We start from the raw sequence: 522635 nt of genomic DNA, 5'->3' as shown, positions 1-522635 counted from the left end.
GTACAATATATGGTGTCATAAGGTGTCTTATCATACCAAATATGAAGCATGTAGCACTTGTGGTTACTGAGTTGTGGACAAATATATATATTTGAGGTCAAAGGTCATTGAGGTCACGTCACATTTTGTCATAATAATTGTATTGCTAAGTTATTCCTATATACCAAAAATCAGACCTCTAGCTCTATTGGCTCGCTCAAAATAAGATATGCGCATAATTAATGAGGTACAATATATGGTGTCATAAGGTGTGCTATCATACCAAATATGAAGGGTGTAGCACTTGTGGTTACTGAGTTGTGGACAAACATGTATATTTGAGGTCAAAGGTCATTGAGGTCACGTCACATTTTGTCATAATAATTGTATTGCTAAGTTATTCCTATATACCAAAAATCAGACCTCTAGCTCTATTGGCTCGCTCAAAATAAGATATGCGCATAATTAATGAGGTACAATATATGGTGTCATAAGGTGTCCTATCATACCAAATATGAAGGGTGTAGCACTTGTGGTTACTGAGTTATGGACAAACATGTATATTTGAGGTCAAAGGTCATTGAGGTCACGTGACGTTTTGTCAACCAAATTATATTGTTAACTTATCCCTATATACCAAAAATCAGACCTCTAGCTCTATTGGCTCGCTCAAAATTAGATATGCGCATAATTAATGGTGTACAATATGTGGCGTCATAAGGTGTCCCATCATACCAAATATGAAAGGTTTAGCACTTGTGGTTACTGAGTTATGAACAATAATGTATATTTGAGGTCAAAGGTCACCAAGGTCACATGATACTTTGTAAAAATGTCTGAGATATCTGCGTGAACAGATGGACTCACTGATGGACTCACGGACGGATATGACCCAATCTATAAGCCCCCTGGACTTTATCCGTGGGGACAAAAAACTGTGTCACTGCATCCTTTAGGCAATATGAATATGATGAGAAACTAAATTTTTATTTTTCTTGGCCTTATACATGGGAGTCTATGGAGAACTGCCTTATACATGGGAGTCTATGGAGGTGTAAACTCAAAAGTCCTCTAACACGGCCAAATTCGATCGCATTGTCGAACAAATCGACGTGCATCTGTATAGGGTTGGGTACTATTCTTGTGCAAAGTTTGAAAGAAATTGACCAGGGCATGTCTGAGATATCTGCGTGAACGGACGGACGGACGGACTCGACATGACCAAACCTATAACTCCCCCAGGACTTCGTCCGTGGGCACTAAAAACAACGCAACAGTTATTACAGCTACACCGGCGGTAGGTTCATATCCAGAGCCCCGTACGGTCTGCCCCCGTCGCTTGAAAACAATCTCATAAACCTGGTCATATGGGCAGCTGGATGCTTGACTTCCCGGAGAAGGCGAGCTGTCACGTTCAAGCTCAGAATTATTTGTCGATCAAATTTCAGTAAATTTACCTTACCTGGATGAAATTTTGTCTATAGGCTGAAATTTCGCCGAAGTTTGACAAAATTGCATCGATTTTTCAGGTTCATATCCGACATTTTTGAGTTTTGAGTGCAGACAGAAATAAGTTTTGAGGCAACATGGCTGCGACCCCATGTTGACCCCTAGCCCTACGTACGATGCTACGTGCTACAGCTAACACACAGCATCGTACGCAGGGCTAGCGAGAGAGTTGCCGACATCGACGGTTATTTACGAGAAGTGAATAAAAGACTGTCATTTTTGGAAGCGATCGAGTAGCTGAGGTAGGCTGGGATACGACTTGGGCCCAAGAACGCTGAATTTTGGCAGTAATTTGGCTTTTTACGTCAAGTCCCAAATTGGATTTGAAGTCACCGACCCTATATGTACGGGTTTTTGCAGGGCTGTGGTGAGCGGGGCTATTAGCTGTAGCGGAACACACAGCATTGTACGCAGGGCTAGTTGACCCCAAGTGAAAATGTGTTCGCGATCAAATCTTCCTGTATTTTTTTCAGAATTTTCGACAAAATCATTGCTTCTTAAATCTTTTGTAAAATATAAAATACTAAAATAAAAATGCGATGTGCCATGTCTCCAGATTTCTAGAATATCGTTCGTTGACCGTTCAACGGAATACTCATTTCGCAAACTTGTGACGCAGTTGAAATTCAATACTGACCGCCAAATAATCTTAATGAGACGAGATCATTCTAGACATCCTCCAAATTATCCAACCATTCGCGTTAGAGTTCAGCTCGCTTAGAGTATCATAACATTCTTCGGCCTTCGTTTAGATTGACCCTAATCTCTCCCATTTAGGAAATAAATACACAAGCTACCTTGACAAAACTTCGTGCACCATCCAGGACCAAACGCACTACAAATCTGTCTTGACATCATCATCTCCTTACATGGTAATCGGCATACCGTATTTTTTAGCAAAGGAGACGCAGAATACGTCGGAATATTCAGTTTCAAAACGTATTACATTGTGTGATGTTGTCAAAAAAGGTAATGTTACTGCAGTGGTATAAATTACAAAACACAAAAGTTCAAATCAGTTTATTTTGGACTGGCTTTACCCAACATTTCATATTGTTTCTTATGCCAGATTTGACCACGTGCTTACTGGCGACCCCTTTACATGCAAATTTTGTGTCAAATGGTGTGTTCTCCTGGAAAAACAAACGTACGATTTCTATATGAAGGAGGCGAAATTTGCCCTCAAAACTCGAAACCACCCCTTTATGGGGTGTACCTAGCTATTTTGAACGAGCTTCTGTAATCTGCAGCTCTATTTCGAAATGATGGTCCGGTTTTCTCAGCTCAAGGATAAGTGTTCTCCATCGCTGAGGGCATTACTATTCTAAACTGGGGGTACAGTTTCCAGTCGTAATGTTTTTCATTGTGTCCAGGATATAAAACCTTTCCTTTTCACACTCTTACTTTGATTAACACTAGTCCACATCTTGTCATCGATTAAACATGTTTCAAGTTTAATTAAATGTTAAATTCTGGTCTCGAGCCCTCTTGTTCGACCAAACTGAAATTACCCCTCCCACTTTGGCTCGTCCAGTGGGTGTAGCAAGGGTCGTGCCATCGCCTAGGAAACGGAGGGTGCATTAATTGTTGCATTTCGATGCACATTTTGATTATATTCAGAAGATTTTGTGGCAAAAACTCAGATAGAGAAGCATTAATATTCACATCTCACTTATTCAAGACTGGCTGAGAGCAGCACTTCCATTCAGTTAACATCATTACGCCATTTATTATGCCAAGAAAGATGAAGCCAAGACATTTTGCCCTCCCTGGTCTCAGCCAGAAATGGTTATACCTTATAGAGTGACCCCTCTCCCTCCAATTCCTCCGACCTCCCCAAGACCGTAAATAATAACGGGTCCCTTACGTCTTAAACGTATATACGTTTTAGCCTTCAGGCCGTATTGTAAAAATCTTATGAAAAGGAAGTCACATATATTACATTAAGCTGTTCTACATTGTGCCAACGTGACATACTTGGTTGACCCAGTTACCTTCTCGTGTCACCGCTTGGAGTAATGAATAGAACCATTTCACAATGGTGGGCGGCAAGCCTTTAGTGTGTCTCGACGATTTCGAGGCAAGAGCCAAGGAAATACTGCCAACACCAGTGTGGGAATACTGCAGCTCAGGAGCTGAAGAAGAAAACACGCTCAGAGAAAACAGGAAAGCTTACCGCAGGTAGGTTAACCAAACATCGCGTTGTTAACCTATCGTACCCCTTGTTGTTAACATATCGTAAACTCATGAAGCTGAGGTTTAGAGATTCTTTGCACATATTTGATGTTATACTTTGCCCCGAGTGTAGGTATGGAAGTTGTTAAATGACTTACCTGCAGTGTACCTAACCAAAGAAAGCGTGGACGTTACCCCGCGGTGGGCACTTCAGGCACTTCCATTACTTGCAAATATGTCTACGTGCCGCCCAATTGGGAGGGGGGGTATTTTATCAACTTGGTCTAAAATGGGATATCAATTCAATTGAAAAACAGGGTCTAAAATGGGGTTGGGTTTTGAGTGCCCTTGGCTTTAGCAAAAGTGACTATTGGCTTGGTTTTAAAACACCGTCACTAATTGGTCAGAACTCCATGTATGGAAGATTTTGCCCGATAGAAAATATCCAAACAAAGTGGCTCTACTTCTGGTATTTATCCGGACAGGTTGACCATGGCATGGCCACATGAACTAGTAGTGCTTTACGGACGAACTGCGAGGCTTCTTATAGTTCGGACTTTAAAAAGCCAGTCAGACTGCAACTGCAGATAACTGATAATTTTCAGAAGCTGGACCAAAGTTTGGTGAGGGTGAAAGAATTTCGTAGTACTTCCAGAAATGTTTTTCGGAAATCGTGTCTTGGCTAGCAACAACATAACCCTAGATACGGTATTGTGGTAGGCTTTGCCGGTAACTTGGTCATGCAAATGCTTGCTCCGATCACGTTTTGAAAATTTTGACACTATGACTTCTGACCTTTGCCAGAGGTTATAAAGGTCTAAATTGGGGTCCTAACATAACGAGAATTTTCGTCTAAAATGGCCCCGGTATATTTACGTGCGGCCGCACAACCCTGCCACTTCTCTGAGCAAGTGCCCCCGGGGAACGTTACACATAAGTACAGTACGAATAACGGGAGTACATGCAGGGCTACTCTATAGGCCTACTATTCTTCTTGAGGCCCGCTCGTCGTTATCGTGAATTATATCAGTCGTGAAAATAGTCATAAGGGAGCCTTCAGTAATTACTGGGGCTAGACCAGGGAATTCCACGCACACCTATTCTGTACCCCTCGCCCTCCACCTGTCTAAAATGTGATCCCCTATCCGACATTCTGTAACTTGACCCTATACCCCCAACAACTGCAGTATCTACTGTCTGCACGTCCCAGGGGTTGTACACATCAGATTAAACAGCCAGAACGAACCACTTTGATTTGGATATTAGAGGTGGTAGGGTCGTATTCTAGGGTGAAAGGCTGGTCTGTATTCGGTTTGCGAGGTTGGAGTAACTGATAAGAATTTTAATTCTTTCATGAACAGTCTTTGGAAAACTACGCCTTTTTCTTGTTTTCACAGACAATTATGATGAAAAAGATCCCCTTTTCCTTGGTTTTTGGAACAACAATGGGTAACCAACGTCAAAAAGGCAGATCTAATGCTTCATCTTCATCTGGAACCTAATCTAATTACCTACAATTTCTGAACTAAATAGGCTACATACTTTGCCACACTGTCCATGTTCTTTTATTACCAAATGTAGACAATGAAATATGCAGTCGTAAATTTAGAACTTTGGAGCAGCATTGCCATTGAATATTTTATGCACATATTTCTCTATCTGTCGCTATATATTTGACCGTCATCTTTTATTTACGGTCACTCCTTGCAATACCACGTAGCTTATGTTAAATTGTGACCTTGTTGAAAACCAAGAAGAGAGAAAATGATGCGTGATTAAAATCACGATATTCTAATATACGCGTTATTGGCCCTTATAATCGCATACACATCACTTCAGCGTTCGTCTCTTCATATTTTATAGAATTTGGTTGAAACCACGGGTATTGAGAGATGTTTCAACCATAGATATGGTGACTGATATCCTTGGCCAGAGGATAGGTATGCCAATTTGCATATCCCCGACAGCCCTTCATATCTTGGCACATCCCGAGGCCGAAATTGCAACATGTAAAGGTAAATAGCAGCAATAGACGGGCTTTCAAGGTAAATTCTTTCTTGCCAAAGGGTTTTAGACTGAGCCGAATTTAAACGACCTTGAACTCTTTGTCCAGCATAGGGCGAGTTGACATTTCGGTCTCTTTCGAAATCCGTAGAACGACAGCGGAGGGCAGTTCAGGGTTAGGATAACATTTAACACGAAATATTCCAGGGTTAGGAGACTATTTAACACAAAATATCCCAGGCTGAATAAAGATCGCAATCCCTTTGACGGTTTTCTTTTTGGTGGCTTGTTTTTTTCAGCTTCAGCAAAAATGAACACTATCGTGATAATGAGTGCTGCCTCCAGTAAATCAATAGAGGACATCGCTGCCCTGCGACAAACGTCCATCAAATGGCAGCTTGTGTATACCTGGCGTGATCGTGAGGTCACAAAAGACATGATAAGACGAGCTGAAAGGGCAGGCTTCAAAGCGATTGTTCTCAGTGTTGATCTTCCTCTTCTTAGTGTGAAGAGACGGCTTGTAAAAGATGGCAGACAGACCATCTTGCGTACTCTACAGCAGTCTAGAAATATTGATAAGTACATCGGAAAGGTATCTCCAATATATAACACACAAGGGATGCAAGAGATTCAGAAATTAGTTGCAGTTTCGGAGATAAGAACACAAATACAAAATTGCATCAATAATATGAAATCCACCAACCTATTGCAAGGTCTGTTGGCACGCGAATGTTTATGTGAACCTATTAAAGTAGTTTCCATGAACGTTCGTGTACATTCTTTTGCTAATTCAAAATATTCAACGATGTATAGTCATTCAACCAAAGCTCATTATCTTTCATTATGTGACAGAAGAGTACTTAATCTTTCATTCACCCATCGAAGCAGTGCATGATACAATAAGGTAGTTTGTCTAACATAACTCAACAAAAACGTTAGTTGTCAAGTTCTACAAAATACGTAACTCACTATACCCTTAGAAGCGACTGGGTCAATCCATTGGAGATTGTGTCACCATCGTGCGTGTATGTATGTCCATTAATCTGTGCTCACATAACGCTTATGTGCAAACTTTGAAAGAGACCTAAGAGTGTGACAAGTCCTACGGTACTGCATGCAACAGAGATGACCAAAATTAACCTTTTTATTATACTTTACCAAAGGAAACGTAAAGAATACGAAGTCAGACCTCTTCATCAAAATCTACAATTATTCTAACCAAATTATCCTGCACTGTCTCCCTCCTATACAAGTTAGATACGACATATAGCCAAAACAAGGGACTGTGTGCCCTAAGGTATGTGACCATTTGCCCAACATCAGGAGAGCAATTGGTCTCCTGCCTCGAGGGTACATAGTCCCTTGTTTGGGATACATGTATAACGCCTTTTGTTATATGCCTCTCTTACATAGTTTTCACTACAAATGTTTTGCTTTGTTTGCAAATGACGATCATATTCTTTTCTCCAATTTTTAGTTCAGTGTAAGTTAAATTGAAAAATACAAAACGATCTTCATCGTAGAATGGCGTATTGATATATTTCAATCACTTTTATGCGCAGTTTATCGATTTTTCATGCATAGTTTTCTAAAACCCGCCTGTTATTTGAACATTTTTAAATCCAAGTCCTGTCAGTTTCTTGAATGTTTTCCAGTGTGTACATATATTAACCCTTCGAGTGCTGTAATTTTCCGCTCCAAAATTTTAGTGCAACACTTTACCAGTTTTTATGAATTTTTCTGTGAGACTTTTAATGATTTTGGAAAAGTGAACATCATATTTCACTGGCTGCAAATTTTATCAAAATTTCAGTAAAAATCTGAAAATAAAATTGACTAGGGTAAACTTTATAAAGGTGAAAAAATTGACTTCCACGCTCAAAAGGTTAAATGATTGTTCAGCTGTTAAAAGGATGTACAGATTACGGAAAGCATCAAAGCCCATGACAAGGATAACAACATTGACAAATTCAACAATAATGACAAGAAAGTTTGCCAAATTCAGTGTTGTATCCTCTGCCTACAGGACTTGCAGATCGGAGAAGGATTCCCAGCTGAGCTCATGACTTCTTCCGCCGGCTCGACATGGGGAGACATTACATGGATCAAAACAATGACAACATTGCCTGTCATCCTAAAAGGCATCGTGACTGTAGAGGACGCTATGCTTGCCGCAGAACACAACGTACAGGGAATAATCGTATCGAACCACGGTGGCAGACAATTAGATGGTGTACCAGCGACGGTAAAATCTACATTACGCTAACTTCAAGTCTCTTCGTCTCTTCTGTCTCAGTCTTTCAGTCTGTATATATATATATATATATATATATATATATATATATATATATATATATATATATATATATATATATATATATATATATATATATATATATATATATATATATATATATATATATATATCTCGGCGATTATCAAATAGTCAAATCATCATTTTGATGCAAGTAACTTGAATTTTTGGCGTTGTTAAATACAACTGGAATCTCGCAATGTGTTTACACAGCGGTACATGTTTGTAACGAACTCTGTACACACAGATAGACTGTTTTGTCGAACCGCTTAGGTGATGATAGCTATAAGTTGGTTACATTTTAGGTTCTTAACAGTCACAGAGTCTTCGAAGTGTACTACACAATACACATTATTTTAAATATTTATACTAATCACACTTCTTTCTGGTATGCAACCAATACCAATCGGGGGGTTTTTGGCCCTTTTAAAACCCGATAATTAAGATTGTAGTCCACTTCCCCTATGCATGGTGTATTTGGGTCCAAGGAGAAATTTGGAATCACTTCCTTACCTATGATGACGTGTTTTGCAGATTGATGTGTTATCAGACATCGTGATGCAGTCGGAGACAAACTGGAGGTATACGTAGATGGCGGTATACGAACTGGTACTGACGTTTTGAAAGCTTTGGCACTAGGTGCAAGGTCTGTTTTCATCGGTAGACCTGTATTCTATGGCCTGGCATGTGATGTAAGTCTTTCTGTTTTAACTCGTTCATTTTTGGGCATATATACATCATCATATACAGTGGGAATGACCGGTAGCACAATATTTGAAAACTCGTCAGCTGGGCGAATGACAATTTTGTGAAGAGTCGAAAGAGTAAAATGCTTGGTTCGGATAATCGCCTGCCGAACAGCATGGAGTGGCAATGTTATGTCAAAGGACACGAACTGCAATCCCGTGACATAGTTCCGGGCCCTTATTTCGTTTATCTCCAATTTCTTTATCATTATTGTTTTACCATTTTTGTCATAATCTCCCGATTTAGAGCGATCGATCGTGTAATCGTAATTGGTGCCAGGTTTTAATATATTATCGTTTTGTTTAGATCAATTAATTGCACAGAAACTCAAACTAAAGAATTGATGATGCGTTGCATCGCTCTCTTAAAAGAGTTCCTCAAGAAAGTGTATCAGATCACGTTTACATTACAGAGTAGCCCCTAAAGGCCAAGGTAACATGCGCGTCGTCCAGAGCTTTGTCTTGATATGGATGTCTCTTTATTATAACCGCCATGATAATTTAAAATGATGCCTATAATTTTGAACTTTTTGTAAATGTTCCGATGTTCGGCAATGTTTTATTCATTGAACAAGTAAGTGGATGTTCAGTATATTTCCAATTTTACTCTAAAAATGAAACCATTGACGCGCCCAACATTAACGGGTATTTTGAAATTCAAAATGGCCGTTATGATCCCCGCATGGGGAAAAATAATATTTTTGATTTTCACAAACTAAGACCGTGAAACGTTTTTCTCAATGCAAGAGCTTTATCACATGCTTCCAAAAGTGGTAGACTAGAAAAGTGTTGGAATTGAGAGTACGAAAATCGGTATCTCTCCCCGCGGCGCATTCTACCGTAAATAGACTATGAAAGATAATCTCTTTGGATCGTCACATCGTTTGACAAAGATTGGCAGGTAGCATATAAGCACGGTCCCTTTGATAGAGGGACCGTGATATAAGTCTGTTATTGTTAGTATGTTCTAAGTACAAACATTATACTCAAAAGATCAGTATCGCCGAAGGAGGATAAGGTAAAGGCAAGTCTTACGGGACAAGCGTTTCGAATGAGCTTGTCATTACTGCCATGTTATTAGTGAACGAATTGATTTTTTAAAGTTTTGTTTTATAATTTAACAATACTATCAGGGAGAAGAAGGAGTGAAAACTGTTCTTCAGATTCTACATGATGAATTGAGCAGAGCCATGGCGTTGACAGGTTTGTGCTTTTCGAAAAACGATGTCGTCTTTTTCGGCGTCGTTGGAGAGAGAGAGAGAGAGAGAGAGAGAGAGAGAGAGAGAGAGAGAGAGAGAGGTGTTTAAGATAAAGTTTTAGATAATAAATTTAGATAAACAAATACTCTATGATCGGCATTGAGACTGAGCCTTGACACCACACAGAACATACAAAATGTGTCATTCGTCTTACGCTGCCATCCATTATCGGACATTGTGGAGTAAGCTAGTGTGACGTTTGGCAAACACTCTTGATTTCACTTCAAAAATCACTTAACCAAAATATCAGAATTGTCGTGCATAAAGTGCACTTCACGAAATTGCAGATTCTCTCATTGTTCCTTCTTTCAGGATGTAGCAGAATCAGTGATATCTCCAGGGATCTTCTAAGTCAGCGGGACCAATGGTCGAAGCTGTAGACCCATTGTAAGTCGGGTATTATCCAAGGCTTTTGGAGACTGCTTTAAGGGCAGAGAGAGAGAGAGAGAGAGAGAGAGAGAGAGAGAGAGAGAGAGAGAGAGAGAGAGAGAGAGAGAGAGAGAGAGAGAGAGATTCATCCTCAGCAAATATCCGACGAAGTTTTGATGACGTCAACTTAAACAATGTTTAATTACTGAATTCACGATTGCTTCTTCTTCGGTAACAACGGACTCATTGTCTGACAAATTATATCACCAGGATTCTCACCTCACAGCTGCATGACTGATAATTATTATGATTGAATGGATTGCGCCAAACAAGTTTTGCCATCTCCCCTGTCCCTTTAACGAAAATTCAATTGCAAAATGTCCTCTAATTACCTCAACTTACCTGCCCTTTCCCCACATCTTAAGTTATTCTGCCTTTTCAACTCCATCCCCATCGGCAAAAACCGATTACCCCACTACTTGTTTACTACCCCGGCTCATAAAATGAGGCTAATAATTTGGAATAGAGAAGTTTAATTCAATATACCGTTTTACTGTTGGCAGGGACAAGACACAGCACATGAAGTTCAGAACAAGTGAAACCGCTCGGAAAATAGAAAGTTTTAGTATAGAAGGCAAGATAAAGCCCAGACGTACCATGACTGCGGGAAGAACAGATCACTGAAAACAAAAATTTATTCAAATGCCCTGATCAATCGAATTCATCGATAAGATTCACGCAGTTGCCTGCCTAGACTCGTCATTCTTTACCTATCTGGAGGGAACGCGTAAAAGGGAAAAGGTTGTTTTATTTTACAGTAATAGATTCAGTCCAACTTATCTTGACCTTGTAATCAGGGCATCATCAATCGTTCCTAAACTTTGAACTTTCTGTTTCTTTGTAAGAGACGGTATGACACCTGATCGAATGATTTGCATATGTATTGTTTACCGTCAAGTGTGATTTCAATAGAGAAAGGAATTTTCCCCGGCAAAATGAGTTTGAATTCATCGACTTCTGTGATGGAGAGTGCGTTAGGCCGGATGGCTTCTAAAACCTTCGGCAAAGGTCATAACAAGTGATAGAAAAGTTCTGAGATAAAAATGGACCACTTTTGCTCTTTGATTTGAAGAACGGTGTAAGATACAACTCAAATATCACTCTGATAAATATTGTTGTCATAATAATTTTCATATCTTATTCATAGTATTTTTAATAAATCTAATAGCGTTCTATTTTCCAAAAATTGAACATCTGTTAGCGTTTACAGTTCACAAAATCCTAAGACGACACACTCAACATCAGGAATCCCCCCTCCCCGGAGGGGCGATACGGACTCTGCCCTTAAAAGCTGCCTGTTAACTTTTTCTCTCCAAAACCCCTTTCACCAGTCCAATCGGAGTCAATTTTGACCGTTTTGCCATCTTCCCTGTCCCTTGCAAATGTCCACTGATTACCCCCACTAACCTGCCTTATCCAGTATGATCCTCTTTGTGTAGAACCACAGTCACTCTGTCGTCTTGATGCATGATACTCAAAATTGTTGGATGTAATACTACAAATAAAACTACAGAGCGGTTCCAGACGATGTTTACTGTCTGTAAATGTTATATCTATTAGTAAATGGACGACTGTAACCCGATTGAAGTTTGCAATTAAAATCTCTCTAAAACAGAAAGATTTTCCATTCCAACAGCGTAGGAACTTCAACAGCTCATCGACGAAAAAGATTAAAGTGCTACCAAGGATGTAGCTAGGTATGCTTAGAATATTTTTGGAAGAAAGTGGTACCATGTACTACTGTAACTGCTGTGGAAATATCGCCATGTAAACTTGTCACAATGGATTGTTGCGGTGCAAAATATCAAAACACATTAAAGTTGTAACAACACAACATGAGCGTGTGGTGTGTTATACATTGTTATACATTGTGAAACACCTATAACCTGGTCTTAATTCGGGCTATATATATTTGTGGCCGTGTGTTACCAGAAACAACATCGCTATACCCCTCGGCCTATGGCCTCAGGGAATAGCGATGTGTTTCTGGTAACACACGGCCCCTCGGGGTAATAAACGGGCGCTATAGCCCTCATGACCAGCCAATAGGTGTTTACTTAGCATCGTGGTAACCATCCTTGCGACATGTGCCACAATTTTGTTTTTGTTTGTTTTGCTATTGAAATACGTATTAGTCTGACACACCACTGGAATTGGATTTTGCTTCATCGACAGGCCAGGTCTACGCTGCAGAGTTAAATGCATATTTTTTATTTTTTAAGAATATGTCAATTGAGCTATATTAGAAAGCAAGATTAAACGTATCGTACAGCTGTGGTATTTAATTCGATGTAAGCGCGTAGTCGGCTGCGTGCGTAAATACAACAGATTGGTCACTGGGCACGAATACTGTTAATATTGAATATTGAATATTACGGTGACGTCAATTCCAGGCCTCTTAAAACACAGTCACCACTTCGTTTCATCTTCGTCGCGAATTTGCAATTTGCTTAGGTGTATAATATGTCCTGATAGCTCATTGAGTCGCCACTGGCGAACGTCATTACCTCAGTCATACCGCAGACCTTCGAGAAAACCTGGAGGGTCTATGGTCATACTACTGTGTTCTAATAATATTTGCTTAAATTGCCCTGTCCCCTGAAAAACTAGGATTTTATCTAAATGTCAGACCAGGCTTAGGTTTTGTTACAGCGTCGGAATGTAACACACACGCTTAGTCGCAGGTCGGAAAACCACGCACGTACAGCCTGACTGCAGCCGGGAGCAAGCTACAAGACATGCGCACAACAACAACAGATATAAAAAATATTCTAATGTGGTCATCTTTGCATAAATTGATTACTTCCGTCATCTAAGACCTAGAGCTGTACAAGCAGCTGTTGTCAACAAGTGCTAATTCATCTTGAAGGCAGGCAACGCAAATCTTAAAGGGGCAGTCCTCAATCCCTGGTTCTCAAATTAGTGGTTGTTGACATTGACTGTTAATGCTATTTTAGTCCCATTACGGGAAGGCTCCATTAACTAAGGAATACCCTACTTCCCTATGAGGATCAATTTCACAGACCCGCCTTTCCTACAATGGCACTACAATGGCACCAGCTGGATTAGATAAATATTACAATGGGACATTCACACCTTGAGGGATTAAAAGTCTTCTGTTTGTCACCCGAGTTGGTCAGGCAAGGACTCGGGTTTCAGGTACCATGCAAGTTAATGCAGTCTTCCCCTAATGTTTGTTCTCCTTTAAAAGTATTGCACATTTGATCAGTTTGATCAGAGATAAAGCTGATAAAAAAACATCCCTTCAAAATAAGTTCCAGATATCTGTCATGATTACAAAATGCAGTGGCCCAAGTAGCAGTTATACTCGTCGAGAAGGAGGGCGCTTGCTAAATATCTAATAAAATGTAACGGAATTATATTCAGTTCACCTCTGGTGCCAATTTGTTTTTATTTTTTCAACAACTTTGTCATCAAATTTTCAAGGCTCCGTTGTGATTAACTTAAGGAATAGAGTCACAAATTAAGACGATGCAATTTTTACAGCATGAAGATCTGTTATCTTTTACATTTTCACCAATGTTCTTCAGTTGTTGGATGGTTGATACATTGAGTGTCTTAAGAAATTAATCGTAAAGAAATTGAAGTGGAGAGTTCCAGAAAACCTATGCCACGAGAGGAAAAGTCATGCTGAATTAGTTAAGATATTATATATTAGTCAGTACACATCCATCGCATTTGTCTCCGGTACGCCACTTTAGTGATGGGGAGATCATCCATGTGGAACAATCTGCAATAGTCGGACTCAGGTTCCATTTCGCAATTTTCGGTAACATCTCGCTTGATGCTGCGAAATTTTACGAGGTCTTCACCGAATCCATCACCGTAACTCTTCACTTTCTCCCAGAACGTCTTATTGAAATAATCGTACATCTGAATGTCAGCCATCGATAATTTGTCAATGAAGTCCCTCATCTCGCTGGTTATTGGCGGATGTGGAGTTCTATCAACCTTTTGAGGGTAGAAAACAATATCCTCAAAACTCCAACACATAAGTTTTCTCAACAAAATCAGGGACTCGTCGAAGTACTCGGTCAACATGACGAGATCTAACTCCTCATCAAGCTTTTGAAAGTTTTCCCTCAGTACTTTCGGATTCTGACGGTATATACCGAATCTCATCGACAGTGAATTTTCGCCCCAGGTAGCTCGACCAAGTTGCTCATAACTCTCATTCTTCCATTTTAGGTAGGCCAAGAAAGCCTCCGAGTCTGTGGATGCGTTGCTAAAAGATTTGTGGGGGCCAAAAAAGAAGAATCGTGATCGGACATGTGTGTATGGCGACCTGATTATCGTAATGTACTTTGCACCTTGAATGATGTATTCCATCGCCTCACGTTTGTAATTAATGTGATTAGCAATGAAATCGTAACCGGGAAAATCAGTACAGTTATAGCGCAAGATGTCGTAGTTTCCATCTAGTTTATCATACCGTATCAGATAAGTTTCATCTGGTACCAACGCCGCGACGAGGTCATTTTTCAGTCCATATCTGAATAGGAGACTTGTCATCGTGCTACTTCCTGTCTTTTCGGTTTTAATGAAAATGAACTTATTGATCGGCTGACAACTTTCCCTCGACAAGGAACCTCTAATCTCCTTTTCTTGTTGGTCGCTGTGATAAACGTTCACTTTCAGACTTGCTTTACGTGCGATTTGACGTCCCTCTCTGAAATATGATTGGATCAAGAGATTAATGGTGGAGTATTGTAATATGCCAAAAATGACTATAATATGCGTAAATTCAACCCCCCCCCCCTTTCGCGAAATATGTTGATAAAATACCCTCCTCTTTTTCCCTTGCAAATCCTAGGGGAAAATCATTGCAGAAAACTTAATTACAGAAATTTTACATGACTTTTGAAATAAACTTTGTTCCAAATTATCCAAAACTAAGGTCAAAAACACTGTCACCACCATTAGAGTATCATCATTGCTGTAATAAAGTTTCATTCACTAGTAATCATTGTTTCGTTATCTTTACTCCTATCGCTTTTATCGCTATGACTTAAAAATGAAATGACATCTCACGGAGTCATTTAAATAATTCTAATAATTGTCTCAACTAATTCCAACGGCGTTATCATTTATCGTCACCTACATGCATGCATGTATGTATGTATGTATGTATGTATGTATGTATGTATGTATGTATGTATGTATGTATGTATGTATGTATGTATGTATGCATGTATGTATGTATGTATGTATGATCTATCTATCTATCTATCTATCTATCTACCTATCTATCTATCTATCTATCTATCTATCTATCTATCTATCTATCTATCTATCTATCTATCACATTGATCCAACGAAAACATTCTAAAGTTTTACAACTGAAGACTATTTTAATGCGAAGCTGACTTGATGATAAAGCAATAGCAATTAATTTATACTCACGATAAGGTTATTTTGTCGTCTTCACCAATTGACTGCTCTTGTTTATCATGAGGCAATGCAAACCACCAAACAGAGAGGCAGACAGTCAGAGCGCACAGTACAGTCACAGTGGAATGTGTTTTAATTTTCCGAAGCATCATCTTTCCTGTAATTGTTTAACAGATGCAAACTGAGAAAATGTCACATGATACGTAATCGCATAGTTTTAGTTATGTGATGCAGTGCACCAAATATTGAAGAACAAGAGGTCGAAGGGAATGACGAGTGTTTACTGACCTACGATCGGTAGATTGGACCAGGGTTACCTTTTTTGAATAGCTGTTTTGATATTGGGGGTGGGGGAGGTCAGTGCGGTTTTTAATTGTAAGAAAGCATAGCTTTCATATCATCCCAATCAAAGCTGCACCAACTGCATCATGCCAGCCGTGCATTGTATCGTTTGGGGAGAGTCTTCGGTGCGACCTTCGTCAACAACCACCACCGACTATCTCGTCTGCAGTGTGGAATGCACAATCTAAAATGGCATAACTGTGCGATATCGCCATAGAAACTAAACTTGACTCTGTTTCAATCACTCACACTTTGCTGACAGATCTAAAAATGACAGCCATGCCATCTGTGCCTGTATGAACAATACATGATTGACAGAATAGTGTCTTCGGGTTCTTAATTAAAATGCAATGTATTTAAAAGTTGTAGGAGATTTCGAGAGAATTTTGCATGGTCATGGTGAGTGAAGGTGGCCTATGTGAAGGAGGTTGCGGATAAAAACTTCATGTCGCAGAGACGATTTTGTATTCAATATTCAATATGAGCAACAATGGAGCATCGGCGTCGTAACAGAGCTGGCACATTGCTGATTTGATTGTTATTTCTACAGAAACAGAATGCATATTATTATGAGTGGTGTAATTCAGATCGCTTGTCTTCGCATATCTTAGCTCACTAAATTGTTCTGCAATGATCACCTATTTTGTATTTCTTCAGTTAGTTCCTCAACAAAATTAGAGGAAGCATAACTGAATCTATAATATTTAATTACGCTTCTTTAAGGGAGCCACAAAGGTCAAAGAGACTGGAATAATTAAAAGCCGTCAATCTATGAAATTACAAAGAGAGAAATCAATGATAAGCCCACTCTGCCTCAGATGATAAATACGCGCGATGAAGTTGTGATAATTGAGATTTTATAGTATAAAGGAGCAGATGTAAATACGTAATTATGGTAGAATGTGCCTCGGTCACAGATATCTATAGTCTCTAAAATATTTACAGTTCTCTTCTGGGGGCTCATTTTAAAGCTTTTTAAATAAGAAATATTCCGCCGTCAAAGTTTTGCGAAAATAGAAATTTTATTTTTTTTCCAATAGAGTTAACACATGGATGGCGGCCATTTTGAATTTCAAATATCAGTAAATGCCAGGCAATTTGTTGCTCTTGTACCAAACTTTCCACGGTGTCCCCTGAATTTTTTGTTGTTTTGGTAAGAGAATGGTTGAAAGTTTTATTGAGGAAAGTTAGAGCAAAACTTTACGTCTTTCACTTTCGAGGTGCATACTACCTCAAAAAGTTTGATAACAGGGGCAATAGTGGTAATAATGAAAACGATAGGTTGACAACGGAGCAAGGAACATAACAGAAAAGTGCACTTGTTTTCATATTACAGTTTACAGGATGGTGCAATATTACCGTGCATCTTTACATATGTTCATACGTAAATTAAGGTAGTATTAAACTCACAGGCTTATTTCCTGGCCTTGTGTTATATAATTTTTGTTTTTTAAAAGAAACTACATTTTGTATCAGTCAAACAACTGTTGTCAGATGCATATGATACCGCTACTGCAGGGAAAAATAGCGTGACAATCAATTGGAGGTAATTTCCATTAGAGATCATATAATTGCATATTTTTTCCTGATATAAAAGTAATCCTTCCAAAAACTTTCCAAGCTGCTTCGAAATCAGGTGATTGCCATAATGGTGTACTAGACGTATGTGATTCCCAGAACACGGTCGCAGAATTTTGCTGACAGCTGACGTCCTCTAGTCTAGTGTTTGATTAGGCTATTGTCGATAACCACAATGTTCCCAGCCATCAGCGACAAGGTCTGTTAAATCCCGCTGTGCCGTGATATGCAGTCAGAGAGTAAATAATAATTTGGTCGTTTAGTGAACCACTGCACTGTATTTCGAATCAGGCTGTACTGATAGCTAAAATGTATATGCTGTTAGAAACTCTTGGATAACTGAATCCCTATCGATCCTTTCATAAATTATTCCTACAGACCCTACATATCGAAAACGATAAGTAAGGTCATGTAAAGCAAATTCTTTGTTGGCGTCCTTGGATTTTTGAAAAACCTACCAGCCAGCCAGCAAAAAAAAACACAAAAAACAAACAAACACAAAAAACACAACATAGATCAATCGCATAACTTTGACTTTCCACTGGTCACAAGTATAAAACTCAACTATTACATTTACAAGGAAGTGTTTTTTGTGCTCTACAATAAGCACTGAAAGCAACGCTTGGAAACACAAATTATACTTGTATTAGTATAACGAGCATACTTATAATTAGGTGACCGTGAGTCTGAACTAAGCTTCCATAAACAATGGCAGTAAACACAATACAGTGTGATAGTAATCGACTGGTTGTGTTACGAAGATAGTTTGGCTCTGACTTAGATTTATGCACTCGGCGGTCATAGGCACCAGCAAAATCATTAATTAAAATGACAAGATATCAATTATGAATACAAAACATATTTGCGACAAATGCAAAAAAGATGTTTATTACGTATTACGAGGATGTTTACGAAGTTTGGACGAAAAAAGAACATTTTTGAGTCATATTTAGAATGATGGAGGTGGTTTTCCCGTGATGGATTTGTAACGTGTCACAGTGACATTTGAATATTAATTGTGACATGTAAATTTAAGATAGACACCTGTATTGATGTTTACGATTGGACGTATAATTTTATCTTTAATGCATATTTATCGTATGATCAAAGCCACGCCTTAAAGATAACGTTAAAATTCCCATTCTAAAATAACACGAGAAAGGGAATACAAAGGACAAGAGAGAAAAATACAACAGACAGGACAGGAGGACAGAAGGACCAAAGAGAAGTCAAAGGCATTAAGACAGATAAGTGTATCTTGGGCGATGACACCTGTCAAGCTTGTCTACCTAGAAATAAACAGTAATACCACCGAACTCTGAACATCTCGTGTAGTCATTTGAAGATTCCCAGTACCTCTCAGTAAGCCAAGACGAACTCATGAGTAAAAGCAGGCCAAGACGATATAACGAGATAAACAAGACGAGAATAGTAATAGCTGTTTTGACTACCTGTACACAGAGAATTTCAAACTGTTGGGGTAGAACAGAAAGTATTCTTTCAAAACCTGAAAAGTTGTCACTCAGAAACCAAATGCTAAACATCTTGGTAAAAGTTGAAACTACTGTCTCTTTCATATAACTACAATAATTATTATAGTAATTAAGAAGAGTGGGTAGCTGAACAAAATAACCGCTTTGAGTGCAAATCCTCCGTTTTTAAGTGTCCCAAGTGTCAAATACTACAAATCCCGAGCACAGTTCCTGCTCCATTAGCTGTAACTTTTGGCTATTTATTCTGAATTCTGTTTATCAACTACTTTTTAGCCTACTTCCAACAGCGCTGATCGCGATGTCAGATTTGTTACTAAATATAGCTTCACGCGCACGACATTGGGCACAACTGCCTGAAATTTGGACAAATTTTGTTATTGCATGCGCGGTTTTGTTGCAACTTGAAGTCTCAGCCATAAATTCAAGTGAATTAGTGTGACTTTTAGTATGCATTGTAACATTAGCAGGTTTATTTTCATCGTTGTCACGGAAAATGCGGACAAATATTTATTTTTGCATAGTAATGAAGGAAAAATAACGTTCAGTGATCGGCACTATTGCATAATAAATGCTAAATATTCTCCTTGTCAAGACAGCCAATGCCGAAAAGCCGTTGCTATTTTTGAAAACCATGAGGGAAAATGCCAAGAGGGTTTGACCGGTTAAGAAGGGCTTGACTACGCAGTTTCTGTGTAGTGAAGCTTCATTACGTATTCATGGTGACCCCTGGCCAGCTGTCAATAACTTTGGGGGCTTTTGTCTTTTGGCCTGCTTTGCATATGCGTCGTTGGACACGACCTGCCAATCATCCAGGTAGTCAATTAAACTATTAATTGACTGTTTACCGACCCAATTAACACTATCCAGCAGTATCAGTCATATTTTAATCGCGTGGCCCGGGTGGGCACAACGTAGGAACGCGTGTATTTCTATGTGTATGTTTCACTTGTAGTGTTGTTTGTACCATCGTGCGTTTGAAGTCCTTGTTTCACCTACAGCATTACCTTCAAGGTGACAGGCTTACTATTAATGTTCAGTATCATTGCATCAAGTTCTGCCCACGGTGAAAAACACCTGTTTTGCCTACTAATTACTGCCCCTCGCTGCCCGTCCTGAATGTAGCCTATCTATAGCTACAGTAATCACATAAATCATTTATCACTTTTGATATATACTCCTAAATTGTAAGTTTGATCAAAATCGAGACCACATTCAAGGGCTATGCAGACTGTCCATGTACGCACACACAGTGACAAGAAGGCGGCAAACACCTACTCACCAAGCACATCGAATCGGCGAAAAGAAGCATAAAAAAGCTAGGCTCATCGCCAAAACAAACGCGCCAAGCGCTAACAAAAACTCATACCAAGCGGCCCTTTTCAGGGCCACCAAATACTCCGAAAAGAGAACTACCAAAAAATACGTTAAAATGACATAGAACACACAAACACTTAAAAGAAATAACAAAAATCGTACACATAAAAAACAACTGAAACACAACATTAAATACAAAATAAACAATCACAGTAACGTAACAGAAAACATGGCCGTGGAAATAAATCAGCTATTTCTAAAGAAAAGCAGACAACAACATGAAATTCAACAACAACCTATCATCGCTCAAACTATGAAACTCCGAAAAATAGTACTAGGCAAAAGCCTTAAAATTCATTCGGACACCAACAAAACCAAAAAGAATAAAACCACCTCAGGATTTCAACAAATAAAGTCGTATAACGTGACTACGCTACATCGTGAGACACAAACAATCGCAACACCAATTCAAAGAAAAGTCAAATTGGACTCCACGAACAACAAAAAAACAAAAACTTGAAAGCTATCTGAAGCTTCTAAACTCGCACTTCTAGAGATACCCTTTCAAACAAGGAAACAAACCATGTCGCGTGCTAAAAGAATCGCGATAAACCAGCTTGCAAACAATGGACAAATTTTGGGAAAATAACCCTTCGACAAGGGTCGGTTTTTCGTTATTGTCAACACAAACGATTACGTACTCGAATGCGAAAGGCAATTACGTAACACTCAGTATTATACACACCAAGCCAGAACAAACAGTAAACAAAGTAAACGAACTATTAATCACAGTCCCTCTATCAAGCACATCAACCAGGATACTTGTATGTATCTTGATCCAATAAACATAAAATCCGTACCCCGGAGTGGTACTTATTGCCTAAAAATTCACAAACCTCCGCAAAAATCTAAAAGACACACCAGTCAAAACAAAATTTACCGAAGTAAAGAAATATAGAACAAACAAACCGAACCACCAAACGGACTCACAACTTGACCAAAATTAATATACTTGCCTCGCTAATCGGAAAGCAAGACCACTAAAATGCATTAAAATAAATTTTCACAAACACAAACTAAGGAAAGAATCTACACTGCGACTGATGAGAAACCACACTCGGGTTTCGAAACGCAAGCGTCAAAGGGCGACTCTATCAACTTTTGTAACAACATAGGTCCGGCTGCGTCTCGCCATAAGCTTTCCCCACACAAACAAAACATTACCGTACACACTAATCCAAACTTCTCTACAAATATCCAAAGCGAAACAAACATTTCATTAACACAAACAATCGGATAAGAATGTAGGAACACATTTTCGAAACGAATCAAACACAAACTCGACACAAAAACAATTAGGATAGTTAGGTGGGGAGCCTGTTTCACATTTTTTTACATCTCGCTATACTGTCTATGATTCTAAAAATAACGTCATCTGCCACTTTTTCTGTATACGCGTTTTGGCAAAACTCATCTCTTCAATCGAAAGTCGGGTGATTCCATGGTTCTTTTGGGCACTTAAGTGTACGTCGAGCTTAAGGAATGTGGTTACATTCGCGATGTTTTATTCGAAAATTATTTATTTCTTCAAGGGCAAATGCACATAATTTATGCTGTTGGAAATACTGGCCGCTCATAAACAAGACAATATACTCAATATCTGTGCATCTTTACTTATATTGTCAAAGTACCACCGACACCCACAAAAAACCAAATGGTTCAGTCCAGGTATTTGCAACTCTGCCATCCGACTGGTCAACAGGAAATCAACCATAGGTGTCTTTTGGCACGCGTATACACCAGTCACCTAGGCGACGGTAATCTGCACCACTTATCACCATCGGGAAGGTACTCCTCCCCATATACCACTGGCGATCCCACCCTCAAGGCACTGCGTCATTCGACCAAGCATTGTTATTGTAATTTCCTGCATAAAATTAACAGCGAGGTCAACCGGTCAAAATGTCTTGGGGGCGGTATGCAAATTCTAATCCAAAACTTACAAAATGACCCAATCGTTTTGTTGCAGAAAAAATGTTCAAAGTAAGAGCAAGTTCAACTGCGTACAAACTATTTGGAGCATTCAATAACGAACATTTCACGGCACCTACTTGCCCCGGTTGGTTGAGGGACCGTGCCCGGTGCAGATTTAATATCGTGCTCAATCTCGAAGGGCGGAAAAGTTGACGGAAATTCAGTTCTTACACTTTACGTACAGCAGCTGACGTACCCTTTTACGATAGGTAGCCGATTTGTGTTGAAACGATCGTACAACATCTGCGTTTTTGCGACATTTAAGTAAACTGCTGAATGTGTCATTACAGACAAGGGAAGGGAACAATGCGCCGCTTTTTCGAGCAGATGATTTGTGTTTGTTTTTCAGATTTCGCCCAAAAACTTACCAGCATGCGGACGGCAAACAAAGAACTTATTTTACGGCGCCTAAATAGCAAAAACATAGGAATTTAAATTTTTTGTAAATTCTGTTTTGCTGGCTCAAACAACATGTCATCACATTTCGACTGTTTATTTTGGCATCTCTTACATTGCTGAGATTTTGAATGTTTTCAGCATAATATTGTGAAAATCGTCGTTCCATGTTGTGAAAAAATCTGTGTCTCAGTCGCTTTCGTCACAAAATTGGCTAAAACTGAAACTGTTGTTCGCTTTGAGTGAAGTGATTGAATACAGTATGCGTTTTACTGGATTTTCCTTTGTGTCTTGTGTCTTTACTGATGAAGACGTCAGTAACTGGTCTGTCTTATTGTGTCACAGTATGAAGAGGCCACGCTTACTGTGACTGTATTTACATGAACTGTCTGAAAGTTCAAATTTCCTTTAGACTGCATTATCTCGTAATAATCCATCATCAGGGGACGGGGCTGTAATAATTGAATTCGTCATCGGTAAGGCCAGTGAGTAAAAATAAACAACGATAACAGAAGTTATCACATGCACAAAGCAAGCTTGTCGTCTTTGAACTAAAATACGGAATTTAATCTCTGGTCGTTCTACGTCACGTTAACCCGCGTTTGTGTCATCAATTTTGCTGCGTCGCACCTTTGTGTTTGCGTCGATCTTCGGTGTGCACGTCAATGTAAACAAACAACATGACGGCCTGTATTTCTCCCGCGATCAAAATGTGTCTGACGTGAAAATATCGTAAAAATTAGTCATAATTATTAGAGTCTGACAAAATACATCCAATTGGCAAATTTTGTGTCCCTGCATGTGTTTTAGTTTTGTCGCCAACATAGGGGTTCTAAATTCGTATAGACCCCGTCGCCGCCCGAACTTTCGACGCACAGTGTACTTTAATGCGGTAGAATATCATAGACTCGTCTTCTACTCTTGGTAACACTGTCATTACGTCAAGACTATTTTCCGAGCCGAACGAAGAAAAGTATTTAATATCTATAAACCGACATTCAAAGCTCACTCTCAGCATTCGTTTTCCTCCAGTATTTCCCACAGATTCATTAGGCATGAATGATACTGAGAAAATTATTTCATTAACATTATTATAAAAACAAGAAAGTAAGAAATGCTGTGCTGCAAAAGCGCAGTTTTTACCATCTTACCTAAATAATTTTTCCCACACCAAAATAATGACAAATAGAAGAGGTACATTGAATGATAAGGCAATTCATAATATTGTACTGTAAAGTAAATGCCTTATATATCTGCATTGTTCATTGTCAGTGTCCTAAAATAGCATAAGAATATGCGTCAGTGCAAATTAACAAAATTGTTTGGTGTTTACAAATTACGTTTGATGTAATCCCTCTTTTAAATGCTAAAACTGAACTTACAGACATGGTTAAAATTTTGATTATTTGTCTGTAAGTACAAGGAATTGGCAACAAAATGAATCAGACCAGAATGTGTTCAATGTATACGACTACTTTTAATAACATCATTTCAGTATATCATTAGGCTTAGGATTATTTATACACTGAATTGGTCTGACTACTGCCTAACAACATTTCAAAATTTAATGAACTTCGTAGGGTAACTACACTGAACAGAGCATCAAGAAAAGTAGGGAAAACATTTGATTTTTGGTTACGGTAGTATTTCTTGATATATGTTCCCGATTTGAAAGCCCATAAGCCATTCAGTGAACCTCTTGCAGTGCCCTTTAGCATTTACAAGTGTAATTTTTTTGTCTAGCAAGTCTGATGGTAAGGATTGCTGTCTCCAAATTTGACACAAAAATGCAGACATAACGACAGGGCCAAAGGGCATTTATTAGTCATAACAAAACTGTAAAAAATTGTTTATGTTATTAATTAATTCATGATTATGAAAGATAATAATATTTCTCGCATTAGTGTATACTTACATAAGTACATAAGTACCAAAATGAGTTGGAATCCTCAATGACGTTCAGATTTTATGCGAAATTCACTCGGTTGTAGTACAGAACGTCGAAGATAGGGTCTATAGTTGTAGCATTGAACAGTAATGCGCGGTCACACGGCTGCCTCGGTCTTTCTGAACAGTAAATAATAGGAAGAGGCCCAACTGTCAGCGTCGCAGCGGTCCACTGGCGTGTAAGTAACTCACGTTTTCTCTTCACTGCTGCTTTTCGATATACACGTATACTCAGTGAGATTCATAGGCGTTCGTTCAATGACTTTTCAGTGTAGTGCAGATCGGAAAGGAAAGTTTACCCCAATGAATCCGTTCAGTGAGTTTTCAAGCAATTTAGCCTAATCCAGCTTAAAGTTTCATGTGATCGGCTGTCAGTCATATGAACGGCTGTTACCGATTTTTTTTAAAAAAAGGTTTATGACATCTGATTTGCAAAAGTTTAGCTCAATCCATTTTTATCATATGACTTTTAAGCTGGATACCTATATCGATATTACTTAGGAACTAGCACAAAGCATAATTAATATACCATACATGAATGTCAGAAAAAAAAACTTTAGTTTAAAGGTATGACTACAGCTGCAGTACCAGCCCTCGAGGAAGTGGCCTGTCTTTGTGATATCGCACCAGCACTTTTACTTGCAAACTAAAAATTGTATTATATTATATCATGCTACCATGCGCCATTCTGATTGGACGAGAGCTCATTCCAACGATGCTAAAGTACCGTTTTAGCACTGATAGCGGTGGTAAAACGGGCCCCTAAACAATCATGCACGTGCACACATCATCACCATGCGTCTCTTTTTATTACTAAGCTTAAAACTACATGTAGAGTCACACATTCGCAAGCTGTATTGCTTAAAATATATAGAGAGCCATGTCAATCAGACTTTACATACTTGTTGAGTTACCGATTGCCGTAAAGAAACCCTTGTTAGAGAAATAAAAAATTTGTTTCTCGTCCTAGACATGTTGCAAAAATGATGCGGTGACGCGGGTTTTTTTACTTCTCAATTTTTTTATTCTTCAACCAACAAGAACGCGTAAAAACATGAAAACAACATAGGAATATCGAATGCAAGCAGGGATAAATACTCAGCAGGGTAGCTTTTGTGTTTTTGTATGACGACAGTTATGTGAGTTGCACATTTTTGACAGCTTAACATTACAGTGACATATGTGTACAGTTCTCAATGAATGGCAGTGTCAGTTATTCAGTTTACAGCTCTGTTAATGTTTTACACAGCACTGTGTTGTTCAATATCGTCGCATCTTTTTGCGTTTATTTTTTTTTCATTTTCTTTCCTCATGAGCAGAAAAAAAGGTTGACGCAGCGGGTTTGATTGACGTGCGCGAGGATGGAAAATAAACTTTTAATTTTTCTTGGCCTTATGGACGTAGAACACAGTATCGAGCATCGAGGATTTTTGTGCTTTACTTATAGACAAAATAATAATTTTTGAACCACAAATTTTAAAATCTGAAGACGAAAAAGTATATCTCTTCTTTGTAAGGTGACCCTAAACATTCCAGATAAGTTAAACTCGAAACTTAGTCGAATTTGTGATTTGACGTCTTTGTCCTCCTTACAAGAACCTTGACACAATATTCGATTTTTGGATTGTTGCGAATATTTACATATAATTCCCTCACATTTTTCTTCGTTCAACGAAGGAAAATATTAGTGAATTAGTACCTGCCTTTGGAGGCTTTTTACCCAACACTTGACCTGTTTGGCGGCTGCTTGTCGAGAGAAGGTCAATTACATGCTTGAATTAAAGCTTGAACTTCAAATCCAATTTCTTTATTTGGATTTAATTTGTCCGCTCCGGTGTAACCTTTGTCCGGGTGAATAAAACCCCCTCACTCTGCTTTCTTGAGCCAGGGGACAGCATTTTCTGAAACTATTTGCTCACTTGACTTTACACATCCCTAGGAGCAAAACAAAGTTTCTATCAAATATCTTTCAGATCTTAATCTCAAGTTAAACAAAAATGGCTGCATGATGTAGGAAAAATCAAACTCGGGTAATACTTTCCTTACGGACTATCTTCGTGGCTAACCAAAAGCATTCTGCCTGACAGTGAACTCATAATCACCACATTAAAAGCAAGTTTAGATATCACAAGAACAAAACAAATCAAAACAACCAACATACAAACAATTGCCTGCACTTGGCATTGACATCAGCCACTTAGTGTCATCGACCTGACAAGTTCATCGAAGTGACAGAGTTCAACGCAGGCCAACCTTTTTTGTTCTTCAATTAGTCCCCATTAATCGGAGGAAATATTAAGACGGTGCACAACACTTTCGCAACTAAATGTCGTCTATAAAGCATGAAACACTCTTAGTTTCTTTTTATTAGATAAGATAGAACGCGCCTCGGCGGGGACAGATATTCGGATTCTCAAACCTTTTCAATTCTTTTCTGATCTACCACTTGTGGGGGTTCATTTCAAAGCTCTTGGTGTATAAAAAAAACTTTTCACCGTCTTTGTTTTTGGAAAACCGAAATTTATTTTTCTTCATAGAGTTAACACATAGTTGGTGACCAGTTTGAATTTAAAATATCTGTAAGTCTTGGGTAATTTGTTTATTTAGAACCAAATTTGCACGGTGACCCCGAATTTTTATTCTTGATTTTGGAAGAAAGTGGATGAAATATACCTTGAGGAAAAATTGAGCAAGAGGCGCATAGTATACCTTAAAGCTTACCTGCCTATGGATGCTTTTACTAAATAATTGACTTGTTGGGCGGCCGTATGTTTAGAAAACCTCAATTGAACTTCGAATCCAGTTTATTTATTTGAATTTCAAGTGAAAAAACTGGAAGACTTTGTCCTCTCCGGCGGAATCTTTTGTGTGTGTTGGGAGGGGGGAGGTTTCGGGGTGCCCAATACGCCCCCACACGGCCGAGTACTCGATTCTACTTCCTTGAAGGGACAGCATTTTCTGAAGCTATCTGCTCACCTGACTTTACACATCCCGAGGAGTAAAAATAAATACTAGTATTTGAATTATATTCAATGAGTTAAAAAAACTGGTTTTATCACGTATCTTTCACATCTTAGTCTAAGGTTAAAAAAGCACGGCTGCATGTAGGAAAAATCAAACTCGGGTAATACTTTCCTTACGGACTTATCTTCGTGGGTAAACAAAGCATTCTGCCTGACAGTGAACTCATAATTACCACAAAGTTTCAACTGACATTAAAAACAAGTTTAGACATCGCAAGAATAAAAAAAATCCAAACAACTAACCAACAAACAAACGATTGTTTACATTAGGATTGACATGGGATCACTTAGGGTCATTGAGTAGAAACGTTCATTGAAGTGAAAAAGTTCAACGCGGGCCAAAATTTTGTTCTTGGTCTACATTAATCGCGGGGGGGAGGAGGTATTAAGCCGATACCCGACGGTTTCGCAGCTCAATGTCGTCTAGAAAGCATATAACACTCTTAGTTTCTGTTTATAGGATTAAGGTAGAATGCGCCGTCGACAGTTTTTGAGACTCTCAAACCTTTTCGATTTTTAAAATCTACCACTTCTGAGCATACATTTTAAAGCTGTTGGTGTATGAAAACTTTTCACCGTCTCTGTTTTTCATAAATCGAAAAAATTATTTTTCTTTAAGAATTTCTGCATATCGAAAACTAGAACTCAGATACAACTTACCCTGCAGACTATAGATAACTAAAGAACTCCGCATGACAGTGAAATAACTTAATAAATATCTTCACAAAGTTTCCACCGACATTGAATATGATATTGGGAGCTCAAACTTATTTCTCACCAACCTTTCAAATCTGAAGCTCAAGTTAGTCAAATTAGGCAAGAGTATTTAAAGACAACTTAAAATCAGGCACTACTTTTTACGGACTATCTTCGTGGCTAACCAAAGCACTCAGCATGCCAGTAACTCACTCATCTTTACAAAGGTTCCACCCATACTGGAAACAGTTAAGACAGGGCATAAAAACAAGCAACAAAGCAGATAATTTTCTGCACTTTGGATTGACATGGGGTCACTCAGGGTCATTGACCCTACAAGTGCTTTGGAATAAAGGGGTTTTCGGCATGCAATTATTTGCCCTTTTGGTCCCAATTAATTAAGGGAAGATGCCTGATGGTTTTGTGGCTAAGTGTCTTTTGAAAGCAATGCAACACTCTTGAGGTCTACTAAGAGGATTTATGTCGGCAAAAAGGTTAAATACATGCTTGAATATAAGCTTGGCATGCAAAGAAAGTTTACTTTTTTTGAATTTCGAGAGAAAAAACAGGAAAAATTTGGCCATTTTGAAACTGTTTAGCCGCTCCGGCGGAGCCTTATTTTTTGGCTTGGGTACCTGTAAACGGCCTGTAGAGCAGTAATTTGTAATACTTTCGTAATTTGTAGTACCGCAGTAAATTGTAATAACATTTTGCGGTAATTTGTAATACTGCAGTAAATTGTAATAAACTTTGGAGTAATTTGTAATAATTGAACTAGCGCAATCTGTAATAAAATTTGGAGTAATTTGTAATGACAATCACTGCAGTGATTTGTAATAAAATTTGGAGTAAATTGTAATGAAGCTTTTTTGATGAAACAATGTCTAATTTGAATGGTGGTACTGGTCAATGAGCAGACGATGATTACATATTCTTTTATTTCGATCAAACACGTTTTCTTGTAATCATGTTTTAGCAAAGTTTGAACATGTAAAAGGCATAAATGGATTTTCAGGTAACAGACGGCCTTCTATTTATCTATCCACGGTAGGGGGCGCACTGCCCTCCTTCCCTGAGAACAGAAACTTTTGAATAGCTTAAGCGGGGCTATAGCACACTAAAGTTTCGTTCGAAAGAATCAAGGAGTTCATTGGTTATGTTTTGTACCTGGAGCGATAGTAGCTGACCCCTTTCCGGGCTTATAATTCTTGCATTTCTTTAAGAGTATTAATGATTGGAACATTTTCAAAAGTTCTGCTATGTAATGAAATTTTGTAGACAAGTCTTTGGAAATGGTTAAAGGTATAGGATATTTTCCACTCGAAACATCGCCAAGTAAACCTATGTCGCCGACGCAAGAGGGAGTATTGTCTAAGTTTCAGGTACATATTTTCTACATTTCGCGTTTGTATCTGTTCAAATTTATTAAATAATACTAGCCTGTAAGACTAATATTAATGACCAATAACTAAAATAAATAGGTTTTAGTGTTGTTTCTTGAATTTGAACATATGAAAACGCAAAATTTAGAAAATATGTACTTGAACCTAAACCCATACTCTTTCTTGCATCAGCGACATAGGCGTAATTTGGCAATGTTTCCAGTGGAAAATATCCTATAACTTTACCGTTTCCAAAGGTTTTTCAACAAAATTTCGATACCTTGCAGAACTTTAAAAAATCTTCCAATCATTATCACTCTCAAATAAGCTTATATGTTTGACTCTTTTCCATTATCGCTCTTTATTATAAGCCTGGAAAGGAGCCAAACTTTTGCCGTTTGTCGCGAAGTTTGGCTACTATCCAATGAACTCCTTGATTCACTCGAACGAAACTTTAGTGTGCTATAGCCCTGCATATAAGTATTCAAAAGCTTTTCTCTTGTTTAGTATATTTGAAGAAATAATACAGTTAGCCTATCGACCAAACCCTTATGATGTTGTCAATCTGAAGCTGGGTTAGGTTTAGCTAGGCTGTCCCCAATAATTACGAATGTGTTTAAAGTAGTTGATCACGCGATCGTCATTGCTTTAAAATGGTGTCAATTTAAGTTTATTGAAAACGCTTAAACAGTGCTTGTTAATGACTCGGTTCTCAGGGAACGATAGCGGGGCGCCCCCAACGATTGCTAGATAGATAGATGGCCGTCTGTTACTTGAAAATCCATCTATTCCTTTTACATGTTAAAACTTTGCTAAAACATGATTAAAAGAAAACATGTTTGCTCGAAATCAAAGGATATGTAATCAGCGTCTGCTCACTGACTAGTACCACCATTCAAATTAGAGATTGGTTTATCAAAAAAGCCTAATTGCAATTTACTCCAAGTTTTATTACAAATCACTGCAGTGATTGTTATTGCAAATTACTCCAAATTTTATTAAAATTACGCTAGTTCAATTATTACAAAATACTTCAAAGTTTATTACAATTTACTGCAGTCTTACAAATTACCACAAATTTTTATTACAATTTACTGCGGTATTTCAAATTACGAAAGTATCACAAATTACTGCTCCACACGCCCTCACACCCGAGCACTCGCCTGGGCTTTCAGGCACTACTCTATTTAGGGACTATCTTCGTGGGTAATCAAAGCACTCCGCATGACAGTAAACTCACTCATCTATACAAAGGATCCGTCCACACTGGAAAAAGGTCAGACAGGGCAAAAAACAAGACAACAAAATATACTATTAAATGAACCTATTGCAAACAACGTAAGCTCATTCAGTGCACATCTAGTTATTTGTCTTATGGAAGTAGACACTTCGAACTTCAAAATTTTCCATCCGATATAAAAAAATAAAAAATCACAGGTTACGGTGCAAATTTTGTGCTAGTGAAGCAAATGACCAAATATTTACCGAATTGCCATAGCAACAACTGAGAATATTCGGGCAGTCTTCACCGAGAGTGTGCGGAATTTAAGAAATTTCGCCAATGCAGGAGACTCTAAAGGTCTCGCGCAGCTGTTCACCCCAATGGAAAGTGGTTGTGTACAGAAAATAGACTGAACGGCAGTCAGAGTCAATATCAAACAAAGAAACTTGATTTTTTGAAAAGAGTTATCGGTTGAAAAAAAAATGTTGATTGAAAGAGTCTAGAGCTTAGATGAGGGACATACAATAGAGGGGTTCTAACGTTTTCCTAAAATGAGGATCAGTAAAAATCCCGGGGTATCAAATCTCCACAAATAATAACAAAATAGATGCAATGTATACACAAGTCATTGTACTCCATTAATCCTCTCTGTAACTTGTATGAATGTAAGGTATGTGTAAACTTCTAAGACATGTTTCGGATGCAAGCCAAGACCCTTGAAATTAATAGTTGGCACTTTCTACTTGTGAATGAAAACATACATGTTTTGTTTGGTTTTTGTTTTGTATTTTGATAAAATATTGCACTAATCGGAAACATGGTGTGTTGCCGAGATAATTGATGCCTTTGAAAACTGTTTATTGACAGTTCTAGTGGAACTTATATATCGGAGAGGTGTTTGGGACGAATGGAAACGAGTTGGTAACAACTAGAGATCCTTTAAGTGACAATCAAAGATGACGCGATGATACTAAAACACGATCGGAATTAATTTGGGATAATTGGGTCTTCGTATCTTTCAAATTTCTCAAAATTGTTAGGTGTCCTATAGTTGAATGTTGCAATTTACAAATGACTCATAAAAACAAGTGAGTAACTCAAAAAGAAAAGCAGATGAGCTTACATTTGCAGATTAAATCGACATTACTTCGCCATCCAATTATCCCAAATTAGTTCCAATCGTGTTCTATAAGCAAAGGTGTTGTTTAGAAATATTGGGATGGTGAATATCTACCGGAAGTCGACAATTGAAATTGAGATAAATAATCTTTCAGTTCAGCTGTAACGTTGTCCTTTAGCATACAATAGTTCCATTGTCTCTGTAGCATACTACGATTCGATTGTTCCTGTAAGAATAGACAGAGTTTGCAGTATTGTAATTGTTATAGCTGACTACGATGGCGCCCTTCACTCATTCGATTGCGGTGCATATAGGACTGTGAATGAGACTTGTCTGTCAGTCTACTCAGGGCAATTGCTGAACACACACGGTGAGTACAGCGTCAATATATCATATATTTGAAAGTTATGGAACTATTAATTATTATGACTTGGGTGGGCCAGTAAAGGTTGCAAAGGGGCCTGATTTTTTTTCACACAAGACAGACTTTGAGGGTTACCTGATTTTCATAATATCCATCTGTAAAATGCCCTTTAAGTGTACATTACGATCAAATATACGAATATATTGAACACTGTTTTTCAGACGGTGCACTGCGTAGTTGTTAGAGTACCTCCTTACCATCACAGAGCTAGCCAACCTCCCAACTATCACGGAGCTTGATACTGGACTTAACTGTGATATTGTGTCCTGGAGCAGCGCGTTATTAGTTCTTGTTAATTTACTGCTCTCATTGCCTTAGCTACGAGCAGGGGGAACCTAGGCCCGTGTCATCGGCCATTTTCATAACCTCTTCTACATAGAACACGATTGGCACTAATTGGGATGATTGGATAGTAAAGTAATATCTGTTTAATCTGCAAATGTAATCTCATCTGTTTTTCTTTTTAAGTTGTACACTTATTTTAATGGGTCCTTTGCAATATTGCAACACTCAGCTTTAGGGCACCTAACACTTTTAAGAAAGTTGAACTATATGAAGATCAAATTCTCCCGGCTTAATTCTAATCGTGTTAGGCACATTCTAATTTTATTTTGGCGAGAAGGACAGTACTTTCAAAAATGCGGTTTTTCTGCAGGAAACTGCATCCATGTTAAAATCTAAACTTCTGTGTGAATGTGAGTCGCGATACAAATCCAATACATTCAACTGAGAGAATATCTGTTTACGAAAGGGAACAAGCAAATACGTGTGGCGATACTTATTTGAAAATGTGCAGACAATGACAGTGATGACGATACCGTAGTCAACGCAATCGAAAGCGGCACAAGTAACAAATATTTATTTTGAACCTTAGAAGATACAGTGCACTGTGCACGTTACATCTGGAAGAAGAGCGGCGTGTCAGTAAAAAAAAAACACTCTAATAATCTTGTCAATATTTCTGTCATTTTTATCATTTATCATTATCATTTAAATACATTATAAAAATTTAATTACGGACAAATTGTTTTAACTGTATGTGCAGGCTACCATGCTTTAACAGTGAGTAACAAAAAAGAACGAAAATATGAAAACAGTGCTCACAATTTACACCAGCAATGTCATTTGGATGGGGTTTCATCATCTGCTACGGGGTCATCAATGTTTCCAACACTGAATCTCTTGACTTTGTTACCGGTTTTGACAGAGGCGCAAGAATTAGGTTCGACCCTTGTTTAAACGTTCATCAGCAAAATCAAACTCTTTCACTCGGTTAGTGATGGTCGAAGTTCCAGTCATCTGTAATTTCGTCTTAATCAAAGTTTCGGTTTATACATCACTTCAACTGAAATGTTCATTTGTTACTTTTGCTCAAAATTGTTTGAAGTTTTACAGTAAAATGGCAATCAAAAGTTTGTTAACAGCACTGTGTTAACAGCAAACAAGCGTTCGACACAATGGCTCAACAATAGACCGGGAACTTTACTATCCGCCATTGTTTACATATAATGGGCTTTGAAACTGACGACTAAACAATTTTCCGGAATATATTAAGGTCATTGTTAACTAGTAAGAGTATTTCGTCCAGTTTGAACTTGTTCAGCGGAAATTTATCGGCGTGGCACAGTTAGCACCCAAGCTGTATAGATTCTCAGTTAAGCCAAACCGTTTCATACATTTTGAGTGTTCCGTGTAGAGGCTGTCATGAAGACGAAAAATCAAAAGCGGACAAAAGACAGGGGTACCCATAAACCACATTTAAAAACTCCTGACACATCCATCCCCCACCCTCCGATTTTTATCACTTATTATAAACTATAACATCTATATGGATTTCTTCTCTGAACTGAAAATACAAAAGAAGATTACGTCATAGACATCTGGATCACGTTGCTTGTGTGTTGCTTATCGTTTCCTCAGAAAACAATCACATGGATTTAGCACAGGGTTTTGAAAGTAGTATGATCAATGATATAATCAATAAATGTCCTCTTTTAATATTTTTGTCTTATACAAGCCTTACCTGTGTCGTTTGAGTGTCTCTTTCTTTACCCTCACTATGTCTGTATAGTATTCAAAAGGAGTCCATATCTGTGAATTACCCTCCCCAATCCCCTTTCATTACATGTAATTGTTCTGCCAATCACCAACGACAGAGGCTTATCACCCTGACAAAATATCTCATTAGCAGCTCATAACTTATAATGAGCTTCTCACGAGTTATTTCTTCAATTGGGTACAGTCGTACAGTAAGGTTGCTACTAACTTGCTACAGAATGGACAAATGCTTAATATAGCGGATATATAAATATTTGGGTGTGAATCAAGCATTTCATTCTTTGCTATCCGTTAATCATACAGGTGACCATGGCGACAACTCCTGATTTGCGGGCAATCATGAAAGAGAGAGGGCAGAAGTACGTCGACTTGATGAATGCAGGAGACAAAAAAGGTCTGGCGCAGATGTATACCACTGATGCGAAAATGTTGAATCCGGGACAAAAGCCGCTGATCGGTAGAGAAGGTCAGTAAAAAATTCGCTGATCACTGCGTCTCACGTGACTAGCTAGACGCAGCACGAAGTAAGACGCAGATACCGGCAAACCGCCATTTTGAAATGAGACAGTTTTTGGTCTCCCGGAAGTTGTTGATTGCGCATGTCCGCACATAGTGCATCATTTTTTATCGCGTGCTTTTTAGTCTAGTCTGGTACCTGCCAATATTTCAAAAGTTGTAAGAATGTTAATTAAATCCTCGATTAAATTCTAGCCACTTTTGCTGTGATAATTTTAGCTTTACTTCAAAGTAAAATTGAACAGCCAATGACAGCGCCCCATGATTCAACCAATCAGATTTCGTAATTCGATACATGGCGGTTTCCCGTTACCTGCCTCTATGTGCTTGTCACTGAGGCGGGGACCAGCCAAAGTAAAAAACAACTAGACTCGATTTTTGAAAGAGTGATTAATTGTAAGGATCAACACGTTTGACACCCATGAGAAACATTATACTTGAAGAAACACAATTGAGTAAAAACCCAATCTCGACACAATATAATAAGACAAACATAATGAATATATATATATATATATATATATATATATATATATATATATATATATATATATATACACAAGTCATACGGATATTCAATTGTGTGTCGTGTCCTCGATTTCTCTTCAAGAGAAACAAAGACCGTAGGCTGTTTATGAAGACGTGATTCACATGCCAGCTTAAACCTTTGCAATGAAATGTGAACACTTTCTATCGTTGGCCAATAGCAAAAAATCCTCTTGTTTTTTTAATGTATTGGACGTTAATCTAACTGAAAACATGATTGATTTCAGAGATTGCTAAGGCATTTGAAGAAGGTTTATTGCCAGAAGACTATACTTCGGACTCTACTCTTCAAGAAGTGTTTGGAAAGCATGGAGATGAGTTCGTAACCATTTGGGCAACCATTAAGTCGGTGAGCAAAGATGGATCGATTACGGTCACGGGCAAAGATGTCGTCGTGTGGAGAAACGTGGATGGCGAGTATCTGATACACGTCGACATTTCGAATATGGATGAATGATCTTTCAGCATACACCAGTTCCATTGTCCCTGTAACACACTTCGAGAGTGGTCGGTCAGAGTTCGCAGTTGTTCACCGGCAACATCTTTCATTCATAGGTTGATAATTTGGAAGAGAAAAGCGATTCAAATTGAAGACAAATGGTCAATTGTTCTAGGTCTGTAGTAGGACACGAAACATTCAATCGATAACAATACCCAAGAGAAAAGTATTACACTTCCTAAAAGAAACTAAACTTGGACATTTGGACATTTATGTACATGTGTGTACAAGAAAACATTATCGGGAAAGTGAATGACATATTAATGAATGTACTCGTAAGAAGAGTAAAGACTGTCCTTTTTTCAATTTGTCTCGAATAAAAAACACATTTTTCTTATTCAACTTGTCTGTTTGTGGTAAATCCCAATTTTGGCAGTTCACCCAAAATAAGGAGTTATTAAACAAACTGAAACCAATTCAAGCCAAGTATTATCCTCATTAAGCAACCTCCATAGTTAGCATAGTCCCGAAAACGCACGCACACGGCCGACTACTCGACTCTGTTTCCTTGAGGGGACATCATTTTCTGAAGCTATGATAGTATCGTCACCTCGCTTTACACATTCCTAGGAGTAAAGAAACTGTTTTTATCACTTATCTTCCACATCTTAATCTAAAGTTAAATATGTAGGAAAAATCAAACTCGAGTGCTACTTTCCTTGCAGACTGTCTTCGTGGCTAACCAAAGCATTTCGACTGACATTGGACTAATCTCCACAAAGTTTCAAGTGACATTAAGATCAAGTTTAGACATCGAAAAATTCTAAACAAATCAAAAGAAAAGAATAAACAAACAAATGTATGCACTTCACAGTTATAGCTTGACCTTATCGCTGAATGCTAGTAAAGAAAGGAAGACAGTTTGAAATAATCAGATTTTGGATTTTTTGGCCACCCTGCATTTTCACATTATGTTAATTTTGGACAACATTCTGTGACAGCAAAAAGTTCGCGCCAGCAAAACATGGAAAAGCGGCAAGGTGTTGCAAGTTTATAACAAAGTATTCACAAGGTAATATATGATTGGTTATGTCAAGGTCTTTACTTGCGTCTACATTATAGGTTTTGGTTGCAACCATTACTCCAAACTGTTCCCCTTCGAAACAAAAAAATCAGAGGTTATAGCGCAAACTTGGTGCGAGCTAGAGAAGCAAATAACCCAACATTTACCAGATTGCCATGGCGTCAACGGAGAATTTTCGGGCAGTCTTTTTTTTTTTTTTTTTTTTTTTTTTTTTTTTTTTTTTTTTAACTTTATTTACTGTCGATAACATGTTCGGCCAATAAGGCCGATCTTCCACAGGGTCGACATTAAAAAATTTACAGAATGACAGAGAAAAAAAACAAACAAATACTAATACACGCAACAAACCAGTAAAACATCAGGTCAAGAAAAAACAGCAATTAGGACAATAAGACAACTAACACTACAACAAAAGGCAAGAACATATCACACCCGATCCATGAGAAATTTATACAATTGCAACTTGAAAGATCTCAGATTTGGGCTGTTTTTCAAAGATGAGGGGAGTTCATTCCAAAGAACAGCACCAGAATATGAAAGGCTTTTTCTCATTATTTCCGTTCTAATTTTTGGCAAGTACAAATTGTTTGTTGAAGTTGAGCGCAGAGACCTGGATGAATGAACGTTAGCAGGCTGGAAAAGATTACTCAAATAATTTGGACACAAGCCATTGACAATTTGGAACATCTGGACCCCTTTTTGATAAATCAAGCGACTACCAAGTGGAAGTAGGCCCAAAGTTTTATACAATGGACCAGTTGGTTGATCCCATTTAGTCCCACAAACTAAACGAATAGCTTGTTTTTGCAACTGGAAAAGTTTTTTACAGTAGGATTGATCACAATTTCCCCAAACAACCGAACAGTAGTCGAAGGTTGATTCAATATAACATGTATAGAACAATCTCCGTGCCCGTAAGGGCAAGAGATGTCGTATTCGTCGTAACAAAGCCAATTGACTAGATAGTTTACCACGCAAGGAATTCACATGAGCGCTCCATGAAAGATTGCAATTCAGAATTACTCCTAGGAGTTTTTCGTCGCTAACATTTGACAATGGATCGTTATTTAAAGATAAATCCAGGTATGATTTAGGTAAGCGTGATTGTTTCTGATGAGAAGTAATCAACATAGTTTTTGTTTTTGCTGAGTTAACTAGCATCCTGTTTGAATTACACCAAGATGACAAATGAGCAAGGTCGGCTGTTAAAGCAGACTCAAGCTCGATGATTGTTTCCCCTGACGTGTGCAAGGTCGAGTCATCTGCATACATGTCAATATTGTTCTGCAAATAACGGCAAGTCATTAACAAAGATAAGAAAGAACAAGGGCCCTAATATGGAACCCTGTGGTACCCCGCATAGAACAGACTGGGAACTGCTGGTCGTTCCATGGACATTTACGGTTTGTTTTCGGTCATGGAGATACGACGTGAAAAACGACATGGTTTCCTCAGAACAGCGATAGTAGTTTAATTTGCGCAGAAGAACACCATGATCTACAAGGTCGAAGGCCTTCCGTAGATCAATAAATACTGAACCAACTAATTTGCCATTATCAATAGCTGAACGCCATTGATCAAGCAATTTGAGTAAAGAGCTCTGACATGAATGCCCATGGCGAAAACCGGACTGTCCGGGAAACAGCAGTTCGAAATCTGTCAGGAATTTATAAAAATGAGTATGGATATGTCTCTCCAAAATTTTAGATAAAACTGGAAGGACAGATATAGGTCTATAGTTTTCAGCACATTGTCTGGAACCCGATTTAAAGATGGGGACAATTTTTGCAATTTTCCAAATACTAAGAAAAGAGCCTCTTTGAATACAAGCATTGGAGATGTTGGTTAAAGAGGGAGCGATTTCACAAGCAGCATGTTTAAGAAACTTCGGATGTAGCCCATCAGCCCCCATTGACTTATTGATATTCAAATTTTCGAGCGATTGTTCAACATCTGCGATACTTAACAAAGGTATGAAAAAATGAACATTATTCGGAAGACGCTCCTGCACAAACTGTTTGATTTTGTCAAAATACTGTTCATTTGTCGGCTCTGAGTTAGGATTCAAAAGTCTTCACCGAGAGTATGCTGAATTTCAAAGATTTCACCAATTCGGGCGACTCTAAATGTCTCGCGCAGCTGTGCACACTAATGGAAAGTGGTTGTGTACAGAAAAGAGACTGAGCCAGAGTCAGTATCAGACAAAGAACGTGATTTCTGAAAAAGAGTAATTGGTTGAAAAAAGTTGATTGAAAGAATCTAGGGCTTATATAAATGAGGGACATTACGTTAATTACAATAGAGGGGCTCTCTATGTCGACGGGACTATACATGCTTCATTTCAAAGTGTAAAAGTTTTCCTAAAATATGGATCAGAAAACACCCCGGGTATCAAATCCAGACAAAATATGAATGTAAGGTATCTGTAAACTTCTAAGACATGTTTCGGATGCAAGCAAAACCCTTGAAATGAATAGTTGACACTTTCTATAAAGTTTGTGTATGAAAACATACATGTTTTGTTTGTTTGTTTTTTGTTTTGTTTTTGGTTTTTTTGATAAAATATTGAACGTTTGTCTGATCGAAAACGTGGTTTGCTGTAGAGATAATTGATGCCCTTGAAAACGATTTATTGGTAGATAATCCTACTAGTGGAACTGATATCGAAGAAATGTTTGGGACGAATGGAAACGCGTTCGTAACCACTAGACCTCCTTCAAAGCAGCAAATCAAAGATGATGCGATGATACTAAGCAAAGATGTTATTGTCTTGAAATATTTGGATGCCGAATATCTACCGGAAGTCAACAATTAAAATTGAGATAAATAATCTCTTAGTGCAACTGTAACGTTGCTCTTTTGGCATACAATTAGTTCCATTGTCCCTGTAGCTAACTCCAATTGTCCCTAAAAGAATGGACAGAGTTTGCAGTATTGTAATTGTTATAGCTGACTACGATGGCGCCCTTCACTCAATCGATTGCGATCGCATGGGACTGTGAATGAGACTTGTCTGTCAGTCTGCTCAAGGCAATTGCTGAATATACACGGTGAGTACATAACGATCCCGGGAAATAGCAGAGAGGATTCTGCGCATGTCCTTGTTCTTTTAAGTCATTTCACTCCCGTATGAATGCAAGAGTAATCTGGTTTATCCACATTTTGCGTTAGCATATCCTTCAGGGATTTTACTCATACCTTGTGCCAGCAGAGTGGACAAAACTAGTTCCTGTGACAATTGGCCTGGGCGAGGCAAGCCTCTGCATGTGATGTAAAGACTAGGTATTAAAGTAAACTTTTTTCTGTTCGATAGCAATACTGTTGATCGATCGAAAAATACATCAAATATACAAATATATTGGACAATGTATTTCAGACGCATCCATGTGAAAATCTAAACTTCTGTGAGAATGTGAATCGCGATAGAAATCCAGTACATTCAATTGAGTGAATATTGTGGGAATCTGCTTACTACAGGGGAAAAGCAAAATACGTATACGTGTGACGTTAGATTATTTGAAAATGTACAGACAAATCGGACAGTAATGACGATACCGTAATCAACGCAATCGAAAGCGGCACAAGTAACGAATATTTATTTTGAACCTTACAAGATACAGTGTACTGTACACGTTACATCAGGAAGAAGAGCAAGGTTTTAGTAAAAACACTCTTTCTGCTGATAATCTTGTCAATATTACTGTCATTTTTATCAATGAAATAAATTTAATTCCAGACAAATTGTTTTAACTATATGTGCAGACTATCATGCCATAATAGTGAGCAGCCAAAAAGAACGAAAATATGAACAAAGTTCTCACAATTTACTCCATTAATGCTATTTGGATGGGGTTTCATACTGATTCTCTCGACTTAGTTTACTGGTTTTCACAGAGGCGCGAGACTTAGGTCAGACCTATGTTTAAACTTTCATCAGCAAAACAAAATTTATACACTCGGTTAGTCATGGTCGAAGTTACCATCATCTGTAATTCCATCTTAATCAAAGTTTATGTTTATACATCCCTTCTAATTAAACATGGATCTCTAGGTTTTGCTCAAAAATGTTTGAAGTTTTAAAGTAAAATGGCGACCAAAAGTTTGCTAACAACAAACCAGCGTTCAACACAATACCTCAACAATTGGCCGGAAACTTTGTTATCCGCCTTTGTTTTCATGAATTGGGCTTTGAAACTGACGATTAAAAAAAATTCCGGAATAAATTAAGGTCTTTTTTTACTATTGAGACCATTTCGTCCAGTTTGAACTTGTTCAGCGGAAATCAGAGACAATGTTTTGAAGATATGGCTACCAGCTTGGCATAGTCAGCACAAAGCTATAGATTCTGAAGCAGAACCGTTTTCATTTTGAGTATTCCGTGCTATTCCGCCTTATGCAACGTTTCGGTTTATACATAACTTCTAATAAAATATGCATTTTCAAGCTTTTGCTCAAAACGTTTGAAGTTTTAAGTGTAATGGCGATCAAAAGCAAACGAGCTTTCAACACTATGGCTCAACAACTTTGCTATCCGCCATTGCTTTAATACAATTTGCCTTGAAACTGGAAAATATCCGGAATAAATTAAAAAGGCACTCCCACTTGGTAACATTTTTAAAACACATTTTTTAATGCCAACGGTCGATATTTGACGTGACGACTGCGCGCGGATCGCGAGATATCGATAAAAACATGTAATTTCCCGAGCGTATATTTCATATCCCGAAGTTTTACGATCGTTTCTGATTATGACCCGAAATCCCCCGAAGGTTTGTTGTTGTGCTGATTGACGATATTCTAGGGAGTCTCTATTAAGTTCGTACGACTGCGAAGACTTTATAATACAGCATTATGTCTTCACTTCAGGTAATTTTTTTTAACCTTCTCCTAGTTTTTGTTGTTTTCATTATTCTCAGTCAGTTCTATTACATTTTTAACAAATGCCACATAGATATCAGTTTTTACGTGTAAAATATTAGCCGCCTCTGATGACTACATTTTGTCGTCTGCCACACAGTTACGCGTGGTTCGATACAGAGCGGCCGCCGCGTGGTATGCGTGCATACTACGCAGCGGCCGCTATGTATCAACCGCACGTATCTGTGCTAGTTACCTATGCGGTTGATGGTGGAATCAGCAAACTTTGTTTTCTGTTTTTTCTCCGAGTCAGTAAGACTCGGCTTTCCCCCACGGGGCATGACCGATCACCGACGCGAGTGGTACTGTGGCGTACAGCAGCGTTAGCGTAGACTCGTACTCCATAGCTTAGTTGACAATGGCCCCAGTGCCGAACGTTCGATGTTCGGAAGCTGAATTTAGGTGGGCCACCGGAATTCAAACTTTTACTTTTTTGAGGACATGTTTTTATCGATATCTCGCGATATCGATATCTCGCAGTCGCCACGTCAAATATCGACCGTTGGCATTAAAAAAATGTGTTTTAAAAATGTTACCAAGTGGGAGTGCCATTTTAAATTTAGGGGTAGGTTAGTTTAGTTTTTTTACGTAGAACATACAACAAAAATGGCATCTCATTCAAACCGAAGGAAAACTAAGGAAGAGGCAGATATTGGGGCTGACATACGTAAGCACATCATATCAGATTATCGCACGAAGACATGTACGAATGAAATCCATTCGTCCACACCGAAACCTTTCCTGTGAAGAGACGGTAAAAAATCCTGTTCATGGCAAAAGCTGTAGGCTGTTTGTTCGTTTCACCATCGTTGCTATCTACGTTGTTGTTGTTGTTGTTGTTGTTGTTGTTGTTGTTGTTGTTGTTGTTGTTGTTGTTGTTGTTGTTGATTGTAAACATTGTTTTTCTGTGGTGTACACGATGTTTGTACGTTTACTTGTTTCTTTTCTTGTTTAATTCGTATAATTGTTTTATATTCCAAAACAAGGACTGGTTAATCCCGAGACACCTCCCCCCTCCCCCGGTTGAGTGATTTTTTTAAATGATATGGTGTTGAAGATCACGAAGAGTGTACACCTATGTCATGATCTGCATGCGTAAATTAATAGCGCGATCACTCAAATTACGATTATAAGTGTGTATTTCGCGGTGCCTCGTTCTGGGGATCTGGTGATTAATATTTAATAGTGTCTGTTTGGTATACGTACTTGCAGTTTTATCAACGCTACCATGTCGATGCGACTTGTGGTAATGTTGTTGCCCTTGGCAATGTTGACTGTATCAGCATCGAACTGCAATATCTGCAACAGTCCTGGGAACGTCGAATTAAAACTCGATAGCAATGCGGTTACATGCGGTGACCAGATGGAAGCTGCTCCCGGTCAGCCGATCGTGAAGATGCATTCCGCTGATAAGGTTTGTCGTATGTTGTTAAATTTGTGGTTAGCTGTAGCAGTTGGTATCGATGGTTCGCTCCACTGTACTGCGACTGTAAAAATCCCGACTTTTATTAATAATAATAATATTTATTGAAATTTTTGCAACCAACCTACAAAAAGTTGGTGATTGAATAGGTACATATTAAAATCGCGTCATACACAAACAAGCAGTTAAAATACAAAAATGCTTAAACTGTATACAAAACATTAAAAACACGTTCGTAAGAAGACAGGCAGCTAAAATACAGAATTGCAAGTACTATCATACAAATCAAGACCTCATTGGTAGTTGTATAGAGCATATGGTATAAAACTATTTTTAAAACGCTTAGTCCGGCATCTGGGAATACTGTATTGTTTTGAATGACGGGTCCTCCTTGTGGAGATTGGGTTGAGCAAATAATTCAACTTATCATTACCGTTACACGTTTTCCTAAAAAAAGTTTGACACAATGTATCCCTTCTCTGGTGTAAAGACATGATGTTATTTTGAATACAGTCTTGATATTGCTGGTTTGGAAAGATAATCTTAAATGCTCTTTTTTGAACGGATTCAAGGAGCTGAGATTGTTCATTTGTGAGTGCATTATGCCACAGAGGACAAGCGTATTCAACCACAGCGGGAGTAATTGACGTATAATACATCAATAACTGTTTGGTATTCAAACCCGATCTCTTAAGTAGAGTAAGAAAGTACAATCGTTTCGATGCTTTACTATAGATATAGTTGACATGGTCTGACCAGGAAAGAGTGTTGTTAATCATTACACCAAGGAGTTTGTGAACAGATATTCTTTCAACGACAGTATCATTTATACTGATAGGAGGAATATCATATTTGTCTTTCTTGAAGGTTACTATCATGTCTTTAGTTTTGTCTGGATTTAACTTCATGTTGTTTGCATTAGACCATTTATATGTGTAGTTCATTGCCCGTTGCATACATGTATTTGATCCAGTTGGCGTAATCTCTGATAAAGTAGTGTCATCCATGAACTTGTGTTCATGGATGACATTACAATAACATCGAGCGACCTGCAGATTGCAGTCGGCAATAAACACTTAGTTCCTGAGAAGAACGGAGGCAGCCGACCAGTCATTTGAGAATTGTATCAAGAAGTGCTTTAACAGCTTTCTCCCCCCCCCCCCCAAGAGGAAACCCTGTCAGAACAGTATACCGTAAAATTTTTTAGGGCATACTGTTCTGGCAGTGTTTCCTTTTAGAGAGAGAGAGAGAGAGAGAGAGAGAGAGAGAGAGAGAGAGAGAGAGAGAGAGAGAGAGCTAACCTTACTTGACCTTCCGGTACAATTTGGAAATATTCCGTTTCGGTTGTCTTGTTTTCCCGACTGCCAATTAGCAAAAGCACCTTTGCCAACTACGAAAGTTTCTGGTTGCCCGCTCCTCCCCACTATAGTAGTCCTCTCGTTGAAACAGGCTTTACCCCCTCCCAAGTGGTAAACCCCTCGAAAATCAACTGACCTTTTTTCTGGAAAATCATGACGTTACTTAAAGAGGCACTCCCACTTTGTAACATTTTTAAAACACATTTTTTTAATGCCAACGGTCGATATTTGACGTGACGACTGCGCGCGGATCGCGAGATATCGATAAAAACATGTCATTTCCCGAGCGTATATTTCATATCCCGAAGTGATACGATCGTTTCTGATTATGACCCGAAATCCCACGAAGGTTTGCTGTTGTGCTGATTGACGATATTCTAGGGAGTCTATAATAAGTTCGTACGACGCAATTTTACCTCCCACTGCGAAGACTTTATAATACAGCATTATGTCTTCACTTCAGGTAATTTTTTTAACCTTCTCCTAGTTTTTGTTGTTTTCATTATTCTCAGTCAGTTCTGTTATATTTTTAACCAATACCACATAATTATCAGTTTTTACGTGTAAAATATTAGCCGCCTCTGATGACTACATTTTGTCGTCTGCCACACAGTTACGCGTGGTTCGATATAGAGCGGCCGCCGCGTGGTATGCGTGCATACGCCGCTATGTATCAACCGCACGTATCTGGGCTAGTTACCTATGCGGTTGATGGTGGAATCACGGCAAACTTTGTTTTCTGTTTTTTCTCCGAGTCAGTAAGACTCGGCTTTCCCCCACGGGGCATGATCGATCACCGACGCGAGTGGTACTGTGGCGTACAGCAGTGTTAGCGTAGACTCGTACTCCATAGCTTAGTTGACAATGGCCCCAGTGCCGAACGTTCGATGTTCGGAAGCTGAATTCAGGTGGGCCACTGGAATTCAAAATTTTGGACATGTTTTTATCGATATCTCGTGATCCGCGCGCAGTTGCCACGTCAAATATCGACCGTTGGCATTAAAAAAATGTGTTTTAAAAATGTTACCAAGTGGGAGTGCCACTTTAATGTCTTTTTTGACTATTGAGACCATTTCGTCCAGTTTGAACTTGTTCAACGGAAATCAGAGTCAATGTTTTGAAGATATGCCTACCAGCTTGGCATAGTCAGCACCAAGCTATAGATTCTGAAGCAGAACCGTTTTCATTTTGAGTATCCAAGTGTAGAGGCTATACACGAAACCGAAAAAACGGGCAAAAGACAAGTGTCCCCATAATGCACAGTTAAAAACCCCTGACGTATCCCCCTTCCTCAAATTTTTTACTGCTTATCACAAACTATGATATCTATGGATTTCTTCTCTGAACTGAAACTACTAAACGAGATTACACCACCGACAAATTGGAGAAAATTAATGGCACTTTGATCACGTTGGGTGTGTGTTGCTGATTTTTTCCTCAGCAAACAATAGACAAGACTTAGCACAGATTGCAAGCAATATGATCAATGATATGATCATTAGATGTCATGTATTAAATATTCTTGTTTTAAAAAAGCCTTATCAGTGTCGCGTGTGCTTATTTCTATATCTTCGCCATCTCTGTATAATATTCCAAAGAAAAGAGTCGATATCTGGTAACTGCCCTCCCTAATTCCCGTCATTAATATGTTCTACAGATCACCAACACTGGAGGCTTGTCGCGATAGCAACTCAGAAGTTAAACGGGCTTCTAACGGGTTATATCATCAATTGTGTACAATCGTATAGAGTTAGATCAAACATAGTTTAAGGCGAAACTTGTTACAGAATAGACAGATGTACAATGTAGCGGATATATAAGTATTTGGGTGTGAATCAAGCATTTCATTCTTTGCTATCCGTTAATCATACAGGTGACCATGGCGACAACTTCGGATTTGTGGGCAATCATGAAAGAGAGAGGGCAGAAGTACGTAGACTTGGTGAATGCAGGAGACAAGAAAGGTCTGGCGCAGATGTATACCACTGATGCAAAAGTTTTAAACCCGGGACAAAAAACGCTGAATGGCAAAGAGGGTGAGTTAACTAAGCTTATAAAAGAACTAGACTCGATTTTCAAAGGGAATGTCATGTAATGTAAGGATAGATATGTATGGTTGACACCAATGAGAAACACTTTACTTGAAGAGCTACAATGGAGTAAAAAGCCAATCCCCTTACGATAAAATTAGACACACACATATACCCACCACATATATATAGATATATTTAATTGTATACACAAATCATACCGATGTTCAAATATAATTGTATACACAAATCATACCGATGTTCAATTGTTGTGTAGTGTCCTCAATTTCTCTTTGAGAAACAAAGACCGTAGGCTGTTTATGGAGACGTGATTCACATGCCAGCTTAAACCTTTGCAATGAAAAGTGGACACTTTCTATCGTTGGCCCATAGAAAGAAATCCTGTTTTCATTTTATTGGACGTTAATCTATCTCAAAACATGGTTGATTTCAGAGATTGCCAAGGCATTTGAAGACGATTTATTGGCAGATGACGAGAGTATGGAATTTACTCTTGAAGATGTGTTTGGGAAGAATGGAGACGAGTTTGTAACCTCTAGAGCATCCTTTAAGTTAGTGAGCAAAGATGGAGCGAAGACGATCACGGGCAAAAATGTCGTTGTGTGGAAATTCATGGATGGCGTGTATCTAGCACACGTCGACATTTCGAATATGGATGAATGATCTTTTAGCATACACCAGTTCCATTGTCCCTGTAACACACTTCGAGAGTGGTCGGCCAGAGTTCGTAGTTGTTAAAGCGCAACATCTTTCAATCACAGGCTGATGATTTTAGGAGAGAAAAACGATTCAAATTGAGGACAAATAGTCCATTGTTCTAGATGTTTAATAGCCTAAGGGCAGGAAACATTCAATCGATAACAATAATCACAAGAAAAGTATAACACTTCCTCAAACAAACTAAACTTGGACATTTATGTACATGTGTGTACAAAATAATAGTAAAAGAACGTGAATGACACAGTATATGAATGTACTCGTGAGAAGAGCAAAATCCTTTCGCAATTTGTCTCTAATAAAAAATACATTTTTCTCATTCAACTTGTTTGTTTGTGGTTACTCCCCATTTTAGCAGTAAACCCCAAATAAGGCGTTATGAAACAAACTGAAACAAATCCAGTCCAAGTATATTTATTTGAATTTCAAGAAAATTTGGCCAATTTTGGAAACTCTTGGCTCTCCGGCTGGCCTATTTTTGGTCGATGGTGCCCGAAAACGCCCCCACACGGCCGACTACTCGGCTCTACTTCCTTACTTCCCCTAGGTGAGGGCAGCATTTTCTGGAGCGAACACCTCATCTCGGTTTACACATCCCTAGGAGTAAAGGAATTGTTTTTATAATCTAAAGCTCAACAAGCATGGCCGCATGTACGAAAAATCAAACTCGTTTGATACTTTCTTTACAGACTGTCTTCATGGGTAACCAAAGCATTTCGACTGACAGTGAACTAATCTCCACAAAGTTTCGCTGACATTAAAAACAAGTTTAGGTATCGCAAAAAAAAGAAAATACTAAAAAAATCAAAACAACCAACAAACAAACAATTGTCTGCACTTGGATTTGACATGCGGTCACTCGGGGTCGTTGACCTGACAAGTTCACTGCAGTGTTAAACGGGGGAAAATACTTTGCCGATGCCCGACACTTTCGCAACTAAATATCTTCCAGAAAGCAGGTAACACTCTTAGTAGGTAGAATGCGCCTCTGGGATAGTTATTCCCGGCGGACAATTAAACTTTTTTAATTCTTTTCTGATCTACCATTTGAGGGGGTTCATTTTAAAGCTCTTGGTGGATAAAACATTTTCACCCAATTTGTTTTTCGAAAATCGAAAATTTTATTTTTCTCCATAGAGGTAACATAGACTTGGCGGCTATTTTGAATTTAAAATCCCATTGGTATTATTAGTATATCCTCCTCTCTTATGCTCCTTATAAACTTTGATTTTATAGTGTTACAGTGAGACCTCAAGTCTGGGAAAACCTCCTGGTTTCCAGCCCACACCCCCTCCCGCCGACGTAAGGCAATATCACCATAATATTCGGAATTTAAGGTAGCGGCTTTAGTCACATTTGTATCACAAATAGCAACCTTTGAAAGCTGAAAATAACTTGATATTGACGAAGAAAGTGCTAAAGAAATGTAGTGCTACCAGAGACCAACAGCCGCACTGCTTGCGTAGTTTAAGCCCAAATTGAAACATTTTCAAGTGGGAAAAAATCCCGGTCTCCTTCCATCGATATTGCGTTTGACAAAAGAGGCCAACTCCGCCGCCTTAGAGTTTTTCGTCTATGGATAGCTGAGGAGTTACCGCCAGAAAAGTGATGTCGTACCTATTAAAGAAGCTCCGTCGAGTACTGGGCCGTGAGAGGGCGTTCTTGGACACGTCCAACGAAAAGATCTCCGCTGGAGCGCACAAAGTGCCCGAATTAGCCAAAATGTGCCATTTTTTCTCTAAAAATTCAAATGAATAACCATGAATTACATATTTAGCTTATATTTAGTTAATTAATTTCGTCTTACCGCCGTCTAATAGATTCATATAGCCGTCTAATATATCAATTTTGGGATCAAAAGCCTCCACACGGAGGCAAACTGTAATCAAATCAAAACACTATGGGTGGTCATCGGCTCAATGTATTCCCCGAATTTATCGGAACTAAAAACAGTAAAGCACCGCATGCGTAAACCTTTTTTCGCCTGTGAAATTGACAGGTTGATGACCCTAAGTGACCCGGGGTCAATCTAAAGTCCCGATAATTGTTTGTTTTGTTGTTTTCTTTTTTCGGCTTGTCTAATATTTTCCAAATACCCTTGGAACCTTTGTGCAGGTTATTTCACTGTCAGAGGGAGTGCTTTGGTTACACACGAAGATAGTCTTAGCATACGATAGACGATATACAAAACATTTAAGGTGACCCTTGTTATAATTTATGCAGGCATTCGATTTGTATCAACATTTAAGTAAATGGGAATATGATTGTCTTGTCTGCTAACCTTTGAAATAATTCAAATTACGTGGGGTCCACCTTTCGCTGTGCCAAGCAATATACGTTTGGCACAGTCTAAGTTTAATGACCCGGGGTGACTCAAGGTAGTGTGGCCGTATTCGAGGGTAGCGTCCGTGATTCTTCGTTGAGTTCACAAAGTTTTCCAACGCTTTCAACTCTTCAAACTGAGTTATCAAAACTTTCATCTGTTCAAACTAAGTCACCAGCCAATCTCAAATCTCCTTAGTCAGAGAACACTAACCTGATGAGATTGATGGCCGTAAATTGCGGACGTTACTTGTCACATGTCAATTTATTAGTTTGACGACTGCAACTTTGTTGTCTTTGGAAGGAAAACAACAATCAACGGTCCGCCTGATCAAAAAGAAATGAAGATTTTTTACGATTAATTTTTAATGAGTTCATGGCATCCTGAGAGGGTGAGGGTTGGAGTTTGATGGCCGTAGACAGTGTTACGTCATGGAGTTTACAAGCTTACTATTGCCATGACGACCCTAAATTTAGTGATCTCCCAGTTGAGAAATATGCAAGCAACCATCCGTTACCAGAGGCAGGTAAACTTTAAGGTAGCATGCGCCTCAATGAAAGGCTTAAAATTTGGATCCAACTTTACGTCAGTAATATTTCAACCATACTCTTTTAAAATCAAGAATAAAAATTGGGAGTCACCGTGCAATTTATTTTACTGTAAATATTACAAATACCTACGTTATGCTTTATTTTCAATTCAAAGTACAGCTCTAGAGACAGGTAAATTTTGAGGTACCGTTGTATGCGCCTCAATGAAAGGCTTAGCCTTTCATTCAAGCTGTTCTCGAGCAATATTTCAACCATACTCTTTGAAAATCAAGGATATAATTTGGGGTCACCGTGCAAATTTTTGTGCTAGAGAAATTACAAATGGCCAAAGATTTGCCGATATTTTTACTTCAAAGTGTTGCTCCAGAGGCAAGTAAAGTTGAAGGTAGTTGGCGAATCGATAAAAGACGTCACACATTATTAGTTTGCCGAAATCAAACCTGTTGTGTTTTGCAGAAAAAAGTTACTATCAACCATCCGCATTGTACTACAAAAATAATTATTTCTATTACCGTTATATTTGTATTGAATTCATGGTTTACTCAGAGCTTTGTATTTGAGGGCAGCAGAACGTGTTACGTCATAGAGTTCAATCAGGTGACCCTTACTATATCGACCCCAATTTCAGTAATCGAACACCTGCAAAAAGTGCCAACATCCATCCGTTACATCCAGACGCGTGTAAATGGAGAACTTCAGCTGTTACTGTCGACCATGATAGTAGCACCGTTATAGTAAAATGCGAGTGAATAAGTAGTTAGCAGCATAGCTTTGGAAGGATTTAATACCCTAAAATTGAAACAAAATGACAAGTGATAATATAGAACGTCTTTTCTAAATAGAGAAATTCATGTGTGTGTTTTAGCGAACGTGAATGCTCCAATTTGAACATTCTAAGCCAAAGCGGAATACAGCATCTACGTGCGGCAAATCCCTAAACTAAGTTATGAAGAGCAGGGATAAATTGCAGTGGTCACGTGACCTCGGGCTTTCCATTCACTTACCGCTCCTCAATGTATTGCAAAATTGCTAAGATGCAAATCACATCAAAATCAATCTTAACGGCGGAAAATATATAGTTTTTTCAAGACTCTCTCCTGCCATTTAGCACCTTTCTAACTCATATCTTACGGATTTACCTCACTGTCACACCGGGTTATTTTTAATTTCAACAATTCAACGTCGTGGAGTCACACCTCAAAATTGTACAATCAGTTCAAGTCGTGGTGACGTACATATGACGGATAGATTTGAGCAGATGGCCAAGGGTATGTAGATTAATTAAGGAACAATCTCCTACAAGAATTTGGAGTCCGATAATACAAGCGGAGAAATTTATGCTGTGGTGTAGGCTGTACTATGTGGCCGTAGTTTGCTGTAGTAGAATCCGTATTACTTGGTTCAAATAAACAAAGTTTCCCATACGTTCAACTCTTCAAATTAGGCCACCATCCGATTTCAAAGTCTCCGATAATTTCTCTCTAAGTTCAAAAACCAGAAAGACTGAATTTCTGACCACTGTAAGTTTACCGATAGTTTTAATTCAAACTAGCCGCCAACTCTGTCTGAACTCTATGAAGAAAAATATATTATTTTTTTTTATTTTTCGAACACAAAAGACTTAGAAAGTTTTCATACACCAAGAGCTTTAAAATTAGAAGATTAGTTCACTGTAAGTCTGAATAACTTGGTTAGCCCCGAAGATAGTCCGTGAGGAAAGTAGTCCCCGAATTAAATATTTCCTATATGCAACCGTTGAACTTTACATTAAGATGTGAAAGATACGTCACGTGATTAAAACAGATTTTTTACTCCAAGGGATGTGTAAGCATCAGAAAATGCTGTCCCCTCAAGGAAGCAGAGTCGAGTACTCGGCCGTGTGAGGGCGTTTTGAGGCACCCCGACCCCCAAACGAACGGTCCGCTGGAGCGGTCAAAAGTTTCCAAAATCGGCCGAATTTTGCCGTTTTTTCCCTTGACATTCACATAATTGAACCCTTTTGAAGTTCAAGCTGTAACTCGAGCATGAAATTGACCTTTTCTCAACATAGAGCCGCCAAGCAGGTCAATTATGGGGTAAAAAACCTCCAGAGGCAGGTAAACTTTATGGTAGCATGCGTCTAGAAAGACTTCAACTTTTGCTCAAGCCTTTCTCAATAAATATATCAACCATACTCTTTCAAAATCAAGGGAAAAATGGATGTCACCGTGCAAAATTTTGTGCTAGAGAATTTACAAATTGCCCAAGATTTACCGATATTTGCTATTCAAACTACAGCTCCAGAGGCAGGTACACTTTAAGGTAGTATGGGCCTTAATCAAACGTTAACTTTAAGGTAGCATGCGTCTCAAAGAAAGACTTCAATTATTGCTCTTGATTTTATCAAGCAATATTTCAACCATACTCTTTGAAAGTCAAGAGTAAAAATTGAAGGTCACCATGCAAATTTTTGTGCTAGAGAAATTACGAATCGCCCAACATTTGCCGATATTTTCAATTCAAAGTGCAGTCCAAAAGCAGGTAAACTTTAAGGTATTATGCGCCTCAATGAAAGGCTTGGACCTTCAATTATTTCACTCGTTGGCATACGCGTAATCGTCAAGGTGTGACAGAAAACCCGCGCAGCGCAGTGGCACGGGGTAGAAATTGTAGGTCAGCAGCATAATTTCACTCAAATTCACATTACATTTTTGTTAAAAATTTAAAAGCATCCCTTCTTCTTCCCAGCGTTAGTTTGTGACACAACCTGGCTTGTGAGGTATCATAAGTACGGCAATTTATTCTTCTTTAAGATGAAATATTATAATATGCAATGTCCTTCATAGTTTTCCTGAAATATGGTCAAACTTTACCCCATACCCCAAAAGTTCAAATCGCAAATTACGGCTTATCTTAAAATCTACCATTTTTTGCTACACATAATACAAAAGGCAATTCTTGTGTGAAATCTGATGTATTTGTTACAAAAGTATGTCACAAGTATAAAGATGATACAATTTAGTAGCCATTTGGATCATTTTTGGAGGTGGACCCCATATATTGCGAATGTATGTGTTTCGGCAAATTTGCCCTGATACCTGGGTACCCTTCCAAATATGATCCAAAGGCTACAAAATCATATTATATTCCTGTTAAAAGTTAATTTCATATTTGTGACATACTTTTTAACAAAAACACAGATTTCATAGATTGCATACAAGCATTGCCTTTTGTATACAAAGTTAATAAATTGTAAAAAATGGTAGAGTTTCAGATTTGCAGTAATTTGCTGTGTAAACCTTAGGGTATGGGGTAAGCTTTGGTCCTATTTCATGAAACCTAAACAAGACATTATAAATTACAATATATCATTTTAAAAACTAGTAAATTACCTTTCTATTGATACCTAACAAGCCAGGTTATGTCAAAAATCAAGCTCAGCAGATGACTTATAAGAAGACAGATTTAACAAAAAAGCATGCGAGTTGGCAATACCGTGATTTTGCGAGACCCTTCAAAATATGACTGTTACAGCTATAGAGTCCCAATATATTTTCTGTTAAAAGTCTACTTCATATTTCTGACATTCCCCAGTACCAAATAAAAAAGATTTATATAAAGCATTGCCTTATTTGTTATGTCTAGCTTGAAAATTGGTAGAATTTGACGATAGCTACGAAAGTAATTTTCGATATAAACTTTGTGATATGGGGTAAGTTTTCGTCATATTCCATGAAAACTATATAAGAGATGGTATATAACAATATGTCATTTTAAAAAGTAGTAAATTACCTTTTCAATGGTACCTAATAAACATGGTTATATAATAAAATAAGCTCAGCAGATGACCTACAATGGGACAAAGTTAACAAAACGCATATGAGTCTGCACTGCTGTGATTTTGCAGTACTCCGCATAATATGCCTGTTACAGCCATAGAATCCCAATATTCTTTCTGTTAAAAGTCTATTTCATATTTCTTACATGTTCCTGTACCAAATAAAACAGATTTAATCGCAAAACGGCCAGATTTTATATGTCTAGGTAAAAATAAAATGGTAGAATTTGATTATAGCTATGACTGCAATTTTAAATGTAAACTTTTGAGTATGGGGTAAATTTTGGTCATATATCATGAAAACTATGCAAGATACTGCATGTTACAATATGTCATTTTAAAGATTAGTAAATTATCTTTTTATTGATACCTAACAAGTGAGGTTATATTCAAAAACAAACTCAGCAGATGACTTATAGGAAGACAGGTTTAACAAAAATGCATGCAAATCTGCAACACTGTCATTTTGCGGTACCCTTCAAAATATGACTATTGCAGCTGTAGAGTCCCGATATTTTTCTGTTAAAAGTCTATTTCATATTTCTTAGATGTCTCTGTACCAAATAAAACAGACTTAATAGCAAAAACGGCCAGATTTTTTGTGCCAATCTAGAAAATTTTGTAGAATTTGGTTTTAGCTTTGACTGCAATTTTCAATGTAAACTTTTGGGTATGGGGTAAGTGTTGGTCGTATATCATGAAAATTATACAAGATATTGCATGTTACAATATGTTATTTTAAAGATTAGTAAATTATCTTTTTATTGATACCTAACAAGTGAGGTTATATTCAAAAACAAACTCAGCAGATGACTTATAGGAAGACAGGTTTAACAAAATGCATGCAAATCTGCAACGCTGTGATTTTGCGGTACCCTTCAAAATATGACTGTTACGGCTGTAGAGGCCCAAAATTTTTTCTATTAAAAGTCTATTTCATATTTCTGACATGTTCCTGTATCAAATAAAACAGATTTCATACAAAGCATTGCATTTTTATTATGCCTAGCTAAACAATTGGTAGAATTTTAGATTTACTGTAATTTGCAATGTCATCTTTAAAGAGAAATAAATTCCCTTACTAATGATACCAAACAAGTGAGGTTATGTTAAAAAATAAGCTCAGCACATGACTTACAAGAAGACAGATTTGACGAAAATGCATTTGGTTGGAAAATCGTGATTTTGCGGTACCCTTCAAAACATGACCATAACAGCTATTGCGTCCCTATTTTTTTTTCTGTTCAAATTCCACTTCGTATTCAAGGGATCCCAAGGCTTCTGAAAAATACAGGTTTGTTATCCTGTGGGGGGGTGCACGTAGACCCCCTCTAGCCCACGGCCTAATAACAGTAGCCGAGCCCCATTCGACTGATTCAAGAAAAACATGATCAAATGTGATCTCAATCCAGCGTGTAATTACTGTTCAATATTCAGCAGATAATTAACTTAGATTAATTGACCTTTTATTGCGTGCACGGTCCGGACCGTGTTGCCTGTTAGATTTGGTAAGTTGGTATGCTTGTGACAGATCAGCCGCCATTTTAACGAGCGGCAATATCGCAAACATACTAATCAACCCGTAACCTCGTGCGGCATTCACTGATATGTTTTCAACAGGGGGGACCCCCTCAGGAGCAAGCGCAGCGCGATGACCACTGCGCTTTAAAGTAGCATCCTCAAAACGGTTTTTGCCACTTTTGTATAATTTCGCCTGCACTGAAATCCATTCATTTCAAAAACGACCAAAAGGCGCTTCATCAATACAATGAAAGCTTTCGATATATATATATATATATATATATATATATATATATATATACACACACACACACACACACACACACACACACACACACACACACAAATTACTTCAAGTACAAAGCAATGATATCTGTTACTTAAGTTTCATGCATCCTGTAATCATCGGACAGAAGAAAACTTCTTCTGTGTGATGATTGCAGGAGGCATTAAACTTATGTAATAGATATCAATACTTTGTACCTGAAGTAATTTTGTCCAATTATTTATAACACTTTGCTTTAGCATCGAGCATATAATTTCCCTCGAGGACATCTGTGTGTGTGTATATATATATATATATATATATATATATATATATATATATATATATATATATATATATATATATATATATATATATATATATATATATATATATATATATATATATATATATATATATATATATATATATATATATATATATATATATATATCAGTGATCGAAATAATCGGTGGCAATGGTGGCATTTGCCACCAAAAACTGTCAATCTGCCACCAAAATTTTTTTCTGGTGGTATTTTTCTGCCACTAAATTTTGGGTCATCATGTCATCGATCCTACAGCTTGAATGAAGGAACACTAGTCTGAAGGAACACGCGTTGTCTGACAGCGGAAAAACTCATTAGCCAAAAAAAAACCCAAACTAATTGCGACATTTTGGCATGAATGAAAACACAGCGTGAATCCAAACTTGTGATTGGCTAATCTCCATATCGATGACAGCAGCTTTTGTATACTGGACATGTTGTTGCCCTCTGTGATAGCCGCATATGCAGTCATACGACACAAGATAAAAGCATGTTGTGACATTTTGAAAACAAAGCCAAACTGCAGCCTGCATGAATTCAATAACAACAAGGCAGTATTGCTGAAGGCAATGAGTACTTGGGCCGTGATAGAGTAATTTTGAGGACAATATATACTACTATTCAAATATGGTCTTGAATTTCCTCCTGTCAATTAGGCATTTGATTAACTGGTTATTAAACGAAGCAATGGCATGACAACGGCAAAATATGTCTAGCAACTTTTGTGGAGTTTGAGGCAGGGGTTCTTTATTTATAGTGGAAATTGCTTAAACTCCTTAAATATTCAAATTACAGCAAATTTCTTTTGTTCTCGATGGTAGATGTCTGATATTTAGATGGGCATATTTAGATTTCTACCCTATAGTTATCCCTATATACCAAAAATCGGACATCCAGCTCTATTGGCTTGCTCAGAATTAGATATGTGCATAATAAATGAGGTACAATATGTGATGTCATAAGGTGTCCCATCATACCATACATGAAAGGTTTAGCACTTGTGGTTACTGAGTTATGGACAAATATGTATATTTGAGGTCAAAGGTCACCGAGGTCACGTGACATTTTGTCAAAAAAATTGTATTGCTAAGTTATTCCTATATACCAAAAATCAGACCTCCAGCTCTATTGGCTCGCTCAAAATTAGATATGCGCATAATTGATGAGGTACAAGATGTGGTGTCATAAGGTGTCTTATCATACCAAATATGAAGGATGTAGCACTTGTGGTTACTGAGTTGTGGACAAATATACATATTTGAGGTCAAAGGTCATTGAGGTCACGTCACATTTTGTCATAATAATTGTATTGCTAAGTTATTCCTATATACCAAAAATCAGACCTCTAGCTCTATTGGCTCGCTCAAAATAAGATATGCGCATAATTAATGGGGTACAATATGTGGCGTCATAAGGTGTCCTATCATACCAAATATGAAGGGTGTAGCACTTGTGGTTACTGAGTTGTGGACAAATATGTATATATTAGGTCAAAGGTCATTGAGGTCACCCGACGTTTTGTCAAACAAATTATATTGCTAAGTTATCCCTATATACCAAAAATCAGACCTCTAGCTCTATTGGCTCGCTCAAAATAAGATATGCGCATAATTAATGGGGTACAATATGTGGCGTCATAAGGTGTCCCATCATACCAAATATGAAAGGTTTAGCACTTGTGGTTACTGAGTTATGGACAATAATGTATATTTGAGGTCAAAGGTCACCAAGGTCACATGATATTTTGTCAAAATGTCTGAGATATCTGCGTGAACCGATGGACTCACTGATGGACTCACGGACGGATATGACCCAATCTATAAGCCCCCTGGACTTTATCCGTGGGGACAAAAAACTGTGTTACTGCATCCTTTAGGCAATATGAATACGATGAGACACTAAATTTTAATTTTTCTTGGCCTTATACATGGGAGTCTATGGAGGTGTAAACTAAAAAGTCCTCTAACACGGCCAAATTCGATCGCATTGTGAAACAAATCGACGTGCATCTGTATGGGGTTGGGTACTATTCTCGTGCAAAGTTTGAAAGACATTGACCAGGGCATGTCTGAGATATCTGCGTGAACGGACGGACGGACGGCCGACGGACTGACATGACCAAACCTATAACTCCCCCAGGACTTCGTCCGTGGGCACTAAAAACAACGCAACAGTTATTACAGCTACACTGGCGGTAGGTTCATATCCAGAGCCCCGTACGGTCTGCCGCCGTCGCTTGAAAACAATCTCATAAACCTGGCCATATGGGCAACTGTGTATGTGCAGCTAGCTGGATGCTTGACTTCCCGGAGAAGGCGAGCTGTCACGTTCAATTAGCTCAGGATTATTTGTCGATCAAATTTCAGTAAATTTACCTTACCTGGATGAAATTTTGTCTATAGGCTGAAATTTCGCCGAAGTTTGACAAAATTGCATCGATTTTTCAGGTTCATATCCGACATTTTTGAGTTTTGAGTGCAGACAAAAATAAGTTTTGAGGCAACATGGCTGCGACCCCATGTTGACCCATAGCCCTGCGTACGATGCTATGTGCTACAGCTAACACACAGCATCGTACGCAGGGCTAGCGAGAGAGTTGCCGACATCGACGGTTATTTACGAGAAGTGAATAAAAGACTGCCATTTTTGGAAGCGATCGAGTAGCTGAGGTAGGGTGGGATACGACTTGGGCCCAAGAACGCTGAATTTCGGCAATAATTTGGCTTTTTACGTCAAGTCCCAAAATGGATTTGAAGTCACCGACCCTATACGTACGGGTCTTTGCAGGGCTGTGGTGAGCGGGGCGATTAGCTGTAGCGGAACTCACAGCATCGTACGCAGGGCTAGTTGACCCCAACGTGAAAATGTGTTCGCGATCAAATTTTCATATATTTTTTTCAGAATTTTCGACAAAATCATTGCTTCTTAAATAGATCTTTTGTAAAATATAAAGTACTAAAATAAAAATGCGATGTGCCATGTCTCCAGATTTCTAAAATATCGTTCGTTGACCGTTCGACGGAATACTCATTTCGCAAACTTGTGACGCAGTTGAAATTCAATACTGACCGCCAAATAATCTTAATGAGACGAGATCATTCTAGACATCCTCCAAATTATCCAACCATTCGCGTTAGAGTTCAGCTCGCTTAGAGTATCATAACATTCTTCGGCCTTCGTTTAGATCGACCCTAATCTCTCCCATTTAGGAAATAAATACACAAGCCACCTTGACAAAACTTCGTGCACCATCCAGGACCAAACGCACTGCAAATCTGTCTTGACGTCATCATCTCCTTACATGGTAATCGGCATACCGTATTTTTTAGCAAAGGAGACACAGAATACGTCGGAGTATTCAGTTTCAAAACGTATTACATTGTGTGATGTTGTCAAAAAAAGGTAATGTTACTGCAGTGGTATAAATTACAAAACACAAAAGTTCAAATCAGTTTATTTTGGACTGGCTTTACCCAACATTTCATATTGTTTCTTATGCCAGATTTGACCACGTGCTTACTGGCGACCCCTTTACATGCAAATTTTGTGCCAAATGGTTTGTTCTCCTGGAAAAACAAACGTACGATTTCTATATGAAGGAGGCGAAATTTGCCCTCAAAACTCGAAACCACCCCTCTGGGGTGTACCTAGCTATTTTGAACGAGCTTCTCGAATCTGCAGCTCTATTTCGAAATGATGGTCTGGTTTTCTCAGTTCAAGGATAAGTGTTCTCCATCGCTGTGGGCATTACTATTCTCAACTGGGGGTACAGTTTCCAGTCGTAATGTTTTTCATTGTGTCCGGGATATAAAACCTTTCCTTTTCACTCTTTCACTTCGATTAAGACTAGTCCACATCTTGTCAGCGATTTCAAAAACATGTTTCAAGTTTAAATGTTAAATTCTGGTCTCGAGCCCTCCTGTTCAACCAAACTGAAATTACCCCTCCCACTTTGGCTCGTCCAGTGGGTGTAGCAAGGGTCGTGCCATCGCCTAGGAAACGGAGGGTGCATTAATTGTTGCATTTCGATGCACATTTTGATTATATTCAGAAGATTTTGTGGCAAAAACTCAGATAGAGAAGCATTAATATTCACATCTCACTTATTCAAGACTGGCTGAGAGCAGCACTTCCATTCAGTCAACATCATTACGCCATTTATTATGCCAAGAAAGATGAAGCCAAGACATTTTGCCCTCCCTGGTCTCAGCCAGAAATGGTTATACCTTACAGAGTTTTTTCCCACGGAATGAAAACAAATGTACTTGGGCTGAGGCCCAAGTACAATAAATACTTGCAATTCATTAGCCAGTACAGGGCTCAAAAATTCCTATCGCCCAACGCCCGTGGCTAGTGAATTTTGCGTTCGGGCAAGTAAAATCAATATGTTTCCCGTCCGATGGGCAAGTGCACCAGCGGTTGAATTAACTAATTACTGAGCTCTGGACAATTCAAGCTTGAAAACGTATTTCATTAGGTCTGTACACGCCTACAATCATTGTAAGTCCTTCAACTCTCAAAAGTTTTTTCTGAAAACCCTTGAATATCCGCCAGACATCGCAAAATAATCGTTCTCTGTTGTAAAACACAAAAAGTCGTAAAAATACAGTTTTGAGACATGTTCTCTCCGACGACACGGAGTGAACTCACGGTAGAGTTGACTTTTCAGATCCTCAGATTCAGATCCTCAGATCCTCAGATTCAGATCCTCAGATCTCAGATTTCAGATCCTATAACTTCAGATGCAGATTCGAATTTACAAGCCTTTTACAATACCCGTATTAATAGTATGATTGCAATATTAAATTTAATAATTTGAATATGACATGTACAAAGCAGTTATGAAGAAAAACCAAGTCTACGTAAACGTTTTCGCTCAACAAGTTTCAAGGAACACGGGTCTACAATTACAGATTAGCTAATTTGCTTCTTCCGACCCCTGAATTCTGATTTATCCCGGGGTAACTGGCCTCCAACATGGATTAGTGATATTCCCTCGCCATCAATATTACGAACGATGGTAAAATACGGACTGTCGATAGCCAGCATTTACATGATCGTCGCGGTCTTGATCGTTCGATCGCGGGTGTGTTTATCTCACAGGCGCTCTTTAGCTGGGTAGCCTGTTAAGTAGATCGATTTTCGGATCGATCTATTGATCCCGTGGTCGATATACCCGCCACTGCAACCTAAATACTCTCGTGAGAATTTAGGTTGCAGTGGCGGGCATATCGACTACGGGATCAATAGATTGATCCGAAAATCGATCTACTTAACAGACTACCCAGCTAAGGAGCGCCTGTGGTTATCTCTACGAGGGAACGTTCACGTGATGACATAACAAGTGGAGTCATTGCGCACCCTGTCTTCGACTGATGACGTTCTGATTCTGAGATCAAAGTTTTTAAGTTCAAGATTCAAAATAGAAATAAAATAATTTCTAAAGCCTTTTCAAATCTAAATTATATTTTATTTATCAGTATATTACACCAAACTTTGAAAATTGTGAAATTTTAATTCCGAATCTGCGTCTGAAGTTATAGGATCTGAGGTCTGAGATCTGAGGATCTGAATCTGAGGATCTGAGGATCTGAATCTGAGGATCTGAAAAGTCAACTCTACCGTGAACTCACTGTTTTGTATGTGTGCCGTAAAGTGGTATGCTCTTGACAGTGGTTTGCCATTCTCTTTGTGCAAGTGCAGCATGAGTCGTATGACAGTCGATCGGCTTCACGCGATAGTGTAAGTGCACCCTGTGCTTGGTAAATGGATGTAAACTTATTCGAAGCCATGGATCTCGGCAATGCTTACTGTTCAACGTAAATCAACATCCAGATGAAAAAGTACAAGTTTACATCGTAGTCGAAACGGGCTCAGTGAACAAAGGAGGCCACATATTGCAGCTACGTAGTGCGTGAGATGCAGACAGTTTCAAATTACGTGACCTTGGTTGTTAGGGATCGGCTCTCACTTACAGAAAACAAATCTGCACTGAAGAGTAACGAAAACGAAACTTTAATCTGCTCTCTTGACGAATACATTTATCAAAATAAAACTTCGAAAGACGGCTGTGCTCAGTGAGTAAACATGTAAACAGGTAAAATGGTTGCAGATGTACATGTGCGTATGCATTGGCAGATAGACACTAGCAGAGCAGTTGTTTGTGATCTCAGCTTGATAATAAAGAGCAGCAGCCAGCTATGCACATTGTAAATGACACAATCTTATTACTCTTATGCAAAGATTTTAATTTGGATTAGGTTGTGGAAAAACCAAACTCCAACTCTTGCCAAACTCTTGCTTTCTGTTCAAATTACTAGTACAGTTATTAGAAATTTAGGGCAAGTAATTTTTCCTGTCGGGCAAGTAAAAATGAAATTCACGTGTCCCACGGTTGGTAAGTTTGAAAAAATTTTTTCGAGGCCTGCAGTATGGGTACCGGTTGATTTTTTGTGACGTGTACTCACCATATTTTCAAGAATTTATAAATTAGAATGAGTATGTGGCAATGACAAAATGTTGTATTATACCGATCACAAACTGCCACCAGATTTTTCATAATTGCCACCTGATTTTAAATCCAGTGGCAAACTTTTGCCACAAGAAATAAAAAAGTATTTCTATCCCTGTATATTATATATATATATATATATATATATATATATATATATATATATATATATATATATATATACATGTGTGTGTGTGTGTGTGTGCGCGCGTGTGTGTGTGTGTGTGTGGATGGATGGATGGATGTGTGTGAGTGTATGAGACAACAGCATATTCAAATATAGATTGAAATGATTTACTGAACAGCTCATGCAACATATTCAACATCCGACGGCAGTACCACTACTCACTGTACTGCCCCTGCATGTTGAATATATTGGATAAGCTATTCAGTCAAACATTTCAATCTTTCTTCAATATGCTGTTGACTCATACACCCACACAAATAGGTTATACTGGTCCGGGGATCACAATCGTCGCGTACGCGTGCCTGAATGTACGCATTACGCGTGGTGCGAGGCGCGTGGCATGTTGTGTGTCCCATGCGTCCAGTCATCTGTCGTGTGCCTCGCCACAGGCTCGATTTTCAATTTACGCTTTCTTCGCGACGACAGAGTCGATGGTTCAGACACATGCCAGACAGACGTCGTAGATCACTGTCTGATTTTGAGATATTTTAGGCAACGAAACAGTTACATAGTTGCACTAAACAATGGTTTACAAAGGAAATATTGATACAATGTATGATTTGGAACGTTGACCTCGCTTTGTGACCCCAGTTCTGCAGGCTATTATGCGATCTCGAACCAGCTCTCTGATTGCACTTTGACGAAACTAAAAATAATTTTTTCCAATACAAAAAAGGTAAATCTGTGTATTTATGTATGGTCGATTATTCATATTAACATATTTGATAATACTACGGTGGTTATTAAAGGTTTGTGGGCAAGAAATGGAATTTTGGAATTTCACTGAAATGCTTATTCACTATACATGGTCGTCTATGAGAGATGAGAGAACTATGATAAAATTTTGCCAATATAAAACATAGAACCAACAACATCTATGCATTTATAGACATTTAATAATTTATATACTCTTTACAATCTGTCCCATATGTTTTTGTCCGTTGTCTTCCATCACTTTAAGTTTTTTTTAATAATTATGAAAAAAATATTTTATAAGGCCAGAGGAAAAAAAAATCTTGTTCATCGGATTTTTTGGACCAAGTTCCAAGAGCGGCGAGCGAATTTTTTTTTTTTTTTTTTTTTTTTTTTTTTTTTTTAGGCAGAAGGTAAACGCAGTTCTCTGGCATGTTTGTACAGATGCAGACAAGGCAAGATAATTGTTTTCCTTTTTGCCAGAAATATCTTAGACAAAAAACACTGATACTGGTAACTGAATTCAAGACTATATTTCCCAATAATAACATAGCCCATTACATTCACAGTTAGAGTTTGAACAACATATTCTGAGTATTTCAACATTCTCTCAGAATACAACTGAAATGTACAGCAAATCACTGAAATCCAACAATTCAGTATTGTCCTTTAATATTGTCCTGGTGGGACCTAGCATCTGAGTTTTTTCATTCTACTTTGGCCCCATGTTTTGACCTCTTTACCACTGTCTCTACAGAGTTTATACAATGGTCAAACAACACTGTACTGTGATCGGAGTGAAGTTATATAGTCATCATTCAGATCGTACTTTAACATCGACGCAACCATGTGTTTTGTCATTGCCGTAAATTTTTATACTTTCGATGCAATTTTCATTCAATCGGATGCACCGTCCATCTGCTGTCACGATCTTGTTGAACAAATCGCTGAACATAATATCAGGACAAACACTGAATAGCGTCTTTAGAACTAACTGTTGACCATCACGTCGAATGTTGGCGATCAAATTAAGGGGTATACAAAACGAAGACCGAAGATCGAAGACCGAACACCGAAGATCGAAGACCGAAGACCGAAGACCCCTGAATTTGGATTAAAGGCACGATGCACTCTAACCGGCAAGGACGGATCGAACGTTATAGTAGTATTTAGTACGCAGTAATTACGCTGTTTCAGACATGATACACGCCAAATTACCATCACATCGGAGTCAAACTGAAACACTCGCCTGCGCGACTTGATAACGATGGCGGCTAACATTCAAACACAATACACGAAGTTCAACCGAAATTAAGCTAATACGGCGAAATATGGTCCTTAAATACCGGAGATATCACAGTTCTTTGATTTGTACTTTTGACTTTGACAGATACGGCAAGCCGCTAGTATTGGTTTCGGATTGTAATTCTCAAATAGACGCAAATATTTTAAGTTTTAATGTTTCATATAGCCATTTTTGATATAATTGTGGATGAATAACTCTCACCTTGACCAATTGAAACAATCCCGACGAAATATGGACGATTATTACGAAAGATATGCCAGGGTCTTCGTTTTGTACATTTGGACTTGAAAAACGCCCAAAATTAGTAGGTTTTTCTTAAATTACTCCAAAAATATACGTCCAAATTTTGTTTTTGGCACGGAATTGACTTCCTCCCACTATTCGTCACAAATTAAACCAATACCGACGAAATATGGTCAATAAATACCGGAGATATCAAGGGTCTTCGTTTTGTACTTTTGACTTTGACAGATACGGCTAATCGCTAGTATTGGTTTCGGACTCCGATTCTCAAATAAACGCAATTTTTTTTAGGATTTAATGTTCAATATTTCGATTTTTGATATAGTTGTGGATGAATAACTCTCTCCTTGACCAATTGAAACAATCCCGACGAAATATGGACGATTTTTACGAGAAATATGCCAGGGTCTTCGTTTTGTACATTTGGACTTGAAAACCGCCCAAAATTAATAGGTTTTTCTTAAATTACTCCAAAAATATACGTCCAAATTTTGTTTTTGGCACGGGATTGACTTCCTCCCGCTATTCTTCACAAAATAAACCAATACCGACAATGAAGTGCCCTTAAATACCGGAGATATCAAGGGTCTTCGCTTTGTACTTTTGACTTTGACAGATACGGTAAGCCGCAAGTATTGGTTTCGGATTGTAATTCTCGAATAGGCGCAACGATTTTAGGTTTTAATGTTTCATATGGCCATTTTTGATATAGTTGTGGATGAATAACTCTCTCCTTGACCAATTGAAATAATCCCGACGAAATATGGACGATTTTTACGAGAGATATGCCAGGTTTTTTTTTAAACTTCTTCTTAGTTTTTGTCGTTTTCATTATTTTCGGTCAGTTCTATTATATTTTTACCCAATACCACATAGATATCAGTTTTACCTGTAAAATATTAGTTAGCCGCCTCTGATGACTACATTTTGTCGTCTGCCACACAGTTACGCGTGGTTCGATACATAGCGGCCGCCGCGCGCGGTATGCGTGCATACCACGCGGCGGCCGCTATGTATCAACCGCACGTATGTGCTAGTCACCTATGCGAATTCTGGCGGAATCAGCAAACTTTTGTTTTCCGTCTTTTCTCCGAGTCAGTAAGACTCGGCTTTCCCCCATGGCGCATGACCGATCACCGACGCGAGTGGTACTGTGGCATACAGCAGCGTCAGCGTAGACTCGTACTCCATAGCTTAGTTGACAATGGCCCCAGTGCCGAACGTTCGATGTTCGGAAGCTGAATTGAGGTGGGCCACCGGAATTCAAACTTTTACTTTTTTGAGGACATGTTTTTTATCGATATCTTGCGATCCGCGCGCAGCCGCCACGTCAAATATCGACCGTTGGCATTAAAAAATACGTTTTAAAAATGTTACCAAGTGGGAGTGCCTCTTTAAGTAGCACATAGTGGATAAATCGAATGGTCGTACTGGAATTTGTTTCATGCATCAAAATTGACTAATGTTTACTTTAACATGGTATGTGGATATATTGAAATGGCTTGAGTGGTTACACAAATTCGTTTTTTGTATTGTTATTGCCAAGTACGTGACCTAAACAACTATGTGTTTCTTGTAACATGTCTCCGAAAATTTGGTTAGGTAGGACGACGATTGTTTTTGTTGATAACACGATTGGAACTAATTTGAGATAATGGGATTTTCATATTTTTCAAATTTCTCAAAAATTGTACGTGCCCTATAGCGGAATGATGCAATATTACAAATTACTCATAAAAACAAATGCATTTGTCACTTAAAAAGACAAGCAACCTAACGGAAGATATAGCTACGCTGTGTTTATGTAGAGAATAACTATTTTTGACACATGTTGATGAAGAAGGTGGAAATCTTTGATAGCTCATTCAGGAGCCGGAAAAAGTGGCTAAAATAGCTGCAAAAATACACAATTTCATCATAATTTGAATATATCTCATCAGATCATCCCTAAGAACATGTCAACAAAGCTATCTGACGAGTAGTTTTTTGAGAATAAAATTTTCTGACCAAAAATGGTAAAGATTGCCCCAAAAATAAACATTGCAGATTTCACCATAATTTCAATATATCATATATTACAATAGCCCCTTGGAAACTGTATACCAAGTATCAAAGGAGAATCACAGTTACTTATACGGCGATGTCAGGATGGCTATTAAAATGCACATCACCAAGTTAGGGTCTGTCGTACTACCCATGCTATTACTTATTAAGCAACATGTTCACATGTACCTTGTGTAAAAATGTTTCAACAGTATCATAAACCGATGACCCTCGCTGTAATTGTTCTAAGCAATTGTTTTCCTTCGTAAGATAATACCGATCACAATACAGTAGTTATCTGAAGTTCGAATTGCTACAAATTTGATGTTTTACCATTACAAAGGACTATGTAAGGTCAGCGTAAAGTTGACAGTTCATTTTGTTTTAAGAAAAAAAACTTTCAAATAGCATTAAGCTTGTTTTATATATATATATATATATATATATATATAATCTATCTATCTATCTATCTATCTATCTATCTACCTCTCTATCTATCTCTATCTGTCTGCATGTCTGTATGTATGTATGTATACATGTATGGATGTATGAATGTATGTATGTATGTATGTATGTATGTATGTATGTATGTATGTACGTATGTATGTATGTATGTATGTATGTATGTATGTATGTTAATTAATATAAATAAATAATTTATTTAACTCTTCGATATATTCATTTATGCATTTATTATTATAAATGTAGTAAAAATGCCTCACAACAAATAAAACAAATATAATTCAGTGAATTTTAGATTCATAATCTGTAATCAACGCTAGATCATGCTTTCGTACCTGTCAACGTCAAAAGTACAAAACGAAGACCCTTGATATCTCCGGTATTTAAGGACCATTCATTGTCGGTATTGGTTTATTTTGTGAAGAATAGTGGGAGGAAGTCAATTCCGTACCAAAAACAAAATTTGGACGTATATTCTTTGAGTAATTTCAAAAAAACCTACTAATTTTGGGCGGTTTTCAAGTCCAAATGTACAAAACGAAGACCCTGGCATATCTTTCGTAATAATCGTCCATATTTCGTCGGGATTGTTTCAATTGGTCAAGGTGAGATTTATTCATCCACAACTATATCAAAAATCGAAATATTGAACATTAAATCCTAAAAAAATTGCGTTTATTTTAGAATCGGAATCCGAAACGAATACTAGCGATTAGCCGTATATGTCAAAGTCAAAAGTACAAAACGAAGACCCTTGATATCTCCGGTATTTATTGACCATATTTCGTCGGTATTGGTTTAATTTGTGAAGAATAGTGGGAGGAAGTCAATTCCGTGCCCAAAACAAATTTGGACGTATATTTTTGGAGTAATTTAAGAAAAACCTACTAATTTTGGGCGTTTTTCAAGTCCAAATGTACAAAACGAAGACCCTGGCATATCTCTCGTAAAAATCGTCCATTTTTCGTCGGGATTATTTCATTTGGTCAAGGAGAGAGTTATTCATCCACAACTATATCAAAAATGGCCATATGAAACATAAAAACATTAAAAGGCGAGTGTTTCCGTTTGACTCCGATGTGATGGTAATTTGGCGTGTATCATGTCTGAAACAGCGTAATTACTGCGTACTAAATACTATAACGTTCGATCCGTCCTTGCCGGTTAGAGTGCATCGTGCCTTTAATCCAAATTCAGGGGTCTTCGGTCTTCGGTCTTCGATCTTCGGTGTTCGGTCTTCGATCTTCGGTCTTCGTTTTGTATACCCCCATCAAATTAATACTCATGATGTGACATGTACTAACCTAACCAAATCGACCCACTTTGCGTCGTGATTCGCCAAATTCAGACGTCACAACAACGTGTTGGCGGTCAACTAAGTCCGTACAAACACGTAGGAAGTCTCATTAAAAATCATGTGCCCGCGAAAACCCGACAAAGTGTAGGGCGCCACCAGCGGCAGTACTAAACATATTTGTATGCGGAAGTAAGAATCTGCCGCGATCAAAAAAAAAAAATCCAAATATGCCAAAGTAGAAGCGGCGATTCCGATGAACAATTTATTTTTTCTTCCTGGCCTAATTAAGATTTATTTATGAGGAGAACTCGATAAAAATGCATGCTCGGCCAGAGGACGGCCTGACAGTGCATGCGCGCCGGCCGGCCGCTTATGTCATAAACAACTCATACAGCGTTTTTATCGAGTTCTCCTCCTCATAAAGGAAGCGCAACCCGGATGAAATACAAACTCGGTTATGTAATATCAATATTTCATAATTAAGATTTATTATTTTTAATAATAATCAAACATTTCTTTATTAAGATTTATTTTAATAATGAAAAAATATCATATTTTAAACTATTAGTTTCCAGTTGGCCTGTGAGATATGTTTATAAAAAAGGACCATCCCCCTTGGACAGTTTTCTAAAAATTGACGTCCAATTCCCCCAGGCTAACCCCTCTGTAAATACTGAAGGCTCCCTAAACCGGAGGGAAAATGGCAAATGAATGATCAACACACAGCCCTGCCATGTAAAGGTAGAATTATCAACTCTGTGTATTCGGAAGAACGTCACACAATTAATCAACATTCACTGATAAAATAAGTTGCCATCGTTTTAAAAATGATATTTAGATGACTCAGAGTTTGTATGCTGTATGTAGACATTCGCATTAGGCAAAAAAAATAAATAGATAAATAAATAAATAAATTGTGCTGTTCCGATAACATGGTTTTCAAAATTAGGTTTGGTAGCTCGGCAGGGATTTTTTTCCAAAATATTTTTATTTTTAAATATGCATTTTTCAGGGGTTCAGGGCGATCAAACACTGGCATAAACATTTCCAGAAAATCTTGTCGTACATATAAAAGAAATACAAACATATGATCATGTTTCCGTAAAATTGATACCGGGATTTCACAAGGGTCAGTTCTTGGCCCTATACTATTTAATGTATATACATCTCCTTTGGGGAAATTAGTTTCAAGTCATGGGCGCGCCAAAAAATATTAAACATCCAGATATCTCTGATATATATATATATATATATATATATATATATATATATATATATATATATATATATATATATATATATATATATATATAAGATATATATATATGCATATATATATATATATATATATATATATATATATATATATATATATATATTATATATATATATGAAATTCGTGCAGCTGAAGGGCATGTGAAAAATATTGTTCGATATTTTGAAGAAATTCACCCAAAGGGCGCGTCGAAAAATTCTAAACATACAGATATCTTAGATTTATATATGCTGATATATTAAAGTTTTGCACTAGGACGGGGCTCTGAAAAATATGTCTTATTATCAATATATTTTCTATTTAGCTTAACGTGCTGAAATAATTCCGCAAAATCCGCGGCGCTGCCAGCGCGGTGAGGAGGGCTGTGGTAGGAGGCCTATAAGCTAGTAACATAACAGGGGACTCGGACTGAATAACAGTAGGTACGTAAAATAGCAGAAAACAAATTTAAAAAGGGTCAAAAAAGGAAAAAAAATATTTCAGCACGTTCAATTTAATAGAAAATGGAAAATCTTTCAGATATACTGATAAAATTAATTCTAGACTACATAAAATTAATTCCAACATAAAATTAATTGAACGAATACTAGCTTCATTTTTTAAAGAGCGGTAGGCTATATTGAGTCTCGACTCCCGCTGAGTCAAGCAAAGTGCACGGTGTGTTGTCGCCCCAATGCAATAATTTGTGTACATCACATGAATGTGCTGCTTCAGAGATGTCTTTCATCATCGACCCAAAATTATTTTCACCAAGAGGTGAGTTACAGACCCAAACTTTATCTGTGTATCAAAATTCGGACTTTGGTCTTTGAAACAAAGCGGACTGTTTCGGTTTTTCTCGAGGGTCTATGGTTTAGGGACCGTTCAGTTTTTACGGCCGGGGGGCGGCAAAATCCAGGGGGGGGTCATCGTAATTTTGGAATCCGTGAAGGGGGGGTCATCGCTTTTTCACTGGTAGGAAAGGGAGCGTCACCACATTTTCAAAAACATAATACCTACAATAATGTTGCGGAACTTCAGGGTCAGTGACCTGTTACACTGCTCTTGCTCCGCTGGCTCAGAAAATGCAACTTTTTCCTGAATCTCAGGTTCGGAAACCCTGTATTTGAGAGCACAATAAGACCTGTCGGCTCCATATCAGGGCGGGACTTAGATCACGTGGGAAAACTTGTAATATCCCGACACCCCCTGACTTTTGCGGACTTCTAGACCTGCTGTCGTGCAGTGAACATCGTGTTCAAAGCTGTGCTGAGCTGAACTTTTGCCTAACCGTTGTTTCCCTTTTATTTTCGGTTTAAACCTGTTCCACGAATTGTGCGAACATCTCGCGTTAGCCTCGGTGAGGTATTATTGTCTTGGTTGTTAATTAGTGGTGCTATTTCAGGTTTTCATAGTTGTTCAGTGAGCGGGGTTCCTCGAGCACGCTGGTCGGCCTTGTTACTTGTGCTACCAGCCAAATCTCGGTGCGCGTTCCGTCGTGCACATGGTCCATATATCGAACTACAGTTTGTGACGGTCCGGTTCATCGCCATCTAGGCTCGCCATTGACAAGGTTACGCTACCATTCACTAGAGGAAACTTTTAGTCCTCTAAAGGTTGGCATTTTGGGCCTAATTTCAGATAATCCGTTACAGTGGTGGCAGCGGTGGGATGAGACTTTTGGCTGGTACTCACACAGATCGAGTACGGCGTGTTCTATTGTTCGATTTTTCTATTGTTGTCATTGAAAGGGAAAGTTGATACAAGTTACGTGAATTTCGCAGGTGTTGTTGGAGGACATTTGCTGTACGTTCTAGCGAGTGTCTGATTTCGGTATTTTGCCGTACATTTTTTCAATCATGGAAAGCTTCGTCGACAGCGAAGTTGTCTTTTCTAGCGGACAGCAAGGCACAGTCCAGAAACGAGTTTCGGAGTCAGGCAAAACTCCGGTTCGATTTGGAGATGCCCGCAGTGAACGTGTTGAGGACTATAGTGATATACCGCCACTATTGTCTCCTGAAGGTGTCATACAAACTGAAATGCGACGCCCAGAGGAGGTTATTCTATTCTCGCGTGAGAATGAGGTGGCCGGTAGACAAAGTCTGTCAAACACTGCTGCCATTTTAGACTGTTACACATCGACTCCCGCTATTCAGAGTCAGCTTTCATCGCGTGGTAACAATACATGTATTAGTGTTGGCATGTCAGGTTGCCGTCCCTCTATAGGTACAGACAGTAAGACTGCAACATCCTTCGTTGGTTCTACTGTATCTGCACCCTTGCTGAAAGGACCGGGTCCAGGTTTAAGCTTTGGGGGAAGTAGTTTATTTGCAAATAGCGGGTCGGATACACTACCATCTGTGACTTTTAAAACAGAGAAAACACCTCCTCCCATGGACCACAGAGAGACATAAACAGAGTGGCAACACTTGCATGCCTTTTGTTCCATGGTCGTCTCGGTAGACTATTGGCTTTTCATATTAAAATGAGCTTTAAAGGTGTTAAACTTTTTGGAGGCTTTGTTTGTGGTTGATAATTACACGAGATTATGCGAAAAATACGACGAGATGGCATCGTACTGCCAGTCGCGTAGCAACCATAGTTACTTTGTGAGCTCTCAGGCCAGAAACACTGCTTCACGCCGATCAAAACATAACACGCCAGCAGTTTCATAAACATGTCCTTCCTTGACGCACGTGTAAAAGACGGTATGACTGACCGTAAACCATTGAGTAAAACCAGACAGTATCGATAAAAGACTTTCAAATTTGGTTCAAACACACTCATTCACTCATTATATATTCATAAAAATATGAGAGGAATTTTTAAAACGGTAAAACTCATTTTCCTGAAGCTCAAAACACTCCCGTTTTCGCCAGCACGTCAATTCTGCTCAGCACCACACGACAACAACAACACAAACTTTGCCGAACATACTTTCGCTTAACAATTGGCGAAAATCCGAAAATTACCGAAGGATTCATGGTCGGCACTCTTCGGAAAAGAGAGGTGAGAGCAACCTGAGGCGAGGCGAACATGGATGGGTTACGTAACCGCTTCACGCCTTAAACAATACCTGTTGCCACTCTATCTATCTTTCTCTATGCATGGACGAACTCGCTTTAAAGGCGCCAGTGTATGATATGAAAAACAACTCAGCAAAAGCTGATAGCTATGATGGAACAACGGATTTTGTCAATTACAAATTACACTTCGAAATATGTGCGCGGGTAAATGGTTGGAATTCTGAGCAGAAATTTAACATTCTTTTGACAAAATTGCAAGGTCGGGCTTTAGAGTTTGCAGCACATTGTATTAAAGAAGTGAATGATTACAGTGAGTTATGTGATTTGTTACTGAAACGGTTTTCGACATGTGGTTTAGAGGACGAGTTCCGCCTCCAAGCTAAGACAATTGTTAGAAAGAAGAATCAGTCTCTGAAAGATTGGCACATGACATACGGCAAATTATAATTAAAGCATATCCCAGTGCATCAGGCGATTGTCTTGAACGGTTGTGCATTGATCACTTGTTTCAGGCTGTCGGCGATGATTCTCTGCAAAGAAAAATAAATGAAGCGGGGAGGTTGAAAGGTGCGACATTGGACTCCGTTGTGCACAAAGCCCAGTGTGAAGAGAGTTATCAGAAATTTCGAAAGGCCAAAACACGTCCGTCTTCGGTCAGGTCAGGTGATGTGTCACATTGCGATGAAGGCAAGGTCAATGATACAGGCTTACAGGGACTGCTATTGCATGTGTTGGATAGATTAGAGCGCGTAGAGACTGCAATTCAATCGAGCAGTAAAAAATAATGCAAAATTTCGAGATCCAAATAAGAAAACTTTATGTTGGTGTTGCGGTAAGGAAGGGCATCGTAAGCAGAATTGCCCTCAACGCCAGCAGGAGCAAACTGAAGGGAAAAATAAGCCGTTAAACGACCAAGGATTGCGGGAACCGGCCGTCCCTCAATCCGATTAGAACAGTCAGCAAGTCATCTTGGTAGCGAGGCTGGAAAAGACCGAGCTGATAATGTAATGACACAAACTAATAAGAAAACTAAGGCCAAAGTAAGTAAATTCTTTGTTTTGCGTCCGCGCGCACCTAGGTTTTTGGAGATTTTAAGGAAAACAAACACAAACGTTCCTTTCAAAATTTCGCCGTTGGTGGCGCTATTTTGTCGCAAAAACAGGTCGTGGCTTTTTACTTTGCGGCGAAATACTCCTTAACGGCAGTCGGATTTCACTAATGGACCATGCGGTGGACGTAAAACGGTACTCTCTACACGTTTACCCCTGTTGATACTCGCCGCCTCACAATCATTCTCGCTGTCTGTTGTGGCTTTACCTGTTTTTGCTTTGCCTTGTCACGAAAGAATATGGATGAAAGCAGGGAAATAATCGACGTTACAAAACAGGAAAGCTTTGCATGGCAATTAACTTGAAGGCATAGTCATCGCGAGCAACCCGGACTTAACAGAGAGAGATTCAGTCGGCCTGTTGGACTTGAGTAAGCTTATGGCAGACTAGCCCTGCGTACGATGCTGTGTGTTCCGCTACAGCTAATCGGGGCGATTAGCTGTAGCGGAACACACAGCATCGTTCGCAGGGCTAATGGCAGACGGAAAAATCGGAAAGTGTTGAAGCCTATCATAGTTTATCAGTCTTTCAGGTTTGCCAAAAATTTGGTTCATCTGTCCATTTTAACTTTAAACAAAAACAAACCAGTGATCAGTCCTGTAAACGAAATGCCTTTACATGCTATTTTGTTCAGTTTGGGTGAGGGAAAGTTATCCTTAAGGATAAAATTCCTCTGTAGTAGGCAGTCGTAGCTGCTTTTGAAGGAGGTCACACTTTCTGCATTAATGACATTGGCTGGTAATTTATTCCAAGTATCCACAACTCTTGTTGAAAAAAGTACTTCCTTGTGTTAAGTCGAACGGCAAGTTCTCGAGTCAGCTGCTAACCTTTTTTGTTTAAGTGTTATAAGTGTTATTAGACCAAGCTGTTTAAGTCTGTTTTTTTTTAATTTTAGTGTGGGGGTTCAGGTATCATTTTTGTTGCCCTGCGTTGCACTTTTTCTAAGATGTTTATGTCCGTTTGTAGCCATGGTGACCAAGCGTGTACCAAATATTCGAGCTGTGGTCTCACAAGTTGCTTGTAAAGACGAAGAATGACATTTTTTGATTTGATTGACAGTGATCGTTTGTTGAAACCAAACATTCTATTTGCCTGTTTTTGCAAAGTTAACACACTTACTTGACGGTTTTAGGGTAGAATGAACTAAGACATCCAAGTTCTTTTTTTCAGTTGTAAGTTCCAGTGAAATATTCTATTTGCGGTAATTCCTGTAACTCAGAGCTATTTTGCATTCAGTAGAATATTTCCAGCAGTTTACAATGCCCTCCTGCGGTCAGCAGACCGGTTACGTCATTGTACTATTCACAATGACACAACAGCTGATGAAGGCTGAGTGATTCAGTCGAAATATTCTACCGAATGCAAAATAGCTCTGAGTTACAGGAATTACCGCGAATAGAATATGATTCCAGAGCAAGGAAACAATATTTATAGTTGCAGTGAAATATTGTTCATTTAGTATTCATGGAAGGGGTTGTTGTCGCCAATATGCATGGATTTACACTTGCTTGCATGGATACATTAAAGGACAGCCGCCAGTCTTCATTCAATTTTTTGGCTTGTCAAAATCAGCTTGTAGAATTTTAGTGTCACTACAATTTCGCAAGGGGTGATATTTCTTGGTATTGTCAGTAAGTTCAGAGTTCAGAACTAATTTCACCGTCAGTGTGATTGATGTAGATTAGAAAGAGTACTGGTCCAAGAACTGAACCCTGAGTGACACCACTTGTGACGTATTTTCCATTCACATGATGCTCCATTTATGACTACTCGCTGTTTTGTATTCGTCAGCCAAGCTTTGATCCACTGTAGAATATTTCCATTTATGCCATGATACTTCATCTTTTCAAAAAAATCTGGGGTGTGGTACTTTGAAAGTGCAAGGAAAATAGATGTGAAGTGTCCACCTAAATTTGGGTCTGATGAATCTGTGCTTGGAGACTGGCAATTGCGAAATGATTTCATTGATTTGATGGAAAGGAAAGGTGCTGGTTTTACGGATTGTCCCGAGGAAGCTACAGGGAAGACCTTTGTCGATAATATCGCCAGTGTCTTGTTCTCTCATCTGATACCCCATCTTTCTAAAATTGAATACAGAGGCTTTAAGTTACCCGATCTGTTTGGTGTTTTCTTACAAAACAAAGACACCTTTCAGCAAAACTATGACATTCCATCAGAGCATAAACATTACCAAAGAAAATTAAACTTGAAAGAAACGTACAAGAACTTGAGGACAAAAGACTGCTACTGTATACTGTTATAGAGTACCCATTCCTCAAACTGTCCAGATTTAAGTAATTTGATGAGGCTGTCAAGGTGCTGTGCATGTTGACCCTTTGAATGCACAAGAAAGACATCTAAAACTAATAAGAGAAAAGCAAACGTCAAAGAATGACTGTTTATTTTGATCCATTTGTTATGAAAATGCATACAGCGATCTTACAGTGTGTCACACTATGACAGGAGTATTCATGTTGTTTGAGAAAAATTGTCCAATAAAGGCAAACTGATTTTGTGTTAAATTTTCTGTGTGTGTTTTTTAACCGCTTACCCGCGTACCTTTTAGGATTTTGAGTGGACGCAAAACAAAGAATTTACTTACTTTGGCCTAATTGTAAAACACATAGGAGGAAAAATAAGCGAGGTAAAAATCACACAAAAGCGCAAGAACAAAACACTAACAATAATGCGGAAATCAAAACTACAGAAGATCATGAGGTCACAGGTCAAGGTCATCAGATTACGATTAAGGAAAGTTTGTTAAGTCCACGTCCGGGATTGATTCAAATGCTTTATTGATGTAACTATACAGAATGTCACCCAAAAATGCTTAATCGACACGGGATGTACAAATACAATAGTTGCTAAGGAATTTTTCTACCTCATTCCCGAAAAAGAGCGACCCGAGCTGATTGATTATGGCAATTACCTTACACAGGCTGACGGGTAAAACGTTTCATTACTGGGTCAAATTCTGGTGAAAATTAAGATCGGTGCTAAAGAGAGATTTGAATCTATTCTCGTGGCAGAGACATTGGGTGTATCTGCTGGCATCATAGGTATGGACTTACTGCGAAAATTTGATTGTCAACTTGATTTGCGAAAAGGGAAAGTGACCATCAATGACCAGATACTAGAAACAACACACGAAGATTTGAAACCTTTTTGCTGTCGGTTACAGGCTAATTGGCCACAGTCTATTCCAGCCGGGCATGAGGCTATACTGTTAGCTCGAATGCACAAGAAGCCACGAGTTGGGCAAGTGGGTTTTCATTTATACAGAGGTCAAAAGGTGTCTGATAAATGTTATGATTTTGAATCTAAGCAATCTGAGGTCATTGCTATGGTAACGCCAAGTTTTGTCGGGGAAACCGGGTTGATTGGTGCCCATTGTCTAAGCAAGCCAGGGAGTAATCTCCATGCAGTTAGAGTAATGAATCTTAGTAGCCAGGACATAGAGGTGAAAAAGGGACAATGTGTTGGTCTATTGAAAATGGATAAAAACACGAAGTTTGACATAGAAAATTCCACAATTCCAAATGAGCAGATTACCGATAAAACAGCGCCACTGACCGCAAGAGTAGCCACTGCTAAACAGTGTGAGAAAATGCCAGAGCATGTTAAAGATCTGTATGAGCGGAGCATTGTAAATCTTACTTCTGATGAACAAAAGAAACAAGTGTACGATTTGCTTGTCAGGAATTCGGCTGTGTTTAGTAAGGATAGCATGGATATGTGAAAGACTGATATTGTAAAACACCATATCCCTACAACTTCTGAAGTTCCCATCAAGTCTCGTCCATATAGGGCACCTCACTGGAAAAAGAAGGAAATAGATAGACAAATTCAGAATTTTGTGGATAAGGGATTGTTAGAAGAATCGGAAAGTGCGTTGTCTAGTCCTTGTCTATTAGTGGGTAAAAAAGACGGCTCATTTCGACTAGTCTGTGACTATAGACGTCTCAATGCTATCACACTTTGCAATGCTCAGCCAATACCCCGAATTCAGGATAATCTTGAAAGTCTGGGAGGGGCAAGGATTTTCAGCTGTTTAGATCTTAATCAGGGATTCTACCAGGTAGATTTAGAAAAGGACAGTCGGGAAAAGTCTGCCATAGTTACACCATCAGGCAGGCTTTTACAATGGACTTCAATGCCCATGGGATTGTGTGGAAGTCCGGGGACATTTGAAAAACTCATTGAAAAGGTTTTTCATGGATTGCAGTGGGAGATCCTACTGTTATACATCGATGACATCATAGTGTACGGATCTTCTGTTCAGGAGGAATTGGAAAGATTACAGATAGTGTTTGATAGGTTGAGAAAAGCTGGTTTGAAATTAAAGGCCAAAAAGTGCATCCTCTTTGCTGTGAAGGTTGACTTCTTGGGACACACAATTTCTGAAACAGGGGTATCAACAGATCAAAAGAAAATAACATCAATCAAGAGATGGCCTGTGCCTAGCAATGTGTCTGAAGTGCGCAGTTTCTTCGGGCTGGCATCATATTACCGGCGTTTCATCAGAAATTTTGCAAGCATTGCAAAGCCTTTAAACGAGCTTACTCGCAAACATGCAGTGTTTGTTTGGACTCCTGAATGTCAGGCTGCATTTGATGAAATAAAGGAATTACTAACATCAGCCCCGGTGCTAGCCTTTCCATCAGAAGGGGGACAGTTTATTTTAGACACAGATGCGAGTGCAATCGGTATTGGGGCCGTGTTATCCCAAGAAATTGAAGGGGTGGAACAACCTATCGCCTACGCTAGTCGTGTTCTAAACAAAGCAGAGAAAAACTATTGTGTGACCAGAAAGGAACTTTCGGCTGTTGTAAATTACGTGAAGTATTTCAAACATTATCTCATTGGCAGACCATTCACGATTAGAACTGACCATGCTTCACTGGTCTGGTTGCTGAGATTTAAGAATCCTGAAGGACAGTTGGCAAGATGGCTTGAGGTTTTGGGTCAATATAAATTCAAGGTTGTTCATAGACCAGGTAATAAACACCAGAACGCTGATGCGTTGAGTCGCATCCCGGTCATTCAATGCAAACAGTGTGGAAGGGAACACCATAGAGTGAATCAGGCAAGTTGTGATGATAATGTTGGAAGTGAAATGTTGACAGACTTGTGTAGGCCAAAGAATCATAGGTCAGTCATGCAAGAATTTTCATCTGATGATAATCATGAGAGTGATGATGCCTCAAAGGTGGTGGAAAAAGAAACTCTGGATGAAATTGCTAACCGGTGTCTTTCCATGGGGGACGCCCTCAATTTGGGAAAGGAAAGGTGCACCAGAAATCCACAAAACAGCAAGCTGTTGGTGATAGACAGCAGGAGACTGAGTTCAGTTTAAACAGTGATACAGTGATAAACCATGAACCTCTCTGGTCTCGAGAAGACTTGAGAAAATGTCAATTAGACGATCTCAGTATAGGACCAACATTTCGATTGGTTGAAGAGGTCATCCGCGACCCTCATGGGAAGACATTTCTCAAAAGTCACCTGCGCTGAAAAGTTACTGGTCTCAGTACGACCAGCTCCGAGTTCATGACGGTATTCTGTATAAATTGTGGGAGGCTGATGACGGAAAATTAGTTCGGTGGCTAGTTGTTTTACCCAAGCTTTATATTGGGTTGGTATTGAAAACCTTCCATGAAAGTCGTTTCGGTGGACATGGCGGTATGGGACGCACTCTTGCCAAGGTTCGACTCAAATACTATTGGTACGGGATGTCAGTGGACGTCCGTGCTCATGTTCGGGTATGTGACACCTGTGCAAAAGCTAAGTCAGCGACAGGGCAAAAACGTGCCCCACTCAAAACATACGTAGTAGGTGCCCCGATGGAGAGAATCGCTATCGATGTAGTTGGCCCTTTCCATATATCTGATAAGGGAAATACAAAGATTTTAGTAGTAGGTGATTATTTCTCAAAATGGATGGAGGCCTACCCCATACCTAATGAGGAAGCAATTACTGTCGCAAAAGCACTATTAGACAATTTTCTCAGTAGATTTGGCATGCCTTTGGAATGCCATAGTGACCTCGGCCAGAACTTTGTTTCTAACGTTTTTAAGGAGGTATGTGAACTGTTAGGGGTACACAAAACCTACACAACCCCTCGTCATCCGCAAAGTGACGGCCAAGTGAAACGTTTTAATCGTACTTTGGTCCAATACATTAAATCCTATATGGACCCGCAAAAACATCAAACCGACTGGGATGAGCACCTAAGTCTAGCAACATTTGCATATCGCAGTAGCGTTCACACTGCTACTGGCGAAACCCCTAATATGCTTATGTTTGGCAGGGAATTGTATTACCCATTGGATATGGCGATTACGCCTCTGAAACTACATGACAATGATCAAGGAACTGACTACGTTTCTAACTTGAGAGAGAAAATAGAAATAGCCCATGAGCATGCACGGTCACAGCTTACAAGTACAGCCAGGAGACAGAAAAAGATGTATGACCGTTTCGCGACAAAAAGCTGCCACAATGTAGGGGACTTTGTTTGGCTGAAAGATGAAAGAAGGAAAAAGGGGTATTCACCTAAACTGCAATTGGCTTATGAAGGACCATATTTGGTAATAGGCAAATTGTCTGACTTGGTGTACAGAATTCAGTACAGCCCTAAAAGTAAGCCGAAAATTGTCCACTACGAGAAACTAAAGCGTTATCAGGGAGAGCCTCTGAACGGCTGGTTAGATAAAGTTAAGATTCTATCTATCGATGAACGTGTGCAAGTTGGTAAACCCTCTGACCACGATCAAGTAAAACCTGATCTGGGTAATAAAATTGTAACCTCATCCTGTGATGCAGATAACACTGTTACTGAGAATAGTGATGCTGTAGAGATGACGGGTCAGTCTGATATATCTACTGAATTTAATCTGAAACCAGATGTTCCTCTTGATATCAGTTCAGAGCCAGAATCGACAGACGTCGACAATGACATAAGTAAAGGCCAAATTAAATGTAGTGATGATTCAGTCTGCGTAGAGGAAAATCAGGGAGATTCTGACATTTTAGAAGTAGAATAATGTGACAATGGTGATACAAGGATTGCTGAAGGTTTCACCGAGAATAACGAATTTAAGGATCAACCTAGCAGATATCCTAAGAGAGCTAGGAAGCAAATTAACCATTATGGCTTTGGAAGACTGTCAAAGGCCGTGAGTCAAGTTTGGAAAGAATTGACAAGTTGAGTCGATCAGGATATGAGAACATCTAAAGTACGTAGCCAAGGAGAAGGGTAGTCTCTCTTTTCAGTGTCCGGCGCCCCTGCGTAGGTTAGCCAATATTGTGGTGTAGTAAAGGACACGTATGTCATGAATTTGATAAGTTCATGTTAGACTACCGGACGTGTAACTTTTTATATAGTTGCACGAAGTGAACGGCAAGGTTCACGGTATTTAGTCACGTTCCGTGGTGACTGTTTGATGAGAGATCATCGTTTATGAGTTTCCTTCCGACTAATGACAGAGAAAACAATGAAAACACAAAAAAGGCAAAAAAAAAAATTACCCTCCCCCCCCCCAAAAAAAATTATCAAAACGAAGAAAACAAAAAAACAAAGCATTAGGTGCGATCATTTAAAGTCTTCATTTTCTTCTTCCTCGTTTCCAGAGTCTGTAAGAATTGCTAGATATTGAGATTGACCTGGAGCATCCTTTTCTTGAAAACTAGGTGGTATTGAGCAGAGTAATGAGATCTGCACCTTGTATACCAGACGGCCTAGCTTCTTTTCTCGTGTGTCTTTGAGTGGTTGTTGGCGGTATAAAATATGGGTACAAAGACCCGTTGAAATACCTGAACCTATCATTGACTCTGTCTTTCACTCTATCCTTTTCCTTTGTGATGAGAAGAATTCTTAAGTAGACAGTGCAATAGGGTAGTTCAATCCTTGTGAGCATAACACCTCTTATCCTAGTTGCTTCTCCTCTGACAATGCGACAAACAGAACGACAACTTTCCCTTGAACAAGTATGTGGTATCCACGATAGCTGATTCTGTTAACTTTTACATGACAATTTCCTCTTAGACTTCTTTTATTTGACATGACAGGAGGGCTACATACCCTCGGTTAAGTCGAAGGACGGTTCATTACAGCCATTTTCTGTTGGTTGTTGTTAAGATCGTCGACATTCTGTGTATGAGGACATGCACAGGTCTGGTCGGGGGGAGTTGTTGCGGAACTTCAGGGTCAGTAACCTGTTACACTGCTCTTGCTCCGCTGGCTCAGAAAATGCAACTTTTTCCTGAATCTCAGGTTCGGAAACCCTGTATTTGAGAGCACAATAAGACCTGTCGGCTCCATATCAGGGCGGGACTTAGATCACGTGGGAAAACTTGTAATATCCCGACACCCCCTGACTTTTGCGGACTTCTAGACCTGCTGTCGTGCAGTGAACATCGTGTTCAAAGCTGTGCTGAGCTGAACTTTTGCCTAACCGTTGTTTCCCTTTTATTTTCGGTTTAAACCTGTTCCACGAATTGTGCGAACATCTCGCGTTAGCCTCGGTGAGGTATTATTGTCTTGGTTGTTAATTAGTGGTGCTATTTCAGGTTTTCATAGTTGTTCAGTGAGCGGGGTTGCTCGAGCACGCCGGTCGGCCTTGTGACTTGTGCTACCAGCCAAATCTCGGTGCGCGTTCCGTCGTGCACACGGTCCATATATCGAACTACGGTTTGTGACGGTCTGGTTCATCGCCATCTAGGCTCGCCATTGCCATGGTTACGCTACCATTAACTAGAGGAAACTTTTAGTCGTCTAAAGGTTGGCATTTTGGGCCTAATTTCAGATAATCCGTTACAATAAAGTTCAATTTATGCCATGGCCATGATCGACCCTCTTTACCGGCGGGCCGCCTTCAGCGGCCCATTACAATAAATTGACTTTATGTAATGGTCCATGACCCGCTTAATGGGCAAACGCCTTTGGCGGCCCACTCCAATTAGGTTTACTTCATGCAATGCCCATGATCGACCCTCTTTACCGGCGGGCTACTCTCGGGCTGCCATCGGCCGCCCAATACAATAAATTGACTTTATTTAATGGCCCATGACCCTCTTTAAGTTGACTTTACGTAATGGCCCATGACATTCCTAATCAACGGGCCGCCTTCAGCGCCTCTGTCCAGTAACGTTTACTTTATACAATGGCCATGATCGACCCTCTTTACCGGCGGGCTACCTTTGGTGGCCCACGAGAATAAAGTTGACTTTACGTAATGGCCCATGACCCTCAATGAATGAGAACGTTTCGCCTTGAGGGTTACCTGCGAATGTCGAATATGTAGATCACCACAGACGGAATACATGTATCCGTGCTCACTGAGGTAGCGGTCGATTCCCCTCTGATATGACATCAAGGTGTCCGGTTCGCATTGTGCCCCGTCTTTTGCGAACACCTGCAAAAATTTCCATGATGGAATAAAACAATTGTGAACATTTGCTTATCATATTGAATAGAAATTGATCCAAGGACAAAAATTTGGCACCTATTTTCGTTCTTTCAATAACACTAGAAAGTACGAATATGGACATGGGCAAATCACTTTCGAATTGAATTGACTTAGAGAACAGTCATCATACTGGGGACTTTTGGTCAAACTTAGAATCCGATATTCGTCAAGAATAAAAAGTACAATCCCTAATGGATTATTATATTGACACTTTGTTGTGAATTGGGCAATGCCTAGTCACGAATTTTACAATCGTGAGGTTCTGCCAAAAGAACTGTTCCCTGCACGTATGGCAATGACTTAACTTGCATTGATATTTGATCTGTCATCATGATAATCCACCACTGTGACAAATGCTCTTCGCATGTATCGAAAGAAGTGCTAGAAACAGGAAACTGTAGACTTATCCTCTATTTAAATCTCAACAGGACGCCACCATCAGCACACGTATATAGTTGACCCTGAACAGATGATCCCGGCCCAGCTCTACCTGTTACTCTTGCCGGGCCAACTCGCAGCTCTACGGAAAATCTAAAAGTGCTTATAAGACTTACATCTCCTAAACATACCTAAGGATTGGCCTTATACCAACGTATTACAAGATGGACCAATAGGAGATAATTCAATCTGTGGTACGTTGCGGCCGGTTGGCAAAAAGGCTTGTGACATTGGTACTTTGCGGTAAATTAGAATTTTGCTTGGAATGCTTATTGAATACACGTATAGGAAATCTCATCTATTTTAATCCGTGACAATATTCGGCTAACCGGTTTTTAACCGTGAAATCAAGAAATGGAAGATGAAAGATGGGCAAATTTCTTTATTTCATCGATTCAAATGGGCATTTACATTAAAACTGGACCAAATTGGCCTCAAAGTACCATCCTCACTAGGGTTTTTTACCAATTTCTCATAATTTCGCTAGTGTTCAAAACCCGTTCGTTTCGAAAAGGACAGAAGGGCTTCATAAACATGAAGAAACGTTTCAAAATCGATAATTAGCCTAATTTCTTTTTTTCTATTGGACTGAATAAATTGAAAAATCGACTAGCCACGGGTTCAATTTCACCAGAGAATTGCGGGAGCCCCCTTTCCTCCATACTTTGATTACTAACAAGTCGTGCTCTCACATTTTCAGGTTTGTTTTATTATTCTGAGTTTGTGTATGTTGACAAATAAGAGGGTACCCTTATATTGTTGGAGATATCACTGACATAATGCGACAAAATTGACACCTTTTGGTTCATATCTCTATGTATTAATTTCTAGGTCAAACTATTTTAGGGTATTGGACTCCGTCGGTGAGAATCAAGTTTCGCACCGTCGCATTTTCAGGCTGATCCAATTTTGTCAAATCTATAATACATTACCTATTTGACACGATTTACCGCAAAGATCGAAGATATCACTTGATATGACAAAGAGGTACAATTTTACTTTGAATATTTTCGTTTGTCATGGTCGTGTTAATGAATCTACTGTGAGCGAATTAGACATAGAAAGCATAAATCTCTGTTCTTTTCAAAACGTGCCTTTCCTCGCTATTTCACTACTTTCCTACCGACGACAGCCATGAAACCGAGAACTTTCCATCTGATATTCTATCGCCATGTATTGATTTGCTAGATAAATGATCCTGGGTCATTCAGCTTCCGTCGTTCTATAATATGATATGTATAAATGGTAAAGCCATGCAAACAGTATCCTGATATTCACAACTGAGCAGTCGATTCAATGTGATCACAATCAACAACTTTAAAACATAAATCATCATCGTAAAGCAATACTTACTTGAAAGAAATTTTACTGAACTTTTTCTTCCAAAACAAAACACCCCTTGAACGAACAATATTCTACTTCGATCACTAAAGATCTCTTCGATGCTAGTCTTCCATTAAGAAAATTTGTTGATTATTACAGCGCGGTGTACTTAATACATGGTAATGATGACGTCACAAAATGTCGCTACGTGTACCACCTTGGTCATGCGTCTTTTCGACCACCATTTTATTTACAAGTTCAATGTAAGAATGACAGAACTTTCCTGGAAGTTGGCAAATATAGTTTTAAGGTTTGATTTTCTTTCGGCTGTCGTTATTGACAAGGAACTGAGCCATACTCGATGGAGACAGCCTAATGCATACTAAAGCGCGGGAGTGACCGCATACTACACATCAAGATAAAAAATATATAATACTTTACCAAGCGTCAACCACTTAGAAATGCTCGCTTTTTGATTATAGTCTAACAGTACCGCTGTGTTTCTACTTTATTGAGCAAAACCCATACTTTGAATTCGAACAGTGTGTCTCTGATCAAGATGTCAAGGATGTCAAGAATGAACCAGTCAAGGATGACTGGTTCATTCAACGAGTTCAGAACTGTGAGTTGAGGAGAGGGAGGGGGTTACTTATCAAACAAGGTAGTTAGGGTCACCAGACATGAAAGGCCAACCCGCGTATCAGCTTTTAAAAGTTATACCACTCCAGGTCATGTGACCTATTGTTCTTGCCATCCATTTATCCCTGAAAACACGACTGACACCTATTGTTCTTATGCAAAATAAGTACTCAGTCATACTTTTATTCATATGTAAATAAGTAATCACCACACTTTAATGAATGAAAATCATTATCATATCAATAAAAGTGTAGTGATTACTTATTTAAATATGAAAAAAGTATGACTGATTACTAATTTGCATGAGAACAATATGTCAAGTCGAGATGTCTAAAGCATTCACACACATTAAAAACAAAATGAAGACAATTTGTTCAACTGATATGTTGTAGCATCACATTTTATAATTCAATTTTAACTTTCTTTGGACCATGCTCAATGTAAGCAACATAATTTGTTGATGAAGAATGTCCATTTTTAGATTCGGCGTCTTCTTGGGTTGGACCAATCTTGTCTATTTTGTTACATTGTTTTGTCGTAACTTGAGAAACTGGTTTACTTACAGATTCCTCTGATTTAACACTAGATGGAGATGGTAGTAATATATTCGACACATGCTTTTGTTGTGCAGTAGACATACATTTGAGGCGCGTAAACCGTCATCTGATCTGTGACCTGTTTGTTCTTTGATAAGCTGCTCATCGAATCCCTGATGGTACAGAGATGTTGCCGCATTCACCTGAAATTATCAAACACAAGACATATGTGACAAATAGCATGGAAATAAGTATAGCCTTTTTGTAACGTTTGTGGAATAGTCGAAAGAAATTCTATGATACTGCCGCACACACAACAAATTGTTTTGGTCAATGAATTTAATTTTATAACTTTACAGAATTCGTTTTGTGTATAAATATTTTAGTAAAAGAATAAATTACCTTGCCAGAATATCCAGTGTGCTGGCAGTCTGGCCGAGCCATCTTGCACATTTGCTTTGTGTAAAGACGTATATTTTCTGGCAGGAGAACTTGATTATCCCTTGGCAAGGGTCATCGATAGTACAATCCCGTCCGGTGTTATCATCGCCAAGTACTTTTTTATAAGTTGATATGAAGTACACATCGTGGATTTTATGCGCTCCGTAGTAGCGGCTGCTCTTATAGGGCAGTTTGCCCGTGTAAAATCCACTTTGGTTGTTTTTACATGGCCGTCCATGGAACTCTAGGAAGTCTCTTGGGTCATCAGATCAGACAAGTTGACAAGGTCCATCTTGACCAGTCAAAAACACGAAAATGGTATTGAAAGCCTGATGCATCCACGAGGCAATCACATGCATCTACAGATTGAATTCCTTCTCGCTAGCCAATAGCCAATACGACAGAGTAAGGCAAGCCATTTTATTTAACCAATCAGACTAAAACAGTTTCCTTCTACACAGGTGCATTATACCACTCTGTAGCCCTTATTCAAATGCAGATTTGCAGTTGACCAGAGCCCTTGTCCTACTTGTCTGTGATAGGTCATTCTCCCAAACTCGCATGCCAGGTGCATAATGACCTCTGTGAACCTTCGACGTACAATGGGTCACTCCATTCCATTGTGGGTATTCAAATGAAAAGTAGACGATTTATTGACAGTAATTTTCAAATTTTAGAGAAGATTGGCCTGTTTTTCGTGGTATAAGTCGTTAATCGTACCTCGTAGGTGAGCTGTAACAGTTGTAATCACCACACTTATGGTCAGGAACTTGTAAACATCACTCGGCCTTCGGCCTCGTGATGTTTACAAGTTCCTGACCATAAGTGTGGTGATTACAACTGTAACAGCACACCTACTCGTGCAATTAACTATACTAATGACATCATCACTTGAGTCATTACCCAGCACGTACAAAGTGGAAACCGGTTAACAATGACGTGATCATTTCATTGTGGGCTCCGAGCATTTATCAACCGCTTCTACAACTTGTACACGTTTTGCCTATATTTGAAGGCTTGGAAGATAGGTTTGCTTTGGGCGGAAGTGTAACAAAAATTTCAAAAAACTATCAAGTGTGATGATATTTGTACTTCTAGATACGTTGATATGCATCACTAACATTAGAGAGACATTTATCCCGATAACTTACTTTTCACGCTAATATTCAGTCCACATTACAGGGTATCGTTCATGTATTTTGAACTCAATACTGTCCAGCTTTCTGCCATGCAAGAGTTATTCTTTTGACGTGAATATCTTTAATACTTGAGTGTAGTTATTCACGCGACAAGTCCAAACGGACTAGACTAGCATTTGCTATTTTCCGTTTCCATTTACCCTTTATCACAGCACAACTCAGATGTACATTCATCATTGAATTGTAATATTATTATGATTAAGGGTAATAAAAGATTATTATTATTATTATTATTATTATTATTTTCACAACAGCAGGGCGTGATAGATCCATCAGTGATACGAGAGAGTCATAGAATAATCTAGATCTTAACTTCACGAGACCACGCGACATTGACAAAAAAATCGTTGATGCTTTCTTTGTCTACACAAGTAACCAAGGCGAGTACCTTACATACTGCGTTTTCATTTTTAAAGGGTTGGGGTTTACAAGACGTATTCACTCGTAATTTAAAACAACTTTTCATACGACTAGATGACTAGATACACGTCTTTTTCTAATTCTATGACACATCTTAAAGCGTAACTATTACCGCCATCAGGCTCTGTTGCTAAAACTTGTCTTGAAATTAGATCTTCAATAATCCATTAAAACTCCATTACGATATCTACAGTATGTCAGTCTCTGTGGATGTGCATCTTGGGATTTATGGCATCTCGTCGAATAAGCTACTCTTGCCATCCTCCAATCAGGCATTCATTGCTGACGTTTCTATCTGTTGCATTTTCAGAGAGATTGGCACGATAAAATTGTAAAATTTTGGTTTGAATATTTTCTGTGCTATAGTGATAAGCTTACAGTGTAACCTATTTACGTACGGTAAAAGAGGTAAATAACACTATTAAACTTAATACTTTCAGCTTGATCCTATTTGTTCAAGTCGATGACACGTGGCGAATTTACAACGCTTCTCGATGTAATCGGAGACATAATAGTGAAGACAAATTTCGGTCGGAATATTTTATTTTCATTTATAGTGAAACTGCATGTAATTTTAGAGAACGTAAATACAAGACTGTTCATGTCACGTGATGCAGTGGCTGGTCAAATGTATATATTTATGAACGCGGTTGTCGTTTTTCAGACTGAGCAGAGATCATCTGATTTGTAACGTTTGTACTGTTCTCACACGTGGAAACCATGCAGCTGTCAAGCGTGACGATTTTTGCTGCAACCATTTGTTGTGCGCTTTACGTCAACTGTACAGAAGAAACACCTGAGGCTAAGCGTGAAACCATGGTAAGCATTCACCTGTCCCTCGAATTGTAAAATGCACATTTGCGTTCCGAATTTGTGCGTCCGTACAAGATGAATATTTCCATTTTCCCAGCTTTTCGAGTTTTTGTCAAATGTTTCACTTCAAAATTGTATTTTGACCATTCGTTCAATGTATGTATGTATGTATGTATGTATGTATGTATGTATGTATGTATGTATGTATGTATGTATGTATGTATGTATGTATGTATGTATGTATGTATGTATGTATGTGTATGTGTCTGTATGCATGTTTGCATGTATCAATCTAATTATCTATCCATCATCTATCCTGTATGTATGTATGTGTTTGTATTTATCTATCTATCTATCTATCTATCTATCTATCTATCTATCTATCTATCCATCCATCCATCCATCCATCTCTCTATCTATCTATCTATCTATCTATCTATCTATCTATCTATCTATCTATCTAAATATCTAAATATCTAAATATATATCTATATTGAAGTCTCAGTGACCTCTGTTCTTGTCAATGTTTTTCGTCTTTTAAGCCCAAGGATGGAGAAGACTTACCCTTGTTGAATCGCCACATGCAAAAACGACATTATGGTAAGTACAGAAACATGCTTCGTCGATCCAATTGAACATTTATATAATTCGCAATCACAGAATTATCTGCTTGGGGAAATTAGTCTGTTCTCGATGCTCTGATGAACAGGCCTCTGTCTTTGGATATTTGCATAAGTGTGTAATATTTAAGAAGCAAAATACACTGGCCAGCATTTCTAAGCACCCTGAAAAATATTCGATCAAAAATATTAAAGCTTGACGAACAAACAAAGACTGCAATGGCCATATACTGCTCAACAAACGGCAAACTTTGATGAAAAGAAAAGCGACATTACACTGAGTAGCAACTGTAAACGACTGAATTTTAATGTCATTATCCCTTTTGTAAAGAGGGCAAAACCGTAATATTATCTGGTAATGGTATTCTTTCAATCCAAACAAGCTTTGCATTGCATTGCTGTTAAGGAAGCGAGTGCTACACACGCGAGGATGGTTCAGGGTCAGACATTTGGACTCTCAAATTTATACAATTCTCTTCTTATCTGCCACTTGTAGAGTTCATGTCAAAGCTCTTGGAGTGAGAAAATTTAATCGCATTTTCAATATTTTTTCGAAAATCGAAATTAGATTCTTCCCCATTGAGTGAACACAGGTATGGCGGCAATATTGCATCCCAAATATTGGTAAATTTCAGGTAATTTGCTTCTCTTGTTCCAAACTTTGCACGGTGAGCCCACATTTTTTTATTCCTGATTTGGAAAGTTCCCAAGGAGGAAAGTTCGAGGAAAGTTCGAGTCTTTCACTTAAAACGGCCAAAGATGACATGTTGTCTTGTGTAAAAAATTTCTTACAGGGAGAAGCACATCTGGCGTGGTTTACACTCGCTGGGGTCACAATTCTTGTCCTGGAGGTAGAACATTGGTTTATACAGGTATGCGACATTTCATACTGGAAATAATGCGGGTTTTGTTTTTTTTTTCAATTCGGGAAGTAAACGTGTTAAAAGATCAAAGCTTTTGTTCTGAAACTATGTAATCGACTCCGGTAATTTTAAAGGTCGACTCCACACATGTAATAGCTCCGGATCCGCTGTAATGGAGCCGTCACTCTGAAAGTCGACCCCTATGACAGTTATATTATCCTATACATCGTTTTACAGAAACTTAATATTCACTTTATAGCACTTATGAATACTTGGCATAATCTACATGATGTTGCATTTTAATAATTCATAACCACAGACCATACTTACTTTCTTCAATAGGACAAATGACACTAAAGATGAACTCGTGTTACGTGTTGCTATCTTTATTTCATCCGTATTGCAGAAGCCTAAATTGAAATATTGTTTTACGAATAACTTTCCCTTTTATAAGCTATGATCTGATAAGTTTCTTTACTAAACTGTTTGCTTCTCCGGACCGGAGGCGTAATTTAGCCTTCACATCAAACTGATACTGTGAAAATCTTCACACTATTGCATGAATACTTGGGAAGGTTTATATGCTGCTATTCCATTACCCGCCTCTTATCAATAAAATGATATCAAATGTTTTTCCAGGTTCAATGGCGGGATCCTACCACTCCCATGAAGGCGGGGGAAGCAACTATTTGTGTTTGCCTGAGGTTCCCCAGTATGATAACAGTGTTTACGCTGGCAAACAATTATATCGCGGATACGTCTATCACGTTGAGTATCGTGCAATTAATGGGCCACTGAATTCCAAACGTAATCACGACCTCCCTTGCGCTGTTTGTCTTCAAGAGCAACGCAACAATTATATCATGTACCCTGCTCGTCAAGATTGCCCCAGTGGTTGGACCAGAGAGTACTACGGTTATCTAATGTCATCAAAATATAACCAGGCGACATCTGAGTATGTTTGCGTCGATGTGTCCGGTGGAATCTTAACTGGTACGTCATCTGCTGTCAACGGTGCCTTCATCTACCCGGTCGAAAGTAGGTGCAGTCGCGGCAGTGGTTTGCCCTGCGCCCCCTACGTTGATGGCTATGAGTTAACTTGCGCTGTTTGTTCTAAATAGATCACTGCGTTTTTTTCTCAATTAGGGTCCTAGAAATGTATAATATGTATTGTTTGGGATGAGTTGGCAAAGAATTGCCAATGGATGTTAAAATAAAGAAAAGCAAAATTTCGAAGTGTTCTTTTGTAATTTCTTCGTCTCTTAAAACATCGGTAACAGTCAGGAATTTGACATCGAACAGACCTCACGGTCTTCTTATCAGCTGTACGAACCTGAGTCTCCATAAGATAATGGTCATCAAATTGATCATAAAGACAACATTAACACTTGACTATCATGTTATAGACTGTAGTTAGTAGACGTCTACAGAGTAAACGACCCACAGTATTTTCATGATGCGTGTTGACTGTGCAGTTAACTAGCCGTCACAGTTCGAAACTTTCAAATCCCCGGACCAATGCTCGAGACCGGGGTTCGAGTACAAATCAATCAGTCTGTCCTCGCCGCTGTCATACAGATTTCATTCGAACTTGGCACAGAGACAATATGCCTTTGGTCTAATAATAATAGGTCTACTAATTATTCTGAAAAACTTGTGTGTCACATTGTGCAGCGTTTACCTCGTGTACAGTTTTTGTTATTCTTCGTTTATATTTTGTTGTTGTTTGATTGTCTGTTCGTTCTGTGCCTTTCCTCCAGTTATTGCGCACAGACCTGAGTGGGGGGAATATCTTCTGCTAGGCTTTCTATGGCTGGTGTTCTTTGTCTCCCTAAATGCCTGTAGATAAGACTGATCGAGAATTATGTAACGCCACGGTCCCTCGTGGTAACGGGAATCAATCGTGCAACAGTCATTTGCCATTCTGCCTACTGGCAAACATCCTTTCCTGCAAGCTGTTCCTCACATTTTGCAAGGTGTCCAGGCATACTAACAATCACGAGTCCAACAATCATCTCAGTGCGAACTTTTGCACAAATTCTCTGATCGAATCCTTGGTGTTGTAAGAAATTGTTGCCAGTTTGAGACTATTTTATGTTTTGAGGTAATACTCTCGTTCAATTGAGGATATCCGTGATAAAAACTATGAAGCTGGTTCACTGTATTGTGTTTATTCAATTCTTGACAACAGAGCCCTAAGGATGCCACTTACCACCAATACTTACAATGAGAACAATTAGATATTTCAAAATGAACAACAAAGCTGTTGTTCTAGCCTTGCTCTTCATCGTGTAGACCGACCGCGTCCTCTCTCTCTCTCTCTCTCTCTCTCTCTCTCTCTCTCTCTCTCTCTCTCTCTCTCTCTCTCTCTCTGAGAAATGACATATTTCTTGAGTATTTGAACTTCAAACGATCAGATAATGTCTCGGGATTCAACACTATACGGTCTGCTGTAACATCAGCTTTCTGTTGTCAAAAGTTCATGGTGTTGGACAACAAAATTGCATCGACAGAATATTTAACTTTTAGGTCACAGTACAGGGCTCGAAATTAACTTTTTTCCCGGGTAGTCCCATTGGGCTACCATTTTCTGAAGTTGGTAGCCCAGTGACAATGTCTGGTAGCCCATGCATGAATGAAGAATTTTTTTGGTAAAGATATCTAGGCAATAAAAGATTTATTTTTATGATTCTATCCAGGAAGTGAATTTTCTAGTCATTTGACATCAATACTCGCAGATCATAGCTTTAGGAGAACTGTACAGCATGTGTAGTGGACAACGGTGTGACCTATTCATTCGTACGCAGAGCTTATATGCAAATTTTGATGTTCGCCATGACAACTACTTTTCACTCAACACATGTAAACATAACATGGCTAAAATACATTGGCTATGAATTTCAGGATGACAACTTGGTACAGTCATGTTCTGAATACTTTCGTGGCAATTGGCTATATTTCTCCACCATACCGTAGTACACCATCATAGGATGATCTCGTACACGTCGGAAAGCGTAATTTATGGATGGCCCGACAGCCTTTTCTTTGCAGTTTGAATAGTTTTGTGTTTAATTGTGATTTATACATTGTGATTAAATAACTATGAAAATAAATTTTCTTTGGCCATCATTTCTCGAGCCTGCCATCAAAGTATATCAGTTAACATAATGACATTTTATTGAAAGTCTGTCTTAACAAATTCGACTGCATGTCGCTTTTTAATTTTCATAACAAGTCATAGTTGGCCTTTCTTGTCAGCTGGGTTGACTGTATTAGCGTCGGTCATCTCACAGCGATCAACATCATGTCGCTCACTAAGTAATTTCCTTTCCCAGGCTTTGGTAGTCCGTGTGGGCTACCATTTCATGGGTTTTGGTAGCCCCAGAGAAAAATTGGTAGTCTGTGGACGTGGGACTACCGCTAATTTCGAGCCCTGCAGTACTTCAGCCTTCATCACACCATAAATATGTTTGTGGGGTAATTAAGTTACGATGATAATGCTTCCGGGGTGGGGTTGGAGTTAAACTGACTTCGAAACAGAAATGAGTGATTCCGTTCAATGTAAAAAAACACAAGTAGGTTTATTATAATTCCAATCCAACAACAATAACTAGTTACACCAGAGTAGCACGGCCTTGTCCAGCCATGCCATGAAGCATCAGCAATCTATAGAGCTCCAAACTAGAAACACAGCAAGTTCCTATCCTACCCCGTGACGCGTGACGTCGACCATGAACGCTAGAGAAAACATCAGGAAAAGTAGCAAAGTAATTTCAGCGGGAAAAATATCAAAGTCTGATTGGATAAAGAAAACGTCTGTGATTGGCTGAGAGTTTCTACCTCAGGATCCTAGTGTCTGTAATGAATAAATTTTGAATTACGTTCTAAACTTCTCCAAAATGTTCTCATCATCAGCGATGGTCACACTTTAACGAAGTTCGACAGAGTTTCACATAGCTGACTCAGTTCCTCGTCCCTCAAATGATGATAGGCTGTTGACTGTCGTGACAATGAAACGTGGGAAAGTTATATGGACAGACAGCCGAAAAATGGCTCACCTGTGCGGTGGTATGGTCGTTTAATTTGCATTTACGTATACTCGCTTTGATCTTGAGCTTCGAGGTGATGCATCGATAATACTGAGACCCAGGGCACAGGCAGCAAGGATACTACAAAGGTCAACAACAATAATATATAGCTGACAAGAAATATTGCTGATGCTCGTCACGTGACATAAGTGATCGTTATGGGCTATGATTCTAGTATTCACAGCATACAAAAGTGTCCTTAGCTTCAAATTCATAAATTGAGCTTTACATACAACAACCAGGCACTCCAAATCCTCTGAATTGATCTGTATACATTATCTGCAACGTCGGGCAGGGCACAATCTTAAATAGTTGCTCCATCTGCCGACGGCTATATTGTTCGCGCGAGACGGCAACGAAGCGCACTATACCTTCCGGAAATGAAGTCACAGCAACAAACATACTCTCACGTGACTCGTCAGAACTAAGTGGTGGGCGAGGAAAAAGCAACTGGAAGCTATACATATTTTTACCCTGAGAACATATTGCTATTGTTAACTTCTTGAAATCCATGTCGATTCACCATTATGCTCTTTGTATCGTGTTATCTCAGCCATAGATTAAATAGGTTTTGTCTGTCGATAAGAAAACGAGTCAAGGGGAGTGATCAGAATTGTGTCCACGAAAAAAAAAACGCGAGTATAGTATGTTACTTTCTACTACGGTCGAACCTCGGTAGTACACGTATGTAATATAATTGCAAAACTGTTCGAAAGAATGGACATATGTTAATTAGTGTGGATGTTTCTACACTACACTATGATGCGATAACCTTCCATCCTCTCGGGACATCAAATACTCAGGGATCGAGTGACGAGGAGATCGACCTAGAAATTACATGCTTGGATTTTGGTGCTGACAGTCAGAGCTTGAATCGCATCCGGGTCACATATTCACGCATTTTCATGATCATATTTCACCGCACAGCGGTTTGCCTACACTGATCAACTGCACCACCCTGTTGATGAACGCTGTAACTGAGAATGCGTGTTTCTCTGCTTGTTTACTGAACTTATTTCCCATTACTCATTAATATTTTATGGTATTTGTTGACCGTGGAGTGAAACTGCCAAATGGAAAATCGTATAATTCCAGTGTTTAAATAAAAGTCACCATTTGTTCGCTGTTAATAGCGCTTGGTCGGTTCATTTCTCGGATGGTTTCTAATTACCAGTAATTTATTCTGGGCCATTACTCCTACTTATGGAAACTCTAAATCATGTTGAACGACAAGCGGGTGGTGAATGGGTACCAGATGATTGCTTTGCTTTCATCATGTAGTTGGCCAAGGCAGATCATGAAGTTGTCAAATACTTTTAAAATTTAAGGAACAACATTGGGTTTGAAGTGTTTCAATATAGAGTTAAATGGAGTTTAAATTGATTATGTACGTAATTGTAAAATCCAGTAACATCAAATTCGGTGAACTCATGGTCTTTCACATCTAAAGATACATTTCATCGAGGTGCGCAGTAAAATATAGTAACCAAGCACCCCTTTCTCTCCCTATCCTCACCTTGTAAACTTTGCGATAAAAGGGGGTCTTAAAAGTTACTGATATTTGAAATGTAATGGCCGCTATCGCCCTTTACTAACTGCATGGGCAGAGAAAAATTAAATTTTTAATTTTCGCGAGGACGTTTCTCCGAAAACGTCCACCGTACCAGACTTGCAAAGTAACTCCACACAAGTAGAAGCCCAGAAAAACATTTAAAATATTTGAGTGTCCACAAAAACTCTGCTACGGCACATAATTCTACCCTAGGTGATCGACAATATCACTTTATGCGATAGGGGTCGTAGACAATTTGCGCAACTCATTGTGTTCGACCTAGATCCTCGTCTCATTGTCAAAACTTTGGAAGCGCGAAAACCAGCCGAATAAATTTTAATTTCTTTCACAATACATGATAAGAAATGGGCTATTCAAAGTGAATATGAACTGCTGACAGGTTTTCGAACAACAAACATTGCAAAACAAAAGCTGATTATCATTGAGAATAGCGCATATCCACGATCGTCATGGCGTGGCGACCGTGGCGTATGGATACTGTTTATCTTGCTTGTATTTCAGTTTTCAACAGCTCCTTACTCATGTGATGAAAACTCAACGTCATGAAAGAGAGTAGTTGAAGTTGTCCAGTGTGTTTCGAACAGTGTGATCTACGTCATATATAAATCATCTTCTTTCCTTCGTGCATCTTAAATGTTCTAGAAAACAGTGAAACACGAAGCACGGCGCCTGAAGATAAATTTCACATATCAAATCATCTAGAAGATTTAGTGCTACTAAAATCTAATGAGATTTTTTTTATCAGATTTGCAAAAGTCTATCGTATCTATATACTTTACGTTTTATTTTATTGTGCGAATAGTGTGAAGTTTAAAATATAATTTTTTTTTCTATCGACTAGTAACAACTAAGTACGAAGTCTGTGCCCCGTCACATTAATCAATGCTGTAAGGTTAGTCGTGTAAAGTTTGTGAAATATCCAATAAGTACTGAACATAGCATGCCTTGTGAAGACAAAAAATATGTTCTGGTTGATTTGGTTCTCATCAAAATTACCCTGTGGTTTTCAACACCAAAACGCTTTGCCGCAGTACATTGTTGCAAGGACACATTGGCAGGGCAACGTCTCAGTTAAAGTTACGGTTGATATATTTAAATCATGCCAATTCTTCCCAAGTTATGTTCGAATATTAAAGTATATTACAAAGGGCGGTGGGGTGGGGGTGGGTCAGTGGCATTTTCCATGCATGAACTGTCCAGCACACGCATTCCCGAAGGATACGTTATTTTAAAGTTACATTCTTATATTGTGTGTGTATATGTGTGTGCGTCAAAATATATGAAAATTTTCAGTGAAATTCCAAAATCAGATTTCTTGTACACATAATATGCACCTTTAACCATCATATTCTAATCAAGTACAATTATGTTAATTATCCAACAACTGTATATGCACAAGTATCGCAAGTTTTTCATTGGAAAAAATTATTCGCAATTCTATCATTGACACCCATGTATAGTGGAAGTACATTTTTTGTAAAATTCTAAAATCAAATTCACAAAACTAGCTGAAATTAATTACACTTATCTCAATTATCAAATGTCTATACATGCATAGATGTTGCTAGTTCTGTATTAAAAAAGTATGACATAGTTTTCTCATAGACTACCATATATAGTGGATCAACATTATGACCAGCTGATTATCAATTACATCCATATATCAAAATTTTGCTCACAAACGCTTTCGCAAAAATATTGCGATCCACCAGTAATTTCTGTCCGATCCCTTTGAGGGGTAATTTCAAAATTATAGCATGTCAGAAAGAAAAAATTTAAACATTAACACCTTGTGAGTTGTAAGGGGCCGTTTGAAAAAATCTGATAATATTTTTTTGATTTTATCGCCCGCCCCCAAGGTATTTGTGTATGCAGCTTTACTCAAGCTTTGGGGGTCATGAAATTTTTGTCATCAATTTCAATTTTTTTGAGGTATGGGTAGGGGGTACACTTATTTTGACTGATGCGCGGGAAGAATTTGCTGGCTTAACCCCGGCCATAATAACTGAACGCCCCTAAGATACCACTTCCATTTATTAAAGCCTCTACGCGATAATTAGTTTATTGAGGCTACACATTTTTATGTACGGTGGCTAAATGAGGCCACAGGTGTATTTTTTTATTTCATACCTGTAATTTTTATTTCATACCTGTAATATTTTTCGTACCTGTAATTTTTTTCATACCTTTTATTTATTTTATGCCTGTAATTTCTTTTCATACGTGTAATTGTTTTCATACCTGTGATTTTTTTCATACTTGTAATTTTTTTTCATACCTGTAATTTTATTTTCATACCTGTAATTCTTATTTCATGCCTGTAATTTTTTTTCATGCCTATAATTTTTATCTCGTGCCTGTAATTTTTTTTTATGCATCTAATTCTTTTTCATACATGTAATTTATTTTCATGCCTGTTATTATTTTCATGCCTGTTATTTTTGTTTATGCCTGTAATTTTTTTTTCATACCTGTAATTTTATTTCATGCCTGAAATTTTTTTTCATACTGTAATTCTTCTTTCATGCCAGTAATTTTTATGCCTGTCATTTTTATTTCATACCTCTAATTTTTTTCATGCTTGTAATTTTTGTTTAATGACTACGGTGGCTTAATGAGGCCACAGGTGTAATTTTTTTATTTCATACCTGTAATATTTTTTTCATACCTGTAATTTTTTTTTCACATCTGTAATTTTTATTTCATGCTTGTAATTTTTTTTATACCTGTAATTTTTATTTCATGCCTGTATTTTTTTTAGTTTTGTGACCAGTAGGTTTAAAGGTCACAAAACTAAAAAAAATTACGGGCATGAAAAAAAATTACAGGTATGATGTTCGAAATTCAAAACATGCCTGTAATTTATTTTTTTCACTTTTATAACCTTTGAACCCACTGATAGAGCCTTCATCCTTGGTGAAAAGCTGACCTTTGGCCCAAAATTTAGCATTCTTGAATCCAACAAATATATCTGTCTACATGCACTACCCAAACACACTCGGAATCGACTCACTTTACGTCTGCAACTGAAAAGTTGCTGAAAAAGGGGTGATGACGACAGCTCATGATATAGATCTTGTGGCAGCCATCGACTATGTAGCACGGTGCAGAAAACAAGCGCATAGCTGGTGTTCTTTTGTTTGCAAGGCTGGTTTTCACCTAAGTGCTAATGGGTTGAATGAGATTAACAATGGCGGCTGATATGAACGCTTCCCTCGCATAGAGAGAGAATAGTCGGCTTTGCGTAAGTTTACAAGTGCGGCTGAGCACTTCGATCGTGTACCTAGGCGAGGTGGTTGTGCTCGAAAACGAAGATTAATGCAAGATTTGGATTCAAGATTGGCGTATTTCCGAGGCACTACCAGCGGTTTTGTCTATGGCAGTCAGTGGGGCTATTGTGGGAGGCCGTATAACGCTGGTAACACACAGCCCTGCCACGCAAAGCTAGCGTTGTCAGTGTGGAGCGAATAAAACGTCGATTCTGAGGGTGACTGAGAAGAGCATGTAAATAGGGATATTTGTTGGGTTCAACAATGCCATATTTGAGGCAAAAGTAGGCTTTTAACCCAGGCTGACAGCAAACTGTACCGGTAGGTTTAAAGGTCACAAAACTAAAAAAAAAAATTACAGGCATGAAAAAAAATTACCAGAAAACAAAATTACAGGCACGAAATAAAAATTACGGGTATGAAAAAAATTACAAGCATGAAATAAAAATTACAGGCATGAAATAAATATTACAGGTATAAAAAAATTACAGGCATGAAAGAAAAATTACAGGTATAAAAAAAATTACAGGCATGAAACAAAAATTACAGGCTTGAAAAAAAAATTACAGGCATGAAATGAAAAAAATTACAGGCGTGAAAAAAAATTACAGGTATGAAATAAATATTACAGGTATGAAAAAAAATTACAGGCATTAAAAGAAAAATTACAGGCATGAAACAAATTACAGGTTTGAAATAAAAAAATTACAGGTATGAAATAAAAAATTACACCTGTGGTCTCATTAAACCACCATACATGCCTGTAGTTTTTATCATGCCTGTTAATTTTTTTCATACCTGTAATTTTTTCTTCTTCATGCCTGTAATTTTTTTATGCCTGTAATTTTTATTTCATGCCTGTGTTTTTTTATACCTGTAATTTTTCTTTCACACCAGTAATTTTTCTTTCATACCTGTAAGTTTTATTTCATGCCTGTAATTCATTTTTATACCTGTAATTTTTTCTTCATGCCTGTAATATTTTTACATACCTGTAAGTTTTATTTCATGCCTGTCTTTTTTTTCATACCTGTAATTTTTATTTCATGCTTGTAATTTTTTTCGTGTCTGTAATTTGTTTTCAAACCTGTAATTTTTATTTCATGCCTGTAATTTTTTTTCATGCCTGTTTTTTTTTAGTTTAGTGATCTTTGAACTTACTGAGAGCCTCAGTCATCCATGGTGAAAAGCTGACCTTTCACCCAAAGTTTAGCATTCTTGAATCCAACAAGCTTCTCTATCTACATGCACTACTCAAACGCACTCGGAATCAACTCGCTTCATGCCTGCAATGGAGAAGTTGCTGAAAAAGGGGTGATGACGACCTCTCATGAGATAGATCTTGTGACTGCCATCCATTATGTAGCACAGTGCGGAAAGCACGCGTTCTCAGCGTGAAGTGAATAAAACGTCGATTCTGAGGGCAACTGAGTAGAGCATGTAAATAGGGATATTTGTTGGGTTCAACAATGCCATATTTGAGGCAAAAGTAGGCTTTTGACCACAGCTGACAGCAAACAGTGCCAGTAGGTTTAGCTGTGGAAACACAGCTATCTGTGGCGGGGTAACGTGCGTCTATTAGGGTCATTAAAAGGTCATGCCGACCACGGACAGCTGCAGGCTGCCCCGTAGCGAAAACGGCTTAATTATGAAGACCGAACTTGGGTAGGGACTTTGAACGGCAAAATAAACCAAAGTTAGCGTAATTCAATAAAATGACCTACACCTGCCTGAACTCTGATTATTGCTTATTCTTTATAACTTTTGTTAACAAAATCTCTGGTTCGTTTACATATTTCAGCTGATTTTCCAAGGGCTACTCAAGATTTTCACTCTGACCGGCCCTCTCTCTATTCATGTTCGAACACATGACATTCTTATCAGCATATCAATGGAAGTCAAAGTCCGCTGCCAAAGTGAAAATCTTGAGTAGCCCTGGGAAAATCAGGCATGAAAAAAACTTACAGGCATAACAAAATTACAGGTACGAAAGAAAAATTACAGGCATGAAATAAAATTACAGGTATGGAAAAAAGTTACAGCCATAAAATAAAAATTACAGGTATGAAAAAAAAATCACAGGCATGAAAAAAACAGTACAGGTATAGGATAAAACTTACAGGCATAAAAAAATAACAGGTATGAAAAAAATTACAGGCATGAAATAAACATTTCAGGCACAAAAAAAAATAACAGGTATGAAATAAAAATTACAGGGATGAAATAAAAAAATTACACCTGTGGCCTCATTAAGCCACCGTATTTATAAGATCACCGCTATAGTATCAGGCAAACTTTTGTGTCCCATGCAGAGAGTGTGTCTGGGGAAATTGAAATAAATAAGACTTGTATATGGACCAGTGCATGGTAATGCTACATTGTATCTCAATCTTGAACACAGGGTGCCAATCGTAAACCTTCATTTACAACCCCAGAGAGATCTAGTTTTGCCTTTGTACAAACATAATTTCTGACTGCATCAAGTGGGCTAAATCAACATTAAAGTGGCCACGGGTATAGCATATCGCTAAAACAAACTGTCACACATTTGCATTTACATTGTGCCCTTACCTAATTTGAGCGAAAATGGTGCAGACATACACGAGTGATGGCTTTTACTATATAAAGTGAAACAGGAAGAACGAGAATTTACACCTCGTCTTTCCTTAATGTACGAGAGAAATAGGCAATTGTTCCCCATGGGCACTATTGTTCTACCACAGGCGCCCATTATTGTAGTAAAATTGGCTTGGATTCAGGTAAACCGCAGAAACCGAAATCGAATTAGTTCTAATTATTCCTAGATACATTTCCTTCAATACAGCTAGAGTGATTTTACCCTTTATTTATTTATATATATTAATCCAATAGCCAGAGGGACAGATAGAAGTTCCATGGCTTCTGTGAGTGAACATTGGAGCTAAAATGAAAGCTGCTAATTAAGCCATAGAACACTCATGCGTAAAACATCGGCGCGCAAACATTCCGGGGACACTTTAAACAGCCTTCGCCTTCGGGATCATTATGATTAAAGAGTGAAACAGACACCATGTCGCGTATTTGTACATTTATCATGACAAGAGATGATGTGTGGAAAAGTGTACATTTATCATCCCCGTCAACTGTCGCTTGATCGCATTCGCGTTCTTCAGCATTTCCATTGGACAATACGTCTCATGTGACCAATTATTAAGCGTTTAATAGTTTACCAAACAAGTGTAGCAGACAGGAATAAAAGGACTCAATATTGGCAAAGAGTAGGACGCATTCCAAACGTGTTCGACGAAATAAGAAAAACGCCATGCAGCTACACTGGAGTGTTCTTTGCGTCATATTGTTGTGCGTTGCCCTCGGTCAAGGCGAAGACACGGCTGGCAATGACAACGATGCTATGGTAAGTACTTAAAAATCGATTTCTAAAACAAAAGAGCCCCGTTCGCTCTAACTTTTATTGTATTTACCAGTGCTTTGTTCTGTTTGTGAAATGCATTTTCTTGACCCACTCTCAAAATAAGAACCAAACGCTTTGTGTCAAACCTCTCAAACAGTGAGTGAGGGTGTGTGTGTGTGTGTGTGCAATTTTTTATATCACTGTTGACAATTCAAAGATTGCTCATTGTATAATAAGCGTTGTGTTTCCAAGGTTAATACCTTGTATTTCACCGTATTAAAGATAACAAGAGGCTGTATTTGTTTTACAATGAAAACATTGAAAATATTATCATAAGACAAAACTGATAATACCCCTTTGAATTTTGCAAAGCAACAACGCCAGCAATATTATCTCCACATGGGAAGTAACATGAAGAGATTATTTGGGGTCTTCTCAGTCAACCCATTTTTGCTTCGAAGTTTTAAATTTTGCACATATTCAATGGAATCGATAAGTGTTACGTGCAGAGAAAACGAACAAAAGGGTGAACTCAGCAGTTAACGTTTAAACAAAATTTATTACGAAAATAAAACTAATTGCTAAGTTAGGGATAGAATACAAGCTTTAAAGTGTACAGACTACTTATCTCAGCTGGGACGGCAAAGCTCCAGTCTCAGAGTTGTAACAGTCAGTCGGATGAATGAACAGTCCTTTGGCTTGCAGGCTTGAAGCTGCACAAAGTCCACAGTATAAATCCAGCGTTGACAGTGAAGGTCTTGAAAAGTCTTGAGAATGACTACTGCTGGAGTTTAGTAACACACAAGAGACACGATCCCAAAAGTCTGACTGGAAGCTGTGCACCTCCCTTTTATAAGGGCATATAAGAACAATCTAGAACTCTTATTGACATGCTAATTACTGTTCTAAAATTAGCTCTCTTACACAACTAATTAACTTTCCAGAACATTCCAAACATGACTAATTGAATTCAAGGTTGTGAGGTCATTAAGGGCAGTGACCTTGAGAATGTTCTAGACTAATTGAACTCAGGTCATGATGAGTGTGGGGGAAATGACCTACATAACACACCCCGTCTTCAAAAAAAAGAAAATTTTTCAAAGAAAAATCTTTCTTTTGCAAATGTAATCTTGAAAAAGATTTAAGTACTCAATTTTTTTTTTTTTTTTTTTACTCTAAAGTAAAACTTCTTGAAAGTGAACAACGATAAACTCTAAATACGAGAGAGACAGTCTGCAATTAAATTGTCTCTGCCTTTGATATGTCTAATGTCAAGATTAAACTCCTGTAACATTAAACTCCATCTTAGCAATCTCTGATTTTTGCCTTTAAATTTCTGCAGAAAAACAAGAGGGTTGTGATCAATATAAACCACTATTGGCTGATTTGAAGAAGTAACATAAACTTCAAAATGCTGTAAAGCTAATATCAAAGATAAACACTCTTTTTCAATTGTAGAGTAGTTTCTCTGGGATTGTTAAATTTGCGTGAAAAATAGCAAACAGGATGATCTATACCATGACTATCCTCTTGCAATAAAACAGCACCAGCAGCCGTATCACTAGCATCTACAGCTAATTTGAATGGCAAAGTGAAATCTGGTGCAGACAACACTGGGGCACTTTGCAGTATGGCTTTAAGTGTATCAAATGCCTGTTGGCATTGCTCTGACCAAACAAACTGTACTTTCTTTTTAAGTAAGTTAGTCAAAGGCTCAGTAATTGTGGAAAAATTTGGACAGAATTTTCTGTAGTAACCAGCCATACCGAGAAAGCGCATCAGTTGTCGTTTGCAGTTTGGTATGGGAAAACTTGAAATGGCACTGATTTTAATTTGGCATCAACAGGTTTTACCTCACCCTGTCCTACAGTATGTCCGAGGTAAGTTACCCTAGCCCAACCAAACTCAGATTTGGCAAGGTTGACAGTCAACATTGCTTTGCTCAGTCTCTCAAAGAACTTCCGTATGAGCTTGATGTGTTCCTCCCAGGTGTCACTATACAGGACGACGTCGTCAACGTAAGCTGCACATCCGTCTAGCCCGGATATGACGTCGTTGATCATCCGTTGGAACGTTGCCGGAGAGTTCTTCATTCCGAATGGCATCACCTTGTACTGGAACAATCCGTCTGGTGTAACAAAGGCGGATACTTCACGAGCACGATCCGTCAGAGGGACTTGCCAAAATCCCTTCAGTAGGTCAAATTTCGTCACATACTTGGCTTTTCCCACTCGGTCGATGCAGTCATCAATCCTCGGGATTGGGAAAGTGTCTGTCTTTGTTAAAGTGTTGACCTTCCTAAAGTCCGTGCACATACGATAACTGTGATCTGATTTGGGAACAAGTATGCACGGCGAACTCCAGTTACTTTTACTGGGTTCAATAAAGTCATTGTCCAGCAGGTATTTGACTTCTTCCTGGAGATATTTCGCTTTTGTTGGATTCAGTCTGTATGGATGTTGTTTTAACAGGCTTACTGTCCCCAACATCAACGTCGTGATAGATGACGTTTGTCCTCGTTGGAACATCTTGAAACAGGTGTTTATATTCGTGGAGCAGTTCTTTCACCTGTTGTTGTTGTTCTGGCTGGAGGTGTGCCAACTTTGTAGACTCCAGCTTCTCCAGGATTTCTGAGTTCTGAAGCTTGACCGAGCCCAGCTTTGAGTTTAGAGTATTTTCACTCAAGTCAGTTTCAGTATCACTATCTTCATAATGGCCAGAACTGACGGTACTGACAGGCTGAGTTATAGTAGGATTATCCCTATCCAAATATGGCTTAAGCATATTTATGTGACATAGCTGTTTTTGTTTTCGCCTGTCAGGTGTTATTATGATGTAATTTAAATCACTCAATTTCTTATCAATTAGATGGGAAGTAACATGAAGAGATTATTTGGGGTCTTCTCAGTCAACCCATTTTTGCTTCGAAGTTTTAAATTTTGCACATATTCAATGGAATCGATAAGTAAGTAAGTAAGAAAGTGAATTGATCTACTCTCCATTTTTATTCCAGTCAAGCGAAGATGATTCACAGGGATTATTCACCGTTAATCGTTACGAACCTGATCCGAAAGACGGTAGGTAACCTGTGACTTGCAAAAATCGTTAATTCATGCAAACCTTGCGCATACCGTCTTCAACACTGTTTTGAAAGTTTACTTGCATCATGCTAAACTACCACTGTGACCTGACCTACATATATGAATTGTCGTTCGAAGAACTACAAATTTCACAAAAGGGTACCCGTCTCGAAATTGAAAGACTTAAACTTTATTTGTTTTCATCAAACTTTCCTCAATGGAGTTTTCAACCATTCTTTCAATGCAAACTTAGCTGTTGAAACAAATCACCCGATCTTTACCGAAATGGCCGTCATTCCTGACAGGTGTTAATCCTATAGAGGAATGATTTTTAAAAAACTAAGACGGTGAAATCTTTACTTAGCCTACTCCAAGAGTGTCAACATGGGCCCGCACAAGCGATAGACCAGAAAAGAATTGTAGATATTTGAAATGCCGCGTATCCGTCCCGGAGATGCATTCTATACCTTAAGGTAGTATGCGCCTCGAAAGTGAAAGAGTTCAATTTTTGCTCAAACTTTCATCAAGAATATTTCAAACATTCTCTTTCACAATCAAGAATAAAACCCTGGGTCACCGTGCAAGAGTTTGGTACGAGAGAAACAAATTACCTTAGATTTACCGATATTTGAAATTAAAAATGACCGCCATCTCCGTTAACTCTGTGTGGGAAAATAAAATTTTAAATTTTCGAAAAACTAAGACGGTGAAAGTTTTCTGAAACCAAGAGCTTTAAATTAAATCCCACAAGTTGTAGATCATTAAAGAATTGATAAAGTTTGAGAGTCCGAATATCTATCCCCGAGGTGCATTTTTACTTAAAGGAGCACACGCCTCTTGCAGAAACGCTCCGGTCGAGGAGGACATTCTACACAGTTAGTTAGTTACAACCATTTGCAGTAATAGAGCGCGAAGCCACTGCAGTGAACTGCAATAAAACTGCTTGTACTAATTAGTTTCAGCTGTAGCCGTGGCCACTTTGGTGTTGAACAAGGCTACTTGATAAAGACCGAAAAGTTTGCTGATACAAAGGCAAAACTAGCTCTGTCTGAGGCTCGAGTTGTAAATGAGAGTTTACGATTGGCACCCTGTGTTCAAGATTAAGATACAATGTAACATAACCATGCACTGGTCCATGTACAAATTTTTTTTATTTCAACTTCCCTAGAAAAACTGTCTGCATGGGACATACAATGTTGTCGACTTTGCCAGCTGGCTACGGCTGAAACTAATTAGTGTGAGCAGTTTTATTGCAGTTCACTGCAGTGGCTTCGCGCTCTATTACTGAAAAGGGTAGTAGTTAGTTAGTTAGTTAGTTAGTTTATTATAGTGACATGAGGTCAAAACTACATATTCTTTACAACAAACGTAGGAATGTGAATAGGGAAACCTCCCAGCCCAGTGGACTTATATGTCACTTTGAAAACAAAAACAGAGGAAAAAAACGGGTGTACAATACACAATAGCAAAGGTATAAATTATGCTAAGTGAGCTATACAATCTTTCTTTTCTTCGAAGAAATGCTTTTTCAATATACAATGTCCGCGTTTATACTAAATAAAATTTCATTTCTGAAGTCACTGTTACTTTGTCCACTCGCCGACGTTGTGATGAGCAATTCTAAATCCATTGAGCGATGTGTCATATTCCGATCTATCTTCTGCATTACCTTCGTCTTGATGTATATTTACCTTGAAAACTATCCGTATATTCAGACAATCCTCCTGCTAGCCGTTATTCTATACTATTTCCCATTTGGCAGCTCACAAAGTATTGTTTTCGTGTTTATCTCGACCAAACGTTCAATATGGGTCTTGCTAGAACGAAGATACACTTTTTTATACAGCGCATTATCTTTAAGGCGTTGTTTCGCCTATAAGTATGAGTTTCTTTTGGTCAAGATTTTCCAGTGCAAATTTGACAAGACCTGGCGATCCTATCCGACGACTTCGTAGTCGAACGGATTCTACAACCTTTACTTTTGTACAGATATCTTCACCCAGTGCATTTAACAGCGCTTTGACTTTATCATTTACGTTCTCTCCTCTTTCTTCGTTCAAGCCTGCAGCGATAACACTGACTTCAGCCACGTCGACAGAGTTGACAACTCGGTCATTACCCTTGGCCGGTAGAGTGTTCAATTTTTGCTCAAGCTCAATGAGTTAAGAATCAATTCTTCCAATATCAAGCAAAAAGTCATCTCTCAGGCTTTTTATCTTCAAATCAATCATGCTACACAGATCATTTTTCAATTTGTCAATCTTGCTATTGATAGAGCTACGAATACCTTGTTGGCCATCCCTCAACTGACGCAACAAAACCATTACGTGAGAGTCAGCTCCAGTCGCCATGTTCAGCTCACTGTCTGTCTCAGACCCTGTCGAGCCTGGTCTTGGTCTTTTCTCTCTGTTCGACGACATTCTGACCAAACGCCAACCTGAGAAGTTAGTAGATATCTTCACAAACACTTCAGGCAGCAAACTGCTCACCGACTACTGTTCTATGTAAAAAGTAGAACAGTTTTTGACAGACAGATATGCTCACTACTCCGTCCTTTGTGTTAGCACGCCCTCCATAACTAACTGTGGTTACTCAAAGCACTTGTACGCCATGGCAATTTGCATTCATATATAGTACAGATTATAAGGAAACAGACTTTGATATTTTGTCCACATTTTTTTATCGTTCACGTCGTTTAGTTTTGACTTCAACTTACTTCGATATGAAAATAGTTGCATTCATACCAATCCATAACCCGAAAACCCTAGGTCAAACATTGCAAATGGCAGGTAAGCTTATGCCAAAAGACAGATACTTTCTTCAATCACTGTATCCTGCTTTGACAAACAGAATTTCTTTCATCAGTAGGCTTTGCAAACTTTTGTCGTTCGCGAACTTCATTGTGTACCTTTGTTATTTCCGCACCAACACTGTGTTCTGTTCTGGTCACTTTTACATGAAGGTAACGAATGCTACACACGAGACGATGGTTCAGATTATCGAGGTACGGTAGCAAGGACATCGAATGGACGAAATTGTCAAGCATGGACCTCTCAGTCGCCTCATCAACACACCACCACACCAGACGATTATCCCAACGCCGGCCTTGGCGATCATAACTACTGTCGTAACATGGATGGCGCTACACGACCCTGGTGTTACACTATGGATTCATCTGTGCGCTGGGAATATTGTAATGTTGGAACAGCGCAGAAGGCCTGTGAATACGGTAAGAAACTGTAATCTGAAAACTAAGAAACGGGCACATTTTAACTGCAGATACTAGGTGGATTTTTGAGAATCTACGCCTTAGGGCATGAAAAAGAAGTGCTTTCCAAAAGAACAGTCAAGGGAGGCCTCAAATTTTACTCATGCAAGTCAGGTAACACTTTTGTCATACTAATTCTTCCGAAAATGAAGTTTACTTTCTAAGGCATCGTGGATTTTATTATGATTTACTGGTAACTTGCCAACAATGTCTTACTGATTCAGAAGTTACAGCAGGTAGCATTCCAGATACTAAAAAAGTCATTTTACAAGAAAATAATGTTGGACACACAACTTAATTTATTCAAGAACATTACTTCGAAGAAGATAGATTGTGTAAATGCACGTAGCAACCGTCTGTCTGTCGATTTTCTTTTTTCGATATTGTTATACTTTTGCTCATGTATTCCTTTTGTTTCTGTTGCATATAAATACTTGTGTTCCATTTGAGGGCGGGCTAAAACTTCTTCAGTCTGCATATTATAAGCGAGCTCTTAAATGTTTGGAGGATGTCGTGGGTTGGACCACGGATCCGAAGAAGATTTGATCAAATATTTTCTTCCTCAGCCCTGCCGTAGACTATGCTCGTTCCCTAATAGGGGCAAAGTTTGAAAGTACCGCATGTCTAGGCACAAGAGCCTACATGTATGATGTTCCCTACCGGATGTCTGATCAAATATTTATATTCCCTTATCCCCTGCCATAAATTTTCGCCATTGGAGCATTTTCATCATTTTCTTGGATTTTGCTCATGCGAATAAAACAAAATAAACTGTTGAGTTTTGGTTTCGTATGCATTTGTACTTACAAGAGAGGGCAAAATGCTGGTGTATTTGAGCATTGACAAAGTTCGATATTAAAACATTATATCTGGTAATCATACCAGCGAATTGATTGCGCAAATACAGCGATCTGATTGATCGAGAAGGAAAAACAGTCTATATTTACGAAATTTGCACTTTTTGAGCAAAATCCCCCTTTTTGTAACTTTTCGGCAATAATTCCAATACAATATGATATGATATGATATGATATGATATGATATGATATGATATGATATGATATGATATGATATGATAACAATATATCGCTTAAGCAATAGGCATGTAACTTGCTATCACGGATTTACATATGTTGTGAAATGGTTAAAATCTCCCCGTGTATCAATCGCTTGGTAAGGTTATTGATTGTCTATGTCAATCATCAACGTTGATATCCTCTGTTATTCATAGCCATTGTTTCTTTCGTTGTAGACACCAACAGAACTGGAGTGGTGTACACCCGATGGGGTCACAGTTCCTGTCCCGGTGTTACAAAATTGATTTACAAAGGTAAACAATATTTTGTAGCGTCTGATTTCTTTTACCTTTGGAATGCTTTGTCACTTTGTCAATATTATCTTTAGGGCAGTGTCTGTTTGTTTGTAGCGTGTGCTCGTGCAGAGCTGAATATTTTGTCGTGTCACAAGAAAAATATGTGTTCGTGGTGCAAACTTTTACAGATATTTTTTTATATACATGCTTCCTGTCGAAGTTGTGCAAGCGATCATTCGACAATGATTACGGTATCACTTTTTATCTGCAGTAAGCGAAACATCGTGGGTCATCACGTGCTAGGAAGCATGTTGTTGATAACGTTGACTTAAATCTTATCATTATTTGGCATCGAGAATTAAGATTTTATACCTCAATTTCAATTCATAAACAATCTGTACTATCAGAAATTTAAAACTAGTTTGACTATTAAATATCAACTTCAAACGAAATACTTTCTTTGTTTGCATTTCCTCAAGACCGACAAGAGTATCCGAGTATCTATATGTGCAGTTGTATGCCAGGGTCTAACATGAGTTCTCTGCCTTCATATTTAGCTTTAATACACAGTAAAGGAGTGAATCTGTATACCATTTGAAAAACCACTGATTCATTGTCATGACCTTGAGTGACTCTCCAATATGTCTTTATCTCTCTTTAAAGGTATAATGGCGGGTTCCTTCTATAACCAAGCAGGAAATGGTGCTGACTATTTATGTTTACCCGAAGTTGCCAAATACGACGACAATGTGGTTGTTACTGGTCTCCAGACAGACCGTGGCAGAATCTATCCGATTGAATACCGTGGAAGTTCAGGTCCCCTGAGTTCTAAAATATACAACGATGTTCCCTGTGCCGTGTGTCTTCAGGAGTATCGCAACAACTACATCTTGTATCCCGGTCGTGATGACTGTCCCAGTGGCTGGACCAGGGAGTACTACGGTTATCTCATGTCATCACAGTACACACAGGCAACCAGTCGATATGTTTGCGTCGATAAGTCCGGAGGAGCTTTGGCCAGTACGTCAACTGCTGTCAATGGAGGTTTCCTCTACCCAGTTGAAAATATCTGCTCCGCCGGGAGTGGTCTACCCTGTGCCCCTTACGTCAATGGCTACGAGCTGACATGCGCAATATGCTCAAAATAAGTTGATAACTTAGGATTACTAGTCAAACCCTTCTATAACCTGATAGTCGTTATATCTCGTAGTCAAAATCTCAAAAGTCTACAGTTGTGTATCTCGATATTTCTGTGATTGATTTTGTTAGACCCAATAAAATACTTCGGTGAAGCATACCACGTGTTTTTGTTCGTTTATCTGTTATGTGAATGGGTGATAATAACCGAAGGCACGGTCACAACGGGTTTTAAAAAATCTGACCATTGTTACGTATTATTTAGGTATATATCACATACTTTCCCATTAAAAATAATGAAATGTGTACTGTTTATAATATTTCGTGATTTCAAGTGGTTGCACCTTAATATGATAAGTCATGGTACTGAACACATGTAGAACATTCGTTGTTGACTACTCCACACTATTAGAGTTACCATATTGCTAAAGATATAGCGAATCCTGTCGAAATCTTATAGAAGAATGAAACTGGTGGTATTCTTGGATGGTGATTGCAGAGATGAATAAATAGTCAAGAGAGATATTCATACATCTGATTAGATTTTCGTTGATGTTCGGATACTGGTGTAGACCATCAGGACATTAGGACTCGGCTTATGAACACAGACGTGGTTATTGCAGAGTTACACTGACAGGTACAAGGAATGCACTTAAATGGTTTTTGCATTTTAATTAATTCTGTCAGTTAAGGAGGTTACAAAGCAACAAGTTGTAGGCAACTTAAACACTATCCTAGAACCAGGTGCCGCAGGTTTGTGTTTCCCGCGTCCACAATGTTTACCATGCCATGTGAGACTGTTCTGAAGTTTCCCGATGTACTGCTTCAGTGCATACCATTATTGTCACGGCTTTGACATGCCTATGCAAGTTGCGTGAACATAGACCGGAAAAGTTTAAACTATCGATGTTTTAAACATACCTATGTCAAAAAATACTTTGAGCGTTATTGATGTATTGCAAAAAGTATTGTGACAGCATATCAAAATACAGTGTTTTCTCTGTCGCCGATAGACCACTGCGAGGTCTCCGCCAGTCATATATATCATTTCTGTTTAGTTTGCTGTGTCATTTGATAAAAATATCAAACAAATATACGGCACAGTGGTAGGCTTTTAACCGGAGAACGTAGTGCGGTTGATGTATTGTACTTGTAATTAAATCATCGTTTTACAGTTTTCATTTTTACAGCGGAACGTCCTGTCCACCTACGCCTTGACGTCATCAAATTGACGCGTCGTCCCCGTTTAAGTTTACGAACACTATACTTCAACACTTCAAGTTCTTCGACAGCAAGTTCTGAAAGCGGGAGGGAGGGACATCTGCTATTGGCCATTTGCGATACAACCAGATCAAGATTTGTTCGTATGATGATATTCATTAGTAAGTTAAAAGGCAACACGTTTTCAAAGTATCCATGAAGCATGTAGTTGTTAAAATTAGGCTCGATTTTTTATACAAATATGTTTTAGGTAGAAATGGGTAGCAGAAGGTAGCGAAGCACTTAGACGAAATCTTCCTGCTTATCACGTCTACAGAATCATCCTTAATACTTAGTGTACTTAGTGTACTAAACATGTAAAAGAATGCGACAGATTTATAGGTCAGACAGTGTAGAAGCACGCGCTATATTCTTATGCGCGCTCGAAGACAAAGGAGTGTGTTCAGCCCGTAGCGTCAATCTGAAGGCTGCTCAGCTAGGTCAATAGTTTCATCGATTTTTGTCCTCAAGCTAATGTCTTTGACCGATGAAGTACTTATGTTGGAACGTCATTGGATATTTTATAATCAACTACGTTGCAGCATTTTATTGACCTTAATCAAACAGGCTCAATATCGTTGCTCGATCAGACGAGGAATGGCTGTTTTAAGTACGTTGCATGCAGCAAATCCCTTGAGTGAAACGTGTAAACATAGATCATGATGCACGTCACCAAAACCTGTCCGGTAACTTCACGTTAGTAAAGCACATTCAGTTAAGATTTCGTATTTTGTGTACAACCAAGGAAGAGGTATGGTTACGTACAGCAAGTCAATTATTTTCGTTTTAGTTACTGGTTGTCGTCCAAGTGTACACATGCACTTTGTAGCGTGACCGTGCCAAGTGACATGTCGGCGACTGCGAAACTTTTTAAAAAAACATTGAGCCTTGTATGGTGCATTGTCTACCACAGAGTTTACGATTAGGAAATCGGGGTTATTTCTCTTTAAAATATGTACTGAATGACTGGTTATCCCCATTAACGGGTCGACTAATCCCAGTATATGTTTACAGTCAGGGCTTCAGTGGTTATAACTACATCAATCTACCGCAAGTATCAACAGAATAAAGCGTGGAATATAATTTTGATGCTGGATGGAAAAAAGAAACAGATGAATATAACATGAAAGCTTATATTGAGACAATGCATCAGATTCAATTAACTCCAACCATCTCCAAAACTAGTTCAACATTAACGTTACATTAACGATCAAGAGACCGTATTCTCGATTTTTAATGCACAGAGATGCCGAAATCTTTTCTATATGTTCATGTTATAAACCATGAAAACAGCTAGTACGAGAACCGTATCAAAAATTTGAATATAACGTACTTACGGGATATTGCTTATTTAAGTTTCGCCGAATCATTGTTTTCACAATTCCGATACATAAAGAAAAATAAAAATAATGTTCTATGGGTACATCTAGAAGTGGTTTAAGTATATATCCCCGTTCGAACATGATTTTAAAATATATTCCTAGATCTAACGTAATTAAGTGTGAATAACTCAAGATAAGTTAAATGTGCAAAACCAAAAATTAATGACTTTTGTTTACTTTTCTATGTTCTATGTAATCAAGAAATATTGTATTTAGAAGATTGGTAGTTTCTAGTTGCTTTTTGCTAACTTTAAAGCACGGTTTTTAGATTTGGTATACTCGCACTTTTTTGTCTCTACAGTGCTCGCGTTTTCAATGTTTGGCATGGACGGTGCATCAAATACGGCTTCAACTTCAACGATTGACGATGCAAATGGTCGTCAAGTAAAACAAAACGTTAAAAAACAATTTTTAAAGACAATGACTTTTCCCTTTGAAATCCTCTGACTTTTCCTTCATGATGTACAAAATAGTTATTTCAAGTAATTGTAGACGTACAAAACCATGTCATATTTGCTGCATAGCGAGGATAGAATTTGGTTGCTCTACATGTAACGGGGGTTTGCATACGGAAAACGAAAATGCTTCGAGACATATATCCAATGCATACTGTAAAATGTCAAATGCATATCACCGTTACATGTAGAGGGACTGTGGTTTGATGATAACTTCCCTTCTACACAGTGCAAATTTCACCTTGCGTCGCAGTTAACGGTTCGGACAAAGGCACCTGCGCCAAATATAGTTCGCAAATGTTTGCTTGCTATATGATAAGCTTGAACGGTGATATGTTTTTGAACGCATGGACGCCGTTCAACGGTAAGTGTGTTAAAGGCTAGAACACATGATGCGCGCTTGTTGAACACCTTTAATTTTGGGCGTTCACGGGGTGTTCAAGCCTTGAAATAACATTACAGACCATTGATATTCAGTAAAATTATTTTATTCTAAAAATACACAAAACATTTCGAGAGTAAAATACAATGATTTACTGTAAAATGGGTAATTAACATTGCAACTTTGTATATAAAGTTTGTCAGACGAAAAAACCAACAGTGTTAACACCTTCCTATCAAAAACATAAGCAATAAAAATCACCATATTGTGGATTACGTTTTATGTTTATACTTGTATAAAACTTACAAAAATCATCTGAAAAAGCTCAAAATTTGGCTTATTTATTGTCTTGAAAAGACGTATATGTATGAAATGCATACTCCATTTTTGTAAGATGGTTTCTTAAAAGACATTTCCTCTTATATAGACAATAGTAAATTTTGAAGAAAAAAGAAGTTAGTCAAGGCTTCTCTGGTGCACATGGTATATAGTTGTCCACACTTAAGTAAACACAGCATGTCAAGTTTTCAAAGTGTCACAGTAAGGCCAACATGCAGAAAGTGGGGAAAGTGGGTCCTTGGCTAGGTAAAACCTATTTTCTTGTCCAACAAAGTCCTTCATAAACAAAAAGGTTTGTTCGTTTGTAATATATTTAAATAAACCCTGAAATAAATGGGTGACATTTCAAAAATATACTTCTCAGAAATTTAAAACATATTCGTAAAGACCTTTCAAATTCTGATGTACCCTGCTATTAATTTTTATACAATTTTTTTTTACCAAAAATGGTACAAATCACCCTTAAAATGAAAACAATGTACATTTCATCATAACTTGAATATATCACATTTTGGTAATCCCTAATGTCTTAAAAATGTCTGAAATGTCTTTAATGTCCTAGAAATACAAAGTTGCAAATTTCTGCATAATTTGAACAATCTGAAATAGACTATCAGTAGAGATCTACGTCCTAAATATCAAAGCTGTTCGATTAGCAGTTTTAAAAAAAGATTTTTTAAAGATTGTTTGACCAACAATGACAAAAATTGCCATGAAATATAAAAATTTGAATCACAACTAGCACAAATTTAAAGAAGGTCATTTTTAGGGACATGTTTACCAAATATTGAAGACGTCAGTAAAAGAGAAGAAGATTTTTGCCAAAAAATAGCAAAATTAGCCTCAAAAATATACATTTGCATATTTCATCATAATTTGAACATATCTGATTAGGGTAATCTCTTGGGACCTGTTATCCAAATATTAAAGGATTCGTACAGGCTGTTTTGAAGAAAAACCTTTGGATGTACAAATTTGAGGACAATGCTACACATCCACCTATTTAGCTGACAGCAAAGCTAAAAACCAGTTGCTAAGTACAAGAGACGTGTTGAGCTACAATACAAAATAATTTACGGTTTGGTAGCAGGCTATGATCAACTAAATGTTACAAGGGCATAAGCTTTCAAAGTACGTGAAATCTCCTTCATCAGATGCAAGGGGGATGAAAAATTGAAGCAGAAAGTGACAGAAAATTCAGAGTGAAAATTTCAGAAAAATCAGTAATTCAGAGTGGACATTTTTACTCTGAATGGTCTGTCGCTTTCAGCTTTAATTTAAATAAGGAAGACTACACGTCTGTGAAAGCTTATTCTCCGGCATTATTTAGTTGATCATAGCATGCTACCAAAGCTTAGATTAATTCAGGACAAAAATACAGAAATTTATCAAAATTCAGTTACTGACCCTTGGAAGTTTAAATCTACATTAGAGATGAACTGAGGTTCTCAAGCTTGTTTCCAGACAGCTATCTGTACACTCAACTTCTTCGTTATCTGTACCACCAGCTTCTATAACAACTCTTCGATTTTCAGTTAAATCCACTTTTTACATCCTGAAAAAATGCAACAATAGGTTATATGGCGAGATGAAACTTTAAATGAAAGACAAGGTGCTGATTAGGTTAAAGAAAAGGAGAGACTTTCATATACAGTGCCTCTGTCGAATACTGTTACAAAATATTTGCTGCTTCTTGTCATGAACTGATTAAAATTAAAAAGCCAAACTCTCATATGCTGAAACAATACATTGTATACTCTACGATGTTTAACTGATGTTTTACATGCGATTGTGTTTACTAAAAGACATGTGTTAGCTGTGATTACGCAGCGGTATACTATGCAAGGCGTATCGATCGCGCTCAGGTCAAAGGTTATCGCTTCAGTTGTGTTGCGATGACCCTCGACCCGAGGGAGATCGATCGATAGGCCATGGCTAAAATTACCACTGCGTAGTCACAGCTAGTTGTTGGTATAGCAGCCACTGAAAGAAAAAAGGTTTCTTCACGTAGTTAAGCTATTTCAAGGTACAATACAATTAATTTCAAAGGACGATAAAGAGATGCTTAAAAAAATCTAATACCTTTCACTATATCGGAGAGGAAACTTACCCTTTCTGGTCTTGCTTCCGCACGATCACGACTTCAGGGTGCGCTCACAAGAAAAATGTCGCAACTTCCGTTTTGATGCATCATGGGATAGGAAAAGACACCAAACTTGAACACCAACTGTTAACAAGTAGAACGCCTCTTGCACGCCGATGTTAAAATTAAAACGTTCATGGTGGTTTTCTGATTTTCTTTTCTAATTTTTAAACTTTCAACCCGTAATAAACGTGTAAAATTATTTTGTATACTTCCTTATTTAGAAAAAACATGCTTTCAGCAATTATAGGCCGTAAATATTTTTCACTTAGTGTGAAATTCGGTTACACCAAAATCCGTGTACTTTTGCCGGACAGCGAGGCAGTAGTAAATTTAAAGGGATAGTATCGGCAACTTTTGACCATTTTTTCCGCCCGGCCACATAATAAAAACCAAGCTAGATTATATCTATCCCACCCTAATTGCCGATTGACAAGGAAATAAGTCGAAACTAACACCCGATTGTGAATAACGAACGGTAATAAAAGTGTTTGCTGGCCTGACGCGCGGCGCTAGTGTTTACAAAATGTTAGGCGATCACGTGGTATGGAACACAAGGAGTGATGATATCACTAGCCACGCGAGAGCGGGATTTTAAACGTGATCACTGTAACAATGGAGACGGAGAGCGTCGTAAGTAATGCATATTTATATCCGACTTACGCACATGTGTATCTGTTTTGATTGTGATGTGTGATGTACGTCCACTGTTCGTTTGAATCCGGAGAGATATTTGTTCAAAGTCTTTTCTTCTGTTGCTTGAGCATGAGAATGTCTTTTACGATTCAAGTGGTGATGCATTAGGTCAGAGTAAAAAAAACAAGGTAATTTAGGCCTGGTGTGGCCGGACCCGGCATCGGCAGTCGATGCATCGCGCGAGCTAGCGCCAGGGCCCGAAACCACGGTCACCGCATCAAAAAGCCCGAAACGTCGAGCATTTTCCACCAACTATTCTTTACTTTATTTATTTACCAAAGTTTAAAACTAGTGCATGCATAATTCGGTAAGTTTGGTTTGTCATTTGTCGGCGAACAAGTCAACTATTTCAAGGTAAAGGTGACGATGCGATGCTGTACTTCAAAGTTGCAAAGGGATCGGGAATGGCTTACACTATATGGCCGCTGACACTAGTTGTGTAGGTACATTTGACGTTGAACTACATGATCCGCAGGAATTATTTTTTGAGCAAAATTTTGGTGGTATTTGTAGTTGAGTCATTACATTTGCTAACTCTGGTTACGTTTCCTAAATACCAAACCAATAAATTCAAACGTGCCACATTGTTTCTTCTACAGCGACCACTACAAGTACAGTATACAGTGAGCAGTGACAGTTCGCGAGCTCGGACGCGGGGCCCGGGTCACCATCAATCATTGATCAATGATCGTTCAGTGTAGATCGTTCAGTGTACAGCCGTCCGCGATGTGTACGGCCTGTTGCATCTGCTTATTTCCCTGAAAGAGTGTTTGCATTTTGGCTAACATTTCCATCGCTTGTATTGCCTATTTCAGTCTATTTTTAAACGCATGTTCTTTGTTTGCTTGTTTGTTTTTATGGGGGGATTCTTATAAAAATTTACTTTCGTCGCGAGCATCACCAATATCTGAATATGACAACAAAGTCAACATACAACACAAGTGTAGCCTACATGCATGGTTACAGAAATAAGATTATTTTGCAAATGAAACACAACTGCAAACTATAAGTCATGTGAAGAATTTATTTACATAAGTGACCAAAATTTACCCAGTTACCCGCAACTCAATTTGGTCTCACACGTTTGTAAATTTTCAGTGATTTTCGAAATGTTCAAGGGTTATGACTGTAAAGGCCAACATAAATATTTTACATCGCAGAACCACACAGTGGTGGACATGTGAATAGGCTTCCTTAGGATCAGATATTGCCAAACTGTCAGATACATTGTTCAATTGACAGGGACACTTGGTTTTACAAAATGCATGTACAAACACAGATTTATATAACTAACAAAAGATTTATGATTAGAAAGAATTCATTTGACTTGAGATAATCCCCCACCCGTTTTTTTTTATTTCACCTCAAACTGTTCATACATCAGGCAAAATTCTACCAACTAAAAAAAGTTTACTTTGGGCCAAGTTTTATTTATTGACAACTGACTAAATCTACAATTGTGACACATGTATTGCAATGTGTAATAAAGAGTCAGCAGTACGGCCATCCATGCATGTTTTTGATACTTAGCAAATAACTTCAATATCAATATTCACGCTCAACATCAAGTTTTGATTTGATTTGAATTCACTTTCAGACATCGTCTGTATCACCTGTTTCATCTAACTCAGAAAGTACATATGAAAGTGAATCAAGAAGTAGAGGCAGAGGACGGGGCAGAGGGGGAGGAAGAGGAAGAGGAAGAGGGAGAGGGAGAGGTAGGGGTAGGGGTGGAAGTGCTAGAGGTAGAGGTGGAACCAGAGGCAGAAGACGTAATATTCAGGGGAGTACACCACAGGCAACTGATGGCATCTAGCAGCTGGAAGAAAGGAAAACAATGCTACGTGTATGTACATAAAAATATATTTATTCAGAAATCCTGAAATAGTAAATAAAACACTGTAAACACAGGGTCTCCAAGTAATATTTGTATAGAAGTTATGAATATGATCAATAAATGTCTTATATTACCGGTAAGCTTGTTTTCATTATACGAACCTTACTGTTATTAGTGTGTGCCTATTACTTTACCCTAGCTATCTGTGTATAGTATTTCAAAGAAAACAGTCTATATCTGATAATTGCCCTCCCTAATCCCCTTCATCAATTTGTTCTGCCGATCACCGACGCAGGGTGGGGGTGGGGTGTGTGGGGACTTATCGCCCGAACCAAATACCTCGTTAGCAGATCATAAGGTAGTAGACGGACTAACTAGTGATAAGCCCCCACCTCCATCCCATATCAGTGATCGGCAGAACAAATTAATGAAGGGGATTAGGGAGGGCAATAAACAGGTATGGACTGTTTTCTTTGAAATACTATAAACAGCTAGGGTAAAGTAATAGGCACACACTAGACACAGGTACAGCTTGTACAATGAAAAAAGTTTAATACAAGACATTTATTGATCATACTCATAACTTCTAGACGAATATCGCTCGCGAGACTCTGTGATGTAACATGACAGTTTTGTCTGAGTACCACACAGGATAATCTTTTAAACATATTTGCACCTTTGTGATTGCAGGAACTTATTCAAGAAATGAGTACAGAAAGCAAAGACAACATTCTTTTGCAAATGGTTGATTACCATCCAGCTTTGGTGTTCAATTTAGTAAAACCCACAGTCTTACAGTCAGGATACCATCCACCTGAATCATCACAACATCCAAAATGGTGTATCTGTACACATTGCAGAGAAATGCCAACTGAACTGGAACGAGTATGCTGTGATAGGCTACCAGAAATGTGTATATCTCAACTAGCAGTAAGTCACTCTTTTTTTTTCTTTGAGAGATTACAGGCAGATAACCTGCCCTTGTAAAATGAATGCAACTGATACATGAATGCAATATGACAATAGCAACTTTTCGATATATTTGTTTGATAATTAAACAGTACCATTAGTAATGTAATTTTCACTAGACTCAGGCCCCTGCAAAGCATCATGTAAACTCAGTGGTATTTTTACATGTACTGATTATCATTGTCAGTCTTTACATTTGGAATTGCCTTTGCTAATCTGGAAACTTGACGGTAATCAATTTGTTTGCCTACTGTTGAATTCAAGTGCCAAGTTTACCTCTTCTGATTATCACACACCCCTTCCCAATTATGACAATGGTTTGGGTTTGGTGACTCAGGACTCTCTTGTAACAATTAGTCTATGGCATGACATGGTCATCTTGAAATAATGTCTACAGAAAAGAATTTAATAATGTGTAATTTTTTCAGGATTTCAGGCTCCTTGTACTGAATGAAGCTGTATTGGCAATAGCTAGAATATACAGAAGAGATGTGTTTGCGACAGATGATGGTGATGACATAAATCGTGCAAATCGCCATGCTGCATATCGGCAGTTCACCATGTGGAGACACGGATTTCTAGGTGCTGGAAATAGACGTATCATTCCCAGTTGCTGTGTTTGGTCAATCAGAGACAAGTACCCAGACTCTTTTGGCAATTACACAGGGTTTATGCCCTCGAGACTTGCCTGATTGTTTTTTATCACATATCCAGGAAACTATCACACAGTAAGTGAGGCTACCATAAATCTCCAAGATCTGTACACACGGAGATCACTCACTGAACTGAAGCAAATTTCTTCTCTACACAGAACAACTTGGTCCATATTTCAAAATTCTGGCAACATAGTTCTGATAATCATAATTTTCTGATTTCTCACTGTGAATAATGAGAAGATCAACCCCTTTTCCGCGGAGGAGATAGCAATTTGTAATTTTGTTGACATAGATTTTTGACAGCCATACACAATGTTTTCAAGGCAACTAAGGAAATAAGTGGCATCTGTGTTGGCAAAAGTAAGGGTATTGATTTTTTTTTAATGTTTGTAACAAAGGAAATTTGCATGTCTGACAGGCGGTTTTGATGAGACCATCTTAGTTGCTGATAACTTTATCTTGACAAGTATGCAATTTTAGCACCTCCAAACATGAACTTCTTATTCAATTTACTCTTGAGTGTTAAACAAATCAATAATTTTGGAACATAGTTTTAACAAATAATCCTGAACTTAATTGTAAGTTACAAATTGTTAAGAAACTGATAAAATTGAAAAAAGCCTTAAAGGACCGAAGTCGGCCATTTTTGATGAATTTTGTTTGATACGAGATACTATTTATATTGTTTGACATGTTGAAAGATACTGAATAAATGGGTGACCATGCATATATTTGACTCCGGTTCTAGACACGATCAATGAAACAATCACGAAAATGAGTTAATGGTCATTAATTCATTGTCGCGATGATTTCATATGTCGTGTCTAAAACCAGGGTTGAATATATGCATGGTCACCCATTCATTCAGTATCTTTCAACATGTCAAACAATAATAGTATCTCGTATCAAACAAAATTCATCAAAAATGGCCGACTTGTCCCTTTAAGCAAAAAAAGTGTGGGTGAACAAATCAAGGGGAATTATGGGTAGCCTGACTTACTGTGTATCATGGCATACAGCAAGTATGTACCCACACCCATTTCTTGCCAAAAAAAGTTTACATGTTCCTTACCCAGGGCACTCACAGAAAGAAACACAAATTGTATGTCAGTGTATAGTTCATCACTGTTCACTGTTTTTACATTCTTTTCCCATTTTTCAATAAATGTCACCGAGTTAGATTTTAGGCAGCTGGAAGCATTTATTGTCTTCTTGACCTTTTTCCTGCACAAGGATTGCTGTTGGTGGCGGTGGCAATTCAGCAAGGTGGGCTGATAACCTACGTGGGTCTTGTGGCTCTAGTTCAACTTTTCTTTGCATTCCTTCTTTGTCTGCTAATCTTTTCTGTAGAATGGACTTCAGCAAATCTGTGATATGTGGATATGTTTTATCCACCTTCACAGGACTCGCAGTCCACCTTCCGCTCTTCTTATTGTAGCGTCTCTGAGAGCTATAATAGACATTGTGTATAAATTACTATATTTTCCATATATATTCCATATGTTTTATATTTTCATCTGTAACATAATTACTATTTATTTTATCAGTATTTGTGTTTTGTGCAATTTATTTTATTCAAAGTCTTTCGGTATTAGCATTATGGTTTTAGATGAAACTTACAACAGTATAAGCAACAACTCAGGTATTTCATGTAGCTGTATTTGCAGACAGTAACAGGTACAGTAGTCATAACATTTGACAAAGTTTTACAGCTTATGCTTTTGATTATCATTACAATGCCTGATTGTTGCAGAAATTTTGTTCCGTTCGAGTTCAAAAATCATGTGTAAGCTATTTAGTCAATAACCATATAAAAATGATTTTTTTTCAATCCCCATCCCCAAGCCCAGTCTGATGGTAACATGCTTTCTCACTGTTGGACCAAAATTTGCAAGGCTAGTAAAGTTGTAGTAAATATATGTATTGTACTAAATGTTCAAGGTGTCCACAGTACATGCTATCATTTTGATAGAATTGCCATCATACTGGCTTTGTTCAGCTAGGGAGCCTTGTATATAGCCCAAGGTGAACACAGTTTGTAGTTTTGAGTGGAGCTAGAATAAATGCATGCACTTATCAATACCAAGTGTGAAAATTTACAACGGCTTGCTGATCATAACGATAGCAAGGACCAATCCTTGACAGTAGTAGTCAGAATCATCCCAGCATATCTACCACTAGTTCTTAGAGCAAGGTTTTAAAATGTATTTAGAAGAGAATGGGGCTGACTGTCCATAGGTTGATTAGTTTGACATACTCAACCCTGTGCTTGTTAGCTTCAATTTTTGAATAAAGCTAGAAAGTTTGGTTGATAACACAAACCTTTGAAAATTCATGGAAGATATGACTACTGTCCCATCAAATATTTAAAGTTTTTATTTACACTGTTTCATTTTTACAATCATTTTTTTGTGTTTATCCTCAAGAGACAGTTGGATTGACATTACTGTCATAATTTATTACTTGTTTACAACTACTTTAGTATTTTATTTGAAAATATGTACTTTTTGTGTAATCCAATAAATTTGTCAAACTCACATTATTTCACCATTTTTGTTTCTTCTCACTTCCCTTCCATGATTAATATTATGGTCCATTGCCGCCAACAAATTCCTGACTCTGTAAATAGGAGGTGTATAGGCAAACCTCTTTGCTGCATACATCAGTATGTTCTGTTGGAAAAGTTCCAACTCTGCTGTACTTCTGAAATGAAAAGTAAGATACACATATCAGTGTGATGATAATGGTTATCGTGTTTCAAGGCCCATCTGGACAGAAGCTTCCTCTTGCAAGGAGGATCAAACAGACATTTTCTTTCCTTTTAGTACATTGATGTGACTCCACATCTTCTGACAAACTGAACACAAATCCACCCTCTTGATCAATCTATAGAAAGAAACCTACAAATGTACCTGTACATGCATGCATACTTGCCAATTTGTATGCATGCATGTATATGTGTAGATGTAACCAGATAAACACATGGACAACAGACCTATTTTCCATCCTATAACAACAACAGTTGCTTCTTCTACCAATCATGTTGTCACTTCACTCCTTTCATAAAATCTTTTGCATTTCCCTCAGAAAAGGACAATCACCCTCACCTGTCATGAGTATATGTATGTGCACAGTATGTCTTAGTTTATCTGTTATTGCATGGGCAAATAAACTTCATTCACCTCAGGCACATCATAAATAAGAAACTAGCTGAGAATGTCGCTATTTGACCTTGGAAGTACCTCACAGTATTGCTATGATTGTAACTGTAGCAGATCATCTTGCATTCTGTGAATCAAAATAATGCAAAGAGTTAGCCAGTCTTATTTATCTGTCACACACATTGTTTTACTGAATAGACTGCAAGATGATGTGCTACAGTTAGCACCACCATTCAGTACTTTGACATATATGACATTCCTAGCTAATTTTTGTATGTATTTTGTGCCCCCAGTGTGCACAGTTTATTTGTTGTTACCAATCATCACACATTACATTACCTGAAATTCAAAAAGTATGGAACCTTGTTGAGGAAAGCTTTATCCAGGACAATCTTTCGAAGAGCAACATGAGCGGGGTCATTCTTATTTAGCCATTCCCTTTCAGCTACAGTTTCTTCACACAATGGACCATGATCACACTTGTTCATACCTGACCATAGGGAAGTATCCATGTATGTTCATTCACAACATGGTGAAGAGTACCACACCAAATTCCCTACAGTGAAGAGAACATGTAAAATTACTTATAAATGTAGGTCTCACACTACAGGAGGGTGTAAATTTTGATCAATGTTATTTCTGTGAAAACTGACAGCAGGACTTTGGTGATACCAGTCATAACGGTACGTTACCATCATCAACAGATACATATGTAGCAGACAGATTGACAAATTCATGTCATACCTTCAATACTTGGCAGATTTGAACAAAATGACATAACATATAATGCCATCATAGTGATGTTAAAACTAAAATAAAAACCCACTTCCATGCAATGTAACCATGTAGTACTTTTGTGCTATCCATGGGCAGTAAGCTAGCTAAAACAGGTTATGATCAAAAACAGATGAACTGATATTTTTATCCTAATTGGTACTAACCACAGCTAGCAAATTTTTCTTATTCCACATTCCAATCTGTGATGTTTGGATTGGTAAAACTCAAAGAGAGTCATAAATCACAGCATGATTAGTCATGTGAAACGTACTGTACAATCCAAAAAAAACATTCTTACCAAGAATTCATCGTAGCTTGTCGCCTTTTTACAACAATACCAGAAGTGAGTAACAATGTGCTGGCTCCATTGCAGTAATGCTTTACATTGTTTGTCCTGACCAGCCTGAACAAAATGAGAGAATATAGATATGGTTATACAGCAAAGTTTTGACCCTGTAGAGCTAGACCCAGATCATAACAACCCTGTGGTACAGGTTTGTGTCAGTAAAGACGTCTTATTGCTGTGACAGGAGTTGTGTACAGGTCTGTGGCCAGTGCTGTGATCACATGGCTGTATAGAAATTTACAGTGCTGTAGACACAGTGATGTGACAGGGCCTGAAGTTTCTGCCTGTCCCAGTACTGTACACACAGTGATGTGACTTCCTAACTGTATGTAACAGGGTCTGATTTTTTTTTCAATGTGCTCACAATTATGCCTGTATTCAGTTCTCTCATCAAAATTTGCCCATTTTTCTGAATACACAAACCCCTGAAATCTGACAAAATTTCAGACCCTCCATCAGGCCCTGTGAATTCAACACTGACACACCAATGTTCATACAGCAGTGTTTCAGTCATGTGGTCACAGCACTAGACACTGCCAGAAATTCCATCACCGTATACATTCCTGTAATATCAGGTTTGATTCAGATCTGTCCATACACCCCTGATATCTGACCAATTTTACAGTTACTGTAACAGAGATTATTTCTCAGGGACTGTTACAGGTACTGATCAGACCCTGCTACAGACATGTACTCAACTCTGCTTGTAGTTTTCTTGCTGTGTAGTTCTTGTTAGTGTAGTTACAATGTATGTTGTGTATTACTGTACAGTCATACAACTAATGTCAATTTAAGATTTAAATTTAGTTAACTACACTTGTGTTGCAGCTGGCTCATTTATGTTATTTGGAGAGCCTTACCTTCATAATTTTCTTTCCTAGATTCTTGGCTACATGCCAGATATCATAGGAGTGTTTGATGCCTGGGTAAGTCCTCTCTGTATGGGAAGGGAAATGAGAAAATTATTTTGTTTTCCAAATAATACCTTGGACACCCATTAACCCTTTTCCTGCCAAGTCCATATTCCACCATCAGGTCAAGATGGTTAAAATTAATGAAACACACCATATTCCATATAGTGTATTTTAACATAATACTGTACATTTGAAGGCTGTTGAAAACATAAATACGGTAAACTTGATTTTTTTGGACTAAAGATGCTATAACATACCAAGCCAAGTGGGTGAAAATCTGTCTTGTTTGGCCTCAATACCGCTTTTTACTGACTTGGCTGATGGGGAAGTAATAGTCTAAATACTGTCTGGCAGGAAAAGGGCTAAGGATGAAGTAAAATATGTACTGATAATTGAAAACTGTATTGAATCCCATGAAATGAAGTCACAAAGTATGCCAATCTCAACTGGTGAATGTCCAATCAGTTTTGCCTATGTACTACCAATACAATGTCACATAGTTTGTTTAAATAGCATTTAATGGATATTCATGGGTCCATGAAGCATGAAAATGTGACAAAAATATTCCTTTTTTACTGTTTTACATGAATTTGTTCCAGAGCACTCTTTCATACTGTTCAACTTTTTCATTCAAATAAGATAAACATCATGCTTATGCTAGCCGCGTTCCCTTCATACCCACAATCCAGGTTTAAATATGAAATACTAGTATCTTTTCCAATGGACCAGACATAAATGATGACAGACTGTCATGAATATTTATTCTACCTTTATCATGTATGTTGAAAATCTTGACCACTTACTCATAAGTGCACCAATCTGTAAATGGCAATCTGTCACTACTTCTGTAATTTCTACCTCCTTATCTTGTAACTGTGAGAGGCTGACCTGGAAACATGCCTTTCCAGTTTGTCGATTTCCTATCTGTCTGGCGCTTGTCCATTGTCACCAATGACAAAATATCTTTAGATTCATTTTCCATCATGGTATATGAGCAGTACTGCGCACAGAAACCAGGTGAATCCATTCTTCCATCTCCTGTCAGAATTAAGTTAAATTGAGCATACTGTATGAAAAAACTTGTCGATATTTTAATTCTCCAAAGACTGTTTGTACTTCATACATGCAAATTGAAAGAACACATTATGCAAACATTGAAAAGTATGTTTATGTGACAATAGGGCTATTTGTCAAAGGAACTCCATTTATAGAGTCAAACTATCTCTGCCTCTCTTCTGTCTCCATCTCTATTTGCCTGTCCCTCTTTGTCTCTTTTTCTCTGTCTCATCTGTGTGTGTGTGTTGAGAGAGATCACTCACCAAGTACTACAAGATTCTTGTCTTTATGTTTGTCAATCATGTTCTGTTGATGTTTCAACCAGTACTCATCAATACTTGGTACAAGGTAGTGTTTTTGTATTTTGTAAATGTTGCTTTGGACACTATCTTCAAGTTCAGCATTTTAGCAAACAAATGAATTTTTCCATAGTTGTTTCCTGACAACAGTATAGCTGCTGAAGTTATCAGGTCTCCACTATGAAGACGCCTGTTCAGTAACGGCTGAGAACACCATTTAAAATTGTGTGGTTGGCAGGACAAGCCTGATATACAAAAGAAATTAAAGAAAATATTTCTAATATGTGCCACACTTATAAAACTTAGCTGCAGTCAACAACCTATACAAGCTACAAGTTTACCTTTCCAAAGTCAGAAATTGCTCTGTTATTTTTCAAATACAGTATGCAGTTTATGCATTTGTGAAGTAACTGATCTCACATGTATATCAAAATGAGTCAAAAATTTAAAAATTGTCCTCCTGATGAAACTGAGAAAACTTGTATCAGAACATACCCATTTCAAATACAGAGCTGAACCTATCACTTCTTTAGAAACCTGGACAGCTCCTTTACAGTTGCTCACATGACAGATGCTATTAATCTTTGCATTGGCCAACACTAGAAGTTGTTGCATGTATGTCAGACATACATGGTCATTCAGAAGCCCACTGACATCTTCCTCTGTTGTGATTCTTGAAATGTTTTCAACATTTTCACCCTGTGAAGTTTCTGTTACTTGATCAACATCATCTTCATCATCATCATCATCATCATCATCTTCCTGTGCAGATTCTGTATTGTCATCAGAATAACTGTCCTCATCTTCTGCTAATTTCATTTGTTTTGGTCTGCAAATGTGGATAATGTTCTTTTAATAATCATCATACATTTTCCTAGACTGCCATTTTAACACTTATATCAGTATACTCATATTGTTCTCAACAAATGTTGTTCTCACCAAACAATCTTTGACACATAATGCACTTTAAAAACATATCCTAACTGTAACAGTGGAAGTATGAGATCATGCAAGGTTTCCCGTGTCATCACAATAGGTGTGAACCCTACTGTAATGACATCTGTTGTACTGTATAAAACAATTTCAAGATTACCTGAGTGTAAAGGTAAAACTGGGTTCATACTCTTCATCGCTTTCATACTCAAAGTCTTCATCCTCTTCCATTGTAACATCTATAGTTACTCTTTACAAGGGTAAAGCAATACATCAAAGAGTCAAACATGAGGTGCAATTGAGACATAAAGATATTTGCACAATTTACATAATATGACAAAATAGTGAAATTCAAAAGTAGTACTTCATTACAACCTTTGATTTCTAAAAAAAATCTGGCAAATTCCAGTGAAAACTTACTCAAATGGATCTATGAATGAAGTCAACATCTTTTTCTTGATTCCTTCTCCCTTTTCTCTTCTCCTGTTGAGGTATTTATTTGTGATATTATTATTATGATTCAAAGATAATATTGATATGTACAATGTATATGCAGTTTAATGTGTTATCCATGCTTATCTTTCCCTTGTTCTTTCTGTATCAACTTTGTCAACTATTGAAATTAAATGGATAGACAGTGGTATTCCAGACATATTTCTATTCAAGGACACTTTGTAGATTTGTGTTCTTATAGATTACTATCTACTGCCAAATTATCAATAATCATCACAATTCCTTTCTTTCACAAAATCACATTAACTTATGTTTAATGATGAATTAGTTACTATACCTTTGACTGTCAGTATCAACATTTACATTAGTGCATTGATCAGAAGCAATCTCTTCAACACCTGACATTGCAGTTAGAGTTGTACTTCCATTTCTGGTCATAAAAACAACAAAATAAGATAAAATATACTTTTAAAAAGTGTAATTAAATGAATTAAATTTTTAAGAAATGATGAAAGTATAGAGACAACAATAAAAATCCCATGACCATTGATTTTCTTGTACACTGTAACTATTGATAACTGAATGCATAAAGTGTATTTTGCAACATGATCATATACTAGTATTTCACAATGTCTATGGTCTTACCTTCGATCAGATTCCTGTGATATTTCTGAAACCCCAGGACTGGTAGTGAGTTTCTCTACTTCAACAAGCTTACTCTGTGAGCTTGGACCTGGTGTTGAAGTCACTGGAACAGTCTTTGGTTTGGTTGTGAAATATCTAAGTTGGTACAATATAGAGTAAACAATTCAGAAAGTTTTTTAATGTTTACTTCAACTTGTTAAACATAAAATAGACTATGTACAAACTCAAAGAATCACTGGAAAGACAGATAATGAATATATTATCTCTTTTCTCTACTGGTACTAAGGCTGTTTCCAACATTACTTAGTAACTTTTTTCTCAAAGTTGTTTTCAAAAAAGGTGTCATTTTAAATGTCGTTTCCAACATCGAACAGGAGGTATAAACTCGACCCTTATCCTGAAATATTTTGTTCAACATAAAAATAACACCGTGCCGGTAGGTCTCAATGGACATGAGGCACACGGAGGTACTTCCTTCATGATAATGGTGTCAGGAGTGGAAAAGCAAACGAACGAGACTGTAAACAATTGTTTACAAACTTGCCAGACGAAACATTAAATGCAATTCAATGGCCATCCTCAGTTGGTGATACAATTGCTGCAGGTCTGGTTGCGTCAACGTTCAGCGTTCGAAATCTTAACTGCAGTGTGGGTCTGTGTAAGTACAACTACAAACAAAAAACAGAAAGTTGCAACTGAACGCGGATCACACAATGTTTACACATGCTGCATGCCGTGTACAGCGTAATGAAGTTGGCACTGATACTTGGTAGTTCTTCTAATTTCTGAAAAGAGATATCTCGTCAAAATCACGCTCCGATGTCCGGCTGATGTTATACTGAAAGTTGAACACGATACGCGTACGAAGCACGACACACATGCATTGCACTTGCAGCCCGCAGGTTCATATGATTCAAACCATGGATGTTCAAACTAACTTACCGATCAAGTAATAAACGTGCTACTTCGGCGTGGGATGACAACTCTGCGTCTTCTTTGACCTGCTTCCAACGTTCTATTTCTTCATAAATGTTAATTTTTCCAACATTCCTCCTTATCCTACTCCGCTTTGCTGCTGACTCGCTTTTTTTCGGTCGACCCACTGGTCGCTTGCGCTGTGGTGTGGACGCCATTTTAACAGAGTTGAACTGTGCGGTGCTTTTCTTGCGCATGCGTACAAAGTCGATTACGTTGCATTCAGTGTGTCAACATCGTTGAATTTCTGTCCGTTAAGAAATTCACTTCGTCAACATTCTTTATCACGAGGATTGATACACGTTACGTACTGGGGTCACTTAGTAGGTGATTCTTCATGATTCACTGTGCTTATTCATGTGAATAGTTCGCGACGTGCGACAAAAATAGTGAAAATATTCTCAAAAGTTGCCGATACTATCCCTTTAATATACCCATTGTAAAGAAAAAAACACAAAAGACTTAATTGTTTCACAGTATTGTAAAATTTCTGTGATGCTGAGTTTTTGAACACTTGAAGGAGATCGTTGTTAACACATAGTGTTCAGGTTTAGAACATCATTGTTAATATTATGAACACTAGTGTTAACAATATGAACACTAGCCGTTCAAATTTGAACACCGACATGTACATTTTGAACGCGTAAAGACGCGTCTAGCGTACGCTATTTTTACAGTGATATGTATGTATGTATGTATGTATGTATGTATGTATGTATGTATTGTTTGTATCAATCTATCTATCTATGATTTATCAATGTATGTATGAATGTATGTATCTATGTATGTTTCTGTGTTTCTTCGATTTTATCTAATATTTGTATAGTTAAGAAGGTAGATAGACACACAGGTGCCTGGAGTTGCTAGTGTCGTTTACATAGAGAGAAGGGGCCCTTTACTTTATGTATACTACACTGGCGACTCCAGGCATCTGTGAGTAGACATGGTAATTATATACCACTTGCAAAAATAAGGCAAATTGGACACAGGCGTCTGTCATCGGTATAAAGTGTAAGTTCTTTGCAAAACCTGCGGTACACTGCACCACAGTAATTGGTATGGAAATACATAGGTGAAGATTGCATCGGGTGAAGATTGCAACTTTACCTTCTCCAAGAGTTTCAAAATATGCCCGCACAAGCAGTAGGCAAGAAAAACATTGAAGATATTTAGTGGCCACGTATCCGTCCCCGTGCATCCATACCTCTTGTAGAAACGCTCCGCCCAAGGGATATCCACAGAACTGATTGTGATTATCAAATAAGTTGTACGCCATGGCAATTTAAATTCATATATAGTATATAGTATCAGGGAACGGCTTTTAAGAGTTCGTCCAAAATTTTGTCGTTCACGTCTTAAGTCTTGACTATCACTTATATTACTTTGATATAAACATTACAAATGACCCGTATACCAAACGACAGGCACTCTCCTCCGTCACTATTTTTGTTGTTGTTGTTGTTGTTGTTGTTGTTGTTGTTGTTGTTGTTCGCGCACTTCGTTGTTTCTGTGTTCCTTTCTTATTTCCGTCCCTACATTGTATTTCGTTCTGGTCACTTTTACTTAAAGGCAACGAATGCTACACACAAGATGATGGTTCAGATTATCGAGGTACGGTATCAAGGACATCAAATGGACGAACTTGTCAAGCATGGACCTCTCAGTCGCCACATAAACACATATATACACCATACGATTATCCCAACGCCGGCATTGGCGATCATAACTACTGTCGTAACACGGATGGCGCTACACGACCCTGGTGTTACACTATGGATTCATCTGTGCGCTGGGAATATTGTAATGTTGGAACAGTACAGAAGGCATGCGAATACGGTGAGAAACTATAATCTGAAAACTAAGAAAACGGGCACATTTTAACTGCAGATACCAGATGGCTTTTTGAGAATCTACGCCTTAGGGCATGAAAAAGAAGCGCGTTCCCTGAGAACAGTTAAGGGGGACCTCAAATTTTACTCGTGCAAGTCAGGTAACACTATTTTGTCACACTAATTCTTCTGAAAATGAATTTTAATTTCTATTGCTCTGTACATTTTACTATGATTTACAAACAACTTGCCTGCAATGTCTTACTGAAGTTACAGCAGGCAGCATTCCAAATACTAAAAAGGTTATTTTACAAGAAAATAATGTTGGACACACAGCTTAATTTATTCAAGAACATATATTCGAAGATTTTTGAAAGGTTATGCAAATTACCTGTCATGTGATAGTTATGTAAACATTAGTGACACTATGGTAACCAAAATGTTTCCCTATATCTAGGCTTTCCGAAAATATATAATTTACGGGGGTTCAGAGTTTATTAACCACTAGGAAATGGTTGGCTTAAAAAGGTCAATTTCTTGTCTTGGAACCTTAAACACTGTTTTGAAAGTTTACTTGCATCAAGCTAAACTGCCACTGTGACCTACATATATGAATTGTCGCTCGAAGAACTACAAATTTCACAAAAGAGTATTCGTCTCGAAATTTAAAGACTTAAACTTTATTTATTTTCATCAAACTTTCCACAGTGGAGTTTTCAACCATTCTTTCAATGCAAATTTAGCTGTTGAAACAAATCATCCGATCTTTACCGAAATGGCCGTCATTCCTGACGGGGGCTAATCTTATAGAGGAATGATTTTTAAAAAACTAAGACGGTGAAATCTTTACGTAGCCTACTCCAAGAGTGCCAAAATGGGCTCGCACAAGCGATAGACCAGAAAACAATTGTAGATATTTGAGAGGCCGCGTATCCGTCCTCGAGGTGCATTCTACACCTTAAGGTAGTATGCGCCTCGAAAGTGAAAGAGTTCAACTTTTGCTCAAACTTTCATCAGGAATATTTCAACCATTCTCTTTCAAAATCAAGAATAAAGTTCGTTACGAGAAAAACAAATCACCTTAGATTTACCGATATTTGAAATTAAAAATGGCCGCCATCTCCGTTAACTCTGTGTGGGAAAATAACATTTTTGATTTTCGAAAAACTAAGACGGTGAAACTTTTCTGACACCAAGAGCTTTAAATTAAATACCACAAGTTGTAGATCATAAAAGAAATGATAAAGTTTGAGAGTCCGAATATCTATCACCCGAGGTGCATTCTAACTTAAAGGTGTACCCACGCCTCTTGAAGAAACTCTCCGGCCGAGAGGGACATACTCCATAAATAACTGTGGTTACCCAAAGCAGGTGTACGCCATGGAAATTAGCATTCACATGTAGTACATATTATAAGGAAACAGGCTTTGATATTTCATCCACATTTTTTCTCGTTCACGTCGTTTAGTCTTGACTTCCACTTACTTGGATATGAAAATAATCGCAATCATACCAATCAGTAATCCGAAAACCCTACGTCAAACATTGCAAATGGCAGGTCGATCTGATTAAAATCAGATGTAGAGTACAGCGACGTCTTTACTTGCGCGGTATTCTCTTGTTGTCGCATACCGCGTAACCAAAGACGTCGCCTTACTCTACATCTGATTTTAATCAAATTGATGGCAGGTAAGCTTATGCCAAAAGACAGATACTTTCTTCAATCACTATATCCTGCTTTGACTAACTGTATTTGTTTCATCAGTAGGCTTTGCCAACTTTGTCGTTCGCGAGCTTCATTGTGTACCTTTGGTATTTCCGCATCAACACTGTGTTCTGTTCTTGTCACTTTTACATGAAGGCAACGAATGCTACACACGAGGCGATGGTTCAGATTATCGAGGTACGGTAGCAAGGACATCGAATGGACGAACTTGCCAAGCATGGACCTCTCAGTCGCCACATCAACACATATATACACCATACGATTATCCCAACGCCGGCCTTGGCGATCATAACTACTGTCGTAACACGGATGGCGCTAAACGACCCTGGTGCTACACTATGGATTCATCTGTGCGCAAGGAATATTGTAATGTAGGAACAGCACAGAAGGCCTGTGAATACGGTGAGAAACTGTTATCTTAAAACAAGAAAACGGGCACATTTTAACTGCAGATACCAGGTGGATTTTGGAGAATCTAAGCCTTAGGGCAGTTAATGGGTACCTCAAATTTTACTCATGCAAGTCATGTAACACTATTTTGTCACACTAATTCTTCTGAAAATGAATTTCAATTTCTATTTGGGATAATTGGATAGTAAAGTAATGTCGATTTAAACTACAAATGTAATCTTAACTGTTTTTTTTTTACATTACACACTTGTTTTTATGAGTAATTTGCAATATTGCAACATTAAGCTATACGGCACCTAACACTTTTGAGAAATTTGATAAATATGAAAATCCAATTATCCCAAATTAGTTCCAATCGTGTTTATTGCACCGTGCATTTTATTATGATTTAGAGACAATTTACCAATAAGCTCTTACTGAAGTTACAGCAGGTAGCATTCAAGATACTAAAAACTTAGGGGAGAACCACTTGATTTCTGGGGGGGTATGGAGGATTTCGAGGAAAAAAATTGTCACCAGGTGAAATAAAAGAAAAAAATTAAGCTGTAATGGCTTGAGAAAAAAATATTCTCATAACAGACAGAAATAAAAAAGGAATTGTCACAATGCTGTTGAAATGAGCAAAATTTTGGAAACTTCATTCTCATGTATTCTTTGCTGGCATGCTGCCAAAGGCACGCAAATGTTTTTACCACAAGTAATTCTTATGTGTTTTTTTTTCCAGCACTTATGATATAAGCATTCACTACTTTACACCTCGGTGCACTCGATGTTTTCCTTCCTTTTTCTGACCCAAGAAATCATGTTTCAGGATTTCTGTTGCAATATCTCAATGGTATAGGCAATATCTAGATGGGACTATTTGACTTCTGTAAATCGTGAAAATTTAAAACACAAGATAGGAGTCAATAAACTAGTGTTAAAACCAATACATTATTCTCTCAATATAAATATGTTTGAAAGATTACAAGTTGACAATGAAAATTGAGGAACAACAAATATAATGAAATACAATGTGTGAGCCTTGTTTCTCTGGCCACAAAAGATAACATCTCCCCTGAGAACTTAAAAGGTATTGACTGTTTTAAAGAAAAGCAGGTATAGAACTGATCACAGTTGATTTGCCAAAAAAGTGTTCTATAATTTAAAGTTGTATATATAATAGGCTTTCCATTTTGTTTGTCATTTGTTGGAATGTAAAATGAATAAATAAAAACATCCTGTGATATGTGAAACACTGGCTTAAATTTGAAAAATTGCACTGCTACTCCATTTGAAAAAAAAATTGATGCAGGTCTGACTGTAGAAATAAAAAAAATGCTGTCTCTCTAACAAAAAAAATGTTCCCATACCCACTTCCTGCATACCCCCCCCCCGAAATAAAAATGGGTCTCCCCTTAATATGCGCATGCGCACATAACAAGTTAGCGTTGTTTTTCAAGGACTTTGAAAAATCAAACCGACGCCATCATGTTTCTCCGTCAGTTGCGAATTTTGACGTTTTAAAGGTTTTAGCGTATATTTGATTGCTGTCATGTATTTTTTGGCACGAAACGCTCCTTCGATAGACTGAAGAATGATGGCCTCCGTACTCGGTACTCCCCAGCACCGGCGAATCCATTGCTTTTGAGGATGTACGATCGGAAAAATATAAGCGTACTGCGCCGATTTCCGCGCAGAAATGTATCCATAGTAACCACGCGCGCATAGTGACGTTCCGAACGTTTTTGCGATGTACAAAATGTCGCCTGCAGGGAAAGGAAAATCACGCTGAGAAAATGTTCAGCGTGCCCTCAAAACACGCTGGAAGGTACGAGAATTCAGCAAAGAGATAAAAAAAATGCAACATGACCGTAGCCTGTACAGCGTATTCAGAAGTGTGACGTCTGATTCGCTATACAAGAGGAGGTCGCGGTTATAATCCCAATGATAGTGTCGCTAGTAGACCTAACGGAGAATGGAAGAATGGCCGTCGCATTGTCGATTTGAGTGTACTAGCCGAAAATCTTGACACTTGTTTCAGTTGCAGGTTTGCCTTGACGATTGTCATCGTGTATTGGGGAAACGCGAAGTTCACGGCCTCGGCTCCTGGCTCCACGTAGTGTGTGACAATTTAACCTGCAGCGAAGTCAACCTTATCCCCACCGATAAGCGTCATGGCAATAAATATTACGTGATTTTTTGTATGCTGTATTAATGTATAGACTCTAAAAAGTAGAACCTAGACGTCTTTGCTTTGTTCTGTCATTTCCCTCTCATTTAAGTTTACAGGTAGGCTTAAATCGTTAATCATGACCGTGCCTGGACAAGGACTGCAGGTGCTACTGCAGGTCAGCAGCATTTGAATAGCGCCCTCGCGCGACGAACCCGGGAGAGTATGGTTTATCGCCAGAACCTGTAAATCCTAGTTAGATTTTGCAAAATTGTGAAAAATCGAGTTCGGTGACCTACTAAACAAAATGTGGTTTCGAAAAATTCACAAAAAGAGCTATTATTTAGCAAAGTTTGAGAAAATTGACATTAGTAGAAACTATCAATAATCAATAAATTACCCTCTCCCATTCCTAAAATTTTGGGCATATTTGTTGCAATTTTGGTTAAAAAATAAATATCATGACTTTCTCACTCAATGTTAATGTAAGTAAAATCTTCAAAGTAGCTTAGGTTTATAATTTCTTTATTCTTTTACAATGTAAACGTGAAAAATGCAATCATGATATAAATATGAAAATGATGACCTGTTTTATTGATTTTTAGTGATTTTGTGAAAAACCGTGAATTTTTAAAGTCATTTTGTAAAAAAACAAGCGCGGTGACCCCATCTTTTTTCCCAGTTTTGGACTATTCACATATGTAGGTATTCAAAAATCCCCATTTGAAAAAATTGACATTACTTTTACTTTTTCCGATCGTACATCCTTAATAGCGAGGCAATCCCACTGGCGGCCCGTACTAATAGCTGGGTGAGAGCGAGGGAATGCTCTGTCCTTCTACCTCCGGCCTCCATGTCATAACAAACTAGCGTCTTTTTATGTTGATGTACTGTCCTTTCGACACAGCGATAACTTTTAGTTTTCTGTTGCTTATTTTGGGTAATTTCGACAGTTGTGCATTGATTTTGACATCATTTTTGACTTCGATCGCTAAAGTGTGTGCTTTTAAAGTTTTATGTTGACCGATTTACTAAGGAAGTACGCGCACTTCAGAATCACGGCATAATCCGACATGGTAATTTGGCATGATCATCAGATCATACATGATCCGAGATTGCACTTTAGCAAGGTCACGATAACTAATGTTGTTTGTTTCACTGTCGTTTAATACCTATATTTCCACTAAAAGACCATTAGAATTTCCTCCTGGCTACTTTGAAATCGTGCACTGGCATGCATGTAGTTGTCAACATCACTATGCTTTAATGTACAGTAGACTCTCATACTATGAATATATCGACTGTCACTGCATGTGTGCAAATCACTCCATATCATATCAAAAATGTAGTATTGCGACGTTTGAGCTGCCAGAAGCCAGAATTTACAGTTTACGAGAAAGTTATCTTACATGTAAAACTCAGTTCTACTGTGAACAAAATGCAAGCTATGTTGTATAACTATCGTGAATAGCATAATATTTGTACCTATAACCGTGTCAGAAAATCAGAAGGAAACAACCAGTCAGACAAACTGTGGTCAGGATGATACTGTCCAATTTTAATATTTGTCTCTCGGCACACACCAGATACTCATGACTGTAAAACAACATTTCCATATAATTGTATATTCAGTTTTTATATTTAGTTTGCTTTTCACCATATGTATGCTTCCCTGCACTACATAATTCAAAATTAAATATTGTTTTTGGCCTATACATACTTGAGGGGTAAGCTTATTTAGTCTCATACATTAAAGATGCACTGTTGACCTACAGAGTCCAAACTTTTTATCATTGTATTGTAGATAGGTGTACACTCCAAATACTAAGTACAAGTGTGGTGAGTGTAACAAGCAAATGTTTTTTAGTCAATGGTTCATATCAAGGTTGTTGATACTTAGAATCCACACTTGAACTTATGCTGGAGCGGTAACCTACCAGTTCAAATAACTTTCATTTATGTCAAAACAATTTGACTTTTTGCCAAATTTCACATTTATGGCAATTAATAAACAGTAAGGAGGTACAAAGGACGTCGGTGCCCCCGGGCCCCATGTTTATAACATTTCGGCAATAATTCCAATACGATATGATATGACATGATATGATAGCAATATGTCGCTCCAGCAATAGGCATGTAACTTGCTATCACGGATGTACATATGTTATGAAATGGTTAAAATCTCCCCGTGTATCAATCGCTTGGTGAGGTTATTGATTGTCTATGTCAATCATCAACGTTGACATCCTCTGTCATTCATAGCCATTATTTCTTTCGTTGTAGACATCAACAGAACCGGAGTGGTGTACACCCGTTGGGGTCACAGTTCCTGTCCCGGTGTCACAAAATTGATTTACAAAGGTAAGCAATATTTTATAGCGTCTGATTTATTTTAGCTTTGGAATGCTTTCTCACTTTGTCAATATTGTCGTCAGGGTCTGTCTGTTTGTTTGTAGCGTGTGCTCGTGCAGAAGGACTGAATATTTTGTCGTGTCACAAGAGAAATGTGTGGTCTTGTTAAAAAACTTTTACAGATGTATTTTTTATATACATGCTTCCTGTCGAAGTTGTGCAAGCGATCATTCGACAATAATTGAAGTATAATTTTTTTCTGCATTTAGCGAAACATCGTGGGTCATCACCAATCTGAATAAATTCAGATGTGGAATACGGAGACGTTTAAATACTTATGCGGTATTCTCTTGCTGTCGCCTTGTAGTGAGAGGCGGCAGCGTAAGTATAGATGTCGCTGCACTCTACATCTGATTTTAATCAAATTTGGGTCATCAACTGCTTAAAGAATACGTTTTATTGATAACGTTAGAATATTATCATTATTTGGCATCGAGAGTTAACATTTTTGTATCTCAATTCATCAACAATCTGTACTATAAGAAGTGTAAAACTAGTTTGACTATTGAATAGCAAATTCAAACGAAATACTTTCTTTGTAAGCGTTTCCTCAAGACCGACAAGAGTATCCGAGTATCTAAATATACAGCTGTATGCCAGGGTCTGACATGAGTTCTGTGCCTTCATATTTAGCTTTAATACACAGTAAAGGAGTGAATCTGTATACCATTTGAAAAATCACAACCATATGACTGCAACGCTCTCTAAGACACTTCAAAGACTAATTCATTGTCATGTCCTTGAGTGACTCTCCAATATGTCTCTATCTCTCTTTAAAGGTATAATGGCGGGTTCCTACTATAACCAGGCAGGGAATGGTGCTGACTATTTATGTTTACCCGAAGTTGCCAAATACGATGGTAATGTGGTTGTTAATGGTCTCCAGACAGACCGTGGCAGAATCTATCCGATTGAATGGAAGCTCAGGTCCTCTAAGTTCTAAACGATACAACGATGTTCCCTGTGCCGTGTGTCTGCAGGAGTATCGCAACAACTACATCTTGTAACCCGGACGTGACGATTGTCCCAGTGGCTGGACCAGTGAGTACTACGGTTATCTCATGTCATCAAAGTACACAGAGGCGACCAGTCGATATGTTTGCGTCGATAGGTCCGGAGGAACTTTGGCCAGTACCTCAAGTGCTGTCCTTGGAGGTTTCCTCTACCCAGTTGAAAATGTATGCAACGCCGGTAGTGGTCTACCTTGTGCCCCTTACGTCAATGGTTACGAGCTGACATGCGCAATATGCTCAAAATAAGTTGATATCTAAGGATTACTTGTCAAATCCTTCTATGACCCAACTCTCGTTATATCTGGTAGTCAAAATCTGATGTCCACAGATGTGTATCTCGACATTTCTGATTTTATTAGCTCCAATAAATACTTCGATGAAGCATACCTCACGCTTTTGTTTGTTTGTGTTTGTATAAGCTTAATAACGGAAGGCATGGTTACGATTGGTCTTCAAAAACCTGACCATTCAAACTAATGAAATTTATTTTATGTATTATATTTCGTGAGTTCAAGTGGTTTCACCTTAATAAGTAATACGATAAGTCATGGTACTGAACACATGTAGGAGTTTTGTTGTAAATTGGTTTATCCTCCCTAATTATTATATAGCAATGAAACTGGTAGAATTCTCGGATGGCGATTGCAGAGATGGATAAATAGTCAAGAGAGATACTCATGTGATTAAATTTTCGTTCATGTTCAGATACTGGTGTAGACCATCAGTACATCAGAACTTGGCTTATGAACACAGACGTGGTCACTGAAGAGTTACACTGAGCATAGACAGTAGAGAAACTCTACTGTCTTTACTGTCCATGCACTGACAGGTGGAGTTGGTGCATTGTAATTAAATCTGCCAGTTAAGAAGGTTACAAAGCAACAAGTTGTAGGCAACTAAAACACTTACATAGAAGCAGGTGCCCCAGCTTTGTGTTCCCTAGGTCCACAATGTTTACCATGCCATGTGAGACTGTTCTGAAGTTTCTAGGTGTAATGTTTCAGTCCATACCATTATTCTCACGGTTTTGACATGCCTATGCAATTCGCGTGAACATGGACCGGAAAAGTTTTAACTATCGATGTTTAAAACATACATACATCAAAAATACTTTGTGCGTTATTGATGTATTGCAAAAAGTATCGTGACAGCATATCAAAATATAGTTTTTCTCTTTTACCGATAGACCACTGCAAGGTTTCCGCCAGTAATATATATCATTTCTGTTCAGTTTGCTGTGTTATTTGATAAAAATATCGAACAAATATACGGCTCAGTCGGTTGACTTTTAACAGGAGAACATAGTCCGGTTGATGTATAGTAGTACTTGTAAATAAACCATCGTTTTATAATTTTCATTTTTACTGCTTAACGTCCTGTCCATTCACGCCTTGACGTCATCAAATTGACGCGTCGTGAAAGTTTACGAACACTATACTTCTGAATCAACACTTCAAGTTCTTCGACAGCAAGTTCTGACAGAGAAAGGGGTCTACTAGTATAGGGAGAAGGGAGGGAGATCTGCTAGTGGCCATTTGCGATACAACCAGATCAAGATTTGATCGTATGATGATATTCATCAGTAAGTTAAAACGCAACGTGTTCTCAAAGGTATCCATGAAGCATGTAGTGCTCAAAATTAGGCTCGATTTTTTATACAAATATGTTTTAGGTAGCAAAGAGTAGCGGAAGGTAGCAAAACACTAGACTAAATGTTCCTCCTTATCACTTATTCAAAATTACTTAGTGTACAAAAAGCTGTAGCAACAAAACACGTAAGAGTATACGACAGGTTTATAGGCTCTCATCATGAAGCCCAATTTATTTTCGCCAAGTGGTAAATTACAGTACCATAGGCAACACTTTACAAGAGGTATAGCCACAAACTGATGACGTCAAATAGCCGTCCACATAACACAGACGCCTTGTAATTATGGCACTGTGTATTGTGTACGGCGATTTGACGTCATCAGTTTGTGGCTATACCACTTGTAAAATGTTGCCTTAACCGGATACTTTGCAAATACCGCGACGGGATAATTTTCGCCGCCGGTAGCGATCGAACATATTTGCTTGAGTGTCAAAATCATCGTCCGGGTGATCTTTCGTTTTATCGGAGTAGGTAAATTCTACATATTCAATTCCATCATAGCTCTCCCTTACGCGGTAACTAGATTTTTCTGAATTCCTCTCGGCCCCTGCGTCCAAAATGAAACGTCAGGTCGAACCATACTTTCCGACTCAATGACAAGGGGTCGCTGCTGGACAAAACGCTACTGGAAGCTAACTTTCTCAAGTCGTACGTTGATATCGGAGTTTTATCTTGTATTGCATCAATTCCATCCGTCTTGAGCTGCTTGCACAGAGCTACAAAGCTGTTGTTGGCATCTTTAAATTCTCGATCGCATATGATATTTATATTACGATGGTACGGCAGAGAATTCAGACGGCGGTTGATTGCAACACGGATTCCCGTCAGGCTTGATTTTGAGTACCGTTCCCGGGTCTTGCTTCTTGCCTCGGTATAAAACGCCTCAAAATAACAGCCATTTTATCGAGCGAGAGATTTTCGAACTCCGGGTTTTCGTCTTTCTCGATCAGCCATTCTAGAAAAATGGAAATCAAAGAAACTGATTAGTGACATGAGGTCATGTAAAAATGTAAAAAACCGTAATCGTTTGTTTGTAAACAGGTTGACCGATATTGAACTCTGATCCATCGACTCGCCTCTCAGAAGTTTTACGCCCCATGTTGTCTGCTTTGTAGTCGCTTTCTCATCTTTCAGTAACTCAATACTGCCGAGGTCATCTTCGGTAAAGTTTCCAAATCGTGTGGCCTGGGCTGGAAGAATTCCTCAGTTTCTTGAAGGAAATCCGCCTCAGTTAATTCTTGTGCAGCATACTCGGCAATGTCTACATTGCAGACGACAGAAAAGGGGCGCACAAAGAACAGAACACAATTTGTAGATCGCGCAAAATTCTTTAATTAATTGATGCAAAAAATGAAATAAATGTGTACATATTGCTATATTTATTATATTTTACCTCAACATTTCTATGGTATCTAAATCCTGCCACCTCTATTTGTTTATGCTTGAAACTTATATATTCATATCCTATGGCCAACGATAACAGTGCTTTATGGTTTATTTGTCCATGGATTGTATAAATTAAAACTGTTTCTCATCCAATCATAACAATGTATCCATGGTACAGTTGCACTGATATAATATAATTCAAGTTATTGTACACTTACAAAACCATGACACATTTGCTGCATAGCGAAGATAGAATTTGGTTGCTTTAATTTAACGGAGATTTGTTCTGATAGGCAGCTTAGAAAATTGGAATCGTATAAGTGAATCAAAAATGATCCAACGAGGATATTTTTTTGCTTCTGAGTTGTCTTTTGTTCATATACTTTGGGCCAAAAGCGGACGATTACACTCGGTAGGTATGTTGTGACACGGTCCCTCCACCCAGTGGTTGTAAGCCTTGGGGAACTGTTAAAATTACGTAGGTTGGTCTGATTAGGTCGGCAACTGGAAAAAAGTAAAATATCAAAATAAATTCTGCAAATATCATTGCGAAATCGGTCACAGCAATGATGCATAAAATATTCACGCGCAAACATTACCGACACATAATCAATTAACTTTTCCCCGTCGGTGGTCCTAGAATTAAAGTTAAAAATAGTAAGGAGTCATACAATGTAATTAAAGATCACAGACGTGCTTATCAGTGCAATTTATCCCTGTCAAATATCGCTGCAATAAGATTCGAAAATAGATGCACCTTCAGGTTTCCAATTGGTCAATGCGTCTCATGTGACCACACGTTGTCGTTAATATTTCCCCAAGAGCGATGCTTCTGAAGAGAATAAATACGTGTAATTTTTTCTTTTCAGTTAACTTTTTCCGAAACGTTCTCAACGAGAGAAGTACCAAACATGCAGCTACGTTCAACTCTACCTTGGGTGATTTTCCTTTGCTTTGTCCTCGGACACTGTGAAGACATCGACAGAAATAGCGATGATGCTGATGTAAGTATTGCTAAAATGTGTTACCGTGGAAAACAGTCTTATTAGTTTTATTTCGTGAAAGTACAGATATCATATTGCATTTACAAGAATATCCGATATCAGTTTTAATGTAAAAGGAAAAATGTACATGTTTTTCCAAAATCTCTGTCGTATCTTATCCGGGGAACTAGTTTCGGATCTGCATATATTTGTTCACTGGGTAACATATCGACTATTGTAACTCGTTTCCTTGCCAACTGAGCTGGAGGCACCAATACAAGTCTGGCATTGACAACCGATCAGGGCCGTCGCTATCATTGTCACTTTTATTTAATTTCTTGCAAGTCAAATGAAGAGGATTTAGTGGGGATGTTGACAGCTGAACGTTACGAGCCGAACCCAAAGGACGGTATGTAACTATAGTTGAATAGATCCGAAAAGCATACTTGTACATGAATATTTGAAGACAAAATATGCCGTGCATAGAGTCCGAAACATTAAATACAGCATGCAAACCTAACAACATCAGAAATCACTGGATGAATTACGAACTTGGTTTGATGATAACTTCCCTTCTACACAGTGCAAATTTCACCTTACATCGCAGTTAACGGTTCGGACAAAGGCACCTGCGCCAAATATAGTTCGGAAATGTTTGCTTGCGATATGATAAGCTTGAACGGTGATATGCATTTGATATTTTATAGTATGCATCGGATGCATTGAATGTGTGTCTCGAAGCATTTTCGTTTTCCGTACTTTTTCAGTATTAATGGACAGCATTTGTTCCTATACGTTTGTAAGATTCGTGTGTTACATTAATGCTACTTTGTCCGTTACTCCTATTTCAGCTCCAATATGCTACACGTAGGCAAATATGTAGCTACGGGGCAGTAGCAAAAATAGGCCTATGTATGAATGTATGTATGTATGTATGTATGTATGTATGTATGTATGTATGTATGTATGTATGTATGTATGTATGTATGTATGTATGTATGTATGTATGTATGTATGTAGGTATGTAGGTAGGTATGTATGTAGGTAGGTAGGTAGGTAGGTAGGTAGGTAGGTAGGTAGGTAGGTAGGTAGGTAGGTAGGTAGGTAGGTAGGTAGGTAGGTAGGTAGGTAGGTAGGTAGGTAGGTAGGTAGGTAGGTACGTACGTACGTACGTACGTACGTACGTATGTATGTATGTATGTATGTATGTGTTTGTATTTATCTATCTATCTATCTATCTATCTATCTATCTATCTATCTATCTATCTATCTATCTATCTGTCTGTCTGTCTGTCTATCTATCTATCTATCTATCTATCTATCTATCTATCTATCTATCTATCTATCTATCTATCTATGTTTCTGCGTATCTATGTATCTATGATTTATCAGTGTATGTATGTATCCATGTATCTATGTATCTATGTATGTTTCTGTGTTTCTTCGTTTGTATATATATATATATATGTATAGTTAAGAAGGTAGGTAGACACACAGGTGCCTGGAGTTGCTAGTGTCGTTTACATAGAGAGAAGGGGCCCTTTACTCTATGTATACTACAATGGCGACTCCAGGCATCAATGAGTAGACATGGTGATATACCACTTGCAAAAATAAGGCAAATTGGACACAGGCGTCTGTCATTGGTCTTAAATGTAAGTTCTTTGCAAAAACCTGCTGTACACTGCACCACAGTAATTGGTATGGAAATACATAGGTGAAGATTGCATCGGGTGAAGATTGCAACCTTACCTGCTTCAAGAGTTTCAAAATATGCCCGCACAAGCAGTAGGCCAGAAAAGCATTGAATATATTGAGTGGCCACGTATCCGTCCTCGTGCATCCGTGCCTCTTGTAGAAACGCTCCGCCCAAGGATAGATAGATAGATAGATAGGAATATTCCACAGAACTGATTGTGATTATCAAATAAATTGTACGCCATGGCAATTTAAATACATATATAGTAAATAGTATAAGGGACCGGGTTTTAAGAGTTCGTCCAAAATTTTGTCGTTCACGTCTGAAGTCTTGACTATCACTTACATTACTTTGATATAAACATCACAAATGACCCGTATACCAAACGACAGGCACTCTCCTCCGTCACTATTATTTTTTTTGTTCGCGCACTTCGTTGTTTCTGTGTTCCTTTGTTATATCCGTCCCATTGTATTTCGTTCTGGTCACTTTTACTTAAAGGCAACGAATGTTACACACGAGATGATGGTTCAGATTATCAAGGTACGGTATCAAGGACATCAAATGGACGAACTTGCCAAGCATGGACCTCTCAGTCGCCACATCAACACATATATACACCAGACGATTATCCCAACGCCGGCGTTGGCGATCATAACTACTGTCGTAACATGGATGGCGCCACACGACCCTGGTGTTACACTATGGATTCATCTGTACGCTGGGAATATTGTAATGTTGGAACAGCACAGAAGGCATGCGAATACGGTGAGAAACTATAATCTGAAAACTAAGAAAACGGGCACATTTTAACTGCAGATATCAGGTGGCATTTTGAGAATCTAAGCCTTAGGGCGTGAAAAAGAACAGTTAATGGGGACCTCAAATTTTACTCATGCAAGTCAGGTAACACTATTTTGTCACACTAATTCTTCTGAAAATGAATTTTAATTTCTATTGCTCTGTACATTTTATTATGATTTACAAACAACTTGCCTGCAATGTCTTACTGAAGTTACAGCAGGTAGCATTCCAAATACTAAAAAGGTCATTTTACAAGAAAATAATGTTGGACACACAGCTTAATTTATTCAAGAACATATATTCGAAGGAAATAGATGGTGTAAACGCACTTGGTATCCGTGTGTCTGTCGATATTCATTTTTCCGATATTGTTATACTTCTGCTCGTGAGTGTTTTGTATTCCTTTTGTTTCTGTTGGGCATAAAAACTTGTGTTCTATTTGAGGTCGGGCTAAAAAATCTTCAGCCTGCATATTATGAGCTAGCTCTTAAAAGTTTGGAGGATGTCGTGGGTTGGAACACGGATCCGAAGAAGATTTGATCAAATATCCTCTCCCCTAGCCCTGCGTAGACTGTGCTCGTTCCCGCATGTCTTTGTGCTGGAACGTATACATGTATGATGTTCCATATTCGACGTTTGATCAAATCTGTTATGTCCTCGTCCCCTGCCGTAAATTTTCTCCATTCCGATTCGACCATTTTCAGCATTTTCTTGGATTTCCTCATGCGAATAAAACAAAATAGACTGTTGAAGTTGTGTTTTGGTTTCGTGTGCATTTGTTTATACTTACAAGCGAGGGCATATGCAAAAAGCATTGACAAAGTCGGATATTGGACAAAAACAGCGATCTGATTGATCGAGACATAAAAACAACTGTCCTATATTTGCAATATTGCACTGATTGAGTAAAATCCCCCTTTTTATAACTTTTTGGGGAATAATTCCAATATAATGTGATATGATATGATATGATATGATATGATATGATATGATATGATATGATATGATATGATATGATATGATATGATAGCAATATACCGCCTGAGCAACAGGTATGTAACTTGCTATCACGGATGTACATATGTTGTGAAATTGTTAAAATCTCCCCGTGTATCAATCGCTCGGTAAGGTTATTGATTGCCCATGTCTATCATCACATGCATCGTTAATATCCTTCGAAATTCAAAGCCACTGTTTCTTTTCGTTGTAGAAACCAACAGAACTGGAGTGGTCTACACCCGATGGGGTCACAGTTCCTGCCCCGGTGTTACAAAATTAGTTTACAAAGGTAGGCAATATTTTATAGAGTCTAATTTATTTTGGCTTGTAGATGCTTTATGGTGAATCTTCACTTTGTCAATATTTTGTCGTCAGGGCCTATCTGTTTGTTTGTAGCGTGAGCTCGTGCAGAAGAGCTGAATATTTTGTCGTGTCACAAGAAAAATGTTTGTTCTTTTTACAAACTTTTACAGATATATTTTTCATATACATGCTTCATGTCGAAGTTGGCCGAAGATCATTCGACAGTAATTGAAGTATTATTTTTTTCCGCAGTGAGCGAAACATCGTTGGTCATCACGTGCTTTAAGAATACGTTCTGTTGATAACGTTGACTTAAATCTTATCATTATTTGGCATCGAGAATTAACATTTTTGTACCTCAATTCAATTCATGAACAATTTGTATTATCAGAAATTTAAAAATAGTTTGACTATTGAATAGCAAATTCAAACGAAATACTTTCTAGCCTAGCAGCTAGGCGATGTTACCGTGAGTGTGTGGGGGTTCGAATCCCGTTTGGGTTATAGTAAAAAATATATTTCTATGTATGCCTTTCCTCAAGACCGACAAGAGTATCCGAGTATCTAAATCTGCAGGTGTATGCCAGGGTCTGACATGAGTTCTGTACCTTCATATTTAGCTTTAATACACAGTAAAGGAGTGAATCTGTATACCATTTGAAAAATCACAACCATATGACTGCAGCGTTCTCTAAGACTCTTCAAAGATTGATTAATTGTCATGTCCTTGAGTGACTCTCCAATATGTCTCTATCTCTCTTTGAAGGTGTAATGGCGGGGTCCTACTATAACCAAGCAGGGAATGGTGCTGACTATTTATGTTTACCCAAAGTTGCCAAATACGATGGTAATGTGGTTGTTACTGGTCTCCAGACAGACCGTGGCAGAATCTATCCGATTGAATACCGTGGAAGCTCAGGTCCTCTGAGTTCTAAACAATACAACGATGTTCCCTGTGCCGTGTGTCTTCAGGAGTATCGCAACAACTACATCTTGTATCCCGGCCGTGACGACTGTCCCAGTGGTTGGACCAGAGAGTACTACGGTTATCTCATGTCATCAAAATACTCAGAGACGACCACGCGATACGTTTGCGTCGATAAGTCCGGGGAATCTCTGCCCAGTACCTCAAGTGCTGTCCTTGGAGGTTTCCTCTACCCAGTTGAAAATGTCTGCTCCGCCGGTAGTGGTCTACCTTGTGTCCCTTACGTCAGTGGCTACGAGCTAACATGCGCAGTATGCTCAAAATGAGTAGATAGCTTAGGATTACTTGTTAAACCTTTCTATGACGTGTCTGTCGTTATATCTCGTAGTCAAAATCTGAAAGTCTCCAGTTGTGTATCTCCACACTTCTGTGATTGATTTTGTTAGATCCAATAAAATACTTCGGTGAAGCATACCACGTGTTTTTGTTCGTTTATCTGTTATATGAATGGGTGATAATAACCGAAGGCACGGTCACAACGGGTTTCAAAAATCTGACCATTGTTACTTATTATTTAGGTATACATCACACACTCTCCCATTAAAACTAATGAAATGCGTACTATTTATAATATTTCGTGATTTCAAGTGGTTGCACCTTAATATAATAAGTCTTGGTACTGAACACATGTAGGAGATTTGTTGTTGACGACTCCACACTATTAGAGTTACCATATTGCTAAAGATATAGCGAATCCTGTCGAAATCTTATAGAAGAATGAAACTGGTGGTATTCTTGGATGGTGATTGCAGAGATAAATAAGTAGTCAAGAGAGATACTCATACATCTGATTAGATTTTCGTTGATGTTCGGATATACTGGTGTAGACCATCAGGACATCAGGACTCGGCTTATGAACACAGACGTGGTTATTGCAGAGTTACACTGAGAGGTACATAGAATGCACTTAAATGGTTTTTGCATTGTAATTAATTCAGTCAGTTAAGGAGGTTACAAAGCAACAAGTTGTAGGCAACTTAAACACTATCCTAGAACCAGGTGCCGCAGGTTTGTGTTTCCCGGGTCCACAATGTTTACCATGCTATGTGAGGCTGTTCTGAAGTTTCCAGATGTACTGCTTCAGTGCATACCATTATTCTCACGGCTAAGACATGCCTATGCAAGTTGCGTGAACATAGACCGGAAAAGTTTAAAATATCGATGTTTTAAACATACCTATGTCAAAAAATACTTTGAGCGTTATTGATGTATTGCAAAAAGTATCGTGACAGCATATCAAAATACAGTGTTTTCTCTGTCGCCGATAGACCACTACGAGGTCTCCGCCAGTCATATATATCATTTCTGTTTAGTTTGCTGTGTCATTTGATAAAAATATCAAACAAATATACGGCACAGTGGTTGGCTTTTAACCGGAGAACGTAGTGCGGTTGATGTATAGTACTTGTAATTAAATCATCGTTTTACAGTTTTCATTTTTACAGCGAAACGTCCTGTCCACCTACGCCTTGACGTCATCAAATTGACGCGTCGTCCCCGTTTAAGTTTACGAACACTATACTTCAACACTTCAAGTTCTTCGACAGCAAGTTCTGAAAGCGGGAGGGAGGGACATCTGCTATTGGCCATTTGCGATACAACCAGATCAAGATTTGTTCGTATGATGATATTCATTAGTAAGTTAAAAGGCAACACGTTTTCAAAGTATCCATGAAGCATGTAGTTGTTAAAATTAGGCTCGATTTTTTATACAAATATGTTTTAGGTAGAAAAGGGTAGCAGAAGGTAGCGAAGCACTTAGATGAAATCTTCCCGCTTATCACGTCTACAGAATCATCCTGAATACTTAGTGTACAAAAAGCTGTAGCGACTAAACATGTAAAAGAATGCGACAGATTTATAGGTCAGACAGTGTAGAAGCACGCGCTATATTCTTATGCGCGCTCGAAGACAAAGGAGTGTGTTCAGCCCGTAGCGTCAATCTGAAGGCTGCTCAGCTAGGTCAATAGTTTCATCGACTTTTGTCCTCAAGCTAATGTCTTTGACCGATGAAGTACTTATGTTGGAACGTCATTGGATATTTTACAATCTACTACGTTGCAGCATTTTATTGACCTTAATCAAACAGGCTCAATATCGTTGCTCGATCAGACGAGGAATGGCTGTTTTGCATGCAGCAAATCCCTTGAGTGAAACGTGTAAACATAGATTATGATGCACGTCACCAAAACCTGTCCGGTAACTTCACGTTAGTAAAGCACATTCAGTTAAGATTTCGTATTTTGTGTATAACCAAGGAAGAGGTATGGTTACGTACAGCAAGTCAATTATTTTCGTTTTATTTACTGGTTGGCGTCCAAGTGTACACATGCACTTTGTGGCGTGACCTAGACTGTCGACAGTCCCTCGTGCCTTCTTTGACCGGATTCACTTTATTAAAGTGCGGTGGCAATCCAACGTAGGCGATCGAGCGCCGAAGGCGCGAGGCCGAGTGCCGAAGGCGCGAGATCGAGTGCCGAAAGCACGAGAGTCTCTTGTACCAGCAAATACCGGAAGCTACGCAAATATACGCGAAACCAAGCGGTACAAGCGACTGGCAAGAGTCTAGGCGTGACCGTGCCAAGTGACATGTCGGCGACTGCGAAACTTTTTTAAAAACATGAAGCCTTTTGTAGTAAATGGTATAATTTTATACTTTCTAAGATTGGTGGACCTCTTATTTATTATGCCAATCTTAAAAGTTTTGACTTTAGCATTTTGGACCCTATTAATTCCGTTTTTCTAAAAGAAATTATTTCAGCATGGCTGCAATACAATTACAACACAGTTGATTGTAAGGATGATATTTGTCAAGAACTAATTTGTAATAATTCTGACATACGCATTCATGGGATGCCAATTCCGTGGAATATTTTTCTGACAATGGCGTTGTTTTTAATAATGATCTTCTTGATATTTATTGTAAGTTTTATACATTTGATCAATTTGTTGAAAAATATGGTAGTATTTGTACTTACAGCGAAAACGGAGTCAGCGTGGACTCTCTGTTGTGCCGCGCGACAAAATAAACGCAGCCACTGATGTTTTTTGCAGACAAAACACACAGACAATGTAGCAAATGTCATGAAATCTTTTCTTTTGAAAAGGCGTGCTAGCGTTACCAGGACTTACTTTTTTGAACGTGTTGATTTCATCATGGATGTGTAAGACAAATATATACATGTCTTGAACAAAATAATTGAAAAAAATCTAAATTTCAATACTATCGATGATTTTATCCACCTCACAAACTGAACCAAGGAGTTTTCCGTCTTTAGCTGATGCTAGAAGAGGATAGCGTCAATGGAAAAACACACGACGGATCCGACCCTTGTACGGATAGTTCCTGTTAGAGGTGTCGATCAAATAGTCGACGGTGTGCTCGCTGTCGTCGGAATTTCGTCTGGACGTTTGTAATAGACATACGGTGATGAAGGTGGCATCGAATAATATAGATAAGGTGTATAATACTGGCATTTCGATGGCAGCAATCTATATTGAGCCACTTGATACGATGTTTGTTCGGTTGATGCTTTCCCCGTTTCGCTGATGCTAACACCTCGTGATACCGCGCCGTTCAAGCTCTTCCTGTACACAATTTACTGTATTTTTTGTTTTATTCTCAACTCGCCATGAAGAACATTTTGTAACAATAAGAATACAAATTGAATCTTTTGTTTGATTTGTGGGATTTATTGAATAGGCGGTGTGCATTTGATGACATTAAGTTTGGGTGTTCTGTCTGAAAAAACGTCTGTGGCTGCGTTTATTTTGTTGCCCGGCACAACAGAGAGCCCACGCTGACTCCGTTTTCGCTGTATTTTGAATATAATCAACTTTTATCTGCTATACCATCTGCCTGGAGGAAGATGATCACAAGATCAAATTCATCAAAGTTATTAGTTTGTAAACCAAACCTTCGAAATGATAAATGGATGTCTGGTGAAAAGATTAATAGAGATGTGTACATTTATTTTATGAATTTAGAAACACCTATTGGTATTCCTTCTAACATCTTAATGTACTGGCATAATATTCTGGATATTGTTATTCCACTTGACAAAGTTTTTTTTTTGCTTCCTTTCAAAATAATTATTGACACTAAATTAAAGAATTTTCAACACAAACTTATTATGAAGATTTTACCAACAAATCGCTTGTTACACATTTGGGGATTGATTGATTCGCCAATGTGTTCATTTTGTAAACAAGTAGAAGAAGATTATTATCATCTATTTTGGGATTGTTGACATAGATCCTATGGCTAGCTCATGATCAATTATTAACTTTGTTTTTCTTATGGGACGATTTTATATATTCAAATGTAGATACACGAACTATGTTTCAAGTCTTGTTAATTTTAAACATTATGCAAGGTCAGTGTACAATACAGAAAAATGTATAGCATTGTCGAATGACGCACTGGAAAAACACACACAAAAGTGGGGGACATTTTGCTCTCATTTTGCTTCATAGATTTGTTTTGAAAATGTTTGTTTTTGTTCTGTCTGTCTTTGTTGGCTTTGTTGTATTTGTTTCTGATTAAATGTGAAATGAAAAAAAAAACAAAAAAGCTTTGAACCTTGTATGGTGCATTGTCTACCACGGAGTTTACGATGACGAAATCGGGGTTATTTCTCTTTAAAATATGTACTGAATGACTGGTTATCCCCATTAACGGGTACGAGTTTGCAACAGTCGACTAATCCCAGTACATGTTTACAGTCAAGGCTTCAGTGGTCATAACTACATCAATCTACCGCAAGTATCAACAGAATAAAGCGTGGAATATAATTTCGATGCTAGATGGACACAAGAAACTGATGAATATAACATGAAAGCTTATATTGAGACAATGCATCAGATGTACCATCTCCAAAACTCGTTCAACATTACCGTTACATTAACAATCAAGAGACCATATTCTCGAATTTTAATGCACAGAGATGCCGAAATCTTTTCTATATGTTCATGTTATAAACCATGAAAACAGCAGGTACGAGAACCGTATCAAAAATTTGAATATAACGTACTTACGGGATATTGCTTATTTAAGTTTCGCCGAATCATCGTTTTCACAATTCCAATACATAAAGAAAAATAAAAATAATGTTCTATGGGTACATCTAGAAGTGGCTTAAGTATATATCCCCGTTTGAACATGATTTTAAAATATATTCCTAGATCTTACGTAATTAAATTAGTGAATAACTCAAGACAAGTTAAATGTGCAAAACCAAAAATTAATGACTTTTGTTTACTTTTCTATTTTCTATGTAATCAAGAAATATTGTATTTAGAAGATTGGTAGTTCATAGTTGCTTTTTGCTAACTTTAAAGCACGGTTTTTAGATTTGGTATACTCGCACTTTTTTGTCTCTACAGCGCTCGCGTTTTCAATGTTTGACATGGACGGTGCATCGAATACGGCTTCAACTTCAACGATTGACGATGCAAATGGTCGCCAAGTAAAACAAAACGTTAAAAAACAATTTTCAAAGACAATGACTTTTCCCTTTGAAATCCTCTGACTTTTCCTTCATGATGTATAAAATAGTTATTTCAAGTTTTTGTATACGTACAAAACCATGTCATATTTGCTGCATAGCGAGGATAGAATTTGGTTGCTCTACATGTAACGGGGGTTTGTTCTGATAAGCAGCTTAGAACATTTGATTAATTGTGTAAGAGAATCAAAAAGGATCCAACGAGGATTTTTTTTGTTTCTGAGTTTGTTTGTCTTTTGTCCATTTACTTTGCGCCCCAAGCGGACGATTGCACTCGGTAGATATGTTGTGACACGGTCCCTCCACACCGCGGTTGTAAGGTAACTGCTAAAATTACGTAGGTTGGTGTGATTAGGTCGGCAACTGAGAAAAACAAAAACAAAAATATCATATCGAAGTAAATTCTGCAAATATCATAGCGAAATAAGTCACAAAACAATGATGCATAAAATATTCGCGCGCAAACATTATCGACACATAATCAATTAACTTTTCCCGTCGGTGGTCCTAGAATTAAAGTTAAAAATAGCAAGGAGTCATACAATGTAATTAGAGATCACAGACGTGCTTATCAGTAGGCTTTGCCAACTTTTTGTCGTTTGCGAGCTTCATTTTGTACCTTTGGTATTTCCGCATCAACACTGTGTTTTGTTCTTGTCACTTTTACATGAAGGCAACGAATGCTACACACGAGGCGATGGTTCAGATTATCGAGGTACGGTAGCAAGGACATCGAATGGACGAGCTTGCCAAGCATGGACCTCTCAGTCGCCGCATCAACACATATATACACCATACGATTATCCCAACGCCGGCCTTGGCGATCATAACTACTGTCGTAACACGGATGGCGCTACACGACCCTGGTGTTACACTATGGATTCATCTGTGCGCTGGGAATATTGTAATGTAGGAACAGCACAGAAGGCCTGTGAATACGGTGAGAAACTGTTATCTGAAAACCAAGAAAACGGGCACATTTTAACTGCAGATACTAGGTGGATTTTGGAGAATCTAAGCCTTAGGGCAGTTAATGGGGACCTCAAATTTTACTCATGCAAGTCATGTAACACTATTTTGTCACACTAATTCTTCTGAAAATGAATTTCACTTTCTATTTGGGATAATTGGATAGTAAAGTAATGTCGATTTAAACTACAAATGTAATCTTAACTGTTTTTCTTTTTACATTACACACTTGATTTTATGAGTAATTTGCAATATTGCAACATTAAGCTATACGGCACCTAACACGTTTGAGAAATTTGATAAATATGAAAATCCAATTATCTCAAATTAGTGTTTATTGCACCGTGCATTTTATTATGATTTAGAGACAACTTACCAATAACCTCTTACTGAAGTTACAGCAGGTAGCATTCAAGATACTAACAACGTCGTTTTACAAGAAAATAATGTTGGACACACAGCTTAACTTATTCAAGAACATTGCTTCGAAGAAGATAGTTTGTGTCAACGCACTTAGCATCCCTGTTCAATATTAAAACATTATATCTGGTAATCATACCAGCGAATTGATTGCTCAAATACAGCGATCTGATTGATCGAGAAGGAAAAACAACAGTCTATATTTGCGATATTTGCACTGTTTGAGCAAAATCTCCCTTTTTTATAACTTTTCGGCAATAATTCCAATACGATATGATATGATATGATATGATATGATATGATGTGATGTGATGTGATGTGATGTGATATGATATGATATGATATGATATGATATGATATGATATGATATGATATGATAGCAATTATCGCTTCAGCAATAGGTATGTAACTTGCTATCACGGATGTACATATGTTATGATATGGTTAAAATCTCCCTGTGTATCAATCGCTTGGTAAGGTTATTGATTGTCTATGTCAATCATCAACGTTGATATCCTCTGTTATTCATAGCCATTGTTTCTTTCGTTGTAGACACCAACAGAACTGGAGTGGTGTACACCCGTTGGGGTCACAGTTCCTGTCCCGGTGTTACAAGATTGGTTTACAAAGGTAAGCAATATTTTGTAGAGTCTGATTTATGTTAGCTTTGGAATGCTTTGTTAATATTATCTTTAGAGCAGTGTCTGTTTGTTTGTAGCGTGTACTTGTGCAGAAGAGCTGAATATTTTGTCGTAACTCAAGAAAAATGTGTGTTCTTGTTACAAACTTTTACAGATATATTTTTATATACATGCTTCATGTCGAAGTTGTGCAAGCGATCATTCGACAATGATTGCGGTATCATTTTTTTCTGCAATAAGCGGAACATCGTGGGTCATCACGTGCTAAAAGAATGCGTGTTGTTGATAACGTTGACTTAAATCTTATCATTATTTGGCATCGAGAATTAACATTTTGTACCTCAATTTCAATTCATAAACAATCTGTATTATCAGAAAATTAAAACTAGTTTGACTATCGAATAGCAAATTCAAACGAAAAACAACACGATTGGAACTAATTTGGGATAATTGGATTTTCATATTTATCAAATTTCTCAAAAGTGTTAGGTGCCGTATAGCTTAATGTTGCAATATTGCAAATTACTCATAAAAACAAGTGTGTAATATAAAAGAAAAGCAGATAAGATTACATTTGTAGTTTAAGTCGACATTACTTTACTATCCAATTATCCGAAATTAGTTCCAATCGTGTTATACTTTCTTTGTAAGCGTTTCCTCAAGACCGTCAAGAGTATCTGTGATATGCAGGTGTATGCCAGGGTCTGACATGAGTTCTGTACCTTCATAATTAGCTTTAATACACAGTGCAGGAGTGAATCTGTATATGACTGCAACGTTCTCTAAGACAATTCAAATACTGATTCATTGTCATGACCATGAGTGACTGTCCAACATGTCTTTATCTCTCTTTAAAGGTATAATGGCGGGTTCCTTCTATAACCAAGCAGGGAATGGTGCTGACTATTTATGTTTACCCGAAGTTGCCAAATACGATGACAGTGTGGTTGTTGCCGGTCGCCAGACAGACCGTAGCAGAATCCATCCGATCGAATACCGTGGAAGCTCAGGTCCTCTGAGTTCTAAACGATACAACGATGTTCCCTGTGCCGTGTGTCTTCAGGAATATCGCAACAACTACATCTTGTATCCCGGTCGTGACGACTGTCCAACTGGTTGGACCAGAGAGTACTACGGTTATCTCATGTCATCACAATACTCAGAGGCGACCACTCGATTTGTTTGCGTCGATAAGTCCGGAGGAACTTTGGCCAGTACGTCAACTGCTGTCAATGGAGGTTTCCTCTACCCAGTTGAAAATATCTGCTCCGCCGGGAGTGGTCTACCCTGTGCCCCTTACGTCAATGGCTACGAGCTGACATGCGCAATATGCTCAAAATAAGTTGATAGCTTAGGATTACTAGTCAAACCCTTCTATAACCTGATAGTCGTTATATCTCGTAGTCAAAATCTGAAAAGTCTACAGTTGTGTATCTGGACATTTCTGTGATTGATTTTGTTAGATCCAATAAAATACCTCGGTGAAGCATACCACGTGTTTTGTTCGTTTATCTGTTATATGAATGGGTGATAATAACCGAAGGCACGGTCACAATGGGTTTTCAAAAATCTGACCTTTGTTACTTATTATTTAGGTATACATCACACACTCTCCAATTAAAAATAATGAAATGTGTACTACTTATAATATTTCGTGATTTCAAGTGGTTGCACCTTAATATGATAGGTCATGGTACTGAACACATGTAGAACATTCGTTGTTGACGACTCCACACTATTAGAGTTACCATATTGCTAAAGATATAGCGAATTCTGTCGAAATCTTATAGAAGAATGAAACTGGTAGTATTCTTGGATTGCGATTGCAGAGATAGATAAATAGTCAAGAGAGATACTCATACATGTGATTAGATTTTCGTTGATGATCGGACACTGGTGTAGACCATCAGGACATCAAGACTTGGTTTATGAATTCGGGGGTGGTCATTGTAGAGTTACACTTACAGGTACAAGGAATGCACTTAAATGAGTTGATGCATTGTAATTAAATCTGTCAGCTAAGGAGGTTACAAAGCAACAAGTTGTAGGCAACTAAAACACTTACATAGGACCAGGTGCCGCAGCTTTGTGTTCCCTGGGTCCACAAAGTTTATCATGCCATGTGAGACTGTTCTGAAGATTCCCGATGTACTGCGTCTGTCCATACCATTATTTTGACGGTTTTGACATGCCTTTGCAATTCGCGTGAACGTGGACCGGGAAAGTAAACTATCGATGTTTAAAACAAACATATATCAAAAATACTTTGTGCATTATTCATGTATTGCAAAAAGTATCGTGACAGCATATCAAAATACAGTGTTTCTCGGTCGCCGATAGACTACTGCGATAACCGCTGGTCTCCGCCAGTCATATACATCATTTCTGTTTAGTTTGCTGTGTTATTTGATAAAAATATCGAACAAATACACTGCTGACTGGTAGGCTTTTAACCGGAGAACATAGTCCGGTTGGTATAGTACTTGTAATTTAATGATCGTTTTACAGTTTTCATTTTTAGAGCGAAATGTCCTGTCCATTTACGCCTTGGCCTCATCAAATCGACGTGTCATCTCCGTTTAAGTTTACGAACACTACACTTCAACACTTCATGTCCTTTGACAGCAAGTTCTGAAAGAGAGAGGGGTCTACTAGTGGGGAGGAAGGGAGATCTGTTAGTGGCCATTTGCGATACAACAGATCAAGTTTGATCAATTGCTTATACTTATCAGTAAGTAAAAAGGCAAAATGTTTTCAAAAGTATCTATGAAACCTGTATTACGCTGTTTTTATGCAAATGTGTTTAGGTAGCGAAGGGTAACGGAAGGTAGCAAAACACTTAGACTAAATTTTCCTGCTTATGACGTCTTCAGAATTATCCTTAATACTTAGTATACAAAAAGCTGTAGCAACTTAACATGTAACAGAATGCAACAGGTTTATGGGCTAGACAGTGTAGAATCACGCAGTATTTTATTTTGCTCGCTCGAAGACAATGCTACTAAGTGTGTTAAGCCGGTAGCGTCAATCTGTAGGCTGCCCACCTGGGTCAAAAGTTCCATCGAGTTCTGTTGCCAAGCCCCTGTCTTCGAAAATTATTGGATATTTTACAGTCAACTACGTTGCAGCATTTTATTGACCTTAATCAAACACGTTCAATTATCGTTGCTCGATAGGACGAGGAATGGCTGTCCGAAGTACGTTGCGTGCAGCAAATCCCTGGAGTGAAACGTTTACACATAGATCATGACGCACACCTACGCAACAAAACTTCGGACAAGTAAAGTTTACACGTTCAGTTAAAATTTTGTGCACAACCAAGGGAGGAATGTGGCCACGTATAGCAGCAGGTCAAAGTTTGATCATTTCATTCACTGGTTGCCGTCAAAAGGTACACACGCACTCTGTTGCGTGACGGTGCTAAGTTAGCCTTCGAAAAAAAATCAGTCTAATATTGTGATATTTATATATCATAAAATTTTAGAAGAAACCGGCGTTCTCTTTCAAATATGTACTGAAACACTGGTTATCCCCCTGAACGGGTACGAGTTCGCAACAAACAATTAATCACAGTACATATTCACAGTTAGGGCTTCAGTTGTCACAAAGTATCAACAGAATGAAGCGTGAGGGAACGAAGTTCAAATGCAAGATGACATTAAAACAGAATGAAAGCTTATGTTGAAACAACACACCAGATTCTTGTAACTCTTGCCGTCTCCATTGTAAAACTCGCTCAACGAATGCATTAAAAATTAAGAGACCTTTTCTTGATTTTAATGCACAAAGATGACGACATTATTTCTATATATTTATGTTATCGCCATGAAAAGAGTGGGTACGAGGACTACTTACAGCCTCAGACATTTGAAAATAGCGTATTCTGTAAATCACATATAATTGTGGGTATTGCTTATTTAAGTTTCGCCAAATCATCGCTTTCACAATTTCAATTACGCAAAGAAAAAATAAAATCTATGTTCCAAGGGTACATCTAAAGATGGTTAAAGTATACATCATCTGTTCAACATGATTTTTGAACAAATTCGTATATCTAACGAAATCAAGATTCACTCTGGAAAAGTTAAATGTGCAAAACCAAAAAAATCAACGACCGGTGTTTACTTTTCTATGTTCTGTGTAATCAAGAAACATTCTGTATGAAGATGATACAAAGTTCGCCGCTCTTTTGGACAACTTTCAAACAACAACTGAAGGATGCATGTTTTACATTTATTGGATATCCTTTCCGCACACAAATTTAATTGAGGGCGATAAATAACCCCCACTTCCGTGTCGTCCTCTGCTCCCAATTGTTCATCACTGTAAAGTTATATAATAATATTCACTTACAGAGATCTTTCTAAATTAAATTAGCTTGAAGATTCTTCGCTTATGAACAGTATTTCAGCATTATTGGATTAAATTTTGAACTCGGGCCATATGGATATGGGCAATTCCATATTAGCGACAGACAGAAGTTGATCATCATCGCTTGAATGAACACGTTGCTCATGCCATGTTTCATGAAACGTTGTTGATCTAACATTGGTAAATCATACGTCGTGTCGATTGGTGTCGGCGGTATTGCACGCTTCTCTGCGTGTGCCTTGATCACCCGTTCTGATGCACATTAACGGTGCCATTGACTGTACGGTGAAACTCTGCTATGTCAAATAGTAATGTCGTTGTTTAAATATACGGTCCAATCATTGAGTTATTTTTTCGTTTCGCCCTTTATTTTTCTTAATTAATTATCAGCTATTTTTTCGTCATGTTGTTCTACTTGGGAGACCCTTAATTGTAACTGTCCATGCAGTCTGATCGCGCTACCTGTGAATCTATGTACACGGGAGTCTCAATGTGTCTGATCGTCTCTCTATTCACTAAACTTGTGTCAGTATATATCTTTGTCTATTTCTGCTCGTATGAATGACTTAGTGTTTATCCAATGAAGAACGACAATTCCTATAAAAAAAACTTTTTTAAGGTGGCACACAGAGAAATTTAGCGACGATTTGACCCATGATAGCTTCTCGATGCTTTGTCCCAGGATGATAAAGCATGGATTGCTGTAGTTGAAGTTACAGTGTGTTACAAGGTGGTTAAAACACCTGCACACATTTTTGGAACAGACTTATTTCAACGGTGATCATGGAGTAACGGCTCACTCAGACGTGTTGTGCAGCTTGGTTGTTTTTTGGTAGGTTCGCACCTTTTGGTGTCTACAGCGCTCGCGTTTTCAATGTTTGGCATGGATGGCGCATCTGATACGGCTTGAACTTCGACGATTTACGATGCCAATGATCGTCAGATAAAACAAAAATAAGAAGAAATACATCCAAAGACAATGATATTTGCCTTTGAAATTCTCTATCCTTTTATTCATCATGTATAAAATAGTTATTCCACGACGTTATTGTATACGTACAAAACCTTGACACATTTGCCGCATGGAGAAAATAGAATTGGGTTATTGTACATGACATGTACTGGGGATTTATCACGACAAGCAGCTCAGAACATTGGAATCGTACAAAGAGAATCAAAGAGGAACCAACGAGGATTTTGTTTTGGTTTCTTGGTATAGGTTTGTCTTTGTTCATTTACTACAAGCACCAAACGCTTACAGCTGACAATTACACTCGGTATTTCGTGAAACAGTCTCTCCACACGGCGGTTGTGAGTAAAGGAACTGTTCAAATTATGTGGGTTGCTATAATGAGGATGACAGCTAACAAAAAAAAAACAACTTAAATATGGAAATAAGTTTAGCAACTATACATTGCGAGATGAGTCAGAAAACATTGATGCATAAAATATTCGCGCGCAAAGATTAACGACATGATATCAATTAACTCTTCTGCTTTAGTGGGTCCTATAATTAAGGTTAAAATTAGTAAGGAGTCATACAGTGTCATCAGAGATCACAAATGTGCCTACCAGTGCCAGTTACCCTCGTCAAGTGCCGCTCCACAAGTTTAGAAAAAAGTTACACCTTCAGGTGTTCAATTGGACAATACGTCTCACGTGACCACACATGCACTGTCGTTAATATTTCCCTAAAATGATGCTGCTGAAGAGAATAAAAAGGGATAAATTTTGGTCCACAGATAACTTTTTCCAAAACGTTCTCAAAGCGAGAAGTACCAAACATGCAGCTACGTTCAACTCTACCTTGGTTGATTTTCCTTTGCTTTGTCCTCGGACACTGTGAAGACATCGATGGAATTAGCGATGATATTGTTGTAAGTATTGATAAAATGTTTTACTGTGTATTACAGTCATACGTTTTATTTCGTGAAGATACATATATCAAAGCGTGTTTACAAGAATATCGATAACCGATATCATTTTTAATGTAGCAGGAATTATGTACATATAATTTTAAAACTTTTCACCGAAGGAAGAACAATTTTTGGAGAATTCCTGTCATATCCCAGTCGAGGGAATATTCGGATTTGTATATTTTGTTAATGGGGTTACATGTCGACTATTTTAACTCGTACCCCTGCCATCAGAGCTTGAGGCAGCAATACATGACTGGCATCGACAGCCGAACAAGGCCATGGCTAATACTGTCGCTTTACTTATTTTTTTGCAAGTCAAATGAAGAGGATTTGCTGGGAGTGTTAACAGCTGATCGTTACGAGCCGGACCCAAAGGACGGTATGAAGCTATAGTTGTCGATCCTAATCGGACAAGAATATCACGAGAAAAACATATTTTGCGCATACAGTCCCTTCAAATTATGCTTCTGAAAGTTTAAATGCAGCATGCAAACCTAAAAATATGATGGCGCATGTGTCTGGAAGCATTTTCGTCTTCCATACTTTTCCAGTATTGAGGGCCATCATTTGTTTCAGGACACTGATAAGATGTTTGATTCGTTTGTTATAATATTTTAGTTTGTACTTTGTTTGTATTTCAGTTCCCAATTGCTACACGTAAACATACATACACATGTAGCTATGGGGCAATAGGGATCAGTTAGCCTATGTCTGTCTGTCTGTATGTATGTATGTATGTATGTATGTATGTATGTGTATGTATGTATGTATGTATGTATGTATGTTTGTCTGACTGTATGTATGTATGTATGTATGTATGTATGTATGTATGTATGTATGTATGTATGTATGTATGAGTGAGTGTGTGTATAGGTAGATAGATAGATAGATATGGTGACCAGCACTCGTCCAAATAAAGCAAATGGGACACAAGGGCCTGTCGTCGGTCTAGCGTGTAAGTACTCCACAAAACTTGCTGTATATTGCACCTCATGATCGGTCGATTGGTATGAAAATGCATTGATTGGATGAAGATAGCATTTTTGTCAAATGAAAATGTCTGTACAAAACCCTAAAAACATACATATGGGGATGAAAAAAATAAAATAAATTCGGATTGCTCGTCAAATTGATTTGATATCGATAAGACCTTTTCAGTCAAAAAATGTTCCTGACAGTTCTGTTCAGAATTACGACGGCTTTAGAATGCCGTATGTCAAACTCACTCGAGCTCTAATAAAGTTGTAATATAGTTTGTTTTATTTGTGTCCATTACGGTTACCTATACTTGAAGGCAGCGAATGTTACACACAAGACGATGGTTCAGATTATCGAGGCACGGTATCAAGGACATCAAATGGACGAACTTGCCAAGCATGGACCTCTCAGTCGCCGCATCAACACATATATACACCAGACGATTATCCCAACGCCGGCCTTGGCGATCATAACTACTGCCGTAACATGGATGGCGCTACACAACCCTGGTGTTACACTATGGATTCATCTGTGCGCTGGGAATATTGCGATGTCGGGACAGCGCGGAAAGCCTGTGAAAACGGTGACTATAATTTAGCATACTAACCTGTGAAACGTTTTCAGTTCCGTTATGCAGAGGGCATAGATGTAAAAACTTCGAAATAGCTGTAAGGTGGAAGAAATGAGGACAAATAAAAATATATATTTGTTTCCGGTGTGTTTCCGACAGTAGACCGTGATGTTGTACGGACTGTGCTCCCCATTGCTTCTTCGGGCAATGGTTAGTGAGTGCATCGACTTGTTTTTGGGCTATCACCTTTAGCTCTAGGGTGATTGATCAAATAAATTGAATTAAATACATCTCGAAAATTCACATCACATAAACTTAAAGAACCATTTACATGCAAAGTACTTGTTAGCCCACGGTGTCGCTGAATTTACAATCTGATGAAAATGTGTTATACTAATGCAGCATATTACTCCAACATCTTGGTGATTATATATTGACTTTGTTTTCATGTTGTCGCTCATTCATTGTTAAATAAAAATATTTAATCCGAATGTATGCAAGTGGGAGTATCTCACATCCAACATTTCCTCTCAGTTTGAGCGAAATCCCCTTTAAATAACTCTTGGGGCAATAGTTCAAATATAATTATATATAATCCCATAGTAATCACCGAGACGTATAGCTCCGCGAAAACATGAGTATATATACAATGACGACAAACAGAGAAAAAATCCATGGAATTATATTATTTATCACATGAACAGTTTTCTTACTTTTCTTTTGATGAGGATGGATCTAAATTATTATATGGATCTAAATTATTATTAAAGATTGCTAATTATTGTCGCAATCAGTGTTTTATTTCTCGAGATTATTTTCATTTCATGAGTAAAACGGCCCATCACCCAGGAGATATGCAAATGAGTTAAAAGGTACTTTCATTCAGATCCAGTTCCAATCGATTGTGTGATGAATCAAATTTATCGCCGTTCTTTTGATGACTTGATGATTTGAGCCTTCTACGTCGCTTTTCTGAAGATCATACTCTATTTATTTATTTATCAGTTGAACATACTTTTAGGTATAGCTTTCAGGTTTATCGCCAGGTAGGACATCCGCACTGAGTCGTACAACCCGTGCTGCGAAGATACTAAGCTGGCTCATCGATCGACGAATTACTGCTTGCTGACCATAAGCATCGGGTCTATGCAACCCTGGCACTAAAAAAAATTGTTGGACACGCCTTCCATGTCTAAATTTATCCCATCACTTTTTATTATGAGAATACACGGTATCGATCGCGACAAATTGGTCCTGTACACTCTTGCGTGCAGGATAAAAAATTCCCGTAAAACAAAGAAATGTTGATTTTTAATCTGTCCTGGTCTACGTCACACGGGTGGCAATCCGGGCAAGTTCATGTGGCAATATGGTATATTAGCAATAAAGCGCCTCAGCAACAGGTATGTATACAACTCGGTGTTGACCAATTCACTCCATATAGGCACTCGCTATCGCGCGTGTACATATGTCTGTCATGAAATGGTCAAAATCTCCTTGTGTATCAATCGTTGTATCAATCGATCGGTTTATTGATTGTCGGTGCCTATCATCAAGTGTCTCGTCCTTCGATGTGCATAACCACTGTTTCTTTTGTTGTAGAAACCAACAGAACTGGAGTGGTGTACACTCGTTGGGGTCACAGTTCCTGCCCCGGTGTTACAAAATTGATTTACAAAGGTAGGCGATATGTGAAAGTGTCTTATTTATTTTAGCTTGGAAGTGCTTTATCGTGGAATCATCATTTTGTCAATATTATCATCACGACCTGTCTCTCTGTTTGTAGCGTTTGTTCGTGCAAAAGAGCTGAATATCTTTGTCGTGTCATATGAAACATATGCATTATTGTTACAAACTTTTACAGTTATTTTTCACATGTGTATTACAAAAATCATTTTGAAGTTTTGTGCGCGATCACTGAATAATAATTTAGGTATAAGCTTACGTCTTCCTGATAAGGATGACGTAAACCTTATCATCATTTAGCTTCAAGAATTAATTTATTTTGGTATCTAAATTCAATTCGTCAACAATCTGTATCATAAGAAAACGAGTTTGACTTTTAAATGGCAAATCCAATAGAAATACTTTCTGTGTAAGCGTTTCCCCAAGACCGACAAGGTTATCAGAATATGAAAATGTCAGAGTATGACATGAGTTCTGTACCTGTAGATTTGGCACGAATAGAAAGTAAAGGAGTGAATCTGTGTACACTTTCAAATGTTACAACCATATGATCAGCAACATTCTTTACGACACTTCAATGACTTATTCATTGCCATGTTATAGAGTGACTCTCCAATGTGTCTTTATTTCTCTTTGAAGGCATAATGGCGGGTTCCTTCCATAGCAACGTCGGAAATGGTGCTGACTATTTATGTTTACCCGAAGTTGCCAAATACGATGACAGTGTGGTTGTTGCTGGTCACCAGAAAGACCGTAGCTACATCTATCCCGTTGAATACCGTGGGAGCTCAGGTCCTCTGAGTTCTAAACGATACAATGATGTGCCATGCGCCGTGTGTCTGCAGGAGTATCGCAACAACTACATCTTATATCCTGGTCGTGATGACTGTCCCAGTGGTTGGACCAGAGAGTACTACGGTTATCTCATGTCATCAAAGTACACAGAGGCGACCACTCGATATGTTTGCGTCGATAAGTCCGGAGGAGTTTTGGCCAGTACGTCAACTGCTGTCAATGGAGGTTTTCTCTACCCAGTTGAAAATGTCTGCTCCGCCGGTAGTGGTCTACCCTGTGCCCCTTACGTCAATGGTTACGAGCTGACATGCGCAATATGCTCAAAATAAATGGATAGCTTAGGATTACTAGTCAAACCCTTCTATGACCTGACTGTCGTTATATCTCGTAGTCAAAATCTGATAAGTCTGCAGTTATGTGTCTCGACACTTCTATAATTGATGTTGTTAGATCCAATAAAATACTTCGTAGCATACCACGTGCCTTTGTTTGTATGCTTGTTTGTTTGTTTGTTTGTTTTTGTGTTTGAGTGATAATAACGGAAGGCACGGTCACAATTTGTTTGCAAAAATCTGAACATCTGAACATTTGTAACGGACTATTTCGGTTTTCTGCATATATCACACACTCTCTCATTCAAACGAATGGAATTTATATTAAATGGTATATTTCGTGTGTTCAAGTGGTTGCACCTTAATAAGCAATGTGATAGTCATGGTACTGAACATAAGTATGAGTTAATTTGTTGTTGACCCCACACTAAGAGAGTTACCATATTGCCAACCACACACTCACCTGTACACTGATTTTTTATTCCTGAAGTCTTATAGAACAATGAAACTGTTGATTGCAGAGATATATAAATAGTCGAGAGAGATACGCATCACATGTGATTAAATTTTCGTTGATGTTCGGTTAGGCCAGAGTAATTAAATTCTTTGTTTTGCGTCCCTACCCGCCTAGGTTTTTAAGGTTTTCATTAAAAACACACACAGTGTATTTGAATAGGAAATTTTAGGACATACCCGCTTAGCTTTTCTGAACTAAAATTTTGTTACAATTTTGTATTTGCTGCAATCAAATTACATTGTGTTAATTTTCTTGTGTGTGTTTTTCAGCCGCTTAGACGCGTACCTTTTCCCATTTAGAGTGGACGCAAAACAAAGAATTTACTTACTTTGGCCTTACTGGTGCAAGACCATCAGGACATCAGAACTCGGCTTATGAACACTGATGTGGTCATTGCAGAGTTACACTGACAAGTACGAGGAATGCACTCAACGGAGCTGATGTAAGGGGTGGACCATTTGATATCCTGGGGGGGGGCTTGGAAGATTTGGGGGAAAAAAAAGATGCCAGGTGGAGTTGCTCGAAAAAAAAAATCTGGCTTTAAGTGGCTGATGGAAAAAAAATTATGGACCATTGCGACTCGGAAAAAAAAATCTTGGCAATTGTTCGATGCACACTGCAGCATCAATAAAAATCAAGCAGTAGCTCTGGAGTTTTATAAAGCATAAACCATTTCAAGCTTGAGGAACAATAACTGAATATGAACAATTGTACAGTATACATGACCTTCTGATTAGAGGAAGTATGCTGAAATTGAAATTGCTCACCAGTGTTTTCCAGAAATGTGTAAATCTGAATGTAAGGATTTTGTCAAAATACCACAAGAAGAGAGACAGCCTGCAAACATTTTACTATTATCGTTTGCGTATAGAAAACTCATAACAATGAAAAATGCGTAGAGACTCAATCCAATGTGTAATATTATTACGCATTGGATCGACTCTCTACACATTTTTTCATTGTTATGAGTTTTCTATATACGCTTGTTTTATTCGTAAATGCGAACACTGTTATAGTGAATTATCTTACCAATGTTTTTCTTAACAAAAGCGAATGTGTTTTGATTAGAATTGAATGAGTTTGATGGTTTTTGGGAAACTACTATGTGGTAATGAAGAATGGGAAATGGGCAATGAAATGAGCAGACAGCAGGTGATTTAAGATTATATGTTACATCTTCACTGCAAGTAAAACCATAAGTGTGTCATAAATAATACAAACAAAACAAAATCATGTTTGTTTGTTTTGTTGTATGTGAGCCACGTCTAAGACACACACCAAAAGAACTGTTTCAGTCAGTAAATGTCACCTCAGATGCCACCAGAGAAAACCATTTCCACTCCAAAATTTCATTTTTCGCCTTGCGAGAGGGGGGACACCCCCCTCTCGCGCCTCTCCCCCCCCCCCCTCGTTCGCTACGCTCACTCGCCACTCAGTCGCTTCGCTCCTTCGCAGTCCACCCGTCTACTTTCTTAAATTACCCGGCTACTTTCAATGTAAGGACAACACTGACAAGTAAATGCCATAAATGTACATGATTTTACAAATATGTTTTTGTAAAGTGAATCAAAAATGTACATGTATTTACATAACTTCATTTAGTTTCTTGAATATAGTCTGTGTGCGATAGAACAGCATCTTGTTACTGGGTGTGAAAAACCAAGCAAACAAACATTGCACCGAAATTTGGTAAAAAAAATATATCTCGAAGAAGGAAAGTGAAAAAAAAAGTTGCCAGCATATGCCCTGTAGAAAAAAAATAATTCATGGTGAAGCACGTGGGAAAAAAAAATAATGGCTCTCCACCAATCTTCCAAGCCCCCCCCCCCCCCAGGATATCAAATGGTCCACCCCTAATTACAGTACATTTACCAATGATTTTGACGATGAGATACAGCTGGATATTGATACACTACCTAATTAGGTTTGTCAGTTTGCTCGCGAATTTACCCTTTTAGTGGTCAACTTTTACAACTTTGCGCCAACATCAGACAGACTAAAACAGCAGGTGACGCAGCAAGATGTCTGTAAACTAATTTACTATGTAGTATGTTTATATCTTTACAGCAGCTATCAGTTTCAATGGTGACACACACACAGACTGGTTGCCAAGTTTTACAAGCAGTTCAAATTCACGGAGAGGTGGTAAAAGAACGACCTTACTGCAAATTTAGACTCAGAGGACAGTGTTCTTTGTAGTTGAATATCAATAAAGTTCATGACTTCAAAAATAATAGAGACTAGAGTGATGTGTGATGTGATGCGTTGTTTGTCTGGTTCAACATCTGTTTGTACAAATGTACAGATCATTACGCCAGTGAAACTGATAGCTGCTAATTACGTGTCAGCGTATGTATACAAAGCCCCACCATGGCTGGCAATACCAGAACATCTCGTTGTCTGAGTTTTATTAGACTAGAAAGTTGCTGACTCAAAGCCCTGACTTCCAGACATTGCTATCGCTACTCAAACATTCTGATTCTTTCAGATCGATTTGTGTTGTTATTTTTAGATTTTGTTTGAAGTCATGAACTTTATTGATATTCAACTACAAAGAACACTGTCTATTATTTTTTGTGTTTAATAAAAACGTCGGATCAACTAGAAATGATAAACACTCTTACAATGTTGCAATGTTTTTATCGCTTGTCGCTACTATCTTGTCAATATAGAAAACAAATGACGTTCACGAAATAGCCTGAAACCCCCAAGTTCACTTCGTACAGAAGTAGGCCCCGATGTCAGCTCATTGAAAAATGTGGTGTCATTCATTTGTTGATAACCAAAGTAAAGTTTGTTCATTTTACACATCACTCTATTATTTTTGAAGTCATGAACTTTATTGATATTCAACTACAAAGAACACTGTCCTCTGAGTCTAAATTTGCAGTAAGGTCGTTCTTTTACCACCTCTCCGTGAATTTGAACTGCTTGTAAAACTTGGCAACCAGTCTGTGTGTGTGTCACCATTGAAACTGATAGCTGCTGTAAAGATATAAACATACTACATAGTAAATTAGTTTACAGACATCTTGCTGCGTCACCTGCTGTTTTAGTCTGTCCGATGTTGGCGCAAAGTTGTAAAAGTTGACCACCAAAAGGGTAAATTCGCGAGCAAACTGACAAACCTAATTAGGTAGTGTATCAATATCCAGCTGTATCTCATCGTCAAAATCATTGGTAAATGTACTGTAAATCTGTCAGAAGGTTACAAGTTGTAGGACAGAAGCAGGTGCCGCGGGTTTGTGTTCCCTGGGTCCACAATGTTGACATGTGATATCGTTCTGAAGTTTTCAGGTGCACAGCTTCAGTCCATGCCATTATTCTTACGACTTTGACATGCAGATGTAAATCGCGTGAACATAAACCGGAAAAGTAAAGTATCGAGGATTAAAATATACATGTATCAAAAAATACTTTGTGAATTATTGATGTATTGCAAAGAGTATCGTGACAGCATATCAAAATACAATGTTTTCTCTATCGCCTATAGACCACTGTGAAGTCTCCGCCAGTAATATATATCATTTCTGTTAAGTTTGCTGCGTTATTTGATAAAAATACCAAACAAATATACGGCTCAGCGGTAGGCTTTTAACAGGAGAACATAGTCCGATTGATGCATAGTACTTGTAATTAAATAATCGTTTTACAGTTTTCATTTGTACAGCGTAACGTCCCGCCCTTTACATCTTGACGTCATCAAACAAACGCGTCGTCTGCGTTTGAGTTTACGATCACTATACTTCAACACTTCAAGTCCTCTAACAACAGGTCCTGAAAGAGAGGGGGTCTACTAGTGGTAGGGGATAGGGGTTGGGAGGGCAGGGGAGGGAAATAGCAGGAAAGGTGTTCATTTTTTTCACGAAACTTATTCGGGAACTCTATTCGGGTGTGACAATTTTTTAACTCGTTCCCCTGCCACCTGAGCTGGAGGCACCATTACATGACTGGCATCGACAACCGATCAAGGCCGTCGCTATCATTGTCGCTATCATTTCTTGCTAGTCAAATGAAGAGGATTTGCTAGGGATGTTGACAGCTGACCGTTACGAGCCGCCAAAGGACGGTATGTAAATGTAGTTGAATACATCCTAAATGCGTACTCGGTCGTGAATATCACGAAAATCACTAGATGGTAACGAATGTGATTCCATAAGAGATTCCCTTCTACACAGTACAACATTCACCTTGCATCGCAGTTAACAGTTCGGGCAAAGGATTCTGCGCCAAACATCGTTTGGAAATTATGCCTGCGGTATGAAAAGCTGGAAAAGTGTATTGCAGTTGACAGCTTTTCACAATATGAACCTGATCGCATGTGTCTGGAAGTATTTTCGCCTTTCTTACTTTTGCAATATTGAGGGACGGCATTTGTTTCAGTACGCTTATAGGATGTTTGATTCGTTTGTTATATCTTTGTTCCTATTACAGCTCCAATTTGCTATACGTAGACATACATGTAGCTACGAGGCAATAGGGATCAGTCTGTCAGTATGTCTGTCTGTCTGTCTCTGTCTGTCGGTATATCTGTCTGTCTGTCGGTATATCTATCTGTATGTATGTATGTATGTATCTATCTATCTATCTATATATCTATCTATCTATTATCTATCTATGTGTCTATGTAATTAGGTACTGTAGGTTGCTAGATATGATTAATAGCACTCGCCCAAATATATGACGTAAGGGTCTGTCGTCGGTCCAGCGTGTAAGTACTCTGCAAAACCCGATGTATATTGCACCTCATGATCAGTAATTGGTATGTAAATACATTGACTGGATGATGAAGATACCAATTTCGTCGAATGAAAATGTCAGTTCCAAAACCCAAAAAAAGCATGTGAGGGAAGAAAAATTAAATTAGATTCGGATTGCTCGTCAATTTAATTGCTTTGATATTTATCACACATTTTCAGTCAAATGATGTTCTCTGAAAGTACTGTGTTCATTTCCGACTGCTTTTGAATGCTGTTTGTAGAACTTACTCGAGCTCCGATCAAATAGTAATAGAGTGTTTGTTTTATATTTGTGTCGATTGTTCTCACTAGTCTTATACTTGAAGGCAGCGAGTGCTACACACAAGACGATGGTTCAGATTATCGAGGCACGGTATCAAGGACATCAAATAGACGAACTTGCCAAGCATGGACCTCTCAGTCGCCACATCAACACACCACCACACCAGACGATTATCCCAACGCCGGCCTTGGCGATCATAACTACTGCCGTAACATGGATGGCGCCACACGACCCTGGTGTTACACTATGGATTCATATGTGCGCTGGGAATATTGTAATGTTGGAACAGCACAGAAGGCATGCGAATACGGTGACTATGATTTACTAACCGGTCAAACGTTATCAGTTCCGTTATGCAGAGGGCAAAGATCTAAAAAATTCGAAATTGCTGGAAGGTGGGGGAAATGAGGCTGAATACAAAATATGTTTTTGCGATAACATGCCTTTAAGAATTAGGGTAGGTAGGTCGGAGGAATATACTTTTCTTTTATTGGCTTAGATCCATAAAATACGGTAAAATTTAGAGAATGTATTCAAAGTTTTGAAAGTGCGAAAGAAAAATGTCTATCTACGGTGGCAGGTTTTTCAAAGGTACACGGGGTTACTGGAAACACGTAAAAGTTTTTTGATTGGCCTGACCTTGGTACAGTAGGTTGTGGGTAGCGGACTCAGAGGTTTATGAATTCGACTCTCGAGTGTGGTGTTGTGCACTCTACCCCCCCCCCCCCAACCCTCACCCCAACTGCTTCTTCGGGCAATGGTTAGTGAGTGCATCGGTTTCCTTTCGGGCTATGGCCAAACGAAATGACAATTTTTTGCCTTTCCAGCAGCCTGCACATGTATGTGTATGGATGTTCTCTGTCGCTCCCAGTCTCTGTCTCCCTTTGTCTCTGCCTCTCTGTCTGTAAATGAATAAAAGTGCGATAGTGTACACGTTTTCCTGGAAATCGTGCACGATTCGATACAATATAATTAATCATAAACAATTAATTTATTTTATTAATGTACAAACCAATATAACTGGAGTGGTCTACACCCGTTGGGGTCATAGTTCGTGCCCGGGTATAACGAAATTGGTCTACAAAGGTATGCAACAGATAAATAATATGTTAATTTTGTCAACCAGCTTCCAACACAGTTATATTTAATTATATAATTATAAATGTATGAGAGCACTACAATGCTATGTCCAATAATTAGAATGATTAAACTTTTACTGGTACCAGTTTTACTTGCTAAAGCAACTATCTTCCGCTTTCAACAATATAAGAATACTTTGAAAAGTTATTCAAAGATCTGGATCGACAATGCAATCAGGCTCAGGCTAAGAATATACGCTAATCCCTGGTCCCAGAAAAACCAAACTTTGCCGCGAAACTACTAATTTCTACAATTGGCCCATGGATGTCCCATGGGACTGCGGCTTCCATGTGTCATGGAACAAAACTGCAATGTACAGCTGAATTGGATGTGTTGGTGCCTCGCAAACACCTTCAAACAAAGGCATGTGATTGTGGAATTTGAAAAACCATGATCAAAATGATCATCAGCTACAGCTTATTCATGCTATATTTTGGCCATCTAGAATGAAAAATCGTGGATATACAGTACTTTTTATAATGTGGGTATTTGTTTTCCACCGTTTGATTAGCCTCATTAAAAAGAAAATCAGGTCTAGAGTATTTGTGATGTAGTTTTACACATTTCGGCTTTAGAGGGTTTCATGCATTTTCACTAAGTAGTCTGGCTGATAGGGTAAAAATTACTCTGCATAACAAGTCATGTTAGAGTATGGTATTCCTTTGTTCGTTAGATTGTCAAAAAAGTAATAAGCTTATAGCTTAAGCCATGTGGCTGGGGTAATTTACCAGGTGTCTTTTTGGGACTTCTTATTTTTGTCGAAAATGTTTGTCAACTTGGACTACAAGAGCGTGAGCAAACAAAATATAATCAAGATCTGACCTATGCTTGTGTGAACCTTCGCCGCCCCGACCTCTGCACAAGGTTGAATCTTCTTTTATTTTGAACTCTATAGCTAACAAATTGCTTGAAGTTGGCCTAACCAATTATGTCTTTATTTCTTCTTCAAGGTATAATGGCAGGATCCTTCTACAATCAAGAAGGTAACGGTGCTGACTTTTTGTGCTTACCAGAAGTTGCCAAATACGACGAGAGCGTCGTAGTGTCTGGTACTCAGAAAGACCATAGCTACATCTATCCCGTTGAATACCGTGGGAGCTCAGGTCCTCTGAGTTCTACAGTAAACAATGATGTGCCATGCGCCGTGTGTCTACAAGAGTATCGCAACAATCGTGACGACTGCCCGAGTGGTTGGACCATAGAGTACTACGGTTATCTCATGTCATCCAGATCTACACATGCAACAACTCGATATGTGTGCGTCGACAAAGCCGGGGAAGTTTTGACTGGTACATCGACGGCTGTCAATGGAGGTTTCCTATACCCGGTTGAAAATGCCTGCCTCAGCGGAAGTGGTTTGCCATGCGCCCCCTACGTCAATGGCTACGAGATGACATGCGCAATCTGTTCACAGTAATAAGGGGCCGTCGATAATAAAAGCTGACGCACAAGAAACGTAATTCCTTCGTTTTACTTGAAACCCCCTCCCTCCCCCCTCAAAACGAAAGTTCTTATGCGAAATCGATTTCGTATTATGATGCCGTCTGACAAACCCACACGTACCTCTCCGATCCGCACGCCCATGAAAAAATACCGGGAGGGCACATGTATTTCGCACGTAGGAAAATGATTCACATACATGTTTCACATTGAAAAACCATACAAGTTTTTTTATTTCACCTTCTTTCGTTGTCTTTTCTGTCTCCGTATTTTGTGGTCATTCTGTTCTCGATGAATGCGAAGGTAGTTTTGCGTTCTCGCTGCAAAGTCGCACTTCGAAAACAAAAGAAAATCATTATGCGATTTTGACGCACACAAAACGAAATGAGCTTTTACCCCCCCCCCCCCCTAAACGAAAGAATTACGTTTGTCGTGCGTCAGCTTTTATTATCGACGGTAACCTCATTGTGAAGAAAATGGGGATACTCGGTAGCATGCCCTCAAACGATTTCTTATATCTCGCAGTAATGTTACAATTGCTAAGTTCTGTGTAAAATTTCTGCATATATGCTTGGTTTCATCAGCTTAAATAAATACTGAAAGCAAAAATATATCCTGTTTTGTGAAATATTTGCGATCAGCTGAGTAACAGCATCGCCATTTATTGAGTTTACGAAAATCCCCGGGGGGTACGCTAGATATTTTCATATGGGGTTGCACTGCCCCAGTTGAAAACATCTACCATGTATATTCAAAAGATATGACCCATTGTTAGGGATTTCTTTTGTCAAATTTTAGGAATTTTCACCTTTATTCTGTAACATGTGAATGTTTTCCTAAAGCATGAGACATTTGACTTGTGGTCAACCAATGTTTAGGGTTTTCCGGATGAAAAGTCGACCCATGTTTAGGAATTTTTTCGTGAAAAAGTGACCCATTCGGGCGGCACCCGTACGCCTTTTTTATGGAAGTACCCTGCCGGGACGAAATCAGGACGATATTGGATTTGGTATGGTTCATCGGAGTTGGTTTTCCTTAATATTCGATCGTACTTTCGTCAGATTTGTACTGGCTCACTTTTATTCAAATCAAGTCAACACATTTGCAATAGACACCGAAGTAAAGGTTATCTGATGTCAACCAACTCCTTTCACGCAACAACTCGATATGTGCGTGTGCGTCGACAAAGCAGGGGAAGCTAACCTAAAATTCAACAATTAACAATTCACCAGTATAACACGTTTCTAAAGCTCACAGTCGTTCATTCAAATACTGTTCATCCCACCATTACCAAAACTTTATAATTTAAACTGCTTTACTGTACCTGTTTGTTCTTTCCTGAGCCATTTCTTGATCCATCTCCATTTCGGTTTCATGTTTGTTTATTAGGTGCTCACTCACTTTTTATGCATATCGTTTTTTATGTGTACTTTTATTTCTATATATCTAATTTTCTTTTATTTAATTATTTATTTATTCTTATTATGTATTTGCATGTATTTTATTCAGTGCATGAACATCACATCCATTTATGGATGCATTTCCCTTTTAGTATAACGATGAACACACTGCCATGTAACAGAATGTTATATGGTTTATTGTCTGTCGACTTGCAATGTGCAGTAGCCCCGGGCAGTAGCTTGGAAGGTTACATTTGATCAGTAGATTATCATTCCTTACAGTCCGAAACTAGGGGTAGGTTGTCCGAGTTCACCCCGTTGGTCAGAGGTAGGATAGAAATAGCCTTTGAGAATGGAAACCGCTCAATGGACCACTAAAACCATGCACTTGACGGGGAAAAATAGCAAAGATAACGTCTGGACCCCACCGCGTAACCTGCTAAACTCCATATACTGACCACTATAATAGTGTCAAGTGACCACATGAGGGTGTATTTCAAGATGGCGGCGTCTACTGCCGACATGTTTGTTTGTTTGCTTATGTATTTGTTGGATTTTATTACCACTTTTCGGTCAAAAGTCTTCTTTTCTGCAATTACAAGTCAGATAGGTATCAAATTTGGGTTTAAGGATCATCTGATTATCATGTGTCCTAATGATTATGAAATTTTAAGTAAATATGTGCCAATTGGAAGACAGTAGGTGTCACACCATGTTTTTCAAAAATGGTAGAATGAAAATCCAAATTTTTGCGTATACAAAAAGTTTTGGGGTACAGATCCAGTCATTAACAACCAGTTGTTCATCATTTACAATATACAAGTACACAGGATGACATTAATGTATACAAATTGCAAAACGCAAACATCATCTTTGAAGATTGAAAACTTGTCCCCCTTATCCGGCTGGCTCAAGACATGAATCACTTAGCCTTTCATTTGTGTGGATGCAGTTATGCAATTTTTGTTCAGAAAAATATTGCTCGAATTGCTTCGAAATTTTATTTGCAGGATTTTGTCATTCTTTCATGTGTTATTGTATATTTATGGAAATGTCTGTCATTGCAGGTCAAATAATGTCATTTTCACAAATCTCGTTTCATTCTTTGAAATTTTGTTTGCATGGTCTTAAAGTACATGTCTGTTATTTGAGCCTCCTTGGTAGATTTAGATTTAAGTTTGTGTTGGACACTTCCCTATATGGCAGTACACTGCCATTCTTATAACTTAGAAGCAGTTTGGCGCATACCATTGTCATGTGGGTGTGAGAGCACTACCAGACTGTTCAAACCATGAACAGACAAACACAACCGTATGGCTGGCATTTCACTCATTTTGACATAGCACATCTGATCAGATGTGAGCAACAGTGTCCTCGACTCTATTTTTATAGATACGGGTGCTGTGCGGATAATTCAGAATCCATACAGGGTTAATGATCTATAACGTGATGGGTGCGACACAACCTCGCGAAAATGACGAATCAAACAGATTAAAATAAACAAATAGACAGACAGGAAGACGGTAAGAAAGAGAATTTAAACAGGGCAGAGAAAGAGGAAGGAGACGAAATAAATCGGATATATTAATAGTTAACTATCCATTTGGGGTTCCCGCTATTTTGGAGACTTGGTTCAAGTCGTTGATTTCGTAAAATAAAGCGTTTCCGCGAGTCACTACACTTTAGTGTCACTTTTCATATGAAACGCTGTATGACCAGATGGCATGTGTACATGTGTGGGATGAAAGCGATGAGTGTAAGTTTCAGTTTAGATCTCAAGATAGCTCTAGTTCGCGGACTACGGCGATGACTCGGATCGACTACACGCTGTTTCAAAAACAGTCGCGATAACTCTACTACATCGCATTTACCAAAAAAAAGTTTTATTCAGGGATTTGTACCATGTCAAACCCTATTAGTAAAACAAACGGAAACTGAAACTCAATGTTTTCGATTGTTAAATGTACTAAAGGGTAAAAACGATACCTAATAAAATATCAAAACTTCCTCTTAGCTGTTGAACAGCTGGTGACCCAGCTCCTAATCAGACCAGTACATTCAGTACAAACATTGTCTACCGTGGTTTTAACTACTTAAACATGCATGCATGCATGCATACAGACAGACAGACAGATAGACACGCACACACACACATACACACACGCACGCACACATACACACATACATACATACATACATACATACATACATACATACATACATACATACATACATACATACATACATACATACATACATACATACATATATACATAAAATGAACAATGAGAAGAGGTTTACTACTCTTCTTGCCCCTTCCTCTAACCTCCTAATTCACCATTTCTTGAAATCTGCACATATTGAAGGCTAGATGAACGCCTAAAAAGTGCATAAGGGAACCTATGAAATAATGATTATAGTTTTAACAAGGCAGTATTGCTGAAGGCAATGAGTACTTGGGCCGTGATAGAGTAATTTTGAGGACAATATATACTACTATTCAAATATGGTCTTGAATTTCCTCCTGTCAATGAGGCATTTGATTAACTGGTTATTAACGAAGCAATGGCATGACAACGGCAAAATATGTCTAGCAACTTTTGTGGAGTTTGAGGCAGGGGTTCTTTATTTATTGCGGGAATTGCTTAAACTCCTTAAATATTCAAATTACAGCAAATTTCTTTTGTTCTCGATGGTAGATGTCTAATATTTAGATGGGCATATTTAGATTTCTACCCTATAGTTATCCCTATATACCAAAAATCGGACATCCAGCTCTATTGGCTTGCTCAGAATTAGATATGCGCATAATTAATGAGGTACATTATGTGGTGTCATAAGGTGTCCTTTCATACCAAATATGAAGGGTGTAGCACTTGTGGTTACTGAGTTGTGGACAAATATGTATATTTGAGGTCAAAGGTCATTGAGGTCACGTGAAGTTTTGTCAAACAAATTATATTGTTAACTTATCCCTATATACCAGAAATCAGACCTCTTGCTCTATTGGCTCGCTCATAATTAGATATGCACATAATTAATGGGGTACAATATGTGGCTCATAAGGTGTCCATCATACAAATATGAAAGGTTTAGCACTTGTGGTTACTGAGTTATGGACAATAATGTATATTTGAGGTCAAAGGTCACCAAGGTCACATGATATTTTGTCAAAATGTCTGAGATATCTGCGTGAACCGATGGACTCACTGATGGACTCACGGACGGATATGAGCCAATCTATAAGCCCCCTGGACTTTATCCGTGGGGACAAAAAAACTGTGTCACTGCATCCTTTAGGCAATATGAATACGATGAGAAACTAAATTTTTATTTTTCTTGGCATCATACATGCGAGTCTATGGAGAACTGCCTTATACATGGGAGTCTATGGAGGTGTAAACTAAAAAGTCCTCTAACACGGCCAAATTTGATAGCATTGTGAAACAAATCGACGTGCATCTGTATGGGGTTGGGTACTAGGCGTGAACGGACGGACGGACGCACGGACATGACCAACCTATAAGTCCCCTCGGACTTCGTCCGTGGTGATTAAAAACAACGCAACAGTTATTACAGCTACACCGGCGGTAGGTTCATATCCAGAGCCCCGTACGGTCTGCCGCCGTCGCTTGAAAACAATCTCATGCTCCCGGCCATATGGGCAGCTGGCCGGATGCATGACTTCCTGGAGAAGGCGAGCTGTCACGTTCAAGCTCAGGATTATTTGTCGATCAAATTTCAGTAAATTTACCTTAGGCTGAAATTTCGCCGAAGTTTGACAAAATTACATCGATTTTTCAGGTTCATATGCGACATTTTTGAGTTTTGAGTGCAGACAGAATAAGTTTTGAGGCAACATGGCTGCGACCCCATGTTGCCCCTAGCCCTGCGTACGATGCTATGTGCTACAGCTAACACACAGCATCGTACGCAGGGCCAGCGAGAGAGTTGCCGACATCGACGGTTATTTACGAGAAGTGAATAAAAGACTGTCATTTTTGGAAGCGATCGAGTAGCTGAGGTAGGCTGGGATACGACTTGGGCCCAAGAACGCTGAATTTCGGCAGTAATTTGGCTTTTTACGTCAAGTCCCAAAATGGATTTGAAGTCACCGACCCAACGTACGGGTCTTTGCAGGGCTGTGGTGAGCGGGGCGGTTAGCTGTAGCGGAACACACAGCATCGTACGCAGGGCTAGTTGACCCCCAAGTGAAAATGTGTTCGCGATCAAATCTTCCTATATTTTTTTCAGAATTTTCAACAAAATCATTGCTTCTTACATCTTTTGTAAAATATAAAATACTAAAATAAAACTGCGATGTGCCATGTCTCCAGATTTCTAAAATATCGTTCGTTGACCGTTCGACGCAAACTTGTGACGCAGTTGAAATTCAATACTGACCGCCAAATAATCTTAATGAGACGAGATCAGTCTAGACATCCTCCAAATTATCCAACCATTCGCATTGGAGTTCAGCTCGCTTAGAGTATCATAACATTTTTCGGCCTTCTTTTAGATCGACCCTAATATCTCCCATTTAGGAATAAATACACAAGCTACCTCGACAAAACTTCGTGCACCATCCAAGACCAAACGCACTACAAATCTGTCTTGACGTCATCATCTCCTTACATGGTAATCGGCATACCGTATTTTTTAGCAGAGGGGACACAGAATACGTCGGAGTATTCAGTTTCAAAACGTATTACATTGTGTGATGTTGTCAAAAAAAAGTCATGTTACTGCAGTGGTATAAATTACAAAACACAAAAGTTCAAATCAGTTTATTTTGGACTGGCTTTACCCAACATTTCATATTGTTTCTTATGCCAGATTTGACCACGTGCTTACTGGCGGCCCCTTTTCATGCAAATTTTGTGTCAAATGATGTGTTCCCCTGGAAAAACAAACGTACGATTTCTAAATGAAGGAGGCGAAATTTGCCCTCAAGACTCGAAACCACCCCTTTATGGGGTGTACCTAGCTATTTTTAACGAGCTTCTCGAATCTGCAGCTCTATTTCGAAATGATGGTCTGGTTTTCTCAGCTCAAGGATAAGTGTTCTCCATCGCTGTGGGCATTACTATTCTCAACCGGGGGTACAGTTTCCAGTCGTAATGTTTTTCATTGTGTCCGGGATATAAAACCTTTCCTTTTCAAACTTTCTCTTTGATTAACACTAATCCACATCTTGTCAGTGATTAAACATGTTTCAAGTTTAAATGTTAAATTCTGGTCTCGAGCCCTCCTGTTCGACCAAACCGAAATTACCCCTCCCACTTTGGCTCGTCCAGTGGGTGTAGCAAGGGTCGTGCCATCGCCTAGTAAACGGAGGGTGCATTAATTGTTGCATTTCGATGCACATTTTGATTATATTCAGAAGATTTTGTGGCAAAAACTCAGATAGAGAAGCATTAATATTCACATCTCACTTATTCAAGACTGGCTGAGAGCAGCACTTCCATTCAGTTAACATCATTACGCCATTTATTATGCCAAGAAAGATGAAGCCAATACATTTTGCCCTCCCTGGTCTCAGCCAGAAATGGTTATACCTTACAGTTTTTTCCCACGGAATGAAAACAAATGTACTTGGGCTGAGGCCCAAGTACAATAACTTCCTAGAGGAAACTCTGGCATGTAGGGGCGAAGAAACCACACAACGTAAAAGTCAGAAAGAATGACGTCATCCACCACGTGATATGAACAGAAGGCACTACGACGGAAAATACGTGCTGCCAAGGTTATTTAATTCGAAATAGCAAAGCATTAGTTCTCAAGAATGGCTTTAATGCGGTAATATTATGAAATCTCGAAAGAGATGTTCACATGTACGTGATTTTGTTCACTATGTCTGGGAAGTGAAAGAGGCCAACATTACTATGTATGTCTTTATTACAAACAAATGAGCATCAACACGCAGAATGAGTTCTCAGAAAAATTGAAATATCATTTGACATTTTAACATTACAAAATTTACATTGCAAAAAAAAGAGTTAAGGATTTTTTAAATAACATTAAATTAAATGCTTTTTACAGAAATTGTAGATGAGGTTTTACAACACGATTTGGCAGTGCGAGTAGAAATGTATTTGAAAAGCGATTTGGGAACAAATGTATGGCGTTAACTAGTATTTGATTGAAAAATACTTTATAAGGATACGTTTTATAAACAAACTTTACAAATATACAAATGTGACCTAATATTCATATTATTGGAAAGTAAATGACGACACGTTAAATAAGGGAAATAGCGATGTACAGATCATGTGACTTCTTTTTACGCAATTATCTCCAAAATAGTTTCAATTGTGTTGCATGAATATGTCTTATCATAGTACGTGTACAGACCGTTTCCTTATTAGGCACTGCAATCATTTATTTAAATTTATCTTTCAACGTGAAAGAATTCTTAGATTCCACTTTGCCAAAATGGCATACTAAATTTTCATTTATACAATAAACATCTCAACGATGTACATTCGATTCGCAACAACCCTCTATGATCCCAACTTATTCCATCGGTCCCGCAGGGTATAGTGTTAAATTCTTTTCAGTGCATGAGACGAGAAAAGAGATCACTTTTTTGGGTTCAGACCTATTTATAAAGTAAACCCATAAGCTTAAATTCTTCATATTTTACATTTTGATCAATCAGTGAATCGGTCAGAATAGGTCAAAAATGAGATGAATCTTTTCGATGGTGAAATAGTCTATAAAGTCATCTATAAAGTCATACAGTGAAATAGTTTATAAATTCATCTAGGAGTCTGTCATCCTTAATATTGAACATTTATCCAAGGAAAGTCCTGGGGTCAATACACACTCTAGTTTATCTGTTTATCTCTTTTTTGTCTCAACTCTAACACTTAAGGAGAAGATTAAAAAATATGTGTTTCACAGCCAAAAGAACGAAAAATACTTGTAAGTATTGTCCTGTTAATATTGTGGTCCTGTTGCATGTTTAACTTCTTGTTTCACGGTCACGGCAACTAGAGTAGAGAGAAACTATACGCTAAGTCTGTACAACTAGAAAATGTGCGATAAGTCATCCTACTTTTTATACAGAGTTGATAAGCCAGCGTTGAGATCTATTTGGGTTATTTTGAAGATCATTCTTGTCTAATGACTCTGGGTCTGATGCAGGCACAAGCGACAGGTATAGCTTCTCTGACGTAATCATACCTGGAAGGAATATAGAAAGTGCGTTAAATTTCAATGGTCTTTCATTTAGCGAGCACACGCCTTAGGTAAAACTACATGGTGGAGCAAGGTGAAAGAAAGCATACATTTACTCAATATTTCCTTTTATGTTTCACTACATATGATTCAAAATGACATGCAAGTGTATTAACATAAACTCATTTTTAATTTGGTTTCTTTTGGAAAAATAATATTTTTATTTGTAATAATGTTAGCATTGTGTTTCCTTAATTTTGTTTGAAAGCCTACCAGCGCAAAGAATTATATTCAAAGCGCCCACTAAAATTTTACACATCTAATTGCAAAGTATCTTCTCGTTTCATTCTTTTACTTTTTCCAGATGCATTTTATCATCGTACTCGTAACAAACTTGATTTTTGGAATGAACATTTATCGGAAATGTTTGAATCACTTACGTGTAAACTCCGTTTCTGCAGCCAGTTCTTTTCAGCACCCAGAAATTGTAATGCACGGCACTGCAGTACCTCCCATCGCTGGCAACTCCGCCGGTGTCGGGGTCGATGCAGCCTTGGCAACGACACTTGGCTTCGGCGATGGTCCTTGGGAATCGCTCGCTGTCAGTGTTGATAGCGTAGGTCCACGGACAGAGCGCCATCTCGTTGTCCTCCGCGGTGATCAAGTCGGCAACTTCGAGAGGACACGTGAAGTTGCTTGAAACGTCTGGGTGCGGATTTTCATCAGACCGTATGATGCTTGTCAGTTCTTCGGTATTTCTGTAAGGCCAAGTGGCGAATTCTTTAGACACAGCGGGTCGGAGAGTTTCTACCTCTGAAAGACTTCGATGCAAATCATCAACGGGCGGTTCAAAGCAACTCTCTACACGCTGATCGTTTTGCTCGATTACGCTTTGATTGGCAAGGCTGTTTGCGCTTACGGTATCATTGTCATTGCCTGTGGTGAACTCGCCTCCGTTGCTTACGACCACGTCAACTGATGACAATTTCCAAGTTTCGGTATCTCTCCTAGAGGCCGGTCTTGCATAAGACACATTTGTCAGGAACATCAAGCCCAGGGTGAAAGAAAGCGTTGCCTGTACGTAGAGAGATGAATCCTCTTATCAGGAAGATTTTACAAACTCCATGGGTTTTCTTATCGACATTAGTTGAACAGCGATCGACTAAGTGACCTTGTTAAATTATTTTCAGTTAGTATAAGGATTTAATATTAATATTAGACATTGATATCAGGACGAAAATTAATATGAATTCAGCGGGATTTGAATTAGATATGCTATTTTTTCCGTTTTGCCTTTCAGGCTGGAGACATGGTCTTTTTTGTACTGCCAGTGTTACATAACCTCATGTCGTCCCGTGATTATGATCAGGCCAGTAAAATTAACACCCACTCTATGTAAAGAACGCGATTGGAACCAATTTGGGAGAATTGGATCTCTAAATTGCTCAAATTTATCAAAAGTGCATGGTGCCGTACGGTTAAAAATTTCCAATCTTACAAATTACCCATAAAAACAAGCCTATTGCAAAACAAGGAAAGCAGACGAACTTATATTTGCTGATTAAACCAAAAGCAATGCACATTCCAATTATCCAAAAAATAGTTCCAATCCTGTTAAAGATAAAAGATTCCAAAGAACTAAGACCATATAGTAGAAAAGCTTCTATTTTAACATTTATAAAACCATCTCTCCCCTTTCCTCTTTGTCTGACCTTACGCTGCTTTGTGAACAGGGTGAAAGCCATTAGTCACCGTGAAGACAATGCTATTATTGAGCCAACTCTTACTGATATATATATATATATATATATATATATATATATATATATATATATATATATATATATATATATATATATATATATATATATATATATATATATATCCTGGCAACTGTCCCTGATTTCGGCTGGTGATAATTTATCAAAAAATGAGCAAATACACAAGAACCACTCTTAATGTCTAGCATAATCGATTAATATGATACAGATAGCCCTTATTGTGAGGTTCGTGCAAAAATATCTTTGGCCAATATTTTGAAAACAAAATCACACGACATTGACAACATTGACAATGCATAAAATGACAAATCCACCGCCCTGTGGGTATACTTACAATGGAATGGCCAAGCAAGGTCATGGTTGCATCTGCTGTTGCTTCTGATCTGTTGCGCCACCGACAAAAATGTACCGATAATTCGCCTCTCAGCTGTGAAAATTGAAGTGGTTGGCATACCGCGAAATTTGCAGGATTTATAGAGACTTGTCAGCTCAGCATTTTGGTGTTCTTGAGGGCCAGAGGGAGAGTCCCGGAATCTCATACGCGTTAGAAATGGAAAGTGTCGTCAGTAGTAAAACCAAGTGATTCGGAAACTCTTATGTCAGAAGCGAGAGTCACGATCCGGGTATCTTGTTGACCCAATAAAAACCCAGTCATTGTGCTATGCCTACACAAAGAACGATGTATACAAGGAAGAGGGAAGCGAGATCCATGGTCATTGCTCAGAACTCCGGAGAGGAGAAACGTAGTGGAGGGTCGCCTCGGTAAATGCCTACCCTCCTCGTGCACATTTGACAAGGAAATGATATGCATAACGCTGTTGATCGGGAATTTGTTATACAAACTGGCTGTCAGAAGGCCTCCGGGAGATGATATTGTAGGGAAAGTTGTTATCCTTTGGTTTCTGTTCTTATATCCGGCTTGGGAAGTGTACAGAACTCACAGAGACTGTGCACAAGTGGACCGTGCTTTGCAGTCTAACGTAGAGTGAAATACTTATCGAAGGGCAACGATAGCTGTAGATGCTGTTTTACTGAAGAAAGGGGTATGTATACTTCTTTCCTTGTATCTGTCGGTCGGTCGGTCGATCAGTCAGTCTTTCTTGTCTGTCTGTTTCTCTCACAAAAATAATTTGTGATTATCTACACCACAATCGCAGTTGTCTTCGTTATTGCCGTCATCGTCGCCGTCATTGTTGTTGTTGTTGTTTTGTTGTTGTTGTTGTTTTTTACGGGCTAATCTGGGTTATGTTGCAGACTGTTGCTTCCCTCAGAAGGGTTGTAAACTCCCCTTAAGCGGAGAACATCAAAGTTTGGTTAAAAACAAACGTACGTCATATTTCTCTTGCACGTCTATATTAGAGCTATACACTGGCATCACATCAAGTTTGAGGACGCTCTCAAAGAAACGTTTGGAGACCCCCATTGGTAAAAAAAAAGGAACTTTATTTTGTCTGCAAAGTAATAAACCATGCCCCTTGTGAGAATTCCCGGAGTGATATACGAAACTCGACACTCCGATTGTAAACCGGAATAATGAAAAAAACTAAATTATTGTGACTTGGTCGTATTTGAACCGGAAAGCAAAGGCAAGTTAGTCGGGGCGCGATTTATCGAATAACATCATTTCCTTCCGCGGATCGGGAAATTACAAATATAGCAATATTATACGGTGTGCTAACAAATCAGCTATTCCTATTCATGTGGACAGATCGTTTAAAGTTCATCTGTGTTTATAATTAACGGGGGAATATGACTTCCACATGTGTTCTATCTAAAATAAAAACTGCACATGTAATTGACGTCAGCGTTCTCGGTAGACAGGGACTTTCACATTCAGCAAAACGTTCCTCGTTGGAGCCAAAAATGCACATTTCGTGTGCCAGGCATGTTCATTGCCGCGTGCTTCTACAGGCATGCATCACGAGTTAATTAAGGTTCCGCTAATGAGAATTATCGTTCTGCTGGATAATTTGGTCATATGATATGACGTAACTTCCCTGTATTTTCCAGAAAACAAAAAGTGTAGATGGTAATATTAGCATCTCAGTGCATAGTGTGAAAACGTGTAACTGAGCTTGTCTTCGTTATTCAAACAAAAAAAAAAACGTTCAAACGGGAAGATAACCAAACAATTGACTCAACGATTGTCGGTTGGTATTAATATTACATCTGTTTTTATTTGACCAGAGGACCATTCACATAGTTTGTCTTCTTCTACGAAATCTTGTTAAACACAATAGTTTCTAAAGGAAACAAGAGTTTCTTTCTTACCCTAAAGTCATTCAATCTTGTCGAGCATTACATTCAGCCATCAGGTCAGCGAACAAATGGTCATTCAGATTTAGAACTGCAAAAAACATTGAATCATTAATGTGATCAAATTTTGGGCTGAAAAATGCAAGGGAACATCTTGCCACCGCATACAAGATTTCCTATTTTGTTAATCGGCATTGTTAAGTATTTTCAAGAAAGTCGTCACAGCATCATTTTCTCGGCGACTGTTGGTGGAAAACAAATTGGTCCAAAGTTAAAGAGAAAAGCACGTTCATTTTAACTGAATGCGGCGACTGTACTGTCAATCACGAGTCTTAGAACTGGGTAATTACCGTGATTGTATCGTTACTGAATAAATTTGGCAAGTGTATGTAACATTCGCCCTGGCCTTATTGCGGATCTATTACTGGTGTGTAGGCCACTTTCACTTCGTCTCAGGCCATGCAGGTCGTGATTGGAGACAGCAAGGTTTACCGGAGCAAAGTCTGGAGTCCGTGTTTCTGGTGTGGGTGTAAGAATGTGAAAGGCAGTGGAGCGGGAAAACCACATTTGCAAACATCTTGAGATGCAGAAGAGGTTCTAACATATATTGTGCCACATGGGAGACGTGTTACGATTTCACACAATTTCAGATGCCTTTCTGGCCGGTGGTTTCACACTTTGCATACCTGAACTCTGCTATTAAAGACGGTGACTCGTCTTCACATTTTAATATTGAAGTGTCAACGTCTATACAGTCGATTGTGGTTAGTTCGGCTTTGTAGCATAGCGGTTTTCTACGCTACACATGATAGGGGGCTTCGCCGTGTACCTAACCACGAGCGACTTTGGTGTTTCTTTTAAATAGAAGTTTAGACCGAGTTTCAGGGTTTCAGTGTAACCTGCAAAAAATATCCTCATTTCCATATATTCCTATATGAAATACACCGATACCCTATTGTGCATATCAGACACCGGGTTAGTTGTACTATGTTTCGGAAAATCCTCGACAAACCCCTCGAAATACATAGGCATGGAATTCCGCTTCGTAAGTGGTAAGTGAAACGCTGTACCAACAATCGCTGAGATCTTGTCTCGTCATTTGTCACCACTGGTTGTCAGGGCAAGTGATTTAAGTCCATTGATTTTGGAAAGTCTAGGGTTGGACCATCTTCCGGGAGGGAGAGGTTTAGAACATTAAGTTTGGTGCAGCTTTTTTTCTCTCTAGCTTCTCCCAGAATCGTTTTCCTCCTGAAAAGACCGGTGGAGATTTTTACACTCTACACCATGGTGACGGATGTTTTTCTTCGCGTTTTACAGCAAGAAATTGTTCCAACTGTTCCGTTCGACCTCAGAGTTCACAAGTCAAAAATCAAAAGTGTGAAGCGGAAATTTTGCTTTAAAATTTTGCATTTGATTTCCTGCATAATTTAAAAAGCTGTATTTGTACTAGGGAGGCAAAGTGGAAGGAGTCTGCTCATCCAAAGGCTTTCAATTCAATCGTCAACGCAAAAGCCAGGTTGACTACAAAAGTTTCGAACCCCCCCCCTCCCCCACCATATAATGGTCCAACCTTATTGCAAAGGTACAATCAGGATTATTTTACGTTCCTTGAATTGGTTTTGTTATTTATCAACACTGACTCCCAATTTACCGGACACAATATTAAAATGCAAACAGAGGGCTAACACCATGCCAATAGCCGTTCTTTTCTCATACATGCTGTTTCCTTTCCTCATACTCAAAATGTCGAGGAAAAAGTTTTTCAGGAAAGTCCATGGCCATACAGCTACGAACCGTCATTTGAAGTGCGAAACCATATTACTCAAGTCGGCATAAACTTTATTCAAAACAATATCAAAAAGCCAAAGAAAATTTAGTCTGTAACACCTTTAAATACGATTTTGCCAACTAAGTGGGTCTGAGGCGGTCGACCGTATTTTCAGTATGGCAGATTTTCACAGGTAAAAAACATAAGACTTCAGAAGCTAAAGCAAAATTGTATGTTACATAGGAATTCCACACCAGCTATGCCTAAGAAGTTGAAGAGATGTATAAGTTTCTAGTAGGTAATTTCACGAATAAACATAGCTCTTTGCCATGAAAGCGACTTTATAATTAGATCACTATTCCAAACCCTTGCCCACAATAAATTGCAACATCATTTAGTATTCCCCTTGGCACAAGACAAACGCCATTTAAGATAGTAAGAATTATTTCTGTCCACTGGAAGTCAATGTGAACGAAACTTTAACTGCTTCACAAAGTGCAACTCTCCAGCCAAGCATAAAACAAGGCCAAATGGTAACCAGATATGAACTGAATATGCTCACGTGTTTTACAACAGGTTCATTAATAGTAGTACGCTTCACAGAACAATAAGATATATGTTATCACTGAATGAAGCAGGTTTTTTTCAACATCGCACAGTACTCTCAGATTTTAATCACTAATTACAAAACTTTATTTAATATGCAAATGAGCTGTTAATTAACTTGACACTGCTCAATGCTTCATGGGACAATTAGATATCCATCAGATCAACATTTGTAGCACGTTTTTTTTAATTTAATGCAGTAATTTTAGAGTAATGTCACTAATTACAAAGTTCATTAAATATGCAAATAATCCCTGTATTAACTTGACACTGTTCAATGATTCATAGTAAAATTAAATATTTATCAAATCAATATCTGTAGCATGTTTAACAAAATTTGGTGCCGTAATTTCAGAGTTATATACCTAATTACAAAGTTTATTAAATATGCAAATGAACCCTTAATTAACTTTACACTACTAAATGCTTTACAACACAGTTAGATATCTGTCAGATCAGTATATGCAGCAGTTTTCATCACATTTGGTGCAGTTATTTCGGAGTTATATGACTAATTATAAAACTTCATGAAATATGCAAATGAGCTAATTATTAACTTGACACTGTTCCATGCTTCTCAGTACAATTGGATATTTATTAGATCAACATCTGTAGCAAGTTTCATCAAATTTAACGCTGTAATTTTGGAGTAATATCACTAATTACAAAGTTCATTAAATATGCAAATAAACCCTTAATTAACTTCACACAAGTAAATGCTCTACACCACAATTAGATATCTGTCGGATCAGTATCTGCAGCAGATTTCATCACATTTGGTGCAGTTATTTTGGAGTTATATCACTAATCACTAAACTTCATAAAATATGCAAATGACCTATTTGTTAACTTGACACTGCCAAATGCTTCTCTGTACAAGTAGATATTTATCAAAACAATATCTGTACCCAATTTCAAAGACTTGGGGGCCGTAATTTCAGAGTTATATACCTAATTACAAATTTTATTAAATATGCAAATGAACCCTTAATTAATTTCACACCACTTAATGCTTTACACTACAGTTAGATATCAGTCAGATCAGTATCTGCAGCAGATTTCGTCACATTTGGTCAAGTTATATTGGAGTTATATGACTAATTACAAAACTTCATAAAATATGCAAATGACCTATTTATTAACTTGACACTGCCCAATGCTTCAAAGTATAATTAGATATATATCAGATCAATATTTGTTGCAAGTATCATCAAGTTTGGTGCAGGAATTTCAGAGTTATTTCACTAATAACAAAAGTTCATTAAATATGCAAATGAGAAGGTAATTGACATGACACTCACAGTACCATCATAATGTTCTGAGATTGTCATGTGTGAAAAGTTTCATGAAATTTTGTGCAGTATTTCTTGATATATGTCTACACTGTCATTAACGTCTCCATAGGGAAACCATTGTACGGAAAAAAACGATATTGCATAACTTCATTAATATGCAAGCCACACTAACCAAAATCTAATCAGTTCTTGCAAGTAGCATATGGTACCTGTGTACCAAATCTGACTTGAATCCGTTCAGGCGTTTTTGATTTATCGTGTAAACAGACAGACAGACAGACACACACACACACACACACACACACACACACACACTAACACACACACACACACACACACGGACAGACAGACAGACATCGCTATGACAATAGCCCACGTGTTTACACACGTGAGCTAAAAATGAATTAATCTGCCTATGCAAACATAAGCAGAACATAACCTAGCTGATGGGTAATTTTTACAGGATCATTAGAACAAATAACATATCATATGTCCAACGACAGATAAAGATATTTGAACAATACCGGATGTTGAACCTTTCTGAAGCATAGTGAAATCATTACATGTAATTATATTTCTTTGTTTCAAGGATATCAGTCTGCAGTTATAATTTCGTAGTATATAAATATGAAGCGGCGGGGGGCGGGGGGGTTTGTGTAAAATGTGAGAATTTTCGAACATTTTTGTTTGCCAATTACAGAGTAGAGAATACTGATTCTAATGACGTGTGATTTCATATGAGATTTAATTAAATGCCCCAAAACTTTTCTACCTTGCATTTTACGGTTGGATCTTCTCCGAAAACGGCCTTTAAAAATGTCAAGTTGTGGAATGAATGCTTTTGAAAATTTGTTCTACTGCTTTTACAAAATGTAACAACAACACTTGAAAGTGGAAAGTGAGATCCTCAAAACAAGTATGTAGACCCTCCTCGAATCGGGGGTGTCAAGAAAGTAACAAATCCTTCAGCTGACCACCCCTGTCCATACATAATGGTCAACCCCTGCATGTACTGTTAAGCTTTGGCATGAAGAGATACTTAGGGGATAACCATTTGATTTCAGGGGGAGTTGAGGAAATGGTCTGCCAGCAACTTTTCCCACAAAATATTTTTTTATAGTTTCAGTCACGCATCGAATTACTTTTTCAGTATAAAGAAGCAACGAACATTTTTTTCTACTCAGTATAACTAATTTTTTTAACGTGCGGTTCGTAACTCCCCCGGTGACCGATTTAGATCTGTACCTGTAAATAACTTGTATTGTTCCATGTAAAAGCAATAAACAACAGTTTTCTAGCCATGCTTCTGCAATTTAAATGGTATGTACAAGAGACAGCCGTTGAAAAGTATATTCTGAGATGGCTGATCTGGGGAGTGCTGTACTCCTGATCTCTCGGAGCTCATTTCCTTCAGGCCGTCATAATAGTACCAGAAGCTGGACGAAAATATCTTGCATATGTAGTGTGACCGATTCCAATATGTTACAGCATGTAGGATGAAATAATGCCATCAAATTCTCGGTAAACTCGGTAAACTTCTGTTAGACTGAAGTCTAACAGAAGTAGTTAAATGATAGTGCATTAGTCCACCGTCCCTCCGGACGGTGATTAGTCTAATAAAAGTGAAGTGATGGTGTACTTGTCAAACTATGGTACTGATGCAGCTGTTTTGTCAAGTCATTTCTAAGAGTTCTCAGGAAATGATAATTTTCACATGTTTTTTTTTCAGAAACAGAACTTGTATTTATATTTCATTAAATTTGTTGAATTTTCATTGTTAGGACATATTTGTTTGTTTTTCTAGAAATATATTTAGAGAATAATACATGGCTTTTAATATTTGCTTATTGAATCTTGTCATGTGTTCTGAAATTTTTACTACTTACAGAACAAATCAAATAGTCCCTCTCTATTTAGATACTACCTGTGTGAATATATATCGGAAATAAACCAAGATATGTGTTTCCAGGTTCAGATTTTTGTATCATAAATGCTGGCGAAAACATACGACTCGCTGACAAATATCGAAAATATTGGCGCCGCCACAGGTGAAGATGCATCACGATTCATCGATTTGATTTTATTCAAATGAATATGCAAATTAGCTACAAATGTGGAAATTCCTTTTATATTCGACATATGTATTACTAGAGTTGCCCAGGTAAGGTATTTTCAACATTTATAATTTGAACATTTATAAGATTTACTTTCAAGTTTCTTCACTGAAACCTCTCGTCTGATACTTTTCAAGTTGGATTTCTATGCTGTCAGGAATAAAATGCCGTTTTTTTTCAAAACGATGACGATGGCGTGTATTTTGAACCAATTCTCTTATTTTTTGATAAAAAAGATATACTTCTGATTGAATCTCGTTTTATCTGTAAGTTCCACGGATGACCTTATTCAGGTCTGTTCAATGATAATTCAGTATTAAGTATGAAGGCCTATTTACTAATTCTTGAAAGTGAATGTTCATTTACTGGTAAAAGCACAGAGCTTTGAAAATTGTTTGTTTGTTTGTTTGTTTGTTTGAGAGGATGTCTTATTCTTAGACGTCCATATTATGACTACATGTGCAGACATCCTTTTTTAGGGGGGTCGTTTCTCACTTTATTTTCTAAGTCCTGATCACTTCGATGATGATGACACCATTCATAAATATTGGTATGGTGACAAAGTCATCATGTGTAAATTTTCAGAGTGAGGTCACCCTATCTTTATCACTTTTGAATTTGCTATGCACACTTCAAGAGATTGCTCTTTTCAGAAATGACGAAGTTTGCATTTGTAAATTTTCATTCACTGCGTGAACTCGAAATGAATGGTTTTATATATTGATTTTAAATGATTTCCGTGAAAAACTGTGACTTTTCATAGTACATTTGTTGAAAATCAAGCATGGTGACACCATCTTTTTTCTTATGTGCCGGAATAGGGCCGTTCACAGTTGACGTCATCGTTCTCTCATTAATATGCGCAAATAAATATTTAACCGCATTTTTCGATTACGCTTTTGAAAATTACGCATGCAAGAACGACAAAAATACATCTCAGTGGGCGACTGCTGGTGTAACAATGAATACTAATTCACGACTCAGAGTACAAGTTGCAAAAACCAGCCACGCATGCAACATTGATAAAATTTATCCGCATTCCAAGCTGCGTGTACGATGTCGTGCGCCTACATCTATATTTAGTAACAAACCTGTAACCGTGAACAGCACTATCCAAAAATCGCTGATAACTGTCAAGTCTCTCTGTCTTCCATGTGTTGCTCTCTGGCCTGATCTTCTGTACAAGTATGTTACACTGTCAATTGGGCGTCCTATGACCCAAACTTTTCTTCAACTACATCAGAGTCAGAGCTATCTCTGTCACTGCCGGCATGCAGTGACAGTGACACTGCCTGTAGGCAATAGCAGGGTAGTAGCTGTGAAAGCTAATATCACATATAGTTGGCAAATGGAGAAAATTTATGTGGCAGCCATTTCGGGGGGGATTTGCCCTTTTATACACCGCATTATTATTATATTTGTCTATTATTACTTGTTCTGAATGCAGCAGAAATGCTGAAGGATGCCATCTCGCAAGTACCTGCTGTCGAGGAGGTTCGGTGACTTTGAAGAGTAAATACAGCAAAACAATGGGTGGATGAATTATGATCTGCAATATCTTGAGACTGCCTCTACTAGACGTGTCACGAACATGTAAGATATGGTAGTGAATAAGTTTACAACATCTAAAATACACTATCGAGAAAAAGTGAGAAAATATATTCAATCCTCAGTTTTTCTCCTTCTTTGGGTAAATATAAGCCTATTATGAGCTCTTGTATCTTCATTGCTTGGTTATAGCAGCCCACGTTTTCAAAGTTTCATTACACGTTCTTAAATTCATTTATAAAGTAACATTTTTAGGAATTGGCAATGTTTCAGTCTTAACCAGCCCACTCCCTCCCTTAAATCTTCAAGGACTGCAATTTATTATAAAGTTGTGTGAACTGCATAAAATCAAAGAGTACATTGTATTCTGAGTGATTTATTTCAAAACGGCTGGAACACTAAATTTTCTCACGACTCTGTTATCATATGACGCATTTTCGTTTGACGAATGTTCATTGGTCATTTGCTGTACCTGCGCGTGAGTCGCGCGTATCATTTGACGAATGGGCGGTAGCGTACTGTAAAATGGCAACTACAGCGGGGGCATACGACACATTTCAAAGTTAACGGGTACGCATGTGCACGCCTTGTCAGAAATAAATATATATGAAGATTGACTAAAGCACAATACCGTGTGGCTATTATGAATTACACAACGCCAAATTATTGTTACTATAAAATGATGTCAGAGCATTCAGAAGAAAACTTTCATCTCTATAAATATGTTTTGTATCCATTAGATGTAAGTGAATATCGAATATAGACTTCATTTTTCGAAGGGGTGTCATAAATCAAAAAGTCATCAATGGTAATTTGGTTATCTACAAAAAAATACGATAACTGAGATTTTCTCTAGTATCGAAGGAACGTTGAAAGCTATTATTCTCATCATTTGAATTGCCTATTCACTGACTCCTACAAAATATGCAATCATAAAGAAAATGGCATCCATTTTACCATCTTCGCTTGCCAAGGTCTCTGCTCCGGGCAGCTGGATGCTTCCCGGGCCCGAAATCAGAAATCAGAAATCGTGGTTAGTGGAAGACTTCTGTCTGGCTAACGAGCCGTGCGAACGGACGATGCCATTTTACTTTTGCATAGTCATGCAATATTATGACAGTGTAAACCCGCGATACTCACAACTACAGATAATTTGGGTTTTTCCAAACAAATTGTAGGACTTTGGTAATTTGAGGAATTTCCAGAAACATTTCCCAAATTTCAGGACTTTTGATGGCCGAAATATCGATTCTTTAGAGGCGCTATGATTAGACGATCAGTAGGTTAAAGGGCATCTTCGCTAGCCAAGGTCTCCGCTCCGGGCAGCTGGGCTCCTGTCTGGCTAACGAGCCGTGCGAGCGGACGATGGTTAAAGGGATACAGTCGTCGAAACTGCGCCCAAAGGTCGTGTGGGACCCATATACGACCCATATAAATACAGTATCCAAGGTACGATGGTGATTGATGAAAGTTAAAACATGTCTATCATAATCTACATCGTATCATTTAAATGTTGCAGCTATGATAATATCGTGCATGATATAGGCTACATTGTTTGTAAACAAGAAACTCGCACAAGTGCAGTTCAGACGACTGTTTCCCTTTAATGCACAGGTATTAAAGAGTATCATCAACTAATGCACACGTATGAAAGAGTATTGATCAGCATCACAATAAAAACAGAGGAAAGAAAATAATTACACCACTGTCGAAGAGGGCGCTATAAACATGTTATATGTTAATATTTCAGGGTCAGAAATTAGCATATCCAATCAATAGTCACCAAATATTTCCGTCTAATTTATGTAGCGTTACAGTATTGGTTACAAACGATGCCGGTATTTTCTGATGCAATTCATTCCCTACCGTACACACACACACGCTATCTACCCACGAACATAATAGTCTCCGGCCACACACACCCTTATTTGGCGGAGGTCTTTCTGAGGAACAGTGTTCTGCGATTTCTGCGTGCAGTTGCCTACTGAAGAAGGCCAGGTTAGTGTACAACACCATTTTATACGCTCCGCCGTTGAAGGGTATCCTGTGTATATATACACACTATCAACACATGTTGAAACCAATCGTAATCATACATGATCACTGCTGATAGTGTAGTACATGTAGTATGAGAAGTATTTCAAGACGTATGCCATCTGGAATAACTTTTTGTGGAAATGCCACGACTCTTTGAAACGTTTGTGAAATCATTCTTCGACAGTGACCCAAAATTTATATAAGCAAAGATATTAAAAGATATTTTTGTACTATAGTATGACTTTGGATTGACGAAGACACATCGAGATTAACAGTTTGTTATCCGGGTATCTCCTGTCCTTGAAGGTGAACGCTCGCCATTTTCTGAAAATACGTCGATCGAGCGCATTGTCATGAAAATGTCTGCTCAAAGTGATCCATTTTATCCCGTAAGACGCCAAACTTTGCCATGATTTTATGAGATCGTGTTGAAACAGTTACCATATTGAAAGTTTTACGTTGTCAGAATGCCATGTTGCGGATGTTGCACGCTTTGACAGAGCGGCATGTACGTGTTTACGGTGCGGGTTGTTTGTCGAGTCATGACCTCAGAACAAACGCTTCCTGTTTCTGATAGAATGATATGAGAGACTGAATTCGTCTGTACTCCGATTTTATTCGTTTTCGTTACCATAGAGCCTGCAGGGTGGCATCATACAAATGAACATAAACAAAAGAGTTCGCAGTGACACGTAGTGTCCTGCAGAAAGAAAGGAATGAAAGTGTATTTGCATATCGAGCTGGTATACTGGGAATGCAGTTGTGTAACTCTTAGACCAGATCGTCTTGTAGGCAACAAGGTTGACGGACAAACTGCTAGCGTCTTATTATTGCATGTTTTGAATGCAATGTGTCGCGAAAAAAACAGTCGGCCCTTTCACGTGTTCCCCACGCCGTCCACTTTGTTGATGAAGTGGTAAATCTGCGCGGAAGCAATGCATGTGCGTCGAGGAGTCCAAGGGTCCCTAGTATTATAAAGCGTCGTGGCGTGATTGGTCAGTTGAAATGGGTTAACGGGCGCTTTCACTTATGTAAATATTTCGCATCACCCCACATCATCACAGACGCTGGACGCTCTATGAACAGGAGTCTGCATCCTTGACCATGCCCGTTGACACTCTGCAATATCATCTAACTAAAGTTTTACAATGTCTACAGCCATGCAATGGAGAACGCGTAGCTCCCATCATACATGATGCAACAGTGTCATGACTGGTCGTGATAAACAACTTGTTTTTGGTAGTTTGGCCAGCCCCATTGTTTGCAAAAAAGGACACGTCAAGGAGGTCATCTGATGGCAAACACCAATTCTTTGATAAACAGTCTCCGTGTACAGGCTTTTAACATGGGCATTGATAAAAAAAAAACAGTCATTTCTGTATTGCTCCAATTACATGCAATGTTAGAAACATGACAGCAGCAGTGTTCAAAGGGTTGTGCACCTACGCACAAGTGTCCAGTAAGAAATGGGAAAACTTGCAAAGTAATATTTTTCATACAACAAAGAAATTGTGCAGCATTGCTGCCTTTGCAAAAAAAAAAGCCATACTGGACAACTTGAAAAATATGGTTCATGTTGAGTATGCATGCTCTGCCCATTCAAAAGATCAGTCAAAACTTTGGAAAAAGCATATGGCATCTCCTCATGCTGAGCATGACTTCTGTTGATCCTGATAAACCGAGATATCTTGGCATCTTGCACTTTGCAGAATACCATAATATACTTTATAACCTAATTCGGACACTCCAACTGAACAATGGATTTGTCAAAAATGAGAGCGCTGTGTTTTCAGTTTACAAATCAGAATGGACTGGAAAACCCAATTTATCAGTAAAATTTATGATTGTGTTAGCCACCTCTCCCAGAGAACATTCTATGCATCACCTCACACCCCAGCTGTAGATTCTATGTAAATGTTTTATCACCCGCATATTCCCATATGCTGAGTATTGCATCATCTAAGCAGAGCATATCAACTGGGGACAGTTCACCAGCCTCTGTGTCATGCTAGCTTTTCATTACTTCATGATTTATTCCAGAAAGCGAGGGCACAGTCATAAAAATAATAAAATAATATGTTTACAAAAAGTGAAGATGCTTAATAGGTAACTAGGTCACTGGTTACTATACAATATGCGTGTACATTATAATTATGCCCTGACAAGGGTGTGTCATGCAAATGTATTTTATACAGTTTTCAACAGATCCATTCTTTTTACACCCAATATTGAGTGTTAATATTGGATTCATGACTTTAAAAGTTAATTTGACAGTAAAATGCATTGAAATCGGGAAAAGGCAAGCAATAAAGTCACCGTAAAGATCTGTTTGTGAGGATCAGAACAGAAAAGATGCATTGAAGTTGTCATAAAGTTAGCATATGGTACAGGTCATGCAATATAAATTTTTTAAATTTTTGATCCTATAGTTTTCAATAACTTTCATCTTTTTTTTCCTTGTTTTGTGTGCACTTAACAGCTCAGCAATGATTTGCTTCATACGTGTTATAGTCATTGAAAAAAAAACAAAGAAAACTTTTTTTTTTGTTTAATATGTTAGGATATGTTACAGAGAGACTCGGGACTCGCATTTATTCTGACATTAGAGCGTCACATTTTTCCGCGGCATATTTTCCAATTCCACATCTGTTTTGTTTTTTTTTCAGAATCTCTCCCAACAGTCAAGATGTGTGGCATATGGGCAATATTTGGCAGTGACGAGGATGTATCAAAACAGTGCAGCAGTGCATTGAACATCTCGCATCGTGGACCGGACGCGTTCAGGATAGAAAACGTCAACCATTTCAAGAACTGCTGTTTCGGTTTCCATCGTCTCGCGATCGTAGACGACCTGCACGGTATGCAGCCGATGAGAGTCAGATCGCATCCTCATATATGGCTGTGTTACAACGGAGAAATTTACAACTTCAGAAAGGTACAGTATGCTCTGCCTTTACCGTACTGCAATTTGTATTCTGCTATATAGCATTATGCATTCTTTCCCGATCTAAAACTGTCAAACTTAATTTACATAATTTGTGTTTGAATATTTTTCTCGATATGCCTCCTAAGTAACTTAAATTGAAACATCGTATGTTCCAAGATTACTTTTATAACTTCCACTTGTTTAGAGGAGGATATTTAATTCATATCAGAAAAAAAATGTGTGAATTTGCATATTTATTTTGGCAGCCTTGGATTTCAAATACATATACTGGCACCATTGAATTATGCTGAATTGCCTTGAAATGATGGGGCATTGCTCTCATTTCTGTAGAATCCTAGATGGAAGATTGTGTATGTGTGTTCATCAGTTCTGACCTTGACCTTGTCATCACAGATTCCCAGTGAACAGGTCCACAGTCCCCATTGATGAGTTTTGGCCAAACAATGAAAGTCAAGATTAAAACATGAATATATGCCAGCTCCTTATGGAATAACACAATTATACTGTTTATGGATGGTTTTCACAGGTACAGAAGGAATATGATTTCGACTACTTGACAGAATGTGATGGTGAATCCATCATTCATCTCTATGCCAAGTTTGGCATTGAAGAGGCTGCCAAGCGCTTGGATGGAGTCTATGCTTTCATTTTACTTGACACTGCCAATAGGAAGGTAAGCCATGGTTTGTCAATGGTAACAACTCATGCTTTCATTGACGGTATAGTACACATACATATAGTCTCTCCATTCTCAGTTGTTTTACTAAATTTTGTCTTCAAGAAAATGGAGAAAGAAAGTAAAGAAAGATGAATTCACACAAATGTTTTCTCCATTTAACAAAATACCTGATTAATGCAGGTGTGAATGGAAAAATAACAGAGTTACTTTCCCGCTCAAATTTATCACAAATTATTCAACATTTGTGCTATTTGTTTTTGCAAAATAATGGAAGAACTCTTGGTTTCAACACTTAGTGTTGCTTCTTATCTAGTCTTGCAATATTTTTATCTGACAATGGCTTGAACAAAGTAAAGAAGACAATTTATATTGATTTAGAGTAATGTGTTTAATCTTTCGAAGCATATTGCACAGAAGTATAATTGTGATATTTCCACTGTCCTTCTGTCTTATCAGGTGTTTCTTGGAAGAGATCTGTACGGTGTCAGACCCATGTTCAGGTTACTCAAGGATGATGGCTTTCTTGCTGTCTCATCAGAAGCTAAAGGTGAATTTCAAAAACCTTATCATATAGCTAGATCACTGCTCTTTTTTACGTTTGAAGGAATCGGTATCAGGACAGACACCCCCTGGACATTACTACCAGGACATTTTCTGCACATAAGTTATGGCTAAGGTTTTGATACCTCAGAGTGAGTGTCATATGGGGTAGTTATCCAGGGGGTGACTCTCCCACAACCTAGAGCTGATATGCTTTTCCTAGGTTGGTATAAGTATGGATAAATACCCTTTCTTTGCTGATGGTATAAGACAAGGTAATCTTGTATATTTTGCCACCATTCACACTTATCCACATCTTCTATTGGTAAATATTGGTAAATTTGTTTCTCCAGTACCAAAATTTGTGTGGTGGACCCCCCCCAATTTTTTATCCTTGATTTTGAAAGATGGTGGTTGAAAGTTTGCTTTAGGATAATATGAGCAAAGGTTTTATTTTCAAAGCATTAACTGCCTTAACAGTTATTGTTTACATTGTCTCATGCAAGCAAAATTCCTGTGTAACTTTAACATTTTTAGACATTGTCTAAGTTGAAGTAAAACTCTATGAAAAGAGTATCAGATGCTAAATAATTGAGTTTAAGCACTTGACCAGACTGTAAGGTGTGTATCTATGACTTCAGGGTCTTCCAAAAAATCTATTTCTCTTGTAAGTTACTTCAAAGCATATGTCACAAGGGTGTATTCCAGCACTCTGATTGTCTCCAACTAGGCGATTTCAGGTTCCACTCATGCTGAGTTCAGTTTGATGGGAACGACTGTTACCAATTTCTCTAGGTTTGATGGGTCTTGCGCATGGCGAAGAGGACCATAACATTGATGTTATACCTTTTCCACCCGGTCACTATGAATCATACGACCTAAAACCCTCCGGCAAAGTCTCCTTGATTGAGAGGGGCCAGTTCCATGCAGTTGGTGAAGTACCGAAGTGGTCGGAAATCGAAGGAAACGTCAGACCAAACGGTAAGCCAAACTCTTTTAATTTAACTGTCACATCAAATTGCGATCGATTATGGTTTGTTTTACTTTCAAAATCAATGTAGTGCTGTTGGAAATGCATAGTGCATAAGATTAGTAAGCATGCTTTCTTTATCAACGGAGTCACCACAAGAACTTTGCTCCATGATTGTATTTAAATGATTCAGTAAACACTGTTGTCTCCAAGTCAAAAGTTAATTGTTCCAAAGTTCAGCATTTATCAATGTGACCAATACCACAATATAACATTGAGTTTCTGTATGGATTTAAAATGATCTATCAGTAACGCATGCTACATCCCGTCACAAATTGATGTCAATGTAGACGATAACTTACTCAAAAGTGGAGTGTCGCAAATTATATTTAAAACATGATGAAAACTCTTCAGTAAGATAACAGAATTTAAACTAAAATGGAGTGATCTATGAGTATTTCAACTTACAGTGGTCAGCACACAAACCGTTTACAATATGAATTATCACTGATTACAGTTATTTAGAACTACACTGTACAGATTTGTAACATCCTCATCCCTTATCTTGCTTCAAATTTGAAACCTCTGGGTGCTTGAGTTGTGTCATAATAGGATTGGCATATGTCATGTAGAAACCTCAACCCTGTATTCAGGATGTGAAATTAGTCTGTAGTCCACTTAGAACACCGGAAATTTATTTTGATTATACATATGAAAAGGGTGTTAGGGCTTTAACAATATCACAATCTGCTTTAGTTGCCTTTTCAAACGTCTGTTGAATATTTGCTGATTCATTACAAGATTCATCGTTGTTAACTTTTGGCCCTAATGGAATGAAAAGACCACTTGCAGACTAAAAAATCTTTTCCTCTGAAACATCAAATTTGAAAATTTGTTCAGATCACCGATGGGGCTGTTCTTCAGTCTTTCTGTGATAGTTTCCAAAGCCTTCACAGTAAGTACCTGGTCTGAGCAGGGTCTGAATCACCCGGTTGTACCAGCACAAAAAGTATGTTAACTCCCAACACTATGTAATTTTCACACAGGTAACAACAAAAAGGAGAATATTCGTATGCTGCTCAGAGAAGCTGTCAAAAAGCGGTTGATGTCACATCGAAGGATTGGCTGTCTTCTATCTGGTAAATTTGACAAAATTTATGTGCTTGTTTTCTGATATCATTCAAAGTGTATTAATTACAATGTTTTATTTGTATCATGAAACATCATGTAGTTCAATTTTGATAGACAAGTTCTGATTTACAAACAGTTAATCAACAAGTCACCGTGTTTATTCTGTATGCCAATACTTTATGCATGTCAATCATTGTTTTTACAGAAAGTGGAACTGTGTTCAGACATGCTTCTGACAATGTAAATGATTTAAGATCTCAGCAAGAGATTGTAATAGTGCAGTTTTCACATATGAGAAAATGACACTAAAATTCAAACTTTCAAACCGACATTTCTACTCTGTTTAATCTCATACAACTGAACACCTTTTGATTGGTGTGCTCAATAGAGTCTAACCTTTATTGTGAATCCTCCATTTTTCAGTCTATCACCATACATTCAAAATTTTGAATTTTAGTTTCAAATCATTTAAGCACTGTTGTACAAAACTGTATTTCAAGATTTTCACATTTGTTCCAGTTTTACAAATATGCATATCTAGCTGACAAATTTCTCAAAACTTGTCAGTCAACAGGAAATGTTGTGCTTTCCATAATATAAAATATAGTAAAGAGTTCAAAATTTTTCAAAATATAATCTGTGAAGTTAGTCTGTCAAAAACAAATCATCACTAAATCTACATCTAAATAGGTAAATGAATTAAGCCATTGATTTTCACATTTGCCTTAGGCGGCCTTGATTCCAGTCTCATTTGTTCCTTGCTATGTGAAGCATCCAAGGAAGAAGGAATCTCCTACCCTCTCCAGACATTTTCCATCGGTATGGAAGGAAGTCCAGACATCAAAGCAGCAAGGAAGGTAAGGACAGATTTTCAAGATGTGTGAGACCTAGCTATGGGTCGTGCACTTACTGTTCAACAAACTTTAGATAATTTGATGGGCTTATTACAATTTGCATTGAGACGTGTTGTACTTCTGAGCACTATCTTTAATCTCATATTTTGTAAGAAACGAATTTCATAACTTTCCATAGCCTCTACTTACCAACATCTTGTCACTTAAGGTAGTTTGCACCTTGAAAGTGAAAGACTTAAACTTTTGGTCAGACTTTCCTTAAAGACGGTTTCGATCATTCTCTTACCAAATCAAATATAAAAATCAGGGGTCACCGTGCAAAATTTGGTACCAGAGAGACAAATAACCTGAGATTTCTTGATATTTGAAATTCAAAATGGCCACCATCCCTGTGTTAACTCTATGAGGAAAAAATAAAATTTTTCGATTTCCAAAAAACTAAGATAATTGTGAAAAGTTTATTTACACCAAGAGGTTTAAAATGAACCCCCACAAGTGGTATATCAGAAAAGTAAAAGTTTAAGAGTCCAAATATCTGTCCTCAAGGCGCATTTTACAATAACGTACATCTTTGCAAAGGTCACCATGTTGAAAATTTTGAATAGGCCTATCAGAACATTTGTAACTAAATTGTAGTGCATTAGTGTAGTCCAAGACAGTCACAATGTTTAGTTACCTCTGAAGTTTGTTACATTTGAAATACTGCAGTGAGGAGCGTTTTAGATATAAAATGACATTTTAAAAGATTGTATTTTCCACTGCACAATGCTCTCACGATGAAGATTTTTCTGGAGGATTTCAGAGTACTTCTCTCAAGTTTGTGTCATCATTAGGTAGTGGGTACATTCAATACAGGTAATAAAATGGGTACAAATGAAGCATAGTGGACTCAGTAATGCAAGCAAAGTTAAAGGGTCGTAAACATTACCCTAAGCTGGACCCTCTGATGTTTGAGCTACTTCATTTTTGGTCCACAACTTTAGAAATGTTTTTTATTTTGTCATGAAATGATTTTTGTTTTGTCATACCTTTTTGGTTTTGTTTTATCACTGTAAGAGTAAATGCATTCCAAACAATAAATTCACAATGGATATTTTCTACTTCTCTGTCACCTCAGGTAGCAGACCATCTCGGAACAGAACACCATGAAATCACATTCTCAGCAGAGGAGGGTATTGCAGCTTTGGAAGATGTGATATATTCTCTGGAGACCTACGACATCACTACTGTACGAGCATCAGTTGGTGAGTCCATACTGAATGTGTCACTGTAGTATTGTTGTACATGCATGGCCATCCAGTTGTTCACTAAGCACAGTTGATGAAACTAGAAAACTAAATAAAAACAAAATTGTCTGTGTTAGGATGATGTGATTGGCTGTTCACAATCAGCATCCGATGATTAAGAATGGGACAGTACAGCCTTCCACAGTGTTCTTCCACAAGCAATGACTGAATGTAGACTCAAATGTTTACCCATCCAATCCCAATCTAGAGCTAAGTGAAATTATTCAACTTACCTCAGCTTCAACTTACCTGGTCCCATAAGAGCATTTCTTTTTCATATTATCTTATCCTGGAACTCCAATAAACTCTGAGTGACATTTTGAATCTCACTTGCTATAATTTACACAACACTCAGCTGCCTTAGCCAAGTGAATAGTAGCAGCACAATTGAGCGATGCATATGTGGCCAATAACAATTTCATTTCAGGTCAGAGGAGTTAAATCTATGGAACAAGCTCATTAGTCCCCACGGACACCGTCCGGGGGGACTTATAGGTTTGGTCATGTCCGTGCGTGCGTGCGTGCGTCCGTGTGTGCGTCCGTCCGTGCGTCCGTCCGTTCACGCAGATATCTCAGAGATGCCTGGAGCGATTTCATTCAAACTTGGTACAAGGATTACTTCATATGTCATACAGATGCACGTCGATTTGTTTCGTGATACGATCCAATATGGCTGCCAGGCGGCCATTTTATTACGATTTTTTCATGTACAGAGCAACAACTCAGGCATGTTTCAACTGATTTTATTCAAAGTTGATACAAGGACATTGACCAATGTCATAGATATGCACTCTAATTTTTTTGGTGATACAATCCAATATGGCCGCCGTGCGGCCATTTTGTTACGATTTTTTCATGTACAGAGCCATAACTCAGGCGTATCTCAATCGATTTTATTCAAAGTTGGTACAAGGACATTGACCTATGTCATACATATGCACGTCAATTTGTTTTGCGATACGATCCAATATGGCCACCAGGCGGCCATTTTATTATGATTTTTTCATGTACAGAGCCATTACTCAGGCATGTTTCAACAGATTTCATTCAAAGTTGGTACAAGGACATTGACCAATGTCATAGCTATGCACATTAATTTGTTTTGTGATACGATCCAATATGGCCGCTGTGCGGCCATTTTGTTACGATTTTTTCATGTACAGAGCCATAACTCAGGCATATCTCAACCGATTTTATTCAAACTTGGTACAAGGACATTGACCTATGTCATACACATGCACATTGATTTGTTTTGTAATACGATCCAATATGGCCGCCGTGTGGCCATTTTATTGCGTTTTTTCATGTCCAGAACCATAACTCAGACATGTATCAAGCGATTTTATTCAAAGTTGGTAAAAGGAGATTGACCAATGTCATACATATGCACGTTAATTTGTTTTGTGATACGATTGGTCATACATTTGCCCGTTAATTTGTTTTGTGATACAATTCAATATAGCTGCTGTGCGGCCATTTTCTTATGATTTTTTCATGTCCTGAACTCAGACATGTATCAAGCGAATTTATCCAAAAGTATTTTTATCACAGTATTTTTATCACAGACCTAATGAAGAGGACTCTATCCTCTCTGAGGACCTGTAATCAAAGTACCCATTAACAAGTGGGGACTGTGTCATCAACGATGACTTGTTTTCCTTGTATAGATTTTTGCTCTACCCTCTTGGAAATATTTATTTATAATAGCACCTGAAATCATTTTTCAACTTATGAATTACATCTGGAAGTCAGAAATGAAGTTATGATGATAAATCATGATATTAATAATAATTATTATTAATATCTTCAATTTTTAGGCATGTATCTCATATCAAAGTACATCCAGAAGACGACAGACAGTGTTGTGATATTTTCTGGTGAAGGAGCAGACGAACTCTGTCAGGGCTACATATATTTCCATAAAGCGCCCTCTGCAGACGAAGGTGCGCAAGAGAGTGTCAGACTCCTGAAAGACCTGTACATGTATGATAATCTCAGAGCCGACAGAACGACAGCTGCGCATGGGTAAGTATGCTGCTCACCCCTATGTGCGTTTTGAAGGTGGACCGGTCTACCATTGAAAACAATGAGGCCATTCCAAAGTCCAAAAGTCATTGGGGGCGAACTTCAGGGATGTAAAATGTAAAATAAGTATTGTGTTTGTGAAGTACATTGTATATAATGTCAATAAAAAGACATTTGTGAAATGTTGCAGTGAAAAAAGTGTATATCTTGTAATCAGTTTAACACACTATAAATGTACTTATGTAGAGATTATGCTACACAGAATATGACAGTAGCAATCACTTTTACAGGACAAAGTCATCCTTTTGGAACTCCAGCCTTGTACATACAACGAAGATATCATATTAGCTTGATCTGTTGAACGTTTTATTTGATGAGGTATGGAAATTTGGGCATATTTGTGCAATATGTGTGCCATCAAAATTTCACCAGTATCAACAGATCTCGTGTAGGGTGAAATGTTACTGCAGATCTATGTTTGGATAATACATGACACAAGATATCCATTATACCTTCAGATGTAGTAAATAAATGTTTGTTTTTGTTTTCTTTTTTGTGAAAACAGACTTGAGCTTCGAGTTCCATTCCTCGATCACTTGTTCAGTGCCTACTACCTTTCACTGCCGCCTGAAGACAGACAACCAAAGAAAGGCGTGGAGAAACATCTTCTGCGCTCTTCCTTTGACGGCCTCGGTCTCATTCCTGATGACATTCTATGGCGTCCCAAGGAAGCCTTCAGTGATGGTGTGTCTTCCGAAAAGAGATCTTGGTTTGAAGTTCTACAAGAGCACATTAATACTCAGGTGAGAATTGGTTTTCAAAACATGCATGTCCATAGCAAAATCATTGATGCACAAGTGGTACAATCTAGTGGTAACTTACTTGCATTTTCTTGTGAATTTCACTCAAAGTGAAGAAGCCTTCAGAGTTATGCTCTCGAGAAAAAATGATAATAAAAGATTTTAGGATGAAATAGATGAACATTATTTGATTATATTACAATGCAAGTATGTTCATTAATGATTTGATCATAGTTACCAACAATATAATTAAGTTTAGTGTAGTTAACAAAACTATGTTGTGTTTGTCTTTACCATACTCTCTTGTGTTGAAGGAAACTAGACAAAGATCCGTCGTTAGAGGGCGTTCTTTATGGGAGATATAGAGCGCCCTCAAACGACAGATCTTTCAATCTGGAAGGAAGCATGTTTGCATAGACTTCAATGCATAAGTCCTCTTTCTTATATTATCAGGTAAACGATGAAGATCTTGAGGAGGCTCCAAGGAAGTTCCCTTTCAACCCACCCAGGACAAAGGAAGGCTTCTTCTACCGGTCCGTCTTCGAGAAGTACTTTCCAGGCCAGGCAGAGAATTTCATCAAGTACATCTGGATGCCAAAATGGAGCCAAACTGATGATCCATCCGCCAGAACACTCAAACACTACAAGAGTTCTTAAAGACATCAGCTCACAACAAAGAATGACTGTGAAGAAAAATATCATTATCTCTAATCTGTGTTTTGTTTGATGTCGTCAATCTTCTAATATTATTTCTGATCACACAACAGCCAGTTTTGCAAAACTTACTTTTGCTTTCCTATCAATGCAGTATTTTTATGTTGCCATTTAAACTCTGTAAGCCACGTATTTCTGTCCGTGATCATTTACTTTTATGTTAGGTTCATCATAGGTATTTGAATGCTTTCTCAGCTGTGTGAACTATGTATTTACTTACCCATCTAACTTTGAAAAATAATTCTGTAACATGAAGTATCTTATCGCTAGCTCCGCTGATTTCAACTTAAAGGGGTACAGGTTCTGTTCAGTGCCACTCAAATGTCTTAATTAACACGGGGTTTACTCAATACCCAACTGTTTTGAGAAAGAAATTTCTTCAGGGATGAAAAGGGTTTAACAGATGTGTTTCACACGCCATTTTTTGTGACAACTGTGTAAATGCCAGTTAAGTATTGTTAAATTTCATAAAGACCAGACAATGCCATTATTTGATAATCTAATCCGTCTGTCAAGAGAAAGCTGTTCTGAGCTTTGCTATTTCAGAACATTGGATTCTTGGAGATGAAATTTTTGCCATTTGAAATAGTGAAAGATTGTACAACAAAGAGACTGACAGCCCTCAGGATTCACTCTCTCTTTAAAACTTAAATATTCACAGTTTTTCTCATGTTGGCTGAATGACAAGTCGTAGTATTCATAAACTCAAACTATTTATGTTAACTTTGCCTTATGATGTACCAGGGTCAGCAGGGGTCATTTGTCCAAATTCTGCTGTTTGCCAAGTCAGTAGTTATTGACCCTTTTATGCATTGCGATGTACCAGGGTCATATATACTACTCTGATTGTTGTTATTTATTTCCTCCACATAACAATACACTATTGTGAACAGGGCTGCTGTGTTACCTCTGTATTTTGATTAAAGAATCTGAAATCCGTTTCTAGAGATGTCATGACATTGACACATGACAGGCTTGAAGAATTGAGTACAATCGACATAAGAATTTCCATTTGGGCATCAATCATCTTGCAGGGCCTGTAGCTGTATCTTTTCTTACTTGTTTATTATTTTTGCTTTTAATGTCAACCACAGTTTCTTGTTTAAAGGTATACAGTCACCTGTAATCTAAATATGCCCATACATGGTCAAAGGGGCATTCCTTGGTGTTCAAAATACCCATGTGAGGGCACTGTTTTTAAAAAGCGGCCACCCGCTTAACATCTGTAATTGGTTAGATTTGCTCTTTCCGTGGTAACTGTGGCAAAATTGGAACAGGTGACAGTATACCTTGAACTCCCCGGAGCATGTTTAGATACACAGTATTCAGCTTGTCAACGTAGCCTGAAACGTATATTATTATTCCTGACAAGTGAATTCTGATGTAGACTAGAATTCAAGTGTTAACAATAAAGGTGCATTTCACACGTGTACATGCTGTGTTGACAAACTAAATAGTGGTCGTGTCAGTATGTACTGGGTAGTTAAACAAGAACCTTGCAATATATTGACAAAGACAGTGATAGTGAAAAAAATCGGTATAAGTCACAGCTGCTGGCCCTTTATAAGTATATATGACTACAAGAGAAGCTTGCTATTTTCAAGCAAATGAATTTATTTTAGAAGTAATCCATGATCCTAATGGTCCAAACCCACACACTTGCTGCAATACAATCCATGGATTGTACGCAGAAATGAATTTTAAGGGTCGTGTTGCCTAGGAAAAGCACTTCCTTGTCATTGGCCTTCGTGTATTTGAAGTTGTAAAAAGTTTATTTTACCTTTTTCTCTCTACAATATTCTTAACACTGTTGATGAGAAGCAATCATTTTAATTCATGTTTTATGAGAGCAAAGTAATAAATGCATGAATACAGGCTATTGTGTTCTGTGTAATTATTGTTTTCATTTGACATGTTGGATTATAAACATACTAGAAAAAACCACAGTTTACCCAGAGCAAATATATTCCATAGCTCAGGTGATATGTGTCCATATACTGACACACTCTTAGGATTGCAATACATATCAGGGACAATGATTTTTCTGGGCTGTTGCAAAACTGCATGTCTGACAGCTTTGATATTTGGTTCATAGGGATGATCAAAATGTGATATATTCAAATTATGATGAAGCCTACTATTTTGTATTTTTGGGGCAATTTGCCAATTTTAGTCAAAAAATGTGTTTCTCAAAAAACTACTAATCTGATAGCTTTGATAAGTGGTGTACAGGTTCCTACAGATGGACTAAATATGATATATTGAAATTATGATGAAATCTGCAATTTTGTATTGGGTAATTTTTGGTCAAATATTTGTTTCTCAAAAACTGCTCATCTGATAGCTTTGATATTTTATACACAGGTTCCTAGGGGTTATCTTCTTTATAATGTATTGAAATAGTGATGAAATCTGCAATTTTGTATATTTTGCAACTTTTGGTCGATAATGTGAAATTTGTTTCTTAAAAAACTGCTTGTCTGATAGCTTCCACATTTTTTATACAGGTTCCTAGGCCGAGAAAAACTAAAACAACATCCAGCCTTTCCACCCTATTTAATCACAGTAAAAAGAAGTATTTTATGCAATATCCTTTTTCCCAGCATTAATGAAGATGGCCCTAATCAGATTAAGGACATTATGCGTGAAAAGATTCATTAAGTAACGGTCACTCTGTGGCCATATCGGATCGTATCACAAAACAATTTGAGGAGGTGCATTGATATTGTCCCTTCGCCACCTAAGTTCGGAAAAAGTTTCATCCAGCATTAAAGTAACAGAAAGCACTGTGGCTTTCCAAAAATCTGACCTCTGTCAACAAAATAACGAAACTTGAATTCACTGTCCTCGGTCTATTTGATTCTGTTCCGACACTGTAACCCCACAACTAGCTCCCCCCCCCCCCCGAGTTTTACACGGCGGACCATCTAGTTGTCAATGTATAAGAATTCGTGGTAAAAGAAGCGTAAACAGACAGAAATAGCACACAAGACTCAAACAGTGTGATGAAAGATATTCATAACAATGACACGAAAAGAAATTGTGGCCAAATAATTGGATAATGTGAATATAACAAAACGTGATGAGTAACAAGAATCGAAAACACACGAACGAGAAATTTTGAAATATATCATTAGGTTATTGGTCGACAACATTTGTGTTCATGATATTTTCAAAATATACAAAATTAAGACGAATGTAATATTTAGTAGGTGTTTCTGTGTTTCTTTTCTTTGTTTTGCTTTCTTTTGTTGCTTTCTTTTGTTTCAGTGGTGTTTTTTTTTCGTTTTTGTTTTTTAAATTTTGGGCTGGGTTTGTTGGGTTTTTTTTACATAGGACATACAACAAAAATGGCAACTTATTTAAATCGGAGGAAAACTAAGGAAGAGACAGATATTGGGGCTAACATACGTATGCACACCATATCGGATTATCGCACGAAGACACGTACGAACGAAATTCATTCGTCGACACCGAAACCTTTCCTGTGAACATACGGTAAAAATCCTGTTTACGGCAAAGACTGTAGACTGTTTGTTCATTTCACCATTGTTGCTATCTACGTTGTTGTTGTTGTTGTTGTTGTTGTTGTTGTTGTTGTGTTGTTTGTAAACATCGTTTTTCCCTGGTGTACAGGATGTTTGTAAGTTTACTTTACTTGTCTGTTTTCTTGTTTAATTCGTATAATTGTTTTATATTCCCAAACAAGCAAACAAGGACTGGTTTTTCCTTAGACACCTCCCCCCCCCCCCCTTGATTGATTTCATTAAATGACATGATGTTGAAGATCACGGAGAGTATACACCTGTGTCGCATGCGTAAATTAATAGTGCGATCACTCAAATTACGATTATAATTGCACGGTGCCTCGTTCTGGGGATCTGGTGAATAATACTGTCGATTTGGTATACGTACTTGCAGTTTTATCAACGCTACAATGTCGATGCGACTTAGGGTAATGTTGTTGCCTCTGGCAATATTGACTGTATCAGCATCGAACTGCAATATCTGCAAAAGTCCTGGGAACGTCGAATTCAAACTAGATGACAGTTCGGTTACATGCGGTGACCAGATGGAAGCAGCTCCCGGTCAACCGATCGTGAAGATGCATTCCGCTGATAAGGTTTGTCGTATGTTGTTAAATTTGTGGTTGGCTGTAGCGGTTGGTATCGATGGTTCGCTCCACTGTACTGCGACTGTAAAAATCCCGACTTTCGTTACCGAGCGACCTGCAGGTTGGCAGTCGGCAATAAAGACTTAAGCTTAGTTCTTGAGAAGAACGGATGCTGCCGATAAGCCATTTGAGAATTGTATCAAGAAGTGCCTCAACAGCTTTTTCTTCCCCTCCCCCCTCCCCAAAGAAGCAACCTTGTCAGAATAGTATACCGTAATTTTTTATGGTATACTGTTCTGGCAGTGTTTCTTTGGAGAGAGAGAGAGAGAGAGAGAGAGAGAGAGAGAGAGAGAGAGAGAGAGAGAGAGAGAGCTAACCATACTTGACCTCCCGGTACGATTTGGAAATTAGGTTTTCCCGACTGCCTACAAGCAAAGCATCCGCTTCCCCTTTGCCAACTACGAAAGTTTCTGGTTGCCCACCCCTCCCCACTATAGTAGTCCTCTCGTTGAAACAGGCTTTATCCCCCCCCCCAATGGTAAACCCCTCGAAAATCAACTGAATTGTACTCTCTGCCCGCCCATGGACTTTTCTGAAAAATCATGACGTTACTTAACATTCATTACAGTCAGTGGCACTGCGTTTTCATAAAGTTCTTGCATGACCGCACCAACTTTCTCTCTTCGAGTTCTTTTCTTTAAATTTATCTCTCCAGTTAAAATTCTTTCTACACGTTCTCTGACAAGCTGTACAACTGTTGTTCAGGCTGCATCAAATTTTCCTTGATAGAACATCGACAATACGTTTGATATGTTAAAGGAGTTCGTATCGTTCTTCCCCTAAAGTGATGCAAAAGTTAAACATTGACCGATCTTTTTTTATTTTTCATCTCCCTGTACATTCGTGCGAATTTTAACCTTTGGATAGATTTGTTGTGATAATTTGTACTGTTACTTTGTACTATTATTTTGTTTTTATTAATAGGCTTCTTCATTAGATTTGCTACTTAAGTGTCCTTTCTTGACCTTTGTGGTAATCCTGATTTGTCTTTTGTTAAACCTGATTTGTCCTTTGTTAACCTTTGCAGTAATCCTGATTCTGTGATACATGTAATGTACTTATCATTTCTGTGAATGGTGTCTTCATCTATTGAGCTGAATTGAATTGACGGTGCGTGATTGAATGGGTGTATTTGTATGTTCGTTACATTTCAGACACCTGTTGCCTCATTCGTAATATTGTTAACGCAGTATTGATAGATTTACAAAAGAGGGGAAATATGTGTGATAGAATTTATAAGGTCGGGTCGATGCTTTTTTTGAGCGATTAATTGTTTCCTTGAACACTTTATCGCACACACAATACAATAGCATCTTTGCAATATGTGTCTAGTTCATTATAAGTGATGGGTAATTGTTGAATATAAATTATCAGCTGTAGGCATTTCAAAGCGTTCTAAAAATCTTGATTTATCGTGAATGTTGCATCAAGGGCTTTCATGATGTATTACAAAGAGTTTTACTCGAAAAGCCTGTCAAGGGCTATTTGCATACGAGTTTTCGTGTACCTGTGGGGGAGAGGTTGTAATGCTGGCCATGGTCATTGTCCCTGAATGTCTTTCATGGGAAATAAACAGAAACAATACCCGTGAGATAGAGCTGTATCCAAGTAGAGACCTGGCATTCTAAATATCTTACACAAAGTTCCTGAACCACCGTTACCTTTGAATATCGCCAATGCAATCGTCGTTGTGTAAGTTGACAGGAAAAGAGATTTCGTAATCTGTTCGGAGTCGCGACAAGTTACTGACAATTCCACTCCTAGAATCTGCATCGCCAATAACTATAAATAAGTAACAATCCGTCTTGTCTTGTATGTCTATTATAGGATAAAGAATACACTCTGGTTATGTCTGACCCGGATGTTCCAAGGCCTGCATTCCTTCACTGGTTGAGGGCTGATATTCCGGTATGTATTTGGTAATTATGTCAGATTATTCTTGATTTCTGTCAGAATTTTTTTGGCACAAAAATTGTGCAATAACTTTGTCATGAGGCCTGCGTTGAGAATGTGTGATTTTTTTTCCTTTTCAGAATTCAATTGCTGAGTAATTTCAGTTTTGTCTGCAAAGTCACTATTCTTCAAATCGGTTTTCATCCCTGCGAAAAAAATTATTTCCATTTTAAAAAGAAATAGTGGGGTCATTTCATATATAATAATCGCCTAGAAGATGGGGAACATATGCACTTTTCACGTAATAACAGTTAACTTTCATCGCCACTTCGCAGAGTCTGTGAAATAGACCTGCTGAGTTTTGTAAACTGTACGGGAGGCGTCACAGAGTACAGAATCTTATCATGCAAATGCCATGGCTTGAAGCACAAGCTACATCAGCAACATTGAAAGCAGCCTAATGATATATTATGAAATTTTCATATTCTGACAATTTTACGTACCTGTAACAATGGGAGACATGGTTATAACAGGAGTATCCCTTAGTAGGTATTTTTTTATGAATGATAAGGTGATTTGCATATACACTGATCACAACAATGGCATGGATATTTCTTGAAATAAATTGCACATTATAATTTAAATAATCATATATGACGATGTCGATGATACATTATATACCACTAAATCTTACTTTGCATTTTCTCTGCCGAACAATTTTCAGGGATCAAGTCTCCGTGGTGGAGATGCTGAGATTGGAGGCAGTGATATCAACGGTAAGGATGCTTTTCTCATGTACAATCAATCACACTCTGTCACCAGGGCGTCACGTTAACCACAACTCGGTAGATCTAAGCAAAAAGCCAAGGGCTTCTGGATCCATGTTTTGAATATACACCGAGGAATGTACTAAATGCGTAAGCACACAACCGGGCACACAACCCTCATGGCGTAATGCGCCTTTAAAGGCAATGCTTGATATTACTGCGCTGTGCAGAGCGGAAGTCCATGATCTCTCCCGAGTTTTGTTAGAGAGCACCGAAACGACGTAGAGATTTTAAACTACCAAGCAGTTCCTCTTCGATATTAATAATCAATCTATTTACAATAAAACAAAAAAATGGGGGAAAATTCCACACCCACTTACTTAGTATGAAATCCAGGTTTCACTTACCGAATATTCCTGTATCAATATTCTATACTTATAAACACCGCAGTGAAATGGCGAAATAAAAAGTTACCATAAAATTACGCAATAGTTGTCGTCTTTCTTACTTCGAAAAAAATCCTAACTATATGTATTGCTCACTTTTTTCTCTCTAATTTTCCTGTGCAGAGTTTTTTTACACTCCTCCGAACCCACTGAATGGAAGCGGTCCCCAACGATACGAATTCCGAATTTACGAGGAGCCATCAGGTGGAACACCATCGTACAGTGAATCAGGGCGTGGTGGTTTTGATGTGGACGACTTTGAATCCGACAATAACCTTGGTGACCCGGTCGGCACATTCTGTTTCATAGTTGAACGTTAGGCCTAGAACTCTTACCTTTAAGAGTGGATAATACACATTTAGGAGTAAAATTTGCCGAAATTGCTCGGTTTTCTGTAAGCTATTTGTCTCGATCGTGTCCCGATTGACTTTCGTTTCTATTTTTGATCAGGGATCAATCACTTGCAACTGAGAATCAATCAATGTGGTGTTAAATAGACAACGGAACATTAGCTGTCTTCATTTTAAATATTGTATGACGATCACATAATTTTTTTTGCAAGAAGTTAAAGGGCGGTGGTCGTCGGAACGGCGCTCAAAGGTCGCTAGGGACCCTTACGACCAATATAAACACTGTATCCAAGCTACGTTGGCGATTGATGAAAGTTAAAATTGTAAATTGTAAATTTAAATGTTGCAACTATTTTGACATAATGCATCTATATATAGTGCATGAAATGCGATGTTTGTATACATTTACAGAAAGTTGTACATGCGCCGTTCCGACGACCATCGCTTTTTAAGCTTCTTTTAAAACTTATAGCTATAGATGAACGAAGAGGCGCAATATTTCGAAATCGATCCAACTCTCGCTGGAATAGTTGGATCCCATTGTGAGAAGTTTCGCTAGGCGGGGAATCACATCCCAGCATGCCATTTGACCATATCGAAGCCGCAGAAAGAGAGAGAGAGAGAGAGAGAGAGAGAGAGAGAGAGAGAGAGAGAGAGAGAGAGAGAGAGAGAGAGAGAGAGAGAGAGAGAGAGAGAGAGAGAGAGAAGAGAGAGAGATAAAAGAAGACCAATTTGAGGGGCCTGACATCTTTAAACCCTCCCGGCTTTCCGGTTTTTTCCTCATGGGATATATGATATGCAACGTTTTGAATTGACGCAAGCCAAAGAACCAATCCTAGCTAAACTCTAAGCTATTCAAGGTTGAGTTTGGCGTCCTTCTAGAGGAAGTTTTCCAATTACACTGATTTTCGGTATGAGATACTGAAATTGTGATACATTAACTGTAGTGTAAGAAGAGTAACACGTATATAAAGATCGGGTTACTTGCCATTCCTTAATAGATTATGTCGACAAGCTAGGTTTTACAAAACATGCGTACGTGTCGCCCGTGTTTGCTGCACAGTTCGAAGACAGATTTCTGCAAGTCCTACCAATTCTTGACCTCATCTGTTCTGTTTCTCTAGTCAAAGAGTCAAAAATTTCAATTCTTACTTTATTTGTTTAACGTATTTATACACTGCAGATTTAATATTTCCTTGGACATTAGCAAAATAAGGTAATTAAAGGAATATTATGCTTTTAAAATGACTGTTTCTTCACACTTTCATCTTACAAGGTAAGTCACAGTTACTGTGCTCCACTGATAGGTCTGGTCACGGTTCTGTCTGCACCATGGCATCGATTGACTTTGAATTGATTTTTTGACACATTAATTTTGAAATTAATGAAAAGGTTTCATTAGTTTCCCATCAGCGATGATTTCATAGTTAGCGCTAAATTTGCATAGATACAGGTGTCAGAAATTTGAAGATATTTACATGTAATAGCTATACACTTAAATTCATGGAGCTCCGTGGAAATACTGGTCTCTCAAAGTGGCATGATACTACCAAGACATTGTTACTCAAATATTTGACAAACTTTTGCAAAATTTACCCAACACTTTCATGTGAATCGGTCGCTTATTTGCATATTCAATGAATAGGTATATTAGATAATTTTCGATTTGATTTGGCAATTAGCAAATGCCCATTTAAGGGTGGCATTAGACCTAATCAGGAACTGGTCAACTTCTGGTCACAAATTCAGGAATTTTGTAAAATGTTTTGCGATCAGAAAACAAAACAAAATTATACAACCGGGTACGTACCTGTTGTAGTATCGGCTGGACCTCTCAAAATGTTGATAAATAATTGAATCTAATTAGTGACTAATTTGACGTAATTTTGACGCATACAGAAATGCCCGCGTAACATATCATTGAAGTCGCACAATAGAATCTTCAAAGGTGCATATTACATTTGACATGTATATGATTAGCTTTTTGTCAATATAGATATTAGGATTAATGATCTGCGTGCCGGTGACGGTCAGCAAGCTTTCGTTTATCGGCGAAGGTTGATCATAGGACATATATATCTGTACAACGTCAGAAGATGGAAGCAAAGTCAACTTTCATCTTCTCAAATTCTCTCATGGGATTTTTTCGTGGACTGTGGAAGAGCAGATGCTCCTTTCTTGTTCTGTACATATTTCCATGGGGGCCAGTTTGCAAGTCCAGTTGAAATTACCTGGTAATCTAGCGAAATGGTATCTGTCATTTTGGGCAAGCGTTTAATTGCTTCCAATCATTGCGTGTGTCTTGACAAGCCAAGTGAACCTTTATTCATCATCATTGTTTGAAAATAAAGAAATCGAGGTATCAACAGAAAGTCTCACAGATTAGTGGGGAAATCTAGATGAAAGTAAACGTTATTGTCACGTTATTGTTGCCCGTAAATGTAAAAAGGCAAAAAAATAAATTAAAGTTTCGTCAGATGTAAAGTAGGATCTGATTTCCGGGATTTTTTTTTTTGGTTTACAAATAAAGTTAATTGTTGTACTCCAGAAATCATGTGATGACTTTGACAAAAGTACGCTGTTTTGCTGGGATAAATTGTAGGCACAGTCATCAATATAGGACTTGCGTTAATTAAAAATGCGTGTTACTTCGATGGCTGTATGATTAAACCATATTTGCTAAAAAAAAAGAAGAAAAAAAAAGAAAGGCTACTTAACAGTAAAGCCAAGACATAGCGGACAGACATGTTACAAAATTTCTATCTTCAGCCTAGCGCGCAGTTTACGACTGCCGATTGCCGCTCATCAAACTTTTTACAAAAAAAGAATCCCGCACTATTTTTATTTTTTCTTGTCCATTAATTTGATTCGCTTCGAACAGCGTAAACGCCGCTTGATACCTCTGCGGCACGAGCGTGATAAAGCCATATATACCTTCGTCAAATCTCAGGATCATAAAATGCATGACCCTGCAAGCTTCGTGTTTGCATGAGTCTCAGGGGTCTCTGTGAGAGCGCCTCCTATCAACGAACTATCGTCAGGTCAAGCCCAGTGAAAACATGGCAGCCAGCTGGTTGCGCGAGGAAACCCTATGCGTATGGCAACCCAAATAGGCCGAAAATGCGCGAAATGCTCTGTACCATTTTCGCTGATCTGTGAACCTACACTTTTTCATGACATATACAGTGAAGAGAAAACCAGTCGTGGCCAGGAAAGCGTCCAGAAGAGTCGTTGGTCGGCCGTCCTATACATTACAACCAAAGCCACAGAGATCGATGCAACGTATCGTTCGACTTCCGTGAAGGAATACCATATCAGAGACTGAAGTCCCGTAATTCGGTAGCTACATATCAAAATGGTTTTGTGTGCAATAATAACCCGAGTAAGTGATGGACTGGCACTGACAGCGTCTACTGATCTCGATTTGAACAAGGAATTGAAAGACAGCAGACTTTACGTGAAGGCGTTGTCGAAGAAGGTGGCAACTCTCCCAGACAGGTGTTCGATACACCTTGGAAATTTGTGGCTACAGTGAGTTTTTATTTTGTAATTTATCCAAGAACTGGCAGAACTGTGCGGAGAAGCTGTTTTGCATTGGATATTGCCCATTTTCTCATCTATGGCATCACCAACTATAATTCTGCAAAGGGATATGTCTTTCAATGCAATTTAAACTGCCAACGTGTAAAAAAGTACAACACATACTATTTGCATATTTGCACCGGATCTAATGTTTCAAACATGAGGCAATACTGGATCGGGAGACCTCCATGTTTTCACATAATCTGAACCACTTTAAACAAAACTCAAGACTCCTTAATGAAATTATATGTTTATTTTATGTAGTACATTGTGATACAGTGATATTGTTAAAATATGTGTTTATATGTATGTATGTATGTATGTATGTATGTATGTATGCATGTAATATGTATGCCTGTATGGTTGGTATGTATGCATCATGTATATGTGTATATAGGTGTACATAAGTACAGATGCATCATGAAAATGTGCATGTGTTTGAGTCAGTGAAATTATTAAATCGACTGACCTTCAGTTTCCATATCCATTAGAAAAATATTTTACCAAACGAATACAATGAACAGCAATCATATTGTAACAATGTAGCTCTCAGCATGAGCAATTTAGAATTGCTATGTTAAAATTGCTGTAAGTTTTTCTTGCTGTTTACATCACATAGTGTAGAATGTCCTTGCACAGCATCTATCATATTATATATACAGTACCATATGTTCAGTATCATTTGTGTGCAATTCTGAGAAATACAGGCAATTAATCCAATAGAATCAATGCATGTGACTAATCTTTTGTGTGTTATATGTCCCTTTAATACACAGTTACACATAGGCAATTCTGAAAAAGCCAAGAACCAAACTGCAGGATGCATATGAGTAAACTAGTGTTAAGGGCCAGGCTGAGTAGCTGGCTAACGCCTTCACGGTTTCAGTCAACTAGCCTACCAGTCAGTTTTTAAACTCTTCACTTTTCAATCTCTCACCAATATTTTCGTGACTATTTAGTTATATAGGTAAAATAAAGAAAAAAATGGCTGAAGTGATTTTTGCCTCGCAAAACATTCAAACCCCACTGTTGTCTCACTGTTACATGACAAATCAAGTGAAGCTAAGGTAAAAACAGCACAAGCAGCTGTCAACAGTCTTCGACTGTTGCGGTGATGATATGTTTTTTATGTCAGGTTTTGTCTGGGACGTGAAGTTGTATCAGAGTACAGAGTGATGATACTGTTCAGAGTGCTACAACTTTACTTCACGGGCATATTTTGAGATAGTTATAATATTCATGAAACCATATTTCATTTTATTCTCCTGTAACTTGAACTCTTGTCAATCTTGCTCATTTTGTTCAATATTGAGCTAAATTATGAATGCAAATCATTCAGCAACTTTCCAAAGGTGTGCCTGCTGCCAGTGTTGGCCATTCCCTACCACAAATTTATACCCTAATTGATTTTGATGGTTAAAGTAGTATGCTCCTCGAAAGTGAAAGACTTGAACTTTTGCTCAAGCTTTCCTGAATGAAACTTTCAACCATTCTCTACCAAATCAACAAAAATCGGGGGTCACCGTGCAAAGTTTGGAACTAGCGAAACAGATTACCCAACATTTTGCAATATTTGAAATTCAAAATGGCCACCATTCCTGTGTCAACTCTAAGGGGGAATATTAAATTTTGGATTTTTGAAAAACTAAGAAGGTGAAAGTTTTTCTTTCTCCAAGAGCTTTAAAATGAGCCCCCACAAGTGGTAGATCAGAAAAGAATTTTAGAAATTTGAGAGTTCAACTATCTGTCCACAAGGTGTGTTCTTCCTTAAGTGAGTCACAGTCTGAAACAATGCAACACAGTAACAAAGTACATTATGCATTCACATATAGCGTGTATGTGTTGACAAGTTGAAAGCTGGATATTTCAACATGCTTTATTTAGACCAAGACACGACTACTGATGCACAAGAGCAAATCACTAAACATTGTGAAGGTAAAATCATAGTCTGTGATAAAACAAGACAGTGTGTTGTATGAATAACTGAATTTTCATCGTATCATTTTTTTGCAGTTTTATAGCTTCCCTCGGTGTGTGTTTCATGGTCCTGTGTGAAGACAGGTATCCCACAGTTCTTGCCTTCTGCTTTCTGGATGAAATTCAGAGAGAATTCATCGTCAGTTACGACAGGAAAAAGATTGACAGCGTTGTCAGGCCGTATGCGTTTATAGAGTTTGGTAAGTCATCTCTCTACTGCAGAGTGTTTTTGGGAAGGTTGACATCCTGAACTATCACCGTGTCTCATGGACTGTGAAACATCAGTCATATGAGGGCGCTGTCATTATTCGCATCTTCCTGTCAAGAGTACTCCACAGTTTTCAAAAATTAAAAGAGTTTCACTAACAGTCTACTTGGAGTTTATGTCTGAAATTCAAGTTTATGTGTTTAAGTTTTGGCTGGCTTTTTATTTTGATTTAAAAAAATACTTCATGAATTGAGTAGATTTGAATTTCATTGGGCCAAAAATAGGAATCTCATCCTGATTTTGAAATCAAAAGTAGATTGTTATATATCAAAGTTTGGTGATTGAATCAATGAATGATGAAGTTTTGAGAGGGGGGAGGGTAGGAGGGAATGCTCCTTTTCAAGAGAAAGAAGCTTGAATGGAAAGGCAAGGCAACCAGTTGTTTTTCATGGCAACCGGCTAATATCTACACACATATTACACTCTGTTTTTGCATTTTACTGTACTAAATGTAAGGATGGCTAACTATTCCTCTAAGTGTCTATAAAAACATCGTCAGACTACCAGTAATAGCATTAATTTATTCTTTTGTTTTCAGATAATTTTATGCAAAAAGCTAGACAGAAATACCTAAATACCGGTAGTTTGACCACAAAGGTTAATCTATCGGATATGACCACAGAAATCAAACTGCGGCCCCCGCACAGGCTAACACTGGCTGAACTTGGGATCAGCAATGCCAATGGTATTGAAACTACAAGCAATAGATACAGACCAAAACCATGTAAGTACAACCATATATCATGGTAAAAGACTCTATTTCTGGGGTCTGTGGTACAATTAGAGGGCACCACTGCACTGAATAGTTGATTGGTTGTCTTGAAATTGCCAAGTGGAATCATTAGAGCGCTGTTTGTGAAAGGGAGTCATCTGTTTCCAGGGCTAAGTGATGCTACATAAAATTTTTCATTTTGTTCAATCATGTAAGTTGTAGTAACATGTAAGTTGTAGTAACATGCTCCTTTTCGTAATTTAAGCTGAACTATAATCCAAGTGTGCAGTAAATGGTTCTGTGAAGCATTCATTTTGATATGTCAATGATTAACTGTTCAAGATGGAAAACTGTTGGCATCAACTCAACTTTCAGTGAACTTAAACTTTTTAAGCACTTTTAATACATCAATGACAAGGAAAAGCAATATATTGAACATTTTCCATCTCTGAAACTAGACTTAATGCTAGCTTTGCAGAAATACATCAAGTCAACAATCTAAACCAGTTATTCTCACTCTCTGTTTACAGTATCACAGCATTCCTTGTCGCCGATGAATTGGCTGGCTTTTCTGTCATTTCTTTTGAATATATTATGCGGTCTGCTGAATCTTGGCAGAGCTGTCATCATCACACTTTATGGAGAAATTTCGCTTGATGTAAGTAAATATGTGACACAAAGTAGTGCTCATATCAATGACAAGATTTTGCATTACTCAGTAATCAGTCAAATCGATTATCAAGTAGTTTCTTTTGAATAAGTAATATTTCTTAAACTTACAGTTGAGAAGAGTGTGATAAAGCCTTCTTCATAGATTTTTAGAAAACTTTCCACAACATTTGACAATCTCAGTTTTGTCTCCAGGGATCATTTATCCTGCATTTCTGACAGTAAAACTAGAAGTTGTCATTAGAAATATTTTTCTAAATATTAACAAAACATTCAAACTTCATGTGTAATTAATGTACACTTTGCATCATTCATCAAATTTCAGAACTATTTAAGCCAGTTGAGTACTCCAGGTGTCCGCTCAAAAGTTACCAACTTTATTCTCTGCAAACTGAAGTTACACATTGTCTTCTGATTTTGCTGACGTGACCATTTTGTTATCAAACGCCCTCAACCCTTGCTTCAAGAAAAAAATTAATCTTTTGACTATGCTATCACAATGAGCAATTATGCTTATCATTACTCACAATTCTGGTTTGCAAAATATGATGTACATTCACCGTAGTTAGCTTTTACAATACGTGCTTAATGACTATCCTTTTCTACTATTATCAATACCTGGCTGTCTTACCTTGCAGGATACTCCAGAAAGTCCTGTCAAATACATCATGGTGTTTTTCCTGGCAGCTGTGTTGTGTTCTTATCAGTCGTACCTCCAAGTTGTCTTTACAAAGAGGAAGACACTGAAAGGACTCGCGGCTTGTGCAGCTCTGATATACTGCAATGCTTACTTGACCACACACAGGTACAGATACATCGAAGCTTTCATATTCAACTGTGTTGTCTCAATCTTTGCTGTCTGGCAGATCAGGACCCGAGGAATGTTGCAGAAAGCGCCTGATTACAATGTGTAGTGCAAATGAACTGTGGCTACCATCATCTACAGCAGAGTAAGCTTGCCTCTCAGAATGAACGAGTGAAAGATTTTTTAAGTTTTAAAAATTGAACAGCAAATGTGGTTTCACCTTCCTGGAATGGAAGAGCCAAGACATTGCCATTTTCTTGGTTGCTATGATTTATTGAATACTACTGCTTCTAAAACCGTCCAAATTTAAGGTCATTATAAAAGGACTAAGGTCTGTAATGGAACCCATCCTGTGTACATTTAAAATTTCAAAAACACTGTAGAAAGGTACCATCTTTAATGGTTACCTTCCAGACACATTCTACCATGAACAATTTGAGCACGGTCCCTCCACTTTTGTGGAGGGACCGTGATTTGAGCAAACACGAAAGTACTCTTTTGTTCAGATACACAGGCAGCGAGACAGCACTGATAAACGATGTTGCTTAAGTTATGTGTAGACAAGTAATGATTTGGTAAGCAATCACCTGAAATTCAATAATAATGTGGGTACAGATGACACCTTGCTAGCTGCATAACGTACCAATTTTCAGTCAACACTGAGTGTGCACGTAACCACTGATTACCTGAACAGCATGTTGGATTGTGGGTAGAGATGGACTTCGATCCCTAGATTTAGCTGCAAGAACACAGTTTGTGGAGGCTGATTCATCATGCACATGCTTTGAGGTCATCGGAAACATCTCTAGGCATCACAGCAGGTCAAGCAAAGTAATTTTCTACTCTAGACGTACATAGTGATAGATCAGAATCACATTCCTCATAAAATTCCCAGACATCCTTGACAATATGTGCCATACTTTATTATCTGTTAGGTTGCACTTATAGTTGCATTTGGTTGACAGAAATTAGCAGCTCTCTCCTTTGGGCGGTAAACAAGCACACAAAGTCATTCAGACATAGCCATCTGAATTGCTTTGTTTTTAACATTCCAAATTTGGCAGCCACTTAGGGTCTTTGGCAGCACAAACCAACTGCATTTGTTTAAGGATTGAAGAGAGTAAAACTTGCACTTACACTCAAAGCAGGTTGTTGGCATGTCAAGCAATTATCAGAAATTTTATTAAAACTTTTTACTCATTTTATGCGTTGGGGCAAATGGTAAGAACGCACACATGGACATCATTTGGAAAGTTTCTTTGATAAAGAATGTTTTATGAAGTTTCTATTTTAATATTATATAAACACAAATCACTTGTAAAATATTGACAATCTTTTTTAAGTGATGCTGATGGAAATCAGTATTTAGATGTTGGGGAAACAGCCCGGTACACACACTACTGATTTCACAATAGCAGGAGACCAAAATGCTAATTTATTATCATTTGAACTTTCAACCTTTAGAAATATGATCTCTAAATATATATGAAAGATCTATTTCATATACAGAGACTGACTAGTAGAGGGTCTGTTGTTATGCACTTGTCTTTATTATTGTAACATGTACATTTCAAAGCAAAAACTGTTTATTTCAGGTACATCATTGACAATGGCGAGTACAAAATCCAGATTCAGCTATGTCACATCGGACAATACTGACATTATCTTCTGGTTGCATGGGTTTCATAATCTTAGAATTCAAAATGTTTAAAAGATTAGCTATGTTCCAATATTCGCCTTGCTCGTAATCTTTCTTATTCCGTTTGGATTAATATGTTTAACACTCTGTACTCAATAAACATGCTACAGCTAACTGAACATGCCTGTTTTCTGTGTCCTCTATTTATACTATTTCCAGTCCCTGAAAGATTTTTCAATTTGTGTGCAAAGCATGTCTTTGGAAAGACACGAAAACAGTCAATGATACAGCAAATCTGATAGTCAGAAAAATTGGAACAAAAAGACGAAAAAGTGCAGTTTTTAAAAAGATAATGATAAACATGAGTTATTTTAAAAAGTTATCAGCTGAAAAATTGTGGTTTTTTAACGTCTGTCTCTACATTGGATGTGGCAGTAGCCCTCTTCTTGGCTTTCCATAGTCATCATCATGGTAGTAACCACCATCACTGCCTCTAGGTCCGATACCACCACGGCCATCGCCTTGCGAGCTACTCATCAGAGAGGATAATGCTGTGTTTGGCCCAGCGATGTCAAGAAGCTGTAAAATGCAAGGCAGAAGTTGTGATCAGAAACGATGGGTTGAACGCTGCTCTGAACATGAACGTGTTTGACTAGGGATTCTTGCCACTCTACTATCACAACTTCATGTGACATTCTTAATTTCAAGTAAACCATTACTGGTTCTTGCCTCCAACTCATCCAAGGGGTGTAGATCAGACAAATAAATGTTTTCATTCTCAGGGGGTTCTGATTAAACCTGGAAATACTTATGTCAGGTAGAAATACCCAATAACTTTAACTTTACTGTATGTAAAATCCACCGAAACTCAATGAACTTTTTAAGCAAAAGAACTGTAATATTGTGACCAGACCATGCAATCATCTAACAATTACTGCTCTTTTAACAAGGTAGGTATATTTACTGTAAATTCAACTGATACTGAATAACAGTAGAAAGTAATGTTGAAAGGTATACAGTCACCTGTAATCTAAATATGCCAATATATGGTTAATGGGGCGTGAGGGCGCTTTTTTAAAAAGCGGCCACCCACTTAAAATCTGTGATTGGTTAGATTTTCTCTTTGTATGGTAACTGTAGCAAAATTGGAACAGGTGACAGTATACCTTTAAGAAACGAACATAGTCTGGCTAGAGGATGTAGGGTGACCAACCTCAGGGGGAGCATTTCTGAGTCTGTAGTTCAGCAAGGACTGTGTCAGAGCGTTGGATACTTGAAGAGCCATTGCAGCATCATCTTCAGTGCTCACAAGGCACTTGGACTGTCAAGATGAAATTCATGCATTAGCAAATGAGAACACACTTTCCCACTGGTAAAGTGTTGCAAAAGCAATTGCTTAAACTCAGCATGAAAGAGGTAGGTACTACTGCATGTGGTGCAATTTGGGCCGAGATGTTGACTTGGCTATTAAATCATGAATGGAGTCATTTTAAGAAAAGTAATTTTTAATTACAAACAAATTTTGAAATCTGGTGCTCCAGAGAACAATAGATCTGTAGTTTCAGAACAACTGAGTCATATTGGATGTGACTTGACACAAAAGTACTGGGTGGAGGAAACATCATTTATCCATCTATGGTATGATTTGATTTGCCAGTGTTAATGCTTGTGAGAAGAGCATGTGACCCATTTCATCAACATAGTTTAGGGTTGTACTCCATGAAGTGATAAGTTCATGCTCACCAGATCCTGAAGCAGAGACTGAAGATTTCCTGACCGGCCTCCCTCTTGTGTGCCGTGTCTGCCATCGTCCCGCTGAATAAATATGACACACAAATGTTGTTACAGCGACAGACTATACATCAACATACCAGACAAATCAGTGTTCTCCACAAATGAAAATTAAAGGCGGGCGACTAATTAGCATATTAATTTGCATATATTTGCATACAATTTACATATCACCAGGGCTATTCACAAGGCATTCCAGTGATGAGATATACTTCTGACATTCTCAATATTTTTCTCCATTCAGCAGTGATTAATGGCAAGCTATACAATTTATTTTTACATTTAAATCCTGTTTATTTACTTTAAATAAATAATAAAACATCAAAAGTGAAAAAAAACACATTGAACTAATACAAACAATACACAATTTAGTAAATATATTGCACAATACCAACATGAAAATTCAAAAGTAGGCCTACATGAGAAGTAATCAGTGTTCGAAATAGTCGGTGGCAAATGGTGGCACGTTTTCATATGATCCTCTGTTACTATATGTTTGTCTGTAGCCGGATTGATATAGCCATGAACGTCTTTTTTTTACGTCCATGACAAGTTGATACGGGACTGAATAATGCACTAAGTTACAATGCGGAGTCAGCGGAGCATGCCTGCAGAGAAACATACGTTGACTTTAAAACTCAATTCATAGTAAAGGGAGGCCAGAAAAAAATGATACCAAGTATTTCCAAGAGAAAGATTTGAAATTTCATCGACTCTTAGTTCGGCAAACGTACAAAACTTCGACAACTGCGCGGCGTAGGCTGCCATGCATGTTTGTGTGGAGCACGCTGGCGCACTTGATCTCGATCACACGCGACCTTTGAACTATACAGTACAGAACCGTATGTACATAGCTGCTGTATTCGGATGATCACACGAATGATGATTTTAGCTCGTGCAGTTTCTTTTTACTTCATTTCATTGTGCCTTTTATATTTTAAAACGGTCACGGATTTTGAAACTTCATCAAACGAAACTGCTTCTCAAAGTCAATCGAATGAATCCATGCAAGTTACGAATGCGTGACAGGAAGTGACACACATGGCTTCAACGTCATGTGGACGTACACGGATCTCAAAATGGATAACTTGGCTCGGATACGCAACGACCTGAACACGCGAAGTACCATACTTTTTTGCATCTGATATTTGTCTCAACCAATCGTACGATTTTAGCCAGATCTGATCGAAATCACTTTTCCTGACATTCGGATCCTTACAAGTACTAGACATTGGCGGCAATGGTAGTTGACTATAGCAAAGATGCTTTGACTGAGTGTCCGCTGGCGAAAATGCAACACCGAGCCTTCGAGTGTACCGTGTCCGTTGTATGAAATGGACGGTGTCTGTACGGTACGGTCGGCAGCTTAACACATTTCAAGCTTTTTGAATCGAAGTCTTAGCCAGTGTTCATCGGCACTACGGCCGTTTCACACTTGAAAAGCTCGCTGAAATAAATGCGTGACAAAATCGCCGCTGAGAAACAATAGGTCTTCAACCACATTTACTAAAGAGTATCGGCGGATATGAAACAGGATCGGGCGAAAAAAATAAAGGATCGGGGCCGATCCTGTTAAACGGCCTGGGGAGAACATTGAGGATTGCATGCAGTCGCAAAACAAAGTGACAGATGTGTGAATGGCCCCTCTTTAACACGACGTTGTCAGTTGCTGTCATTTTTATTCAATAGGCTTTCAGATATTGTTCGGACAACTGACTGTGAAAACAGTTTAGGCGACAGAAAACAAAGGTGGGCGGGCGAGATTAAAGGTGGGCGGGCGAGATTAAAGGTGGGCGGCGACAAAAAGAAGCCGGGCGCACCGCCCGTCAAAAACCCCTTGTGGAGAACACTGCAAATATACCCTATACACTGTATCCATAAGGTTTATGTCTGTTTGATTTGGTTGGGTAGGTCCACGTCAAACCATTGTAAATGAGGAGCCTTTGATCATAAAACTGTTAAATGCAAAATTTATCTTCTTCTCCACAGGAGGGGTGGGCGTGGGGCGTGTGGGATTTCAAGTTGACATCTCTGCATCAAAATACCAACAAGTATAATAAGATGAATTATGAGGTCAATTTCATGATAAGAACTTCCATTTGAATAGGGAGTTATTACCAAAACAAGAGGGTTATCTTTCACATGTATGAGTTTTGTGATAAATAATAGCTCCTTTGTACATTACCCTGAGAGGTGCACTTCCCCACAAGACATCAGTTGTAAAGGAAATATTCGAAATAACAAACATTCAAATTTAAAGAATCAATACTAACAGTGTATCTATCAGGTTCCATTCCGTATCCTGGTACATCTCTGCTTGGCCCACCATATCTATCTTCTTCATACCTTCTTTCATCAAAATATCTTTCGGGGCGACGTCCTGCGTGTCCCCCTCCAAATCGTCCCTCCCCTAGGGACTCGCTCATCATTCTGTCTTGTATTGACGCCGCAGACCGGCTGTATTTAATGTAGACAAAACAGTCATATTGTGGAGTTGTATGTAACTTTATGCACAATCAGACTTAATACTGTCAGTGTGTGATATATTGACACTGATATATCATGGCCTTTCTATGAAACAGAGATAAGAATCACTGCTATAGTCTTCTTCACAGATCACAAAGGGATGGATATTTCTTATAAATCTCTAATGCAACTGAATGGAATAGCAAGCATATTCTGAGCGCACATACTAGAATGTAATAACATCTGCATTCATTCATTAAGTGGAACACTATCTGCAGTTGGATGTTTGTATATAAGAAGAAAAACTGTCATTTCAGTCTTGAATACAGACTTATTTGACCCATGAACATTCCCGAACAACCCTAATTTAACTCAGAAACAACTGTCCCCTCTTGCCCACTATAAACCCTTTATTGAACTAAGTCATGGCTCTCCCGCTACCCCTAAATTGAACCCAGAACCCCCTCCAGACACTGCTGACCAACAACCCTAATTTGAACAAAGACATGACACATCCCCACCTTCGTACCACCACTAAACTACACTGTGTTGCAAAAGGATCTTCAAAAGGTGTTTATCTTGAAGCATGCCAAGAATTTCATCAAAGTGAAGAAAGCATGCATTCCCATTTAATCCTTTGAGTGCCAGAATTTTTTTCCCACCAAAATTTTAGTCCAACATTTAACCAGTTTTTGAGAATTTTCTGTAATTTCTTTGGATACTTTAGACATCATATTTAATTTGCTACAGTTTTTAATCAAAATTTTGGCAAAAATCTGTAAAAATTTACTGGAGTATATTTTATAGAGGTGACAAAAATTGACTCGGTGCTCAAAGAGTTAATAAAGAACATAAAGAATTGCAAAAAAAACTTGTTGACTGAGGTAATCACACGGTGATTTTTCCTTACCTTGGTGGTGGTGGTGGTGGTGGATAGTAGTCATCTAAGTACGGATCACGTTCATCAAATCTGCCACCACCTCTAGGACCAGGATCTGGTCCCATAAAACCTCTCAAATCACCCCTCCTTGGAGGAGGCATGCCTCTCATGCCAATATCTGGTGGAGGAGGCATGCCTCTCATGCCAATATCTGGCTCAAAGACTCTCTTCAGGAGGCATAAGTAAGGGACTTGGCCCGGGACCGAGCAGGGGGGCTCTGGAAGGCTGTCCACCATGTGATCTTACACCTCCTGCACAAGAAAAATATGCATTACTTTATCACAAAATGAAATACAATAGTTGCAGTACTTTTTCCTTAGTAGATGGCAAGTTGATAGGTAGCCTTGGAAAGGACAGAAGAGACAGAAGCTGTTATCACTTTTATAAATGAGTTACAGGAAAATAGCAGACCAAGTAAAAATTATTCTGCAGACTCAAATATCAAATTTTGGGCACGAGTTCCTGTAGGCCCCTACTACCTGGAAATCACTTTAATCATGGACTTTCCTTGTGAGATGCATATCACTTTTAGAGGGGGTTAGAATTAGGGATAGGGTTAGTTTTAAGGTTAGCATGCTTAAAAGTGTTGTATATCCTACCGAAGAAAAAAAGTTTTGGGAACTCCTTCCAAATTTTGGAACGGGTTATTCATCAACATTATTACACTACATCTTTTAACTAAAGATAACAAGCATTATATGAATCAACAAGTAGAGTAATAAAGTATCTACATCCAAAGTGGAAACATGTCATCTATGAAAGTACAGTGTACATTGCTAGAGATTGGGGAATTTCTTGTCAATCTAGTTAGTTTCCGCTTAAATTGAACAAACTTGAAATGGCACAATTACAGAAAGTTTTGTAAGAGATACAACATTTTCACAGACGAACGGCTGCTACAGATCATGGTGGCTTACTAAAAAATCTAAGTGGTATATCTAGTTGCTTGATGACTGCATAAGGACTTCAATATCTAGTTTCACCAACTTCCATGAACATTTCTCAATGTCTCTTCTGACAAAAAAGGCAAAATATAGCCTAATCAGCTCTTTGATCCTCATTTACACACATCTACACCCTCTGATCTAAGACTTCCCTCGTTTCTGCAGAATTATCATGTGTTCTGTTAGATCCAGATTTGCTCAAAATCAGCTTGCCTTTCAAATAAAGGCAATTTATATGAAAACTTACTCCCATCTCTTGGAGGTCCACCCCTCCCTCTTCCTCCTCCTCCTCCTCTTCCTCTGTCGGCAAAGCGACCGACACCTCTGCCACCACGCACTGGAAATCCACCTCTTCCGCGAGCACGTCCACGTCCTCCACCCATTGGTCCTCCTTCAAACCTTTGCAATTTCTGGGGTGGAACTGAACAAAAAAGTTCAAATTGTTGAGTCAGTCTACTCTGGAATAAGCATACAGTAAAACCTGTTTAAACTGAATCTTAAAGGGACTGAGAAAATTGTTCGGTTTGGAGAGGTGTTCGGTTTATAGAGGTCCTTTTACCGTAGAGTTCTATTGGAATGGGACTGGGAAAAGGTTCAGTTTAGACAGGTTTCCAATTTAGACAGGGTTCGGTTCAGACAGGTTTCACTGTACAAGCATTCATCATATCAACCTTTTCTCCTGAATTCAAGTCATGACTGCTTACATCAGTTAGAGAGCTTTGTGTCTACATTATTTTAGCTCTTCGTTTGTCTTAAAGTCTCTAGAACTCTAGAAACACATTTGTATTCTGAGTTACATATGTGGTCACTCACATAGATATCCATACTCTTTCATGTCTGATGCATTTATTATAGCTTAAAGGTAACACACACCTGAAGGAAAGCTTTTGCAATACTTTTGTCATCTGCTGTTTGTTTGAATGATTTTAACCCTTTCACCACCATGGTTTGTCCCAAATCCATTGTTTTCTATGGTTAAGTTAGACCTGTATACAGGGAACTGGGGGTGAAAGGGTTAAAGCTTGTGAAGACACTGAAGGTTACACTGTCTTTTGTTTTGTGGGAAGAAGGGATTTAATGTTTTTTCACATAACCTAACATAGGGCTAGTAGCCATTTTGAATGTCAAAAATCAAGAAATTTTTGGGTAATTTGTTTCTCTAATCCTAAACTTGCACTCCTGACTTTTATTCATGATTATCGAAGAGTATGGTTATAAGAAAAAGTTCAAAGTTTTCAGATCCAGGGCACATACAATCTTGGGTGAGACATAAGTGGTAACTGACACTGGAAACCTAGGACAGCTCTGCATATCCTTTTTGAATTTTGACTCCAGGCATGGTTGTACCCAAGCTTGTGAGTCAAGGGCTCATCAAGCAATGTTATATTCCAATGTTATTCTCACCTAGCCCTTCGTCCATCAGCATCATTCTCTTCTGGGTGGCAGCTGCTTCCAATCTCTGATGATAGGGGTTGTAGAATGGATCTAGTTCCACTTTCACCTGGATCGGTTTGCGGCCGTGTTCCTTCTCCACTTCCTTTGCAATCTCGGCCAGCTTAGAGCTGAGTACACTCCTCTTTATCTCTGCCTCACGTCGAGCAGCGATCTCTGAAAGTGACTCTGGGTGATGTTTTTTCTGTTGAAAAAAGACAGAAAATCTGAGTTTCCTCCAACACGGGATAAATGAGATACTTTGATAGAGGTGGGGTGGAGGAGAAGATTTCTGAAATTTGTGACAAGATATCTGCAAACTTACCAGGTATGCCATTCGGTGTTTTGTTCCAGTCACATGAAAAATGACAGTCCTTGGATCACACTTTGCCTCACATAAATCACAAATGTAGCGTTCTTCAATTGTCTCATCTTCTTTTTGGTGTTCAATGAGATATTCCAAACCTGTTTATTGAAGTGTGAAATAAAACCCATACTCATTACATTCAAAATGTTTGCACAGAAAAGGGATTTCTCTAAATTATACTCGGTAAACCTTGTATTGTCTACATAATCATTTCTGTCTGTTTTCTCTTTGGAACTTGCAATCATTTGACTTAAAGTTGATGAAAAAAGTGAAGGAATGAATGAATGATACCAGTAAAATACATTGCCTGTCCTAAAAATAACATCTGTTCTTACAATACTTATGTAAATTTCAGCACTGGAGTTTGTAACACATGGAGGGTCTGTGTAGATACGTACCTAACAAGGCTTCTTCTACACCAGAAAGTTTCGCTGTCAACCTAGCCACTTTCTTCCCTTTCTTTTTGATGTTCCTGATGATTGGAGCTACAACAAGCAAAACAACAACATCAGTGTGTGTCTGTATATTAAGTTGAGAGGTGTGGAAACCAGTAACCTCACACTAGCGGCTATCAACAAACACTGCACTACCCTTCTTCAAAAACATGTCCTCCTATAACATCATATGAATGTCACTGGCTACCCTCAACAAATACTGTCCTAACATAATAATTGAACTGTATCCGATGCAGTGCCCACAGAGATTCACCTGCTAGCCTTCTAAATGTCAACAGACTGAATGTTCATGTTCAAGATTTCCGTATTTTGATCCCAATGCCTGAATCATTCTCTCTGTGAGAATACTGATATGATCTGTCTTTGTGTCGGCTGAAGTTGTGCATTTTGCCTGCCTATGGCCGCGGGGCTGCGCACACCCAAGGTTTTTGAGGTAACAGCAAATTCACATATACTCAATAGTAGTGCAAATGGAAATTAAAATACATTAATAATACACATATTATTTAGTGAGTGAACTGAGCCGCTGGTGAGCAAGCTGAGTCAAGTGGCTGATCATCGCTTTGGTCACAGAACAAAGGGATACTTGGAACACCATGGGTGTCTCTGCCCCTTCCATTCCTTCATTCAACATGGTGAACTGACCTGAATTGTTTTCATTTGTACCTTTATTGAGTATATACAACTGTTACATTTAGACCTTGGACATAGCAGAGAGTCAAGCACATGTGGCCAGTAGTTTTACATGACATATATGTATGAATGTTTTTAACAACTGTGTTAAACTAATGATGGTCGAGAAACAATGCTGACTTTACGTGGCCTTTCAGAGTTCAATTTTTAAATGTTCTGCCAAATAACTGTCGCTCTAGTTCATCACCTACGTCTTTTGAATTGTCTGTGTTTGATTAATTTCACTTATGTAACAGCACAAGCAACTCAAGGATAGGCTGACATCGAAACATTTGAATCAAACCTGTCACAAATGTTTTGATGTGCGGTGATTATGGATAAAGTTAATTTTCGGTTTGGTTATTAGCTTACCCATCAACTTTGCAACTTTACAAACGATACCAACATACATTTTTTCGGTTCATCAGTGTTCTCCCCAGTGTTTGTAAAATTCAAAAAGTCATTATATGATCCTTGTAAAATCTATGGACTACAGAGTTGTTCACTTATTTGCATACTCATTCTATGCAAATTATGACATTCTAACAATGTTGGCCTGGCAGCCATTACCAATGGCTCCAAGGATGACATGATTTATAGCTGGGGAGAACACTTTCTACAGGTACCAAAAACTCTGTCATTTGATACTTATCTGAGATTTGGTAAAGATATACAAATTCCACATGAGACCATGGAATTTTCTATCAATGGTAGAATATTCAGTGTCTCCAGGCTGATGGCATCAGGGTTTATTCAGATAACATCACAGCAAGCCCTATAATTCCATTGATTACAGAGCCTCCGACTTGTCAGCCCCTATTTCCTTGTTATCTTAAGAGTCCCATGCTGAATTCTGGGACTGTTTTGTGTATTGTACAAGGAAAACAGAGGTGACGTGGGTCACGGGGACAAGATTTTGACTGAATCAAATCTTGTCTACTCACCACCAATCTTGGCATTTGCAAGATTCTACAATGAAAAGAAAGTCAACAGTGCTGGTTAGTTGAAATTTTTTTAGGGAAACAGTGTGAATCAATACAATCATGTAATTCTGTTATTAGCATCACTCATAATAATATATGCCACACACACTGAGTCAGAGTTCAGCTATGTGTACAACGTAAGAAAATTCTAATCATGAGTCAAAGCTACAATAGACACAGCCATGAATATATCATAAACTCTAACATAGATGCTGGTAGTTTTGGAAAGAATATAAAAGACGTCTCATACTTTGATGGTCTCAAGGTAGAAAGGCATCTTTAAATTCCTCTGATAATGTTATTCAGGTGGATACAAATATGAGTATTAAGGGCGTTTCGTGAGCTTTGTAAATTACATGTAGGCATGTTATATTTGTCAATGTGACAAAACACATGAGTACTTGCCTATACACACTTGTTCTATTGGAATGTGAATTATAAGCATGCATGTAACCATGTGTTTTGTACATATGACTATACTTTTGTGGGTTTGTAACACAGGCCTTCTACAAGTCACAACAGTGGTCAAGTTCAAGGCCCTAATTTAATCAAGTTGTGTTTTCCATTAATAAACGCTACCGGTATTTGATAAGTTTATGACATGGTCAGTATCTGAATAAAAGTTGTTATGTATTCTCTAACTTTTCTTATGCTCACAACATAACCTATTTTGTATTTTTGTAGATGTGTCAGCAATTCTAAAAGCTTGTTGCTTGAAAGCATAGTATTTATTAATGACTGCGTAATGTTGAGAAACAAATGGTTGTTTAAGACAGTATGTTGTTTGGAGGATGAAGAACATCATGAATTTCCAAGAGTCATAACATGGAGAATGAAGAACGTTGACAAATTCAATGTGGGATAATAAAACAAAACAAACAAGATTTGCTTAGAATTAATGCAAGTACCTCTGCACGCTCTTTATAATAAACAACGAGTCCTATATTTTTTGAATTTGTGTAGAATGGAAGGACATGGAAGTAGAAATTTTGTTACATTCCCAAAAGATACATGTATGCTGAAACACATCTTCCATTATAGCCAAACACAATGCCCTATAGCCCTTCATTCAGCAATGAATTAATAGATACTCACCTTCCTGTGCCTATTCCCTTGCAAATGCTGCTGGTAGATTGCGTCCCCTGAACATTTCGCCTTACATACCTACAGTTACAATCAAATGAAAGATGAAAAGAACATTATACCATTACCATGACAGTGTACTCTTATCACTGTTCATAGTATGCAGCTAGTATCAACAGTTTGAAAATCTGTAAAGATTTTTAATTTGAACGACTCAGATTGTCTATTATCATATTTCTATGGCAAAACTGGATGTCTATAATAAAGGGAAATGAGATGAAAGCCTGGGGATTCACATTCCTGCCAATCCATCACAAATCAATTAAATGGTAAAGTTGACCGAATACAAGGTACACCTTTTTTACTAAAAGGCGCTCAAGGTTTAACAGTCAACACTTCAGAAAAGCAACAGAAAAAAAATATGATCAAACATAACGAAAAATCAGAGGAATGCAACTTTGATCAAGTCAAATCACAATTACTGCCTTTGCTGGATAATATCTACATTACCATACTAAATGACTTTCAAAAGAAATGGAAACATCTCTTGAAAAACGGCACTCACCTTACAGAAATACTCTTTTAAAGGTTCTTTATTTTGGCTTTTTGGCCTAAGAGAGTCATCATCTAGTTTTTTGGCATCTTCTTTCTTTACAACTTCTTCTGATGTACCATCAGTGCCCGCTTCTTCCATGTCCTGCAAAACATGAATAGTTTGGTTACTCCTATCACAGCAAAGAAACTATTCTATCACCTTGCCATAGCTCAGACAGAGTGTGTGTGTCATGTCTGCTTGTTACCTATTACTGCAATAATACAGAGACCAGCCCTCGGTGGCAGAGCTACCGTATTTGCAGGTATACAGAAAACATTTACTGCACTTATTCCCAGAAACATAACTAATTAAATTTACTAACTTGTGGAACACAAGAACATTTCCCACAGACTAAAACACTGCCATACAGTCATGCGTTTCAAAGTCTATCCAATAAATATTCATTAGAGAAACAGATCCTTCTTAAAAATTTTTAGACAACATGTTAAATCATAGACCCTCCAATGTTTTTGGGAGGGTCTATGGCTAAATCTCTGTTGTCCAAGCTCAGACTTTTGCTGTACTTGTTTTGTGTGTGACGCGTGAGCTATTTCATGGCTTGAGACTTGACTATACGATAACATGTAGTAATAATAAATATAGTACAAGAACTTTTTGTTATGTAGGTCATTCTGGACTCTAAGCAATTTTCTCAAAATGAAGGAAATATTTGTAAACATCCTTTCCTTGAAAGGGTGGAACTAACCTGAAGACTGTGAAGTGTAAGTGATGTCAAACTTGTCTGAAGAGGAAATTTTTCCTAACTGTGGTTGCTCTCTCTCTCTCTCTCTCTCTCTCTCTCTCTCTCTCTCTCTCTCTCGGTTGTTCTCTCTCTCTCTCTCTCTCTCTCTCTCTCTCTCTCTCTCTCTCTCTCTCTCTCTCTCTCTCTCTCTCTCTCTTCCATTAGTAATTATTTTTCTCTTTGACTTGTTCCATTTCTAATCTTTCCTGTCCTTTCTTTGTCTTTAAAAATTTCTTCTTCTTCAGGCAAGTTTGACATCACTAAACACTTCAATATATTGACAAATATTTCCTTCATTTTGAGAAAACTGCACTAAGTCTAGAATGGCCTACATAACAACATTATCAATCGACATGCAAAAAATGTCAAAGGTGATTAAAAATGAAAGTTTGTACGTACACCTACCTCTACCTCACTGCTGCTTGCAACTTGCACATCGAGTTGGGCTTCCGCTTGGGGCTGCGAGACGGGATCAGGGTCTGTCATGATTGTTTCCGGAACCGCGTCATGTTGTAGAACAGCGTCGGTAACATCTGTCTGGTCAAAAGACGTTTTATCGCCCGTCGAGAAATCTGTATACATATTTCCTATCGCAGTTAAACGACTGGGGGACTAAAGTTGAGCTCTTCGGGTGTGTAATAACTAGACGGCGCGGTGCATGTCGTTGCTCAGCCGTACAGGACACACAGACACTTGCTAAAAGGACGCCCGCACTGGCCGCAGCTGTGTTTCATGGTTCTCAGCTCATACATACAACCTTTGCATAAAGAAGGCGTACATATGGGAATATTTACCGATATCATCCGCTTTAAAATAAAGCATTTCGACCACCTCAATGAATACCAGACAAATTACCTTGATTAAAATTAAAACTTCACAACTGCTTTATCTTCTACTCTTATGTAAACATGAAATGAAGTAAGTGCGCCTCGTTAGCGCAGTAGGCAGCGCGTCAGTCTCATAATCTGAAGGTCGTGAGTTCGATCCTCACACGGGGCACTTTGTTTTTTTTTCCTTATATTTTAAAAATAACCTTAGAGATACAAAGAGATCTCGCAACACCAATACCAGTACCCAAACCCTCGTTTTTCTCTAAGGCCTATGATTTTACCCATTTCAGCAAAGTTCTTTCACTCCAAAAGTGAAGTTTCAAAGCAATTTTTCTCAGTAATATACATATCCATTTTACCAGGAGAACGCTGAAATCTATCTAGCTAGATGTACACTTGTGTATTTAATTGGTTTGGTCATGGAGGTAGTAGGAGCGTTGCAAATCAAATTGTAGCCACACAATCATGTGAGTGCTACGCCTGTGTACATCCTGTACTATTTCAGCATCACGGCCTGCTGTTTTTATCAAGAGTTGTGATCCTATCTTGTAGACTATTGCATTTTAAGCAACACCTGCAATTGAAGCAGAAATTTTGTAACTACTTGTCAAACCAATCACATGAGTGTGATAATATTCTTATCATATCAGTTTCAGCCTTCTTACTCTCATGGAAACAAGTGTAATATGATGAATGTTTTTGAAACAGTATTGTATATCAGATGCAATATCTGTTTTTGTCTTAAACATACTTTGAATGACCACTGCTATGAGGTTCTTAATGCTGTTAATTTATCCCGGAAAAATCTGGAAAATGTGTGTCTGTCTGATTTGTTGAAAACATTGCCACGACTTCTGTTGTCCAGCTAGGGCTATTATCACTAGAGTGACAAGTGTTATCTTCAGAGTTTGGCATAAGACAAACATTCATCTTTAAGGCATGAAATTTCATATATTTTTGCTGGTTATTTAAACATTATATATGGGCAGATATTTGGACATGTACGACTTGGTAAGACAGCACACTGTAGTCTTCAGGGAGGGTCCCTGCCTGAAACACACCCTTGACTGGCAAAGTTGATATTGATATATAACTAATTTATATTTTATTTCCAAAAATAAGTTCTTAAAAGTTGTTTCTGCTCTTTACAGAGACCTGAAGTGAAACTCTGGTAAAGATACCTGCTAGCTATATTTTCTAGGACAACTTGAATAAAGCACAATTTTGAAGTTATGCAAAAGGATATCCTATGGTAAGCATAAGCTGCATATACAACTAACATAGACAGAAGTGTGCTTGCAATAAGGACTTCTAAGCAATGTTTAAAATCAAGCAGAGGTGCAATGGACCCTATGCAACTTTATGCAACCAATTCCATGTAATTAACATATACATACCATGAACGTGAGGCATGCACAAAAATGTAATTAGGTACAATTAGGTACTAATTTGTCAGCGTTTTAAAACTTCATTCTGTTTCTTTTCAGTTTAATCAAATGGTGGAATTGTGACAATTCTTCTATTGATTGCAATACTACCGATACTATTAACTAAACTGCAGATCCAGCAATATTGGATTTCATTGGAATTTGTAAAATCTACCCATTTGTAATTAGCCAAGTATACACGTGAGTTCTACCATGATTAGGCGCAACTCGTACAATGGACAGCATACATGACATCATCAGAATACTGTCGTTACATAGCTGTAACATGATCTTATTTTTGTTCGACTGAACCAACACATATTGTCATTTCCCTTTCTAGAGTATGTTGAAATGAACAGTATTTAAGCATACAGACACAATGCATTGTGTAGACTTAGGGTAGAACATGCCTCGGGGACACAAATTTGGACCCTCAAACTTTTACAATTCTTTTCTGACATACCACTTGTGGGGGTTCATTTTAAAGCTTTTGGTGTAAGAAAACTTTTCATCGGCTTAGTTTTTCAAAAATCAAAACTTTAATTTTTCCTCCATACAGTAAACACAGGGATGGCAGCCATTTTGAATTTCAAACATAGCAAAATGTTGGGTAATTTGTTTCGCTAGTTCCAAACTTTGCAAGCTGAACCTTATTTTTTTCCTATTTTTATTGTTGATTTGGTAAGAGAATGGTTGAAAGTTTCATTCAGGAAAGTTTGAGCAAAAGTCTAAGTCTTTCACTTTCGAGGCGCAAACTACCTTTAACAGTGTTATTGCTAACAAAGGAATTCTAGTTTGGAAAAGAATTCAGTTGTCAACAATATGTTCCATGTTGTTGATTACAGGCAGTGTTGACAACTTCAAGACCGACACTTTAACATGGATTTGGGAGTAGACAGAGAAATAGGAACAGAAAATGACACAGAAACAGGAACAAAAATGATAAAAATTACGGCTAATAGAGCTGTAAGACATACATTTTCTGTGTTATGGTACTAAGGCAGTATAAAGTACATTGTATTGCTCAGCTTAATAATGTAGCTGTACGCGTAAAAAATTTTCTGGCTTTATATTAGTAATGGTACAGATCCTAAATTAATGCAGCTATTCTTTAAATAGTTTAATAAAAGACTTTGTTTTGGCAAAGGATTGAATTCACACCTGATGATAATTAAAGCATCATGAAAAAAAACATTTGTACACTGAAATTCTCTCTTACAAGAATAAATATCCACCACAAACACTGAGACAATGGCTGTAGTTAGTCTGAAATTATTCTAACTCCAAATTACACATTTAAAATCGAAAAAAAGAAGCCTTGCATAGCAAATATTTCCTTTGAAGACTAATGAAAATATTATAAGAAATATGGGGCTAAAAAAATTACCTCACGCTATGATAGGCTTTCATAACATAGTGAAATTGAATATATCTGTGAAATCAGGTCCTTTATTCACATATCAGTGGTGCCTTTACACCGACAGAAAAATTACAAGGATACTGGCACTGATGTGGAATTATATTTTTCAATAAAAGGTGGGACAGTACAATTTGATGTTGTTCATGAGAGGCTAAAAAAGTATTTCAATTTTAATTTCACAACATTCATGGTTAGTATTCCTCCAGGTACTGAGACGAGTGATGTATGATGTCGACCAGAAGCTTGATTCATGCCACCAAATAAAAAAAACTTTAAGTGTCAAAACTGTTCAGAATATCCGGGAAAAATTCAGTGTACGTCACCAAGTTCTTCATGGAGATACTGCATCCAATCTGTGATACTGGGATTTGAAACTGATGGCTGTAAAAAACCAAGACAGATGGACAGCTATTTCAACAGCTATTGTTTCAGTTTTGAAAACATCGTCAGTACTGCTTGACAGTGATACTTTGACACACACACGCAAATTATTTCTATCCGTTAGCCCATTTCTTACAGTAAAGCAATATTGTGAGGTATGACTTGTATAATATATCAGACAACTATATTTTGATAAACACAACATCAAGATTCCTGTTCAACATAAGATGAAGGAATTTTCCATAATTGGTATCAAAAACACACATCATAAGAACAACTTTAAAGTCAACCAATTAGGTTAGTGTAAATCCCGATTTCGAACAGACCACAGTACAAACGAAAGCATATGTGCGAAGCACACACATACACATGCATTTCCATGTGCATTTGTACACATTGATTTGTTTGTATCGCCATCACATGATCTCTTGGGCATTCTAAGTCTGTAGAACAACACACATCCTTTTTTTATTCCAGAATAGAACTACTGTAAAAGTAGACAGGAAAAGTCTTGCTGCTAATTTCATCTGGAGCAATTACAAAACAAAATCCTGCAATAGCATTCACCTTTGGGAAAATTTAGTCCAGTCTTTATACCTACTGGTAAAAAAATTATAAAAAGTATGTTATTTACCTTGAGATTTCCTATCTGTGTATCTTTGCCTATTCCAGTTACATTTTTCAATGTAACACCACCGATAGCTGGGTAGCCTTTGTCAATAGTCAGTGTACACACAATATGGCCATCATCTGCCAACATCAGCCGAACTACATTCTCATTGTCTATCCAATCAATGGCATATCTGAAACCAAAAGATACATGAAAGTTTGTTAGATTAGGGCAGAGAAAGAGGTATTGACTTTGTGAGAATGCATGACTCTGACTTGCAAAGCAAAGTTGATGGTAAGGAAACTCTGTGGTGGAGTAAATTATTTGTATGCAATAAGCTGGTGCTGTATGTGGATAATTGATTTCAATGGTGTCTTTACAATTGATAGAAAAAAATTCCTGTTTATTCCAAATGGTAATTTAGTGTAAGATATAAGCATGAGGTCATCACCTGTGAATTAAATTATAGCGTGGTACACCTTACCAAATCAAAAGTAAGGCAATACGCATTAGCCAGAGTAAGAATGCAGGGTTTCTAGAACAACAATGACAGTGAATGGGTAAATCAAGTTACATTCGCAATAGAGTAAGAAGCACAACCTCCATTTTAGAAATTGTCACAATTCTCCTTACCGTTGTCTGAGATCCTCTATCTCTCCAAGAATGGGAGCATGACAGTCATACTGATGCATTATTTCATTGAGTACAAAGCCCACGTCATTTGTTTCTTTGGCAATCTTGATTATTTCATCCAACACCAAGGTATCAATGTTCACCTGGATAAGTCACACAAGGGGTAAGTAAATAGAGGACACTACTATGGTTGTATGCTATTAAACTTAAAAATCAAACTACCAGTAGCATTTACCATGTTACTTAATTACTTCTTGACATCGACATTTTTCTGATGCTTAATCTGGTACAACATATATCACCCTAGATTGTTCACTTCCAGCCAATATAGGACCAAAAATTCACCCGTGAAAATGAGGCCACCAGAAGCTTTTATGCAGTGAATCAAGAGCAGCTACTTCAAATTTATGTCTGTGGTTAAGGTGAAAATGGCATGCACCTAAAACTGAAAAGTTTTAAACTTTTTCTCACAAAACCCTCAAGGAAATAAACCATTCTCTCTCTAATAACTGATTGAAAGATCTGTCTCTCAAGGACACTCCCTCTCGAGGGGGAGCATAGAGAGCGCCCTCGAGCGACAGATTTTCCAGTCTATTAAAGGTGTACAGTCACCTATAATCTAAATACCAGTATGCCCATATATGATCAAAGGGGTGTTCCTTGGTATTCAAAATGCCCATGTGAGGGCGCTGTTTTTAAAAAGCGGCCACCCGCTTAAAATCTGTGATTGATTAGATTTTCTCTTTCCATGGCGACTGTGGCAAAATTGGAACAGGTGACAGTATACTTTTAATAATCACGCAAATTTTGGTATCAGAATAAACATATTGCCTAAAATTACTGACATTTGAAATTCAAAATATCTGCATAGTGTATACTCTTTGGGTAAATTACATTTTTGATAATTACATTCAGCAAAATAAGCAAAATCTTCACTTAAAAAACCCACAGGCTCCAAAATTGAGTTCACCCAAGCCACGGATCAGAAAAGTCAGAGTCTGAAAAGAAATTCTCTGAGACATATTCTTTTTCATAGAGGCCAAATATAGCCTTTTATGCCTGGGATTTATACATACCTTGACATCATCCATTACAAGCTGACCGTGTGTATCTTCTCTGTATTGGATTTGAACCAGTAACGTGGTACAGTGGTTTGCCAATGGTGTGATTTCCAGAGAGATGCATTTACCTTCAACCTTGGGGTTTGTAATTCTCCCAGAGTGACTGAGCAGATTGTAGACGCCTTCACACCTGGAATGGTGAGGACGTGACGATGCAAATTTCAGTGTCTCATACAGAATAACATAGGTGTATGTAGTTGATTGGTTTGAGTTGGTTAATATTGTGACTGTTTTTTTTTTCAGAAAGTTTTTACCGAGGGGCTAATGGACTATGCAATAGAGTGATTTCAGGTTATTACCAGTATACATTGAAGTCATTCTCCTGGTTCATCAGGATGCTTCAAATGAATAGTTATTTGTCTTAGCAACATCAGTTTGTAATTGCAGTGCGGAAATGGATACTTCTAGCAAAGTCATATCATGATCGGCACTTTCTTAAGACATCTGGAAATAAATTTTGGTTTTCCACTACTTATTACATAAACTGATGCTCAACTTTTCTCTGTATAATAAGCAACAATTTCAACAGAATAAACTGACAGTTGAGTAAATTATCATTACAGGGCCCATTGTTATAACTTTTGGTGATTTTTAGACTATTTTTGTTTGTGGTGTCAACTACACGTTCTTGTTCTACACCCAAAGCATGTTGAGATACACCATATGCAACTTGCAAACACAGCCCAGACATGTACCAGTATACACTGCATTGTTATTGTTGAGAAATGAATTCTGGTCTGGACTAGAATCCGGATAACCTAAATAATTGCATTACTTTTTACATGTGTAAAACCATAGACAGACAGGGGAGACCCCCCCTTCCCCTGCTACTGTCTATGGCAGAATTGTGTTGGTGAGCTAATCAACATGTTTTGCAAAAGCTTGCAATAGACATAGGAAATGAAACTGTAAAAAAAAAATCATTAGAAATTACAGTTACTGGCCCTTGCAACATAAATAACAGAGTCATGCTATGTCCAACAACAAAAACACAGTTAAGGTAGTATGCGCCTTGAAAGTGAAAGACTTAAACTTTTGCTCAAACTCTCCTGAGTGAAACTTTCAACCATTATCTTACCAATGCAACAATAAAAATCAGGGGTCACTGTGCAAAGTATGGAACTAGAAAAAGAAATTACTCAACATTTAGTGATATTTGAAATTCGAAATGGCCGCCATCCCCATGTTAACTCGATGGGGTAAGAATAAAATTTTGGATTTTCGAAAAAACAAAGACGGTGAAAGTTTTGATTTCTTCAAGAGCCTTAAAATGAGCCCCCACAAGTGGTAGATCAGAAAAGAATTGTAGAAATTTGCGAGTCAGATTATCTGTCCCCAAGGTGCTTTCTACATATTTCCAGCATATTCTTTGACAAGGTACACCTATTGTTCTATGTGTGTACCTATCAAACTCCCACCTTGCACACCTTGGTATTCCATTGGCTTTTTAAATCAGTTAACACAATTAGCTTTCCTCCAGCTCTTCAACCCTTTGGACCATTGATCCACTTGACCTTTGACATCACTTTACCCAAACAGGGTTCAAATATTCACATAAGGAAGTTGAAATCTAAAGCTACTTTTTGTGACCGTTTACCATTTAATTCTGTCCGCCACCTCTTCATCTTTTCCCTGCTTCTCCTGTTGTAGTTTCTGCAGTGCCAGTCTGGCATCCTCCACTCTCTGCTTGATGGCTTCATCCTCGTCTTTCAGACTTTCAATTTGTACTTTGAGCGTGGTCATAGCAACTCCACACTGAGCTATGGCTTGGTTTGCTGCATCAAGCTGTTTTCTCTGAAACCAAAAAAAGAAAATACACACTTTCTATGTGACTTCTCCAAATTAAACACCACTTTTTGGTTTCAACCATGTTTCAAGAACTTGTTTAGGTAGAATGTGCCTCAGGGATAGATAGTTGGACTCTCAAACTTCTACAATTCTTTTCTGATCTACCACTTAGAGGGGCTCATTTTAAAGCTCTTGGAGAAAGAAAAACTTTAACCAGCTTAGTTTTTCAAAAAGCCAAAGTTAACACTGGAACGGCTACCATCTTAAATTTCAAATATTGCAAAATGTTGGGTAATTTTTTTTGCTAGTTCCAAAGTTTGCACAGTGACCCCAATTTTTATTGTTGGTTTGGTAAGAGAATGCTTTAATGTTTCATTCAGGAAAGTTTGCGCAAAAGTTAAAGTCTTTCACTTTCTACGCACATATTACCTTAGACAAATTGACTCATTTTTTTCTCATTGAAGAAGTAAGAGTGAACTCTGTGTAATGTGTTTTTAAAAGTAGGTAACAAAGCCTGGAGTTTTTGGAGTCATTGAATAATCTTTAAAGTACATTTGTGTTCTAATGATGAGTATCAATAGTTTGGTTGTTGGGAGGGAGTGGGGAGGGTTTAGATTACTGCAAATACCTGGTTTTCAAGTGCTGCATCAATGTTTTCAGGAGACAACCCCTTGCTCTTGCCATTGCCATAGATGTGTTCATACTTGGCTTTCACCTCTTGGAATCTGGCTTTCTGAGAAAACAGGGTGGTAGAAATGCAGCACATATTGTCAATAACAGCCTCATATCATATAATATGATGTACTGGTACAGTTTAAAAGAAGAATTGACGGACAATATTTGACAAATGGGGCATTATTGTTGTGCAGTTGTCAAAAGTTAACATGTACAATATGTGTTATTAACAGTAAACAGTGTCGGTAATCTGAGTCAGGAGGTTACTTTGTGTGGTTTATATATACCCTTTGAGTGCTGTAATTTTTTTCACACTGAAATTTTAGAGCAATATTTTACCAATTTCTATGAACTTTTCTGTAATATTTTTGATAATTTTGGACCAAATGGACATCACATTTCAATGGCTATTGTTTTTTTATCAAAATTTTTTGCAAAATCTGAAAAAAATTGATATATTTTACACAGGTGACAAAAATTTACTTTGGCACTCAATGGGTTAATCATGGTAAAACTTTGTCCAGAAAAATTTAAAAAAGGAACGCAAACAATATCTTAATGGTCAACTCATCCAATCTACTGTTACAGACCTATAGACACAGCCATGTAATAGCATGGGTATATTATCAGGTATAATTTACCTTTTCCTGAATCTGTTGTAATTTCTCTTCAAATTGTTGTAACCTTTCTTCAAGCTTCTCTTGTGCTGTTAATACAAATATACACCACACAATGAGCAATCCCATCAATGAGTCCATCAATGCCGTATGCACATCTATATATTTATTCCATCTTTCTTCTTGCATTGAACTTTCTAAATATTCCAAAAGATAGCTTTATATGACTGATGATTTTCAGCTTTATATGAGAGGTAATGTACTCTTCATTCAAAGAAATTACAGAAGTACATGGTTTGGAAATGCAAGACTTAAAGTTTTAGACTTTTTGCTCAAATTTTGTTCAATGAAACTTTCAACCATTCTCTAGTCAAATCAAGAATAAAAATTTGGGGTCGCCTTGCAAAGTTTTGTACTACAGAAACAAACTACCTAACATTTATTGATATTTGAAATTCAAAATGGCTGCATCCCTGTGTTAACTCTGTGGAGAGAAAAATTATTTTCAATAGTTGAAATATTAAGATGATTGAAAATGTTCTTACTCGAAGAACTTTAGAATGAGCCACCTCAAGCCACAGACTAGAAGAGTATCGAACAAATTTGAGAGTCCACAGATCTGTCCGTGAGAGGTATTCTACTGTAAAGTTACAGTTTGTTTTACAATTGAAAAGATGCAGTGAATGTTTCATTACAATGCCTTTGTTGCTTGTCACAATGAAAGATTACCTGTCTGTGCTGTTTGCGTTAATTCCTCCAACTCTTCTGTTGTCATGGCAATATCATCTTTAACACCTTCAAACTTACTCTTAGTGGCTTTAATTTCCTTATCTGTGGTGAAATAAAATGAGAGAAAAATAAACCTTGTAGACTGATAAGGTATTCAAATAACAGGAGAGAGTCAAGTATAACCCTTTTCCTGCCAAGTCAATATTTCATCACCAGGTCAAGATGGTTAAAATTAGTGAAAGACAACGTATTCCATATGGTGTATTTTAACATAATATTGAACTTTTGAAGGCCGTTGAAAACATAAATACTGTAAACTTGATTTTTATGGACTAAAGATGCTATATAAGACCAAGCAAAGTGAGTGAACATACGTCATGTTTTGGCTCAATTCCGCTTTTTTTAATTGACTTGGCTGATGGGGAAGTGATACTGTCTGGCAGGAAAAGGGTTAATTGTGGTGATTGGTTTTTCTTGAAATTTGTATAATTATTATGGAAAAGTCTCACATTTTTCAAATTTGTAAAAGTTGTTGTAATACAGTACTAGTATATATGAACATCCTAATCCTACTATTTTTATTAATTATTTAGCAACACTTACCTATGGCAGATGGAGATGGCCAATCGTTTTCCTTTGTACCTGACTCGATGACTTCCCAAAATTTAGCTTTACTCTGCAGCTGTTTGTATCTGATTTTCAATTTGTGAAATTCACCCTGGCAAAATAAATAAAAGAATCGAGAGTTAGTTGAGGAGACTAAGGGCTTAGTCAGGGACTTTTTCTTGACATTGCACTCAGTAAAGGAAACCAAAAATTGTAAATTCATATTATTTCAGAAAAAAGTTAAGGGTAAGGTGGATAAATTATGATTGCCAAGTTACCAGTAACAAAAGATTAATGTTCTCTGATTTGATTCATCCATTTTTCCTTCATTCAAAACCAGTGGGCTATGAATGGCATTCTCTTGTCTAGAGAGGCGATGGTTAACGACATTTTCATAAACTCGCCGATAAAAAACACTCAAACTAAACGATAAAAAGTCATACGGAACAAAAGTAGAACGAAAAAAGCTTTGAAGTTCAAGAGCAATAAAATGTTTCATGCATTAACGCTATCTCTTGCTTATCAATCGACCGAGATTGGTTTGAAGTTTCGTACCTTTGACTGCAAGAGTTCTGACTTCAGCATGACATCATCTTCAGAAAGCTGGTCTTTGCTTTCCAGCAAGATGCGTTTCCTTTTTTTCAACTCATCAAGAACTCTATACATATGAAAGAAATTGAATCTTACTATTGAACGTAGAAGACTTGCGATTGATCATTCTAACTGGAGATTTAGAAGAGTTAAAAACGATCCTTCACTGCTTCAGGGCCAGGGAACCCGGAACGGCAGCTTTGTTTTGCCTGTTGTCAAGACTCACATATTCATAGATTTTCATAGATTTTCAGACAGAAAGTTTAATCACTTTTGAGCTAATGTGAATGAAGTGAATCTGAAAACTTTTCAGTGTTATACATTTTCTTCCCCTTCTCTCTTTCTTTCTGAGCCAATGTCATTATTGTGAACACGGCTAATAAATAAATAAATAAAATATTCGTTCCTGGACAATTCGGGCAGTTGTTACATGGCTACCTCGCCAAAGACTGGCCTTAGAAGATCAGCAAGAAAACCTAAGTTCCTATATACAACCATCTGATATCAGTTTATCTAAATTCGGCTCTGCCATCTCAAACCTACCTCCGTGTTTCCTCAAGATCGTCCTTCTCCACGTCAGCCATTTTCAAAATACCCGCCCTGCCTTACGATGCTGAAGTTGGACTCAGTTTCGGATTCGGATTCGGTTTCGGATTCGGTTTCGGATTCGAATAACTGAGAATAGTTTTATATTTCCAGCTTATGTTATTATTTTTTCGAAGAATGTAATAACTACTGATACACAAGGAGATATTTTAACTAGATGAAATTACTGCACAAATAGCATGTATTTTATCACATAAATGTAGCATGTATTTCATGACATAAATGTTTCATATATAATCATAATTTATAAAGTTTAAAAAATCATAACACTTTAGGCAGTAGAGCAAGGAACTGTAATGCATGACTACACAAGACAAAACTGCTGAAAAATCAGTCAAAAGTTACAAATTATGAGCAGTCCATCTCAATTATGGGCATTATGCAGTTCAGACTATTCAAGCTAACAGTACTACGCACAATTCAAAGAAATGCATTCAATGCTGTCTTTATTACGCAACATATTATGTAAAACAACATCAATCAAAACATCAAATTAATACAACATACTAACATTACACCATGTGACACACATTGTGACATATAAAATGATTAAAGTATGTTTTTGTAAATATTGTTTTCCTTGCTCGACACTTCCTTTAAATTTTAAATTAGAGTGCTTTGAAGCTTTCTGTAATTTCTATTTTTTAACCATTTTACTTGTGAATATATGCACACAATTTATGCCATCAAATATATGCATTGTTTTATTGTGATCTTATTTTCACTTTGTCTAGTGTGATTAGATATTATTTTAGCTGAAAAAAAGTCCAGGGAAAGTAAGGAAAATCCAGTATTCCACAGTGTAACAATTGGCTGAAAATATAAAATTTATTTCAGTCTCTCGAATCCGAAACCGAATCCGAAACTGAATCCGAAACCGAATCCGAAACCGTGTCTAACTTCAGCATCGTCCTGCCTTACATAGCCCCAAACGTTGGGGGCGCTATTGTAGATAAGCGGCGCGCTCATCCAGAACTCCTAGATCACAGGCGTTCTGTTTTGTGGGTAGTTTGTAAAAGTGCAGTTTACGCTACGTTCCGACGTTGTCTTCCGTAAGGCTACGGAACAGAACGTCGAAACGTAGCATAAAACGTAGCACTTTTACAAACTGCCCACAAAACAGAACGCCTGTGTCCTAGATCCTCGCGAACGTGATCCATGTAATTTTTCATGGGTAATCTATTTGTTATACAATATATAGGAAGGATATCATGGACATGCAGATAGAAATTACAAGTTAAATTTTCTACAGAATGGTACATACTTGTAGTACTGAATGATCAGTATATGTACAGTTATACCGTATACAGTATGCATCTTGAAATTGAAAGAGCTTTTGCTCAAACTTTGCTGAAGGAAATTTTCAATCATTCACTTTCAAATGAAGAATAAAAATTGGGGGTCAGTGTGTAAATTTAGGCACTATGGAAACAAATTGTCTTAAATTTACCAATATTTGGAGTAGCGCTGATTGCAAACGGCGTCACTTTTCTGTCATTAATATGCATAAATATATATTTGTCTGCATTTTCCTCAAGAACAAAAAATAAAACCTGCCAGTGTTACAATGCATACTAGAAGTCATACTAATTCATATGAATTTATGGCTCAGACCAGAAGCTGCAACAACAGCCGCGCATGCAGTAACAAAATTTGTTTGAATGTTGGGCAGCTTTGGCACGTGCAGCCATATTTAGTAACAAACCTGAAATCGCAATCACCGCTGTTAAAAATTACCAAAACACTACTGAAATTCTTGTTCGCTCTCCCACATAGACTTCTCCAGTCCAATCCTATCATGGCATGTTGAATCAAGTGCATGAAGTGTTTAATAAATAATGTACCGGTACTAAGAATAATGTAGTGGGAGTGGTGATGCATCTGAGAAAGTATGATAGTGTGAGTGACTCAATTATTCAACTACATTGGCTTCAAGTAAAGGCCGCCAAGATTGATTTCAAAATTATTCCGCAGGTATTTAAGGCCTCCAATGGCATGGCACCACGGTATATTTGTGACTTGGTAGAAAGAGTCTATTGTATTCCTATTTGATTCTCATTCATTGTATGTAATTGTCTTATTATTTATTTGCTGCAAAAGTTTTGAATATATGTCGTAGAAAAAATACAGAAATTTTTTTAACCTGTTCAAAAGTCACTGATTGGCGTACAAAAGTTGACAAAATTCCAGGGAAGGTAAGCAGTAAATTAAAACAAGATATCAGCCAAGTACACTTAATATTTATTTTCAGTTTAATAAAAGTCTGCTGATAGTAATGGTTTTAAAATTCCAATACTATCTCAATGAAAAAAGAACACGATATCAAATCTCACAGATGTATATGACACAAATTGAAATCAAAATGAAAATACTAATGAATGTAAATTGCTGCTGCTATGGGTGTTTCATCACTTTTTCTGGTTATACTTTGATGAAACCATTGACAGAAGGCAAAGGACTGTCAGTGATGAAACAAGCTTTTGTTTCCAGCGGAACTAAATATTTGGTGGTGCAACGCTGTATTCTTCGTCTGTCTCAATGCCGATGTCTTCCTGTGGTAAATATGAGATAAAAATAGGGTTGATATGATAATAATAATGCTTTATTAACATTGAATTACTGTCCACAAAAAGAGTTTGATTTATTCTGCACAAAAAATGTCGTAAAAACTTTAAAAAGTCAGCAAGTTGTCTTTTAAATAAAATTGGATGAAGGAGCTACAGTTCTGGGAGAGATTTGAATATTGAGTAGCCAATTTACTAAAGAAGAGCTCTAGCCCGCTTCAACATTAGTTGATTTTTTTGTTGCTATAGTTTATTGATGCTGCTTTGGTTTGCAGTTGTTATTGTACATTTTTATCTGACATAATGTGTTATTGATGGTGATACATCAGTCACCTCTCCATGTCACAGCTGGCAAAGCAGACACACTACTACATCATTCCAGAGCATGGCTTAGTCTACGTATGCATGCACTGACCATTTGCATATTAATGTAACCTAGTTTTTCCCATGCACTTCATTTATACGGACCACAAGATGAAATAAATTTGTGTATCACTATTCCATGGTGAGAATCATGGTATTGTAAAAAAAATCGGTAGAAATTTATGTCTCATCAACTGCCATAAAAACTAAAATAGTGAAGATAGAGACGTTGCTGAGATTGTCATGCTTCATTCACAAGTGACCACAAAGAGTAATCTTACAAAAATTTTCAGAAAGTATGAGAGAGTAATTTCTTTACTGGATATCTGTTTGTGAGGTACAGGTCAGAAAACTAGAATGTGTGTGTGTGTAGATAAATGTGATAATGTTGCACTACACACTGTTTTATGACAAAAATCACTACTTACAAACAACATTTTCTTGGTTTTGGGATACCCTTCCAGAATTGCATTTGTGATGTCAGTGGCCTGATAAGATAAAGTAAACGATAGAAGTTTGAAAATTTTCGCCTGAAATGGACTTCATTCTCACCTTGTTATATTGCACATAAAATGAGTTACCATCCACGAGAAAAATTTGATAACATGATACATGATGGTTCAAAGAAATAAATCTGACAACAACAATAGTATATTACTACCATCTGTTGATCTGTTCATAAATGCAGCCAATAATACAATCAACATACATTTGTCAACTTCCTCTATTGGAAATGAGTAATCATGTCCAGATAAGTCACATATTGAAGACATCTTGCCTGAGAATACAGTCACTTTCTTTAAATTTTAAAACATTACATATGCAGATGATGTAGACACATGCAGAATAATAATTTGGAAACTGATGTTGCCTATAGTAACCACACGTAACGTGAACTTACAGGACATATATGTTACAAAACAAGTGAAATGTACATGATCCAATATTATTCATGTTCAGGTTTTACTTTACCATTCTTTTGCGCTTCCTCCATTCTTTGACATACACTTTGTGCTCTTTGTAAATTTTGTCTTTTTCTTCAGGAGACACATGATTGTCAGCTGACTTCAGTTTATCAATTCTTTCTTGATATTGCGTACACTGAAATGTAATACATGAAATAAATTGAAAGCTGATAAACATTACCAATAAAATACAAGTAAATGAATTACAGCAGAGCTAATTCAATAAGTCAACTCAAATTAATGAGTGACTCCGAGGCAAGACAATTGTCAGTCATTACTGATTCCACATGTATAGGAAGCAGTTTTTTCTAGAATGAGCAATCGAGGTTGTAACATTAGCAGCTGCAGACAGAAATTCCAACAAATTTCTCCTTTTAATACCTGTCTGTGTTACTGCAGCTTATCCCTTGATATGGCTCTTACAGCTTTAATTGTACCGGAAGCCTAAGTTGTTATTAATTACCAATAATTTCACTATTCCAGTATGATTCATCTCCAAAGAGTCTTGTCAAAGAGTCTTGTACAGATGTTTGTTTTGGCATATCAATGATAGAAACAGCTCTTACCTCCTTTGACACCTGAGCAAGTTTGGTCTTTGCTTCCTCTGTTGTCATGGCACTGTTCAAAGCATGCAACTCTGCAATAGCAACATGATCAATAATCATCACTTTCTGTCTCATCTCCATAACCGTTTTCACTGCCACTTCTACACAGCTATATCACTGAGCAATGCTGTCTGCCTTTGTGAATACATTCACTGAAATTTACTCCTTCAGTTTTTTCGATGAAACATGAAAATTTGGACAGAGTCAATAATTACAACTTGACTCAAACCTTGAACACAAAATATGAAGCAATTGTCATTTATGAATCCTGAATACACAACATTACTTCACAAATGCTTCACCTACTTACCACTGTCATATTTCCTACAATCAGACTGCGATTGTTGAAGTTTTCCATTCAGCTGTCTGATCTTTTCTTCCATGGATTTCAATTCTTTCTCATCGACTGTTGGAAACTGGCTCTGTATGTTAGAGGATGAAAACACAGCATTTCAATATTATAGTGAAGTACTGACTTTGAATAAGAGGTAAGACATCAAAAATCAGTATGTCTTTCATGGAAGGTTTATTTTTTTGGAATGTGCAGTACAACTGCCTCATATCCATATAATAACATTTAGAAATAATCATTGTAATGCTGCAAATAAGTCTCACCTGGTCTGGAGCATACACCTTCTGTTTTCCATAGACTTTCTCTTTTATTTTACCATCTTTTGCTAAATCTTCCAACACTCGGACAACAACCTGCAAATATGATTGAAATATTAATATTTTGCCTTGAGTAAACTCATAGAATAATAATTGTATACTTTCAGTTTGAATGCAGCGATAGCACCTTTGAGCGCCAAAGTCAATTTTTGTTGCCTTTATAAAATGCATTCCAGTCAGTTTTTTTCAGATTTTTGCCAAAATTTAGATGAAAACTGTAACCAATGAAATGTGATGTCTGTATGGTCCAAAATTATCAGAAAAATTATAGGAAAATTCACAAAAATTGGTAAAATGTTGCACTAAAATTTTGGTGGGAAAAATTACAGCACTCAAAGGGTTAAATACCTTATTTGGTCCTATCATGTAGAAGATTTGCTTCATGACATATCAAAACAAAATTAGTGAATTTTACAGCAGGACCTTGGTCAACAGGTATAAAAGGATATGCCACAAGAATACATGTTATTCTTACATGTAAAAGGCTCTTCCAATATCACAAATATTTGTAAAATTATCATTAAAATGTCATATTTACATCGGATAACATTGGGTAAGTGTTGTATAAAATAAGGTAACTGACGATCAAAGTGAGGTTCCTGTCTCAATCCCAAAGCCAAAATTCCCATGATCTTTTATAGGTTTTTATTTTAATCTTTTTTTATTTTACTTGTGACTTTTGAATATATGTCATTGTATGGTTGAAAATCGAGTAATTTTTTATCAGAAATATTAAATTACTGCAAAAAGACATATAAGGAAATTGTTGCACTTACTGTTTTTCCAAATTCCTTATGAAGGTTACTAAAGATATCCACAGCACTGTATGGTCTGTTCTGAGTGTTCAGGTAATTCAATATTGCTTTCGCAGCTGTAAGAAAAAAGGGACTTGTTTATTACTCCTATAAAAAGATTTCCACTTGTACGATTTTGATCTTGTTCCTTATTTTGCCGTGTTCTTGCATTAAAGGTCAAGAAGGACATTATTTTTAAGTTCAAGATTTTCTATGATTTCAAGAATATGGTAGTATAGAAATTACGTGATATGATTCCTAAATATGACTAAAAATGCAATTTTAAAAGCTCTTGTTGAAGATGAAAATATCTCTTCTCAGAATGAAGCCTATACTGACATGCTGGTGTGAACACACATGCTCACATCTTCCTATTGCAAGGTGTTGGAGCTATGCTGTGTGAACCTACAAGTCAAGAAACTAGGTTTTTTGTCTACCTTTACAAATACAACTGTAGGCAGCAGATTCAGACAGAAGCCATGCATTCCAAATTTCTGCAAGACAGAGCACTGAAATATTCCTTAACAAATGACTTTCAGATTGTATGACAACAAAATGTATGTTGCAAATGAAGGCACATATAATGACATACCATATGGCATACCATATTTATCAATAGCCTCAGTCTCCCAACTGTGGGACTATGCAAAACCACTGAGAGCAACTGTTAAGCCAAAATTTCATTTTTTCAGACGGTTCTTTTGTGCAGTATTGATAATCTTGCCTCTATATATCTTGAAATCTAGTATGGTGACAACTTTTTGAAGATGTTTTTTTCAGAATGACTTCTCATTCCAAGTCTTTCAAGAAAACTTCCAGAAAATGACGATGGTAAATACTGCGCTATTCACTGATAGTCCCCCACTAAAAGTTTAATCGCAAGGCTTTAGTGAATCCATGCATGGATTAGACGTAGTCTGTTTGCCACCTCAATGATCCAAGACTGACACTCTTAGCCTGCTGCCTCATTATGCTTGCATGAATTCTCATATCTCAAACTAGGTATTCCAAGTGAAAATTTTAAACTCACAAAATTGCTTTTTTAATGCAATTTTCAAAGAGTCCTTGGAAAATGATGGAAAATGCTTTTTATTTGGTTAAAATTGGTTGAGTCATTCAAAAGTTATAAAGATTTTTGTGTATGCAAAACCTCGCGGCTAAGGTTGACAGTATAGGGAAAAAGTTAAAATTGATGCAATTACATTTTTTTATCATGCATCTTTTCGCCAAAATACATGACCTTGTAAAGAATATGATGCTAAAAATGTTTAAAATTTACTTCTTTTCACAAAATAATTTAATATGTGACCTAAGGAAATGTACTCGTTGAGTTCAACATTCTCAAATATTGCAATTTTTGCAATTTGTGAAATGGAAAATTGATAAAATGGCTGAAAAATACAAATTTTAGCAGATTTATGGTCATTCTGATGCAAAATTATGCGTTGATATACAAATCATTGTTAATCTCTTTGCAGTATTATTGTATTTGTATTTAAAAAAGTAAATTTCATGTGGAAAGAGTAATGTATATTGTCAGCTGTGTTGTGTAAAGTTTGACTTTACTGCAAAATGAACCTTTGTTGCACACCGAGAATAGGGTGAAATATGAAAAGTACCTATGTTCAGCAAATTTCACTACAGAAACTTGACACTTAAAAAGTGCAACCAAAGTGTGTCAGTAAAGAAAAACAACTTTTCTACCAGTTTCAAATATAAACATGGTAAAGTTACTTCCAGGATCACCATAATTTTGACCTAAAATGTCACTTTTGTACTAAAAATGATGTTCCCTTTTCATGATAAAAATGAAAAGTTTCAATGTATACACAAAGCCTGAGCAAGTATTTAATAGTGTCAAACCATCTTTTCTGAGTCATTTGTATAGAAAAAGTCCCTGTTACAAGTACCCATGGAAATTATGTCACAAAACTTCTCTAAATGACCTCAAAATATGACAGAAAATCCCATTTTATGCAAATTTGTGGTTTTCGATAAAGCCGCACATATGCAGTACACTGTATGTACTGTACATGTGGCAGGTACAGGTGCATACATTTTTAGTTTACCACAGGCTATGAAAATTTAACAACACATTTTGAAGTTTATGAAGTTCACATCTACTATAGTTTAAATATAGCAAAAACTGACTACAGCAAGTGTTTCCATGGAAACAATTTGTTTGTTACTTATTACCTCCAATAAGATAATGATGTACATCTAGAAAATGCGTTATTTAAATCTTATTATAATGATAGTTGTTGTTCAGTTCATTTTTTTAGTTTTCGGAAACATTCAAAGTTGGAATTTTAAACTGTTGATGAAATGGTTTTAGTTAATGGACCAAAGAAACTTGCAAAGCGGTTGGTTGATCAAAGTCAAACTGATCACAATCTGATTAAAATCAAATGCAGTGATGGGTCGGTCTTTTATGCTGTTGTATTACTGTCTTTTTTTTCTGCTGTCCTCTCCTCAGGACTGCAGAAAAAAAGACCGTAATACAATAGCGTAAAAGACCGACCCATCACTACATTGGATTTTAATCAGACTGACTTGATCAGAGTAATTCTGAAACTGAAGACTGGAACAAAGACAGGATGAACTCACATTTTGTCATCGCAGCATTTTCAGGTAAGTACACGTTGAGTATAATCACTGTTCAATACATTTAACTTTGTTGTGGTTGTAGATGAACCCTCAGGTTATATACTGGAGGCAGAATGGCTAACACTTCATGTAGTTATTATCCGTGTGATGTGTTCATTTAAATACATATTGCAATGTACTTGAGTTCTTTCAGTCAAGCATAGTATACTTGAGACACATTTTCATCAAATTTCAGAACAGAAGACAGGAACAGTTTACAGTTCGGCATGTCCAGCTCTTCAGGTAAGTATCAATAATACTATACATTGAAGTTTTTTGTAATTCTATCCTTGTAAATCAGGAATAAATGGAGCTGTATAAGATTTCTAATGTTTGAAGTATTTCCTAGCATATTCTTTATATTTATGCTGTATTTTATCCCTTTGTGGAATGTGCCATGCTCGCCCACCACCAGTGGGTTCGAGGAGAAAGTTTGAAAAAAAAATAAAGCAGGTATTCACAGGAGCAGTGTCTGCGGTGCTTGGCCAGGCAAAATTTTTGCCACTATGCCTCAGGAACTTAACAATCACAAGATTGTCCTTAGCACTCAACTCCACCACCTCTCCGGGGTACCATCCATCTTCATATGCGACAGCAACCCAGTCACCCTTTCTGTAATGTAAATTAAATGTTGTATCTTCTGCTGGTATGTTCTCATCTCCAGTACTTGTTGAAATGTCTGTTGTTGATACTGGTGTGGATGTTGAAATCGTTGTTGTTGTTGTTGTTGTTGTTGTTAACGTTGTTTTTGCTGCAGATGTTGTTGTTGATGATGATGTAATTGTTACTGTTGATGTTGTTTTGTTTGTTGTTACCACTGGTAATGTCATTCTTGGTGGTGGTGATGCTGTTGTTAATGTATCAGTATTGTCTGCATTAGTGGCTGTGGCATTGGTGACAGTAATTTTGGTAAGTTCCATGTGAAGGGAGTCCTTGATGTGTTGAACTTGTTGTTTTCTTATTGGGTCATGCATTCCAATTCTTGGTATTGCTTGCTGTATTTCTATGGTGGGCTGGGACTTTATCTTCAATATCTCAAGAAGGCCACTCTTCAGCTCATCGTTTGTTCTCTTTCTCTTGTTGTGGGTTGCTTGGAACAAGATTTTTGGTGCTTTCACTCCTAATACTTTCTGGTTGAACTTTATTTCATCAAGCAAGATGGCCTGTTGTTGAGAACTTGATTTCATCTCCAGTATTGTATTAATCTCTTCCATATTTTGAACAGGTCCACCATGGCTGTGAACTTTGTTGATTAACTTCTGTTTCTCCTGTATGTTTTGCTTCTGTTTCCTTCCTCCTTTGTACACTTCTCATAAGTATCTCCTTCTGTTTTTCCATAACTGCCTTAGAATGCTTGTGGAAATTGTCCCTCATATGTGGCCCATTTGAGCGTGCCTCAGCCATTATTTTTTGTTTTTCGTCTGGCTGCTTTCCATCTATCCATTCAAATGTCTTGTTTTTCTTCATCATGACTGTACTGCTATGATGGAATATTGTCGCATTCGGTTTCTGGTGTTTACTGTAATCCCAGTCACCAAAGTCATGCTCTCCAAGTAAGTTTGTCTTTTCTGTGTGTTTTGTCAGTGATTTCATATCATCAGAGGTTTTGCTTCCATACTGGCCGTCCTCCATGTATTCCTTCAATTGACGTCGTGTTACGATGCTCGAGCCCAAACAGACCATTTCCAGAACTTCTTTCGCAATGGTCTCCATACTGGTGTTTGACTCAGGCTTGTATAGCTGCTCATACAATGCTGGTATGTTTGGCTGATAAGTTTTCCCAAACAATGGCTCCACATCATGATGCAATAATGGTGTTGCATCAGAAGACCATGATGATAACTTGTGTGCCATTGGTTGGAAAAACTTGTATAGGTCAAGTATATGGCAGCTGCTGTTGATCAGATGCCAGTATGGTGTCGTGACTCTATGACCAAATATGGCTAGCGCTCGAACAGCTGCAATAAGTGGTTGACTTTGGCAATCTGCGAGAATGGATTCATGTAATTTATTTGATGGTTTCTTGTAACAGGTGAAGAATTCCACAATATCTTGACAATGGAAGAGAGCAGCTGCTGCACCTATGAAGATGTTGTTGAAACGATTCCCTCGAAAGCTTATAATGTGTGATTTGGAACCTTTCATATCAAGGTAAGCCAGCCAGTCTTGTCGACATCCAGATTTCTGGTCTCCACGAGGGCCAAGACATTCACTGACGGTTCTTATGAGTCGAATAACAGGAGACTCGGTGCAGCGCCAAAGTTGAAATTGGGGTAATGCGTCTCGACCCAATTTGCCATACACATCCTCTAGAGTAGTCTGGTAAGTCTTCAGAACAGATTCAACCTTGTGGCTGATTCCAAGAAGGAAGTGAGCGTTACAGTAGAAGTAATTAGCCGGGATGATACATTACTTTCCTCTACTTCCTTTAATACATCCATTCTCCAGGTGTTTAGCTTTCCATTGTAGGCCTTCATAACGCTACATCTATCAGACATTGTATTTGTTAACTTCATTAACATCTTTTCCATCATTTCTTTTTCATCAACATTACCACTTTGGCATGATATTTGGGCAATTTCTCGAAACATCTGCTGTGTACTTTGTAGAACTGAATCTGATGTTTCTTCAGCAATGTCAATATACCCAAGTGTCATTCAGTGTGCCCTCTAAGCCAATATGATGCGCCACGACGCAAAAAAATTCTCTGTGACGCAAGAAAATTTTGAGATGAATAGGAAATAATACATGGTGACTCAAGAAAAATTAGCAAATTTTCAAATTGACTCAAAAGTTTTCTGTAATCCTGTTAGTTAGAGGGCACACTGGTGTCATTATTTTTCCTGAGTCTAGCTTTATTTCATAATCTAGAATTTTCTTTTGGTCTCTGCTTGTACCATCTGTGTGAATGTCAAATGCTCTACAGTGAGATATTTCTTCTCCAATGTGTCTTTTGCCCAAGTAATATGCCTCACTCGCCATGTTTGCGATAGCTGATTTTTTAGGAAGATCGTCTAATGTCAAATTACCACCATGAATATTCCTTGAAACAATTCAATGCATTTACTGATTTTGTTGCTTCCTATTTGCTGACCCTGTAATTCCATAACACACTGTCTTACATCATCAGTAAATGGTGCATTTACACCTCCACACTTTCTTGTATTTATGTCTGCTGTCGTTACATCATCATGTGTTTGTGTCAGAAGTTCAACTTGACTGTACAAATCCTGATTGGCATGTTTTAATTGATCACATTTTTCTCTCTGTCTCTTATTTTCCCTTTTTGCATCTGACAATGCTGTTTGTAGGAGTTTCTTTTCATGTTTCATTTTTTTTATGGTTTCCTCTTGTGTACTTGTCTTTTGTGACTGGATTATACAGTTGACAAAACACCTGACAACAGTGATTATTACTATTTAGGGAAGAACCATTTGATTCAGGGGGGCGCCAGAGGATTTCTTGAAAAAATTGACAGCAGGTGAAGCAGAAGGAAAAAATGATCCAGTACTGTCTTGAGAAAAAAAAAATGATCATACCGAAGAAAAAAATTGTCACAAAATTTGGGAAATCTGACTCTCACATTCTCTGGTGGTGTGCCACTAACATTTTCAAAATACATGAGGAAGTCCAATGTCTTTTTGCCAGTATTTGTAATATAAACACACAACAAAAGTTAAGTCAAAACTCGTTTCATAAAAGGCTTTTGTTGTATGCTACATCCTGGCAAACACATTTCATGGTTTATGTTGCAATAAACATTGTCAGGATCAAAACTTAAATAGAGATGTTTCTATGGTCTTGCTCATTACACCATCTCTAATTCAATGTCATCTGTCCTGCGCTCGCAGAGAATACTACTCATTATTTTTAGATATGCAGTTGCTAATCAGTGACATGAAAAGAACCGCACATTAAAAAAATGGTAATCATGAAAAAAATTTGCATTTCTACCACAAGAGGAAAAATTGTTGATGCAGAACGGACAATAGAAAAAAAATGTTGCCACAGTGGCAGAGGAAAAAAATTGCTGCCAATGTGCCATACCCATTTCTTTCAGTCCCCCCCCCCCAACCTAAATCAAAGGTGCTCCCCTAATTCATATATACGATCCATACATTCAATACTCTTGATACCATAGAATAGAGGTAACAACTCCATAGTGATACTGTCTATGATTAACCATGCGCTGCTACCCCCAAAATGACCCAATGTCCCTCCAAAAACCGTGATTGACTGAGACGCCAAAAGGAGCTCGACTTCGCGGAGCCCAAGTGATGCAACCAGCTACTTGTGGTGCTCGCGACGTCCCGACGAGTAAGCAAGTCGCCTGTATGCGATACCTCGTGGGACAAATACTTACCTCCTGCGTCTTTTGATTTACTCATACTGTAACAATTTGGGATGCGTTCGTCAGAAGGATTACGATGACAAATACATAACTGTTTTCCCAGATCATTTGTGGACTTTTCATTTAGCGCTGTTTACTTCCGACATCAGCCATCTTGAAACTCCCCGCCATAAATAGAATGAAATGAGAGACGAAATGTAATTGGTTAGTCTTGTCTACCGGTCTGAGTTCCGACGTTTTCGATTGGCCATAAACAAGTCCTACCCACAATACCTGTATTTACATCATGGCCGTCTTCGACATCTACGCATCTTTCGGTGATCGTACTTTCGTTTTCAAGGGAAATCGAAACAGGTGAGAGATTTGAAAAGAATGCTTTAGGAGCAATGACATAGGAAATCAAGGACACAACATAGAACATATGTTTTGACAGCTGAAAACGCATATTTGGAACTCTTCTGAGCAGTGTCTCCTACGCACGTATGTACTTGATGTTGCTGAAGTCTGAAAGTGTACGACGTAAAGGCAAAACAACAGCCAATGGACTTCGTAGCAAAGTGAACCAAACAATCACGAGAGAATCATAAACTGTCGGTGAAAATTGCCTTCATGGTGGAATAGATCATCCTTGTATAGTTTTCGCCCAAATACATTCTGCAACCGCGGAATTCTGTGGGACGTGGAGTCTCCGTTTTCGATTCTGTCCAAAGGTTTATCACACCATCATGTCGTCATTAACGCAAGAACAGCTCCAGAGGATTGAAGAAAACAAGAGGCGAGCTTTGGCCAGACGTGCAGAAAAATTATCCCAGCATACAGGCGGCACAAAGAAGCCGCCGAATGCCAGTGGCGGACAGCAAACAAACCAATTCGCACAAAAACAAAGCCAGTTTCAGCAGATGTCACACAGCAGCACGGGTCATCTGAGGTCACAACCCAATAGCCCATCTCAGAACAGAAGTAAACAATTTACATCAAGTACAAGTTTGCAATTTTCAAAGAACTCAAGCCCCGTAAAAGCCTTAGGTCATGAGTGCAAACCGGATATTATGCAACGAAAATTTGGGACTTCGACTCAATTCTCCAATTCATCGCATAGTGTCAGTAATCAGACTCAATTTACATCTGTACCATCACGATCATCCAACACCAGTTCATTGATTCCTAGTAACCAGCCTGTTGCAGGGTCCAGCACTGCAATCAAACCAGACAGTGCAAACTCCATGTCAGTGGCTGGATTAAACAGTGTCAAGAGTTTTTATTCGACAAATAAAAGTAGTGGAGTGAAGTCAACATCACAACAAACTAGCTGGCAGACCTACAAAACTGAAAAAGACAATGCCAGCAGGCAGTCAAAGGCGACAGGATCTCCGCCTAAGGCAGCACCACTCTTTGGGGGAGTGAAAACTTTAAAAGGCGATTGTGAACTGATGACAAGAGATAGATTTGTGGTCAATGTTGGTTTTAATGCTCAGCTTGTGGATGTCTTCAAATCAATTGAAAGCAGAAGTTATGGTAAGCATTCTAGTATATACACGGGTGAACAAATCAAGTGGTCTGAGATGTGGAATCACCACTTTTTGTGCAAACCATTTGATTTTGACATTCTTCTAGCCCATAGAACCAGCCAATATACTTCTACGGCAACTTTGCTGTAGCTTAAAAGAGTTGGTATGTAGGTCCATCCGTCTGTGTCACAGGACATGGTTACTTCTTGATACCTGTCCGTAGGAGCACCAAGTCAGATATATTCAGTCAGATATATTCATGATTTGGACTATCCTATCAACAGTGCTCATGTTTCTATGTGGCCATTTTCAAAACGCCTAACTCATCTGCTATATACAGATGTTTGAGTTTCTTCATAGGGCTTATTTGTATTGAGGGTGTGGAGAGTTGTCATTATAGAAACAGTAAATAATTAAGATAGCATATTTGACAGAATCGACATTGACCTGTACGGCAGAAACTTCAAGACATATTTACATTTAAATCTAGATTTAAAATTGTACAATGCAAACGAGGTAGATAATGGTCCAACAGCTCAGTGTATACACAGCCAAATTTTGCCAGACCTTAGGCGGTTGAAATCTAGCCTTTTTAACAGTGTCACATAAATAATGCTCCTGGAAAAAATAATGTGAAATATAATGCACATATTTTTTGCAAATATCATGGATTAGTCGATTAGATCCATTTTAATTTTGCATTAGAATACCATACTCTGTAGTACATTTGTGAAGTGTCAAGTTTCAGAAATATTATGAATGTTCTTTATTCTACAGATGCCAGCACTAAGAAATGGAACTTTGCCTTGAAGGATTACAGTAATCTCTGTAGGTTGAATTTACCTGCTATAATCTGTTATCAAACTCACATCATGTCACAGAGTTTTTGATAAGGCCAGTACCCTAGTAAGGGTTCCCCAGTCATTTTACCAGGGTTCCCCTTGGTATATGAACGCAATCAGATTTAGGGACAGCAGAAATGTTACCAGGGTTCCCAAATCATTTACCAATGTTCCACAACCTTAGCAAAAACACTGTGTCAACTTGTTTAACTAAAAAAAAATGTTCGATGAATGTTCTTGTATTTGTCATGAATAATTATGTTGTATTTGTCTGTGTTTGTGCAATTGTAGTATGTTGCAATACTTTGTAAGATATTTTCAAATTTTCACTGTTTCTCACTGAATCAAACTGTATATGCATATAATATTAATTATGAAGCTGTTGTAGTTGAAAAAAGAATTTGCTGATATGCTTTGACACGGTTATGTGTTTATAAACTGTTTGGTTTCAAATTCAAAGAGGAAAAATGTTCATGTTCTGCCACTTTACATCACATATATCTGATGACTTGTGCCTTTATATTAAATGTCACTCATACTGGAATACTTGAGTTGTCAAAATGTCAAAATGTGTATGTTTATCACCCAATAAGCAAATATGCAAAATCAGAAACTTGTGTGCATAAATTTCCAGGAACACGTCGGTTACCAACAAATACATCATGACTTACAATGATATTAATTAATTAATAATTCGATAAAAAGTTTGCATATTGGAAGAATTTACATGCTAGTGCTATTTTCACAAAGTGACATTTTCCAAATGCTAATTTTCAAATGTCAGTTTGCAAAAGTACCACCGTAATTTAGTCTTCTACATGCCTCAATGTTGATTTTCCAGTACCGGTTTTACCACACAAAATTCACTTGTGAAAGTCAATATTCAAGCCAAGAGTGGTTATCAATATTGCTCTGTGCAGTGCCACTCCCTTAACATGAAACACACTGACACAAAATCTTCCTAACTTTATATAATCAGTAACTATCACAATGTTTTGCTAAGGTTGGGGAACATTGATAAAGATTTGGGAACCCTAGTAACATTTCTACTGCTCCTGTCCCCTAATCTGCACTGTTTGCATTGATATGCCAAGGGGAAACCTACCGGTAGGTAACATTTACTTGCTTACCACCTTAAACACTGCTATTAACCCTTTGAGTGCCAAAGTCAATTTTTGTCGCCCTTATAAAATATACCTCAGTCAATTTTTGTCAGGTTTTTGACAAAATTTTGATAAAAAACTGGGGGCAATGAAATGTTGTGACTATTTGGTCAAAAATTAACCCCCCAAAATACAGAAAGTTCATAAAAATTGGTAAAATGTTGCACTAAAATTTGGTTGGAAAAATACAGCACTCAAAGGATTAAGAGTACAATATAAAGGGGCAGGTTCTTTATCAGCTTTATCTCTGAGCAAATTGACTAACTGTGCATGACTTTCAAAGGAGAACAACAGACTAAAATCATGCAAACAGTAAATATAAACAACCACTAATGCGAGAACCAGGGATTGAGGACTGCCCCTTTAAGTGAATCTACATGAGAAGGAAAAGAAATTGCTGTGCCATCACTTGGTTTCATTGTGGAATGTTTTTTTCCCTGTAGTGGATAAGATGAAGTCATTGCCTGTGCAAATTGAACCACTGCCATCCGCTGTACTGAGAGCATTTCATGCACAGTTGAAAGGGAAAGATGTGTTCAGAGATATACCTGAACAGAATTTGAACAACATTGACAGTAAATTGGTGGATTCATTGATGCCGTTCCAGAGAGATGGAGTCAAGTGAGTCAGTGTTTGTAAAGGGACAGTGTTCAAACAGTCACCCATCATGTCACCAGAGAGCAGGAACCAAATAATGTGGTTACTAGTCTTTGGTTTGAGGGACTGTGGGTTTACCAATACTCTGTATTTGATAGTTAATTCACAAAGTCTTATATCACCAATGCACATGGCATTGACCACCAAAAGAAAATCAAAATCTGTCAAATTTGGCAAATCTTTGATGCACATTTGTCGTTGTAAAAATTTTTTAACCATTTGTCTTTTTGATGTTATGATGGTGTGAAAAGAAAATTTTTGCTAGTTTTTATTGCCATCAGAATTTTCTATATTCAACTGCATGTTGTGAGACTTGCATAAACAACCAACATGTTTGAGTAGTGAGTACATGTTTGAATGGTGCTCAAAGTTGGAGAGAACCATTGTAAATATCAAATTTGAAAAGATCATGTGGGATACTACAGTGTATTATCATTAATCATTAATTTATCGTATATGATCAAATAAAAAAAAGGCGGAAAAGAGTTTGTACCATGTCAATTGTCACCTTCTGTTTTTCAAAACTGGTAAAAAAAAAGATGTCCCATTTGATATATTATACTGACACTTTCATGTTCACAATTCTTGTTTATGTCAACTTCACATGGGTACCTTTCTTTACTTTTTTGATAGTTTTGTGATCTCCCGTCGGGGCCGTGCCTTAATCGCCGATGACATGGGTCTGGGCAAAACCATCCAATCCATATGCATCGCATGTTACTACCGAACAGAATGGCCACTACTGGTAGTCGTACCATCATCAGTTAAGCTGACATGGGCAGAGGTATGAATCACACACATTCAGCGCCTTCAATTTGTTATACACCAGTATAGGAATATCACAGTGATGTTTTAGAGACCGTTTTGTTTATTGGCATACATTGCTTAGTTCAGATTGCATGTTCTCTTAGTCTTAATTTTTTTCAAGATGAATTGATGCAACGTACAGAGCAAATAATTACATCAAATGGCAGACTGATCTAATCTACATTGGTTGTTATGTTATTCAAGACACCTGTGGAGAAAGCATATCTGTAAATCATTTAGATATAGCAAAGCACCTGTATGCTAATTGCTCATTCATCTCAAAGGGAATCAAAGTATAGCTTCAATATGATTATTCAAAATCTAGCAATCAAATGTTACACCAGTTTTTTTCGTGGAGCACTTTAGGTGCAACAGATTCCAGATACATGAAATTTTCAGTGTTTAGTTCATAATATTACAATCTTCTTGCCCTATGCTAAGTATATTGCATTGATATCATAAAAATTTGTTACACTTCAATAAACAATATTAAGCTGAGTAATGCTACTGGTCATCTCAGAAGTGAAAAGATCATGGAAGATTTACCCTGTCCACCCCAATGTCCTGTAAACAGGTCCAAAGTCACCATTGAAAACAATTGCTTTGGACCAAACCATGGTGGTGAAAGGGTTAAACAACTTTGTCATCCCTTCTGCAGGCGTTCAGACGATGGGTGCCATCACTAGATCCACAGAGAATCAACGTTGTGATGACCAGCAAGGACAAGGTGACCACTGGACTTGTCAACATCATCAGTTACGACATGATGACCAGGAAAGCCACTGAACTAAAGGCACAGAGGTTCCAAGTGGTCATCATGGATGAGTCCCATTCCTTGAAAAATTTCAAAACAGCCAGGACTAAAGCTGCCATGCCAATTTTACGGGTATGTGCCAAAGCACATTTTATACTCCTGTACTTGTATAGTGATACAGATATTCCAAATACCAAAATGGGCCAAAATTGTTCTCTGCATATATAAAGTAGCTCTATGTATGGTATTCTGCCATAAACAGAGAATGTGTGCATTAACTATATTGAACAAAGTCTACCAAAATATGGTCAAAAATGAGAAAAATATTGTCAAAGAAATAGTATGTAAAATATTTACATATACCTGTGATGAATAATACCTGTGAATGTGTGGCAGCCCTGATGTCTCTGGATAATTTTTCACCTTCTTATCAACTTCAGTCTGCACCCAGGGTTCTCCTGTTATCGGGGACACCAGCATTGTCCAGACCATCTGAGCTGTACACACAAATAGCTGCTGTAGATCCCAAGCTACTTCCGTCATTCCATGATTTTGGTGTCAGATACTGTGCCGGACGCCAGGTGAGGACAGTGAAATCTTTCTATTAAGGAAACCCTTGGGAATGGCAAAAATTGTCCCTAATAAAGCATCCATAGATGGATGAAACTACTCAAGTAACTTGCTAAGTAAGGATTTCTAGGGTGCATATAACAACAGCAATTTTGAAAAATGGATTTGAATTTTGCCATCATAATTAACCATGCATACATTGAATGCTTTTGCGTCACCTTAATAACAAAAAAGATCCCTATGAGGAAGGTATCCATCAGTACATGTTTCAACTTTCGGGAATAAAAAGCTATTCATTTTCCAATTACCTTCACCGTTTGGTTCAGTCCCATCTCTGACAGTGGTATGGTTGCAACTACTCACAAGGGGACAGGGATGGCAGGGTTTACCATTTGGATTTTTAGTGAGTGATGCTTGACTGGATAACTCACTTCATGAAAGTCTGCAAACACTGGTTTAGTACCTGCCATCTATCTCAATTGATTGTAACTGATAGTTATGCAGGGTTAACAGCCAACTCACCAATCACAAACAACAAGAAACATGTCAAAAAAGCTTGTGGGTGCATCAAAGAAATTCTCTCTCACTGTTTGGCGGCTGAACAAAGAAAGTTGAAAAAGCACAGACATTCCCTGTGGTCAGATGGCTGAACATTGATTGACCTTCAGATGGTTGATGAACTTGATTTTTACGCTCCCATATATGCATATGTATATATGCAAATGGGAGGTATTCGTATAAGATGGCAAAATGGCGTCTGTGTGTATGTATGTATGTCTGTTAGTCCGTCCACATCAAAAACTCCTAAACCGTAGCACCTACTGTCTTAGTATTTGGTGTACATGTGCACCTAGGGGTGGAGATGTGAATTTGTTCAAATGAACATGTCAGTGCCAAAAATATGCAAATGAGGGGGAAAAAAGGAAAAATCCTGCAAATGGCTAAAACTCAGTAAGCATTGGTCAGATTTGGTTGAAACTTGGTATGCAGATTTCTTGAGGTATTCTAAATTATGTGTGCAAAAATTGGGATGAAATTTGCATGTTTGTATTTTTAGGGTATTTTTTCTGTTTTTAGTCAAAAAATCTTGTTCTCTGAAATCGCTCGTCTGATTGCTATGAAACTTAATATTCATGTTCCTCAGAATGACCTCATTCATGCTTGTACAAATTGTATTGATATTGTCATATTTGTAATTTTGGGGCAATTTTCCCAATTTTTGATAAAAAATTTTTTGATCCAAAAACTGCTGATTTAATAGCTTTGATACATGTATTTGGCATTAGGGGAAGGCTCCATTAACTTTGATGGTACCTGAAACCCGAGTTGCTGCCTGCCAACTCGGGTGACAAACAGAAGACGTTTAATCCCCAAGGTGTTAATTTTCCATTGTTGCGATTATCTTATCGAGCTGGTGCTATGATAGGAACGTCAGGGCTGTAACGACTCACTCACTACCACGGGCACACACATATGCTTGCACATGGAACTATGTTGACAGGAAAAAGTGAACTGCCCTTTTTTCAATGCAAGTAATCTAGTTTATTCTTTAATTTAGGCTCTAAACTAAGTTTTAGAAATATGGTGAAACAAAATATCGTTCTTCGTTCATTTTCATTCAAGTTTCCTATTTTCGGACGCTTAACTTCAGTAACGCGCATTGATCATATATGCAGATGTGATCAGAACAGCATGGAACGTTCTTTCCAAGTGGCGAGATTTTTCTTCCACTTGCAAACAACGTAACGAGTAAGTAAGGACTCCAGGAGCTGCGCGTATCCTGTGACATTACATCTCGTATAGAGCGAATTTAAGTCAATGAATTGCTAGTCGGATCCGTCTGTAAACAGTATGGCCACTCGTACATATTATAAGAAAGGAGAAATAGTAGAGGCAGTTAACCAGGCCGGTCGGCGGACGGCACAATTTTCAGTGATTTAATTCACGGTATTAATTTCACAATAAAACGAATTCGCGAGCTTACCATTGATTTTTGGTGATGTTGAATATAATTGAAAAAGAGAGCTAAATTCCAGTGTTCATGTTTGATAAAATTCCAAATTGACGACATCCAACGTCAACCTGTACGACACCGTATGTGTACAACACACCTGCAGTCGATTAGTCGATTGTGACACAGTAAGCTTACACATAATGCAATATCGGTCGACCCACAGTCCCTCTATCCATGCATTTCTGCAGTTGTCTTTCCTATTCTGCTCAGTTAACAGACATGATTTCACAGAATATTACACAGAAAACATATTTTATCATATTTGGAGGCACTGAATACTAGCATTGCAAGAGAAAGCGACGACAAATTTTCCGGTTTGATTCCAGTCGTTGCTTGTGCTACGTCAACACACTCTCAGCGATGAACCCCAGAAATTATCGCACACTATCATCATTTACGATGGGAGAAGGATCACGAAAAACAAACACCGGTTTAAAGATATGATGATTTCTGTCTTCGTGTCGTAGATGGACGCAGTGAACACTTAATAGAGCCAAAAACAGCGAAAATTCGAGAAAAGCGTACACACAATCGGGGATTGTGGCATGCAGGACAAACCAAAGCTACGCATTATCACGTGACTGCCCCTCGTATCGCGGTTTGGCTGTGCGGTCCAGGTGATTGACACCTTTTACAATAGGCGTTTCCAGACCGCTGGATAGAGGGATTGTGGTCGACCAGAAATTTGACACTGTGATCGACGTAGCGTTTCAAAAGTACGAAAAATGAGACCAAGTAACTGTTTGTTTATTTAGATTTGATCTAAAACCTCCCAAAACCAACAGACAAAGTCCTTAGTATACTCTTACGCAGAAAATGAACGTTTTCAAGCGTAGACTCCCGCGTAGACTTTCCCTTCCGCTTAAACCACGGCCCCTCCACAAGGAAATTTTCCTTGTGCTCTTTTCAAGTGAAATGTAGAATTTTTAAAGTGTATTGCTCTCAATTGTACGGTGGCCACCTCTGGTTCAAATATTCTGCTGATGCCATGAGAAAACTGAAAGTTGCCTACAACAATGCCGCCCGTATTTTTGGGGGTTATGAGAGACGAAGTAGTGCCAGCTCCATGTTTGTCACAAATGGGCTGTGCAACTTTGATGCTCTTCTTAGAAAACAAATGTATGGTTTTATAGTACGTTTATCACGCAGTGGAAATACAAGTGTACGTCAAGTTTATGATTGCATGTATTTTATTTCTGATCTCCGCAAAATGTGGATAAAATCACTTTTCCATTGAGCGGTTGTGGTGTTTCTTTGGGTTTTGTTTTGCATGATAATGCACCACTAAAATCACTTCTTCAGTGTGTATTATGATATTTATTTATCTGTACCTTAATTTATTATTGTACTGAGATTTCTATGGACATATTTAGTCCGAAATAAAGTGAAATAATAATAAAAAAACGCGATGTAGATCTATGATCGACTATGGATGGATTGACGTGGCGTTTCAAAAGTATGGAAAATGAGACTCAGTAACTTTTGGTTGCTTTACATTTGATCAAAAACCTACCCATCAGACAAGGCCCAACTCTTACGCAGAAAACAAAAGCTCTTGAGCGTCGACTTTCTCTTCCGCGTTTGAGACTTTCTTCTCTTTCGCGTTTGAGAGAAACAAACGTCGGCTTTATTCGGAAATGGTCGGCTATTCGTGGGCGTGACGTCAGTCAAATGGTAAGCTGCACCCGATGTGAACGTCGGAATAATTCGGGCTGTAGTCGGGAAAGCAAGGATGACCTCGAGAGCGATTCCCAGTACAGTACACGTTCGCAGATCGCGGTACTACAGGCTGATACTAGATAGCAACAAGTTCACCACGTAAATTGCTGGATTACATATAGCCACATAGGCACTTCTGAAATGTTATCTCCGGCTTGCAAGACAACAAATATCAAAATATTATTATCAAAACCAGAATTTCGGGGCTAGAGAGCGAAACATTGCTGAAAAGTAGCCGGCCAAAATACGGAAGTAGCCAGTCAATTTGGCCGGCATCCGGCTAAAAATGAACATGCGGATTCAAACAGAGAGGCTTATTGCGATATACAAGTAGCCTTGGGCTTTTGACTAGAAAAATAAGTGAGTGCTCATTGATAATTCAAAGACTGGATCCCTTGACACCAAAGTTTGCTCGTGACTTTGATTGCATTGCATGCACCTTTCCGCAATGTGAGTCTGAACTGAAATTGAAAGAGTACGTTTTAGTAAAAGTCCTGTTTTGTTGTGCTGATTTTTGCTACCGTACTTTCTTTTATAGGGGTATAAACAATTACACAAAAATAGCTTTTCGTATGCAAAATCAGCGTACGTTAATTAACTGCTAGTATTGTTTAAACAGCATTTTATTTGAAAGGGATTCTATAGTACACTCATTTTTGTAAACTCTTCATGCAATTTTATGAACTAAATGATGACCTCAAAGTAACAGCAAGTGCTAGATGGCACTTTTAACGCTGGTTGGAAATCCTGAGTGCCGGACAGGGGGGCCATCATCAAGTCAGGCGCCGACTGGCATTGGCCATGCTAAAAGTAGTTCCGGCAGTGCTAATGTTTTGTTTACACTAAAAGATAAGCTGTTCGCATATGTTGACATAGAGATTAATCCTCTGATAACCAACTCGGGTTACTCGGGTACGTCCAAGTTAATGGAGCGTTCCCCTCATGGTATACAGGTATCTAAGATTAATCTCAATATAATGTATTGAAGGTATGTTGAAACTGGCAATTTTTTTTTATTTTTGGGGCAATTTTTGCCTTTTTTGGTCAAAAAATTTTTCTCCTAAAACTTCTGATCTGGTTGCTTTGATATCTAGTGTACAGGTTCCTAGGGTTTATGTTAATTACTGAGATATATTTAAAATTAGGATGAAATCTGCAATTTTGTATTTTGGGGGGCAATTTTTCTCATTTTTGGTCAAAAAATTTGTTTTTCAAAATTTACCAGTCTGATTGCTTTGATATTTAGTAAACCAGTCCTTAGGGTTTTTGTTAATACATATTGAAATTAAGTTGAAATCCTGAATTTTGAATTTTTGGGGCAACTTTGCGAAACTTTCAGTTTTACTGGGATATCTTTCATTTTGTATTTTTAAGATTTTTTTTGGTAATTTTATACCTACTGGAACTAAGAGTAAGAGTATATAATGTGGTGATTTAGTAAGCATTTGATACGGTAAACTGTATTTGGTGTTGAAATGCGGTAAAAAAATCCTGGCAGATTTTGAAAAAATTCCAAACAAATGCCAATAAAAAATTCAGCCAGAGAAGGTTTGACAAAAGAAAAGGTGGGAGAGGGGGAAAAAAGAATGTACAATGGATCAGATAAAAAAGATAATGTACCGGTACCTCATCGATCTTCCAGACACCATCCCTTATCAAATGGTCCACCCCGATGTATTTTTGTGCACAATTAACCATGCAGTGTATTTTAGTTTAAGATGTCAAGTTAGGTAAGGATTTGAAAGGAATAGTCAAGTTCACCACAGTTTAACTTTATCTCTTGTGTGATCATCCTTGTGTAATTGGTTAAGTTTGTAAGTTGTTCCAGATGTGGATGTACCAGCTGTTCTGGAAGAAAACAATGTTTACTTTTTCCTGTAGGGTTTCTGAGTTGATGATTGTATGTTGAAATTTCTCCATTTATCTGGTGTATGGGCAAAGTGTAAACATTGGTTACATGTTATGTATTTCAGTCTATGTCAAATATTGTAAATGAAAAATCAAGAACAGTTTACTGTGTGCTTGTAAAAGATAACATATTTGTCAATACATAAACTGCCTTGCAGATTGATTGTCTTAAATATTATCACAGAAGTAGAAAAGGAAAAGAAACTAATCAAATTGCTGTAACATATTCACTCTCAGTGCTTGTATAGGCCTATACTGAACTATTTTATCATTACAATCAGCTGTTTGTTATATCTTTATCACTCTCCATGGGCCAAGGCACACTTGGGGTCAATGTCATCACTCTGTGCCAGTCTGTGTATGTCAGTCTGTCTGTATGCATGTCCATGTTTCATACAATTGTTGACTTGTTTTGATAACTATACGGGAGCGAACAGTGATGTTGTCACTATTTTTAGATTTTTAGACTGATTTTGAATGATTTGATGACTTGATCTGAAAAGTGTTGCACAAACAGAAGGGTGTGTCACAGATATGTCAGTGATTTGACTGATATGACACTCATAAATTATTTTCCTTCATACTCTCAAATTATTTTCCTTCATACTCTCAGAATCCATGGGGTTGGGATTACTCAGGTTCATCTCACATGACGGAGTTACAGATCTTACTGGAGGAGAGAATAATGATTAGAAGACTGAAGAAGGATGTATTGCAACAGCTGCCCTCTAAAACCAGGCAAATGGTAAGCCAGTATTGCATTCAGAGTTGTTTCTTGGATTGTAGAGAAATGCACACCCCGATTTTTCATGGTGGGAATTGTTTCAAACTCGAACTACCAATACTTATGATCTGTAATAAATTTCATCATATATTATTTTTCAAGTGACGACTTCAACAAGAAAGCTATTTGAATGACATTTGAACAAGATTTCTTTGCTGTTTCTTCCCAATTTCATATTCTTTTATACTTTTAGGAATTTCAATTACAATAATGTGATTTATATCAATAGATTTCAAATCAAGTCCGGACTACTGTCTTTGTAATTTGGACCAAAATTTTCAAATATTATAAACCATGGTTTGTGGAGTGACTGTGTATAAACCCTACAATTTCAAACAACATCTTACATTCGTTCTTTTGTGTCAACCACCATTGGCATAGATCCTTATGGACCCAGGTGTGGTCAAAACTAACAGCCAATCGTTGAAAGCAGCAGCTAAACAGATGGCTAGAGCTGGACAGAATGTAAGTCAAATGTAAATGAACTGTCATTACAATTCCCTATTTAGAAATTCATTTGCAGGGTCCTCCACAGCTTTGGAAAAGAGATTTAAATATCGATATTGATGCATGATTTACATATTGGCTGTAGTAAAATCATATTCTTTATTAACATATAAATATATTGCTCCAAAAGTGGGGTTCCTCCATCCCTCAAAATCTGCCAGTAGAAATACACTGCATTAGTCATTATATTTAGAGATACAACATCCATAATACCTGTGTAATAGTTTACTGAAGTGAAATAAAGGCAAGTTGCACTTTTGCTTACCTTAAAGGGAAACCTAAGTCCAGCGACATTGACCGTTTATCCCTTCCAAAATCACCCTTGAATAAAATGCAGCTCAAATTTGCAACTTAATTTGCATGCGCCGACGACTACGGAGCGACGAAAAGAGACGTTGAAGTAGACGACATTTATGAAAATGAGCTCGGAATCCCATGGGCGCGAAAGGGCTCATGGGAGGAGCGTGCATGATGTCATCGGTGATACACGAACATGTGTGACTGCTTTACCAAAGCATTGGAGTCTATGACTGCAGCAGTGCAGTTCTGCACGTTACGACTCTTTAATGCTCAGTAGCATAAAAAATGATTAAGTGTTGTTCAGTTGAGTGCAAAAATCACTCAAGGAAGAACAAACGGAGTCAGCTTTTATCGTCATCCCACAGAACAGCTTTTTCGAAAACAGAAAGTTGGGCGAGTTTTAAATCTGTAAAAGATACAAAGTTATGTTCTACTTCTTTCATGATGATTGTTTTATAAGGGATTTCGGGATTCTGATACCGATACAAGACTATACTACACAATGCGGTTCGTATCTTGACATGCTGAGTCAGCCTACTATCGCCGGTTTTAACCAGATAAATGTTAATATTGGCAATTTTGGGACCGTAGTCACTCTAAAATCCGAAGACGAAACTACACAAAGCGTCTCTCGTCTCGACAGCCCGAATCTGCGAAATCGCCCTTATATACCCGATAAATATAGGCAATGTCGTGACTATACCTGGTAATATTGATATTACAAGATACTGGAATGACTTCTTGCCTATTCTCGACCGCGGAGAGACGTCAGTAGGTGAAACGCATACGAGCGAGGTGAATGAGAGATCAGACGATACAGAAGAGCGAATGATTCAGAAATTGTGTGGAAAAAAGCAGAACTAAAAGTTATGTCATTTATGTATATTGAAACTTTGAATATTTCTTTGGTGGTTGAAAAATTCGAACTTCCAACGGCGCTGTGACGCAAAAATGACGTAAGAATCCGCAATTACCCGGATGGCCCGTGGTCGAGAATGATGTGTCTTGATCGGCACGCCGGGTCTGAGAAATCGCCGATATTATATTTACCCGATAAATATCAATTGCGCCGAGACTCCTAGGCTAATATGGCTACCAGACGATACTAGATTTACGTGCACTGTGCGGTGTCGGCACGCCGGGTCTGCGAAATCACGGATATTTATCCGATAAATATCGGCGACTTAGGACATTAACTCTGATACTAGACGATACTTTGTCAAATTGTGGGTAAATTTCCGATGTATATCGGAGATTTCACCACGTGCCTAACAGATCTGACCACCCGACCACCTCTGTCCGACTCTTAGTTTATAGCATCCGTGGCCGGTAGTCAAGAATACTATATGTTTTACATTATTATATTTATTCATGCATGAAATACATTTTTTACATGTAAAGCATTTTTTTCATTAAATTTCCACACAAACTTTCATACACTACAATTGGAACTTCGTCGAGAGGGCCGATCGGATATCACAGTGAGTTGGGGAGTGCCTTGCACGAATTACATTCATATTCTTTACATGTAATACATTTTTACTTGGCGATTGGGACTTGAACAGAGGACATATCAGACATCATCGAGAGTTTTGGCTGGTCTTGTATGAAATACATTCTTTACAACAATATAGACAATACTATTTTTTGTAAAATAGCAGGCAAATATCCATTATATCGGAGATTTCATCACTTTGTAGATCTGAGTAAGCCCGACTTCCTAAGTTCGACACCAACTTTGAAAAATAGATGACACTATACATTTGTCAAATTGCGAATAAATATTTTCCGATATATCGAAGATTTCGCAACCTTAAAGATCTGGCCAAGCTCGACTTACGTATCATTCACGAACCAAAAATTAATTTTAAGCGACTGATAAAGAAAACTCTGTTTTAGAAACGTAGCGCTGAAGGATCGCAGAGTCACTCAGTGTCTCCAATCCAGTTTGGGGTCTGTACATGCACAGTGACTCCCTCCGTGGAATTATGAACGATGTGTGGAAATGCTTTCCCATTATTACATATCTTGGTTCAAATTAGTATGGTTTTATTTCAGTCGGGGAAAAGTAATACTCGATGTCAGAAATATCGCTGTCCGAACTCTGCAGAGTCGTCTTACGAATGCGCTGAACTGTTCACGGTACTCCTCCAGCTGCAAGCTACAATCGTCTGTATCGCCGATGATGTCACGCACGCTTCTCCCATGAGCCCTTTCGCGCCCATGGGATTCCGGGCTCATTTCCATAAATGTCGTCTACTCCAACTTCTCTTGTCGTCGCGCCGTAGTCGTCAGCGCATGCAATTATGTTGCAAATTTGAGCTGCATTTTATTCAAGGGTGATTTTGGAAGGGATAAACGGTCAATGTCGCTGGACTTAGGTTTCCCTTTAACATACCACCTTCACCACCCGTGCCTTCACCATCTAGGAGGTTTTGTCACTTTTGTAGAGTGTCTTTCAGCTTTCCTTTTCTATTTTCAACAAATTTCATCTTTTTCACATAAAATGATCTGAATTGTTATATTCAGTACATTACATTCAAAATTTGGAAACAAGCAAAAGCACTGTCTTTTTTTCTTATGTTTGTTTTTCCATTTTCCTTTGTGATGTGTTTTTCCTGCTTTGTTTTTTTGTCCTTAATTGCAGTGTTCTCCCTGAATAAGGTAACAGGGGCGTGGCGCCCTCTTGTAAATTCCGAGCGCCCCCTTGCCAGAAATGAAAAAGATTTATTTTTTTGAAAAATAAAACAATAAAATGTACGGGGAAAAAAAGTTGACAGTGATTTACAAGCAAAATGCGAGCGTGAGCGTCGATCCTGCAGACTGCAAACGTAATTCTCATCGATCTTGCAAATCTCGCGAGTTTGTGATGTCATCCGAGATCATAAGCCCATGTGCAACTCATCGAAGGCAGCCATATTTGCATGGCTCAGTCCGTAACGTTACGTTAGCCACGGTCCCTCCATAGGGACCGTGCATTAGGTAACCGACTTAGCTGAGTAAACATGGCAAGGAGCTTGAGGGTAACCAAGGACAGCAGAGTACACTGAAATTTTTATAGGAGGTTAGAATTTCGTTTGTGTATTCCTTCCAAAAGCAAAACAACCTAATTTTAGGCTCGGTCGGACTTGTATCAGGATGAGAACACGTGAGTGTTATGGTGATAACTTTGCCATCGATGAATAAATGTATGTCTCTAGACTCGCTATGTTTTCGTTGTAATAAAAGTTATGGAACACTGTTTCAGATCTCTTTTCCTTTGAGTTTTTGTACGAAAAAAATCTGAAAAAATGCTCCCCAAACCTGAGTGTTATGGTGATAATTTTGACATCGATGAATAAATGTATGTCTCTCGCTACGTTTTCGTTTTCAAAAAATGAAATCTTCATAATTGAAATCAGTGAACTGTAATAAAAGTTATGGTACACTGTCTCAGATCTCCTTTCCTTTGAGTTTTTTATACGAAAAAAATCTGAAAAAATACTCCCCAAGTGCCACCAAATGACACCATTTTAATCGCTGTTTTTCAAAAGCTCCAACGGCAGGAGGGGGGACACCCCCCTCCTGACCTCCCCCCGCGACCGCTGACGCGGTCGCTTGTGGTGCTTCGCACCACGTCTTCGCCATCTTCTCAAAAAATCCTGGGGAGAACACTGATAATTGTAATAAAAATTAAAAAAAAAACAAAAAAAAAAACAAGCAAAAGCTCTGGTGTGTTGCTTTCAAAGTACACCAGCACTGAACAGGAAACCTTTTGAAAAGGCTTACAGGTGAAATCAGCCCGTGACACAACAATTACTCCAACTGTACCAAAGGAAGTTTAACAGTATCAGAGTCATTAGGATACATGCTCAGGTAGAATGCTTGAGGAAATATTACACCATGTATGTGAAGAGTATTTTCAAAACAAAGTGGACAGAATTCAAATATCACAGTATGTTAATTTTGCTGCTTATTGAAGTTTCTCAGACTGCTCATGCTATGACCGTGTGCATCTTTTCAGTTTCTGTCAGAACAAAGCCTAATCAGGAAATTTACTTACACAGACACGACTTGAAAATTAACGACCTTTGACTGTATTTTTTGATGAATTTCAGAAAAAAGAGCAGAGAGGTGCCTTACTGCAGTATTTCAGTGAGTCGGGAACGGCCAAGATTCAAGCAGTCACGTAAGATTACATCACTAGTACAGCCCATCACATGCACACACACAAAAATCAACCAGTCTTTCTTTGAAGACACCAGTAACAGTTTGATCAATGTCTGGGAAAGTGCAAGGGTCAAAATATTGATAAGCCAACTGCAAAGAGCGCCTTCTAGAAATGTTTGAGTGTTTTATTCATTGACAATATTCACTAGAGTTGCCTGGATTTGGTTTTGATATTCCTGTATTTTGTACCGGTATGTAATTTTAGCCAGTCAATTTTTAGATGACATCAAAAGTACTTTCCAGTCACTTCCCAATTTATCATGAAGATTATGAATGATTTCATCAAACTTTTTTTTTGTAATTTACTGTATCATATTGTATCTATTAGTGTTATGTTGTCCAAGATGTCTGGTGAATCCCATGAAGTGAATTTCATTTTCTGTCTCATTTCAGAGGCTACATATTTGATCTGCTGGACAGTGGTCACAAGTTTCTCATATTTGCCCATCATCAAACCATGTTGGATGCCCTCAGTGAATCGCTGTCAGAAAAGGTTTGACATAAACACTTTTCTACAATTCTGTTCTTACAGCCAGATTTCATTCCTTCTCATGTCTTGCTGTGATATTTTCCAACAATCATTGCTCACAGGTTACATAATATTTTGCCAATCATGTACTGCATAGTAAGTCCAGTGTAGCGCTGACAGATCAGAGACTCCTTTGGATGTACATCATGTGTAGATGATTTTATCTGCAAATTTTTCAAGCAAGTGACTAATCACCCAATTCACACAAATCTATATCAGTGTGATAAGAACTCTTTCAATTTGATTGGTAAAATTGTCCAGGCTGAGTTTGCCTGTAAATATGATGATTTAAAATGACAGTATTTTGTCAAAGTGATATGGCTTTTCTGTTAGTTATCATGCTGAGAGATTCCAAAAATATATACAGCAAAAAGATAACAAATATTTTACCTGTTTCATTCTGTATTTGATTGAAGCACAGTGAATAGGATATTTGTCCATAGATTAGTAGGGTTACTACATGAATTGGATAAACAAGGCAAAGATTTAATTAGTGAACAATCTTTTTTCTGTCATATTTTTAAGGGATATTTACACATTCGTATCGATGGAAGCACATCATCAGACAAACGTAAACAGCTGTGTGATAGATTTCAGAGTGATGATGACTATCGAGTAGCTGTGCTCTCCATCACAGCTGCCAGTACTGGGCTGACTTTACACGCTGCATCATTGGTGGTCTTCGCCGAACTCTTCTGGAATCCAGGGGTGAGTTGCGCCTGTATGTATGTTTATCCTCCGTGGAGCCATCGTTTCTGCAGTAATACTGTAACCTGTTCATCCTTTTTTCCATGTATGTTGGTCCAACATAGCAAGGCAGAAGTTATACTAGACCAGTGACATTGCCTATATCATACCTTGGGCCTACATGTCTGGGTACTTGAAAAACAAATAACTTATTCCTCTCAGATTCTACATGCACTGTTTTCTGTTGGTGTTTAACTTTGTAAACTATTGTGTATTGGGATTTAATCTGTTCAGCCCAGTCCTGGTAAACAGGCCTTACATTTACCGTTGATAACAGTGGGTTTGGGCCAAATCATTGGAATAAAAGGGTTAAAGCTTCAATGGTGTATTCTAAAACTTCTAGCACTACCATTAGCGTATGGTTTTGTGGACACCAAACTGTAGCCACAGGGGAGACATTAAGGTGAAGTACTACAAATTACGTCAAAATTAAGTTGTGGTGTCATTTTCTTGAAACTTTGCACAAATATTCTTGGAAGTTGTGCAAGTGCAAAAATGAAATAAAAAATGGGGGTCACCATGCTTGTTTCCATGGAAATGGACGTTAAAATGGCGTCGTTAGAAATAAATAAAAATGATATAATTCACTTAAACTAAAGAAAGCAATCATAAAACGCTTAGCAAATGAGTTAATTTTAATAAATACCAAGACTTAAGATCCATATCTATCGAATGAATAGTTTTCATGATGTTTGTGAAGAAATTTTAACATAAATATCGATTACAAAATGACGATATCGAAATTATATCACTACATAATTTTCGAACTTTCTTCCTGTCGCTTTGAATGGTGTCATTTGACCAAACTTGGCGAATAAACTCCTGACATAATCCATTTAGTTTACACTTTTAATAAAAGGGTGTCACCACGCTACTTTTTACAATATCTCCAGGTGAATGGGTAATTTGCGCCATATAAATGGGAGAGAAATGTTAATTTTTCACTCATATTGAATAAAAACCAGCTTCCTAGGGGGTCAAAATATGACAAGGTTAAAGGTTACATGTATTTCTAAGACACTGGGTCAAAAAATTGGGTAAAAGTGCAATTTCAACAATGACAGGTGATGTTAAATACATGCGCTACAAAATAACCCATTTGCGGCAGGCTGGAGTTAAATCTGCGCAGAAACGTTCTAAGCATGTGCGCGTCCGAATTCGTCGCCCTTTACCTTAATAGGTTATCTTTATAGATGTGCATATAAATAATTTATAGATATCTCACCTGTGAAAGTTTCTCAATTTGAGATCATTCCACTCAATTTGAGATCATTCCACACTGTACCAATACTCATTATTCTAATCTGATGTATTCCATCTGTTTGCTGGTTTGGTACAGGTGTTAGTGCAAGCAGAAGATAGAGTCTACAGAATTGGTCAGAAAAACTGTGTCAACATTCACTATTTGGTTGCCAAGGGAACTGCAGATGATTACATATGGTAAGTCTGTAAGAATCATTGAAAAAGTATTGTAAAGGATCGTCTGGTTGAACTATACCTTAAAGTTTCCAATGGTGTCTTGCATCAGGAAGATGAATCATGGTATCTTGTCACATCTCAGGAGGAATATACAAGATCTATTTTTGGACTTTTACTTTAAGTCTTTGGTCTACCACTTGTGAGGGCGCATTTTAAAACTCATGACCTTGGTTTTTTATTCTTGAAGTCAAAAGGGAATGGTTTGAAGTTTCCTCACTTGTGCTTTGAGCAAAAGTTTTTCAATTTCAAGGCATATACTACCGTACCTTAGAGGAGACTGGACAATTCTTTTGTGAAGTCTCATTGTACCGTAGTCTGAGCTAGAGTCATGTTATTCCCATCCAGGCCATTGGTACAAGAGAAGTTAAATGTTCTGAGTAAAGCCGGCCTCACCAAAGATGACTTCTCTGAAGCCGATACTAAGTCATTGAAGGTAAAGGCATGTTTATTTGCATATGTCAAAATATAGTCCCATACTTTTTTGTGTTACACATTCTTATAGCAACACAACACTGACCACCAAACAGAATGAATGGGATCATTCATGTGTACAGTCATTTGAAATATTTCAGACTTGTTCCTCATAAGCCTTTTATGTGATAAAGCAACAGTAAGATTGAGCTGTTCCAATTTTAGTAATGTTAAAGGACCATCATCAAAGTTGTGGGTCCATACTACAGACAACCTAATATCCTCACCTCTGGACAATATTTCTCAACAAAACTATTCATACACATCTTCACATGTAGGAATACAAAATTACATAACAGTGGTACCTTTTTCATCCACACTCATACCGTACAGTACTATACAGGTCCAATCACACACTTGAAGACAATCATGGATATAGATGTAGGTCAATGTCACGAGGGAAATGTTGGTTTCCCTGTGTTCATTTCCTTGAGAATATTGTCTTCTTCACGCGTATCTGTCAATCAATGTCATTGTTTGTACATGTTTGTTTGTTTCAAAAACAAAACAGGACCCTGAACAGAAGAGCATTCTGAACTACTTTGAAGAATCGTTCATGGAAGAGGCTGGAGAAGATGAGCTGAAGGAGATAGCTGCATTGGAAGCAGCAGCATATGTGGATACTAGTGAAATAATAGACAGGGAAGATGGCCAGACGGAGGTCGCCAGTGGCATTGAGAAGAATACAGATAGAGGAAGACATGTGTCAGAAAATCAGCACACCATGGACAAGAGTCCCAGTAAAGGATACAGAGTGCCAACTGTGAAGAAACAGAAAACACTGTTTCAAACAATGGGTGGCCCAGCCGCTAGAGCAGCCAGCCCTGATAGTCAAGATGAGGAACCTGTTATCAAGAGGGCACGGAGGAAGTGAACTTGAAGTGTGGGAAAAATTAATCAAATTCTTTTAGTTCTTCACTACTGTATTGTACTCAAAAAAGCAGTTAGACGGACGTTTGTTATTTCAAGTAACTTGATCTGTATCAAGAGTACAAGACGTAGATTTTACAGTGAAATTGTCCAGGGAAAGTGTTTCTACCTGTCCACAGATTATATCAGAGTAAACTATTTCAGGTTTGCAACAGATCTTTAAGAATTGCTTCATGAAAGCTAATTATGGACTTTTAGTTTTAGTGAAAGTTGCTGATGACATTTCATCTTATTTGTGATTGCAAAAATCACGAACACCATTGTCATGGTTGAAAATTATCTAGTTAAACAATGTGGATTTCCATATGTGCTGCATGATCATGATAATTTCTCCTAAAAGGTAGGTCAGTCAAGTGTCAATTTTGTTCTGACGTAGTTGTGATCGCTTTCTCATCTGATCCATTTCATGTACATGTATTCAAGTTTATTCAGATGTTGTAATTGTTAAACTTCTCCTTTTGGCATTTGGCAGTAAAATCAGAATGTACTTACATCATTTATGATGGAGCTTCCTCCTTCATGACGTGTCTTCAGAAATGGAATAAATTATTAAGTTTCTGTTTGATATTTAGTAAGAGATTGCATATTATTGTGTTAGTACATGTATTCTGAGTTCCACCACGAAATATAAGATCACAACCAAGTTTTAAAAAATACCGCAATTATACGGTGTTGCTCAAATTTGATCAGAATTGGTACATACCAGTATGGGTACCAAAGATCAACAATAAATGTTGTTTCTATATGTTCAGTGCAGGAAAATTCTACATTGATGTTATGAAAATGATTTCTGCACAGTACAACCAGAAAAAAAATAAGAAATATTTAAACCTAGAAAAACAAGAATGACAAAAGTAAATAAGGTCCGAAACTTAAGGTACTGGAGGTCAACTTTAGCAACATGCATGGCAGAAAAAGCTAGCCCCTCTTAGTTTGAGCATCGACAGTCTTCCCCCCTCTACTGTCTATGGTTTGAGCCGGTCTGTTAATATGTAAGGGTTCATAAACAATGAAGGAAATGACTCCAGGTCAGTGGAGTGCATGTTTCAGTCACTGGCATGCCACTACTCCTGCACATTTGCAGGATTTCCCTTTTTCTTACCTCATTTGCACATTTTTGACACTGACGTGTTCATTTGAACGACGTCACATCTCAACTCCTGCATCTACCTGTACACCAAATACTGAGATGGTAGCTTTGGCGGTATGGGAGCCTTTGTGTGTGACAGACATACATCCGCACATACATACCCACAGACATACAGACGCCACCGACTCATCATATAAGCTCTTTTTGGTATTTATATAAATACCAAATATGAGCTAAAAATCACTGTTCCGACGCTGGAGAATATGTGCGACAGCCGTGTTTAGTTTAGACCAGATAAAGACCGTGGATACTGGACCAAGTTACAGTATGTGTTGTGGGTGTTGCTGACTGGGTGTAATATGGTATAATAGGTCAAACCCGGAATTCAAATGGACCACAGTACCAACAAATCCAAACGCATACAGAAGTATGTGTATTTCCATATGCGTTAGTGCACATATGGGCTTGTTTGTACCGCCATCACGTGATCTCTTGGGTGTACCACATCTGTAGAACATATCGCGCCTTTTTTATTCCAGAGTAGAACCATTGGCAAATGTTATTAGACCAGGCACACAATGTAGACCATGGACCAGATTACAGTATGTGTTATGGGTGTTTCTTATTGGGTGTTATTGGCAAATACTATTTTATCATACAAGTATATTGATGGGGCAAACCCGCTAAGCTTGAGCAAAAATCCGTTTTTGATGTTCCACGCCAGAATTTCACTATACTGTTATGATATAATAGCAATAAATCACACCCAGTGACGGTATACCACTCAATTTTGACCAGTCCACTTCACATATGCACTTGCTATTGCTCGTCTATGTATGTCGTTAACTGGTCAAAATCTCGTGGTATACTGTCACTGGGTGAGCTTTATTGCTTAATTAGCCCACACATGGACTGTAGACCATGGACCAGATGTGTTTTGGGTATTACTGACTGGGTGTACTCTGCAAATACTATAAGTTTGAATGTTGCTGACGGTATCTTGGTTTCCTTTGCTTGCTTGGGTGGTCAAAGACTTTAACCAGTGCAGCTGACAAATGAGGTGACAGTTCTGTGCATGGTGCATATATCTTTCCATCCTGATACAGCTTAAAGCAACTTGTCTATGGGGACCAACAAAGATATTCTTGCCATTATGCACAGGTTTTGTACCAAACAGAAGCAATTACATGTAGCTACTGACCACATAAGAGAGGTACTTGTTCTATATAGAGCCTTTAACCCTTTCACCACCATGGTTTGTCCCAAATCCATTGTTTTCTATGGTAAAGTTAGACCTGTATACAGGGGGAACTGGGGGTGAAAGAGCCTTTAATATGTAACACATTATGAGACCGCCCCCAGGTGACCACTATTATGTGGTGACCACTCTGTACAGATGAACAATTTTGCATATGCAAATATTGTTCAAAACTGCTGTGAGACTGACTGACATATTAAATCTTGGTGTAAAACATCTGAGTAATGGCGTTTGATATATGTATAAAACATGATACAGTGCACTCTGTGTGGCTACAATGGATCACATTGAGAAACATTGGCATGCATGTGTGAATTACTCTGTATTATCTTTGCAGAAAGTTGGGGAGAAACTTATTGTGCAATGTCCATTTGATATTTTTGGTACGAAATGAACATTGATGAACGAGACTAACTTGTGAGTTTGATGCAAATATGTAAAATGTAGTTATCTATCTACCAACAATAATCACAACTTTCAGTCCTGACAAAAGATCACTAAATTATGAGCGGGTAGGTATATTGAAAAGAGACACACAAAAAGATAGAGCAGCAATCAAATTTAATAATTTCATTGGTGACAATATTTTTAATTTGATAGGAAACATACAGAATACCATAAAGTATTCAATAGCATAGCAGTGTACCAGTAAAGTACATTAATTTGCGTCTTTGGAACTTAGGAAATTGGCATACATATACGGATAACTGGTAATGGACAATGACTTCTTGTAAATTGTACCTTAGATGTTGTGAATCTCAAACCCAAGTTTACAATACTGGCACTCTTTTGGTCTGCCACTTGTGGGCGCTCATTTTGAGGCTGATGTAGTAACTTAAGTTTCTGTCAGCTTATTTTCTGTGAAAATCATAAACCCCCTCCCAAAGAGTTAACACAGAGATGGTGGCCATTTAGAATATCAAGATTCCATAGATATTGGGTAATTTGTTTCTCCAGTACCAACTTTTGCACTGTGACCCTTTATCATTCTTGATTTTGAAAGTGAAAGATTTACAGTTTTCTTACTGAAAGTTTGAGAAAAATGTCTTTCTCCTTATTTCTTTAAATGACAGGATTGGCAGACAAAAATGATAGAGTCCTAACATTTTATAATAATTCAATAAACTGTGATGTGAAAAATACATCATAAAGCAATCTGATTTTTCTTCAACAAGGTGCCGTTTTCCTACCAGATGAGTTAATTTTCTCATAATTCCGTGGTATTATTCCATAAACACAGTTTGTATCTTGAATGAAAATATTCATTTACAGCAAGGTTATGCAAGGAAACAAAAAGTAATAAATGCTATATATGTTTTCCTGCTAGTTTGATGATTCCTTTCAGAACAAGAGCATTATTCATGGCAGCTGTAGATTTTTTACATTTTGAGTTTCAGAAGGCACCTCTTGAGACACATTATTGAGTACAAAACACTCATTGTTTGCCGAAATTTGTCCACAGCGATGGGAGTTTGAGTGGACATCTGTGAAATTTCCCAGTCTAAAATACAACTTGTGGCCGTAAATGTGGTTGAAACTTATTATGTTTGACTCCAAGCTGCATGGCCTTTTTGCTCTTCCATTTCTGGGCAATGCTGAGATCTTTAATTGTGCGCTGAGCAGCTTCACCTAGGAAAACACAAAGAATTATAGAATGTTAGTACATAACTTTGTTTTTACTCTCCAGAAATCAGTATTCTTCTACTGGATAGAAATTTAATCACTTTGCCCCGTTTTAAATAAGGAGGGTTTTGAACATGCAGGAGTATCTGATACTGTATGGTAGCAATAGGAGTGAGACAAGACAAGAATACAACTATCACGCTTGGTACATTCACAACTGACATGTAGTAAACCTGATACAGGTTTTATCTCTGTTGTGGGAAATACAGTAATAAGGCTTGCGTAGCATGATCACTGTAGAATGTAGACTGAGAGAAAACTGTACATGCTTGTCCATCAATCAAAAGTTGATCTCACACAATTTCTTTGCTCCTTCATTACAGTACTTACACCACATAAAATTGGCAAACAGTATCAAGTACTGGTACAGTCTCCTTGCATGAAACGGAGAACCATTCCTTCCTTTCCAAATCCATACAAGATTTCACAATTGAAATGACAACAAGTGTCCCATGACTTACCTGTTGCCCCAGTCCAGCCAAGTGCCTTGTACTGTGAAATGACCCTACCAACAATTGCACGACTCCTAGAACCAGGAGTTGCTGCTCTACGGGTTGGTGGCAAGTTCTGTTTGTAGTACCTCATCAGATCTCTGTGACCCAGCTTTGCACCTGACAACACAAACAGTACTGGTAAATGCTAAATGTTTATCGTAACAATGGATAAGGTGGTCAGAAAGCCGTAATACATTGACAGGATTTCAGTTTTATGAACAATTTCATCTCGGCAGAATTAGTGTTGAGTCGTTCACACACAACATAGTGCTCTGTACATGACAGACAACATAGCGATGACACAATGATTGCACGGTAATATAAAATACTCAGATACTCTTCAACACATACCTGTACTTTGTCCATTTCAAAAGGCAAAATTATATACATACTAGTATATACTTTGTCCATTTCAAAAAGATATATGTGACACAAATCATTCACATTCAACTTTTAAGTCCTTTGCTTTCCTTGATACAATGCTAGCAGTTCCTGCAAATGTATCTACATTTCTCATTTTCCATGTAGCTTCACAATACAACTCCACCATTGCAGTGAGTTTCCCTACTTAACTTGGCACAAGACTTAAACATTCACTGTGACCCATGTACTTCTAATACAACCCCTAACAACATCTGGATTCAGCAGACAGTAGAATAAGACATCTATGCACAGTATTACAAACTACAACAACATCCCAACTCACCAGATGGCAGTACAAGTTCACCATCCTCATTGACTTCAATGCTTTTCTCTTCCTCAAGGTCATCATCACTGTCAACATCCATATCATCATCTTCACCATCATCACCACTAGCTCCCCTCTCAGCTCTCCTTGCTGCTCTTTTGGCTTCACGTTCCTTGTGGTCTGGGTAGCTACTCCTGAGCATTGTTTAAATTAAAAAAATAATTGGAATAGTTTACAGACCAAATATATTATTTTTTACCTAATACTGATTACTGATAGTGACTAGCCTTACCTGGTTTCTCACCATATACTGTGTCTCCATCATGCTGCTGTGATAGTTGCTACAGAAAGTGTACCACTTTCTCAATGACTTGAATTTTCTGTTCTTTACATCAATTACAGTTTTGATAAGAGATATGCTGTCTTCGATGTATAAATCATATACAGAATTTTCAGGCCAAACACAAAAAGAGTATTGGAAACTATTGAAAAGGGGTGGGAGGGGGTCGCTAATAGCTAACATGAGTTGGAAAATCTTAGTCAACACCAGGAGTTGACATGAGTTGAAAAGTCTAAGGCAATAGCAGGATATATGGAATAGATGATAGCTTACCTGAAATCATAGAAATCAGCATATTCATAGATGACATCCCCTTCATACTGTAGTTTACAATGGCCTTTGTCTTTCATATGATCCTGTACTGCTTGTACAGAATAAAATGCTCTGCCTCTTTCGTTGCACCATAAACAGACGAAGCCTTCTCCAACTTTCTCACCTACATGAAATAAATTACAATGAAAATTATGATGAATATGATACCGGTGAGCATACATGTGTACGTGTACCTGGCAATTAGCTAACCCTGGATTCAAATGGACCACAATGCAAACTGTAAACATGCACAAATGTGCAAGAAATATGGGTGTTTCCATATGCATTTCTACATGTACTGCCATCATCATGTGATCTCTTGGGTGTACTGAGTCTATAGAAGTCTTGATGTCATATTCATTCCAGCTTAGAACTAGTAGTCATGCAAACAAAATGCTCTTATGCCTTGGACTGAGAAAATTGCCTGCTCTCTTTTTTTTTCAGGCAAACATTTCTAGAAATGTCATTTTTTTTTCACAACCTAAGAAATATTTCACATGTATGTACGAGGTCAGACTTACCAAGATATGTGATGAAACCTTCAAGATCAACCAAATATTCAATATTAGGTATGAAGAAACTGTGTGTTCTGGTCATGTGTTCTACATTAATCTCCAAGGCTGAACTTGAATGTGGACAAAATAAACAGTCTGTTGGAGGTATAGCGTCTCCTTCAACTTCCTCCCATGAGCCATCACTATCTGAGTCCATTTCTGTAAGAGCACATTTACACAGAACAGTTCATTTTCATTGTATGGGAAATGTAAATATTCTTGTATAAGTAAATTTTAATAATTTATAGATATGCCAGCATTTGCAAAGCACACATAATATGTCATCTTGAAGTGGGCAAGCCCAATGGTCAAGAATACTGCTAGCTTCTACAGAACAAAAATGCCAGTAATCGATTATACCATGTTTGAGACATTAAGAGCTATTGATGTTGTCTGAACAGTGCATCTGAACACTGGAGAGAGGTCAGTTTATACTACAGATTAAACAGATTCTTCAGGCTAAACGCTGACATACAGTACACAATAGATGATGACTTCTTACCATCATCTTCGTTGACTTCTTTCATGACAACTTCATTAGTTTTCATTTTCTTCTTGCTACTCCCTGATGCCTCTCCACTGCTTGCACCTGAAGTCTGCAGTCCATTTCTGTCATCTGTCCTTGTACCATCAACTTTGTATCCTGCTTTCGCCAGATTCATGGCGTTCTTTAAGGCAACCTCGTCATCCTCATTTTCAAGTCCCTTCTCAGTATTCTTTGCCTGCTTTTTCTCCAGGTCATCTTGGATTTTCTTGGCAAGTTTGCTTTCAGTTTCTCTGTGTTTCTTGGACTTCATGTGATTTTCAAATGCGTTCTGTGAATTAAAGTGCTTGCTGCATATTTTACACTGGGAGGAAGTGTCCTTTGTAGCTTCTTCAGTTTGCGCCCTCTGTGCAAGCACTCTCTGTTGGAAGTTCTCCGCGCTCACTGGTGGCATGTCCACAACCTTCCTCTTCAAGTTGTAACGGTGCCAATCTGATTTGTAGTGTGCCCTCTGTAGGTCAGGACTGGCAAATGCCACACGACAACTGATGCAGGTGTATTGCGAAGACATACTGTAAATTTCTTAATCACTGTAAAAATACACAAAAGCACAAGAATACTGGAGGTGAAACTTTTTATTTTAATTCAAACTTTCTAGCAGATGCTGTTGCTGAAAGTTCCAAGTAAACTTTGTGCTGCTTTACCTTTCTTTCCTTATTGAGTTTTGCCATGTCATATGAAGAAAAGTGTCTGAACACAAGAACAGCAAATATTAACATTTGAGCATGCATATGCATGGGGAAGGGAGAACAGATTCCTCTGAGAGAAGAAGTGAAAAAAGGCCAAATAATTCACACAACTGAAAAGAAATAATTTTAGGTGAAGCAGGGAGAGAAAAATTAATGCTCCAGAGTCAATCTTCCACCCCACTGTCACACACACACACATATATTTCATTCCTTCGGGCATTAAGGTACCTCCATGTGTCGGGAGACGGTAGCTCTGCGTGACACAGCTGTGTGTGGCCTCCGACCTAGTACACACCTCCCACCCCATTGTAGTGGGAGGCCTACAGCTGTGTAGGGGTAACACACAGCTGTAACACACAGCTCTGCCACGCAGAGCTAGAAGAATACATGAAGTGACGTATCACGGTTGAACTCATTTCGTCAATTAGCTGTAATGCTAAAGTCAAACAGATACGCCTGACATTTAATTGGAGCTGGAGTTTGAACCACAACGAGTGGGATAGTAATGGGTGAGCTTCTGCAAAAATGTCTTGAAAGCCCTCGCCGATATAAAAGCCAGGACTTAGCACACATGGCACATGCAACAGTGGAAGCCATATCAAATAATTTCTAAACATGGAGGTAGCCTCCATGATCAGAATCAGGGTTTATACTTACAAGAGGTATAGATATAGGCAGCAAAGGTTACAGAATAGACGTTCGTAGGTAGTACTTCTCACTGAGACAAGCGATGTATTACTGTTGTGTCATGCCTGCAGTGCGTCAAATATTGCACACTAGTGTTGTGCAATTCCTATACTTCCGGTGTGAGCCTACAACCCATTTGAACCGGAAGTATTTTACTAACGCTATACTGTTTTCTTGATCATAGTATATGATCAACAGTTCATGAAAATTTAGATAAAAGAGTGTATCGTAAGATACATGCTAAAACTTTGAGGTTGCGGTAAAGCTACAAGAGAAAAAAAATCGTTTAAAGATAGACATTGTGACATGCGCTCTTGAACGAGGCCAAAATTGCACGCATGCGTACTCATCCGTTCTCTTACTGTTGTACTACAAACCAACCATGGTAGGTTTGATACACCGTCGAGCGATCTGCCGTCATCTTGGTTGATTTTGTTCGCTTTTGTGAGGTTTTCAGGAATAAATGCGTGGTTTACTTTCTAAATAACTCTTCTAGATAGTTTTTTCACCAACTTTTTATTGGCTTCGTGATTAAATCTCACTTCGAAATCGCGATGTCGATCGCCATCGTTCCACCATTACCCTGTTACTTGCACTGTGGACAGCTCTGTTCGCATGTGTGCAGATTGTAATGTCAATTCCAAGGCCAGACACAATGTTTGATGAAAAGTGAAACTATCATATAAACTGTTTTGTAAATTTTATCGTGTACACCATCTATTGTTGCATCCACGTCCACTGTCGGTCAAAATACCTGCTCAATTGGGTTTGTTTACAATGTGTTACCCCTCTAACTCCACTGTTCCAGGCCAAACGCACCAGGAAGGTCGGAGTTGTTGGTAAATATGGTACCCGTTATGGTGCCTCCCTGAGGAAAATGGTCAAGAAAATAGAAATCACGCAACATTCAAAATACACGTGTACCTTCTGTGGAAAGGTAAGCAAGCAACCTGTTAGCTGGAGTAATAGCTCGAGGTTTTGCTTGGGGTTGTGGGTTTGCTGTCCAACCCACAACCCACGGGAAAAACAAGAGCTACTGTACTGCAGCGAGCAAATGGTAAATGATAGTCACCGTCACATTAGTGTATCTTTCTGAACCCTTTCAGGCTTGACTTTCTGGTAACTTACCAGGGCTATCCCTTATATGGATGTAGAAGTTTAGGCCTGAAAGGGTAAATGAGAATAGGATACATGAGTAGGGAAACAGAATCAGCAAGACCATTAATGCTAAGATTGATGTATTCTGATCTGGCCTCAATGTGATTGCGCCCCGTACGTCCGAGTATGGCCAAAATCCGGAAGCAAATGTCGTTACCCATGCCCTCGACCCTGAAAGGTCAGGCTGATCACAGAAGCGTCGTGCTTATTGTTTACAGTTTTCAGAAGTACGGACGATCGCAAAGATGTTTATGGGGTTTTTTTTATGAAATGAAATGTTTATTTATTGAAAACAAATGATTTATATGTAAATATGTTCTATTAACAGCAATATTCGTGAATGAAACTAGAGGAAATCCAATTTTTAGTCCCCACGGACATCGTCCGGGGGGACTTATAGGTTTGGTCATGTCCGTGCGTGCGTCCGTCCGTCCGTCCGTCCGTCCGTTCACGCAGATATCTCAGACATGCCCAGGTCAATTTCTTTCAAACTTTGCACAAGGATAGTACCCTACCCCATACAGATGCACATCGATTTGTTTCACAATGCGATCAAATTTGGCCGCGTTAGAGGACTTTTTAGTTTCCACCTCCATAGACTCCCATGTATAAGGCAGTCTCCATAGACTCCAATGTATAAGGCAGTCCATAGACTCCCATGTATAAGGCAGTCTCCATAGACTCCCATGTATAAGGCAGTCCATAGACTCCCATGTATAAGGCAGTCCATAGACTCCCATGTATAAGGCCAAGAAAAATAAAAATTTAGTTTCTCATCGTATTCATATTGCAAAAAGGATGCAGTGACACAGTTTTTAGTCCCCACGGATGAAGTCCAGGGGGCTTATAGATTGGGTCATGTCCGTCCATGAGTCCATCCGTGAGTCCATCCGTTCACGCATATATCTCAGATATTTTGACAAAATGTAACGTGACCTTGGTGACCTTTGACCTCAAATATATATATATATCCATAACTCGGTAACCACAAGTGCTACAACCTTCATATATGGTATGATGGGACAGCTTATGACGCCACATATTGTACATCATTAATTATGCACATATCTAATTTTGAGCGAGCCACTAGAGCTAGAGGTCTGATTTTTGGTATATAGGGATAACTTAGCAATACAATTTTTTTGACAAAATGTCATGCGACCTCGGTGACCTTTGACCTCAAATATACATATTTGTCCATAACTCAGTAACCACAAGTGCCACATCCTTCATGTATGATATGATGGGACACTTTATAATGCCACATATTGTACCTTATTAATTATGTGCATATCTAATTTTGAGCGAGCCAATAGAGCTAGAGGTCTGAGTTTTGGTATATAGGGATCACTTAGCACTACAATTTGTTTGACAAAATGTCATGTGACCTCGGTGACCTTTGACCTCAAATATACATATTTGTCAATAACTCAGTAACCACAAGTGCTACACCCTTCATGTATGGTATGATGGCACAGCTTATGACACCACATATTGTACCTCATTAATTATGCGCATATCTAATTTTGAGCAAGCCAATAGAGCTAGAGGTCTGAGTTTTGGTATATAGGAATAACTTAGCACTACAATTTTTTTGACGAAATGTCATGTGACCTCGGTGACCTTTGACCTCAAATATACATATTTGTCCATAACTTAGTAAACACAAGTGCTACATCCTTCATGTATGGTATGATGGGACACTTTGTAACACCACATATTGTACCTCATTAAATATGTGCATATCTAATTTTGAGCGAGCCAATAGAGCTAGAGGTCTGATTTTTGGTATATAGGGATAACTTAGCAATACAATTTTTTTGACAAAATGGCATGTGACCTCTGTGACCTTTGACGTCAAATATACATATTTGTCCATAACTCAGTAACCACAAGTGCTACACCTTTCATATATGGTATGATGGGACACCTTATGACGCCACATATTGTACCTCATTAATTATGTGCATATCTAATTTTGAGCGAGGCAATAGAGCTAGAGGTCTGATTTTTGGTATATAGTGATAACTTAGCAATACAATTATTTTGACAAAATGTCACATAACCTCCATGACCTTTGACCTCAAATATACATATTTGTCCATAGCTCAGTAACCACAAGTGGTACACCCTTCATATATGGTATGATGGGAGACCTTATGATGCTTCATACTGTGCCTCACTAATTATGCGTATATCTAATTCTGAGCAAACCCATAGAGCTGGATGTCTGTCATACATATGCACATAGATTTGTTCTGTGATACGATCCAATAAGGCCACCATGTTGCCATTTTATTATGATTTTTTCATGTCCTGAACTACAGCTCAGACATGTATCAAGCGAATTTATTCAAAAGTATTTTTATCACAGACCTAATGAAGAGGACTCTATCCTCTCTGAGGACCTGTAATCAAAGTACCCATTAACAAGTGGGGACTGTGTCATCAACGATGACTTGTTTACTATAAGCCAGTGAAATTTTATAGCAGCCATATTATCAATATGACTGGTCACATGACTGGTCATGTGTTTGGTCATGTGATATGTTGTTCCCTAAAATGTATTTTTAAATATTGTGAATTATTTTTTGATAAATCATAACCATTTTAGATGCATGTTTCTGCAAGGGAATCATAAAGCAGGTGTTTACAAATATAAAATCAGGGTTTTCTCTCGACTGCGCGATTGCACAAATTGCGCATTTCGAGTCATTGTCTGCCCTGTAAAAGTCACTGACTGCGCGAAAATCGCGCACAGAACACAGCAAGCAATGACGTCCACATATATTGATATATGAGGGTGACCAAAGCAAATAGTACAGCGAACTGTGTGAATCAATGATGTAAGATGGGAAAATTTGAGCGTTAGCATTGTGTAGGCACGTGTATAGCAATGCAACACTATCGTTTGATCGGCGCATGGGGATCGGTCGTATTTTCATGGATTTAAGCCCCCTAAATTCGGACCGAATCGTATCCGAGGGAACATGTATATCAAATCCTGAGTCGGGGAAACTTGTAGGTGACAATTAGACAGAAGATAGACAGCAGCCGAGCACATCAAAAGCTGACAAACGTCATCATGTCGATGTTTATGCTTATGTGCTGCATACGACATCGACGACGCAACTGAACTGGGTGACGACCGTAATGATATCAAGGAAGCGCTTCATAAGAAGGCAAAATTCACATCAAAAGTGACTGCCCCCTAAAATGTCAAGTCTGCCCCCTAATTTTGATGAATGGGGCAGAAAGAGCCCCTTTCAATGAACATGCAGAGAAAACACTGTAAAATGTGTTGATTTTTAAGTACAGAATCATGTCAGATGCTGATTTTTGTGGTCCATTTACTCTGCCTTTTGTTAGAAAAATCTTAAATTCGTACATCTATAAATAAAGTAAAGGGTAGTTATTATTACATATATGTAAAGACAATGCCATGAAAATTGAACTGTATTCAAATTTGCGTCATTTTATGGATTCAAAACACGTCCTGATGCTTCAAATATTCATATTTTTTGCCAACTCTGGTCACATGATGTGTCATGTGATCAGTCACGTGACCTGGTAATACAAAACTTAATTATGAAAAAGTGGGAAATTTCATGCTGATTCAGAAAATATATGGTTTATTGGTACTTACTTAATTTTTACTCTAAGCAGTGTTCATGCAATGACCATACCCAAGATTTTATCAATATTTACATAAGGGGACTGGTATATAGGAATACATTGGCCTTGGTAGTCAAGGGGTTAACATTGACCTGTAGTTGAGTCTACCAGATGTCCATGATCAAACTCTGAGAATTTAGACGGATGTATTCAAATCAGCCTGTTCAACTTTGTACACTGAAAATGGTAAATGTTGTCACAAAGGAACTAATATTATCCGGTAGTTGGTACCACCTTTGACCAACTTATTGACTGAGGAAGGTCAATTATACCAAAAATGGGTCACAAAATAGTTACATGTTCCAAAAACCATAATGAACAAGAGTATTAAGCCAGGATAACAATAACTGTATTTCAGACACCAAAATACTTGAATAAAAAATAAAACATGATGTTGTAATGAGAACCAGTTTTACAGCTAACTTAATCTATCATTGCTGTTTGCTGAATTACAGTAGTTTCAACTTTGTTTCCATCTCTTTTGATCTAGACAACTAAATGTCTTTTGAAACTTTGTTGTAGGAAAACATGAAGAGGAAAGTTGTTGGTATTTGGCATTGCAAGAGTTGTAAAAAGACCATAGCTGGTGGTGCATGGGTATACAGGTAAGTCAGTGTGTAGTGACGTGTTAAGTTTCAAAGTATTCTCAATTCTAAATACTTTGGTGTAAACTGAAAGAGAGACTTGTCCATGCCATGGTGCCTTACCCAGTTTAAAGAGACCCAGGGGCTATGCAACACATGTATACACAGTTGTCGATTACAAAAGCAATTTGCTGAAATGCAATGCAGGGATGTATAAAATAGCTGGCCGGCAGCCAGCATAAACAACCGGCTGTTAGCTAAAATTTGCAGGCTGTAAAGATTTAGTGTCAGTAAATATTAAGACATTTTGCACAAACCTTGAGTGCTCACACACCTCTTGTAACTGCCTTTACTTTTATTTTTGCCACATGTAACCAAAGTTTTCTACATCCCTGTTAGTTTATTCTATGTGCATGTGCAATGCAACTGAAAAGTATCAATCCGTACAAATGTTTGGCCCAAGTGACATTTATGTAAACTGTTCAGATTCCTTCAAAAGATATTTTCTTGCACTTTCTGTTGCGAAATTTACGAAAAATTAACTGTATGGTGCTTCAGGAGTGTTAGGCAAACAGGTCAAACAGATCCTTCTAGTGACATGGTAAAGTTGATCCTGCAAATTCTTTTTTCCTTTCACAGTACAACTGCAGCTGCTACAGTCAGAAGTGCCATCCGTCGTCTCCGTGAAACCAAGGACATGTAAATTATTACAAGATAGCAACTTCTGGGACTGTAGTTTTGTGACATTTTTTTTCCACATTTTGTTGCAATTAAAGCAAGGTTGTAAGGTACATAAATATGGTTGTCAATTCTGTCATGAATGAAAGTGGTAGAATGTTTGATGTGCAGTTGTGAGAGCGGTTTTCATCAAGCTGACAGTGTACAGTCACATATTGAGTGACCATGAGGGTAACAGCATTCATTTGTTGCCAGGAGAGCCCGAGAGCCTCCCCAAAACTTTCTTTCGTGAGGCCATAGGTCAAGGAAAACAGACTGTTTTTGATGGTTATATCCATGTAATGGCCAAATGGAAACAGACAAATGCTTTCCTGAATATTGCTACTGCGAGGCAATAGGTGTTTTTTTAACACAAATCTAATTTCCTGACTGAAAAATTAAGAAATTCCTTTGCTATCCATTCACCTCTGCAGTGTGTCCACCACTATCTTCCAGGTTCTCAAACTTACCTAGTTAAGTTTCTTAACTATCAATCAATTGGTAAATAGTGTTCAAAAACTCCCCAATAGCTTGCTCTTTGCATGTATGGTATCATAGAGTGCCAAAATGACTCCAAATTTGTATCATATGAATTCTGCCTAATCTTGCACATTTTCCATATTGCTATTTTTGTTTTTGATGTTAACCCTTTTACCTGCCAGACAGTATCACTTCCCCATCTACGAAGTCAGTAAAAAGCATTATAAATATACCATCGAAAACAATAGAATTTTGCGTGCGCTAAAAAAAGCCGTACGGAACGCCCGTTCCGTAACACATAGTTTCAAGGCGCCCCATCACCTGCAGCTGTGTCTGCGCGTTCACTGTTGAACGGTTTCAAGGGACCCATTGGACGAGTGCCAGAACATGTCTCGTGCGCGCTCTGTACGTACGTGTATAGTACACACACACTATCCAGAACTTGCAGAATTTACATGCTTTCAGAATCTCTATCCTCAGGGACTTCAAACCGTCAGGTCTTTGTTAAAATGTACCAAACGGGACATGTTCTGTTTCACTGGTTTTAACCAACTTTACGTGATGGTGAAATATGAACTTGGCAGGAAAAGGGATATATATCTAACAGTGAACTACTCAAAGTAATGCCTAGCTGCAATAATTCTAGCCTTGGTTGGCCGTGGGGTTGGGGCAAGGCGCAAGCCACACGACAGAAGCCCAAGCCCCACAGCCAACCAAGGCTACAATTTATCGCAGGTAGGTAATGCCGTGCCAATGGGTCATGGCGCTTCACTCACAGGAGTGAAGAAATGACAACTGAGTTAATCATTTTACAGAATTGAACTGCATCTTTATTGACTATCAGCTGCCCAAAAAGAAATTGGTTAAATACATCACCTCACATAAACACAATACTAAACTGTAAATATCATCGTGAGAGCGTAATTCCCAGTGATAAACCAAATGATGAATAACTTAACCTAAAACACTACAATTCATGTGTAAAATATCTCATTTGCCATTGAATAAAATGATGACCACGTTCCTTTACAGTAACTTGCACAAGAAAACATTTTGATTGGTTTTGTATTGACTAATAAACTGAAGAGAGAGGATCCTTGTACTGGCCAAGGTGGGCTTCTTTGCGTCTATGATGCAAATTTCAGGTGCAACTTTGGATTTTGTTGAGTTTGCTCATGGCAAGTCCCAACTCCTCTGTGTATTGACAATTGTGAAAAAAATATGCATTCTGGGGCGAAAGATTTCTTAGAATTTTGCAGCACTTGAATAAATGTCTACCGTGTTTTAAAACTACGCTCTAGATTCTTGATATATGAAAATCAGCGGACTCTGCTGAACATCCAAGAACAGATTTCCACCCTGCAGCATAAACAATATGCAGAAACTGAATGAAAGGCCAAAGATGCATAGTCACAAACAGGCATGTACGTCACTCATACTAATAGGTAGACTTTTTGATGGCGCCCTGGAATTAAAGTTTTAAAATTACATTTAATTGATATCCAGAAGCTTTGGAACTATTTTGAGTGAGCCCTGCACCATTAAAATTGTTTTATGACAATATATTGATTCACAGTGAAAGGTGGTGCCTCTGTGACTAGTACACATTACTTGGAGAAAGAAAATTTTTTAAGGTAAACAGGTAAACCATGCAGCCTAGGTAGGGAGGTAGAGACACTGGGGAAAGTTCAAAGGTCAAAGTGCAGCAGGATGACCTGTCACAGAAATTGGAAGTACGGATATAGGCTGTTTGTATAAAACAGCATGGAAGACATGGGTAGACTGGGAAGCTGCCACTGCCATGCTTTATTGTGTGAATCTACGATGTGGTTACCTATGAGTGGCTATATGCTATGTACACCGTACATGGGTGTTTCCCTTGCAGTTTATACTTCTTGGCAATGGGTTTTAATAAATCAATTTCTAAATAGGCCATGTAAATACTCAAAATCACTTGCTACAATTTAGTGGGGCCTTGCCATGTTCAGCTCCTCAGCTTAGGGACAAATATGCAGTGTTAGACAAAGTAATTGCCTGCACAGCCAACAAGGAACATGGAGAGTCTATATCTGTGTTGAGCTTGCACCACCATTACCCTAATGTAGCTTTGCTCAAATGACTTGATATGTATGCAGCAGAGAGTAAGCTGCCCAGTGAACAAAAGAAGGCCAGGAGACTGTTGGGAAGTGTTATCATTCTTACACAGACAAATAAACCGTCTAAGATTAGCAACAAAAAGTCATTGAAGAAAGCAGTTATGCCAAGAATGGGTATGTTCAATACCATATCGGTTGCAAGTTTGAATTTTTTCATCACACTTCAAAAGTTAAAAGCACGTCATGAATTACAAAAAAACAGGAAAGTCAATCTGCAGGTGCTAAAAATATAAAAACTTACATTTGACATTGATTGGCGACATTAATAATTTACTGTATATTTTTATCAATATATATAATGCATATAGTAAAATAATTTAGATTGTAACTACACTGAAAGTCTCAAATATTGAGGTATATGCAGCACTATATACTGGGTACTGTGGATACTGTACATCAAAAGCACTGTGACAGTTATAAACAAGAACTTGATGAAGACATTAATGTACACCGAAGACATCAAAACTTATCACAGCATTATATCAAGGATCTAAACCAGGATGGCTATGTATATGCATCGATGTCACAAGTTTAGACGGTATAAGCAGCACCACCGTGGGTAAATTTTCATCATTTAAGACCTTTGATCTATGCACTTTGAAAGAAATGGGTAAGAGGGGAAACTGTCTTACCATCACATACTGAATTGGGGGATTGTGCATCTATGATTGTGAGGGGTAAGTGCCTCCCACTGGAATCAAATCCGATTCCAGGTAAGACAATGGAATCCACAAACCTAGATTTACCACCACATCTGCCCTTAAATTTAATTTAGTGTCATTCATTTTTCTCTAAACTTTCTGTACCACCTAATAATAAGATGCAGGACCTACTTATCAGCTGCACTTACAAAAATGCATTTTATCATTATGAGCTCATCTAGCATGCATATGTAATAGTCAGGGGGAGATATCAACATTCCTCTTCCATGGGAGGTAGGGTGCCACCCCCTCCTCTTTCATCACCAGGCCAAACTGTCATAGTTTCCTCCCACCACCAGAAAATCCACTGACCCAATCAAGTGGAGAGCAGCACACGCTCACTAGTGAGATTGGCATTTGCCATGGAATTTACAAACTGGTATTTTAGTCAAACCACTCCTAGGAAATAATCTTCCGACCGATTGCAAGGGAGTACATATTAATTTTTGGATATGCTCATATGTACTGGACTTCACCAAATATGACAAATCTGACAACCACAGAAGATGAAAATTCAAAATAGTTCAATATTTCAGATTCTGAAAAGGCAACAGTTAAAAGGTAATAAAATGTTTCAAAATTTCATTTCAGTTTGGTATTCCCAAGATATGCCAATTCAGCTGATACAAAATCAGACTGAATATCTGTTTATTAAAATAAGCTGGAAAGAAACTTCACACATAATATCCATGTAATTAGCAAAGACTTTGGGTGTATACCTTACATGCTACACAATGGTCGATATGGCAGCTGCGTCAATGTGAATAACACTTTGGTTTCAAAGTCATTTCACACCTGCCTAGTCAACAACTGAACATCCAATGGGAAGGAATCTCTGATATACTGACTGGGTCAACACTTGACAGTTGAGGCATTTTGGGACTGGAACATTCACTTAGTTTACAGCGCAGTAACGCACACCAGATGTGTAACACTGGATGCAATTGCGGAAATGTACAGATACAACAAGGAAGATGATTTTTTTCCTTCCCTCAGGCAGCCTTGTCGATCAGAATACACGAGACTCAAAAAATGATGACAAGAAGTTTTCAAAACATCACGTACATCAGCTGGTTTCTACCATAAACAAATCAACATCCATTTAATGTAGTCTCCAATATTAACCACAGCCATTTTTTCGTCCACACATTAACCAAAGAACATTAGTGAGCACGGTCTGCCTTGTACACTGGTATACTGAACACAGACATCCTAAATGATATCTATCAAGACTTGCTACACAAAACGTTAGTTGCTTGGATTTTTTTTTCATGCCATGTATGCAAACAAGGTATGTGAAGGGCGCAGGAATCGAAATCTCTAGTGTTTAGGTAGGCAACAGGCCCCGGACTGAATACAGGAAAATGGGGATTTTTCTAATTCTGTCAATCAACTTTCATTAGCGTAAGAAACACACTGAGTTTCTGATTTTCCTAGGATCTCTGGCAAACACTTAAATAAACAATCAACACCTTTATATCATAGAAAACTCTTAATTTACAAGAAATACATTTTACAGGTCAATTTGACCAAGTTTATCGAAAAATAGTATCATCATGCTGAGCATACAAAAATCAAACACCTGAAAAGACCAAAACACAAAGCCCTGGGATATTCTATCTGAAATAGGAACCTCTACGTACTTACCCCTTGTGACTATTGCTATAATACTTGTGAGGCGACATATCCCACATTTCTAGTGGTCATACATACAAACGGGTCATCAAAAATTGTGCACAACTGCAGCTACATCATCACAAGCTGTGCACAACAATTGCTATGTAATCAAGGGTTGAGTATACCTACGATGGCGTATGTCATCCAAAGTTTTTCACAACAAAATTACACAAAACTCTGATGACATCCATTTGATTTGTGTAAAACATAATAAAATCAAGACAAGACATTCCTTAGATATCGATGACATTTAGTCTCATGATATTTAAGCCTAAAATTTTCACATGATTTAAGTTATGCATTCCTTATTTTTGTTTCAATGAAACCTGACTACCTACCCATTTCCTTAAAACTATTTAAATTTACGTTAAATGTACAATAATCACCATTTAAAAAATCTAAAATGTAACCTATTGTACAACTGGCAAGACTGGAGTGACTTCTTGAACAGTGTGTCATGTTTAATATTGGTAAATTTCACTTTGTAAAGGAAATCACTGAATGAGATTGTTTGTGACAGGCGGTAGATCGTCACTTGCACATGTCCAAATTTTTCAATTAATGAGTAATTATTTTTAATTACCAAAAGGTGCATTTTTAGTGGTTTTTTAACTGCAAGTCAAAGTGACAGCCAGTTCTGACCAAACAGAAATTGAAGTTATCCTTATGATCTTAGATGAAAATACCAGACACCCAAGCTCTTGCAGCAGCACAAAGGTTTGTGTCTGAAGACAATGGTAAAGATGCATGTGTACTGGTGCTTTCACTTGGGTTCAGTCAAAAGATAAGCTGCTTGTAGCAGTTTGCCAGATGGTACAGTGAAGCCACTCATTTGTGTTTCACCCCTACAAACATTTCACCCCTACACAAACTTATTTTCAAAATGCAATATCATTCTAAAGTATGCATTGCCAAGTGCGTGTCTGGAATTAACACCATGTACATGCTCAAGTGATAACCTTCGCCCTTTACACAACTAATAGAAGGAATTTCACGGGTAAAAATAAACATTCAAAGGTAAATGTAACTGTGAAATGTAAAACACGATATTGGTAAATGCCCTGACCTGACCTGACCTGACCTGACCTGACTGACTTGGTCTATAGAAGACCCCCTACACCATTTGTGTAGAAGGACTGTGGTCTGTTGTATGTATTAGTGAACCAAGAGCCTACAATAGACACACACAGCTTGCCAAATTCAACTCAATGTTAACTCGAACTTGAAATTCAGACAGACTTCATTCATGATCAACTTGCTGGTTTATGCCCTGTTCATTATTATTACTATACATTTCATTATCATAACAACTGTATTGTGTACACAAGGAATTATTTCTTCCTCAACCAAGCTAGATAACCTCCTGTAGGGGCAGCATCTGATGGTGTGTTATCGTTTCTAGCGTTTGGGTCGTAACTATCCAGCTCTGTTTTGTCCAGCATCTCAAAGTCAGCGATGTCTGCATCAGTGTCTGAAGGTGTGTGAATTTCAGCGGCAGCCAGTTTGTCAGATGTTGCACTGCTAGTCTTTGGTTCCTCTGAAGCTGGGGTTGAAGTTGATTCACCACCAAACAGGGCATCTTTCGACTGTTTTATAGCCGAGAACGTGCCTTTCATCACCGTGGTTACAGTCTGGGAAACAAATTCAGAAGTCTTGCTGCCAAGGTTGGGTTTAGCTGCGTCACTTTCGACATCAGAATCCTTGGAAAGTTCGCTGACATCCGGGAATTGCAAACCATGGGAAATTGACTTGTCGGTATCTTCGTCGTAATCAGAATCTTCGAAGTGTGATGCAACAAAATGCATGCTCTCAATATCTTTATCCTTGGATTGCACACTGTCATTATTTTCAGAATCTTGAATTCTGCCAAAGCCGACCTGAATGGTTGGAATGAGGTCCAGTGGCAGGTCATCTGCACTTCCTTGCAGTAAAGAATCATCATGGGCCGGAATTTCACCTATACCTGCCATGAAGCTGGATTCATTATCAGTGTTACAGTCTGAAATAGTAAGTAAAATTCACTCACATCATTATTATTGTTTATCACTTTCCTCAAAAGTAACTGATCAACATTGTACGGAATTCTCAATATTTCACAGTAGACTTTACACAAGATTTTGAGAAATATGACCCTAACGGGCCGATGATTACTACAATGCAAACAATAAGATGCAGGATTATTTGATTGTGGGATTAGAAGCTGCTGCTATCGTCTAATGAAATCAATCAAAGTGAAAGGAGCCCTAAATACAGATTAAAAACAAAAGAAGTTGAACGTTTTGGTCACTAGGAGTGCCATAATGATGATGACCTAACAAAAAAGAGGAACAGGAAGGTCAGACTGACCAGAAAACACAGTAATTTTCTGCGCTAAATACCTTGACAAAATTCTCAGAAAATGAAAAATTTACCCACAGTTTATTATGTTAAAGGCTAAAATACTTAACTTTGAGATGATCTACACTAAGCTGGATTTTCAACGCATTTGCTGGGACATACATTTCTGAGAGAAAGATTACATATGGATGATGATGGCTACAGGCAAAGGATGACATGCTGTGTAAAACAATAGGTTAGGAAAAGCCAGGGTGAAAGCGGAGAATAGCAAAACATTGTCTCAAACAGGATGTGTCACTCAGGGCTGTACCTGCACTATAGGCATGAGGTCTAGGGTAGGGGAACTGCAGGAAGACTTTTGTGCATGAATTATTAACATTGAAAATGTCTTCAAAGAAGTAAGTTCGCAATCATATTTACAAATTACACACAGATATGGCAGCAGGGAAAAGCAGCCTTTGCAGAAGTTGTTTTTCTGCTAAGCTTGATATTATTAATGTATGTTCACCGTAAAAGTTCACTTTGGCAATCCCTGTTATCACATAGTTTTGATTGGTTGGCAAAAATTTAACTGCATCTTGATAAATGCTGGGGGGTTAGACACTGCCAGTACATATACTAAATGATATTGATTTCAGAAATTCAGTTTATTCAGCAGGAACTTTGGATACTTAACCGCAGAATCACTGATGTAAATATTTCCATCCATTCAATTAAGTACATCTTTTCAGTAATTGCATGAACGGGGACAGACAGACATACAAATAAATACACACACGGACACACACACACACACAGACACACACACACTTCACATATTTAAATAAATTGATATCAATAAGTGAATTAATTGACTAACTACAGGAAGAGAGGTACCATTCAGACAAGAAAGGCAGTTTATTCAGCATAACAAGCACAGAAAGAAAAGTACCGAAAGGATGCTAGAGGGCTACGTTAGATGCTTGCATACAATTCACACACTTGATGACATGAGGTGGAGCATGGCAGTTGAAGTATAGTGATGGTGCAAGGATGAGACTGCAGCATGTAAACAGCATCAAAAGTCTGTACCTTCATCAATTATGCGTGAAAACGATGGTTCACGGGATATTTTGCCGAGGAGATTGGTGGCTTCCTCCTCTGATATGTCTGATGCAGAGTCCGGGTCAGTGACGGCCCTGGCCAACGCCGCGGTGGTCTCTGGGTCCTGGGAAGGCATGAACTCTGCAATGTCACTGTCACTTTCAGATGTGTCCTCTGCTTGACCTTCAGTCTCATTGGCTGATTTGGAGGGAAGACACCTTCCTGTGTTCATTTGGTAATGGGAGATATATACACAGAGAGAAAAGTGTTGTCAGTTTGGTCAAGCTTGTCCAAAGGGTATACTGACACTTCACAGTGTTTTCATGGAACCTATACAGTACACACGCACATGTTTTGTTCATAGTACAACTTCAACGAGAAACCTGGTGAAATTCGCAATGTTGCATAACATGCATTATGCAACACTTGAACAACTGCACTGCGCCAATACCTTCTGTTTGTTCAACTAAACATTTCAAATACAATCTTACACAATCCATCCTATTAGTAATGCAGTGTGCTGCAGTTTATTTTCTATGTATTAAATATGCAAGTCACAGTAAACAAAATTAGATACACATAAGAGTATTTAGTGCAGTTTCTGTGAATAAATTTGTGCAGACAGATCTTCTTTGCACAGTATTTTTGAGTTGGTCATTTCTGAGGGTACACTGGTTTCTATTTTTTGCTTGATATTCCAAGGTCACCTGCCACAACGTAAAGTATTGGGTCAATGAACTTTTAAAGTTTAAGCACAAGTTACAACCACTTTTTTCCAGTATGTTTATACTTACGTCTCCTTCTGGTTGTCTTGCTTCTCAGCATACTATACTCCAACTGCATCCACAGTGGTTCCAATTTGTTGTAAATTTTTTGGTTGATATTGTGATACTCCACTACCGGCCACAGCAACAGACTTAGAACTGTGACAGGGAAAACATCATACAGTGATAAATGATATTGAATCTGTTAAAACAATGTGCCAGCTAAATTTTTTATTTTTTCAATTTTCTGCAAATTTTGTGCAAAACATTTTGACACTGCAAATCAAATACTAAAAGTTTGTATTTTTGGGTTGCAAAGAGTTACAAAACACACAAAAATCTATGACAGTATGGTATGTCAAAGTTATCAATTGATATATGTGATCTCAATTTGCACGATGATGTAATGATGACTAAATTCCATGAAACACAAATAATTTCATCATCTTCTGAATGTTAGATGCAGTAACAGTAAGACCATACCAACTCTATAGTGAGTATAGTGTTTGTGCTAAGATTTGGATGCACTGGTGAATGTTATAAATGGTAACATTTCTTGTTTTCACTTATATGATTGCATTGTTATAACAACAGGAACTACACAACAGTGACAAAGGAATCTCAGTAAGAACTACAGTTATCATACTCAACAAAAACATTGTTCAGCATACTGAAGGCACATTTCTGCATGAATTGTGTGTTGATTTGAAGGCATAAAATCAACTCACTTCGCAATAAAAAAATTAAAGTCTTACCCATGATGTAGGACAGCATGACCCCAGGTATGTAATGACCAATTATTATTAAAACTGAACAGGCTGAGCACATGGAGAGACAAAACTGAATGCGAAAAAAGAGGAGAAACAGAAAACTTCAGTGACATGGCCAATCGCAAAAAACACGGGTAGATTATTTATGGTCACATCATCATATCTCTAAACCAGCTTTACTGCAAGTAGAACAAGTTCAGTGGATCGACTGACCTGGATTTCATAATTAATCATATCAATGTTGTTTGCAAACAGCAATTGGAACATTTCACTTGCATTGATATGAACACAAATAGTATCTTATGTAATCTCTCTCTCTCTCTCTCTCTCTCTCTCTCTCTCTCTCTCTATATATATATATATATATATACCGGTATATATATATATATATATATTCATCAGTGCACTACAATTTATTTTTATTTTTGAAAATACCCTCTTTACTCACCCACACACACACGCAAAGTTACACATTTCATCATTTTCTACATCTCACCTTTCCAGGTTGTTCATTTCTGATCTGCCAGACCCACTCACAGAATGATCCAGCAGACACCCATGTCTCTGCCAAATGATGGCACAGCTCTGGAACACTCAGTAACTTAGGATGAACCGGTGTCCATCTGCAGAATGAGATACAGATAAGACTTTTGCTTAATCCATACTTTGAAATTTCCATTGTGTTATTTTATAAAGAACATACACTCTCACATTTTAACTTGGAAAGTCTCGTTTTCAAGAACACTTTCAAGAACACTTTCTATAAGATGGCATAATTTTTCCTTCGAGTTTTCAGCAAGAAGTGAAACGGAAGGCCTTCACTACTTGCTTGAGTTTTGACAAACCTTAGGTCCATGATCATGAGGGAGAAAAAAATTATATCATATAATTTTAATGGTTTATCTACAAAGCTAATTTGCATTAGTACCACACGGAGTATAAATATTACTCAATCAGTTAAAATCCAATTGAAAGGAATGAATAAAACAGATTAAGTTCAGTTTTCCTTAATAAAAGAACGTACAGCCCTCTTGTGAATTTGATAATTTGTACTGCCCAGGGTTAAAATTTTTAGCAATTTTGCTAAAATATGGTCATACCCAGATGAAGTACTCAAAGAAGTAATATTCACTTCTCAGTGTCGGTGAAGATGCTCTTACATCACCTGAAATGTGTGGATCATTCCTGTCAGATGTACTTCAACAGTGCAATTTTTTTATCATAAAAGAGGTTCACTGTGAAAGTGAAAGAAAATACAATCCTTTTTTTCAAAATACCCAGTCACACCTTTACAATTTTGTACTGAGAAATGTGATTCTTAAGAAATATGAAATTGAAATTTATGATTCAGAAATCATAAGTTTGGGGGACGGTCAGATGTATTTGTCATCAGAAATGCTTACAATATTGCAGCAAGTTCAAAACAGTAAGACAGCAAACCAGATCAATTTAACATAAGCTGAAAACAAAATAAAGCAGGGATCTACAGAATGTAATGAGAAAAGAGTTTGTTAACCACAAAGCTGTTTGTAGTTGTCATTCATGAACATTAGCTATTTTTTGTTATTCGAGTGATTAAAACTCTAACTCTTACACACCTAAAAATTATATTCTATATTTAAGAAGTAAAAGGATTAAGAATTTTGTTGTTTTCATTTGAAAAGTAAGCTTTAACACTTTAACTACTGCTATCCAACTTGCCATTAATTTAATTCAGTAGTTTAGTTTCTTGTGATAGAGTCTTCCTGGATGTGGTGGGAATTTATATGTGTAATGCTTGAATTATTCACAGTTATACAATGCTGGAGTGCACGTCTGCTGAATAAGTGCGAGCATTTTGAAATATGATACAATTGGTTAGAACTTACTGAAGCTGCAATTATAGTCAATTTATTTTTAGATTTTCTGTCATATAATCAATTGACCATCAGTATTTCTAGGTCAGTACACCCATCGCCTAATTCAGGCAGTAATTTTCTTGCCGTAATAAAATCCACTTCACCTCATTTTGGGGATTTTGATTCAAACCCAGGATATTCAGATGGCATGCTTTATTCTATACATTCATCTCCAGGGAATTCTGGTATGGCTATAAACATTGACTTTTCAGTCTGTTGGAGACAAGGCCAGGTACTCTGCCAATTACAAGGACACAGGTTGATCGGCCTGATAATGACTACCTGAAATACAAGTAGTATTCAAAGTTGGGTGGATCACTTCCTGCTGTGGATGTTCTTGGCATATCAGGGCCCCGATGTGTCATCTTGTGAAAACATATGTGCTGTTTATTATATAAATTTTCCAAGAATGGTAATATAAGTTTATGATATCACTGCTAGCACATATATCACTCCTACGGATTACACCAACTATACAGTGACATATTAGTTCTGATATTAAATTAATGTGTTTGGTTATTATAAATAAAGAATCTTTTCATCACATCCTGGTTGACTCAACCCTGCACTGAACTCTCTCTGTGACATGACTTGGCAGCCATCCCATAGTCAAAAGGGTGAAAATAGAAACTGAATAATTGTATGATGCAATCATGGTTTTGCTGGCATTTAACAACTACCTTCAAAAGGAATACAGCAAACTGTAATATCATTTGTACCCTCTCTAGACCTACATTCCCACCTTAAATAATATTAGTTAATACCAATACATTAGACATAATGAATTAGCATCTAAGGGTATTGGTAACTGGAATATCCATTGTACAAGTGAACTACCACATTCACTTCTTTTGTTGTTAAATTTATTTTGTTGTAGTTGTCAATTATCATTTTACTCCTTTCCTGTCTTATATTTTACTAGTTTTTTGAAACTATATTTTTAATTATTGTTACAATTATTGCTATTATTTTATTATTACTATTATTAGTAGTAGTAGTATTATTATTATAGTACCATACTGTATCCACAAACAATATAATAGTGGATAAAGTTATCATTATTATTATTATTAAGTTGGATAGCACTGCATTGAGCTTCAGATCTTTCAGTCCGCTAAGGGTGATGAGGGAACCCTATTTCTGACTTGGATAAATCTAATGTATTGTAACCATGTGACACTGATACTTAAAAGCATACACTAGCAAAATTCACACTGTTACATTATACAGACTAGTCTAATATTTTAAAAGTCAAATTTGGCTCTTTTTGCCTAAAATCAAGCTGCCAGATTCTAGAATATATTAAGACTTACAGCCACATCACTTTTAACTATTCATCAACAACGACTGAATGTCCATTTCAGCAAGGTTTTCTACTGTTCTGTTAACAATGGCTAGCATGCCTGTATACAGGAATTTTTTCACTTCTTTTATCACTGTGTCACATGTAACCATGAAAGACATTAAATGCTTTACAGAATATAATGTATGTATCTAAATATCAGAAATATATTTAAAATAGACTTTACTTGGTCAATGAAAAAGTATAGGGACAGCATTTAAATTCTTTTTTTATTGATAAAACGATTCATATCATGTTTTCTAGCAGCTTCAAACAAATTGAGATAGAAGTGAAAATGAAACTGTGAAAATCATCCATCCAAAACTGTTTGACAAGAAATTCAAACACTAATCATAAACTGGGATGCAATCTTTGTTTTGATAGTCTTTAATATATGCAGTATGTTGATGTATACAACACTGAGGTAAAATCTCTCTTTTTAAATGTAACATGATAACACCCGTATATGTTTCATCATAATTTGATATGATTTAAACAGAAATTAGTTGATTCCTGATTAAATATTATATGGTACTTTCAAGAATGTCCTTGTCTTAACACTGGGGTGGGGGTTAATAAAAGTCAAAAGACAACCAACTTTATAGCTGGTCTCAGGGGTAGAGGATGGCGGTATGTTAACCTGTTCATCCCCCAATTGCCAGTAAACAGCTCCAAAAACCACTATTCATAACAATGAGTTTTGGCCAAACCACATTGATGAAAGGGTTGAAGTAGTGAAAAATTTGACAACATAGGTTGCCTTGGGAGGGAGCACTAGACAACCAACAATAGAGTATGTACCAGAATAGATACAGTTATCTTTTAAAATTACAGAACACAATACAGGGACAAGCATGTTCATCCCTTGATACCTAATTATATCTTCCTTATAATGCTCAAATCATTATAATCTACAGCACAGGTATATGGATATATGTAATATGGCAATGTGGTTTTACTGTTTTTCACTTATGCTTTTGTCCAGACAGAGGTTTGAGATTGTAACTTGCACAAAGTAACCTTGGTTTAACTGTATTCTCTGCAATTATCTCCACCATTAGATCCTATTATCATCAATTTGTTGGTACAACCTCACTCTTTTCAAGGGCAGAATTTGATATTTATAAAGGATACATTAGATGAAGTATTGGAACTGTCTGACATTTGCTCAATGTGAAATTGATTAATATTCAGATACTTATATGGCTAAGCTTGCGTTTTTCTAGAAAATTGGTTGTCTTTTCTTAATCTCTTTTTTCTTCAATCACTCAAGAAATAATTCAATATTGACAACAGAACAAATTGAAATTTCCTAGTAAATGGGCTGAATCAGTTGGCATATGTGTCAACTGCTATTGCCAACACCTTGTGTAAATATAGTAAGAAAATTTCGGATATCCGTATGACTGGTGAAAGATGTATATGATTACATGAAAAGTAGTATTGCCATCATTAACAAATTAATTCTGGACAAGAACCTACACTTGATAAACTGTAAGGATTAATTTCTGAGTGTTGTATAAAATCACCTGAACAGTTGGAGTTTTACAACACAACAAAAAAGAATAAACATTTCTTGTGTTTGTACACAATATGACACCCTACAGAAACTGGCAACGACATAGTCACTTTGTCAGGCTGAAAAAATACAGATTGACACCTACCGGATAAATACACAGCAGTACATATGAATTTCAAATGTACAGTTATTTAAACAGCTTGAATAAACTTGACAGGTCATATACTTTGAAATATTTCCCTTTGTTTCTGCTCTTATTTTCAGGAGGCAAAATCCCTCAATAAAACAACTTGAGTAATTCACTTGATCAATACACAGATTTGCTGATTAACCTGAAATAATGACTTTTACTGGCTTTTCTGTTTACAAAAAACCCAAACTGGAGTATGAAAAACAAAACAGGTCAAAACTAAATTTATACTGATAGGATTTCTACTGTCCCTATGCTAACATCAAAGTAGGGCACATCTACCATTTACTGTTGTGATCCGAATCATTCTGTTTGCAATATTTCATATTCAGATATAATGTGACAATTGCTCTACTTTAAAAGCTGAGATTTTCCATGTTTAATAATATTCACTGGTGAAACAGCAGCTGAGCAAATTATCTGAATCATGATAGGTGATCTCATTTTTCGTCCACTTTGAAGGTGTTGGTAACCTAAATAATAAATGAAACCACTGGCACTAATCTGTGACCTTGACATCGAAGTGGCCAAGGTCAAATTCTCTTATTTCTCTGGCATTGCAGATATACTAGGCAACATCATGAATTCAAGCACAGAAATTGCCCTTGTTCTGCCTAAAAATAGTCACTCCACGGTAAATCATCAAATTAGTTCAACCTTGTACATTTGATTTGACCCTGAGATCACAGACAGCTTCCGCAGTGCTTCTGTGTATAAATTCCCAATGACAAACTATGGTTGTATGTGGCAATACCTTGGTAACCGTATAAGCATGAAATTGGGACGTGTTTTTGACATAAACTATCACAAGGTTACCAAATTCAGACATAAGCATCCCCTTTTTTATGCACATGTTCTTCAAGAACATTTGCCACACAATGGTCATGTGAGAAATTAATAATCAATTTTTTTTTCTCATTATTGAAAAGCACAGTAGCTGATGCCTACCAAGTTTGTGTATTCAAATTTCAAAATGTTTCCCAAATCTGTGTTTCCATTCTGTATTTCTCATCAAACTGAGAATGAGAGAAAACTGACACAGATAAGAGGAACATCAGAATCAACAAACAAAAGCAACATATTGAAGTTAAAGAATGGCATTACAATTTTGAAAACAGATTTGATTCCAATCATATTAAAAGTAAATTGCAAGAGAAAATGTAAAACTAACTGGACTATTAGATATCCTATTATTGGTTTTAGAGTGAAGTACCCTCATTTATCTAAAATGAGTCATTTTTTTTCCCAATAATACTTGATGAGCAACAATGACTATCACCTGTTGATGTCATAATGACGCTGCAATCTTTGAACTGATCAATCTCAAATAAACAGCACATCCTGGAACAAAATGATCAGACCCAAAGGAAGGGTTGAAAGGACCAATACTACAATCTCACTGATCTCTGGTCATCATTTCAAATCACTTCTCATAACTTAAGGTAGAACGCACCTCGAGGACAGGTATTCAGACCTTCAAACCTTTTCAGTTGTTTTCTGATCTACCACTTGTTGGGGTTCATTTTAAAGCTCTTGGTGTAAGAAAACTTTTCAACAGCTTAGTTTTACAAAACTCGAAAAAAAAAATTTTCTCCATAGAGTTAACACAGGGATGGCGACCATTTTGAATTTTAAACATAATTAAATCTTGGGTTATTTGTTTCTCTTGTACTAAAATTTGCATGGTGACCCCCGATTTTTAATCAAGATTTTGAAAGAGAATGGTTGAAAGATTCCTTAAGGAAAGTTTATGCAAAAGTTTAAGTCTTTGACTTTCGGAGCGCATACTACCTTAAAGTTATTTCATCAAGGTACTGGTAAACACGCAAATAATGGTTCACTACAATTTAATGTTGAGTTCAGCCACTGTCGCCTCATTCCATTCAAGTTAACAGCTGAATTCATATCAAACAGCTGAGCAATACTACAGCAATAATTCAACGCCCTCATTGCACTAGCGTACTTGAGGTCGGTCACTGGGGATCTTATTTTGAAAATAATATCGAAATGAGCAGAAGTTATGCACAGGGCGTATAAGCTTTATGATTCAAAAGCCAGTACATCAAATATTTCTAGGCCACATTGGAATGATATTCATGCAGACATGTATCAAATTGCATGTATGCAGTTTCACTTAAAGCAAAACTACACATAACTCTTCAGTAGCCTCAGTTTATAGAGTTTTTATGTAGTGGCAAATAGCGTCTCCTAGCATTACTAAAATATTCTATAATATCCAGATCCTTGTTGATGCCAGTCAATATTTATTAATTATCTGTGGTTACTACCCAGTTGGCTGACAAAACTGTAATACAGTATGCATTTTATTATTTTATACAAACCAACTCATCTAAAATTCAATGCACAGACTGCTACATTGCAGAAAGTACTGTTAACAGTAAATTAAGTTTTGCTTGATTCAGTTATTGGACATGAACATTTTGCTGATAACAAGTCATCGTTGATGACACAGTCCCCACTTGTTAATGGGTACTTTGATTACAGGTCCTCAGAGAGGATAGAGTCCTCTTCATTAGGTCTGTGATAAAAATACTGTGATAAAAATACTTTTGAATAAATTCGCTTGATACATGTCTGAGTTCAGGACATGAAAAAATCATAACAAAATGGCCGCACAGCAGCTATTGAATTGTATCACAAAACAAATTAACGTGCAAATGTATGACCAATCGTATCACAAAGCAAATTAACGTGCATATGTATGACATTGGTCAATCTCCTTTTACCAACTTTGAATAAAGTCGCTTGATACATGTCTGAGTTATGGTTCTGGACATGAAAAAAAGCAATAAAATGGCCACACGGCGGCCATATTGGATCATATTACAAAACAAATCAATGTGCATGTGTATGACATAGGTCAATGTCCTTGTACCAACTTTGAATAAAATCGGTTGAGATATGCCTGAGTTATGGCTCTGTACATGAAAAAATCGTAACAAAATGGCCGCACAGCGGCCATATTAGATCGTATCACAAAACAAATTAATGTGCATAGCTATGACATTGGTCAATGTCCTTGTACCAACTTTGAATAAAATCTGTTGAAATATGCCTGAGTAATGGCTCTGTACATGAAAAAATCATAATAAAATGGCCGCCTGGTGGCCATATTGGATCGTATCGCAAAACAAATTGACGTGCATATGTATGACATAGGTCAATGTCCTTGTACCAACTTTGAATAAAATCGATTGAGATACGCCTGAGTTATGGCTCTGTACATGAAAAAATCGTAACAAAATGGCCGCACGGCGGCCATATTGGATTGTATCACCAAAAAAATTGAAGTGCATATCTATGACATTGGTCAATGTCCTTGTATCAACTTTGAATAAAATCAGTTGAAACATGCCTGAGTTGTTGCTCTGTACATGAAAAAATCGTAATAAAATGGCCGCCTGGCAGCCATATTGGATCGTATCACGAAACAAATCGACGTGCATCTGTATGACATATGAAGTAATCCTTGTACCAAGTTTGAATGAAATCGCTCCAGGTATCTCTGAGATATCTGCGTGAACGGACGGACGCACGGACGGACGCACACACGGACGCACGCACGCACGCACGGACATGACCAAACCTATAAGTCCCCCCGGACGGTGTCCGTGGGGACTAAAAAATATTGTTGACTGGTTGGAGCACCAAGCCATGGGCCCTGAAATTCAGGTCTGAGGCTTCTGGCCTAATTATGAACAATGGTGCGAGTCACAGATGTCTAATACATGGAATATGGCATTCAGTTATATTATGATGAGACTGCATTCAAGATCAAGACCAGTTATCAGTAATGCGATCGGTTATCAGTAATGCGATCGGTGACCATAATAAACAGTTAATCAGTGATTATAATAAACAGTAACTGGTAAAGTTTGTGTAGTTTTTCATTTGTGTAGTTTTTCAATTGCACAATCTAATCTCTTGTTTTCATATGATTACTACATATATACATCCTAATTCAAATATTTATTTGGGGCAAAGTTGCGTTAGCTTTAATAAAACAAAAAACTCTGCTTCCATGAAACTAACTACAATCTATTTCAGTTTACTGAAGTTTTCATAACTTAAAGGAAAAACTGGGAAAACACTGAAAATAGTACAAATTGAACAGTGAATTGATAATTTTACAACCATGTTTTATGGAGTAGAAAGTTACAAGAAAACTAAAACATACCGCGCGTGAGTACTATTGTTTATTACATAACTGATGGCACATAGTACAGTCACGCCACATAAACAGTGGTAAGGGATCAACCATTTTGTATTTGGGGGAGGGTTGTGGCAGATTCTCTTGGAGAGGAAAAGATCAGGAGTCAAAAAAATCAGTTATTGACACAAAGACAAATACATGGTGGGCAATAATACAGCATATTCTATAAAAATTCCCCAGAATAAAATTACAAACTTCCTGTAAAAATATCATTTGTCATGTTGGCACCATCCCTAGGTGTTTATATCAGCATTCAACTGAGTTTTGTAGCTGATTGATATGCAGACAGGGTTTGTCTTGGTATTACATTGAAGCCTAACAATCGTCTGGAGCACACAGACAAACACATTAGAAAAGATATTAAAAAGTCATAAGATGTAATATTAGATTTCATAATAATGCCAAAATATTATTAGTATTATCACATTATTTACATATGTGCTTAGATATACACAAACTGTACAAACTGTCATGTCAAAACATAGACAGTGGGCCCCCCTCTACTGTCTATGGACAAAGTTAGTTTTCTCGTGCACAAAAAGTTGTCTAATTATTGTTTATATCACACTTCTTTATTATGCCCTATATTCTTGAAACTCGATTGGGAGTAGTGACCCCTTCCCTCCTAGCTCTGATTGTCAGCAACAGCAACATTTTATAACTGTTGGATAAACATTAAATACCCACACATTAACACCTGATTAAAACATAACGGTACTACCAATAGTACACTACATATTAAAGCTTTCGTCTGACCGTTAGTTCGGCTGTTCGTCTATATATGTCTATTTTGGGCAACTGAGTATTACAAGATCGGTTTGTACACGCCAGCATTTCGAAGACTTGGCAAAACGCCCAAACGCATCACGCGGTTTTTTGTATACCAACAAACGTGAACATACTCACCCTTCTTCGTTGTCATCCGGCTTGGGCACTTGAAATCAAAACAAAAGAAAGGCATGTAACACATGAGGCGAAAAGCATCAGACGATGCGACAATAAATCTGTTTCATGGTATGATGGTAAATTAATTTGAAACTGTGACAAAGTGGCGTGACATTTGACAGAAATGTTCATATACACACCTCGTATTTCAGGCCAGATTCGAGATTTCCATGTCTCCACGAATACCACAACCATCCCGGTCATCGCAAGTAGAAACACAACGCGATAGTTGGTGGTCGTAACAAACCTGTTGGGCATGTTCATAAAATATACAAGGTCAGTCCGATTTCAAAGTGGCCCTGTAAATCAGGATGATATCGTAGGCTCTCTAAGACATTATATTTTAGCGTGTTTTAAAATTTTAATGAGCACGACTCACTCACCAGAAGGCTCCGTTGACGCACAGAAACATGACGATACTGTGTCCAGGTTTTTCCCAAACTAGTACACCTTGCATGTACATTATTACTGGTTCAAGTGGAGTTAGAACTTTCTTCAATTTTTCCTCTTTCATTTTGATGAGTCGTATTGTTTCTGGGTCTGTTGGGTCGGCCGTTTGAGGTCGGAAGTCCGACAGGGCCGACACTCGGCAATCTGGATCCTCAGCCATCTTTGACAGTACAGGCTGTGCGCAGTTGCCTATCTGTTTTTGTTTTGCTATGACGTCACAATATATGCATAAAATATCTCGCGTATTGCGAGATATTATAGGAAGGGCTTCGTGAAAAGACGAGAATCAGTACTGCGCAGGGTCAGAGAGGAAACCCTTCAAAACTTTAGCGCCAGGAAGAAGATCGTTTGACACTCATTATACGACATTCAGCAAGAACGTTTCGAAACAAATCCATAAGCGTTCAACAACATGCCACGTGAAATCATCACACTCCAGTTAGGACAATGTGGCAATCAAAGTGAGTCATTGATTTCATTGAGAGGCAGGATTTTACTGCGACATACAGCATGTTTGATGGTGTGCATTACTTGCAGTTCGCAACTGCAAGTTAGAGCTTGTGCCAACAACAACAGTTCACACGATTAGCCCCGAATGTTAAACCGGATCACTAGTCATGTCACACTTAACGAACAAACTTACTAGGACTTTACTGTTTTTGCTGGGATGACGAATAATATCGTCAATATATGGAGGTACTACATGCGAGATGATCGGCGATCTCCCTTGTAAAAGTTGTACTTGAGGCATGGAGCTAGAAACGGAGCTCCAATGAGCCCCATGCTTCAGGCTTCATTGTCAAACTCAAAGCAGAGTCCGATGGACATGCGATCTGCTATACACAACGTTCAGAACTTCAAGTGCAGTACCCTCTGGCAGTAGCAGTGACCTTTAATGTACTGACTACCATCCAAGACAAAATTGAAACAAACATGTCAGCGATAACGTCACTGTCAAAACTAGGCTACTACTGCTGTGGCTGCTGCAGTATAGTAATGAAGCTACAAGATAAACTAGTATGTACGATGTGGCAGAAGCGTCAGTCTACAATGACCCCTCTTTAGCCGAAATATTGGGCTTCATCACTGCAGTCAGATATGCCAAACAGTAAAGTTGACGAGAAAGAAATTTCAGTCTAATCACATGATAATGCAGTTAAAAAAAATTATTGAAATGACTGTGATTGCAGTAGGTGTCATCAAATACGTAATAGCTAATAATTTTGACTGACTGTTCATTGCACAGATTTGATTAATTGAGAAATGTTGGAAGTACCAAATTTTGATGATTGTTGAAAAAGTGTTCAGAATAAATTGTTCATAATGTGGCAGCTACTGTGTTACAAACTGGTACATATCAAGAGGAAATTAATCAAATTGCAGAAAGTAACCTGTAGGTCCAAGGTCAAGTTAATGTCAAATGTTGAACCCTTACGTCTCATCATGTGCCAGTTTGTTGTACTTTGTATTCAATATATTGGTAATTGGTTTGTTTTATTTCTAGTTGGGATGGAATTTTGGAAGCAGCTGTGTCTTGAACACGGAATAAGTCCAGAAGGCATACTGGAAGACTTTGCTACCGATGGAACGGATCGAAAAGATGTCTTCTTCTATCAGGTAATTCAAAGGGACCACCTCTAAAACTAATTCTAATTTCATGTGTTATGTAAATTGTTATGTTTACCAGACATTAGATTATAACAAAAATTTCTTAATGCATATGCTTGTCCTTGAAGTTGGAGGTAGAATTTAATGCTTCATTTTGCAACTGTATACTTGAAATTGAAGGAAAGAGATTTTCTACCATTGACCAGAATGGCAATCTGAAGGCAGACCATTTTTCCTTTGTCCACAAGAAATAAGTGCCTACTGTACCTAAACTTGACAAATATGACTGTAAAAACAGTAGCAAATTAAGGTTATTGCAAAGTATTGTTGAGCAATTTCAAAGGATTACTTCTCTGAGTACAACAATGTTGTAATTTGTTTCAAATTATCAATTTGTTTTTTTTCATAGGCTGACGATGAACATTATATACCAAGGGCTGTTCTGTTAGATTTAGAACCCCGTGTGATTCACGGCATACTGAACTCACCCTATGCAAATCTGTACAATCCTGAGAATATCTACGTGTCCAAACAAGGTGGTGGTGCTGGTAATAACTGGGCCACAGGATACTCACAGGTAAGATATCTTGTGCATATTTCTTTTTTGAAGGCATTACTGTATGTTCTTTCATGAGCACTTTCTCTTCTGTGCTTGCCTTTTGAGAGAATCATTGAACTTTATTCTGATCACAAGCACTACTTGTTGTCTGTCCCTATGAAGGTTTGTGTTCTGATTTTTATTATTTTGGTCTACTGCATCAAGGGGCATCACCATGAAATGTTTCATATAATCACTTTTATCATGAAAGCCACTATCATTTATGATAATGATTTGATTGCGTTAAAACACAGCCTCTTCCTCTTGTTTGGTTTATTTAATCTGCATTGTGGTAAAATTCATCATAACAATATTATGAACACACTACATAGTTAAGATGCCAGCACTACATTGTTGTGATTTCTAATATAATTGTAATCTGTTTAACTTGGGAGCAATGAAACGGATCTTGAAAGTCTGAGTATGAATCTTGACATAAATATATTATTTATCCTACTTTCTTTTATACATCAACAGGCTGAAAGGTTGTACGAGGAGATCTTTGACATCATAGACAGAGAAGCCGATGGCAGTGACAGCTTAGAAGGCTTTGTACTGTGTCATTCTATTGCGGGTGGTACAGGTTCTGGAATGGGGTCCTATCTCTTGGAAAGATTGAATGACAGGTATGTTTGAGTAAAATACATGTAAATCAAGCATTCATCAAGTTTCCAGTAATCGTGACACTTCTACTTGTTTTGCTGTGTCATTCTACACTGGGAACAAATGATTGTATTTGGAAACAATTTTAAGATCAGATAATAGCTGTGTATCAGAGCAACAAATAAATACAAACTACACCGACAGTGTTACGTACCTCCTGCCTAATAATCCCAAATGAGTGATCTTACATGCAGACATCTGGAATTTTGTTTAGACTGTCTTCCCATCAAAACACCACCAGTACATTTTTGATTGTCCATCAGCCTATCTTTTTATTTCCCATCAAATGTGCACTGAAGATAAATGAGAATAAAAGTAATATATGGAAATAAAAGTAACATATGAAACTGTTCACAGCTGTCTATGTTCTGATGTGTGTGAACTTTGAACTCATTACCAACATTTCACATTCAAATGCTCTGTAGATTTCCCAAGAAACTTATTCAGACCTACTCAGTATTTCCAAACCAAGACGAAATCAGTGACGTTGTTGTTCAGCCGTACAATTCACTGTTGACATTGAAACGATTAACACAGAATGCGGACTGTGTGGTAAGTATGATGAGTGAGGCTGGAGCTCTTTATTGGCAGAAGTCATTCCATTGTCAGTGCAGAACTCTTTCATTTTGTTTTATCATGACAGTAGAAGCATAACAATTAGGTGGTGATATAGCCATCACCATTTTACTTTAACCCTTTGAGCGTCAAAGTCAATTTTTGTCACCTTTAGAAAATATACTCCAGTCAGTTTTTTTCAGTGTTTTGTCAAAATTTTGATAACAAACTGTACCCAATGAAAGGTGACGTCCATTTGGTCCAAAATTATCAAAAAATTAAAGAAAAATTAATAAAAATTAGTAAAATTTCAGTGAGAACAATTACCAGCACTCAAAGAGTTAATATTCTACCAACTACATGTCAACCTGTTTCAGCTCACTATCTCAGAAGTTAAAGTTGACTAACTCAGCTTTTGCCCCAGTTGAGACACACTGTAGCTTTGAACCATTCCTTGTCTGTGTTTGAACAAACATTTTTGAAAACTTTGTATTTCATCTCACAGGTGGTACTAGACAACACAGCACTGAACAGAATAGCTACAGACAGACTTCATTCTCAAAATCCTGACTTCTCACAGATTAATCACATGGTAAGTGATAGGAATCATAACACAGTCCAAAGGTTGATTCATTAAATGTTTAAAAATTCTCTCGTGTTTGCATGTGGCATAGCTTGAGATGAAAGATCAAAATCACATATTTAATTTGTCTGCATTTATAATTCATAGAGGCTCATGTTTAATGTGTTCAAGCATTCAAAAGTACATGACGTAATATTTGGCTTTTAATAAGTATATTAATTTTTTATTCAGAATAAAGGAGGTTATAATCCTATACTACTTTATCATTTCTTATGATTCCCCACTCGTTGCCCCTGAAGTATCCATTGAAATCTTGTGAAATCCAAAGTGATTATATTCCAACGTAGCAAAAGTGCAACCAACTTACACACATTCAAAATATAAGTGACCCACAGTTCTCAATACATTTCTGTCACTGGGAGACTTTCATAAAACATCGTTTCATGAGTGACCGTTTCTCTTTTCAGGTGTCAACTATCATGTCAGTGAGTACAACAACATTGCGGTATCCTGGATATATGAATAATGATCTGATAGGTTTAATTGCATCATTGATACCAACGCCAAGATTACACTTCCTTACAACAGGGTACACACCTCTAGTTACCGATCAGAAGGTAAGCAATTTCTTTCTTGCCAGATTTTTTGCTTCGTGCAATCCCTGTTCATTTTTACGGGTGAGTGAAATTCAGGCAAATGTGAACTTTTGAGGCTTGAACTTTAGTAGTGAGCCAGAGGAAGAAATGCACTCAAATATTTTCCATACCAGTTCACCCTTTTGATGAACTTGGAATTGATTCAACCTGTTGACAAGTATTGAAGTGAACTAGAATATGCAAGATTTTAGCCAGTGATTTCCAGGTCAATATTATAGCAGTACATCCTATATATTCACATTTGAAATTTTCAGAATTTTCAGTTGTTTATGTCATACTGTAATGTGATATAGATTCCTTTTTTGACAAATTTTACCTTTTCCAATGACAGACCACCACTATTAGAAAGACAACAGTGTTGGATGTGATGAGAAGACTTCTCCAACCAAAGAATGCCATGGTATCCACATCAACCAGAGACAGACAGACAAATCACTGCTATATTTCCATATTGAACATTATACAGGGAGAGGTTGACCCTACACAGGCAAGTTGATTTCTACTTCAGAAATTTGTATTAAATTTTCGTCTTTAATGTAGAACAACCTCACATCTTCCACATGCACATATCAATTCTTGTTGTTGAGAGTATTGCTTACATGTGTCACTGGTGTTGTTTTGCCTTTGATTTGTGTTTGCTCCTACACTGGCACAGAAAGGCATGTGCCAACAGAAATTTATGTAAGGCCTCAGTGCATGACACCGCCATTCAAAAAGGGCAATACAAATTGAACCATGAGGGTGGGTGAACGAATTGGAGCAAGGATGAGTTTGTATGCTTCAAAGTTGGGAAGGAAAGGTCCAAGTTTCATATCTGAAGGTGTCAGGGATTATCTGTGCATGCAGTGATTATCAATTTGTACACAGGAGTAAAAGTAAAACAAGGCTTTGATGCTAACAAAGTTGAATGTCTGAAGTGAAATGAATAGCACACAAGGAACATTTGCTGTGTCACAGACCATTTAATAAGCTCTTTATGCAACAGGTCCATAAGAGTTTGCAGAGGATCAGGGAAAGGAAGCTGGCAAGTTTCATTCCGTGGGGACCAGCCAGTATACAGGTCAGTGTGCCAAATGTAGAAATACATAAAGTTATAAAGTCACCTTCCTCAGGGTAAAGCCATATTGTGCTTGTTATGCTTGTAATAACAACAAGGTTTACTCCAGTTGGCTTGACTAACATTAAATGCAAATCTTACTACTATAAATGTTATATTGAACAAGGAAATCATATTGTGTTGTCAGTTGAAAAGCTATGGTAAGACAGTTTATCCTGAATATAGCAGTTTTGCGTGCCAACTTCAATACCAAATGTTACCATTTCTCCCAGTCTTCAGATATCAGAAGCAGTAAAATGAATCATCCCAATTTACCAATAACATTTTCAAATATTCACAATTACATCGTTTGCATACATTGTACCTGAAATGGGTAGAGTCCACCAAGGTAATGAGATTATAATTTTTTGTTTGTAATAATTTAGGTTGCTCTGTCCAGAAAATCACCATACGTACAGACAGCACACAGAGTCAGTGGATTAATGTTGGCAAACCACACCAGTGTATCGACAGTGAGTTTCCATTTTATACTTTCTATGCATTGTTAATGTCTTAAACACCAAGCACATTACATTATGTTGTTTACAAAGTAAACTGATTGGTGATGTGGCAGGCTGCAAGTATTATCATCTGGCCAACACTTGCTCTCTGCAAACACATTCCTGTGTTCAGTTGATGAAATATAGTCATTGGTTGCACAAAACTATTTCACACCAGTGACAAGTCATGACATGTTACTCTGCTAGACTAGTTGGCCGCATACCTCACTACAGTGAGATCACTGGGCTGTAACCAATGAGTACAATTCTCTGTGATTCTATAAAGGCTAAAGGATTGAAAATTAAGAACTTTACTACATAAAACATATTGTGAAATGTTGTGTAAAAACGCATGCAGAAGATATCCTTATAAAAGTGTAACATCATGTTTTCAGATTGTTACACTTAACTTTGGACAGAAATGGGAGAAAAAAATGATTTTAGGCCAAAAAATAACTTGTTTCTTGTTTTTTGCTGGATTCAAAAATGATATAGTCATGTGAATTTTTTTTTCTTTCCTTTTTTTTTTTAAATAAAAAATGGCCAACCTTCCTTTTTCGGGGGAATTCAAACATGGCCACCATACAGTAAAATGGCTGCCACTTAAAAAAAAAACAAACCTGAAGAACATCTCAGAACATTTATTAAACATATCAATTGGAAGTTTTTCATTATTTTTTTTGATTTTCCTTTTTCAATACTTAAAAAAAAAGTGACGAGCATGTTTCACATGACATGTGCGATGACGGGCAACAAAACACTTTTTTGGCCTTTGTAGTGGATGCACTTGCTCACAATTCACTGTTTATTTGTAAAAATGCTATGAAAAATGCTTTCTTGATAAAATTAATGAACATTCCAACCTTTTTTGAAGTCAATTTGTAACACCCGTCTTTTGCCGCTTCAGCTGTTTGACAGGACGTGCAAGCAGTATGACAAACTGAGAAGACGTGAAGCCTTCTTGGAACAATTCCGCAAGGAAGCCATGTTCAAGGACAACCTTGACGAGTTGGATAATTCCAGAGAGGTGGTACAGCAACTGATAGATGAATACCACGCCTCCACCAAGCCAGACTATATTACATGGGGCTCCAAACAGATTTAAAGACTTTTGCACACGCCACCTTATTTACCGTATCATCTTTGTAATACTATTTTCTTTTTTTTCATCTTTTGTACATAAATTATGCATAAATAATTATCATTCAAAGAACAAAAATATCTATGATATTATCCACTGTGTTTGTCAGCAGTTTTGTTTGCTGTTGCACAAGAAAAAGAAGACTGTTTCTTTGACTGGAGTAGCCTGGAATTTTCCTCCAGAACCCCGTGAGAGTTGACTTGATGTGGCATTGGTAGATTGAATGAGCTGGAAATTTTTTCTAGGATTTTTTTGTGTTCTTTGTTTGTTTGGTTATGTATTATCATTTTTTACACCATCTTGTTGTTTCCAGCCTTCAAAGTGTTTACAGAACTTCATTATGAATGATGTATATATATCTTTTGTCATTTTGTTTAACGGAGAATCAAAATGTTTGTCATGTAATAGTAATGATGTGCCTTAGAACACCTGTTGACTTTTCCAATTTGGATTCAGCCATTTGTTTTGTGTGTTTGACCCATGCCATTGAAAATGGAGAGCAATGTCTAGAGAAGTCAACATCATCGTTTGAAAATATTTCTTCAGTCATTCTTTCTGTATATCCACTCCTTTTAAGACAAGAACAATTTTAATATTTTTTCATTATTTTACATTGTAGATGCTTCACTTCTGTTCACATTCCCAAAACTGCCAGAAACCCACATTTTCACATTTACATTGTACATGTAAATAGAATAGTAGTCATTAAAATTTCTTAATTTGAAATGATGATTCCTGACAAAGTGATCATTAATATTGTGTGCAGCATAATCTGTTGTTTGAAAATATCTATATATAAAATCAGACTGAAATTCATCAGCCTTGACAACAATGTTGAGTCATATGCCTTCTTATGCCAAAAAATCCAGAATCAAGGAGTGCCACCAATTTCTTATCAGAGCCATGTCACAAAGTAGATGATAATATTTACAAATTTACAATCATCAACTTGTCTGTAGGTGTTCTGAGCTCTGAAGTCGGCAGACAAGTATATGGATGACCCCTTTTGCTATATTTTCTGTGTGATATGAGAGACTGTAAGGAAATACTCAAGTTATTGAAAAAACGAATAAAATCATCTGATCATTTGTCGAATTATCTTTTCTTTTAATTGTGAGGTTTTATTCACGTGAAAAAAAATTCCATTAATCTCTTTCCAGTTAAAGAAATCTTTTACCTTTATTACCAAAGTGAAAACCTTGCTCTACATGTTCCTACAAATAAAAAAATAACTTTGATACTGTAACATGTCTCACAGAAACCCTGTTTTGATAGCTAGGTAATACAGTAACAGATAAGTTGAAACAAATTTCACAACGCGACGAGAGAGGGATAAAACTTTCATGTGAATCGTAAATATGGCAGTGATTGAAATCTGGCAGTGTGATGGCAACATCATGCAAATCATAGTCCCAAACCTAGCACAGTATACATGTATGTGATCTATGCTGGTGACACATAATTTTTAAAATGTGCGTCAAAGATACTACATATGGGGATCTTCCAAACATGCAAAATACCAATATTTTATCACAGAAACAATACATATTTAATACAGACTAAGCTAGTTTCACTCAGTAATACAGGTGTACCAGAATACTTCTACAAGCCCTATCAAGGTGTTCACTGACTTCTCATTATATTGAGTGGAAGACAACCTGCATAAAGGCATTCATTCATTATCATGAGGCATTTTGAGGAATACATTTTAATCAACTAAAATGACAGCTGGTTTGCACCACAGGAGATAAGTAGACATTTTGGCAGCTTCATAATTCTCCAATCAGGCCGTCCTTACTTTGGTTTGTACCATGTTGGTAGGAATAGTCCGTACTCTCCCATGTCCAGCCTTGTTCCGGCAACGATGCAATCATATAGGTAAATTTCTGACAATACAGGAACCTGAGTGAGAGGAAGACAAGTACACCGCATCAGAACAATGGAATAAAAAAGCTGTCATCAGAGGTAACTGTTGGCATGTAGGCAGCTAAAACACAGTATGATTCATTGCATGTATCTACTCTTGCATTTACAGTAAGTATCTTTGTACCGGAAGATGGAAAAAAATATATATTGTGGAATACTTTATTTTCACTTGGAATTTATTTTCGCTGGACCTATTTTCCGCTAAAATAAAATCCAAGTGAAAATTTTAATTTTCTATACTTTGCATGTAGTCAGACAAGACAAAGTGAAAATAAGATCACAGCGAAACATTGAAAATCTGTTTTGAGCAAAAATAAATTACAGTAAAAATACAAGAGTCCACAGTATGTGTAGATGGATAGATAACATTCTGTTCAACTAAATCACAGAATTTCTATTGCGCCAAACAAGGTGTTTTACATTTTAATCAAACAAAACACAACACTTCTTTTAACAGCTGATTGTTCCTGTCTCTGTTGATCTCTGCTGTGATGGCATTCTCCACTGTATCATTATCATTGAACATAGCCTTTCAAACTCTGCATGCAAAATGCAGAGAAATTCCCATCAGTACATAGCACATCACACTACTACAACTAAGCTGAAACCTGTACTGAATTTGTTCCTGTTTGAAGTTCGCCATGTTTGGTGTAGAGATTGTTTGTACCACTTGACGATAAGTCACCCATAAAGAACACTTGACCCAGAAGTTGGTAGTTGTCAAGTGTCATCAAACTAGGGTATCCATCTGCTACCCTGACCCTGACCCTAGATTTTGACCTTGCTTTAACTAAATCTTAAAACGGACATATAAAGTAAGTTTAAGTTAAAGACATTTGACCACTACCGTACTTTCTATAGGTCTACTGGTTTTTAATGTTTTGCCAAAATATATACGCACTCCTTGATTCAGTTTTTAAATCAACTGGTGTCATTTTCCTACAAAATAACTACGAATGACATGTGTGCATCTGCTTTAGTCACAACTGAACTGGAGTTTATCTTGCACTGGCTACACACCTGGCAATGCTTGGCTTCAGCAATACCAGCTGGATGTGAATCATAGGTTGGCTTGGAGCAGATCACAAGAGTATCATGAGGACTATCCAACTCTGTCAGGAATAAAAGAAATGGTCAGATCTATCACTTGATAAAGCACTAACTTATCAACCACTCTGAGAGGGAAAGGCAGCGTAGAGTGTGATATTTTTACAGAACTACAAGGTATATATAGGGAATAATCTCGACATTCCTTAATAGAGGAAAAGCAATGATTATGACAGTGTTTCTGTGTTCTCACTTGTTTGAAAGAAATCATGAAAACTTCTCCAAAAGGAATACATTAGAAAATTTCTTCAGTCTTTCAATAGACTCTGATATGATTGCAGAATTTGCAGTATATGAAAAATAACACAATACGCAGACACAGGTATCTACCTTTGTTTGAGTTGTTCTTCCCTCCATGTTTGGCAATCAGTTTGCTGACATCATGTTTTGCTGCACCTTCCATGTCATAGAGTACAATGTTCATGTTTTTGAACACACTGTGGGTTTTTAAAAAACAGGGATAAGTACATGCCACTCAGAGAATGCTTTATATCAAAGTATAGAGGCGATTTCTTTCACATGAATGCAGCAAACCACTTGTCAATGCTCTACATGAAATTCTATCACAAGCTGATACTCCATTGAAATACCTCATGCTAGCAGTACATGCAAAATTTTCTGTCAATTTCTATGACAACACATGATTAGACTGCGACAACCATTTTGTTCTGCAACTTCTGGAAAGTGACATATATGGCTGATTTATTCATGTCAGGTTCTATTATCAAAATGCAAAAAATAAATATTTGTATGAAAATTTTGACAAGACTTTCTGAAATTACAGGAATGGTGAAATGGGCACTTTGATAAGTCTGACTGAAACAGTGAAAATGACATCAAAGGATCCTACCACAAGCTATCGTCTAAAAACTGCCAGAGTCCTCAAAGACAAAAATTGACTGGATTTCTGTTGGAAGCAACAAATGTAACCTGTGCATTGCCAAACTACCGGTAAGTAACAAAATTACAACCACAATCAGCACTGTTCAACTGTAATTCTTACTCGCAAGGTTTCACGACGGAAGCTTCTTTAAACAACTTTTTCAACTCTTCTCCATTTTTCTTCTCTCCTTCTGAAGATCTCTGATTTGTAGATTAAGGTGAAAGAAGAGTATGATATCATGAAGTCTGCAAGAATGATCAGCTTGCGATGTATCATTAATTACTGATGACTTTAGAGGCTGTATTATATGGTTGTGGTATATGCTCAAGGGTAGTACAATGAGAAGTTGTACTGCCATATTTGAACACCATGAAGAAATTATAGATTATCATATTCTTGTTTTCACTTTTTCTTCAGACTGTTTCAGGAAGATTATTCATCAGTTCATCAGAGCAGAAATAAAATACTGAACATGTACTAATAAACAACTATGCGTTTCATGAGGTCTCAATTCCAAATGTCATTAAAATAGGGCAACAGTGATATTAACGTAGGCGTTGCACATTGATGAAGCTAAAACAACAAACACAACCCCATTTTTTTATTCAATTGAAAGTAAACAAGTGAAAAAAGATTGCAAATCACACATGGCTTAAAATTATGACTTGTAACCTTTCCTTCACAAAAATTATAAAATTTCGGCTTCATAACATTTTTACATAAGACTGACTTTACTCACCATTCTGTACTTGAAATCACCATATTGGCTGCTGTAGTAGACAATGTAGCATGGTAGTATGTGATGGGAATTGAAAATGATCAGTTCCTTCACATCTGGAGATGTGTGGGAATCGTAACCTTTCATTCTAGATGCACCGCGTATCAACTTTTCACACTTGTATGCCTGAGTGATAGAGAAGAAAAACAAAATTTGGAAAAAAAATTAAACCAAAAAAATTAAACCAGTGAGAAAATTTGAAAGTCATTGAGGTAGACTATGATATGCTCTTGATTATTGGGGTACAAATGTATAAATAATCGCTCAGACAAAAGTGATGAGACAAACTTACATGATTGAAATGATAAATAGACCTTATGCTCTATTTCCAAAATAAATAATTTATGAAAAATGTATCAATGAGTGTTCGTGTAGTATCATCTGATAATGTGTTATTGTCAGAAGAGAATATCCATGGTTGGCCTACACTTGTGCTAACTTAAAAAACAGAGGGCAGACCTTTTTGCACCGTGTGGCCTGTATTAACCCTTTAGTCGCCTATATCAGAATATACACCAGTCAACTTTTTCCCAAATTTTGCTAAAATTTTGATAAAAATCTGAAGCCAATAAAATGTGATGTTTATTTGGTCCAAAATTGTCAAAAAAATTACAGAAAAATTCACAAAATTGGTAAAATGTTGCACACTCCATATTTGGTGGGAAAAACTGCAGTGCTCAAAGGGTTAAAGTCTCAGCAATACCTCTGAAAAAAACAACCACATTGTATCAAACCATCAAACTCTACCTTTCCAAGCAAGACAAGACAGAGCAGCAGTCTCTTTCCTCCTTTGATGTAACCCATGGCATAGTTAGGATATTCACTGAAGTACACTCCACTCCCATAGAATCCAGTGTCTGTCGCATGCTGAAAACCATCTTCACCTATAGAGGACAAGGAATTAAGGATACATGCATGAATAAATATGAAACTATTGAAAGACATGGTGTCTTTCAACTCTGCTCAATGACTCACATCATCACAATAATGATGGATGTAAATGAGACATATCTTGATGAAGAATACATATAACGTAATGTTGAAAATATGGACTATATTATAGTATTGTTCATGTGCTATTTTAAACATATTATTTTTTCCTTCAGACTGTTTATTACAATCATTCAAAATATTTGCACCCATCATAATCTTTATCAAACTTTCTGTGTTTAAAAGAATTATTACAACTGACAAAACGTTTTGAGAAGAGGTATGGCCAATAAGTGCTTTTAAGCATACCATTTAATCAACAGAGTACTTATTCTAGTCACATCACCTACAACCAGTGTTTTTGTTAAGTGCAGTAAGCAGGTAAAGGTTACTGGGCTGCCCTTTGGTAAATCAATGCAATTAGATCATGAGACAATTGAAATACTACTTGGTTCCAAATCATTTACCAATATTCCCCAACCTAGGCAAAAGACTGTACAACTCTGGTCATAATACTAGTATCTCCTGCAATCCCTACTTGGAAGCTGAGATGTTTATATTTTGGCCACAAAAAAGTCTCCAAAATAAACGTTACCTCGGAACAACTTAATTAGTTACTGATAAATGATCAGACTTAACAGTGGGGAAAACAGTTGATCGAGACATTTCTCAGAGAAAGTTTTGAACACAAGAAATCCATTAACAGGTTTTAGTTTCCACTGAATAATCCTAAGCAGATTTGCACTGTTTCAACTCCGGGGACCATACTCAACTCAACTGACGGTTTTCCATCAAAGTATATTTTTTACAGTGTCTGTGTACACCACAGTTACTCACCAGGTACTTTGAAGCCTTCCCTAACAATGGAGTCTATGTTATCATCAGCTGTTCCATGGAAAGCCAGCACTGGATAGGACTTATCTACCCCTCTTTTCCTCTCTAAGTTTTCCCTGGCTTTCCTGAAATGAAAATAATCAGTGTTGTGTCCTCTGCCGAGTAGTTTGTGAAATACTTAGAAAAACATATTCATGTAAACTCAGAAACACTTAAAAATTCATTACAAGTTGCATCCTTGTGAGAATAGTCAGTTCATGATGTTTTAATTAATAAAGGACCATAATAATCAACTCTGCTATAGACCTCCCAGGGTCACATTTGATCAAATGTTTTACAATTGTCTGTTTCAGGAGTTACAGCTCATAATTGTGATATCAGTTTTAACCAATTGGTGACTATAAGTGCACTTTTAGGTACAGGCCAAAAATATTTAAATAACAAAACATTTTCACTGTTAAAATATTGATGAACAACAGAGAATGTAAGTTTCTTTTAAAAGGCAAGGATAATCATCGAACTGAAGTTCATAAAGAAGCTATTCCTTTAACAAACATTATTTATTTATTCTTTCATTTTTTCTCAATTAACTTACCTGAATCTCTTTACCAGTCCTGGTGACACAACGTAGTCAACCTTTTCAATTCTTACACTGAAAAATAATTGAACTACTGTATGTCTTCCATGGATTCATAAACTTAGGACTACATTTTAGGGTTTACTTTGTCTATAAATGGACATTTCCCGACTGTTGATACTTTCATTTTTATTTTTTCTCACACAAACACAACTTTCACCCACTTTTATTATTCAAAAGCTCATTTCATAAGTAGTTATACATAAATCATAACTTATGTCTGTAGTTGTGATTCTAGTGAGAAGCCAGCTGCAGTAGGGCCTTTGTAAATGTCATTGCTCTCTTAATAATATGCAAAAAATAGATATTTGTCCGCACAACTTAGATTTGATTTGTGCAAATCACATCTTCAAGAAAGACGACAGTACAACTTCAGAGGCGACTATTAATGTTACATTGAACACTATGAGACATATTAATGACTTAGAGAAGCTGCAACAACAACCGTGACAAATTTTTCCACTTTTCAAGTTGCAATGTGTGATGTTGTGCGCATGCATCTATGTTTAGAAACAAACTTGTAGGCATCTCATTCAATATCATAGATGGAGAGAGAGAGAGAGAGAGAGAGATTATATATATATATATATATATATATATATATATGTGTGTGTGTGTGTGTGTGTGTGTGTGTGTGTGTGTTGTATAATAAACAGAAACAGATTGACAAACATAGAAAGAAAGTTAAAGTGGCAGATTTTATGGCAATTCAAGAAGACAAAAAAAACACTTACTTTGCTCCTGTTGCAAGAAGTCTATAAAACTGTGACTCTGCAAGTCTAAAATGAACCTGTAAAAAAGTGTGATCATATAATGTGATATACATCATGCTATGGTTGAATATAAACATTTTGGTGAACTGTTTTCCCATGCCAACTTCTACAGGCAGGTGCATGGGGTATTCTGAATCAAGTTTCGGTACCTGATACAGCAGGGGGGATTGCAATTTGAGATTTGTTCTCTCATGGTATAATCTTTCAAACAATAAAATGCATACGATACGACCAAAGTAGTCAAAATGGAACATGTATTTGTACAGAGTATCGATGACAAGAGAGTCAAAAGTTAATGTGTATAAAACAAAGGGTAATTAATGAATGAATTGGAACAACAGATACAGTAGTATGTTCTGTCAACAAAACTACATAAATTTGCATACAATCTTTTGTACTGAAGCAACATTCCTGCACAGTTGCCATGCTTTCCTCACGAAATCAGCTATTTTCCTTAAATAAGAGATGGTCGATGATATATTGAATTGGGTGAAAAATATTACACAGCTGGTATGTCAAACTGCTAATTATTTGAAATTACTTCCAATATATTTACATTTCTATCTTTACATCTCTTTACTTATATTTACATATTTTTTCATTTTTCAAATTTATCAATATCTGTCCATCTGTGGCAAAGGATTTTCTGTTCTGGAAATACCCTCCCCTTTAATTATCTGTACTAGTTCAATACCCCCTTCTACAGCTAGCAAATCAATAGTTTACATATTTCATTTAGATAATTAGAAAAAAGAAGACAAGTTCTTCTCAACTGCGAATGTTTTTTTGTAATCAAGGATTTACCGTCTGCTTTTTCTTGGAGTTAGGGGTGCTCTGTAAACTTCAAGTGTTGTTATTAATTATTTGAGTGCCAAAGTCAATTTTTGTTGCCTTGATAAGTTAATATATAACCGTCAATTTTTCCAGATTTCTACCAAAATTATGATCAAAAATTGTAGCCGATGAAAAGTGAAGGCCATTTAGTCCAAAATTATCAGAAAAATTACAGAACAATTCATAAAAATTGGTAAAATGTTGCACTAAAATTTGGTGTGAAAAAATAACAGCACTCAAAGGGTTAAGGACAGTACTCTGTCGAATTTCACTTGACTATATCAAAGCAATAACATCAGGGGACCATGAAAGTTGCACCAGGGATTCCAAATCCATTTGCCTACCTACCCACCTGATTGGCAGAACCTTCTTTGTATTCCCTTTCTGCAAAAAGAGGGAAATAAACCACTTTGTTCCCAGCGAGAGCCTCTGTTTCACCAGGAACCAATGGCATGCCTTCTTTTCCAATCTGGATCAGATAAAGTTACTTTGTTATTTCAGTGTGAGAAGACTTTGGTATTAATAAAATACAATATTTTAAAACATGCAAAGAAAAGGAAAAAGTATTTGACAATCACTTACACTGGTTAACCTCTCGGTGCCTCTGTGTGTGTGTGGAGGGACTGCATTTGAATCCACGTTTAGATGCTTGAGCAAGAAACCCATCACTTAAAAGGACAAACTCCATGACATAGTACACCAATTACACTATGAGTGTGACGATACAATTCTCACAAGCCCTCTTTTGTTACTTAAAAGTTAAATTTTAAATCTGTTGAAATTTACCACTCTCTGTGTAATGTGGCTGTTCACAAAATTAATGATGTCATTTTTCTCTAATTAATATGAACAAATAAATAGAGTACACTTTAAAATTTGGAAATTACAAGTACAAGAATAACCAAAACACATATTACTTAGCAATTGCCAATGTTACACTAAGTACTAAAAGACACATTAATCAACTGCTCAGACTACAAGCTGCATTAACAGCCACACATGCAAGAGTGGCAAAATTTGTCAATATTTCAAGCATCGGTGTTTGATGTCCCAGACATGCAGCTATATGTAGTGACAAATATGAGATCAGAAACAGTGCTGTTTAATCTAGATTATTCCTAATCAACAAAGGCAGTGCACATCGGATGGTACAGGAAGATGCATTCAAGGGCACTATCAAGAAAGAGTTTCAGTTTGAATGAAAGGTGATCATTCTTTTAGGGGAGAGTTCTCATGTATTTCACACACACACACACACACACACACACACACACACACACTGGCATGATATATGAATGTGAATTACAGAAATGATAACAGTTCTTCTAACATTTAACTCAACCTTTTCCTGCATTTTTTTCAGTTCCTCTTCCTTCTCTTCAACCCTCTTCTTTGTTTCCATCAATTCTTTCTCCATCTTTTTCTTGGCTTCCATTGCACTTAGTATCAGATCTTTTCTCTCCTCTTCTGTGAGTTCTGAATACTTTTTCACAATGGATGGCCCTCTGGAGGCAAACTTCTTGAGTTTATTCCTGTTCTCCTGTGTAGAGTTTTACCAGGTATAGATATAACAAGTTTAGTACCTCTGGGTCGAAGATTGTATAGAAATGGAGAAAAAAAATGTCCTAAAAGTTCAACACTCCATTGTTTGTAGCTCATATAAGTCTTTTCACTTTTTTTTTCTTTCTCATCTAGCTTCTCAGACCATAAGGTTGTTATCACTTCTTCTAAACATCTCGCAAGAGGCAAGTTCTCTGATTCAGAAATAAGATCCGTTTGTATGGGAAACTTTACAATTACTTGTAATGTCATTTAAAGCCGCACTTTTCAATCCCTGGTTCTCGCATTAGTGGAGTTCTCCTCCCAGTCAAACACATAACAGTACGATATTTGATTTCTATAACATTAATTACAGAAACTGATTTAAATCTTTTGTCACCTTTTGCTAATCCTGCAAACAGAGCTTATATAACCGTTTGATTGACGGTAGGTTCAAATTGTGCCAACGGTCATTTATTCCCCAGCACCACACTCAAATTTCCTTAAAATACGTCCTCCAGTCACGTTAGAATTTGAATATAACCACTGAGTTCGATCAGCAGCAGCTTCGTGCTGACCGCCTGGCAGTCTGTCAGCGTTTTTGCGGTCGGAAAAACAAAAAAGTGGCATTTTCTGGAGCGTGTGCCCTCATGTTACCTGCTTGGCGTCCACTTACACAATGAACGCCGCCATAGGTTGGCGCCTTTTTAAAGGGAGGCTCCGCCTTTAACAAACAACTTCAAGACTATATTTTTTAAATTATAGACATTAAGAAATATAAAGATATTTTCATTATCATTATCATATTTATCTTGTCATGTCAGGAGGAAAATTCAAACTTATTTTTATTGTAACACTTTTATTGCTACAAAATGTGATGTGAATCGTTATTTACAAGCAAGAAATGATGATAATAATATTATCGTCGTAATGTTGTTGTTGTTGTTGTTATTGTTGCTGTTTAACTTTTCCAAAATTCCCTAGATAATCTTGATAGAAGAAATATTACATTGTAAAATGTGATATCTGATTGGGGAAGACACCTACCGCAATTTCATCATCCGTACTGTCTTCGCACGACTCAGTGTCATGCCCATCGCTATCGTCCGGCATACTGCTGTCTGCCCGGCTTGGATTTCTCTTTTTTACCGCCATGGTTTGACTTTCAGTTTGAGTTTTTCCGTTAGATACCGGATGCCAATATTCAGCGAAATGCAACAAGTTCTTTCTGTAACAATCTGCTCCATAGCGACAGGCTGGCACTTTTCCCGACCAGCCAGAACGGACCGGTAAACTCGACGGTCGGTCTGCCGTTGTGCATCCCGCTGTTCGGTATGTGTTGCTCCCACCTTCAAATTTCGCGCCGCATTCAACTGAAGCCGACTGCTGCGACTGGGATAACCCCGGAAGCGCGTGACTGAACTCCTGAAAATGTCGAGGGTTCCTTCGGTAGCATGACGAGCCGTACGGACATATTGGTAAAGCATCATTGGATGTTACTGAAGCAAGAACTTTCCTTCTTTTCTTTGCTGACTCTGCCATTTTTAAACAGTCGAAATATGATGCTGCACAGCTACCATACCCTTCCTTGTCTGCCGCGAACGCGCGGGGGCGTCTGCTACAGTAAATATGTAATGTATAAAACTTAATTTACTTATTCAGCAATGCATATGTTGTTTTATCTTCTATAAACAGATTGATTAAATTTACATTTCCTATCATTGATCATGTGATTAATAATTTATAATTTTAAAGTCTTTTTATCATGCTTAACGCCTTTTATTTTATAGCTCTTCAACGAAATGTGCCGCTACATTGCAGCACTATTGTCAGTGTCAGTGTCCGTCGCCGAACTTGTCTCAACAAGACCAGACTGATGCGTATACGTCATCACTCCTCACCGAGTAGGGTGCGAAAACGTGTTTTTCACAAAGTTGCTTTTCTAAAGTTTATGCATTGTGAGTTAACATAGCTAAAGTACACTAGCCAAACGTTGCTAAATAACTATCTAAACATCTTTCTAGGAAAGGGGCTTTTTTTTCATTTACATCTCTTATCTTTCGCAATATTGACCAACCCATAAAATCCCTGATAAGTCCACGAATTAGCATAATTAGTTGTGTAGACTAATTAATTACAAGATGTGTATATGAGAGATAAACGTCCTTGTAATGGGGTGTAAAATAAAAAAAAAAGAGTCAAGAGGCTAGGTTAGGTTATATAATCATTTATTTTATTTACTCCGATCAGTCAGAGCATGAAGAAAAGGAGAGGAGCTCAGCTGATAGAGAAAACAACGAGAAAAATTCCATACGTCTGGGCCGCCTGTGATGTCACGACATACATTGGTAACAGATGTTTCGTATAGAACGACAAGTAATGTTCAATGGGACATGTTGTAGAACCGAGAAAAGGAAGGCAATCAAGTGAAGTAAATGCAGCGGTAGTCTTTATTGATATAGGAGCTAAATGGTTTGCCAGACCCTTTTCTACAAATTAACCAGAAACGACAAAATATGCAAGCATCCACATTAGCTGGTAATCTCGACTCTACATGATAACTAGTTGTACATAACAACACATAATTTTCTCATTTGGTAAGACGAATTTAGGAAGTAATTCATATCATCATGGATCTTTAAAATAACTCATTTGCTATCGTTTGCTTGCAAACTAACGCAACGCACGGTTACTGGTACTGTGCGCAACACAATAAAATAGCACCCAAAGGGCACTTAATCGAGGATGAAGACGCGGCTGGGTCAAAAACATCACAATAGAACTTTAATGGTAGGCGTCATGCTCTTTAGATCGTCTAAAGATTGGCTATATCCATGGGACATTGTAAGTGTAGGTTTATCATATCTTTTTATATATGTAATTTTTGTAGTGACGGGTTAGAAAATAAAAATTAGTTTGAGATTTAATTTATAAATTTGTCATTTTTCCTTTCTTGTCACTACAGTCCTGCTAGATGTGGAAGTATTTTAAAAATATAGAAATATTTTGATCAGATAAGTACTGTATATGGTAATGGGGAAAATTTATATTTGTAAATGTCCGATCTAAACTCCAGGTGCACACGGAGTAATTTAGAAAGTTCAGATTATATTTAGATTGACTAAATATTGGCTATATCCCCTGAAAATGTTTGTCTAGGAAGGTCCGCAGTGAGCTCCAGCTACATGGGTGCTAATTTAGAAAGTTTAGAGTGATATTTAGATCGGCTACATATCATGTACATTCCCTGGGAGGTACGTACTCCCATAGAAATGTGTACAGGCATACATGCCGCCCGAATTGGTCACTTTTTCACCCAAAATATCCCTAAAGATGGGTCGCATTTCATCACCCCCCCCTCCCTAGATATGGGTCCGTTATAAAGAAACCTTCACATACAGCAGAATAACGGCAAATATACCCTGCAGTTTGTCAAGAAAATTCCTAGCAATGGGTCATTATTTTGGAACATTCATGGTAGTTATTTTCAGATTTGGCGGCACAACCCCGAACGAAAATATCGGGAGTACACCCCCCTGCGCTGGAAACCTTTGGTTGGAAAGATCGGTTGCTGCGTTGGTCTGACAGTTCGTCAACGTACCTTAGACGCTGTTGGTAAAACATGCGTATTTGAACTTTTATTAACTTCCGCAATTTGTCGCAGCACAAAACTCACTATATAAAGGAGAAATTTCCACCAGTCTTTAATAAAAATCAACGTTGTCTAGTGTATTGTACAAGATATTTCAAATTTAGCCCTCTTTAATTGCGACAATAGATCAATTTGCGCTAACAACAAGGTACATATAACTTTCTCGACAGTTTTAGATGATCTTCCCGTTTCTACAAAAAAATTACTTATAATTCCATTAGAATGTCATTTGACATAGTTTGAGAATGCCCCGAAAGAGCTAATTCAGTACTGTGTACTGGTAGTTTAACTGAATGGTAATTGCTGGCAACAGTCACTGTCAGTCCCATGTATCATCTATCGATAAAGTATAGCGAAAGTGCACACTACAGGCTTTGCTTCTATCAGAGTAGTACTCGTTACTTCAGCAAGACTGAAGTAGGCAACGATTCTCCCGGGGAAAAGTCGCGTAAACATTATCAAAAAGACACTGTAGGCAAAAGCTTTACCAAGATCTGCCTCTGTAGTAATCACGTGTAGCTCTGTGTAGTGTAATGTGAGAACAATCCTTTCGTGTTGCACCTGACTTCCCTCTTACAAGTAAAGATATGGCGACTTTCCTGGGATTCGGTGCTCTTTACTTATCCTGATCTGTTGGCTGTAGCCTCGATATTTTCTGATAGCGCCATCTACGACAGTACTCTTGTTAGCGTTTATTTACTCGTTTACCAGGACCAACACTAATGCTTTATATTGGGTTGGATACACATTGCTGTAACTATGTTGCCAGAATTAAACTTAAACACCGCATAGACAGGGATTTATGGCAGTAAATAGTTTACACCCACTATTAAGTTTGATGTTTACATCAAATATTTCGCCATGCACCCTTACAATTGTAATTATAAAGCCGCAGAAATGATAAAGAAGTTAAATCCTAGAACAACCCTTTCGTGTAAAACACCAAGGAGCTGTACCTGCTGTACAACGCAATCACACATGGAAAGGGAGTACAGTTAAATAAATATCATAATGAACATACATAATAAAAAAATAATACTTATGATAGATAAAAACATTTGAAACGTTCGCACAACTGAGGGTTAGCGGCCGTCTATTCCGTAAGCGTAAATTACAAATAGGGAAATATTTCTCGAAAGACACTAAATTGGTTTTATTAAAAATGAGAACAAAATTATTAAATTCTCAGCTTTAAGATAAACTATATGCACCCAATTTACTCTCCTCACTGTCAATGTACATTATTTCGAAGAGAGCATTTCATATCCAATCTAATCCATCACGATGGATTAATTAAGATTTGCCATCCTAATCTGTTCATCAGCTATAACAACACTGATTGCCAACCCAGTGGATTATTGCCTTGACTAGACAACTCGTTAATAACTCACACGTCTCCTAACGAAACTGCAGCGATAATCCTCTATGTTTGCAATAATTAATCGAGGAGGAGCTGCATGTTGCCAACACAGTTTTTTTCAAAGCAATATTTCTCATCAAAGATGACAAGGAAACCCCCTCATACTATAAATTTTCAAAAAGTAGAGACTCTAAAGTTTAGTATGTTAGCAGTAATTTACTAAAAGGCTGAAGTTGGTGTGTATTTGGGGTAAAAAACCTCAATTTTGGTATCAATGATAAAAATTAATTTAAGTCAAAAATTTGACGCTATTTTCTGAAATGTAATATTTCACTTGAAAGAAGAGTATATGTAGGAAAAAACGACTATTTTATTAGGCATTATCTATCCTCATTCTAAAATGGCAAGGGTTTAAAGACTGACACTCAAAAAAAGTGATTAAAATCATGATAAGCAAAATTAAAATGCCTCTTATTCAAAATGTACGAACTTTATTGCCAAACAAAATAGTCGTTTTGTTATATAGCATTTAAGAAGATAATGTGAAAATTTCAGAAAATTTGACCCAGCCAGAGTGGAGTTAAATTCTTTAGAAATTTCGAAATTGGGAGGAAAAAGAAGCCAGGAAATCGGGTGATTTGCATACATTTGCATAAATTAACACTTCTGTATCATGCAACTTACGACTGCTTGACAAGCTATAAGGTGACCCCAACCAATATTTATATGCTGTACAGAGATAATGGGCAGAGAACACGTCATTTCTCCTACTGGCACAATCTATCTACGAGATCTAGGAGACAAAGCCTTTGTAGACTTGACAACGGAAGATAAGCTTACTAATAGGAAGATTATGCTTGCATTTAGACAGTAAATGATTTCGAAGAACGAAAACACCCCGGCTGATAATTTTTGGCATTCCTCTCACCCTTGTCCGATGGTAAACGTTATAAAGCGACAATCCTCAGCCCCTGGTACTCGCTTTAGTGGTTGTTCAACGGTTGACATAACTGACTATTTACATGATGTAAGTCCCATGTTCCTCTTTAAGACTTGTAGTCCGTTATTCATTTTTAAAGGTAAAGCTTGATCACAAAACTGCCCCCTCCTTCCACGATGAGAGTGAATTATTCCTTCAATGACAATGCTTTGAAATTTATTGAAAGTGAAATATTACAAGCCCTTGTCTCATTTACATCGTCAAGTATTGCCGGTACATAATATTCAGCCATGGTCCCTCCATAAATGGAATGTCCGTGATTCGCCTCATTTTAACGATGGATGATCCTATAGCTTGATTTAACCTCTTAGGAGAAATCAAGCACAGCCTCCTGTAACTTGCTCCAACTGCACTGGAATCCTAAATGATATTCAGACTTTATGCCAAATTCGCACCAGGTTGCAACCAAGACCTATTATGCCAAATGATCTCGGAGAAGAGGGTAGGCCCTCCAAGATCACTTGGCACAATTTTGAACATCCTACAGGATTCCACTGCAGTTGCGTACTTTATATTAGTATATACAATCAAATGACAGGAACATCATATTTAGCGACGATGTTTACAACTTTGAATCCATTAATAAAAATTATTTACTTTAGATTTCCTTGACACTTTAATACCCCAACTATTTGATCTTCTGAATTAAACTTTCACTTTCAATTTCACTTTATGGCATAACGACACACTTCGGAAAGTACAGTATCAGCAAGAACAACACTAAAGAGTGCATAATACATTGTCGCCAATGTCTTGACCTGCAGCTAGCTTGGGGGAAACAGTTTTTGCAATGTGAGAGACAGCTTGTCATCTGATCTTTAAAATGTACGAAAAATTCTCTCTTTCACTTAAACCATCAAATCTAGGATAATAAAACTTCATTGATGCGAAAAAGAAACTTTTCTATCATGACTGTATTTTAATAGGACAGTTCATTATTTCTTTCTTAAATTCTCTCTCTCTCTCTCTCTCTCTCTCTCTCTCTCTCTCTCTCTCTCTCTCTCTCTCTCTCTCTCTCTCTCGTAAGAGTGGTAAAGGTAAAGAATTGTGCAAAATTCAACTTCGTTAAAGATACTTGTTATACTTTAATAACGTAATTATATTACTCATACCATGGAATACCTCCATGCTCGTTTCATTTGCTACAGAAGCATTGCAGTTGCTATTACAACTTCAACTGCAACTCAATAGATCGGGGTTTTTTTCATCAACAGCATATCTTGTCATTAGAAGTATTAACTATGAAATCAGAAAGGTTCAAATTATCATTGTTATTCGAGGTGAAATGTTACCCGGTCTATGCAACATGCCCTCCACTTATATTCAAGTTTGAAGTCGCTTACTTTAGAGTCATAGAAAGTAGAGAAACTGTCTGTCTTGTGCTTTACTTTACTTTAGGCTATTGCTCAACAAAACACTCAGGAAATGGGGCCGACTCGCAGCGATTTCGAAGCTGTTATCCAATTGGGTGGCTGAATCTTACCAATATAATGAAAACAATACAAATAGACTCCCTAAGTGGCTGTGAATAGTGACAATCGACCAATCAGATATAACCTTGCAAACACGCTGCGAGTCAGCCGAAGAAATGCGGTAAGGGAGCCGTCATTATTTACGGCCTGGGGGTCGGAGGAATGTTAGGGGGTCACTCAAAAAATTGACTCAATTTTTTGTGTGAAATAAATTGGAACACCTCTTAGATTGCACATTCCACACATCGATTTCTCAAAATTTTCGATACGAGAGGGGGCCCCCTCTCGTGCTCTTCCCCGAGGGTGTTCTAACAGTTTTACTTAATAAAAAAAAGAAATTAAAAACACTTCTCAGATTGCACCAGACTGCACCATTGCACACATCAATTTCTCAAAATTTTCCATGCAAGATAGGGGACAGCCCCCTCTGACACTTTCCCCAGCCTCTCGCGTGTTCTCCTCCCTGTACTTTCAAATTCTGTCCAGTCAGATATCCTAGTGAAACCCTGTCATGATACCCATCCAAGTTAAACAGTACTATATGGTTGGATATTGGTTTTAGCGTGAGCTTTTATATCTGTATTTTGTTGTCACTTTGAATTTCACTTTTTGGTCTCACCTTTTTCAACCGTCATGAGCTAACCAATGACAATGTAGCACGGTAAGCTTACATCAGGATTTGAAAGGCCTTTACTGCTGTATTTTTGTAAATGTTACATATACATGTATCGGTTTTACCTTTTCTAAGTGGGGGGGGGGGGGGGGTCAGTCAAAATTCCTCAAATTAATCATGGTTGGCAAGGGGGGTTTAGGGCCTACTCGAAATATCTGAGTTTCCGATGAAATTCCTCCGACCCCCTGACCGTAAATAATGACTGCTCCATAAGGCAAAAATTACAGCACTCAAAGATGTAAACTTCAACAAAAACTGCATGACGCTGCTGCTGGGGGAGGTACTAAAGTCCAAGAAATAAATTTCACAAGAGGTAGTTAAGTTTATCTACCTTATGTGTTGACGCGGTTGGTGGTGGAAATCCCCAGACGACCTTTCAACCCTTTGCCAGGTCACCGAGGTCAGCCGTCAGCCGCAGCGGAGCCTCGTTGCTGAACAGATATCTCCAACATGGCTGACGGCGGTCACGGAAATGTTCCCTGGCCGATAAATAGGGACGATTACGAACTGAAGGAAGTCTTAGGTACGTATTTTTGTTACACCGAGTACAGACACCCTGTCAGAAATTCAATCGGCAAAACTTCGACGGTGTCTTTTTGATTAAAGAACGGCTGCAGTTCGTTGAACCTAGGGCCCATGCAGCGATATGATTGAAATGCACGCGCCGTATACATCAAACAATACATGTGTCATTATAATGTAAATTGTACTATTATGTGAAAACGTGAAACCTATAGATTGTGGTTTGCACGAAGTTCCATGGTCAGGACATCGAACAAAACTGAACCGGCTTTGAACAATTTTACATGTAATTCCTTGTGAATGTTTATATACTGTCAACATGTATAACATACATATTAATGTGACAATGCAATCGTTAATGAATGGTGATCAAGGATGAATAGCGAATGGTTAATGGTGCTAAAACCATGGAGGTAGGAAGACGTCGTCGATAAAACTATGAAATCAAATAAGAATCGTCTTGTGGTTATGATATTTCTTTGAGAGAGAGACAGAGAGAGACAGAGAGGGAGAGAATGGGGGGATGGGGGGGGGAGAGAAAAACCAACTACTGTCAGGGAATACCTCAATCAAGCTGTACTTGAGAGGTTTATATATTAATTCAATAATAAAGAGATGCATCAGGTGATCTGTGTAAAAAATTAGCCAAAAGACGATCGTTATCCACAGGAGTGTCAAATGCTATTACCAATTTTTCAACATTCAACATATTTGCTCTTTATGCCCCATGTTTGTTTAACCCTTTCACCACCATGGTTTGGCCCAGATCCACTGTTGTGAACAGTGATTGTGGACCTGTTCACAGTGAATTGGGGGTGAACAGATTAGATAAATCCAGCTGAGATTGACTCTCAGCTGAGGCTCCCTCGGAAAACAGATTGCTTGATGGACAATTTCAACTTTGCCACAGTAACCACCTGGAGTCATTTTATCCCTCCAGGCTATGGTGCTACAGCCATCGTTCAAGAGGCACATTGCAAACCGAGAAATGAAAACGTTGCCATCAAGAGGATTAACCTAGAAAAATGTAACACCACCATGGAAGAACTAACAGTAAGTGAATTTTGAGTGTTTTTATTCCAGGAAGCACAATCTCTCCATCACAAGGTCACAGACTTTGCGGGTGAAGTTCTAGACATCCAACGTTCTTGGTACTACAGCCGTCCGCTTAGATGCCTGCAACACTTGCTGTTATCATAATTAGGTTACTACGTAGCATTGGTGACACTCGCATATCAGTAGAAAAATACTGAATCTGATAACATGACATTAGTCAGCAAACAACTGCATAAAGATACAAGTGACATCATGTCACTGGCTTGTGACAAAATACTTGGTATTTGTCGACTGAATTCAAAAGCCTCAGTGTCATTCATTCTAATCTACCTTACATCCAATTAAAGATATGCACCATACTAATCAATGAGTGCCCTTAGGGCAGGGACAAGACACCTGCGTTCACCTCTTGGCTTAGTTCCACAAATGGTTCTCTCATACACTAGACTCTCACAAGTATATGCCACGTAAGCTACATTGATGTACCACGGACTCAAGACAGCTCTTTTCAATACTAGAAAATTTTACGCATGACATGTTCTTGTACCGAGACAATACAGAGACATTTTCAGAATTTCCTTAAAATTGACTCACAGAAGTCAGAACTGTCAGTTAGAAGCCGCACTGTCTCTCAGCTCACAGCCCCTTGTTTGACCATGGAAATTTTTTACATCCATGGTTTGACACACAGCTTCTGTTGTCTGCACTACGTTGATATACCCTCAACTGATAAGCAGACAGAGGCCCACAGGATTCATGTAGGTAGCAAAACCGGGCCTTGCTACATGTATGCGAGCGCACAGAAATTGTTCGGGGACTAAGGCATAGTCCCATTGCATAGCCAAAGAGGGGTTGTGAGTATCGTCTACATTCTAAATTGCCCCAAATTGTGAGTGTCATCTGCAATCCTCATGATAATGCAATATTTGTGTGGCTTCGACCATACACAGACAACTGGTGTACCACATTGTATCCATAACATATTCAATCCATCAAGTCATCTGTCTTTTCCTAGAGAAAATTACAGTTCAACGGTTTGAAATGTTGATACAGTACATGTACACATACATCAGTTACTCAGTATAAGTACTACAACCGCTCGAAGCACACTTCATGAGATAACCGATTACTTCGTTCATAGTTATGAACCACTAAATTTCAGTAGCTACATAAAATATGTACACATTTTTTTCAGTTTTCATGGATGATTTTTCTGGTGGTGTCAAGTTCAATGAAAGCAAAGAAGAATTACTGTCTTTGTCCTAGAAATCTATTTCTGTTTTCCAGCATTTGTGTCCCTTATACGCCTACTTGTATTTCATGTTGAAAATTGCATAGAGCAAAACATTCACCAACCTTGAAAATTTTATAACACTCACCAACCACTGATGGCAACGCTAATCATACTTGCACTCCTCCGCAAAAATAAAATTCATACTTACAACTCTACCTCATCTAGGCAGCAATCAAAATATTACAAATTTTTAATTGAAAGAGGTTCACTAACAACACAGTCACACTCTGTCAGAGTTCAAGGTTGTATGGATTTTTTTATCCTTCAGACCATAATTATCATACTATACCGTAGAAATATGCACGTGACAAGTGTTTTGTCAAAGGTTTGGTGGCCTCATAATTGTTTTCTCCTACTTATCTCCTGCTTTTCTCCTACTTATCTCCCACTTATCTTTCGCAGATGAAATAAACCAATGTCAAGTATTTAAAAAAATCCACCACCCTTATAAAGGATAACATCATTCAGACATATTTTATCAGGGTATATTTTGTTTGGTAATTGACCACTATTTATTAATAATTTAGTGTATTATCAAATAATTTCAAGGATGGCAGCCATTACCGTTTCTTTTAAAATTTTCTTCAACATAAATTTTGGAGTCTGTCAGTCAACCATGGCTTCGAGTCTTTTATTCAACCATGGTTTCCTGTTTCACTCTTGTGATGAAATGTGCAGAATGCAAAAATGATCAGCTCTGAAATTATTGCAGTCTTAAAGGTTTGATCATGAAGACTGCGTTCACTGCTTCATTTCATGATCCATGCTCTGAAACTTACAAAATATCTCTGTGTAAAAGCTGGATTGGGTTTGATTGAGGAAAAAGCCTATGGTTGGCCTCCTTTTACCCTGTGAACCATATTTAGAATTAACTTGTGACAGTAGGACAGTATTTCCTATTTTTGATTGCTAATACAGGGTTCTTCACAAGGGGATATTTTTGGTTGGCCACCACTCTGTTATGCAAGCATTCTATTCATATGTCGATAACCATAAAAAATGGAGTAAAATTTCACAACAAACGCATATGCAAATCATATATTGTTATGTAAATTGGCCATCTCTCTTTTTTTCCCAACTGTGGAGAATAGGGCAATGATATACCTCTTTATTATGCATCTTGATTCAAATGTCAACAAAAAAGTTCATCCCAGAGACTTGGCAGTGTTATTGAGTACATGTTTTCTTATATACTGTACTGGCTCAAATACCATGGATGTGTTCATCATGGAAGGATGGTATCATGTCTTTGCACTTCAAAGTTACTGAAGTGACATCATAATATAATATTCTTTTCCGTTCAATGGACTCGTCACTGTTGGTGCATTTTCTGTGTGGCTTTGTTTGACAAATGAATCATGCAGTTTTCAGGAAAATGTATGAAAAAAAGTAATAAGTGTCTGTAGTTATCTTTTATTTCTGGGTTAAAAAAATAGAACATGCATCAACAAAACTGAAAACAAAACTGAAAACAAAAGCCATTCCACAATTCTGTACTCATCTTTACTCCTTTCTTTTGTTGCTTTGAAATTTTCAGAAAGAGATTCAAGCCATGAGTCAATGCCAACATGAATCTATTGTGAATTATCACACATCCTTTGTTGTGCGGGATGAATTATGGCTGGTGATGAAACTACTTAGCATAGGTAAGCGTTACATCCTTATCTGACAATTTGCGAATAGTCGGAAAATGATTTCCAAAGGTATTAGATTTCCATGAATTTTGATTTCAGAGATTGATACATTTAAACACCACACCTTGTTGTCTGAATTTGCAAAGTACACACTGACTGATGATGTAACCTTTTCCAAATTTACAGACTACACATTGATTGATGACACGACATTTTGTGAATTTACATAGTACACAATAAGTGATGACATAAATGTTTTCTGAATGTACATAGTATGCACTGACTTGATGAAATCACGTTTTCTGAATTTACCAACTACACACTGATGACATAATATGAAGTCAGTCTGTTATGTAAAATATTAATTTTTGTATTTCTGTGTATAAATGATTAATTATTTGCATTCAACCAATATCTCTCAAGCCTCAGTCACACCTCAGCTGTGATGTTGAACACAATAGTCGCAGTGACAATTCAATGCAACAGCTTGTAGAGAATTCAAAAACATATGAACACATTTATTCTGCCTAGTTCTCCGTAGTGGAACTGATTTATGATTTCGCTAATCAAGGTGCTACTGTGAAAATCAAAAATAGCATACATAAAAGAATTTTAAAAAATCAATCCCATTTATAACACTTTTAAACCGACAGGTTGGCATATAACAATCTATTTTTATACAGTATTAACTGTTCTTTCAGGTGATAAGAATGTTTACAAGTGCCATAGTGCAAAATAAAGCCGCTTCTAAAAATAACCTTTTTTCCTTTAATAGTGGCACTGTCCTATAATAGATTATTATTCTATCATCATTTCCAAACAGGCAGTACCAGCAAAAGTAAACAGTCTCACTGTGGCATATTATTCCCAAAATAAACATTTAACATTGCAACTTCTATGAATGATGCTGGAAAATTGAAGTAAATGGGAAACAACAGTATGAGATTTTTCCACGGAGACCATTAAATATCAATCATCTTGAATAATTTATTACAATGCATAAATATCTTTGCACACAGGTTCAGTTCTAGATATTATTAAGTATCTGATCAAGCAAGGGAAAAATAAAGGCGGGGTTTTGGATGAGGTTACCATAGCAACAATTCTAAAAGAAGTCCTGAGTGGTTTGGAATATCTCCATGATAATGGTCAAATTCATAGGTGAGTAGTGTATAGTTTCCTTGGCAACAACATGTGAGCCTAGCGCAAAAATATTATAAAAGTTTACAAATGTTGTTTACTGCTTATACTTATCCTTTTCATTGTTTTATTAAATCTTCATTTTTTGCCGAGGTGAATATTTTAAATTGATTTGTATTTGGCCTTTAAAGGGACAAAGTCGGCCCATGAATTTTGTTTGATATGAGATACTACTTATATTGTTTGAAAAGTTGAAAGATACTGAATGAATGGGTGACCATGCATATATTTGACTGCAGTTTTAGACACGATAAACGAAACCATCGCAAAATGAATTAATGGTCATGACCATTAATTCATGTTTGCGATGGTTTCATTTGTCAAAACCCGGGGTCGAATATATGCATGGTCACCCATTCATTCAGTATCTTTCAACTTTTCAAACAATACAATAACAATAGTATCTCACATCAAACAAAATTCATGAAAAATGGCCCACTTTGTCCCTTTAAGATCACCGAAAATACTCCAAATTTAAAGCAAAGTCAGCTAAGTGTAGTAGTTGTAGTCATATTTCAAAAAAGAACTTTCTTTATCCAAACTGTTGATGGGCGTTGGAGACATGTCACATTAAATTAAACAGAACCTGTTGTTGGAAAGACTGCATCAAGGCTTCACTCAAAACAAGGCGTCCTTTTAACAAAATTCAACCTGGCAATTCTGAGGTATACTGCCTTGACAGAGAGGGAGGAATAATGTATGTAGACTAAATTTGGATGTTAGAAGCAACAATTCACACAGGTTCATGTCAACAGTCACTATACAATACCCCTATATTTACCAATAGCTTCAACCATCAAAGAGCTCATTGATAGCCTGTCCTTCAACCCAAATTTCCTCTTTTATTGTTTTGGCAAAAGTCAAACCATTATCCATTGTATTCCACTACTCTATTGTTGAGAAGGTCATATCATCGTAACCAGATCTACCCCCGGACATCACAATACCCGTATTCACTTTTTTCTGTGTCAAGCACTGCGGCCACAAGACAAGGAATACATTGGTCCCTAGCTTCTCTGTGTGCATTGTATTGCAGTATTTGCATGGCTTCAAAGGGTCAAACGTACTTTAGCCTTGACAACCCACCTTATTTGAAGTTCTTGCCATCAGTGCATATGATATGGGCAACTTAGTGTCATGTTGCTCCCTGGTACAGTTTAAACATTTGCCTAATTCAAAAAATACTCACATACTACTAGTATGTAGAAATTCTAAAGGAATTTTATGTGTAAATGTCAGCACATTCTTAAAGAAAAGACTGTATTGAATTTGAATTTTTTTTATTTTAGATATTGGGACATATCAACTTTGTCGTGACAGAAGATCATATGTCAAAAAAAGATATTGTAAAAATTTCATGCAACCATTGTTTCGTTGTTCGTTTTTCCTAATAAAGTAAAGTGACGCTTTTTGCTCTCACAAATTCCAGGGACGTGAAAGCCGGCAACATTTTGGTTGGTGAAGATGGCAAAATTCAACTGGCTGACTTTGGCGTGGCCTCTTGGATTGCAACAGGGGGCGACCTCTCTAGGGATAAAGTGAGAAGGACCTTTGTAGGGACTCCATGCTGGATGGCTCCTGAAGTCATGGAACAAGTAAGTGAGAGACACCCCTTTGTCTTGTGGAAGTTTCATTGCAAAGCAACATTTACGAGCGACTTTCAATTTGTATCGTGGAATTTAATATTGAATATGATTACTATTACCAATAGTGTATGAACCAAAAGCCATGAGTAACCACTTCTCTCCCTAATTATTCTTACCCAATCTCCCCAAAACTAAAAAAACAAAAAAATGTCTTCACCACAGTGTTTGTGTAGTTTTGACAGATTCAATGAAATGGGTATTCTGTACACGGAAAGGTACAGTAAATATGTATTACAGTTTACTGAAACTCTACTTGTGTAAGTGTTCCACACAATTTTGTTGTTTCAGAGTCGTTGCTTTGGCCTCTGAATATCTCAGTAATTAAGTGTTTGTGGAACAAATAATTATAAATAAAGTAACTTATTAAGACTAATTAATTTTGATCTTTGAAAAAAATTCCACCATTTTGAATCTGTTCAGCATCATTATCTTCAAGAGGTCCAACTTTATCATGGGGAAAAAAAATAAGGTTGTACCATTATATGGTTGTGAAAGACTTACAATGCAGCCCCCCCCTACGAAACGGCTATCCAGTAACATTACAACTATGGTATTTCAAGTGAGGATTTGCCAGCTGTGACATTTTATTTCACCCTCCTTGTTCTCCAGGTGAAAGGTTATGACACTAAAGCAGATATCTGGAGTTTTGGTATCACTGGCATAGAGTTAGCAACTGGGACAGCACCGTATGCTAAGTATCCACCCATGAAGGTAAGCCAGTATGGCACAGTTACCCTGACAACTCATTCATTCAATGGCATTTCTATGAATGGAACAGGGCAGCTGTTTTGGGGGGGGGCGTGACAGCGGAGTATTTTTGTTCATTTATTGGACGATCTTATCATTCAAAAAAAGTAATCAGTAAAATTTTATTTCCTACCATCCAGTTATACTAATTTTGCAAGCTTATTTTATAATAAAGGACTATGTCAGGCGTCATATTGACTGGCCAGGAAATTGACTTACTACATTACAATTTCGATGGAAAACAAAAAGCTATGACACTTCCATAATCCTCTTGCTGACTAGAACAAACTTGATCCCAGGGATCAAGTCCCCGGCCTTTAGGAGACCACAGAAAAATAATTGCTTACCCATGGAGAGAACAAGCATTCTCCCAACCCTTAAGTGTATCTAAGTCAATTCACAGGACAGGAGCAATTGAAAGATTTAAAACATTTCCATGACAGGCAAAAAGGGGTTAATACTCTCTTGAAAAATCTTTGAATTTCAAACCATTCCTGGAATTATACTGGAAAGCCCTAAAAAAAAATAAAATTTCCAGATTGAGAGTTGTGGAAAATTTATGCTCCTGCCAATGTTGATGTAAAATGTTGATTAATATAAAAAAAATTGGACAATACTACTCTGTGATATCCCCCTGAAAAATGGAATTTTGACCTCAAATACTCCAGGTAAAACTGCAACAAAACTTATGGAATGTTCCAGAAATTTGAATGACTTGGAGAATAGGAAGCATAATTATTGCATATGTTCTCTATGAATTTGTAATGTTATTTAATTTTACAATATTTTGATATTTATCATCTACAGGTTTTGATGCTGACTCTCCAGAATGATCCGCCAACCTTAGAAACAGGCATTGATAACAAGGATGAATACAAGAAATACAGTAAAGATTTCAAGAAAATGATTTACAAATGTTTGCAGAAAGACCCGGATAAACGGTAAGGACACAGAGATGAAATACTCCTCAGTGTAACATATGTTTAGCATTACATTGTGTGGGCCATACCCGGTGTGTTCACCTGTACCTCACTACAGTTAACGGATCATACTACTTCAGTGCAGGGGTGTTCAGAGTCAAATCATGAGATGTAGCATCGGTGTGCCATAGTTGAACAACATTTTTCTTCCTCAAAGTTGTTAAAAATTGCTCGATACAACCGTTTTATTCAGTCGCAGTGTGTCCTGAAAAAACGTAACTTTCTCCAATTTGTAGTTCCAAACCTCCCTAGGTTAAATGTATATTTTTGCTGAAGAAAATTTCACCCTTTTACAAAATTTAGGGTGACCAAGTTTACTAATACTAAGTTGCCCTCGAAAATTAGATTTAATACAGAAGCGTAAACTCTCATTGAAGGTTGTTTGGGCAAACTGTTGGAAATACAAATTAATATTGCCCCTGTATTTGCTAAGGCTAATTTAATCTTAGGAAAACACCTGATGTTTTTTTATTATAGGAAATTGATTTTCCAGTTCGTTAATTCCTTTGAGACACTTCAGTTTTTCAAGGTTGTTTGTTTTATATTTACCAGTGACCAGTGCGTTGACAGGGTTGGTTGCACAAGTGATCACATATTGTACAAAACATCACATTAACCAAGATGATAAAACAGTTGACAAGCCATTGTAGGCATTGTATTCAAAGCTATACCATTGATAATGCCAAAAGACTTTATATTAACCATTAAGCTGTCTTTGCTCCATTAGAGGGACAATAACATAAAACTTTTAATGATATTTTCATTATTTTTCTTCTGTTAAACCATTACATTTTCATATTTTCTCCCCTAAAGTATGTTGAAATACTAAGCACTGATCTTGCCATCAAAACGCTTCGTCCTTAATATCCAATCAGTGCTCTCTAAAATTTGGAAAAAACAGAGGGACAACCAATTTGCATGACAGTTTAATTTCCATATCTTTTGTTATGAAAATTGATTCTTTTGTATTGTTATTAACATATGAATAGAATGCTTAAAAGAAACAGAGGGGTGGCCACCACTCAAAATCCCCTCGTTGAGAACCCTGGCAATGTTATTATTGGCAAAAGAATTCTAGTCTGGACTAAAATGCAGGTGTCAGCAGTAACATTAGATGTTACACACATAGATGTTGTATTGACAAGTTGAAGTAAATGTATTTTAAAAAACCCAACAAAACTGACAAAAAACTACATCAAAAATTGCAGCAATGGGAGCTTGAAATGGTATTGCATGGAAAATAGTCAAGAGTCAAAGTGCTGAATAGCAAACAGTTACAGCATTAATGATAACGGAATATCACTTTGTTGCTTGATGCATTTCTGATGCCAGAAAGCCATCGGGGATACAGTGGAGGGCTTGGCAGTCATGTCAGTACACACGAATCTATTATGCAGTGACTTTTCACCTGAAACGTGACCTGGCATTTCAGTCGATATTCAATGTCTCACTTGTGGATATAAATGACAAGTTCCAAATTTAGTCTGCAGTCCTTTGGTCCATATTCATGTCAGCTTGAGCAACTGCATGTTAAAAATTGCTTTTGCAAGCATCAAATACAATAATTTTTACAGGAATGCATTTTGTGCTCTCATCTATCCAGCCAGTGCCCCTGAACAACCCGACATGTTCCTCATCTATCTATCTACATTCATCCTAGAATAAAGGAGTTTATGTTTGCAGAAATGTATGAGCGTATTGTGTGTTTAACCAGGAGACAAGTGTATCCTGTATGCGTGGTATTTTTCCGGCTGTCTTTTGCACAATGAAATGTAACGACACATTGCTTATGCCAATACAGATAAAGCACCACTCATTAAAATACACTGAGTCTGAGAATGATGTCACTGATCTTTGAAGTCAGAATTGCCGCCATTTTACCGATATACTAGCTTTGACAGGTGGCTACAGCCATAAAGGATACACATCGTTAGGCAGTCAAAGCGGGGATGTATAAATGAGTATTTCTGTGATTTTTTAGAGAAGGCAAAGCATGCATACTTTTCCTAGAATTCTTTACACTTGTAACTTTCTACCCATGGGGAGATTTTCATGCAAGAAGAGTAGAGTTGACAAGATAATCTTTTTAAGCATTTACTAAAATTCTCTTCCCAGGATCTAATGGCAAACAAAAGAAACCTCCAAAGTCTGTGAAGTAAAACCAAGATATACATTGAGTCTTTTTTCACATGACCATGTGTCGTGTTTTCATATGTTTGTTTTTTTCTTTGTACAGGCCATCTGCTTCAGAGTTGCTGAAGAGCCAGTTCTTCAAGAAAGCCAAGGGTAAAGATCATATACAACAGACCCTGATACCACTAGCACCAACACTGCCACAAAGGTCACAGAAGGTAAGTCAGCTGCTTCTCTCAGGTCAAAGCGTGTCAATGCTTACAAATATAGTATGCCTGCAGTGCAAAATCAGAAAAAATAATTTGTTAAATTTTCAAACATCAGGAAAACTGTGTGTCCAAACTCTGACTGTCTCCTTCTCACAAAATCTAGTAGTACATCCCTAACTCATGATAAATTGGTATTGGTAAATTGACCCCTGACCTTTTACTGTCTGTCTCTTAAGGTGAAACGAGTTCCTGGATCAAGTGGCAGATTACACAGGACAGAAGATGGTGGTTGGGAATGGTCGGATGAAGAGTTAGACGCAAACAGTGAAGAAGGGAAATCAGCAAGTCTTGGCCGATCTCCCAGGGTCAAAGGTGATGTATTTGGTCCTCATCTGACCGCTGAAGATGCTCAGAAGGCAGCAGCTGTGAGTAGAGGTTAATTTATCATTGTAGATCAATCGTATCTCAATACTTTGAGCCAGCCCGTATGTGTGGCTTATGGGGAATATTAAGCCAGCGTTTACAGCATACTTTGAGACAGCCCATATGTGTGGCTTATGGGGACCATTAAGCCAGGTTTACAGCATACATTTCATGATAGTCTGATGTATCATAAATAATGATCTCTGAATATTTGTTTCAAACCAGTTGTGCAGAAACTTTTCATAATTCGTTTTTCTAGCCTTGATTTTCCCTCCATTTTAAGTCATTTGATCCTAGGTCATTTTAAGTCATTTGATCGTGAATATTGTCCATGAGAATGAGTCGTGATCTCTGAATTTGCATACTGGAACAGTGCTCTTTGCTAATATAGTACTAATTAGTCGCGATCCAAACATTAGAGTTTCATTTTAGTTGCCTCAAAAAAACAATGCACCAAAAGCAACTTTGTCCTGGTGCTGATGTACCCTGGGTAAATGTGTGTAGCACATCCCTTTTACCTTATATGGAAATACGCAAGTCTGAGAGGAAGTAGCTTTAATGGTACTTATTTAATTAATTATCTATAATTAATAGCTTAGTCTGTAATATCAAAAAGAAATGATATGAATTTTCTGCATTTTTGAAATAATTTATGATTATTTCTTTGCCAAGAGGTCAAATCTAATCGGTTTATTTGTGAAAAATGTTTGTTTCGCAGGAATTCAAGAGGAAACAATCAGAAGAATCATCAAGTGATGATGCCCATGCAAGTCCACCACCAGTGCAACCGGCTGCTGCTCCATCTGCAACAGCGCCCTCTACCAATACAACTGGAAGTTCTATTCACTTGGTTTTGAGGCTCAGGCAAGTCATTGTAATTTAATCCACATCCTGTCACACAGCAATCACTAGCGCTTAAACTGTTTACTTGTCACAAATGATGATTTCAAAAAGTAATTTTTGGTTTGTAGGGCTAAATCTACATGACAGGTCGGGAAGACATCATGACTTCCATGTTTGTGTTCATTGCAGGAATGTCAGGAAAGAACTGAACGACATCCGTTTTGATTTTACGCCTGGTAAAGATACAGCTGATGGTATTTCACAAGAACTTGTTGCTGCCGGACTGGTTGATGGCAAAGATGTCATAGTAGGTGAGTATATCACTGCCTGAACGCCACTCCCAGTGCCTGCATGTCAGGATACTCTGATCAACATTATGATTCTACAGCAGAGTGATTTACGCTACGTTGCAACAAAATACAGTAGCTGATTGTTGACCAGTGTTTTTGACTGTATGGAACACTGAAAATCCTCTCCCTCTTGATTGTTTGCAATTTACAATTACCTTATTGAATTTAATGGAAGAGCAAACCAATCGTTCAGTGAGCTTGGCCTTCAAAGTATTGCCCACAAGTTCCATTTTATTCGATGTCTCGTTTGTTCAATGCTAATAGTAAGTCTAAGTGTTTATGTTTTACTGTTGAACCATAAAAATTTCGCTTAAGGCAAATTAGTTTTGAACTTGACTTTGGTAATTTTTGTGGAGACACAAAGAAATAAAACATTCTGGTAACAAAATTGAGCACGGTGCAAAACATATAATATTATGTCATGTCAGAACAAATAGACTTCTCCTCTGTGTGCATGAGATATGTTTTTCTTACTCTGTCACATCCCCACACAATCCCTCCCATGCGCACATACACACACTCCCATCCAGGACTGCCATACCAAACAATGCTCACTTTATTAACAGTCTTTCTAGATCAGGAGAATTTCAGATCTTTCCTTCTCTTTTCTGATAAATTAGTTGCTGCAAATCTTCAGAAGATTTTAGTCTCTCCACCCAAGACAAAGTCTATTACATTCGCATTGGTAAGTGTTCTCTCTAATACCTCTAAGGTAACATGTCGCTACGGTTACATAAGAGCTGAGACTGGTCCATAATATTTCCAATTTGCTCTCTCTCCAAATTATTCTTCTCAGGTCCACTGTTGTTGTCAGCTTTTAACCCTTTGCACCCTGACCCCCCGGTGACCTATGACATCATACTGACATTTTTTTCCGAGCAGGGTTCAAAGGGTTAAAAAATGAAGATTTCTTTGACAAATGGGGTATATAGTTCAGTTCGTTCATGATCAGCTCAAATTCCTACACAGGAAGAATTACTTAGAAATTCATATTTACCGGTGACCACTCTGGCTCCGCTCACATAGACCTGTGTCGTGGTCTTTCAGGCGATGGTATCAGTATGTACAGAGCTACAAGTCTCAGCGTGTTTGTACAAAACTTATACAAAAAAATCGAGCAAAAGTGAAATAGTTGATTTGTCAATGATAGAGTCATTGTTGTGCTGTGGCCTATGCTCCAAACTTGCTATCAGAGTATAATCTCTTTTAGATTCAATCATGATTCATGCTGTGGCGTTTCACCCTCAAGCAAGGCCCCTCACTCCTTTTTTTTAAAATATATATATATTTATTTCTATCATAAAAATTGTACATTGCTTGTTAAATATATTATTAATTGTTCAAGAAGAAAAATAGATTCTTATATTTACAGTCATTGGTATTGTTCTATCTCTTGTCCTCTACAATTTTATCAAAAATTACACAAGTATTCTTTTCCAAAAGACAATGAACTTTCGATAGTTAGTAAATTTCTGAATCACATAACTAAAATGCAGGTAGTTACGAAACACATCGTACAATAGTACCGATCTTTGGCAGTCCTTGTCTTTTCTAAAATTGACCCACGAAGAAAAGATACAATACTTTGCAAGCGTGATGATCAAATTGACAAATCTAATCAACAAAGATTCATGAAGTGGTTTATAACCTACCGGTAATACAATAATATGGAAATCTACAGAAATTTGAATATCAAGTTTTGACAGCAAAGAATCGACATGCTGCCAGAATAGGCCAAGCCTTTTGCAATTCAGAAACATGTGTGATTATGAATCAGTCATATGGCAAATTTTACATTTTTCGCTGGTTTCAATTTTCCAAGACCCCTCACTCCTCACAACCTGTACCATACCAAGGAGTGACAGGGATATACCTCATCCTGCAATTTGCCTTCTGCATATCAGACGATGGTTTAAACAAATGAATCTGGATATTATTATTATTATTATTTTTTTTTTCAGAGATCAGGATGTGAAGCCAACGAAGTTCCTGATGACAAGGCACTCATAGGATTTGCACAGCTAACTATCAGCTAACCAATGAAGAGCATGGCAGCAAGTGTAAATATTGAAAGAGGACATTACTGTACAGTGTAAAGTGGAAAAGAAACGTGTGACCCGGTAGAGGTTGATGTCATGTCCTGCAAAGTGTGGAGACTTGTCAGTGCAGAATTGTGTTGATCATTCGGCATTATCGAGAACTTCATCTTAATTTTGCCGCAGGCTTCATTCCATGATTATCATGTATACACAGAATGCACCAAGTAAACCTTGCAGTTGGGCGGTAGACTTGACAACATCAAAACAATAAACTGAGAGACAAGAATTCAGTAGTGTTTTATATATCGAACTGTACTCATTAATCTCTCCGCATGCTAACTCTTTGTGGGAATTTTTCAGTGAGTTTTTAATCAAACGTGTATCTTGGCCGTATACCTCAGCATGGCTTCCTTGAGGGAGATTTCATTTTCTTCACTTGCTGATGAAGTCTTAAATTTCACAAAACTCCTCGTCTAATATCAGCACAATTAAGCACAATCACCTTCTGTACACAGCTAACCATACCACTGCAAGACATTCAGAGTGACACAGTTATCACAAGAGTTAAGGTAGTATGCACCTCGAAAGTGGAAGACTTATTTTTGCTCAAACTTTCCTCAAGGAATCTTTCAACCATTCTCTTTCAAAACCAAGCGTAAATATCAGGGCTCACTGTGCAAATTTTAGTATTGAGAAACAAATTTCCAAAGATCTACCAACATTTGAAATTCAAAATGGCCGACATCCCTGTGTTAACTCTATGGAGAAAAACAGAATTTGAAATTTTCACGAAATTAAGACGGTGAAAATTTCTCCATTTGCTTCAAAATGAGCCCCAACAAGTGGTAGACTTGAAAAGAATTGGAAAAGTCTGAAAGTTCAAATACCTGTCCTCGAGGTGCATTTTTACCTTAAGATCAGGAAAACACAGACAGCACTTCGCATAGATCAATGGTAAACCCAAGAGGCGTTAGGTTTAGGGTCAGGCTTTGGGACCGTGGCTCAGTAAAAACATTATAGTTCAAAAAAAATGGCTTGTTTTCACTGGCACTGTACTTCATCTGTGTCACAGGTACTCATTCATTCGCTTTGGAATAAAGTTTGCAAGCGTGGTCTTGTTCTGCCAGTATAATGTCAGTGTGAATCAGATTTCACACAGCAGATCTTCCTTTGAGGATAATTTATGAAATTACACAATTTATGCATATCAGATCTTTAAATTTATAAGTGATTAATGTTAGGGTCTCTTTTTTTTTCACTTTTTTTATCGCAGTGTATATTTTTTATCTCGCCAACCCTGCCACCTGTAATAAGATCACAGATTTGTCACCTGGAGGGAGTTTTGAATCTTTGTACCCATGGAAAGTGATACAGTCACAATATTTTATCTTATATTCATTTGCAGTTATGTAATCTCTTTTGTCTTTCTTCTGACGTCAATGTCAAGAGGCGTTGTCTTGTAGGGGCATCATGCCCTGCTTGTAGAATGAATGTAGATTTCAACACTCCCATTGCATTATGGACTTTTCAAGTCATATCCCTTCCTGGAATTGCAAGAATAGATAATTGTTACGCTGAGAGGGAACATGCTACTGTCAGCAGAATGACATAGATAACTTATTAAATGATGCAAAAATAAATCAAAGCCAAGGACTAGCGTCTGTTTGTATCGAATGTGATTTGGGTTTTGTGATAGATATCAGATAAAGGTAGCAGACACCCTGTAATAGAAAGACTTGAATACTTTTTGAAACTTTCAGCCAGGAAACTTTAAACCATTCTCTTTCAAAATTAAGAATAAATTTGGGGCCACTGTTTGGATTTGCAAAGCAAGAAGGTGAAAAATCTATTTACTCCATAAGCTTCAAAATAAGTAAATACAAGCAAAATATTGTAAAGATATGAGATTACGAATATCTGTACACAGGGGTGTTCTACCTTAAACTTTCATCTATTCCATGTTTATGTGTCCTAACTGATTCTCAAAAACTGTACCAATGTTCCTTCATTGATTGAGGTACTGAGTACTATATAAAGTGTGTAGAATCACAGGGAAGCCAGGATGAACAAACAAACAAATTAAATAAACAAATAAATATAAGAGAAAGCAATAAATTGAATAAGAATTGAAATAACTGACTGAACAAGACATGCAACGTATTCAAGACGTCAGTATCACTACCAATTATACTCCCACAAGGAATGTGACTTAATGACTGCCTATGCCATGCCATAGTCAATAATGACAAATAAAATGACCGTCTCACCGCTGATGAGTTAATTTCCGGCAATTTCTAAAGTCATGTCAATACCATTTTTTTCCCACTTCGTTTTTTAAGACCCTAAGTGTGTCCCTGACCTCAAAGGTATCCCTTTATTTTCGGTTGAACTGGGTTTCCTTGCAGTCGAATGAAATTTTTATTCATATCTGTAGAACTTTATGTCCTCAGTACTGATCTGTTGTTTGAGACATTTAGCCCCCCCCCCTTTGTTAATTTTGTTCTCAGCCCTAATTTTTGTATATTTTTATCTAACTTGAAGTATTATATAGCAGCTAATATTACTTCAAAAATGTCCATGTGACCACAAAAGCGTCCCATTATGCGTTGGGTATTGTCAGACTTGGGTTTAACCCCTATCATACTGCACATTCCGCATGGGGACACGTTTGAGGTCACGGACACCTTTGAGGTCTTAACAAAGGTTTAAAATGCCCGGGTTATTTTTTGCCGTTGTACGATGTCAGTCCTTTGAAATCGTAAATGAGCCAATTGCAAAACCCATTACACCATCTAAGGTGGTGGTGAGACGATCATTTTATTTGCGGCAGGGAAAAAATGTATCATCTACCATGGTATAGCATGGGCAGTTATTAAGTCACATCCCTTTGGAAAGGTTAGTATGGAAGACCGGTCACGACATGCGACATAACCGCAGATCGCAGTTTTAAAAACTCGCATGTCGCATGTGGCGACCGGTCTTCCATAGATTAGTGAATAGTGATACTGATGTCCCATTGAAGATGTTGCATGCATTTTTCAGTTAATTATTTCAATTCTTATTCATTCCCTTGCAGACATGAGAAGTTATAAGTACTTGCCCTGTGTCCCAATCCCCGGAAACACCATGGCTCAACTTCCCCTGTCCCCATTTTAAAAGTAGCTTTCCCTCTCCTCGTTTTCGCCAAGCCCTGTTCCCAGGACAATTAACGATATCTTCCCTGCCCTACAAAAACATAGGGCCAATGTCCCTGAAGCTACTATAGACATGGATACTAAATTAAGTATTTCCTGACTGTATGAAATTATCTCACTTAGGTCATCCTAGGGACTTGTAAACCAATGTCTGACCAGCAGTTTTGAAAGAACAAGCAACTCAACAGTTGACAGAGCTCTGCTGTGTTATGTAGAGAATAACCTTTTGTGACTCATGTATTGATGAAGAAGGTAGATATCTTTGATTAACATTGTGAGTTCTGTTGAATAAGTTGAGACTGTACATACTCAGAGAAAGCACACTGAAGATACAAATGTTTGAAACTTAAGAAGTTCAAGGTCATCAAAAGCATTATAAGGACTCTGTAACTTTCATTGCACTGTTTACACAGATTGCATAATTGCTATAAATAGCACGAGGAATCTTACAGCCCAGCTTTACCATAAAAACCCTATCACTTTGACCACTCTTTTAATTGACCACTCTATTTTTTTCCTCAAAACGTAATTTTATTTTATCCTTACCAAGTCAACCATAAATGGAAATTAGAACTTTCTCTATCTCTATCTCTATTGACTATTTTGAGCAATTTCTTTTAGATAACATACAGGGCACAATAAATGACGGTTCAGAATATGTCAAAGTTGGGATTCAGGAAAGTTGCCTTTACATGTTTTAATCCTCCAAGATGGTAAGCATTTCACTATGAACTGTCAGAAAAAGTTGAACTTTCTGATAATTCTACAATAAAATTATTTTGGCTTTGATGATTTCCTAATTAATTCAATTATTTAAAATCATATTAATTATTTTTTCTGGGTGAATTGATAGGGTTTATACAGTACAAGAATTACATACAATGTAAGTCAAATTTTGACCAAAAATGACAAAAAAATTCCTTAAAAATACACATTTGCATATTTCATCACAATTTGAACAAATCTAAGTTGGGTTACCCCTAGGGACCTGTATACCAAATAACAAAGCTGTCTGACCAGCGGTTATGAAGAAGAAGATTTTTTACCAAAACACCTTTTTTGGCATTAATTTGCCTATTTTCAACAATATCAAAAAATTAAAAAAAATAGTTTCTCAAAATCATATTTTTAATCTACACAACAATATCAAATCAGTAACTACTGCGGTTCTCAAGATATTTGAGTGGACGGACGCCTCACAAACGGACATACATACATACATACATACAGACTGACGACGGACGCCGGACGGATACCCATCCCAATAGCTTCTATAGACTATAGTCTATAGTAGCTAAAAACTAAAATTTGCTCCCCTGCCACTTAAAAACATGTCCCCTGCCCTAGCAAAATTAAAATTTCCCCTGCCCTCAAAAATTGCTCCTGGAACAGCTTTTTCGATGAACAGCTCCGTTGGCTGCACCTGAAATAGCGAAACTGCAAAATGGCGAAATAGCGAAATGAAGAAATAAAGAAACTGAGTAGAAAATTCAAATATTTATAAAGAAAAAGTGAGAAACTGAAATACATAGAATGAACAAAGCCGGCAGCAAACAGAGGGTCGATTCGATGTAACACTTGCGCCATATTAGCTCTCCATTGTCTCATCATTACAGCGCCCTCATGTGAGTAAGGGAAGTGAGGGAAATTAAGGGGAGGGAGGGCCGGCATTTTTTCAAAATGACCCTATGCGTAAAATAGTGACCCTTCAAAAGTGTTGGTGACCTCCCCTATTTTCATGCACACCAACAGTGACCTTCCCCTACATGTCACAGTCCACATCAGTAATATTTAGACCCTTTTTTCTTGTGGCCATCTTGGATTTTAAAGTTAAAATTGACCTCATTTGTATAATACTTGATCAATCAAATTTCTGTACATTCACTTTGTAGACCATATGGCCAGGCTGCTACATCGCAAACATCAATGTCTCAAACCACGTCCACATTAATCTTGCGGTGAAGATTTTGAAAGTATTATTTTTTCTGAATTTTCTATGACCTTTGACCTGCCCTAGACCTTGCAGCAAAGCTATGACTATATCGTTTCCTACATACAGTCCGAGAGGGCTGGTGTATATTGAAAAATGACCGGTAAGGGATGAAACCATATAACTAAAATTTGGAGTTTCTGGTGACCTTTGACTCTCATCATCCTGTACCTCATTTATTATACAATTATGAAATTTAAGGCTAGCCAATAGAGCTAGAGATCTGATATTTGTGGACAGCGATGATTATGTAAGCAAAGTTTTCCGCCAAAATTTAACGTTACCAGGATGACCTTTGACCTTGATTTCATCAATATGCCTAGAAATCAGTAACTTCAAGAGCTACAACCTTCATATTTGGTGGGATGAGGCACCTAATGGCGTCACATCCTGAACCTCATTAATTCGTGACAACACCAGCCCTCCCTCCTGGTAATTTCTGTCCAGTCCCTCATTTCGCTATTTCGCCATTTCGCAGTTTCGCTATTTCGTCGATTATAATTAGCCCTGTCACACCTATTGCAATATTAAATATGGTACAATAGTTCATCCTTTTGTCCTGAAGGAGAAGACACTATCAAGAACCAGAATACCTTGCCCAGATGTGACATTCAAATTGTACGTACTGTAACCCCTTTTCCCTCCAGACTTAGATTTAACCCTAATGTTTCCTGTGCTATGGTTGGATCTATACATAGCGAAAATGGAGTGGAAGGGTAAGGAACCACTTCTCATGTCACCTCCTTTTTATTGAAAACGAATATAAGCTTACATCTGTGGTTAACCATTTCACACAATTAAATTGTTTATTTATTAGCCGGATACAAATACAACAGAAAGTGAAAAGGGGAGTATTACGGTGAAAATGAAACTTCATCTGCTTTGGACCGTAGAAATAGTCCATTAGGACAGGGAGCTAAAAAACGTTTTACCCAACGATCAGGACTAGTCGAGTCCATGGCCCACGATCAACTAATAACAATAAACTATGAGGCTATTAAAGGTATACTGTAACCTGTTCCATTTTGCCACAGTTACCATGAAAAGAGAAAATCTAACCAATCACAGATTTTAAGCGGGTGGCCGCTTTTTAAAAACAGCGCCCTCACATGGGCATTTTGAACACCTAGGAACGCCCCTATGACCATGTATGGGCATATTTAGATTACAGATGACTGTATACCTTTAAGGAAAATAGATGTCAGAGATGAAGAAATAATGAAAAATACAATCGTTGTAATAAACATAAATTAGGGTTTTTCTGTGTTAACACTTCGTTTGTTCATCATGCATCTATTGTTGGTTTTATGATATCCATGAATGTGATTGAGATGTAGTGTTTGAGAGTTTAAAGATTTAAAAATATTTGTATCATCAGCAAAAAGTCTGAAATTAAAATATCCAGTAGATCTATTCATATCGTTAACATATGATAAAATAAGTGGGCCCTAGAATTGAGCCCTGTTTGAACTTCACACTCGATTGACATGGTTCCGACACTTTTCCATCTACCGGTATTACAAATGAATGCTTGCAGTTTTCAAAATAATTTCGATTTCAAAGTAATGGATATCCTCTTATCCCATAAAATTTGAGCTTTTTGAAGTACATCATGGTTGATAGTATCACATGCCTTTTTTAAGCCGGTAGATAAATACAGCATCTCTCTTCGACAAATGATCGCCGATGGCATCAGTGACATTGGACCTTAGTTGGTGATCACTTCCTATTTGACTTACAGAATGATAAATGGCGGGTGCCACATGTGGGGCAGGATGCGCTTACTATTTTCGAAACACCTGACATCACTTCTTTGGGAGGTCCATATATCTTCTTTCTTGAATTTGACTTTGTTGTGTGTACCGGTGCTGTACTGTCTGTTCTGTGCTGTTTTTGTGTCTATGTTTATAACTAGTGTATTACGAATTTTGACCTAGTGTTATGGATTACGGATGGGTATGATTGCGATTATTATACCAACAGTGGTGCAACCATTATCCATTTGATCTGTTAATTCTGCAGTAATATCTTCCAGGGCAAGTTTTCTGTGCTATATGTCTTTCTGAAGCCATATTCAGTAAGACAACCGTGAAATCTCCTCAGCAACATCACTTTTTTCACCAGACCACCTTCTGATTAAATAGCTAATCTGTCCTTCCAACAGACACACAGTCCTGTCATCACGCGCACCATGAGCATCTGTACTCGTTTCTCGTGTCTAAGCCAACTCTATATCAGTCGAACTCTGAAATTCAGTTCTTTAGCTTGATGATCGCAAGAATCACAAAGTAAAAGTATGTACAGTTGGTAATTTACGTGTAAATCTTTCTGCGACGGGTAAATCATGTCCCACATTTCAGAAAAAACACGATTGGAACTAATTTGGGATATTTTTCATATTTTTCAAATTTCTCAAAAGTGTTATGTGCCCTATAGCTAAATGTTACAACATTACAAATTACTCATAAAACAAGTGTGTAACTTAAAAAGAAAAGGAGCAGATGTGTAATGAGATAACATTGGCATATTAAATCGACATTACTTCACCATCCAATTATCCCAAATTAGTTCCAATCGTGTTAAAAAAACAAACTGATACGTTTCACTGCAACCATGGAGGCATAGCAATTATACAACTTTAACTACGTTATCGGTTTTATCCAGTAGTGTGTGCGAAAAGCATGTATAATCCCAAATACTAGCTCAAATGTCTTCAGTGAGCAATGTATGTACAGTCTTGACATATGACTTTGACATAATTTTGAGCTCACTACCAGTCTTATTCAGTGTAGCCTTATTTCAAGAGCGACCTGGGCAAGGTACACATGTTTGTACAGTTTTTGAGCAGCTGTCTTTAGACATGTTTTCATTTTCATTAAAAAAATATGACTTCCCTTCTGTATTAACCATTTTATACTGTGATGTTTATCGTTATTCAGTAAACTACGACTTGCAAAGTCAATACCGGCTCATTTAGACTCTCCATTGCCATTGGTCAGTAAATCATGATATGCTGCTATAGTGTTCGATAATATTTGCATCATTTTTGTTTTGTAAAACAATACATTTTCTTCTTCTTCTTTTACAGTGAAAGCCGGCTGAAAATGAACGATGAAATTAATCGAAAATATCTCACTCAGAGTTTAATTGGTTGTAATTTTACTTCACGATAAGTACTTGCGTACAGCATAGAGGTACTTAGGGATCGTATGACTTTAAAAAGTCGAACACCCCCCCCTTTTTTGGGGGGGCCTTTTTTGGTCGTTGGAACTAATTTGGGATAATGGGATTTTCATATTTTGTAAATTTCTCAACAGTCACTGTGTTAGGTACCGTATAGTCGATTGTTACAATATTACAAATTACTCATAAAAACAAGTGTATAATGTAAAAGAAAAAAGCAGATGAGCTTACATTTGCAGATTAAATAGATATTACTTCACCATCCAATTATCCTAAATTAGTTCCAATCGTGTTCGTTATAATTAATCGGCGCATAATAAATACAAAAATCAGAAAAAATTCAATACTTTTCATTTTGAGTTGTTCCCCACCTTCATATAGACTAAAGATCCGTCGCTCGCTTAGACTCACCTACGGCAACAATTTGCAAGGTGGTGTGCCTGCGCTGGTATCTGAAATACTCCGTATTTTTGATTCGTTTTGAAGAAGAAGGTAAGTTTCCGGGTCTTTGCGACAAGAAATCCAGAATTGCATTTTCAAGAAATAATGTAAAATAATACAATAACATCATATCTTTGATTACAGCCTGATCATTGTTTCGGCCAGATTAAAATGAACTTCCTTCGTTGGGAATTTAGATCATTAGTCATTCGCATCTAGATAACAATTTTCAGCCGTCGTGGTCCTACCTGTAAATTATTTAACGTATGCAAACGGTAATAAAATCCATTTGTGCGATTTGCTAATAGTCTACGTGAAAATTTGGTCGTTATTCTCGATTGGCATTGGTGTTCGAATGTCGAAGCCAACATTAACACAATAACCCGCTTACCCGTTCATGTATTCGGTGTACGTGGAAGTTAGCCAAGTAATCGAAATTGTGCGCTTTTGTGAGCAAAAACAAGGAATTGGTGTATTATTATTCCCAGTTGCTATGGATACTTTTTTAGCATTGGAAGATATGCGTCACAGTTTTGAGGTATTTTGACGGAAGGAGTGTGAAATCGCTGCACAGAACATACTCCATGAATCAAAAATGCAGGACGTAAAAGCGGAGTTGAACCGACAAACATAACGCCTATCAACAGAAATTTCGCCATGGTCGAGGGAACGTCAAAACAAGCAGACGTATAGTAAACGTATCGTCCAAATACAGCTACTTCTAGTACGAATGCTAGTGACATCAGTTACATTCGAATACGCGGGACAGGTCACTGATAATACCGGTACTTTGTTCTTCACAGTTATCAACGTTTGTTAGAAGGCTGTCCTACACCTTCACGAAAATTCGTATAGAACAAAGGTCGAATAAATGATACTAAATTTACAATACGACCAAAGTCAACAAACTATTGTTATATAAACAAAGACATCGATAGGCATGACCTTGGATATAGACCAGTCTATGTCTTGTTTGTCATAATCACAGACAAATATAGAACTGTTCTATATTTGTCTGTGTCATAATCCAGACTTAGCACAACTCCAGAGCTGTGCAATGTACGACTGTTTTGTCATGGCTGACAACATAGATAACAAAGATGGTCTTGTTTGTCATAATCTAAGCTTGGCACAACTCCAGAGCTGTGCAATGAACGATTGTTTTGTCATGGCTGACAACATATTCCCAATAAAAAACAGAGAACTGACTTCGAGGTTGCAGGCTCAATGTGTGTTGCTTTTGCGGGGACGGACACGCCTATGTGGCTGCAATTACAATATTCAATTTCATTTTTTCCGACGAAATTGGAGAGCGCTCGACCTGAGAGAGAGGCTACCGTCACGATACTACATCTTTAATATGTACGCTTTCTTTAGAAACATTTTCTCTGAATCTATGAACGTGGACTAACTTCTTCACAAAAATGCGCTAAGAGATCTTTCTTCGCGAAAGTACAACGTTAACGTTTATGCATTGACAAGTCTCAGCAATATCTTTAAATTCCGTGTCTGCGAGTTTTTCTCCGAGTCGTAAAATTCCTTGAAAAGCACCTCAGTCTAACACGTTTAATAGTGCATAACAAAAATACAAAGGCATATAAAGGAAATCCTAGACACGGATTTGAAGGCTTACCAAGGCTTTTTGTCAATGCACAAATTTGAACCGGAAATCATACAGCATGTTCGCTAAAGGGAGGAAAACCCGATTTTTGGAAGGTTCAGCAAAACGCTTGTCATGTGACTATTATGCAAATAATGACTATGTAGTGTGCACGGTCGGGTTTCCCAATATCAGGGTTTTCAGAAAATATATACTTTACTTGGGTTTGGGACTTCTATTACTGAGGGAAAAAAAATAAAAATCTGAAAGTGTCTATAAGGTATGTAGCTGCCTTACAGGGTCTATGACATGGCCCATACAACCAAACGTAACATCACTCTTTGGGTCGTGCAGTTAGCTTTACGCCACTGCCTTGCATTGCGCATCCTCCCCCCCCCCCCCCCTGTGTCTAGATAACAGGCAAGTAAAAGATACGGGTGGGCATGTACCCCTAACCCAACTCGTTCGACTCTTTTCGGCTTTACGTCAGAAGACAACATTGCATTGCGACTATGACATCTCATTATGCAAATCAGTCACTGGTATGTTTGCACTCGTATTACAATAGATTGAACCGGACTCACCTATTGCAACAACTTGCGAGGTGGTGTGCCTGCACTGGTATCTGAAATACTCCGTATATTTGATTCGTTTTGAAGAAGAAGGTAAGTTTCCTGGTCTTTGCGACAAGAGATCTAGAATTATTGCATTTTAAAGAAATAATGTAAAATAATACAATTACATCATATCTTTGATTACAGCCTAGTCATTGTTTCGGCCAGATTAAACTGAACTTCCTTCTTCGGGAATTTAGATCATTAGTCATTCGCATCTAGATAACAATTTTCAGCCGTCGTTGTCCTACCTGTAAATTATTTAACGTACGTAAACGGTAATAAAATCAATTTTGCGATTTTCTATTAGCCTTCGTGAAAATTTGGTCGTTATTCTCGATTGGCATTGGTGTTCGAATATCGAAGCCAACATTAATAATCCCACCTCCCTGTTCATGTATTTGGTGTATCTGGAAGTTAGCCAAGTAATCGAAACTCTGCGCTTTTGTGAGCAAAAACAAGGAATTGGTGTATTATTATTCCCATTTGCCATGGATACTTTTTGAGCATTGGGAGATATACGTCACAGTTTTGAGGTATTTTGACGGAAGGAGTGTGAAATAGCTGCACAGAACATACTCCATGAACCAAAAATGCAGGACGCAAAGCGGAGTTGAACCGACAAACATAACGCCTATCAACAGAAATATTTCGTCATAGTCTCGCTCCCTCTCCTGTCGAGGGAACGTCAAAACAAGCAGACGTAGTAAACGTATCGTCCAAATACAGCTACTTCTAGTAGGTTATTATTACAAAGAATGCTAGTGACATCAGTTACATTCGAATACGCGGGACAGGTCACTGATAATACCAGTACTTTGTTCTTCACAGTTATCAGCGTTTGTTAGAAGGCTGTCCTACACCTTCACGAAAATTTGTATAGAAAAAAGCTCGAATAAATTATACTAGTGACATCAGTTACATTCGAATACGCGGGACAGGTCACTGATAATACCAATACTTTGTTCTTCACAGTTACCAGCGTTTGTAAGAAGGCTGTCCTACACCTTCACGAAAATTTGTATAGAAAAAAGCTCGAATAAATTATACTAAATTTACAATAAGCCCAAAGTACTATTGTTATACAAACAAAGACATCGATAGGCATGACCTTGGATAGACCAGTCTATGTCTTGTTTGCCATAATCCAGGCTTGGCACAACTCCAGAGCTGTGCAATGTATGATTGTTTTGTCATGGCTGACAACATAGATAACAAAGATGGTCTTGTTTGTCATAATCCAAGCTTGGCACAACTCCAGAGCTGTGCAATGTACGATTGTTTTGTCATGGCTGACAACATATTCCCAATAAAAAACGGAGAACTGACTTCGAGGTTGCAGGCTCAATGTGTGTTGCTTTTGCGGGGACGGACACGCCTATGTGGCTGCAGATACAATATTCAATTTCACTTTTCCGACGAAGTTGGAGAGCGCTCGACCTGAGAGAGAGGCTACCGTCACGATACTACATCTTTAATATGTACGCTTTCTTTAGAAACATTTTCTCTGAACCTATGAACGTGAACTAACTTCTTCACTAAAATGCTAAGAGATCTTTCTTCGCGAAAGTACAACGTTAATACTCCATCAGCAATAACTTTTGACGCTTTTTCTCCTATTTTTATTGTGTTTGTGTAAATACAGCATCTTCTTCTACTGATAAAATCATGTCGAAATACCTAGTGTTCTAACTGTCAACAAAGTATGAACGTGCGGGATGTCAAATGTTATTAGTGAACGACTAATTCTGGCCCGGACCACATTGTGCATGATGCGTTAGGCACTTGTGTGACATCAATGAATGTTAGGCGAACAAATTAAAACCGATTTTAGAACAATCCAGTTTTTAAATGATAGTCATTGTCCTGTTATTAATATTTTATTATGATTATTATTGCGCAATGTCTGGCAACTCATAACTATCATGCTCAACTCATATTATCTCTGAAATTTTATATAACAAAGACATCAAGTGGTTCTTTTAATACTTTCGAGAACTGAAACCATTTGGATGTCAATATTAACTTTTCTTAATAATACATTTATATTATTTGATCGATATATATATATATATATATATATATATATATATATATATATATATATATATATATGTATGTATTACTTAAGTACAAAGTAATAATATCTGTTACTTAAGTTTCATGCATCCTGCAATCATCAGACAGAAGCCTGATGCATGAAACTTAAGTAGTAGATATTAATACTTTGTACTTGAAGTAATTTGTGTTATTATCTATAACGCTCTGCTTTAGCATCGAGCACTGTATTTTCCCAGGATGACATCTGTTTATAAATATATATATATATATATATATATATATATATATATATATATATATATATATATATATATATATATATATATATATATATATATATATATATATATATATAATGTGTGTGTATTGTTATTCATGATATGTTGATCGTATTATCATATTTTTACTATATCAGATTTAATTAACATGCGTTTCTTGCCATTGTGATTCCCTGATCGCGATTGAATATCGAAAACTGTTTCCGCCACATAGCCTTGCCCGACTAGATGTTTTCCTTTATTTCAACAGATGGCAGTTGCAGGAGGATCGGGAGTAAAGGACAACGCCGAACTGAGAGTGGAGGACATGGCCGAAGTAATAAAACCCAAAGTAATGCCCTGTGCCACATTTACGTTCTCAACAAACGCTGTTTGGAAATATTGGCAACTTTCAAGGGAAGAAAAAGTGATAATCTCTGGTTGCAGTGCGTTTAAATATTACATTTGTTTGACGCTAGTCGCCAAGACACCGTGAGTCGTACAACGTAATGCATGTGTTTTTTTCTTTCTTTGGATGTTTTCAACAAATCCTCCGTGTTCCCTCACGAAAAAACTAACGAACTACTTAAATTATATTATCATACTCTTTCCGATATATAGCCTAGGTGTATGAAGCTGCTTTGAGTTCAGCACATGTTTACAACACGTTAAAATTGGGTAATTTAAAAAAAAGGAGAACAAGGGATGTATATCGCATTATCAAATCACTTTTGCGGTGAATGAAATATTAAAACCTACTACTTTTTACTTTCCTTGATGCACAGAATTCCGGGGGAGCTGCGCGGGAGCATGAACGCGACTGAGTTGATTTGCTTCACAGCAAGACATTTCTTTGTTCGCTTTTACCCACAAACACAACATTTTCGAACAAAGACGCGCATGCAGAGGGGAGGGTTGTCAATAACTTTGATGATTTTACCTAGCTTTGAGACAGATGGAGAAAGAAATAAGCGGCGAAGATACTTTGCACATATTTAAGTGGTTATGAGCACGATGATACATACATACACACACACACGCACACACACACACACACAAATAATTATATATATATATAATTATATATATATATATATATATATATATATATATATATATATATATATAAGCAATTTTACTATCATTTTACTATCTGCGTTTGTTTTATTCAATTATTCAATTATTTACAAAGGTTACGCCATATCCTTAAACGGGCGGGAAGCCCATGTCGTGAATGATGTGTTCATAAATCGTTACACAATTGAACAATGTGGAGCATTACTAAAAAAAGTGCATTGCTAAAGGACACAACACCGTGTTGAGGTCTCGAACGCACCGTCCCTTGCAAATACGAAATATTCTATAGCTGAAACGTTCGTGTCCAGTACATTTTTTACATAAACATACAGAAAAGATGGTATGAGGGTTGTCGGAAACTTGGATGATTTTATGTGGCTTTTAGACTAATAGAGAAAGCAGTGTAGTAATGTTTAAACAATGTTTATTTACCAGTTTGTACTTATTGTATAGAAATCTTGGGAAACAGTTACACAAGTTACCTTGAGCCCATTTTATCGTCTCCAAAAGAAAATTTTTCGTTTGATTATTTTTTCAGATTTTTGTACTCATTTTGAGCCCTTATTTCACAAGCTAATATTATGAACATTTTTAAGTTAACCAAACATTACTCATGTATGTTTGTATTTGATCCAAAGCATAATAATTTTCCCCATGACATGAACATTTTTTGACTTTCCCCTGCGCGGTTATTCAACATGTGCCGCTCACGATGGTAATCTTCGAGTCCCACCTACAAACTTCGAATTACTCAACACAGTCTGAAATATGCGGTTGTCAAACACTGAAATTCTCTACCTTCGTCACTGAAGCAGTTGCATTCTAGACATTTTTTTTCAAATCAGATTTGAAGTCTTATTTGTTAATTCCATACCGTTCTGTTTTTGTTTATCATTATTATTGGCTGACAAGCTTTCTCTGTCCCGTTGCAGTTGTCATCCTCGATTTTGCTTTGTACATATTCTCTAAGTTTGGGGCCATGTGCTCTCGCTGTCGCTCGTAACTTTCGTAAATTACGACAAAAAATAAAAATTTACGAAAAAAAATACACGCCCAATCGGCCATTTACGAACAATTTTGTTATTTTTGAAGCCTGATTTTCGGTCAAGATTATGAATTCCGGGAAATACTGTCATATCTCGTCTTTCAAAAACTACTCTGCCCCTATCATCGGCGCATCGACGATGGTAATAGCTTTGGACTTTGACCTGTGCTAACATGAGCATGCGCGAAAAGGTTTCAAGATCCCCGGGTCGTGTACTCTCATGCTGGTATGTCATGCATTACGGTAGTTTCGAGATACCCAAACACTCACATGCTGTCAACTTTCCGAATGGACGCGGGTGAAGCGGATCGAGGGAAGCGGGCAGTTACAAATGCTACAGATACATGAGATAGATAGCATCCTCAGCTGGTGCTGGGAAAGTAAGTTTGGCATAAAAACGGCACCTGATATGAAAAAATTGGAAACAATGAAACCGCCGAGAAGAGATCAAGACAGTCAGCCGGAAAGACAGTCGAACTGCAGTCCGGACCGCCCATGGTTGAACGATGTACCGTACCGCCAGTGTTTGTCTGTACATGGAGATGGAAACGAGCCGGAAATCTTAGCCGGAAATCCTAGTTGTCATAGATTTGTCATATGACGATCGGCAGATTGAATTTTTTTCAGTGAACTTGCCAATTTTAATAGGTTTCCTTCAAAATATTTTACAAGAAACTGTCTCAGCAAATGTTATGAATACTGATAGATTTCTTTGATGATCCAAAGACAAAGCTGTGCACAGTCCCAAGACGAACAAACCGTGACGTTTATCCAGACAAAAAATAAATGACGATCATCTGCAGCGTTTTAAAAGTATAACTGTCTCTAAGAACATTAGCAGGATCTCCAGTCTCAGTTCGCGTACTTAAATTTGCTGTTATAATGAGACAAAATTTGTGCGAAACCACAGACTGCAAAATGTTCTGATCAGTGGTTGTTTGATAGAATTTTAGAGATGAACATGGCATAATGACTGCAGCTACCAAGAGGCACCACCTAACACCTATGAATGACATGCATACTTTCAAAGTAACAGAGTTTTCCAAATATGAAAAACAGGGAGAGATTTTCCAGCATCTAAAACTTGTGCAAACACTGATAATATTAATGACCACTTCAAGTTCATATATTAATATATAATCATCAACCACTGACTACACACACAAAGGGAGTTACGATTTGTGTCACAATATACTTGAAAATGTTATGTTGTGTAATAAAGATCGATTAATTGAATAACATTCATGGGCCGGTTGACCAAAATGACACACTTTATTGAAACAAGGAAGAAATTTCAATGTTAGAAGCACTCATGACCCATGATGTAATTGTGTTATTTAATGGGTCTTTTCAAAATGTGTATCAAAATATGAGTGTTCATTGTCAAAAAAAACTAAAAAGGGATTTTTCACTTTCCTTTGTCAAAATGAAATCATTCATCATTTCTATCCCCTTAACATCATTTATTGAGTACCAGAAGTGCTTGTTGAAAATTGGTGGGCTCAGCATTATATAATTTGTACTTACTAATTTATTTTGAACCAAATTCGTAAATTTACTAACAATTTCGAAAGGCCAGGGAGAGCACAGGGGCCATGGACTAGACTTGTCCCAATGGACTATTTCCATGGTCCTCACCAGAAACACTTAAAGAAATGCAATGTAATCGTTGTTACAATGTTTATTTACTTGTTTTTGTTAACAAGCAACGATCAGTAATTGTAAGTTTTAGAATTCATGACGTTTACAGTAATCGTTTTCGTTTGTAGAAGCTGGTGATCGACGGAGAAGATTTTGTCGACGGAGTATATTCCCCGGACAAGCTTTACAAAGTTTTGATGAGTCTTTTCCGCCGATGGTTCAGAAAAGAGGGAGCGGAGGTGTACATAGCTTCTCCATTCGTCGACAACAAGCTAGTTAGAGCTTTGAGAGATATTGTGACGGAAACTCCTGACGGAAAAATTATAAAATGTTTCATCAGAAAAAAAAGTTTCGGAGATTTGAGTGATGAAAATAAGAAATTTCTTACTGATACTTGTATTACTTCGTTGTGTGATGACACAGATTCAAATGATAAGAAGTATTTCCACAGCAAATATTACGCAGCTACTTATGATGCAGGTCATAAAGATGGAAAAACAGTAGAATTGTTGGTATCAAGCGCAAATTTCACTGATCAACACCTGAAAGCCAATCTAGGTAAATATATACAACGAGACAGCCTGGTGTTTCTTCAAACGACTGAAAAGCACTTTGAAAAAATGTATGTTAAACCCATCAAAAAATTGATTGAGAATAACGAGATTCATTAGAGAAATATTAGAGTGTGCTTCAGATGCTTAATTTCTTGAATGGATATTTTCAGAGCAAATTCTACGTCGCCGAGTCACGTGGTCACAATGTGTACTTTTACTATTTAAAGAGGAGGCACTGCCTTTTGTTCTTTTTCTTTATAATTATGTGAGGTTTGCATTTCAATGGCCAAATGAATATAAAGTTATGAAACTCATTCGGCACAAGCATTCTTGTGTTCTCGGGTAGGGTGTACAGACGCATCTGAAATGCATTCATTGAACAAAATCAAAGTTAAAACAATAGAAAGATGACGAAGAAATTGCACTTGTTTTCCTGAAATAAAAAGTAATGAAACATTCATGAACTAAATATTAGTATTTTTAAAGGATTGGCTACTAGATCTTTGAAGGGGTGGTTAGGTTGCTGAATGTAATATTTTCCAGTTAGGGACCGTTGAGTTTTTACGGCCTGGGGGGGGGGCGGCAAAATCTTGTCGCCGGTGTTCAAAAAAATATAGACCCCCTGCATTTTTCGTGAAAAAAAGATGACCCCCCTTTGTCAGACGAAAAAATTTGATGAACCCCCCCCGGGGGGGGGGCTGAAAAATCACCAAAACCCATATGTCAAATTTACCCGCACGGTTTGGATTTGAACTCCGCTACGCGGCGCACTTTATTCGTGTAGCAGAGATGCCAGTGCACAAACTTCTCAGCCATATCCATGCAAACGTCTGTTAATTAGGACGACTGTAAGGCAATTTTTAACTTCATTTCCATAGACAACTTACGTCCATGGACATTGTATAAAGTAAACTTAAAGAGGGTCGAACATTGCCATGACATAAAGTGAACTTTATTATAGTTATTATGTTTTTGAAAATGTGGTGAACCCTCCCCCCTTTCCTACCAGTGAAAGCGATAACCCCCCTTCGCGGATTCCAAAATTATGATGACCCCTCTGGATTTTGCCGCTCCCCCCCCCGCCGTAAAAACTGAACGGTCCCTTAAAAGCGATGAATTTTCTTTTTCAAACTTTGCACAGCATGCATGCTATTTTTTCGGCCTACTTAATGTATTTGTAGATTGCAAGAATGAGTCTCATTCAAAACAAACTGAGCAATGTTTGAGTCTACGATTTGTTACCTTCTCGGCCCACCCTTCTGAACTTCCAGTAGAGTAGACCATATGAAGAAAATCAACATTTAGTATTGGGTAGATAGCTCTGCAGGCTAGACATGTGCTTTTAGGAATACTCCTTCCTTTCAGTAGCTTTGCTCTACGTTTTTACGGGCATCCGTTTTAAATATCAAGCACGGTATTCCGTTTAAGTATGCATCATGTACGTTGAAGCAATTCGACATTTTTGCATTTTGATGTGCTTATTGTGAACGTGTATAAAGGTTGTCGGGCAAACAATAACAATCAAAGTAAGACTTAAGTTGCCCACGCGGCAATAGTGAAAAATGGAAGATTAAATGAAAGATATTGGTTTGAATAACAAACTGTGTTATTAGAAAAACTCATCACCAACCAGATATGAACTGAAAATGCTCACGTGTTTCGGTATATATCGCTTCACTATATATTGCAGTTGTTTGTCAATTTTAATTTTTGCCATATTTCACCAACTTTTGGTCAATCCAGGTCCCGAATAAGGAAAGTTATTAAATATTCTAATAAAAAATCGGCTGAAGTGAAATGAATTTCAATAATGCTGTATCATAGTATCTTCAATGTATATAGCAAGTTTCGTCAACCTTTGTCAAGTCAATCAAGATTTATAATCCTAATTAGGAAAGTTCATTAAATAAGCAAATAAGATATTGGCTGAAGAAAAAATGCTTAATGACTTTCAATAGTTTGTATAATAGTATCTTCAATGTACATAGCAAGTTTCATCTTTGGCCAGTCAAGACCCTAATTAGGATAGTTAATCCAATATGCAAATTGGTAATTGGCTGAAGTAAAGATGTTTAATGACTTCCAATAATGTTGTATAATAGTATCCTCATGTACATAGTAAGTTTGGTCAAGTTTGGTCAAGGCGATCAAGATATATAACCCTAATTAAGAAATTTCATTAGACAGGCAAATTAGAAATTGGCTGAAGTTAACATGTTTAACGACTTTCAGTAATTTTAAATCATAATCTCTGCAATATACATTCAAAATTTCGTCAATTTTGATTCAGTCAATTCATATATATATCCCTAATTAGGAAAATTCATCGAATATGCAAATTAGCAATTAACTTTCATATCACTCCCTTATGTCTTTCATAGCAGATTAATCCTTGTGTGATCAATATTTGTAGCAAATCTCATCCAATTCTGTGCAGCCGTTCTCAATGTATGTCTGTTTTTTTCTAAAATCATGAATTATGCAAATGAGAATGAAATATGCAAGCCACACCCCCAAAAACTGATCGGTTCTTGCCATTTTCAAACTAAATCTATGTATTAAATTTGATTCTGGTCCGATAAGCCGTTCTTGAGATATCGCGCTGACAGATAGACAGACAGACAGACAGACAGACAGACATCGCTGCGACATTAGCCCACGTGGGTGAACACGTGAGCTAAAAAGAGACCTACGGTATAAAACTTTATTGAAAACACTTTAGCATAAACTCACCTCTTGAATATATAGCATGTCATGTTACACTATTATTTTTTTCAATAAAAGTGTTGTATAGTTTAAATTCATATTCAATTTATAAAGTATTGTGATAAAGGTCTTCAGAAATATGTGAGGAGAAAAGAGCGCTACTGCTAGTTTTTTGTGTTTTTAGAAGACGTTTGTATTTTGTAGTTATGGTCTTTGAAAAATGTATCAAAGACAGGCATTTTCATTGAAGTTGACGTAGGAAAGCCTACTGTGAATTAAAGTAACATTTAACTTGGGCAAGTGGGAATAGTTGATGTTTTTAAGGATGGAATGTTGGTTTGAGTAGGAAATATCATCATAAAAATTCACCAGAAAAATGGATTTATTTTGTCAATGAAATTCTACGGGAATTCCTCTGGAATATTTTAAAAACATATTAATGGTTCTTTGTCTATGTAATTATCATACTTTTATTTCTAAATAAAATATTTACAATGTCAGATTATGAATGACTGTTGAATATTGATCAAATAATTTCATGATTTGTTAAACTTAGGAACACCTTGGAACAGTGTTTGCTTCGTATTCTGTGATCCATTAGGTGGGGAGTTCAATTTTCTAGTCAAGATTCATTGCTGATTGTATCATATTGCACGTGATGTTGTTTTGAACTACTTGATGTGTGATACTTGAAGTTTGCCTCCATTTGTGTTTGTGAGCGTGTTCTATGATTTGAATTTATATTGACCTAATAGTAACAGGTTCTGTATAAATCCGTGAAGAGAAAAAACAAGGAAAATGACATTAATAGTTGAGTGCATTCTAAGTGACAATCAAAGTAAGACTCACGTCCATGCCATTGACCAGTAAGAATACATAAGACAAATATCGTATTGAAGCAAAAGTACCAAATGTACACTGGTGTTCATTAAAGTTTGTTTTTACTATACAATTCACATATGCTTCATGCTGCAGCTTAACATTATGGTCATATTTTTTGAAGTATTTCAGGTGATCAAGCAAGACCTACTTTTATACAAAATCATTAAATATAGAAGTGAGCTAATTATGTTAAGTCACTTTCAAACTTGGAGCATGACTAATCTGCATATCAGCTATGCACAGAACAATTCAGATTAAATTCCGCTGATTCATGTTTTATTTATGGAAAAATTGTGGAATGTCAGTAAATATGCAAATCAATAATAACTAGAATATCACACACACTCATACAACTTTCAGAAGTAGTAGATCTAAATATGCTCAATCAGTATTACAGGTCTGGTAAAATCAGTGCATTCACATTGATACACAGACTAATTACAACCTACTATGATTTTCAAAGCTTTTCTTTTTCAAAGCTACAATAATGAAAGCTTTCAATTTGCATGTTAAAGGTGTAAAATTGGGCTATAAAAAGGTTCAAAGTTCAATGAAAACGATAAAAAGGATTCTAAATGTATCTAATTCATCAACAGCATACAAACTTGTATAAAATTAAATGTTATCGGAAGACACAAGTTCAGGCACATAATTTCAGCATCTTGTAACGACATATGTAAATAATAAACAACAAACAAACAAACAAGCAATAAATACAACTGCTCCCTGTGCAAATGCATCTGTACAACAATACAAAAAATGATATTTTGATACATAATACACTTAATGCAGATTGACAATTACTGTATGTGAACCAATAACATGATTATGTTGCCTAGACATTTTTTTTTACTTGTCTACCGTATTTGTTTGTCTGTCTGTTTATTTATTCTCAAGATCGAAATGGTTTTGCAGGGAAAAATTCAGAGTTCATGTTCACTAGTCATCAGTGTGCTATCTATGGAACGATTAATTTGTCATTATGATTTAAATCTGTCTCCAAAGTCAGAACAAAATTGAATTATGGAATTATTTCCATGGTAACACAAACACTTTATTTGCATTCACACAGACAACAAGGTTGCTCTGTACAACTATGGATTGGTCTTTTACATTGTGTACAACCATGGAGGTAATTCCTGTGCAACACATGCGCAGGCCACAGTCCCTCTATCCAGAGGGACTGTGTACAGGCAATCATCAACTGACTCTCTATCGTTTGAACTGCAAGTATGTTTAGAAAGAAGAGTAGAAGACAAAGAGTTTACTGACCTTTTTGTTTATTAAATTTGGTGTTTAGACTCACTGACATTAGTTTTGATTCACGTGCGTACAACATACATGCTTTCGATAACTTGCCCTGATTAATCATGCCTGGTAGTTGAACCCACACTAGTCAATCCGTTTTCAAAGTTGGATCGCGCATTTTGACAAGCAAACCACATAATCAGTCATTAAATGGAAAGAAACTACAAAGCAATGAGAAAAAAGGAAATGTGTCGCTAGGTCAACAGAGTACAACAATACACGTAATATCAACTCATGGCGGTCTCGCACCAGGCTGCATAAGGTAACGATATCAACAGTTTACATTGGCTTATCGGTTGTAAGTCGCTTGAAAATCAATAAAATACACTGCAATTTAACTAAAATCTTACAAATTTCTTAATCATGCAAGCTGTGGGCTAAGAAAACCCCAACAGCGGGGCTCCATCTTGAGCGTTTGCCATCACGGAATATGCCGCCATTTTACTCCATCCGTGCTCCACTGCAAATTTCAAAGTTTACAATCCCGATTAAGTTCGTCAGCAAATAGTTCCGTTTTCCGTAAAATATTATCCGAGAAATGTTAAAGTATGCCGTTACTATCACTCAGACGGCAATAGCTTTACATAATATAAGTGTCTTCTGTGTCTACGCCGTGGAAAAGCTTTCAAAACGTCTCTCGTTGAGTGCACAGCCAATTAAGGTGTTTTTATAGTTTTTTGAAAGTTTAGCTGGAAGTTTAGAAAGCTAAATTAGAATTGTCTAAATCTAAATCTAAACTTAGAAAGTTTAGCCAGAAACGATAATTATCGCTTTCTAGGTAGCGTTCTAAATTTAGAAATTAGCTGAAGTTTAGAAAGTCGGGCTTCAAGTGAAAAAAAATTTCCGAGGATATATCGGATAAAGACGATAATTATCGCTTTCTAAATAGCGTTCTAAATTTAGAACCTAAAAGTAACAGTGACAGATAAGCAGGAGGATAAAGCAGAATAAAAGTGCCCCCCCCCCCCACACACAGGGAATATCTTTCTACGAGGACTCCTACTTACCTATCACTCCTCCCTCCCTCCTTCCCCACTAATTCTCTTAAAGTTGGTTAGGGAGCTTGAGAACTGATTATACGGGCCTACATGATGTATGGGGATCTCATGGCGGATCCCCCATGAGATATCTTGGGGTGCAAATTTTGTCTTGTTCTCGAAGGCAGCGAATGAAATAACACAGGGGTAACAGTGGCAGGTAAGTAGTTCTCGCAGAAAGATATTTCCTGGACAGGGATGCTTCCGATTCACTCCACAGTATAGACGTTATGTTGTCAAGCTAAAAAGATGGTGTTTCTAAATATTTTAGGGAGTAGTACAATAACTTTCAATTGACATACAAGCAAAATAGTGAGAAAAAAATTACAGCTTTTGGCACTTTAAGTCGGGAGATCACTCAAACATATTTTTATGAAGGAAGTAACACGCTCATAACCAAGAATATATTCCCTTATGTAAGTAAAAGTTGCTTTACTATTTGAAACGTTGATATGAATGATGAAAAATTTATCTAATGTTGAAGACAATATTTGAGCGAAATCTTAAAAGTTTTACGATCGTCACTAATAGTTGAGGAAACATAAACGTGGTACATGGACAAATTCGGTGTTAGTGAGTCGTTATCAATGAAGATTTTCATGTACACCGCGGGGTTGTGTACCTTTTAACACGGAAGTTTAGATGGTCGAAAGATTTGACAGAGTCAGCGAAACCACAACCTACACATCTTGTCGCTTTGTGCTTAGTGGATTGGCCCTCAGATTTCAATACAGTTTGGCAGGTAACAATCAAATGTAGGTTCGAGTTCCATCCTTGCCTTTAATATTTTGTCACATCAACAAGATAACATGGGATGCATCTCGAGTTCAGCGATCCACACAGCTGAACGAACTCAAGATGGATCTCATGTTGGTCTGCTGTGAAACTGAACCTTTAACTTATATTCAGAGGAAGTAGGATACTGCCGTTGATACAGAATACATACAGCAGCAGCGTGATTATTCGGTAGTTGAGATGACCTATACAATCATTATGATTTGTAAATGCGGACAGTAGTCTCTCTTAAGGAGAGCGGTTTCACGACTTCCTAACACTTGGTTTTACAATCCATTTTATTCTCACATTTTGAATATACTTGATATTATTTGTTCTAGAAGATAGCGGTGTTTGTAAAAAAAATTCAATTGGTCTTTAAGACGGCGAAATGATACACGCACAAAACGGAAACTAGTGGCATCTGCCAGTCAATATAACGGACAGTATCGTTTAATCAAGTGTTGCGACAAGTATGTTAACTCTTCATAGAGACTCGAACGACCGAGACACCCCAGTTTGTCTTTCAATATTACAAAAAGGGCTATATTCATATTACCACAGAATCCACATAATCAACGAACACTTTGATTTTCAAGACCATTAGGTTTACAAGAAGGTACTTTAGTCAGTTATAATCTGATAAAGATTAACCCTTTGAGTGCTGTAATTCTTTCCCACCAAAATTTAAGTGCAACATTTTACCATTTTCTGTGAATTTTTATGTAATTTTTCTGATAATTTTGGACCAAACGGACATCACATGTCATTGGTTACAGTTTTCATCAAAATCTTGGCAAAAATCTTAAAAAAAATTGACGAGTACATTTTATAAAGGCAGAAAATTGGCGCTCAAAGAGTTAAGAATAACTTGTTGGTTTCTACCTTTGAATAAGTACCTCATATCTTAGCAACCGGTTGATAGAATCCAGATACCTTTTGATAGATAAAGGAGACAAGTAGGTAATTTACTATACCGTGGATTATATGAAATCAAGTATACTTCATTATCTGTGGAAATAAGAACCTCACATTTATGGTTTTATCTATGAGTACAACTCAAAGAATATATAAAAATTCAATGTGCAAAAGTACAAATACAAAGGAGAAAGATGTCAGCGACTTCAGCACCAATGCCGTAGACTGTTAACAAAAAATTATAACAATTTTTATCTGTGGTGAATCGCAGTCCCACTTTTAGATGTCATAAATCGCTGTAACGTTAGACATCAATTTTATGTCAAATGTCAATCTTTACGTTTATGTCCAAGAGTAGCCTAATGCCTGGACGAAATATTTTTGTCTTCTGAGATTTTGGCCGTCGCCCGAATGCCGAAAGCGAGGTAAAGGGTCTAGGCTAGTCCAAGAGGTACTGTCCTTTTAAGAACGCAAACGTCGTTAGATATTAACTTTATGCATCGTCCCAAAACTACTTTTTCAATTGACATTTTAGTGGCTTCTTTTTGCGATTCATTAATATTCATGGCTAGCCTACGCATTTTATAATAACAGATGAGCGGCATTTTTCGACGACGAAACCCGAATTTTAGTTAACGGTTCCGTTGGGCGTAAGTGGCCGCGTGGCCTAATGGATAAGGCGTCTGACTTCGGTCCTTTTCAACAGAAATCAGAAGATTGTGGGTTCGAGTCCCATCGTGGTCGCCATTTTGTTTTTTACGTGCCGTTACAAGAACATGATATTTCTGAGTCACGTATTTTCGGCTGACTCGCAGCGTGTTTGCAAGGTTATATCTGATTGGTCGATTGTCACTATTCACAGCCACTTAGGGAGTCTATTTGTATTGTTTTCATTATATTGGTAAGATTCAGCCACCCAATTGGATAACAGCTTCGAAATCGCTGCGAGTCGGCCCCGTATTTTTAGGAAGATAAGTACTTTGTTTTACCATGTTTTTTGGCGGGTCTATGGTTTTACAAAAAAAGATGATCAAATTCGAATCGGGATTCTCGATCAATAAATAACTTATTTTTAATTTCCTGTTTCGATGCAATATTACTTGTCTTAATAACTAAAAGCGCTTTCAACAGAGAAAGAAAACGTCAAAAAGTAAGACCAGCGGACCACCTTCCGTCGAGTAGTGGCTTTGTATTGTTCACAAACTTGATCGCTCAAAATCAAAGAAACTTATACTGGACTAAAAAAACGCAAAGTGGCTCGGAAGGTTATATCTGATTGGTCGATTGTCACTATTCATAGCAACTTTGGGAGTCTGTTGTGTAAGATTCAGCCAAACAATGGGATAACAGCTTCCGAGATGCTGCATATTAGCCCCAAAGTTGTGATGTCATGTGAAACATAATAAATAATGGAGCAATGCGTATGAAATGCTTCACGATCAAAGGACTGACATATAATGGTCTCCAAATTGTTACTTTTAATTAACGTAATTTCAATAGAAAACGTCAGTTTACAGCACTATCTGTCATTTCAGGGCTCTTCGTTTGGTTCTGTTTCTGTTTCCTAATGGTACAAGTACAAGATGCAGTTTCATGGTCAAATAAGTAAGCTAAAGGTTATGAGATCGCAAGTCACATAGGTAGTTGCAGTTGAGCCCACCGACCATTGATTTGACAACATCATTTCTAATCCCGACGACTAACACACTGTCGTATTACAAACACCAATCAAAATCTTCGGAAGTCATACAAAGAAATTCCATTTTACTAACATTGTCTTGGAGAAGTTACCCGATGATGCATAGTCACTTAAAGTGACACTTTGTTGTGTTCTCTAACAATGAGAATGGAGGCCGGACAAACGTGATTAAGAAGAGTGCTCATGACAGTGCGTTCTTCAATCTGCTACGAGTTTTGTCACTGTTGTTACATCTGTTATCTGATGCGTTTGACTGCCTAATGCGCCAAAGCAAGCAAGTGTAAATTACTAATCTGTGGACGCTGTCACTAGATTATCACAGGATTAACTTTGATAAAGTCAACAACGAAGACACCAGCAAGGTATAACAGAAGACTGGCGCGTTCGTTGTTGACTTTGTCAAAGTTGATCAAACTCTTTAGATAATGCAGCATGGTGATCAAACGTTTACGGAAGATTGTCAAGGGCAGTGCTAAGCTAAGACCAAAACACCAAAGTTTGGTAGCATTAACCTTTATTAGCAATACAACAAAACACCTACCCACCCCTGGGGACGGACATGTAGCCAGCCCCTATGGTAAAATGCCATTCATCCAGTAATACAAACTGATACATAATATAAACCATATATATATATGTGTGTGTGTGTGTGTGTGTGTGTGTGTGTGTGTGTGTGTGTGTGTGTGTGTGTAATATATGTAATATAAAGTCGAAAACGCAGTATCGAAATCTGATCGAGATAATTAGATAATTATTTTGTGTCTAAATTCTCACAGGTTTGGAAACCTTAGTAACACGTGATTATGAGTAAATGAGAGCAGTAACAGTTGCTATAAGCTTATGATTGTCATAGTTGATAACTTAGAGATGTTTTATTTTCAAAGCCTTCTGGCTGTTTACATGACATAAAATCAGCAAATGTACCTATTCAGCGTAGAGGTTCATTTCCTGTTCAGTAAGGCCGAAATGTTTTGTGGAGCTTGGCCTTCTGTCAAACTTGCAATGTACACTGTGTGGTTAGAGTCCGATCAAGTTTATATAACTTCTTTGGAATCGCTTCCTCGCGAAAGAGGAAGGTTGGAATTGAAGAATTCGGCTAATGGTTGGTTTTCAAAGCTCCGTAAGCTGTAACTTTAGATTCTTCGTTTGTTTAACACTCTGTTTATGAGACACATTCTCTAAATCTTCTTCCAAAATAAGAAGAGCGTGCTAGTAATGTGGCTGTGAGGTTTGCTTTCCAAAGTAAAAGCAGTTTAGCAGAATTTTAGGTCAAAATGTTAAACTGCCGTTAAAAACGTTCCATTACATGACTGCCGCACCACATTTCACAATCGGAAACTTCAAAGGCGCAATATATAAAAGTGTGCAAGGCGCAAGGCACGGTCCATTGTCTAGGAAAACTTTAAAATATATCCGATGATCAGAATGAACGTGAAAGACGGGAAACTTTGGAGTTAAATCACAAACCCTGTAGATATGGTTAAATCAACCATGCAAAGGGCCACACATTGAATATTCTTAATACTTCGTCTTGGTGAAACACATTGATGTAATTTTTTCATATTATAGAAGTAGTGGAGTTTTTGAAGATGTGCGGCATTAATGTTTTTCGAAATTGGTTCTATGCCCCGTACACGCTGTGTGGCGCCTATCTGTAAAATCATTCTTGTCATTCCACTTGTCTATTTTGCGATTTCACTCCACAGCTTATAGACCAGAACTCCATTTTGCACCTTTAACTGTTCTATTTCCAATCATCAACCACATCAACATTTCATATAGTCCACAAAACATCATTTTAAGTTAGGTATGCTATCATTTCTATAATTTGGTTTACTTGAAAGAGAAGATAAAAGTAACATCCTTTTTGTATCGCAAAGTCTCACCTACTGGTAAAAGTTTCGACCAATAGAATTAAATTAAAGGTACAATTATCGAGAATCCAGTTGAACATTTTTATGGCTGTGAAAACGAAAGAACAAAAATCTCCGCTTGTCACCGCTTATTTGCAATACCTCTTGGCCTATAGGTCCAAAGGTTGTAGCCTAACTGACGACATTACTTGGTGATTTACGGTGAAATGTCGTTTAGGTTCACTGCTCATGCCAGCAACGTTCGCGCCGTTTCATCAAGTTTTGGATTCTCACAGCACGTAGAGTACAGTGCAATCACCATGTCTTGCCAACAGAAAAGCTCCGAAGATCGTATTCGAATGTTGATCGACTGCGACGCCGGGAGAGACGACGCGGAAGCCATAGCAATGGCTCTGACACAGCCGAACGTGGAAGTCGTCGGCATAACGTGTGTCAACGGCAACACAGATGTCGATAATGTCTGCCGAAATGTGCTCAGACTTCTGAAGGTTTATGAAAGAGAAGAGGTAAGTCTGTTGTAATTGAGTCAAAAAAGCAAATCGAAACTAAATCATAATATCATCCATATAGCACCCATGTAAGCATGAACCTACCAGCATATATCCTTTATCATGTTTATAGAGCATCATTCCAAGAACTCCTTTGATGATATTCAAATGGCGCCCTCAGTTTTGCCGGTTCTGTTTGTTCGGTGATGTTCACGACTATCGATTTCATGTTGCTGTTTTTTGCTTGTTTTGTGCAATTATATTCAAGCCAGATATTAGACTGTCGACAGTCCCTTAACTTGTGCTTTTTCTGCAGTATCTTATCGGTGTAGTCTTTTGCACATACGACTGTGTGAGGAAGACGAATCGCAACCGTAGCGTCGAAGGGGCGAGCTGGGCAATCCGAGTGCGTTGTGTCGATGTATGTTGAATTGGTTGTGTCAATGTATATTTTCGCTTCCCCAACCCACCGTCGTTTGTGCGATATACTACACCAATAAGAGACAAAAAAGCACAAGGGACTGTCGACAGTCTAAGCAAATGCGGCAAGTTTTGATTCACATGTGTTTTGTCGATGTATGTATGCGATTGGTATGCACACGTAGATACACTGCCGTTAGCGATGACGTGTAAAGTACAGAATGGGGGTGTTCTGGAATTGAACGGAAAATAATGGAAGGACTGAGAGAAAGACGTTAATTGAAATTCTTAATGACGCGCCCGAAATTATATGAACACAATTACCGCTGGGTGATATATATAGAGAGGGACCGTGTGTAAACAAACCACGGATGCTGTCAACAGTCAATCATAATGTTTATTTGTTTGTTGGTTGGTTGGTTGGTTTTATAAGTCATGGAAAGTCACTACCGGCCAATATCTGAAACGTGTCGATACTTTCTCTGTTATTCTCTCTGGGGTTCAACTGAGCAATTGCTCACCTCCAACCTTGTTTTGCCGAATAACAGTCGTACATAAGCAGTCCAGTCCTGCAGTCATAGGCGAAGGTACCACCGGACTGGAATCTTTAGTGTAATTGAAGACGAACACGAGGTTAGAATTGAGGTTGACGGTTTTTACATTCAAACGGGAACTTTACCAGAGTGTTGACTTCAGCTCTTGTATCGTCTCCCTACTCCAAGAATACTCATTTATTGCACTTGATTCACTTTCTCAAGTAATGTAAGGGAGTAATTATTTTTAAATATCACGTAATCTCGTGATAGTCAGATTGTTATATATCATTGCATCATTTTTTACATATACTGGTGATACTTTTATGACCAACCTGGGGGCGTTGTTAATTTCACGCGGATTCCAACGACAAATGAAATGTCGTTACATGTTGCGACAAATGCCAGTGAATGCTGTCTCGTAACAATTGGTTTGCCTCGGGTCAATCCTCAATACGATCCAAAGATATTTCTCTATTCCACCATTGTTCATTCTTCATCATACACTTCCTTCGGCTATTTACATCTTGCTGCGTCACCTGCTGTTTTAGTCTGTCTGATGTTGGCGCAAAGTTATAAAAGTTGACCACTAAAAGGGTAAATTTGAGAGCAAACTGACAAACCTAATTAGGTAGTGTATCAATATCCAGCTGTATCTCATCGTCAAAATCATTGGTGCCGTTACTGTAAGAAATAAACCACACCCAGCGACGGTATACCATGAGATTTTGACCAGTCCACGACATATATGCACGAGCGATAGCGAGTGCATGCATGGAGTGAACTGGTCAAAATCGAGTGGTATACCTGTTCCTGAGATGGTTTATTATTATTATATCATAATATTAAATTGAAGTTCTGGCGTGAAACGTCAAAAAGGAAGTTTTCCTCTAGCTGACAGCTCTGCCTGTTCCAACCGTGCTATATTTCGAATATTGCATGGTTATTTTCACGTCTCGACCAATCAGATCGCTATATTTGCACATCAATGTACTGGTATGATATTATACTGATACACGACATCTTGTCTGAGTCTCTGTCTTCTTTATCCCCCAGATACCTGTTTTCAAAGGATGCGAAACGTCCCTTCTTGATATCGACAAAGGTAAAGGCATTGATCACGGAGACGATGATGGTTTTGGCAATGTTCATGATTACATCACCCCAGATATGTCTCTGCTCAAATCAGAACACGCCGTGAACGCCATAGTGAGGCTCGCCGATCAATATCAGGGTGAATTATCGTTACTCTGTATAGGACCCATGACCAATATTGCCCTGGCAATGAGAATGGACTCAGAACTTCCCAAGAAGCTAAGGGATGTGACCATCATGGGAGGCAGTCTTGACGGTAAGAAAGCATCTTTTCAATTACAGTGTTCGTTCAAGAAAGAAACTGGTTCGCCGTTTGCTGAGTCCTATATGAGGTTCCGTTTTCACTCTGACAAAGTGTGTTCCTCTGTATGTCTGCGTAAGATAGCCTTTCTTTCGTCATCATCACCGATGATGAATGGAATGCGAGGTCCCAATGTAATTGGCGCGATTTATTGCGGACTAAACTACTCTGATCTTGAACGATATGATAAAAATCTTTTACAGGTGTTGGTAATACCACCGTGTGTGGAGAGTTCAACTTCGCCGTGGACCCAGAAGCTGCAAATATAGTACTGAATTCAATAACACAGCCGGCCACCGTGCTAACATACGATGTCTGCGAAAAACATTCACTATCAAAGGTATACAAGAATTTTATGGTTTCTTTGTCCGTGGCAGGCTTTCTTTAAAGAAAACATCATACCTTACACTGTTACTCAATTTTGTTCTTTTTAAATGTCAGTTCAGTCAGAGATTGGCATTCAGATGACTTTGTTGTTGAAGGGAGGGGTCTCCCCTAGCCCCTCAGCGGCTGTGCTTGTGGGACTGTTACGTGACAGAAAACGAACAAAAGGGGAACTCAGCAGTTTCCGTATAAAACGAAATTTATTACAAAAAAATAAATCTAATCGCTAAGTCAAGGGATAGAATACAAACTGTAAAAGTGGACAGGCTACTTATCTCAGATGGGACGGTGTCTCAGAGTTGTAACAGTCAGTCGGATGAATGAACAGTCCTTTGGCTTGCGGGCTTGAAGTTGCACAAAGTCCACAGTATAAATCCAGCGTGGCAGTGAAGGTCTTGAAAAGTCTTGAGTTTCCAAAGACTAGACTTGAAGTAACACGCAAGAGACACGATCTCAAAATGTCTGACTGCAAACTTTGCCAGTTCCTATTTATACTCATGTGCTTATATTATAGCATATAAGAACAATCTAGAACTTTTATTGACATGCTAACTACTGTTCTAAAATCATCTCTCTTAAACAACTAATTAAATTTCCAGAACATTTCAAACATGACTAATTGAATTCAAGCTTGTGAGGTCATGAAGGACAGTGACCTTTAGAATGTTCTAGACTAATTAAACACAGGTCATGAGTGTGGGGGAAATGACCTACATAACAGGGACCCAAACAACAAGTCTGTTGCTATGCAACATCTATCACGACGGCCCTTGTGCATATCCAAAGTTTTAAAATGACGGCTGTTGGCCGCGGCCGAAGCCGCTTCATATCAACGAAGGGACGCAACCAAACTTTATTTGGTAAAATTTTGCAGTGTCTTGGAACTATGAACCATGGACAATTCATCAAACGCTGAATTTGCTTCTCATTTGCTTGACATTCGTCGCCAATTTCTGGAAAGAGACAATGTTTAACAGCATGAAAGTCGCGCAGCCGCGGACAGTACGATCCCATCCCTTGAATAGTATCATATACTGCATTACAGGATATGTTGGTTATTGTGAACGACTGTTAAATAATAACACATGAGAGCTTGGGCAAGATCACGATTTATTGCCTGCCCAAGGGATGGTGGTCATGATCGAAATATTGATGATGCCCGAGCCGTAGGCGAGGGCATCATCAGTATTTCGATCATGACCACCAGCCCGAGGGCAGGCAAAAAATCGTGATCTTGCCCAAGCTCTCATGTTATTATTTTTATTACACCGAACAAGCAAACATGCAAAGAAACAAAAACATAAAGACTTCTTCGAGTACAGTTCGCCTTCCGAGTCCGGACCTCAGCGTAAAATGTTGTCAGTGCCGAGTCTAGGGTTGCCGCTAAAGTTTGCCGATCTCCTCGGTGGCGTATCCAAATTTGTTGCTTGCATAGTCGCTGAACAAAAAAAATTGCATTCCTTGTTGCCATTTCGTTCGTTTGCTGTTTACTTGCATCAAAATACCGTCTAACTGTGCCGGTGGACAGCTCTGCATGACGTTTCGCAGCCATAAGTTGCCAACTGCAAAGTACAACAAGCGAACGACCATTTGTTTTGCGCAGAAAGGATGCGCAGTAAGTAAAATGACGTCATCCATGTAATATCAAATGCAGAGGGCATCATCAAGTTCGCAGAGGGCATCATCACATTCGCAGAGGGCATCATCACGTTCTTTTACATGTCACGTGAGTCGTGTTTAACCAATGGCAGTGCACGCTGAATGAGTGAGGTGTAATAATATACCATAGTCATGGTGCCTTGGTTTTATGGTTGTTCACTGACTGTTACAGCTTTTGGACATCCTAGTAATATTTCGAAAAAAAAGATGACATGACCATCGTTTATACACTTTTTTCTCTAGCAATACAGCTTTTTAGAAGTCGTGTGACCTACTGTGAAATCGGGTGATACTACTGCATCAATTTAAGTTTTTTTGTTTAGCTGATCTACATATAGGGACCTAGGGCCCTACAAGCAGCGATCACAAATTGTCGTCTATCACCGCAGCGCTTTAGTTATCAACAAGTGATCGAGGAAGAAAAATTCGTGACTCTTTGTCAAAACTTCATATTGACACTAAAATTACGAACGCAACTGAAATTTCTCTTTTATAAAAATACTTTTCATGATTGTATACAATTTTACAGTTTGATACAAGCTTTTTCACTAATTAACAAAATATGAGTAATCTATATATGTTTACTGAACATTGGGTTTCTGACAGCCGATGTGCGTAATTGACAAAACTTGCGGAAGAGCGGACAGTCGAACGTTTCATCACTGTCTGTCTGTCTGTCTGTCTGTCTGTCTGTCTCTCTCTCTCTCTCTCTCTCTCTCTCTCTCTCTCTCTCTCTCTCTCTCTCTCTCTCTCTCTCTTATGGTACCACACTTTGGTTTTCTTCATTTCGTTCTCAGATCATACCTTTGAACTTTTCTTTAAGGTTTCTCTAAATCTCCGAAGATTTCTAAGTTTAATGACACACCAGTGCGCCTCTTCTTTTCGCGTCAAAACTCTATCAAACTTTCGATCACTGTAACGGTTACAATTATTGTGTTTCGCTCTCTTGTTTGGTTCAGCGTTTTAACATTTTCGTACGAATCGAAATTAGCTAACTGCAGGCGTCAGCGTCATCCCGCAACTATGTTTTGGGACAGCGTGTTGTTAGATCAGTACCACGTTTTGTTGTCGATTGTCCACATAACTTTGAGGTTAATTTTACAGTCGTCCCTTCATTATTGTTTCTTTGATTTAGTCTGAGACATAACACTAGTCCCCGCCCCTACCCAGCCCCCCTTAATTGCACCAATTCTTTTCTCAGAGTTAATGTCAAGTTTCAAGTGTTAGAATCAAGATATTTAGTTCAAATTTTCAGGATAACTCTCTTAGTTAATACCTTCTCCAAAGAATATAAAAATTGTATATTTGCAGCCATGATTTTGAAATATGACACCAGTAAATATTAAAATTTAATTTTTCATATTTTTTTACATATTTGAATTTAATAATAATTGGATAGTATTAATATTACCAAATTAGTTATAAATATGTTGACACTATTAATTGTAAGATTTGCATGGCAGGATTTGTAAATAAATTTGTTTTTATGATTTTACATGGGTTTACATATCAAAAATTATTAAAAATTCTTTCAAATTTCAAAATATGATTTTTCAAAAAGTACTTCAAATACAGGAAAATTGTGCCATACATATCTTATCTGTAACCTTGTTAATAGGCTGTAAAAATTCCATGTCCATATCTCATTTCAAAGGTTGGATTAAATTGGTATATAATTATGTAGGAAAACTGTTATTCTGTCAAAAATGTTGAAAACAAGCCATATTTGCACCCCTCTTTAAAAGTCACAGAGTAAATCTCACTTTTGACACCTCTTTGACACTCAAAGAATCTAAAAATGCATTTACAATAGCAGTCACTCACTCTGAATGCAAGCACCGCCTTGTCAACTTTCCTGAACAACAGCAAATAATGACTTTCCCTTTTTAAACATTTTATTAAAAGCTAGGGGACCTCTACCATAATTAATACACTAAGGACTCCCCAACTTCTTCTTATTTGGTCAGTTTTTCAGAAGTTTCAACAGGCTGTAACTCTGCAATGCCTTTGTGCCCAAATGTCTAGTTTTTTTATTCCACAGAGAATGTTGACTACTTTTATACTTTAATAGTTTTGTTGAAGTTATAACTGACGCTCTAGCCTTTCAACCACCTTAAATGTAGAGCCTACGGTCTTAATAACGCATTTTATCTTCCATGATCAGGCATGGTTTGACGAACGTCTGCAAATTGGAACTGAAAAGGCCAAGTTCATCTCGGCAATATGTGGGACGCCTGTCGACGATCCGTACATTAGTTGGGACGGCCTCGCCATTATTGCCAGACTCAGGAGCGACGCCGTACTCGAAAAAGAATCCCAGTACGCTACGGTTGAACTTGGTTGCGGACTATCAAGGGCTCAGATGATTATTGATCGGAGAGGGAAGTTGGAAAAACCAGCCAATGTCAACCTTGTGAAAAAACTGAAGATGGATATTGTAAAACATATGTTGATTGAATCGGTCAAGTAAATATAGGCCGCGTGAACGTAAAACTCCGCTAGCCTTCGACGTTACTTTTACCCAGCCTGGTTCTGTTACTCTAGATCTGCTGACACATGATGAGCGGTCAGCTGTATAATATCGACCCAAGCCCTGTGCGACATTAAAGATATCACACGAGGGGCGCTACCTCTCCGGAATAAAAAAGACGCACGATGTTCTGCAGACTCAGTACGCCAAAGAGATCACGTGATGTCAGTACGAACAAACCTGCGTGTACAAACACGTAATACATATACACGTATTTCTGTGCCGGTTTGTGCACGTGGTCATGTTTGTACCGTGGTTTACTCTTCGTTTGGCGGCCAATGACGATCCATTCGGATAACCCTTCAAATGAAACAAGAGAAATTAAAATAATGCTGAACTATATGTTTTGCACTTGAATTTTTACTTTATCGAAAGATTGAAATAATATTTATCCACAAGTGTTATGTAATGTTTATGTCAAACTGCCACCAACTAAACAATAATACTCAAGATGAATGATGTCAATAAATCCTACAAGAGTTGAGAGTGAAATAGTGGATGCCTAACAATGAACACAACACGAATGCGAGAATATAAGGCACTTGACACATAGTCATTCTTGGGATGGAATCCCAACCAGGTGCTCGAAAGTACGCGGGAACTTCGGACTAAAAAACCCAATGAATGCTCTTTTGGCATTTCATATTCAAGGGTGAAGTATTTGTTGGGCTGCTGTGCCTCTTGAACGATATTTCGAATATTTTTAATCTTGCAGAGGAACCAAGCTGAAAAGTAAACATGAACAATGCGAGGTTGATGAACAATCTCCTGAACGTACGCTCTTTTGCGAAAATAAAAGTCGAAGTGAGTCATAAGTATAGTAAAAAGTCTTAGGGCAGTACTAGGACACGAACTTTCTCTTCAACAAAATTGCAAGGTTTTGAGAACGGACCATATTTTTGAAATAAGGTCTCTTTAAAAACGGATATTGTAAGGACACGTGTACACTATTTACTTTCTTGTCATTTTATTTTCTCTGTAATCAGTACGTATGGTGATGGGCCGACTGAAGGCCCTGCATCATTGAATGAAGACATACAACAATATATCAAAATTCTAATTTGATCAGTTTGTGCTCAATACTCCGTAAAGTCCTTTGCAAGTTCACCGGTAGGGTTCAAAGTTCACATAGTCTTTCAGGTGAAGTATTTTTGTTCCACCTTCCTGAATGTTTCAAATTAGCTCAGTTCTTGGGAATATGGTTATATAGGTCGTATCTTACAGTTACTGTAAAAGCAAAGACGTTGAAAATCTGACACCGCATGGGAATTTGCCTCTTCCAATATTTGATACTTTTGAACGTTCTTGTAATTAAACAAACTGTGGTTGACTTTGCTTTTTTTTAGCGCTATTGTTGATCCTGTACTTGCTAGCGAAAGAACGCTACCACGTGACAAAGTTGCCACCTTGATTATCGTTTGCAAGGGTAAGGGGTCACTCAGCATGTTTGCTTGCAGCCCCGCCTTCTTCAACCTAGTGGTAAATTTCAAGGTGCCTCAGTATACGCCAGACACATCATCCCAACACTCGATGATTGGAATTTATACGTCACTGTTTCACTGAAAGCGACTTGAAATTGAATGTATTTTGGCGGAAATATAACTCGCATTTTGCGCTGAACGGCCATTTGCCGTGTAAAAACTGCTCGCTATTTCTATAAATAAATCAATCATTATAAATTTTTTACAGCACTAAATATCCATAAAATGGCTCACAAAACAAACAAAACACATTTGTAAACCTTAATAAAATACACGAATCGGTCTTGGGTGCTTTTATTGACCACGAAATCTAAATTTAGAGCAATCCGGTGGTAAAATTTACTAGAACTGCTCGTGAAGCAATATGCTAAAATAAGGGAACAAGCGATATTTCTGACGGAAAAAGATGACATCATGAGAAATCAAAATTATTTTCGTTACCGCTGTCGTCTGAAGATTCAAGTTCGCCTCCCGATGGGATAAAATTTCAAAGTAGAAAGCCAGTCTCTTCTGGAGAGGGAATATCACGAGTGGAAATGAGTAACTTGGTCGCAAACTTTCATGGAGCCTCAACTTTTTGTACATGCCCGGTCATTTAGTAGATGTTCAAAATGACAACTTCGATCTTTTAAATGTACAAATATTCACTTGAATCTGTCAGTGTACAATGTAAGGAAGCAAGTTACAACAGCAAATATAAGAAAAGTCTACGAGAAAAGCGGCTAATCAGACTCTATACACCTTTTTGAATCGAAAATGCGATTTTATTCCAGCATATACGCAGAATGATTTCTTTATACTTTGCTTCAACAATCACAGGACCTTTGGTTGGTCTGTCCAACAGCGGATTTCAATTCGGTACCACGATTCTGTATGTAAGTCAGACATATTGTATCTACAATGTAAACGATTAGCTGGGGTATCATCACACATTTACAAAGTAAAAGTTATCGACTCATTGATTAGATACAGTAAACCAGCATGGGGCAACCCTGTCTTGACCGATAGCTGAAGTTGATTGCACTTGATCTACAATGTAGCGGCTTTAGTAACAGTTACAGCTGTCTTACATACAGAGTTGTGGCACAGCATTGAAACCCACCGTAGATTCTTTTTCAATAATCATTCAACCGACTCTAACATCTTACGACCGACCACCTCGATATTCACTTTTTTCACTACTCTAATATTTGGCTTGTTTTTCGAAGATCTCTCCCAGTCGATGACCATATCTCCTCTTGTCCACTTGCCGTTCAGTTCAATCACAGCATAGAAGTCTTTCGTTTCCTTCACAACCTTGTCGCACAGTCGGGCGACTATGGCCAGCGCATCGCAACTCACGTATGCACAGTCCTCTTCACAGTGAAACTTTTTGCGGAGAGCTTTCACTAGGAACCCGGTTATATCTGTCATAAACTTGGCCTTCTTCGTCTCAATGGCCTGACGTTTTTCGTACCATGACTGTTTATTAAACAAGAAAGGTAGATCAATACAAATTATGGCATACAATAACAGAAGAAACAGCCACAATGACTGAAATGAAAAAGTTTTACATCAAAATCAAAATGCTTCGATAAATTAGTGGCTTATCAAAAATTCATTCAGTTCGATCTGATTACACGCGCTGACAACGTCAGTGATACCGTGAAGAAGATGATTTGTGTTCATTGTCCGTTGTAGCCCGAATGGACACTTGCGGAAGACTACATTACAGCGAGGAAACAGTTCGCCTAATTTGGGCAGGGGGAGGGGCAGCAGATGACTTTGAAACGTCGAAGTAGATGTTTGTGACCGTTACCATGACATGATATTAAAGATCTGTGCTGTCGTGTACTGGTCAACTGTGGTAAGAAATCAGTGACAGTGTATTTCACCTTGAACAAAACAAAACTGTATTCTACCAGTTCTGTGAATAATGATGATAAAGTGAAGAAGTTGAACACTGAAACATAAATGTTTATCATTTAGGAAAATTTCTGGCATTTTCAAAATAAAAATATTAAATAATATATCCCATCTACTTGAGAGTATGTTGGAGGAAACATTTTGATTTCGTCCTAAAGCAAGTTACTAAGCTTATTGGTCATTCAGTCAGTCAGTCAGTCTGTTACCTTGTTACTTGGTTGCTTAATTATAGTTGGTTAGTCAACCAATAGGATAGTTCTAGTTAGTTATTTATTCTTACTACTCACCATGTCCTTTGATAAAGGATTTTCCATACATAGATCGAAGGTAATCAATGTAGCAGGTTTTGTGATGGCATTGAGTACGATGTGGGCAGCTTCTGGGTCCATTCCAAAATTAAACTCACTGCTCAGTGTGAAATTACCTTTCCCTGAAATGCGAGAATACAATGTTAGCAGCTGATTGGAAACAGAAAGAAGGCACGTGGCACCTGGCACTATCATTTCTGTCAAAAAAATAGCATAGACCATCGTTTCAATATTGTTTCTTTAGCTATTTCGGTTAAGCATCATGTATAAAATGTGGGTCCCGGGCATGTTTTTATTCATATAAATACTTTCTAGGTCTTGTTTTAAGTGACATATGAGCATTTTATTGGATTGTTGTCACGTGTCCTTCAACAGCAACTTTCTACTGGACAGGCATACTTTCGTTTACTCTCGTTAAAAATTCATGGTCTGCCAAATCTATGAATGCTTTTTACCGTATAAGCTTCCTCCCATTATCGTTAGATCCTTCAGCTTTTCTGGGAGCTCTGGGTCCATTCTCATCGCCATGGCAATATTAGTCAGCGGTCCAACGGTGATCAATGATATTTGTCCTGGATGTTTATTGACAATCTCCACGATGGCGTTGACTGCATGCTCTGGCTTGAGCAGTGACATATCTGGCTTGATTAAATCGTCAACGTCTCCAAAACCATCATTTCCATGAAGTTTGTCTGATTTCTTTTCGGAATTAATGATAGGTTTTGTGCATCCCTTGAAAACTGGAACCTGACAATTAGAATAGAGAAAAACGGCACATTAAGGTAGGACTCACCTCGGGGACAGATATTCGGACTCTCAAATTTCTACAATTCTTTTCTGATCTACCGCTTGTGGAGGCTCATTAAAGTTATCGGAGGAAAAAAAACTTTCACCGTCTTATTTTTTCGAAAATCCAAAATTTATTTTTTCTCCATAGAGTTAACACAGGGATGGCGGCCATTTTGAATTTGAAATGTCGCACAAATGTTGGGTAATTTGTTTTTCTAGTTCCAAACTTTTCTCGGTGACCCCCGATTTTTATTGTTGATTGGGTAAGAGAATAGTTGAAAGTTTCATTTAGGAAAGTTTGAGCAAAAGTTTAAGTCTTCCACTTTCGAGGCGCATACTACCTTAACTAACATTTGGTATGACCGATATACTTCAGAAGTCCGATCGAATTCTGTACTTTCAGCTTTGATATCGTTTGGCTCATTGATAGAAATTCATTGAATATGCAAATGAGTTCACAATCAGAATGGTGTGCTAAGGAAACTTCCTTCGTGGCTGAACCAATTATGATCAATGTGACACAGAGGTCCTACTAAAATAGGACTGCGTTCAATTTTGATACATGGATTAATTACAAAGCTCCACGAGCCAAGTAGCAGTATGCCATGCTCTTCTAACTTTCAGCGTGACTAAACCTTAGTATGACCGATATACCGCTAAAGGCAGATAAGTACGGCACACGAAGTTTTGATGTGCTTCTAGTTACAATAATTCGTTAAATGCGAAGATTAGTACATATAATCAGTAACTGTGCCTATGGGGTGAGAACACCCCATATGTGCCACCTAAGTAACTTGTCCTATCAATTATCTACTATAGTCATATATATATCATGCTAGACCCTCAAAAAACTGATCAGATCTAGATCTATCCAGAAACATATAAATATACAGGAGAAAAGTTTAGTAGTTTCTGTTAATTTTTTGTGTTATGAGAACAATTTAGTAACGGACACACAGACATACGAAAAGAGGCATGACATTGACACACTTTGTGGGTTACGCCCGAGAGAGACGAGGCAAAACAATCAGCACTAGCTGTTTCAGAGAAGATTTTTTGACCAAAATGAGAAATATTGCAGCAAAAATGCACATATGAAAATTTCACAACAATTTGAACAAATGTAACAAGTCATCTTAATGAACCTGCAAACCACGTTTCAACCAAATCTGGCTTGTGGTTACAGAACTTTAGCAATTTGCCCGGTATTTTTCACCTTATTTGCATATTTTTGACACTAACCATACTTAGATGGTAGGTGCTGCAGTTTTTGAGTTTTTGATGTGGACGGACGGACGGACGGACATACATACATACATACATACATACATACATACATAATACATACATACATTATACATACATACATACAGACAGACAGACAGACAGACAGACAGACAGACATACGCCACCGACTTACCACTGTTACCATATAAGCTGTCTTTGGTATATATACAACTACATATACATAATGTGAGCAATAATTCCACTCTGAAGCAGGAATAATGCTCCAGAGTCAATATTCCAAGCATCCCCCCCCCAGTATCAAATTGTCCATTTCTAACTGAGGTCATTTGAGGATATTCACTTGCGAACTTCCGCATTGCGCCAGCCTGGAACCGGCTAAGCACATGGTCAATACAAAATATTCCCGATCACAAATACATTATAATGTGCTTTGAATGAGTTATGTTTCATACAACATGTGATTATCATGATTTCAGTCTAGCAGGAATTTTCAAGCTTTCATAGTCCTGTAGATGTACATTTATTCCAAATTTTGGACATTTGGGGACATTTTAAGCTATATTTATGTGTAGCCATCGCGCATGTGTAATAATGTAGTTGTATATATGTGTCTGTGGTTTCGAATGTACGTCATGAAGCTCACCTCTCTTTCTTTCCCATAATACGTCAGAAGTGTAAGCACATTTCGGCAGACATTCTCGACATTTGTGTTGCCGTTGACACACGTTATGCCGACGACTTCGACGTTCGGCGTTGTCAGTGCAACGGCTATGCCCTCAGCATCGTCGACACCTGCATCGCAGTCAATCAGCACTTTGATCTGATCACGACGGGTCTTGCCCGGGGTCTTGCCTTTCTTCCCCTGCTTACTGGGATTGATTGACATCAAGAATATTAAGTTATGATCAACGTGATGCTGGGGTCACTTTGGTGCACGTGCACTTCTGAGTTATTCAGAGTTATGCTAGTTTGTAACGGTGTCAATGTATAGCAAATACAGTTTGAATCAGATAACGCCAAAAGGAAAGACGGTCTGGCAAACCGAGAGCGAACTTTGATTGTTTTAGTTCTGCATGGCAGGGCTGTGTGTTACCAGCGTTATACGGCCTCCCACCACATGACGTATAACGCCGGTAACACACAGCCCTGCCATGCAGAGCTATGATTGTTTGTGTCAGTAAATTGTAGTACTGTAGGCCTATTAGTAATACCAATAGTCGTTATAATTGACGACAATACGTGCGCAGTTCTATCCTATGTGCAGACGTTTAGTGTTCGACCAACACTTCCGCCATATATAAAATCGCTCTGTGGATTAAAAAATGTAATCAGTGTGGTTATACGATGTATCGCATATATCAATACCTGTCTAGTGACCTTGACCTGGTGTAACCTTCAAACCCTCTGAGGTTGCTTTGACCCGCCGTGAGCTGTCGGTACATACACGTATGGCTAGAGATGTGCATTCCGCCTATAAAACTGCAGAATATCCGGCCTAGATTGCGCGCCATGATGGGTGCTACTTGACATACGTTATACATGTTTACACGATAAACAGACCTGTTTTCATTTGATATGCAGTGTGGCTACTTCCGTTTCACTATAAAACCTCGGGTCGGGACATGACCTTACCTTTTACTCATAATGATATGTTAATATCTTGCTATTTTAGACGAAAAGACTGATAATTTTCACACAAAACGTTGCCGCTCACACAATGTAAATTCGGGTCACGAGGTAAGGGAACAAACATTATTCACCGGACGGGGGCCTGAGGCTGGAGAATAAGGAAGCATGAATGAATTTAGTTGCCAGAGGGAAGTGGGTCCATTCTTATCCTTCAAATAAATCATACAGAGACAATTCCTTGCAGCATAAAGGAACTATTTTTTCAGTTTGTCCATTTGCTAACGCTTAAGTGTCAGTTCATCTGTAAATAGTTCCTGAGATTGACGACAACTTCTGTTGGCTGGCGAAATCATCTCTTGAAATGGCAATGCGAACTGAAAGAAACGTTGTCCAAGTTTCGCTGGTGCTGTAAGGCGGAAAAAATTGTTTATGCCATTTTGCTTGCTGAAATATGCCTCAGCTGATACTGAGTTCAACGTTACCTTATTTGCAGACAAAACAAAAACATTATCATTTGTTTCAAACTTTGAATGGGCACAGTGTACCATTCCTTTCAAATAAGACAGACATAAAATAATCATTTATGTATCCGCTATTTCATAATGTAATGATTTTATGGCTCATTCAATACAACATAAAAATGCGAGTCACATACACTGTCAACATACGGAAAATATTTTTTTTTTAGTTAAAAACTTTCGGTTCGGCTGGATTAAAATTTCAAAACTTGTATCGTGAGATTAAACAAGTTGTTATTGAATAGTTACATTAATTGTTCCTCTATTTTCGACCTCATAATTTATATTGCCTCAGGTTGTCTACAATTTATTCTGGGAAATAGCTTACGGAATGGCTAGTTGATGCGCTTGGCAGGAGGCTTCCGAAATCAATGCATACAAGCATATGCCCAAGACCCCCTCACCTGTTCTGAATTTTGCCCGTTACCTAAATTTGACTGAAAATTCCGAGAAAAACACAGCGTGGGCATGATGTAATGCTAAACCAGGTGGCTTCAGTTTGAAAAGGGGCTCTTTGGGTTCACGCTCGAATGAGAATAGAGAACTGTGCAGCGGATATGACCTCAAGATGACCCTATTTCAAACGAAGGCAGTCTACTGGAGAATGACGGTGTCACGAATGAAGATGTGATCATGGAGTAAACATGGGATTTTGTGCGCGTCAAAGCAGTTCTGCCATTAGACGGATATTTCAAATTTCTAATTTGGAACGGTCGTTATGTTTTACAAATTGGAAAAGGGGAGGGTCCTATTTTATCGGCCGAACACCCCTTATTTTTACCCTAAATTACATGCAAATTTTTTGCACAGCAGATATGTTGAGCAAAGAAAAAGGGTTCCTTTTTGGGTGACGCTCGCCTAGAACAGAGAAGTGCAGCGGATGTGACCTCAACATGACCCTTTTTCAAGCGAAGGCAGTATTTATCTGTATTTATGAGAATGACGCTTGTGGGCGAAGCGGTTCTGGACGCATTTAAAAATTTGAATGGCGGTTATGTGTTACAAATTAGAAAAGGGCGGGGGGAGGTCATAGCGGACCACCAATGATTTTCGCCTAAATACGCGGAAAGTTTTGAAGTTTTGCAAAATAGAAATTTTATATTAAGAATCATAATTGTGAAATATCAATATTATTTATAAAAAAGTTTTGGTATAACAACAGGGTTGAGCCAGCTTTCGGGTAAGACTGAAACCCATGGACAGTGAAGGACTACGAAGGACTGTATTATTTATTACAGAAACAGCAGTTTCAGTTTCGGTCCAGACAGGATAGCGTAACCTTTCAAGAGTCACTGTGGCACGGTGGGGCAGTGGCTTGAGTATCGGTCTAACTATCAGAGGACGGTGGGCTGGAGACCCCATAAGTTGACTCACTGTCAGAAGATGGTGATCGAGTTCGATAGTCTAACACGGTGTTGTGCCCTTTAAGCAAGGGACTTTACTCCTCATTGCTCTATTGGGTAGTTGGTTATGGGTACATCATGCTGTAATTGGGCGTTCGCCTGTTGGATGATGGATTGAATATTTAATAAAATAAAAATAAAGTAGGTGATGTATTGTGTTATCTATACAAAACGTATATTATAAAGTCAGCATTTCATAATGATGGTCAGAGTAGAGAATATATTTTCACTGCAAAATAGGACGAATGACATCGTTGTTAGTGCAGAATAGGGTGGAGGACAGTATTTTCACCACATAATTTGGTGAAGGACAGTATTTTCACTGCAGAATTTGGTGAAGGACAGTATTTTCACCACAAAACTGGGTGAAGGACGGTATTATCACCACATAATTTGGTGAAGGACAGTATTTTCACTACATAATTGGGTGAAGGACAGTATTTTTACTGCAGAATTGGGTGAAGAACAGCATAAGTCGAAGAAGAACAATGCAATCAGTCCAGCATATCATGAAGGACAGCATTTTCACTATAAAATTGGGCGAAAGACGATGTTATTACAGTGCAGAATATCGTGAAGGACAATATTTTCGACACTGAATCGGGTGATAATACTACTGTACATCTTATCCAGCGATTAAAATGTTGTCATTCACCAAATACTATGTTTCACCACTTACTGTAATAAGGATTTCTGTTCGGCCTTGTTTGTCCTTCGCCGTCCTTCTATGTCCTTCCTTTCTGTTTTTGCACTCCTTTCTACTCTACTATACGAAGAAATTCACTCGATGGGTATAGATCATACATGAAAGAGATGTCTCCGGTACGTTAAATATGCCCCTTTATACACCTGTCGGACACCTCGAAGACAGTTATGTAAAGTTCAGTGATTTTTAGTCCCCACGGACATCGTCCGGGGGACTTGTAGGTTTGGTCATGTCCGTGCGTGTGTGCGTCCGTGCGTCAGTGCGTGCGTCCGTGCGTCCGTCCGTTCACGCAGATATCTCAGAGATGCCTGGAGCGATTTCATTCAAACTTGGTACAAGGATTACTTCATATGTCATACAGATGCACGTCAATTTGTTTTATGATACGATCCAATATGGCTGCCAGGCGGCCATTTTATTACGATTTTTCCATGTACAGAGCCATAACTCAGGCATGTTTCAACCGATTTTATTCAAAGTTGGTACAAGGACATTAACCAATGTCATAGATATGTACGTCAATTGTTTTTGTGATACGATCCAATATGGCTGCTGTGCGGCCATTTTGTTACGATTTTTTCATGTACAGAGCCATAATTCAGGCATATCTCAACCGATTTTATTCAAACTTGGTACAAGGACATTGACTTATGTCATGCACATGCACATTGATTTGTTTTGTGATACGATCCAATATGGCCGCCGTGTGGCCAATTTATTACGTTTTTTCATGTCCAATCATAACTCAGACATGTATCAAGCGAATTTATTCAAAGTTGGTACAAGGATATTGACCAATGTCATACATATGCACATTAATTTGTTTTGTGATACAATCCAATATGGCTGCTGTGCAGCCATTTTGTTATGATTTTTTCATGTACAAAGCCATAACTCAGGCATATCTCAGCCGATTTAATCAAAGTTAGTACAAGGACATTGACCTATGTCATACATATTCACATCGATTTGTTTTGTGATACGATCCAATATGGCCACCGTGTGGCCATTTTATTGCGATTTTTTTCGTGTCCTGAACTACAACTCAGACAGGTATCAAGCGAATTTATTCAAAAGTATTTTTATCACAGACCTAATGAAGAGGACTATCCTCTCTGAGGACCTGTAATCAAAGTACCCATTAACAAGTGGGGACTGTGTCATCAACGATGACTTGTTCAAGTATTAGAGCAGGAAAAAGAGCTCAACTCAGATGAAATTCCAATACTTTGTCAGTCACATTCATATATCATCATTATGATACGTCTATAATATTTCTTAGACTATTCACGCCTAGTTCGCCCGTGTCAACAGACTAAACAACCGGTTTTACGTCTTAATTCTAGTCGTGGATGCTTCAGTATTAAGCTTATGCATCAATCGAGTGCAAAAAATTTTGGTTAATGTTGTTAGGGGCTGCTAAAAATTACGAAATATTTTCTCTCAATCCTCCCTCGCCACCCCCACCCCCCCCCCCCCCAACGTTAATCGTGCTCGTTTCCTTAGACTGACCCTGCAGCGAAATTTATCTTTCTGTAACAGGATGTTGTTTAACAACGCGTTATAGCAGTTTGAAAGTGGTTATCAACATGAGAATCTCTTTATGTTTACAACATTGACAGGTTACCAGAAGGGAGAAATGTCGACACCGACACAATTCTCGCCACTCCACGTGCAGATATAGTCTTGTGCAAAGAGGCAAAGTACATGATATTGAAATGCATTGTGGGTAAAAAGTCGACTTCTCACCGCAGCAAGAGTTTGAGATAATGATGTAATAAATACTTTTAAGACAAATTTAATAGTTTACATAGCAGAAAGTTCTGTGTGTTCATTAAACTATCAAAAGTCGTGCATCTTTTCATCTTTATAGGCATTTCTTGTATGAGTTCCTGTATAACTTAAAACTTTACAATGTCATCTGTAATCTGAGTGTTTTAAGTCTAGAAATCTACAATATTAAGAATACGGTCGACCGCCTGAGACTTTTTAATGACGCATTTAGGTAGCAAAGTCGTATTTAAGGGTGCCGAGAGTTCATTTATCGCTGGTGGCGTGACTACAGGGAAGTGAAAGTAACACTGAATGACTCTTTTTAGACAGAAATAAATTTACGCAAATATGCAGTTATCTGCGAAAACCTTTGAATTGAAGAGCAGATGTTAGCAGATGTGTTTCAAACAATGTGATATATTTTATGGCCAAGTATATAAAAGGATGTACGCGCAGAAAAAATAAACACGTATTGCGCAGTTCTGCGCGCAGATGCTCGACGCTACCTTTTTTACGACTCGGACGCAACACAATTACTCCATCCCTAACAATTGTGTAGTGGTTATACAGATGTCGTCTGCAGTTTATAGAGCTGTAATTCTCAGTCAAGTTCTTAAAATTGATTCAAAATTTTTTCTGTTCAGCTTTTATCTTTTTTGTTTTAATTCGTTAATGCATTAGCGGACTTTTTGGATCTGTAAGTCGAGCCATGGTTACTCTACCCATAAACCCTAAAATATGCTCCACCGCACGTAGACCCGGAGTTGCCATGGTTAAGCCGACGTGAGTTATTATAAAGGGAGGAGGTCGTCGGAACTGTGCTCAAAGGTTGCCAGGGACCCCTACAACCGATGCAAACACTGTATTTGGGTTCCGTTGGCAATTGATGTAAGTAAAAATAAAAAAATTGTTTGTTAAAAATGGATATCGTAAAATTGAAATGTTGCAGCTATTTTTACGTGATGCATCTAGATATAATACATGAAATACATTGTTTGTAAACAAAACAAGTCGCACACTCGCAGTTCGGACGACCCCCTCCCTTCAATCCAAATCCGACAGGGTCAGAGATACCGGCTGAAAAGCGCCTCAAACGACGATCTTGAGAGAGTATGCAATCTGTATACATTTCACAAAATAATAGGAAATTGAGCACGGTGACCTGACAAAAAGTTATTGTTTTGGAAAGTACAATAACTAGAATTTGTAAAGGTTTGACAAACTTGAAAATATTAGTAGATTTTAATATTCCATCAAATTTCTTGAAAGCTTTGAGAAAGTCATTGAATGCCTTTCATCGAAAGACAAAAATTGCATAATTGTTGGAGACTTCAATATCGATACGTCTTCATCGTCTCATTCAAATACTTCTTATTCAACACTTTTGAATTCGTATAACTTCCATCAAGTAATTAACACCCCAACCAGGATAACTGATAATACATGTACAACAATAGACCACTTGATTACCAATATAACAGATCACTTTCTGGAATGCGGTTCCATCGAAACTGACATTTCAGATCACCTGTCCATTTTTGCAATTGTAAAAGGGTTGAAGCATGTATTCAAACAGCATACGCAACACACATGTTTCGACTTTTCTAGTTACAATCGTGAGTCCTTTCTGACTGACTTGAGTAGTACTTCATGGCAGGAAGTGTATGATTGCAGTGATGCGAATGATGCCTACAATATATTTCATGAAAATTTCACGCTATTGCTATGAAACATGTACCCTTGACGACAAAAAAACACCGTAGTAAGTCAATTCGGAAACCATGGATAACAAAAGGCTTGCTTATTTCTATCAAGAAAAAACATTTGCTCTTCTCAAAGAGTAAGAAGCGTCCCATGAACGATGATATTATAATGATATATAAGAATTACCGTAATGTCTTAACCAAGGTTTTAAAACACGCAAAGAAAATGTATTATTGTAATAAATTAAACTCTGTGAGTGGGAATTCTGGAAAAACATGGAAGGTTATAAATGAAATTCTCAATAGAAATAATGGGTGTAGTATGGCTCCAAACAAATTAGAACTCAGTGAAATTGGCGGCAAGGTGATAACAGAGAGTACAGATATTGCAAATAAATTTTGTGAGTATTTCTCTGATATTGGGCCCAATTTGGCGTCCAAAATTTCCACTGATATCAATTTCCAGCATTATTTGAAGCAGAGTCGTAGCAATTCTTTCTTTTTTCAACCAGTTGTTCCAGGAGACATTATGAAAGAAATACTCTCCCTGGATTCCTCAAAAACACCTGGTTATGATTTTACTCATCCTCTTTTGACTATCCATGCAGCTGAGTATATCGCTGGCCCTCTTTCACATATTATCAATCTTTCGATTTCAAATGGTGTTTTTCCTGATAGTCTAAAAGTAGCAAAAATTACCCCTCTTTATAAAAAAGGTTGTCCATTTGATGTTGGTAATTACAGGCCAATTTCAATTCTGCCCGTCTTTAGTAAAATTTTTGAAGCAGTTATCAACAAACAACTGGTTTCTTTTCTTGACAAGTACGATATTTTAATTGATACGCAGTATGGATTTCGCAAAAAATACAGTCCTAAAGTTGCCCTCGCTGACATTGTTGCTGATCTTATAGAGAAGATGGACCTTGGCTATGTAACATTAGGTATTTTTGTTGATTTGAAAAAAGCCTTTGACACTATAGATCATGATATCCTTCTTCACAAACTACATCATTATGGAGTGCGAGGTCCATCACTAAAGTTATTTCATAGTTATTTAACAAGTCGTAATCAATTTGTAATTGTCAATGGTAAATCTTCTTGTTACAGGCAAATCAAATGTGGTGTACCGCAGGGTTCCATTCTGGGTCCGACTTTATTCTTGGTATATATTAACGATATTTGTAATTCAACAGACTATTTTATTGTAGACTTTCTGCAGATGATACAAATATTTTTAAATCTCTACGTACCCAGAATGTAAATCTTACTCAAATTAACGCCAAATTTAATGAAATTATCAGTTGGTGTATGGCCAACAAACTCACAGTCAACGTTGACAAAACCAATTATATGATCATAAAGACACCACAGCGAAACACCACATTTGAAGGAAATCTGTCAATTGGGAATGATACAATAGAACAAGTTTCTTGTGCAAGCTATTTAGGAGTTACAATAGATTCATCTTTGTCATGGAAATATCATATACGAAAGGTCATTGAAGTAATTACACCCAAAATTGGTATTATTACACGACTAAGACACTATGTTCCAAAATCCATTCTCATTCAACTATATAATGCTTTTATCTTACCTCATATAATGTACTGTTTGGAAATCTGGGGAAACACTTTTTACAGCTATTTTAGAACCAATTTTTCATCTATAGAAACACATTGTTCGCTCAATTACTTTTCTCATTTTATTGCTCACTTCGAACCTCTGTTTTACAAACTGAATATTTTAGATATCTACAAACTGAGTAATATTGTACTTGTATGTTTGTTTATGATTTGAAACATAACAATCTTCCTCATACAGTTGAACACTATTTTGAGATTCCAAAGCACTCGTATCCAACACGATTAACACAAGTTGAAATTTTCGTATTCCAGGCTCAAATTTGACAATTTCACAACATAACATTAGGTATGCAGCTGTGAAACACTGGAATTCGCTGCCTGACTATCTCAAACAATTGTCAAGTAGACAAGTTTTCAAGTCTGCATTGAAACATCACTTACTGAATTTACATTAAATCTGTGTTGTTTTCTATCCTCCATCACACTTAAGCTTGTACCGAATAGTTATTATGTACTCACGGGCCATGAACTCGACTAGTCCTTTTAGACTATTTTCATGGCCCCCACCAGATTTTACAATATTGCAATGTTCTTTTCTTTTCTTTGACTTTGTACGATTTCAGTAATACACAGTTTTCTGATAATTTTCATTATTGTACATACTGTGAAGCATCTGGTGAAATAAAGCATTCATTCATTCATTCATTATACTTTGAATCTCTAAAATTTGACTGTAACAACGACAGAGTCATATATTATTCCGTTTAATCACACGTTTTTCTTTGAAAATTGGAATAATTACTCTTCGAAGTCTTAATTTAGTGTTACTGTACGATGAGAATGGGAACATTTAAATGCATGAAGTTGAAATAAATAGCTTGTTATATTGATTTTCAGTAAATTTCGTGAAAAACGGTGATATTTAAATCATCGTTTTGTAGAAAATTAAGCGCGGTGACCCCATTTTTTTTCTTTTTAATTTTTTATTATTCTTACAGATCGGATATCAAACATTCACAATGCAAAAGTATGACAATTGTTTGAATTTTTATGAACACACATCCTCAATTGATAAGGCGATGGATCTTGCTTTTTTTTCGCATACCCTTTTCAAGCCTAAGAATCCAGTGTTTCCCCTATCGTAGAAATACTAAATGTTTGCGAGAAGAAGCGGTTGTCATATGAAATTCAACTTTTGACCTAACCAAACACTCACTGATCGTAGAATCAACAGAGATCAATCCGATGGCTTTAGAAATACAGTTCTCAGCAGAGATAATACGTGATTCTTGAAACAAGCAGTGTAAACATCTGTGTTGAAATAGTTCAAAGTTCAAGCATATTTCTTGCCAAATCTCTATAATGTTTTCAAAGTTCTACTGTAACAATGATTGTGTATGGAATTAAAATTTACCAATTCCATAGGCTTTACACCGGAAAACACCGAAACCTTAATCGTTTCAAGTACCAAGAAATCTGTTAACGTCACAATTTCCACACGTAAGAGGCTCAGTGATAGCCCGGGGGGGGGGGGTACCTGGTCTGAGAAGTGGTAGGGGTGTGCGGCCGCACGTAAAAAACCCGGGGCCCATTTTAGACCTAAAATCTCGTTATTTTAGGACCCCATTTTAGACCTTATGACCTTTGACCTAGGTCAAAAGTCATAGTGTCAAAATTTGCAAAAATGTAATCGGGTAAAAAGCAAGCATTTGCGTGACCGAGCTTACCACTACACTGCATTTACGGTTTTGTTGTTGCTGGCCAAGCCATGATTTCCCAAAAACATTTTTGGAAATACTAAAAAAATTGAGTGAAAGAAACTATCTTTCACATGCACCAAAGTTTTGTCCAGCTTCTGAAATTATCACTTATCTGCAGTTACAGTCTAACTGGTGGTTTTCAAAATTCCAAACTACAAGCAGCCTCGCCGTACTTCAATAAGGCACAGCTAGTTTTCCCATGGTCGACCTGTTATGAGAGTAGTAGTAGAGCCACTTTGTTTCGATATTTTCTATTGGGCAAAATTCTTCGGTTCCCAGACACTTCGCACCAAACCACTTCGCACCATACCATCTCGTCCCTTACCATTTCGCACCAAAGCCACTTCGCACCAAAACAACCTCGTACCAAAACCACTTCGCCCCAAAAGTCACGTCGCCCCAAACCATTTCGCCCCCAAACAATGCCACTTTGCCCCAACTTATCGCCACCCGGTAAAGCTGAAAATAACCAACAACTGCTATCGAAGTTTCCATCACCTTTCTATCATCCCAGGACACAGTTAAATCTTGAAATTGTACACATTTCGAGAAAATGACATCGTGCGATTCCGCGCACGGCACCCGAGTTGTAGCATTGAGTAGTTTGCGTGTTTCTTCTTTCTTAGTCTACTGTTTATGGTTTCATGCATCAATAAATGTTTCCGTGGTAGCCAAAATAAGTTGCATGTAAAATCAACGTTATGATACATCGTGGCATCGTTGTTTTAGGACGAGTTGATGGTATAATACTTTGGGCAAAGTGGTTTTAGTACGAGGTGGTACTTGGGGCGAAGTGGCTTTGGACGAGGTAGTACTTGGGACGAGGTGGTTTTGGTGCGAAATGGTTTTGGGGCGAAGTTGTGTGGGGCGAACTGGTTTTGGTGCGAAGTGTCTGGACCCCAACTCTTCCATATATGGAATTCTGACCAATTAGTGACAGTGTTTTAACGAAGTCTACATTTATTTTGGCTAAAGCCAGGGGGTCTCTTTAATGGTTCCCCTGCCACACAAAAAGATATCGATGCTTATTGAATGCAGCTCAAAACTAGTCTGGCAGAGACCCTGCGATTCGCGTTCTTCCCTGTTGGAACACGCGCGCGCCCTTCAGAGACGCGACGCGAATCCCAGGGTCTGGACGTTCTTGCAAGCGACCGGTCGGATTTCTGCCTGATCCGGGTACTTTATAGAACTCCACACATCCGTTAATCAAAACAAAAATGACAGGTAGCATAGCCAAATAAAATTTAAAATGAAAATTAAAAACATACCGCGTATATAGGTCTACCAGCTACTAGTATATATTCTCTCCGCCCAGTTAGATAGGTTTTTCTTTTGACGTCACTACCCTTATGAATATTCATATACTTGCAAGAACCGACAGTCGCTGTGTCTGGCAGCGCGTGCTCACAGCTGCACAGCCTTCGAATGCAGGCCCATCGCGGCGCGCACAAAACAAGGCACAGCGACTGTGGAGAGTCTACTTAAAACCCTGTGCTAGGAAGACGGGAACTGACAGTTGGAATTTGTTTTTGTGTGGCACTCAAAAATCGACCCCATTTTAGACCCTGGTTTACTGTGAATTGATACCCCCATTTTAGACCAAGTTGCTGAAATACCCACCCCATTGGGCGGCAACGTATACATATTGGCAAGTAATGGAAGTATCCCCCCCGGGAGTGATAGTCTCCACGCATAGTGCCCCCACAATGCTTTGCAGATAGGAGACTTCTCAGCGAACGTGCAAGAAAAACTGGTGCCGAGAGTGGTTCAGTGAAGAGACGGCAAGCGAGCAACCGTAGGGGATTGGAATCGTCAAAGGCGCATGTTGCATGCCTTGGCTGTCGTGCTCTATACACCCAAAGACCCCTTGGGGATAGTTAAGAGCACAGTCACCTGTGGTCTATTCCACGCTGCGTCTATACGCCCCATACAGTGCCCATAGACGTGTGTACATATGCCTGAGAAGGAGATTGACATCTTCTTCTCAGGCATATGTACACACGTCTATGAGGCGTATATATACAGACGCAAAGGGTAATAGACCACAGGTGACTGTGGGAAATCAAACGCATCACTGTCATCAGATAATAGAGGCAACATGGTTACAAAACATCGCGTAAGATTTCAAAGGGCAAACACATTACACAGCTGTGAAGGAGAAAGAAGTCTTTACAAAAAGAGTGGTAGGTTAGTAGTATAACTCTTTATTGGCAATCTACACGATGGCAACATCTACTGAGGACAAGACACCTCTACCCCCGTCCGTACCCCTGGGGACGGAGATTTGTGACATTTTATGACATATTATATGACAGTTATACTCTACAGAGTAAACTGGCGCATTTTATGACATATTATATGACAGAATACTCTACAGAGTAAACTGGCGCATTTTGACATTTGTGACATTTTATATGACAGTACTCTACAGAGTAAACTGACGAAGACTTAAAATCCATTATTGATATTTTTGCAAGCATTGTTAGAAAATTAGCACACAAAAAGAATTCAAAATAGCAGGGCAATATTTCTTTATCTGATGTCTATTTCTTTAACAATTAACAGGAAATCAACTGGAAACTGCACATAACTTTTTATAGCTTCGTTAGTTCATATATAAATCGATTTTTACATCACCGAGTTAAGCATTGTTTCCTGGATGATGTTCATATCCAATTTTTTCACAATATTAACATTTGCTTGTTTTCCTAAACTTCCTCTCCAGTCGATGATCATCTGTGCCCTTGTTAATTTGCCATCCAGTTCCACATTGGCGTAGAATCTCTCTGATTCCAGAACAGCATCACTCCGTACCCGGGCAATCATGGCAAGGCTATCCCAACTGAGATACGGACAGTCTGGACCTTTACCATAGATTTTGTAGAAGAAGCTTTCCAGCTTCTTCGAGATGGCCTTGAGAAAATTGGCTTTCTCGGAGCCAATCGCCAGACGCTTGCCAAACCATGACTAGAAAGAAAATGCAGCGCGTTGAAGTAACATTTAAATTGCAAAGATACGGTGATACGATCATTGAAAACAAAATAGCTTGTAAAGCATGATCTGTAAAGAAATTTATGAAAAAATACACTTAAAGTCAATTTTGTCATACATGTTTGGCTCACCTCTTCTTAAAACACAACCCTCTTCTATATGGCCATTAGTTTACAGTACTGTAATTACATTGTTGACAATGAATATCGAATATATAAATGCAACAAATGTCATGACAATGACAATGACAATGGATAAGTCCACAATGCCAACATATCTGTCAATGTTGACATACCTGTGTAAGAGGGTGTTCTTCACACACATCTGAGGTAACTATGGTAGCTGGACTTTCAATGGAATTCAACACAATATGAGCAGCCTCTGGGTCCATTGCAAAGTTGAACTCTCCACTTACGGTAAAATTGCCCTTTGCTGGCAAATGGGAGATTGCACTTGAATTATAATAATGATTGACTGGTAAGAGAATGATCTTGGAAGCAACGTTAGAAACAATAACACATTTCTTTTTATAACATCATGATTCATACAGATTTCGAAACTTAAGTTCACATGATCTAATTTTTTCATTGCATGAATTTACCTTAGCATATTTTATCCTAGTATTTTTTAAAAAAAGGTAAACTTGCTTCGATTAAAGGGGGAGAGTCGTTCAAAGGTCGGATGGGACCCACGCGACCAATTAGATACTGTATCCAAGGTACGTCGGCGATTGATGAAAGCTAAAACATGTTTGTTATAATGTACATCGTGAAATTTAAGTGTTGCAGCTATGTTGACGTTATGCATCCACATATCGTGTTTGTAAACAAGCGAAATGCACATACGAGTTTCGGTGAACCCAAAATGTAAGCAATGTTGTTCATACATGTCAATGTTGGCAAACGCATAATTTATCCTCAGCCCCTTCACCAGACTGTAAATTCACAAATCAAAATTCATTGTTAGTTTTACATGACATGCCGGGTTTCATAGCTTTTACATTCTAGAACTTGTCTCTGCAGCGAGGGGTGCAAATCAAATGCATTTTAACTTTCAGATCATTAACCTCCCGCATGCAAAAATACTGCACCAATCACTCGACGATCGAACCGAATGAAACTCGTTTACGTTTGATTATATCTCATTTCATGTTATACTTGATTCTCAATTCACAGAAAGCAAATAAGAGAAAACATTTACCATTTGAATTTCCTCCCATAATGGTTAGATCCTTGAGCTTTTTAGGAAGATCTGGATCCATTCTCATCGCCATGGCAACATTTGTCAGAGGGCCGAGGGTGACCATTGATATTTCTCCTTGATACTCATTGACAATCCTCACGATGGCGTTGACAGCATGTTCTGATTTGAGCAAAGACATGTTTGGATCGACTAAATCGGGAACATCTCCAAAACCATCCTTTCCATGGATTTCGTCTGTCAAAACTTTGGTGTTAAGAAGGGGTGTTGCACATCCTTCAAACACGGGTATCTGCAAAGCGGGAAAGTTATGAAGAAAACCTCCATCTTAGTGATGATTTCCTCGATTACATATTGCAACATTTTTGTCTCAGTGACATTTATTGATATTTCCTGTAGATTTACGATACCCCGAGTCCATTAACGTAGGTCGGAAAAGCTTTCCGATTCGGTTTACCAGTTGATAATACCCAATGGTTTGCTCGAGTACAATTTATGATGCTTGCAGTCATCTACTATTTACAGAACTTTTAAATAGATGATTTAATAGGAACTTGAAGGAGTCCGATACTTAAGCTTATGCTCGTTCAGTGCTGTCATTGTAACCGGTGGTAATGAACCAATTATTGGCAAACAACATTTTTCGTTGCTTGACCAATTTTAATTTTTCTTCTAAGTATGAATATATATAACCGGCTCTCTAAATTTCAACATACTTTTACCCACACACAAGTAATCTGGACAAAAATACTACATTTAAAGCATGCAGTCAGACAACAGTGCAAATGATTATCAAAAGAGTTTATTTTCCGCTCTGGCGTCATCTAGAAGATTACGAATGACCCAGATATTTAAACAGTGACCTTTTGTATGTTGCGTATCTCTCAACGAGGGCAGTGTAACCCATTGTTTTGCATGTTAGAAATTGTGTTGATTTCTATTAATTTCAGGGACCGTTGGAGACTCAGTGCATACGTTTTGCCAAACAAACTAATTATAAATTACCACGTCTGCAAAACCCTGTCTCAGTTTCCGGTAACATGTTGAAACCTTAGAAATGTTGTCAATGGTCACCAAACACCCTAATGTACTTAGGAATTAGGAATTCTCTCTCTTCTGACAACCAATGCTATTTATATGAAAGCAAATGCAGACAGGAAAATTCTCGAACACGTTTTGGCCATTCTATTAAAGTTCGATTGCCGTTAACAAACTTCTTAATATCATTAAAGTTTAAAACTTAAACCTTCTCCGAGTAAAAATTTCCGACAGGCTCATTTTATTAGAGTTGACGCATAAACCAAAAAGCTCAAAAAACGGAAAATGTACCAAGTCAAAGGTATTCGGTCACCTGATTTTTAATAGCCAATCACAGATTTTACTCGGGTGGCCGCTTTTTAAAAAGGGCTCCTCCACATGACCAGTCATGGCATACTTAGCAGCGTCGTCTGCATGTCCTTCGACGTATCAAATATGGAGGACCGGCAGTTACAGGTGTTACGGGGTAGTACGTTAAGCCCCGCCCCTTTACCATATAGGGAATATGCAAATTTACGGTTACCTTGTACCTTTAAATGTGTTCGAGGACATTTTTACTGTGAACAAAATTGATAAAAATATGTACGCGAAACTTTGCTATAACCTTTAATATTACTGCAATCACATTCAATAACGAATGCTGGCTCAGTTTACAGCTGGTGTGTTCTCTTCTTTACAAGGCTTTGGCCTGACATTTGGAAGCACATGGGTTTACCCGATTTAGGGATTACATTGCCACTGGTCCGAGGTCGGGTTACGGTCAAAATCAACATTGGTCCAGTACCGCGGTCTAGAGTCAGACCACCAAGCATTATGTTTTATTAATTTCCCCTGCAACCCTTTTGAATTTGAATTTCTCGTTATTTCTTACATTTTAGAACTTCTTCAGGTTTGTACACAATACTGCAACTGATAGGACATGACCTTGAAGTCTACAGTGGGTACATGTACTCACTTTACTGGTATGGTAGTTACATCTCTCCTTACACGTGACCTTGTGAATACCAAAGCCACTTTGAGCGGGGTCTGTGACAGTCATTGTTAATTGTGTTGTTCATTGTCACCATTTGTGACTGTTTTTTGGACTTCAGTTGAAATATGTCTCTGGATTCTGCGTGTGGTATCATTGCACAAACAATTCTTGGTGTTTGCCATATAAATTGAAAGTGAATCGGCTTCACGTGTGTGACGTAGTTGCGAATGAACTGTATTACCTGGACTCAAGGTGAACCCCGATTTTTATCCTTGATTTTTAAAGAGAACGGTTGAAAGAAGTGCCATTGAAAAACTGCCAAACAACCTACCGATATGCGCCATTATATGTTGGGCTGAGAAGCATGGCGGGTAAAGCTTATTAAGCAGAGCTTTATCTTGACGTTACTGAAACCCCGCCATATATGTGGCTGTCACGAAAGTGATTATGGAACAATGGATAAACCGGGTGAACTAAAGTAAATTCTTTTGCGAACGAAGGTACATGTACGTATTTGACCAACAAATTTAATGAATGTCATTTTGCATAGCAGAATCCTCAGATCTGAACCCATGCGTATTATGTTAAAGTGTTTCAGAACAAGCGAACTTACTATCATTTAGGACAAGTAGATTTTCTCCTTCACCAGTCCTTGTCAAATCGACTTTGTAGGACAGAAGCCTGCACTGCCACCCTCCCCCGGGAATTTTCCAAACTGTCAGCATTTCAGTGTTGATGTCAATTACCCAAATTCTAGCTCAGCTAGGTTCTGCCACCCCCTTCCGAGGCAATTTTCTGCAGCTGCCGTGCTGTCCTGCTTTGCTTGAAAATTTTAACCCCTTCTTACGTTGTAATCGTGTAATTGAACGAATGCTTGCGCTTTTTATGGATCTTTGACTTCTCATAACAAAACTCACCTGCTCTCTGTCATACACCTTTAAAAGTCTAAGCACGTTACGGCAGACGTTCTTCACCTCTGTAGTGCCGTTGACACATGTTATGCCGAGGACTTCCACATGTTGATTTGATAACGCGACGGCTACGGCTTCAGCGTCATCGACGCCCGCATCGCAGTCGATCAACATTCGAATCTTGTCTGGCATGGCTAGTCTTGTGGTGTGTTTGCGCATGTCAGTCCCTACGGACAATTGGGAAAAACCGTGGGCAGTGGTTACTGTACCCGTCTCACTGTTTCAGAGTCAAGTGTGAGACTGTCACAGTGGTAAAAGCAAGTTCTTCATGGAGAAAGTGTGCCCTTGGAAATCGCTCCTCCCCCCAAAAAACAAAAACAAAAACAAAAACAAAAACAATAACGATAGCCGCTATGAATTTTGGCATGGAATAGGAGCCATCAATGCTGATTTATTGAATTTGGCGAACTCGACGACAGGTGAGTATCCAATCTGACTAAAATTAGATGTAGAGTACGGCGACGTCTACTTACGCGGTATTTTCTTGCTGTCGCCTCAGAATACTGAGCAAGTTTTCCCATCTGGGATAGTAGATGAGGTTCCCAGACACTTCGCACCACACCACGTCGCTCGTACCAAAACCTCTTCGACCCAAGATTCAAGTCGCACAAACCATTTCATCCCTTCCAAATCAACTCCACTTCGCATTAAACCATCGCCAATTGGCAAAGCTCAAAATAACCATAGATCCTCGAGGTCTATGAAATAACCAACCACTGCCCTCGAAGTTTGAATCACCTATCCCAAACACTATTACCCTATGAGTCGATAATCTAACGTGTACGCAAATCGCCGCACATTTGTGTTTTTCCATTTTTCTAAATCTACCTTTATTGGCTTTGTGCAAAGAATAAATGGTTCATGCGGCAGCCAAACTGTCTTGATACAGTAATGGCTCCAAGTTGCAGGTAAAAACAATACTATGATTCATCGTAGCTGTAGGATGAATTGTTAGTACGATGGTACTATACTTGGGGCTAAGGTCAATGCTGAGTCGTCACGTGCCTTTATTTTCAGTTTAAGCCAGTACTCAGACAGGTCAAATATGTATGTGGAAGCATGAATACCGTACGTGAGATAAAACGACCTTGAGATGACCTTTCAGAAACACTCAGTTTTAGTCTCTTCCCGTTCTTCTACGACTGCGTTCGTGATGGTTTACAGTGGAAAATTGTAGTTTTTGTAGTATAATAGCTAAATATTTCATTCTGCAACATTGCATTAGCATTGGGTTATCTCGAAGAGGGAATCGTCTGCTCTCAAGTTCATTTTAGTATGATGGAAGAGTGACAGTGTCTTTGTGGGTGTATGCGGAGTTGTTTTTGTTAGGGGGCTAAGGAGGGGGCTTGAGTTAACTCATATCGATGCATAGAGATGTTTTCCATTGGTATTTGCTTTACAAAGGACTTTAAAAGTCTACATGTGCCCATACTCTTCTTTAGAGCTCTCTCACATGCTAGATGAACATTCCTCCGATGCAAGAAGGGGTCTCCCTCTTTCTGGTTCGTGTAGAATATGACGAAGAATCCGGGCGTAGAAGCAAACATGCGACGAAGAAGATCACAAGGACAGAATTAGAAATATATGAGAGGGATTTCTCGGAATTTGACAATGTGAACTGCAGACTCTGGTAAAGTGCGTACATGGATTAATGTCACAATTGCGGCGAAAACATTTTATGAGCATGCTTATTTCTGTTGGAGTTTTATCTACGTGAAACATCAGAGCATGATGGCGTTATGAGATGATAACATAGTAGTATCTGTATTTTGGAAGGCCTAGAATAGACGTTTTGGTATTTTGATGGAATAAATTAATTTGTGAGATACTATTACCTCCAAGCATCCATACACATCATTAAATATCGTATGAACCGTTGAAAACTAAACACTGTAAAAGTGTTCGTTGCCAGATTCTGAGAGTTCGTCCGTACGATTCGATCGAAGAGTTCTTGATTTTAAAGTCACTCCATACTGACAGGTTTCTTCACTGAAGAGGTCGTACTGACGTCCAGCGTTCAGTTGTCTCGCTTTGTTCTACACCCTTTGTTTTCGTTATGTGTAATGTAGTGCAAGTAATCAATGTCTTGGCATGATAGCGAATGAATGGAAAATGTTCAAACAATGCAAGTGAAGCCTGTGCATTGATGCTACAGCGGAAAAAAAAACACAAGATGGTAAAGTTTCATCATTCCTTCCATGTGACGACTTGTAGACGGACGACTATTTGCGTCGCATTTACGGTGAACAAGAATATCTATAGTCAAGCATTCAAAATGATAACTCATCCCTAAATAACCTTTGTATTGGGCGTTGTTCAAAGAAGTGACATCATTGAATGTCAAATTTTCGCCTGCTTTAGTTTAAGTAAAATGATCTACCTCACGCATGAGTATATAACAATACATCAGCACGTGAATGAGTAAAATTAGTTTCCGTTTGAATGTAGACACGGTCGACCTATTTCTTAAAAACGTGATCTCAGTATATTGTCGATAAAAAGTGAATTACTCTTAGTATGTCTTTCACGCTGTTCATATTTGAAATGCGATATTGTGGTATGTAGGGTTGGAAAAATCAACTGTTTTAGAATGTCTTTTTGGAAAAAAATGTACATTTAAGATGGTTTTGCCCTTTTTCTGTGAATATGTAATTAAATCGACAGATACAGCCACAGTTTTGCTTTTATTAAAAACACTTTTTATATGATAGAAGTCAATCACTTCGAGGTGAACTTTGCTACTAGAATCACAGAGTAACATACACAGAGTGGCAACACCTATTGTTTAAGGCGTGAAGCGGTTACGTAAGCAATCCATGTTTGCCTCGCCTCACGAAGCTCTTGGCTCTCTTTTCCGAAGAGTGCCGACCATGCACCTTCGGTAATTTTCGGATTTTCACCAATTGTTAAGCGAAAGTATGTTCGACAAAGTTTGCATTGTTGTTGTCGTGTGGTGCTGATCGGAATTGATGTGCTGGCAAAAACGGGAATGTTTTGAGCTTCAGGAAAGTGGGTTTTACCGTTTTAAAAATTCCTCTCATATTTTTATGAATATATAATGAGTGTGTTTGAACCAAATTTGAAAGTCTTTTATCGATACTGTCTGGTTTTACTCAATGGCTTACGATCAGTCATACCGTCTTTTACACGTGCGTCAAGAAAGGACATGTTTATGAAACTGCTGGCGTGTTATGTTTTGATTGGCGTGAAGCAGTGTTTCTGGCCTGAGAGCTCACAAAGTAACTATGGTTGCTACGCGACTGGCAGTACGATGCCATCTCGTCGTATGTTTCGCATAATCTCGTGTAATTATCAACCACAAACAAAGCATCCAAAAAGTTTAACACCTTTGAAGCTCATTTTAATATGAAATGCCAATAGTCTACCGAGACGACGATGGAACAAAAGGCATGCAAGTGTTGCCACTCTGTCTATGATACTCTGTGCTAGAATGTAACACCTAGACTTGTCATCTTTCGCCCAGTGGCCAAGTCAAGGACACATAAAAAACCATACAAAGATAATGGTACGGACCTAGCAGTGTGAGAGGGTCTGATCACGCATGATATCTACATGTATATGATATGATGAGTTACATTTTGCAAATAACCATTGTGTATGTACAAGGTATGTTTACAAATGCCAGGAAGAGACAACACCTGGCAGTACCAGTATGTAGAAAACAAACGGTGCCATGTTTTTGAGATCTTTGAGTCAATACCCTCGCTGGCTTTTGCCAGACGGGAAAAAGTGAGCTGTACTAAGCTTACATCCCTTGATAAAGCTTCAAGCTTTACACTCATTAAGTTCTTACATGATTTATCGTGTGGTTCTCGGACATGAAATCTTGGAAACTGTTTCTTTCGAAGGTGACCATGTCCTTCAAACTTCAGACTACAAGAGACTACATAGCCACACAGAAGACGATTATATCTTACAACCTATGACATAGGTGCCAAAAGATGATATTTGAAATGCACGACAAGATTTGCCCAGTCTTTTCAAAAATCTGACACCAAATCCAGATTTTATGATAAGAAGTTCCGGACCGTATCTACTTCCTTGGTTTTGCCTCTGTGAATTTCAACTTAGCACTTTGTCTATCGAATATTTGTTTTGTCAAATTTTGAATGAGTACATCATTAAATTTTGAGACCAGATTCGTACATTTGCTTCTTTTCCTCTGGTGTTTTATGTGAGGAGGTATTTTTCATACATGAGTAATCTCTTTATTTCATTTTTAGTACGTTTTTCACTGCCCAAGACAGGTATTCTTTAAAAGATTCGAGTCCATCTCAGCTGATTAAAGATTACCAGCTAAACATCAAGTCCTGAGAGAGTTCACCATACAAATTGTTGGTATCCGTTTTCGTACAAAGTCACTCATACTTCATCACTTACTGTAGATGTCTCCTTTACTTGTAAAACAGAGCAGTACTGTTAGACTTGAAGTACGTACATCACTCAGTTGATTCAGTTCGTCAAAAAGTAAATCTACTTATATTAAACACGATTGGAACTAATTTGGGATAAATAGATCTTTATATTTTTCAAATTTATCAACAGTGTTAGGTGCCCCATAGCTGAATGTTGGAATATTACAAATTACTCATAAAAACAAGTGTGTAACTTAAAAAGAAACGCAGATGAGCTTACATTTGCACATTAAATCGAATTTACTTCAACATCCAATTATCCCAAATTAGTTCCAATCGTGTTAAATTTATTTCACTGACTCTAGCATCATATCCTGGATGATGTTAATATCCAATTTTTTCACAATATTAACATTTGCATGTTTTCCTAAACTTCCTCTCCAGTCGATGATCATCTGTGCCCTTGTTAATTTGCCATCCAGTTCCACAGTGGCGTAGAGTCCCTCTGATTCCAGGACAGCATCACTCCTTATGCGGGAAATCATGGCAAGGCTATCCCAACTGAGATACGGACAGTTTTGACCTTTACCACCAAAGGTTTCACTAAAGAAGCTTTTGAGACTCTTCGATATGGAAGTGAGAAAATTTGCTTTTTCAGTGCCAACTGCCAGACGTTTATCAAGCCATGACTGACCAGAGAAAAAATAAAGATATGTTACAATTTAACGTGTTACGATGACATTTCATTTGAGGGGAAAAGATAAATTCAATAATGGCAAATTCAGTTTCCCTGAGCAATAATTTCATGAAAAAGCTTTGCAATTTAAAAGCTGCTTCAAATGATGTCACATCTTGACATTCATGGTAAATATGCAAATTCTGATGGTCAGTACAGATATGATACAACCATAATCAGGATGATGATACTGTGATTTTATTACTCTTTAAACCATGACAAGAGTATATTGCAACTGATCATTGAACATGTTCATAGGTACAGCTACACATAAATTGTAATTATTTTCATTATTGGGCTTCGGAATGCCAAGAGCAGCGTATCTCTCAGCACAATAAAGCAAGTGACAAGATGTGTGCCAAAGTGTACAAGATATGAACTTCAAAACCTGTTTTTTTGATACGATCAAATTTTTGACATCCCTTAAATTACAAGCTGAGAAACACATAGGTTGCTGTACATATAATAGTACACATGTATAAAATGATATGGCAAGATTTAACAGGAAACTCAAACTTGATTATGTACGCCGAAAACAACAGCTTTTCTATCTGACATTGAAGGTGGGGACAAAGTCAAGACATAAATGCAGCCATATTATGTCACATACCTGTGTTAGAGGGTGTTCTTCACACACATCTGAGGTAACTATGGTAGCTGGACTTTCAATGGAATTCAACACAATATGAGCAGCTTCTGGGTCCATTGAAAAGTTGAACTCTCCACATGGGGTAAAATTGCCTTTAGCTGGAAAAAAAGGTTCGATATGAATAGAGGGTGCCGGTAAGCAGCTTGGCAAAAGCAGTTCAGTCACAAAAATGGAGTTTCACCAACATGACATTACAGAATTGTTGCCCCTTCATTGCACAGAGTTAACTGTTGATTTATGGCATGCAAGTAAGAACAGACTTGCGGTCACTGTATGTGTGTATTGTGAGTGTCAGAGCGTTCATGGATGAATAAGTGCAAGTCTACTTCCTTTGAGAGTGATAAAAATATCAATGGATGGTTTCTATAAAGACAAGCATAACACTTCATGAATTCTGGCAAGATGTTTCGCTCATCAAATGTGACGCCATGATCTTTAAGTTACACCAGGAAAACTTACATCGTGACAACGTCCAAAACAGATGTATAGATATATTTTCAACTTCGAGACACGCACATCAGATAACTAATCTAGACCAATGCTTTAGACGGTACAATAAAACCTACACGTTTGCCACCATTTCACATGGCTTTAATTATCAGCAATTCAAACACATTTTTAAGAAGTGAAATTTATCACCATTTAAATTTCCTCCCATAATGGTCAGATCCTTCAGTTTTTTTGGAAGTTCTGGATCTATTCTCATTGCCATGGCAACATTTGTCAGAGGGCCGAGGGTGACCAATGATACTTGTCCTGGATGTTGATTGACAATCCTCACAATGGCATTGACAGCATGCTCCGCTTTAAGTCGGGACATATCTGGAATGACCAACTCGGGAACGTCTCCGAAGCCATCACTTCCATGGACACCATCCGTTTTGATGTTGTGAACGAGGGCAGTTGCACAACCCTTAAACACAGGTATCTGCAAAAACAGGGCAACAAAGACTGAAGATAACTTACAGTACTGATTCTTAATTGAGCACAGCCTCTTTCTCGGTGGTCTATACACGATGCAACAACTTTACAGAACACTTTATGTGAAGGGACCATGACTAACGGTAGAATGCACCTTGAAGAGAGATGTTTAGACTGAAAAATTGTGCTTGCCGTCTTCTTGACTCTGACCTCGATCCGACAATTTGTGGAGGGACCGTTAATTTGTCATACATTTGCCTATTGTTGAATGTTAGCACAATGTAAGTCATACAAATCAATGACAATCCAAAATTTGAAAATCTAGTTGTTATTGACGTGACGGCTACAATTGTCAATACGAATCAGTCAATATAGGGAAGAGCTACAAAAAGGGCGTAACATCAGTAACATTTGTCTATGCATATACAAGTACAAAGACCAGTTCCTTTGGTTTGGTGTTTGATTTCTCATACATTACTACTCACCTCTTCTCTGTCATAAACCTTCAGAAGTCTGAGCACATTTCGGCAGACATTATCTACATTTGTGTTGCCGTTGACACACGTTATGCCGACGACTTCAACGTCCGGCTGTGTCAGTGCGATAGCGATGGCTTCCGCGTCGTCGTTCCCGGCGTCACAATCTATCAGCATTTGAATTACGTCTGGCATCTCTGGACTCTATGCTACACAGTCACTTACTTATGTTCTCGGTTGTACATCGGTTACCGAAGGTGAAGTATAAGGTAAATAGAATATTGCAATGAAGTGTTGCGAAAGGTGCAGGTAGTAGGTGCTTCTTCTTGTAATACACTTACCACAACCTTTAATCTTTGACCTGTAGGCTAAGGCAGACCCATTTCATTTCTGGGGGTGGGGCTGGGGGATTTTTGAAAAAAAAATGTTTCTGGCCATTATTTATAGGAAAAAGAATTGTTTGCCCTGTGAGCAGGTGCGGCCAACGAACAATGCACTTTTAGAGGGATCCTTACTGTGATAAAATATATTGTGCAGGACAAGTAATTGGAACTGACTAATTTTTAAGTCCGGAGGGTAATTAGTTAGCTGTTCACAATTTGCCCTCCAACTGAAAATGTTTCGGCTTTGTAACCCTCCCGCACTCAAAGTTCATTTTACCCGCTCCCCACATATTTTTGCCTATCTCCCCTCCCCATTCTGAATTTTTAAAGCTCCCTTGCCCTGTGGTGAAAAAACTTGTCGATTTCCCCTGCCCTGGAAAAAAATTCCCCTTAAAATTTTATCATTCCCCTGCAGACATGAAGTTCCCCTGCCTTGCGATGAAAAAAAAAAACATTTTCCCCCATATTTAATTTTATAAAGAGGCTCAACTTCCCCAATCCATGTTTTACAAGTAACTTCCCCTCTCCTCTTCTTTCCCAATCCTGGTCCCCAGGCCAATCAACCGATATCTGCCCAGCTAGACAAAAAAACTAAAATCTGCTCCCTGGCAGCTAAAAATATGTCACCCCTCCCCAAGCAAAATTAAAATTTCCCCTGCCCTCAAAAATTGCTCCCGGAATAGCTTTTTCAATGAATAGCTCCTCCGTTGGCTGCACCTGTGTGAGCAGGGAAAAAAATATAGGAAGGATGTAAAAAAAATTTCTACCATGTACCCTACGACAACAGATTGTATCTTCAGTGGTCTCTAGAGCTGCCTCCTATGACGGTTAATTACAGCCCTGCTGTTTTTTTATAATTAATCTGCTGCATAGGATATATGGTATGAATTGCAGTAACTCCATTTTTCTGCCACACAAAGAGGTATTACTTTTCTCACAGCTTAACAGTTACAGCATACTTTATAGTTTTCATAATGTACGGACTGTACATTTTCCCCGATTTGGCATTTTGTTCAATATGTAATAAAAAAAATTCAACAAAAAGAATCGGGAAATTGTTGTGTGAGGAAAGGCAAAGATTCAATCTACAGAAGAAAAGTAAAATAAAAGTTCCCCACATTGACTCAGTTGATAAAATAATTTCTAAGTGGAGCAGGGAGGGAAAAGATGACGCTCCCCGAACAATCTTTCGCACCCCATACATGATAAATGGTCTACCCTTACAATGCTGAGCAAGTTGGCTATATTACAGCGCCCCCACCGGCTGAGGTTTCGCATTTATAAATAAACCAATCGCTTTCATTGCTCATCAATATAGGTCAGAGAATGTGGTATAAAACGCAAAAATTACTCAGCTCAGAGTTTAACATAACCAAAGCACAATGCCATAAGGTGGTATGGGTCGTAGTAGTGAGAGTGAACAATTAATTAATTGATCATTATGAATGATGTTGATAAAAATCATAGTTTTCCTGTAGGGTCTATGTAAAAATTTAATATTTCTATTGTATTCTTACAGAAGTACCGCACTGCACTCAAATCTTGAATGATGATCAGTATTTATGTCACATTCATGCAAATGTAGCACAAGGCCCTCAGAAATGTGGTCATTAGAGTTACAGCTGCAGGCACTGCATAGTCACTCGATGTGAGGTCACAGTACTGTCTCTGTAGACTTTCTCAACAGTAAATAGTGGGCAGGACTTTGAACATCAAAGCAGTGCACAGGCCTTCAAATAACTGTTTCCTTCACTCTTTTGGATTTCAAAATTTCTACCACATTGGGGCAGGTCGATAGGTCAAGCATCAAACTAACATTGTTTTATACCCTAAGCTGAACGACACCGAGAGAAAGGATGTGTAGTTGAGGAGGATTCAGGCCAATTTTGGCCCTTTCATATCTTTACCACAACATGTGTATTATGTCTACTGTGTGTATCACAGTAGACGTATACCATTTAGGACATAAGTTTGTGTCCTAAACCCCAGCGTCGCTCACGTTGATTGGTAGGTCTTATGTCCCTATGTCCCATCTGCGTTCATTCATTGGCTGCCTATATGTCCTCAAGTCTCATTAATATTTACTGTTCCGAATCCAGTTCATTCATTGGCCGCCTTATGTTCTTGTCCCTGCCTCACTTTCGAGTGTTTCTTGTCTCGTTCTGCCATGTGCTTATTACTGTAACGCATCTGCGAGCCTAGCCAATCATTACCAGACAGCTAGAGCGTAGGCGCAACGTTTGTGAAGACAAATTTGTCTTTGCACCTGCGCTTGTCAGGAAGCTCCGGCATCAAAGTTGTCTGCATTCCCCTGACACTTGGACATGTGACACGTGAAAATATTGGTCTTATTAGCTGTAAATATTTCTGTCAGTAAAAATATGCTGCTTCTTACCAAATGAAAAATATACAACTTTGGAGTTACACTCTTCAGCTACAGGTTCATTTGTACAACAAAATGCTTGCCATCGGATTGTGTATTAAAAAGCTCCATTAGCTGTCCCATTTAGCTTTTTTCAGTATTTTTCTCCGTTTTGACTCCAGTTTCTGGTGTTAATCCCTGGGCTATGATGAAATAAATACCAAGTGCATACCGATGCAGTAGAAATGGATATAATCAGGCATTATTGTTGAATGCTGTATTAAAGTCCGGACTAGAATCATTTATCAACAATAACAATGGTCATTACACATGTACTGGACGTGTTGACAAGCAGAGTAATGGAAACTTTAAATTAGCACAGCACAGGTATTAGGATGAGAAACTATAGTAGATTTACAGAATTAAAATACTGAAAAAATAGTCAAAAGTTACAGCTCATGTCCTTTAATTCCGGATTGACAATAACGGACTGCATCATTGATTCCAGATGATCCATGTACACGTATAACGTAGTTAGCATCTTTAATTAGACTATCTCATTAGTTTGTTCGGACATTCACGTCTATTGATGATTATTTTCGCAATCGTCTACAGATCCAATGTTGGTGTACATATATCATCGAAATGAGCACGGTAAATCTGCTTGTGATCCGTTCGATGCGTAACAAAGATTACAAGACATTAGCTGAGGAGGGAAATTCATGCGCCTGTTGTGCACCTGTTTGAAGTTACTTTGACAAAATTCCGGGCAATCAAAAACAACCCTACTAGATGCCACGCATTTCCCGAATAAACTTGAGACTTTCAAAATTTAAAAGAACACGATACCTTCAACGGAGGAATTCTTTTTAATTTCTGGCGAATATTGCTGCCCCTGTTATATTATTGTTGATAATTCTGTCTTTTAACCACGTTGTAGTTGAAGTATGCACATTCCTAGCCCAACGACATATCAGATTGTATCGTGTCTTGCGTTGACTTCTGACGCAAATATGCAAGCGAAGGCCTTTGAAATAAATCATCACATATTTTCCGTGTGTTTTGTACTATTGAAGTAAGCAACTACGCCGACATTGTGGAGTGGTGTGTGTGTGGGGGGGGGGGGGTGCGCGCACACAAACAGAAGTTGGTATTATAGAGGTCATGCAGTAATACGATTTCCTTTTTTTCGTTATGTTGACTATGCTTTTGGTAGAGGAGCTGTGGTAACCACAGAGACAAACAAAGACGGGGATGGGGGTGGGGTTGGTGGATTATATGACCATTTAGAAATCGTAAAGAGGTGCGTATTTGACCTAGGAGTGTCATGGTGATATGTTGTCTTTGAATCCATCATAATTGCCGGCTTCATAAAGGTTACTGTCAGTCATTGTTCGAAAGTGATGAATGAAACACCTGGAGTCTGGGACTGCTTTGCTAAGCGCGCAGATACATTTGTACATTACAGTAATAAGCACATGGCACTATTGGCAGAGCTAGACAAGTAACACTCTAAAGTGAGGCAAGGACATGAACATAAGGCAGCCAATGAATGAACTGGATTCGGAACAGTAAATATTAATGAGACTTGAGGACATATAGGCAGCCAATGAATAAACGCAGATGGGACATAGGGACTTATTACACTTCACTCATTCAGCGTGCACTGCCATTGGTTAAACACGACTCACGTGACATGTAAAAGAACGTGATGATGCCCTCTGCGAATGTGATGATGCCCTCTGCATTTGATATTACATGGATGACGTAATTTTACTTACTGCGCGTCCTTTCTGCGCAAAACAAATTGTCGTTCGCTTGTTGTACTTTGCAGTTGGCAACTTTTGGCTGCGAAACGTCATGCAGAGCTGTCACCGGCACAGTTAGACGATATTTTGATGCAAGTAAACAGCAAACGAACGAAAATGGCAACAAGGAATGCAATTTCTGTGTTCAGCGACTACGCTAGCAACAAATTTGGATACGCCACCGAGGAGATCGGCAAACTTTAGCGGCAACCCTAGACTCGGCACTGACAACATTTTACGCTGAGGTCCGGACTCAGAAGGCGAACTGTACTCGAAGAAGTCTTTGTGTTTTTGTTCCTTTGCATGTTTGCTTGTTCGGTGTAATAAAAATAATAACACATGAGAGCTTGGGCAATATCACGATTTTTTTGCCTGCCCTCGGGCTGGTGGTCATGATCGAAATACTGATGATGCCCTCGCCTACGGCTCGGGCATCATCAATATTTTGATCATGACCACCATCCCTTGGGCAGGCAATAAATCGTGATATTGCCCTCGCTCTCATTTGTTATTATTTAAATAAGACCTACCAATCAACGTGAGCGACGCTGGGTTTAGGACACAAACTTATGTCCTAAATGGTATACGTCTAGTTGGACTTACACATGTGACTTAGCAGGAGGTCTGGTTGTCCCTAGCTCGTCTCAGGTTTTTATATTTGCCCAATCTCAATCACTTTGTGGAGGGACGCTTACAGTCACACTTTAACCATGCACCTATCACTACTGGTAATTTAAGTTCCTTAAACCACAAACATTATACCAATTTCAGGAGCAGAGGCATGTCAGCCATTTTGACTTGTACAACACCAGTAGCTTATACAAACATTTTGGAGCTGGGATGTACTTTTCAGCACAGTTCCAAAGTAATAATCACAGATTTGCTATGATTGGCTAGAGAGTAGAGTTCTCTTTCAATGGCCAGTGGCTGTGATCTCTGATGATCTTTTCACCACTTTTATTGATTTGGGTATTTCAAGTTCTTGTTCAACCCCTTAAAGCATGTTGAACCACTAACAGTTTTGGTTGTTAACACAGCATCTCTACATGTAACATGCGATTATTGTTCAAATTTGAATTCTAAACTGGACCAGAGTTCACTTGTCAAAAATAACAATGCAATTTCCACATGTACAGGCTTAGTTGACATGCTTTGGAGAATGGAACAACAAAACTATGGTTGACACTGTGAACAAAAACAGTGAAAACTCATCGAAAGTTACACCTTCTGGCACTTAATGTAAGTCTAAACAGAACCCGACACCTCAATGGAATGATACAAAATGGGAGCCAAGGCAGGTTAAGACAGCAAAATATCATTACAATACGACGAAATTTCCTTTTTTTTGTATCAAGTTTATTGATTAACTAGTAAATACAAGAAAATACATGGAAACAAAGAAGAACATAAAATCATTACTATCAACATGATTTCTACATTAACACAGCTCTCTCAGTATACTCCTTTGCCAGCAAACACTCAAAATCTGACTCTGATTTGCATCACCATGTAACATGTACATACCCCTATACTTTTAGATGTACTGATTTAGGACAAGACTCCATGAGAAGTTGACGATAAAACTGACATTACAGTACAACGCTCATCTCCATGTATCAATGTCAAAAAAGTGAATGTAAGACCGCTACTACTCACAAACTGAATAACTTTACAGGGAATTGACACTAATTGCACTAACAGCATCACTCATGAATATTCATGTGGAATATGATTGGGAAAATGTACAAAATCTTTCATTGAAAAAGTTTTTTTTCTTCACGCAATACCTACTGAAAAAATATCACATCAGTTTTGACACTATTCTTCAATGTAAGTTTCTATGGCTTCCATAAGAATATCTGAAAGCTGTGAATAAATGCATGTGAATAAATGCATGTGACACGAATGCAGTTGCTGCATTGTTGAAAACGATAGAATTTAACGCATGTTGGACTGAATGTAAAATTTTACTTGACTGGTACATGGCCAGAAGTTCACATACAGTTTTACTTGACATTGCAGAAGCTAGAAGCCAGTCACAGAGACTGAAATGATTCATGAATGCTGACGTCACTGTGCAAAGAGAAATTTCATTGATTGCTTCACAACAGCAAAATGTCACTGCCACAGCATTTTAATTGTGAAATCTTGTGTCACAAAAACATTTTCTGTGAGTCAGTGTGCGCGGAGAATGACAAATGATGGTATGATATGGCATGCTAAAGGTATTAAAGCAGTAGAGTCTGTGAAATGATCATCATGCAGTGGACATACATCATCATTATACAGGAACTACAGCGGCAACTACAGGAAGTAATCCAGTTCATTTCGTACATATGTGCTCTTCTCCTCATTTGTGACCCTGCAGTAACCAGCCACAAGAGCATCCTGTGCACCAATGTACAAGGTGTTGTAGATCTTCCAATACACATCTCGAACCTTCCTAGCTGGATGAAACAATCCCTGAAAATGAAGAAAGGAGAAAAAAATAAGAGATTAGGGTTTTCATTAGGTCATTGTACAAGAGACTATCTAATCCCACTGACAATGTGAAGTATCAAGAAACTTTGTGTTCAATTATTTGCGAATGCAGGCACTTGTGGTAATATAATAATGGGAAACACAAACCTTTATATTGTTGATGGTTGTACAAGATCCTTTTACGAGACGGTAATATGACAGAAATGCCAGGGAGAAATGTGATAAAGGAATTGGGCTACATTTACATACATATATATTTGCACATCGACTTTTATCCAGTTAATGGCTTTTTTTGACTATGTGCCATTCATTTGAATACAATTCAGAATTAATTTCACAAATCACTTATATTCTTTTAGAGTATGGGAGAAGATTTAAGAACACAAAGGTCATCTATTTCATGTTTAAGCATTCTACTATTTCTACAAACTGATCACAGAAATATCTGAAGGAACACAAAAACTGTTTCTCCAGGACATATCTTGAAGACAAATAGCATGAAACATGTCACAGACACACCTAAAGCATGACATACTGTAGCCAGTGAGTGTACAAATTATCAAATGCAACTTACTTGCATGGTATACTGTAAGAGTTTGATTGCACCAAGCCCAACCCTGAGGCCTTCCACTGCATCCATCACAGCCTGAATCACATGAGGTGACGTCTCAAATATATTGGGCCAGACGTAGTTGAGTAAATGAATCAGTGCATCCTCGCAGCCAAATCCATACACACCAAGTGCCATGTGTTTGATAGCTGCACATGCAGTCTGTCTGTGAACAAGGTCTCTGTGTGGAAAAAGACATGTAAACACTGTTAATGAAGCCAACTTATGGAAATGGTTTGATATTTTATGGAACCTGTGACTGTGACTGTGAAGTCTTACATTTATTGCTAGTTATAGCAGGTGCACGTAAACTTTTTGTTTACTTAGCTATTCATCTATGTCAAATATATTTGGTTTGCCTCTTCACAGATGGCAAATACCTCTCTTTAAGGTTCAGAATCAGTAAAAGACAGTACAAGTGATGTCAAAGATGGCAGCTTTTCAAACTGTAGTATTAAAAATATACTAATTGTGCAGCTATGAATCAACTGCATAGATAAATATGGGAAGTTAACATTTGCATTAAGAAATAATTAATTATTTTTGATTTTGTGTTTTTCAGAGTAATATGATGGCAAAGAATACAACAAACCTGTCCATGAGTGCATCTTCTAATAATGGTGCCACAGAATAAATGTAGTCTTTTCCCATTTCGCCGATATACTCAAAGAGGAAGGACAGTGACTTGAGAACACCGTTTTGGACGTTCAATTCTGGCACCCTGTACTCATTCATCAGTGCTGGCAGTACTGTAAATGGTGAACAGGTCTCGGCAACAATGGCTATAGCTACCGTAGTACACACACGGTTCTGACGTTCTTGTACCTTCAGGTTGTTGAGAAGAGTGGCCAGTACATCATGTGGGCTGCAAAACAAACACAATAAATGATTTATCACATTATTATCCCATTATTGTTGAAAGTATCAATGTAATACACAGTTTTCATTATTATCAAAACTGTCTTGACTCTAAATCTAATGTATACCTGACAACTACATGAATGAGGCTTTCTTGATGTTAATCAAGTAAACCGTGTTTATATAAAATGTCACTTGACAGATTCAAATCCAACCACACGCCAAAACAAGTAATATGACAAATATGCTCTTCAGTGACAACATCACTGAAACAAGGTGCACATGCAGGACTGGCACTTACCCAATAGCCTTTGCAATGTAGCCAAATGTGTTGACAGTGGCTCGCCTGATTGCTTTCTTGTGAGCTTTAAGCAATTCCAGCAACTCAAAACAGATTCTCATCCATTCACGTGCCGACACATACTCAGAACCTCTGTCAGCGATTCTGCCAACCAGATCAATGCAGTTCTCTTGTACCTTCTCATGCCTGGAAGATTAAATAGATGAAAAGTATGATACCAGTGTACAGTGTGTTCATTTGGGAAAGATCTGTGAGTGGTCTGCCTAGAACTCAAAATCTTGTAGGACTCACAACGACTGAATTGAATGGATGAGAAATATTGAGTAAGAAATGGAACATACATTCCAGACTTAGCACTCTGAGGTAATAAACTCACCTGTTCTTCAAGATGGGTGTCAGACGTGGCAGTAAATCTTTGATTGGTGGTGTCATCTTGTGCATTCCAATGACATTGACAATGGCCTTCAGCGCTCCTAGGATACTACCCAACACTTCAGGGTATTCCTCTCCCAGGTATTCGTATAACACTACACCTAAATGGCCCATCAGTTTTTCCTGTTATCAATATACAACAATACCAAAGTTAGAATGCAATAATGAATACTGTAGTATGTCACAGAATACCCAAATATCAAATACCATCTCTTTGACCTGCAAAATAGACATTAAGAGAGCTGCTCTCTCTATGTACCTCAAGGAAAATTCTTCAAAGACTGAGACAAATCTATAAGAAGATCACTTGCATGAATAAATATGTTTATCTTCTCTAGGACTCATTGTCCTACTGAAAATCAACATGCTCTTAAAGGTCTGGTGAAATGGTCCCGTTCGTGTGACTGAATATCTTCCAGGGGGGCAATACTATTACACTCGCAACAGAATTGCAACCTAAAAGTACGCGCGAGTGTTAATTTTTTTGATATTTCTGTGCGCGGCTTTCATGGGGTCATTTTGCGACACTCAGGTCACGCCCTCAGCTGGGATCATGGTTGGCCGTCTGTGACGTCACAGGTGTGTTCATTTACATCGAATAGCGGTCCCACGCCGCCTTATCTCTGCCTGGTATCCGCTAACAAAACAGTGTTCGCGCTGCCCATTTGCCACGTTCGCCAATGCGAATCGAAATCCGAAGTGGCGATAAAAATCGATCCTAATTCGCCACAGTGGCGAAAGTGATTTTTGTTTAAAAAATATGGCAAAATAAAGAAAAAACGTGGCTTTTTTTTAGTCTTTTGTTGATCTGCGCTTCTCTCTCGGCGATTCGCAAAAACTGTATCTACTTCCGTATTATTGCGTTCTTTCCGTCGTACGCATTTGCAATGAAGCCAAGTCTCGCGAGAGACTTGACGTCATTTAGTCTAGTGTACAGCATGCATAAATGGCTCTCGCGAGAATTGAAACTTAGGCACACGCAATCGAGCCCTCGCGATAAATTTGACGTCATTTTGTCTAGTGTACAGCAGGCATAGGAACGCTCGCTCACGAGAATTCAAACTTTTGCTATACATAGCAGACATATACGCATTTAAATCAAGGCCACAAGGTTCGGTGTTGCAGTTGATTTGCATTGCGGTCTAGATGCTTCCATGTTGCGGTCGATTTGCATGGCGGTCCTCGTGGTCCGGTATTCCCCGTTGTTTTTCATTTTAACCGCCGTCCCAACGACTCGTTCCGTGTTGCTATCGATTAGTATCATGGAGGACTCAACCTCCATGATTTGTATCGCGATCTCTACGTTCCGTATTGTTGTTCGTTTTAATGGTAGTCTCAACGTTCAGTGTTGGTGTTTATGCAGTTGGTTTGCATCGCGGTCCCAACCAACCTTCTGTGTGAGGCAAGGCTCAGCCGATCGTTAGAACCAGAAGAGACAAGCATATTACGGTTCAAACACTCAAAACACTTGACGGGAACTTGAAAAAGTTTACAGTTGAGCCGTTCACGTTCTTGCCGCTGTCAAAGCCACCAAAAGAACAACGTCTTCCCATAGTGAAGGAGGACACTGTCCTGATCATGTAAGCGGAACTCCTAGAAGTTACCCCACGCGGGGAGCTTACGGAGGTGTGAAATACCTTACTTCCCGTTATGAGATACGGCGTCGGGCAAACTTCGGAAAGCCGAAAAAAGTCGACTGGAGAGGCTCGGGGGACACGCCCACATTGCATTTTTCTATTGCCATATTTCATAATCACGCGCGCTAAACGAAAAAAGAAATGAATGTGACTGTTTTATAGACCATCAACTGTATTTTTGTGATTTTGCAACATGGGCATTTCACCAGACCTTTAACCATAATTTGGTCTCATTCTTTTTTGTTTTTTGTGGTTTGGTCATGTATACTTGGATTTGGGATTTGAGGTGAAAGGTTGAATTCAGAGCTGATGTTACCTAGCATGTAGTATTGTAATTGCTACCATTCCATTCAAGTGAATATACAACTTAATTCATATCGTACCCATTAATGTTTGTGCTAAGATTTGGAAACTTCGATAAAGGTTAGGTAACACGAGAAGTTCTGTTATCCCTTGATATAAAGGCACTGATTTATAATGGCTAATCACTGTCTTTTTATAGCTTTTATTGTTGTATTTAAGAATCAACAAGTTTGAAAGGTATTGCCCCAGGCATCTCTTAGAACTCTATGTGAACGGATGCATGGACATACTGACGCACGCACAGGCATGACCAAATCTATAAGTCCCCCTAGACTTTGTCAGTGGGGACTAAAAATACCATGAAATCTGCTGTCAGTACTTGCCTCTTGACATGTCCTCATGACCACAGCAATTCTGGAGATGAGATCAGCAGCCTGTTGTCTGACTTTAGCAGCCTTGTTGTTGAGACGCCATAGAATTGTACCACAGATCTGTGGTAAGTATGGCTTCACTCTCTTGCCAAGTGCATTGACAACGGTACCGAACCCATTCAACATTACAACATCCTGAAAGAGAGTGATAATAATTTTTTATTGACAAAAACAAATGCAAACACATTACAGCAAATAACAATGCCCTCCTTTCAACTAACAATTAAGGAGGGAGGAATGAGGTTACAATGGTGAATTACTACTTCTATGGTAGCTTGTCCTTTATGTCCCTACAAGTCTTTCTAAATCAGTCTTTACAATCTGGTATTACAAAGATACTTTCTTAGAGAAACATGTTAAAGGTAAGAAACCACACCATCCTATGAATCTTTGGAATACAGATGGCCCTGTCAAAAACTACTGACCTGCATTGGGTTTTGAAATCATATGAAAAAATTTTCCAAACTGATAAATATTCTCATATGAACCATAAGAGAAGAATCTCACCTCAGTTGTCTGTTCCTGGAACGCATACAAGATACCATCAATAAGCTGTTCTTCTAGCCTGGAGTCAATGTCTGCTGCGCCAAGATTACCCATGATTTTTTCAATGGTTTCCATCACCATCTTACGATACTGTTCAGCTTCATCCTTCAAGTCATCAACTATCCTGCCAATGATCTCTGCTGCCCCTACTTTGTTGGCCAACTCAACTGTAGTGTCAACAAGCTGTGAGAGTACAGAAGAAGAAGTAAAATATTATTTCTAAGTTGCACTGTACCAATATATACATACACCTGCAGCAGCAATTTTTTGATATAATGTACCATGTACAAAAGCTTTGATTGTTTCTACAGTACACCAAAGATGTACATATATGGGTGTACGTCTTTGGAAAAGAACAGCTAAAATTTGGAAAAGCTAGAGACACAATAGAAACCATCAAACACAACAAGTCATCCCTTTCCTTTCATGAGGTACATTCTAAAAGCTGCAATAGATCATTTTCTCATGCGTCTTGACCTTGGAGAAATGTCTGAAATGCAGGTCTTAGAAAAGCTACTGATAGGATTCATGGTCACGCACAAATGTGATCGAATGAAAGAATAAACATGCTGTCATACTAACCTGTCTGTAATTTCTCCTTTCCAAAGCCATTCTATGCTGCCAGAAATGTTTGAAAAAGTGTGGTAGGATTTCATCCTTGATATACTGTGACTCCACACCATCTGTGGCGCAACACTGCTTCACTACTTTCAACACAATCTTCTTCATTTCCTCATCCGGAGACTGAAATTCTCGGATCAAAATCAACATGACTTCCCTGGTATAGTAGTTGGCGTACTCTGCGTCCATCAAGGGGATCAGGTAACCAATAGCCTTCAAGAAAGCTGCCAGACCCTGAAAAGATATTGCTTTGCAGTTGTAACAGTCCATCCATTCAATATTCTACACACATTATTTCTACACTTTTGGTGAAATAGGTACTATGGTCATGTTTATTCAAAAATGTACACGGTGTAATTATATTTGCATATAAAGTGAGACTGTTAAACCTGTTTTCACTCAATTTTCGAATACACAGTGCAGTTCACTCTATCGAAAACACTGGAGATTTACAAAAGTCTTGTATTGGAAGGGCTCGTCAGATGTAACTGAGAGCAAATTCTAGTTTTAATTTTTTTAGCCCTGAGAAAATGCGATTATCACTGTGATACCATTCATTTTGTATTTTAAAATCTTGTCTCAAATATGGTTCACCTGACACCATTCCACAGGAATTTGCTTCAAAGTCATCTCACAGCAGTGTGTTTAGATGTGATAAGATATCAATGGTATGATACGATAAAGCATTCTCCAAAATAATGACCTCATGAATATCACACTTTACTTAGAAAATTTGACAGTTCATTCCATGGATGCAGGGTATCAATATTGTTGGAAAGAAGAAATCATTGGAGTTAACTACTTATGACCATGTGGTTCCATTTAACTACTGTTTGCTATACAGAATGATGACTCACCTTTCCTCTGTGCTGTCTGATACCTTTCCACAGTGGTTTGAGTACACTGTCAAAGGATTCAATACCGTACGGAGTAGCCGCTTCTGCCAACGCAGCCAAAGCCAAAGCAGTGATGGTACGGACTTTCTGTTGTTCATCAACAAGACCTGTAAAAGCAGACATTCTATATGTAAAATTTACTTGCTATTTGGAACCATGTGATCCATGTGACCTAAATTATTTAGATGACCCTGAGCAGTCAACATTTTACAAATCACACTATGGATTAGATAGCAGATGGGCTAAAACACATTCTACAACCAGAACTGCACTTGCATCTCAAGCTCGGATATTGCCTCATCATATACAAATTGCTATGAATCAATTTTTCTGATCAACACTTTTAGTGCATCCATGATGGGGAAAACGTCTTTGCTGTGCATCAACAGCTCATTCATTAGAACAATAGGAAACAAAAATTTGATGAAGAGTTAATACTCTACACCCATATGATACTTGTGAGTAATTAGAGTTCGTCAACAGAAGAATGTGGATTTCACTCACCATGTTCTATGATCTCCACTAAATTCCTCAAATGAGGCAATATGGCACATCCCATGAGAATAGCAATCTGCTGTACAATCTTAATACCGGTATGTCTAGCCTGCCAGGATTTCTTACTCCTGCACACAGCCTTCAAGAAAGGCATCAGAGACGGTATACCAAGGGCAGAGGCTACCACAGCGAAGGCACGGGCTGTTGTGTTACGTACGTACTCATCCAAGTTGTCAATATCAGGACGCATGGTTGAGATCATGGTGGCCAACCCGGCAGCCTTTGCCAAGTTGGAAATGATCTCACGACCTTCAACACGGGCATAGTAGTCTTCATCAATCAACAATGGTTCAATGACGACAAGGATCTGGAATAAAGCAAAATAGTAAGTTGAATCATTCACTTATACTCAAATTAACAACACTGTACACAAAAGTGTGTTGTTTTGTACAGCATGTAAGATAAACATTTGAATGCATACATACTTATGCATTTTGATGGGCATTAAAATTACACATAGCAATTTCACGGCTGATAAATGGTTTCGTTCGATAACTTCAGAAAGCTGGGGGCCAGGGAAAACACAGTTATTGTACACTCACCTTGTGCACATAGGGTCTGACCAAGTCATCAAGTTTGTATAAAATTCTGTCGATAACTTTCACTAACAAGTGACGCTCTTGATCTTCTAAAGTTGGAGACATCAGTAGTGGTAAGATCTGATTGAATAATGGGCCTGCACCGAATTCTCTTGACTTGTCTGTGATCTGACGCAGAGCTGCTTTACGCATTGGAGGGGTTCCATTCTTGATCTTCAGAAGCAGTTTCATGATACGCCTCTCCTTCAATTCTTCTGGACTTAGTGTGCTTTCATCAACATCAACCTAAAACACACAAGCATAATGTTGTACATCAATTTGTTAATCAAGATGAAAAAAGTGTAGGATTGTCTTTCTGCCAATAACGGAAGATAAATATATAATGCCAGAAGAGAACACCTGAAAAACACTGCATTTGACAATGGTGTTAGAATATCAACAGATGCATTTACAACAAAACATATACATGAAACTTGTAGCGTATGTCTGACAACTTACTGAATGCATGTTTTACCCACATGATCCAATCTTTGTGATATTACTTATTCCTTTTAAAATGACTTTTCATGGTTGATGAATATGAATATATCCTACAGAACAGCACTGATGACATACGCTTTGAGGCATGAGCAGATTCCAAAAAAGGGAAATCCTTACTATCTTGAGATGAAATCTTACCAGTAACTTGTCAAAATACTGTGCATCATCTGGTTTCAAGAACGGTAAGTTTCCTGGAGGCTGCTCCAAACCATGATGGCTGAGGGGTCCTCCACCTGAATGCGGAAACCTGGTGTGCCACTCATAGGTGTCGGAGTGGCTGTCAGTTTACGGGCCGGAGTTCTGATTGGGACATATCCTGCTGGTGGTGGCAAGACTTTGTATCCCTCTGGGAAGAGGGAATCGAGTTCTTCGTCAGTCCATGGTCTGTTTCTCTCATCAATTTCCTTCTCCCACCTGTAGGCCTGCATCTGTTCTGGTGTCATCTGCATCAAGTGACCTGCATTGCAATAAGACAATTTGAATTTGTTATATTTCTTGCCAACTGTTCTATTTACAGCAAACTCTGACATGGCTGAAACTGATAAAAAATGCCAAATGATTTTTAATCACTAATCCACTGTCTGTAAAGGGCCATTCCTAATTTCATACCATGGATATTCACACCCTACAGATAACTGAAACTATTTCCACTTTTCTTACAATGGAATGTCCAATGAATATACTTCTTTCAAATGTGATGTTGGCTTTGGTTCATGCCAAGGTAGTGTCATATCATGGTCCATCTTTTAAAGCAACATTATAACATTACTTGGCTATTCTTACCTGGTGTTGGAGTGGCCATTGCCATGGCTTTCTGTCCTGTAGGTGTCACACCTTGCACCATGACAGGTGTGGAACCACCCATTTGATTGGCAGGGGTCTCATCCCAACGTGATCGTCTTCTTGATGAAGCACCTGGTGTTGGAGTCTCTGTTATGGTATCCCCACGATCTGTGCGGGGTGTTTCAGCCCAACCACTACCATGACCAGGGGTTTCTGGATGAGTAAAACGACAAAATCATAAAATACAAATCAGTTTCTTCCATTCAGTATATACTTGGGGAAATTTCACCAGCAGAAGTGTAAGATTTTACAGCTACTGATGAAGTTTGACACTTTCCCAAAATGGCCGTCTCAACATACCTTACCCGACTGGGCCACAAGGAAAACCACAAACATGTGCATGATGCACCCATATGTCACTGTTTATCTATGGGGTCAAATCCAGGAAGGACAATCATAGCATCCATGCAGTTGCCTTGGCTAAATAAATATGCAATATTCATTTTAGTAGCTTGAAACTAGGGTTTATAGACTAACCATTTGGACAACTTATTGATACATTCTAATATTCAGATCGACATGAATTTGAGACGTCCAACTTAAATTTCTGAAACCATGAAAAACTCTTTCTGTTTTTGTTTGATTGACTGCTTGCGTAATTCCAAACACCTCAATTGATTCTGATATATTAACACAAAGACTGGTTAGATGTCTGGACCACTGCAAAATACGTAAAAAAGTTTTCTGTGACAAAAGCAACATTATTTGACAGCCCCTCTCACCTCTTTCTGTTCTTGGTGTTTCATCCCATCTGTTTCTCCTAGCACTTGGTGTTGCACTGTGACCTGGTGTTGCATGACCACCTGTGTGACCCGGAGTGACATGGCCAGGGGTCAGGTGACCTGGTGTTGCATCCCAAACACGTGTGCTGACACCAGGTGTGGCACCGGGTGTCTCACTACCTTTTGGACGACCTGGTGTTTCATCCCAGCGAGTGCTGGATGGAGTGTGTGCTGGTGTTGTAGACTGAAAAGGAAAACATACGTATGGTTGATGAAGTCCTTCAACAGAGTGATGAAGACCAATAAACATGCATTTGTGAAGTATTTTGAAATTCTTCTGCACAGGATGCAAAAGCTTCTTAAGGTACTTACTACTTCTCTTACTAGGTTCCTTACTTTGCAAACATGACCATGTTTCTGACTACAGGTACTTGCTACCAATTCAATGATAGCATATTTTGTGCTCTTTCTGCAACTCTTTGAGAGTCAGGAAATACAATCTAACATGCCCAGAGAGTAGCAGACTAGAACAGAAATGATAAAAGGTGAGAGTTAACAAATCAAAGTTTTAAACTGAAGTACTTACTTCTGCCTGATCCCAACTTGAAGTTTTCTTCTTTGGTGTTGCGCCTGGTGTCTCTTCACCTGGTTGATCCCAACGACGTTTCTTTGCTGAAGGATAGACAGAAAAAAAGATGGTAACTTACAGGCTGATACAAGATTATAAGACAGAAATAAGATGATAAAATTGAAGGATTTTCATGTTCATAAAAAAGGTTCCAATGACCTTTTAACAAGCAATATAAATTATCAGATGATCAAATTTTAAACTGTCATTTTCCTAATATTTGAAGGATAAAATTGACATGTACACTGCAAGATTGGGGCTGACTATTGACTTTAACTAGAAATGCATCTACAACAAACTTAAAAGTTCATCTATGTCAATACTGTAGGTTCATCTGTGTGAGTAATCATATGAAAATTGTTGTCAGTGTCACTTGCATGATACTTTCTGACATTTTCAACTCACTGTATGTCACAGTGTTTGCCAGTCCTCTCTGAGCTGGCATGATGGACCAAAAACGAAGCCAACCATCATAAGAGTTAGCAATTACAGATGCTGGGAACAATATGAGTGCCATCTGACTCCAAGAACAGAGCATCTTTCAGATCATAAAGTGAGAATACTCTGACCTCTATAAAGTAACACACCAATCTTTCAATACATACCTGGTTTTGCAGGTACTTGCACAGCCCCATTCACAGCTGTCAACTCACCAGCCTTGGCCTTCTCATGTAATTTGCTTCTTATTTCAAGCTGAAACGTGCAAGAAAGTCATGTACCTTTAACATTTGGTAGTATTGCATTGCCCTTGCAGTTAATGACAGATTTACATCAAAGTACTTTGCACAAGTTGAGAAGTTTTAAGCTACATTTTCCTTTCTTATATGAAGATTTAGTTTATAAGGAGTATGTAACAGGGCTTGTGAATACAACACTTGAGCATTATTGAGTTTAGGAGAGGGGGTTTCGCTTCTTTTTTATTATTGTACAAACTATATGTATCTGTGATACTCAAATCACTGTTCAGACTTTGTTTTAAAATTTTTGTCGCTCAAACACTTGTCTGCAGTTTGAACTTTCAACAGTCTGTTCTAATATTTGGGGGAAGTTACAATCATTTTGTCGTGTCAATTTTACACTTCTACGCTTTCATTTCAGGGTGGGGGTGTAAGGTCAAACATGATGAGTTTCATGGGCCATAACCACATTTTATTTATCCATTGTCAATGGGAATCATCCACTTGTATTGGAATGTTAAGGAATATGGTAACATACCTGATCTGCTCTCAAAGTTTGCTCAACCATAACTTCAGCATAGGTACGTGTTTTGGGATCCGGAGTCTTGCCATCTGAACAAAGAAAGAGAAAAAGTCACAAAAACAGAAAAAGAGAGAGATGCGGTTAGTAAAGTAATGCCAAATAAAATCCCCTCCCTGCTCAGACAGCGTTGCCAAACAGAAACATCATCACTCCCATAAATGGTAAATTTGATTTATTATTTTGTTTGATGCATACAGGCACACAGCAAAGAGGTGAAGATTGCAGAAAAACTTGTCCATCGAGGCTCAATTCAGAAGTAGCTGTCCAAACACATTCTGGAATCCCTAGTAATGACGTAAGGATAGCTACTGAGAAGAGCACAAGAATGACCAAGCTATACAAATACTCTACTAGCTTTGCTGTGCACCGTATGCATGGGGAATTTCACTGTCCAAGCTCAGAACAAAGCATGATGCATAATGAAGATCAAGTCAATAAAGTCCTTGACAGACATTGGACATGTCATATTTTGCACTGACACAGGCAAGTTTTCAATTTTTAGCTAATTATAAATCAACAATTTAAATGAAACTTGTCAAACGCTGTACAAGGACCAAAATCACACAACATATCAAAGAGCATCAGAGCGTAAAGATACAATAGAAAAACTGGTTTTTGAAGCCATTTGATCTCCTTGATGGGTTGGCAGTAGATACGTACTGTTCTTCACCTCAGTTGATCAACTCGGTTGGTTTAACACTCACAAGTCTGCAAGAGGTAGCCTTAAAGTTAACTTTCAAAGCCTGTTAGTGTACTTTCATTACACAAGGAAAAAATAAAATCACCACAGAAAAAAGCTCTCTCATAAAAACAGACTGCACTGTAAATTGATCAATTTCTCAAACTCTGGCATATATGTAAATTTTGACAGTGGGGTCATGCACATCTTCACACATTCAGGTACGCTGCTCAAATTCAAAACAACTTCTTTTCTTTGGTATGGATAATATCTCTGGCTTTCTGTCAAGCAAGTTTCTACAACCATAATATACACTTTCTCTCAACAATTATGACTTTTGCAGTGCAACAACTTCTCAACAAAATTTTCATTTGACTTTGTCTATCAAATGAAAGCTCATTTCCAACATCTCCTCCTTGAACAGACCAGCACAACTTATTTTACACTAAGGACTGCTGAAGACTGAGTACTTGTGTTGGTATATATGAGTCAATGCTGTTTTGGGAAAAAAATTAGGGAAGTAATATTAGTATTTTCCTTTTACTGTTGGAGTTTATGCATGGTACACTAACACAAATTTTTAATGCTGTTCAGACTTGTAATGTCCAGACCACCTTCATAGTTCTGTGTGCAAGAAATCACTTTCAGAACAGGTTGGTCATGAAACATAACTAGCTGGTGACACATGACTGAATAGAGCCTAACAGGCAATTTCCGCACCAAATTTTCACTGATAAACATACATTGAGAAAGACATACTGGCACCTCGACAATTTATCATGGAACTTCACATGGTTTGTTCAAAGATGAGTTCTTGAACTCTGTTTATCATGAAAGCCATAGCAATTGTTTGGCGAACAGCCTGAGGAGATCCATGCTAAATTGTCGTGAAGCTAGAGATAGGCTGCCATTGTCTTATCTCCATTGTCAATTAGAAGTATTCTTTTGTTTTTACAGAATGATGTTGAATGATTCATCTATGTCCCAGGGTACATACTGTGGCAATGCTGTTGTTAGACAGGTTGGCCTTGTACTTAATACAAACTTCAAACCAGGCAACTTTTGAATTACAGAATCACCATACTGTACTTAAGCACTGAAATTTACCAGTTTTCATTATGATATCCAAAAGAGAGGACTGGGCACATTCCATTTTTATAAATGACTTAAAAACCTTGTCTAAATTAACACCATGGTCACATTAAAAAACAGAGTAGCACATCTAAATGCAAAAATAGTGACAAGAAATACCTTGTACATAAAAAGTTAACTGTAAAATTTAAGAACAAGAAGGATTTAGCTTACCCTCTGCAAATGGATCATGTCTCTCTGGAGATATGATCATCTGACGTCTTCTCGCTCGATATTCATCCTCCCTGTCTGCAATTTTTGGTATACGGTGCTCAGCAAATGGATCATAATCCTGTCAAAAATAGAGTTACATGCGATATGGTTACAGTACAATTTTGGGGTAAGCTGCAAATAGACCATACCACTATGGAACCTTTGGGAGTTCAAATGCAGTACATCTTGTGTATTGAAATAGTGTTGTGGACAAACTGGCAGTGTTTGATCTAGAGTGCGCCATTGCGCAAAAAAATCAGCTATGGCGCTATTTTCATAGGCCATGGCGCCATTTCGGGCGCAATATTTCAAGACCGGCGCCTGGTAGTTTGTTTCTGCCAGGCCACTATGTTTTACGCCCATGCTCTACGACAACACGAGGATTTACCGTAACGTGGTATATATTCAATCACGACATTTTGCGACAATGACGTAAGTTGGGATGACGTCTTTGACGGGACGTGTGCAGAAGGCCATGCGTAGCTATGCCAGCGGTACGATGGTTACTATGCCGTGGCTATATCTGTAAAGCCGTCGGTTTGTCTCCTCACCACGCCCGACGATGAAGGAGGTACAATACAACGATGGAAGTGTCAGAAACTGGCACGCAGACCGATGCTACCGGTTCGCAACACAACCGCACCCCGCAGGTGAATACAATTTTGGAATTTTACCGTTGACTTCGATATGTAAGGCTACCATATGTAAGCTTAGACTGTAGTACGTTATGATCAAATAGCAAGCAATGCTGATACGGTATAACTATTTTACATGATGGAGTGGCCGGGACTGGTATTCAGTGCATGGTGTCGTGGACGCTAATTTCTGACATTTCTTGGGGTGATCAAAATATCCGAGTGGTAGGGAATGGTTATGTTTGTAAACTGGCTACGGTTTCCGAGGACAAGTCACTTGTTTATTTATTCGTTTGGCAGTGATTTGCATACCAGTGTGGTAGCCACGTGGGGTTTCCAGTCGTACAAAAACGGTTTAGATATTTCATATTTCTGTCATCAAACAAATGGAGAAGAGAGTGAATGTTTTTGTCTCAGTTTAATTTTTCTCTAGTATACGTAAATCTAGTATTTTACAGGTTTGATAATTTATTTTTTTCAACTTATTTACATGAACCCCCAAATTTTATTTTAGTCCTTTACTCTAAACTTGAAATTTTGAAGAAATATAAGATAAAGGGCACGCTCTCAAATCTAAGTTATTATTTCTCTGGATACCAAAATCTAGCATTTAACATTTTTAATAGTTATTTTTTTAATTTATTTACCCCTCTTTTTATTTATTCCTTTACTCTCTACTAAATGGTACATGTTAAAGTGAAATTTTTATTAAAATCAGATTTGGCATTTCAGTGTTTACAGCTCAATAAAAAAATCATATTTTCTTCTCTCAGGTGAAGTGGCTGTCACAATGGCACTGGCTGTACTATGGACATGATGAATGGTAGCTGATGGTACATGTCTGCAATAAAACATATGCATAATCATCAGTATTGAGTTGAGAAAATGGTCAAAATTTGAAAAAAAAAAAACGAATAAAAGTGTGTTATTAAATGTTGACTCACCTGTACGTCTGTCTTTTTGAAGAGATCCTTCTTGCGGGTGAACTGCCAGTCACTGCAGTAACTTCATATTATTTGATTAAAGGGACAGTAGCTGTCACTTTTAATAGGCTGCTTTCAGTGTTTTTATTCTGAGTATCAAAATGGTTTTTGTAATTCTTAAAAAATCAAGTTTGTCAACAAAGTCTGTATATCCACTCTATTTCTAGCAGTGGTATTGTTGACAATTGAATCTAAATTAAATTGTGAACAATAAGGGTTTACTTTACAACTAAAACATGAATAACTAAAAACGTAGTTGACAAACTGAATGCTATTGAAATTACTTCAAGCTCAATAGAAAACTGCCGTTGTTGGATGACACACAGAAAGAAAAATATCAACAGTTACAGCTACTGCACCTTTTTGTCAATTCCTTCAGCACACAGTGGAATCTGTCTTTGCAAATGTTGCCTGGCAACCCAATCTGTCCATTATAAGCCTTTTAAAAACAATTAATTGCAATTTTAATTTGATTAATAATTCTGGGGGACCACTTTTTATCCGCTGGTTGGGATCAACAAGGGCCCTCTTTAAAAATTGCAAGGGGCCCAGCATGGCCCCCTTTTTTTGCCAATGGCCCCTTTTTTTCAAGGGAGTGGGCCCACAATGGCCCCTATTTTTGAAGTCCTAGATCAAACACTGAACTGGTTGTAGAAGAATAGTAACACCATGATAGGTCAGTGGATGCTGAAATGCAAAACCCAATTATTTGACGAGTACAAGTGAGAGTGTGAAAGCAATGACAGCAAATCAAAGTATGCTGATAAAAACTATGTCTTGAAAGTGTACAGTGAAAACTTACCACAGCACTTCGTTGAATGTCATTTAACACTGAGGCTGGTGCAGTGTAGTTGCTTCTTTTGCCCATCAAAGTGCCAGGGCCAACTTCTTCATCATCATCCTGAATTGAATCATAATACAATTCAAATTTAATTTTACGAAATGTTTTATGTCAAAATAGTGATTTTTTTTTTGTTTAAAAAGCACAATACAAATAAAATCATACAACTTATAATTTTACAATCTAACTTGCATATCATTTAAGATAACTGCATATCCTGGTAACATGCTCTAAACATTACAAAACAACTGCTGGTGTCTCATTGTCAGCAAAGAATTTCTACAATAAAGCAGGCAAAAGAGTGTTTAGCCCAAATCTGGTATGTTAATCGGTATGGTGAAAGGCAATAGGGCTTCTCTTCTTTCAACTAGGCTATGGATGTGGCAAGCTAAAAGCAAAGAAGAAATGCTGATACTAGACTAAAAGCTGATCAGTAATACCGCAGTCGATTCTCATTTATTGTCTACGATACATACAAAACAGGACTACTCACATCATCCGCTTCATTTGTTGCAATTGATGTCACATAGCCTTCAAATCTACTGCCGACACTGCCATAGATATCTTGATCAAAGTGGCCACCAACTCCCAATTCAACTCGGTCCCCTTTCTCAATACCAGACTTTGGTAGTTGAGCCTTCTTAGACTGGATATCTCGGATCTGCTGCTCCAACTCTAAAAATGTATAAGAACCTTGCCATATTACACACTACAATCTGCCAACCTCTTCCCGTTAGGCCGGTAACCTGCCTTCTGCTCAGTAAGTAAAATGCTGCATCGAGCCAGAGCCTATTTCACCTTATTGGCACGTCAAATTTGCAAAAGTTTAACATGCATGTATTTCTTAGAGCAATTTAACATACTATGACAAATGTGCTCAGCTTGGCGGTTTGCATCCACTAAAAGCTGCATACAATAGTATGTACAACGGACTTATATAACTATTTGATAAGACACGACTAAATTTCACTGATTTTGGCAGGATGACAGTCCTAAATGCCAGCGTCTTGGCAACATGTTAATCAGAGTGACCTTGATCGACTGGCAGGATTAGGGCTTATTAGATAAAAGAAACCGTTTGGCAGCATTACGGGGCTGTAATGATGAATGTAGGGAAATACCAGATGCTTGTAAATCAATACAATTTTCTAAAATCTGCAAAATATCAATATTTTTCAAACACTTGACAATATTCCAGCCTTTTTTTATAAGTGGATGTTTTATGTGTTACTGAAATACAATCTCTGACATTTTTTGCAAATTTCACTATTGTGTCATTATCTACCCCTTATTACCATGTTATGTTGGTGAGTATATTTTAAAATGTTAATGTATAGTTGGAAGCAATATGTTTCCCACAGGCATTTACCAACTGAGCCGGGCGCTACGGTTTTTTTAGGTTGTGCTTATCACAGTCTCACAGTGGTTGGAAGGACTGCATTTCAAATCAAGATAACCAAAATTTGGCATGAAAACTTTTGTATCAAATCTCAACAGAAATAAGTCTAGCATGTGCAGCTCAAATGGGTTTATTTTCCGGCTAAAAAACGAACCGAGAAGCCTAGAAATCATTAAATATTGGAAGGCGAAGCCATGTTTTGTGTGACAGTATGGGTGTACCCAAGTTCTCTGCATGGCGAGAGCGAGGCAAAAAACACACGTGACGTATGTTGCGAGTGTTATCGTTTCTGTATTTTGGAATGTTATAGGGTTCAGAATGACGATATTACCACCTGAAGATATTAACATCTAAGACTGAGGTGGCTGATATCCAACATAACAAGACGATTATTAGAGAAGAACTTAAAAAGCAAGTGTTATATCATTAGATCTACGGACTGAGATTTTTCGACGCAACTTGCCGGAGACGACAGGGCTACGTTTCAGATACATTTCCCCGCATAAAGTGCGACGACGTGCGACTTTGTTCACCTGCAGGCTGCACCATGACATACAGATTTCATGACAAGATCGTTGAGCTTAATGAATGGATTTGCCCCAATTCTCTTCTATTCACTCTAGTGTCATGATGAATTACTTAATTATCAGCAAAAGTTCTTGTATACTTTAAAATAAAACAATTTTATTTGATCTACTTACCTTCCCTTGTAGTGGCAGCCATTTTGCAAATAATATGGCTGCACAAGAAGCGCTGTTCGGTTATATTCGGAATATTTCTGGATCATTCCGTACAGATTTCTCTACTGTGGTAGTTTAACCAAGAAGCAGTACATAATTCTTCAATTGTAGTCGTCTCAGTTAATTAATCGGTATATATAGATGTGACGTCCCTCTTTTGCGAAGAAAATTGTACAAATTCGAACTCGGCAAAGTTCGAATATGTTCGGAAGTATTCCGATAATTACCGAACGTCATGACACCGTTTTTGTAACCTTTGGAATCACGTGATCGGTGATGACGTCTTTGCCGGTGCATTGTAGACGTGAAATGTTCGTCGGGATGGCGGGTAAGAGAGTAAATTCCGCAGCTTTATACGGTTATCGGTCTGTACAACTGCTGAAGAACGAAACACAGTTATTACGGACAAGTCGGTGAGTATAGCCGGAAAAAATTCCCCGTTGACGATGTCTGTCTTCCAGCAAATCGCCAATTTATACATACATCCGTCTTTACAATGCCGCGACTCGAGATCGTAGTGAACCGGCGTAAAACTCAAAAGGATTCTGTCTCTGTTTCCAGTCTATACTGATTTAGGTCACGTCATCCAGACCTTCGGTCTTTTTTGTTACTTCCTTATTAAATCAAATTGAAATTCCCTGTTCCGTCAGGTAACGGTATAGTATTCTTTTCAGTTCGAAATTATCACAATGTTGTAGAGCTGTGAACGTGATAAATTGAAACATTGATTGAACCTACGCGGTGCCGGGTGAGGGTCGTGCTACTGGGAAGGCCACGTAAGTAAATTGAGGTCGCCCCATAAAAGCATTGTGAATGTCAATATACAGTTTTGACGGCTGCTTCGCATACTCAAGGGCTCAAGATTCCATTTCCATTGACAAAACAGTTACAGTGTTACATTAATATTTATGTTATTTGTTTTGTTTGTTGTTGTTGTATTTTCGGGGGGGGGGGTGATAAATTGCTCATCCATGAAATTGAAATGTACTTTTCCAGTATTTGTGGTATATGTTGTGCATCTGTGTGTAAAAGACGTCTCATTTTATTCAATTCCAGGATAATATGCACATGTAGTTGTATGTCAACAAGATACAACAATGGAAATATACTACCACAACCTACCTTGACATTGCCAGAATCTTTACAGCATGAACAAACTAGGACATTTCTGTCCAGCGTTGTGCCCAATCCATTCAAAAACAAGAAAAAGGAATACTCTGAACGAAGAGTTCTAGGGTAAGTTTACAGATCCCATTGCAAATGCTACCCATCACTTATGTTGATGGTCATCAGAAATATGAGAACTCACTATATTTGATCAGTTTAGGGTACATCATACAATAGGTCGTTGAATACAAAGATTAATCTCATGAACGATAACATGATGAACTCTACACTACAGTGTGTGGATCATGGAGAGGTCGCAGTCCAAAATATTGTTACAACTTAGCCTGGCAGTTAGCCCAGAAGTTTTACAATGATGTCTTCACTGGGTGACTGTGATCAAGAATTTACTGAATGAATACCCAGCAAATGAACCTTTTGGAAACAGTAGTAGGAATCAAATTTTGTCAAAGGCTGTGCCGGGTCTTTGTCTGTGAATGTGTGAGACATGAAAATCGGAATGGGCAACATTGCTCAACCTCTAGAGAAAAAAAATATAATAGAATATATAGGTGACCAGTTACTTCAATACCTGTTGCCAATGCTAGTCAACTTGTCAAGCAGAGTTTAGTCACAGACAGTCTATGTCGGTAGTGAGACATTGTTGTCTGTGTGATTGTACTTATTGACAGCTACTGCATAGGCTATTGTCTCATGACCTATTTAGGCCTGACCCCTGGTACCTCAGGTCATCTACATAAATGAAAGGTGAATATTTCTTAATGAAGAAGAACAAGACTGGTGATTGGTTCCAATCAATAATGTATCCTTCAAATCATCAATGAAGTTAGCGTGACGTCTTTTCTCCTGAAGGACTTACCTTTTATTGCACTTTGAAAGTAATAAAAAGAAAACCTTTTCCCATTGTTTCAGGACATAGTGTACATAATGCAGGATTGATTTTATTCCCTGCATTCTTTTATACTGTCTTTGTATTGGAGTCGTAATATTTCCATTGTATCACCCTTTCAGCATTGAAATTTATCATCTATTGACGTAAAAGAAACCTAGTCATACGTATACCGCATTGACACTATGATAGACAAGAAGCAGAGAAATTGTCAGTTGAAGCATAACAGGGATGTTTAAAATAGCAAGCAGCTGGAAAAAACAACCGGCTGTCAGCTAAAATTCGCCAGCTGTGAAAATTTAGATTTAGTAAAAAGTAAGGATATTTTGCACACACTTTATGTGCACATACGCTACTTTAACCACCTGTACTTTTATTTTTGCCACCTGCAACCAAAATTTTGTACATCTCTGATTAATGACTAATGCTACATGAATAAAGCCTCTCTCTAACAATGTTTTACGACATGTGAAATCAGTTTCAGCCTTACTGTACTAACATTTGGTTGGACAAGCCATGTTCCAATATCAATACATGCAATACATATATTGCCTTTAGAAAGCCTTTTGGTAAAGAGACCAAATCATAAATACTTTACGTTTGCTTGGACTCTTGGAGCATTTTCATATTTTTTTATGACCACAAAATCGTTTCCCGTCCTATTTTTCACAAGCTGCACACCCTGACAAAAAACAACACTTTGTAAGCACTTAACCAGTTGAAGACTAACTTTCAATACCATATGTATACCAGCTCAGAGCTGAAGTGTTCTGAAAGCTCATATTGGCAAGGAAATAACTCAAATTGGACCCTCGCTGCACTGAAATTGAAGTTCAACGTTGCTGCACACGTCATATCTTCCAACTTCATAAGTTCATCTCCAAAGCATGCTCAATGATTCTTGGTCCTCCTTTCCAGCTATTCCATGCAGGAAATGTATGACGTTGTCGCTGATGTTGAGCACTACAAGGAGTTTGTACCATGGTGTACCAAATCAGACATCATATCCAGGAAAGCTGGCAGCTTGAGAGCAAGACTTGAGATTGGTTTCCCGCCTCTGGTGGAGAGGTACACATCTGTTGTGACCTTGGCTAAACCTCACATGGTCAAGGTAGGCTGAAGCTCTGTCACTCTGTGTAATTTAGAACATTCTGTTGCCATGCTTACAATTGAATGTCAGCTTTACACTGAAGAAAGTAGTATTGGCAGAGATAAACTTGACTTTACATCATGTGGTATTGAGAAATATTCCTGTGCATACTTCATTGAGAAAATGTCAAAATACATTAAAACTGTGTCCACATGGAAAATCCTTGGGAAAGGCAAGAAATGCTTTTTGTAGACAGAGCGCAGAAATACTACATTCCATTCAAGTGTGGGCCTAAAAATCTGTTCTTATGTTACACATTTCACTGTGTGTAAAAATGTTTGACAAGTTATCAAAAACAATAATTACAAAAGGTTGAACAGTGTCAATGTCAAGATTTCTTTACTCTTTAATGACATTACAAATATGTTGAAATTTCTGAGGTGAATGCATTGTTAATTTAAAACATTCTTTAGAAGTTCAAGGACTCTCCATCTCAGTGCCTTACTCTAGTCTGTGACAAAAAACTCACTTATAGTAGTATATACTATATGCGAGTGATCGCAATTACTCCGGAAAGAAATATTTTCCTTTGATTGAGCATCATGATGTTCTATTGAATGATTTCAGTTGATGTCTTCTTAATAATTTTGATTTCATATGATTTTTTACAGGCTGTATGTACAGACGGCAAATTATTTAATCATTTATTGACGATATGGAGATTTAGTCCCGGCCCTCCCGGCAAACCAAATACATGTACTCTAGATTTTCAGGTTGGTGTGTGAATTATATATTTTACATTAAATACTATGATTTCTTTTTCCATATTGATTATTTGGATTTTAATAACCCTTTCAAACAGAGTTTGATGAATTTTTCATATCAGTAGAAAAAAGTAAATGCACTTTGGTCTGATGTGTGTTGCAGTATTTCAAATCATATTCACAATGTTAAACGTATGACCATGAAGATTCACCATTACAACAGATATCAAACATACCGTGATCAATTTCACGACACTGAAAATGATTCTTTATTCCAGGTATCATTTGAATTCAGGAGCGCACTTCATTCGCATCTGTCTCACGTCTTCTTCGATGAAGTTGTCAAGAAGAATGTGGGTGCCTTTTTGAAGAGAGCAAATAAGCTTTACGGCCGGGAGGAGGTCGTCTCTCATCGTACCAGGTCACAGATATTACAGAGTGTGTGACAGTTACGTAAGAAGTGATGAAAGAATTACCCACATGATACTCTGAAACACCCCCACCTAACATTTAAGAATGGTGTAGTCTCAAACTGAGAGCACCATTGGATCACACCAATGGTAGATATTTTGAGGTGGTGATAGCATTGTGAAAGCCTACTTGACTGTTGGAATCATGATTCAACACCAAAAGTATCAAATACAAAGATTATTTTATTCACTGTCAAAAGATACAACTGAAACCTTTCCAAATGAAAATCTTGTTCCACAACATTAATCACAGAATCACAAGGGCTTTGCTTAAGTCTGTTCCATGTCATTTAAATCTTTTTAAAACCATCGCAAAGTTTTTAAAGTTTCTTGAGAAGTGCTGTTTTAAATACATATGAGATTACTGTTAATTTTAGGCAGAAATAATAATTGGTTTTATGTTTGCGCAAACATCATTTACAGAAGAAATTTTTTTTATGATGTATTGAGAATTATATATAATGAAATCAGTCACAAAGCGTGCCCAAAGATTTTACGAGTTTGTTTGAGCAGACACTGCTGCTACTGTTCTCATTGAGGATAAAATCATATTATCTGGGATGTCTTATCAACGCTATCAAGTCATGATGGTAAGGGGAGAGGGGATCTCTGTCACTGCATCATGTAGACTTCATGTGTGTACTTCCATCATGTAATTTCACCAAGTCAGAGCTAAGTAATGCTTTAGATACAAGATGGCTGTGTTATTGAAATGGTATTTTAGTTTGGATTTCCGTTCACCAGTAATGTGATTTGTAACAATTAATTTTATGTAACAATGTCAAATATAATGGTTAAATCAGGGTCCAAACGTTCCCAGAAAGTCCTTGAATTTTGTAAAGATTCCAGGAAAGTTCTGAAAAAGTCCTTGAAAATGAAATTGAGTCCAATTCCTGGAAATTTGAATATCCGCCCATGATTTTTAAAAAAACTTACAAGATGGTTAGTCATTATATCATTAAAATGATAAATTGTAAAAAAAGTCCTGAAAATGGTATTTTAAACCCAAAATAATCTTTTAATATTGTTGAACAAATCTTTGAAAGTCCTTTGATTTTAAGTGACTTTGAATGTATGGACCCTCTGACTGCTATTATGTACTCGTTGTTTCAAATCAGGGTGGAAGCATAACTATGCATTTCTTATTTCTGTTTCGTGCTCTGCGACAATACTCGGGAATAACTGTGTCAGCATAAGTTTCCTAAATATATGCACTCTCTTCTCATTGCAAGGTGATTCAGAACAGCTTTGAATGTCTGATAGTTCATGAATTACAAATCCACATATGAATCAGATGAATGAGTAATTTTCTAGATTATAACTTTGAACAGTATTGCATTTGATTTACTAGTACTTTTTACATCAACAGCCAGTTTGTATACCATGATAAATCTCAACAGTTCAGAATAAGTTAAACCCAAAATTCGAATGGATCAAAGTACAAAGAAACCCATTCTGGAAACATGCATAGAAATATCTGTATTTCCATACAGGCTTGTACACAGGGGTTTGTTTGTACTTCCATCACATGATCATTTGTTCATACTGAGTCTGTAGATTACGTCTTTATCAATTATCAATTGCTTTGAGAAATCTACAATGGCTAAAAGCCTGTAAAGCATTTCATAATTACATTGGAACTATGTTATAAACCATTCGTATAGATGTTCATCATGGAGACAGTATTGTGTAATTTTACCTGAGGACAGTTTACATGCCATGGTATAGTATGTCATTTGTAGGTATTCAAAGGTGCTGCGTAAGTGGTGCAAAGGGAAATATGGAGACTTAAAAATTGTCTTTGCAAACTACAGTTCATCAATTGTGTATTTTAATCGATGTTGAACATTTCATTTAAGATGTAAAATCATGCTTGTAAACCATGGTTGATTCCAGACTGAAATAATCAGACAGGAGAAGTATTTGGAGTGTAAATTTAAGTCTGTACCATGTAACGGAGTAGCACACATCAGATGTGTGTCCATATTAGATTTGGAAGTTGCATGGACTAAATTGACATTGTCTTAGGGTCAAACTGAGGACACTCAGTTCAGTCATTGGTAATCATTTATTTTTTCTGATAACTATGATTTCAATCCAATTGTCTTGTGTATTTCATTATTGAATGAAAGCAAACATTTAGTTTATTGAAAACATGGAAGATAAAAAGATATGATATTAAAAGTCGGTGCACAATGCCCCAAATCTCTTGAGAGAAATCTCTGTAATTGATGATTTTCATGCAATATCATTTACTATCATTTTAGTATGTTCTGGATTCCATGATAATTATATTGACACCAGATACATTCTTCTTAGGTCATGTGAACTTCTACACAGTGACACTATGGTGCAACTTTATTATCTTCTCAAAAGGGACAAATTTGAAAACAAAATATGTGTAGAGCATTCATACAGGCCACGTTGCCTAATTAATTGCACAACATGCATGTCAGGATTGACTTCTTGTGCAGGTTAGTAAGTCAAAATGCTGAAAAAATTCTGGGGTGTTTCACCAGGGTTAAGCAAATGGCCGCTTTTTTCAGTCAACTTTTGGTGATGTTGAATTCAATTGTCACCGAATCAAAAATATTAGAGTGCTGCGTCATGAAAAAATGACAATTTGATTGGTCGGGGTGTCAGTAATTCTTTGTCACTTCTGCAACTATTTACAAATCAAACAACATAGTTTCATAGAAATTTTTGCTACTCTATTGTATTATTATTGGATTGAATGTCATGTCTATACCTCTTGTATTTCAAAGCTATAGTAATGATATTGGAGATTAACATTTGTACAGATTTTTTTCCATGCAGCTGATAATTTAATCCATGCTGAAAACTTGACTGGTGTTGTTTTTCCAGTAGCTTGTCAGTCTTTCCTTCCTATATCCACCGGATAACTCTTAACATTTGCCCAGTATTTGGAGTGTACAGTTTGATGATATTGCTCTTGACAACCTTCCATGTGTAAAATTTAACTAAAGGAAAGTTTGTAGCCGTTATTTATATGCAGTGTGTTGTCTCCCAAGAATTGCTGTCAATTGTAGTTGATGTTTGTGAAACTATGTCGCACAATGCTGGTAAAGTAGCACTGCAGCCGGAAGTAATGGCAAGCTGAAGTTATGATGTACTCTATTTGAAAACCAGCACTGCCACCATAAGTTAGGGCAAGCTTTGATACCAGTCTGAGTGGTACAGTATTGATGTTGCCACAGGGCAAAGTAGCATTAACAAACCTTTTTCATCGTGAACAAGAAACTCTAACCTGTTTAATTCTTGTGTGCAGTGCTAGTTGTTCCAGTTACCATGAGACCTGGTGATCCTCATTTCTTTGCTTTGTGGTCTCAGCTTTGAAAAAGAGAGCTTTGGGCAGTCGGGCTACAGCAGTGAAATAGCAAGTAACAGCCTGTTCTGTATCAGCTTTTGTCAAAGTACGCTAAACCTATCAGACATTTTGTAGCACATCTGGGTCCAATCTTACATTAGGGAATCTCAGTTCATTGACCATCAAACGCCATGGCTGACGTGTAAGCTGTGATTCAAAATTGTGTTGTCATTGCCAGTTGTATGTACATTATTTGATCTGAGTAAACTTTCACTTGTACATTTCATACATCCATTTCAGACCAGAATTTATTGTAATGTACAGAAGTTATCTCACATGGTAGGGGTTTGGCTATGATGGTTTCAATTGAAAAAATACTGCATTAGGAAACTTGTGAATCAGTACATGTATGTACAGACGTGCAGTAAGGTAGTAAATGCTGTGATAAATGTTCTAGGCACCCGATCTTATGCTATTACATCACAATAGAAACAAATTAAGCTCAGAAATGTGAAAACCAGTTGTATGGTTTAATCCTGCAATTCTGTATTTTTCCAGACTTGTAATTTTAGTTACGATGTGTCTCTGAAAACAAGGCAAAGACAGCTTTTGACCTAATCAAACTGAAATATTCTCAAGTATTACATCAAATCATTTTTCAATATAAAAAAAGGACAGGGTTTTTAATACATAGAAATGATTTGTTAGTGCCACCATGGTTGCTGATATCTTATCACTGTGCCGTGTTTTTGGAGACATTTTGTGATGTGATCAGCAGTTTGTGACAGTGTAGACCATTTTCTTTCTCGTCTCTTTGTGCAGGGATCAAACAGTTTATGAAACGACGACACTGATGTTATCCAAGCATTAAGTAGTAGTATGCAGCACTTTTCATAACCTGCCACTCTGATGTGGAGCAGTGTGAATTTGCAGCTCCAAAAGCACCTGTTCTTGTATCTGTATTTGTTGTCCTTCCGAAATATTGATAAAAATAAAACATGAATTTTATCAGTTATAAGTATTTTCTCTGATCTATCGTAAATAAAGGTAGCATACACCTCCTGGACTTATTTGGACTCTCAAATTTTTTCAAAACTTTTCCGGTCTACCTCCAGACTGGCCATTAGCTTGGGCTTTCTTGGCAGCAGTTGTGGGCCATCATGTTCATACGAAGATCTGCACAACAGAGTATATTGCTTAATTAATAATAGATATGTCCGTCATTTAAAAAAAAAAGTTCTGAAGAATTTTTATTCCAACTTGCTATATGTCAGTATAGTGTGGTGACAATTTAGGATCAAATTAAAGGTATACAGTCACCTGTAATCTAAATACGCCCATATATGGTCAAAGGGGCGTTCCTTGGTATTCAAAATGCCCATGTTAGGGCGCTGTTTTTAAAAAGCGGCCACCCGCTAAAAATCTGTGATTGGTTAGATTTTCTCTTTTCATGGTAACTGTGGCAAAATTGGAACAGGTGACAGTATACCTTTAAGCAATAGTCTGTTGACTTGATGAATACATTTACTGGTATGTAAGTCCATTTTTGTCCATCTGTTTGCCCATTGCAAAAACTTTAGGTCAATTGCAGGTATCCTTTCAACAATGAAATATTTCATGTTGATCGTTGTATCGGATTTTCATCAAGGCTGTAGATAATATCAATGAATATATTCAATGCATGTGAGTGACATTCAGCCAATCAGATGAATATTATGTTAGAAGTATTGACACAGAAATTTTTTCTTTAGTGGTTTCTCTTATTTCAATCCTGGGATAGATTGCACTCTTGTTTGGCAATGAAAATTTTAAAAACCCTGGCTGGTCATTTTCATTTGTTCTATCAAGTTATTGAAAATGACTCTGAATCAATGGAAACCTGGTATTGACCATTTCTTTCTTGAAAGACACAAGCAAAAAGCAATTTCACAAAAAATAAACTTCAACAGAACATCTTAACTATTGATAGATAAAACACTGACTCTCCCAGCATGTACCTGGCAATGGTGGTAAAAGAACTTGCAGTTATACACACTACTGTAAAGGTATGTATGTCAGCCAGTATAAAACAGGAAATAATTTACTACGGTTTATATACTTTTCTGCTGCAGACAAAATCAATGTAGGACAGATTGGATTGTTTTGAGGACCATCTGCAAATATGGTTGTTCAGCTTTAAGGTAGAACATGCCATATTTGGGCTCTGAAACTACAATTGATTTCTGATCTGCCACTCGTAAGGGTTTATTTTGAAGCTCTTGGGGTAAGAAAACTTTCAATTGTGTTAGTTTCAACAAGTCATCGTTGATGACACAGTCCCCACTTGTTAATGGGTACTTTGATTACAAGTCCTCAGAGAGGATAGAGTCCTCTTCATTAATTAGGTCTGTGATAAAAACACTTTGATACAGATGGCGCTCAATGGCCAAGAATGAGTTCCATGGTGATGAACATAAAACCAATGTAGGCCACCATCCTAAAGGTCATAAAAGAGTCAACTAGGAATTAATCAACAGGATGTTGCAAAACATTTTCGCATCCTATCATAACACTGATAGATTATCACTGGTACCATATTTTATAAAGTTTGATGCAGTGCTTCTGGACATTCACCCTAACAACAAAAGTTCATCATGTAAATGCAAATTAGCAATAATTTAATTCATTGGATCGTATCACAAAACAAATCAACGTGCACATGTATGACATAGGTCAATGTCCTTGTACCAACTTTGAATAAAATCGGTTGAGATATGCCTGAGTTATGGCTCTCTACATGAAAAATTTGTAACAAAATGGCCACACAGCAGCCATATTGGATCGTATCACAAAACAAATTGACATGCATATCTATGACTTTGGTCAATGTCCTTGTACCAACTTTGAATAAAATCGGTTGAAACATGTCTAAGTTAGGTCTCTGTACATGAAAAAATCATAATAAAATGGCAGCTTGGCGGCAATATTGGATCATATCACAAAACAACGTGATGAAATCGACGTGTATATCTTTGACATAGGTCAATGTCCTAGTACCAACTTTGAATAAAATCGGTTGAGATATGCCCGAATTATGGCTTTGTACATGAAAAAATCATTACAAAATGGCCGCCTGGCGGCCATAGTGGATCGTATCACAAAACAAATCAACGTGCATATGTATGACATATGAAGTAATCCTTGTACCAAGTTTAAATGAAATCGCTCGAGGAATCTCTGAGATATCTGCGTGAACGGACGGAGGCACGGACGGACACACGCACGCACGGACATGACCTAACCTATAAGTCCCCCCGGACGAATAAAAATTGAAAAGATTTTTTTCTCCATGGAGCTAAAATAGGGGGGGTGGCCATTTTGAATTTCAAGTACATCAGTAAATGTTTGGTATTTTGTGTCTCTAGTACCAAAATTTGCACAGTGACTCCTGACTTATATTCTCAATTTTGAAAGAGAATGGTTGAAATATTGAAAGTTTGAGCAAAAGTTTAAGTGCGTACTACCTTAATAGGCCTGTAATATGACTGATAAAGAATTCAACATGTGTTCTTATGGACTTAATTTATGGCAGCTGAAATAATGAATGAGAAACAAGTATGCAAGACAAGTTCGTCAGTCTTCCCTTCTCTTATGAGCCAAAGTATGGAACTAGAACTGCTGCCCTCAGACTGGTAACAGAAATCTGTGAGAGCGCAGTCTAAAAAGATTACTGCTATTAAGTTTTGAAATTTTGTCTTTGCAGCCGAGTCAGGGCTTCATCTCCACTCCATGATGCTACTCAGTGAGTCCAGCTGTTGCCATCAAGAGGTCAGGGGTTTGATGATGTCACTGAACGTCGGTAAAGAATCTTATGACATGACTGTAGCTGTCAGTATCTTTTTTTAGTTGCACTTGGGTGCCAATATGCCAAGGTCAAGGAGATTCTTCACTAGAAAGTCCGAGGCAGAACAAAAACTTCAATACTGTATTGACAATTTTTATTGGGATGGTAGTAACGTAACTTCTGACTTTAAATATGTGCAAATAAGTATGATACTTCTCAAGGTCTGAAGTAATTCATGTATTTTATAAGACAAATATGACAAACTGACAGGAGACCCTACAACTCATTTCAGAATTTGTATGTTTCAATGAAAGACCGGCCAACAGTATTATGGAACAGCTTCATCTATGGAGGGATCAACTATTTGTTTCTCATTAAACCTGCAGAATGAAGTTTTTGCATCATTTTTGTGGAAACAAAATTTCCACCACTTGATATTATCAGGGATTTTTATTATGATATCACTTGTGGGTTTGATAGATTACAAACACAACAGGAAAACCCTTCTTTGGTTGAAAACAAAGATTTATTGCTAATATATCTATACAAAGCATGTTGAACTCAAGGTCTACACACGTGTGCAAAGAGAAAAACTGGCCTATTGTTGGTTGGACACAACATCTAACCAGGATGCACAAATCCCTAACAGTACGGTTCACGGCTTTCTAGTTCAACTACTTCAACAAGTAAAAAAACTTTTCAATGACCCTGGCAGTCTTGGAAATGGAAGTTTGGGTAACGTGCATGCTATGAACATTGAAGATGGGTTAATCAGGAAATAATGTTGCATACAAGTTCAAGTTCATCCTTCTGTTTTCAATTTTGTTTTCTTTGTAAGTTTCTTAACCAGCACATACAAAACAGAACGTGGATCATAATAGAATAAAAAGCTCAGTTCTTCTCCAAGATAGATTTGAATTTTTTTTCTTTAATAATTTACATCATACCTCCCATGCCCCCCATTCCTCCCATACCCCCCATACCACCCATGCCAGCCATTGGGTCTTTCTTTTCTTCTGGCATCTCCGTGACAACGGCTTCTGAGGTTGTTAGTAGTGACGCAACCCCTGATGCATCTACAAGAGCTGTCCTTACAACCTGTAGCAAAGAAACAGAAATAAGGATCAGATTATTTTAGGATTATTTTAGTAGCAAATTCTGCTGCAAAATTGCTACAACATGAGACTAGTACTTAGACCTAACCTAACTAATCAGTTTCAGTTGTTAAAACATCAGCAATTCAGAATCAGTGAACTCAATGGTGAACTTGCAATCTGAGCCAGGAGATAATATTTTATGGAAATCTTTTTTATTTTTCCTTTTTGGCCACTAATAGTAAAGCAGGGCGTTTGGAAGTATTATTCGTATCAGCAGCTTTATACTCAAATCGTGCATGCAGGGCGATCACAACACAGGGCTACAAATGACAGAATGGAACATATTGGACAGACTTACTTTTGTTGGGTCGATGATTCCAGTCTTCACCATATTTACATATTCATTATTAAGAGCATCATAACCTATTTCTGGTTCTGCTGCTAAAATTTTTTCAACGACGAGGGATCCCTCAATACCTGCATTGTTAGCAATGGTTGTCGTTGGCATGCGCACAGCACGGCGGACAATTTCAACACCTAGACATGGAAACAAAAAAAAGGTAAGTGTGTGTACACAGCAGTGAAAATTATTTCTCTTTAAGCTATACCGATGCAAACACAACCACCTTTACTGAAGGGGACAAGTATTGCCACTCCTTTTTAGCTTCAAGGAATAAATTTTCACAGCGATAATATCTAATACAACGATGTTTAATGACAGGTTGAACCAATGAACATCTGAACTACTGAACTTTTGCATTTGACAGTAACTCCCAAAAGTAGTCAATTCATTGATTATTTTACACCTGGGTCTGTAAACTATTAAGTTTCATCTTAGTAAGTTTCAGTATCAGAAACACTATGCGTCTTGGACAACACCTCTGCTGCACGATGTTCTCGGACATAAATTCAAGTATTCTCGCCTAAAACTTCAATAATGATAATACTCAAAGGTTAAAACATGCCTAATTTCTTTTAATTTTTCTTTTCTAGATGCCTGCTATTTCTTTCACTGACACTTAAATTATTCATGCCAGTCAGAAGAGACTTGAGACAGACTAGTACCAGGCAACACAGAATATGACCAGGTAAGGATTTGAGATGACAACACTGTCAGAAGATCAGCTTACCAGTTTCCTGGTCCTTGTTTTCACACTTGACAGTGTCAAGTGACGGAAGACACCTGAGCAATGCCACGCCACCACCAAGAACAATTCCTTCCTCTACGGCAGCTTTTGTAGCGTTTAGTGCGTCATTGACACGGTCCTTCTTTTCATTCACTTCAACTTCACTAGAACCTCCAATCTAGGATGATAAAAGAATAGTGATAGATATTTCATTTGTGTATGTTCAATCCCTGAATGTATGCACTCTATTGGAAACATGTTGACTGCATGAATCATGTTGCGTCAGCGATGATGTATTCCTTTTCTTTGGTGAAACTAAACAATATTTTTGTTGAAGTCATGGATATCCACTTGATGTAGATGGTAAAGTTATGTACCATTTTGCCAAATTCTGGTAAGTCTACACAATACTTCTACAATACATGCACATACGTGCGCATACACACACACACACACACACACACACACACTACTTCATGAACTTTGCATTTGAAACAACAGATGGAAGTATATTCTCACCTTGAGCACAGCAACGCCATCTGACAACTTGGCAAGCCTTTCATTGAGTTTCTCTTTTTCATATTCAGACGTTGTGTTTTCGACTTCTTCCCTAATCTGGTTCACACGTCTTTCAATAGCATCCTTATCGGCCTTACCCTGCATTAAATGAAAAGAAAACACAAACGACTATAGCAATACATTAAAAAATTGGCCGACTAGTGGGAAATACAGTACTCGTTAAAATAAAGAGCAAAGTTAAAACAAATACAGTAAAATACTAACCGACCAGCGGGAGATAAAACACTTGCAAAGCAGAGACTAAAAAGCGCAGACATTTCGGGTGCAACCCTTCGTCAGTACTAAAAACTCGCTAGGGAAACGTGAAAACACAAGAAAGAAAAACAGCCAATCAAACAAGGGAACGATCAAACGCGTTAAAATATGCATTCATACCGGCTGGTGCCAGAGTACCGAGTTTAAAAATAGTGGCCTGTTCGAGTTTATGGCGGGTAGAGTCTGTGGTGGAGATTATAGCAGACACTGCCATGTCGGACCGACCGCGGTGGGGTGGTGTACAAAAATGCTTGGCCACCGGATATGCGAGCTTGTTGTCGGTCACAGTGCGAAGATGTTCAGCAAAGCGATCGCCTAAGCGACGCTTTGTTTCGCCAATATATAGCATGCTGCAGCGTCTGCATTTGATGCAATAGATGATATTAGCCGACGTGCATGTGAACACGCCGGAAACATTGACTCTACCACGCGGGCCCTGAATGAAATTGGTTGTAAAAGTATGTGGGCAGGTGTTACATACTCGACGGCCACATGATGATGTTCCAGTAGCGCAATCGTGATTAGGTAAACTGGAACGCACCAGCCGGTCTTTGATGTTCGTGTCACGTCGAAATGCCATGATGGGAGGTACGGAAAAAATATTCTGTGTGTTGGGGGAGTTGGTTAAGATGGAAAACTCCTCAAAGATGATTTTACGGATTCTATGATTAAAAGGATGGTATGTTAATACAAGAGGAATGCGATCGCATTGAGAACGGATAGTTGACTTTAACGCATCCTCCTGTGTTAGTGGTTCAACGCGCTCTTTGGCTTTGTCCACAACAGAGCGGGGATAACCCCGAGCCGAGAACCAAGTGCTAATAGTGTCAAGCTGCTGCTCAAAATCCTTTTGGTCAGAGCAAATGCGCCGAGCGCGTAGAAACTGTGAAAATGGAATGGATTCCTTGCACCGACGGGGGTGAGATGAGCTGTATAGAACATATGCATGAGAGTCTGTGGATTTATAATGTATGGAGGTAGACAGCGAGTCCTCATTGATATAAACTGATATGTCAAGAAATGCAACCGATATGTCTGAAATAGTGGAAGTAAATTCCAGTGCGGGGTGAAAATGTGAAACGAAATCAATAAAATTATCCAATTCTGTGCGTGAACAAGATGCTGCACCAAAGCAGTCATCAATATACCGTTTAAAGAGCTCGGGAATGTGACCGGTATATGTTTGTATTATCTGTTTTTCGATGTAACCAACGAATAAACAAGCGTAAGAAGGTCCCATGCGTGTACCCATGGCAACACCGCGAACTTGTGTGTAGAATTCACTATTAAAGGTGAAGCAATTTAAAGTTAACACTAATTCAGCTAAGCGAATTAAAACGTTTGTGGGTGGATCCATGACGTCGCGTCGGTCAAGAAAATATGCGAGGGCCTGGAGACCATCCTTATGAGGGATGGAAGTATAGAGGGCCTTAACATCAAGTGTGAATATATATCTATGGGTACCCGTAAACTTAAAGCTGTTGAAGATCTTGATGGCATGAGATGTGTCTTTGACAAAAGTGGGAAGTGTATTAACGATGCCGGCAAAAATATTGTCGAGGAATGTTGAGATGAGTTCGGTAGGGCAGGAACAAGCAGAGACAATGGGGCGGCCAGGATTACCGGTTTTATGGATTTTGGGTAATAAGTAAAAACGAGACGTGCGTGGATGTGAGATGATCAATGATTTTGCATTGTCGGGCAGAAGTTTATCATGAACTAGATCACTGATAGTACGTTTGACGATATTATTGTGTTTATTGGTGATGTCGGTGTCAAGATGTTTATAGAAGGATGTGTCAGAAAGTTGCCTTTGCGCCTCAGCAATGTATAAATCTTTACGCCATACTACCACAGCCCCTCCCTTATCGGCAGGCTTAATAACTATGTTATCATTGCGAGATAAATCGCGCAGAGCCTTGTATTCAGTTTTAGAGATATTGTGTGTTTTTGATTTACTGGTGTTGTTGATCAGGCGATTAATTCTGTGTTGACAGATGTTGATGTAGAGATCAAGTGTGGCGTTACGTCCTGAAGGGGGAGTCCAAAAAGACTCGCGTTTATTAATGTTGGTAGAATATGGGTTGGGTCCATTGTCGGAACCATTAGCTGATGAATCATCAGTCGTATCTGATTGACGTTCATGAAAAAATTCTTTCAAGCGTAAACGGCGAAAGAAAGAATGCACATCGTGACGTGAGGTGAATTCGTCGCTTGAGTTACGGAGAGGAATGAATTTCAACCCTTTAGACAGAACAGAACGTTCGGGATCTGAAAGGGGCAGGTCGAGAGGAATGGTGACAACAGGTGTGATTTGCGATGAATCCGGCGTGGTGTTTTGTCGAGTAATTGTCGGAAATTTGTCAACCAAGTTTTGGATTTTTTTTAACTTTTGAGATGTTAAAAACTTGTGAAGAGACTCATTTTCCTTACGTATGTATTGAATAATATTCCTGTAAGTGGTGGGTGCTGCAGTTTTATCTCTCCCTTCACACTTGCTGCAGTTTTATCTCTCTTTTGAGGTCATTTGTAATTTTTATAGCAATACATGATTGTCACTTGAAGTCAAAGCCCTTTGGAAGAAATCTTCATATTTTCTGATTGGCAAATCATACATAAAATTTAGAAACATTGCAAGCAATGGGAAGGCTCTATTTCTTGCAACTGTGTACTTGTCAAGATAAGGCAACGTCTTTCCAAAGTATAAGTTGTAAAATAATATCAGACATGTACAAAAGTTATTGTATAATTATTTAAATGAAGGCCAAGTTGGTACTTTTTTTTAGAGGGAACAATTGTCACAACTCTCCTTTCTAATTTGTACTGAGTGAATACTTTTCACATTATGTCCTTATCAGGCAGCTGTCAGACAAATTCAATCCACATGACTTTCAGATTGACTAGGGCGAATGCTTTGTCATCATACTAGCTGCAATGATTGATTTATTGATTGATTATTGATTAAATTGACTGATTAAATAGTGAAGTTTTAGACCCCATGAACTGACCTTTAGCAACAATGTATCATCTTTTGTGATGACAACTTCCCCGACAATGCCGAAATCTTGGGTCTGTACATCTTCCAATTTGAGATCCATGCCCTCCTGTCCGAAGACCATACCTCCAGTAGTAATGGCCATGTCATGGAGTTGGTTTTTCCTGTTGTCACCAAACCCTGGTGCTTTGACGGCCACAACCTGTAGACCTACTTTAAGCCTGCAACAGAAGCGGTTACACTTTAGCTGTCAGAAATCACCAAACTTCTCCCATATGCAAAGACTGCTTTCAAACTCGAGCAGCTATTAACCCTTTGATTGCTCTGATTTTTCCCACCAAAATTTTAATGCAATATTTTACAAATTTTTGTGAACTTTTCTGTGAGTTTTTTCATAATTTTGGATCAAATGGATATAACATTTCATCGACATCTCAGTTTTTTATCAAAATTTTGGCAAAAATCAGAAAAACATTGACTGGTATATTTTAGACAAGTGACAAAAATGGATTTTGGCGCTCAAAGGGTTAAAACCAAGCATTGACAGTACATTTATGAGGTTCAAAAATCAAATCTGTGCTGAGGGTCAGGACTTGAATTTGGAGCGGGATGTTTCAAAATTACTTTTAATATTGTCTGTTTTTAAAATTGCATTACCTTTTGAAGTGCAGGAAACAGCTGTTCAACAAGATTTCAAACGGTCAGAAATAAGTTTGAATTCTAATCAAGAACTACTATGAAATTTCTCCATAGCAATATAATTACTAAGATCCATTTGAAAGGAATAACTAGAAGTGACTTGTACATATTATAATAAAGAAAAATTTAACATAATCAAGGCCACTATCAGGGTTAAAGTTCGTTCAGACAAGAAAATAAGTCTTGGAATCTGAATATATTAATCAAACTAATTCAAACTTTACCTGTTAAGAACTAATGTACTAAGTGCTTCCCCATCGATGTCTTCAGCGATAATAACAAGTGGTTTCCTCTGAGTATTGGCTAATTCTAATGCTGGAACAATCTGTTGTATACTAGAAATCTTCTTTTCGCTGAGCAGTAAGAACGCATCTTGGTACTCTACTTTTTGCCCTGTGCAGAAATACAGTAGTTTGTGTCCAGATCAGATAAGCATAATAATATCTGCAAAATTATTTCAATGATGAATTAATTTACCACATATAACGAACATACAGATGAGTGAATCCCAACTGTCTCTTTCATTTTCCTCTGATCACAAGAAAATGAATTTTCCCTACTCCTGGTTGTCAACAAGGCAGCTGTCAGACAAATTCAATCTACAGGACTTTCAGATTGACTAGGGCGAATGGTTTGTCATCATCCTCAACTGCTCTTGTTGCCTTCAGGTAGACTTGCAGTCATACGAGTTCCCACACCTGTTTTTGAATGCCATGAGACATGGAGGTGACCTGTGACCTTTAGCTTGTGACCACCTACCTTTAGCTGTGTTGATGAAGTACGGTGAAATGTAACCCCTATCGAATTTCATACCCTCGATGATCTCCAGTTCATCATGTAATGTTTTGCCGTCCTTGACTGTGATGACGCCGTCTCTTCCGACCCTCTTCATGGCTTGTGAAATCAAACTGCCAATTTCTTTGTCACCATTGGCTGAAATGGTGGCAACCTGTACGTAGAATTGAAAGATACTTTTCAATTGTGGTTTTGACATTGATCTGGGCATCTGGAAATTCTGAAAACTGATACTGAGCATGAATACAGTGCTAAATTACTCTATCCAATCAAAAGAGCTAATTCATTCATTCCAAAATGATAATTAGCATCACAAATATTCATGACCCTTTTGCCTCAATGATGCATGAATGAATGCATAATTTCTTGATACTTTTGTTCATAGTACCTCACTTTACAATAGAGGCCCTGTGATGAATGCTTCCAAATTTAGGACTTACATTTACCAGAAATAGCATTCAAGCGGATGTCTGAATTTTGAATCCAAACCATCGTTTCGTTTTTTTCAGATCATTACACAAATTACAAATTAAAATAACATCATTCTTGTATTTTTACTAATTTAAACTGAAAAATTATGATACGCAGTCCCTTTTTTTACATTCTTTGATTTTCTATTTGTAAGTATCCAAAATGAACATCTATTTAAATAAATGAATAAAACAAAATGTACAAGTTCATGTTTTACCTGTGCAATTTCTTCCGGTGTCGTGACTGGCTTTGATAAATCTTTGAGAGCTCCAACAATGGCATCAACTGCCATCATTACTCCTAATGAGAGAAAAAAAATTAAAGAATAAAGAAAATACAGAATTTGTCTTCGCTTCAAAATGAGTGATGTTTAAAGCCAGAGAGTATGGTATTTACTTGTGTTCACATGATTTTGCTTATATGTTCTGGGACCATGTTCCACCAAAAGACTGTACAAATCCTTTAAAATACTCGAAATTCAGACAAATATCTATCCTATAATATTAAAATTGTCAGAGGTTTTAATTATATGCTAATATGCATTTGTGTTCCCTCTAATTTACCAAATAATTTAAATAAAACCTGATTTCAGAATTTTCTTTTGAAATTTCTGTCTGTCAGCTCTATACCAGTAAATGAAATATGTAGAATTTTATTATATAAGACAGAACTTTCTTGGTTCAATCGTGCATCAATTCACTTTAGCTAAACATAATAAAGGTTTTGTTATGTTTGTTTAAAATGTGACGCATGTGACACAACTTTGAAAGAATCATTTGAGATTTGAGACTAAATTTGATAACAATCCCTTACATTTTATCAACATGGATGGAGTGCAGGAATGTCCAACTATGCCCTCGCAGATCTCACCTTTCCTAATTTCGATTGGATTTGCTCCTTTGCTAATTTTTTCAAAACCTTCCTTTGCAATGGCTCTTGCAAGAATGGTGGCTGTCGTCGTTCCATCACCCGCCTCTTCGTTTGTGTTATTTGCAACATCTTGGACAAGTTTTGCGCCAACGTTCATATATTTGTCTTTCAAGTCAATGCTTTTAGCTACTGTCACACCATCCTTTGTGATCTTTGGGCTGCCCCAGCTCTGTTCAATGATGACATTACGTCCCTGAAAAAGTAAAGCACCCCAGTAGGGGAAACTATTAGCCTTGCAAAGTGGTACAGAATGGGTATGATTGTAGTCTTCCAGGATGGCTGTCAGAACAATTCAATCCACATCAAAATTCAGATTGACTAGGGCGAATTGTTTGTCATCATTTCAGCTCCATGATGCATTAGAGAACAATGCTATAAACTGACTAACCAATAGTTTAACAGAATTTCTGCTACTTGTTGTGGAAATTTTGAGTGCAACATTTGCAATGAAAGAACTGCTGGTGAACAAGAAAACATTCTAGACATACACTTGTTTTCTACCACAGCTTGAAAATTACATTTAAGGAAGAACTTTCGCAAAATTTCCTTTTTCGTTCTTAGTCACAGTTCTTCGAAATTACTTTGCATTTTCCTCTCACAACTGACTAAAATCTCATTACCTTTGGTCCTAGAGTGACTGAAACGGAATCTGCCAGCAAATCAACACCCTGTAACATCAATGCACGTGCTTCTCCACCAAACTTGATGTCTTATGCGTACGCACGTGACAGAGATGGTGTAACGACCCTGGATATTGCTGGAGAAAGAGCCCTCGATGCCAATGGCCTCATCAAACTTGGTAGACGATACATTTTTACTGTAAGAAAATGTTTTCTCATTTTAATTCAAAAGAAATATTGCTATTACGCTACACCTTCTAAAGTATGGTAAATCATTTTAATACTTATATGTAACTAATTATAACTGTATTATGATGTCATCTTAACTCTAGGTCTAGAGAAATAAAGATGGAGATGGGGGGGGGATTTCAATTTCTCTCTTTTTTCAACGGGTTTCCAACATGAATAGAATGTTCAACCATGGTTCAACATGCAATTATCTTACAGCATAATGTCTCGACCATTCACTCTTCCGGCCCGGAAGAACATTGTTCTCGCGAGACCAACAGTAAACCTGTCTTATGAAAGAATTGAATCTTGTTACAACAGATCACCTTGCGCCGAAGGTCGAATTCGGTGAATGAGGCTTCGGAGAACTCCCTAACTTGGTAGCGATTATCAGTTGCGCTTGGCCAATTTTTATTCTCCGGGCCCAAATTATTGTAGATCAAAAATTACAACATCCGAAAATGTCTCATTATCAAGCCATTAAGCCTATATACTGACTGCTGTGCCTTTTCAGATGAGGAAAACAGCACTGCCTGTGTGCAAATCGGTTATTATATCTCGGCAGACTCTACCCACGTGGTGGTGTGCATCTCAATGCACAGCACGCCGGTCGAAAATGGCTTCTCTAGAGCGGTTACCTTTCACAAATCAGAGCTGCTTGCACTTGTATGATATCTATCGCAAAGCTCGATAAAAACGTGCCCAGGACATTTCTCTATACTCACCGATTTGCAGTGAATGATTGAAAATTACTTTATGATGATACGGTTGGCAACACTTTCCCAGTACGACACCACGACCGGCACCGTGCACCAGCTCCAGAAGCTTCTCGTCGTAATCTATCTGCTGACCTCACCGGCCTTCTAGACCACGTGAGAGTTGGGTTTAAATGTCGTCAACGGGCCCGAGAAGCAGAATGGCTCAGCAAATATAATGAAATGAATGCATCATAAACCGCAATTCGAAAAGAAAAACTTCCCCATATTCACTACAACACTGAATTAAGGCAAATTATTTAGTTATAGTAAAGTAGAATCAAATGTTTCTTAATTTCTCTGTGTTTTGAAAAAGTAGGCAGGGTGGTATTCCATCATACAGATGTAAGGGCCGTCTTTCTAGAATCCTCCAGACTCAGACCTTGTGTAATATATCCATTTTACCGAATAAAGCAAAAGCATAGAATCTTTTGAAGATTCATGAAGAAAATTGTAAATGCAAGAAATTTTTAACTTTTTTGGCAAGAATAAAGGCTCAAATATCGAAAATGCGACAGAAGATACCAGTGTTCTCTAGATCAAAACTCAATTCTCCTTACGAGTGTGTCACTGCGCAGGCTCAGACTTGGCCATGTGGATTATACTCTAACCAGCGAAACTCACGGGGTACAGGCCAGTGCGTAGTGTGGATTCTTGAACTTGCAACAATGGTAAGTTTGCCCATTGAAGGCTGTAAATGCGCGATACTAATGTAATAAGGAACCAGATTGAGACTGCATAAACAGGAACTTGTTTTAAATGTTTATTCTTTGACGGCGCGACGACAAATCAAATCTCTTTCAACCGGCTTCAAATCAAGTCGTGCGATTTGATGAAACTTTTCTGGTACGCTAGGGAGACCGACACATTGTTAGGGGATGCAAGTTGAACCCTCCCTCACCTCACAAACTGCAGGTTTTGGCCAAAGATCACGGAGATATGAACTGACGAGTTTGGTGATAATGCCGCTTGTAAAACTATAATTGTGATAACAGATACCACGTGCAGCGGTCACTTTAGAATGTAGACGCTTCTACTGTCTATGCTTTTACTTGCTCCATGATCAGTTAATGCTATGCATTGCTACAGTATATAGCGTGTTCCCCACACTGACACAGTGTGAAGTAGCTGCCAATGGGATTTTCAGGCCATGTAAATAAGTACTACAGTATTATTGAAATAGCGTGCGGTTGAAGTTGAGGTTGTATCACCGTTATTAAACTATGCTTTATCAAAGATCATCGTGATATTTAACGTTTGAAGGCATAGATAATTTGTCATGAGTCACATTACTGTGAATTGCAATATTTCTTTAATCAAATTTGAGTCTGCACAATTAAGATGATTCTGTTAAATGTGGACTGTAAAATGCATATCATGATACATATGATTGGTTGTCATTTACTCTTACAGTTAGGGATGGATGTCCTTACATTGTAACATATTTCATTCTGTTGTCTGTACCGGTATTCACTGGAAATGTAGTTTACTTTGTCAGTTTCTAAGCTATGGACATGTTTTTACAACATTTATGTGCCTATTCATAAAAGACTGCATATTTTGTGAAAACAACTTTTTAGAGGCTGTACTCTGCAATGTATATCTCATCAATGAAAGGATCAGTGTTTTTTAGTATACCAAATTTTATCTCGCAAATTTGTACAGAGACAAAAAAGTTGCATGCTTTCTGACCCTGAGCAAGTATTCCCAGCAGTAGAATACACACCTTTGAAATAACTAAATCCTTATACATAATCTCATCTCTCCCCCTCTTTTAATTAAACACCCTATTACACCTTTACATAACCTACACTGTGTTAAATCATCTCTTTCTCTCAACCAGAGCGTATTGAGGAGGTTTAAACCACTGCTTGACAGGGTCCTGGTGGAAAGATTTGCGCCAGAGGTTAGAACAAAGGGTGGTATCATGTTACCAGAGAAGGCAATTGGCAAAGTGTTGGACGCTAAAGTGGTAGCTGTTGGACCAGGCATCAGGAATGAGGTAAATATGACCAAAAAGAGTAACCGGTAAACTTCCAGTTTGGTTCACTTTATTTCATAATTTAATAAATAATGTACATTTCAAAGAACGCTAATATGCCAATGAGGCAGTGAATTACAGTTTGATTGAATTTAGTCTCAATCCATTGGTCCAATAGTAAACATTATGTTCTTTTTCACCCGGTGCACAAGTTCATATGTAGAGGTTCAATAACTCACAAAAGAGAACCAAGGAAACCAATTAATGTATAAACTATGCAATGTAGGCACTTTTACCCTTGGAATCAAATTGTGAAAATGCAGCTAGATTATGTGGCTATGGTTATTTTCATTATTGACCACTCTCCCACGCTGTCATATTAGTTTTAGACTTGGTCAAAGATATTTGTGAACCTGATTAACAATAAAAAACAAATTCATTCATCATAAGTTCATAACAAATATGCATTTTTGCAACTGGAGAGAATTTCCAGTTCTCTTTGGCCATTCATCTTAAAAATAATAAATAAAAAGATGTTTTTAAGTCCTATTCAAGTTGAGTGTTAACATTGATTTTAATTTTTATTGGATTTGTAGGCAGGCAGCCTTCTTCCAATGAGTGTAAATGTAGGAGACAGGGTACTTTTACCAGAGTATGGTGGAACTAAGATCACATTAGATGAAAAAGTAAGTGATATTACAGTTGTAGTCTTTGTTTCATAGTTATGTGTTTTAGTCACAGTGTTTTTAGTGTTAATCCACAAGAAATTATTTTGACCAACTTTTCAATACAGGATACGTTATTAACCCTCCAGAGCATATAAATAGGAGTTGAACAGGCATCTCGCCTTCAGAGCATTGTTTAATATTTAGACACAAGCATTCAATGGTGACAGACAGCCACAAGATGTTTCAATGGCAGGTTTGCTGAAAATGTGGGATATTTGCAAACAACCTCTTTCTACAAGACAGATTTTTTCACTTTTCATGTAGAGGGCGCTTGGGTAGCAATGAGTAATTGTTAGAGTTCTGCATGCTATAACATGTCTCGATTGGCGTCGTTATCTGTTCCACTCAATTCATTGATAATAGATTCTTGTTACAGACCTTTCTGGATTCATTCGTTATGTTTCTTTGTCAGTGGTGTGTTTCACAAGAACTATATTGTAATTTTTTCTACCATGGGCTCTTTACAATAACTGCCAGAAATAAATATCTTTTTCTTTTTTCTGTTTCATAGGAATATCATCTTTTCAGAGATGGAGACATTTTGGCAAAATATGAAGGAGAGTCGTCCTAACATTCAAAGAAACAACAAAATGCATAAATAAATTAAAGAAACCAGAGGAAGTTTTATATTTGTCTGTAATATTATTACAAAAGACAGAGAAGAATCCAGATGCAGAGTGGACCAGTCTGTAACTTCAAACATTGTGTTCAATTTCTAGCAATTGACTGTTGATAGTTGTAGCTCTCTGTGTGGATTTCTGTTAGAGTTTTTTAGGCTTTTTTTCTTACCTGGTGTATTGTCAAGTATTTACTAGAACAATAAACATTACAGATAAGCAAAAGTAAGGAAATTTCTTCTCTTTTTTTCTGCCCCTTGGAAGCTTTTAACTACCATTGCCAATATGTTATACCGAACATGTCTTCAACATGTATTGATCTGGCCAGAATTTTCCAGCAATCTGTTTTAATTAACAGCTAATTGGTGCCAAAATTTCTGTCATTTGAGAAAGTTGAAGGTTTGATTATAACCTTTGAAATCTTTTTTGAGCCCAAGATGACACAAGTTGTTAAAAATCACTTGATTTCTTATGCTTTGCACACAAAAATCATTGCTGTAAGGGGCAAAATTCATCAAAGGGTTATGCCTAAGCCGAAAAGTCTTGCTCCATCACCTTATGTTGCCTACATCTGTTTCTATCTGTGGTCTCACAAAAGTTGGCTTCGCAGCCTCCACTTATTTGTGTATCTGACAGCATACCTGTTTACCCAATGCAAATTCATAAACATAATGACTGCATGTGCAAGCCTACATTTACACTGAAGATCAGCTGACTGTGCCTATTAGCAACCCCATGTTCTCCACATTGCTTGGAAGCTCTGTGGAGTTGACTTTTTCAGACGCAGATCATCGGTTATTACTCTGACTCACACCAGTAGCACAGTCTATGGCAAAACTTTTACCAGGTGTTTCAGTGTTAATGCAGTGTAATTTACAGTAGAGCCTCCCAAGATCAGATGAAAAATGTTCTCAGGATTTGAAACCAGTTCAGTTTTAAAGTGGTTACCATGATTGTTGTTCACATCCGGATTTCAACAACAGAATGTATGGGGAGACCCTCAAAGGTTTTGATTTCCAGAAATTTGAAAGAACATTCCAGGATAATCATAAATTGATCAAGACTGGCCAGAATTTAAACTAAATTGGTAAATTTTATTCACTGATTTATATTTGAGTAACAGAAATATATGCATGCATGTCAGTCCCGGGACAGTTAGTTTGAAACATGACTTTCACAAAATTTTGGGCCAGTGAGATGATGTTTCTCCTTCATATCCTTTTTCCAGATATAAGTGAATCTTTAATCATGTGCAAATACCTACAACATTCCATTATATGATTGCAAAAGTTACTTATTTGATAGTTTTAAACATTATGCTGTATATTCAGCAACAACCTGATTAAAATCAGATATAGAGTATGGCGACGTCTTTACTTAAGCGGTATTCTCTTGCTGTCGCCTCTCACTACTATACCGCATAAGTAAAGACGTCACTGTACTCTACATCTGATTTTAATCAGATTGATTCGGCAACAAATAGTCATTTTTCCCCACTCCACATATACACAAAAGTTTCGACACATTTATTATAACATACAACCTTTTTACTTTACCGTACTTTCAATTATGTAGACATTGTCCACACATGCTCTATGTGAAATATGCTGTTGCTCCAACTTCCTGGTGAATTAACATTAACCCTAAACTCAACAATTATAGAATGCCTCCTGTACCATCATCAAAACAACATACCTTGAGACCACTGCACTTTTCTACTTGAGTAAATTTTGTTTGTTTTGTCCTGGATCAGAGAATGCTGGACAATGCAAACCACTGAAATTTGGTGACAGTAGTAGTAACCAATCAGTCTTTTCCATTTGGGGTTGTAGCATGTAATAATAGCATGCTAAAAAATGTAATGTGTCATTGATGTTCTGTAGCTAAACATATACTCATGGCTGGTACGCCTTTTCACCATATATGGATATATGCAAATCTGCCATGTCAAGTGATTTTGAGTGCTTGTTCAACATAGAGATAAATGATGTATTCTTTGCTATCAACCACGTGACCTGGACAAGCGACTCACGGCATTGTTGTTACCAAGTGACGGGCAAAACAATATGGCACCAGACGCCGACAGATTGACAAGCCTCTTTATCACGCCGTAGTCTACTCAACTTTCTTGATTTTTCACCCTTATGTACAACTTCCTTCGGTATCCTAAATAATATCTTTCAAACTTCCCCATTATCGGTTTGTACAGCTAAAGACGTAACATGTATCAGGCATGATGACTGCTGTACATTACTCGATCGTCATGGTGTTATCGACCGCGCGCTGTAGTATTGCATTCTGTACGTGGAACGCGCACATATCCTGTCAGCTGGAAATTCGAAATACGCACGTGACGTCATTTGATAGTAAAGAATAACCAGCTTGGTGTCTATTGTAAGTTCACAAAAAACAAAGAAGTCTTTCAAGCATATGGCATTGTTTCTCTAGGGCTGATTACATATTTTAAGATGCATTTCCTATCATTGAATCACAGACTAGACTGCTGCAATCTGCCCATTTGGTGTCATTCTATGCTCGGTTAACGGTAGGAAATACCTGGGAAATGCCAGCCACACAGCCATAGTAAAGTAGCAAACTTTGTCTGTCACATGCATTACTATATCAGTGTGTTAGGTCTTGCATCAAAGTAACCAAGAGCAGAGATTTTGATGCAAAAACTGTGATGCAAGATCTAGTGGCACAGGCAGTGTTTAAAACAAAGTTCCAGCAAAAGTTGCTTATTTCAAATTCAGTTTATTGCTGTTCTCCTCAATACATATACATACCAGTGACACAGTAATATTAATAACGTCATTATCCAAGGTGGGAAAAATGGGATTCCTGAAAGCTGGCCTTCCTCCAGTCTATCACCAAGCAAAGGTCAATCACATTGTAAGGATTTGGCACATCTGAAGTACACAGTGGACGACAATCAAGCTGTCAGATTTTTCTTTCCAATAGTGTGAATAAATGTGTACATTCCACTAGTGTGACAAGATGTGTAAAGTAGACTAGAGATACCACTTCACCGTCGTTCTAATTTGCATGGAACACAGGATCATAATACCAAGACGCTAGTAATGGTTCTGGCGACCAACATATTATAAACGGATTTGTTCATACCTGCACCTTTCTGATTTACCATCACAGATTGGCATTTTACAGGGAGAAACGGCAGCCATTTTCACATTGGTGTCTTCAATATGGAGGAATACGGTCCTTATATAGGGTCACATTATACGCCACAAAAGACTGCGATATCCCGATTAGCTTTTTACTACTTGTGAAACACTGTTATATAAAATATTTTCAGGACAGGAAAGGTACTGCACAAGTAGACAGACTTGCATGCTATCACTTTGTCTGGATCACGGCAATGCAAACTGTCCCATGACATTTCTTATTATTAATGAGCATTACTTCAAATCTTCACAAACACCATTACTATTATTCTACACACAATACATAGTGTGGTATGGATAAGCAAGAAGGGAGGGTTTCACAACAGAACATTCATACTACATCGTAATCTAGATAACATGACTATATCATTTTATTTTCACATGCTGATGTTGTGCGTCTTCTTCAGGCATTGATAACAAAAAGGCACTTTATTTACAACTTACATATCTTTTGCAAGGGGCCTTTTTCAATGAAACTATGGTCAAGTCATAGAAAACTTATCTATTGTGAATTTGTGTTATACAAGCTACTTATATGTGTTTTGTGATCAACTGATTATTTTGGTGAGCTATTCTAGTATTTTGCTGGTTTTTTGAGATGTAAAAATATCCCGGTTGCATTCAAACCACAAAGGGCAGTTTCTGAAACGGGTAGAACAAAATATTTATCAGAAGGTACTCACTGCATCGAGCTGCAGTTCATGAAAGAGGCTTGCATAGGTCTATGTCCTGTAAGGAAAGTGTTTTTCAAATCCATATGTATGGCGAAATTATTTGAAAATACTTCATCACTTTCAAGCAAAACATAGTGTTGCATTGTAAAATACATGCACAGAAGTTCTATTCTGACAGAAGTTGTAATGAAATATCTACGTAATGTTGTTTTTCTCTATGTTTGCAAAAAAAAGGAGAAAATTCTCAAATACCATTTGGACTGGTATTTACAGTTAATACAATTTTGTATTAACCCTTTGAATGCTGAAGTCATTGGTACGCCACAGCGCCCTCTGTGTTTTTTAACTATCTGAGCTAGTACCGAGGTGTGAATCAAGACCAAACAACAATCTATCACAAGAAGAGCAAATGTCAGGCTTTTTTGCCAACTACACGACGTGCTATCAGTAGTACTTTGTCCTTAGTCTTCACCCTGATACATTGTTTTTTAATATTCAATGTGGTTAATTTGAATTAGAATTGAAATTAGACAATATTACCCTTGACATTGACATTACACAAAGTTACCCTTGAAAACTTTAAAGCACTTCAAAAAAGTGACGGTACTTCTACAGAAATGACACAAACTCTAAAATAAAGTCTGCTTTATACAGGCAGCCATTGTGCAACAAGAGAAAGTAAATGTGCTTTGATTTTGAAGATTTCTGAGTCTTTATTTCCACTGTCGTTGAATGGCATGGAAATCTTTTCTTTACAAACAACACAAGTTCAGAAGTACAGCGACATGTTCAAAGTTCTAAAATATGCTTCAAATTCCTTGCACTTGTAAACTTGCAGTTTGAGATCATTTTGAAAATTAATCCACATACAGCAATCACGCGAATCAAACATGAACAATTAGTCATATAATTTATCATTGACAACCATCTTCCTGGGAACTATTTTGTATGTGCCTATTAGGTAGTAAACAAATCATTATAACACTGCTAAAGAGAACTCAAGCAACGTTACAATCTTGTGTGACAGCTCCAGTGAATTCCAATAGTCAAAGTAAGCACTGTTGTTCAGAGCAAACAGAAGCCCAACAAAATTTATTTGGATTAAAAAATCACTTATTTCAAAGACTGATTTCAGCAGGAATATTTAACACAACAAACTTTATTTTATCTACATCATTTGGTTTTATGCTACAAAGCCTTACAGCTGCTTGTAACACCAAAAAGTCTCAAGGGTTGTGTGAATTATTTTTTCGCACCGACAAGTTCTTGGAGACCGATTGTGGTGAGAGACTTTGGGCGTTCGATTGGCAAACCCATCGCTCTTGACCAGATGTACGACGACATGCAACCAAGGGCACGTGATACTCCGAATAATACTGTGTAGTAGTTCATCTCATGCATGCCATAGTGCTGAAATTCAAACAGAGGGGGATAAATACTTCGTCAGATGTGAGAAAAAAGGCACTGTAGTTTGTACACATGGAGAGCTTTATGAGAGAGGAAGATTATTTTTAATAAGAAATGACAAAGTGAACATGCACTGAGAACGTTGGCATTATAAACTCGTGGCATGACGCTAAAGCAATCTTGCATCTGCAGACAAGACGATAGGCTTTCAGATATGCTTCTTAGCAGCAAAAGTCTTGCAAAGAGCAGTTCTGATAAGCAGCATTAATACCATAGAATGACATTAACTCTTTGGGTGCTGTAATTTTTCCCACCAAAATTTCAGTGCAACATTTTACCAAGTTTTATAAATTTTTCTGCAATTTTTTGATAATTATGGACCAAACGGACATCAAATTTCATGTACAATATGGCCATATCATTCAACTTACTGTAAGAAGTACACCACTATGGGCGTCCACATTGGGCCAGGGGTTCTTGGCTTTGCCCTGCTCAATCAGGATGTCTGGAACCATCTTGAACAACTGAGACACCAGTCTGAACAGCTTGTCTTCCGGCAAGTGTTTCAGGCAGAACTCACGCTGGACCAGGTAACGTGGATCTGTCTGACGAAGGACAGCGTGGCCATAACCTGGCACAACCTACAACAAAAGAAAGACATACATGTCATCAGTCACTCAATGCATGCATCTATAACAAGTCATTTTTAATGACATTTTTTAATGACACAGTCCCAACGTGTAGTTTAGGTGATTTGGTTGATGTAACTGAATTCACAATAATGCACCAATTAGAATGTGTGACTGGTACGCATTGGTATATATTGTCATGACAACTTGTCTTTGTGTGCACTTTAAATGAAATTTGTCTTGATAAATTTAAGTTATGGCTCCAGCCTGGCGAAAATTAAAACAAAATAGCCGCCAGGTGGCTATGTTGGATCATATCAAATGAACAATTCATGTTTCCAAGTACTGTCACCCTTTCATTTCGTTTTCACATACCTGTCCAGATTTCAGTGTGTTCCAGATGAAATCTCGAAGGAACTCATCGGATACATCGTCACCAATTTCCTTTTGAAGGTCTTCCAGCCACAACAGCACTTCCTGAAATTGGAAAAAAATTGGCACGAAATTACTAAGGATGGTCAAGTTAAGCAAGACAGTACTTATTGCAGTAATACCCTTTATGATTATAGGATAGACGTTTGGAGATGTGTTGGCTGCTTGTCCTTTATGGAGTATCTGAAGTTGCATGATGGGAACACTTCTACGTACGCCACACTTTCAGATGCATGTTGTCAGATGTATACACTATCCTTGTTTAAATCTAGTCCCTATACAATGTTCAAATTACAGAAGCATTTAAAGGGCAGGACACCTCAAAATTATCCTTAGAATACTGAGAAAATCTGCTTTTGTCATGATGCACGGGTTGACAACACTGCAACTCTCCTGAAACACTTCATTAAAAAATAGTGTCAATGACACTGTCCTCCCATTTTACAGAGATACTAAGTACTAGTACACACATGACATTGCATTCTTACAGGTTGACTAAGAAAATTCTATTGCAAGTCCAAATTAATCTTATACCCCAGCAATATGAAATGCTCCATCTCATATTGACTTTTACACATCAGACAGAAAACAACCCTAGGATCAAGACTATCATGTTTTAAAGCAATCCAACAAATACTTTGGGAGAAAATGATTTTTTGACAAAAAATGGGGAAAATTGCCCCAAAAAATACAAATATGAAAATTTCACCACAATTTGAACATATCTGACAAAGGCCAACCCTAGGATCATACATACAAGTTTTCAAGGCAATGGGATGAGCACTTTCAGAAAATAAGATTTTTTGACAAAAAACAGGAAAATCGCCCAAAAAATACAACTTTCAAAATTTCATCACAATTTGAAAAAATGCAACTAAAGTCACTATAAAGAGCCTACATACCAAGTTTCAACCAAATCTGGCCAGTGGTTACAGAGTTTTAGCAATTTGCAGGATTTTTCCTTTTTCCCCCTTCATTTGCATATTTTTGACTTTGACATGTTTATTTCTACAAATTCACATCTCCACCCCTGGGTGCATCTGTCCACCAAATACTAAGATGGTAGGTGCTGCGATTTAGGAGTTTTTAATGTGGACAGACATACATCCGCACATACTAACTAACATACATACATACAGACAGACAGACAGACAGACGGACAGACAGATAGACATGCATACATGCATACATTTATTTTTACAGCTTTTAACCTCCAACAGCCGACCAACTTGTCAATATCAGCTTGTTCAACTTAATACTACTGCTTGTAATAATATAAACGAGAGTTAATTACATTCTAATTAAAGTAAACAAGACTTGCTTATCAAGATTACATCATAACAAGTCATTGACAATGACATAGTCCCCACTTGTACTAGGAGTATTAGTCTTGATGGGGCAGGGAAATGTGGTCATTAACAAGTATCACTGGAGTGTATATGTTCAGATGAATGGGCACATAGGTCTATGTCATTGTTCCAAATTTGAAACAAGAGGCATGTCTAAGTTATGGTTCTAAATCGGGAAAAAAGATCAGACCTCTAGCTGTATTGGCCAGCCAAGAAATACATATGCGCATAATAAATGAGGTACAAGATGTTACATCTTAAGGTCTATTATCCTATCAAAATTGAAGCGTAAAGAACTTGTGGTTACTGAGTTATGCATATATATGCATAATCAAGGTCAAAGGTCATCAAGGTCACGTGACATTTTGAAAAAAAAATTGTATTGCTAATTAATCCATATATGCCAAAATTCAGACCTCAAGCTCTATTGGCTTGCCCACAATTATATATGTACATAATTAATGAGGTAAAGCATGTGTTGTCATAAGGTCTCCCATCCTACTAAATTAAAGGACATAGCACTTGTGATTACTTATTTTTTGACATAATCGTGTATTTTAGGTAAAAGGTTATCGAGGTCACATGACATTTTGTCAAACAATGTCTATCCTTTAGTCTATCCCTAAATACCAAAAATCATACATCTAGCTCTATTGGCTCGCTGAAAATTAGATATGCACATAATTAATGAGGTACAATATGTGGCGTCATAAGGTGTCCCATCATACCAAATATGAAGGGTGTAGCACTTGTGGTTACTGAGTTATGGACAATATGTATATTTGAGGTCAAAGGTCACCGAGGTCACGTGACATTTTAAAAAATATTGTCTTGATAAGTTATCCCTATATACCAAAAATCAGACATCTAGCTCTATTGGCTCGCTCAAAATTAGATGTGCGCATAATTAATGAGGTACAATATGTGGCTCATAAGGTGTCCCATCATACCAAATATGAAGGGTGTAGCACTTGTGGTTACTGAGTTATGGACAAATATGTATATTTGAGGTCAAAGGTCACCGAGGTCACGTGACATTTTGTCAAAAAAATTGTATTGCTAAGTTATCCCTATATACCAAAAATCAGACCTCTAGCTCTATTGGCTCGCTCAAAATTAGATAGGTGCATAATTAATGAAGTACAATATGTGGCGTCATGTCCCATCATACAAATATGAAGAGTGTAGCACTTGTGGTTACTGAGTTACGTGACAAATATGTATATTTGAGGTCAAAGGTCATTGAGGTCATGTGACATTTTGTCAAAAAAATTGTATTGCTAAGTTATCCCTACATACCAAAAATCAGACCTTTGGCTCTATTGGCATGCTCAAAATTAGATATGCACATAATTAATGAGGTACAATATGTGGCGTCATAAGGTGTCCCATCATACCAAATATGAAGGGTGTAGCATTTTGGTTACTGAGTTATGGACAAATATGTATATTTGAGGTCAAAGGTCACCAAGGTCACATGACACTTTGTCAAAAAATTGTAGTGCTAAGTTATCCATATATACCAAAAATCAGACCTCTAAGTCTATTGGCTTGCTCAAAATTAGATAGGTGCATAATTAATGTGAGGTACAATATGTGGCGTCATAGGGTGTCCCATCATACCATATACGAAAGGTTTAGCACTTGTGGTTACTGAGTTACGGACAAATATGTATATTCAAGGTCAAAGGTCACCAAGGTCACGTGACATTTTGTCAAAGTGTCTGAGATATCTGTGTGAACGGATGGACTCACGGACGGACATGACCCAATCTATAAGCCCCCTGGACTTTATCTGTGGGCACTAAAAACTGTGTCACTGCATCCTTTTTGCAATATGAATACGATGAGAAACTAAATTTTTATTTTTCTTGGCCTTATACATGGGAGTCTATGGACTGCCTTATACATGGTGTCTATGGACTGCCTTATACATGGGAGTCTATGGACTGCCTTATACATGGGAGTCTATGGACTGCCTTATACATGGGAGTCTATGGAGACTGCCTTATACATGGGAGTCTATGGAGGTGAAAACTAAAAAGTCCCCTAACACGGCCAAATTGATCGCATTGTGAAACAAATCGACGTGCATCTGTATGAGGTAGGTTACTATCCTTGTACAAGTTTGAACGAAATCGCTCCAGGCATCTCTGAGATATCTGGGTGAACGGACGGACGGACGGACGCACGCACGCACACACGGACGCACGCACGGACGCACGGACATGACCAAACCTATAAGTCCCCCGGACGGTGTCCGTGGGGACTAAAAAACAGCATATCTGTCAGGTTATAAAGAATCTTCAGCTGGTTATCTTTATCAGTATTTCATCCTATTAACCAAGCACATTTTAACTTTCAAATTAACATTGCAAGTAAGTTCTGTTGAATAAGTTGAGCCTGTAGGTACTCAGAGAAAGCACACAGAAGAGACAAATGTTTGCAACATAAGAAGTTCAAGGTCATCAAAAGCATTATAAGGAATCATGTACACTTTCATTGCACTGTTTACACAGATTGCATAATTGCTAAAAATAGAACATGAGGAATCTTATAGCCAAGCTTTACCATAAAAACTCTATCACTTTGACCACTCTTTTAATCGACCACTCTATTTTTTTCCTCAAAAAGTAATTTTATCCTTACCAAGTCAACCATAAATGGAAATTAGAACTTTCTCTATCTCTATTTATTTGACCAACCTATCATGACAAACTATTATGAGCAATTTCTTTTAGATAACATACAGGGCACAATAAATGTTGGTTCAGAATATGTCAAAGATGGGATTCAGGAAAGTTGCCTTTACATGTTTTAATCCTCCAAGATGGTAAGCATTTCACTATGAACTGTCAAAAAAGTTGAACTTTCTAATAATTCTACACTAAAATTATTTGGTTTTGTTGATTTCCTAATTAATTGATTTATTTAAAATCATATTTATTATTTTTTTGGGGGGGGGTGAATTGATAGGGTTTATACAGTACAAGAGTTACATACAGTGTCAGTCAAATTCAGTTAAAACATCAATTACCGTCTAACATTGCATCATTCCTATAAATAGCACCTCAGCCTGGAACAGTACAATCATAATCTGCTCATTCACACAGGCAGTACTTGACTTTGAATGAATGATCTACTACATTTCACCTAAGTACCAAATTTGAAAGCATGACAAAAAGTACCACAAAATTTGGAATCTTCAGCTTGAGTTCACAGAGTCATCTTCAGGTCACTCCTAGGAACCTGCACACCCAATTAGAAAGTAATGGCATACAGTTTCAAAGAATATTTTTTTAACCAAAAATGGCAAAAATTGCCCAAAATACAAATATGCAAATTTTGCCATAATTTTGATGAATTCTATTTTGAGTTATCACAAGGCACCTGCACGCCAAATTTTAAAGCGATCTGACCATTTGTTTAAGAGAAAAAGATTTTTAACTAAAATGGCAAAAAAAGAAAGAAAAAAATCATTAAAAATAGAAAGCTTCAAATATTGACATCAAATCTATATGTTTAAATGAGTTGGGCCTAAGGTACCTGAAACCCAAATATGACAATGATCAGATGAGTAGTTCCTGAGTTATTGATTTTTGACCATTTTCGCTGTTTTTTCTACCTCATTTGCATATCTATGAGACTACAAAGTTCATTTTAACAACGGCACATCTACACCACATATGGCATCACTACATCAAAAATCAGCTTAATACGTGCAGCGGTTCGTGAGTTTTTGCGTTGGACGGACAGACATCCATACATACATACATACTAACATACATACATACATACATACATACATACATACATACATACATACAGACATCTCACATACAGACTTTTTTCAACCATATAACCTCCCAATTGCCATATATGTATGGCAAATGGGAGGTAAAAATTACAGAGTTCAATGGCAAAATGCATTTGCCGATTTGTCTTATGCTGAATGTTTGACACCAGGACAGTTACCTCATAGACATTTGGACAATCTCCTACCAAAAAAATTTGGGACAGAGTTATGGAATAAGGGTTAGGTTAAATATTCAGTAGGTCAATGTCAACTGTCCCAGAATCAAATTTCTAAGGGGCCTCCATAGACAGCCTTACTGTGGTAACTTTCAGAAGAATGTAAGAAAAACCTGTTATATACAAAATGGTGACAATCCTAGTTTATTTATATATGCTTCTGTGAATCAAGCTGGGTTCTCTCTACATGTGTCTGCATATCCTACCTGGTTAGCCAAACCATGGAGGGGACCAGCCAGGCCATTCATACCGGCGGCGAAGGAAAGGTATGGATCTGACAATGCACTGCCTACCAAATGACATGTATGTGCACTGACGTTACCTCCTTCATGATCACTGTGAAGGGAAAAAAAATTCAAGTTGACTAAAACTCTTAAAGTGAAGCACGTTCTACTAAGCCTGAGAATATGCATCTACTGCCTGGGGGCTTTGCATTGGATGAACTACAGAATCAAGATGTAGCAACCCTGATGTGATGTCGTATGCTCCTATTTGTAGACAAAACAATATGTATTGCAATTCAACATACTTCATTAACAACAATTCAACCAAGAAAGCATTATTTATTTGTCGAAGAAGCTTAGAAATTAAGCGAATGTTAACGAAATTTTATGAGCTTCAATTATCTTAAAATATGCACACATATTCTTATCTGGAAAAAAATTTTCCAGGTGTGTCAGCTGATTGTACTTTACAAAGTGTCATGTAAGGTTGATCAAATATTCTGCAAATACTTGAGAATCTTCACTACACTTCAACAGGCACAGTTAACAAATACATAAACTCCAATTACATGACACCATGACGATAGTAGATCACTGCAAACTTTCAGCACTGTTAATCAGACAGGTCACAGTCCAATATGAGGGATATCACGCCTTTTGGCACTGATCATCACAGACAAAGAACCATGAACAGAGATGAGCCTGTTGACTCACTCCAGCCAGACTCTCTCATAACTTACCTGTGGATTGTCAGGTAGAGTCGCATGACTTCAGTGAACATAGGGTCCTCATAGCCAAGCATGGATGTAAAGTTGTGGGACCAGTCCTTGTCTGTGTCGATAGCACCGATGGATGTGCCTTCTCTGTACAAGTTACGGTAGATTGTTGCTGCTATTGTGGGCAACTTGGCGATCAAGTCCATTGCATCTTCATATGCGTACTGATGTAACAAACAAGACAATATAAAACTTCATATTATCTTCGTGGGGAAATGAAACTTGTAACACAGTATAATAAAAATTCTGTGTCTGTATCTGACAGCAGAGCTGAAATTAAATGGAATAATCGAGGGCATGGCCAAAGTTAGAATATTCCACCACCTGCAGGGGTGAGTGAAGAGGTTGGAAATCTGAGGGGCACACCTACCTGCCAGTACATGCTCTTGTGTGCTTTGTCTCCATAGGCTTTTGCAAACTTGCTTTCCGAATTGAGGGCGGTAATTGCGGCGCTGAACTGCGACATCGGATGCAGTGAGCTGGGGAAGTTGTTCAGCATGGTGACTACATGGGATGGCAGATGAGCCCTGTTTGCCCAGTCTTTGGAGACAGCCTTCACCTGAGAAACCAGACAACAATACCAATGTTAAGTCAAACCCGGATGAAAGATACATGTAACTAACTGGTTCATCAGTACACAAGGAGATGTATGCTATACTGGTACATAAACTGATTTTCTATCCTTATTCCCGGTCATCTCTGTATACATTCTAAAGTTAAAATTTGATTTATTGAAGAAATACATACATATGTTCAATGCTTTCATTTACACTTCTGAAATATTGTATACAGCGTTATCTTTCTTTGCCTTTCCCACTATTTATGAATTTCTGAAGGTAATAAGGTACTTCACGTACCACAGGAAGACCACAAAAATCTTTGATTCTATGCATTGGCACTTTTCAAATTTACAAAATCAAGGTATTTAATCAAGCACTTAGAGGAATTTTTACAAGTTAAAACTACAAACACCTGCTCTGCTTTCTCTAACTGTAGTGGTATGTGTAGTCTGCTGACAAACCAGTAAATTTACAAGTGATTACCTGGGCTTCTGTCGGGATCTCTCCAGTGCAAAGCAACCAAAAGAGACCTTCTGGCAATGGCTCCTCACCACCCGGTGCTTTGGGTAGGAGTTCCTGGCATTGTGGGATGGTGTAGCCTCGGAATTCAATGCCCAACTCTGGATCAAGATGTGATGTTTCACAGACCAGACCTTTAATGCCTCGCATACCGCCATACATCTACAAATTAAGTTTTCAAAAAAAGCCTCTCTTAGAAGTGACCTTCAACTCCAAACTCCAAACTATGATATACTGCATTCAACTAGTAAGTAGAGAATGAACTGTAAATTCACAATATCTCATCCTCTACTCTGATAAAATCAACTCTTTCATAATTTTTTCTGATTAACCGCGAAATGTAATCAAAATGTTTTTCTTTTGCTCAACAATTTGCAATGCCAGATTTTGGATATCAATTAATTAGGTGACATATGGACAAAAATGCATGAAGCACTCTTGCAACTGATATAGATGATAAACAACATTTTCACTAAAGGGAGAGGGTCATCCTGTCTGCGGCTAAACTACTCTCTCGTCGATAATCGTTACCTCTTCCCAGAAATTGGCAATGAATGTAAGGCAAATGTGAAGCAAATTCAGTATTTGAAGCATGTTCATACATGTAGTTCAGCAGTTTTGTAGCTTTCCAATCACTGCAAGACTTTTGCCAAATAAACTTTGGTTGTGTCCTTTCACTCAGCTGCTTCAGCTGTGTTCACCAGTTTCAGTACAGCCGCCATTTTGAAATTTTGGATATGCACAAGGAATGTTGGGATACGTTGTGCATAGCAACAGACCCGTTGTATGGGTCCCATATGCACAGCCGCAGACAGGAAGACCCCCTCCCTTTAATCAACCACTCATAAAGGAAGTCATAAAGTTCTGTGGAAGCTGTGCTATTCAGAATAATTTTAAATAAAATCAAGATCAAATTTATGACCAAAATCTTTGATGAATACCCATGCAATTTATATGGGTCACTACTGTAACATTATCACACATTTTTATCACTAGATAGTGTAATCACATCATGCAAACAATTTCCCACTAACCACTACTGCTGTATGCTTGTGATAATGGCTTATAGAGAAGCAGCCAGATTTTTCAGTTGCCAAAAATTTCATACCAAAATTTTTACGAAATTTCATATTTTTTAAATACATATTTCATTTCATTTTATTCTACATGTCTGGTGCATTCCGAGATGTCATTTAGCCTACGGTGAATACTCTTTAAATCTAAGCATTGATTCCACTCAATTCCGTTATCTGCTCTTATCTGATGGAAAAGGCACTGAGTCAGGGTGAAAGGTAAAAGGTCGTGACCTTTCCCTCCACTTACCATATCCACTGTAACTTCCCCAACGACCTTGGTGCCATATTCTTTGCGGAAACCTTTGACATCTTCTATGTGCTTTGGAATAATATCTGCTAGTACCTCTTTGAGATCCTACACACGAAATAAGTTTATCAGACCCAGTGTTATTTGAGATCAAAAGATGGACATGCATCAGTGATCTTGATGTATGTGTAGACAAATAGCAATGCCTTTATGTCATGACAATACATGTTCATTTTTGTGGAGTTATTTAAATTCTTGTTTCCGTAGCAATTAAGTGGTGGTTTCCAAAACAAGGGTGTTTCATACAATAGAAAAAGTAACAGATTTCTGATGAACTTAGATACTAAATACCATGGAGTTACAGAACCTGTGTATTTGGCATTTAGTTTCTGACAAAATATTTTCGAGAAGAAAAAAAGGTCATGATTAAAGTTTTGAAGAAAAGAGGAGAATCATGTAAGTGGACCTTCAAGCAGAGCAGGTAAGAGTTCACACATAAACTGGCGAACAAACTCTGACACCAAGACACTTACAGTGACGGCACAATAATTTTGACGATGAGATACAGCTGGATATTGATACACTACCTAATTAGGTTTGTCAGTTTGCTCTTGAATTTACCCTTTTAGTGGTCAACTTTTACAACTTTGCGCCAACATCAGACAGACTAAAACAGCAGGTGACGCAGCAAGATGTCTGTAAACTAATTTACTATGTAGTATGTTTATATCTTTACAGCAGCTATCAGTTTCAATGGTGACACACACAGAGACTGGTTGCCAAGTTTTACAAGCAGTTCAAATTCACGGAGAGGTGGTAAAGGTGGTAAAAGAACTATGTTACTGCAAATTTAGACTCAGAGGACAGTGTTCTTTGTAGTTGAATATCAATATAATACAATCTTGTCAATATAGAAAACTGTTGTCTGAGTTTTTTTAGGCTAAAAAGTTGCTGACACAAAGACCTTGGGTTGTTAGTTTTAGATTTTTTTGTGTTTAATAAAAACGTCGGATCAACTAGAAATGATAAACACTCTTACAATGTTGCAATGTTTTTATCACTTGTCGCTACAATCTTGTCAATATAGAAAACAAATGACGTTCACGAAATAGCCTGAAACCCCCAAGTTCACTTCGTACTGAAGTAGGACCCGATGTCAGCTCATTGAGAAATGTGGTGTCATTCATTTGTTGATAACCAAAGTAAAGTTTGTTCATTTTACACATCACTCTATTATTTTTGAAGTCATGAACTTTATTGATATTCAACTACAAAGAACACTGTCCTCTGAGTCTAAATTTGCAGTAACATCGTTCTTTTACCACCTCTCCATGAATTTGAACTGCTTGTAAAACTTGGCAACCAGTCTCTGTGTGTGTCACCATTGAAACTGATAGCTGCTGTAAAGATATAAACATACTACATAGTAAATTAGTTTACAGACATCTTGCTGTGTCACCTGTGTTTAGTCTGTCTGATGTTGGCGCAAAGTTGTAAAAGTTGACCACTAAAAGGGTAAATTTGAGAGCAAACTGACAAACCTAATTCGGTAGTGTATCAATATCCAGCTGTATCTCATCGTCAAAATTATTGGTGCCCTCACTGTAATTCTCCACCTCTGTCACTACAAGAAGTAGGACAACCAAACACACAGTATATATCCTTTTAAGGCACCAGCAGAGCATAGCATTGTTTCCTGTACGTGACAATTTTTACAATTACTGTATTTATTCACACAAAATACATTCTTAATCACAACAATATCACAGCCAGCAAAGTTAGCGAAATCAATGAGAATATCTTGTTTGCACATTTTAAATGAAAATCTAAATATTGCTGTGTTTGGGGTTTGATACACTGAAATTTTAGAAATTCTCCACTCTGCTGTGAAAGATGTTGCAATTGTCATTGATATATCAATGACAATTCATAATGATTGCTCTTGATAATTTTTCCAAAAATATGAAAAATGCAGGTAGTATATCATATTTTCTGCTTGTAATGAAGCCAGGCAAGTTTGTTCTTGACACGCAAATGCTAACGAGAATTGGTATGCCTTCTGTCATCCATGATGTCACCCATAATGTCATCCAGTGTCAATTATATGGATAATGGAAGTATTTTCAATCAACTTATTATAATTGGCATGTACCCATGAAAAAAGTTTCAAGGAGAATTACTTGACCTTACAGTACGTACATTCAACAACTGAACATAGGTTTCCTAGGCTACTAATCTTGTCAATCTTAATTACTGTCCTGGATAATTTTCACTTCATGTCAATTTCCTGGATGTCACTTTCGAAAAAAACACACCAAAAGCAAGAGCGGTACAAGAAATACTGAATATCTGGTACTATTTTTTTCAGACATACAATTAAGCTCTGTTGATTAGCTATGCAAGATATACATGCCCTGACCCCTTTTAAAATTTCATATCTCTAAGATATTTTATTAGCAGTGTGTTGGATCAATCAGGCTGAAAAGTATAATATCGACTACACTGGTCAGTTTCAAAGGCTCGACGGCTTTGAAGTTCACCTATTTCTCAGTTGGTTGTATGGGTAGTTCCATAATCAGTGATATGATTCATCAAGGAAGACGACAATGTGATTTCTTTTCATATTACATAACATTCAGTTTACCAATGTTCACTAATTAGTATGCAGGCATTCACATCGATATAAAAGTGTATTCATAAGAGAATAGCTTGCATTCATGACTACACACTAATAATATCATTCATATGAAAATTCATAAAGGCGAGTTCACCAGCTTTGCCCTTGTCCATGTCTGGCAGTTTCTGTATCACTTGTAGGATGAACGTGTGCAGATGGTGTAGATGAAAAGTAAAATAATAGCAATTTTATACTCACTGTTGATTCTGACTTGTGTCTGAGACTTATAGAGATGGTAGGAAGTGTGGTCTGAAACTAGAAAAAAATGTCAGTCGGTATGAAATGAATGTCATGTACAAGAAAATTCCTAATGAGTTTGTATCTTGCAGATGAAATAACAAACAAAACATTTCATATAATATTTTTGAAATAAGAGAATCGAATGAGTGTTATTTCTTGTTCATTTCATGAACCTGACGTCTGAAGTTTGACATGTGTATGGTCATATGGCTATCATGAAAACATACATTTCTACCTTCCTCGGAGTTTCATGGACATAAGGTACACGATAATTTTGGGAAGTAGACTGCTTTTGCAATTCCATGTAAATTTTTCACTTCAATTATTTACATGTAAATTAGGATATTTGTCATTCTTCAAGGAAATATAGTCGTAGCGGCACATGGGGAAGCTTCTGCAGACACATGCCATATTTATCACACAGTCTTATCACATTATTTTCAAAAGAGAAAATCAAAACAAATTCACACATACATTTTTTGTCATTTTATTTGCAAATTCCACTTGAACATTAAGGTCAGCACTGAGCATTTACCTACACTCTTGGCTATTGGTAAATACATGGAAAGACATTCTTTACGAATATTTTGTCACAGCAAATCTATACTGAATGGACTAAATCTTCACATAAAACAGACTGAATTTTTTGTTCACATTCAGGTTGTCCGTATTTATCCAGGAACTCAGAATACACGCGTCAGATCTCTTGCGCTTGACTGTGTGAATTCAGGCATTTTATTGTAAATGGAACAGCATTAAAAATTTTACGTTCATATGCAGCACGCTATCACATCAGTAAGGTAATGCACAAAAGGTCACAGGTCAGGGATAATGTATTCTCCCATGCTGAAGAAGATATTTCTGACCTAAATGCTTTTACACATCCTTATATTGCGTACCAGTAATGAATTACACACAGATAACACACCATTGAAATGATTAGCCTATGAGATTAACACATGTGAATGTCAATTTTTTGAAAACAATTTTGAAAAAAATCTCAGAAAGTAATGAAAAACCTTTGTTCAGAGACCTATAAAAATGTCTGTGGTCACAGATTAGAGAAAATGAAATTTTCAGCTCTTTAAATCCTGTACCTAACACGGCATGAAATCCACAATTATATGGTTTTCTGATCCCGGTCTCATTCAATACTTCATGTTCTGCACTACCAACGTTACTGTCTCTGAACACAAGAGCTGTCTGGAAAGTGTGATTAAGAAAATGCTCTTTGGTACGGCAACCAATTATGTGCGGGGGCAATTCATTTGGCTCGGTCAATTGAACGCATTTCTCAACACTTGAATACAGAAAAACGCTCTAAGGTCTAGATTGATATCATAGATAGGAACACCTTTGCATTGAAATAGCATTTGATCACAATGTTCTGAATGCATTAAGCATTTTTCTATCATATATTTTCATCGTAGACTGTCTCTGGAATAATAAAACACTCTACTAATCTCTTTAATGTTACATTCCCTATCTGATTAAAACTCAAAATATACTTCTGGCTGTCTAACATATAAATGTATTACTACAAGCTATCTCTGATTTTATAAATTGATTGTCTTTATGGTTGGGTCATGAAACATTTTTAGCTCCACGCTAGGCTGCTCTGAGTAGTGAATTCTGGAAGACGGGTCAAACAGTGTACATGTACGTAAACTTATGTGATTGTGTGAACTGATTACATATTTTCTCTGAGATAAAATTTGAATCAATGATAGGGACTGGTAATTAGTATGTCTTATTTCCAAATAGTTTCTACATTTTCAGTCTTTAGAAAAACATATTTATACGATACTGTTCAGTATTATGAAAAATACATGATTTTGAAAGTGAATTCACACCAATAAATTTCATCTGGAAGGAAAGTGAATTCACACCAATAAATCTGATCTGGAAGGTATGCATGCTGACAGACCTTACGTGCAATTCTGAAGTCATGATATGGTGACGAGTTACATGTACCATTGTACTTTAAGCACATTATACCATGGACAGTATGGTTGAAGATTATACAAATAGCTGGTCAGTGTTTGTAAAATAAGGGTTACAGTCCATCAGCTGTAAATTTTAGCATTAGAACAAAAACTGTACAGGAAAGTACGTTGCATGTCATACACGTACGTGTCTGCACTAGCTCATCTACAAATAGCTAACATTTCCAATGGATAAGAATGGAATTAGCATCAGCAAGCTGATAACATACCAGCTTTGTACAATAGTGTCATGAAGAGGGCTCTTCTCAGATGGCAGTGGCAGGTCACTCACATGATATGTTCACACCTACAGTGCATGATATCAGTACAACCAGTGCATGTACAGTGGTGTTATATACAACCAGTGGTGTATATACAACACAACTGCTGCATTAGGTGTGTGAAGGCCTATTGTGTGCGATCTCAATGAAATAATATCTAATACATTTATTAAACAAGTTGTCTGGAAATTCTCCAATGCTGTAACACTGCCATTGAATTTTAATACTGTACAATTTTCTCGTAGAAGCTACTCCACTCTGGCTGGTACGCATAATGGTGTCAGATATACGTACACTGTATGTCTTCTATTGACGTATTTCCTGTGCGTGAACAGTGCAAACACAAATGGTAACAACCTACTTTCACTATTCATTGTACTAAAAGCACTCCCAGTAACAATTTAATAACTGCCTCAAGAGAAATTACTCTCGGACATGGCATGCTACGGGGAAACAAGGTGGTAAATTAAATTGATTTCTGTGTAGGCGCACTACACAATGTTGAATGCTCAAGCTCAAATATGATCCTCATCTACTATGTTTCATTGTTTTTTTCCTAAAATTGAGAATGAACCAGAATACATGTCATGATATGACTTGTTCAAGCCATCATAATCACCGTACTGAGCGATTGCTATTTTCTGTCCTTTGTGCAACGACAGTATACGTACTACTATGTGCTACAAGGGTTATTGAACAGTCAAATTCAACATTCAATGAGTTCATGGCGACCTATCTATACATAGCAAGCTAATTAAATGAGTGAAGCCAGGTATGCATGGCATGGGTGGAAAACCTTGCCTATGCCTGAGATATATACCTCAATGTATGGTAGTACATGCCTGCCTAAAATTTACGAGGAGAAAATCAGATGTCTGCTAATACTGGTATTTGGGTTATATTTATGTAGGACGTAGAAATGCATTTGACCTATAGTTTCTCTTCATATCAGGCACCAACTATCCTGTCAGAGTATCAGTGCAACTTGAAAATTCCATAATGTCACGAGACAACTTGCAGAAGATATGAATGAAACTCCTCCACTTCTTGTGATTGCAATAAGACTGTAAACAATAGACACCAAGACTGAAGGACACACCTCTCACTCTGACAAAGAAATTCTGGCAGCTCAGCCTCATCCACTGTAGTTTGTTGCCGCACACAAATGCTCCTACAATACTCGTTTTTGCATTCTCTAAATTCAACCTTTCCCACAGACTACACAGAACTCTGAATGGAAAGAATGACAAAATTTCAAATTGCTAGCCTTATCTTCATTATAACAGGTGCATTGGTGTCACAGAGAGTCCGAATGAAAGTACAATCTATAAGGTCAATCACAAATGTACCCGAGTTGGCTTTGTACCAAATATTTCACAACTGAGAAAATACGCTGCTAATTCAGTAATTGCTAAAGACTTGTGGAAACAATATACAACTACAGATGCCTTTTTAAGAGAACAACCAAAGGTACAGGTATTACTGGGACAGTTTGAATTTTGAGCAAATGCTGTAATGTTCATCCCACAAAAGCCTCAAAAATTGTTGCAGCAACATTCAATACTAGTTATGATGGTGCATTTACTATGTCAAACTTATGATTAAAAGTGCATTTTGTGAGACGTCACAGGTGATAAGACGGTGCCTGCTAGTACATTTGAATCTTAATTGGTAATTTGGTTAATTCATTGGCAGGTTTACAGGAGGGAGGGTGAATAATTTGGAGTATAGAACTTTGAGCCTGCAGTTGCTTCTGTCAAAGTATGATCACCAGTAACACTCATCTCAGCTGAAGTGTAAATGGTGAGCTAGCTGACAGCCTGAATAGCTTTATTTTATACACGGATTTACTCATTCAGGAACCTGGGCAAATAAATCAAATAATGATTATAATATATTAGTAAACACTCAACACAAGTACATGTGACACCTGGCTTCATAATTTCCTGCAAACCTATGATGCACTGGGTATTCAGCTAGAAGGAGTGTATTGGTGACTACAATACAGTAGTTTTACACCCATCTACTTTAGAATGGTAATAAGAAAAGGTCTTGAGCTAAAATGGCTACTACCGGTCAACATGCACCTTACAAAGGCCACAGTCCCCAGCATGTACATCAAACACAACCTGCATATCATAGACTATTGTTGCCTTTTGTGAGATCTCACGAGATTTAAGTGTTCAATAGAGAAGTTGGTTGCTACCCATGTAAAACAAGTCAAGCCTTTTATGATGTATACAGAGTATTCGTACACTTCAGTAGGAGATAGTGACCTTCATGCAATCCCAAACAACATGCACTGTAGATGAAGCGTTGTTTGTCCTGTACTCAGAGATAAAATGAAGCCCTACATGATCTAACAATATCAACTGCAACATAAGGAAAACAGTCTATTTTAGCACATACACAACATTGAGAAATTGCTGCCACCCTAACAGACAAATAATGTTCTTCACTATGCTGAAATTTTACATAGCCAATTGTACACATAAATGCATATGTGCATTAGTCACAGGAGTGACACCCTGAAAAGCAAAACTGAACAGCACCTTCGCTAGCCAAGGGTGTTTATTCAGGCAGGGACCCTACCTCAAGACAACGACTATGCTATGCCCACGTATCCAAGCCATGCAGACAGGATGATGAATGTACTGTAGCATATTCAAGACTTACCAATAAATAGATACACTTTATGCGATTGTGAACTGAAAGTCTGACCCTAAGGTCAGGACCCAGTCTGACTTGTGACAGGTAGCCAAAGTGATATGCCTTCCGTGCACTAGTACTGAAGTATAACACAAAAGCATGAGAAAATGACTGCCTTTGATGTTTAATACTATGACTCTTGAGAAGTCCCAAAAGTGCTAATCAGAACCATAGACCCTAGAAACAGTTTCTAAGGTATATGTTATCACTAAACTGCATGTAAACCCAAGGTTTTTGTCTTCATTCCTAAATGCAACACAAACCTGGTTATTTAGACCAGTTTACTAGTGAACATGTCCATTCTTTACGCAAAGTCAAAACACAAAACATGGCATAATACACCCAGCAGCCTTGGGTGAGTGTGTGTATGTGTGTGTGTGTGTGTGCGTGTGTCAGGATATGGAGACTTGCTTCTACCTGGTATGCTAAAAGCAAGTATCTCACACACAGAGAGGGACTTGTGCTGTTTTCCTTTCAAAATGTTCAGTTCATCTCTTGGCTTTTTCATGCTGCACAACCAAAAACTTTTAACGAGAATGATGTAGCCCATCCTGAAAATTAATCTCTCAGTTGCTGGATTACAGAGGAGCATTAGTGTTGCAGTGGTAAATGATGCTTGTGATTGTAAGGGTAGAAACTATTATACACTTGTAATTACATGCTAGCAAATATGAGGGTACACTCTGGTCTTCATTGCTTGCAAAGGAACAAAAAATTGAGTTGATGTCAAAGTAATGCTTAAGCTTGAGACCAGGAGACCTGGCCTTCAAAATTTACTGTTTTATTTTACACATTTTGTTCTCCTGCCCTTCTTGTCTACCATGATGGAGGTACAGGTGAGAATCATTAGTACCTACATGTTTACTTTTAAATATCTCATCTACTGAATGAACTGGTTTCCAGACTAGAATCTCTTTCTACAACTTTCCCTTCGATTCTACTTTAGACTGAGTCTTCAGGGCAATACCAGGGTTTGAAATTTATTTTTTTGTTCGGTGGTCAAGTTTGACCACCAGATTCAAATTTTGGTGGTCAATTGCAAAATTGGGTGGTCAAAAAAAATCAGTCATATCAGAGTGTAAATCTTGTGGAGGTTGGGGTCCATGGGGGTGAATAGTGGGCTGTACATGCTGTTTTGGAAACCATTTCACCATGCTGCTACACGTGTTAAGTTGGTTTACATGTACCGGTATGTTGGATGCCCAGTAAATCCACTGTCATTTACAGACCAACTTGACTAATGCATGAGTGACTGACTGACTGGTTATATGCAAAGGACTTGAGTTACAGATTTTAAGTTTTGACAGAATTACTGTGTAATAAAGAAATGACAATTACTGCTGATAACATGACAATTATTGCATTTTTTGGACTATTATGAAGTTTTGTATGTGTCACTTAATGACAAGACAAAATTTGCTAGGAGATGTTATTCAACATTAAAAGATTTTATCACAATAATCATAGCAGTAAACAGTAAAACAAAGAGAGACATTGTCTATCAAAGGAACACCTCATTTGAGTAGAGTGGAGTGGGGTTGAAGGACTGACATTAAACCACAGTGGGGGGACTGTGATTGAACAGACAAGACGTGTACTAGATAACTGCTAAAATATCTATCTCTGAGGACAATGTATTGTTTCTGGATACTCCTAGCAATAAACTGTGAGAGGCATGTAAGATTTACAGCTCTGCAGTGCACTATTGTGACCTCAAAAAACTTGGTGGTCAAGATTGACCACCCAAAATAGAATCTGGTGGTCAAAATGAGATGATTGGTGGTCTTTTGACGCATGACCACCGGGTATTTCGAACCCTGTATACTATTCATTGCTACTTGAATTTACATTCCCGAAAAAAAAAAACAAATGTCCTCGCAAAGGAAGGTCATGTGAACCAAAGGTAACTCAACGGGAAATGGATATCTTCATTGAAGTAGAGGCTACCTTCATGGCACCATCAAAGTGGTCGAATCTAACTACATTTTGGTGGCAATTAACCCGCAATCAGTATACTTTAATACATGCTACTCCCTCGATAAATTTCACTACTGACTTTGAACTTGCTAATGCCATGGTTTTACTGTAATAAATTCAATGATCACAATTTTATTTCCAATTATGAATTGATCGGCCAACTAAACGCATGCGTTTGAACAGACATCCTTATTAATACCAATCTTCCCACTCTTAGCACAAATCATGTAGTGTAAATTTGGGCCTTAGAGACATTTGATAGTGGTATCACAAACCTATGGTCAATGTTTTTTCTGTATGCCTCTCTTTTTTGAAGTTTTCTCTCAAGTTTCTGATAAATGCATTTTCATGACTCATGCTTTGCCTGGGATTGAAATATTATGGCACTGGTATATATTTCATATCCACAGAAAAACGTGTCGAAATCTGAAAAGTATGTTTTATATAACGCGAAACACAATTTACAACGTGTTGCTCTAGTAGTTCGTAGGCCAGGGGTTGCCGTCGTGATCGCACCGTGACAAGAATCACGTTGCTCTGTGAACCTCTCCAGCTCAGTGCAGCTGTGTGAAGTGTGGTGGCGTGTGGGGCAGTCCCTTCTCCGCAGAAAACGAGCGTTTCCTCGTTTGCAACGGCAAAAGATAATCTGAAGACGAAGAACGCAAAGTGTAACGATCACACCTACCTTAACAGTTTGCAGAAGAGATCTCGATGCTATCCGTAGAAGGGACATTTTCAGCACTACACGACGACGTGCACAGCAACGTAAATCTTGAACGCTCGCCGGTTGATAAATTTCGTATGTAGACGCACAGACAATAAAGAACGCATGCGTAACATTTGCACCTGGAACAATTGTTACCTCTTGAATGTAGACTCGGATTCATATATAATGATATTTATTAAAGCTAAATAATACTTTATTCTTCTTGTGAAATTTAGTTCATAATAAATGTATACTCAATTATCATGAAACCTAATATTATAGTGACTTCTTGAGGAATGACCTTTTTTTTAAATGTCGAATAGCTAACTGTTGTAAAGAAATAAGTTCAGTGTTGGTGTCGAGTGTCCGGATTGATTGCCTGAGAAGCGGAGATCATCAGGTAAAAGTCCAATTTGTTTAGTATTTTTAGGGTCTTTTGATAGCCGTAGGTGGTCCGGGCATACCTGTGTCATTGCTTTGCTTCAGACCTGGCGGTATTCCTTTCTGCATCTTCATTAACTTAGTATGGCTTCGCGTTTTTGTTCCGCTTTCCCTCGCTTTGGGCGCATGATTATGTCAGCGATGACTGGGCAATGTCCATATTTAGCAGTTGCGGCTTTGCCTGTTTCCAGACAGTTACATCGAGCCACCAGTGAGTAAATTAGGCCGTTCACACCTAGCCATTAGCGCTGTTTATCTTGATTACCTTCGTTTGAATCTAACTGTATCTGAACAATATGTATTATGTTTACAACTGCCGTGTATTCAGTTTTTTTGGAAGGGGGCGTGTCCAATTACATACGTTGTTAGCACAGTATAGGCATGTTTTGCGACTGTAACAGTTTTACATGTAATATAATGAGTTTAGGACACGATAATACTGTTCGTAAAATTGATTCGTCAAACTAAAGCGTTGCCCTACTCTTGCAACATGCACCAACTCCTCGTAAATCAAGCCGTCGGCGTGTCTCGCAAACACGAAAATATTAAGACACCGTGCGCGAGTCTCCTGCAAGCCTGCTCTCCGCATCTAGTGATCTACCCGCCGCGTCAGACTCCTCATTGAAATAATGCAATTCCTGACATTATGAGGTACATGCTCAGAATGTGTAATGAATATCATGCATGTTGGTCATTTCACTCAGCATGTTATTGTCTCAAGGCTGCTGCAACTTGCATGGAAAGCAGTGGTACATCGTAATATTTTTACATGTAAACACGCCTACTACCTTGGAGAGGACACCAGTATAGAGGGAGAGAACACAGTGAAAACCATTTGTTTTTTTTCCATCCATCGTTGTGATTAGACAGAAATGTTGCTATCACTGCCAAATCACTTATATTCAAAAGAGAAAAGAGACAAAACTTTGCAGTGCACAGTGGATACATGGCACAGAGAACATACTGTTTTAATACACTCACATGATGTGTGTTATAAAGTGAAAAATGTCAAGTCCGAGCCAAATTGATTTTATTTGTGATTTCAAATCTAGGTCACCAAGCTCCCAATAAGCATTGAGATATAATTACTCACGTCAAATAGTGAGAACGATATCACATGATTTAATGGAATTAGCATAATTTACCAGCTATATATATATATATGATCACGGCACAAGATTATTTTTTCGTGTCATTGTGAAAAACTACACCTGCATTCACATTTTCCTGGCACAAAATCTACTGTATTCCATGTGAAATGCTGGAAAATCCCCATTCTTTCAATTGGAAATGAACTGAAGTCTTTGTAAATATTATTGCATTCTTACATGGATCCTGGTAAATTTATCATTATTTCTTTTGAAAGAGCTAGTCATTGTATTTTCACCAAGGCCTTTTCCTGAATCCGTTCATCATGACCTACATTGGTGCGTATTACTACAGAGGGTGTGACTTTCACATATTTGAAAGATGCCATCTGTTTCAGAAATCACTTTTCATGACAGATTCAATTACCTCACGTAGGTGCACTTCATATCACAGCACACAGAACAAACATCAAACAATAATATTTAGAAACGTTAGAAACCACGGAATGTTGAAATTATAGTTAAATGACTGGAACTGATTATATATATATATATATATATATATATATATATATATATATACGAAAATGGTTTGCTTGTCAATGCAGGCAAAGTATAGTGCTCAATGCATTTCTGCAGGGCGGTATTACTGAGAATCAAGGAACTTGTAGTTGTCACTCTACAGGCTGTTTCATGCGCTAAGCAATCATCAGGAGTGAAGGTTTGGCGGCAATAGAACTGTTTATATTGTGTTGCAGGTGGGCATGCATATTCAAATAAGCGTTGTGGCCAATGGCAAGTCAGTTATTACAGAGGAGATAACAGAAAACTCCATATAATTTATTCAGATAGCAAATCAACCCTCAACAAACGTGCTGAATTCCTCTCAAAATGCAGACACCGCAGCAAATTCCTCCTCTGTAATAACTGACTTGCCATTGGCCACAACCGCTTATTTGAATATGCATGCCCACCTGCAACACAATATAAACAGTTCTTTGCCACCAAACCTTCACTCCTGATGATTGCTTAGCGCATGAAACAGCCTGTAGAGTGACAACTACAAGTTCCTAGATTCTCAGTATATATATATATATATATATATATATATATATATATATATATAACATTCAATTGTGCATATTCCATATATAATATATATATATATATAATATATATATATATATATATATATATATATATATATATATATATATATATATATATATATTATATATATATATAATTTTGACAATATATATATAACATTCAATTGTGCATATTCCATATGCTAGTGAGTATCAGTTAGTGTTTGTTAAATTCATAAAGCCATAGGATTTATGTAGGCAATAGTCAAAATCCACAGTTGCAAGCGTACAGACACACATATCATTATGTGTACGTCATATTTTCATTGGCAGTAAATAGATTTTTAAAATTATTGGTTTGCTGTTTATGCTGTTCATTGCTATTGATAATCATCCGGCTTTAGTGTATCAATTTTGTGTTATCAGCTTTATATCTGATATATCATACCTGTCAAAATTTATTCACTCTTTCTGCCCTGTAACCCTGTCCAAAGCTCAGGTGTTTTTTCTTTAGTTATTGCCAGTTGATGAAATGGTAGAATTTCAAGTCTCCTAAAATGTTGATGTTGATTGTTCAAAAGACTCAATATTAGGAAGCAAGGGGTCACTGTATACATACATACATACATACATACATACATACATACATACATACATACATACATACATACATACATACATACAATGAGAGAGGGAGAATGAGAGAGGAGAACGAGATGTACACATGAAAGTGGTAGAGAGTGCATGACATTATTTTGTCTTTCACTATCAGTGTATGTGTTTCTCTTAGATACAAATGTTTTCTGTTTTATTACTCATAGCTCAGTATTGGCATCCCGGTAGACAGATGGCAGCCTCAAAGAATATCCTCCTTCCCAGGTCATGTGATACTTTTGTAGCATTGCCTCCATCAACAGCTGATGGAAATATCATATTTGGCAAGAACGCCGATCGGCCATGTGATGAAGTCCAAGAGGTCATCTATTTTCCAGCTGCGGATCACAGCCCGGGATCCAAACTGCAGGTGAAAATCTACAAATATTTTTTTTTTGGATAAAACAAGGAAAGCATGAACACTAATGTACAGAGTGTTTTTGAGTACAGCTGGCAGCAGATTACAAATCAATTTCCAGAATGCAAATTTGCGCACGTGAACATGTTTAACTTCACTTATATCAAGAGAGTATTGTGAGTACAGTCATTGAGGAGAATTATCATCAGGGGTCAATTGTCTGACCTTTTCATACACAAGGCAGCTTATCATGTTGCAGTCACTGTACTTAATCTGTGAATTTCACAAAATGTCAGGCTTATCTGATTGTTATCAGCCCCCTAAATCTCAAGGAAAGATAATTCAGTGACCGCAGATCACTCTGATAACTAAGACAGTCTGAAAATATCAGTTTATTAATAGAGCCCTGACTACTCTCAGTCTTTGAGTGTGATGTTATGTAACTGACAAATTCTTACAGCAAGAAATATCATGGTCAAAATATCATGTAAACTAAATTCAAATAAACCAAAACTAAAAATTGCAGTAATTTGATAAGTTGAGGGAAACAATCAGAATAAGCATGCAGAGACAACAAAATGCATTGATGCAGTTCTTAAAGGGCCAGTAATGCTAACTGTTGACGATTTTTTCATAATTTTTTATTTTATATGTCAATTACAAGTTCTTACTCTACTCCCAAAAAATGTTGAAACACCCATTATTTGACTTGTTGACATAGAGCCTATATATGTGTTATGTACAATGCACTGTCGTTGTTCACATTTGCATTCTAGTCCGGACCAGAATTCAATTGTCAACAATAACAATGCAGTCTACACATGTACAGGCTGAGTTGACAAGCTGACACTGTATATATCAACATGCCTTGGGTATTAGAACAAGAAATTGTGGTTGACCTTAAAAACAAAAATAGTGAAAACATCAGCAAAAGTTTGCATGACTGGCTCTTTTATTTATCATCTGCTAAGTACCAGAGGGCTTTGAAAATGAAAATATTATGTATAAATGCATCAAAATTGATCCAATATGAATAATCTTGATTGACAAAACATCAGTTTTATGTATTTTTTGAGGTTTCACATACTGAAAAAGGCAAAGAGAGGGATCTATTACATGTCTCCTTGATGAACGAAATACTCACATTTGTCCAACGACAAAGTGTAGTGATTGGTTACTGTTGAGAGAAGATTAATGTCAATAAAGCATTTTCCTTTTTGAAGTCAGTGCAGTTCTTAACATGTGCTTCTTTAGACAGGGAAATAAATGTATGAGTATTGATCACCTGTTTTGGTAAGGCTGCTTCACATCTTTTCATTTTCAGTGCACTTACATTGAAATAGAACAAGCGCCACATACACACGCAGTCATTCTGAGTCGTCCGTCCTGGCTGTGGGGTGCAGAGATGGGAGCCAATGAACACGGTGTTTGTATCGGCAATGAAGCAGTCTGGACCAAACTGAATGGCCCTGACGACAGACAAGAGAGACTTCTAGGAATGGACTTTGTAAGGTGAGTGCCCCAAAACACGGGTCATCTTTTCTGAGCCCTCTCTGAGGCTTTGTCAAGGAAAGTGTCTTCTGTGTTTTTTGTAACATTATTTTTTGAACAACTTCTATTCATACAAACAATCACAGATGCTCCACCAATTGATCATGAAACACAAGCTCTTTCTTTTGTAACAGACAGTGGTTTGCTTGTGGAGTGTGATCTTTCTGATTGGTTAAATCCTGATATTCATCATATAAACAGAAGTTGTAAACAGTTATATTCACTTCTGCATCATATAATTTTCATGCTCCTAAGAAGATGGGAGTATTTTCTGAATACATTCTGCCCATGTGCCATGAAGGGTCAAAGTGTGTGTTAGAGGACAGTGGCTACAACAATTTCACATGTGTCATATCATGCTGAAGTGAATGACCTGGATGCAGTATGAGTGTTTAGAGACAGATTTCACTGACTTCAAAGATTGCAAAATTGATCAGATTTCAATTTCTGAAAGGTCGTTAGAATTTAAGCAGTGAAAGGCCTCAATGTCGCCACAAATTGAATGATATCAATTAGTTGTAAATTACTCTCATTGTCGTATGCAATTCCTATCTAAAATTTACATTTATTATATAAAGAAAATAGCAAATGTCTTCATTCTGATTTCAGACGATATAGTACAAATAAAAGACACAAGTGTAAGACATTTGTAAAGAAATGCCTATGATGATATCTCTCTGTGCTTCTATAGTAACAGACATTGTAATTGACAAGGTAATTTACATCTCTGATTGAATATCTTGCTCTGATTGGTTATTGCAATTGCATCAGACAACTATCAACCTTTGACCTCCCCTCTCTCCCCTGGGGGAAGCTTCAAATCCCAGCCTTTTTATCAGCCTGTGATAATGGCTGTTGTACTTCCCGGAATGGCATTGATATTGTTGTCATGACAACAAATGCAGATTCCATCTCATCAAATTGTCATATTTATGACAAACTCAAGAAAAGAAATGTAAAATTTGAAGATTTGGTGGTAATTTTTCTCCTCTCATTTGTACAATTTTTCAATGTCATTTCTTCCTGTGTTTCATGTGATTCTTTGTGTAGTGAAGTGTAAATAAGATTCAATTGTGAAGGTCAACATCTCTTGTACAGTATAAGTTGTTTATGAGCACATTTTATTATTCAAATAATATTACTGAAATCATTATCAAAGTAATGATTTCCAGTTAAAATTCTGGCTTTCAAGAATGTCACAGCTGTTAAAGTCTTGAGCTTTTAAATCAGTGCATTTCATAATAATTGACAGATCTTGACTTCCATGTAGACACATGATATTGAGACATGTACAAGGAATCAGATTGACACTGTTACACCTCTGACATTTAATACACCCACACATTTTATTCTGAACTGGTGTATACATTAACCATTGTTTCATCAATACTCCTCAAGTATGTCACTTTCAAGACTGAAATCTCCCAACATATTTTATATTAAATGTAAAAATAGTTTTATTAATGTTTATCCATTTTTCATTGCCTTTTATACATTTTGCAACCATTGGTGAGTGGAAGCTTGAACAGGATGTGAACTGTTTGCCCCACAGGCAATTATAATAAACGATCAGATAGAGAAATTTCATGGCATCTGGTTGGAAAATGAGCTAGCTGTCTAAACATGTCAGAATGAAGTTAGCATTTTATGGCAAGGAGTATCAATATCACTTCCTGTTTTATGCAAGATCAATCCACATAGGTACCGTAGATGGGTATAGCTGCCAACAAGGTCTGCTTCTGTGTGAGAAATATTAATTGAAATATTGAATTTCACCATTGAAATATGTATTAGGAATCAATATAGCCCATGATCGTCATCCAAACAGCCAAATTGACTGATGCCAAGGGGAAAGAAACATTGTTGCTGCTCGATTGCCAAGCTCATCAATTTTTGACCGATTGTAGTTTCTTTGTTTGAACTTACAGACTTGGACTAGAGAGGGCCAAGACTGCTAAAGAGGCTGTTGATGTCATGACGTCCTTGCTTGAGAAACATGGCCAGGGAGGGCAGTGTAACGAGGATTCAGAAGTGGACTGGTGCTATCACAATTCATTCCTAATTGCTGACCGCAAAGAGGCCTGGATTCTGGAAACTGCTGGCAAACTATGGGCTGCCGAACATATCACTGGTAAGAAACTAAGAATTTTTTTTATTTAGTGATTATTTTGTCATCCAATTCAAGCTATGGACTAAATAACCACAGATTGCAACTAAAAATATTGTTTCCTTGCTCTGGAATCATATTCTATTCGCGGTAATTCCTGTAACTCAGAGCTATTTTGCATTCGGTAGAATATATCGACTGAATCACTCAGCCTTCATCAGCTGTTTGTTTATTGTGAATAGTACGATGACGTAACCGGTCTGCTGACCGCAGGAGGGCATTGTAAACTGCTGGAATTTCCATCCCTTCATCCCTATTGAGGGAGCGGAACATCAGAGTCGAGAAACCTCTGCAATTTATGAACACTGCAAGAAGACAGGACATTCAATCAATCCTTACAATGTCAAGATCATCTCATGCGAAGATCATTGCATCAAACGCAGAGTGAAAGAGGCTATTGAAATCAAAGCACAACGGCCTGCCCTCAATAGGGATGAAGGGATGGAAATTCCAGCAGTTTACAATGCCCTCCTGCGGTCAGCAGACCGGTTACGTCATCGTACTATTCACAATGACACAACAGCTGATGAAGGCTGAGTGATTCAGTCGATATATTCTACCGAATGCAAAATAGCTCTGAGTTACAGGAATTACCGCGAATAGAACCACAGATTGTGTATGTAGTCATATGCATCTTTATGATTAAGTTAATTAATAAACACCCATTACCTGGTCATTAGAGCTGTAGCACCCGTTTATTACCCTGAGGGGCTGTACGTTACCAGAAACACATCGCTATTCCCCGAGGCCGTAAGCTGAGGGATGTAGCGATGTGTTTCTGGTAACACACGGCCACGAGGGGTAATAAACGGGCGCTATAGCCCTGATAAAGGCCAGGTTATAGATGTTTTATAACACGCCACATGCTCATGTTGTATTTTGTCTTGATATTAATGACTGCAACAATCCATTGTGACACCTGTAGATGGAAATTTTCCACAGCGGTAACAGTGGTACCACATTCTTCCAAACAATATCTTAAGCATACCTAGCAACATCGTTGGTCACACTTGAATCTTTTTCCTCAATGAGCTGTTCAAGTTCCTACAATGTTGCAATGGAAAATCTTGCAGTTTTTTGAGAGAGGCTCGTTGACGCTCATCACCTGCCATTGTTTCAAAGCTGCAGATGACACTAGGCTCACCTGACCGAGCACTTTTCCAATTTGGTCAAAACTATTTCCCTAGGGAAATAGTTTTTCAAAACTTACACTCTGACGTCACTTTTGTCGATTCTTTTGGGACTAGACGTATTTATTTTCCCATCACGTGACGTATTCTGGCAAATCTCTACACAGAATGAGCATGTGGCGTGTTATAAAGAGCTCTGATACTTTTCATTGAACAGCTTTACAAGTGTCATATCCACCATGTTCATATTGTATTGCTCTCTTTTAACAACAATTGTAACACAAGTACACAGTTTGATGCAAAATGTAATAATTCCTTGACACAGTTCAGAAAATCCGTCATCAAACCTCTCCCATTGGCTGTACCATAGCTCTGAAACAATCACCAAGTTTAGTTGGCCAAAGTAATTGTAAAGCACAAGGTGAATATAGACAGAGAAATCCAGATGTGGAAATGTAGATTCTGTAATGCTGTAGTGTCGGTGTATGTTTGTATTGTTGATTTTCTTGAAACTTAATGTGTACTTGTACTTGTTCCTGCTCGACAGAAAATGCAATCATGACATGTTATTACCGTACATGTACTTACAAATTTAAGACATATTGACCTAAAGCATGGAGCTGTTGCTTTCTTTATCCAGAGGGCGTTCGTAACATTTCCAATGGGCTGAGCATCCGCACAAAGATTGACGCCATGTCTGAGGGATTGAAAGAGCATGCTCAGACCAATGGCTACTGGAACGGCCAATCGGATTTTGACTTTGCCCTGGCCTACTCATCTGACAGTGATGGCAGTTCTCTTGAGCTGGGATCTCGATACTCCACCGGAAAGAAACTACTTAGCGAGAAGTCAGGTAGGCAGTGGTCGATCATCTTCCTGTATATCAGATGTGACAGTAGTTTTATGCAGTGGTAGATGCATGGGTCTGTCTGTGTGACTGTAGTCTGATGACTATGTTGATAAGTGTGGGTTTGTATTTGTGGATGTTCAAGTATTTGTGACGCTGTCAGCAGCCATGTACAGCGTAAACCAAACTATACTTACAATGATTTTAAGATTGGTTCATTAAAACGAATCTATTATCTCAATAAAAAAGTTTATTACAGTGACAGACTTTCTTTTATTTCTGCATCCCGTCTATGGAATGCTTTGCTATCACATTGTATTTACAGCCTGTTCATTCAGTGGTCACCAAATTGAACTCAAAACTCATCAATTTATTTAAAAGTCATGTCATTGTTATGTAGTTTTATTGTCTGATATTTTACAATGTAACTGATTGTAAAGTTCTCTTGTGAATTTGGTTTTTTCTTGAGCACATTGAGATTATTTCAAATATAGTACAAGCAAAAAATCATGATTTATTAAATTACAGCTTTTTCAATAGCAGTGAACTTCATGACATCATCCTCCAGATCAATACTGATAATGTGCCCACTTATCCAGTATTGTGGCCCCAGATGTTGTCTACATCCTCAAATTCACTGGCATTGCCAAAACTATAAAATAATAACAATAATGTACCCCCTCCCGGCCATAATAGATGAAAGCAAACTTTGCAAGACATAATGTATGACACAAATCATTGTGATTATTATATGATTGGTTTATACTTTGGCAGCTTTTAATCACAAATATAAATTGGAAACAATAAAATACATTCATGAAAGTTTTGAGAACTGAAAAGAACCAGTGAAAAATGGTACAATTCTACTGAGGAACTGGAAAACCAAAACATTGTGCAAATTGGTGGTATTTTCAAGTAGGAAAGAGTAGAAAGACTTGAAATGAGCTGATTTGAGATAAAAGTGCATGGGAATTGGAAAAAACTTTTTATTTTTTGGTCAATGCTGTACAGAGGCACTGATTCATTCAACTTTGATGATATGATTTTGTATTATTCTTGTTGACTATTTATTCATCTATATATTTACTTTATTCGTGTTATTTATTTCATGAGTCAAAAGGCATGAAGTCCATAGCAAATTTTAACAAGATAAAAAAATTAAAAGAACACAAAACAGACAAAAACAGTGCAAAACATCAGTCAATGATAAACTTTGACATAATAAAAATGTATAGAATGTCAACTATGACAATATATCTATATCAATTTTTGAAAAAACTTTCTGTACCTAATATTCTAACAAATAATGTATAAATAACACGTACATTACTTGTGATTTGTCACTCAGGTGCAATTAAGGCCCAGACGATGTTTGGTATCTTGCGTGACAAGGAGAGTGGTATCTGTATGGAGGGCTCTTTCCTCACCACGGGCAGCCAAGTCTCTGTACTATCACCCCCAGATGGCAAGAGCCCCTGCTGCCATTGGTTCACAGCAACACCCAACCCTAGCCAATCAGTCTTCAAGCCATTCATCTTCTGCAAGGGCGTCCAGTTCCCGGAATTCACAGTGTCGCCCACCTTCGGCGACCAGGATCCCGCCAAAGTGAAGCCCCGGTTCCAGAAGAGGGTCAACCGGGACCACCCTCTGTGGAGGGCTCACAAGCACGCCAGAAAACTGCTGGAGCAAGGCAGCGAGGAAGGCGACGAGCTGTGGAAAACCATGACTGAGCTGGAGGAACAATGTATAGAAGGAGTGGAGGAATTCCTGAAAGGTGGACAAGTGGACGAAAACGAAGTGGAGGAACTTTTCTACGATTGTGTGGATGCCGAAATGAAATTCTACTTCTGATTTCACTTCACCTTTTCTAGCTCACCAGTCTCCTTGGCACTTTCGTTTCACTCACAAAGATTCCAACAGCTTGCATATGAATGGAAATTTAGTATCACTGTAAGTCTGAAACCTTTTTTCTGGATCCGTTTCCTTGAACAAACTCTGACCTGTAGCTTTAACAACGCATGATACAAACACCAGCCCTGATCGGCAGTATGAGACCCTTTCACTGAGGATTTTCAAATGCATCTTACTGTAACATTTGCGGCAAACTTAAGAATGCTGGACCCTCACTGCTCAGTTTTAGAAATCAGCATAATCCTAGGGGGTCAAGTTGCTTCACAAAGCAATGGGAAGCCCCCCTAAGACAACCAAATTGTTTTCATAACGAAGATTTTAAGGCCAGCGTTCTTCAAGTGTGCCACATTTGCATATCTAGACTTCGTAGACTTGAACTGTAAAACGTGATAAGTGCCATTGATTGTCAAAGTCTTGTGTCTTTATGAGGGCTGTGATGATACATTGTACAAAAAGATATCGTGATTTGTAGAATTACAAACCTGTTGATGTTTCTTTTCCTCTAACTTTTGTTCATACCACTTCTTGTAGTCTTTTGCTGTTGATGGTGAAGAGGTGTTTTCGTCCTGGCCACTTTACACACAAAACATATCTGTTCTTTAAATTTGATGCATCAGCATTTATTTCCTATGATCATCGAAAAGATGTCAAAACAAAGAAAATCTAAAAAAATTTTGAAGAACTATGTAGTTCATGACTGCTAAGATCATATGCAGAGCTGATATTTACAAATCTTAAGCCGAATTTGTAGTTTATAGACTTGAATTTCACTGTACTATCTTGTGTTGCTCGAGTAGCTGGAGTAGGAAAATGAGTTGTGCAATATTGCCTGATGCAAAGCTTTAATTTGTTTTTGAAAACCTTGCCGTCTTAAGTATGATCTTCAAGCTTTAATGTAATCTTCAGAGGAATGTTTGGAGATGCAATTGCTCCATTGCTCGCCAACCGTGGACTGTCAGGGGACTTATTTGTTTAAAACATCCTGATGCTGTTTGATAAACAGCGCCCTCTATTTAGAGTTTAGTACAGGCTGTGCAAATACAATGCTCTACTGAATGTCTCTGATTAGTGCAATCCAGTTTTCTTGTTGTATAAATGCAGCTTTCCTGAAGGCTAACTTGAAAGGATATCTTGTTTTCTGTTTGTTACATGTGATCATTAAAATTATGTTTTTGGTATTGCACTAATTATTTTGAAATAAAATGAAAAGGGCCAACATTCATGTAGTGAAAGATGCACAAAAATTATACACCTTGGGCTATTCAGCTACGAGTAATGATCATATCACAAATTGACATCTCACCGCCAATGATGAACATTTTTATATTCAATGCAATCGCTACATGCTTTAAGGTAGAATGCGCCTCGGGGACAGGTATTCCGACTCTCAAACTTTTACAATTCTCTTCTGATCCACCACTTGTGGGGGTTCATTTTAAAGCTCTTGGGAAAAGAAAACTTTTCACCATCTTAGTTTTTTGAGAATCAAATTTTATATTTTCTGCATAGAGTATCACAGGGATTGCGGCCATTTTGAATTTCAACTATCGATAAATCTTTGGTAATTTGTTTCTCTAGTACCAAAATTTGCACGGTGACCCTCGATTTTTATTGATAATTTTGAAAGAGAATAGTTGAAATATTCCTTGAGGAAAGTTTAAGCAAAAGTTAGTCTTTCACTTTCGAGGTGCATGCTACCTTAAGCTATGTTCACAATTCATGGACATAAATTTACAGCAAAGTGCAATCTTTTGTAAAAGATAGCTGCTTGAGTTTCTTTATGAAGATGTGGAAATTTAAAAAAATTCCCATGTCACAAAACTATTAATTTTTTCAGGGACTTGCTGCATTCAGTCATATGTCCTGGCTTAATTGCAAAGAAAGGGCGTCCAGAGTGGAAATTACCAGCACAGGAGCAAATTGGCCCTTTGGTCTCCAACTGTGGACCATGGGGAGACTTGTACAGAGTAACACTGGCTTGTCCGTGTACATGCCCAGTAAAGTCATAGTTGTCTGATAAACAGCACCCCCTATGGTTGTAAAGGGTTTTGATTTTTCCATTGATTTCAGTAAACTCAAATTCAATTTCTCCAAAGTGATGTCACTCAGAGAGAATTGATGTTTCTGAAACTTGAAGTTGTATGTACCTTATGTGGAGCATCTATGAAAACATAAATTGTATTTCAGCTTTATTTTTGTGCAATCTGCAGATTATGAATTGGGTAGCTAAGATGTACCAATGGCTGATAACAAGGTCTCAATTTACATTACCCTGTATTTTCACTGGAATTGTCAAAATTCAGTGTTGCTTTTTACCAAAGTCAGACAAGTTGTCAACCAGCAATCCACATCATAGCAGCTCAAGAGATTATTGTCATTATTTAATTTAAAAAATGTTCTATTGTAAATCTGTATAATACTTCAATGTAACAGTACCGTAATATATTTGTCATTCTGCTTTTGCATATTTATTTTTGTTTGAATATAATGATTGTATTTTTGCGGCAAATGTGCAATTTTCTGCCAAACCCTAGTCTCTTGTTTCAGGTAAGGCTGTTGTACTCGGCTGTGCATGTAAAAGCACAGTAAGTCGGTCGGTTTGTTGAACCCTTGCCTTGAACTTTGACATGTGGGTAGTGAGCTGCCCCTGATCGATGTTTATAGTTTTCCTGCCCTTTTTATTTACTGTGTCAATAATTGAACCCTGCAGTTCACTGTGTAAGAGTACAAGAAAATACAATTTGTTAAACCCTTTATTTTCGCACAAAGAAGGGCTCCCTGCTGATGTGCAGCGTGCTCGGAAGGTTATATCTGATTGGTTGATTGTCAATATTCACAGCAACTTAGGGAGTCTATTTATATTATTCAATCATAACGGTAAGATGAAGCTACCCAATTGGATAACAGCTTCCAAGATGCTGCACATCAGACCCTGTTGTTTTCCATGACAAAGTCGGACTCAATACAGCAAAATTTGAAGTCTAATTTACATGGATACTGAGAGATAAAACAATTTTCAATATTGATTTTAAACCATCCTATATAGATGCTTTTTTTTTTCATGTGGACTTGTTAATCTTTTGAAGTTTTTGCCTGAAGTACAGTTGGGTGTAATATGATTTTGCACTTTTCTTGCCAAATTCTAGCACATGCTGTTGGCCAAGCACTGGTCTCCATCGGAAAGTCTCTAACAGACAAGAAAAAAGACACCAGCAGCTCAGTGCAATTCACATGAACAGAGCATGTAATAGATTTACTTTCTGAGTGTGCAATTGACATATTTATATTTGCAACAAAATGTGCGTTTCAATGGTCACATGTAACCTAACCAAATGACGGCATGCATTTTCATCTGCTGTGATTTTCACCACCGTGTATTCTGGCTTGGTAGAGCTTGACAGATGTTAAACATTAGTAAAGCCATATTGTGTATACTTCTATGTGCCTGACTGTTGTCTGTGTCTTAAAATCAGAAAATAAATAAATAAACATGAAATGACTGTGCTTTCTGCGGGGTCAATAAAGTACAAAGTGAGGCAAAGAGTTATGTGCAGTTTGATTTATTTCCCTTGTATGAATGCATCAATGTAGAAATCAAGCTGAAAAGCCTTTGAGAAGATCACAGAATTTTAAGTGTATATTACGGGCAACCTTGCCTAATATATGAACATACATAGCCCATGCCAGTGGAACCATAGACAGTAGGAGCTGGAGATCTTCCATTTCACTGTCCATGATGGGACACACATAGCAAACCATACTTATCTTGTTGATCCAGCATGAAATGACCTCGGTTGATATCAGCTCATTTTCTTGGTGTTTTTTCAACAGTATCAGTTATAAACAGCATGCATCATACTTATGAATATTCAGATCAACTAAAGGGCAGATAAATATGCACTGCTCACAGTCCCCCTGATGAATTCTATGCAGTGCACACCTTTATAACTAGAGTGGCTAACACTTACAGGGCACTGGTTAAAGAGTACTGCAAACCACACAATGATATAATAATATATGCCATTCAGTTCTCTGTTGAATAAT

General features: G+C 37.8%; 32 protein-coding genes, 2 long non-coding RNA genes, 2 other non-coding genes and 1 pseudogene across 50 annotated transcripts; 22 read left to right on the top strand and 15 right to left on the bottom strand.

Moving 5' to 3' along the window:
• The first annotated feature begins 3526 nt into the window (after positions 1–3526).
• Positions 3527–10376, top strand: LOC139141259 (2-Hydroxyacid oxidase 2-like; annotated as a pseudogene).
• A 3714-nt stretch (positions 10377–14090) lies between these two features.
• On the bottom strand, positions 14091–14948 carry LOC139141258 (galactosylceramide sulfotransferase-like). The gene has a single exon (XM_070710884.1). It carries the CDS (start codon positions 14946–14948, stop codon positions 14091–14093), a length of 858 nt encoding a protein of 285 aa, XP_070566985.1.
• A 17641-nt stretch (positions 14949–32589) lies between these two features.
• LOC139140565 (uncharacterized) lies at positions 32590–36754 on the top strand. Of its 2 annotated transcripts, XR_011554021.1 has the most exons (3): positions 32590–32744; positions 35160–35322; positions 36146–36754. XR_011554021.1 is itself a non-coding variant. In XM_070709908.1 (2 exons), the coding sequence occupies exons 1-2, from the start codon at positions 35166–35168 to the stop codon at positions 36373–36375; spliced, it is 387 nt and encodes a 128-aa protein (XP_070566009.1). In that variant the 5' UTR covers positions 35160–35165; the 3' UTR covers positions 36376–36754. The 2 variants fall into 2 exon arrangements, 1 of the variants encoding a protein (XP_070566009.1); XM_070709908.1 differs by lacking the exon at positions 32590–32744.
• Positions 36755–40383: 3629 nt separating this feature from the next.
• LOC139140564 (protein D2-like) lies at positions 40384–218827 on the top strand. 4 transcript variants are annotated; one of them, XM_070709906.1, is made up of 5 exons: positions 45013–45602; positions 214918–215119; positions 216998–217078; positions 217788–217839; positions 218400–218827. In XM_070709906.1, exons 2-5 carry the CDS (start codon positions 214934–214936, stop codon positions 218594–218596), a joined length of 516 nt encoding a protein of 171 aa, XP_070566007.1. In that variant the 5' UTR covers positions 45013–45602; positions 214918–214933; the 3' UTR covers positions 218597–218827. The 4 variants fall into 4 exon arrangements, with proteins under 4 accessions (XP_070566005.1, XP_070566006.1, XP_070566007.1 ...); XM_070709904.1 differs by lacking the exons at positions 45013–45602; positions 214918–215119; positions 216998–217078; positions 217788–217839; positions 218400–218827 and adding exons at positions 40384–40491; positions 43571–43772; positions 47013–47175; positions 47624–48231; XM_070709905.1 differs by lacking the exons at positions 45013–45602; positions 214918–215119; positions 216998–217078; positions 217788–217839; positions 218400–218827 and adding exons at positions 42878–43025; positions 43571–43772; positions 47013–47175; positions 47624–48231.
• On the top strand, positions 89908–92842 carry LOC139139652 (short-chain collagen C4-like). Its single transcript, XM_070708518.1, has 4 exons — positions 89908–90129; positions 90666–90723; positions 91538–91615; positions 92246–92842. Exons 1-4 carry the CDS (start codon positions 90031–90033, stop codon positions 92725–92727), a joined length of 717 nt encoding a protein of 238 aa, XP_070564619.1. The 5' UTR covers positions 89908–90030; the 3' UTR covers positions 92728–92842.
• LOC139140558 (uncharacterized) lies at positions 103789–112884 on the top strand. Its single transcript, XM_070709898.1, has 5 exons — positions 103789–103930; positions 106941–107004; positions 109970–110236; positions 111528–111605; positions 112251–112884. Exons 1-5 carry the CDS (start codon positions 103838–103840, stop codon positions 112733–112735), a joined length of 987 nt encoding a protein of 328 aa, XP_070565999.1. The 5' UTR covers positions 103789–103837; the 3' UTR covers positions 112736–112884.
• Positions 123741–132825, bottom strand: LOC139140557 (uncharacterized). Of its 4 annotated transcripts, none has more exons than XM_070709895.1 (13): positions 132370–132825; positions 131428–131562; positions 131120–131212; positions 130750–130812; positions 130490–130579; positions 129892–130225; positions 128845–129079; positions 127988–128064; positions 127080–127184; positions 126344–126560; positions 125951–126131; positions 125382–125546; positions 123741–124293 (listed from the first exon to the last, which is right to left on the bottom strand). In XM_070709895.1, exons 1-7 carry the CDS (start codon positions 132597–132599, stop codon positions 129023–129025), a joined length of 1002 nt encoding a protein of 333 aa, XP_070565996.1. In that variant the 5' UTR covers positions 132600–132825; the 3' UTR covers positions 123741–124293; positions 125382–125546; positions 125951–126131; positions 126344–126560; positions 127080–127184; positions 127988–128064; positions 128845–129022. The 4 variants fall into 4 exon arrangements, with proteins under 4 accessions (XP_070565996.1, XP_070565997.1, XP_070565995.1 ...); XM_070709896.1 differs by having other exon boundaries at positions 126026–126131; XM_070709894.1 differs by lacking the exon at positions 125951–126131.
• Positions 145859–151167, top strand: LOC139140559 (uncharacterized). Its single transcript, XM_070709899.1, has 5 exons — positions 145859–145986; positions 146311–146374; positions 148166–148432; positions 149679–149756; positions 150537–151167. The coding sequence occupies exons 1-5, from the start codon at positions 145894–145896 to the stop codon at positions 151019–151021; spliced, it is 987 nt and encodes a 328-aa protein (XP_070566000.1). The 5' UTR covers positions 145859–145893; the 3' UTR covers positions 151022–151167.
• Positions 156938–159785, top strand: LOC139140563 (uncharacterized). Its single transcript, XM_070709902.1, has 3 exons — positions 156938–157202; positions 158204–158281; positions 159150–159785. The coding sequence occupies exons 1-3, from the start codon at positions 157139–157141 to the stop codon at positions 159632–159634; spliced, it is 627 nt and encodes a 208-aa protein (XP_070566003.1). The 5' UTR covers positions 156938–157138; the 3' UTR covers positions 159635–159785.
• LOC139140561 (uncharacterized) lies at positions 164431–169080 on the top strand. The gene is made up of 5 exons (XM_070709900.1): positions 164431–164540; positions 164898–164961; positions 165877–166143; positions 167734–167811; positions 168457–169080. Exons 1-5 carry the CDS (start codon positions 164448–164450, stop codon positions 168939–168941), a joined length of 987 nt encoding a protein of 328 aa, XP_070566001.1. The 5' UTR covers positions 164431–164447; the 3' UTR covers positions 168942–169080.
• On the bottom strand, positions 184198–187904 carry LOC139139651 (uncharacterized). Its single transcript, XM_070708517.1, has 3 exons — positions 187761–187904; positions 186086–186720; positions 184198–185651 (listed from the first exon to the last, which is right to left on the bottom strand). The coding sequence occupies exons 1-3, from the start codon at positions 187782–187784 to the stop codon at positions 185579–185581; spliced, it is 732 nt and encodes a 243-aa protein (XP_070564618.1). The 5' UTR covers positions 187785–187904; the 3' UTR covers positions 184198–185578.
• Positions 198817–212871, top strand: LOC139140553 (asparagine synthetase [glutamine-hydrolyzing]-like). Its single transcript, XM_070709889.1, has 11 exons — positions 198817–199011; positions 201717–201985; positions 202524–202670; positions 203133–203223; positions 204012–204197; positions 205233–205325; positions 206047–206174; positions 207289–207415; positions 209275–209482; positions 210048–210285; positions 210736–212871. Exons 2-11 carry the CDS (start codon positions 201737–201739, stop codon positions 210937–210939), a joined length of 1671 nt encoding a protein of 556 aa, XP_070565990.1. The 5' UTR covers positions 198817–199011; positions 201717–201736; the 3' UTR covers positions 210940–212871.
• Positions 218828–221654: 2827 nt separating the features above from the next.
• On the top strand, positions 221655–228457 carry LOC139140548 (vesicle-trafficking protein SEC22a-like). The gene is made up of 5 exons (XM_070709885.1): positions 221655–222157; positions 224222–224385; positions 224992–225177; positions 225696–225823; positions 226473–228457. Exons 1-5 carry the CDS (start codon positions 221982–221984, stop codon positions 226746–226748), a joined length of 930 nt encoding a protein of 309 aa, XP_070565986.1. The 5' UTR covers positions 221655–221981; the 3' UTR covers positions 226749–228457.
• Positions 228167–241453, bottom strand: LOC139140547 (uncharacterized). Of its 3 annotated transcripts, none has more exons than XM_070709884.1 (13): positions 241159–241453; positions 239976–240107; positions 239423–239491; positions 238289–238313; positions 236616–236702; positions 236176–236315; positions 235824–236055; positions 234667–234840; positions 233446–233726; positions 232343–232526; positions 230022–230093; positions 229492–229599; positions 228167–228857 (listed from the first exon to the last, which is right to left on the bottom strand). In XM_070709884.1, exons 1-9 carry the CDS (start codon positions 241327–241329, stop codon positions 233632–233634), a joined length of 1125 nt encoding a protein of 374 aa, XP_070565985.1. In that variant the 5' UTR covers positions 241330–241453; the 3' UTR covers positions 228167–228857; positions 229492–229599; positions 230022–230093; positions 232343–232526; positions 233446–233631. The 3 variants fall into 3 exon arrangements, with proteins under 3 accessions (XP_070565985.1, XP_070565984.1, XP_070565983.1); XM_070709883.1 differs by having other exon boundaries at positions 241153–241452; XM_070709882.1 differs by having other exon boundaries at positions 241147–241445.
• A 220-nt stretch (positions 241454–241673) lies between these two features.
• Positions 241674–241746, top strand: Trnam-cau (transfer RNA methionine (anticodon CAU)). Its single transcript has one exon. It is a non-coding gene; the product is annotated as a tRNA-Met (tRNA).
• Positions 241747–242649: 903 nt separating this feature from the next.
• On the bottom strand, positions 242650–252815 carry LOC139140546 (uncharacterized). The gene is made up of 11 exons (XM_070709881.1): positions 252719–252815; positions 252140–252242; positions 251582–251696; positions 250979–251080; positions 250274–250338; positions 249586–249690; positions 248767–248963; positions 247125–247299; positions 246049–246191; positions 245440–245608; positions 242650–244805 (listed from the first exon to the last, which is right to left on the bottom strand). Exons 1-11 carry the CDS (start codon positions 252757–252759, stop codon positions 244734–244736), a joined length of 1287 nt encoding a protein of 428 aa, XP_070565982.1. The 5' UTR covers positions 252760–252815; the 3' UTR covers positions 242650–244733.
• Positions 252816–255001: 2186 nt separating this feature from the next.
• Positions 255002–265898, bottom strand: LOC139140562 (homologous-pairing protein 2 homolog). Its single transcript, XM_070709901.1, has 8 exons — positions 265751–265898; positions 258724–258818; positions 257894–257983; positions 257589–257700; positions 257240–257310; positions 256681–256809; positions 256137–256196; positions 255002–255333 (listed from the first exon to the last, which is right to left on the bottom strand). The coding sequence occupies exons 1-8, from the start codon at positions 265773–265775 to the stop codon at positions 255277–255279; spliced, it is 639 nt and encodes a 212-aa protein (XP_070566002.1). The 5' UTR covers positions 265776–265898; the 3' UTR covers positions 255002–255276.
• Positions 265899–266463: 565 nt separating this feature from the next.
• LOC139140550 (SWI/SNF-related matrix-associated actin-dependent regulator of chromatin subfamily A-like protein 1) lies at positions 266464–288201 on the top strand. Its single transcript, XM_070709887.1, has 14 exons — positions 266464–267253; positions 268024–268074; positions 269695–269872; positions 270542–270692; positions 271374–271601; positions 271910–272050; positions 278294–278425; positions 278846–278929; positions 283369–283439; positions 283874–283973; positions 284535–284717; positions 286096–286196; positions 286581–286668; positions 287218–288201. Exons 1-14 carry the CDS (start codon positions 266464–266466, stop codon positions 287578–287580), a joined length of 2661 nt encoding a protein of 886 aa, XP_070565988.1. The 3' UTR covers positions 287581–288201.
• Positions 288202–290528: 2327 nt separating this feature from the next.
• LOC139140555 (cytoplasmic 60S subunit biogenesis factor ZNF622-like) lies at positions 290529–296126 on the bottom strand. The gene is made up of 7 exons (XM_070709892.1): positions 295946–296126; positions 294558–295129; positions 294023–294214; positions 293463–293625; positions 292868–293043; positions 292129–292278; positions 290529–291613 (listed from the first exon to the last, which is right to left on the bottom strand). The coding sequence occupies exons 2-7, from the start codon at positions 295108–295110 to the stop codon at positions 291486–291488; spliced, it is 1362 nt and encodes a 453-aa protein (XP_070565993.1). The 5' UTR covers positions 295111–295129; positions 295946–296126; the 3' UTR covers positions 290529–291485.
• Positions 296127–296306: 180 nt separating this feature from the next.
• Positions 296307–302189, top strand: LOC139140566 (large ribosomal subunit protein eL43). The gene is made up of 4 exons (XM_070709909.1): positions 296307–296360; positions 296784–296912; positions 301331–301413; positions 302032–302189. The coding sequence occupies exons 1-4, from the start codon at positions 296358–296360 to the stop codon at positions 302093–302095; spliced, it is 279 nt and encodes a 92-aa protein (XP_070566010.1). The 5' UTR covers positions 296307–296357; the 3' UTR covers positions 302096–302189.
• A 1207-nt stretch (positions 302190–303396) lies between these two features.
• LOC139140554 (reticulophagy regulator 3-like) lies at positions 303397–322848 on the bottom strand. Its single transcript, XM_070709890.1, has 8 exons — positions 322589–322848; positions 322346–322452; positions 322167–322194; positions 312574–312700; positions 312063–312147; positions 311338–311466; positions 310532–310765; positions 303397–309122 (listed from the first exon to the last, which is right to left on the bottom strand). The coding sequence occupies exons 1-8, from the start codon at positions 322813–322815 to the stop codon at positions 308455–308457; spliced, it is 1605 nt and encodes a 534-aa protein (XP_070565991.1). The 5' UTR covers positions 322816–322848; the 3' UTR covers positions 303397–308454.
• Positions 322849–322946: 98 nt separating this feature from the next.
• Positions 322947–330784, top strand: LOC139140556 (tubulin gamma-1 chain). The gene is made up of 11 exons (XM_070709893.1): positions 322947–323116; positions 324160–324272; positions 324673–324840; positions 325339–325487; positions 325950–326076; positions 326585–326671; positions 327130–327279; positions 327650–327805; positions 328304–328378; positions 328801–328887; positions 329822–330784. The coding sequence occupies exons 1-11, from the start codon at positions 323068–323070 to the stop codon at positions 330017–330019; spliced, it is 1359 nt and encodes a 452-aa protein (XP_070565994.1). The 5' UTR covers positions 322947–323067; the 3' UTR covers positions 330020–330784.
• An 11-nt stretch (positions 330785–330795) lies between these two features.
• LOC139140552 (uncharacterized) lies at positions 330796–341923 on the bottom strand. The gene is made up of 12 exons (XM_070709888.1): positions 341344–341923; positions 340100–340297; positions 339110–339226; positions 337885–337940; positions 337109–337165; positions 336517–336638; positions 335497–335633; positions 334711–334875; positions 334092–334171; positions 333419–333525; positions 333002–333093; positions 330796–331957 (listed from the first exon to the last, which is right to left on the bottom strand). Exons 1-12 carry the CDS (start codon positions 341836–341838, stop codon positions 331850–331852), a joined length of 1734 nt encoding a protein of 577 aa, XP_070565989.1. The 5' UTR covers positions 341839–341923; the 3' UTR covers positions 330796–331849.
• A 6905-nt stretch (positions 341924–348828) lies between these two features.
• Positions 348829–365174, top strand: LOC139140544 (serine/threonine-protein kinase OSR1-like). The gene is made up of 13 exons (XM_070709880.1): positions 348829–348976; positions 349916–350028; positions 352863–352971; positions 353979–354120; positions 355589–355754; positions 356415–356516; positions 357360–357493; positions 359769–359883; positions 360111–360299; positions 361016–361161; positions 361330–361451; positions 362111–362175; positions 363452–365174. The coding sequence occupies exons 1-13, from the start codon at positions 348904–348906 to the stop codon at positions 363524–363526; spliced, it is 1551 nt and encodes a 516-aa protein (XP_070565981.1). The 5' UTR covers positions 348829–348903; the 3' UTR covers positions 363527–365174.
• A 7125-nt stretch (positions 365175–372299) lies between these two features.
• On the top strand, positions 372300–384397 carry LOC139140543 (uncharacterized). 3 transcript variants are annotated; one of them, XR_011554017.1, is made up of 4 exons: positions 372300–372388; positions 377141–377221; positions 380761–382435; positions 382514–384397. It is a non-coding gene; the product is annotated as an uncharacterized lncRNA (long non-coding RNA). The 3 variants fall into 3 exon arrangements; XR_011554015.1 differs by having other exon boundaries at positions 380761–384397; XR_011554016.1 differs by lacking the exon at positions 372300–372388 and adding an exon at positions 374461–374602 and having other exon boundaries at positions 380761–384397.
• Positions 384398–389467: 5070 nt separating this feature from the next.
• Trnar-ucg (transfer RNA arginine (anticodon UCG)) lies at positions 389468–389555 on the top strand. Its single transcript is given in 2 exon segments — positions 389468–389504; positions 389520–389555. It is a non-coding gene; the product is annotated as a tRNA-Arg (tRNA).
• Positions 389556–392548: 2993 nt separating this feature from the next.
• LOC139140542 (pyrimidine-specific ribonucleoside hydrolase RihB-like) lies at positions 392549–401124 on the top strand. The gene is made up of 4 exons (XM_070709879.1): positions 392549–392890; positions 394882–395176; positions 395425–395561; positions 399429–401124. The coding sequence occupies exons 1-4, from the start codon at positions 392591–392593 to the stop codon at positions 399732–399734; spliced, it is 1038 nt and encodes a 345-aa protein (XP_070565980.1). The 5' UTR covers positions 392549–392590; the 3' UTR covers positions 399735–401124.
• Positions 400745–407278, bottom strand: LOC139140541 (inosine-uridine preferring nucleoside hydrolase-like). Of its 2 annotated transcripts, none has more exons than XM_070709878.1 (5): positions 407158–407278; positions 406169–406394; positions 403944–404235; positions 403468–403610; positions 400745–402736 (listed from the first exon to the last, which is right to left on the bottom strand). In XM_070709878.1, the coding sequence occupies exons 1-5, from the start codon at positions 407166–407168 to the stop codon at positions 402398–402400; spliced, it is 1011 nt and encodes a 336-aa protein (XP_070565979.1). In that variant the 5' UTR covers positions 407169–407278; the 3' UTR covers positions 400745–402397. The 2 variants fall into 2 exon arrangements, with proteins under 2 accessions (XP_070565979.1, XP_070565978.1); XM_070709877.1 differs by having other exon boundaries at positions 406891–407270.
• Positions 407279–418996: 11718 nt separating this feature from the next.
• On the bottom strand, positions 418997–424000 carry LOC139139650 (inosine-uridine preferring nucleoside hydrolase-like). Its single transcript, XM_070708516.1, has 4 exons — positions 423720–424000; positions 420792–421083; positions 419887–420023; positions 418997–419567 (listed from the first exon to the last, which is right to left on the bottom strand). Exons 1-4 carry the CDS (start codon positions 423930–423932, stop codon positions 419229–419231), a joined length of 981 nt encoding a protein of 326 aa, XP_070564617.1. The 5' UTR covers positions 423933–424000; the 3' UTR covers positions 418997–419228.
• Positions 424001–426337: 2337 nt separating this feature from the next.
• LOC139140540 (nucleoside hydrolase-like) lies at positions 426338–431293 on the bottom strand. Its single transcript, XM_070709876.1, has 4 exons — positions 430941–431293; positions 430174–430462; positions 429496–429632; positions 426338–428838 (listed from the first exon to the last, which is right to left on the bottom strand). Exons 1-4 carry the CDS (start codon positions 431124–431126, stop codon positions 428497–428499), a joined length of 954 nt encoding a protein of 317 aa, XP_070565977.1. The 5' UTR covers positions 431127–431293; the 3' UTR covers positions 426338–428496.
• Positions 431294–436818: 5525 nt separating this feature from the next.
• Positions 436819–456441, bottom strand: LOC139140535 (splicing factor 3B subunit 1-like). Its single transcript, XM_070709870.1, is given in 22 exon segments — positions 436819–437947; positions 438540–438756; positions 439168–439440; positions 439735–439920; positions 440111–440289; positions 442490–442672; positions 443045–443266; positions 443666–443938; positions 444562–444707; positions 445105–445462; positions 445698–445979; positions 446373–446440; positions 446443–446691; positions 447018–447230; positions 447800–448043; positions 448386–448471; positions 449033–449120; positions 449643–449716; positions 451672–451789; positions 454131–454229; positions 454663–454844; positions 456270–456441. Coding segments are annotated over 22 exon segments (3921 nt in total). The 5' UTR covers positions 456292–456441; the 3' UTR covers positions 436819–437788.
• On the top strand, positions 452277–453284 carry LOC139140539 (uncharacterized). The gene is made up of 2 exons (XR_011554014.1): positions 452277–452360; positions 453119–453284. It is a non-coding gene; the product is annotated as an uncharacterized lncRNA (long non-coding RNA).
• A 125-nt stretch (positions 456442–456566) lies between the features above and the next one.
• LOC139140537 (coenzyme Q-binding protein COQ10 homolog B, mitochondrial-like) lies at positions 456567–462865 on the top strand. The gene is made up of 5 exons (XM_070709872.1): positions 456567–456721; positions 457365–457544; positions 459241–459433; positions 460084–460185; positions 460455–462865. Exons 1-5 carry the CDS (start codon positions 456585–456587, stop codon positions 460620–460622), a joined length of 780 nt encoding a protein of 259 aa, XP_070565973.1. The 5' UTR covers positions 456567–456584; the 3' UTR covers positions 460623–462865.
• Positions 462866–468301: 5436 nt separating this feature from the next.
• On the bottom strand, positions 468302–478480 carry LOC139140536 (60 kDa heat shock protein, mitochondrial-like). Its single transcript, XM_070709871.1, has 11 exons — positions 478319–478480; positions 477366–477562; positions 476686–476938; positions 476033–476115; positions 475309–475498; positions 474774–474942; positions 473864–474071; positions 470541–470678; positions 470025–470199; positions 469253–469431; positions 468302–468895 (listed from the first exon to the last, which is right to left on the bottom strand). Exons 2-11 carry the CDS (start codon positions 477420–477422, stop codon positions 468734–468736), a joined length of 1614 nt encoding a protein of 537 aa, XP_070565972.1. The 5' UTR covers positions 477423–477562; positions 478319–478480; the 3' UTR covers positions 468302–468733.
• Positions 478481–478842: 362 nt separating this feature from the next.
• Positions 478843–481899, top strand: LOC139140538 (10 kDa heat shock protein, mitochondrial-like). 2 transcript variants are annotated; one of them, XM_070709873.1, is made up of 4 exons: positions 478843–479019; positions 480192–480350; positions 480926–481015; positions 481569–481899. In XM_070709873.1, exons 1-4 carry the CDS (start codon positions 478858–478860, stop codon positions 481626–481628), a joined length of 471 nt encoding a protein of 156 aa, XP_070565974.1. In that variant the 5' UTR covers positions 478843–478857; the 3' UTR covers positions 481629–481899. The 2 variants fall into 2 exon arrangements, with proteins under 2 accessions (XP_070565974.1, XP_070565975.1); XM_070709874.1 differs by lacking the exon at positions 478843–479019 and adding an exon at positions 479468–479500.
• A 3304-nt stretch (positions 481900–485203) lies between these two features.
• Positions 485204–507881, bottom strand: LOC139140533 (probable citrate synthase 1, mitochondrial). The gene is made up of 10 exons (XM_070709865.1): positions 507336–507881; positions 499657–499713; positions 496782–496889; positions 495423–495620; positions 494750–494938; positions 494344–494543; positions 493586–493715; positions 487942–488043; positions 487369–487578; positions 485204–486940 (listed from the first exon to the last, which is right to left on the bottom strand). The coding sequence occupies exons 1-10, from the start codon at positions 507381–507383 to the stop codon at positions 486773–486775; spliced, it is 1410 nt and encodes a 469-aa protein (XP_070565966.1). The 5' UTR covers positions 507384–507881; the 3' UTR covers positions 485204–486772.
• Positions 507686–522134, top strand: LOC139140532 (secernin-3-like). 2 transcript variants are annotated; one of them, XR_011554011.1, is made up of 7 exons: positions 507686–507756; positions 510795–510997; positions 512310–512497; positions 514465–514667; positions 516474–516686; positions 518029–521689; positions 521738–522134. XR_011554011.1 is itself a non-coding variant. In XM_070709864.1 (6 exons), the coding sequence occupies exons 1-6, from the start codon at positions 507924–507926 to the stop codon at positions 518529–518531; spliced, it is 1395 nt and encodes a 464-aa protein (XP_070565965.1). In that variant the 5' UTR covers positions 507918–507923; the 3' UTR covers positions 518532–522134. The 2 variants fall into 2 exon arrangements, 1 of the variants encoding a protein (XP_070565965.1); XM_070709864.1 differs by lacking the exon at positions 507686–507756 and adding an exon at positions 507918–508008 and having other exon boundaries at positions 518029–522134.
• The last annotated feature ends 501 nt before the right edge of the window (positions 522135–522635 follow it).

This window comes from Ptychodera flava, chromosome 9, assembly GCF_041260155.1.
Source record: "Ptychodera flava strain L36383 chromosome 9, AS_Pfla_20210202, whole genome shotgun sequence".
Classification (NCBI taxonomy): domain Eukaryota; kingdom Metazoa; phylum Hemichordata; class Enteropneusta; family Ptychoderidae; genus Ptychodera; species Ptychodera flava.
This window is presented reverse-complemented; position numbering and strand designations above follow the sequence as displayed.

Excerpts from the sequence above, each read along its gene's own strand:
- LOC139141258 (XM_070710884.1), bottom strand. The coding sequence starts at position 14,948 with ATGACAAGTCTCCTATTCAGATATGGACTGAAAAATGACCTCGTCGCG.
- LOC139140565 (XM_070709908.1), top strand. The coding sequence starts at position 35,166 with ATGGCGACAACTCCTGATTTGCGGGCAATCATGAAAGAGAGAGGGCAG. Across the intron at positions 35,323-36,145 it reads GCCGCTGATCGGTAGAGAAG|AGATTGCTAAGGCATTTGAA; the intron begins GTCAGTAAAAAA and ends GATTGATTTCAG.
- LOC139140564 (XM_070709904.1), top strand. The coding sequence starts at position 43,587 with ATGTCGATGCGACTTGTGGTAATGTTGTTGCCCTTGGCAATGTTGACT. Across the intron at positions 43,773-47,012 it reads AGATGCATTCCGCTGATAAG|GTGACCATGGCGACAACTTC; the intron begins GTTTGTCGTATG and ends TTAATCATACAG. Across the intron at positions 47,176-47,623 it reads AACGCTGAATGGCAAAGAGG|AGATTGCCAAGGCATTTGAA; the intron begins GTGAGTTAACTA and ends GGTTGATTTCAG.
- LOC139139652 (XM_070708518.1), top strand. The coding sequence starts at position 90,031 with ATGCAGCTGTCAAGCGTGACGATTTTTGCTGCAACCATTTGTTGTGCG. Across the intron at positions 90,724-91,537 it reads CATGCAAAAACGACATTATG|GGAGAAGCACATCTGGCGTG; the intron begins GTAAGTACAGAA and ends AATTTCTTACAG. Across the intron at positions 91,616-92,245 it reads TAGAACATTGGTTTATACAG|GTTCAATGGCGGGATCCTAC; the intron begins GTATGCGACATT and ends ATGTTTTTCCAG.
- LOC139140558 (XM_070709898.1), top strand. The coding sequence starts at position 103,838 with ATGCAGCTACACTGGAGTGTTCTTTGCGTCATATTGTTGTGCGTTGCC. Across the intron at positions 110,237-111,527 it reads GCAGAAGGCCTGTGAATACG|ACACCAACAGAACTGGAGTG; the intron begins GTAAGAAACTGT and ends CTTTCGTTGTAG. Across the intron at positions 111,606-112,250 it reads TACAAAATTGATTTACAAAG|GTATAATGGCGGGTTCCTTC; the intron begins GTAAACAATATT and ends CTCTCTTTAAAG.
- LOC139140557 (XM_070709895.1), bottom strand. The coding sequence starts at position 132,599 with ATGCGCAAGAAAAGCACCGCACAGTTCAACTCTGTTAAAATGGCGTCC. Across the intron at positions 130,813-131,119 it reads GTTGATACTGACAGTCAAAG|GAGAAGAGAAAAGGGAGAAG; the intron begins GTATAGTAACTA and ends ATACCTCAACAG. Across the intron at positions 130,226-130,489 it reads AGTTTTACCTTTACACTCAG|ACCAAAACAAATGAAATTAG; the intron begins GTAATCTTGAAA and ends CCACATTTGCAG.
- LOC139140559 (XM_070709899.1), top strand. The coding sequence starts at position 145,894 with ATGCAGCTACGTTCAACTCTACCTTGGGTGATTTTCCTTTGCTTTGTC. Across the intron at positions 145,987-146,310 it reads GAAATAGCGATGATGCTGAT|TCAAATGAAGAGGATTTAGT; the intron begins GTAAGTATTGCT and ends ATTTCTTGCAAG. Across the intron at positions 149,757-150,536 it reads TACAAAATTAGTTTACAAAG|GTGTAATGGCGGGGTCCTAC; the intron begins GTAGGCAATATT and ends CTCTCTTTGAAG.
- LOC139140563 (XM_070709902.1), top strand. The coding sequence starts at position 157,139 with ATGGATTCATCTGTGCGCTGGGAATATTGTAATGTAGGAACAGCACAG. Across the intron at positions 157,203-158,203 it reads ACAGAAGGCCTGTGAATACG|ACACCAACAGAACTGGAGTG; the intron begins GTGAGAAACTGT and ends CTTTCGTTGTAG. Across the intron at positions 158,282-159,149 it reads TACAAGATTGGTTTACAAAG|GTATAATGGCGGGTTCCTTC; the intron begins GTAAGCAATATT and ends CTCTCTTTAAAG.
- LOC139140561 (XM_070709900.1), top strand. The coding sequence starts at position 164,448 with ATGCAGCTACGTTCAACTCTACCTTGGTTGATTTTCCTTTGCTTTGTC. Across the intron at positions 164,962-165,876 it reads CGAGCCGGACCCAAAGGACG|GCAGCGAATGTTACACACAA; the intron begins GTATGAAGCTAT and ends CTATACTTGAAG. Across the intron at positions 166,144-167,733 it reads GCGGAAAGCCTGTGAAAACG|AAACCAACAGAACTGGAGTG; the intron begins GTGACTATAATT and ends CTTTTGTTGTAG.
- LOC139139651 (XM_070708517.1), bottom strand. The coding sequence starts at position 187,784 with ATGACCTTGCTTGGCCATTCCATT. Across the intron at positions 186,721-187,760 it reads CCTTGCTTGGCCATTCCATT|GCAACGCTTTCTTTCACCCT; the intron begins GTAAGTATACCC and ends CTCTACGTACAG. Across the intron at positions 185,652-186,085 it reads TGCAGAAACGGAGTTTACAC|GTATGATTACGTCAGAGAAG; the intron begins GTAAGTGATTCA and ends TATTCCTTCCAG.
- LOC139140553 (XM_070709889.1), top strand. The coding sequence starts at position 201,737 with ATGTGTGGCATATGGGCAATATTTGGCAGTGACGAGGATGTATCAAAA. Across the intron at positions 202,671-203,132 it reads TTGACACTGCCAATAGGAAG|GTGTTTCTTGGAAGAGATCT; the intron begins GTAAGCCATGGT and ends CTGTCTTATCAG. Across the intron at positions 203,224-204,011 it reads TGTCTCATCAGAAGCTAAAG|GTTTGATGGGTCTTGCGCAT; the intron begins GTGAATTTCAAA and ends CAATTTCTCTAG.
- LOC139140548 (XM_070709885.1), top strand. The coding sequence starts at position 221,982 with ATGGTTTTGTGTGCAATAATAACCCGAGTAAGTGATGGACTGGCACTG. Across the intron at positions 224,386-224,991 it reads GTATGCGTTTATAGAGTTTG|ATAATTTTATGCAAAAAGCT; the intron begins GTAAGTCATCTC and ends TTTTGTTTTCAG. Across the intron at positions 225,178-225,695 it reads TAGATACAGACCAAAACCAT|TATCACAGCATTCCTTGTCG; the intron begins GTAAGTACAACC and ends CTCTGTTTACAG.
- LOC139140547 (XM_070709882.1), bottom strand. The coding sequence starts at position 241,329 with ATGTATACAGATTTCTCGACGGGCGATAAAACGTCTTTTGACCAGACA. Across the intron at positions 236,056-236,175 it reads AACACCGAATGGCATACCTG|AAAAAACATCACCCAGAGTC; the intron begins GTAAGTTTGCAG and ends TTTTTTCAACAG. Across the intron at positions 233,727-234,666 it reads TGGACCTCCAAGAGATGGGA|GAGGTGTAAGATCACATGGT; the intron begins GTAAGTTTTCAT and ends TTTCTTGTGCAG.
- LOC139140546 (XM_070709881.1), bottom strand. The coding sequence starts at position 252,759 with ATGGCTGACGTGGAGAAGGACGATCTTGAGGAAACACGGAG. Across the intron at positions 250,339-250,978 it reads AACGCAAACAGCACAGACAG|CACAAGAGAAGCTTGAAGAA; the intron begins GTAATCTTTCAT and ends TTGTATTAACAG. Across the intron at positions 244,806-245,439 it reads CACAGATAGGAAATCTCAAG|CCATCAGTTTCAAATCCCAG; the intron begins GTAAATAACATA and ends GGTTTTTTACAG.
- LOC139140562 (XM_070709901.1), bottom strand. The coding sequence starts at position 265,775 with ATGAGTAAATCAAAAGACGCAGGAG. Across the intron at positions 258,819-265,750 it reads TAAATCAAAAGACGCAGGAG|CTGCGAAAGCAATATTGAAT; the intron begins GTAAGTATTTGT and ends TTTTTCTTACAG. Across the intron at positions 257,311-257,588 it reads TTGTAGGAAATATGACAGTG|AGTTGCATGCTTTGAACAGT; the intron begins GTAAGTAGGTGA and ends TTGCTATTGCAG.
- LOC139140550 (XM_070709887.1), top strand. The coding sequence starts at position 266,464 with ATGTCGTCATTAACGCAAGAACAGCTCCAGAGGATTGAAGAAAACAAG. Across the intron at positions 267,254-268,023 it reads AATTGAAAGCAGAAGTTATG|ATGCCAGCACTAAGAAATGG; the intron begins GTAAGCATTCTA and ends TTTATTCTACAG. Across the intron at positions 284,718-286,095 it reads AACTCTTCTGGAATCCAGGG|GTGTTAGTGCAAGCAGAAGA; the intron begins GTGAGTTGCGCC and ends GGTTTGGTACAG.
- LOC139140555 (XM_070709892.1), bottom strand. The coding sequence starts at position 295,110 with ATGTCTTCGCAATACACCTGCATCAGTTGTCGTGTGGCATTTGCCAGT. Across the intron at positions 293,044-293,462 it reads GCTGATTTCTATGATTTCAG|GAGTAGCTACCCAGACCACA; the intron begins GTAAGCTATCAT and ends AACAATGCTCAG. Across the intron at positions 292,279-292,867 it reads TGAACTTGTACTGCCATCTG|GTGCAAAGCTGGGTCACAGA; the intron begins GTGAGTTGGGAT and ends TTGTGTTGTCAG.
- LOC139140566 (XM_070709909.1), top strand. Across the intron at positions 296,913-301,330 it reads CGTGTACCTTCTGTGGAAAG|GAAAACATGAAGAGGAAAGT; the intron begins GTAAGCAAGCAA and ends ACTTTGTTGTAG. Across the intron at positions 301,414-302,031 it reads GGTGGTGCATGGGTATACAG|TACAACTGCAGCTGCTACAG; the intron begins GTAAGTCAGTGT and ends TTCCTTTCACAG.
- LOC139140554 (XM_070709890.1), bottom strand. The coding sequence starts at position 322,815 with ATGGCTGAGGATCCAGATTGCCGAGTGTCGGCCCTGTCGGACTTCCGA. Across the intron at positions 322,453-322,588 it reads TGCGTCAACGGAGCCTTCTG|GTTTGTTACGACCACCAACT; the intron begins GTGAGTGAGTCG and ends CATGCCCAACAG. Across the intron at positions 310,766-311,337 it reads CAAGACAACCAGAAGGAGAC|GAAGGTGTCTTCCCTCCAAA; the intron begins GTAAGTATAAAC and ends AAATGAACACAG.
- LOC139140556 (XM_070709893.1), top strand. The coding sequence starts at position 323,068 with ATGCCACGTGAAATCATCACACTCCAGTTAGGACAATGTGGCAATCAA. Across the intron at positions 324,273-324,672 it reads AAGATGTCTTCTTCTATCAG|GCTGACGATGAACATTATAT; the intron begins GTAATTCAAAGG and ends TTTTTTTCATAG. Across the intron at positions 328,888-329,821 it reads ACCACACCAGTGTATCGACA|CTGTTTGACAGGACGTGCAA; the intron begins GTGAGTTTCCAT and ends TTGCCGCTTCAG.
- LOC139140552 (XM_070709888.1), bottom strand. The coding sequence starts at position 341,838 with ATGGCAGAGTCAGCAAAGAAAAGAAGGAAAGTTCTTGCTTCAGTAACA. Across the intron at positions 334,172-334,710 it reads GTGATTTCAAGTACAGAATG|AGATCTTCAGAAGGAGAGAA; the intron begins GTGAGTAAAGTC and ends TCTACAAATCAG. Across the intron at positions 331,958-333,001 it reads CTGAAGCCAAGCATTGCCAG|GTTCCTGTATTGTCAGAAAT; the intron begins GTGTGTAGCCAG and ends CCTCTCACTCAG.
- LOC139140544 (XM_070709880.1), top strand. The coding sequence starts at position 348,904 with ATGGCTGACGGCGGTCACGGAAATGTTCCCTGGCCGATAAATAGGGAC. Across the intron at positions 359,884-360,110 it reads TGCCACAAAGGTCACAGAAG|GTGAAACGAGTTCCTGGATC; the intron begins GTAAGTCAGCTG and ends CTGTCTCTTAAG. Across the intron at positions 362,176-363,451 it reads AGTCTATTACATTCGCATTG|AGATCAGGATGTGAAGCCAA; the intron begins GTAAGTGTTCTC and ends TTTTTTTTTCAG.
- LOC139140542 (XM_070709879.1), top strand. The coding sequence starts at position 392,591 with ATGTCGTTTAGGTTCACTGCTCATGCCAGCAACGTTCGCGCCGTTTCA. Across the intron at positions 395,177-395,424 it reads CATGGGAGGCAGTCTTGACG|GTGTTGGTAATACCACCGTG; the intron begins GTAAGAAAGCAT and ends AATCTTTTACAG. Across the intron at positions 395,562-399,428 it reads AAAAACATTCACTATCAAAG|GCATGGTTTGACGAACGTCT; the intron begins GTATACAAGAAT and ends TTCCATGATCAG.
- LOC139140541 (XM_070709877.1), bottom strand. The coding sequence starts at position 407,066 with ATGTATAACGTATGTCAAGTAGCACCCATCATGGCGCGCAATCTAGGC. Across the intron at positions 403,611-403,943 it reads AATGGGAGGAAGCTTATACG|GGAAAGGTAATTTCACACTG; the intron begins GTAAAAAGCATT and ends CTCGCATTTCAG. Across the intron at positions 402,737-403,467 it reads ATCCTTTATCAAAGGACATG|TCATGGTACGAAAAACGTCA; the intron begins GTGAGTAGTAAG and ends TTTAATAAACAG.
- LOC139139650 (XM_070708516.1), bottom strand. The coding sequence starts at position 423,932 with ATGCGCAAACACACCACAAGACTAGCCATGCCAGACAAGATTCGAATG. Across the intron at positions 421,084-423,719 it reads AGGTGTATGACAGAGAGCAG|ATACCCGTGTTTGAAGGATG; the intron begins GTGAGTTTTGTT and ends CCCGCTTTGCAG. Across the intron at positions 420,024-420,791 it reads TATGGGAGGAAATTCAAATG|CAAAGGGCAATTTTACCGTA; the intron begins GTAAATGTTTTC and ends CCCATTTGCCAG.
- LOC139140540 (XM_070709876.1), bottom strand. The coding sequence starts at position 431,126 with ATGCCAGACGTAATTCAAATGCTGATAGATTGTGACGCCGGGAACGAC. Across the intron at positions 429,633-430,173 it reads TATGGGAGGAAATTTAAATG|CTAAAGGCAATTTTACCCCA; the intron begins GTGATAAATTTC and ends CTTTTTTTCCAG. Across the intron at positions 428,839-429,495 it reads AAGAACACCCTCTAACACAG|TCATGGCTTGATAAACGTCT; the intron begins GTATGTGACATA and ends TTCTCTGGTCAG.
- LOC139140537 (XM_070709872.1), top strand. The coding sequence starts at position 456,585 with ATGACGTCTTTGCCGGTGCATTGTAGACGTGAAATGTTCGTCGGGATG. Across the intron at positions 457,545-459,240 it reads TCTGAACGAAGAGTTCTAGG|CTATTCCATGCAGGAAATGT; the intron begins GTAAGTTTACAG and ends CCTCCTTTCCAG. Across the intron at positions 460,186-460,454 it reads CATGTACTCTAGATTTTCAG|GTATCATTTGAATTCAGGAG; the intron begins GTTGGTGTGTGA and ends TCTTTATTCCAG.
- LOC139140536 (XM_070709871.1), bottom strand. The coding sequence starts at position 477,422 with ATGTTACAGGGTGTTGATTTGCTGGCAGATTCCGTTTCAGTCACTCTA. Across the intron at positions 470,679-473,863 it reads ATGATACATTGTTGCTAAAG|GGTAAGGCCGATAAGGATGC; the intron begins GTCAGTTCATGG and ends CATTTAATGCAG. Across the intron at positions 468,896-469,252 it reads GAATCATCGACCCAACAAAA|GTTGTAAGGACAGCTCTTGT; the intron begins GTAAGTCTGTCC and ends TCTTTGCTACAG.
- LOC139140538 (XM_070709873.1), top strand. The coding sequence starts at position 478,858 with ATGCGACAGAAGATACCAGTGTTCTCTAGATCAAAACTCAATTCTCCT. Across the intron at positions 479,020-480,191 it reads TTCTTGAACTTGCAACAATG|AGCGTATTGAGGAGGTTTAA; the intron begins GTAAGTTTGCCC and ends TCTCTCAACCAG. Across the intron at positions 481,016-481,568 it reads AGATCACATTAGATGAAAAA|GAATATCATCTTTTCAGAGA; the intron begins GTAAGTGATATT and ends TCTGTTTCATAG.
- LOC139140533 (XM_070709865.1), bottom strand. The coding sequence starts at position 507,383 with ATGTCCCTTCTACGGATAGCATCGAGATCTCTTCTGCAAACTGTTAAG. Across the intron at positions 494,939-495,422 it reads AGATCCCGACAGAAGCCCAG|GTGAAGGCTGTCTCCAAAGA; the intron begins GTAATCACTTGT and ends CTGGTTTCTCAG. Across the intron at positions 493,716-494,343 it reads CTCTACCTGACAATCCACAG|TGATCATGAAGGAGGTAACG; the intron begins GTAAGTTATGAG and ends TTCCCTTCACAG.
- LOC139140532 (XM_070709864.1), top strand. The coding sequence starts at position 507,924 with ATGATTATGTCAGCGATGACTGGGCAATGTCCATATTTAGCAGTTGCG. Across the intron at positions 514,668-516,473 it reads GGCTGCCGAACATATCACTG|AGGGCGTTCGTAACATTTCC; the intron begins GTAAGAAACTAA and ends TTCTTTATCCAG. Across the intron at positions 516,687-518,028 it reads ACTACTTAGCGAGAAGTCAG|GTGCAATTAAGGCCCAGACG; the intron begins GTAGGCAGTGGT and ends TTTGTCACTCAG.